The sequence below is a fragment of the Crinia signifera genome, chromosome 8, assembly GCF_055691185.1.
Source record: "Crinia signifera chromosome 8, ASM5569118v1, whole genome shotgun sequence".
Lineage (NCBI taxonomy): Eukaryota > Metazoa > Chordata > Amphibia > Anura > Myobatrachidae > Crinia > Crinia signifera.
In genome coordinates this window covers 42,765,474-43,342,189 of record NC_139224.1, presented here as the reverse complement: position 1 = coordinate 43,342,189, position 576,716 = coordinate 42,765,474, and the positions used below count along the sequence as shown (strand labels likewise).

The 576,716-nt window shown below is 45.0% G+C and overlaps 4 protein-coding genes across 8 annotated transcripts in view; all 4 read left to right on the top strand.

Annotated features, from left to right (window-relative positions):
* Window positions 1-53,050, top strand: part of IL17RD (interleukin 17 receptor D) — an 89,888-nt gene extending 36,838 nt beyond the window's left edge. Inside the window, exons 2-13 of the mRNA XM_083156241.1 lie at window positions 20,093-20,150; window positions 21,468-21,587; window positions 25,320-25,438; window positions 27,066-27,186; window positions 40,278-40,322; window positions 40,411-40,562; window positions 41,397-41,462; window positions 42,976-43,030; window positions 43,701-43,811; window positions 44,163-44,347; window positions 47,244-48,162; window positions 51,565-53,050. Of these exons, the coding sequence (XP_083012367.1) occupies window positions 20,093-20,150; window positions 21,468-21,587; window positions 25,320-25,438; window positions 27,066-27,186; window positions 40,278-40,322; window positions 40,411-40,562; window positions 41,397-41,462; window positions 42,976-43,030; window positions 43,701-43,811; window positions 44,163-44,347; window positions 47,244-48,162; window positions 51,565-51,671 (2,058 nt within the window). The 3' untranslated portion in view covers window positions 51,672-53,050. The remainder of the gene's footprint in view (window positions 1-20,092; window positions 20,151-21,467; window positions 21,588-25,319; window positions 25,439-27,065; window positions 27,187-40,277; window positions 40,323-40,410; window positions 40,563-41,396; window positions 41,463-42,975; window positions 43,031-43,700; window positions 43,812-44,162; window positions 44,348-47,243; window positions 48,163-51,564) is intronic.
* Window positions 53,051-119,631: 66,581 nt separating this feature from the next.
* Window positions 119,632-378,940, top strand: ARHGEF3 (Rho guanine nucleotide exchange factor 3). Of its 3 annotated transcripts, XM_083156238.1 has the most exons (12): window positions 119,632-119,905; window positions 185,504-185,570; window positions 249,084-249,152; window positions 356,769-356,876; window positions 360,154-360,324; window positions 362,354-362,416; window positions 363,031-363,127; window positions 363,223-363,299; window positions 369,790-370,047; window positions 371,294-371,464; window positions 373,890-374,076; window positions 375,518-378,940. In XM_083156238.1, exons 1-12 carry the CDS (start codon window positions 119,868-119,870, stop codon window positions 375,862-375,864), a joined length of 1,653 nt encoding a protein of 550 aa, XP_083012364.1. In that variant the 5' UTR covers window positions 119,632-119,867; the 3' UTR covers window positions 375,865-378,940. The 3 variants fall into 3 exon arrangements, with proteins under 3 accessions (XP_083012364.1, XP_083012365.1, XP_083012366.1); XM_083156239.1 differs by lacking the exons at window positions 119,632-119,905; window positions 185,504-185,570 and adding an exon at window positions 213,509-213,635; XM_083156240.1 differs by lacking the exons at window positions 119,632-119,905; window positions 185,504-185,570; window positions 249,084-249,152 and adding an exon at window positions 334,839-335,227.
* Window positions 378,941-435,707: 56,767 nt separating this feature from the next.
* Window positions 435,708-514,756, top strand: TASOR (transcription activation suppressor). Of its 3 annotated transcripts, XM_083156237.1 has the most exons (25): window positions 435,708-436,371; window positions 438,632-438,774; window positions 439,079-439,171; window positions 451,413-451,485; window positions 456,372-456,463; window positions 461,094-461,249; window positions 462,141-462,262; window positions 464,438-464,469; window positions 474,429-474,534; window positions 475,834-475,934; window positions 476,255-476,358; window positions 479,998-480,070; window positions 480,148-480,222; window positions 480,472-481,104; window positions 482,445-482,845; window positions 489,392-489,515; window positions 495,402-495,461; window positions 497,954-498,864; window positions 501,436-501,558; window positions 503,947-504,106; window positions 504,220-504,328; window positions 509,767-509,945; window positions 510,533-510,691; window positions 513,966-514,009; window positions 514,090-514,227. In XM_083156237.1, exons 1-24 carry the CDS (start codon window positions 436,071-436,073, stop codon window positions 513,986-513,988), a joined length of 4,353 nt encoding a protein of 1,450 aa, XP_083012363.1. In that variant the 5' UTR covers window positions 435,708-436,070; the 3' UTR covers window positions 513,989-514,009; window positions 514,090-514,227. The 3 variants fall into 3 exon arrangements, with proteins under 3 accessions (XP_083012363.1, XP_083012360.1, XP_083012361.1); XM_083156234.1 differs by lacking the exon at window positions 513,966-514,009 and having other exon boundaries at window positions 435,716-436,371; window positions 514,090-514,756; XM_083156235.1 differs by lacking the exons at window positions 495,402-495,461; window positions 513,966-514,009 and having other exon boundaries at window positions 435,718-436,371; window positions 514,090-514,756.
* Window positions 514,757-538,972: 24,216 nt separating this feature from the next.
* On the top strand, window positions 538,973-567,883 carry CCDC66 (coiled-coil domain containing 66). Its single transcript, XM_083156233.1, has 19 exons — window positions 538,973-539,163; window positions 544,869-544,933; window positions 545,280-545,305; window positions 545,405-545,894; window positions 547,874-547,991; window positions 549,841-549,932; window positions 553,965-554,092; window positions 555,121-555,276; window positions 555,397-555,528; window positions 555,887-556,119; window positions 558,788-558,872; window positions 559,057-559,218; window positions 559,367-559,511; window positions 560,349-560,495; window positions 562,319-562,815; window positions 563,534-563,571; window positions 564,568-564,833; window positions 566,906-567,033; window positions 567,642-567,883. Exons 1-19 carry the CDS (start codon window positions 539,099-539,101, stop codon window positions 567,693-567,695), a joined length of 3,027 nt encoding a protein of 1,008 aa, XP_083012359.1. The 5' UTR covers window positions 538,973-539,098; the 3' UTR covers window positions 567,696-567,883.
* The last annotated feature ends 8,833 nt before the right edge of the window (window positions 567,884-576,716 follow it).

The window sequence follows — 576,716 nt, the reverse complement described above, 5'->3', positions numbered from 1 at the left end:
CAAAGTTATAATTGGGCCCTCTGTATTCTGGTGTCAGCTGGTTTGGTTGGGTAGATGTGGCAGGTTTGAAACTGACACCTCTATTGTAATGATCATATGGGTTGGGTGGGTAGTTAGGTGGGTGGTGGGGATGTGGTGCAGGTTGTGTGAAAAAACCTCCAAATGTACGTTCTAAAAAGGACATTTGCCTATCTTGCATTGCCAGCAATTGAGACATAAATGCCTGCTGGTTCTGTCTCTCAGCTTCCAAATATTTGTCCATGCGAGCATCCTCCTTTGCTTGGACATCAGTATCCAATTGGCGTAGATGGTCCACGATCACCGATGTCATCGCTTTAGCCGCTAGTTCAGACCGATTAAGCTTTTTCTTTTTGGCAGGAACACTGTACACTGTAATTTAAAAAAAAAATTAACATTATACTTCCATGTTAAGTGTACAATAAACAGCAGTATTGTTTGCCAAAATGTGCTAGTGGCCTTCTTCCACCTGCATGCTCGCAACATACTGCAACAGGTACTGGGCCTCATCCCGCCCTAACCCCACGTTGGTTGTTTAATGGGTGTAAATATATTGAATGTCTACTTACAATTAGAACGTAATGGAGTGCTTCGATTGGGGAGCGTCGGCTGACTGTTTTCTTCCACAACATCATCTGTGGCTGCTTGTGCGCTGTCAGACTGCATGGAAGCATCCATTATATTCTCTGCTGCACCATCATCACCAAACAGCAGCGGTGAAGCCGGGCTCATGTGTGCTGACATCTGCGTGGCTTCAGAAGGCGTTGAGACTGGCGGGGACAGCTGGGAAGCCTGGGTAGTCGGTACATCATGGCTGTCCTGGCTGTTGTCCGTTTGGCTGCAATGGGGTGCTATGGAGGAGGACAGGGCTACAGGGTTGCAGAGTGCCGTGTTTCCAAACGCACTGTAGCACAGGTCATAGTGCACCCAATCGGGCCTAGCTGCACCGCTTTTCTTGCGCTTCTGGTCATTCACTTTGCAGAACTGCTTCCGCAGAGATTTCAATTTGTTTACAACCTGCTGTTGGCTGCGCTGAATACCTCTGGATGCCAGCAATTCTGCGATATTGCGATACACCACTGCATCCCGAACGGTGCCGGTCATTTGGCGGCGAATCTCCTCATCTGCCCTGATTTGCAGGAGCTCACGTACCTCCTTGTCAGACCAGTTGGAAGTGGACATGATGGCTCAGATCAGGCTTGGGGTCAGCCAAACTGGAAAACACTGCACAGGCAGTGTGTGCTGCAGCCGATGAGACTGTGGAGTCAGCTTGTAGCGTGGTAGCGCGGTAACGCTGCTGCTGCGCTGCTGCTGCGCTGCTACATGCGCCCTGTGCGGGTCTCCAGCTGATGACATCATCTGCCAGAGCCGCAGAAGCTCCAATCAGGTCTTTGCGCCCCTCTTCCCACCAAATAACCCGGATAATGGCCGTTTACACTGCCCTGAGCCCCGGATAAGCCCCGTGTCCGACCCTGAACATTTGCCGGGTCAGATTCCCGGGGAACAGTACCCGTGTTATTTTTTTTCACCCCATTTACACCAAGCCCTGCCCCGGACTGGAGCGGCAATATCCCGGGTCCAAAGTCTGGTGTAAAAGGGGTATAAGTGATCTAGTCTGATCGCCCCCTGTGTGTGCCCCATAGCCATTCTTGTAACCTGGTTTTTTTTGACAATGTTAAAGGGGTATTGGGGAAATACAATGAAGTTCCAGGTGTATGGATGTTTCTTTGTGGGAAAATAGCTGTCATGTTTAAACCTTGATTTTCTCACATTGTGCACACGCTTCTAATGTATTTGCTGTTGGAATCCTGGATTTGTCTATTACTCGCCATGTCCTGTGTTATGGGGTATCTGGACCCGTCACTCTACACAGGCAGCCCTTTGTTCCCAAGATAACAGAACCTCTGCAAAACATATTCAGGAAACAAGGGCTCCGGCCTATTCACTTGAGTGTCATTTATATTGCTGCGCTGTGACAGCTTTTAGGATAAGCAGGTATTGGCAAAAGATCCTGCTAATATCTCTTCCAGATGCATTCATTTATCTGCAGTTTAGAATGTTACTCTCCATCCTGGGCTTCATGTATGTAGTCGATGCTGCTTGTTGTACTGTTTCTGGGAAGTTTCTTTGTTTATTTTTTCATACAAATCTGTTCGATGATTACATCACTGTTACTGATTATTGGGGATATGGTCACAAGGTCGACATGCATGAAATAGGTCGATCGGGTTGGAAGGTCAACACAAGCATTGGGTCAACAATTGGAAGGTCGACAGTCAAAAGTTAGACATGAGGATTTTAATTTTTTGTGCCGACAGGCGGTATTTTATGCCTTACCATCCACTCCGGCATGATGGGAAAATAAAACAGTGTGCCGAGCACAGCGAGGCACCGTGCCTGACGCATGGAGAGCACAGCGGCACACTTTGACGGTGTCCGTGTCGACTATGTTGAAATTCTGGACAAAAAAAGTGAAAAACATGTTGACTATCCCATTGTCGACCTAATGCTTGTGTCGACCTTAACCATGTAGACTTTCAGTGTTCGACCTAAATTGGGTCAAACCAGACCCATATCTGATTATTGTATCACTAGTGTTCATGTGTCCAATTCGGCAATTTAACGCAGCTGGTGATGTATTGGGGATGTTTTGGTGACTGAATGGACAGGTATGGGCCGTTCCTATGACAGTACCTGGTTTGCTCATGTATCAGAGGGGTGAGCGGTGGTGGATTAGTAAAGAATGAATGTAGTCCGACAACAATATAATTCCTTTCAGAACAGTTGAGTCTATTAAAACAGATGCAGGTACCTGAAAAACACTTTGTAGACTGGCGATATAGATCTTTTCTCAGCTGGACTGGATTTCCGGGCTAAATTGTTCCCAGAAATACATGTTTAATCTGTTCATAACAGAGATCTGAGGCTTTATGTCATTCTGTAAAATGTATACATCATAAAGCAGACCATAAGATACAGTCTATATACAATTAAGTTATTTAGCGCATACATCTTACAAAGTGGACAAGCTCAGGAGAAGTTTTGTGTTTTCTTTATTTTTTTTTATTTTAGATAGGTAAAAATGGTACTTGTTTCTTCGCACGGCCACACCGATTTGTATCGGGGTGATCGTGTCGGAAAAATCGCGTCGGTCGCATCGCAATGCGACCAAATCGCATGCGATGCGACCGACCCGATTTTTACATTGAATCAAATGTGAATAGGGCCCCTGGGACCCTATTTTACATTGGATTCAATGTAAAGTAGTCCCCAGACCCCAAATTTTACCCCCTCAACGGCACCCCACGATTGACGCCAATCCGAAGCGTGGCGAGCGCAGCGGTACGCGTCCTCCGACCTTTTCATACCCCCACTATCCACGTCGGTGTGGAGTTGAGAATATAAAGTGTGGCGAGCATAGCGAGCCACCGAGCCCGAAGCGTGGCGAGCGCACGTGTATAACTTCACAGGTATACGCGTCCCCTTGCGGGGCTCACTGCGCTCGCCACGCTTCGGGCTCGGTGGCTCGCTTCGCTCGCCACACTTTATATTCTCAACTCCACACCGACGTGGATAGTATGAAAAGGTCGGAGGACGCGCACCGCCGCCCCTCGCGCGCTCGCCACGCTTTGGGTTGGCGTCAATCATGGGGTGATGGGGCCATATACAATGTGAAATGGGTCATATTGGCCCATTTCACATTGTTTCCTATGTAAAATGGACTTCATCAAGTCCATCTCATCTTGTGCCATTATAATGGCACAAGACCGACGCGATGCTCCTGATTTCAATGTTAAAAATATTTTAACATTGAAGCCTATGGCAAAATCACGTCCATCGCGTCGACCGACGCGATGCTCCCGATTTTGCCTTTGCCGGCAAAATGGACCTGATTTCAAAGGAAATCGCGTCCATCGTGTACCTTAACTTTAGGATTAGTGACACTAACCTCATCAGTGCAAGACTAATTGCTCTGGTGTTGACGTTCTGAGAGTCAGCATTTTCTACCACGCACAATTATGTGCAATGGGACAGTTTTGTAATTTTGTGCACATCAGAGTATTGACAATGGGAGCAGGAAATGTTTACAAACATGTTGTCTGATGCTTCCTAGTGGGAGGAGCTGTAAGATGGGAAACACATGACTCCTAACGACTAGCACATGTCTGCTGGTGCTCCCTGCAATTCCTTGCTGTGTCCAGCATTGCTGCAGGGCTTAGCTGCTTCCTATCTGCTGTAATTATTATGCAACAATTACTAGGGTTTGGGTTCCCTGCCGCTTGCTGGTTCCTGTTTAGTTTATATTGTATATCAAGGTTGCTTCCTGCCTTATTGGAAGGACCTTCAAACTAGCTAAGGAACAGATAATTATTTGTGCTTTCTGGGTAAAAGAAAACCTTAAATCAGGGTCTACCTCCGTAGCAAAGTACTTTATCTGTCTCCAAGGCTTGGTACATAGCCCCCAATGTTGGGATTGACCTAGAAAGAGTGTATATGTGAACCGCTCCTTTTACATAAGTTTTTTTTACTTTTACTGTTAAAGCATCTTTACAGGTCTTTAAGAATGCACATTGGATGTGAGATACTAACTTCCCCTGGTTTACGAGTCTGAAGTGTTATTTAAAATTTGATATAGCGTGATAAATCCCTTTTTTTTTTTTTTTAGCAGTCCATTCAAATGCTAAAGTGTGTATCTGTATGTTTTAAATGTAGGCAAATATATTCCCAGGTATACAAAATGTTTGTATAGCCTGCCGGAAGCGGCCTAGGTGGGCCGGGGCGGAAGCGGCCTAGGTGGGCCGGGGCGGAAGCGGCCTAGGTGGGCCGGGGCGGAAGCGGCCTAGGTGGGCCGGGGCGGAAGCGGCCTAGGTGGGCCGGGGCGGAAGCGGCCTAGGTGGGCCGGGGCGGAAGCGGCCTAGGTGGGCCGGGGCGGAAGCGGCCTAGGTGGGCCGGGCCGGAAGCGGCCTAGGTGGGCCGGGCCGGAAGCGGCCTAGGTGGGCCGGGCCGGGCCGGAAGCGGCCTAGGTGGGCCGGGCCGGAAGCGGCCTAGGTGGGCCGGGCCGGGCCGGAAGCGGCCTAGGTGGGCTGGGCCGGGCCGGAAGCGGCCTAGGTGGGCTGGGCCGGAAGTGGCCTAGGTGGGCTGGGCCGGGGCGGAAGTGGCCTAGGTGGGCTGGGCCGGAAGTGGCCTAGGTGGGCTGGGCCGGGGCGGAAGTGGCCTAGGTAGGCTGGGCCGGAAGTGGCCTAGGTAGGCTGGGCCGGGGCGGAAGTGGCCTAGGTAGGTTGGGCGGAAGTGGCCTATAGATATGGGCAGTACGGATGGTGTAATGGTTAGCATTACTGCCTCACAGCACTGAGGTCATGGGTTCGATTCCCACCATGGCCCTAACTGTGCGGAGTTTGTATATTCTCCCCGTACTTGGGTGGGTTTCCTCCGGGTACTCCGGTTTCCTCCCACAGTCCTACAATATACTGGTAGGCTAATTGGCTCCCAACAAAAATTAACCCTAGAATGTCTGTGTGTGTGTGTGTGTGTGTGCATGTGGTAGGGAATATAGATTGTAAGCTCCACTGGGGCAGGGACTGAATGGTCAAATATTCTCTGTAAAGCGCTACGGAATCTGTGTGCGCTATTTAAGAAACTGCTAATAAATAATAAATAATTAGATAGGGAAGGTAATTGACAATTACAAAAAGATTCCCATAGTGATCATTATTTTATGTTCTATGTACACATGATATTTTCTCCTAACTTTTTTCTTCTATCAGCCTTTGTTTTCTTTAACAATGTTACTAGTAATTGCTTAACAAAGCAATGTGCATTAATGTTTAACATCACCTAGCCGTTAGCACACTCATTTACTTGCAGCCTGTTTTTCTATCTCACAAGCTGGCTTTATGTGCCTTGTTAATAATTTATATTTGAGCACTTGGACAAAAAAAAAGCCCACAATTGGCGGGGGAGACGGCAGTATTGAAAAGCCATTTATTGTAGGTGGACTTCCTGTATACTCAGATTACTGTTCTTCATGTCGCTATCTGCTAAATTCATTTCTTGCCTCTTAAAATGAGTCTGAGGCTTCCCTGTCATGTTAGAGAGTTACAGGTGTGTGGTCTGATGTTTCTGCTCTGGGTCACTGACTCCCATAACTCAGGGCTTGTTCTCTGTTGCGCTCACTGTTCCATGCAATCTGCTGGATGCAGACAGGAAGGGGAGTCCGTTATGCAATTTGTTTCTTGGAATGACATGATGAGGGTGGTTTGTCGGGAGCACTTCTGGACCAGTTCAAACCTCCTTTGTGAAATATAAAACACGTGTCATCGCTTGACATCATAAAAATCTGCTTTTAAAGGTTTGATCATAACTGCCATTCAATGTTGTGCTTAATTCTTTGGATGTTTTAGAACAACTATTCTTTTTTGTCTGTAGCGGTATACTGCAGCACAGTAGAGTGCTACAGGAGGGTATCCGGATGGCTGACAGATAATATCTAGGTCTACATGCACAAAAGGTTGACACAATCAGTGTCTTGACATGGCAATGGTAGACAGCTGAGAGGTCCACATGGGTTTTTCACAATGTTTTTTTCTTAATTTTTGAGGACTTTTTCATACTTTATCTCTCCCAATCAGAAGTCCACATGGATGGCAAAGTGAGCCTAGCGCAAGGGTAGGGGGGACATGGCGAGTGAAGCGATACATTAATTGGGGATCCACTGCTGAGGTGTCAACATTGACCCCCAAAAAGTAAAAGCTCATGTCGGCATTTTCCTGTGTTGACCTTACCATGTCGACCTTTTACCAATCTTGACCTTCTGCTGTCAACCTAAGACTGTCGACCTAGTTTACTCACCCTCTTTCCTAGCCTTACCCTAACCATCCTTCCCTGCAGACTATCCCTAACCACCTCCACAGCCTAACCTTAAGTCCTGTCCTGTCCCCCTAGTGCTTAAATGTAACCACCCCTTCCCTGGCCTGACCCTAAACCACCTTGGCATACTTACATCCGGCAGTTGGGATTCCGGTGCCGGCATCCTCATTGATTTTGGGATTCTGACGCCAGATTTAGTTCAATTCAAACCTAATGAGTTTGAAGAAACTCAGGGAGCCCGAGGTGTGCTCCCATCACCCAGTGCGCAAATGCAAAACCCGTGCAAAGGGGGCATACATACTTATGTACCCTCTCCAAAAGGAAAAGGGCCCTGTTACTCCCCTAACCCCTCTTAGCCATAAGGCCGAAGAGGGGAAAATAGGGATCTATGGGTCCTCCTCGCCGAAGCTCTTCGCTCAACCCTGCACCATAGGTTGGAGAGACCCTCGGTAGGCCTTCCTACTGAGGGTCTCTCCAACCTATGGGGTCCGATTCATCCAGACAGTTGGATTCCTGGGCTGTTTTCGTTCCGTTTGACTGTAACTCGACAGCCGGAATTCAATGTTCCGGCTGTCGAGTGTTGGATCGGCGAAAACTGACGCGGATTGTCCATAAAGGGCCGTGAATTCGAGAATCCGCGGCCATTTCCGAGAAAACAGATCCGACTTGTTTTAGGGTGGAATCTGATTTGTTGGAAACTGCCTTCAATGCGCACGGTAGCATTGAATAGGTGAGTGCCGCTATTTCCGCCAGCGGAAATAGCAGCCAATATTGAATACCCCCTCAGACTGTAACAGAGCTGCATTTTTATCCAGACAGGAATATGTTTTAAATATGCTTGGCACAAGAAACGTTGCAAGAAGGTCTGAACTGCGGCAGATGTAAATGAAGACCCATCTACAAGTATTTTTTCTCGAGTGCATTCGAAGCAATTCAAACTTGTCCATCCATATGCTTCTAAAACGTCTTTCCTAAGTTTAAAAGGAGCCTCGAATAAATACAATTGTCAGAAACTCCAGCGGGAATTTTACTTACGGGTTTAAAAAAGTAAAAAATAAAACAAAATGGAAAAAGAAAAAAGGTTCACTTGGACAGCCTACAGGAGGTGGTTCTTAAACCTGCAACACCTGAAAGGCTTTGGTTGTCAAAATGAATCCATCTGCTGAAGTGGAAGGCAATGTGTAGTACAGCCGCAGTTCCCAGTCGCTTGTAAAACGCCTTTGAACTGTGTGTAAACTTTCAAAAAAATTCTTTAGGTGTCATTGCAGGTGTTGTCTGGTTTGGAGAGCAAAGGCTATTTATTGGGTTATAAAGCCAGAGGGACTCTGAGGCCATTGTTAGGCAAGATAGATGGCAGATCCCTTCATACATGAAAGGGAAGAGAGAACTGCAAAGTAAAATCACAGAACGGAGGAATGCTGAACGTGGGACTTGCTCACATTCACTGTCAAGTAATGACACAGAATTATGAGGTCCATTTATCAACAAGATTTTGGCTATTTTGTGATAAATGGTGCTCCAGCCTTTCACCTCCCAACTGTCATTTTTCAAACACATGGCCACTAGATGCTGATTGGCTGAACCACCACTTATCATATGCAACGAGTTTTAAATTGCTTGAAATTGCCTTCCAGCTACAATGTTAGTTAAAAAAAAAAAACCCACAACAAAATGGCCTCTTCCACGTAAACTCCATCACACTTTATAGTATGCAAAAAGTGCTCTTCATGCCAACATTGGGAGATATGTGTGCAAGGGTCAATCAGTTCATTTAACAATTCAATTTGCCACTAATAAAATCTAGGTTAGGGCTTCATACCTCCCCCCCCCCCCCCCCCCCCTCCTTTTAAATGTGATATTAATTTTTTAGGTACAAAATAATTTGGGTATATTAAATAAAAAGTGATGCAAATCATGCCAGGGGGGAGGTCCTAGAACTATTTGATCCGACGAATTGTTGTTGGAGGATGCCAGTTTTCCCACCTTGAGCTGGATCGGAAGCGCCATCTTCAGCATTCATTACCTTTTAATTGCCTGAATTAATGCTGTTTGTGCTGTACTAAAGGCCGAAAACGGCATTGTGGCACTAGTTTAGTTGGCTTTACACACACACACGCACGCACACACACACACATCTTCCGGTGTGACTTAATAGCTTGGCCATTTGAATCCGGGACCTCCCAGCACCATTCACATTGCATTTCATTGAATGGAACCATTTGATACTGTTCATAGCCAGTATTTGTAATGGGGTGTAGACACGGGGCAATTTCAGCGCATTTTTTAAATTTATCTCACTAGATCACAGTAGAAAATGCCTCTACATCTCTGTGTGTAGGAGCCATACCGATGCACGGGCCCGTGCTTCGCTATCGCCCAGCAATTAATATGCTGGATAAATCTAGTTGATTGCCGGTCAGGGACAGTGTTCTCACAGGAGAACATTAACCCTGACAGATTGCTCAGCACACAGCGCTGTGAGCTGAGCAATCTATTGCTCTGGGTTCGCTCAGCATAATCTCCTCATGTGTAGGACCTTTTTATAACCATGATCCCTCATGGGTTAGTAGGCTACATTCTTCTGAGTGCAGTCCCAAAACATTGCTATCTTCAAAGTGTATTTCAGCGATTTTCAACCTTTTTACCTTGCAACACACTAAATAAGATTTTAAAATTGCCAAGGCACACCATGAGATCCCCACAGGGCAAAATACATTGGACCCCACAGGAAAAAACAGTCCTATTGGTCCCCATATTAAAAACAATCACACTGGTCCCCACAGGTAACAAAAATAAAATACATTGGCCCTTTACATGAAAAGAAGAGACCAGTAAATAACAGTTGAACTGGTGGTGGCTGTAAACTGGTTTGGGCATCTGTAGATTTGGGGGCACACTTGAGAACAGCTCACAGCAAACTAGTGTGCCACGGCACTGTGGTTGAAGTGTATCTTATAGAAGGCCCTTCAAGTTTTCAAAGTTAGTGTGTAATATGCGTAACTTTTTCATTAATGTTTGTGGATGTAGCCACTGTGCAGACTGACCATGATCACAAATAGGTCAAGTTAATAGGGCGGGGTTATGTGTTTCAAAGGTCTTTACAACCAACAAAAGGGACCACCAGGATTGTTCCAGGATCCCATGTCTAACCAAAACTACTACTTTATTAAACCCTGCATGCATACAATGGCATCCCTGATAATCATGTACATTTAATTATATACACCCCGAATCAGGAAATGAATACCAGAAGTGCTACAATCAGAGACAGACAGTATATGATGTACAATGCAGATACAGCAGGGGAGGATTACTCAGACCCACTAGAAAGGGCCATTATTCTGCTCTAAGCTTCTTCAAGAATGTAACAGACGGATTAAAAAGAATCAGGTGTGTGAGCAGGAATGTGGCGGACTGACGCATGCTTACAATGCACCGCCATTAGGCAGGTTACATGGGTTACTATAGCTGGATCATGCGATCTGCAGCACCTATGATCAGTTGAGCGACCTCTCGACCTACGGGACCGCGGATCGCACCAAAATACCTCACTGTGGCCCTTATTCTAGTTGAACCAGACGGATGCATATTTCGGACAGGAACCGAGTGTTCTTAGCCCCGCCTTCCGTACGGATAGCTCACACCGTCCGAATATGGTAAGACGCCGACCGAACAGACCGCGAGTGGAATTTTCATGTGAACACCTCCTCCATCTGTCGCCAACCATCGAATGATGGACCGAGCGGTCAGGCAGCACTGAGTGCTCCAGACCACTCAGACTTTTTTCTGAATAAAAGCAGGGATATGGGCGGCCAGCTAACATCCGGCTATGTCAGCTGTCCACCCCCCCACACGTGCGTCACGGCCGCATTACCATACGTACACTCAGCGTTTTCATGGGAACGCTCATGAAACGCGGGGCGTACACATTTGTTAATGAGCCTAAAAGCCCTTCACTCCCTGATTGGATGGTTCCGTAAATTAATTTTTTGCACGGATCTCACGCCGTGTTCGGACGTGTGAGGCGTTCCACATGCACAGATCCGCCTCTGCACATGCGCAAACACCAACCATCGGCTGTCCGTCTGCATTCAAAGCCATCCGACTCAATCAGAATAAGGGCCCATGTGCTGGCACGCACATACAAATATCAGTTTGCTACACTTTTGCAGTTGCCCTCTGTGCACTGTCCCTTGTTACACCTGCACCTGTACAGCGATGCCTTGCAGGGATCCCGTGATAACATCTATATGTTGTGCCGATGGCTTCCTTTGAGCACGCATGGCATGAATACATTCGTGTTAGTCTCTCCTCTTTGGAATTCTCCACTCTTTGCGTGCCAGGGAAGAATGTAAAGGAATGCAGGGTCCAGGTAGCGTGCGGGCCAGTACATACCTGAGGCAGTTAATTCATTTTTTTCTTTTTCTTTCTTGTTTTCAGAAAACCTTCCTATCACGCAGCCCTCTCATTATGTAAGACATAGGCGATTAATCTTATGTACACAAGACCTGGAGTATTATCTTAGTATCTTGCACTAGCACGACATGACATTCACATTTACAATGGGGAACACATTTACGTGCGCTTGGAATGTTTCTTACTTGCAATCCTTGTAAATTGGATGGTTTCTAATGATCCCTCTAAGTGATTCCATATTGTTGACTACAGAAAATGTATTTTTTAAATTACTATATTCATTGTGCTGTATCGTTCTACTATTTTACCAGCAGTTCCAAAAGCACAGTAATGCTGCTTTCACGCCGCAAAAACGGCATCGTCTCTGTATTTTTAGACATTTGTAAAAACGGGTCAGACCGCTAAAATCCCTTTCGCACCGCATATCTTAAACGGTATATTACTGATATATTACCATTTCAATGCCGTTTTTGTCCCTTCACATTGAACCCGTTTTAAATAGAAAACAGGGGATGCCTTGTGGGCACTTACATCACGCAGGGAGACAGCCTATCACATTCTGTAGCTTGCAGTTAAGACAAAATACCGTTTCACACCTATTCAGACTGCAAAAAAAATTGGGTCTGAAATGGGTAGGACCCTGCTTTTACCGTCTAGAAATACCGGTTTTCTGGAACCGGTAAATTCACTCTGGACCTTTCACACTGCACATATTACCATTTTGAAACGGCAAAAAAACTGCAAAATACCGGGTAATAAGTGCGGTCTGAATGGGGAATAACCCTATGTTTAGCATAAAGGTGTACAATGAAGAGCATCTTTGGAAGCAGTAAAAGCAGATGGATTTTGGACTGAACCGCTTTAATCTTAAGCCCCATACACATCAGCCGATATATCGTACACTGAATATTGTTAATGATGTTTGCTCGTATGGGTCCTTAACGATGTCCTCCCTTGTCTGTACATGCAGCTCGGTTTTGACTATGTTGTCAACAACTGCATGTACGGAGGGGGGACTTGATGACGCCACTGAACGATATTGCTAACTATATCGTTCATTGTGATTGCACTATATCGTTTGCTCAAGAATCCTTGATGATATCGTGCGTGGAGCAATCTCGTCTAATATAACAATGAACATTGGTTATGTCAAACCATGTATGCAAGGGTAGAGCAAAATCATGCCCGGTAAATGATTGCCTCTTTACAAATAAAGGTCCGAGATCAGCTGGCATTGCCCACCACATTGGTTGATCCCTGAACGTTCCAAAATATTATTACAGGACAGCTGATTGGCCATCTGTATCTGACACTGCTGGGAAATTCTATCTTCATTCTAGTGCAACCCATCTACATAACAGACCAGGGAGGCCATTACCCGACAACAGGAGCTTCAGCAAATCGGGAGTACTGCAAACTTGTAGTTGGCAATTGGATCTAGCCATGCCTGGTAGAATGTCCTCATAGACAGGCAGAGGATTGTGACACACCCAAAAAAATAATAAGGGCCAGAAGAACTCTTGGTCAGTGTTAAAGGGCAAAAATGAGTATAGAATAGTTAAGACCCCCATACACTAGTACAGGGATGGGGAACCTTAGGCTCTCCAGCTGTTGTTGAACTATACATCCCAGAATGCCCTGCAACAGTTTTAGTATGGGAAAATAGCAAAACTGTAGCAGGGCATGCTGGGATGTGTAGTTCAAAAACAGCTGGAGGGCCGAAGGTTCTTCATCCCTGCACTAGTACAGTTTGGGCCGTTTTCAACCGATTCCGGCGCATCAGGCCGAGCAATTGTGTGAAAAGTGTCAAATCGCATGTGTTTTATCTCCAAGGAAGCCCAGTAAGCTGCCGGGAGTTCAAGGGAAATCTTGTGCGACTTTTACCTCTGAGAAATATCATAGTGTGTGGGGGCCTTTTACATTCTAATATTTTAATTTGAGTGGAAAACCTCTGATAATAGAAACTTTTTTTCTGTTGTTTTACACTACAGTATTCATAGAATAAAGACAATTTTATTATTATTATTACTTACTAGCCTATTTTCAAAGAAAATCTGAGTAAATTGGACCTTGATCATATTCTGTACTGTGAGGCAGAAAGGGATCTTGAGATATGACTTGTGAAATAGCAGTGACTGTAATGGGAGTACCATCATTATCATCCAAGTGTCAATTGTCCTGTTAAATTTCTTGTGCATTGAAGTGCGTCCTAAAACAGCATATCGTCATACCCTTTGAAGGATAGGCCTATCGGTACTTGTTTTCTAGCACGGCCACAAATCTTGGCCATCGGGGGTAATTTGAGTGGCCTGCGACGCGACCGACGCGATGCCCCCGATTTTTCCATTGAAAACAGTGAAAAATCGGGTCGGTCGCGTCGTGTGCACCTAAAAATGCTAAAATGGTCCAGACGCGATGCCCCCGATTTCCCCATAGGGAACAATGTTAAATGCCTCAATTTACCCGCGATGACCTCGATTTCTCATAGGAAACAATGTTAAATGGATCAATTTACCCAAATCAGCATAGGAACAATAGTAAATGGGCCAAAAACACCCCTGAACATTGAAATGTCCCCCCAAAAGTAGTTGACGCCACCCTGCCATCAACGTGAACCCGAAGCGTGGCGAGCGCAGCGAGCCCGCGAGGGGCGGCGGTACGCGTCCTCCGACCTTTTCATGCCCTACTATCCACTAGGGCGTGGAGTGAGAATAGAATAGTGTGGCGAGCCACCGAGCCCGAAGCGTGGCGAGCGCAGCGGATACCTTCACAGGTAAACGCGTCCCTTCGCGGGCTTCCCAGGTGTCCGCGTCGCCATGGACACCTGGGAAGCCCGCGAGGGGACGCGTATAACTGTGAAGGTATCCGCGTCCCCTCGCGGGGCTCGCTGCGCTCGCCACGCTTCGGGCTCGGTGGCTCGCTGCGCTCGCCACACTATTCTATTCTCACTCCACGCCCTAGTGGATAGTAGGGCATGAAAAGGTCGGAGGACGCGTACCGCCGCCCCTCGCAGGCTCGCTGCGCTCGCCACGCTTCGGGTTCAGGTTGATGGCGGGGTGGCATCAATAACTTTTGGGGGGACATTTCAATGTTCAGGGGTGTTTTTGGGCCATTTACCATTGTTCCCTATGATAATTTGGCTAAATTGAGCCATTTCACATTGTTTCCTATGGGAAATCGTGGTCATCGCGGGTAAATTGAGGCATTTAACATTGTTCTCTATGGGGAAATCGCGGGCATCGCGTCTGGCCATCGCACCCGATTTTTTTAGCGGCCGCGATGGCCCCGATTTTACCCCCGATGAGCGCGATTCTGATCGGTGTGGCCATGCTAGGAAACAAGTACCGGCCTATCTGCTGATTACCAGCCCTGTCAATGCTGACGCACCTAGGGTTATCAGGTAAGTGTCATTATCTGCCCTGCATAAACTCTGGTCCCATCACTTTCTACTATCCGTATGATACTGTGTATATTTCAAGATGCAAAATCATTACAATATAAGTGGGCCAGCACGGTTCCTACCCAACTATAATCCAACTAGTTCAAATCCGCTAAAAATGACTGCTTCTGCAATGTACATTCACTTTTGAGCTGTGACTGTTTTTCTTTCTTTCACTTTGAGCTGTGACAGTTTTTAGCCCACACACACTCCAGCCCAGTCAATATCTGTTCCTACCTCGAATCCAGCTCCCTCTGTCCATATCCAGCAAGTTTCAATGTCCCTGCAAAAATTGCTTTTACTTTGTAAGGGGTTAATTTTGTCCATTGAGTGGCCTCTAGTGGTCAGTGGCGATACTTCACTTCATAGAGGTGAGCCCTAAGGTGCCCACGCACTAGAACAAATTTTTTGCCGATAATCGGCCGCAAATCCACCGATATCGGTCGGATGCGCGCTCCGGCGGATCTTTTGCTAAATCTTCTGATCTTACATGCCGCAAAAACCCTTTTGTTCTCCCTTTGTCATCCTTGTGACAAATATTCTTTCAGTTTGTTATGCCGCATGAAAGATCAGAAGATTTAGCAAAAGATCCATAGGAACGCACATCGGATCTTAAGAGAAGTCTTTGGTAAAGATGTGCGCTTGCCTGAAATCTTTTGTCCAGGACGGACAAAAGATTTCAAGGCTAATTTATACGCACATCTTATGATCGCAGATCTTTCTAGTGTGTGGGCACCTTTAGATGGATAGATAGATTGGGTTGTATCTCTGGAAAACCCGAGCATTCTTTATCACACTGATAATGTCAAACTATTAAGGAACTCGGTATTGCATGCTTAGTGTTCATTCTAGCACCCGCCATCTTTGAAAACACATGCAGTTCTCTTCCCTGCTGGGGTGTTGCTGTCTGCTGTAGTGCTTCTAGCACAGTGTGGTCTATATATCAGCACTGATATGCAAACCAGACCTGTGCTAGAAACACCACAGCAGACAGTGACACCCCAGGCAGGGAAGAGGAACTGCATGGGTTTTCAAAGATAGCGGGTGCTAAAACGAACACTAATGCTCTAATAACTTCTGTGAAGTATAGCGGGTCTTCCAGGATAATGCAGATTTTAAAATGTTTCCCTTTTACTAAGCGGTATATTAAGGGATACAATTAGCCATGTTGTGAATGTCTCTTAAACTTCAAGTGTTCCCATATCTGAGCATCTATTTAATACCTACATATTTCTAAGCTAATATACACAAACTAAGTAATGCTTTGCTTATATTTGGCTAATATAAGATTTTCCCGTATTGCCTGTGATCCCAATGGCACCTTTGTGACTTGGGTAAGATGATCTATTTCCTATCTCTCCAGGCAGTGATGTTTGGAAGGATAATATGCTTTATACTTTGTAGTTATTTGATATCAGGGCTACTGAAACACAGGTTATCTGTGCGGGGATTATGTAATCTGTCATTTCGCGATCCCGTGAGACAAAGGACAGTGATGTATTAAGTCACCTCACTCTAGAACACTGCATACTTTTTACAAGTGAATATTATCTGCTTGGCTAAACCCAGTTTATTTGGGTACGCCAAGCACAATTTTTTTTTTTGCTCAATGCGCCATATAGTGTATAGTACGTATTGCTATCTCCAAGTATACATACATTCTATTGATCCATAAATGTATTTTATATGGGGTAGGCAAGGGGTAGTGCACCAGCTGAGGCGTGTTCCGGTACACCGAACCAGCTATGTACCAATGTTTTGCTGTGAAGGCATGTTTAAACTGTGGCAGGGCATACTGGGAAATGTAGTTTTACTGGAGTGCAACACATTCCCTACTGGTGTATTACATAGTTGTGCTGACACAATGGGCCAAATGTATCAAACTTCAAAAAGTGATAAAGTGGAGAGTGAACAACAGCCAGCCAATCAGCTCCTAACTGTCATTTTTCAAACCCAGCATGTGACATGGCAGTTTTAAAGCTTGATACATCTGGCCCTAAATAAATATGCCCCATACACACTATATAATATTTTGCAAAAGGAGCGACCCACGTGTGATCATTGAGTGATATCGCCAGGATCACCGCTGAACATGCAGTCACTGACCATATTGTCACATTGGACTGCATGTTCAGGATATATGGGTTATCGTGAACAATATAGTGGGTACATACTAAATGACATGCACCATAATTTTGTTAGTGTGTCTATCGTTGATGAAAGTGTGTACCCACATTTGGGTTTTATTTATTTACAGTTTCTTATATAGCGCAGCAGATTCCGTTGCGCTTTTCAAATATTGACAACCCTGAAAGAACAAACTGGGTAAAACAGACCGACCTAGAGGTTGGAGGGCCCTGCTGCAAGCTTACGATCTACAATTGCACAATTTCTCCTATTTAATACCGCTTCTATTTCTCACCAACTTATAACCTTAAACGTAAATGAAATATGTTATGCAACCTAGTATCTATATATAGATAGCTATAAATAGAACTTTGTATGAATGGTTTTCCACTGCTGCATCTGGGAGCTTGGTATATTTACTCTGCAAGCCCTGATAAAGTGCATTTCTGTATTACCTTTATTTTAATGTGAATAAAGTGAATGGTGCAGATATAAAATTCATTTTTCTCTGCAATGTCTGGCTCCAAATTTCTTATCTGGAAACACATTGACCTGTATAAGCAAACACATCGTTCTGATTCTTTTCCAGGCCTCATATTAACATTTATTCATGGCTGGGGACCCAAGAGTGGGCTTACTGGCCTCATCATTCACGCACCATGTGCCATTTCTCTGTGAGCGATGCTATACATGAGCTCATGCACTGTATAGTAGTGGGAATTTATAGAATTAAATATAAATAAGATAATTTTTATCATTATTTACCTGACACTTTCTCTTTTTTTATAGAGAAAGTGTCGTTTAGCAACTGTTAAAGTATATCAGAGAATAAAGTGTTTTTTTTTTTTAAATAAAGTTTTTCAATATTTTTTAAATCTTTTATTTTTTATTTTTAAATAACATGTTTCTTGTTTCCATGTGCCACATGCTGGTATGGTATACAGCGCAAGTCTTTTTAAGGGGCCTACACATGGGGGAATTTGAGCGTTCTGAGCAATGCTGGATCACTCAGCAAGATTGCTCAGCAAACAGCAATGTGTCGGCGCTATGTGCTGAGAGATCTGTCAGGGCCAGTGTTCTGTGGTGAGAACACAGGCCCTGCCTGGCGATTTAACTAGATTTATCCAGCATGCTGGATATGAATCACCAGCCAATAGCAACCAGGCCGTGCATGGATATTGCTATGACCCCTACACATGGAGTTATGTTGGGGCATTTTCTAAACAATCTAGTGAGGTCACTTAGAAAATACCTGGAAATCTTCCCGTGTGTAGGCCCGGGATGCAGTCAAAATCCCGACAGGGTCAAAATCGCGAATGGTTCAAAATACCGACATGGACAAAATCCCGACATTTACAATCCCGACAGGGTCAAAATCCCGACATTTAAAATCCCGACATTTAAAATTCCGACTGGGTCAAAATCCCGACATATAGAATGTACAAGTGAAACAGTCTACATGCCTTTCGGTCGACAGGTGCGAGGTCGACATGGGTTTTTTCACTGTTTTTTGAACCGACATGTGCCGACAGGCGGTATGTCATGCCCTACCATCCACTACGGCGTGGTGTGAGAATAAAATAGTGTGCCGAGCGCAGCGAGGCACCGTGCCCGAAGCATTGCGAGCAATGCGAGGGGCTGCGGTTCACTTGCAATTGTGTCCATGTCGACTGTGTCGACATTCGTGTCAAAAAAGAGTGAAAAAACCCATGTCGTCCTCGCACCTGTCGACCGAAAGGCATGTAGACTGTTTCACCTGTACATTCTATATGTCGGGATTTTGTCCATGTCGGGATTTTGTCCATGTCGGGATTTCATACCGAATCCTTAGGCCTGACAAGTCACATACATTTGTGACCAGTTTGCTGTAATGTCGGATCTCTGGAAATCTCAGTTTCCACAGCAATTTCTAAAAGGATAGACCATTTTTAGCTATATTAGGTTTATTGTCTCCATATGTTATACATGCTGTCAGACAGATTAACTGTAATTGGGGAATTAGTCACTTCAGGTAAAAGCGAAAAATGAAAATGTGCCTGGACGGGCAGATGAAGTATGCAGGTCCAGGTGTGTTTGTAAAGCGGGTACAGATGGGGCAGCTGTGTGCAGATCTCCATAAATATAAGGACACTCCTAGGCGGCTATTTTCTTGTTAATTAGAGCTGGAGAGTGCGAGAGAGGAAGTTCCTGTTATTTAGTTAAACAGATGGCTGTGCATTAACCCTGCCCCAGGCACCGAGTCTTTTATAGATCCCCTAAATAAAGGTGGCAGTGAGACCTTTTGTATTAGCCTGCAAGTAATTGGTGGCTTGTAACATCTCTGTTTACTAAATAGCACTGATTTACAGTAGGCACAGAACTATTACATAGTCACTGCGGCATTCCTAAATCTAAAGGCTTTATTAGAGGTGGTGCATCATATAGGTGGAGTTTCCTGCTAAGAAAATATACAAGATGTCTACATTTTATTGTGTACAGTTTTAGGGATTACACCAGTCATTGACTATCTAAACCACATTATACTATGGGGCAGCACGGATGGTGTAATGGTTAGCATTACTGCCTCGCAGCGCTGATGTCATGGGTTCAATTCCCTCCATGGCTCTAACTGTGCGGAGTTTGTATATTCTCTTCGTGCTTGCGTGGGTTTACTCCGGGTACTCCGGTTTCCTCCCACAATCCAAAAATATACTGGTAGGCAAATTAAACCCTATGTGTGCATGTATATGTGGTGGGGTATATAGATTGTACACTGCACTCGAGTAGGGAGTGATGTGAATGTTCATCTATACTCTGTGAAGCGCTAAGAAACTGGTAATAAATAAATAAATTATGCATCGGCCCCTGACTATAGTATGGGCTATGCCCATATCAGACTGATCAGAGCAGTAATTACCTAGATTGCACTAAGCGATTTAACTAGATTGCTTAGAAAATGCCCCTACATCCCGGCGATAGCGACGTGTGGAACCACCCACCGATAACGCCCATGCTGAATAAAACGACTTAATCATCGGTCAGGGCCAGTGTTCTCACATCGCTGTGTGCTGAGCGATCTTGCCTTGCTGAGCGTTCTGCACAACTTAGCATCGCTCCGCACATCTCCCCGTGTGTGTAGGCCTTTAAAGAGCAGTGATAATACAGTGGCTTCTTGTGACTTTTCAGGTTATGACATTGTATCATTTATATGTTTTTTGCTAATGTTTGTCCTTTTTTTGTGTTTAGGGTATTTCTCTGTTGAACAAGAACAATGGACAGCCCAACGTCACTTTCCGATATGACAGTAAGTGCTGCATACACATCGCTAACTAAATCAACCGTATTGGGGACATGGGGGGTTTATTTATAAATAGAAGATCGCCCCCTACAGATTGACCTATGACCCTTCCTGTGCTTGCAGCCTCTCATAGTCATACTGGCATAGACCACTGGCTTTAGCCAAGCATTTTCAAGTAGATATACATGTTGTGGCTGTCCACATGGGCCACTATGGGGGGCATTTACTAAGATGGGAGTTGTAATGGAGATGAGAAGTTGCCCATAGCAACCAACCAGATTCTACTTCTTATTTATTTAGCACCTTCTAGATTCGGATTGGTTGCTATGGGCAACATGCCACCTAGGGTGGCCAATCCCGGGATCGGGATTGGCGGGATCCCGGACTTGGCCCCCAAAACACTGGGATTTCAATCCCGGGATTGGAGATGCCAAGCCCGGGATTTCAGATTCCAATGCGCAGTATAATGCCGGCTTCTCCCATACCCGGAGAGCACTGCGCAGCGTGACCTCTCAGCGTGACATCAGAGGTCACGCTGCGCAGGCAGGCAGAGATCACGCTGCCCGCCCACCTAGCCAGACCAAAGCAAGGCAGCAAGCAACTCTGCAGTCTCGCTCCCCGCCCCCCCACGGCTCCCAGCAGTATGAAGCCGCACTCCCTCCAGCCTACCTAGCCAGCAGCCGCCCACCTAGCCAGCAAGCAGCAACCCGGGTCACGGCAGTATGAAGCTGCCACCCACCCAGCAACCCGGCCGCAAAAGTAAGTAAATGCGGGGCGGCCAGGGCGTTTTTTTTATTAGGAAAGCCAATCCCGGGATTGAGCATTTTTCAATCCCGAAGCCCGGGATTGAAAAAATGCCCCGGGTTTGGCTTCCCTAATCCCACTGTCAATAGAACTCCATTTTAGTAAATTCACCCCTAACTGTCCAACAGTAGCATTTGCCATAGCGAGCAGCAGGTCAGTACTGCACCATCCACCTTCCGGTTACTGTCCCACATCTAACACATTGTTAGCGGCTGCACGGTGTAATATCCCATAAGTACATACTGTATGTTAAACCTGTAATTGTGCACCATGCAGACTTTGTTTCAACTCAGCAGTTACCGTTTTACCAGATCCTGTATTGGTTCTGTGTAGATGATTATAGAAACCTGTTATTTTCTCGACATGTAACCGTTCCACAGCAAACTTCCTCGAAGCAAATAATAATTTGCAGGAACGCTTAATGAATTTAGACTTATGTCAGGGCTGCTGTGGAACCAGAGTCCATCTGTGGATGTATATGTAGAATGTAACCTAAAGATGTTGGATTTCTCTCCGCAGACTGCACAGTAAACACTGGGGGAAAGCACCTGATTGCTGACATGCAGAACATAACCATCAGTCAGTACGCGTGCAATGAGCAGGTCGCGGTCTCTGTTATGTGGACACCCAGCACCACAGGTACGTTATAAGGTGGGAAGTGCTGGCGGACAGTTGTCTGGGGGCAGGCGGTTTAGGCCAGGAACCATTCAGCGCTACCATTATAGCCGTATTCAAAACCGAACATTGTGGTGCAGATGTACTAAGCCAAGGAAGAGAGAACTCGGAGAGAGATAAAATACCAGCCAACCAGCTCCTAGCTGTCATTTTCCAAACACAGCCTGTAACATGACAGTTAGGTGTGGATTGGCTGGCTCTCTCTACGTTATCACTCTCTAATGCTGGGTACACGCCAGAACAATTTCTGCTCAATTCGCTCGATGTCGGCACGTCGTACGACTGATGGGATGTAAAAAGTGCAGAATCCTACCTGTTTTCAGTACGATTTAGATCCGATGCGTGTCACCACCGGTCGTTAGGCGGATTGGAGATTTTACCTGCTGCACTAAAGAGGTCGTCTGTGTTGGATTGGGTACTGACTGTGTGCAGATTGTGTACTCAGATCCATACTGCGACCATCGTATGATTTCAAAGAAATCGTTTCACAATCGTCGCACATTCATGGTCGTTCTCGTGTTTATCCTACATAAGGCTTAGTACATCTCCCCCAGTATGCTGGGTACTACTAACCAGATCTTACATTACACAGCTGAGGAGCCTAAATTACCCTGACCCACTTATTATTAGGGTGTGGTATAGGGTACCGACAGTCGGGATCCTGACAGTCATTAGCCCGACGTTGGGATCCTGACTGGCCGGACTCAGACAGCATGGTGAGCGCAGCAAAGCCCCTTGCGGGCACGGTGGCTCGCCACCTATTCTATTCTTTTTCTATGGGAGTCATGGACCCCCACGAGGGAGAATAGTGGGTGGCTGTCGGGCCCCCTTCTGTTGGAGTTTTGACAGTCGGGATCCCGACTTCGGGTAAATGACTGGCGGAATCGCATCCGGCACCCTATTATTATTTTTCTGCTAAATCCAGGGGCTAGAGATGATGTCACCATATAACCCTCCCCATGATTATACTTATGTATACAACACCAGTTACACATATAAAACCTATTGGAATCTCTATTAACCCCTTTGTTGCTGAGCTCCTCCTACTGACATACAGGCAAACTGGCGGACAAGCCCCACTAGTCCTCTGTAGTGGGTATGGGTCATAGACTGAACACAATGGGCGGTATTCAATGAGCCTGATTCGCCATGTTTTTATGGCGAATTTGTGCTGTTTGGCGAATTTCTGACTAAAACGGTGAATCACCCTATTCAATGACCACATGGCGAATACATTTCAAGGTTTTTTTCACTATGATTCACCGAGTAGCAATCGCTATCTTTTTATGGTGAAGTGGAATGTGAACTTTTAAAATAAAGTGTTTTGTTTTTTACATTTGGTGTAAAAAAATCAGGAATTTTATTCTGAGGAGGGGCATGCTATTTTTATTCATGAATATATATTTAATTTTAAAAAATATATATATTTTTTTTTTTACACAGCAGCCAGCAGGGGGCGCCGGAGCCGAGCCGCTCATTACATATTCATATATTCACTGCACCCGATCGTTACGATCGTGTGTAGTGAATATACGCTCCCCTGCTGGCACCCCCGGGGGGCAGCCTGTGCTGCCTGGCACCCGGGGAGCCCACCTACCCCCCACAAAGTTTTGGGGCAGGCAGAGAGACTTCCATCTCTCTGCCTGGCACCGTCCTCAGGCTCCCTGCGGCAATAGCCGCAGGAGCTCATATTCGCCAGTCAGGGGCAGCGAGCCCCTGACACGTGGCGAATGTGCAGCGAATCCGAAAAAGGATTCGCTGCACCTCGCAGGTATTCTCATTGAATACCGCCCAATGAATGCTCGGCACTCTATTATAATCTCCCTCCACACCCTAGTGGATGGTAGATTATGAAATACCACATCTCGGCTCAACAAAAATGTGAAAAACTCTTGTCGACCTTAACCATGTCGACCTATTTTTTAATGTGTCAACCTAAGCACTATCGACCTTTTGTTGTCAACCTAATGTATGTTGACAGTCATAGTGTCAATCCAACGACCATATCCCCTCTGTAGCAAGGGTCTAAATAAAAAAAAAATGAATTGAGGGAGTAATGCTGGGCACCACCATAGTCATAGTGCCTTGCCAAGAGCATAGTGCATAGTGCCTTGCCAAGAGCAGCCCAGCCAGCGTTCAGACTGACTGGTGTCCGATTACAACTGATGCGGGTCTGGCTATTTCCAAGATGTCGCAGTGGCGCCACCTACCATTACCTTTACATACTACTATCCTATGACTCTTGGCATTTCGGTATATTCTAGTTGTATTTGTGTTTGGGGGGATTGGCAGTTAAAAACTGTATCTGCAAACAGGTCTTATGGTGTGTACACGGTGAGATTCCTTTGCTATTCGACTTAAGCTTCGAGTGCTATGCCATCTTTGCTAACTCTGTACTATTTACATACAATTCATGCTATCTGCATTAGATTTCCTCTATTTAGTCATTGCTGCCCTGTCTATTGTCTATTGATATGTGCTGAACTGGAGCGCGCATCGGCATCAAATCAGGATTGAAAGGTTAAAAACCTGTTCGGTCACCATATGATGTGTATGCGATCCCGATGCGATTTTGAATATAAAGTGAAAATCTAATGACAAATCTCACCGTGTGTACACAGCAATACAATTTTTTCCTGATTGCCCTATTTCAACAACCTCTCATTATTTTATGTCAAAATGGCCGTCCTAACTAAATCTAATGACCAGATATATATATATGGTGAAATGTAATAGGATGAGAGATTTGGTAAGAAATCGCCATTTTTTTTTAAAGTGGCAATCATTTACACTGCAAAATTAGTTTGATTTTGCAGTGTAAATGGTTGCCGCTTTAAAAAACCTGTAGATTTCTTACCAAATTTGTCACTTTCTGAATTTCTCATCCTATTACAGTTCACCCATAGTAGGAGTTCTAGAATCCACCCTAAAGCCCTGTACAAACGGGGCGATTCTGGACAGAATCGGCGGGGATCTGGTCGCTAAGCGTCCAGATCCCCATGGATCAGCTATTTTCCCCTGCAGCTTCCCCGAGGATCAGCTGTTTTCCCCGGCAGTGTCGTCTTTTATATCAGCGACCAGAGATGACACTGAGCAATATATTGCTCCGTGTGTACGGAGCTTATGGCATGCTGGCCTGTGTAGTTCCACAGCAGCTGGAGTCACGCAGGTTTACCTACCACTAGCTGTGCTCAGGTTGTTGCCGGTTCTCGCACAAGTGCTTATGATAAATCCGGGTCTACTAGTAAGTTCTAGGCCAACACTGCAGCTGTATGCCACCCGATAGCAGGCAGTCGGGACCTACTTTTCAAGGTCTGCCTAATAAAACAAACAGCCCTATTCTTCTATCAGCAGGGAAGTGCCAAACCGGAATTGTTGAGTTTACTCCAAAACACACAGTGCCATCTATACCTGGGGAGCACATTTCTGTGTGCAACACAGACCGGGCCATTATAGCACTGTCTCTATCTGTCATTGTTCATTATGTGGGCGCACAACCCACTGATGCTGCCTACGAACCCAGGCTGATGAAACGCTGAAGCCTCTGCCAAGCTTTGTCATCTTCTAGCTTAAGGACATGCAGCTATATGTTTGGTTGTGAGTTACTCTGCCACCGTATGACAGGTCTTCCTAGAATTGAGGGATGAACCTTTAATATTTACATTTACTAGGCTAAAGGTTTGTTCTGTTTTCCAGGCATCGAATATCTGAAGGGTTTCCGCATTATTCTAGAGGAGCTGAAATCTGAGGGGCGGATGTGTCAGCAGATGGTGCTCAAGGACCCCAAGCAGCTCAATTCCAGCTTTAAAAAAGTTGTACGTGATTCCAAGTCCAAACTCTCTCCTTGTGGGGTAGATGTACCAAGTCTAATGCTGCTTTCACACCGCAAAATCTGCTTAGACCCGGTATTTTTAAACCGGGTCAAAGCAGGTTATGCCCCTTTCAGACAGCACATATTACCCGGTATTAAACCGGGTCTAAGCAGGTTTTGCGGTGTGAATTTACATCGCATTCCACTGCCACTGAAGTCCCACTCTGTGCATATCTAATGAGCGGGACCCAGCGCAGTGAATATTTAATGAGTGGGTCCGCGCCCCCTGCACAGAGCGGGTCCAGCTCATTCCATATGCAGGGGACGAGTACCCGCTCATTAAGTATTCACTGCGCTGGGTCCTGCTCATTATATATGCACAGAACAGCTTGTGCTCATTATTGGCTGGGTCCTAAATACCGTTTCAGACTGCAAAAAGAAACGGGTAGGACCCATCTTTTTTGCTGTTTCCAAATACCGTTTTTTTTTTGGAAATGGTAAATTCATGGTGGACCTTTCAGACCACACATATTACCGTTTTGAATTGTTAAAAAAAAACGGCAAAATACTGGGTAATATGTGCGGTCTGAAAGGGGCATAAAAGGGAGATAATCTACCAACCAATCAGCTCCCATTTGTCATTTTTCAAACAGCCTGGATCATGGCAGTCAAAAGCTGATGGGTTGGTACTTTATCTCTCTTCACTCTGTCACTCTCCAAGGCTTAAGGGTATGTTGATGTGTCAAACTCATATGGACACGGTTTATATTTTAATCTGAATACAACACTTCTGGTTTGGGAACTTGATGGACTGCAGCAATGTCAGTGACACCTGCAGCTTATAAATCACAAGCCAACCAAACTATTGCACAAGAGTTGTATCAGAGGCAGAACTGAGAACTAAGGGGCCCACTACTGCAACTGTCACCCACTGTTTTTCCCTGTCACACTCTGCCTCTCCCTGTTAATCCTCTGCCTCTCCCTGTCACCCACTGCCGTGTTGCACATTGTGAATTTGAGTTGGGGTGGAGCAGGGGGGCCAAAATTATATTTTTGCACCTGGGTTCACAACCCACAAGTTCCGACACGGAGTTGCATAGAGTAAAAGGGATCCGGACAATGGGTCTACAGCAAATAGGTAGACTACAATTAGGTTGACATGCAAAAAGGTCGACACAAGCATTAGGTCGACAGTCAACAGGTCGACATGTTTTTTTTTCTCACTGATTTCTGTGCCGACAGGCGGTATTTTATGCCTTACCATCCACTAGGGCGCGGTGGGAGAATAAAATAGTGTGCTGAGCGCAGCGAGGCACTGTGCCCGAAGCATAGCGAGCAATGCGGTGCACTTCAAACTGTGTCCATGTCGACATTTGGGTAAAAAAACTAGGAAAAACCCCACGTCGACCTTTTGACGGTCGACGTAGACACTGTCTACCTTTTTGAATGTCGACCTTTTTGGTTTGTCGACTTTTTTGCTGTAGACCCCTTGTCCCAGTTCCGAATAGAACAATAGCTGGATTTCTTTTTTTTCATGTAACTCTATGGAACGTTCAGTGTGTATATCATTTTGCAGAAAGCGACAAGTTGATCTGGACTGACGTTCTGTCTGCTACTTCCCCCCATTGCAGGTAATGGAGACTCAGCCGTTTATGAACCTGAAATTTGAAACCGATTATTTTGTGAAAATTGTCCCCTTTCCCTCCATCAAGAATGAGAGCAACTACCATCCGTTTTTCTTCAGGACGCGCAGTAAGTGCTGTCAAGTCTTTATTAACCCATGTCGACTGTTTTATAATCCCTACAATGGACTGAATCAGATACGGAAGGAAGTTCAGTGCCGCATTGAATTTCCATCTGATCTGTAGGAGGGTCATGCAGGAGGCGTCTCAATAGAAGAGATACCTTCAGCATGTAGTCCCAGTACTGCAACAAGCTAGGATCCAACATTGAGACCATCGGTTACAATGTTCCTTGCAGGGTTTTGATATGACTCGCCAATGGTCAGGGTTCCGACGGTCAGTACAGTATTCCAACACGGAAGGCCGCAATAAAACCCCTTTCGGGCTCGCTGCGCTCACCATGCTGTGGGCTCGGTGGATAGCTTCGCTTGCCACAAGTTCTATTCTCCCACTATTGGTGTCATGGACCCCCACAAAGGAGAATAGCCCCTGTTGGGTGTGTTCGCGACTGTCGGGCAGTCTGGATTTCGGCGTCGGGAGGTCATCCGGCCCGTCCTCGCAGAAGGTCTGCCGAGTAAGCCTACTGCACAGCTGGCAAAGGCTGTGAGGCCATGAAGTTTGTGTGGTGACACGCCTCCAAGAAAACAGGAGTGACGCACCCGTTTCTAGCCTGCCCTACCCCTCAATGCCACTGCCTGTCAATCAGACAGTGGCCGAGGGGAATTCTATGAAACAGCGCAGGGCATGTTCTGCATAGGCAGAGTTGCGCATAAATTCGCACATATCCTTGCTCAAAGGATAGGAATTTATGTGAGGGTGCAGCATATTTGGGCTAGTAATGGTCTTGTTGTTTTTCTGTGCCGGTTTAGCATTTACTGCTCCATAACAGATAAAGAGAGCCACAGGTTGCATTCCTTCTCACTGTGATGCTTCCCACTTGCAGCCAGTGTAAATGGTTGTAAATTGAATCGTGCATGTTTATGCTAAACTGTTCCAGTAATGGAACGTTGGAAACCGCAGGCCCAACTGGGTAAGTCTCAAATGTCTGGAAGCCATGAGGCTTGAGCAGAGATTGCCAGAGCTGTCCTCCATGGCTGCAGTCCAGCCCACTGGCTCATCCCTTCCACCGAAAGAAGAGAAAGGTTGGAAGTTTCCCCCGCTCTGATCTGATCACCAGAAAAGCATTTTGTTTTACAGTTTCGCAACCAAAAAGATCTCAGCGGAGTTTTTGTCATCGAAATGAGCTCCATCTAAGGGGCAATTTACCCATTACCACCATCAACCCAGTTTGCGGATCTGCCAACTGATGGTTAGTGATATTTTTTTTTTGGGTGGGGTTCGTCAAAATCCAGCATTTTCAAAATCTGTTACCCAACTGTTCTGATCGTTTTTTTTATTGGAATTGATGAATCAAGATTGTCGAACATGTTGGATTTTGCTGAACACAACCCAGGCATCGATGGAACAGGAAATACCCCTGATAGAGGTCCTTTTATCTGAAGATTATTTATTGTCTGAAAACCCACCCTTGTCATTTACTTGTTGGGTTTTTTTGGAACGCCAGGTTGCATTTGATGGTTATTGGGGGTCCACTGAATGGAACATTATGCTACTACTGATACATTAGTTGTAAATGAAAGCCAGCTTCTGATTGGAGGAATCCTGCTAGTCATATAGCTAGCTAGCTTTCACTGGCTAAATGTATGTACCCAATGATTAAGTGACCACCAACAAAAATAATCTTCTAGGGATTTACCAGCAATATACCCTAAGGGGCCATTGAAAGTTGTCCAGATATTTTGGATAGCTGAAAAATCTGGACATCCCTGTTCAATACAGATGTTTTATGATGGTTTATGATTCGACTTTGCTTAACCCCTTCCCGACATTTGACGTATATATACGTCATGGCCGGGAAGTACTTCCCGACACATGACGTATATATACGTCATGGCTTCTAACTGTCACTGCGTCTAGAGACGCAGTGACAGAGGGACGATGTCTGCTGTCCCTGACAGCAGACATGTCCCTGCATGCCCAGGGGGGGCTGCGATGCCGCCCCCCCGTCGGCGATCGCTGTGATTGGCTGTTCAGTGTGAACAGCCATTCACAGCGTTTTCTGTGTCACCGGCGAATAACGTTCGCCGGTGACACAGGGATCGGAGGTGATTGGTGCTGTAAAGTACAGCACCAATCACCGCGGGGTGTAAGGGTGACACTGGTGTCACCCCACCTCACCCCGCCCGCCCCCAAAGGCCGTGATTGGTTCGTCGGACCGACGGACCAATCACAGCCATGGAGGGGGGTTTAAACTAACGGTGACTGCACTGCAGACGCCATTCCGGTCTGGAATTGCGTGCAGTGCGGTCACCGTACCAGCTGCCGCGATATACTGACCAGAACCCCTCTAAATACTTACCTGATCACTGCCTGGATCTTGCTTATTCTTGTGACATCCTGTGACATCCTGTGCTGTGTTGTGCTGCTGCGAGTTATTAGATAGAGAGATAGAGAGAGAGAGAGAGATAGAGAGAGATAGAGAGGCCTAGTGACAGAGAGTGCTATATTTTGTGCTGCTGCAGTGTGATAGAGCTATAGATAGAGAGATAGAGAGAGATAGAGAGAGAGAGATATAGAGAGATAGTGACAGATTGTGCTATATATTTTTTATATAACTGACTGCTGCCCCCCCTTTTGTGCTGATCAGTATAAATTAACTGATCAGCAACTTTTTGGGGGCGCAGGTTTTTTTTTTAGATATATATACCTGTCAGTGCTGCTGCTGCAGTGTCATAGAGAGATAGAGAGAGATAGTGACAGAGAGTGATAGAGACTGCTATATTTTGTGTCTGCTGCCCCCCTTTTGTGCACCCCCAGCAACTTTTTGGGGGTGCAGGGGTTATTTTTCATATATATAACTGTCAGTGCTGCTGCTGCAGTGTCATAGAGTGATAGATAGTGAGAGATAGAGAGATATAGTGACAGAGAGTGCTAAATTTTGTGTCTGCTGCCCCCGCCTTTTGTGCTGATCACTATATCTGAGGTGATCAGCAACTTTTTGGGGGTGCAGAGGTTTTTTTTTTTATATATATACCTGTCAGTTGCTGCCAGTTGCACTGTCAGTTGCACCAAAGGTTGTGCACCTGCTGCCCCTCACTGGTAATCAGTGTCGCATCACTGATCACCTTTTTTTTTTTTGTGGGTGCTGTGGGGTCTTTTTTTTTTTTTTTTTTACACACACTGTGATTTTGTGGGTGTCCTGTGGCCACTGTGCGCTGATCAGTGACGTACATCACTGATCAGCTTTTTCGGCACAGGGTTTTTTTTTTTTTTTTTATCAAATTCCTGTTGCCTTTGAGCGCTGTTCAGTGACGGACGTTACTGACCAACATCTGTGCTCAATTTTTGGCGCAGGACCTTTTTTTTTTTTTTTTTTAACCCCTTCAATTTTTTTTTTTTTTTAACCCCTTCAATTGTTTTTTTTTTTTAACCCCTTCAATTTTTTTTTTTTGTATAAAGTATTTTTTTTTTCTGCACTACATACACACTACACACTACATACCCCCCGGGTTGAAATAAAGTTTGTACCCCCCCCCCCTACACTATACACGTGTTGAAACATTTCACTACCAGTAACACAAAAATAAAAATGGCATCCCAAATGTCATCCCAAATGTCATCCCAGTCATCCAGAAGAATGTATTCAGTGGAGGAGGCATATGCCATGCTTGCCTCTGACTCTGACACAGCCAGTGAGGCAAGCGGGGAATTTGAAGGATTCGTCTTAAGCTCCTCTTCCTCCTCTGGTAATGAGGGACCCCCTCAAAGACGCCCCCGTAGAGCAGCTGAGACCCACCCCCCAATAATTGATCTCGTATGGACCCCACCACCAGACAATTTTGAGCCCCAGGTTCCTGAGTTTTTGGCCATGCCAGGAATCCAATTTGATTCCACAGGTCTCAGAGAAATTGACTTTTTCAAATTATTTTTCTCTGATGATTTTATAAATTTAATGGTGGACCAAACTAATTTATATGCCCAGCAGTTTATTGCTCAAAACCCCACGTCATCATTTGCTAGGTGGACCCCTGTAGATGCAGTAGAGATGATGACGTTTTGGGGTCTGGTGTTTCATATGGGCATAGTAAAAAAGCCAGAAATTAGGCAATATTGGAGTACAGATGTTCTGTACAGCACCCCATTTTACCGTATGGCCATGCCCCGGGCTCGATTTGAGACGATCCTTAAATTTTTGCATTACAACGATAATGCACAGTGCCCACCCAGAGATGATCCCACCTTTGACCGGCTATTCAAAGTCAGGCCGGTCATTGATCATTTCAGTGCCAAATTTGCAGAGATGTACATCCCAGATAAATTCATTTGCATAGACGAGTCCCTTATACATTTTAAAGGAAGGGTTAAATTCCGCCAGTACCTTCCCAGTAAGAGGGCAAGGTATGGCATAAAAATGTATAAGCTGTGTGAAAGCACCTCAGGGTACACCCACAGGTTTAGGGTATATGAAGGGAAGGATTCAAGAATTGAACCGCCAGAATGCCCCCCCTCCCTCGTAGGTGTTAGTGGAAAAATTGTCTGGGATTTAGTGCACCCCTTCCTGGATAAAGGTTATCACCTCTATGTGGATAACTTTTACACTAGCATCCCCCTGTTTAAGGCCCTTGGTTCAAGAGGTACAGCAGCTTGCGGTACTGTGCGCAAGAACCAAAGAGGCCTCCCAAAAACGCACATTGCCCAAGTAATGAGAAGGGGTGAAAGCAGGGGAATATGCACCGAAAATATGTTGTTGGTCAAATATAAGGACAAGAGGGATGTCCTTATACTGACAACAATTCACGGAGACAGTACCACCTCCGTCCCTGTACGAGGTACCAGTACCCACACCTCAAAACCTAATTGTATCCTGGATTACAATAGGTACATGGGCGGAGTGGATCTTTCAGATCAGGTACTGAAGCCGTACAGTGCCCTGCGGAAAACAAAAATCTGGTACAAGAAGCTGGCCGTGTATATCATCCAGATGGCACTGTATAACGCTTACGTGCTATTCCGTTCTACCGGCCAGAGGGGGACATTTATGCACTTTCAAGAGGAAGTCATAAAGGGCCTAGTATTTGGGAACCAGCAGGCAGAGGGCCCCAGTACTTCTAGTACTGGCCCCCGTATTGTACCAGGGCAGCATTTTCCGAACGAAATCCCCTCCACTGCAAGAAAGGGCAGGACACAAAAAAGGTGCAAAGTTTGCTATAAAAAGGGAATAAGAAAGGAAACTATTTTCCACTGTGAAACTTGCCCCGACAAACCCGGCCTATGTATAAAGGAGTGTTTTAAAATATACCACACATCTATGGATTATTAGGTTCATCATTTCACCGTGCTTCGGGGGTCTTGCTAATGCCACATAGCACCCACCAACATTCCACCAGAATCTGAGCTGCAAAATCCAAAAATCACTCCTTCCCTTCTGAGTCCTGCCATGCACCCAACTGGTATTTTTTGGTCACATATGAGGCATTTCCATACTCGGGAGAAATTGGGGCACAGATTTTGGGGTGCTTTTTCTCCTTCATACCTTCTGAAAATGAAAAATTTTGAGCCAGAACTGCATTTTTGTGTAAAAAATTTAATTTTTCATTTTCACTGCCCAGTTGTATCAAAATTGGTGAAACCCCTGGGGGTTTGAAATATACACTATACCCCTAGATGAATTCCCTGAGGGGTGTAGTTTGCAAAATGGGGTCACTTGTGGGGTGGTTCCACTGTATTGGTGCTTTGGGGGTCTTGCTTGCTAGAGGGATCTAGGTGTCACCATTTCAGGGGACTTAAAAGCAGGTAGGCAATGTAACAAAGCAATGAAGAAGGCAAGTCAGATGCTTGGTTGCATAGGGAGAGGTATCAGCAGTAGAAAGAAAGAAGTAATAATGCCACTGTATAGGTCATTGGTACGACCTCACCTAGAGTATTGTGTTCAGTTCTGGAGGCCATATCTCCAGAAGGATATAAATACATTAGAGACTGTACAAAGAAGAGCAACTAAAATGGTGCATGGCCTACATCACAAAACGTACCAGGAAAGACTAAAAGATCTTAATATGTATACTTTAGAGCAGAGAAGGGAAAGGGGGGACATGATAGAAACTTTCAAATATATCAATGGCTTTAACAAGGTACAGGTGGGAGACATTCTTCACAGGAAGAGGAGCAACAGAACACGAGGACATGCACTGAAACTAGAGGGAGGACGATTCAGGAGAAATGCGAGGAAGAATTTTTTCACAGAAAGAGTAGTAGATAAGTGGAATAGCCTCCCAACAGAGGTGGTAGACGCAAATACAGTAGTACAATTTAAACATGCTTGGGATAAGCATATTGATATCCTTACAAAAAAATAAGGATCAAATATGGTTTGAGGTAACATGTTTAAAAAAAGGGGCAGACTAGATGGGCCAAGTGGTTCTTATCTGCCGTCAAATTCTATGTTTCTATGTTTCTATGCTAATGCGACATAGCACCCACCAACATTCCACCAGAATTTGTGCTGCAAAATCCAAATATCACTCCTTCCCTTCTGAGTCCTGCCACTTTTTGGTCACACATGAGGCATTGCCGTACTCGGGAGAAATTGGGGCACAGATTTTGGGGTGCTTTTTCTCCTTCGTACCTTCTGAAAATGAAAAATTTTGAGCCAGAACTGCATTTTTGTGTAAAAAAATGTAATTTTTCATTTTCACTGCCCAGTTGTATCAAAATTGGTGAAACCCCTGGGGGTTTGAAATGTACACTATACCCCTAGATGAATTCCCTGAGGGGTGTAGTTTGCAAAATGGGGTCACTTGTGGGGGGGTTCCACTGTATTGGTGCTTGGGGGGGTCTTGCTAATGCAACATAGCACCCACCAACATTCCACCAGAATCTGATCTGCAAAATCCAAAAATCACTCCTTCCTTTCTGAGTCCTGCCATGCACCCAAATGGTATTTTTTGGTCACATGTGAGGCATTGCCGTACTCGGGAGAAATTGGGGCACAGATTTTGGGGTGTTTTGTCTCCTTCATTCCTTGTGAAAATGAAAAATTTGGAGCCAGAACTGCATTTTTGTGTAAAAAATGTAATTTTTCATTTGCACAGCCCAGTTGTATCAAAATTGGTGAAACCCCTGGGGGTTTGAAATGTACACTATACCCCTAGATGAATTCCCTGAGGGGTTTAGTTTGCAAAATGGGGTCACTTGTGGGGGGGTTCCACTGTATTGGTGCTTGGGGGGTCTTGCTAATGCGACATAGCACCCACCAAAATTCCACCAGAATCTGAGCTGCAAAATCCAAAAATCACTCCTTCCCTTCTGAGTCCTGCCATGCACCCAAATGGTATTTTTTGGTCACATGTGAGGCATTGCCGTACTCGGGAGAAATTGGGGCACAGATTTTGGGGTGCTTTTTCTCCTTCTTACCTTCTGAAAATGAAAAATTTTGAGCCAGAACTGCATTTTTGTGTAAAAAAATGTAATTTTTCATTTTCACTGCCCAGTTGTATCAAAATTGGTGAAACCCCTGGGGGTTTGAAATATACACTATACCCCTAGATGAATTCCCTGAGGGGTGTAGTTTGCAAAATGGGGTCACTTGTGGGGGGGTTCCACTGTATTGGTGCTTGGGGGGTCTTGCTAATGCGACATAGCACCCACCAACATTCCACCACCAAAAATCACTCCTTCCCTTCTGAGTCCTGCCATGCACCCAACTGGTATTTTTTGGTCACATATGAGGCATTGCCATACTCGGGAGAAATTGGGGCACAGATTTTGGGGTGCTTTTTCTCCTTCATACCTTATGAAAATTAAAAATTTTGAGCCAGAACTGCATTTTTGTGTAAAAAAATGTAATTTTTCATTTTCACTGCCCAGTTGTATCAAAATTGGTGAAACCCCTGGGGGTTTGAAATGTACACTATACCCCTAGATGAATTCCCTGAGGGGTGTAGTTTGCAAAATGGGGTCACTTGTGGGGTGGTTCCACTGTATTGGTGCTTGGGGGGTCTTGCTAATGCGACATACAGTGATCGCGAAACCACCCAAAAATAGTGGGTCCCTGGGACCCCTCACTTACAAAAATTGGGGTCCTACCTTACCTTTTCTGGGTCCCAACGGAATAAAGCCTCCTCTCCCCTTCCCCCAGCATGGCACATACAGAAGCCTCCTCCTCTACCCCACATGGCATATACCCTGAGCTGAGGGCCGATTTACGCAAATACAGATTTGGGCACTCACATAAAGCAACATAGACAGATTTATAGTAGAAAATACATACTGCGCCAGCTAGAGCCAATTGAATACACTGCAACAGGAATTTTACACACCTATAATGACCATTATTTATTCATATTCAGCTTCTTATATAGCTCAGCATATTCCGTTGCGCTTTACAATTGGAAACAACAGTGATTAAACAAACTGGGTAGAAACAAACCGACAGAGGTAGGAGGGCCCTGCATTATGCCACACATCGATATGCCCATTACGTAAAATGCCACACACCGATATGCCCAATAAGTATTATGCCACACACCGTTATGCCCAGTACACAACATGCCACCCATCGTAATTCCCCAGTACACTTAAGGCCCCCATACATCGAGGCAATTTGGTCCGATTGCGACCAATCGGCCCGTTAAATTGGACCAAATCGCCTCTCCCTGACATGTCGTCGGGTCCGATGTGCGGTCCCGTGTGAATTGGACCCGACTAGGTGGTCGGACCAGCAGGCCATCCGACCACCCATTCCTCCACGCGGCGAGGCGGGCGGGAAGCAGGGACGCATGCGATCCATCATAACGGATCGCATGCGTCCCTGCCGCCGGGAAGGTCCCGGCGGCTCGCACTCTGTCGGGTGTCCGTACACTGCTGCGAGATGTCGCAGGCAGTGTATGGGCACCATTACCTGCTGGGATGTGTAGTCCCACAGGGTTCCTGTGTCTGAGCTATACCAGGGCAAACCCAGAGGACTGGGCTATAACTAGTAATGCACCCCCTTTCCCCCAAAAAATGCCAGTCTGGTTTTACCATCAACAGTGCTGGTGGGTGTACTCCAGGGTCCTAAGGTAGTGCAGGAGCTGGCCCAGCTGCTGGTTCACATCCCTGCGGTCCTGGCTGCTGCTGCCGCGAGGGTTGGGCAGAGGACTGGCTGATGTGGCTGGCCTTCTTCCCCAGTGTTCATGAAGCAGGTGCTGCAGTGGAGGCCAGACACCTGGGACCTGGGGAATGAGGTGCGGGACCTGCAAAGAGGCTGGGCATCCGGGGGATGGGGGCCGGGAGCTGCGGGGACAGGCTGACTGCAAGGAAGCACAGCTCATTCCTGGGTGCTGCTGTGGCAGCGGAGGCCAGGCACCCGGAGGTGAGAGCCGGCAGCTGAAGGGAGGCTGATTGGCTGCGGGCGGGGAGCACAGCTCGTCCCCGGGTGCTGCGGTGGCAGCGGAGGCCAGGCACTCGAAGGTGAGAGCCGGCAGCTGCAGGGAGGCTGACTGGCTGCAGGTGGGGAGTACAGCACGTCCCCGGGTGCTGCCGTGGCAGCGGAGGTCGGCCACTCGGGGGATGGGGGCCGGGAGCTGCAGGGAATCCTTCTGGAGCATTACCGTATCTGTATCACAGCCGCGTTATTTCCTCTTCAGCTCCCAGACCCCCTTTCACCTCAGTACTTCCTGTGTTCCCGCCATCATCCTGCTGCCGCTGCGCAGATCTGCAGTAACAATCCCGCCCAGGAACCAGTGTCCATCCTGACACACTGCCCGCCGACCAATCCGGAATCCGCGCTGACCGCGTCCCAGGGGACCCGCCTATTTTAAAAAAGTGAGTCCCTGGCCGGGGTTTGTGGGTAAAATACGCGCTATAGCGCGTATTTGCGAACCCTGGACATAGCACCCACCAAAATTCCACCAGAATCTGAGCTGCAAAATCCAAAAATCACTCCTTCCCTTCTGAGTCCTGCCATGCACCCAAATGGTATTTTTTGGTCACATGTGAGGCATTGCCGTACTCGGGAGAAATTGGGGCACAGATTTTGGGGTGCTTTTTGTCCTTCTTACCTTCTGAAAATGAAAAATTTTGAGCCAGAACTGCATTTTTGTGTAAAAAAATGTAATTTTTCATTTTCACTGCCCAGTTGTATCAAAATTGGCGAAACCCCTGGGGGTTTGAAATATACACTATACCCCTAGATGAATTCCCTGAGGGGTGTAGTTTGCAAAATGGGGTCACTTGTGGGGGGGTTCCACTGTATTGGTGCTTTGGGGGTCTTGCTAATGCAACATAGCACCCACCAACATTCCACCAGAATCTGAGCTGCAAAATCCAAAAATCACTCCTTCCCTTCTGAGTCCTGCCATGCACCCAAATGGTATTTTTTTGTCACATGTGAGGCATTGCCGTACTCGGGAGAAATTGGGGCACAGATTTTGGGGTGCTTTTTCTCCTTCATTCCTTGTGAAAATGAAAATTTGGAGCCAGAACTGCATTTTTGTGTAAAAAAATTAATTTTTCATTTTCACTGCCCAGTTGTACCACAATTGGTGAAACCCCTGGGGGTTTGAAATGTACACTATACCCCTAGATGAATTCCCTGAGGGGTGTAGTTTGCAAAATGGGGTCACTTGTGGGGGGGTTCCTAAATTTTAGCATCTTATGGTGCCTAGAAACCTACATGGTGCCTAAAAAATAATCTCATAAAAAGGAGGCTCCAAAATCAAGTAGGTGCTCCTTCTATTCTGAAGCCTGTGGTTTGGTCAACGTGCACACTAGGGCCACATATAGGATATTTATGAAAACAAAAGAATTGGGGGAATCAATTTTTAGTCACATTTCTCTAGTAAAATGTACTGTGTTCCTTAGAAAAATGTATTAAAATTGCAAATCTGCAAAAAAAATGAAATTTTGAAATTTCACCTACACTTTGTTTTAATTCCTGTGAAACACCTAAAGGGTTAACAAACTTCCAAAATGCTGTTTTGAATACTGTGAGGGGTGCAGTTTTTGAAATGGTATCATTTATGGGGGTGTCTCACATACAAGTCCCTCAAAGTCACATCAGAACTGAACTGGTCCCTAAAAAAATCAGTGTTTGAAATTTTCTTGAAAATTTGAGAATTTGCTATTCATATTGTAAGCCTCCTAGTGTCCAAAAAAATTATAAGGAAGTTGAAATAATGATGGAAACATAAAATAGACATATGGTCTATGTTAGTTATTAACTATTTTGAGTGGTATGATTATTTGTCTCACAAGCAGAAAATTTAACATTTTGCAAATTGCAAAATTTTCCATTTTTTTACGACATTTTGGTATTTTTCACAAAAAAACACAGACTGTATCGACCCAAATTTACCACTAATTTGAAGTACAATGTGTCATGAAAAAACAATCTCAAAATCACTGGGATAAGTAAAAGCAAAAAAAAGTTATCCCCACTTAAGTGATGCATGTCAGATTTTAAAAAAAGGGCTCTGTCAGGAACGCAAAAACTGGCTCTGTCAGGAAGGGGTTAAAGTTGAATGCGCACAGGCAGGAAATAGTAGAAAACGGATGAATTTTTGATTAACATGGATTGGCGAGTAATTTCGCTGATCCACTCGTTTTCCAACTGTGATGATTTTTCAGACAGTCAAAGAATTGGCACTTTGGAACAGGAATATAAAGGTTTCTAATCATTTAGTGCATGAATTTGTTCTGGGCTTTGCATTATTTACAATTGCACATTTACAGGCACTGGTACACCACTGTTTGTTGGATTTGGTAAATGTAGTATTATGAGGTGTAAGTATTAATATTTGCAGTAAGTATAGCAACAGATATTTTCATTTTGATTGCAAATATCCCACTATGTACTAAGCCTGTATTCAAAAATCCCAGAAGAAACATCGGGTACGAAAGATGTGCGTTTTCCGCAATTTTCCCAGATGTTTTTTTCTGGGATATACAATGTGGTCACTCGGAAAATAAAAATAAATTTTGTCTGAAAACACACGGGTTCAGTGAAACCTCTGTGTTTTTACTAGAGACAACCCCCGTTTCCAACCAATTATGGGGCTATTCTTGAGGATTTTTATAGTTACGCCACTGGATCATGCATTTCATTCAAATCTATTTAGGAGAACAATGGCAAATTGGTACTTGTGTATTATCTGGGCACCCGATTTTATCATTTTATCATTGCATGCCACTACTTAAGGCATGCGATGCAATTTTTCATTGTAAAGACCAGACTTTTAATTGTATAGTCACCCATGCGTGATTTCATACCCCTACTATCCCACTACGCATGGAGTATATTTCATATAGTGTGGCGAGCACACTCGTGGGGCTCGCTGCGCTCGCCACGCTTTGGGCACTATATAAAATCAACTCCATGCGTAGTTGGATAGTGGGGGTATGAAATCACCCATGGGTGACTATACAATTCAAATTTGGGTCTTTACAATGAAAAATCGCATCGCATGAATTGTATGCCACCATATTGCATGCGATGCGATGCAATGAAAAAATCGGGCGCCCAGATATTACACAAGTACTGGCAAATCTACTAAATTCAGCGGGATTGAACAAAATAATTTATAGCCATATTTTTAAGGATAAAACCATGTTGGTTTTGCTAAACATAAAATGAAGTAGCCGCTTTCCCTTGCCGCAAATCGCCATGAAATCTTTTTTTATAAACTTGTTCTTTAGTACTTTCCACCATTGTGTAATTAAGGGGATTTCCGCATTACAAAGTGACTGAGTTGTTGTTGTTTTTTTTATCACAACCTATAGAAAAAAGTTAGTTAAAAAATAAGTGACCGCTGTTTGTCCTTTAACCCTTTAAGTGCTGAGTGAATTTGTCAAAATAGGTGTGAAAATTGCCAAACAAACTTATTTATTCATCATTATGACCTGTAATGTTACCTTATATAGGAAATCTAAATATTTTTTTGCACAACATTTTTTATTTGAATTTATATAACAAATGTGAGCGACGCTGGCATTTGTAGCGGATATTTTTGCACATCTCACAGAGATGTTCGCAATCAAAGGGTTAAATATTGCCAGTGTAGCCAATTACAGTTCTGACCAGTAGGATGTTCCCTCTTATACTGACCCTTTCCTTCTTTTTTGTAGCTTGCGAGACATTGCTGCAGCCAGACAACTTAACCTGCAGACCTTGTAAGTATTCCGCGCATCCCTCTGATGCTTCTACAGGCCCCGGGCTGCTAATCTAGAACCGCTTTAACCTGGTCCTTTTCCTCTGCAGACTGGAAACCAAAGAGCATTAATGTCACACAGCAAGGCGTCAACATGCAGGTGTCCTTTGACCACGCGCCACACAACTTTGGGTTTAACGCATATTACGTGAACTATCGGATGAAACACGACGCCTCATTTAAACAGAAGATCTGCAGACAGGTTCGTGTATATATCAGATTATAGTTTATTACAAAGCAATTTCCTCTTTGAAATGTTTCCTCTTTCTTTACGATATGTTTTTCTTTTCCACCCTTTGTGGCTGGAAGGGATAACCTAGCGGGCCTGTTCTGAAGCAGGGATACCACCTTCTCCACTGTGAGACAGTTAACCGGACACAGAGGAAGTTGCCTGAAGCGAATCAGGGTTCTGGGCTCTCAGCCACGGTCTTTCACTGCCGGAGTTCTCATCGCTGTCTTGTGTGTGTTGGATGTTGACGCTATTTGCACAGTTCTAATGCATGGCTAGGGCGCCTTCCAATTTTCGTCAGCAGCCCATGAAACTCCTGTGTTAGTCGATGAGGCGGGTCCTAGAGTGAGGAGCGTTGTATAGTTACTTTGGCTTAATTAGCCTAATAAAAGTACCAGGCGCTTTTCCCTTTAGACTTAAGGTGGCGCGCACATAGAGCGAACGATTCTCTTTTTATTGCTCGTAATTTGTTTAATGCAGCTTAAGTGTTCTTCACGTCTTCCTTCTCTGACCATCCTGAGCCAAGTGCTGCCGATCCAGTAGCCGAAACAAAGGAAGTTCTATCCTGATGGGCAGAAATTGCCACCAATCACAGACCTGTACTGTGCTGTGCCTTTATCTACCGGCGTATTCATTTTTTAGCTGAATCCTTAGTTTAAAGAATATAGAAGGATGAGAAATAAACCATATTTAGAGTCTGCAGCCTCAATATTGCTGTGTCTTTCACAAAAAAACTTATTTGGTGTAAATTTTATTTGATTTTCATGGCTTCTATCGGTGACATAAATCTCAATGATTTGTTTATAGGTCCAGAATTCAGACTACACAAACTGCCTTCTCCAGAACGTCTCTCCCGGGGATTATGTAATTGAGGTAAACAAATAACATACACATTTTATACTTTTGCTGTATTCAAACCTAAAATACAAGATTACAATTGGCTATAGGCCGTTATTCTAGTTGGCATGCGAGTCATCCAGAGCCCGCCCTGCGAATAGTGGTACGCCCGCCCTCCTTCGCATGTTGGGTTCGTTCGCCCAGCATGGGAATAGATGTTTTATATAAGCATCCATTCACATGCCAGTGGGAACCTCTCTCATCATTCGATGGTTGCCGACCATATGCGTGTAGAATTCCAGGGAATAGGGCGGGCAGCTGACATCCGGTTATGTCAGCTGTCCGCCCTCCGCACGTGCGTCACGAACGCATTAGTCTGTGTATGCCCAGCGTTTTCATGGGAACTGCACCCAACGCTCCTCTCCACCTCGCGCTCGAAAGGCAGGGAGCATACACTCGGTGAAAAGATTTTACGCCGAGTTTGCATGCTCCCAGAGTACACATGTGCAGAAATGCTGCTGTGCATGCGCAAAACATCGGTCCCGGTGCGAATTCGTGCCCGGCCGAATCAACCAGAATAAGGGCCATAGTGTAAGCAGCCATTGTACACCTTAAAGGTTGCACTGGGGGAGCAGAGATATGAAGCGTGTAAAAACCCTGATCCTGGTGGGAATTCCAGATCCTCAGACAAATTGCTGATCACTGTGGGCCGCTTATTATGGCATCTGGTCGGCAGAACAGCAGTGCGGGGCCATCGCCTCCACTGATGTATGGGCACCAGAATGTTATTCCCCTGTCATCACAAAGGCACAAAGAAGCCCAATTTGGCCACAAACGTCTATGGCCACATCCGCTTCAAACCGCTTGGTAATGTATATTCTGACTCCATGCATAGGCTTATCATGGTTGTCGAGTCACATTTTTAACCGAGATGAGTTTCTAGTAAATGAATAGGCTGCATTCCCGTGAATATATATTCAGGCCCCAAAATGGCCACCACCTGTACATAAATGGCAAATGAGAATACTGACTAGGACATATTCAATTGTGAAATATGAAATATCCTATTAAAATTTGTTCAAAGTCTGAGGTAATACACATTCGCTATTGTCAGGGGATGCAGTTAAAATCCCGGCGTTCAGAATCCCGACCGCCGAAATCCCGATACTTTCTCCCTCCGTGGGTGTCCACGACACCCCTGGAGGGAGAATAAATTAGCGTGCCGAGCGTAGCGAGGCACCGGGCCCGCTGCGTGGCGAGCGCAGCGAGCCCGCAAGGGGGGGTGATCCACGTCCTCCTCCTCCTCCTCCCCCCCCCCCCCTTGTCGGGATTTTGGCGGTCGGGATTTTGAACGCCAGGATTTCATACTGAATCCATTATCAGGTATATAGGTTAAATATAGCTGGGATAACAATAAACTTCCAATATAGATGCAAATGTGTAATGTGACTGAAAACTCACAGTACTGGCCAATCTAGTCAGTATCTCCATGAGACAGTACAACTACACCTACAAATAAATATTCCCTCCTTTCTCCTTATCTCTACAGCTTATTGATGACACGAACATAACGCGGCGCTCCATGCACTACTCCCTAAGACCAGGCAAGTATTTGGGAACAGCAGGGATCACGCCTTCATAGCGATGGCATACTATGACCGTATAATGGTTGTAAGTGTGACTGTGTAATGGTTGCTTAACTTAACCTAGAAAATAAAACTTCTCTAAAATTATTTATGAGAAACGTGATAATTATACGCTGTCGAGTTTTCATTAATTGTACAATATCATCCTTTGCTGGCTGGCGGCTGCCATGGTGATCTCTGATGAAAGTTGTATAATATGATGGAAATAATATGATGGAAATGTGTGGCTCTGTCTGAATGACTACTGTTTGTGATTTATAAATGGAGGTGTTAAAAAGTCTGATACGGTGCTACTTATACTGCATTTTACTTCCTGTTCTTAGGTTTTTGGCATGGCCAAACTATGACCCTCCAGCTGTTGTGACACTACAAGTCCCATCATGCCTTGCCACAGTTTTGCTATTAGGGTATGCTAAAACTATGGCAAGGCATGCTGGGATATGTAATTTCACAACAGCTAGAGGGCCGCAGTTTGGCCATGCCTGGTATTGGCTTTCACAGAAAAATGGCAGCAAGCAGCAGCCAATTTTTTTGAAAGATTTTCTGATTTAGTCAGGATTGCTTACCCCTGAATTACACCTTAATAGTTTGTGTCAGGTGTGTAACCCGGTCTCTCTCCCCCTGGCAGTGATTTCTCCTTGGGCAGGACCAATTCGCGCTATTGCCATCACCGTTCCTTTGGTTATCATATCCGCGTTTGCCACTCTGTTCACCGTAATGTGCCGGAAAAAACAGCAAGGTAAGTTTGGTAAAAAAGTATAGAAGGTATTTATTAAGAAAAATGCTATACTGTTCACCAAGCTTGTAGTATGCAGAATGTGTGCTCAGCCTTCACGTTGTTTAGTGTTTTTCTTGGTACAAAACTGTTTTTTTTTATTATTATTTTTTTTTGGGGGGGGGGGGGGGGGCTGGTGTATGTGTGTGGGGGGCGGTGTTGTTTGCCTTTATTAACTTGATCATTGTTTTTACTTTTTCTTTTTTTACTTTTTGTGATGACCATACATAATCCAAATTCTTAATTTTAAAGATTGAGAAAACATTTGCTAGATCCCCAACTTGTCATCACTGACTGCAAATTCTCATCCTGTAGAAAACATCTATTCCCACCTAGATGAGGAGAGCTCAGAGTCCTCCACATACGCTGGAAGCATCCATGTCGAACGGCCTAGGCCACGCCCAAAAGTGTTTATTTGCTACTCCACCAAAGACTGCCAGAAGCACATCAACGTGATCCAGTGCTTTGCCTATTTCCTGCAGGATTTCTGTGGATGTGAAGTAAGTAATCAATCAATTCCAGTGTAAACATACATTCGTGGGAGTGCAGCTTATATATTTACTGGGAACTAGAACCGTCACTGGAGGCACCAGGAAATCTGTGATGGCCTATTGCTGCCTATATCGGGAACTGAGCAGATCTTCACTTGTATTCAAAGTAGGGTGCACTTCTCCTATGCATCTGCTGGTGTACGTAGCCATATATTTACATTGCCCCTTGGTCTAAGAGGTTTATGTGAAGTCAGATGGATCTCGGTGTTCGATAACCCATTACCTTAACCACAACTACGCCTACACCCCCTCAGGTCACTTAGTATACACGCCACCTCTCTGATCCCACCTAGTTGCACATGTGTAAAAATTGCTTTTAAAATAGACTTGCGTGCATCTCTGAATGGGCCCCATTGTGTTTAAGATTCTGTGGTATATATAATTTGCCCACTAAATAACCTACTATATAGTGGGATGAGGGACATTGAAGAAAAAATATACGGGGGGAAATTTAGTAGGATGAGAGATTCAGAAAGTGAGAGAAATCTCGTTTTTTTTTTTTTTTTTTTTAAGCGGCAATCATTTACACTGCAAAACCAGTTTGATTTTGCAGTGTAAATGATTGCCGCTTTAAAAAAACGAGATTTCTTACCAAATCTCTCACTTTCTGCATCTCTCATCCTATTAAATTTCACCCATTGGGTTCCTTATTAAGGAGTCTTAATAAATGGTTCGTTGATTTTCGTGTGTTACTAAAAATGGCATATATTTACTAAACTTTGATAAGTCAGCAATTGTCTGCATTTTACCTGAAGAATTTAAAATGGCAATGTTATTTGCCAGGCGTATTTTTACATTTAAGAAGATTGACTATTTACATTTTGTGGGCAAAATGCCTCACACCTGGTGGCTTGGAAAAAGCATCTAAAATTAGAGGAGCACTCTACAGGATACGCATAGTATAGAGCAGTGAGTTGCCATTAGATTGTGAGAGGCTGATTGAACAGCCAATTTAATATGGCATTATAAATACTGTAGATGGAGGTATATTATACCAATAAATGCATATGACAACATAACCCGGCGGTGAACCGCTTTAATAACGGGTAAATAATAGGGGTGCCTCACTATATAAGAGGACACGGCACATAAACATTACATATATGAAAAAAATCTAGAAATTCTGACTCTTTAGGCTGATGGCTGTTTATCAAATAACATCATCCCAGCGGTGATCCGCTTATTACATGGGTGATAAGTCTATTTCTGGATTCACAATAATAGCATCAGACCTTGAGTTTGACTGAGTGCCCCATCCTTTCAATTAGAGATCCGGCGGATAAACCGCTTAATGACGGATATCATACGTCTTACATTAGAGTGACACCCCTATGAACACACTACGCCTGTAATAGAAATACCAGACGCAGGCAGCATATGATTTGGGGGTACTTATGTAATATCTGGACTCCCGTTTTTCTTATGAGACCGCGTCCCCTCGCGGGGCTCGCTGCGCTCACCACGCTTCGGGCACGGTGGCTCGCTGCGCTCGCCACACTATATAAAATCAACTCCATGCGTAGTTGGATAGTAGGGGTATGAAAAAATGGGGTGCATTTAACATGGGAGTCCAGATAATACATAAGTACCGATTTGGGTTATTCATGCTTTCTATCTGGATCCTTGGAGCAAGCACTCCTCACTGAAAACGACCAGACTGACCATACCCTAACACATTAGTAAATGCTAGAACTTCATGAGGAACTCTTAGCCAATACACTGAGGTGAACCTGAAAGGCTATCTGTACTACTGGACCTTTAGGAACAAGAAGTCTTCTTTGAATATGAAAAATTATGTCCAGAGGATAAAATAAGCCTGTCTGACACAGATTGTCATACATTCCATGTTATAGGAAATCTTTTCCATTAAAAATACAGAGCATTAAACGAGTGAGATCTATGGTATAGCACCATTGAGTGAGAAATACTAAAACCATAAGACTCACACACACACACATAAATATTCCTCTCTTTCTCATTTTAAATAATATCACATATATTTTCCTTTCTTTATTCACAATCTTTCTTTTAAATATTTCACCATAACAAGGATATCAGGTCTCTCTTCTATACGAGACTTTTTATGAGAATAACAATAAAAGTTAATTTTTATATAATAAAATGTTTTGGTCCTTAGTGCATCCATGAGAATACTTATTTTCTTTGTGGGTGTTTATGTCTGTACTTAAGTAGTGGGTAGCACCCTTCAGACCTTGTGTGGGGAAGAAATTTTCTCCCCCATTTGGAAAACTTCTGGGGGAAAAGGACCACTTGTAAAAAGAATACTGGTGCGGGAATTTTTCTCTTTGTATGTTCCGACACTGCAAAACCAGTTTGATTTTGCAGTGTAAATGATTGCCGCTTTAAAAAACGAGATTTCTAACCAAATCTCTCACTTTCTGCATCTCTCATCCTATTAAATTTCACCCATTGTGTTCCTTATTAAGGAGTCTTTACATTGTCGTTTTTAATAAATGGTTCGTTGATTTTCGTGTGTTACTAAAAATGGCATATATTTACTAAACTTTGATAAGTCAGCAATTGTCTGCATTTTACCTGAAGAATTTAAAATGGCAATGTTATTTGCCAGGCGTATTTTTACATTTAAGAAGATTGACTATTTACATTTTGTGGGCAAAATGCCTCACACCTGGTGGCTTGGAAAAGCTGCGGTTTAGTACATATACCCTATACATTAGTATGCAATGGTCTTGTCTAAAATCAATGTTGGTTCTGATAACTACTGTATGCAGTTTTCCCTGATCCCTGTAAATGCATTGAATCTACACCCCAGTTATCTGCTATATGCAAACGTACTCTGAACCTTTTGAATCTTCTTTTGAAGGTTTCTCTGGATTTGTGGGAAAACTTGAAGATTTGCAAAGAGGGGCAGCGGGAGTGGCTGAAACAGAAGATGAAAGACTCCCATTACATCATTGTCGTGTGCTCCAAGGGGTTGAAGTATTTTGTAGACAAGAAGAAGAGAAAGCATAAGGGATCCAGCATTGAGTCGGGGAAAGGAGAGATCTTTACAAGTGCCATGTCCATGATCACAGAGAAACTAAGCAAAGCCAATGACAGCACAGAGGATCTCAGCAAGTTCATCACGGTTTACTTTGATTACTCCAGTGAAAATGACATCCCTGGGGTTCTAGATGCGACTAAGAAATACAAACTCATGGATCACCTCCCCCAGCTCTACTATCACCTGTACTCCAAGGAGCTTAGCCTGCAGGACCACGATCAGTATCCAACCAACATCAGCAAGCGCAATTATTTCCGGAGCAAAGCCGGGCGCTCTCTGTATGTCGCCATTTGCAACATGCACCAGTATATTGACCAGGAGCCAGACTGGTTCGAGAAGGAACATGTTCTGTCCCATTCTCCAACTCTGCACTACCAGGAACCTGTGATGGAAAAGTTTGACTCCGGGTTGGTTTTAAATGATGTCACAGGGAAACAGGTGACGGATCATGATGCCACTGTGAAAGCAGATGTGGTGGCCTCTGCGGACTGTCATTTACCTACTCAGAACAGTGACACTGGGGATGAGATGGAAGTGCCTATCACAGAGTGTTGTGTACTCCCACCAGTGCTGCATTCTGTGAAGGTGGTCAATCAGGCAGACATGCCTCGGGACTCTGGAATATATGACTCTTCTGTTCCATCTTCTGAGCTGTCATTACCTTTAATGGATGGACTATTAGCGGACCAAGTAGAGACTTCATCTATTGCCGAGAGTGTCTCTTCGTCCTCGGGTCTAGGTATGGCACGCTGATTGTTCTGTCTATAGAAAGGTTGTTTGGCATAGATTCCCTCTTAAGAAGAATACTTCAGATCAGCTCAGTTAGTAATTGATTCTCTTGGCTTCCTGTGATGAGACCAATAAGAGACACCCTGTTGGTGACTGCAGTGGTAACCAATACAAGGGTGTGGATGGAAAGGTACAGTGTGTAGGCCGACATTGACAAAATATCATCATGGAAATTCTACATTAAAAAAAGGTTGACGCCTGAAAGGTCGACATGGGTTTTACAATTTTGTTTTATCAATGTTGCTATCTATTGACATAGACCCCCAATTAGTGTAGCATGTACTCTTACATGGCCAATTGTAGTATACATGGATGTAGGGTGCCAATCCCGGGATTTGGGATTGAAAAATGCTCAAGGATTGGCATTCCTGATTTAAAAAAAAAACACCCCCAGCCCCCCAAAACGGCCGCGCTGGGAGCGGAGCGGGAGGCAGAGGTGTGCGGCTTAGCCTGACTGACATTGAAAGCGTGCGGTCACTGGTCTGGTGTGCGGACAGGAGTGACATGGCCGGACGTGGAAGTGGGCGGACGGGAGTGAAGCGGCCTGCGCAGTGTGATTGCGCAGCGTGACAGTCAGCAGAGCCGCAGGCCGGGCATTGGGATTAGCCGGACAGCGTTTGGGTGCTCAGACGCTGCCCGACATTGCGCAGTCTAATACCGAAATCCCGGGATTTAAATCCTGGCAGTTTTTCGGCCAAATCCCGGGATCCCCCTGATCCTGGGATTGGCCACCCACAGAAAGAAAAAATTATACAAAACTCATGTTGACCTTTTCATGTCAGCCTTTTGTCTGTTGACCTTTTGCAGGTCAAGCTTTAATTTCCAATGTCGACCTTGTAACTGTCGACCATTCCAGGTCGACCTAGACACTGTTACCCTATGATTCACACCCATCAAAGGCAAGTGTCCTACTTTTGACAATTGTTTTTCACCAACTTCAAGCGACACCGGGATTAGATATTTGTGCAAACGTCTCATTTCACTTTTATCTAAAGATGGTTTTTCAATTGAAACCACTCGCCCAATAAAATGAATGATTTTGTATGTCAGCGCTGTGCAATAAAAACACCACAGAACCCAATGTCAGTGTAAAATGAGAGAACACAACTGGGCAATGGCCCTTATTCAGATCGCTTCGCTCAGATGCAGATTCGGGCAGCGTACCGATGTTGTGCATATACGCATGCGCTGAACCATTTTGCGTATGTCTGTACGCATGGAGCGTGTGAACTCTGCCAGCAGTACGCTCGCTAAGTGTTCGCTTCTGGCTTACCAAGCAGGGGGTGAAGAGGGGCGTTGCGGCCTGATCAGGGTCATTACCATATGCTCATGCCCTGCGTTTCATGGGCGTTCCCATGAAAATGCAGGGCGTGCGTGTGAAAATGCAGTCGTGACGTGCGTGCGGGTGGGGGTGGACAGCTGACTTAACCGGATGTCACCTGCCCATCCATATCCCTGCTTTTCTTCGCTCACATGTACGAGTGGTCTAGCGCTTTCCACATCTGGGTGTGGTCGGGAAAAGCAGGTGTGTACCAAGGCATTTTTAGGCTGAGTCTCTGATGTCAGCGCCGACCACTTCCAGCCGCTGTCAATCGCAGAATAGTTGAAAGCCTCAGAATCTGCACAGACGGCAGGTACTGTTCAATGCTTTTCAAAGTTCTGATAATTGCGAATGGATCTGTGTATGATTTGCAGTTAGTGATTTATTCGCAATTCCTTCAGGAATTTGCATGAGGCGTTTCTTATTCCTGTCTTTGTGGCGGCTTTCTCCTCGCAGTCTGCTGCAAATTTCCCGATTAGCCATCTATCCCGAATTAGGCCCAATATTCCCTGATGAGGCTGAGTATTGAATGCCCATAGTGGTGAACTCAATCAGATTCTACCTATCATTTTCTAGGGTGCTGTAGCGACATGTTAGCTGCAATCTGATTGGACACTGGGCAAAATAACTACTTTTCAGTTTTTGACACTTCAGTAAATCTACCATATAGTCTTTTTAATTTCAACCTGATTGACACTTGTAGCAATAAAGTATTTGTACCCAGCTGTGACATCAGGTATGCCAAAGCAGGCTCCCCTGTCGCCCACGCTGAAAAGGTGCCTATCTTCATGGGAGGGGGCATGGCCTTGCAGCGCTCCCCAGTTATCAGCACTCTGGAGGCATGTCCAGTGACTCTCCCTGCACTGCCAGCTCATCCTCAGTGACAGGGGCCAGGCGCTGCAGGAAAAATGTCATGGTGCTGCAGTCTGCTCCCGATCACCGAGGAGGAACCAGCGCCCTCTAGTGGCACCTATGCTCTCTGCAGACCCAGAAGCATCTATTCTGTAAATGATGCATTAGGGTTGTACATAGTGTGTGTTAATACCATTGACTGATTAATGTACCATACATGTTATTTAGAGGTCTTACATTACATGAAGGTTTGTTTTGTTTCCCTGTCACGAATCAAGCCCATCGTTTAATGACCTATCGTTATTTTGCTGCAGCGTCCTTCATAGCTTGCGGAGCCTGTTTTATAACCTGGTGTGCATCTCAAAACTTACTGTATAGGGCTGATGATCCGAACGCAAGTTGGCCATAATTGCACCACATTACGTGCTTGAGCTGTAGATAAAAGTTCATATGGAGAGTTGTAGGATCTGTGTGACCAGACTTCCGCTATCCAGGCGGTTTTCACTTTAGCCGTCATGGCTATCGGTGCTTACTGGTAGCAGCCTTACCTTTTGTGCAAGAGCTGTCTGAAAATAACACAATCTTACAGTCCTGCCAACACGCCCCAGCTACCAGCTACGCTTGGCCTAGGTGCCCCTTCAGCTGCAAGTGAAAAGGCGACAGAGTGCGAGAACTCTGTCCTGTCTCCCCCCTCCCATTGCTGCGTATGTTAGGTTCCAGAGCATTTGCAGTCTGCAAAAGTGACATGTATTTCTCTCTGCCCCTATGTCATTGCTTTACATTGCGCCTGTCACCTATCCAATGCTGCTCTATCTGTCAGCATTGAAGGCGGATTTCAACAAAACAGGTCCAACTTTAAAACAAGTCAGATCTGTTTTTTCAGAAATGCATGTGGATTGTCAACTTCATGGCGGTTTCTCGACAATCCAGGGCTGTATTCTCCGACACACCCTCTTTTTGCTACTCAGGTGGAAAATTGAAATTCACCCGTCATGTCTGTTGCGCTGGGCGGAAACGGGCCAGGATTCCAACTGTCGCAACGTTCCGACAGTCGGAATCTAAGATTGAATACCTCCCCCCCTGAGTCTGCAGAAAAGGCTATAGGTCTCCTAGTCCCCATCCAGACCTGTATATAGAGCATTTCTGGGACCTCTTTTAATCATTTGTTTTCCTTTGCAGGGGAGGAGGAGCTGACGGTGCCAAAATCTGTCGTGTACAGTGTGTGCAAAGCTGATCTTCACTGCCACATTCATCCAGATGAACTTCAAACAATTGCACCTTTGTAGTTTATTGGTTAACCCATTCTGTGCCAAAGGACGGGCTAGCCCCACTGGCAGTGAAGGAGTTAATATGCATTGCCACTTTAACAAACAGGTTTTGTGAATAGTCACCTGATCACTGCGGACCCTGAACCTACTTGAATAAATGAAAGACCTTTAGAACTTTTCCCCACCCCTCCATCCCATCCGTCTCTGGGACTTCTGGGCCAGTGAACATGGGAAAAACTAATAAATAACGTTATGGCAGGATGTTAGGTGTTTTATAGATGAATCCAGGGGCAAACGTTGGATCCCGATTTGGTAACATTTGTGGACAGTTATTTTACGTCAAATACTTCCAGGTCCTAAATTCTTCAGCCTCTTGGGTTTGAAAATGATCTGTAAACCATAATTAAAAAGATATAAAATCGAAGCATATTGTGGTCGGCGGGAAGAGAAACCTTAGTCATGGTGACCATTAATGGACAAATTGACCTAAGCCATATGGTGTATTACATGTTGTGTACCTGAGCATAACCATCCCTTGGAGTCATGGTATGTGAGACACTGATGATTCTGGTTCTAGACTAGATGGGGGTTGTAGTCTGTCTTATTCCCACCTTACACATGAAACCAAACCAGGTGCCAGGAAATAAAAAACTAAAAATTGGACATGTAAATTGGAAAGTCCTTTTTCATTTTATCCAAACTGCAATGAGCCTGTTTATTAATATGTGCTGGACCACACCAACGTTGGGTTCGCTGGCCACAAAGGACTGGTCCTAACTGAACAAAGCGATCATACTGCCGTTTGGTGAAACACGTGTATGGTCAACATGACTAGTCTAGCCCAAAGTGGCATTTTCCTGACTCCATCTGTAAGCATACATACAGTATAACTGATTCGGTAACATTCTAATATAGGGTTCAACTGTCGTGTGTATGTTCACGGCATGATCGTCATATGGGATGCTATGGTCTTTTGTGCACATAGCACTTTTTTTAATTTTTTTTATTAAGTAAGGACCCCAGGTGTGGCTGCCACAGCCTCAAGAACCTCTGTTTGTTGTACTTGCTGTTGCATACAGTTTAGCGTTATACAAATGCCTATGCATAATCCTACATTTTATTTCAAACCCATTTAATAAGGTATCTTGATCGAAGCAAACCGGAAGCATTGACTGAAAAAAAACTGAGACCTCCGTGGTAAAAATAGGTTATTACTGTTTTTTCCACAGGCATTTTTGTTTTAAACCCGATAGCATTGTTCTCCTAATAGTTTGACTGTAAGTGGGAAATTTCAAAATAAAGTATTAACCAATCAGCTTCTGCCAGTTTTACAGACTGTGGGGGTTATTCTGATTGACTCGGACAGGCACAATCACTCTCTAATGGACAAAACCATATGCACTGTAGGTTGGGCTGATGTAACATGTGCAGAGAGAGTTAGATTTGGGTGTTTTATTGTTTCTGGTCGGGGTAAATACTGGCTGCTTTATTTTTGCACTGTAATTTAGATATCAGTTTGAAGTATACCCCCCACCCATAGCTAACTCTCTCTGCACCTGTTACATCAGCCCCATCTGTTGTGCATCATGGTTTTGTCCATTACAGAGTGATTGTGCCTTTCCGAGTGAATCCGAATAACCCCCTGTGTTTGAAACAAATGACCAGAGCGGATTTGCTGCTTTATCTCTCCAAGCTTTTATCAATCTCCCCTTATATTTCTTAGGTACATACATTTCTATTAAATTACATATACAGCGGAGGTAATAAAGTTCGCCAGAGGTGGGGGATGCTGGACAAGCCCTGTTTTTTTGTTTTTGTTTTGTTTTTAAAGTGGCCATCATTTACAAGGCAAAACCATGCCTTGTAAAAAAAATTTGCTTTAAAATAAATATCAACGTTCTGATGGCATTCCGCACCTTCGATGGACTGTATTACATCCTGTCAATAATATGGTACTCTGGAAGTCTGCAACCTGTGCTCCACCAGGGCCAGATGTACTAAGCTTGAAAAGTGATAAAATAGGGAGTGATAAACCACCAGCCAATCAGCTCCTGCCTGCCACATCACAGGCTATGTTTGAAAAATGACAGAAAGGAGCTGATTGGTGGGTGGTTTATCACTCGCTCCATTTTTTTCACTTTTCAAGGCTTAATACATCTCTCTCTTTCTGAGCCCATACTGTATGCCTTAGCCGTATCACAAATCTTATTTCCTAAGGAGATTGTGGAATGTTTGTAAATATTGTTTTTAAAAACCTCTCTGTTCTTGCAGACTACACCTTCATCATGTAAACCATTGTAATACTATTGCGGCAGTTACAAGGTAGCCTAGATCACAAATAAAATTGTTCTGTATGAACAATTATATATCATTCACAAACACATACATTAAAGGTTACTCTCCTAATAATGACATTTTGATAGTCTACATTGTTGAACAATCTAAAGTGCAGTATAGGTAGCTAATGTCCAATCTGAAGGAATAGTCATGATAATATATCCGATTAATTCACTAAACACTAGCGACAGCCATTTTCCATTACTTGAATAGTTGGTAGTACACATTTCAAATAAACTACAGTAGGACTCGCGTATAGAAATTTAATTTTAAAAGCACCTCTGCTGCCCTCTAGTGTCTATACTGAGAAATGCAGCCTTGCTTGCAGCAGAACTTATTTTAACCCTGATGTCAATGCCTAATGTCTCCTCTTGTGATTTTAATGCTATAAAGAAGCTTAAATCAAACCATTTTTTTTTAGGCATCAAATGGAGACCGGTATTTATTGTTTTTTTTGCGGTAGGAGGGTGGATTTTTCATTTGAGTGCACATCTGGGAATTTCTTCAGCGGTAGACGTCAGGGGCCCCAGGGATAACATTGGGTCTAGGAGTGACGTCACGACCAATCCAGCACCAGAAAGGTTAAACTTCTGGGCTGCTCAGAGACAGCCCCTGGGCTCTCACCTCCTATACCCCGCCTCCCAGGCTAGTCAGTTTTTATCGTGCTGGCAGGAGCCAACACGCATTAGAAAGGTGCTGCTTTAATAGCAGCATAAAACTTCTTTTAATTTTTTTTTTATTCTGATTTTTACACTGACCGGAGTCAGTGACAGAGCAGCAGCGCCGGGGGTCTGTTAGACCCCTGCACTGCGCTCCATCACCCGGGACCCGGCAGCCCAACACCACCCACGTGGTTTCCACAAGCGGAGGTGTTCGGCTGGCTCTAGAGCACTGGAGAGCACAGCCGCAACGGGGACCGGGACATCAGCGGTGAGCACCGCTTACAGGTAACGCGCTCCCCGCTGGGAGCGCGCGCGCGCATGGTTAATGGCGGCTGAGCAGCCCGGCGAAAGGGGGATCGCCGGGCTGCACTAGCAAGCGGCAGAACCGCCGCCTTTTGAAAAGTGTTGAGCGCTCTGTCCCGCTGGACCACCAGGGAGATGTTGAGTGTGGGCAGTGGCGTCGGTACGCGGGGCCGCCCGGCAAGCGCCGGATCCCCGCCATTTTACCGGCGCCACATGAGTCATATATTCCCAGTGGCCATTTGCTAGCAGGGGGAGGGAGCCTCTCCTCACACAGCCCCTCCCCCGGAGACAGGAGCTGGGATGTACCCACGGGGTTTCCAGCCCTGATCTCTTCCTGCCTGCCTGCTGCACGTGTTGGAAGGACACAGAGAGCTTTCTGCCAGTCTGGAGTTCCATCTCTTCACGGCCGGGCCATCTGGGCAAATCCCCCCTGTACCTCTCCTTCAAGGATACCAGGTTACAGTAATTTATGCTCCTGCCGGCCTTAGTGCTTTGCGGAGCTCAGTGCCAGGTTTTTTATTTTGCATTGTATGCCCTGTCTGTGTGCTGTGTCTCATATTGTCTTAACACTATCACTGCCTGTCAGAAAGTATATTGTGTTAATTGTTACAGTCAGCTGCCTCTTGTACAATGTCAGAGGAAAGCGGTGACGACACATGGGCCCCTATATTGGTGTCCTGCACGCGTTGCAGAGCGGGCGTACCCCAGCTTGTAGAGGGGTTATGCCTACAATGTATAAAAACACATGCGCAGCCCCCTGTGGCAGCTCCCTCAGGGGAACCTGCTTGGGCCCAGCTTACCCAGGTCATGTCGCAGTTAATAGACAGGCTCTCTGCTGCACCATCCCTGCAGCCGGGACCGTCCGTGTCTCGGCCATGTGCCCCCCCCGAGGAGCCGGCATGGGCGCGTGCTTTGGCAGACTCAGTTCAGGGCATCCGTGCCTCTTTAAAGGGTAAATCCCGTAAGCCCCGGGGGGAGATTCCTTCTACCCTCACCCGTCAGGATACGGATGTAGATACTGATGAGGAGGAGGATCAGCTGGTTGACGACACAGTCGACGCAGATGCTGACGACACCTCCAACGACATAACAGCAAAAGTCGATGTAGAAGCCCTGGTAATTGCGGTTAGAGACGTGTTACATTTACAGGAGGTCTCTGAACCAGTACAGTCTGTGGGCCCATCTTTTAAGCGTCACAAGCAGACGCGGACAGTGTTCCCTAACTCTGCAGAGCTAGAGGATGTCCTTGGGGAGGCCTGGGTGTTACCAAATAGGAAGTTTCCGCTCCCTAAGCGGTTTAATTCCCTGTACCCGCTCCCTCCAGAGGATAGAGTTCGCTGGGAGACTCCTCCCAAGGTGGATGCACATATCGCTAAGATTGTGCGTTCCAGTACTTTACCCATTCCAACCGCCTCTCTTAAAGATGCCGCTGACAGAAAGTTAGAGAACTTTCTTAAGCTGATTTTTACAACAACTGGGGCGGTTGCACGACCTACCCTGGCATCTGCCTGGGTAGCAAAGGCCATGGTCAAATGGATTTCTCTCCTCACTAATATTATTACTGAGGGAGATAGTGTAGATGACATGTTTCCTATTCTTGACATCATGCATCAAGCTGCACTATATTTGGGAGAGGCTGCATTAGATGCAGCCACTCTTACTTCAAGAGCATCTGCCTCGGCAGTGGCGGCTCGACGATCCCTGTGGCTTCGCTCTTGGAAAGCGGATACTGAGTCCAAACAAACTCTAGAGGCATTACCCTTTGCGGGTTCTCTATTGTTTGGATCAGAGCTGGACAAAATCGTGGCCACGGTGGCTGCCTCAAAGGCGGCTTTCCTGCCATCCACTCATGCTCCACGTCCTCGACCGGCGTTCCAGTCCTTTCGTTTCCAGGGCAGGGGTAGGGGACAGTCGTTCACAAAGACTCAAGCCCAACCCGCAAAGCCCTCTAGGGCCAGAGGAAAACGTCCCTGGCCCACTAGACGTGCTGAACATAAACCCGAGGTTAAGCCCTCGGCATGATGGGCCGGCGCTCCACCTGGGGGATCCCAGGGTGGGGGGTCGCCTGCTTCGGTTTTCGCACATGTGGCTGGAGTCCACGACAGACGCTTGGGTTCGAGACTTAGTCTTCAAAGGCTATTCTATAACCTTTCGCCGTCGACCACCGAGCTCGTTCTTTTCAACAAGTTCTCCCAAGGACTTGGAAAAGCGCGTAGCCCTGGAACAGGCCATACAAAAACTACTTTCAGCAGGTGTCATTGCCCCCGTTCCAGTGTCGCAACAAGGCACAGGTTTCTACGCCAGTCTTTTCTTGGTACGGAAGCCCAATGGGACCTTCCGTCCCATTTTAAATCTAAAAAGATTAAACAAATTCCTTCGGGTCCCGAAGTTCAAAATGGAGACTTTGCGGTCCATTGTGCTGGCGTTGCAACCAGGGGACTACATGGCATCCCTCGACATACAAGATGCGTATCTACATGTACCCATCAAACAAGAACACTGGCGGTTCCTCAGGTTTGCGCTGCAAGACCGTCACTTTCAATTTCAGGCACTACCTTTCGGCCTGGCCACAGCTCCCCGCGTGTTTACGAAGGTCATGGCAGTGATGTGCAGTGCTCTTCGCCACCAGGGGGTTCGGATTCTCCCATACCTGGACGATCTGTTGATCCTGGCTCAGTCGCCCCAGGTTCTCCAGGCACACTTGACCAAGGTCGTGGCGGTCCTGGAACGCCATGGCTGGATAATCAATTGGCCAAAGTCATCCATAGTCCCTACTCAATCTATGATTCACCTAGGGGCCCTGTTGGACACAGTAAATCAGCGGATTTACTTGCCGGAGATACGCCGCAAGGCCCTGCAGTCCAGAGTTCAACATCTTCTCTCGCTCAGGTGTGTCTCAATACATGCCTGCATGAGGGTGCTGGGCTCCATGGTCTCGACTTTCGACATGGCGGAGTACGCTCAGTTCCACTCTCGCCCCTTACAACGGGAAATTCTAAGGAAATGGTCGGGGTCATACTCCAACATACGGTCACACCTGATTGTCTTATCACCGGCAGCTCGGAGTTCCCTGTCATGGTGGCTTCTAGATCAGAACCTCATGGAAGGGAGGCCTTTTTGGATCCAAAAATGGACTCTCCTCACCACGGATGCCAGTCTTCGTGGTTGGGGAGCAGTCACATGTCAGAAATCCTTTCAGGGGCTTTGGACTCCACAGGAATCCTTGCTATCCATCAACACTCTCGAACTAAGAGCTGTCTTACTGGCTCTCCGCCAGGCAGAGCCTTGGCTTCAAGGTCACCCGGTGCAGGTACAGTCGGACAATGCGACGACGGTGGCTTATATCAACCACCAGGGTGGCACTCGGAGTCGAGCAGCTATGGCGGAGGCCTCTTGTATCTTCCAGTGGGCGGAGAACAAGATCCCGGCATTATCGGCAATCTTCATCCCGGGACTCCTCAATTGGGAGGCGGACTTCTTGAGTCGGCAGACTCTGGATGCCGGCGAATGGACCCTACATCCGAAAGCATTTCAGATGTTGGTAGACCGGTGGGGCAGACCGGAGGTGGATCTGATGGCATCTCGCCACAATCACCAGGTCACCCTGTACGGTTCCAGGTCTCGAGATCCGAACGCTTGCATGGTAGACGCTCTGTCAGCCCAGTGGCCGTTCGCTCTCATGTATGCCTTTCCCCCATTTTCACTCCTTCTCCGAGTTCTTCGCAAATTGAAGGCAGAAGGGGGCACGATGATCTTGGTGGCCCCTCATTGGCCTCGGAGGATCTGGTTCTCAGATCTGCAGGCCCTGTCAGTGGCCCCTCCAATCCGGCTACCTCTGTGGCCAGATCTGCTCTCGCAAGGGCCGTGCCTCCATCCCGATCTGCAGCGGTTGTCTTTAACGGGGTGGCTGTTGAGACCGCCTTGTTAAAAGCTAAAGGCTTTAATTCACGGGTGATTTCGACTATGCTCAGAGCTCGTAGGCCTTCTTCGGCTGGTGCTTATCGTCGCATCTGGCGAGCTTACTTCGCCTGGTGTAGCTCACGCAAGTTTAACCCAAAAACCTATCGGTTGTCTCGAATTCTGTCCTTTCTACAAAAGGGTTTAGAAGCCGGCCTTAGACTGTCATCACTAAAGGTACAGGTGTCGGCCTTGTCTATTCTATTTCGAAGGAGGCTGGCGTTGTTGCAGGACATCCGCACTTTCTTGCAGGGGGTTTTGCGAATCCAACCTCCGTTTGTCCCACCGGTTGCTCCATGGGATCTTTCTCTGATTCTTAAGGCTCTACAGGGTCCCCCTTTTGAACCATTGCGATCAGTGGATCTATCTTGGCTTACATGGAAAACTGTTTTTCTGCTGGCCATTGCTTCGGCCAGGAGGGTTTCAGATTTATCGGCTCTGTCCTGTCAGTCTCCTCTTCTGGTTTTCCACCCTGACAGGGCGGTCCTTCGAACAGTCCCTTCACACCTTCCCAAGGTGGTGTCCAAATTTCACGTTAATCAGGAGATAGTGGTCCCAGCCTTTCGGGGGCCGGAAGCTTCTCCTGAACAGCGATTCCTAGATGTAGTGCGAGCGTTACGTATCTATGTGCGTCGTACTAAAGCACTTAGGAAATCTAACTCTCTCTTTGTCCTCTATGGATTTCAGAAAAGAGGTTGGCCTGCTACGAAGCAGACCATTGCCCGGTGGCTAAGGTCTGTCATCAAACAAGCTTACTTGGGTGCCGCCCTTCCGGTTCCAACGGGCGTCCGGGCTCATTCCACGAGATCTGTGGGTGCGTCTTGGGCTGTTAGGGGTGGTGCGACAGCAGAGCAACTTTGCAAGGCGGCGACCTGGTCGTCTCCTCATACTTTCTTACGCTTCTATGCGTTTGATACGTTTACCTCACAAGACTCGGCATTCGGCCGGAGTGTATTGGCTGCGGCCCAGGCGCGCCCCCACCCATAGGTGGCTGCTTTAGGACATCCCAATGTTATCCCTGGGGCCCCTGACGTCTACCGCTGAAGAAAATGATATTTATGTCTTACCTGTTAAATATCTTTCTTCGAGGACGTCAGGGGCCACAGGGATCCCTCCCTGGCGCGCCTACTTCATGATTAACATTAAGAGTTACTCCGTTGAGTCAACTTAGTTAAAATTTCCTCTGTTGAGGGTGTTTACACATGTTACAGTTATGGTTTCTCTATTGAGCAACCACACATACACATATATTTGTTGAGTGTGTTTCTGTATGGGTTTCTCTTCCTTCTATCTTGTCTCCTGCCTGGCTGGGGAAAAAAACTGACTAGCCTGGGAGGCGGGGTATAGGAGGTGAGAGCCCAGGGGCTGTCTCTGAGCAGCCCAGAAGTTTAACCTTTCTGGTGCTGGATTGGTCGTGACGTCACTCCTAGACCCAATGTTATCCCTGTGGCCCCTGACGTCCTCGAAGAAAGATATTTAACAGGTAAGACATAAATATCATTTTTTCTGCCTCTCCGCATGCCTTGACACATGTTTCGGATGCAGGGGTGCCCATTAACATGGCTGAGTGTATCATGCAACAGTGACGATTAGCTGGACGATTATTGGTTCAATCCACAAAATGGCTGAATCAGCTGCATGTATGTGGGCGATACAGTTTAAAGACGGAAGTTAATGTGGTACTCTTTACCTATCACGGCGCCCACGATCTCCATCGCGGGCGTCGTGGGTAAAGAAATCACGGTGATCGCGGGCATCGCGGCCAGTACATTAACGGCCGTGACGCGATGCCCGCGATCACCGCGATTTCCCATAGGGTTCAATGTTAAATTTAGTGCTGCCCGCGATTTTACATTCAATGCTTCAATGGCCGCGATTTGGCCATAGGAATCAATGTTAAATGGGCTACAGAGCCCAAATAGGCACAATTAACACTTAAATGTCCCCCCTAATTTGTAACGCCACCCCACGATCCACGCCAACCCGAAGCGTGGCGGTACGCGTCCTCCGACCTTTTCATACCCCCACTATCCACGTCGGCGTGGAGTTGAGAATAGAATAGTGTGGCGAGCGCAGCGAGCCACCGCGCCCGAAGCGTGGCGAGTGGACGCGGATACCTTCACAGGTAAACGTGGCCCTACGCGGGCTTCACAGGTATCCACGTCCGCTCGCCACGCTTCGGGCTCGCCACACTATTCTATTCTCAACTCCACGCCGACGTGGATAGTGGGGGTATGAAAAGGTCGGGTTGGCGTGGATCGTGGGGTGGCGTTACAAATTTGGGGGGACATTTAAGTGTTAATTGTGCCTATTTGGGCTCTGTAGCCTATTTAACATTGATTCCTATGGCCAAATCGCGGCCATTGAAGCATTGAATGTAAAATCGCGGGCAGCACTAAATTTAACATTGAACCCTATGGGAAATCGCGGGCATCGCGTCGCGGCCGTTAATGTGATGCCTGCGATCACCGCGATGGGCGCCCAACTAAGTAAAGAGTACCGTTAATGTTTTAGTAGCCAATTCATACTGTATTCCTAGAACACCAGAGAATAGATGTAGAAAATTGCTGTTTAGTGGTTGCAAGTCCCAGATTTTACTGGGAATTGTAGTTCCACAATAGCTGTAAAAGACCACGCTAAAGCTGTGTACACACGGAGCCATATGATCGCTGGCAATATATTGCTCAGCGTTTTCTGTTTTCATCAGCGACCAGAGATGGTCGCTGATGAAATTGACACACTGCCGGGAGAAGAGGCAGGGGGATCAGCGACCATATTGCCAGCAGTTTTTTATTTATTTTTTGCCCGTGTGTACACAGCTTTAGGGGGATATTCAATCACCGGCGATCATCTCCCGCCGGGCCCTATTCAATGCTGTCTTCCCCGACAGCATTGAGCAGGGTATCTCGGCAGAACGAGCCCGACATCACAAACTGTTGGGTGCGTTCTGCCGGGAAGTGACGAGCTGCCGGCTGCAGCTTGCCTCTTCCCGGCCGTAACTCACGGCCACGCTCCCTTCTCGTCCCACTGCAGGCGGGACTTTGAATCCCGCCTTCATGTTCTCGGTCGAGCTGACCGAGAACGGGACTGGGTCACGGCGGTCGAGCAAGCTCGACTGCCGTGTCCCCCGCATTGAATACCCCCTTAGTCTCTTTATTGGTTTAGCTGCATGTCCCAAAAATCTTTGATTAATGTCGGGAGCTGATCATCTTGTTTGATTAACTGCTAGTTGTGGCAGATCAGATGGTGGGATCTCAACAATAGCTTCATTGTTCAATACACAATTCCTGAATAAAAATCCATCAGTAATAATGCTGCAATATTCCTAGTGGATGACCGCATGAGAGTTCACTCACACCTGACCACTATCAGTGCCACCAACTAATGCCTCAAAATCACATTAAACAGATCCGTGGATGGAAGAGTGGAATATTATGGCCTCGGTGCCACCATAAGAATTATGACATATATCTTATGCGTTAAGGCAGTTGTTCCCAAAATGGCTGCTGCGGGACACTATTAGGGGTACTATGGTTATGGTATAGTGGGTCAATAATGTCTAGGTTGACACAAGAAAAAGGTTGACATGACACTGTAAAGGTCGACAAAAAATAACTTTTTTTTAGATATCCATGCCGACATGGACAACGCTCGGCTCAGCTCACTCTCTGCCCACTTGGATGGTAAAGTATTAACCATCCAAGGTCTAAACAAAAAAAAAACATGAAAAAATCGTGTCAACCATGTCAAAGTAGACATTGTGCTTGTGATGATCTGTCAATATCGACCTAGGGTATGGCAACCATTTATAGGTGTCGACAATTAATGGTCAACTGAGTGACGGTTGACACTATATACGCCATGTATTTGTAATCCAGGACCAAATCGTATTTAATGGTCAGTGTAATTAGCATCTGGGTTTGCCTATGATACAATATGTGGACAAACAGAAGCACAACCCCTGTCTGCCTGCACAGTACCGCATAAGAACATTTTACTTCATTTTTCAAGAAACTTTTGGTCTAGGGATGGCGAAAAAAATACTGATACTCTAAGGCGCTGTGACTCGAGAGAGTTTGGAAACCACAGCTTTACGGTGTTCTACCATTACACAACAGTTTGTATTAGGGAAGCGGTAACAAAGATGGAAAAATGCGACTGAAATGGATTTCACCCATTTTCACAGGGAATAAATATGTTTGAATGAACCTTTAAAATCTATTTGATTATTTTCTATTTTTTTTTGTGTTAACTTTGTAAATACTGTAGCTCTATGAAAGTAATCTGTAGCAGGTTGTGAAATGTACATTTCTTTTATAAATTAGATTGTATCTGGTATGTTAATATTACAGCAATGTTCTCTATGCCATGGTACCTTTTATATTGTATAATAAACAAAAACATTTTTCTTAATTGTGTTCAGCAATCATTTCTGACACTAATCATTCAGCTACATTTATACATTTATAAAAATGTATTCATAGCAATTAATTGACTATTAAATCATATAGTGTTCATTCTAGCACTCTGCACTTTTCAAACCTGTGCAGTTCCTCTTCCCTGCCTGGGGTGTCGCTGTCTGCTTTGGTGCTTCTAGTACAGTCTGGTTTGTATTGAGATACAGGCCACAATGTGATAGACACCACAGCAGACAGTGACACCCCAGGCAGGAAAGGGGAATTTCGTGGGTTTTGAAAGGTGCAGGGTTCTAAAATGAACATTTTTAACATTGAAAATCCAAGTGTTATAACATATGCCCAATACAGGGTTTAACCCCGGACATCATATGTCCGGATTGATGCCGCTAATGATCTCCGATTGGCCCGGAACAGACCACGTGACACACGACGCAGTTCACGTGACCGCCGCGATGATGCCACGACGCAGGGACGTCATTGAAAGGGCGGAAACAAGCCCGTATGAGCATTACAGCACCCGGACACTCATTGGTCAATTTTTGTCCGTGGCCCCAATCGAATGCACTGATTGGCGGGCCGTACGAATAAATATGGCATGGGGGAGAGTGTTCACTGGTTAGCTTGAAGAAGCCAGTGCGAAACACGTGTTCTGACATGTTTATATAGCGCTAGACATAGGATTGTATGTGTGTGGAGGAGGAATTATGCCCTTGTTATACTGTTTAAAAAATTTTCTTTTTTAAAGCTTGTACTCTATGACCCAGCTTTGTTACCAATATTCTCTAACTGGTTCCTACACCAGTAGGTGGCAGTATTACACTGTTTATTGGAACCTAAGAGCATTAAGTGGACGCTAAATTAGCAGTCCATTCATCTATGCTATATTGAAAAACTTTACTGTTGCAACATACTCTGTGATCCAGCCTTGTTACAAATATTTTCTAATTGGTTCCTACACCAGCAGGTGTCATTATTACATTGTATACTGGAACCTAAGGGCATTAAGTGGACGCCAAAGCTAAATTAGCAGTCCATTCATTTATGCTATATTTGAAAACGTTACTATTGCAACACAGTACATCTTATACAAAGATATACTATCACTCTGTGGCAAATTAAACCGTAAAATTAAAATACAGGTTCAAGTGTTGAAATTGGGATAGGGGCCATTACCCCCCCCCCCCCTGAATAAACAACACCAACACGAATAACGTGTAATAAAACCGACACAAAATTATCATCCCACAGGAGAAAACTTTATATATGTATAAAGGTGACCAATATATTCCATAGACCGACATAGCTCGGAGTAATCTTTATTAACAAGGGGTCAATAGAGGTCCAGTATAGATACACGAAACGGAGTATAAATAAGCCAACATTGGCAATAATATAGGAACAAATAATAGGGAACAAATCCCATTATATTGTGTATCCTGGTGATATTAATCTCAAGCTTACAAACAGGCACCACACCATACAATCCAGTCTACCTATATTTTTAAATAACTATATACACTTTTCCTATCTTTTTGTCACTTAATGTATGTATTTGCTATATGTAAAAAATCCTTTTAACCTCTTGTATTTCACCAAACTATAGTGGGTATATCCTGAATCCCAACCTTAATAAAGATTAAAAGGATTCCCCACTCAAGATATAAAATAAATAACAAATCATCAATGATAATAATTTTCCTAAATGAATATGGTGTGCATCCGCCACGACTACTTTTCTTTCTCTCCTTTTTATTGTTTCTAAAATGAACACCAATGTATATGTCACCTATTCAATTGCCCAGTACCCCATAACTTGGTAACGTAATTTTTTTCCTTTACTAACCTCCTAAACACTGGTGTTGCTCAGGTAATGACAGCCGTAGCTGTTAGTTGTCAGACCCACAGCTCTGTCCTGAGAATGTACTGGCGCAGTCTGTTTGTGATTCCTAGTTTCAAATTGCACAATGTTACTGTATATTTTTGGCATGGTTTAAGTGGCCTATTTAACAATATTTATACAGCACTTCATATTTCACAGTGATGTACAATTAGAGATATCTATTACGGTCATACTTGCCTACCTGACTCTCTCCATGTGGGAGAAAATGTTCTGTTCCTGGACTTCCCTGGTAATGTATGATTGCCATCACCTGTGGGGAGCTAGGTAAAGGTGTTTCACCACAGCTGCTGGCAATCATACATGACTATGGAAGTCCAGGAACAGAGCATTTTCTCCTGCATGGAGAGAGTCAGGTAGGCAAGTATGATTAAGGTGTATACACACGTATCGATTTACTTTTGATTCGCTTTGCTTTTGATTACCCCATTCTACCCCCTTTCGATTTGGCCTTTGCTTTCCATTCGATTTCACATTCGATCTGCACTTTTGCACTCAATATCGATATCGAATTCCATTTACATTCAAGGTACAGTGTACACATTCGATTTACTGAGTCGAATTTAATATTTCGTTGCCTGTCTATTTTTCTTTTCAATCTAGAGAAAAACGGGAGCGCGCATCTAATCGAATACAGATCGAAAGCTTCTTAAAAACATTCCGATTTAGATTCGATTTTGCGTCTATAAGCAAAATCAAATCGAAAACCTGGCGAAATCGAAGCGTGTGTACACCCCTTAAGATTACATTGCTCCCTGGACCAATGGAGCTTAGAATCTAATTTTTTTTACACATCCAATGTAGGGAGGCCAATCCCAGGATCGGCGGGATCCTTGGATTTTGGCCTAAAATTATCTAGATTTGAATCCCGGGATTGAAGCTTCCAATCCCAGGATTCCGGGATTAGTACCCCATGCAAAAATTAACATTTTGTTTAAAGCCGGGCAGCGCTGAGCACCTTAGAATATGGCTCAGACGCTGCCCGGCTGACTGCTCCTTACCCCGCCGCTGTTCGGAAGTCGGTCCTGTGCTGAGTCTGACAGGCATGGCGGCACCCAGGCTGCGCAGCGTGATGTGATGTCAGGATGCCTGGCCGCCGCTATACCTGTCAGACTCAGCACACTGCCCCAACCCCGGAATGACGCCCGCTGCCGCCCCCCCCCCCCCCCCCGCACACTGGAGATACTGTAGTCAAACGGTCCTGCTGCTGCCTGTCACCACTGCCGCAGTAAGTGACAGGGCAGGGCAGGGGGGTTAAGTTTAGAAATTTTTTTACAGTGACTTTGGGGGAGGGGCCTTTTTTTTTATGTCAGGGAGGCCAATCCCGGGATTGAAAAAATTCCCTGGGATTGGCATCCCTAATCCAATGTAATAAAAGTCTAATGCTGCTCCTCCCTGTTATGTAGTGTAGTGTTGTCTGGTGGCCATTAGATGGCACCCAAGGAACAACTTTGTCGAGGCGGATGGTGTCCATCTTGGTGATGTGCCTTTTGCAGTGTTTCCTGCGCAACTCCCGTGTTATTTGTTTATGAAAAGTTATTTATATAGCGCACACAGATTCCGCAGCGCTTTACAGGGTTTAGTTGAACATTCACATCAGTCCCTGCCCCAGTAGATTTACAATCTATATTCCCCACCACATGTACACACACAGACATTCTAGGGTTAATATTGTTGGGAGACCATTAACCTACCAGTGTATTTTTGGATTGTGGGAGGAAACCGGAGCACCCGGGGGAAACCCACTCGAGTACCGGGAGAATATGCAAACTCCGCACAGTAAGGACCATGGTGGGAATTTAACCCTTGACCTTGGTTATTTACTTTGGGTCTGACAATGAAGTTCATAGTCCGTATGAAGCTTGTCACATTTCTAGATTTCTGTTGTAATGTGTTGGTTCCTCTGGCTCTAGAAACAATTCTTTCCCCCCACACTAATTCCATCCTGTTTGGGGTTTTCTGTTACCAAGGAACAATTTTGGTTTGTAACATGATCAGCAAAATGACCTGTTTAATAAAGCACTGTTGGATTAGATATTGTAGCTTAAAGGAAAATCTCGCGTAACTGACACTGAGACACAAATGTGTGTCCCGGCTGATGGATCAGCTTCACGCAGGTGTTCTGGATGTTGATGTTTGTGCGTCATGTTCTTGCAGGCTAACAGGTATCCAGTGGCAGGAGCTGCAAGCCTACAGACACTGGTAAGCCTCAGGAGGGTACAAGCACTGTCAAGTCTAAGCAGGTAGTAAGGGCAGGTAGAGTTCAGGCACAGGCTGGGTAAATGCCAGGATTCTCACGCATGACATGTAATCCACAGAAGCAGCTCAGAAGTGTGACACAGGGTCTTCTGGTGGAACAATAAGCTGGTGCAGGCAAGGTGATGTGGCTCTGCGTAGTGGTCTTCCCTGAAACGCATCTATCAGACAGATGGATTGTTGTCCTGTAGCCTCATTAACTATAAAGAATTCAATTGGGAAAAGCATTTATTTGGTGAAATATGACCTCACTTTGCAGCCAGTTTGTCCACTAGCTCAGGGTTGCCTACCCTCCCGGATTCTGCGTATGGATCATTGTATAAACAGCAACTAAGTCGACATGCATGACTGAAGGTTGTCAGGATCATTAGATTGACAAGCATTAGGTCAGCATGGGGAAGGTCGACAGTCAAAAGGTCGACATGGGGTTTTACACTGAAACGTAGAATCGCGTCCCCTCGCCATGCTTCGCTCTGCAGTATCTGCACTGATGATAGACAGTCATATGGTCGACCACTAATGGTTGACAGTCAAAAGGTCGACATGGTCTAAAGGTCGACATGGAAAAGATCGACAGGGTTTAAAGGTCGATATGGTCAAAAGGTCTTCATGAAAATGGTGGACATGCCTTTTTTTATAAAATTTTCAGCCGACATGTGCCGAATAGGGCGAGAATAAAATAGCATGCTGAGCGCAGCAAGGCACCGAGGTACACTTAGACAGTGTCCATGCTGACATAGACACCCTAAAAACATTAAAACCGTATGTCAACCTATTTCCATGTCAACCTTTTACATGTCGACCGTTTAACCATGTTGACCTTTTACCTGTTGACCGTTTCACCCTGTTGACCTTGTGACTGTCTACCATTAGTGGTCGACCATATGACTGTCTATGATGATACAGTCTATGATGCATACCATAACCACGCTCGGCACACTATTTTATTCTCCCACCATGCCCTAGTGGATGGTAGGGCATGACATACCGCCTGTCGGCACATGTCGTCTCAAAAATAAAACTGAAAAACCCCATGTCAACCCAATAATCATGTCGACCTAACCCTTGTCGAACTTCAGTCATGTCAAACTAGTGGTGTCGACCTAATGCTTGTATACTGAGTGACCGTATCCCCTAGCTGTGTGGTTGCATTAACATGAAAAGGAGAAATTGTATGTAAACATTTATTGTCATGTTTGTGTGCGGTTCACAAGCAGCATAACTACAGCAGTTATGTCTGAGACATGTTGAACCACAACTCCCAATGTCTCTACTGTCCCTCCCACTTGATTGTAAGTGTTAATGACCTAAACATACAAAGGTTGACACAAACTGCTATGCTGAAAGTAAATGAATTAAATGGACTCTTTTGCTGCTTAGCTAATAAGTGGTTTCTGGCCTTAAGCTGTGTACACACGGTGGCGATAGGGGCTGGAAATATGGTTGCAGGCGACCATATTGCCAGTGATGGGAGTGTGCCCCGGCGATAAATCGCCGGGTGCGCACTCCCGTTTTCAGCCCCGTTCTAATCGCTGGTCGCAGGAGATTGCTCCTGCGACCAGCTGATTACCTCTGCGGCACCACCGGCAGATTTTCCCTTTCATCAGCGACCATCTCTGGTCGCTGATGAAAAGGAGACACTGAGCAATATATCACTCAGCCATATATTGCTAGCAATATATGGCTGAGCAATATATCTCCCCTGTGTGTACGGGGCTTATGCCACAATGTAAAAAGCTATATGTGGGAGAGATCACAGATGCTCCTACTTTTTATCACATGCCAATAAAGATGAATTGAATCTCTATAGATTGAAATAAAGTGCAATTAACAATGGCCAAACACTACATTGATTTCAATGGGCTATTCAGTTTCAATGAAAGATCTACATTTAGCACTCCATTCTATTAAAATGAATGGGTCATTGGGAATGGGAAAAGTTCAGCACCCTGCCAGTTAAGCTGTATATTGTTGTAACCAGAGGAGGGGCTGTGGCGCAATTCAAAATTCAAACAGGGGAGCCACACCCACTGCCAGTGAGTCAGCTTGGAGTGGCAGTTGCTGTGCCTCCCCTATTTTGATTTTGAACTGTGCTGTAGCCCCTCCTCAGCACAGAATAGCGTGAGTTTTATTTTTTAGATGCGTTTGTAGTAATGCACTTCTATCAATATGCAAGAAAATCATAACAGTAATGTGATTTCTATTGTGTTCATTTACTGAAGTCTATTATGCGTAGAAGGTATTATTTTACAGCAGGTCTGTATACGGTTATAAAGGCTGCTAAGGTGTTGCCCTGGTGTTAGTGATTATACTACATTGGATGAGCTGTGCAGAACAGAGTAGCTCTAGAGGGGAAGGCCTCCCTGGTTTAAGCAGGTCAGCCTGCGTTGGACCAAATCAAATTATTTATGGCCAAAATGATTGACAAAACCAGTGCTAGTGGCTGCCAATCATAACACTTGTGGACAATCCGAAGCACCACTGTACACCACCACATAACTGATGCTAAGGATACACGTAGGCACAGGTTACTTATCACCTAGAGGTGCTGGGAAATAATTGCTGATACTCTATGGCACCGCTATTCATGAAAGTTTAGGTGCATGGGTAATAAAAGCCTGTCAAAATGATGGCTTCAGTGGCGTAACTCCTAGAGGCAATGGAGACGTTTGCCATCTGGCATTAGCCAGTGCCGGATTTGCCACTAGGCCCGTGAGGCACGGGCCTAGGGGTGGCACACATTAAGGGCGGCAGCCAGGCTGCCTAGTCTGGACGGGTGGCGTTTAATAGTCAGGGAACATCGGGCAGTCACACAGACCGGCAGCCCGCAGCTCCAGCACCCGATTCTCCGCCGCCACCGCCGGTGCTCACATTGAACATGATGAGGGGTGCAGCGCAGCGCTGCTGCTGAGACACGGCAGACTCTGCAGAAGAACGCTGTGTGCGCGCACCCTGGAGCCATTAATCAGCCTGTACTTTTAAGCACAGGCTGGCGGCGGCGCATGCAGACATCATGGACGCTGGGGCTGCACACAGCGCTGTTCCGCTGCCACCGGAGAATCGGGTGATGGGGCTGCGGGCTGCCAGTCTGTGTGATTGCCCGATGCTCCCTGACTATTAAATGCCACCCGTCCAGACAAGTCCCAGTGCCTCCGCAGCCCAGTGCCTCCGCAGCATCAGTATATGTACTGTAAGTTCCACTGATAATTTGTGGCAAAAAGTGCACTTAGACAGTGCAGTGCAATGCTGTGTGTGGGGCCCAGCATACAGCATACCCTGTGGCTCAGCTGCCATCACCGTGTGGCACTTATAGGCTGTGAGGAGCCCTTGCGTCCCTGGCCCCTGCTGCTGCCAAGGGCTCAGGCTGCCCTAGCAAAGCCCGGCCAGGCTCCAGCCCTGTGATTGTGGGCCCACCCTCTTGAATCCTGTGGCTCTGAGAAATTGCCCCCCTGGCCCCTGCTGCCCTAGCAGGTCCCTCCTACTTGGCCTGTTCTCCACAGGGAAGGCTGAGTGACACTGACACCACACAGGTGTCACTGGCTACCTGTCACAGAGACCCCAGACAAAGCATGAAACCCCTGAAATCAAGCATGAAACCCATAGCAACGAGCATGCAAGTAAGTGGCACTTATGTGGCATAATATGTAATAGACAGTACGGCGTGTGTTATTATATAATGGGCATTACAGTTTTGGTATAACATGTAATGGGCATTACGGTGTTTGGTATAATGTGTAATGGGCAGTATTGTGTTTGGTATAGTGTGTAATGGGCATTACGGTGTTTGGTATAGTGTGCAATGGGCATTACTGTGTTTGGTATAACGAGTAATGGGCATTACAGGGTTTGGTATAACGAGTAATGGGCATTACAGGGTTTGGTATAACGAGTGATGGGCATTACAGGGTTTGGTATAATGTGTAATGGGCATTACAGGGTTTGGTATAACGTGTAATGTTTGGTATAATGTTAATGGGCATTACGGGGTTTGGTATAGCGTGTATTGGGCATTACAGTGTTTGGTATAACATGTAATGGGCATTATGGTGTTTGGTATAGCGCAGGGCTGGGCAATTGCGGCCCTCCAGATGTTGAGGAACTACACATCCCAGGATGCTTTGCATTAGTTTTGCTATGTGGCCATGCTGAAACTGATGCAAGGCATGCTGGGATGTGTAGTTCCTCAACATCTGGAGGGCCGTAATTGCCCAGCCCTGGTATAGCGTGTAATGGGAATTACGACATGTGGTGTAATAGGTATGGCATGTGGCATAATGTGTAATGGGCATTATGGCATGCGGTATAATATGTAATGGGTGTGTGCTGCTGTCACCATGTTGAATTAATACAACACTATTTTACCAACATGTCAGTCAGTCTCCGAGTGCCGCTGATTTAGGTTTCTATTTGTATATTATCAGGCAGGGTCCGGTTTTAGCTCTACTCTAGGCATATTTTATTATTACAGTATACTGGCAATTGCATAGTTAGGACTTAATAATGAATATGTTAAAATGGGGGGAGGGGGGCGGTTAAAAATGTTGTGCCTAGGGGCGGCCTGTCCAGTAAATTCGCCCCTGGCATTAGCCATCAGGGGGGCACAGAGAGCAAGCACTAGCAAAAAAAAAACTGTCCCCCCCCCCCCCCCCCGCTCTAAAAAGGTCTCCTCACGTCAGCTGTCCAATGATATTTAACAGTGCACCCTGATTGGCTGGTGCTCTGACTGGAGGAAGGAGGTGTCAGGATCCTTGATGCACGGACTGCATGAATAATAACCTACCTGTGCTGCAGTGCAGAGGTGGGAAGGGAGGAATATATAAGCTCCTGCACTGTGTATCAAATAATTTTTTTTATTTTTTATTAGATGGCATATGGTAGCCACAAATGCTGTGTGTGTGGGGTGGGGGGCACAACTATCTATACCTCCTCCGGGCACCTAGTATGAACTTATGCCCCAGGACAGCTTAGTCCCTATCTGCTCCTACCTCCAATCTCTGGGCAGTATTCAATGCTCCCGATTCACCGTTTTTTTTCCGGCGAATCGGGCTGTTTTCACTTCCTGCGGTGAATGTGATTCACCCTATTCAATGCTCACTGTTCGCCGAAAGCGTACAGTGAATGCCGGCCAGTTCTCCGTTTCATGCTTGCTGCAAATCGCTGGTGTATTTCAATGGGGTTTTCACTGTGATTCGCTGAGAGTGTATTCAATGCTAGGATGGAGAACTGCTTAAACTGTATTTCCGCCGTGATTCACCGGTTTGCAATCAACATTGTTTTAAGGTGAACTGGAATGTGATCTTTTAAAATAAAGGTTTTTTTTTTTTTTGGGGGGGGGGGGGGGGTCTGGTGTAAAAAAATCAGTAAATTTATTATGTGAAGGGGCATGCTATTTGGATTCATCTTCTTGCAGCACATCGATATATATTAAATTATTATTATTATTTTTTACACATGACGTCACAGGGGGCGGGGATCCGCTCATTAGATATTCACTGCACCTGGTCCCGCTCATTACATATGCACGAGCGGGACCAGTGCAGCGCTTCCTCCACCGCTTCCCCTGCCAGCACTCTCGAGGTGGCAGCTCCTGCTGCCTGTGTCCCCGGGAGCCCTCCTTCTCCGTCAGCGAGCCCCTAACGCATTGAATAGGGGGAGAGGGAGGGCTGGCTGATAATCCAGCAGCCCTCCAGAACCCGGTGAATGTGCAGCAAATCCTAAACAGGATTCGCTGCACATAGTGTAAAGAAACATTGAATACCGCCCTCTGTCTTCACTGTGTGAAACAGATTATTTTGCTTTCACTTTCTGTTAAGAAGTAATTTGGTCCATAGAGTGTCTTTGAAATTTCCATCAGGATATATAGATATACGTATAAACACAATGAACATGGCAAATGGCTCAAGTATTGTAAAGGTCCATAAACACTGGGTGTTTTTACCCAGCGTGTATGCTGACAGATGATGTGGAAAATCGCTGGGCTGAAAACTGCTCAGTGCATACACATTGGGCATTTTGAGGTAATACCAGCGGCCGCGCCAGCGATTATGTGGGAACTTGCATCAGTGCTCACCGCTCATCGCTGCCTCGTACACACTGGGTGGCTTTCCAGCTGAAAGCCGTTCAAACGAGTAAACTGAGTTGCTCTCAGCTCAAAGTTGCCCAGTGTGTATGGGCCTTAACTCCCAGCAGTTATAGGGGATCTTTTTCCTATATTTGCTCAGTGCAAATGAATATGGCATCTGGACAGCACGGATGGTGTAATGGTTAGCATTACTGCCTCACATCACTGAGGTCATGGGTTCGTTTCCCACCATGCCCCTTACTGTGCTGTGTTTATCCTCCCCATGCTTGCGTGGGTTTCCTCCCACAATTCAAAAATATACTGATAGGTTAATTGGTTCCCCCCAAAAAAACTTACCATGATTTTGTTTGCGTGTACATGTGGTAAGGAATATAGATTGTAAGCTCTGCTGGGGCAGGGATTTATGTGAATGTTTAATAGTCTCTGTGAAGCGCTGCGGAATATGTGTGCGCTATATAAGAAACTGGTAATAAACTTTGATCAAATAAGTACAGATGATGCAGCTGTATAAATGTATTTTTTTCCTTCAATATGGTTCACTGTAGAGGTCATGCGCCACCTACAGGAAAGAAATGACTCCCAAGAATACATTTTTAATAATAGCTTAAAATGTAGATCAGTGTGTGGGTGCACCGCTTGCTTCCTATATTTTGCTGTGTTCTGCCAACATACATCCATGGTGTCAATTGTTGCAGATAACAAAAAGAAGGTGATACTGTATTAGTCAGAGTCTGGGCAGCAGTGCCAGCTGTTACAGCAATCTGTACAAACTGGCTTGGGAGTGGCCAGGTGTGAGCACAGTGAGGAAGCATTGACCTCTTGGCAAGCGGAGAGTACGAGCTGTGGGCGGAGCCCTTAGTGTAGCTTATAGAGGATTGCAATTGTCTTGCTGCATTTTATTTGTGCAGTACTTTGAAATAAACCGTAAGCAATTATTTAGGAGTTTCATTACACAGAGAGAGAGAGAGAGAGAGAGCACTTAGTGTTTGCCTCCACCTATGTAGACAATCTCACAGTGGGACAACTTTTTAAAATGTATTAAAACATAAAAGAGTCAGACACAGTATCCATTATTCTGTTCTTTCAAGATGGTTGAAATGCGACGCGTTTCAGCATAAATGACTTCATCAGGGAACAGACTCATCAGTTACAGGATTTAGAATTATCAGCTGTTTAGTAGTTCCCTTTTAATTGGGTTCCTTGCATTAATAGGAATACTGTTAAATCCATTGGAATTAAGAAAAGGCGTAAATATTGAACAATCCCAAATATTGAAAGAAAACCAGATGTATAGCAATTCTGTTTGTATGCCTCCAGTGTCTGAGTGCTCAGACACTGTTACTAAGGCATTGGGTGCAATAACGATATCACAAGAGTACTGTGCATCTAATATAAGAAAGCTAATTAGGTGTGAAATCCTTTTGATCTTGACATTGAAATGAATATGCAATAAATAAAGGATAGGCTGGTTCATTATTGTGGCATTGACACAGTTGTTGTGCACAGTCTTGTGCAATGTTTTATTGCATTAAGAAAAATCCACTATGCCAGTGTTTCCCAAACTGTGCGCTGTGGCACCCTGGGGTGCCTTGGAGCACTGGCAGGGGTGCCCCGGGTTGGTGGTCCAGGACCAATTCAAATTATTCATGGTCAAAGTAATAGGCAAAATCAGTGCTTGTGGTATCCAATGATAAAATATGTGGGTAAACAGAAGTGAATCATGTTCCTCACCATATAACTAGACCTATGGCTGACATATAAGCACACCTTATTTCATTTAACTTTTTTTTTTCTGAAATTCTTGGTAACAAACTTTTTACCTAAGGTTGCAGCGGGGAAAAAAATTCTGATTCTTTAAGGTGATTTGAATCCTAAAAGATTGGGATCCTCTGCACTATGCAGTTCTCACCACCATTCTTTAAGTCCAATGCAAGAGCTACCCTTTGTGATAATAATCACATATCTTAGTGCATATGCGATTATTATCGATGTGCTAGCCGGAGAAGTGGTGCCGTGGATCAGTGGCGTAAGTTCGTCCCAGTTGCCCGGAGGCAAGATAAACATTGCCCCCCCCCACACAGGGCAGCCGAGAGGGGGGGGGAGCGGGTACTAATTACCCGGGCCCAGGCTTGCTGGAGGGGCCCTGTAGGGGCCCTGGTCCGACGTCTCCATCCCTCCCAGGTAGCAACACTTCTACAACATGTGCTGTGCTGACAGGAGGCTCAGCATGAGTGTCTCACTGACAGCGTCAGAGGTGATGCTGAGCCTCCTGTCAGCACAGCACATGTTGTAGGTGTGTGCTGCTGCTGAGATTATAGTTTTTAGAGTTTTCTTTTACCCTCCTCTAAACATTTTGGGGGCGTGGCCTAAGTGTGGGAAGTGCCCACACCTCCCACACTTAAGCCACACCCCTAAAATTTTACCGGGGCCCAGCATTCCTCTTGGCTGCCCTGCCCCCACACACACTGCACCTTACATACAGTAAATATGTATGTATGTATGTTATGTATATTATGTTGAAAAATAAAGAAACTGTGACTTCTATGGTCCTGCTGGGAGGGGGAGTCAGCCACAGAATCATATCAATGGCTTTCAATTAACTGATTCAAATTTACAGGGTAGGAGAGGTGCCCCCTTGGGAGCAGGAGCCCGGCGGCAGATGACTCCATTGCCTCCTAGAGTTCTGCCTCTGCCGTGGATGTTAGTGTATCTCTCCAATGTAGGATCAATTAACTAACCAGGGAATAATCTGGGCCGGAGTCATGGTGGAAAGGACCTGTCCCAGTTTGGAAGTGTGTTCCAAATCATGGATCAGACCCGGGACTTAGGTAGAAAAGTGGTATAATTTCTATTCACATGCCAGACATGGAATACATGGTACTATTACCTATCATAGAAATCAACTTTTTTAAATGTAGTCTTTCTATAAATTTAGAACGTAATCTTGAAAATTGTGCACAGTTGAATCGGTCTGAGTAAGCATGTACTAGCCTCCATCTTTTGGTGAATCGGTCTGAGCAGGCATGTAATAGTCCAGTGGTTCCCAAACTTTTTTGAATCACGGCACCCTTGAGCATCAAAATATTTTCAAGGCACCCCTAGGCCCAATACTTCTTATCGAGAAATTCAGAAAAAAAATATTAAATTAAGTGCATTGTGTTTATATGTCACATTTATCTGGTGAGGGACAGGATTTGCTTCTGTTTGTCCACATATGTTATGATTGGCAGCCACCAGCACTGGTTTTGCCTGGTACATTGACCATAAATAATATGAATTGATCCTGATCCACCAATTCAAGGCACCCCTGCAAGTGTCCTGAGGCACCCCGGGGAGCCTAGGCACACAGTTTGGGAACCACTGTAATAGTCCCATCTTTTGGCGAATCGGTCTGAGTAGGCATGTACTAGCCCCCATCTTTTGGTGAATCGGTCTGAGTAGGCATGTACTAGCCCCCATCTTTTGGTGAATCGGTCTGAGCAGGCATGTAATAGCCCCATCTTTTGGTGAATCGGTCTGAGCAGGCATATAATAGCCCCCATCATTTGGTGAATCGGTCTGAGTAGGCATGTAATAGCCACCATCTTTTGGTGAATCGGTCTGAGCAGGCATGTAATAGCCCCATCTTTTGGTGAATCGGTCTGAGTAGGCATGTAATAGCCACCATCTTTTGGTGAATCGGTCTGAATAGGCATGTAATAGCCCCCATCTTTTGGTGAATCGGTCTGAGCAGGCAAGTAATAGCCCCATCTTTTGGTGAATCGGTCTGAGCAGGCAAGTAATAGCCCCATCTTTTGGTGAATCGGTCTGAGCAGGCATGTAATAGCCACCATCTTTTGGTGAATCGGTCTGAGCAGGCATGTTATAGCCCCATCTTTTGGTGAATCGGTCTGAGCAGGCATGTAATAGCCACCATCTTTTAGTGAATCGGTCTGAGTAGGCATGTAATAGCCCCCATGTTTTGGTGAATCGGTCTGAGTAGGCATGTAATAGCCCCCATCTTTTAGTGAGTCGGTCTGAGCAGACATGTACTAGCCCCCATCTTTTGGTAAGGACTATTATATTTATTATTAATAGTAGTATTTTTGGTACTTATATGTTAGTTGGGCGCCAACTATAGTTAGTACGCTGACGCTCATACCTCCACTATCCATGTTGGCGTGGAGTTGATTTTATATAGTGTGGCGAGCGTAGTGAGGGGACGCGCAAAACTAAGCAAATATCTTAGTGGGCGGCCAACTAACATATAAGTACCATATTTTTATTACTGTTATCTATAAAGTACTCTTTGTTTCTCTCTCATTCACATTACAGAATGTACAGTACACATAATTGGGTCATTGCCCTCCTGCCTAATGCACTTAAACTGGTATTTAGGAAACAGCTCGAGGACAAGGAGGTGTGTGATTATTAAACCTGGAGCTGGTTAGCAATTATACTTGGGAATTAATTAGAAGTCAGAGATTGAGATGGGTTAAGCAAACAGACTTCTGCATTCAATACAGTCAGCTCTACTGCCAGTTAGGGGATATTATGCGGGCATTCTTGTTGCATTTTAGAAGAGCTCTCCACATAACCTCTATGATTAGCACAAGGGATCAGCAAACAAGATGAACAAGCAGCGGGCACAGGCATTGCTTCATTATAATGCCCACACACAGACCGTTTTTAAATTATACCTCAATACAATTGGTCAAAAACAGACATATTGTTTATACAATCTATCCATGTGTGGGCAACTTCACCCATCTTGCGGGTGATTCAGAGGTGAACGCAGCAGTGCTTCCTTATGTCAGTGCCTTGGCTGTTGGATGCCATATGGAGCGCACTACTGAGCCAGTGACTGTTGCCCCTCCCCACAGTTACCACCTTCAAACACCCATCACAATTCCATGGATCTCCATGCATGATGTGCATCCTCCCGCAGATAACTATCTGAATGCATCCGCAAAGGGAAAACATCGGGCACCCAATACTTTTCCTGCATCCAACTCATAATCATCCCCTGTATGTAAATTTAAGGGCAACATTGAGCTATCTCTTCAATGTTTTAGTACTGCCTCATTTTTATAGTGTCAAACACCTGTCAGAAACTATGTCAATTTAGACTGAAGATAGGTCACTATATAACAATTGAATACTGCCCCAAGTAAGAGATTCCCATATAAGGAACATGCCAAGTCTGGGCAAAACAATGCATTTGGGGTCCCTCCAGTGGCGTAAGTTTGTCCCAGTTGCCCGGAGTCAACTGGGACTCTGATGAAGCCGCTGACGAGGAGAAAGGTGGGGAAACGCATCATCACTAACTGCCGTCGCCACCACTAGAGCCTGGGAGATACACGCCGGAGCAGGAATCCTAGAAAAGGCTGTACCATCGGGAAGACCATCAGCCGGGGACCCGCTCCAGGCAAGCAAATTCTCACCTAGGGCGGGATGTATTAATATACATCACCGCCCTTTGCCGGGTGTCCGCCGTGATGCCAGCGCATATGTACTAACGGTGACGGAGCGCCCCTGCGATACCTGTACTGTGGTCTGCGGGGGGTCTCCATCTCCTCCCTGCCGGCTCCTGATGCCTACACGCCGGGGACAGCTAAACAGGCTGTCCCCTGCGCCTCCTCCTCCCCCCTGCAGCCGGAAGGACGTCCGGCTGCATTGATAGGGGGGAGGAAGGGCTTACCTTCCGGGGTCCAGGAGGACCTGCAAGAAGGTAAGCCCAAGGGAGGGGGAAGGGGGGGTCGGCGAGGCGGCGGGGTTGCGGAGACGCGGCGGGCAGCGAAAAGAAGCCCGTAGGCTTCTATAGGGTTTCGCCACCCAAAGCAACTTTTGAATGAGCATTTGCAGCTTTATTAATGCTATCAAGTGACCTGATGGTCCAGCAGAATCAAGTTATGGTATGACTGACTAACCTGCTTGGAAGCTAAAACAGCACTAACCCTGCGTATTGGTGTGACCCTGGGTGTTTTATCCCCAAGTACAGGGACAGTCAAAGCAGTGTCATTGAGTATACTACTCGCAGCTATACTAACAAATACCAAGCCTCTGGTTATTACCAAAGCCCAATTGGGTGTATACAGTAGGCTCCTTATCCAATGTACTTAGCCATATATGCTGTAGTTTAGGAATTAGAATTTTTAAACTTATGTTTTTATGTGATTTAGAAAAATTTCTGTGCACAAAGTTTATGAAATTTTCTCACCGGCCGGTGGCATTGTGATTTCAATTATTTTGTTTAATAAAATATTTCTATTTGGATACTTGTGTTATAGTCCTTTAGCGCCGTTTACTTTTCTGTCTATTTTTCTGATCACTCTAAAGGCCCCCATACACTAGTAAGATTTATCTTCAGATCTGGCTGATTGGAACAAAAACATGGTTATGGATGAGGGACAGTTTCTCAGTTTTCCAGCATTTCCAAGCCAATGGTCAACTGTCCTTTGCTCTCATCCATAACCATGTTTTTGTTCCAACCAGCCAGATCTGAAGATAAATTTGCGTGTGTATGGCCACCTTAAGGGTTGAGTATCCCCTATAAACGGCAGCTGGGACTATAATCAGTGCCCTGCGCTTGGTTATACCAAATTTGTTATTTTTAATTTTAACAACATATCTTGATCAGTGCTGTCTCCAGACTATAGGTGCCTATCCACTTGTCCGATTTGGGCCCTTTTCATCCGCTTCCCCCCAAAAAAAAACCAGATGAAAACTCCAATTCAGAAATTGGATGAAAAAATTGGATGTGTTTTGTCTCCAATTCCGATCAGATGCGCAGTCCCAAGTGCATCAAATCGGAGATCAGACCTGCTGCACCAAGAATCCATCGGGTCCCGCAGCCAGGATTGGGATTGCCTACAATACATTGTATGTAAAATGACTGCATACAATGCATTGTATGCGGTCCAGCCACCCGGGAACTGCCAGGTAAGTTGGCGGGGTATCGTATGCAAGGTACCGCATGCGATACCTTAGAGCAGTGAATGGGCACCTTATGAATTAATATTTGGGGGTACTAATATTAGGGGGACGATGACAAAAAACCTGCGCTTTGCCCAGGGGGATATAATGGGGTCTTAGTGACTACTATTAATGTTAATATAATACATACTGCAGGGATAGTTACTATTACGCTGGCACAGAGGATTATAATGGGAGCTCAGGGCCCATTGTGCTGGCATAATTTAAAATCCATCACCAGATCACTGCAGGAGCCTGGGATACAGAGCTTTCTGTAACCTCCAGGAGGGAAGGGAGGAAGGTTCCAGGCAGAGGATGGGGAGAAGATAGGCCCTGGCTGGGACACTAGTACTCACAGCTGCTGGCTCTAGGAGAGCTCCTCAAACGTGTACCGCTAGTGAAACAGAGACATCCTCCGCCGGCAACCAGTCAGTGATCCAGGAGTGGGAGGACATCGATGAGCGGATCCGGGACATGCGGCTTTTCACTGTCGCATGTCTCTCTCTTTCTATGGAATTCTCTCACTCTTTGGGCAGTATTCAATGTCAAATATTCTCCGTGCATGGCGAGAGATTTTTTCTCTCGCCATGCACTCTCCGTGTTCCGGAGCCTCCTGCTCCCACTATTCAATGTATTTAAGACTCGCCGCCACTCGCAGCGAGTCTTAACCCCTGCAGCGGACGAGCGTCCGCGGCAGGGAGCTGACAGGGAGCCGTGGGACAGAAGCAGCCAGAGAGATTAAAGTCTCCCTGGAGAGGTTTCCGCTTCCGGCTTCAGGCAGGACGGCCGCGTGAGCAGAGAGCTCCGTGGACGGCGAGGAGGGCGGCACCCCTAACTCGCTGGATCGCGGTCCCCAACGGCTCACACTAGCGGCAAAGCTAATCGGAAGCCAGCGTGAAGTGCATGGAGGGATCTTTACCTCCCATGCCTAAACGCCAGACCCGCCGCAACTCAGCAAAGCCGCAGACGCAGGCACCCAAAATGGCGGCCGCACCTTCCTCCCTGGCTGATAAAGTCACGGAGGAGAAACAGACAGAGCAGGGACAGGCAGCCCAGCAGCAGCACAAGACTACTGAAGCCCTGACAGAAGGGAAGCGGGCACCTGTACAGCTACAACAATTCCAGTACCAGCCACAGCAGAAACAGGTACCGGGCACCCCACACTCCCCTATCACTGACTACCAAAGCACCCCTGGATGCCTAGTGCAGGACACAGGCAGTGGGGAGGAGGAAGACACAGACGCTGGGGCATATAAGGGGATGATGAAGGCTATCAAAGCAACGATAGCACCTATGTTTAAGGAGCAAGTGGAGGCATTTAATTTAAGCTTTGCTGACCTGAAAGGACACATGTCACAGCTTACACAGAGAGTATCACAGAATGAGGTGCAGATTGGGGCAACATTTCATGACGTACAAGAGTTGAAAACCCACAATGCTGAACTGCAAAAATCTGTATATGCTTTAACCAATAAGGTCGACGACCTTGAAAATAGATCAAGAAGATCGAACCTCAGATTAGTGGGACTTCCAGAAACGGTCAGAGGCCCAGCATTGCATCATTTTGTTCGCAACACCCTGCCATTCCTGCTGGGAGTAGAACAGGACTGCTCGGATATGGTGATAGAAAGAGCCCATAGGCTAGGGCCTGAAAAGGAGGGAGTAAATGTGAGACCAAGAGTCATCATATTTAAATGCCTTAATTATTTACACAAGGAAACTTTATGGACTGCCTCGCGAAAGCTAAAGTCATTGCAGTGGGAAGGTCACAAGCTGCATTTATTTCAGGACTATTCGGCAGAAGTGACCAGGGCGCGGAAAGAATTTACCAGCATTTGTTCAAAGCTCATTGCAGACAAAAAGAAGTTCGCCCTGTTATACCCAGCCCGTCTTAGGGTATTTGAAGGGGACTCATTCAAGGATTTTTCTACAGCAGCAGATGCCAGGGCATATCTCCGGATGGAGAATGCAGAATCTGCTTAGCCGTAAGAAATATAAATGGAACAGCTGGCTAATATACCAGCCACAAGGCTTTGGGGGTTGATATCTAACAGTAATGTACATGTTGTTAATTCTAATAGAACCTTCATGACTTGAGGCCTTTATATGCACTTAAGTACTTTAAGATGTAAAAGCTAATAAGCGTGATTTATGTATGGTTTACATGGGACATTAAGGGGAACGTGAATTATATGTTATAAATTCTGTATCAATATTAGGGGTGCCGACCCGACTACGCAACCGGGGAGATTGGTTAGATCTGGTCAATCCGGGTGCGTAGCGATAGACGGAGGTAAGGCAATAGCCGTTAGAAGGATGTTGGGGAGGGAGGAGCCAAAATGTCTAGGCTCACCCCTCACTGCTAGAGGTGTGAAAGTTAAATTGCACAGTATAAGAGCGATTTTATTCGCAGGGGAAAGTTTTTGGGGTCAGGGGGGGGGGGGGGGGTGGAGAGATGGGAAAGTTGCGGGTGTGTTTTTCTGTGGTTTGTTCAGGGGGGGGGATGGGGGGGCGGGACTCAGGGCCGAGTGCATCTTTAGTAGGGAATATTCTTACAGTAAGTTATGATATCTAATGTGAAATTGTGTTCTTGGAATGTGGGAGGGATTAACTCCCCGATAAAAAGGAAGAAGTTGCTGTTATATCTTAAAAAGCAAAAAGCAGACATTGTCCTGCTACAAGAAACACATCTCACTGATAGTGAGCATGAAAAACTGGGAGCAATGGGATTCAAGGTGGAAGCCTATGCTTCCTTTAATTCAAAGGCTAGGGGGGTGGCGTTATTGTCAAGGAGGGCATTGGGGGCGGAGGTTACCAAAATTATTAAGGACCCGGAGGGGCGCTATATTCTTGCAGAAATGACAATCCAGGGGGAAAAGTATATAATATGTAACATATATGCACCTAATGTTTATTCTAAAAAATTCTTCACTAGATTATTGACAAAATTATACCCGTATGCAGATTCACGCTTAATTCTAGGGGGGGATTTTAATATAGTAGCCAAACCATCAATAGATAAATCCTCTAAACCCAAACGAAAACCCACTAAGCCAGCATTAGGCATTGGGGATATTTCATCACAACTACAGGTTGTAGATAGCTGGAGACTACTACATCCAACTGATAGAGAATACTCTTGTGTTTCCGCAGCCCATGGTTCACTGTCACGAATTGACTACATGCTTGTGTCTACTGGCCTCTGTGGGCGTCTTCTAGAAGCTGGAATGGAACCGATAAGTTTGTCGGACCATTCCATGATATGGATACTGCTAGAAACGGAGCTGGACGTCGGGAAACACCGCCAATGGCGGTTCCCCTCGTACCTAGCATCGTCAAAAACGTTCAGGGATGCCCTGGAGGCCAAGTGGATGGAGTACCAACATAATAATGGGGAGCACAATACAGATCCATTGTTGAAATGGCAAGCGGCAAAGGCAGTTCTCAGAGGAGAAATCATTTCATATGTAAATAAATATCGCAAGGATAGGACGGCAGATTTGTTTAGGGCTCAAGAGTTATTGACTACTGCTTATGCTAATTATAGTGCATCCCCTACCAGGACACACAAAAATGACTACATGCAGGCAAAAACACAGTTCGATGTGTTGCTGGAATCCCAAACTCTGACGAGTATAGATAATACCAACTTCCAATTCTACCGGCACGGCAACAAAAATGGACATCCGCACACATTAAAACCCTACATACATCAGGGGGCAACAGGGTACACAAAGGGCCGGATATACTTGAAGTATTAAGGGGATTCTACTCTAAACTTTACTCCCAGGGAGAATTAAATCAAGAGGAAAAAAATAAATTTTGGAACTCGGTTTCTATGCCACAGATTTCTACAGCTGCGGCGGAACGAATCATGGCCCCCATAACAGTAGAAGAAGTGACACAGGCAATAACCAAATTAAAACCTCTTAAAGCCCCTGGGCCAGATGGTTATTCAGGGGAATTTTATAAGATTCTAAAACCTAGGATAAGTGAAAATCTGACAGTAGTCTTTAATGCCATACTTAAAGGACAGCAACTGCCGCTATATTTTAATTCTGCAGTAATTAAGGTGCTCCCGAAGCCGGGAAGGGACCTAGAGGAACCGGGGTCTTATAGGCCCATCTCGTTATTAAACACTGACTATAAGTTGTTAACCAAAATTATTTCTGAAAGGATTAAATACATTTTGCCTACAGTTATTTCCGAGGATCAGACCGGGTTTATATACGGCCGCCACTCGGTGGTAAATGTACGCAAGTTACTGTCGGTGGTCCAGAGGCTAAGGGAAGAGGGGGGCTCGGGTGACCGGGTCATAATATCTATGGACGCCGAAAAGGCATTTGACCTGGTCACCTGGGATCATCTGTATGAAACGTTGGCTAGATTTGGATTCCCACAGACTTTTATTCAGCTGATAAGATCCCTATACACCTCACCCTACACACAAGTTGCATGTAATGGATATATCTCGCTCCCTTTCCTTATTCAAAAGGGGACGAGGCAGGGGTGCCCGCTGTCCCCACTTCTATTCGCAATGGCTCTGGAGCCACTTGCAGTGGCACTTAGGGCAAATCAGGGTTTCAGGGGGATCACGGTGGGAAACACAGAATTAAAAGTCAGTCTCTTCGCAGATGATATGCTGCTATTCGTATCCCAGTTATCGGTGTCCCTACCGGCCATTAAGACATGTATCAATGGATTTGGATCTTTTGCAGGTTATAGGATAAACTACCATAAATCAGAAATACTGCAGGTATTAGGACCTCAGGTGGCAGAAATACCGCGACATATCATAGCCCCCTTTAAGTTGAATTCCAAAGCCATTAAGTACTTAGGCATAAATGTCCCAAGTAATATTAGTGATTTATACAAACTAAATTATTCGCCTATTATTGGAGAGTTGGAGAGACTGCTGGGGATTTGGAAATCGCTACCGATATCAATGCTGGGAAGGGCGGTAGTCATACAGGTCATTGCATTCCCGAAACTCTCATATAGCATTCAGATGCTTCCAATTAGGTTATCCAGAACTGATATACAGAAAATAAATAGAATATTTTTCTCCTTCTTGTGGCAGGGGAAAAAACCACGCATTTCCAGACACAAAACATATCTTAAAAAAGCTGATGGGGGGTTAGGAATACCAAATGTTCTGGCCTTCAGTCAAGCAGTCCACATGAGGTATATATTAGACTGGCTTCAGGGGTCTGAGGCATACACACACAGGGCACTAGAGGGAGACATAGTCTCACCATACTCACTAGCAGGCCTGCTTCATGTCCCCAGAACTAAAATACCACAGCAAATACTAACAAACATATTGTTTAAAGACACATATTCTGCATGGCTATTCATTAACAAAAAATTGGGCCGCAGCCACCAAAATACAAAATACGACACATTATGGGGAAACCCAGGATTTACTCCAGGAATGTCAGAATTAGGATATGATAGATGGAAAAAGCAAGGGATACTGGCGGTCAAGGACGTATTTGATCCAGGAGGAAAGCTCCTATCATTTCAAGACATAGCAACTAAATATTCACTACCCAACAGAGATTTTTTCATGTTTCTTCAGGTCAGGCACTTTATTCAATCTAAAAAGGGTCCTATGCTGGAGGCTGGTACTCCAGATGTGATCCAACAAGTGTTTGCTTTGAGCTCCACGGGTCCTTATAGGATAAAATATATCTATGGGGAAATCCTGCCGACCTCACCTGAAAAGGTTTGGACCGACATGGTACCAAAGTGGCAGACAGACATTCCAGGGGTTACTTCAAGTGAAATACTCCATGAACATATGGGAAAAACACTTACAGTTTTACATTCCACTATGTTGCAGGAAGTTCACATAAAAACTTTGCATAGAGCGTACATCTCACAAGCCCAGAGAAAGTACTTTGTACCTGGGGAACTAGGAATGTGTCTTAAATGCAAGGGCTCTAATGCTACATTCTTCCACCATATGTGGGATTGCGGGAAAATTAGGAAATTTTGGGACAAAGTAATGATGTATATTAATACTACATGTGGAATAAAACTTACAAAAGACCCGCTGGCAATGCTCTGCGCGAACTTCTCCAACTGGAGTATACCTGGCCGAAAAACTGAACTGTTCCCTCTCTTGACCATAATTGTGACAGTTGCGAAGAAAGTAATCTTGCGCAGCTGGACTAGCCCTTCTCCTCCATTTCTGCAGGATGTGAAAGTAGCACTAACACAATTGCTATATTTTGATAGGAGAGCTACACTGCCGATGGTGGAGGAAGGCGTTAAGAAATTTTATGCAAAATGGGGAACATATATAAGATCACTGGGTGAAGACACACAGAAACATGTCATGAAAATATTTGAGGGCACATCTTGGTACTTACTCAGATCACTGTCAAATAACTGAGATGCACTGAGTCCTAGAGGGGGGAGGGAATGGGAGGGGGGTTGGGAGTTTATGGGGTTAAGGTTAGTTAAGACAGAGGTAGGACATTTGTTTTGTTCAAACACTAATAATTATTGTATAAGGAAAAGGTATATATATAGGGCAGCAGTTGAAAGTGTTGGGGTCAACACAGGGACTTAGATAATCTAAGATTTTATGTCCTGTATAGTTTTGAATAGGGGATAGAAAACCCCGATAGTATGTTATAGTAAGCGAAATAACTGTGACTCAAAATTCTTTTTTATATACAATTGTTATGTTTTATTTTGAAATATTTTGAGTTGTTCTGCGAAACAAACATTACAATGTACAGAAAATGTTTTACTTTGAAATGTTTTACATCGAAAAATTTAATAAAAACGTTTATAAAAAAAAAAAAAAAGTCTCCCTGGCTGCCCCAGAGCATATCTGGAGGGGAGGTGGGCTCCCCGGGACCCAGGCAGCACAAGCTGCCCCCCCCCCTATAGCCAGCGGGGGACCCAGTATTCACTGCACCCGATCGTGCATATTAACGATCGGGTGCAGTGAATATATGAATATCTAATGAGCGGCTCGAGCGCTCCAGCCCCCTGCTGGCTGCACTGTGTAAAAAAAAAAAAATAATAATTTTTTTTTTATTAAATATATATTCATGTGCTATAAGCACATGAATAAAAATAACATGCCCCTTCACAGAAAAAAAAAACCTGATTTTTTTGACACCAAAATTAAAAAAAAAAACCTTTTAGTTTAAAAGTTCACATTCCAGCTCTCCATCAAAAGATGGAGAATTTCTACACGGAGAGAGACAGCGAAAATCACTTAGAAAGACGGCGAATATTTCACATTGAATAGGGTGGTTCACTTTTGGAGAGCAAAATGCTCCGTCCAAGGCGAAAAAAGCAAAAATTCTCCATAAAACATGGATAATTTTTCTCATTGAATACTAATCTGTCAGACTCTACACCTCTCTGCAAAACTTCAGACCGGCTCCCAAGATCCTTTTTCATCAAACTCAGCCATCTCTAATCGTAATTCTCTGTTCCACGCTCACTATCTACCCTATCTGTGTCACCCCTGTCTGCCTGCCCCTCCCCTTAAGAGTGTAAGCTCTCACGAGCAGGGCCCTCTTCCCGCATGTGCTTTTCTCTCTCTTACTTAAACCATCTTTGATGGCACCACATCCTATGGTTTTCTGCCACCCTGATCCTTATTCCAGTGTCGACTGCTGATACAGATATGTCTATGTCCCCTGTACTTGTCCTGAATATTGTATTCAACTGTAAGTTACAATTTACTAAGATGGGAGTTCTTTTGAAGATGGGATGTTGCTATGGGCAACCAATCAGATTCTACTTCTTATTTATTTAACATCTTCTAGGATATATTAGATAGAATCTTCACTATAACTCCCATCTTAGTAAATTTACCCCACAATGTCTAAATGCTATCCATGTGGACAATCAGGATTTCTCTCTTTTATAAAGAATTAGAAGACTTCCATAATGAACCTCTCTGCTCTTAGTCCATTTCCCATTTTACTGAAATAAAGTGAACAGATAGCTGCTGAGACATGTCTACAACAACATTTACTCTCTCACTCAAGTCTCATGTTCTGCATTTGATTATTATGCCTAACAACCTGAATCTGTGATTATGACTATTACCGGTACAGTCTACAATGTCCACACAAACACACACTTATGCATGAAAAGTACACACCTGCTGGGCATAAGGTGCTGTGTCACACTCTGCTCAGTGACTTGTTATGGAGATCCCATGTGTTGCACAGACACAGCTTTGATCCTGGACAACGAGTTTATAATTGTATCATTGTGTCTTTCTTGCACATTCTCCGGCCTTCACTTTTGTGTCTGCCTCGCTCATGCTATTTTATACAGTACACAGACAAATAGAAAAATTGAAAGGAGCATTTATTCAGGCTCTGAAGCCATGGCAAGCATTTACTATAGGCCCATGGGTTCAAGAGGTCATTTTGGACCTGACCTTACTCCACCTATTGTTAGATCCAGCTTACTGGGCTCTATTGGAGATGTCTAGCTGAAGCGACCAAAGCCTCCTATCTTTCTCCTGAGGTAGTATGTTTAGGTGCAATTATAGCAAGTTCAAAAAAAGCAATATTACCATATGAGACATTCCGGGCCTTATTCTAGTTTTCTACTTTTAGAGGCAAATTCCTTCTTAGCTGGGCAAACCCATGTGCACTGCAAGGGGGGGGGGGGGGGGGCAGATGTAACATGTGCAGAGAGAATTAGATTTGGTTGAGTTATTATGTTTCTGTGCAGGGAAAATACTGACTGCTTTATTTTTACACTGCAATATAGATCTCACTTTCAGGAAAAACCCCACCAAAATCTAACTCTCTCTGCACATGTTACATCTGCCCCACCTGCAGTGCACATGATTGTCCAGCTAAGAAGGAATTTGCCTCTAAGAGTGAACTAGAATAAGGCCCTGAGTCACGATATTCCTGGGAATATGCATTCCAAATATCAAGTACCACCAACGGGTCATGTTTTCAGGATTTCCGTTTGGGGAAACATGGAATAATTACTGGCAAAGCAAAGTAATGCCTGAAAACATAACCTGTTGTGATGGGGTTGGGGGCTTGAGGATTGGAGTTAAAAGCCCCTGTTGTGTAGTACAGATCCCGCCAGGGGGCGCACACGCACGAGACGCCTGCGCGCCCCATGGCAACGGAGCTTGGCAGGGTTCCCCATGCCTCTCCCGCCGTCTCCACCGGTCCCCCTCGCCCCCCCCCCCCTGAACTGGGCAGCTTCTCCCTGAAGCGGAGATGGGCAGGGAGAGCTGCCCAGCCGCCGCAATACTGGGACCCGCGTGCGTGTGAGATGCATGCGCGTCCCAGTCTCTCTCGCCAGCGCTCACACAAACACCATCGGATAGCTTGTGGCACCTATGGAGATGCACATTCCACTTGTAACAGAGGCAAGGAAATCTCCGCACAAACACAGAATTTCCTGGCATCTTTGCTCTCCCTAAACGGTGGAGACACTTACATTTAGAGAAAGGCAGGCAATGGCTGCCCCCCTCTCCACCCGCAAATAGCATCAGACTGTCAATCAACCACAAGAAGGGGGGGGGGGAATGCGCAAATATGAGTGGACAAATTCAACTCGTATTGCACAGTTATTCTGGCGCTGTTATATATCAAATATAGAAAATATATGTAAAATATATTAAACCACAAATGCGGTTCAATATAATTGATCCACTGCTGCTGCAGATGGCTTTATATGAGTTGGCTAGAGCTCATAAGGAAAACGTCAAAGAAATTTGGGGTTTAAAACCACTTTGCGCTGCTAGTGGATGAGTGTTATAGGATACCACCGGACAGAATGATACTGGACACACTGTTCAATATTTAAGTAAATTTATAGAGAAAAATATAAAAATTATACATATATCAAAAAAGGACATAAATTACAACATAGATTCATATAATAGTATACAATGTTAAAAGCATTAATCTATATGACCATGTGTAGGTCACGTTTGCAAACTAATATGTGTGGAGATACTCCGGAGTATATTGGTGATGAGGATTAGTAGCAGTCATTCATAGCAGTTTGAATGCATAAGCAGGAGAGGGGAGGAGGAGAGGGGTGAGGATATGGGAAGCAGGTTAGCCAGCGGCACAATCAGATGTAGCTCAGTCAATTCAAGCTTAAACAGCAGGTTAGTGCAAAGCTGAAAGGTATGCAATATATCTCACCCTCCGTTGATATGTTTGAGGGGATACGTGTATCGGGGAGCTTCTGATGGTAATTGGCTCAACCCGACCACAGTGCAGAGATAATGCGGGGAGCTTGTTGGGTCTTACCGCTCAACCCGGGATCCAGTAGTAGATGTATATGCCCAAAAATCGTCCGGTACGGGCGGCTGTAATAGAAGCCAGATAGCGGAGGGGAGCGGGAGGGGAACCTCGACCGCCAGATGGTATTCACTCGCTGCTGCCAGATGACGGTGGATCACAAAGATTTTCAAAGGACCGCGGCAGACCAGCTCGTGTGATGGGCGGTGGGAAGGGAGACACGGAGGTTTGCAGACGTGACGTGACGTGACCAGTGACGTCGACGCGTTTCGTCTCAGGAGGCGGAGACTTTTTCAAGACGGATAGATGTTCCTTCTAAATGTTGGTATTTATTGGATATCAAGCGCTTGTTTAACCAATGGAGGCATTGAATCGCATGTGCAGTCATTAACAATATACCAAGCAAGTGTGTCCAGTAATGAGACATTTATATCGCAAAATAATTAAAACTAGTACATATATAACGAACATATGAATAACCAGTACTCAAAAACGATCTATTGTTAACATTTTCTCGTTTTTCAAAAATAGTAAAATAATCGCATTTAAAGGGGTAAACACAATATGTGATAAAATCAGAGAGAGGTAAACCTATTATCGTTCCACAAGATAAACAAGAGGAGTTTTTTGTAGTTGCAGTCGTAATTACATAGAGCAGAAGGTAGTAGGGAAGATATATATAAGTCGAACAGAGGTTTTTGATACCAGAGATATAAACTTATTTCATTTTATTTTATTTTATTTTATTTTGATTATAATTATTAGAAAAAAATATATATATATAGAAAACCTAGGTATCATAACTAAAATTAGTGAAAATAAAATAAAATAAAATAAAATGAAATAAGTTTATATCTCTGGTATCAAAAACCTCTGTTCGACTTATATATATCTTCCCTACTACCTTCTGCTCTATGTAATTACGACTGCAACTACAAAAAACTCCTCTTGTTTATCTTGTGGAACGATAATAGATTTACCTCTCTCTGATTTTATCACATATTGTGTTTACCCCTTTAAATGCGATTATTTTACTATTTTTGAAAAACGAGAAAATGTTAACAATAGATCGTTTTTGAGTACTGGTTATTCATATGTTCGTTATATATGTACTAGTTTTAATTATTTTGCGATATAAATGTCTCATTACTGGACACACTTGCTTGGTATATTGTTAATGACTGCACATGCGATTCAATGCCTCCATTGGTTAAACAAGCGCTTGATATCCAATAAATACCAACATTTAGAAGGAACATCTATCCGTCTTGAAAAAGTCTCCGCCTCCTGAGACGAAACGCGTCGACGTCACTGGTCACGTCACGTCTGCAAACCTCCGTGTCTCCCTTCCCACCGCCCATCACATGAGCTGGTCTGCCGCGGTCCTTTGAAAATCTTTGTGATCCACCGTCATCTGGCAGCAGCGAGTGAATACCATCTGGCGGTCGAGGTTCCCCTCCCGCTCCCCTCCGCTATCTGGCTTCCATTACAGCCGCCCGTACCGGATGATTTCTGGGCATATACATCTACTACTGGATCCCGGGTTGAGCGGTAAGACCCAACAAGCTCCCCGCATTATCTCTGCACTGTGGTCGGGTTGAGCCAATTACCATCAGAAGCTCCCCGATACACGTATCCCCTCAAACATATCAACGGAGGGTGAGATATATTGCATACCTTTCAGCTTTGCACTAACCTGCTGTTTAAGCTTGAATTGACTGAGCTACATCTGATTGTGCCGCTGGCTAACCTGCTTCCCATATCCTCACCCAGAGGCGTAGGGAGGGCGGAGCCACCGGAGCTCCTGCTCCGGGCGCTGATTGGTTGAATGGCGCTGGCGGCCCGCCCCCCTCCGCAAAAATGATCCCTGCACACAGTGCACAAGATCATCATGCTAACCTGTCCTGTACTAACGGGCAGTGTGCGCCGGTGGCTGCCCTGCATGGCGCCTGCCTCCTGCCCGGCGCCTGCCTCCTGCCCAGCTGCCCTGCTCGCCCGGTCGGTGACGCTTGGACGGCAGACTCACTCCAATGTAAATCGCTGCTGCTGCTGCTCGGACCGGCTTCCGGGCAGCGCAGCAGCACTCCAGACTCGCCTGCCTCGCCTGCCTCTCACTCCCTCCTCCGTCATCAGCCACAGCCATCCCAAGCGCTGGTGAGGAGAAAGAGGAGGACGACAGTAACAGCACCAGTAAGGACAGTAACAGCACCAGCGGGGGGACATTGAGGACAACAGTAACAGCACCAGTGGGGTGACAGTGAGGATGACAGTAACAAAGTTTCTGCTGCTGCCTGTGCCGCCCTGCTATCATTATTCAAGGTGGATTTATTTTTTATTTTTTTTTACAGCTAATTAACGATGTTAATAAGCATAGTAATAAACTTGGGGTTTGGGGGATTCGTGGGTCCTGGGGGAGGGGAGGAGGGGGGGGGGAGAGTGAATCTCTCTGGCATCTGCTGCTGCCCTGCTGTGCTGTATATATATTTATTTACAGCTGTCAGCATCTTATATAGCGCAGCAGATTCCGTTACAGCGTCTTCTATAGCGCAGCAGATTCCGTTACAGCGTCTTATATAGCGCAGCAGATTCCGTTACAGTGTCTTATATAGCGCAGCAGATTCTGTTACAGCGTCTTATATAGCGCAGCAGATTCCGTTACAGTGTCTTATATAGCGCAGCAGATTCCGTTACAGCGTCTTATATAGCGCAGCAGATTCCGTTACAGCGTCTTATATAGCGCAGCAGATTCCGTTACAGCGTCTTATATAGCGCAGCAGATTCCGTTACAGCGTCTTATATAGCGCAGCAGATTCCGTTACAGCGTCTTATATAGCGCAGCAGATTCCGTTACAGCGTCTTATATAGCGCAGCAGATTCCGTTACAGCGTCTTATATAGCGCAGCAGATTCCGTTACAGCGTCTTATATAGTGTCTTATTTTTTAATTTTTTTCTTTTCAAATGTAACATGCAAACACATGTTAGCCACGCCCCCAATTCATTAGCGGGGTAGGGGGGGGCGCGAAATATGCCCTTGCTCCGGGCACCATGGCACCTAGCTACACCGCTGTCCTCACCCCTCTCCTCCTCCCCTCTCCTGCTTATGCATTCAAACTGCTATGAATGACTGCTACTAATCCTCATCACCAATATACTCCGGAGTATCTCCACACATATTAGTTTGCAAACGTGACCTACACATGGCCATATAGATTAATGCTTTTAACATTGTATACTATTATATGAATCTATGTTGTAATTTATGTCCTTTTTTGATATATGTATCATTTTTATATTTTTCTCTATAAATTTACTTAAATATTGAACAGTGTGTCCAGTATCATTCTGTCCGGTGGTATCCTATAACACTCATCCACTAGCAGCGCAAAGTGGTTTTAAACCCCAAATTTCTGTCAATCAACCACAGTCTGATGCCAATCCCCGCTTGATGTTGCAGGACACGCACACGCACAATGGGTTCTGCGAATGTGCAAAGTACATGTAATTGGTAGTTGGTGCATGATGTCACAAATCCTTAGTGTGCAGTTGGTAATTTACCAAAGTGGAGTCGGCACACACTGTATGTATCTTTTGATTATTGCTCTCCTTAAATCTGTTCTAAATACTTTATACAGTATAACTCAGGTTTATTGTGGTAATGATTTCAGAAATAGCCTCACACCTCGGGCACTGGGTCATGCAGAATGTGAGCATGGGGGCAGCTGTTAGCAAGACATTTTAGGAAAATATTCTAGATACTTGTGTGCATCACCCAAGTCACTGTGTTGGAATATACAGTATATCACTGGCTTGATTCTGATTGCATTGGGCTTCAGTTTATGGGGGAGATTCTCTAAACTAAAAATGCGGTAAAAATACCCCATTATCTGGGTTTTTACCGCATTTTGGGATGCTCTAAGCATCCCCCGCCGGGTTACTGCGATGGGGGGCATCGCCAGAAAAATCTGGCAATGCCCCATGGAAGCCTATGGGCTTCTACCATGACCCACCGCCGACCCACCGCTGCACCGCCCCCCACCGACCCGCACCGACCAACCCTCACTTGTGTCCAGGCAGCACAGACCTCCTCCTCCCTGCACTTTGATCCTCTTCCGGGTGCAGGGAGGAGGAGAGCCCAGCTCAGCAGCGCTGGGTAAGGGAGGGAGGGGGGAGCCACCGGGACCCGATGGGACCCGCTGACTCTCACCGCAAAGGACAGCTCTTAACACAAGAGCTGTCCTTTGCCATAATTATCGCATATGTTACAGCATATGACATAATTATGTCGGCGATGAGCGGCGAAGGGGAGCGGAGCTGGGCTGCGGATGTTTGAACATCCCACCCTATATACTTACTGTATATGGGATTTGGGTTGTAAAATGAAGAGCCATGTAACATGTAATAAACATGCAGAGAACAGGTTTATCTTACTGAGATGACAGTTTACAAGCATTTGCTATGTTTACATGGCTGTAAATAATGGTATGGTATACATTGTAAGAAGCCAATTCAGCACATTGGTAACGTTGCTCTGAAGATTACGCCAGTATGTTTCCTAATCCCTACTTCTCTTCAGAATATTTTCTTTTACATAAGACACTGCAAAAACTGCAATTCATGCACCCGGCAGTGGCCCTTATTCAGATCTGATCGCAGTACAAATTTGTTCTCAAAATGGGCAAAACCATGTGCACTGCAGGTGGGGCAGATGTAACATGTGCAGAGAGAGTTAGATTTGTGTGAGTTATTTATTTATTTATTTAGCATATTCATAGCATAGTTTACAATCACAGCGAAAGTTTTGAAATTGGCATAATAGGGATAAGTAATTTTATATTTATATAAATAGGAACATATTTAACAATGAGAAAGCTTAAAGTTCAAAAACAGTGTCATCTGAGGGCGGACACGACCCAAACCGTATCACCACTCAAACAGTGGCCGTGTTTGTTGGAAGGTCTATCGGGTTGGACCCAGTGAGGACACGGAGTCTCGTACCACTGGGTAGAATGGAAGCAATTATGGATTTGTGACTTCAGATCATTGGGCAGCGAATCGATAAAGCCCTCCCATATTTGGGAAAACGTTTCTGTACGCTCTTCTTTTAGGAGGGATGATTCCACCCACTCCATTTGGAATATATAGAATAACTTAGCTCGAAACAGAGGTATAGAAGGAGGGTCCTTATGGAAAGTTATTTTGTTTTTGTGCAGGGTAAATACTGGCTGCATTAGTTTTACACTGCAATTTAGATTTCTGTTTCAACTCACCCCACCCAAATGTAACTTATCTGCACGTTACATCTGCCTCACCTGCAGTGCAGCATGGTTTTGCCCCTTTTGAGAACAAATTTGTACCTTGATCAGATCTGACTAAGGGCCATTGATTATTGCAATTGTCTCCTAATGGCCCCCATACATTGCCGGGACTTCTTTCCTTGGGGAAGTCGCACACAGTGCTTCCTTGAGCCTCCCGGAACCTTCCCGGGCAGCAGGACCGCATGCGATATATCTGTGGAGTGCCCTCCCATGCACAATAAGACTTTCCTCTAGTCTTCGTACCTTCAAGCATTTCTGAAAAACTCACAATGACCTATCCTAACCCCTCTATAGAGTCCACACATAACTATATTTTCTCTTTCTTTACTTTTCACTTCCCGCTGATCCCATTCCTGTGTAACTGGATCATACAGCACACTAACAACCTCTGCAATCTGGGTGGATCAATATGCAATAGGTGGCACCTATCCTTCTGTATAATTGCCTATTTTCCTATAGATTGTAAGCTTGCGAGCACGGCCCTTACCAATATGTCTGTTATTACCCATTATTGTGGTTTTATTTCCAATTGCAATGCACAATGAAGTATGTAAGTAACTGGTAATAAACAATGATGTTGCCAAGACAATGGAATAGATCAGCAAGAGGTTCCCCACAATAATGTGTAGATTATCTATTGATGAAGAAATGCATTGTGGTCAAACATACTAAAAACGGTTATGGTATGCATCATGGACTGTCCCATGATAGACAGTCATATGGTCGACCACTAATGGTCGATAGTCACAGGGTCAAAAGGTAAAAGGTTGACATGTTTATATGGTCGACATGAAAAACGCTGACATGAACAAAAGGTCAACATGTAAAAGGTGCCAGTATATAGAGTAGGATGGTAGTCATTTACAAGACTATTGTATGCTTGAAATAAATCTTCAAACTGAAGATTAGGGAATTTTGGAAGTCAGAGGACCAATACCAAATAAGTTTTCAAGTGGTAAAGCAGGTCACAATGGGGTTTATTCTAGTTCATTCTTTCTGACAAAATCCTTCTTAGATGGACAAAACCATGTGCACTGCAGGGGGGCAGATGTAACATGTGCAGATAGAATTAGATTTGGGTGAGTTATTTTGTTTCTGTGCAGGGAAAATACTGACTGCTTTATTTTGCACTGCAATATAGATCTCACTTTTAAGAAAAACCCCACCCAAATCTAATTCTCTCTGCACAAGTTACATCTGCCCCACCCGCAGTGCACATGGTTTTGTCCATCTAAGAAGGATTTTGTCAGAAAGAATGAACTAGAATAACCCCCAATGTTAGGCTTGGAGGAATGTCATTGGATAGGCAGCTTAAGCTGGAGTCAGGTGGTCTTGTTCTGTGTACAGACCTTATGGTAAATGGGAAGGGCACTACTACACGTCTTAAAAATCTGGATGCAACATAAAAGGTAGATACAGTATTTTCTTGGTGTCAATGTGTAAGTGCTAAAGTTTCTAGTAATCCAAAGCCAACCTACCCCTATATTCACATACCATTTTTGGGGGCTGCCAGTGCCCACTGCTTCTCCTTATCCTCCTTCCTCCACAACACAGCCAGTGACAGCGCATTCCTCTCTGCACTGCACTGTGTACCCCAGCCAGCTGCTTCTATCCTGAATATGTGCATGTGTGAACACCGAAAAGGGTACCTCCTTACTTGGCACTCCTGCAGCCGGTCCCACTCGTCTTCCCTTGTTCACGGTCGGGAGTCTTTTCTTACTATAGGATGGCTACACAAACCAGAGGACACACTTTCTCTATTGATGCTTTATTCTAGGCCGGCAACGAGGGATACCAGCTTTTGCTTTAGAAACTTGAACGGGGAAACACCGTATAGCAGGATATAACAAGGTCAACATACGGACAATATATGCATTACAAACAAGACATTCACTCTATGACAGCAACAGTAATTATTCACAATTATCACCAACACAAAAGTAGTTAAGCTTCTTAACTTCTACTTATCACAACCTCCATATCAAGCGATATTAATCCCGCACCACTTACACCTATGTACCCGGGTACTATCGTTAACTAAGACCGGTCAGTTCTCCACAGGAGCCTATGGGTCTCGGTACTTTTATCCCGTGGCCACTGGGTGGCAATGTTACTCCAGCAGAGTGAGGTGGCCAAATACAGGCAACTTAACTTTTATGGTCTACACCACACGGTAAGTCTTGCCGAAGGGGTAAGGAGGCCTCCGGGCCCTTATAGTGGCTACGTTTCCTTACCGGCAAACATAAAGGGGTGGGGCTATGGACCCGAGAGATATTCTCCCTTACAGGTAATGGCAGTTCTCCTTCATCTCAGGGTCAGGATTCTATCACTGTCCTCCTGTCTGTGCAGTTGGTGAGGGCGACTGGGGGTATAGGCGGTCCACCTTGGGTATCTACTCCTGGTCCCTGCTGGAACTTGGCTCTCAGGCAGGTGCAGAATAGCTGAGCCCTTAGGGCAGCAAAGTCTATAAGGCTGGTAGTTATGGCACTGGACAGAGCTTGGGGGCACTGGGCAGGGGAGTTAGTGTACGGCCGGTCCTAACAAGGTGCAGTGTACAGGGGGGGAATTAGCTCCCAGGGTGCCCCAAGGGGCGGACTCACGGTTAGGGTGTCTGCTTCTCTGGACGTCCCATCAATTCCTCCCTGGCATCTCTCCCAGCCAGGGGATCTCTCTTAGCCCCTGCTGTAAGGAGGTCAGCGTGGGCACCGTCTCCGAGCCACTTCCTGCAGAGTGTGCTGCACAGTGGGGTCAACGGGGATCACAGCTCTCCCCCGCTATCAGTGTGCTTGGCTGCGGCAGTACAGACGCGCCGCGTCTCTTCTTATCTTACTTGCCGGGGTCAGCGGGGGTCAGCGGGGGTCACGGGCGCTCTGCTGCTGCTGCCCGGCGGGTGGACGCTGCTGCACTGAGTCACCCGTTTTGAGGTCGGCGGGGGTCACCGCTGCGTGCGTCTCACCCGCTCCGGTGCCTGCTTCAGAGCGCTCCCACGCGCTTCTACTCTCCTCTTCTCCCGGCTGCTCCGTCCTCCTGCTCCACGCTCTTCCCCACGTGAGTGCCTCCTAACCTCTTCCTCCTTCCTGCCTCTTCCTTCCGTTCCTCCTCTTCCTTTCTCCTGGGGCTTACATCCGCCCCTACTTTTTTGTGGTCGTGTCCTCACGCCACGCTATCGTAGAAACAAGTCCGAACCGCTCAAAGTTCAGAATAAGTAAAGTCTCTTTCTCACACAAGGGTATACCATCACAGCAACTATAAATTAAGAGCGGCATCATAAACAACAGTATTACATATTTATATACAATAATGACAGGCCCTTAGGGCTAGGGAATTTATTGTTGGTATCGGGCTGGTAGCGTACCCTTAGTACTTCGGGAGGTCCGCCTTGCCGGTAATGCTGGCGCTTCTTCTCCTGGCACCGGGGTCACGTAGTTTTCTACAGGTTCTGTGGTCAGTGTAGCCGGGATGGACGGTATGCTCCACCCTTCGTTCAACAGCAGTTCCTGCGGGCCTCTGGGCATGCTCCCGGGGGCGACGGTAGGGGCCTCCGTCTGTCGAGAGTATGACTTAGGTTGGTTGCGATGTACCCATTGCAATCGAGCCCCGTCCGGTTCTCTGCTTTGGTGGACTTCGATTGCTGCCGTCGGACTCTTGGTGACCACGTAGGGCTCGGCCTCCCATTTATGGTGAAATCGACGCCAGGGATGACTGTCAACGATAGGGGTGAGGCGATCCCACTCCTCTTCTGCAACTGGCTTCCCTCCTCTATTGGCGGGGACAAGGTTCACTCTTGAGAGTAGATGCCGTGAGACTGGGCCGAGGGAAATCGGTGCCTCCATCTGTCCACTTTGGCACCAATGGGCACGCCTGCGGAAAGGACGCCTGTCGGGGCCCGGCCAGTTTCTTCTCTCTGGCACCCACCTGGACCAGTCACGTTCACCGCTTTGGCACCCTTTTCCTCCTCCACCACATCGAACTCTACCGTCTTGCCTTCTCTGAGACTGCACAGAAGTCTCCGCGAGTGGCTCTTCCTTAGGGCTGTCCGGCTGTGTTGTTCCGGTTGATGAAGCCATATCCCCTTCGGATGTTAAACCACTTGACCGTCCCTTGGGTACGCGGGGCCAGCACTCTCTTCTCCACTTGGCTCCCCTGGACACAGATGATATGCTGTTGGGTGATCTCTCCAGCCTGTTCTTGGTTAACTGGTTCTTGCTTTAACGCTGCAATCAGCTCCTCAGGGCAATTCCTTAAGATGTTCATGCCCAGGATGATGGGGGCGACTCTTCCTTCCCCACAGGTGATCACTAAGTACCCCTGCTTGGGTAAACGTGTTCTTCCAATCTGCAAATCGGCTTCCCAGTATCCGTTGCAGATGACCTCCCGGCCATTGGCAGCGACCACCGTCACTTGCGTGGGGGGCTGTCTAAGCGGGACTTCTTTTCCCCAATACTTCTGGAGAGTGGGTAGCTGGATCATGGAGACCTGTGACCCGGTGTCGATCGTGGCCGCTGCCTCTCTTCCGTTGATCACCACTGGGATCCTCGGGCATTGTCCTACATATTGGGCCCGCCATTCATCCGGGTCTGGGTCTACTCCCGGTGTTCTCCCCGAGGTTCGGCCCTCTCCCTTGGGGCATTGAAGTTTAAATGGTCGGACGAGGGGCAGCTTCTCTCGACGTGCCCGGCCTCTTGCCAGTGTCGACAGATGGGCTTGATGGTCGAATTGGTCTGAGGCTTGTCTCCCATTTTCCCGGGGCGAGTCCCACCGCTTCCGGTTTGACAGCTGCCTGTCGGCCCCCCATCTGGCTTCTTCGTTGTCTGACGTGGTTTGTCGCGCCAGCTGGCGGATGTCCCGCTGCATAGCTGCCATCCCGAGGGCCAGATCTTCTACCTGACGTTGGAGGGCCTGATCTGAGTCGTCCGCTGGTGGTTGGCCACCCTGATTGGGCCGATCCCTTGGCCGTGCAACTTGTTCGGAGCTCGTAGCTACAGAACCTCGAGCCCCCGTCATCTCCGGGTATTCTATTTCGGGGTTGGTGTGATTCCCAATGGTTCGGATCGCAATATTTTTGAAGTCGGCAAAGGGCTTCCCGGCATCTGCATCTTGAGGATCCACAGCTGGGTTTTAATATTAGGGTCTGCCGCTCCCTCTACGAACTGGAGAGTGAGTGCCTCGTCGCCATTACGCACCTCATCCTTGTCAGCCGCTTGGATGAGCTTCAGGGTCTTCTGTAGGCTTAGGGCGAAATCGCGGAGGGTTTCGCCAGGTAATTGCTTTCGACCATAGAGCTGCATCTTCAACTCCGGTAGGGTGGTGGTCTCGAAGATCGCGGAAAGCTGAGTCAAGATCTGGTCGGTGTCCTTCTTTTGGCCGTCGTCCCACGATTCGACCTCGCTGAGGGCAGAGCCCGTGAGTTGACCGATTAAGATTTGTACCCTCTGCTCTTCACTCGGGGCGTAGAGCTGGGCCATTGACTTCATCTGGTTTTTGAATGCCGTGAACGTGGCGCCCTTGTTGGCGTCTCCACTATAGGTCAGCATCCATGGGGCCCCGAAGTAGTAGGGTAGTGTGACAGGAGCACGAGCTGCTGCTGCTTGGGCAGGTAATACCACTGGGGCCGCCACCTGTTGGTCAGCGTTGGGGGCTACAGGGGGTGCCTGCCCACCCCCGGCCTGTGGTGCTTCCATCCTAGGTTTAGATTATACTCCGACTTGACCGTAATCCTGTTCGTGACGCCACGAAAGATGTGAAAACCGAAAAGGGTACCTCCTTACTTGGCACTCCTGCAGCCGGTCCCACTCGTCTTCCCTTGTTCATGGTCGGTAGTCTTCTCTTACTATAGGATGGCTACACAAACCAGAGGACACACTTTCTCTATTGATGCTTTATTCTAGGCCAGCAACGAGGGATACCAGGTTTTGCTTTAGAAACTTGAACGGGGAAACACTGTATAGCAGGATATAACAAGGTCAACATACGGACAATATATGCATTACAAACAAGACATTCACTCTATGACAGCAACAGTAATTATTCACAATTATCACCAACACAAAAGTAGTTAAGCTTCTTAACTTCTACTTATCACAACCTCCATATCAAGCGATATTAATCCCGCACCACTTACACCTATGTACCCGGGTACTATCGTTAACTAAGACCGGTCAGTTCTCCACAGGAGCCTATGGGTCTCGGTACTTTTATCCCGTGGCCACTGGGTGGCAATGTTACTCCAGCAGAGTGAGGTGGCCAAATACAGGCAACTTAACTTTTATGGTCTACACCACACGGTAAGTCTTGCCGAAGGGGTAAGGAGGCCTCCGGGCCCTTATAGTGGCTACGTTTCCTTACCGGCAAACATAAAGGGGTGGGGCTATGGACCCGAGAGATATTCTCCCTTACAGGTAATGGCAGTTCTCCTTCATCTCAGGGTCAGGATTCTATCACTGTCCTCCTGTCTGTGCAGTTGGTGAGGGCGACTGGGGGTATAGGCGGTCCACCTTGGGTATCTACTCCTGGTCCCTGCTGGAACTTGGCTCTCAGGCAGGTGCAGAATAGCTGAGCCCTTAGGGCAGCAAAGTCTATAAGGCTGGTAGTTATGGCACTGGACAGAGCTTGGGGGCACTGGGCAGGGGAGTTAGTGTACGGCCGGTCCTAACAAGGTGCAGTGTACAGGGGGGGAATTAGCTCCCAGGGTGCCCCAAGGGGCGGACTCACGGTTAGGGTGTCTGCTTCTCTGGACGTCCCATCAATTCCTCCCTGGCGTCTCTCCCAGCCAGGGGATCTCTCTTAGCCCCTGCTGTAAGGAGGTCAGCGTGGGCACCGTCTCCAAGCCACTTCCTGCTGAGTGTGCTGCACAGTGGGGTCAGCGGGGATCACAGCTCTCCCCCGCTGTCAGTGTGCTTGGCTGCGGCAGTACAGACGCGCCGCGTCTCTTCTTCTCTTACTTGCCGGGGTCAGCGGGGGTCAGCGGGGGTCACGGGCGCTCTGCTGCTGCTGCCCGGCGGGTGGACGCTGCTGCACTGCGTCACCCGTTTTGAGGTCGGCGGGGGTCACCGCTGCGTGCGTCTCACCCGCTCCGGTGCCTGCTTCAGAGCGCTCCCACGCGCTTCTACTCTCCTCTTCTCCCGGCTGCTCCGTCCTCCTGCTCCACGCTCTTCCCCACGTGAGTGCCTCCTAACCTCTTCCTCCTTCCTGCCTCTTCCTTCCGTTCCTCCTCTTCCTTTCTCCTGGGGCTTACACATGTGCAAACCAACAGAAAGAACGCCTTTGGTGACTTTTACACTCCCCGGGGCGTTCCCTCCAGGATGGGAGGGCAGGAGGAGGACACAGGGGACTGGCAAGCGTTTCATGGGCGTGTCCACACACGTGCTGAAAATTTAGGCATGTCAATGCCTGCTTGGGGCGGTCATCTGATGTCACATGACATCAGTGCATGCCCAGAATTCGGCCATCTCGGGGCAGAATAGTCTAGACTCACTTTTATTAGCGAATGGGAAAAAAAATATTTTGACGGTAAGCGATCATCAAAAGATTTCTTTCCCGCATGCGAGTGAGTGGATTCAGGTGGCGAATATACGTTGCTTAGCAAAAATGTCTGAATCAGGCCAACAGTTTCCGTCTGACTTATTACACAAAAGAAAGCTGGTGTTAATAGAAAAAAAAAATTCCTCCCCCGATCGCGGTGTCCTCCCCCAACCAGGGCGTTTAAATAACACAATCCGCGGGTCTCAGAGGAGTAGGCGGGGCTAAAATGTCATAATCGCATCATTTTTAGACCCGCCTCCCTCCATCTGTAAATCGGGTTATTTTACATCCTGGGGGTGGGGCTTAATGATGTCACGCTCAAGCCCCACCCCATGAAGTGCTGCTGAAAGCCGCTTCTCCCGGAGAGGATCCTAGTAAAGTCGGCAACCCTGCTTTTAAAACAATTGACATTTGTACGTATATAACACTAATTTGATTTTTTTTTTTTTAATGGTCACAAATTAATATTTATAGCAAGGTTTTAGCTGTAAACCAGTTCCAGCCACATTCTCAGCAAAGACTCCGCTTTACCCTTTCGTAATTATTTATTACAGATGATATATAATAATGCTAGAAATCTGCAGAATATTATGGAAAGGACATGGGAAACGATAGTAATTTGATGAAGTGTAAGTATGGGAGATATTTGACGGATGGTGATATAATGAAGTGTGTATGAAGTGTGCATGAATAGAAAGGAAAATGCGCGGGAGATCAAAGTACCAGATTTTCTTACGTCTGCATTCTGAGCATTTATGGAGGATATGGCACTGCCTGGCACATTTCCTCTACAGACCTGCTATAATCCTGCACTCAAAACACCTTCACACTGTTCATCTCATTACCGTTCACAAATTGTTCCAATGCACCAACCAAAATTTACGTTATTTGTCTTTCAATTAAAACAACCTAACTTTCCGCTGCAAATATTAGGGCCACCTAATCGGTGCTCCTTCACACCCTTCTCACACTTACTGGAGAAGTCATCGAAAGGGGCATACACACGGGGCGATTTTCACCCAAATTCTAAAGGTGCCGATACACGTTACAATTATTGTATACAATATCGCATCTCATTACGTCTCGGTGTTGCGATGAGATGAAATCTAGTACAAAAAGTAGGTGCAGCACGTACTTTTTTGTACTAGATCTCAACTCATCTCATCGCAAAACCAAGATGCGATATTGTATACAAAAATTGTAATGTGTATGGGCACCTTTAGTGATCTGATTAGATCACTTAGCAATGAAGCACCGATTGCTCCGTGTGTATAGCCCCGGCAGACGGCAATGTGCGGTCTCCCGTGTTGTCGCCATCACCTGCAGGAGAAGCCAGTGCTCGCACTGTCTTTCCCGCTAGATCGCAGGGCTTTGCCTATAAACATTAGGCAAAGCCCCGCTCTGCACAGATTGCTCAGCACACATCATGGTGTACTGAGCGATCGTGCTTAACCATTTGAGTGCCAAAGTTAATGTGAGAGATGTGCAAAATATCCACTCAAAATGCCAGAGTTGCTCACAGCGACTGTTCTTTTTTTCGGTGCAATATTTAACTAGACTTCAAGTAATTGGCTTGGCTTGATTTATATTTATTTATACTAAAAGAATGGCCGATGTGAGCGGCACTGGCATTTTTAGCAGATATTTTGAGGCTCGATCACAGCAACATGCTCAGCCTCCCTGCACCCATCACCCATCAGAGTGATAGAAGCAGCAGTAAGGTGTAATCGGGGGTGTGGCCCGGGGTGATAGAAGCAGTACGGTGTATTGAGGGGTGTGGCCCAGGGTGGCCGAAGCAGCGTGGTGTATTGGGGGGTGTGGCCCAGGGTGGCAGAATCATAACGGTGTAAACAGGGGTATGTCTCAGTGTGGCAGAAGCAGTACGGTGTAATCAGGGGTGTGGCCCAGAGTAACAGTTGAGCGAATGATCTGTTGGCATTACTGGCCCAACGTCAAATCAGGGGTTTCTCCTGGACTATGGTGCCTATGGTGGCAGCACACGTGTGAGCCCAGAGCTCAGATTTGCTCTTTTATTTCCATGTGTCCAAGAAGAATCATTTTAAAAATAAACAAAATTTTATTTAATTACATTTGTTCAAATATCAAAAAATATTTTGTGTTATAAGTTGTAATTTAAGGAAAAAATATACATAAAGTATAAATATAAATTGCTTTTCAGCCGTTATCTACACATAGAATATTACTGATGCCAGAGGTTGCCATCAGTGATTGCAGCGTTATTGCTGGCTAAAATCCTTTCTGTTTACTTTATAATCAAGCTTTAGATGCAATGGTTCCTTCGATCAAACTCCTGATCATACATCCCTAAAATACAGCCAATACAGTGCAATTTTGCTTGTGCTGTTCGATCGATTCCTATATTCAGGGCTATTTTTCAGCAGGCTCCAGCAGGAACTGAGGCCCTTATTCTAGTTCACTCTTTCTGACAAAATATTTCTTAGATGGACAAAACCATGTGCACTGCAGGCGAGGCAGGTGTTACTTGTGCAGAGATAATTAGATTTGGATGGGGTTTTACACCTGCCTCACCTGCAGTGCACATGGTTTTGTCCATCTGAAGGTGCGTACACACGGGGGCGATTTTGTATAATATTGCGGGAAATATGGTCGCTAAGCGACCATTTTGCCCACGATGGGAGTGTGCACCGGCGATATATCGCCGGGTGCGCGCTCCCGTTTTTACCCCTGTAGTGATTGCTGGTCGCAGGAACATGCTCCTGCGACCAGCTGATTACCACTGCCGGGCTCCCCCGGCAGTTTCTTTTTCATCAGCGACCATCTCTGGTCGCTGATGAAAAGGAGAAACTGAGCAATATATTGCTCAGCCATATATTGCTCAGCAATATATGGCTGAGCAATATATCTCCCCCCGTGTGAAAGATTTTGTCAGAAAGAGTGAACTAGAATAAGGGCCTCAGTTCCTGCTGGAGCCTGCTGAAAAATAGCCCTGAATATATTGACAGAAAAGCTGTGCTTGAGTAAATTTGCAAGTTAGGCCGAAATATGGATGTAGACACTGCACTTTCGTTCCCACATGCTCCCATCCAGTTGGATGAATATTAAACAAAACATGTGTTTATAGCAGTTCGTGGGTTAAGGATCCAACATTGGGACAGCAAACACACCCATACAAGCCAGCGGCGGGTCCCAAATTTTGGGAGAATGGCCGTTCGCAGTAGGGTCTTTCAGTAGGCTTTTGATAAATTGATAATTAGGCCTTAATTCATTCTTTAGAATCATGAATATAAAATCTCTCTCACATGTATTTATATTGGCACTTATTCTGCTGCTTGAAAAAAAAAAAGGGTAAAAGGGAAAATTAGTTTTAATCAGATATTTACCTGTAAAAAAATACCTGTAAGTGAAGCTGGCCTGAGATTAACAGTATACTGTGATGTAGTCATGACATCACAGACCTCTACGGAACCTTAGAAATAGAGGTGCCCCAGCTGTACTGCTCATTTCTCCATAGTGGCTTTTGTAGCTATGGCGGTTCTCTGTTGCCCTCGGCACACTTTTCATTGCTTTGGACCAGTGAATGTCTTCATGCATCTCATGGAGACAAAGCTGGTTGTACCTTTTGCTGAAGAACATTTCCAGCGAAGGATTGAGAAGATCCTAGAAAAAAAGCTCCTCAATATCACCCCAGAGGAGCTGGATGTCCTCCTCACGGACTTGATCTCCTTCGTGGATGGATCACAATCTGGACGCTTCCAGACGTTGAGGATGGATTATATAGATATTTGCGTGAATGCGATATCTAACATGATTTTTGAGAGGAATGATGACCCAGAATTGGTTAGACTGTTGTTGAAGAAAACCCAGCCGTACATTGGAGACAAGAGCAGCCCGCTGAACTTTGTGTATAGGTATATATATAATGTCCCTGCCATCTAGATTGACACAGTGTTTTAGTTCTGTTAAGACAGACACATGTAAACAATTTAGGGGGGTGTTTCATACCTTGGGGAGAGAGAGAGAGAAAGTGGATGGAGATAATGTGTCGACCAGCCAGCTCCCAACTGCCATTTTCCAACCACAGCCTGTAATCTGCAGCTGGGAGCTGATTGGCTGGTACTTTATCTCTCTAGTGGGGGCAAGGGGTGCGATTGTTATGGGGCTTAAAGGGTACAATTGTTATTTGGGGCCTATATAGAGTTACTGTACATACCAATTTCCCAGATTTGCCTGCTAAGTAATTGGGTGTGACCCATTGGCCAGCCTGAATTGTGTGACATTACATGTACAGTGAGAGGCGTGTGTAGTGGATATTATAATGGGAAGGGAGCACTGTAATGTGGCACAATATGAACTGAAGGGTACGGTAATATGTCATAATCTGATCTGCTCATTGAAATGCTGAGGGCACTATAATGTTACATAATAAGAACCGGGGCACTGTAATGTGGCACATAATGAAATGGAGCCACTATAGTGTGGTGTAATATGAACTGGGGCACTATAATGTGGCATCATTTGAACTGGAGGGTGCTCTAATGTGGCACAATATGAACAGGGCAGTGTAATGTGTCATAGGACACAGTGGGCCAGATGCACTAAGCTTCAAAAGTGATAAAATGGAGAGTGATAAACAACCAACCAATCAGCTCCCACCTGCCATGTCACAGGCTGTGTTTGAAAAATGTCAGGCAGCAGCTGATTTGTTGGTTGTTTATAACTCTCCAGTTTATCACTTTTGAAGCTTAGTGCATCTGGCCCAGTGTGTTATACTGTGTGGCATAAAGTGTACTGGCAGCCCTACATTGTGACATACTGTAATGTGAACTAGGGAACTATTACGGCTCATACAATACACTAGGACAATGCTATGGTTCAAACAAATGAACTAGGGCACTAATATGGGGCATACAATTAATAATTGCTACGGAGATGTATCTCGCATGATGATTTGTGACAGCAGTCCCTTCAATATGATTCTATGGGGCCTTCCCTAATTAAAAAAAAAAAATTTGATTAAACTTATTAAACTGAACCAGTGATGATTAACTGATATTTGCAATACACCTTGTTCCATACTCTTTGTCATGCTATGCATACAGTCAGGGTCGTCGGGGGGGTGCACTTTTCACCTAGGTCTGCTGAAGTGTCCCGGGACCCCCCCCCCCCCCTTTGCAGGGAGCCAGGCAGTGGGGAGAGAGATGACATGCTGCTCTCTCCCCAGCTGAGCACATTCTGCTCAGTGCCGTGTGCTAAGCTGGGGAGAGAGACAACTGCAGCAGCAGCCATGCCCTCGCCCAGTAGCCAAGCCCCTTTTTAATGTTCCTGTTGGTGCCCCTGCATACAGTGACAGGGGCCTGCATATACTATACAATGCACATTTATACACATGTATTTCATCCATAAGGCAGCACTAAAATACCCAAAGCATTGCCCCAATTCAGGATTTGAGAGAGGGAGAGAGAGAGAGAGATTAGTTGGTTATTGGATAATGACCATATGACTGCATGTGCATGGTATTTGTTACATACATGGTAATAAACTGTATATACTCGAGTATATGTCGCCTCCTTCATATGGGGGTCCTCGCATTCTTCATATGGAATGAGCTGGACCTGCTCCTTGCAGTGAATATTCAATGAGCGGGGCCCCGCCCCCTGCATATGGAATGAGCGGGACCCGGTCCATGCAGTGAATATTTATTGAGCGGGTCCCCCGACCCCTGCATATGGAATGAGCGGGACCCAGCCAGCAAAGCTCGTCAGCGTCGGCAGCTGCGACGACTCTGCAGCGAGAGGTTGCCGGACAACAGGGGAAGCGCACATAACCTCAGCTGGGTGGCAAGGGGACACATGCTGGGCGAACCGCCCGTAATTGAAAGCGTGGGGACTGCCTCAATCAAGTATAAGCCGAAGGGAGCTTTTTCAGCATAAAAAATATGCTGAAAAAGTTGGCTTATACTCGAGTATATATGGTAAGCTTATGTTTCCTTTTTAGACCCTTTAAAGAGCTGTTTAGTTCGCCCGGCTGGATGGCGACTTCACCTTTACGCTCAGCTGCTCTGTCCAAGAAAGCAGAAGTCTTCAAATTGCTGCTGCACTACGGGGTGCTGGATGGGGAGAAGTACCCGCTGGACCTTCTGATGACACTTCTCAGCCACCCAGCACCGGATCGGGTCAGGAAGGATGGGAAGGTTATACATGTGACCAATGAGCTGAAGATCTGCCTCAGGCTGTGTTCCCGGGTGCTCCCATCTATTCCTGTGCCCCAGTTAGAGGTAAGTGCACCCATAAAGCCACATATACTAGCACATAGCTATTAGTGATAATACAGCTGTGGCCCAGAGACAGTATATCAGGGGTTCATGCATTAGGAAACGGTTGTTAGGTTGATACTATGAGGGTTGACATACATTAGGTTGACCACTGAAGGTCAACAGGCCTTAGGTCAACACAGCCAAAAGGTTGACATGCCTAAGCATGCGAGCTATTCGAGGGGACGCAGTGCACCGGTATGGTGTCCATGTTGACTATGTCAACATTCGGGGCAAAAAACGTGAAAACCCATCTGGGCATCATGACTGTCAACCTTCTCAATGTTGACCTAATTAATGCTTGTGTTGATCTTTTGACCCTGTCAACCATAGGCATGTCGACCTTTGGTCTATGTTAACCTAAGGCCTGTTGACCTTGAGTGGTCGACCTAATGTGTTCCACTTCACTCACCCCTCCAGGCCTGGTAACTGTAAAGGAGGTGAGGAGGTAGGTATATCACTGTCCCAATCCTTCACATAGGGCCTTATTCTGGTTCATTCGCTTGGACGCGAATTCGCACAGGGACCGATGTTTTCCGCATGTGCAGCAGCATTTCTGCACATGTGTATACTCTGGTGCATGCTCCCAGCCTTGCGAGCGGGGAAGGGGGAGGGGTATGGGGTGCTGGGCTGGGGCATTAGCATATGTGGACGCCCTGCATTTCATGGGCATTTCCATTAAACCGCTGGGCATACATATGCACGTGACGCACGTGCAGGGGGCGGACAGCTGACATTGACGGATGTCAGCTGCCCGCACAATTCCCTGCATTTCTTCGCTCATATGTTCGAGTGGTCTGGGCCACCCTTACATATGCGTGCGCCTTCACCAGTATTTGGTGGTCGGCGACCATCAAAAAGATGGGGAGGTTCCCACTGGCATGCGAATGGATGTTCATGTAAAACAAATGGGTGGTGCGGGCTAATCATCCACAAGGCGGGGCTTGGGTCATTCGCAAGGGTGCGTGCACGCGTCCGAGCGAATTATCCAGAATAAGGCCCATACTCAGTTCTACCACCAGTTCCTTCACTCACATTCACATCATTTGAAGTTCACTCTATTTGGATTTTTTTCCCCTTTCTCTCTGCGTGTTGCTGCTATCTATCACCCACCTGGGCTTCCCAAACCTCAATTTCTGGAAGATTTCTCTGCCATTTCTTATCATCTGACATCTCCACCATCATACTGGGTGACTTCAATATTGCTATTGACAGTCCACAATCTCTGCAGGCTTCCAAACTCCTCTCTCTCACCTCCTCTCTTGGCCTCTCCCAGTGGTCCGATTCCTTTACTCATGTGGAAGGCCACTGCCTTGACCTTGTTTTCACCAGGCTTTGCTCAGTGTCTGATTTTACTAACACTCCCTTCCCTCTCTCTGATCACAATTTTATTACCCTCTCGCTCTCCTCCATTACCCCAAGCTCACTGATACTGAAATCATGCAAACCTACCTGCAGAAATACTGATGCTGTTAATTTTCAACAACTTTCCACCTCTCTACAACAACAGCTCTCACCAATCTCTACATTTACCTCTCCTGAGTCTGCTGTTTCCCATCTGTACCAGACTCTTGAACCAGATTTTGATGAAGTGGCTTTAACTTCCCATTACACCCCATGCAGGCTTAGATGCCAGCTGTGGCACTCCAACATAACAAGACAACTATGAAATCAGTCATGTAAAGAAGAATGCCAATGGCGTAAATCTCGTAATCTGAGTGATTTCCTCACATATGAGACTATTTACCACTCCTACTGCCAAGCTTTGGACACTGCTAAACCAACTTATTTCCAATCTCTCATCTATTCTCATGCCACCAACCCTAAGCGACTATTTTTTTTACACAGTTAAGTCTCTTTTGTACCCTCCCCTCCTCCCCCACCAGCTACCATCAGTGCACAAGAACTTGCCTCCTACTTTAAGGACAAGATTGATAATATTGATTAAATATTATCTGCTTTCACAACCTCTAACCTACTCTCTTCCCCACCTGAATCCTCTGGCACTTTCTCTTCTTTTGAGTTCACAAATGAAAAGGAAGTATCCACACTCTTCTTATCCTCCTACTCCACTACCTCTCCTATTGATCCTATACCTGCACAAGTCATTAAAACTCCTTCTCCTGTGCTTATCCCAACCTTATCTAAAATCTGTCTCCAAGCTACTCGAGAGACTCGTCTACTCTTGCCTCACACACTTTCTTAACTTTCACACCATATTAGATCAACTTTAGACAGGCTTTCATTTCCAACAGTCCACTGAGACAGCACTGATTAAAGTGGTGAGTAATCTGGTAACTGCTAAGTCTAAAGGCCATTACTCACTACTTATTCTTCTAGATCTTTCTGCTGCGTTTGACACTGTTGACCACACTCTTCTCACACAAACACTACACTCCCTAGGTCTTAATGATACAGCCCTTTCCTGGTCTCATTTACCTATCTGATCGCTCTTTCAGTGTTCACTTCTCTGACTCTACCTTCTCCTCACTACCTCTGTCTGTTGGCATTCCGCAAGACTCAGTTTTAGGTCCTCTGCTTTTCTCAATCTATACTTTATCTCTTGGCAAACCTATCAGCTCTTTCGGATTCCAGTATAATTTATATGTGGATGATATTCAAATATATTGATCAACCCCAGAGTTGTCACCAGTGGTTTTGGGCTGAGTTTGTGAATGCTCTCTACCATCTCATCCTGGATTTCTTCTCGCCACCTCAAACTCAATATTTCCAAAATGGAATTACTTACATTTCCACCAGCCAAGAACACAGTTACCATCCTGATATCTCCATAACTGTTGACAACTCGACAATCTACCCTACCCCATAAGCTCGTTGATGAGGGGTCATCCTTGACTCTGAACTATCATTTGTTCCCCACATTCAATCTGTCTCCAAATCATGTTATATGCATCTAAAAAACATCCAAAACACAATCCTATCTCACGAAAAACACAACTAAATCTCTTATCCATGTACTCATTATATCCCGCATTGATTATTGCAATAGTCTCCTAACTGGTCTTCCCAAGAACAGACTCTCACCATTGCAATCCATACTAAATCCTGCTGTTAGTTAGTCTGATCTTCCTAGCGTCTACTGATCGGCTCTGCCAGTCCCTCCATTGGTTGCCTGTATTTTACCGTATTCAATATAAAATACTGTACTTCTACTCACATATAAAGCTATTAACCATACTGCACCAGCATATATCTCCCTATTTATCACAAAATATCTCCCATATCGACCACTCCGCTCTGCACAAGATCTGCGTCTCTCTTCTGCACGGATCAATAGCTCCCATTCACTATAACAGGACTTTCATCGGGCTGCTCCCACCCTATGGAATGCCCTTCCACGCACAATAAGACTCTCCGCTAGCCTCCAAACATTTAAGCGTTCCCTGAAAACTCACCTCTTCAGGCAAGCCTACCATATTTAAGTTCTACACGCATAACTATAGATTGTAAGCTTGCGAGCAGGGCCCTCCTACATTTTGACTGTCTGTAAATACCCTGTTTTGTTGTATCACTGTCTGCTATTGTAAAGCGCAACGGAATATGCTGCACTATATAAGAAACTGTTAATAAATAAATAATAAATAATAACCCTCTGAGTCACTTATGTATTATATAGCTTCCCTTCTGGACTTGCAACTTGGTGGGACTGCTATGCTATTACTGGTGCTTGTCCTTGTGTTTCCCTCCTACAGATGTAGCAGGCCTTATCCTTGCTAGCGATCCGCCAGCAGCATGCTGCTGGCGGATCGCCAGCAACACGGCGCCTCTATCTGACTGAGACGCGCGTGCGTCCCCCACGCACGCGCGTCTCAGTATCCGGGCGGCGAGGCTGAAGCAATACTGTCCGCCTCCCGCTCGACAGGGCTGGGGGGGACCTCTGGCCACTGTGGGGGGGTGCGGTCACCCGGTGTGGGCACCGGGCGACCGAGGGCAGCACCGTCGGAAGGTCCGACATACAGATGGTCCCCTTCCGACATACAGATGGTGGTGGGGCAGGGGATGGCGATGGCGACGCCATCGCCATCCCCTGCAAAGATGAATCCCGCTACATCTGTATGTCCCTATAGATTGTAAGCTTGCAGCAGGGCCCTCTTACCCCCAAGTCTGTCTGTCCTTACCCAGTTTGTTTTATCACTGTTTACAATTGTAAAGCGCAACAGAATCTGCTGCACTATATAAGCAACTGTAAATAAATAAATAAATAAATAAAATAAATGATCCATACCCCATGCATTCACCCAGCTTAGCTCCTTATTGAATAGTAGTACAACCAAAAATTACATACAGATGAAGCAGACTTTAGTTTGCAGTGCAGCACAATGTACAGATCACAGCTATCTCCAATGACTCCAGTCCTGATCAGTCTAGTAATGTAATTACAGCTTATATGTCAACAAGACAAATCATGGGGGTTTGTATACGACGTAGGGATAGAGCATAATGTCCTGTAATAACGCCAAGCTTAGAAGTCTTGATACAATTTCATTTTCTTTATAAATGTCCAGGCAAAGCTGCGTTACGCACCCCCCATCATTCCCAACTGGCAGGACTACCTTTCACCCAGCAGTCCCGGAAAGCCCCCAAAGCTGCTCCGTCTGTGCAAGACACAGATACGGGAGCAATTGCTATTGGCCAAACACCTGCCGGATGGAATACCAGGACTGGAGATACCAACCTGCCTAAAGGAGTATTTAAATCTGTAGCGGTAACATCGTGGCTCACATTGGGGACCTGCTACCTGATCCATCTGTGCCACCTCATGATCATTGGCTGCTTCTTCTGTCAGCTGGAGACTTTCCAGAGCTTTATACAGTACTTCCAACACAGAAAGCTCCACCATCAGCACCAGGCTGTGTACCTGATGATTCAGAGTTGCACACAAGCCTGAATGCAAACACATACAGACCTTATAAATGTAATACAAAAATGTAATTATGTTTAAACAGTGTACTGACTTCTTGTGGTGTTAGCAATACTGTATAATGGTGGATATCATCTAGGACTGTGGTTCCCATCCTGGGGTACTAGTACCTTTGGGGGTACTCTGCAGACCAGTTGGGGGTACTTGAAAATAACAATGGTAATGGTGGAAGATGAAAAAAAAAGTATTTTGATGGCAGAAGAAGAAGACCCATTGCTATGGAGAAGAACCATGTTGTGTCACTTATGGTTCTGTCTTCAGCATCATCAGCATCTCATTGTGCTTTTGCTTACCAGCAATCCACTGGGAGCTACCCGTGCTGCCCTCAGACACCAGCGATCATCTGCCCTGCACTGACACGGGTGGAAGAAGCAGCAGCATTAATCCTACAGGTGTTAGTGGGAACCCTGGAGACAGCACACAACCAGCGGCAAGACACGGAAGGGCACGATTCCTGTCCGCTACTCCTTAATATAAGGACATGCATAAGGATATGCATACCGCTCACTTCCACTCCACTCATAAGTACTGTCTATATTTTAAATTGAGAGGAGGGGGTACTCATCAATGAAAAGCCTAATCAAGGGGTACAGGAGAGAAAAAAGGTTGGGAACCACTGATCTAGGAGAAAGCAGGAGGGGCATGTGCCCTGTGTTACAGGGGAAAGGGCACCAGCAGGAGGTCTGGAGCTGCATGTAGGGGATGTGTAGCAGTAGCACAGAGGGGGTTATTTTGGTTCACTCGAAAAGGAACAATCACTGTCTAATGGACAAAATCATGTGCACTGCAGGTGGGGTTAATGTAACGTGCAGAGAGAGTTAGATTTGGGTGGGGTTTGTACTTCAAACTGAAATCTATATTGCAGTGTAAAAATAAAGTAGCCAGTATTTACCCTGCACAGAAACAGTAAGGGCCAGATGTATCAAGCTTCAAAAAGTGATAAAGTGGAGAGTGATAAACAACCAACCAACAGCTCCTACCTGTCATGTTTTAAACCCAGCTGGTAATATGGCAGATAGGAGCAGATTGGCTGGCTGTTTATCACTCTCCATTTTATCACTTTATAAAGCTTGATACATCTGGCTCTAAAACACCCAAATCTTACTCTCTCTGCACATGTTACATCAGCCCCACCTGCAGTGCACATGGTTTTGTCCATTAGAGAAACATTGTGAGAGAACCAGAATAATCCCCAGAGTCACACAGTTATCTCCTCCCCGGGGCTATCAAACCTCCAAAAAAAGAGAAGGGGGAAATTGTCCATAGCAACCATTTACATTTTACTTTACCTATAATATACATAGTACATTCAATAAAAAGATAGCTAGAAGCTGTTCTGTTGCTATGAGTAACTTCTCCTGCTGTCCTCTTTAGAGGGTTTGATATATCTTCCCCCAAGTTATATACAGTAAATATGGAACAAATGTTTATTTGCAGGAATTGTCCTATTACACTACACAGTTCCTTTTATATGTTAATTACTAGTAAGCCCGCTCAAAGCAAATGCTTCGAAAGCTAGTCTGCTACCTTGTGATTGCCTCGTGTTTGTGCATGTGTGAGAGAGAAAGAGATGTAGTTTCTCTCGCTGCCCACAGATAGCGGTGTTTCGGAGACACATAATCAGACATTAGACATCTATATAGATGATTGCTGAGCTACGTCATTAATGCTGTGGGATGTCATCACTGCCTGGTCAGGTCATGATTGCTTGTCCGTGTCATTAGTGCTGTGCCACGGGCTTACTGCTGTGCCACGTCATTAGTGCTGTTGCATGTTATTAGTGCTGATCTATGTGGTTACTGCTGTGCCATGTCATAGGTGCTGGGCCACATGGTCACTGCTAAGTCGAGTCATTATTGCTCGGCCACATGGTAACTGCTGTAGTGCTGGGCCACGTCATTAGTGCTGTGTCATGTCATTGGTGCGGACCCACATGGTTACTGCTGTGCCACATCATTAGTGCTGTTATGTCACTAGTGTTGGGCCACGTGGTTACTGCTGGGCTATGACATTATTGATGTGCCACAAAGTTGCTGCTGGGCCACCTAATTTGTACTGTCATGTAGTTTGTGTTGTTCCATGTCATTATTGCTGTGTCATGATATTATTGATGTGCAATGTCATTACTGCTTGGCCACGCCATTATTACTGGACCATATGTTATAACTGGACCTCTATGTATCTGTTTAGCCATCCCCTAGTCACTACCATTCACTTTTCTAAGGCATTTCTGATATTGTGCCTCTCGATCGCAGCAGCATCTTCATATGGATGCACTTTGGGGGTGATTCAGGTTGGCTCGTTAGTTTCAGAAGTTGGGTCTGGGGACAGATTTTGCAGATCTGCACACGGTTAGGGGCGAAAATGCGCATGTGCAGACCCGATGTGTGAACACCTTTGGCAAGTGGGATTCGCACACTGGGGGTGGGAAGGGGGCGGAGAGCGAGCAGAGGCAGGGGAACGCCCAACATTTTATGTGTCCCCTGATGAAAACACTGGTCGTTCCCCTGGGAACGCAGGCGGGCCAATGCCTGCTCGGGGCGGGCGGGTGGCTGACATTGCATGACATCAGCGCATACCCCATTTTTGGCCATCCCTGGCCCAGATAAAAGTAAGTTCAGACGACTTTTATCTGCGAGCTGGCGCAAAACCATTAGATGGTCGCCCATCGATCAGGTAAACGCCACCCCCCAGAGTCCCCCCCCCCGCCCGCCCCTGTGCATGCATGCAAATACGTTCTCAGCCATTCCCCCAGTTTGCAGCTGCCGAGCAAGTCTAGAAGGCCACTGCGAGAAGGAGGAAGCTGACGTCAGCGACCCACCCTACCAACGGCCGGGCAATGCTGCGTTTTCTGAGTCATTCCCAAAACACATCAGTGTTACGCCCCCAGGTGCCTGGCATCTGTCAATCAATGTGTGAACGGCCAGCGATGGCACTGCCTGTGATCACGTGGACGGCTCACGCATGGTCACTGTAAACCGCATGCATGCGCCTTCATTCAATGATCACTCAGTCTGCAATTTTGCAGCCAAGCGAATGTGTTTGAATCGGGCCCTTAGTCTGTGCATGAGTCTCAGTGGCTACTGCTGTGTACACAGAATTAATTTGGATGCACTGAGAGGCAGTTATGGATGGCGTTCCTGGGAGGTAACAGGGGGCGGTGACTCAGATGTGGGTGTGTGACGGCCAGCAACTGCGTTCAATGAGGTTACATGTACAGATCAATCACAAAATCACAAACAAATGGCACGTCAGTGAAACGAATGGTTTGCTTACATGATAGCTGAACATGTACAATATATATGATGGAAAATACATTTCATTACACAGTTAATTCATTACACAGTATCAGGGCTGATTCATACACTGCGGAGTCTGTGACTGTGAATGGCCACCTATCTGTGCCTTTATACAAATACCGCTACAAAGCTTTTCCCTGGGGTACAACTGCCAGAACATGCCCAGAAGATGGACCATCAGCGTGGATCTGCTAAGCCACCGCACGGGGATGTCCAATCAAAACATTTCTGAGACCATAAGTATCCTGTGCGGCCCCACTGCATCAGACATCGTCAGTGTGCGAGACTCCGAATCAGGCCCCGTGTGTAAATGTGTGCTGTGCATCGTTTTGCTAAATCATAATTCCAATTTGACTTGCCTTGGGAAAACATCCTGCAAGGGGGTTGGTCAGCCTGGTCACCTTTAAGGCACAGCTGCAGGGAATATTTAATATCTTTATTTGTGTAAAGTCCCAGTCCTTGCTTAAAGGCAGCTGTGACTAGGGTGGCCCATCCCTGGATCGGGATCAGCGGGATCCCAGGATTTGGCCCCAAAACTGCTGAGATTTAAATCCGGATTTTGGGATTAGACTGTGCATGCGCAGTCTAATGCGGGGCAGCGTCTGAGCACTTGCTCAAACGCTGCCTGGCTGTTCCCAATGCCCGGCCTGCAGCTCTGCGCAGCGTGATGGTCAGAGGTCACGCTGCGAAGACTGCGTCACTGCCATGCGCCCAATTCCATCACCCTCATGAGCATCACACACCAGGCTGCCCACTTTCAGAGGCCGCACTGGTAAGGGAATGTGTGGCGCAGCGGCTTTGGGGGGGGGGGGGGGGTTAAATTGGGGATGCCAATCCCGGGATTGAGCATTTTTCAATCCCAATTCACGGTATATGAAAAAAATGTTGTATGTCATGTGTATGCATATGTCATGCACGGCACACTATTATAATCTCACTCTATGTCCATTTGCATGGTACAGTATGAACAAGTCGACTCGTAAAAAAACTCATGTGACCGTGGACCAAGCTCCGTCGACTTCTGTTTCTGTCAATCTAGACATGGTTGACAATCTTTAGGTGTCTAACTAGACAGGTTCGACTAAGAGTGGTCGACCATAACATGTAGACCTAGACATTGTAGAACCATCGACCTGATACATACAGTATAAACCACCCCTACAGGGTTTTTAGTGCAAAACCAATTTTTGTAGTGCAATGTACCAGGGTCTGTTGCCAGTCAGCCCCTGGTCAATAGAAGTGCATGGCAGGGGGAGAGCTGCTGCTGCGGCTGCCAGTGACGGGCTGTCAGGGCGTGGGGGTGACCCGGCTGCCAGGACCGGGCAGGAGGTGGGAGCGGGCGGGGTTTGCTATTCAAACTGTGGGATGAGTTACTACAGGGAAGCTCGGTGCGTTACATCCCAGCTCCCTCCATCCAACCAACCGCTGCTGCTGCTTCTGCCTGCCGTCTACACTCACACACGGGTCAGGAGCCCAGGGACTGACACCCCGGAGGGCAGGGACTGACACACCGGAGCCCAGCGACTCGCACCCCGAAACCCAGTGATTGACACCCCGGATCCAGATCACAAGTTTCCCGGATTTGGGCACTGTGACACCCGGGATTTAGAATATAGTGACACCCAGGAGTTGGAGCAGTGTGACACCGGTTGACCCTGCACAGAGCTGGAGTGACAGTGACCCCGGCCCGCAGCTACATCACCGCACATGCATCAGGGGGGCAACCTGAGCAGTGCAGCCGAGAGGTGTGTTCCTATATACTGTGTGACATACACACTACATACACTGTGCACTGACACATGCACTATACACATACACTGTGCACTGACACATACATGGTGCACTGACACATACACTATACACAGACACACAACACTTACTATACTCTCTCACCAGCGTGTATCTGCAGCATATACACTGTGACACACAACACCATACACTCACCAATGTGTGTCTGCATATACACTGACACACAACACCATACACTCACCAATGTGTGTCTGCATATACACTGTGACACACAACACCATACACTCACCAATGTGTGTCTGCATATACACTGACACACAACACCATACACTCACCAATGTGTGTCTGCATATACACTGACACACAACACCATACACTCACCAATGTGTGTCTGCATATACACTGTGACACACAACACCATACACTCACCAATGTGTGTCTGCATATACACTGACACACAACACCATACACTCACCAATGTGTGTCTGCATATACACTGACACAATAAAACTATAAACTCACCAATGTGTGTCTGCATACACTGACACACAACACCATACACTCACCAATGTGTGTCTGCATATACACTGACACAATAAAACTAAACTCACCAATGTGTGTCTGCATATACACTGTGACACACAACACCATACACTCACCAATGTGTGTCTGCATATACACTGACACAATAAAACTATAAACTCACCAATGTGTGTCTGCATATACACTGACACAATAAAACTATAAACTCACCTATGTGTGTCTGCATATACACTGACACACAATATCCCAGAACCATGATATTCTCACTGCAATAACCATATACACACAAATACATCCCCGATACACACAAATAGCAAATAATTAAGACCTAGTACTAAAAATGCTAATCAGCCATGCCACATTGTGCTGGTGTGGGCAGTGTACACAGCTACTTTACTTGTCTCTTAAGTACAGTCCTATACCAACAATTCTTGTGTCCTTAGCATCATGTGAGGAACTGATAGGTTTGTCAGATACGGATAATCTGTTGGGAAATGTAGGTCCTGCCAAGGGCCAAGTGGGCACTGAAGGGCCCAGATTACACTAACTTGTTTTATGTTTGTTGTTATTTGGGTAAGCGTGGCTCTTAGATCCCTAAGGGCTCCTAATCAGGCTGTAATAGATTGCTGTAGTTACATATATGTCTCCATTTCTGTATATAAGCAAATAACCATAAATTAGGAGGAGCAGATCTTTTATATTAAGGAGCCCATACATCTACGGATTAAATTCCCTGATGTGCTCTTCTGCCAACCGGATGCACTAATCAGCAGGCATCAATAATCCGCGATCCCTTGGCGGATCGGGCACATTAAGCATATAGATAATATATAATATAATTTTTACAAATCCATTGAAACTGTTCTGGGATATATGGCCTGATCAGCGATCCATGTATTTTTGAGGCATTTAAGGCCAAAGAGAATGACAAGTGATTTGATGTGTGTCATGGTAACCAGTCATGTGCTGAGCTTTTTGGCCAGAACTCTCCCCATCTTCTCATGTCTCCAATGACCGTGAAATAGAATAACTGACTTTTGGACTTTTGCACCCTGTTAAATGAAGGGTAAAAGTAGAAGGGGATGAAGTTAGGAGAGGGATATGACATTACGTGAGGATGATTGGCATCTGTTCTGTGGCAGTATCAGCTAAAATAGGTGAAGTAAGAATTATTGGTGCCATTTCAGTCATTGCATTCTTAGGAAGGACTTCAATTTGCAGTGATGGCCATAAGGTGCTGGGTAAATGTTTGGAATGCCGGCACCTCACAGCCGCAATATTGCGTATTTAAAACAGCCTAACAAAAAATGACCGCCACCTTAGATGAGACAGATGCTAGAAATCCTTATGGACCTCTATTGGCTGTTAGGGGATCACGCACAGCGCCAATGCGCTGTAAATGCTTGCCTCATGGCAACGAGCATGTAACCCCTGGCAATGAGCATAACACACCTGTAAACCCTGGCAACAAGCATGAAATCCTGGCAACGAGCAAGAAACTATTGGCAATGTGCAAGAAACCCCTGGCAACAAACATGTAGGTAAAAAAATTATAATTGTTTCAAGTTACACCACTGACAAAAGTTCAACATGAAAAAGACCAGCACAAGCTTTTTTGGGGTGTCATTTTGTATGTTAAATTAAACCATGCAACCGCAAAGTGTACGGCGTCCCTTCCCATGGTGATCATGTCACAGGTTACTAGTCAGAATTGTAGTCCACGTGGATGTAAATATAGTAAAAAAGACTAAAATACTTTTGTCAAGCATTTAAAACCGACCTTTTGTTCCTGTTGATCTAAAACAGTGGTCAGGAAACAGGGGTAAATTACCCCAAATGGGGTAAAAATGAAATTCCTGGAGGTAATGGATGGTTGTGCTGCCGAGACACAGCAGGGCATGCATATGTATCTATATGCATGCTGTGTCTCGGCAGCGTGACCGTCCATTAGCCCCAGGAATTTCATTTCATTGTATATAGAATCTGTATATATATTCTATATGCATGCCCGGCCGTGTGTGTTACAACAAGGACCTGACACAGTGCAGTGCAGTGGGTCAGGCCCTTGTGTATAACACTCTTCCTTGCCTGATGCCCCGGGCCCCTCCTCCAAGTCCGCCCGCTTATTCAGTGGAGTCGACTTGTTGCTGCTCCATCTCAGCAGCACTCAGTCTGTACTGCCGCTGCAGCGCCGAGTTTCTGCGCCTGCTTATAGGCTCCTGTCAGGGTATACGCATCTCTAGTCTAGGGAAATAAATTGACTGTCACTATATCATCTTGTAATACTGACACTAATAGTTACCTGGACATCACATTATCAATGGCTATACCACACACAGCCTGGCAGCCATTGGTGATGATGATGACCATGTATGGCTGTGTGTGGTACAAATTTTGTACCACACAGCCCTACATGGTAATCCATCACCCCTGATCTAAAGCATGTTTACCAATCATCCAGAACCCATCTAATACATGCATCTATTACCCATTTTACTAGTGCATATGTGCAAATGGGAGATGTGTAATGTTCATGTCTACTGTCTACCAGCCTTTGTATTTATTACAGTTAGTGCTAATGTTATGGATACATAGTAACCAAAGAGGACATGAAAACTTCCAGTGTATTGACAGATTTAAAAGTGAACGACTGATGCAGAGTTGGCAGCAAACTGGACATAGTGTTGGTAAAAGCATACCTCCGGACTGTCCTGCTGTCGGCAGGGAGTGTCCAGCGTATTGAGAGACAGCTGTTGTATCAGCCAGGAGAGGGGGCAGTGCCTGATGTCAGCTGAATCACTTTCCACAAGACATAAATGAATCGAGTGCTTGGTTCTGTACATTTCCTGTGTATTGCAAATTTTTCCATATTCTCGTGATTACAGTCATTAGACAGAAGTAGTCTGGAAGTCAATGAGCAATTCTGGAGTGCCACTTAAGTATTCAACTCCCAACCACAAGAACATTGCAGTATCATGAACTATAGAATCCAGATCTATGTATTGCTCTGCTTTGTGGCTAATTCCTTTGTGGCTAATTGGTAGGGGTTTAGCTGCAAATATTAAGTATCTCCCGAATAGATAGCGGTAAGGTGGAGAGAGATAAAATACTAATCAACCAGCTCATAAACACAAGAACATTGCAATATCATGAACTATAGAATCCAGATCTAAGTATTGCTTTGGTTTGTGGCTAATTCCCCCAAAACAACCATTTTTGGGGTTTACTGTAGCTGCATATATTAAGCATGTCCTGAATAGATAGCGGTAAGGTGGAGAGAGATAAAATGCTAATCAATCAGCTCTCTAAGGGTGGGATGTATTAATATACATCGGCGCCCTTCGCCTGACAGCCGCCGTGATGCTGCCGCATATGTACCAACATATGCGGGTAGCATCGGGTTGCGGTGACGGAGACCCGTGATGTGGTCTGCGGGGGTCTCCGTCACATCGCGGCTGCCAGTGTCCCCCTGCGTCTCTTCCTCCCCCCTGCAGCCGGATGTCCTGCTGGCTGTGATACCTGCTGGGGGAGGAGGAGACAAAGGAGGACGGGAGAGGGGGGGCACAGATGGTGGACGGTGGGCGGCGATAGAAGCCCATAGGCTTCTATAGGGTATACCCTGCCTGGCGAAAACGGGGCGGACGGGTATTGGTACATAGGAAAATGCATTTTCCCTTTAGTACATCTCGCCCTAAAGCCCCATACACACTAGCCGATATAGTAAAAGATATCGCTCAGAAGGGCCCTCTTTTACTATATTGCTTAGTGCACAGATTCTCAAAGTCGGTCCTCAGGACCCACACACAGTGCATGTTTTGCAGGTCTCTTCACAAAATCACAAGTGAAATACAGTAAGTATCTTCACATATGGATCTTTTAAAATGAATCAGTTAGTAATGAATGCCCCTGCCGGGTGACCTGGCAAACGTGCACTGTGTGGGTTCCTGAGGACCGACTTTGAGAACCACTGGCCTAGTGTACACACTGAATATCGTTAATGATGCGCGCTCCTGCGCATCGTTAGCAACCCCCTCTCTCGTTCTACATGTTCAGACGAGGGAGGTCTTCGTTAACGATGGCCATGCTGCAGCTGCAACATGGCCGTCACTTCTGCAGCCGCCCCCGTCTTTGCTCTCTCCTCGTTTCTATGCACTTACTGATGCCACCAATATCAGCATCGGCGGGGATCAGGTCTGACTCCACTTTATCACTCTCCAAGGCTTAGTAAATCTCCCCCATAATATTCATAGTTGTGTAATTATTGGTTGTTAGATAGGGTGTGAATATTCTGATGTGTGCAAACAATACTATAATACTACAGTATTGGGTCTTGTTTAAACCTGATAACTTTGGAGATTAGCAAAGATAAACATTTTCACTTCTTAGTTACCCAGCAGCGCAGGGCTTGTGTGAGAACGCTGTGATCTTTGTAGCTGCAGGATTTTGTAAGCATTGTTATTTGCATGACTGGGCATTGCTTCCATTGTAACCTGGATTGTAAGCACATGTCTGGCTAATTCTACTGCTAAAAAATATGTTCTCCTAGAAAACAGAAATACTTACTGGAGGCTTTTCTTGGCCGTGTTATATTTGTAAGAAATGCAGTATAAAGATTGTTCTGAAATGTGCTCTTGGTTAGGAAAGAACTGATGGTATTTTAGAATTAAAGTGTAACCGTCGTCTACACATGCTGGAAGTGGCCATTTTGTTGGCTGAACCAATATGGGGACACAGGGACGAGTGTTTGCAGCCCTGCTAACTGGGAAAGGCCTCCCTACATGAATGAAATCCCACCAATATGCAAAGTTGCAAATGTGTGCTTAAGATTTATCTTATGTGCAGCCCGTCCAACCTCCAATGCCGAGGGACCAATCGGATGTCATATAATTACCATTTAGGCCAATTTCTCAGCCCAAGCCACCAGAATCGGTTGATAAATAAATCACAAACACCTCATGTTTTGCCATGGCATGGGTATATTCATATTTGAAAAATGTATTAAAAGGCTGCTTTCAGGTTTATACAGTAGATGTAAGCAATATGCTTACCTTTACTACACACATTTTAAAACAGCTGGAACATTTTACTAGCAAGTTTAAGTGACTAATACCCCTTTCACATCGTAACTTATTACCGGGTACAAGCCGTTTTGACCCGGTAATTAGTGCGATGTGAAAGGGGTTACCATGTCCCGTTAAAGGTTAGCAACACGGCAATACAAACCGGTAAAAAAGCAGAGTTCTTACCGGTTCATTGTTGTGTTGCTTGGCGGTGTGAATGGGTTAAAGGGGTCAAGCGACCCCTTTCCCGTTTACACTTGGAGCAGCGCCAGCTCTAAGCGCTGCCTCCTCCCCCGCCCCCGATGACGCGTCGACTCCCTGCCTCGCCCCAGGATGCCGGTTCGCTGTGGGGATGTGAACATCCCAAAATGAAGGTTCGCGCCGGAACTGACCCGTTTCAAAGTCCTGGTGCGGACCTTCATTTTGCGATGTGAAAGCAGCATAAAAGATTTCTTGTAGGAATGTATTATGCATGGCCACTTTGTAATGTAATTATTGTTTATGCTAATCTGTAATAACAACATAATTTACAGGATGACCAGACAAAGTTATCGTTGGTGTCGTGCTTGATGTAAGAACACTTTTGAGGGGAAGCGTTGCGCCTCTTGATGTGGTGTCTGGGCAAGGCAGAAAAGATAGCCAGCATCTTCTGCCAGCTGGCTCATAGTAAGCAATGGTTTTAGTGTAGGCAGAGGTTACAGCACATGTACAGTATAGAGCAGGACTCAGCTGCCATGGGAGGGACAATAAGTACATTATATCTTAGACTGGAATGATTAGGGAGTTGCAGTTATAAATAGGAGTCACTGTGATTAGATAATAATAGATTATACATAATAATAGAGTACATATATTAGATAATGATGCAATCTCAACTTGTAGAAGAAATGGAAACTAGGAAATCATTTTATATCAGGTCGAGAGACTGTATATATTTATATATATATATATATATATATATTTGTAACTCTCCCGTCTCCCAGAACACACAAGGCCCAGGGTTGACAAGTTATACGAGTAGACTACTCATGTAAATAAATACATTTATAATTCTTGCACAGGTAGGTCAGCTGCTGACACAATTAACATATCCTCCAATAATATTGCTCTGTAAAAGCGAGAAATCAGTTTGTCAGTCACTCGAGCCATCATATCAGTAAATCAAGGGTTTAGCTGCAGCAGCCATTGCCAGTGGTGGTATACGGGCAATAGGTCGACACATGAAAAGATCGACATGCATTAGGTCACCATGTTCAAAAGGTCGACACAATAAAACAAAAGGTTGACATGAGTTTTTCACATTTTTTTTTCTTAAAAAAAGGACTGTGTTGTTTGGTACTTATATGTTATTTTTGCGCCCACTATAGTTAGTGCGCTCATACACGGTGTATGATACACCCACTATCCATGTCCGCATGGAGTTGATTTTATATAGTGTGACGAGGGGACGCGTAAAACTAAGCAAATAGCTTAGTGGGCGCCCAACTAACATATAAATACCCTGTGTTCATTACCCAGTGGACGTGGAGGAGGAACGTAATAGCATGGGAAGTGCAGTGAATCATGCAAGGGGATGCAATCAGGGCGCCGGCCACTGGGGGGCGGTAGTTGGGAGCAGGGCAGGAGGGAGAGCTGGAGGTCTGGCTTAGCGGACAGGAGGGAGGGCTTGCTGCGCTGTGTGCAGTTCAGTCCTGGACCCCGGTGCATGTTAACTGACATTTTCCTTCACCCGCACCGCGTACAGCCGCTCAGCAGGGCAGCGTCTGAGGGTGAGCCAAGTGCTCAGCGCTGAGCGGCTGTACACAGTGCGGGTGGAGGAAGTCAGGAAGATGTCAGTCACACTGCGCCGGGACTGAACTGCGAGGCCTCCCTCCTGCCCGCTAAGCTCTCCAGCTCTCCCTCCCGCCTGCTGAGCTAGACCCGAGCGCCTCACCTCCTGAAGGGTGAGTAATATATACACCGGATCCCCCCCCCCTCCCGGAGCAGCACAGCGGCTTATTCCTCCCCACCTCCACCCATGGAGCGGGTGAGCGCCGGGGCGCCCCCCCGCCTGGGGCGCTCCGGCGCCTTGCACCGGCACTGGATGCAATACAATTATATGGTGTCCATGTCGACCTACACAGACACAAAAAACTCTTGTCAACCTTTTGCATATCATTTTTTTTGCTTGTGGCGACCTTTTGACCCTGTTGACCTAATATATGCCACTTTTTTTCATGTGTCGACCTACAGCCTGTCAACCATTAGTGGTTATCCTAATAACTGTCGACCTAAATGTTGTTGAGCTAATGATTACCCACTGGCGGTAAGAATCAACATGTTTGCTTTGCAAGTGATGGCTATTGTTCAGCGATGCATAATGCTTGTTCTGCTATGGCCATTGTGAGTTAACATTGAAAATATGATTTAGGGCCAGATGCACTAAGCTTCAAAAGTGATAGTCATAAACAGCCAGCCAATCAGCTCCTACCTGCCATGCCACAGATGTCAGGCAGGAGCTGATTGGTTGGTTGTTTATCACTCTCCATTTTATCACTTTTGATGCTTAGGGGGGTATTCAATCTTGGGTCACGGCTGTCGAGCTGGCCCGATAGCCGTGACCCTGTCCCGTTCTCGGTCTGCTCGACCGAGAATTTGCAGGCAGGATTCAATGTCCCGCCTGCAGCGGGACGAGAAGGGGGTGGCCGCGAGCTTCGGCTGGGTGCTCGTCAATTCCCAGCCGTTCTCGGCAGAATGAACCCGACTGCTTGTTCAATGCCGTTGGGGAGGACAGCATTGAATAGGGCCCCGCAGCCATCTACCCTGTCCGGAGATGGCTGTGGGAGATTGAATACCCCCCTTAGTGCATCTGGCCCTTAGTCTTGGTAAATTGGATGTCTCTTGCATGCTTGTGTTAGCTGCTGCTGCATTCAGAGATGCAGCATTGCATCATCTGTGTTTGGAACCTCAGGTTATGCAGGATGGTCAGGCTGTTCACGCTGTGGGCATCATGAAATATGCTTCCAAAGACACAGGGGTACATTTACTTTGATGGGAGTTCTATTTATTTAACATCTATTAGACAATAACGGAATCTATCTGGTTGCTATAGGCAACATCCTATCTTCAATAGATCTCCCATCTTAGTAAATTTACCCCACAGACCCCCACAGACCCTGCCCAAGCCACGCCCAGAAAATGATGGTAACATGCTTCATTTTTAGGAACGCTGCCCAGCTCCATTCACCTCTTGCTACAAAATGCCTTCACCCCGTAAGTCAAGCTGTGGCTCAGCGGCACATTCTGCACCTACACGGAACGGCTGCTGCACTTGCACAGGCTGCCCACAAACACAGCTCTGAATCAGGCCCTTCATTTCATTTGCCTTTAGTCTTTGTGGATCTTTGTGGAATTTGACACAGTCTAATCACCTAAGGATGGGTAAAGTAATCCTATATGATAAAAGGCTAATGCTGCTCCTCACCTCCATGGGGGGGATTCAAGTGCTTCGCGGGCTGATTGCCACTAGATGGCGACTGATCAAGCAATCCAAGGATTGTTCCGTACGGCAGTGCACAGCCGACACCAGTGATGACATGACTGTTATGTTGTCATTTTGACAGGCCGGTAACTACTTTTTAAACGATGATTATAAGTGACGTTTAGGAGCCTGTACAATACGGCTGGGAAGCTAAAGCCATGGTTTGTTTCCGGACCTGGAGAATCTCTTCAGTTGCTGGACGTAGAATATACTTATTTTAGTTTCCCATTTAATGATACATACAAAATATCTTGGATTGTCTGCAAAAAGATTTTGTATTGCAATCTAGTTCCTGCAATTTTCCTGATTATCTTGTGGATTAAGCTCATCTGCGAGTCATCGGAATGACCGTGATTAAAGTAATAGGATATATTACTAGGATGAACAGCTGCAATTAGAGAAGTCTCTACTGGGGAAGATCTGCTCTGCTCGAATAGAATTATCCCACAAATGCTGCTGTATTCTGATTTATTTGACATGCCCCCGGGCATCCTCTGAAGAAATCATTTAGGAACTGGCTATATCCTCACGCAGGCGGTGGTTTAACCTTCCATGATCAGTTACACTGAAATAAGATAGCATTCTATTACATTCTGCAGCAGCGAAGGATTCGTCTTCCCAGCACTATTTAATACTTTATGATAAACCACTAACTGACTGTAATGAAGGTTTCCTTTCAAAAGAATGTGGCTTGTTGGTCAGTGGAGACGTGCAGAATCTCAGCGTTGTGGTTCCGTAAGCACATGGTGTGTTTGTGGCTATTGCATGGCCTATATAGCATATACAACTCAGTGTTTGCAGTTAAAGGGACAACAATATTTTGCTCCTTATTAAAGATTGAATCAAGATGCATTTGTCTAAATCTGTGTTTCCAAAATCTGGTTCTAATGCACTCCTGACAGTTCATGTTTTCAGGATTTCTTAAATCATGCACAGGTGGTTCAGGGAAATGTTTATGATCGACTGACGATTTGCTGTACCATTTCTTATTACCACTAACGGATGTCGTTTTAGGGCCGTTTATAAAAAGTGTTCAAACCAGCCAATCAGCCGCTGTCCTAGAGGACGTGAACACATTCTGTGATCAGCAATGGTTTCTGGGGTGGTAGTTTTCCTGCAACTGCTTGACCTTAGGATGCAAGCACCCATAAAAGAGTATCAGAAGGAATCCTCTGATGCAGATCTTAACACTTTAAATGAAAAAGAGCTTGCTAATGGCATCTGCCCAGTGTTTCCATGCCCTCAGCTGCAGCCATCATAAGTACGTATACCCTAAGCTGGGTGCACAAGATCTGTCTGAAACAGATGACCCGTCTCTGGCCACACATTGCGATTGAGCACGGAAGTCGGCAGGCACACCCATGACACTCTCTGATCCGAGACGTAACCATTCCTTTCCATATTTATTTCTGAGAACTGAAACATTGGCCCTTATTCTGATCGGTGCGGCCGGATCCGAATATGCGGCCAGGACCGTGCGTGCGAAACCCCGCCTTCCATACGGATCGCCAACTCTGTCCGTACACGGTAAGAAGCTGGCCGAACGGACCGCACGTGTATTTTTCACGGAATACGCCTCCTCCATCTCAGGGAACCTCCCCCATCATTCGATGGTCGCAGACCATCGAATGCAGGACCGAGTGGTCCACCAGCTCCCGCAACCTCAGACCACACGGACATTTTTCAGTGCAAAAGCAGGGATCTGGGCGGGCAGCTGACATCCGGCGATGTCATATGTCTGCCCCCTACACGTGCGTCATGACGGCATTACCATACGTACGCCCAGCGTTTGCATTTGAACGCCCATGAAACGCGGGGCGTATGCATATGGTAATGAGCCCAAATAGCCCTTCACGCCCCTCTCCACCCCCTGTTCGTAGTGTTTACATTTCATGCGGGATTTGGCCGTACGCCCCGCTCGCACATGCGCAGAGACGCCTCTGCACATGCGCAGACACAAAACATCGGCGGCACGAACGCACGCGGATATTACCGCACCAACCTGAATAAGGGCCATTGTTCTCGTGTTACAAAATACAATAAAAAAAAATTAGGGCCTGATTCGACCTTTTCGCTAAGAGGCCTAGCGAACAGGTAAGGGCCTCCCCCCGCCACCTAAATCCCATTGCCAGCATGCAAGGGGATGTGTTCCCTAACACATCCCCTCGCTTGCGGCGGCCCGGAAGAAAAATCATTCGATGGTTGCGGACCATCAACATTTTTTTTTTTCCGTTTGTGGATAGAAGTCAGTCAATACTTACTTTACTTTACTGGGCGTTCCCCTACTGCCGCTCCCGGCCCTCCCTGTCCATAGCAAATGGCTCATCGAGTATGAAACTCGCCTAAGCCAGTCGCTCCCAGAGTTTGTATTACCTGCCACATTAGCTAGGTTGACCAATCAAAATCAAGGTCCCAATCAAACTAGAACGTGAAGTAAATGAATACTTGAATGGGAAGCCATCAGCACAGATGCTGGATGATGTAGATAGAAGATCCTCTGTATTATATATATATATATATTTTATAACTTTATCTGTAAAAATGTAGTCCATATTGTTTTAGGACTGCAGCAGTACTGATCTAGAAGTGAATTAACCCTCGAATACACAGATTGATGTGATGTTGTATTGAATGGATCTATTTGGCGGAGCGTTTGTATGTGGAAAGGGAAAATCAGTGTAAAAAAAATGTTTGTATTCAGCAGTAAAGTTCACATTTCTTCATCTGTTCCCAGTTATTGTAGACAAATACATTACCATAAACAATAAACCATATTTGCTGCTTAGATTACATAGAGAGTCTACCTTTATGGCAGTTTTAATAATCAGATAAATGACTAAACGTCACATTAAACATCATAGGTGCCTTCTGTCCTGCAATGTCCTGGAGATTCCCGGCTTATTGGGACAACTCCCAGGAAAGTCATGTGGCAAGCCTTGCCCGGCCCATTTGCTGATGCAGATGGCATTAATATGGGGAGTGGTGACATTGTGTGCATTATCTACACCCACTAGGTGACACAAGCTGTTTCCTCTGCCAGGCTGCTGTAATAAGTCAGGAAAATAACAGCAGCGTATTCTGTTTAATCAGCATAATATATTGCTGTATAAATACTAGCCATGGGGAGGCCTGCATGAGATTCAGGTGGTTATGGTATATCGGATCGAAGCTGTCTAGATTGACAATGTTATGACCGACCACCCTTAGTCAAACCCGTCTAGTTACATAGATGGCTAAACATAGTGGAGATCGACAGTAACAGAAGTTAGACACGAGCACTAAGCGGGAGCGTGGTGGACCGTCACATGTATGACATCAGTTTTTCACGGTTTTTGGTGCCGACTGTCACAGGGGTCCCCATGGACACTGTATATGTGCACAGTGTCCCCTCTGCTGCGCTCTCCATGCTTGGGGCGCAGTGCCTCGATACTCTCAGCACACTAATATAACCTCACTCTACTTGGGATACTAAAGAATGAACCAAGTCAACCTGTGACATTCGGCACTCCAAAAAAAAAAAACGCGAAAAATTCACGTAGACCGTCGGCCACTCTCCCGTCGCTCTAATGCTGGTGTCTAACTTCCGTTACTGTTGATCTAGATGTGGTCCGGGTTCGACTGAGTGTGGTTAACCATAACATGCTCAATCTAGACATCGTAGATCCTTTGACCGGATACCGTTTCAGATGACCCCTGAAGGTTCCCCCAATTTAAAGAAATAAAAAAAACTACTAAATTCTATAGATAGATAATATAATATCACATATATTCTGAAGGTGAACATTTTGTGTTCCTGTGTTTAGGAAATGTAGCTGATTAACCCTTGAAGCACCAAATGTTGGCCAATAGTAACTATGTTGGTGCCAAAAATAACCACGTAAAATGCAGAGGATAATTGTATAAAATATACTTAGTAAAGTAAATCCTTAAAAAAGTTATTCCTGGTGTTTCACACATATGTTCAATAGCCCTGGTCCATGTGGTACACTGATCATAAAGGCGATAAAATATATCAGCGATATGGTCATTGGGCCTTATTCCGATCTGAGCTCAGTATAAATTTGTTCAGAAAATGGGCAAAACCATGTGCACTGCAGGTGGGGCCAGATGTAACATGTATAGAGAGAGTTTAGATTTGTGTGAGTTATTTTGTTTCTGTGCTGGGTAAATACTGGCTGCATTATTTTTACACTGCAATTTAGATTTCAGTTTCAGCTCACCCCACCCAAATTTGACTCTCTTTGCACAGGTTACATCTGCTCCTCCTGCAGTGCACATGATTTTGCCCATTTTCCGAACATGAACATGCTTTCGCTAGATTCATGTGTGTTACACATCTCATTTAAGATAGACACAGATGGCTATGGGTACTGTCTGTACAGAACAATACTTACAGATGTAGACATTGAAATGCATCAGTCAAGATGAACCTTATGGGCTATTTCACACGCTCCGGCTCCTGCTCCGCACACAGCAGTTTACAATGGTAGGGATGGCCACAGCCCGGCAGCTGTCCCTTCCAGTGGTGGGATCCGGCTGCAACCGTGCGGCCGGGCCGTGGCCGTCCCATGTGAATGGACACAATCGTGTCCATTAATAACTACTGTGTGCGGCACGGCATTTGGCCGTGCGGGGTTTCGCCGCCCGGCAGCAGCCGGAGCGTGTGAAATAGCCCTATAGAGCATACACACGGTGAGATATGCACTATTTTTCTATTCGATTTTGCTTCTAGTAGCAAAATCGTATAGAAAATGGAAGGGGCTTCTAATGTTTTTTCTACATTCGATGCAGACTTGATCCCGATGCGCGCTCCCGTGTAGTGTAAATCAAATAGAAAAATAGGCAGCCAAGACTATATAGTGGAAATGTAATAGTAGATAGTGCGAATCTAATGTGTTCACTGCAGCATTCGACTGGATGTCCATCTCCTGCCTGAAGCCAGTGTTGATCTAATAGCAAATCAATGGAAAATCGAATAGAAAATAGTGGAAATCGAAAAGCAGTCAAAAAAACTTCAAAGGAGGTCGAATAGTCCCTGTCTAATAGAAATTTGTGTATGCTCTATAACAAATTAATTATGGTTAATCAGGAACCTCATATACTGCAATGCAACAATGATTCCTATGTTTGATTAACCTTTGGTGTTTCCATCGCAGGTGTTTAAGTGAACCTCTTGGTTCCCAAAAAATATATATATATATCTATCAAGGTCCAACTTGCATGCAGAAAGTCCAGGCTGTCGGAATCCCAGCCTGTTTTCATCTGATCCGACAGGAACGCAACAGTCGGAATTCAATGTTCTGAGTGTCGGAATGTCCATAGATCAGCAAAAACAGCCAAGAATTTGACAATCCGCGTCCGTTTCCTACAAAACAGATCTGACTTTAAAAAAAATAGGACCGGACACCCTTCAATGCTGTCGGTAAGGGCAGCATTGAATAGTTGAGTACCGATATTTCCCCTGTCAGATTGAATACCCCCCTAAGTCATTCCCATCAGTTCTTGTCTCAGTGGAGCTTGCAATCTATGGGGCAGATATATTAAGCCTTAACAAGAGATAAAGGTACTTGTGTACAATCACGGCTCCCACGATGGGCATCGTATACGGAAAAATCGCATCGCATCACATGTGATCGCATGAGATCGCATGCGATCTGATGCGATGCGATGTCATTTTTCACTGAAATTATGGACATGAGTTGAAATCATGTAAAATGCACCCCAAATGTAATTTTTCACACTGTACCACCCCCACTATCAACGCCAACCCGAAGCGTGGCGAGCGCAGCGGTACGCGTCCTACGACCTTTTCATACCCCCACTATCCACGTCGGCGTGGAGTTGAGAATAGAAAGTGTGGCGAGCGCAGCGAGCCACCGAGCCCGAAGCCTGGCGAGCGCCCCACGCTTTGGGCTCGGTGGCTCGCTGAGCTCGCCACACTTTCTATTCTCAACTCCACGCCGACGTGGATGGTGGGGGTATGAAAAGGTCGTAGGACGCGTACCGCCGCCCCTCGCGGGCTCGATCCGCTCGCCACGCTTCGGGTTGGCGTTGATAGTGGGGGTGGTACAGTGTGAAAAATTACATTTGGGGTGCATTTTACATGATTTCAACTCATGTCCATAATTTCAGTGAAAAATGACATCGCATCAGATCGCATGCGATTTTTAACAAAAATGCATAAAACCCACGGTAAAATCGCATGCCATCGCATGCCACTACATATGGCATGCGATGGCATGCGATGGGAGCCGTGAAAGTACACAAGTACCGAGATAAATTCAAATGTGATAAGGAGAGATAAACGTCCAGCCAATCAGCTCCTTACTGACTTTTTTCAAACACAGCCTGTAACATGGCAGTTAGGATGTGATTGGCTGGACGTTTATCTCTCTTTATCACCCTTGCATTTATCTCTTGTTAAGGCTTAATACATCTGCCCCTATATTCCCTATCACTTGGACGCATGTACACACTAGTGGTCATTTTATCGTTATAAGCCAATTAACCTACCAGTATGTTTTAAGAGTTTGAGAAGAAACCCAGGTAAAGAACCAGTGGCTAATACTAGTGGGGCAGATGTATTAAGCCTGGTGAAGAGATAAACTGGAGATAAAGTGGAAGGAGATAACGCACCAGCCAATCAGATCCCAACTGTCATATTTCAAACACAGCTGATCGGCTGGTGCGTTAACTCTTCCAAGTTATCTCCACTTTATCTCCAGTTTATCTCTTCTCCAGGCTTAATACATCTGCCCCACTGTCTCTTGGTTGCTGCACAAGTATTCTTATACAAGGCACTCTGGTACATATATTGGTGATACATGACATAGTTATGTGGCCGTGTAAACTTGCTATATGGCCAGCAGCCACACAGGCACTCTGCCTGGGATTTATTAGCTGTCACTGTGTATTGTTATGTAACACAATTACTGTTTGGAGAGCAGATGGATACACCTCACACAACAATGTCCATGTCGGATGCAGTGGATCAATGTGTTGTGAGACGCACTATGCTGCGATGGTCGTGTGAATGCCGCCGTAGAGACAATTTATTTACAAAGTGATTGACAGATAGCCAGCATTTGGGGGAGCTATAAGAGGTGGCTAGGAAACTGCAAATGTGTTGGGACCATAACCTGGGTGTTTTTAGGTGTTGTGGTGCGACTTCATTCATCGTGCAGGTGTCTTAGGTAATACGTTCATTCTGATTCAGCGTAGACTTGCTAAGAGATGCAATGTGCCGTAGATATTGAGGTTGCTGCTGGATCTTTTGGCAGTGGTCTGTCTGTGACTGTATACAAATACAGCACCACCACAAAGTCTTTCCCCAGTGTACAGCATGCTTATAAGTGTACAGGAACGGGGAAGCCCACTTTCAGCACCCATTGGACGCTACCATTTGAAGTACACAAATATTTTGGTGACACATCCATGGCAATCCAATAGTAGGCTTGGGTCGGAACTCCTTCTCCGATCCGATGGGCACGGGACCGTGCATCGGATCAGATTCAATTTGTCCACTTATCACCTGATATCTCGGTCTGATCCTTCAGAATCGGGTGAAAGTGGCCAAATCGGACAAGTGTATGGCACGCTTAACACATGCATCATACAAGCTTTTAGGGTGCACTCGAAGTTACAAAATAACACTTAATGCCATTAATATCAGCATTCTGTGTGTCTATGATCATCAGTTTGATAAAGCTAGAACATTTATTACAATTATTGTTTTTTTGTGGATGGCTATGTTATGTTAATTCTTAAAATTTGCTGTCATAGATAATTTTGTACATAGTGTAGTCTCGGATTTTCCCTATCACATGCAGCGGTTTAATTTCCCTAAATTACCACTTTGGGGGTAAAAGTAGTTACTAAAATACCTAGGAGGTTATTCAGCTTATTGGGGCGTAAGTGAAGGAAGCCACCAATCAGGAAATGGAGAAATGCGTAAAGTATCCAGTTTGTTTCATGGATGCGCTCTACAGGGATCTGGAGTTACTCTTCCTTGAATCCAGGCTAGTCTGGGACATGAAGGACCCACCAGGAAAATGCAGTGGTAAGGGCTCATTCTTTGCGGTGGGGCCAACATCCAGAGGGGGTGTTGCCAGTTACAACAGAGGCTTGGCTAACTATAATTGTATTGTCTGAGCCCCTTATTAATATATATTTAGCAAACACTTATTGTACATGCTTTATAATGTGTAAGGTTAAGAACATCAATGATCTGTAGAAAATGCACCATAAACCAGTAAAGTATATTATAATATATGAATAATCTATAATTTAAGCGCCATAATCTATAATTTAAGCGCCCAGTCTGGAATCTGATGACCAGAGGAGGGGATGGGGCCTTCAGACAGTGCGGTCCATTGGGGAGGGGGTTCCTCTGTCCAATCCTGCCTGGATCTTCAGCTTAGGACAACCATTGATTGATAAGTGCATAAAGATCCTGTGTTCAGGAAAATCTGTTGGCTGACTATCTCATCTAATGGAATGTTCACAATGGGATTTAGTATTATTTGACTCGAATGACTGCATAACTTTTGCTAAAAAATATACTATCCCTAATTGACTCAGTGGATATATTGTTATTGGAAACTACCTTGTAACAGTTTTGGCTATTTGCACAATACAAAGCTTCTGCTTTACTAATAACTCTTTTCTGCTGAAGTCTTGGATTTGGAACAGTGGGGCAGATGTATTAAGCCTTAAAAGGGATAAACACGAGGGTGATAAATGGTCAGATGTAGCAAGATAACTAACATTTTTCAAACCCAGTCGGTAACATGGCCATTAGGAGCTGATTGGCTGGTTGTTTATCACTTTTTGAAGCTTGATACATCAAGCTGGCATTTTTCCAAACACAGCCTACTGTATACTGTGACAGTTAGGAGCTGATTGGCTGGACGTTTATCACTCTTTATCACCCTTGCGTTTATCTCTTTTTAAGGCTTCATACATCTGCCCCACAGTTCCAAACCGGGTCAGAACTGGGACAGCCCAATTTGCAGTGAATGCAGTGCCAGTACTTGGAGATGACGTCCTCTCCTTGCACCCGGAGAGTACCTCTCCCTATCCTGTAAATGGGTTCAAGGTTAGATGACCCATGTTATCCGTTTGCCCTGAAGCTCCCCCGGGCCCTTTTTAGGTAAAACCCTTCTGGGTACCCAGGAATCCCGGGTGACTGGACCTGGGTGGACCCTTTTCCACTGACAAAAATCCCAAATTCGTTGGTAATAACCTGGGATTTTCATGTTAGTGGAAATGGGGAATGACATAACCTGGCTCGACAGCGTTCCAAGATGAGTGACTGCCCAAGTGTGGGCATTTAATTATATTAAGTGTTAGGTAATTAAAACAATTATAAATGACCAGCATCTACTAATCACTCTCCACAGAAGAATGTGCTATTGGAGCATAACCGTGGTTTGGAAAAACGTTTTTTTTTGTGGCACTAATTATTGGCTTTTTAAGGAACCATCACTACTATTAACACCTCTAATTGCATCTTGTGCTTACTACCATCCATATTAATTTTTTATGAACATCATTGTTGCGATTATATTTTATTGATTGTTGTTTCTAGCTTTTTAATAATATTGTACGCCACGTGAAGGTTGGGCCGCATGATCTGTTATTGTTGTTCTATTATCTAATGATTGGTTAATAAATGTGCTCATTTAGGCAGCGCTTCGTTTATATTCTTTGCCATCATATATTAATTTCTCTGGGGTATTAGTATTGCCTATAATGGTATATGACGCTGCAGTCAATTTGCACTGGTCGTATTGTTTCGGGATACGGTCACTAGGTCGACATGCTGGAAGGACGACATGACTGAAGGTTGACAGGGTCATTAGGTCGACATGCATTAGGTCAACATTTGGAAGGTCTACAGTCAGAACGTCACCATGGGGTTGTTCACTTCCTATCATCCACTAGCGAGGCACCGTGCCCGAAGCATGGCAAGTACAGTGAGCAATGCGAGGAGACGCAGTGCTACGTTTCAGTGTCCAAGTTGACTGTGTCGACATTTGGGACAAAAAGAAAAGTAAAAAAACCCATGTCGACCTTTTCACTGTCCACCTTCCCCATGTCAACCTAATGCATGTCAACCTAATGACCCTGTTGACCTAACCCATGTCGACCTTCAGTTATGTTGACCTTCTTGCATGTTGACCTCCATGCATGTCGACCAAGTAGTGTCGACATGCATAGTAGTGTAATGCTTGTCGATCTAGTTGCTGTCTGTCCATTGATCCATACCCATTGTTTCTGTGTTGCCATGTATATAAAGGGCTAATGCAGTAACACAGTCATATCTGCCATGCATTATATTTCCCGGGATGAATGCGGTCAAAGAATCAGAATTTTTTGAATTTTTATTTTCTTTATTATTTGCGCATTTACCAGAAAAAGTGACCAAATTCCAAGTAAATCGACTTAGTGTATGGGCACCTATGTTGTAGCCAAATCCGGCAGACAGACAGTGGTGTCTTGCTTAACACTCCTGGAAAATGCATGTTTTGTGTCTGTACATCACACTTGTACTGTACGTCGTTGTACTAAAGGAGGGAATACATGTGGCACTAGAAAGCTCCAACGTTCTGTAAGAAATAAGTCCTAAAGTTCATGGTTTTGGCACATTTGGAATAACTAAATATTTCATTTCCTTTCTTTGTTGCAGTCGTCATTTTGCAGCTGGCAAAATACTAACCTCATTTATCGTACAAGAAAGTAATTTTCTTTTTTTACCACAACGTATGCATTATATGTTGTTACAGAGTAATGCGGAATACATACAGGACACAGTTATATAGGAATAACATTCTGGTTACATTATATTCTAGCATTTTCGGTTGGCAATGGATTCAATCCTACATTTAAATGATGATCTGCAGGGTTGACTCTACTGCTAAGCTAACCTAGGCCATTACGTTTATTTATTGACAATTATTTCTATAGCACACACATATTACACAGTGGGAATATCTCATTAATATCAGTCCCTGCACCAGAGGAGCTGACAATCTATATCACACATACAAGCTAGGGTTATTTTTATGTCAAAGCCAATTAATCGGAATGGAAGGGTCGGACCAGGGCCCCTGCGGGGCCCCTCCAGATGCCTGGGCCCCGGTAATTAGTACCAGCTCCCCCCCCCCCCCCCTCTCGGCTGCCCTGTCCACACTAACATAGTAATATTGTAGATAAGGTCGAATAAAGACATTTGTCCATCAAGTTCAACATGTTTAACTCATTAGACTAAATCCTAGATATTATCTCCCCCCAGGATTGGATTGTACATTTTAATACTATCATCGGTATCAGTATAACCAGTATAACCAGTTTGTTGGATATGGTGTTTTTTTTATCCCACTGATCTCCCCACGAGACCAAAGCTTGCTGATTATAGCCTGAATGTTGTTATCAATAGAGCACTTGTCCAATCTGATATTAACTGTATTAAATGTATCTGCCATCACCACCTCAGCTGGCAGCCAGTTCCACACCTTTACTGCCCTCGCCGTAAAGAACCCCTTCCTCCTAACAGTATGAAACCTTCTCTCCTCTAGTTTGAGGGGATGTCCTCTTTCTTGGTCAGTGACCTTAGGGTAAAGAGGCTGCTTGCTGCCCGTTAATATATTTATACATGTTAAGCAGTCTCCTCTTAAACATCTTTTTTCGAGTGTAAACATTCCTAGTTGGCTAATGTGAGATGCTCGCGCGTCCAAGTCCCGTCCCCCGGGTCGCCATTAGCCTGTGGATGGCGATCTGTCGGCAAGGATGAGAGCGGCCCCATCTGTAGGTTCTTTTGCATTGTTGATGCTCCTAACTCTACCCCATTAAGATTGTAGCTGGCACACTGATTATTTCTCCCAAGATGCATCATTTTACATTTTGTCAACATTGAATTGTATTTTCCATTTATGTTTTCTTCTGTCTTTAACTAAATGCCTGTGTGTACCACGAGCCTGGTAGTTGTTATGGTAAGCAGCATACAGCAGTGCAGTTGGGTGGGCAGAAGCCGCAGGTGCAGGAAACCTTGTGTGTGAGCCCTCTGGGGGTTGTGAGCCAGAAAATATAATTAGATACATTTGTATCTACATGCCCTCAGTTTATACTTTTCCTCCTGGTATATATTTGGATCATGCAGATCCAGCTACAGTATTGTGTCACATAACTGATGTCGAAGGTGAATGTAGCACAGTTGCATTCCTCCCAATTGTTCTGATTGAAGCCGCCCTGACAGTGAGCTTAGTGCTCCCAAGCATAATAAATAGAACACTTGTATTGGCCTATTTAATGACTTATGTTTCTGATTCAAACCTGTTCCCTAGGCTGCGTATGTCCGCCATAAACCGCATTGCATTCCAGTGCTCCAGCTCCCTGCCTGCCCCCTTCCCACCCCTCCTGGAGCTAGGCATTGTGGACTCGGGTCCCGTTCACACTATAGGGAGGAAGCACCGCCAGCTCCAGCCGCTGCCTCCGCCACCGACTTCAGCGAACTGGCGGGGAGCTTCACCTCGGGATGGATCCCTGTTCAACTCACTGGTGAGACCCGGCATTTGCGATGTCAAAGGGGTATTATTCTGCATCTAACCTAGTTTCACGTGTGTATATTATATAAGTGTTTTATATTATATGGATGAGCCGGGAACTAGCCAGTAGTAACACACTAGGAATCATGTTCAGCAAGAGAGAGTCCCGCCCACGTATTGCAAATATGTGTAATATTCACTAGCTAAAAACATCCTTCCAGAAAGTTAAGAAAAAAACAAAAACAATCTCAATAATGTTTCTTTGTTTTGTGTTCGTTTACCTATTACCTAGTGACGTTATTGGGTGTTGTCGTGTTAATGACATGCTTTGTAATGATATATATGTATTCTATTATCCCCAATGTTTGCATCGGTTTCCTCCTTTATTTGGAGCAATGTGTCCTAAATATGCTAAGTAAGAAAACAGACTCTTTCTCCCAGTAGCGGATCTTGGTAATCCTGTCTGTGTGTATGACGACATTATTCGAAACAGCAGTGATTATTTACTCCAGATTAAAGATACAATGCCTGTATTTGTTTAAGGAACATCTTAAAATAGCAGGACATGCTAAACTATTTATGCCCCTTTCAGACCGCACTTTAAAAACGGTATATTGCCGTTTTTTACCGTTTTAAAACGGTAATGTGTGCGGTCTGAAAGGTGCAGGACCACTTAACCGGTTAGAAATAAACGTTTTTTCTAACCGGTTAAAATGCAGGGTCCTACCCGTTTCAGAACCGGTATTTTAGGCTCAAAATCGGTTCTGAAACGGTATTTAGGACCCAGCCAATGAGCTGGGTCCTAAATTCAGCACAGTGAATACTTAATGAGCGCTCATTAAGTATTCACAGCACTGGAGCCCCCCCGCGTGCGTGTCGACACCCCCCGCGTGCGTGTCGACGCCCCCCGCGCGTGTCGACGCGCCCCCCGTGTCGACTTACCCCGTGCCGGTATCTCCGTTGTGGTTCCCGGCACTGCAGCTCAGTATGCTCGGAAAGCACTTATGAAAAAAGTGTCTTTCAGAAAATGGCTGCCCCCATACGAAAGACAGTTTTTTTAAACAGGTTTTCCTATGGGGCAGCCATTTTCTGGAAGACACTTTTTTCATAAGTGCTTTCCGAGCATACTGAGCTGCAGTGCCGGGAACCACAACGGAGATACCGGCACGGGGTAAGTCGACAGGGGGGGGGGGGGGGCGCCGACATGCGCGGGGGGCGTCGACATGCGCGGGGGGCGTCGACATGCTCTCGGTCGACACGCGCGAGGGGGGGGGGAGCTGCACGGAGGGGAGGGCTGAAGGCTGCACTGGCTTTGACCCTGTATTTGGAAAGTTTCCAAAAACGGGTCTGCCAGTGTAAAAAAATCGGCACTTAAACGGTAATATACCGTTTAAGTGCTGCGGTGTGAAAGGGGTTTTATCTGGCAGACCCGTTTTTGGAAACGTTTCCAAATACAGGGTCAAAGCCAGTTATGCGGTCTGAAAGCAGCATAAGCTGCTCATGATCGTTCGGGGAAATTAGGTGGTCAGAAATCTCCAATACTGTACATCTCTCCTTTCTTCTGCTGATTAAAGACAAGTATTTTTCTATTTATGGTTAATGAAATCAAATCTGGCGTGTTATCCTGAGCTTCCCAGCCCCAGCAGTGTATGACTTTATAGAGGCTTCTTGCTCACATCTTTCTACGCTTACAGTTTCAGGTGACTAGGTGGCATAACCATAGACGATCTTTATCCTGATATTACTTTTATACACAGGTTGTGTAAAAACAAAAAAGTAAAAAAAAAAGGCCATTAAATAAATAAATCTAACTATAATAATCCAAAGCAGTGGTCGCCAACCTTATTTGGGGTGTGAGCTACTCAAGAAAAATGAAACTGATTGAAGAGCTACTAAAAATAAGCTAATTTCCCGTGTGGTCCCTGTACCTGTCTCACTCAGTGTGCAATTGGGATACAAAATGTTTTTTTTTTCCTAACAAGAATTACCCCTCCCTTTGGGCACCTGAGTGACAGACCTCTGATTGAGCAGCTTGCCAACAAATGTGTTGTGTAGTTGAGAGAGGCATAGATGGGTCAGCATTAGGAGGGATTGCTGACACCTGAGTGCCATTGGAGAAGCCAGGGGTATCTCCAGGTAAGCTGGCTCTCAGATGTTATACGCCATTATCATGTGGCCTTACACTGGGCTATTAAGCCCAGACATATATGTTACTGGTTATGGGATTAGTTTGGGGGTGTGTTGCCCCCTGTGTTGGTAGGGCTGGGTTGCTCCAGGTTAGCACACCCTAACACTTTATTAACACTTATATGTTTCCTATCACATTGTATATATTTTGTTTTTTTTAATCACACCTTTCACCTCCTTACATAGCACTCATGTGCTACTTATTAACCTCTACTAACCTTCATTTGTGTGCTACCCTGGAGTGGTCAGCCTGTGCCGGCATGACGGGGGCCCACACCCCAGACCAATACCCAGTATTATGGCACCCTAGTGACACAGAGACGCCTTGACGCACGGCCTGGGGGCTTAGCCCTATATCTGCAGATATATGCAACCAAGATCTCTATATTATCTGATTATTATGTGTATATTTCTCACTCAGTGTGCAATTGGGATACAAAATGTTTTTTTCCTAACCAGAATGACTCCTCCCTTTTGGCACCTGAGTGACATCACACTCTGATTGAGCAGATTGCCAACAAATGTGCTGCCTTGTGGCTCCCAGCGTCAGGTCCTGATTTCAGGCACTTCATCCCAGATGACAGCAGTAGGCCAGCTACCCAAACAATGACCGTGAGCTACTAGTAGCTCGCCAGCTACAGGTTGGAGACCACTGATCTAAAGTAACCAATGAAAAATGATCAAGACCAAAATGTATCCATTTTCTTGTTATACCCCAGACAATTTTTGTATGTAAGCAGGTTTTTTGATACATTTTTTTTTTCAAACTGTCACTAGAATAGAGGGTTGTGTTCAGTAGATGTACAGCAGTCTGGAAGATTCATAGCTGCAAGGCTACAAGGAGAAGAATCCCTCATTCTACGTTTATTCTTGGGCTGACCATGTGATTCAGACAGAAAAAAGCATGACCAACCAAGTGCTTGGAAGTATTGCAAAGCAATGCATGTATTGTTCAGGCAGAAGTATGGGGAATCTTATTCATGGGCCAGTGGTCATTTTGTAAAACCAAAATACCATACCTATTCATTTAAAGCCCCATATGCACTAGACGATGAGTGAAATATATCAAAGGTGTCGCTTGGCAAATTAGATATCATTTACCAATATCGTTCATTGACGTCACCTGCGGATGCTGACATGCGGCTTGTTGGCTATATACATTGCGGCTTGTTGGCTATATACATTGACCTGCATGTTCAGATGACAGTAACAATGTGTGGGAGCATGCAACGATATCGAATGTACACCCTAGACTTTTTTTATAAAAAGATATTGCTCAAAAGTACCCTTCCGAGAGAGATCTTTAAAAAAAATTGTGTACTGTGTATGGGACTTTTTGTAAAGAAAAAAAATGTTTAACATGACGTTTTTATCCGATTCCATGGAGGACTGCCAATCAGTGTCCACCGATGGGCATTTTTTATTATTTGTAAAGATGAATACAATTAAATGCAGATAAATACCAAATAAAAGTTTCATATAAATGTAAACATACAAATGTCAGTTGTTTCCTACATTTACTAAGATATATCAAGCTTCAAAAAGTAATAAAATGGAGAGTGATAAACAACCAGCCAATCAGCTCCTACCTGCCGTGCTACAGGCTGGGTTTAAAAAATGACAGGTAGTAGCTGATTGGCTGGCTGTTTATCACTCTCCATTTTATCACAATTTGAAGCTTGATACATCTGGCCCATTAAGTGGTAAAGTGCTTTCCTGCCGTCTACAGATTACCAATATCAAGTAACTATCAAGTATAGATAGAACAGAGCAGCCACCTAAATCAATCAAATTTGAGTGGGAGGGAACAAAATGCCTTCAACCAATAAGAAATAGTTGACAGTTGACATCATCAAGGCGTATTTTGCACCAGGGACTGAGGGTTAGATTTATTAAGCTCGGTGAAGTGATAAACTGTCTGGTTTTTATCACCGGCCAATCAGCTCCTACCTGTCATATTTCAAATCAAGCCTGTAACTTCACAGATAGGAGCTGATTGGCCGGTGATAAAAACCAGACAGTTGGTCACTTCACCGAGCTTAATAAATCTAAGCACCAACAAGTTATATACCACCTGGGAGGCGCTTTTGGGTCTTTGATGTGGGACACATGAGCCATTTGCGTGAATTCCCCTTACTGATATGTGTACACCTGTGTGTGCATGTGTTTTGAGAGCACCGGTCCTGGGCTGTCAAACACATTTTAGAAATAAAGTGTAATAATATTATTCACTCGAGCGACAACGCATTTTATTATGAGCCTTAAGGGCCCCATACATCAGCAATTAATTGTGACAATTTTCAGATATGGAGATGATTGCCACTATTAATTTTAGATGTGTGGGCTCCCCCTTTTGGCAATCCCAATCAAAATCGCCAATCGATTGCTTAATCAGGTTTTTAAACATGTTTAATAATCTGGTATTATCTGCGGATCTTTTTTTATATGTATGGGCGTTTTTAATTCGTCTTCTTCATCTGTTTACATTATGAACAGCAATCAATTGGGCAATTTCCAGATATGAAGATGCAATCTTTAGATGGAAAAATCTGCCGATCACTGAAATAAATCTGTAATGTGTGGGCAAAGTCAGATAGATTGTAAAATCCATTTATCTGGCCAAAAAATCCCTGTATCTGGAAATCCATAAATTGTGATTGCTGATGTATGGGGCCCATTACCTGAGAAAGAGTCACATTTTGTTCTGCTTCCTCAAACTGGTTGTGCGGCATATCTGTTTTTATTTGTGTGACTCATTTAAATCTGCCAATCACGGCCTGAATGCTATTCCAAAACTCCCGCTGCTCCCATTCTGAAAGTGAGTCATTGTTTTTAAGTCAGCTTATTCTCTTTTATGATTTTTTTTTTTTCGATGTGGAACACACGGAAATCCCAGCAGAGAAATGATCTGTGAGACTTGTGAGTTCCTGCCCTGGCAGCAGTGCAGCCCCAGCTGCTAAACATGGAGATGCCGGGAAGTTTCTGTAGAAGCTAAAGTTTCATTAAAATACATCATACGAAAAGGTTCTAGCTGTGAATCATGGAAAGCATCTAGAATTTACTTAGGGTATTTAGCCGTGAAATATTGTATTGGTTCACATACAGAAACTTGTTCAAAACATCACCACCACACGACCGTTTTGTATCCACTGCCTTCACCTAATGAGATCCATCCTGGGCCGTTTTGAATTCCGGCTGAGACTGAGACTGAAATCGACAGCCGGAATTCAATTTTCCTGCTGTCGTCTGTCGGAAAGTGGGAAAACTTCTGCAGATTGTCGAAAAACAGCCTTGAATTCAACAATACACAGCCGTTTCTGACAAAACAGATTTGGCTTGTATTAAAGTTGGATCTTTTTAGTCAGAATCTGCCTTCAATGCTGTCGGAAATGGCAGCATTGAATAGGCGGCAATTTCCACCAGGGGAAATAGCGGCCAAGATTAAATACCCCCCTTTGTCTCACATTTGCATATGTATATAGGCAGTGGCGGATCCAGGTAGGGGAGCCAAACCAGCTGCTGGTGAGTCAGATATATCCCTTTGGTTCTCACGGACTCACACACATTATGAGACATTTTCCTGAACGTTAGAGTCTTTCCAGAGATCAGTTCCTGCCCTGCCTGAGCTCTCTCACATGCCCGTTCCTGCCTCGGTGCCAGGTCTGATCTAATTACAGGTTCCAATCATTCCCCGAGCTTTATTTCACTTTCGGTGAATATCCAGGCAAGTTAATAGATAATCTCATACAGATTAAAAGCCTAGCCACCATGGAAACTAATGTTTTTATCCCGTATGCCATCAGAGAGGGGGGTAGAATGAAATTGCACCTTACTACTGAACTGGAAAACATTTCCACAGTCACATAACATTTATGGACATACAGCAGCCGACCAGAACCGTAGACACTGGCACCTGAAACGTGTTTGTTTGCACATTTAAGCAATATTTAAATGCTGATGGTCACTATACTGGGGAATGCTGTGATTCATGGGTGCAGGATCACCGAGGGCCTGATTCAGAGGTGGATCCAGTTGCATTCACAATTTCATTTTCACACCCCAACCCTGAGGAGTGGTGCCGCCTTCAGTGCAGGAGCCCAGCAGAAGCAGACTCCAATGACTCCCAGAGTTCCGCCTCTGCTGGTATAACTAATCAATTGCTGCGTGTGAGCAGTGGGGCTGTGACACATGCGCAATTGAAAAAAACATTGGTGACCTCTGCAAGCATCGGCATTGTGCCTAACCCTGTATCAGGCACTGTGACTCCACAGATTGTAAGATCGTGGCTCCGCCATTCTCAGTGCAACGCAATGATTCTCTCGGACACTCTGGGACAGTACCCACCTACACTCCACATCACCTCTTCATTCATACACATCTGAGCTTAAACATCCTACTGGTAAAATCAGGTTGGCACAATGGTTAGTATCACTGCCTCACTGCACTGAGATCTTGGTTTCATTTTCCACAAAGGCCCTTACTCAGGGGCGTAACTAGATATTCGTAGGCCCCATAGCAAAGGTCGTAAGGGCCCCCTATTTAGCAGCTGATGGTGATAAATGTCTGTAAAACATATTACTTAGACAGTAAAGATGGGCCCCCTTCAGCTCTGGGCCCCATAGCAGCTGCACCCCTTGCAACAACTGTAGTTACGCCCTTGCCCTTACTGCGTGTAGTTTGTAGGTTCTCCCCAAGTTTGTATGGTTTCTTACATCAATCCAAGAACATGCTATTAGTTTCATTGGATAGTGGGAACCTGCTTGTAATCCTCCTCCGACTTTTTTTTTAATTTGTACAAGGAGATCTTAAGGTGTGTACACAGTGCAATGGGGCAGATGTATTAAGCCTTAACAAGAGATAAATGCAAGGGTGATAAAGAGAGATAAACGTCCAGCCAATCACCTGCCAACTGCCATGCTACAGCCTGTGTTTGAAAAAAGTCAGTAAGGAGCTGATTGGTTGGACGTTTATCTCTCCTTATCACCCTTGAATTTATCTCTTGTTAAGGCTTAATACATCTGCCGCAATATGAGCTACTGATTTTGACTATATAGTCAAAATTGGTGAAAAACAGCACGGATCACACCATGGACCTTATTCTGGTCCACACACAACGCTGCAAATTTTGCAGTGTTGCGTGTGGATTAAACGCCACTAGCACAGCTGCCCACCCCCCTCGCTCTGCAAACTTCCTGCATGGCTGTAAAGGGATGTTTTCCATAAACATCCATTCACAGCCTTGGGTGCAGGGGCCAAATCATCCGATGGTCGCTGATCATCGAATGATTTGGAAGGAGCACGCAAAACGAAGACCCTATCTGGTGTGTTAGCTTTGCCTGCTCCCTGTACGGGAAGAAGGCGGGCACCTGATATCCAGTGATGTCAGCTGCCCACCCCCAGCACCCACGTCATGGTGCCCCCATGGGGAACACCCACGAAATGCTGGGCGTTCCCATGGGCGCGGGCCGTCGCCGCTGCCTCCTGCCCGCACTGCTAGGTGCGAACGGCATGGCAGACTAGCAGTTCGCCGTGCCCGCTTGCACCCAGCCTATGCACACGCACAGAAATGCCCATGTGCAGAAAGAAAACCGTGCAAACGCATGGAGGAGCGAAGCAACCAAAATAAACCCCATGTGCATAGAGCTTGCTATGCCGATGCGCACCCCCAAGGGATCGCATCACTATATTGTATATGTTCTTGTATAGTCAAAAACTTAGGCCCCATACACACTTGCTGATCCCTGCCAACACTGATATTGGTGGCACCAGGGTGCATACACACTTGCTGAAGCCGGGGGCACGGGGGGGGGGCAACAGGGGGATTGTTAACGATATTCAGTATACACGCTAGGCGATATAGCAAAAGATAGGGCCCTTCTGAGCAATATCTTTTACAATGTAGCCTAGTGTGTATGGGGCTTTACATAGCCAAAATTGCTCAGTGTGTAACGTCAATATAGGTGGTTTCTGGGCTCTAGGGAGTTCAAGGAAATTCGCATAGTCAAAATTGTATTTCTCTTTCAATGGTCCTGGTGACACAGCTTCACATTGGGATGTAGGAGGGTCCGCAGGAGCCAGGCACCTATCCTAAAGCTTTTGGAGGGTAGGCTCCTCCCCTACTGCATCCCAGATTCCTCAGTTCGTGTTAGGTGCCCACTGGAGTGGGTGCTATTCTAAAGGGCTGCCGGAGCAGCCGAAGGAGTAGAGCTAGTTAGGGTTTTTATTATTTTATTAACTTTTACACTAGCTAGGTAGGCACAGTGTGAGGATTCTCATTAGTGAATCCTCACACTGCTAGCGCAGCAGGAGCTGACAGAAGCGAGTCCTGTCAGCTCACTGTGCACGAGGGAGACGCTGTATGGCCTCCCTGTGCAGCGCTTACAGCTTCTTTTAAGAAGCTGCCTGGGCTCCGGAGCGCTCTGAAACCGGCTTCACGCTAGGTGAGGATCATGGGGGACAGGCACTCCGTGATGGCGGCGGCCATTTTATGCGGAGCTTACACACTGAGCTCCTGATATGAGAGGACAGCAGTGTTGTTACAGGCATGTTCCGAGTGGTCCCCAGCTGAGGGGGAGATACTGGAACAAGGAGATCCTACAATGGGAGCGGCTGTCTGGGGGTAGTTGGCGCCAAAAGTCACAGACCCCGCAGCAGCAGGGATTTGGTCCCTTCCCTCACTCTGTTTTGGCGCCATTCAGAACGCTTGCAGCGGAGCTGAGCTGGCTTACAGATCCTGACAGAGTGATTGGATTTCCTGGGCATCGCTTTCCCCATTCTGAAGACTACAGAAAGCTAAGTGAACTGAGTATATTGGTTCTGTATATAATGTTTGTACATTTAATGCTGGGACTGTGTTAATTGAGAACATCAGGTCTGAGCAACAGCCTGTGGTCTTGGGGGAGGGAGCCTTAAATGCATTGAGCGCTTGCAGTGGTTGTACACTGAGATTTGTCCCTGTGGGGGGCTTATGTATTTATATGCGCTGCTGTGAAACCCATGGGGAGTGAACCCCAGAGGGTAGTACATCGGAACTTGCATGGGCCAAGCCCTAGGCAGGTCAAAAGAAATGCTTTGGTGCATTCTGGACAGGCAGAGTGATGGCTGGTAACTTCCCTAGACCATTGCCATTCTCTCAGCAGTCTTTTAGCTCTTTGCCTCGGACCCAGACAGATCCTGACTGATTACAGGTCATGCAGGATACTGCTATGGGAATCAGCAGGTTTAAATTACTTGTTGCACAAGTTTTATGGTTATTCTGTGGGGACCCCCAAAAAAGGGTCTTATTCAGGGCCATTATTAGCTGCTGATGAGGTAGGAGAGTACACAGAACAAACCAGGGTGATATTTCTGAAGAGTCCTCAGCCTCAAGGGTAGAGGATTTTATTACTGCTGTTAAACAGGCATTAAATTTGTCTGTGAAGGATAAACTCCTGCAAAGGTTGTTTTTTTTATGAGACAGCGTAAAGAATCTGATATCTCCCTGCAAAGGGGCCTGAAAAACCCAGATAAAAGGCTTCAGATACTTAAAAGATTTCTAAGCCTGTACCTCATGCCTGAGGCGCATGCTGACCTCTGGAAAAAAGTCCCAGTGGTAAATGCTTCTGTGGCACGTGTATCAAGACCTCAGGTGGAGCCACTGTGCTACCAGTACAAGGGGGAGCAGCGTTTAAGGACCCCGCAGACAAAAAAGCTGGAGGGTAACCTCAAAGCATTATTTTAAGGGGTGGGATACACCCTACGCCCTCTGATGGTTTCAGCCTGGGTCTCTAAGGCCATGATCGTGTGGGCCAGAAATTTGTGCACTATTTTACACGCTGACCCTTGTGTGTTATTGCTTGCAGAGAAGCTTAAAAACGGCTGCAGAGCATGTATTGGAGTCTGAGAGGAAGCTCTCAAAATGGCTGCCAGAGTTTCCACAGTGTCTGTAAATGCCAGGAGAGTGCTCTGGCTTAAGGCTTGGGAGGCAGATAATGTGTCTAAGAAAGCCTTAGAGACAATAGCTTCTAAAGGAAAGCTGTTATTTGCTTCTGAACTGGAAGAGATTATTAAGCAGGCCACAGGTGGCAAAAGTACTTTCCTGCCAGTCACTGCAGCCAAGCAGACATCAAGGTTTTCTGCTTTTAGGCCAGCCTTGCGGCCCTCCCTTAGAGGAGGTGCGTCTTTCCGAGGGCAGCCCTTCAGGGGAAAGGTCCTAAAGTCTAAATTTGGTTCCTTTCATAAGAAACCAAACACAAAGGAGAGGACAAACCATCTGCATGACTGCCAAGGGTTTTGCCCGGCGGTGGTCTAGATGGGGGGACATATGACACTGTTCAAAGACGCATGGGCATTGTTAGACCGGGATTCTTGGGTGTTAGAAATTATAACCCAGGGTTACAGAATTCCCTTCAAGGGTCTTCTTCCAAGAAGATTCATTCCCACACCAATACCAAAAGGGGCTCGGCTCCGTACAGCTCCCTTAGGAGCGGCTCATTCTCCTTTAGAGAAGGGTGTGGTGATCCCGGTCCCCAGAGCGGAAGGGAAAAAAGGCTTTTATTCCACTCTGTGTCGTGTGTCCAAACCAGACGGGTCTTTCAGACCGATTCTCAATTTAAAGTCGTTAATTATCCATTTGTGGGTAGACCATTTCAAAATGGAGTCTCTACGGTCAGTGCTGTGAAGCCTGGACCAGGGAGAATTTTTGGCGTTCATGGATGTCCAGGACGCATACCTTCATGTTCCTGTTCACCCAGGACATCAGGCTCTATTGAGATAGGAGACCATGCACTTGCAATTCCAGGTGTTGCACTTCGGCCTGGCCACAGCGCCAAGGGTATTCTCCAAGATAATGTCTGTAATGGCGGCTGTGCTCCGACTGAGGGGAAACACTGTGATCCCATATTTGGACGACCTGATGTTCAGAGCGGAGTCAGCAGACATGTTGAAGAGTCACTTGGCAAAAGCCATTGGGTTTTTGGCAGGCTCACGGCTGGGTTTTTAAACTTACAAAAAGTCTCAGTTGGTGCCGTCACAGAGAATCCAATTCTTGGGGATTGGTCTGGATACCCAGTTGCATTGGGTGTTTCTACCAGAGGCATAGGCCAGGGATCTGGCTGCCTTGGTACAAGAGATCCTAGGGTCTCAGAGCACAGCAGTATGGAGGTGCCTCAAACTGCTGGGGAAGATGATGGCGTCTTTCGAGACGTTACAGTTCGCCAGGTTCCACTCTAGAGTGTCCCAGTGGACAGGGAACACTCAGACCATGAGGTCAGAACAAATGGTGTTGTTTTCAGAAACTCGATCCTTCCTAAAATGGTGGATGGAGGTGGATTCCCTTCGGGGGAGTCGGTCCCTGCAGTCCTGGAGCTGGTTGGTAGTCACTACCGACGCCAGTCTCAGAGGCTGAGGGGCAGTAGTCGGGGACCTGCGTCTGCAGGGCTTGTGGACTTTAGAGCAGAAGGACTGATACTTTACAGGCTGCCTTACTGATCAACATCTTGGAACTGAGGGCTGTGTGGAAGAGGTTCTCTCTGGCGGGAGAAAAGATTACAAGAGCTCCCTTTTAGGCATTCAGACTGACAACGTCACAGCTGTGGCGTATCTGAATCACCAGGGAGGCACACACAGCAATCTGGCCATGTGGGAGGTGTCCCGAATCTTCTTGTGGGCGGAACAGAATGTTCTAGCATTATCAGCAATCTTCATACCAGGAGTGGGGAATATAGAGGCCGACTTCCTGAGCAGGGAGAAACTGATGGAAGGAAAATGGAGACTGAATCCACAAGTATTCCACTAGATTACAATAAGGGGGAAACCCCGGATAGGGACCTGAAGGTATACAGGTTCATCCATCAGGTACCCAGGTTGTATGACAGGACGTGGGATCCACTGGCAGAAGCAGTGGATGCCATGACTATCCCCTGGGAGGGGAATCTTCTTTATGATTTTCCGCCAGTTCCAATGCTGGCAAGAGAGTTGAAAACAATACAGGCCCAGACAATTCCAGTAATTTTAGTGGCCCCAGATTGGCCAGGGAGATCCTGGTACTCGAGGCTTCAGAGATTCTCTGTGGACTCGTGGCGTCTACCTCTGAGGTCAGACCTTCTAAAACAAGGACCGTTCAACCAGCTGGATTCAGCTCGATTAATTTTGACGGTCTGGCTGTTGAAATCGCCATTTTGAGGAATATAGGATTCTCAGAGGCGGTGGTTAACGCAATGAGGAAAGCCAGAAAGTCAGTGTCTTCGGTAAATTATTTTGGGGCCTGGAAGACCTATATTTGGTGGTGTGTAAGACAGAGGTCACGCACATCGAGATTTAAAATGGCTAAATTGTTGGAGTTTTTTATAGGAGGGCCTTTCCTCTGGGTTAGGCCTTCAGTCACTCAGAGTACATATCTCTACCGTGTCAATTTTTCTTTCCAAAGAAGGATTGCGTTAGAACCAGAAGTACAGACCTTCCTGCAGGGGGTTTATCTATTGAAATCTCCCTACAACCAACCAGTAGCGCCAGGGGAATTATCTCTGGCTCTGGAGTACCTTAAAGAGGCGCATTTTGAGCCGTTAAGGTCGGTTGACCTTAGTTTCCTTTCAGGGAAGCTGGTATTTTTGTTGGCGGTGGCGTCAGAAAAAAAAAAAATAAATAAAATATCGGAGTTGATTGCTTTGTTCTACAAATCTTCCTCCCTTATATGTCATGATGATAGGGCTGCCTTTCGGACAGTACCCCTAGATTTGTACCAAAAGTAGTCTCTGCTTTTCTTCTAAATCAGGAGATTGTTCTGCCTGTGTTTCAACCCCCAGAGGGTTGTTAGGAAAAGGGACAAATTGAGAAATTTGGATGTTGTGCGCGTCTTGCGCGTTTATGTGGACAGATTTAAGAGTGTCAGAAAGACTGATACTTTATTGGTTTTGTATGACATACACAAACTTAGTTGGCCTGCTTCTAAGCAGACCATTGCTAGGTGGTTGCGCTCTGTTATTGCGTTTGCATATACTAAAGTTGGTAGGCCTGTACCGGCCAGGATTAATGCGCATACCACCAGGTCGGTTGCCACCTCTTGGGCGGTTCGACATGGGGCAACAGCTGAGCAGGTTTGCAGCGCTGCCACTTGGTCATCTGTTCATAATTTTGCCAAATTCGATAGGTTCCATGAGTTCGCGTCGGTGGACGCATCATTCGGGCGAGCAGTGATGAATACTGCAGACCTGAGCGTACCCACCCAAAAGGACCGGCTCTGGAACGTCCCAATGTGAAGCTGTGTCACCAGGACCATTGAAAGAGAAAAAGGGATTTTTGTAAGAACTTACCGTTCGAATCCCTTTCTCTGATATGGTCCTGGTGACACAGCGATCCCTCCCTTACGCTCAGTAAGTATGCCAGTGTTCATGATGTTTCATGTTATAATTGGTTGAAAAGTTAAATTTAAAATTGTGCATATAATATGTGCAGGCGTTGTACTGAGTTAATGTATTCCAGTGGCTTTGAAAGATTGAACTGAGGAATCTGGGATGCAGTAGGGGAGGAGCCTACCCTCCAAAAGCTTTAGGATAGGTGCCTGGCTCCTGCGGACCCTCCTACATCCCAATGTGAAGCTGTGTCACCAGGACCATATCAGAGAAAGGGATTCGAACGGTAAGTTCTTACAAAAATCCCTTTATAGCCAAAATCTCACCATGTAGCCGCACCTTTAGGCTCACCTTGCTTAAGCATTGATAGGCTTCCCTTCTCTTTGTAACAACAGATTTTTTATCATGGTAGGACATCTGGGGCCTGAATTGTAGTTTTAGTTCAGTGTCAGACAGTTGTTTTAGCAGTGGTACAGTGGAACAGACAATGCGCTCAGTCAGCATAACAAGAATTAAATGGGGAATGTAATTCATCTGTCACCATAGAGAATCCAATGTCAAAATGCTCTGCGAAATGCTCTGGCAGCAGAATCACTATGGTGCCACACAGAGCTTAAAGTGGTCCTGGAGAGGTGGTGGAACTCATTTTCCCTGACACTGATCCCCATCTCCCCCATTAGGAGGAGCCTGGACCAGTGCCAGGGTTTTTGACACTCTCTGCAAACTATAAATGTGTGCCGTTGCTCCCAAAAAGAAATAGTGGTCCCACAAGGAAAGGGTGTGGTCACACAATAGTAACTCCAATTAATATTGCACCACACATTAGCATAATAGCATTCACATTAAACCGCATGTAGTATCCATGATTTATTTTACATCACATAGTAGTGCCTCTTATTAACACTGTAGTGGCCCTTATACACATAATGTCCATAGTAGTGCTGCTTATACACATCTGTCTCTGTACTCTAGCAGCTCACTGTCCATGTCCCTCAGCAGTCACATACGCTGTGTTCTTCCAGCAGCTGCCCCACCTCTGAGTCCCTCCATCCCCCTCTCACCCAGTTTTCAGCTAGCACCGAGCCTGCTCCTCTTAGTGGCTCTTCTTTACTTTAGCGGCGGTGATGGTATGACATCACATACGCTGTGCCAAAAAAGAAGCCGCTGGGACCAGGCTTTTCTGTTGGAATTACTGTTCAGGGCTGTAGAGGGGGAACTCAGTTCCCCCTACTATTAGAGGTGGTGGAACTCAGTTCCACCCAGTTCCCCCTCACTTTAACCCCTGGTGCCACAACTGAACTGACCTTAATAGATGTACAGAAATATCAGGTTTATATACATCTCCGGTGCTTTTAGATCTGTGCAGACCCAAAGACCGATAGTCACACAGTGGATCCGATGTTATGTCCTCAGATGCAGCATCGGATCACAGTCACCTGCCGTAGGCACTTAGACCCTTATTCTAGTTCATTCTTTCTGACAAATTCCTTCTTAGATGGGCAAAACCATGTGCACTGCAGGTGGGGTAGATGTAACTTGTGCAGAGAGAAATCGATCTGGGTGGGGTTTTACTTCAAAGTGAGATCTATATTGCAGTGTAAAATAAAGCAGCCAGTATTTACCCTGCACAGAAACCAAATAACTCACCCAAACCTAATTCTCTCTGCACAAGTTACATCTGCCCCCCTGCAGTGCACATGGTTTTGTCCATCTAAGAAGGAATTTGTCAGAAAGAATGAACTAGAATAACCCCCATAGTATCAGGATGTTTCATGTGGCGTATTTTACCCTCAATCATTCCCACACCTAGAAATATTAATTCTTGATATATTCAGTAGGTAGAATATTATTCAATGCTTTCTTTTTATATTTGACTAGCCAGCCCGCTCGAAGCAAGTGCTTCGAAATCTAGTCTGCTACCTTGTGATTGCCTCTGTGTTTGCGCATGTGTGAGAGAGAAAGAGATGTCGTTTCACTCACTGCCAACAGAGGGCAGTGTTTAGGATACCCCCGGACACTAAACCTAGATATATATAGATGATATAAACACTTTTATATTAGGAATATTTGCTGCTTGAAATGAATGACTGTTGCATTTATTATATTGAACATATGGGCATGTAGTAGTAATACAGTAAGTGTATACTGAGCCGTCCCATTATGTACTATTTACGGAATTGTGTAAATGCTACGAGGACAGGTGCTAGTTGCTGGTCTCTAAGTCTTGGATTTCACAAGGAATAAGAAGACATTCGCTATTGGATTACCGATATGTTGACAAGGGGATATATGATTCTTTCTGTGCTCACAGCTATGACAATCACATTCATAGCCTGAAAACTAAGTCATACGTATACTGGAAGTAGTGATCTGATATAGGTTCTAATGTTATAGACATGATGATTATTGCAGCAATCTGACAGCTGCATTATATCCCAAAGCTAAATAATCCTGTCTCTTACTGTTACATCAGTCACATTATTTCCTAATCAGTGGATTGTTGTTTGATGAGAAAGTTCCAGTCTTTCTAGAGATGCAATAATTGCTGAATAATGACTTATAAATATAAATACAAATGTAAGACAATGTAGGTTTTTGCATGTTGAATGTTCAATGCACTTCTAGAAGCTGGGGGTATGGTGAGGGGAACGTGATGCTTAATAGGGGTCGAACCAGGAGGGGCGGCCAAGTCACCGTGGCCCCACCCCCAATGCTAACATTACTGCCATTATGAGATGGGACATGGCCACAATTATGCATAGCAGTGCAAATCTCGTCTTCAGACCACTCCCCTCCTGGACTGCCCACTTTTAGAAAAACGTGGGGGAGTTGACACACGCATGCTACAAGGGGGGGGGGGGGGGTCGAAGTATCGCAGCAGTGTATGGCCATCCAAACCCCCCCTCAGGGGCAGATCTAGACCTTTCTTCTAGGGGTGGTGGTTTACTATATAATATTACCCTCCCCGTCCATTCCCAACTCCTCCCCTTCCCAGCCTTGACTCCTCCCCTTCCCAGCCCTGACTCCTCCATCCATGGATAGGGGTGTATATACACAGTGAGTGGTAGGGAAAATATTGGCATACAGGTTGATTATCCCTTATCCGAAATGCTCGGGACCAAAAGCATTTTGAATAAAGGATTATTACGTATCTCTGATTTTTTTTTTTTTACATACCTGGGCAGGATGCTCAAATCAAAAATACGGTAAAAACCTGTTATCGTATTTTTACTGCATTTCTGTATGCTGTAACCCCCCTGTGTCAGCGCTGCAGAGGGAATTACCAGCAAAATGTATTTATTTATTAACAGTTTCTTATATAGCGCAGCAGATTCCGTTGCGCTTTACAAAGGAGACAGTGATACAACAAACAGAGTATTTACAGAGAGTCAAAAGGTAGGAGGGCCCTGCTCGCAAGCTTACAATCTATAGGGAAATAGGTATTGATACATAAGTATACATACTGTATTTTTTATTGCATTGATTCCACCAGAATGCAATGTTCTGTGACTGTTTCTGGAATTTGATAAGCTTGCCTGAAGAGATGTGTTTTTAGGGAACGCTTAAAGGTTTGGAGACTGGGGGAGAGTCTTACTGTGCTTGGGAGGGCATTCCACAGAGTCCTGCAGTCGTAAATGGGAGAGAGTAATGAGTGTGGATGAGAGACGCAGATCTTGGGAGGAGTGTAGAGGTCGGGTTGGATGATATTTTGAGATAATAGACAATATGTATGTTGGTGTAGTATGGTTTATGGCTTTGTGTGTAAGTAAAATAATTTTGTATTGAGTACGGTAGAATACAGGTAACCAATGAAGTGACTGACAGAGTAGCTTTGCAGACGATGAACATCTGGCTAGGAAGATTAGCCTCGCAGCTGCATTCATAATGGACTGTAATGGTGAGAGTCTGGAGACTATTGCAGTAATCAATGTGTGAGATAATGAGCATGGATTAGAGTTTTTGCAGTGTCTTGTGTAAGATATGGGCGGATTTTAAATATGTTTTTTTAGATGCATGTGGCATGATTTTGAGACAGATTGAATGTGGGGTTCAAAGGAAAGTTCTGAGTCAAGGATAACACTGAGGCAACGAGCTTGAGAGGTAGGAGTCACCTTCTCAACGGCAATAGAGATATCAGGTTGGTAACTACTATTTATTGGTGGAAATATGATTAATTCAGTTTTTGAGATATTAAGTTTGAGGTGGCGAGATGACATCCAGGATGAAACAGCAGAAAGGCATTCAGAGACACGGCTCAATACAGATGGGGACAGGTCTGGGGAGGATAGGTAGAGCTGAGTATCATCCGCATAGAGATGATACTGAAATCCAAAGGAGCTTATTAGTTTTCCAAGAGATGAGGTATAGATTGAGAAAAGCAGAGGACCTAAAACTGAACCCTGAGGTACACCAACCGAGAGAGGTAGCGAAGAGGAGGTAGAATCAGAGAAACAAACACTAAAGGAGCAGTTAGATAGGTAGGATGAGAACCAAGAGAGGGCTGTGTCTTTAAGACCCATGGATTGTAGTGTTTGTATGAGAAGTGTGTGGTCAACAGTGTCAAAAGCAGCAGAGAGATCTAGAATAATTAATAGTGAATAGTGGCCTTTAGATTTAGCAGTGACCAGTTCATTCACAACTTTAGTCAGTGCTGTCTCTGTGGAGTGTTGGGCAGGAAACCTGACTGAAGCGGGTCCAGTATGTTGTGTGAGTTAAAGCTGGGGATTCCCTCTAGAACAGTGGTTCCCAACCTTTTTTTCTCCCGTTCCCCTTGATTAGGCTTTTCATTTATGAGTACCCCCTCGTGAAAATATTTAGGGGATGTGGCCTAAATAGGGTGTGGTCTCATTTGAAGGGTGTGGCTTAACAGGGCAAGTCACTCCCCCATTTTCACTGTGGTGGTATGTACCATGTCTTCAGATGAATTTAAGAACATGCTGATGTATGATATCCAAAAAGATTCTAGTGCCCAGTTTATACTACTAAAATCATTCTGGTACCAAATATAAAACATAGCGTTCATACTGGCAATGACGAGGAAAAAAAAAAGTGCAACCACTTGACCACAATATAAGCTCAGCCCATTCTGCGGACAGCATATAAAATAACAGAACACTGTCAAATCTCTATTACTGAAGCAACAGACATTCCAACGGATCACGTTAGCCTTCCAATAGTGCCAGATACACATATGCCCCCAAAAGTGCCAGATACACATATGCTCCAATGGTGCCACGTATGCCCCCACAGTGCCAGAAACAGGAATACCACCACGGTGCCAGGTATGACCCCATGGTACTGGGTATGCGCCCACAGTGCCAACAATGCCCCTACAGTGCCAGCAACAAGTATGCCCCCATAGTGCCAGCAACAAGTATGCCACACAAAGCCAGCAATGCCCCACAGTGCCAGCAACAAGTATGCCCCCACAGTGCCAGCAATGCCCCCACAGTGCCAGCAATATGGTATGCCCCCACAGTGCCATCAATATGGTATGCCCCCACAGTGCCAGCAATGCCCCCCACAGTGCCAGCAATAAATATGCCCCCACAGTGCCAGCAATATGGTATGCCCCCACAGTGCCAGCAATGCCCCCCACAGTGCCAGCAATATGGTATGCCCCCACAGTGCCAGCAATATGGTATGCCCCCACAGTGCCAGCAATGCCCCCCACAGTGCCAGCAATATGGTATGCCCCCACAGTGCCAGCAATATGGTATGCCCCCACAGTGCCAGCTATGCCCCCCACAGTGCCAGCAATAAATATGCCCCCACAGTGCCAGCAATGCCCACAGTGCCAGCAACAAGTATGCCCCCACAGTGCCAGCAATATGGTATGCCCCCATAGTGCCAGCAATATGGTATGCCCCCACAGTGCCAGCAATGCCCCCCACAGTGCCAGCAATAAATATGCCCCCACAGTGCCAGCAATAAGTATACCCCCACAGTGCCAATGCCCCCCACAGTGTTTCCCAGCAGCAGCACACTCACCATTGATGCTGCTGCCGGGGAAAGGACAGTCCAGTGTCCCCCTGCAGTCACTGTAGCTGCCGCCGCTGCCTTCTTCTCTCAGGGAAGGAGAGTACAGCACACTGCGCATCTCTCCTTCCCTTCACTGTAACTGGGCTGCCCGCCAATCAAAGTTCGCGGGCCGGCTCCTGATTGGCTGCCGGCCTGCAAGCTCTGACTGGCGGCCCAGTCACAGGGAAGCACGGTGAGGGGTAGGAGAGATGCACAATGCACTCTCCTCCCCTCAGGCTCAGAAGCCGGCGCCGCATACCCCCAGCAACCCATCTTACTGCCTTCCAGCCGCGGCGGCGTGACCCGGCGTCCTGCGCATGTGCCGGGTCACGCAGCCGCCATTAGCGGCGACTGGTTTGCGTACCCCCTGAAAGACCAGCGCGTACCCCCGGTGGTACGCGTACCACGGGTTGGGAACCGCGGCTCTAGAAGCCTATGGGCTTCTTACCTCAGCGCTGTGTAAGGGACATGCAAGAGCTGTATCTTGTGTTAATAATGGCATATGTTAGAGCATATGGGATTATTAAGAATACGGTACCCGGCGAAGGAGAACGAAAATGAGCAGCGGATGTTAGAGCATAGCGCCCCTGGTCCCCTAACATCCACAGAGACCATCGGATTCATCTTTAACGGCATTTCCGGACCCAAGGATGTATTGCACGTGTCACCAGCAATGCATCCTTGGGACCGGGTATGCCGCTGAAGATGATTCCGATGGCCATCGTGGATGTTGGGGGACACCGGGGGAAGAGGTGAGTATGAAAAAAGGTGAGGGGAAAATAAATAAATAATTCCCAAACTATTCTGAAAACCCACAGTTTTTGTAATATTTGGGTTTTGGGATATCCAGATAAGGGATACTCAGCCTGTATACATGCAGTAGGATGAGGGAAAGGGAGTATATACACAGTAAATAACAGGGAAGGCATTGAATTATACATAGGAGGTGGGGGGAGGGGGATACTAGGTGGTATATACACAGTGTATATGCTGTAAATGTACACGCACAAAGATAAACATGTATGTAATGAGTGTTCACAAGATACAGCATGGAATGGGCACTGAGACTAAGGATAGCATTCACCTGGAAAGGGCCAATGTATCCATCGGCTATTTGAGAAGGCAGCCTAGGGTGATAATGCCACTACTTAGCCACTTTATCCTGTGTATCTTTCTTCTGCATTTGGGGAAATGCTGAATTTAATTAAGGGAAAGAGCTCTGTAGCTTCCTCTCCCCCTCCTCTCCCCCGTCTGTGCACTCAGCAGCGGCAATAGCAGGACTCCTCTGTGGGTCAGCTGCTGAGTGTGCACAAGCAAAGGGTTAAAGATCACACTTTACAAGGCAGGAGGGAGACCCTGGCTGCCAGAGCAGAAGCTCCAGACCTGAGCTGCTTCCCCGGGACTGTGAGCGGCTGCCTCCGATCATCTGTCTGCAGGCCACAAGCAGCCTGCACAGCGTTTTGCCTCTGCCTGTGCTGTGTTTGGACCACCTGGCTGTCCTCTCGCACAGCACCCAGCAGCAGGCTGCAGGTATATCTGACTGACAGAGGGGGGGGAGGGGCTCGCCCCCTTGCACCCCTCTGTATCTGTCCATGCCCCCCCTTGAGCTGCACGGGACCTTCCTGCCTGGGTGGCAGGATCGCATGCGGTACATGGAATGCGGTCCTTTCACATGAGATGTATCGCATTCCACCCCCCCGTTCCCCGCTGCTGGAAGGGGGTCCAAGTCCGACCTCCGGATCCTATACAATACGCATGGGACTGCTCATTGGATTGGATGTCAAACACATCTGATTTGGGACCATTCTCTCTGCTCGAACCGGCAGAATCGGGTAAAATCGAACTAGTGTATTGGGGGCCTTATGAGATGTTCAACAAACGCATATGGGTGTGATGTCAGAGTGCCCACATGCTTTTGTTCATGGAGTATATTATTGAAATATTGTGAAGTGCCAAGTATTTGTGCATAGTGTACATGAATCATATTGCACTAATGACAGATTACCACTAGAGGGCAGTCTGGTATTGCATTTATAATTTAGTATGCTGTAAAGTGAAAGCAAATGCAGTAGGATATGCTGTTTTTAGGAGACAGTTTTGTCTTATAGAAATTAGATACCTTCCCTGGTAATTTGTCATTATTCACCATCCGTAGATTAAGGGGCTGGTTCCGAGTCAGGAACAGCCACATCTATCTCTGCGTCTATTGGCAGTCACCCGTCTTTGTACTGTACATCCTGCAAGGACTGTGACGCCCGCCGTCAGGAGGAGCTGAAATACAGGTTGAGGCTCTCTGTATAACCTAGTCCTCCTTTGTAGACTTTATAGTGTTTGAGTACAGTTGCTTAGATCACACATGGTGAATGCAGCCAGTATGTGGACTGTGGTGTTCATGTTTCCCTTGGCTACGATTGCATGGCCTTCACTGAGACATGCAGTGATTGGTCCATTCTAATGCAATTTGAAACCATTGCGCCAAGCAGAAGTGATCTGAGAATGTTGTGCTCTTCCAGTATATGGAGTATTTGGCTCCAACTGCGCCCCATGTGTTTTACTTATTCTTATCTGGCAAGTGCTAAGGAAAAAAATTGCAATGAAAGTATGCAGTATAGTAGCTGCATCTGTGTGATAGAATCTGGGAGTCATTGGTGAAGGCCTTGGCTTTGCTCCAGTCTACCTGACGGCTTCAGCCAGCATATCGTGTAGCATAATGCACTGTGAGACACCTCTGCTACCTAGAAGTTCACCTACAAGTCCCTGCAAGTTCTCTTGCCGGGAGTGCTGATAGACTGTTGCTGTGCCACATTCTACTGCGCGTGCCCAAAATGCTGGGAAAATGGTCAACACTTTTTTCCAAGTCAATTATGCATTCAACGCAGGTTTAAGTACAGAAGAAATACTGTAGGTGCAGTGTAGAAACCAGGGGACCATGTGCAGCAAACATCCTGCATTTAGTATGGATAAGCCACTGCCAACCGGGGATGGTATTTGTTTCCGACAGTCGGGATTCCAACGGTCGTTTCTCCGGTATCAGAATCCCAACTATCAGGGGTGCATTAGAGCCCCTTGCGGACTAGGTGGCTCGCTGCGCTTGCCCCTTTTCTATTCTCCCTCTATGGGGGTCGTGGACTCTCGGGCTTCTGACAGTCGGGATTCCGATTTCGGATAAATGACTGTCGGAATCCCGACTGTCAGTAAGTCATCCGGCACCCCTGCCAACCTTCCACCACTTTGTTATCACACCTTATTATATTGACATTTACTGTTTTCTCCCAAAATGGGTCAAGTAAGGGGGTAATATAATAGGTACCATGATGAAGGAACCAGTGTCATTTACAGGTTCCTCAAACACCATATGACAAAATTACAAGTTAGGGGTGTAATCTTCCTGGCCTGCAACCACTATACTTAAATCTCCAAGGTGCAGTATCATATAACGCACACTGTGCTCTGTAGCTATGCATTGCAGCCTGTGATGGTCATTCATACTCCTGTTAGAACAAGCAGGAAGGTGATCTAGAACATCTGGTTCCAGCTGTTGATCAAATGCTTTGTCATTAGATGTAACTGATTCCAGAGACAAGTTCTGTTCTTCTTGCCCCTGGTGATAATGGTCCTGATTCAGAAGTGGAGGTGCATGTGTTCACAGAAGATTGAGGAAATATACTAATGCTACATCTGCTGTAACTTGTACACAGACTCCCACCATTGGCGCCTCTAACCCACCACTTGTGTACAAAGATGCATCATCAGTCGCACATCAGCAGCACCATCAAACATACGAACAAGCCTATGGTTGCTCTCATTTGAACAGGTTTAAAGTCAATAGATAGAATAGTGTTCCTGCTAGGCTGTTTTAGCCGGGTGCTGCGCCATGCCCAATTTTTAAAGGGCAAAATGCACCCTCCCCCTCTAACAGCGCCCTGCTAAAAGAGCCTGCCTCCGACCCAGCCGGTGTGACCGGGGAAGCCTAGCGCCCTCCAGCTGTTGTGAAAGTACACATCCCAGCATGCCTTGCCATCATTTTAGCATTCCCTAATAGCAAAACTGTGGCAAGGCATGCTGGGAAGGCCATAGTTTGGACATGCCTGGCTTAAACTGATGAAACATTGGCATTGCATTTAATTAGCGTCCATCTGTGAATCAGGTTCAGTGTTAGTGCTTAGTGCAACCATCAGTGGTTTGCAACTAATGGTCCATCAGTGTCCACCACAGCATAACTGAAGCAAAGGGTGACACAAGGGCAGGGGGTGTTGGACGTTTAATGGTTTCAGCCTCCCAGGTGGCACAGGTGCACTGTGATTCAAGAAAAGTTTGGAACCAGTGCACCAATGTCTAGGACCAATGGAATAGGATTTACAAAAAGGATCCATAGTGCTACAGGTACTGTATTACACCAGCCACCAGTGATAAACAGCCAGCCAATCAGCTCCTACTTGCCATGTCACAGACTGTGTTTGAAATAAAATGTCAGGTAGGAGCTGATTGGCTGGCTGTTTATCACTCTCCATTTTATTACTTTTGAAGCTTAGTGCATCTGGCCCTCAGTCTTTTGTTGAACGACCTTGGATCTGACACTATTGGCAATGGACCATGTCTGTGGCGTTTTCCCTTATTATGAAGTTAATGCCAGCTGTTACCATGGCAGACATTAACCTAGCCGCTTCAAAGGTTCTCAAACGTGCCACATGGTTTCAGTTATTCAGTGAAGCAGCATCCAGAACTGTAAACATGAAATACACCTCTTTCATGTCAGAAATGGGAAACTTCATATTCCACAGTATGTGTAAAATAATGAACCATAATAAAACAATACAATATGAGTCGTTTATGAAGTGAGGAAGAAACGTTGAGACGTATTGCGTTGTTTTCTTTGCACCTATTTGAACTCCTGGGCCATGTGGATTTCCCAGATGGGGGCCAGAGAAAAGTTGGCACGCATGTTGTAGCCCCCCAAAAAACACATTGAAGACAGAATCAGCGTAGGGTGGCACGGATGGTGTAATGGTGTATTACTGCCTCACAGCACTGAGGTCATGGGTTTGATTGCCACCATGGCCCTAACTATGTGGAGCTTGTGCTTGCGTGGGTTTCCTCTGGGTACTCAAAATTGCGCTTGCACCAGACTCACACTTGCTTGGGAGAGGTGTTGCCTCTCCGCTCTAGTTGGACATTATACACCACACCAGTAATTCATCATGAGAGGAGGGGTTCACCTTGTACTACAGATGATAAATAATGAAGGTCTCAGGATGGGTGGCAACTGAAAGTCTCGTATCTCCACCCCTTCCTGTCTCACATTTACCGAGCTAGGTGATTGGACAGGGATCACTAGAAAATATCCCCTGCCCTGAACAACATTTAGATGTCCAGGGATAGGAGATCTACGACACACTGGTTTCAGCAAACTTACTGGCATTTACCAGTCAACTACATCTTACACTATTAAAATAATTAATATTTTCAGGGTTTATAACCCCCAGACCTCCCCCATCATGTGTCAAAGAAGAACAGGGGCCCACTCACCCAATGTTGTAGGTTTTTTTGTTATGAAAATGGTATGCTTTTTTATGCTAATGTTTAATCCTGCATTTTGCAGGCCTGAGTCTGTGGAATGCGAGTCCAAAGCACATGAGTCCTGCAGAGGTGCAGTAGCGACTGAGATGCAGGGTCTCAGAATTGGGAGTTCTTGGGCGGTGGCTATTCAGCTGCAGGAAGGTGTTTCGTCTTATAGGTGAGCCACAGAAGTCGCTCTCATTGGAGGCCAAATTCTGATGGAAACTTGGGGCAAGTTTACATGGTGTGTCTAATTGTAGGCGCACCCAGTGACATTTGGCATGCAAACAGCAGAATAGGATCAACTCCAATGCGTGAGCTGCTAAACGGACACATCGGGCAGTGTATGTTCTGATTGCGCAGTGCCAGCGACATTTCCCCTGTTCCTTCACAGGAGAAGGACCGCGTAAATGTTTCATCCCTAGGGAACGGAAGCAGATATATTGTCCATACGCTGCGAGTTATCTGTATAACTTGTGTGGCTTCTGCATAAAATAATGACTTATATTGATGTTGGACTGTAACCAGCTTAGAAAAGTGACTAAACTGGCTCAGCACAGGGGGTGGGAAAACCCTTGTGCCAGTCTCACTGACCCTCAGCACAAGGCTCCGGTATGGATGAACTACAGTGATATTGTGCTGGCAGCGGTCCCATCATTGATATGCTGGCTGCAGTCAGCGAGGACAGAGTGAGGTTATAGGGAAAATAAAACCCAAACAAATTCATCTCCATAGCAACCTCTCTGTGTTAGTACATTGTGTTGACAATCAGTAGCAGGGTTATCACAATGACACTCTGGAATATATATATATATATATATATAACCCTTATATAAAGGGATTGGCTTCATTTGCTCTTACATAATTGTTTTCATAAAGACGAGCAGTCATTAGTGTTTCAGTGAATAGGATGTGGCAATGTTAACTCATTGCCGAGGGGCTGTGGAGGTGTCTGTGGAGGTTACAGAAGCCGGTATGGAAAATGTGATCCCACAATATATAAAGCTGTGTACACACGGGTGCAATTTCAGCACATATCGCTGTGACCATATTACCAGCGATTTGTGTGTGCTGTCGGCGATAAATTGCCAGGTGCGCGCTCCCGTGTGCAGCCTCTGATGGTCGCTGGTCGCAGGAGCTTGCTCCAGCGATCAGCTGTTTCCCTGCCTCTTCCCCGGCAGAGTCTCCTGTTCATCAGCGACCATCTCTGGTTGCTGATAAACAGGAGACACTGAGCAATATATCTCCCCTGTGTGTACACAGCTTATGATAAGCTGTTATGGGAAAGAAACACACCCCCACGCCCTACACACATGCACGCATTCACTGCAAACACATGCACAACAAGAAACAGGTGTGTACAATACGGTTATGGTATATTAGAGCTACAGTGTCTAGGTTTACAGTCATATGGTTGACCTCTAATGGTCAACATGGTCAAAAGATCGCCATTGAAACAGTCGACATGGTCCAAAGGTCGACATGTTTTTTTTGGGTGTATTAGTCGCTATGCTCACCTTGCTGCGCTCGGCACACTATTATATTCTCCCTCCACGCCCTAGTGTAGGGCATGAAATACTGCCTGTCGGCACATGTTGGCTCAACATTTTGTTAAAAAATGAATGTCGACCTTTTGGCTGTCAACCTATTGACTGTCGACCTTTAGACCCTGTTGACATTTTGGCTGTGGACCTTTGGACCCTGTCGATCTTTTGATCCTGTTGACCTTTTGACTGTCGACCAATTGTCGATACCGTACAATACTGAGAAATCCCTATTATGTTCAAGTGGTTAGGGGAAGGGGCAGGTGCACTAACTATGATTATGGTTCCTGGGTCCTGATTCAGAGGTGATCTCAGTACCGATGTTGTGCAGCTGAGTGATTATTTTACTTTTGCTCATGCTAGGGTCTAGTAAACCCTTACAGCACATGCGCGAACAATGGTGTGCAATGGGGCATGCATTTGTAATGTAATGTGGTGGTATGGGATTATGCAGAAGTCTTTTGTTATGTTAGTTAACAAAACGCAACTATATTTATGTTTCATAAAATAACATGTAACCTATTAAATCTAGCCCTGTACTTCAGCAGGTCCAGGGCATCGGTCACAAAAGTGCATTGTATGAATGTGGGATGTGTACTGGCATGTTGCTAAATTATCACAGAACCTGGTCTCATTCCAATGTTCAGTGTAGAGGTGCCCACACACAGTAAGATTTTTTAAAATGCTATGACGTTTTTGACCAATTGGAACGACCAATCGTTTGTAAACTTTCCGTGTGTGAACATGATAACGATCCAATGTGCCCACTCGACGGTTGTTTGTCTTCTTTCACTGATCCCTTTGACAGGCGGAAAGATAAGGACCGGTCATGCATGATTTGGCACACAACTAGTGATGATGAACGATGTGCTAATATGATTTTCAGTTGTTAAATGACCCATCCACCCTGTGTGTGGACATGATCTCTTTTGGCTAGGAGTGTTCTGGATTTCAAAGGAAATTAGAAAGACATTGGATTGTTCATAAAATCTTAAGGTGCCCATACACTTGTCCGATATGGGACAATTTCGCCAGACCCAGACAGATCGGGCCGAGAAATCGGCCCAAATAGGATGTGTTTGACACCTCATCCAACCCGATGCGTGTTCCCGTGCCCATTGGGTCAGACCCCACAGATTGAACCTGCTGCAGGTACAATCTGTCGGATCAGACCCATCAGCGGCACATCGCGGGTGCTTTTTAGCACCCGCGATGTGTTGGTTCCGATCCATAGGTGTGTGACCGCGATGAAGCACTGCTGTTACAGACCTATGTGCAGCAGCGGTGGCTGGGAAGCAGCGTACGGGCAGCGGGCTCCGTGCGGCATGGGGCAGACAGCGGGGTCCCTGCGGCGTTGGGCAGTAAGTCAAAGACGTCCGTGTGGTGGCTGGGAACTAAGTAGCACTATTTTCTGGGCGGCGGAGCAGGAAGCGCTGCTAAATTTGAAAACACTGGGATATACATGCAATAAATCACATGCGATTTATTGCATGTATAATTTGGCACATCAAGTGCCAAATTGTAAGCAGCCTCCCGGGGAGCTGCCAGGGTGGGCTTTCAAGGGAAAACTTAGGACAAGTCGGACTAGTGTATGGGGGCCTTTACCGTGTGTGGGCACCTTACCTATAATGAATATGATCTGGGACAGTTCTGACCCAGGGGGAGACTAATCATACATTCTATAGATGACAAGAAGAGATTCTAGATATCTAAAAATTCTATAGAAAGGTCGCTAGAATCTAATTGGTATGGTCAACACCTTCACTGGACTTCTTTAGAAGATGGGATGATTTGAGGCCTGTTGAACAGTGAGATCCTTGGTACTAACGCATATGACAATATGATGTACGATGTGCACATCTAATTGTATATGGAGGCGGTTAACATCCTGGTGAACAGGATACCGACATTTAATATACTGATGCCGACATCCTGACTGCCCTCAGAAGGCCGGTGTTAGAACTCTGAATAGATCAGGATGCCAAGGCTGGAATACTGACAGCCAGCATCCCAATAGATAAGTATGTGGGGCTAGCTAACATGTGACCAGGGAAAAGGGTGCTAGGTGATGGCACTAGTCGGGGGTGCCTGCCCGCTGGGCATCTGCATGTATAATGAAGTGTACATGCATCTACATCAGGCTTAGAATGTGTGCACTAAGCATAATCTGCTGCTAAATGACCAGTTTCAGCTTCTTGTTTAGCAGTTGTTCAATACAGTAAGTACTAAGGGAAATGCGTCATGTAGGAAAGATATACTCATCCTTACATAGTGAAAATCAAAGTCCATGAAGCGAGTCTGTCTGTCTGTCCTGAATGCGGTAATCTGGAAAACCGATGGGCGCATTTTTGTGCGTTTTTCTCTATTGGCTACTGCGGTTTTCCCAGAAGGCTTACATATATTCACCATCGCCCTATCCCCTATGGGAGCATAGCAAAATGAGTTTATCAGTATCAACCATTCAGCATGCACTATGCAAATTAAGTGACTGGAAACGTCGCCGCTGGGCTGCACATCCATTTATACCCCTTTTACACCGCCGCAAATCCCCGGGTCTTCGGCGGGTCAAACCCGGGTCAGCAGAGGTGTAAATGGGACACGCCGTGTCCCTTTACACAGGACGGTCCTGACCTGGGTAGAACACGGCTAGGACCTGGGTAGAGGGCGATGTAAATGGGTACGCCGGGTGATCCGTTCCGGCTCCCATTTACATCAATGGGGGACGTGCAACCTGTGGACCGCAGCGTCCACAGGTTGGACGGGGGGGCATAGACAGCCTGCGCTGCGGCAGCAGAGTAGGTGAATGGATGCCTGTGTGCGGCATCCATTCACCTCCCGGACAAGGGCTGGGGGTTGCATGGGGGCTGGGGGCAGCCCAGCAGATTACCTTAGTGCTGGGCTTACCCCCAGCGCAGCAGTCCGGGTTCCGGCGGCGGCGATCGGCGCTTGGAGATGATGTCATCTCCAAGCGGCTGCTCAGTAACCGCCTGTGCCGGGTGGGGGCAGAACACTGGTGTAAAATGGCACAAATGCCGGGTCTCACCCGGCCTGAAGCTGGGTCCAAAAACCCGGGTGTGACACAGCGTTTTGGTATAAAAGGGGTATAACACAGCAATCAGTGCTGCTGGGAGACTGGCCAGGCCCTGGTAACATTTTAGGGGCATGGTGATTATGAAAAATGACAAATGTTGTCTATACAAATTTTTGATAAGTTACTCATTTCCTATTTTTTTTTTTACAAACCTCACCATTAGTAGAAAGCATGTACCCCGTGCGAAGCAGGGTAGGGTCGCTAGCTTATGTATACAGGGGTCAGGAGCAAGTACAGCTTACCTAAGTTTGCTTTCAAGATGCACAAAAACACCACTTTCAGTGGGAAAACTGCCCAATAGATGTCCCTGTAGGTATAATTAAGCTTGCCATAACATTCCATTAATCCAATACACCTAGAATACAGGCTAGAATTAAGCCAGCCACATGTAGGTGTTCCAATTTAAGCCAGTGTTTTCCTAACAGTGTATGTTTTCCCTATCTGCTAGGTGGTGCACAGGTGTATTCATTACTGTCTGACATGAAAATCTAACCCAAAGATCCAGTAGTTGGAGCCCATTACAAGGGATACTGTAGATCACAGGTTCTCAAACTCGGTCCTCAGGACCCCACACAGTGCATGTTTTGCAGGTCTCCTCACAGAATCACACGTGAAATAATTAGCTCCACCTGTGGCTCTTTTAAAATTTGACTACAATAATGAGTGCAACCTGTGCACCTGTCAGGTGACCTGGAAAACGTGCACTGTGTGGGGTCCTGAGGACCGAGTTTGAGAACCCCTGCTGTAGATGATTTGCTGGTTATGTCTCCATCCCACCCATTGTTACTTATATAAATGTTTTCATTCTACATTAACTAGAAATTGCTAGAGGTTGGATAATACCGAATTTGCTTTTCTATTGGCTACTGAGGGATGTTTTTGCTGGGTATATTATCACTGCGTGTGCATCCCCAGCCAAACTCCTAACCTGGAGCACCATCTTCCCGTCCCTTTTATGATGGAGGTTGAATGATGCGGTGTGACCTACACATCAGCTATACAGCTTTTTTTCAACAAGCCTAAAAAAACAGGAGAATCCGTTGTTGTTTTTTCACGTGGATGAGTATTCCGCTGTCTGCGCCATCTGCAGCTCCCTGGTAACAATTCATGTGAAGCAAGATGTCTTATCTGCTTCATTAGGGCCAAATAGCCCGGAGACAGCACATAATAACCATTCACCTGGCTTACCCTGCAATGTTTTAGGTTATTACATACAGATACCGGAAAAGATGGAGAAAACAGACTTTGAGCCAAAAGAATATTTGTTTTCCTCATGCCAGACTGTTTGATGTTGACATTTTCCAGATGTAAGGAGTGGTGGATGCAGGCTCGCAGAACCACAAGTTCCCCGCTGGCTACTTAGTCACCAGGGAGACTTCCAAATAAATGGGTGGGATCATTCTCATTGGCTGCCTGTACCGAAATAAAAACAGGCAGATGTGTATTAACTGTCCATGATAGCTGCCATGTCTTTTGTGTATCTATGTCTCTGATGGTAGGTTTTGCCATTTGGGGCAACATCTGTGACCCAAACCAAGCTCATCAATTAATGCAGCCTATCAATACATTAAGAAAAATTTATTGAATGTGGTCCGTTCTTTTATCTTAAAAAAATCAATTTAAGGATAAAGTAGCCATAGTGTGATGGCCTGTGCCTAGGTAGCAGAAAATGTAGTCCATGGCTGCTCAATGAACTGTGACATCCAACCTCTCCTTTTCCCTCCTCTGCCACAAAGTAACATAATGAGTGCTTTGGTCATTGCGGCAGCCATATTTATTTGCCCTCCTAGAGAGGTATTGAAAAGGATAAAATATAGCAGAGATTTACCTCCACTTCAGTTTTGTGCAAATAATAAATAATATACTGATATTAGAAGTGAGTCCAAGTGCCACCTCTGACTAGATCAGGCATGGGCAACCTTTGGCCCTCCAGCTTGTGTTGAACTACACATCCCAGCATGCCCTGCAAGTGTAGCATGGCCACATAGCAAAACTGTAACAAGGCAAGCCAGCTGGAGGGCCGGAGGTTCGCCATCCCTGGACTAGATAAAGAAACAATTAGTATTTCCTGGCAATAGGTCTTATTTTTAAGGGTTCTACTAAAGAATACGCAGGACGATTATCGATAAACTGCGTATGCATACAGATCGTAGCGAGCATGCGCGATGCCAAACTGATAAAATCCTGCTACTTATTTAATCGCTGGCCGTACGCAAGTTGATTGACATAAAATGGCCGTTTGTGGGTGGTAACTGGACATTTTCTGGGAATGTTAGGAAAAACGCCGGGTGTTTTAGGGGAAGGCTTTAGATGTCAGCTCTGGAACTGATCCGACTGCTTCTATCGCAGCCACCAGGTATATCCTAGGATACGCACAGACCGGGCACACTGAAGAAAACATTCAATGGTGAGTGGCTATTTACTGATCCAGCTAATTTTTGCAAGCTCTGCTAAGCACAGGGCAGTATTTCACTGTGGCTGGGCAGGGTAAACCTGATCGCAGGGCTCTGTGGTTTAGAAGAGTTTCTATTGGTTTCGTCCAAAATACTGTTAGTGTAAGTTAAGTTTATTCTGTCAAAATTAATTTTGTGTGTGTGTGTGTGTGTGTGTGTGTGTGTGTGTGTGTGTGTGTGTGTGTGTGTGTGCGTGGGTGTTAGTAAAAATGTAGACTGTAAGCTCCAATGGGGCCGGAACTGACATGAATGGCATGTACTTTCTGTAGAGTGCTAGCAGCCTAATATTTATTTATATTCATATAATTATTTTTAATGTTTATTAGTTTTGTTTGTTTTTGTACATTTATTTGAGCCCATATCTTGGCTTTCGGTTCCACACTGTGCACGCAGGAGCCAGCTAGCGCAGTCACAAAGGCACCAAGACTGGTACAGAAGAGGGTTATTTCATTGACAAAATGCAGCAATTTATGTGGTTTTTTTTGTTTCATTTTCTAAAATGTAATGTTGCCCATAGCACCCAGTCAGATTCTATCTATCATTTTCTGGGATGCAGTAGAGAAATGACAGACAGATTCTCATTGGTTGCTATTGGCAACATAATCTCTTTTTTGACTTTTAGAACCTTTAGGAAATTTACCAGTAACCATTAAACAGTTGTACTTGAAATGTCTTTGTTTAGCCTGCAGATGTCACTGTTGTTTTAATTATTATTTAGCATATACAATTGACATTATGAACCTTGCTTATTATCTTTTGAAGCAGCAATGAACAGAAATATAAATATATTCATTATTTCACATATTCTGCAGCGCTTTACAGAGATATTTGTACATTCACATCAGTCCCTGCCCCAGTGGAGCTTTCAATCTATTTTCCCTACCACATGTACACGCACACACAGACATTCTAGGGTTAATTTGTTGGGAGCCAATTAGCCTACCAGTATATTTTTGGATTGTGGGAGGAAACTGAAGTACCTAGAGGAAACCCACGCAAGTACGGGGTGAATATATAAACGCCACACAGTTACGGCCATGGTGGGAATCGAACCCACAACCACTGTGCTGTAATTAGTTGCAGATAAGAGCTTCACATCCACATGTTGCCATATTTGTGCAAATATAAAGGTTCCGTACACTACTGCAATGTATCGCAACAGTGTATTGGCCATCCGACCCCGCTGAGTTTCCTGGGACCTCCCCGGCGGGATCGCATGCGCTCTTTTTACATGCGATGTACCGCATGAGACCCTGCTCCTCGCTGCCGGCAGGGGGCCCGAGTTTGGATGGGCAGCAGGTTCGATGCGCACTGGACAGTAAATACATACGATTTGGGATCGGGTGAAATCGGCCAAATACTGTTTTAAACTCAACTTACATATGAATAAACTGTGGACTCATATCTCAACTGTGGGACTGTCCCTGCAAAATACTGTAGTTATCAATGATGCATTTAAATGAAACCTTGTCTACACTAGTATACTAGAAATTATGTAATTATTTGAAAATCACATTTTCATAGATATTCAGCCAGGTCTGAGTTGTAATGTAATGTTTCAGCTAGGCTAATTATGGAGCTTTAATTGTTATATAAAGAGATTCAATTTCATTATCAGCTTGTCCGATGTTTGAGAACAGTAGACATTGTTTGGTCTGTTTGCTGAATATATAAATATTGTAGGAAAAGGAAATATAACCATTAACAAAAACTTAGTGGGAAGTCTCTGTTTTCATAAGCATTTCACATTTTCCAGACTTCCATATTTTAAATATTTTGTGTGAAGTAAATGTTCTCTAACGTCATACGTGCCAACTGTCCCTGAAATCGCAGCAAACTCCCTGACCCACTGAAATAGTAGCAATCTCCCTGACTCCCTGATATAGCAGCGATCTCCCTGACATAGCAGCAATCTCCCTGACTCCCTGACATAGCATCAATCTCCCTGACTCCCTGACATAGCAGCAATCTCCATGACTCCCTGATATAGCAGCAATCTCCATGACTCCCTGAGATAGCAGCAATCTCCCTGAGATAGCAGCAATCTTCCTGACTCCCTGACAGAGCAGCAATCTCCCTGACTCCCTGACAGAGCAGCAATCTCCGTGACTCCCTAACAGAGCAGCAATCTCCCTGATTCCCTGAGAGAGCAGCAATCTCCCTGACTCCCTGACAGAGCAGCAGTCTCCCTGACTCCCTGACAGAGCAGCAATCTCCCTGACTCCCAGACATAGCAGCAATCATCCTGACTCCCGGACGTAGCAACAATCTCCATGACTCCCGGACGTAGCAGCAATCTCCCTGACTCTCTGACATAGCAGCAGACTCCCTGACATAACAGCAATCTCCCTGATTCCCTAACAGAGCAGCAATCTCCCTGACTCCCTGACATAGCAGCAATCTCCCTGACTCCCTGACAGATCAGCAATCTCCCTGACTCCCTGACATACCAGCAATCTCCCTGACTCCCTGACAGAGCAGCAATCTCCCTGACAGAGCAGCAATCTCCCTGACTCCCTGACAGAGCAGCAATCTCCCTGACTCCCTGACAGAGCACCAATCTCCCTGACTCCCTGACAGAGCAGCAATCTCCCTGACTCCCTGACAGAGCAGCAATCTCCCTGACTCCCTGACATAGCAGCAATCTCCCTGATTCCATGACAGAGCAGCAATCTTCCTGATTCCCTGAGAGAGCAGCAATCTCCATGACTCCCTGATAAAGCAGAAATCTCCCAGACATGGCAGCAATCTCCCTGACATAGCAGGAAACTCCCTGACTCCTGGAGTGTCTAGAGGGACCTACACATGAAGAGATGAGCATTCTGAGCGATTCTAGATTGTTTAGAACGCTCAGATCACGCTGCACAGTGATGTGCTGCTGAGCGATCTGTCAGGGCCAGTGTTTTGCGATACGATACACTTTATTGCTATTACCATGCATAACATAGTAACAAAATACAGTTTAGCCAGATACAATATAGTATACAGCAATATATAAAACCTATTTCCCCCACACTACAATTGATAAAACCTGCTATATCAGATACAATAATTCAATACCACAACGGCTCTTGGAAAAAAGCTATTTTTGAATCTACCTGTTTTAGCCTTAAGGCATCTAAAACACCTACCGGACGGCAAGAGTGTGAACAATCTCTGAGCCAGGTGAGTCGGATCCTTCAGAATACTCCGTGCCAGTCGTAAGAATACTCTGTGCCCATCGTAAGAAAACTCTGTGCCCGTCGCATTTTCTAAGCGATCTAGCGAGATCACTTAGAAAATGCCTGGGAATCGTGGCGTGTGTAGGCCCAATAGAATTCTCTCTGATTGCATTTTAGCCACATTATGCAGCTGTAAATGTGATGTAACATTACAGTTTACATTGTCCCCAAGCGTGCTGTAACCTACAATGTTACATAACTTCTAATGGATGTGACCACAGTGGGGAGGTAAAAGGTGTTCTACTTAGAGAAATAGAAAATCTGTACAGCACTAAAACAACTTGCTGATACTGCCAGGGCCGCCGACAGGTAGGTGCTGTGGGTACAGCTGTCCCAGGCCCCAGCCTCTGGAGGGGCCCGGGCAGCCACCCACAGCGACAACGGCATGGTGCCACCCTCCACCCCCACGACCGCACACCGCCTTCCCCACCTGGTGGCCCCCCAGCCAGGCACGCACAATAAACAGTGCAACCTGCAGAGAGCCGAGCCTAGGACACAGAGGGGCTCGGCGCTCTGCAGGCTGCACTGTGTAGTGTGCGCTCCCGTGGAGATGCGCCGCCGCAGCTAGTAATGGTACTCGGAGGGTGGCGGCGGACGTAATGGTACTGGGGGGGGGGGACTAAAGGTCAGTCCCGAGCACCGCGATTCCTAGTGGCGGCCCTGGATACCACTGTCAGCATTTCCAGAATGGTTCTCCTATACATACCCAATGCTTTACACCTTTACAGGAACCTTTCCTCGTTTCTGCATGGAAAGAAGTAACCTCATGACTTTTATTTACTTGGCACCAAGAGTCGATAAAGAAAAAAAAGTCAGAATCTGAATATAAAAACCTTGAGATTAGATAATAGAGGCCTGGCAGAGTATCAAAGCACATCATTTGTCTGAGTACTTGCTAGGAATGTATGGTTAAAGCTATGTTTAAGCTGGGGGGCTGGCTTCGGTCTGCTGTAAATCAGGGATCCATTTATTTGTGTTTGTTTCTCAGCGCTGGGCAGCCGCCTGTCCGCAGAGCATTCATCTTTCTTTTTGTTTCATGTAAGCTGACTTTTGCTCTAAATCCTCTAACTGCATTTTACATATCCAGTTGCTAAAACAATTCGCCAGCAATACATATATCTCACTGGACATTTGCTCTGAGAGTCAAAAACTGACCAAAATGCAGCATGTTAAGCAGGGTTGCCGACTTTATATTCTCCTCTCCGGGAGACGCCCGGAGAGGAGACTTTCAGCAGCTGACATCATTAAGCCCCGCCCCCATGATGGCAAATTCACGGATCTCCGTGGAGGGGGCGGGGCTAACATGAAGCAATTGTGCCATTTTAGCTTCGCCCCCTCCTCTGAGACCCGCGGATTGCGGCATCTAAATGCTGAGGTAGGGATAAGATGGCCGCGATCGGGAGGCGCAGTGGGGGACCCCCTGAATCCGGGAGGGTTGCCCACCTTTCCAGGGGTCCGGGAGGGGGACCTGATTTTCGGGAGACTCCCGGCCATTCCGGGAGGGTAGGCATCCCTGATGTTAAGGTCCATAGACACTGGGTGTGTATGGACAGTGATGATGGTTGCCATGGGCAACTTCTCCTATGGATCACTTTTCCCCCCTTATCACTGCTTCATACATCTACCCCTCAGTTCTGCCCGTGTGCGAGTGTGGCATCTGCCCATATGCTGACCTCAAGCCGTCAGAGATGTGTGTCAATGTTGAGTTAACGTATATATCTCTGAATAAGGCCCTCAATTGTAGTTACGCTCACTGCCGGCCCCTCTTCTCATACCCTGTTTTGTGACACCACCTTCACCATGGCTTTCACAGCATAGGCTGGCAGCTTAGAGATGGCACCAGGCAAGACAAGGTACAGAAAATGAATATGTCTCCACTAAACCAAGGAGACATTACCAGTTCTAAGATCTCTTTGTGTCCTCAACAGTTTTGGTTCTTTATTTGAGTTGCTGTAATATGGTTATTAAATAGTTTATTGCTATTTTTAACCATGGGAAGTTTTTACATTTGAAAGTGGAACGTTCTAGTTCTCCCTTTAGGTCAGCACCAAACAGGATTTATTTAAATTCCATTTACATGACTAAATACTGATGATGTATAACATTTTAGAAGATACAATTAAGATCACTCAGGGAACCCCTGCATCAAGGTGTTGTTCACGTGATGTCATTGTGCTACTGCCACAGCATTGCCATGGATATACAGATGGAGCCCCTGCCATTCTTGGCCGGGGCTCACCAGACCCTCCCCGCTGGTGAGCACCGGCGGACAGGGGCTACACTGAACTGGGACGCGCGTTCGTCTCACACGCACGTGCGTCCCAGTCTCTCGGCGGGGAAGCTGCGCGTCCCTGCCCGACTCCGCTTCAGGGAGACGGGCAGGGTTAGGGGGCGCTCGGGGTGGTGAGGGGTACCTGTAACGACAGGCGGGGGAGGTGGTAGGGACCGGAGGCAGGATCCGTAGCCAGGGGGCACGTGAGCGTCTCATGCGTGCGCACCCCCTGGCGGGGCTGGCGTGATGGCGGGGATGGCGTTAAGAAACGCCAGCCCTGCAAAGATGAAACCAGCCCCATCTGTACTTCAGCTTTGTCTGCAAATGAGTGCTATGCACAGGGGTTCTGAGGGAGTGTGTGTGTGTAGGGGGAGGGGGGGGGGGGGGGTTATTGATTAGCAAGGCTTGCTGGATGGGCCCAGTGGTAGTGTGCAGCACTGTGGATAGTATTTTTCAGTACCCCAGCTGATATTGGTGGCGGCGGGGGGGGCAGGCATCGGTAAGTGCATACACTCTTTCCGATGCCAGCTCTGAGGTGAGTGACAGCAGGAGGGTGGCGGAGGGAGCAACGGTCATGCTGCCACTGCAGCATGGCCTTCGTTAATGAAAATCTTCCTTGCCCAGACATGCAGGACGAGGGAGGGGGTCGTTAACGATGCGCAGAAGTACGCATCGTTAGTGACGAGGAGTGAATACACTAGGAGATGTTGACCACAAGCCCTTTCTGAGTGATATTGGCCCTTATTCTGATCGGTGCGGCCCGATCAGAATATGCGGCCGCAACCGTGCAGGCGAATCCCCGCCTTCCATACGGATCGCCACCTGCCGTCCGTACGCGGATATGTGGTGATCCGCATGAAATTGGACGGGGATACGCCTCCTCCGTCTTGGGAGCTGCCCCTGCATTCGATGGTCGTCGAACATCGAATGCAGGGCCGCACGCTCCACCAGGTCCCGCAACACAAGACCACACGGACACTTGTCCGTGTGAAATCATGTATGGGGGCGGGCAGCTGACATCCGGCGATGTCAGATGCCCGCCCCGTACCCACGCGTCACGGCCTCATTACCATGCATACGCCCCGCGTTTGCATGGGAACGCCCATGAAACGGGGGGCGTATGCATAGGGTAATGAGGCTAAGTAGCCCCTCACGCCCCTCTACGCCCCCTGTGTGGCGTATAAAGAATCCATGCGGCGAAATCGCCTGCACATGCGCAGATTGACCTCTGCACATGCGCAGACGATAAACATCGGCGGGCCGTACGCAAGCGGGAATATCCGCACCGATCAGAATAAGGGCCCTTGTGAGCAATATCGCCTAGTGTGTATGGGGCTTAAGTCATGTTTGCAAGCAAAACCATGTCGCACTACAGGTATGGCAGTTGTAACGCGCAGAAAGCGGCAGATTTGGATGGGGTGCGTGCAAACTGAAATCTGAATTGCAGTGTAAAAAAATAAAGCTGAACCAATTGACATGACTGCTTTAAAGGTCCAATGAAGACGCTCATATTCACAAGATGTTCGAGAGCAATGGATACAAGTTATAACACTATAAATGGGCTATAGTGTTAATGTACACACAATACAATAAGCGCTGTTATAATGAAGCCATAGTCTGGTACCCAATTAGTCCCTACAAGCAGGTCCACGCCCACTTATCGGGGATATTGTTTGACCTGCCTCAGGCAGGTGAAACCAAATCCCGTAATGCGGCCCTAGTTGTGCGGCAATGAAAAAACACAAGGTTTAACTGAACCTATGTGTTTTTGGGAGTAAATATATTTTTATTTTCCTAATTGCGGTCCTGCTGCCTGTCCGACCTCTGACTTGGCCCCCTCCCGGTGGCGGTGAACGGAATTGCATGCAATACATCACTCAAGTGCAGTTGGATGGCCATACACTTCTGCGACTTCTTGCATTAGTGTATGGCCACCTTCAGGCTCAAATATAGGCTTACAGTATTTCTATCTTATCCTTATACGGATCATGGGGGTGACTAATAGAATTGGTCCCACAGGGGACCGATTTTTTGCGACTGTGCATCCGCATAGTCATTTTAGCGCACGTGCAGCCGCTGTGTTTGAGCGGCCACGGTGAATAGATTATTTGCCGGGCGCTTGCACACAACAGTGCAGGTGGGGGGGCGGCGGGGCGGGGGAACACCCAGTAATTCCCTGGGGGTGTAGGGGGTCAAGCAGCTGATGTCAGCTTCCCGCACAGGGCGCCCGCAGATCTGAGACATCACAAAGGTGTATCCGATCTGCGAGCGCTTGCAAAATCATTCAATGGTCGGCAACATCGAATGATTTTGTCCTCACACACAAGACTGCGAATGGATGTTTATGCGAAACATTCATACGCATGCCTGCAGGGGATTGCGTCGTGCTGGGGAGGGGGGCTAGTGGACTCGCAAGGCTGCGAAATTTGCAGCCTTGCGAGTCAGCCAGAATATCCTCCTATGTAATAACCCCAGTTCCTAGAAGTTTGTGCTTGCAGGGATCAAAGCAAGTCAAAAAAACAAAAACAGATGATTTTATTTCGGCAAAAACTTATAGTTTACAACTGTGGAAACACCAATATTGATCCAACTTGTCCGCTTGTATTACTAAATAACACAGCAGTACCTTTGCCAGAGACAGGCCAATACATCTGCTTGCTACTGATTGCTGTGTTTATAAGAATATTGCCCAATTTGCTGAATCAGATGTCGTTTTTCAGATGTTGTTGTACACAAAACGGCGAGACCACACAGCATTTTATTTCCCATTTTGAAGAAAATCTGTTAAATGCTATTAGAGAGAATTTACTCGCTTACTTTGAGATATTTACTGACATTAATAAACGTTTTATAATCACGTCAGATGAGACACGCACAAAATATCCTGTGATTTTAACCTTGAACTTGCCGGTGATTTAAGAATAGTCAAAAAGACAAATTTATGTGGGAAAACCCTGCTCAGATTCCTGAGAGCGTGATTTAAAGTGTTACATAATTAGAGACCCCCAAACACTTCTGCAGCAGCTAAATGAAGCTTTGAACTTCAAAAGTTATTTTTTTCTTTGAAAATCTAGGATTTGGCTGTCAGCTGGGCTTTGTACCAGACATTCGCTGATAGCTTTGACCAAAGAGTGATTCATACCATTTTATTTTAAATTCCTGACAGCAAGTCAAACTGAAATGTCAAAATAGTAACAAATTACAAATCACGCATAGGTACTGTGTTTTTCTTTTAGATTTTAAATAGCATGCTGAGGAACACAGGTGGAAGAACGGATTCCATCTTATTTTATGCAGAAATGGGTCAACGTCGAGTCATAATACTTCATAATACTTCAATTGTAAAGTATGACAGAATATTCTGGCACAATATAATACCCCTTTTACACTGCTGCAAAAACCCGGGTTTTTCCCTCATGGATCGGGGTCAGTGGCAGTATAAAAGGGGTTAACCCGTGTCCCTTTACAAGGGACTTCTACCCAGGTCCTGACCAGGGTAGAACACGGGCAGGACCTGGGTAGAGGGCAGTGTAAACGGGTACGCCGGGTCATCCGACCCGGCTCTTGTTTACAGCAATGGGGGAAGCCCAACCTCCGGACCGGTCAACATGGAGGTTGGGCGGGGGGCCCACACAGCCTCTGCTGCTGTCTGCTGTACTGTGCAGACAGCAGCTGAGGCAGGGAGGAGGTGAATGGATGCCTGTGTGTGGCATCCATTCACCTCACGAACGGGGGCTGGGGGGGGTGCATGGGGGCTGGAGGCAGCCCAGCAGCTTACCTTGGTGCTGGGCTTGCCCCCAGCACAACGATCGGCGCTCCCAGCGCCAATCGTTACACTGCGGGTAGGCACCGCATTTTAAACGGTGCAAATCCCGGATCCGACCCGGCTTGGATCAGTGTTCCAAATGCCGGGTTGGACCTGGGATTTGGGTGTAAAAGGGGTATAAGTAACTGGTTAAAGGGAATTTTGAAATAGATCATTTTGGTTTCTGTTAAGGAGTAATTTGGTCCATCGAGTGGCCTCTAGTGGTCACTGGCAGAACTTCATTTCAAAAAGGTGAGGTTCACAATATAATAAAGATTTTTTATATATATATATATATATATATATCATTTTTTTCTATGTGGCTTCAATTATTTTCTGTTCCGGGGCAGTATGGATGGTGTAAAGGTTAGCTTTACTGCCTCACAGCGCTGAGGTCATGTGTTCGATTGCCACCATGGCTCTAACTGTGCAGAGTTTGTATATTCTCCCCGTGCTTGCGTGGGTTTACTCCGAGTACTCCTGTTTCCTCCCACAATCCAAAAATATACTGGTAGGTCAATTGGCTTCCAACAGAAATTAACCCTAGAATGTCTGTGTGCGCGTGTACATGTGGTAGGGAATATAGATTGTAAGCTCCACTGGGGCAGGGACTGATGTGAATGTTCAACTATACTCTGTAAAGCGCTGCGGTATATGTGTGCGCTATATAAGAAACTGTTAATAAATAAATAATAAATAAAGCTTTAAAAACTTCAATAAGATACTTATAAAACAGTTGCTTTATAAGCTCACAATGTTTCTCATATTTGGGACAGAGTAGTTTAATGAATATGAAATAAAAGTATAAATATACAGACAGCAGGATAAAGTCCAAGATGTAAACATCTGGATATGGTCAGTTACTATCCAGGTGGTCCCATTAATCTCCGAGCTGACTGCCTGGTCTGATAGAGACTCACTCCCTGGAAAGTGGCCTAGTTCACTGCAGCGTGTCCCTGACATCATGCACTCACTCTCCGGAGGGCTGGATTCTTCTCCCTGTCACCGAGCAGGGTCACCAGGCATTAATCACCTTAACAGCCTTTTTACTAGAATAGCGCTGATATTTTCCTTTCACCTTATTGAGAACAAAGATATTACATCTCATCTATGTTCTTCAAAGGAAGCTCTAGGACGCATAATCTAATCTGGATTTTACTAATGGACATTCAGATACATGTTCGTACAGAGAAGGGTGCCCTAGCCCTATCCCTCCTACTAATGTCTGACCCTTTTACATGCCTAACCCTAATGTCGGCATTCTGATAATGATGACACTTCAGCTGTCCACATTCTGAAAACAGGCAAAGGCATGTTGTCTGTTGACATTTTAGCAATGTCGACATCATACCTGTTAGCATTGTGGTTTCCACATTTTGAATGTCAACTACATTTTTGGTAGACCCTGATAGTAAAACCCTCCCTAATTCAAAATATGGGGAAGACTATGGCTCGATTCAGACCTGCTTGCTAGGCAGCGTAGATACGCGTACACATCCGCTTGCATGCAGCCGCACGGAGGAAAAATTAATTTGATGGTCGCTCTCGATCAAGTTATTTTTCCACTCTTCAGTATGAGTGGAAAAATCAGACTTGTATTTCAGATGGCCGCTTTCCGCCAAATTGGGGGCAGGCTCAGGCATCATGTGGCAACAGATGCCCACCCCGACCAGACATGGGCCCTCCTGCATTCGTAGATGCATGCCCAGCATTCCTATGAGCGAGCCCACTGTTTTTATGGTCATGCCCAAAAAATGCTGGGTGGTCCGCTGCGTCCACCCCCTGCCCACCCATCAGTGATCGAACGCCCCATGGAAACAGCTCTTACCCTGTTTTTTTTCGGCCCAGGCAGGGGAAGCTGCCATTGCACAGGCACTTCCTGCTGCCCACCTGTCTGCTACTGACTAGCACTCCCCCCCGTTGCTGCCTGCCCGCCCGCCAGTCGATCACCTCCTGCTCTTGAAACCCCACCTGCTGCCCTGCTTTCCCAGATTTCCCTTTTCAGTGGAAAAGGGATCAACCCTGGGAAAACAGGGCAGTGTGTGACCCGGTATATTGGTGGAAAAACGGTATTAGTTGTTTTTAAATGGCAAACTGAAAACAAAAGTACTGGAACCTCAAGACCCATTTACTGCTTAACTGTGCATCAGTCAAGCAGTAAATGGGCCTTGAGGTGTTGCTGTTCCTCACTGTGGTAAAGTCACTCAGGATCTGCCAAGCAACAAGTGAGAGAGTACTGGGAATCAGCCGAGCCTCACTGCCAGCTCATTCATTTTCTGCCACATGTTTACAAAGCCTGGAGAAAAGCTACTTCTTATATTAAGTGTCAGGAAACCCAAATGGCTTCTTTTTGCATTGGCCGTATCATGTGTTAGTGTGAATTAGGTGAGTGAGGTATGCTTGTCATGTACACCATAAACACTGGTTTTTCTCATGTCTCACCCTGCAGGACAACATGGCAGCCGACTAATTCCTTCTCCCTGTTTCCTACGCCCAAAGGCTGGAACTTCAAAGGGGTAAGATTTCATTATTTTCTATGTACAGCAAATAGCTTCTATGTACAAGTGTGGTGAGATAGAGATACAATTAACAATCACTCATGATACAATTGGGTAAAAAAATACATGTAAAATGTTGGGATATGCCTCAGATGCTTTAGTATTTTTATGATTAAAGCTGCAGTTTGATTGACAGGAAGCCAGCGTTTATGAGCAAAAAAAAGTGTATTTTCTGGGTGTGTTTGTAAAAACGCAGGTGTGATTAGGCGGATGGGTGGGTCTCTGATGTCAGCGATTGTCTCTTCCATCCTTGGTCTTTAACCTTATAAGCCTTATTCTGTGTATACACGGTGCAATGTTGCTTGCGATTCGATCCCGATTCAATTGGGATAGAATCGGGGTTGAATTGAACAGCAAGCCAAACGCATTAGATTTGGCTATATGATATAGATCTGTACTATATAGTCTTGGCTGTACAGTCTACACTAGGCATGCCCAAACCATGGCCCTCCAGCTATTATGAAACTACAAGTCCCATCATGCCTTGCCACAGTTTTGCTATTAGGGAATGCTAAAACTATACGCGCATCAAGATCGAATCAACTTCGAATGGACATCTTTCGATGTCCATTTGATTTCTATTTGCTTTTGACTATGTAGTCAAATCGAACACAAAATCTCACCGTGTGTATACAGCTTTTCTCAGGTGGTAAAAACTGGTCAGTGGTTCGGTTTCTGTGATGAGGAAAGGGGTGTTGATAGCCAATAAGATCCTGCTTTGAAATCAGAGTAAATCAGAGTAAATCAGAGCCTGCACATCTCTAGTGTAAAGGTAACATAAGGATAATTCTAACCCACACACATCACACGTATTGGATGAGATTCACAGTGACAGACCAGTTGATGCGACCACTGAGGCCCACTGATCAGCAGCAGGTGTCCTGCAGCTCATGCTGCTCAATGCCAAACCTCTCTCACTGAAGTTAATTGCTCACAAGAAGAAAAACGATGAGGACCCATAAATAACCCAAAACACTGTTTATACATAATACATCAAAATTCCCTTTTTCATACTTAATGACGCAAAAACGGCAAAGTTAAAATGACGTCAAATGGCGATAAAATAAAGTGCTTGTAATAACGGAAGGGAAGGGGGATCCCCATCTGAGATTGCAGCATCTGTGGCCTAATCAACCAGACAATGGCATAAAAATTGGCCATGTTGGAAAAACAAACACAAATAGGCAAGCTGCTGCAATACATTTATTGGGTCTATGATGCTGGATCCCCAAATTCCCAGAGCTCCCTGGTCCTCACAGGTCCTGATTCAGAATTTGATGCAAGTACTGTGCTCCTTGCAGATTCCCGATTATTGTGAATCTGCAGCTGCGGAAGGTCCGTTCAGCTCATGTGCAGAAAAGGTTTTGCGCTGTTGTATGGACTTCCCCTCTGATGGTGCTTCATTGACAGGTAGCGGTATTGAGGGGGGTCGTCAGGGAGCAGAGGGAGAGCTCCATCCCTAGAAACAGGGGTATGTTGAGCTAAAGGTCTCCATGCAGACTTCCCGGCCTTGCAGCCCCTGTGCTTCCATTGGCCAGCCGCATAAACGGAGGTTGGTACTTGTGAGTTATCCGGGCTGCCGATTTTTTCATCGCGCCCGAAATCGTGGGCATCGCGTCGGTCGTGGCCGTTATAAGGAGCCGCGACGCGATGCCCACGATTTCCCATAGACAGTAATGTTAAAAGACACGATGGACCCGATTTCCGACCCGATTTCCCATAGACAGTAATGTTAAAAGACGCGATGGACCCGATTTCCCATAGACAGCAATGTTAAAATAAAATGACAATGTGAAATTGGCCAATATGGCCATTTCACATTGGATATGTTTTAAAAAAAAATGTTTCATGGCCCCCCACCACCGTTAACGCCACCCCGCTATTGACGCCAACCCGAAGCGTGGCGAGCGCAGCGAGCCTGCGAGGGGCGGCGGTACGCGTCCTCCGACCTTTTCATGCCCTACTATCCACTAGGGCGTGGAGTGAGAATAGAATAGTGTGGCGAGCGCAGCGAGCCACCGAGCCCGAAGCATGGCGAGCGCAGCGAGCCCCGCGAGGGGACGCGGACACCTTCACAGGTATCCGCGTGCCCTTGCGGGCTTCACAGGTGTCCGCGTCCCCTCGCGGGGCTCGCTGCGCTCGCCACGCTTCGGGCTCGGTGGCTCGCTGCGCTCGCCACACTATTCTATTCTCACTCCACGCCCTAGTGGATAGTAGGGCATGAAAAGGTCGGAGGACGCGTACCGCCGCCCCTCGCGGGCTCGCTGCGCTCGCCACGCTTCGGGTTGGCGTCAATAGCGGGGTGGCGTTAACGGTGGTGGGGGGCCATGAAACATTTTTTTTTAAAACATATTGGGCAATTTCACATTGTCATTTTATTTTAACATTGCTGTCTATGGGAAATCGGGTCCATCGCGTCTTTTAACATTACTGTCTATGGGAAATCGGGTCCATCGTGTCTTTTAACATTACTGTCTATGGGAAATCGTGGGCATCGCGTCGCGGCCCCTTATAACGGCCACGACCGACGCGATGCCCCCGATTTGGAGCTAAATCGCGGCCATCGTGTCGGTCGGGTGTCCTTAAGTTAACCAAACTTAAGGACAAAATCGGCAGCCCGGATAATTCACAAGTACCCGGAGGTTTAGCGATGTCGGATCCCAGTGTGCGATCTCGGTCAGGTTCAGGTTCATAGCTACACGCAGGAGATGTGTCTTCTACTGAGATGTCTTCTGCGTGACCCGCCTAGAGATCGCACAGAAAATCAATGCTGCTTGCATTCAGCATTGAAATTCTGTCCATCATGGAATAAGGCACACAGACCTTCCGATCCTTGCTGATGAGTAATAGATGGATTGTAAATAACAAAATGTAACATAATCCTGGTTTTAGTTGAGGTATTTGGTGGAGAACACATACAACTAAAATGGTAGGACAAGGGTTATTACAGTATGGGAAGTTGTCTAAAAGAGGTCAGTCAATTGAAGTGTTTGATTTATTAACCAGTGACAACCCTTATCTCTTGTGTTTTAGTTGAAGAAAAGGGTTATCACTGCCTTTCACTATTTAACAAGTGGGAAACGTGGAGAGATCACAGATTTTTCCTTTGGTAGCGCCAGAGAAGGTGCAGCACAGTTTAAAATTCAAATAGGAGAGCCAGCCACACCAACTGCCACCAACTGGCATTCCAAATTGACTCACCGACAGTTGGTGATGATCCCCTATTTGAATTTTAAACTGTGCTGCAGCCCCTCCTCAGGAGACACCACTGGTGAACATGGTCCCAGACAATAAATAGACAGTGTTTAGTTATACAGTCAATAGGTTCACCCCATATTATCAACATTCAATAGGTCAATGTGATCAAAAGGGCGACACGGTCCAAAGATCGACAGGTAAAAGGTAGTCTGTGTCTATGCTCAACATATAGTACAAGTTGAGTATCCCGTTTCCGAATATCCAAAATCCAGAATATTCCAAAAACTGTGTTTTTTCAGAATATTTCGGGTTCCCCTCCACCACTTTCCCCTTTTTGATACTGAACACGTCTCCTGGCGTCCACGGTGGGCTTTAGGATCCTCTTTAGCTGCATCTCCAGTCCCAGGGGTGCATTGCGCAAGTGCACGGACATGCTGGTGACGTCACCACTCACGCACAGCACCCCTGGGACCGCTGAAGAGGATCCTGAAGGACGCCAGGGGACTATCGGAGCACCACCACGGGACGAGGTAAGTATGTTTAAAAAAAAATTCCCAAACCCGGAAAAATCCCTTATCTGAAATGCTTGTGGTCCCGAGCATTTCGGATAAGGGATACTCAACCTGTAATGTTTTGTGAACACATCTTTTTTTTTTTTGTTCAGTGACATTTATTGGCAAGACTAAAGTAACTAAGGTTGTACAAAGAAAGCCTAAATATTACTCAGATTACACATTTGTTCTAGAATATACACTGTGTCCTTGTCGTATGAAATGTGTTACCATGGCAACAAATTAATTCCTGCAAATGGCTTTTATACATTAGAAAGTTCAATTCACATCTGCTTCATTTGACCTTGCTTCCTTTTGTGTGGTCTTTAGATTTGGACATTTAATTTATTAAAGTTAAAAATGTAGAATAATCCTAAAACATTAAGGGACAGATGTAGTTGTGTCAGAACCCCCTTCAGTTTGCCACTGCGCACATTTTGGGATATTATGGTATGAAATTGTGCTTGTTTTTTTGCTCACACCTTCGTATGATGAGGTCAAACATCAAGCAAGGTTCCAAAAGGGACCTTATAGCTAATAAAATCTTCCTTCAAGTATATGCATCATTTGTACGTTTTTAAACAACATGGAAACTGTAATGTATGGGGTCTTTGAAGATGTTTGTCTACCTGTGGGGCAGATGCATTAAGCCTTAACAAGAGATAAATGCAAGGGTGATAAGGAGAGATAAACATCCAGCCAATCAGCTACTTACTGACTTTTTTCAAACACAGCCTGTAACATGGCAGTTAGCAGGTGATTGGCTGGACGTTTATCTCTCTTTATCACCCTTGCATTTATCTCTTGTTAAGGCTTAATACATCTGCCACACTATTACTGCATGATCTTGGACCAGGGAGCCAACAACCGCAAAGATAAGTACAGTACAGTAAGTAATAAACATAAATATATTACTGTATTATTCGGGCTACACTAGCCCGCCCCCCTCTCCTCTCTATTCTGCCTCTTAATACGATAAGAGGATGTACTTATACACCACAAAGCCAGCTTTTTGAAAATTGATTCAGCAATTATCAAAATGCGTCAGCATCTTGGAGTAAGAGCAGCGTTTGGTACTTGTTTCCTAGCACGGCCACAACGATCATGATCGTGTGCATCGTGAGGAAAAATCGGGGGCATCGCGGCCATCGCATGCACTAAAAAATCGGGTGCGATGGTACCGACGCGATTTCACCATAGGGAACAATGTTAAATGCCTCAATTTAGCCGCGATGCCCCCGATTTCCCATAGGAATCAATGTTAAATGGCTCAATTTACCCAAATCATCATAGGGACCAATGGTAAATGGGCCAGGAAACCCAAAAACACCCCTGAACAGTGAAATGTCCCTCCAAAAGTAGTTGACGCCACCCCACGATCAACGCGAACCCGAAGCGTGGCGAGCGCAGCGAGCCCGCGAGGGGCGGCGGTACGCGTCCTCCGACCTTTTCATACCCCCACTATCCACGTCGGCGTGGAGTTGAGAATAGAATAGTGTGGTGAGCGCAGCGAGCCACCTTGCCCGAAGCGTGGCGAGGGGACGCGGATACCTGTGAAGCCGGCGAGGGGACGCGGATACCTGTGAAGCCCGCGAAGGGACGCGTTTACCTGTGAAGGTATCCGCGTCCGCTCGCCACGCTTCGGGCTCGGTGGCTCGCTGCGCTCGCCACACTATTCTATTCTCAACTCCACGCCGACGTGGATAGTGGGGGTATGAAAAGGTCGGAGGACGCGTACCGCCGCCCCTCGCGGGCTCGCTGCGCTCGCCACGCTTCGGGTTCGCGTTGATCGTGGGGTGACGTCAACTACTTTTGTGGTGACATTTCACTGTTCAGGGGTGTTTTGGGGGGTTTCTGGCCCATTTACAATTGGTCCCTATGATGATTTTGTGAAATTGAGCCATTTAACATTGATTCCTATGGTAAATCGGGGGCATCGCGGCTAAATTGAGGCATTTAACATTGTTCCCTATGGGGAAATCTGGGGCATCGTGTCTGGACCATTTAAGCCTTTTTTAGCCGCATACGACGCGACCGACGCGATTTTGACTTTTTATAATGCATTTCAATGGGAAAATGGGGGGGCATCGCGTCGGTTGCGTCGCAGACCACTAAAAATGACACCCGATGCCCGCGATTGTGGCCGTGCTAGGAAACAAGTACCCAGCATTTTTTTGGGACAATCAGGAACTGAGAATTTAGCAGGCAGGTCCGGCAAACAGCTGGGGAATCTTGGAAAGTGAACCTCATATTTGTGTATGTGCCAAAAAAAATCAGATTTTTTTTCTGCTAGGAGATCAAAGCAATCGTTTGGTCATGCACACTAAGTTATCCAGCTAATAGGTAGTTCCTATTCATCGGGAAACGATGTATCGGACAGATATCGCTCCAGTGTGTACCCAGCTTAAATGTATGTAGAATATTCTGTCCAACACTACATGAACCACTATTGAGCTGAGGGAGAGAGAGTTGAATGCAGGTCTATTTTGTGGTATGCAAACCAATCGCATCGCCCCTTGCAGTTGAATTGGGGTTGCTGGGTGGATCTAGTCAACTGCAGCATGGGGCTGTGGTTGACTTGCATGCATGTGCAGCTCCAAATCAGCGCTAATATGTAGAAAGTTGATTTATAATGCAAAAACTCATTGGTGGACCTCGGACACGAAGTATATATTTTTGTCTCTTGATTCCTATCCTCTTCATTGTGCAGTGACCATGTTATGATGTATGGGCTCAGGAAGATTTATTACTCATTATAGTAAATGTATTGTCAGAATAGACTGTCCCTATTGTCTGAACACAATGGAATATGGAACATACTGGCACTTGCAAAATGACACTACAGCCATGGCCAAAAGTTTTGAGAATGACACAATATAAATTTTCCCAAAGGACCTGATTCAGCCCCGCTCACTAAGTCGACATGCTTTAGGTCATTATTTTCTTTCTTTTTTTTTAAATGAAGGTGGTTTTTCATACTTTACTATCATAGTGGGCATAAAGGGAGAATATAGCGAGGCAAGCGAGGGGACACGGTACACTTACACAGTGTCCAAGTCAACTTAAGTTGACATAGACACACACAAAAAAGGGAAAACCGCATGTCGACCGTTTTTCCATATGTACATAATGTTTGTGTTGACCTAACGACCGTGACTACCTATTCCTTGTGTCAACCTAGCATCTGTCAACCCATAGTGGTCAACCTAATGACTGTTGACCCAAGTACTGTCAAACCTATGACCCCTTGGTCGCTACGACATGAAAAATGTGAAAAGTGCAACTGCTGCTGAATCAGCACCTTTTACTCTGTAATGATGTTTGTGAACAAAGAAACAAGTAACAAAAGAAAAAACTTGGGGCGCTCAAAGGTAAACAAGATGAATATCTTATATCTAATAAAGAAACAAGGGTACTTATTTCCTAGCACGGCGCCCATCGCACAGATTGTATGCCTTACTTAAGGCATACAATCAATACAATTGAAACGATTTTTTAATTGTATGGATCTCATCTTATGGATCTCATGGATGCATAAGATCCATGAGATCCATAAGATGCTATAAGATAAAAATCGTGAGCCCCCAATAACCATTGTTAACGCCACCAGCACTATCAACGCCAACCCAAAGCGTGGCGAGCGCAGTGAGCCCGCGAGGGGCGGCGGTACGCGTCCTCCGACCTTTTCATACCCCCACTATCCACGTAGGCGTGGAGTTCATTTTATATAGTGTGGCGAGCGCAGCGAGCTACCGAGCCCGAAGAGTGGCGAGCACAGCGAGCCCCGCGAGGGGACGCGGACTACTTCACATGTATTCCGCGTCCCCTCGCCGCGATTCGGGCTCGCTGCGCTCGCCACACTATATAAAATGAACTCCACGCCGACGTGGATAGTGGGGGTATGAAAAGGTCGGAGGACACGTACCGCCGCCCCTCGCGGGCTCGCTTCGTGGGCTCGCTTCGCTCGCCACGCTTCAGGTTGGCATCAATAGTGAGGTGGCGTTAACAATGGGGGGGCCATTTCACCCATGAGGGGGGGTTAGCAATTAAAATTGGGGTTTTGGGGGCTTTTTACATTGGAATAAATGTTAAATTGGGACTCAGGGACCATTTCACATTGATTCCAATCTAAAAATCTCGTCGATTGCGTCAATTGTATCATCGCATGCATCTTATGCCGCACAAACACATAAGATGCATGCAATGCTTAAGATATCAGCCCCACACATACAATCTAGATCGTGGGCGCCGTGCTAGGAAATAAGTACCGAAACAACTAACTAAAAGTATCAGATGCAGTATGTAGACAATGAAGATCAAACCACAACTACTAAGACAAACAGGTCTAAAGCGCTTATGGGGGAAAATGCAATTTGCTAGTATATGCGATATCTCAGAGAATAGAGCCAAAATATGAAATAGTTATCAGTAACAGAAGGCAGTTTGTTTGCCGACGTGCTGGAGACCAGTACAATAAGGACCTTACTCTGGTTCATGCACAACCGCGCAATGTTTTACAACTGTGCATGCGCTGTGTGCGAGCAGCCACGGGGAACAGAGTGTTTGCTGGGAGCTCGTACACAAACTGGGGGGTGTGGTTAGGCAGGCCAGGGGAAGCGGCCATGGGAATGCCCAGCATTTCATGGTTGTTCCTATGAAAACCCTGGGTGTTCCCATAGTAATGACCCAGTGACTCAAGTACCAGGGGTTCACTCCAGAACACACGCAAAACGAAGGCATCTGAGAGTGTCTTCGTTTTGCGTGTACCTTCCACATCATTGGATGGTCGGCAACCATGTGATGTGGGTTTGGCCCCGTAGGCTGCGAATGGACGTGTATGCAAAACATCCATTCATAACCGTGCGGAGATACCTGCGTGCGAGGAGGGGCGGATATTTAAAATACACGCAGCACTGCAAACGTTGCAGCGCTGCGTGTCAACCAGAATCTCCCCTAGGTGCAGGTGGCAGTGATGCATGGTGGAGGTTCCTTGCAAGTTTCGAGCTGCATTTCAGCAAATCAAGTCGGGAATTCAACATGGATCGCTAAATAGAAAATATGCAAATTGAGCTATTATGACTGCGCATTTGTACCGTAAGCATCGCGCAAGCATGAGGGGAATTAGCGGCAGAAAATGTGTATGGATGATAAATGGAATCCTCTTGCAGTTTGACTGACAGGAAGCCGGCAATTAGGGATGGTAACCTGCCATTTTCTGGGTGACTTTGAAAAAGGCGTGTCTAGGTGATTTCGGGGAGAGTCTGTGAAGTTAAAGATGCCCACTCCCACCCTGTCTTACTCGCAGATTAGTGGAAGCCTCAGACCTACCCACATTTGCATAGACCGTAAAATCCGTTCGATGGTTCGGGAATTGCGTATGGATTTGCAAGTGCATCCCTATTAGTGATCCATTCACAATTCAGCAAAGGCCATTTTCTCTTTCTGTCTGTGGCTTACTCCTCACAGTCCACTGCAAATTCCCACATTAGCGATCCGTACTGAATCCATGGCCGCCCAGTCTTTTGAATAGGATTTTTTTCTATTCTCCCACCACTTGGTGCTACCCTGGACCCTGATCTCCTGCCTTTACCCCGGACCCTGCTCACCGTTCCCCACTACCCAGGACCCTGCTCTCCAGGCCCCACCCCCGCTGCACCAGGGCCCTGCTCCCCCAGGCCTTGCTCTCTCTCTGCCACATTGACGGCTGCACATGATATTTATGTTACTTGCAGACCGTCCGACCTTTGGTCCAATCCGATGTGTACAGGACCGTGCACCTGGATCAGATCGGATGTCATGCACTACGCAGTTTGGCCCTATTTTACCCGATTTCTCGGCCCGATCCTCTGGAATCGGGTGAAATCTCGGCCCAAATCGCATTGCTTAAGATAGTAAGCAATTATTCATTTCGTCCACACCTTCCTAAAACATTTGCACAGTACTGTGTGTATGAATGTTTGTATGTGTGTGTGTGTATATATACTGTATATATATATATATACATACTGTATATCTATATCCTTTATTTTGTTGTCTAGGCCACAAGGCTTCCCCCAGAGTACTTACTCAAACAGGAAGTATGAGGCGTTTTGCAGCCGAGAACAATTGTGTTACCACCTATATTTGTGGTGAGGCCTCTGCTTCAGCCCATGATTTACTATGGCCAAGCTTCCGTTCTTGTATTCCTTAAATGTGTTTCTTGTTCTTTGTTTATTATATGTCTATTTTTGAAAAGTTATTTAATTTGGTTTTACATCCTGTCAGCTGTGAGGAAGTTCTTCTCATATTCTCTCCATCCCCACCTCACTATGAGAAAAGTGCTCTGTCTCTGTGGTTGCTGCAATTTTGGAAACCTAAAACTAAAAGTGTTACACAGTGGTCTAGTTTTGTGCTTAGCGACTTAATTGCTGGTGCTGCATTGTTTAATAAAATCTGGGTCAACCAAAAAGGGCAGATTAAACCATGATAAATGAATCTGTCATATTATTAGTTCACGACTATTGATATATACATTTCTCTGTCACAAGTGACATGTTTATTGGCCTCATTCAAAACATTGTGACCGAACGTATATTTTGAGTTGCACATATGTTGAGATGCGCACAACTGAAAATATGATGGCTTCGTTTTAAAGTAACTTAAACCTACTGTATCCATTGTCTGTTAAGTGAACAAAAGTGTTTCGTTTTTAAAATAGATGTATAAAATACTGTATAGTATTACAAGAGTAGAGGAATTTAATGTGTTTTTATGAAGGTAATTTACCTCTTTGGGGGGTATTCAATGTGTACGTCACGGCGGTCAAGCTTGCTCGACCGCCGTGACCCTGTCCCGTTCTCGGTCAGCTCTACCAAGAATATGCAGGCGAGATTCATGCAGGCAGGATTCAATGTCCTGTCTGCATTGGGACGAGAAGGGGGCGTGGCCGCAAGTTGTGGCCAGGAAGAGGCAGCTCGTGAAGTCGGGCTCGTTCTGCCGAGAAACCCTGCTCAATGCTGTTGGGGAAAACAGCATTGAATAGGGCCCGGTGGCCATCTCCCCCGTGGGGAGATGGTCGTCGGCGATTAAATACCCCCCTTTTTGTTAACAAAAGAAACCTTACGACTGGTGCACACTGGGCAATATGCCGGTCGGATCTTATGGCCAGTGTGTATGTGTGTAGGTGCGCTCCTGCGGTCACTTGTGGCGCTAGGTTTGGTTGTGCTACATTTCAAACCTAGCGACATCGCTAGCGACACCACCCATGTGATCGTTCTGTCATTCATTTACATCGCTCCAGTGTGCACAGGGGATCTAGGCTGCCAGGGATGTCTAAATGAATTCCCATCGCTCCAGAGTCTACTCAGCTTTACGTTGACACTTGATGTAAATGGAATTTTTGTTTTAGTACAGCACTAAAGGCCCCCATAGACTATGCGATTTGGACCCGATTTAACCCGATTCCGGCAGATCGAGCTGAGAAATCGGATAAAATCAGCCCAAATCACAAGTGTATGATATCTGATCAGGTCCGATGAGCGGTCATGTTCGCATCGGATCAGAGTTGGAGGTCGGTGGGGCTGCACACAGGGGCGTAACTAACTATTCAGCGCCCCCCCCGCCGCACGTTTATTCGGCGCCCCCCACCTAACCTGCCCCCCCTTCTTACCCGCGGTCTGCGTCTCGCCCGGCTCTCTGTCGGGACCTTCCTGACGTCACGGCCCCGGCCGGCTCCTGCTGCAATGAAAACTGACAATTAGAAAATGGCTGCCCCCATACTGCAGACAGAAAACGACAGAGAGCCGGGCGAGACGCAGACCACGGGTAACTATAGCCCCGCAGCCCCCCCGGCGGCGCCCCCAATTTCTCTGCGCCCCCCCGCCACCGCGGGGGCTGCGGAGCTATAGTTACGCCACTGGCTGCACATAGGATAAATCTTCTGTGCAGCCGTCAGCGGCAAATCACGGGTGCTAAGCACCACTAAGGCTATTTAGTTCTGGGCTGTGCAGGATAACTAATGAAAGTGACTGCCTTTGAGAACATTATAAGACACAAGCCCTCTTCCAAAAACTGCCTATAACACCTGCAGGCTTTAACCAGTGACTCATAGCTGGCACTGTATGAACAGACTGTATGTGAATCATATATCCAGGACAACTGCCAGGAATTCCAACACCAGGGAAGGAGGTAGGAACCTGGTCCAGACACTGTAATGTATGGCAGAATCACCACCTTCACTCCCTGCTGAGTGGCGGCTGTATTACCTGACCTCCATATTGTCTGTGATTCTGTATAGTTACAGAGCTGATTATTAATATGTGAAGTTTTCACCTACTGCATGTGCACACTGGCAATTAGATTTTTTTCCATGTGAAAGAATGAAGAAAACTGAAAGCCATGCTTGCAATGCTAAGGTCATGGGTGTGTTTGGTGGAGGAGGGCGGGTGAAGCCAGAGGCAGCGGCTGGCTGGCAACTTTTAGCCTGGGGGGCACGTCCAGAGCACTGGCCCATAAGTAACAGCGCATCGTTAAATGGAGGTTTTTTGTTTAATACCACAGCCTGTTCCCCCTGCATAATAATACCAGGACAGCACAGGATGCTCCCCCTGTATAAAAAAGAACAGGACAGCACAGGCTGCTCCACCTGCATAATAATACCAGGACACCACAGGCTGCTCCCCCTGCATAATAAAACCAGGACACCACAGGCTGCTCCCCCTGCATAATAAAACCAGGACACCACAGGCTGCTCCCCCTGCATAATAATAGGAGGACACCACAGGTTGCTCCCCCTGGCCGCAACCACAGGCTGCTCCCCCTGTATAATTACAGGAGGACGCCACAGGCTGCTCCCTCTGCATAATAAAACCAGGACACCAGAGGCTGCTCCCCCTGCATAATAAAACAAGGACACCACAGGCTGCTCCCCCTGCATAATAAAACCAGGACACCACAGGCTGCTCCCCCTGCATAATAAAACCAGGACACCACAAGCTGCTCCCCCTGCATAATAAAACAAGGACACCACAGGTTGCTCCCCCTGTCCACAACCACAGGCTGCTCCCCCTGCATAATAAAACCACACCACAGGCTGCTCCCCCTGTATAATAACAGGAGGACACCACAGGCTGTTCCCCCTGCATAATTTCTCATTTAGATAATATCACATTTCGTCGGTCTCCGGGTCTGTGCTGCAGCTCCCGCTTCTCTGCCCTTTCACACACTGCGGCCACCTCAACCCCCGTCCTCCGCCAGCCAGCTCCTCACCCCATGTCAGACACATGGGTGGGCGGCATCATGCAGTCACCCGTGCGTCATCACTCCCAGTGAGTGACAGCCATGTCCTCAGTGCTGGAGGCTGGCAGCCATGTTACTGGGGCCGCGGCTGATGCTTTCAACAGGAGGAGGAGGTGGACAATACGCTGGGCCACCAGGTGGCCTGCTGCAGTAACTTATAAAGATACATGGCACCCTGCCCCCCGGCCCAGCCCGCCCCTGGCCAGAGGGCACTGGCCATGTTGAGCTCATTTTCTTCCTTTTCCTCAGAAATGCAGTGAGCTGACTGTATGCACTGGTACGTGGCACTGACAGCTTCTGCCTTGCCCCTCTGTACACCATAGACTTGGTCAGAGTCTTACACAAGTCAAGGATATCAAAGAAAACCTGCGACACACTGCAATTATTCCTTTTTTACTTCATATGAAGAGCTACATTTTATTATACCATTATGCTATGAGGCGAAGTACCGCCGGTGACCACTAGAGGCCACTTGACAGACCAAATGATTTCTTTGTGTGCTAAAAAATATCATAACAAAAAGTGAAAGCAATTTCTGCATGGACACTGATCTGTTTCAATCTTCCTGGATATGGAGAAAGGGAGCTATGAAGACAGAGATTGGAGGTAGGAGCAGATGGGGACTGGGGGTTGGGTGAAGAGATTGTAGGCTAAAAACTGTCACAGCTCAAAGTGAAAGTCTAAACTGTCACAGCTCAAAGTGGGTGAACTTACATTGCAGAAGCCATCATTTTGACAGACTTTTAACTAGTATGTATATCAGAATGCCTTTTAAACCAGCATTATAACTTATAACAAGCAATTACGACAGCAAAGTAGGAAGCTGGAGGTTGATACTGAAGGTACCAGGGGCCCTGTTGCCATTACTGTTACACATTATGCAAAATATATTTATTGTCGCTCAGGTCAAACCCTGCAGTTGGATCCACATGCTAACACACAGCTTTGCTCACACTCGAAGACCTCATTGCAGCTGAGCGCCACCTCTTCCATTGTTAGGATGAAATATAAATGTGTGAGATTTTGGGGCCTACACACGTATAGATTTGCTGAGCGTTCTGAGCGATGCTAGATCACTCAGCACACAGCGATGTGTCAGTGCTGTGTGCGGAGCAATCTGACAGGGCCAGTGTCCCCCAGTGAGGAAACTGGCCCTGACTGGCGATTAACTACATCAGGGTTGCCGACCCTCCCGGAATTTCCGGGAGTCTCCGAAAATCGGGTCCCCCTCCCGGCCCCCCCCGGAAGAGTGGGCAACCCTCCCGGATTCAGGGGGGACCCCCCGCTGTCCCCCGGATCGCGGCATTAAAATGCTGCAATCCTTGGGTCTCAGAGGAGGGGGCAGAGCTAAAACGGCACAATCGCGTCATTTTAGCCCCACCCCCTCCACGGAGATCCGTGAATTCGCTGGTTTACCATCATGGGGACGGGGCTTAGTGATGTCACTCTTAAGCCCCGCCCCCTGAGCGGCTGCTGAAACTATCCTCTCTGGGCTTCTCCCGGAGAGGAGAATAATAAAGTCGGCAACCCTGAACTACATTTATCCAGCATGCTGAATTTTAATCGGTGGGCGATGGACCCTACACACAGAGCGATGAAGGGGCATTTTTTAAGCGATCTAGTCAAATAAAGTTAGAAAATGCCCTGAAATCACTCCCGAGTGTAGGCCCTGTTAGTGCAGTGTTCAAACAAGGACTATGCGCTCAGCAGGCAGGTGTGCGGCCAGCTTCCCATCAGTCCCTTTCACTTTACACCGACAGACTAGAAAACTGAGGTAAAGGGCAGTTCAGCAGCTTTCTCGGTGATCCCTCCTTAGGACACACATGGTGAGCATTAGCTGGGGAAGATCAAAATGATCCACTTTGTCCTTCATCTCTGGGTTAGTTTACACCACATCATAGGACAGATGCTCATCGACTAGATTAAAGGGAATAAATCAAACACAACAGAGTTATGCTTTTTAATTTTGGGGGGAATAAAAAAAACAACTTTATATATTGTATTTATTATGTTTGAATAGTTTTAAATGAAATGGTGTTTTTTTAAATACTATGGGCGAGATTCTATATAGCAGAGATGCGGTAAAAACCCCGTTTTCGGGGTTTCTACCGCATCTCTATATGCTATATTGTGCCTCTGCAGTGTCAGCGCTGCGGAGGGAATCCCTGCAGAAGCCTATGGGCTTCTTACCGCAGCGCTGTTTGAGGGATCCATCACGGATCCCTCCCAGCGTGCCCTGCGGCCGGCGCCGGGGTCTGCGCATGCGCAGATGGACTCCCGGGTCACAGACCCGGAAGTCCAGCACTGGCACCGCATCGCAAGGGACAGCTCTTACCGCAAGAGCTGTCCCTTGCGTTAATAACAGCATATGTTACAGCATATGCGATGTCCGGCGAAGGGGGGCCGCGGATGTTATAACATCCCGCCCTATATGACAATTTATGTTGGGCGATGACCACTAACAGCAGGGCTGATGCTAGGACAAGGCGGCTACTGAGAATGTCATTACTGCCCACGAACCCCCTCAGCTATGATCCTGCAGCCAGAGGATGTTCTTATATATATGCAAATTACATTGGCAATTTCTATTGAGACGCCCACTGGAGGCTTCACAGATCCTTGTAAATGTGAACAGATACTAAGTATTATATTTGTTTATAATAACTGGTGATCATAGATGCTTTAATAAATGACTGAATGACTGTTAGGGATCAAAACACTGGCATCGTGTTTTCTGTATATGGATCATATACAGACGAAATTCGGTCATATTGTCTACAGCAACTAGGTCGACATGAAGTAAGGTCGACTCAAGCAATAGGTCGACATGGGCAAGGTCAACAGTCAATAGGTCGACATGGGGTTTTTGACTGTTTTTTGAGCTGACATGTGCCGACAGGAGGTATTTCATGCCCTACCATCCACTAGGGCAGGGTGGGAGAATAAAATAGTGTGCTGAGCACAGTGAGGCACCGTGCCCAAAGCGGTGCACTTTAACATGTGTACATGTCGACTGTGTCGACATTCGGCTTAAAAAAAACCCAGTCAAAACCCCATGTCGACCTTTTGACTGTTGACCTTGCCCATGTCAACCTAATGCTTGTGTCGGCCTAATGACCTGTCGACCTAAAGCCATGTCAAACTAGACCCATGTTGACCTTTACCCATGTCGACCTTGCTGCATGTTGACCTAGTGGTGTCGACTTAATGCTTGTCGACCTAGTTGCTGTAGACAATATGATCCACACCCATACAGACATGCCATATCTCCAGTTTATCTCTTCGCCAGGCTTAATACATCTGCCCCAGTGTAACATTATTTGGTATGCATATACAGTTGCATACAATGATATGCGGCTTGTCTCTATTTTGTGTGTATTTGCGACTAATGGTGTGTACACACGGTGAGATCCCCTTGCTATTCGACTTAAGATGCGAGTGCTATACAGTCTTTGCTATCTCTGTACATTTTACATACAATTCATACAATCTACATTAAGGTGTGTACACACAGGCTATAATCGCTGGCAGTATGGTCGCTGAGCGACCATACTGCCAGCGATTGGAGTGTGCATCGGCGATAAATTGCCGGGTGCGCGCTCCCATTTTTAACCCCCTAATGGTCGCTGGCTGGAGGAGCTTACTCTTGTGACCAGCTGATTCCCTCTGCGGCTCCCCCGGCAGAGGTTCCCTTTCATCAGCGACCATCTCAGATCGCGGATGAAAAGGAGACACTGAGCAATATATCGCCCCCGTATGTACACAGCTATAGATTTGCACTTGATAGTCATTGCTGCCCTGTCTATCTGGGTTTCGATTTCTGCTGTCACGGATCGCAAGGTAAAAAACCTGTGCGATCTGCATGCGATTTTCACTATATACGGTAGTCAAAATCGCATGTCAAATCTTACCGTGTGTACACAGCATATGTCTGCATACCAAATTATGTTACACTGTTTTTGCATATACTGTTGAAATTACATACAGAATGTAGGCATGCTGTATGCCATTTTAATTAGCAGTAGCTCCCTGTGCTTCAGATTAGCACAGCAATGTGCATAATACTGTATGCATTTGTCAAGGAAAATAAATATAAAAAGTGTAATGTAAAGTATATGAGCTATTTTCACAAGTATAGTTTGCATTTTTAAGGATTAGAATCTATTTTTAAAACGTATATTTATTACAACTGTGCTCTAATTTTTTTAAGTTTAAGTGAATTTAAACATTGCCGAATACATATTATCCAAACAAAATCAGCTCTAATTATGTGCGGCTGTATAGAGCAGTTTTGTGTGAGACTTGCAAATTCTGCTCCCATTACTTACTGGCCTGCACTGTTATACTATGGGCCTTATTCTAGTTCCCCCTTCCTGAGAAAATCCTTCTTAGATGGACAAAACCATGTGCACTGCAGGGGGGCAGATGTAAAATGTGGAGAGAGAATTAGATTTGGGTGAGTTATTTTGTTTCTGTGCAGGGTAAATACTAGCTGCTTTATTTTTACACTGCAATATAGATCTTACTTTGCCGTAAAACCCCACCCACATCTAATTCACTCTGTACATCTGCCCCACCTGCAGTACACATGGTTTTGTCCATCTAAGAAGGATTTTGTCAGAAAGTGTGAACTAGAATAACCCCCTATAAACGTCGAAGTCCTGTTGGTCTGAAAAAATCGGATGCTTTCTGCTCTAAAAATACCATCAGAATTTGGACAAAATTAGCATTTGAAGCTTAACGAGGAACGCCATTACATTGGCCAAGTTATGAAGAAAAGGCGGACATTCTAACATCCGACATTTTGAGCGCCTTTTTCCCGGCAGTTGAAATGGTCTCTCATTACATCCCAGCCATAGAATTCAAATTGAATCAGCTTTCAGATTGAATGCGCTCGCCATGCTTCGGGCTCGGTGGCTCGCTGCGCTCGCCACACTATATAATATCAACTCCACGCCGACGTGGATAGTGGGGGTATGAAAAGGTCGGAGGACGCGTTCCGACGCCCCTCGCGGGCTCGCTGCACTCGCCACGCTTCGGGTTGGCGTTCATCGTGGGGTGCCGTTAACGATGGGAGGGGGGGGGGGCATTTTACATACAAATTACCCACCAGGGTGGGTATACAATAAAAAACCGGGTCCATTGGGCCATTTAACATTGTTCCCTATGTAAATTCGGGTCCATCGCATCGGTCGCATTGTATGCCATTATAATGGCATACTATGGACCCGATTTTACATAGGCATTTAACATTGAATACAATGCATTCAATGTTAAATCGCGTCGGTCGCATCGCATACCTTTAAGTTAAGGCATGCGATGGACGCGATTTTTTGATTGTCGGGGAAAAGGCTAAAAATAGCCCTAAAATCGCGTCGGTCGCGTCCATCACATACCTTAAGTTACCTTAACTTAAGGTATGCAATCACCCACAATGGGCGCCGAGCTAGGAAACGAGTACCATTAATTGTCCTGGACAATTTCATTGACTGATGCACATCTGTATTTTTTACCTACAGTTCAGTTTAAAATTACAAAGTAGTCCCAAGTGGAGGGTTGGACCATTGTAGTCAATGTCCATCTACTTGTATGGAGGGAGGATCTCTGTGGAAAATTTGATTACAACGTTTGCTTACACAGTCTGCAGTATTGTATGCAGCCATTCACTGTAGCAGTGCTTGTACATGATCCTGTAGCATAACAGTGCACCATTCTATATAGCAATTCAGATGTCTAAGAGTCAGCTCAGTGGTGCACTGTGAATTGCCCTCATTCATAACCCAACTTGAGCGTTTGGGGCTTCACACACTTCCCTATGTGCACCTGACAAAGCTTGTTCTGATCAAAAACATGTTTACCTACGAAATACGTTTTTGATGTTCCCCAGCACTCTGAGCTGGATACGTATGTGCAGCTTGTTATCATTTAAATGGAAATTATAACTCAAACTATACATTTAAAGAAACAAAACTATAGTTTCAAGAGATTTTCCCCATGGTGCAAACATGAATCATTCAGTGATCATTTACCTTTTGCCAGATCTATCGTAATTATTATTTTTTTTTTTGACATTTAGAGCTGACTGTTTTGTTGCATTAAGTAACTGACATATAAGTTTGATACAATATGGCAGCAATGACTTGTGCTAATAAAGACAGGCAAAGAAATGAGATTCTGTGAAAAAAACACAGCTTAATGCTGGGATGGACATAGACCAATTGTTTGTTTCCACACGCTCATGACACTATTAATCCCTACCCACCAACACCATTTTCTGAAATGCACCCCCAAACTTCAAAGGAACCTCCATCATGCTTCACTGTTCCCTGGAGTACTTATTATTGTACTGATAGAACATACAATGGGGCATCCTTAGTTCCAGCACTGTGCCGGATTACCCATTCTCCTAGATTATCAGTGGTACATCTCAACAGCTTTTCCTCCCACCCCCACTACCTGAACCATACTCTCCCACAGCCTGACTTCCTCCCATGGCCACACAGGCCCACCTACAGGCTACCTTCCTGCAGCCTAACTTCCCCTTGCAGCAGCACCTAAACATTCCGCAGCCTGACCCCCCCCCCCCACAGCTGAACGCTATTCCGCGCAGTCTAACTCTACCCCAAGACTGCAGCCTAATTGAGCCCTCTTTAGCCTCCAACAACCTATCTGAGCCCTCCCACAGCCTAACTCCCCCCTGGCACCTGATGCGTCCTGATTAAAAAAGGTGCAGGGCCACCAGGTGCTAGATAATCGGTGATGTACCTGTACCGCTCTCCAGTACTTCTGCAAATAAACTTCCTTCTAATATAGTAAAATATTTTAAATTGTGGCTCATCAGTCCAGAGCACCTGCAGCCATTTCCTATGTTTCAAAGTTGCGTTGAGTTGATTGGCCTTGTTCTATTGACGGTATGGCTTTTGAGTCACATTTCTTCCATGAAGACCACTATTGGCCAGACTTCTCCAAACATTAGATGGGTGTACCTGGGTCCCATTGGTTTCTGTTATTTCTGGGTTGACGTCACTGCTGGACATTTTCTGATTTCAAAGGGAATAAGCATTATGGGGCAGATGTATTAAGCCTGGAGAAGAGATAAACTGGAGATAAAGTGGAGATAACATGGAAGAGATAACGCACCAGCCAATCAGCTGTGTTTGAAATATGACAGTTGGGATCTGATTGGCTGGTGCGTTATCTCCTTCCACTTTATCTCCAGTTTATCTCTCCACCAGGCTTAATACATCTGCCCCATTGTGTCTATAATCTTATGCACTGTTTTCTTAGCCAACCACTTTCCCCAGTGATGCCTGTTTCTGTGTGTGTCTTCGAAAAGCTTGAACAATGCATCTTAAAACCCCAGTAGAAATCTTTGCTTGGGAGAGACCTTGCTGATGCAGTAGAACTACTCTGTGTCTTGCTAGTGTGCTCAGTCTTGCCATGACATGAAACTGTCTTCCACAACCTTCACTTCTTCACGTCTGTTCCTCACCCAGAGAACACTGGCCCTGACAGATCCCTCAGCACACATCGCTGACACATAGCTGTGTACTGATCATTTCTAGCATCGCCCAGAACGCTCAGCAAATCTCCCCGTGTGTAGGCCCCCTAACTTGTAAAGGGCGAGATGTACTAAAGGGAAAATGCGGTAAAACCCCCGTTTTACCGCATTTTCCTATGTACTATTACCCGACCGCACCGTCACCGCAGTGTAGGGTATCGCCACCTTTGGGTGGCGATACCCTATAGAAGCCTATGGGCTTCTTTTCGCCGCCCGACGCCTCCGCCGAAAAACCCGCCGACCCCCCTCTCCCCCTCCCTCTCTTACCTGGTCCAGGTCCTCCTGGACCCGGAAGGTAACACCTTCCTCCCCCTGAATTTACAAAAATGGGGTTCAGATCACTATAACCATGCGCTAATAAGCAGCTATTGGAAACCAGACAAAAAGTGAACAGCCAATTCACACACAAATACAATACCAAACAGGGTATGAATGGTTTCCTCAGCGCTAATATAGATTCCTTCTGGTTCTCGTGTGAGTTTACACCGAAAAGAAGAAAGAAAAAACACAATAGTATAATATTGTTTAACAGAAAAAATAAAATGTGATACGCCTTTAAATGTTTGAAGACTCGTACCAGATTTTTTGTCTACCTGATTAAGAGTAGACAAGTATGCTTGTGGTTTGAGGGGGATATTCACCACCAATGGTAAAGTGGATTCCATTGGTGGTGAATATCCCCCTCAAACCACAAGCATACTTGTCTACTCTTAATCAGTTAGACAAAAAATCTGGTACGAGTCTTCAAACATTTAAAGGCGTATCACATTTTATTTTTTCTGTTAAACAATATTATACTATTGTGTTTTTTCTTTCTTCTTTTCGGTGTAAACTCACACGAGAACCAGAAGGAATCTATATTAGCGCTGAGGAAACCATTCATACCCTGTTTGGTATTACCTTCCTCCCCCTAGTGACGCAGCCGGACGTCCTTCCGGCTGCAGGGGGGAGGAAGAGGCGCCGGGGACAGCTTGCATAGCTGTCCCCGGCGTGAGGGATGCAGAAGGGGGCAGAGAGGTGATGGAGACCCCCCGCACACCACATTCCAGGTATCGCGGGGGGCCTCCGTCACCGCATCGCGATGCCAGCCGCATATGTTATTACATATGCGGCGGCATCGCGGCGGGGGGGCCGCGATGGGCGGCGATGTATTTTAATACATCCCGCCCAAAGTCTTGATAATTTAGACTCCTTTCTGGGAATATACTTTTTCTCTATCTGGTCTTGACTCCCATGTAAACGGCTGTTATTTGCTTTGTGTACAATATCGGAGTAATATAAATAGCCATACTACACTATTTAAAGCTTTTCTAATAATAGCATTTTGTTTTTTTCAAAATGGAAAATATGCTTTTTTTTAGTATTTAAACCCATCTATTGTGCACGGTTCTCATGAGAAATATGTATCTAGCTGGCAACCTGTCCACAGCCTATTTTCAACAAATGTCTGCTGAGACGAGAGGTTGCTGAACTCGTAGGAAGAAAAAGATCCATGTATATCATAGTTAAATGATATAGGGCCAGATTCTCTAAGCTGCAAAAGTGATAAAATCAAGAGTGATAAACAGCCAGCCAATCAGCTCCTGTCTGACATTTTTCAAACACAGTCTATTACATGGCAGGAAGGAGCTGATTGGCTGTCTGTTTATCACTCTCCATTTTATCACTTTTGAAGCTTAGAGAATCTGGCCCATAGTACTCCTAGTTGCAGCTACTCTTCGGCTATATAAGAACTGGATGCATTCTAGAGTGTTGTGTCATTACTGTCTGCGAGCTCCAGGATATGGATGTGTGTACGGAAATCTTAGAGTGCTTCCAGGAAAAGGGGCCCGGTGCGCTTCCCTCCTGGCCTCATTCTTGTGAGAATAACAATTACTGAGCCTTTGTACTGTAAGTGAATATTATGCCACATTGGGCCCAATTCAGGCCTACTCACTGCCTAGCAAGCAGGTAAACGCCGCCCTGCCGAACGCACGCTTACACATCGGTTTGCATGCGGCCGCACGGAAGAAAAAAATCATTTAATGGTCGCTCACAGTCGAACGATTTTTTTCGTGGATATCAGTAAGTCTGTACTTGCTTTTATTCTGGATGGAGATGACCGGAATGTGACTTCAGCCGCCTGCCCCCAGCAGGCATGGACATGGCCGTGTTCACAGGCGTACGAGGAGCGTTCTATAGGCGCGCCCATAAAACACTGGGCGGTCCCCTGAAAGTGTTCCGTCTGGGGGTTTGCACATGCGCAAACCCCAAACATCGGGACCAGGGACAGATTCAGACTTGAACAATCAGGACTGAATCGCCCCATTGTTTTATTACTGCAGTGACTGGGAGGAGCTTTCACCAAATCCGTTATGATCCGTTATCTGCAGTTCCTTTGAATCATAGTTTTATTTCATTGTTTTAATTTATGTTATAAAAGGTCCATTTCTACACACAGAGGGCCAGAGGTTTATTAGGAGAGGAAAGGATGCGTGTACAGTTTCCATCTGGGACCCCACCTCCAGACGCAGGCCAGCAGCTGCAGTGACAGTGACTATGAGCACTGGGTGGTGCGCAGGTCTCTGATTTGTCTTGTATATTTAGAAGAAAGGAGCACTCAAATTAGAATACATGATAAATATAAGACAATTTAAAAAAAGAATAAAACAGACCCGGTATATTGATACGTTAGTAGGAATTACCATTCCAGCAATTTTTGAATGTCCAGCGCTATGCTCAACCTCCTCCACACTGCTAAACCCTATGGACAGTAGTAGGGAGACCACTCCTCTGAAAAGATGTAGACTAAAGATAACCTGCACCTGGGCTCGCAACTTGCTAGCCTCCGGTAGTAAGCCTTGGAGAGGGGTAAAGTACCAGCCAATCAGCATCTAACTGTCCTGGTACAGACTGGTGTGGGGCAGATTTATTAAGCGCGGTTCAGTAATAAAGAGGCTGGTACTTTATCACTGGGCAATCGGCTCCTAACTGTCAAGTTACAGACTGGGTTTGAAAAATTACCATTGGGAGCGGATGTACCAGTCTCTTTATCACTGCATCGAGCTGAATAATCCTGCCGTGTTTTAAAAATGACAATATGGGGCTGGTTTGTTGTTAGTTTAACTCTGTAAACTTTATCTCTTTCCGCATATTATTCTTCTTAAGGCCCACACACACTGAGCGATTTTGAGCTGAAAGCCGCTCAAAACAGCAAGTTTGAGCGGCTTTCCCCCCCCAAGCTCAAAGCCGCCCCTAAGCTCAAAGCCACCCAGGTTGAACAGCCTGGCGGTGATGCGCGCTCCTGCATCATCACCGGGAGAGCCGCTTACCTGCTGGTATTACCAGCAGATGAGCGGCTTTGTGGATGGCTTTGCATAGTACTGCGCTGTGGAAAGCCATCCAGCCATCACTGACCGCTTCGGGCAGGGGGAAAGCGGCTCAGTGTGTATGGACTGAGCGGCTTTCCCCCCAGCGATGATGATACATGCTTGGCAAAATCGCCCAGTGTGTATGGACCTTTATTCCTTTTCCTCCGTGACAATTTGGGGTCTCTTTATCAGAGACATAAAACAAAACGTTTAATGACGTTTTCCAACTCACACAATAAGATAAAATGTTTGTGGTAAGAAGTACAGTAATAGTAGTAGTAATAGTAGTTACGGGTTGATTGTACAACTGCAAATCGAAATCCTGTTTTAGTGGCTGCGTTTCTACATGTTATATTACAATGTCTTATTAAGAAGAAGAAAAACGTTTTATGTTTGTTTTTGTAATTTTTTCTTTTTAAATGACATAAAAGCTGTTGTGTGAAGAGCACTCTGCCAACTCCACTCACACCAGCTGTTCATAAAACATGTTCTATGATGGTACAATGCAACAGGACAAGCAGTTTGTGTGATCAAACAGATAGCTTGCACTTAATTGCTTATAAATCTCTCCCACAAATCAAGACCTCGTTATACATTTACTAAGATGGGTGGGCTCCGCAGTTTCTACTTCTGATTGCAGGATCCATAAACGGCACAGCAGGATTTCATTACTCGCGTGATCTGTTCCTCACTTTCATCATGGAGTTCTGTCGTGATTGCAAGAGAGAAATCGGGCAGTGTCTGACATTGCTTTCCACTGACAGAATGCAGGCTTTGAAGATCTAGACAGCGATAAACAATATGTAACATTTGTATGAACAACCGCTCACCAATTTACTGCTTGTTAATAGTCTATAATTTGCTGAGTAAACAGCTCTGCAGGGCCTAGGATATGGGGCCAGGTGGCTGCCTTTTACCCAGCATAACTCTATTTCCTGCATGGACAACCCTTGCCGACGCAGTATACCCTCCATCAACATTTTCATTGTTCCAATATATTTGTGTGTTAAAGGAAACTGTCCTTCGAACCAATTCACAGCTGGCTATAGACATGGGCCCTTGCCAAGCTTTGAAAATGCACACTTCCTAAGTATGCACGGCTTCTGTGTTCCTCATATTGTCTTTCATGTCCATACAAATATCTCATCACAGAGATGAAGACTGCAGCTTATAGTCCAGGAATCACTTGAGCTTTATACACGAGAATTTCGGTTCACCCGTTGGCCTAACATATTTTTCCTTGCCTCGAAAAATATTTTTGTAGCGATTTATGCTACCTCTTGAAAAGCTGTCACAAAATACAGCAAAGCATTTTCCACCTGGTCTGTGCACACGCACCCGTCTTTGTATAGGGAATGCGGGATTAGACCCCCCCAACGGTCACTGCCAGGGGGAGAACTCATGTTGAAGGAAATGTATGATCATCCTCCCTCACATCCATAGTTGCTAAGTGTAAACTTTATTGCACAACGTTTATGATTAGTCAGACTCCATTCTTGACATTTTTGTCTTCAAAAATAACATTTATCTAGTGAATGATCAAGGGGGATGATACGGAGTAATAGTAGATGGGAGGAGGGTACCTGGTACAACAAGGCAAGCAAACACAAATTAGTCAATCAATGCGATGCCCCAATACACAACATACTGGTCCTGAAACGAGTCTGCTGGGAGAAAGTAGAACTGTCACATTTTAGAAATCCACAGGTGACCAGGAATTTGTGAACTGTGCAGGGTCCTAAGGACAGAGTTTGTGTTCCTGTGAAGGCAAGGGTAAGAGAGATGTGAGGGGAGAGTAACAGAAGGTAAGGGAATTGATAGATTGGGTTTCACATCTAATCATGGACAAGGGACAGTAAAGCAAGTGGGAGTTTTATTGACTTTAGTCGGCCATGGCTTTCAAACTCTGGTCCTCAGGACCCCACACAGTTCATGATTTCCAGATCACCTGTGGCTCTTTAAAATGTCACAGTTGGTGAATACACCTGTGCCCCTGCTAGATAGAGGTTCTGAGGTCAGGGGCGGAGAAACACTGTGCTAGAAATTTAATTCAAAGTGTGCAGATCAATTGGATATGGCCAACATGAATCATCATGCTGGTAAACTATTCAAGTTTATAAACTTGTTCATACTGGCAGTCACCGTTGGTGGATCTCCATGATTCCAGTTGACGGTTATGACTCATGTTATCTATGAGTTTCTGGCTATCTTAGGTACCATAGAGAATTGGAGAAGAAACGGGAGAGGCTGGCCAGAAGGAAGACCTGAATTATGGTGTGTACAAAGTTGCTTACTTTGCACTAAAACCACTGTGGGATAGTCCCACCAGTAGTGGGACAGGCTGCCTTAAACTGCCACAATTTCACCAATAAATGTGTAATGCCGATGAGTAGATAGAAAGGACCTCTAAAGGGACCAGATACCACTGGGACATGGTATTCTCTTAAATATGTGTGTATATAAAGCTCTTGGTCACTCCACTTATTTGAGACTAACCCTCTGATTCAAGTGTTTCTCCTATGTTATCCTTCCATCGAATGCACGCACCATATTAGGTGATTCGCAGGGAGTAAAATTTGGAGATCTACTTAAGCAAAGACCCTCAAAGGCTGAGGACTAAAGAGGTGCTTGTGATTTAACCCTTGCATTCTAAGCACCCCAGAGAACACTACACACATGCATACTAAGCTAATTTGGACATCAACACTACAAGCTCAGTTTATGTTTTAAGTAAAGGCGACTTACAATAGCAGAACTACCCAGTTCACAGTTCTTGGGATGTGTAGATGAGGGGAAATTCTGTTGTTTTTTTTGGGCGCCTGATGGCAAGTATTCAATTGTTTGCCAGAAGGCAATAAGCAGAAATCGGCAAAAAAGTTGTCTGTTTGGGCGGCCCAAACTTCCGCTTAGGCACAATAAGCAGAACGTTGCACGGATTTGTGTGCTTCACATGACTAATCCTGGTGCATTTTGCATGATAATTAATGTAGTAGGACCTGATTGGCAAAACAATTGAATAGCTCATTTGGGCACCCAAACAATTGAATTACCCCCATATTATGAATCGAGCACAGAATTTGTTTGACTTCAATAAAGGATGCAATGTTAACCTGCTCGCTTGTACGAGTAAAGACTATTCTGATGTTGCATGGCTGTTATGCTTAAATGAAACATAAACGGCATTAAACTGAGCAGTATATTTTGAGAAAAAAGTAATATATTTAAATGAATACAGGGTTGAAACCAATGTGGTAGTACTATAGGTTAGATTTTGAAGTTTGGTTTACATTTTTCCCACCATATTTATGCACAAATCGGAAAAAGTATCCCCCCCCCCCCCTTTTAGGAAACATTTCTAAGGACCGAGAAGTGGGCTGGAACCTTGAAAGCTTGCTGGGAAGACAGTTCGAAGCACTTTCACAGGAGTGTCATTGCCATTTGCTGTGATTTGCAGGTAGTCCTAGTAGTTAATGTCACATTGTGCATCAAGCTAAATAGAAAGTTAAGAATATTACAGTGTTAGTGGTTATTGTAATGGTGCCACACACAAACATTTAGTGAATGGGGGTCCTAGAGAGGAATTAGAGCATTAGCTACCAGTTAAGTCAACAGTTATAAAGATTGACCAGTGCTCCATCCTCTTATCTGTCTTTTGCACATATAGCTGTACCCACCACCCTGAAGCATCAAAGCACATCACCCAGCCCAGATGTGGTGGGCTCTGATGACTGATTCTCTTATCTCGGACATAAACCACAGTCCTGGAGATTGAGATATGACAGCTCTCAGCCACATGCCCTTTGAGCTGCACAAGGTGTCATCCCCAATAAGTGCCTTACACAAACCACACACACGTATAGCGGGTGAACGGTTTGAATGGTACATTTTTTGATAGTGACAGATAGTCGCTTCCTGCCCTGCTCTTTAGGCTATTCACTGGGAGGGGTTAGTTAGGCAGCTGGAAGGAAACTCTGCAGCCTCCTGATACTCTGACTGTGCTCCCAGACAGTGAGCTGATTAAATATCTGTGTGGAATTACATCTCATGCAGCCTCATGGTGTGGTGCTGCTGTTTTGTGCATCATCAGGTGAGCGCACTCTGTCACTGTACATTACATTTCATGTATGCAGTAGATTCATCTCACTTCAAAGATGTATTCCTTATATACTGACATATTCATCCAACCCATATGAATCACCTATTGCGTAGTGCTCTGTAACTAATGTACTTTGTTTCATTCTTCCTATTATCTATATTTTCTATAGCAAACTATTTCTCATTCGCCGTGCACAGAAGTGATATGATTTCATTTCAGCATTTTATTGCCAGGTGTAATTGTCATTCTCCAATATATTGCATACAGTACATTGTTTGTAATCTGTTTGTGTTATTTTCGTATTGGTCTCTACATTTTATGCCAGGATGTACATTCACGGTGTGTTCACACAACAGATCACCAATGGTGCGCTTGTGTGTCTACTGAAATGCCTGTACATATCTGCACTATAATGGCATTTCCTGGATGGAAAGCCAATGCTTCGAAAGCTAGTCTGCTACTTTGTGATTGCCCCTGTGTTTCTGCATATGTGTTAGAGAGAAAGAGATGTAGTTACACTCGCTGACAACAGATGGCGGTGTTTCAGAGACACACAATCAGACACTAGACATATGTGTGTGTGTGTGTATATATATATATATATATATATATATATATATATATATATATACACACACACACACACACACACACACACACACACACACAGTGTATACAGCAGCTCATCTACAATTATGAGCATGTGGAATTAATTTAGGAATACACAACTTCAAGAAAATTGATATAACATGTAACAATAGTATTGATTATAACTTGTATAGCATTTTTTTTTGTTTAAAGATATGTTGCAATATAGCGTATAACTTTTTGTGGAAGACTATGAGATCCTGCTGAATTCTGTTATTGTAAAATATGCAAATTTGTACTGCACACACCCACAAAGGCATACGCCTCTGTCGGCATGCAGATTTGGCCTTTAGAATGGGAGAGGCGGAAAGGGGAGGGGAAGCACCTGTAAATACAGACCATGTACTGTAAAAGCATGTTCGTGTAATTGCAAACTGAGGCGGACCCGCACAGAGGAACACTTACCCCATTCCAGTACTCGTATCACTGCCTAACTATTGGCATTAATGGTGATGACGATTGGCAGCACTAGTTGGATGGCTGATTGTGGTTGGCTTTTGAAGTTGATGGGGGGGAGGGGGGTTGCTTTTTCCATTGATTGACATCAGGTAGTGTCAACCTCAATCAGCAAGTTTTCCCAACAAGCCATGTTTTGAGGATTTCTGTCCGTGGAAGTAGTTGGAATAATTACCGACCAAGCAAAATAAATGCATTCACCTGTGCACGACCAGAGAAATCCACAAATCAAGTCCTGTGGGTGGTACTCGAGGACGGGACTGGATAACCACTGATCTACATTAGTTTTTTATCTATTACTTGGTTTTATGGCATAGTGGGAATTTTTGTGTTTTCTTAAGTTGTACAATGAGGATTATACCTGCTATATTATATTTTGTATTCAATTCATACCTAATAGGAAATGTGTTATTCGCCATCTAAAGAAATGTTATACTTGTCTTGTGTGTATAACCTGGTTGGGTGGAAGTGTATCTGCTGTATGCCTGACTTGAATCTAGCGCATGTTCTATTGGTGTGTAGGACATGTAGTGGGTGCCTCCAAGCAGGCAAATGTTTATGTGCTTTTGTCACCTTTGTAAGATTTCATTAAGCAATGTAAAGAGGAAGTTTCGCTTGAGATGATGAGTAATATAACTAATTAAGATGATTGGAAACTGCCAATTGATTAATTAGTCATTAGAAAAGATGCAAAAACCCAGCACCCAATTGAAAAGCAAAAATCTTGCACCCATGGGAAAAACTCCTTTACTGTAGTTATGAGATTTTTCTATTCTTGCACCTAATTGAATTTGCCTCTTAGCCTCTGACCTGAGATATTTCCAGGACAACCTGGGTCCTGACTTGGGACCTTATTCAGGCCCCTTCGCTCCCCTGTGCTTTCGCAGATGCATTTCTGCCCATGTGCAGACACAGGGTGTTTGCTTGGCTCACGCACCCAGGATGTGGGCAGGGGGCGTGCGGTGACGGGCCGACCGATTTCCCCATGGGGATGCCCAGCGTTTCATGGACGTTCCCATGAGAACGATGGGCGTTCCCATGCAAATCGCCCGGGGGGGGGGGGGGGGCAGCTGCATAGACACCGGATGTCAGATGCACGCCCACTTCCTCCCGAGGGTGCTCGCATATCTAAGTGACCTGAGAGTCATTTAGATATGCATGCACCTTCATTCGATGGTCTGTGACCATCGAATGATGGGGGTGGTTCCCTCTAGCCTTCTAATGGATGTTAAACATCCATTTGCAGCCAGTGTGGACAAACCCGCGCTGCAGGGTGGGGGAGGGCGGCCCGGCATTTGCTGGGGGGAGGGGTTTGGTGGGCTTGCAAGGCTGCAAATTTGCAGCCTTGAGAATCAACCAGAATAACCCATTTGGTGTAAAAGGGTCAATCCAGGTTGTATGCCTCGTGTCCTTGTCTTGGTTACAATCTGGGTTATTTCTGGTACTGGCTTGGATACACTGCAGTATGAAAGGTGTGACATGGCTTATCCAACCCAGGTTAGGCAAAAAGGAGCTCATTAGTGATCACTGCAATGTGTGATCACTTTTCATGACTAATCTTTGTGATTCTGTAAAACAAAAGTCCACTTCTAATGACATCCACTGTTTTGCAGGGATAACATGAGTGCAATGAGAAATGCAACAATTCAAGGCTAACCCAGATACTACAAAGACAAAAGATTTGGACTAATATATCATGCGCTTAAATAGCAGCCCCAAAACCACAACCAAAAAAATTGGAGAACCACTCCAGAGGTTAGTTACATACAATACCGTGTGGAATTTGGTAGGTAATCAAGGCGCTTTGCAAACATTCAAGGTGAAACCCAAAAAACAAAAGAAAAAAACCACAATAGTGTAATATGGTTTTAACAGTACATAACAGTTCAATTAAAACTGGAGTCGACTCGTACCGAATTAAATGGTCTACATATGAGGTAGACAATAAGGCGTAGGGAGGGACATATGCTTGTCACAATGGAACCAAGAACTCCTCTCACTTTCTTTAGATGCTGATGAATCTCAAACGGATAAGAGAAACTTCATGGTGCAGTATAACATACTTCACACACAATTAAAACATCACATAATGTAAGGGATCTCAGGACTCTCACCATTCAATTATGTCCACAAGTGATTGTAGACACAAAAGCATAAGATATAAAACCACCACAGGCGTCCCTGGATACTGGCTGTAAGGTGAAGTTCGTCCGGTCCCCTTCCAGACTGTTTTCAAACGACCACTGCCAACCGGTTTCGATACCTTGCAGTATCTTTCTCAAGGCATACAGAAAGTGGTCACCAGTAGGGGTATTTATACTACCATCCCAAATTTACAAAGTATTTCCTAATTCCAGACATGGATTTTCTAGCTTCTAGGTACACATTACAATCAACAGATGATCTGCAATAATCCATCCCAGGTTTTCTGTTCCAGGTGAAATTCCCTCCTCATTAGAAGCACCACGCTGAAATAGTGTCCCTGCTGTTAGGGAAACAGCAGCTTTGGTTTTTTGTTCCATTTTTTTGGAGTAAAGTGCATATAGTGCTTCCAGTTAACCTCAAAATAAATGAATGGAAGTTAGTAACAATACAAGAAGTATAAAACCAAGATTAAAAAAACATAAGACCAATATATAAAAATAATGTACATTTTAAAATAGCTATAAAAACCACTTAGTTTCAAAATCCTTATTTAATCCGTTTGGTAAAAGAGTATCGTAATTAAAGATGACACATATTTTTAATTACGATACTCTTTTACCAAACGGATTAAATAAGGATTTTGAAACTAAGTGGTTTTTATAGCTATTTTAAAATGTACATTATTTTTATATATTGGTCTTATGTTTTTTTAATCTTGGTTTTATACTTCTTGTATTGTTACTAGCTTCCATTCATTTATTTTGAGGAAAACTGGAAGCACTATATGCACTTTACTCCAAAAAAATGGAACAAAAAACCAAAGCTGCTGTTTCCCTAACAGCAGGGACACTATTTCAGCGTGGTGCTTCTAATGAGGAGGGAATTTCACCTGGAACAGAAAACCTGGGATGGATTATTGCAGATCATCTGTTGATTGTAATGTGTACCTAGAAGCTAGAAAATCCATGTCTGGAATTAGGAAATACTTTGTAAATTTGGGATGGTAGTATAAATACCCCTACTGGTGACCACTTTCTGTATGCCTTGAGAAAGATACTGCAAGGTATCGAAACCGGTTGGCAGTGGTCATTTGAAAACACTCTGGAAGGGGACCGGACGAACTTCACCTTACAGCCAGTATCCAGGGACGCCTGTGGTGGTTTTACATCTTATGCTTTTGTGTCTACAATCACTTGTGGACATAATTGAATGGTGAGAGTCCTGAGATCCCTTACATTATGTGATGTTTTAATTGTGTGTGAATAAAAGTATGTTATACTGCACCATGAAGTTTCTCTTATCCGTTTAAGATTCATCAGCATCTAAAGAAAGTGAGAGGAGTTCTTGGTTCCATTGTGACAAGCATATGTCCCTCCCTACGCCGTATTGTCTACCTCATATGTAGACCATTTAATTCGGTACAAGTCGACTCCAGTTTTAATTGAACTGTTATGTACTGTTAAAACCATATTACACTATTGTGGGTTTTTTCTTTTGTTTTTTTGGGTTTCACCTTGAATGTTTGCAAAGCGCCTTGATTACCTACCAAATTCCACACGGTATTGTAAGGCTAACCCAGGTCCAAGGTGTAACACGGGTTGAAACAGTGTTCAGGAATCCTGATCAGACCTGGGATTTAGGAACAAAAGGGGTATTAATTAGAATTTAAGAATTGTGACTTTTAACGTCACTTCCTTGTTTTGTCCTCCTTAACGACTAGCACATGGTGCATTCTGCTTAGCTTTCATGTGGTTGGTGTATTTATAAAGTAAGCATCAATGTACAGCCTATTACTAAGTGTGTTTCATTTTTAGTTACTTTCATAAAAATGTTCGATAAAATATGAGTAGAAGTCATTCTGCACAAAGGGACAAATTCAAACTGGATCGCAAAGCGAATTTTTCTCTAAGTGACAACACCACGTTGCACTACAGGTAACATGTGCGGAGAGAGTTGGATTTCAGTAGGTTACACTGTTTCTGTGCAGGGTAAATACTGGATGATTTATTATTACACTACAACTTAGAATTCAGTTTGAACAAATCCCATCTAAGGGCAGTATTCAAGGCTCCTGATTCACCGTTTTTTTTTTTTGTTTTTTTTTTGGCAAATCGGGCTGTTTTCACTCCTTGCGGTGAATCTGTTTCACTGGAAATCTGATTCACCCTATTCAATGTTCACTGTTCGCCGAAAGCGAACAGTGAATGCCGGCCAGTTCTCCGTTTCATGCAATTCGCTGGTGTATTTCAGTGGGGTTTTCACTGGGATTCGCCGAGAGTGTATTCAATGCTAGGATGGAGAACTGCTTTCAGCATGATTTTCGCCATGAGTCACCGTTTTGCATTCGACATCTTTTTAAGGTGAACTGGAATGTGATCTTTTAAAATAAAGTTTTTTGTTTTTTTTGGTGTCTAAAAATCAGAAATGTTATTCCGTGAAGGGGCATGCTATTTTTATTCATGTGCTTGCAGCACATGAATATATATATTTAATTAAAAAATTTTTTTATTATTATTATGATTTTTTTTTTTACACATTTGCCAGCAGGGGTCTGGAAGCTGCTCATTAAATATTCACGTCACACTGGTCCTGCTTATTACATATGCACAAGCGGGACCGGTGAAGCGGCTCCCTACCCGTGTCACCTGTCAACTCTCCCGGGGGGGGGGGGGCAGCTTCCCGGGAGCCCTCCTTCTCCCCCACACATTCTGGGGCAGGCAGGGAGGCTTCCATCTCCCTGCCTGCCGCCGTCCCCTGGCTGAACGCCGCAGGGGTTAAAAATCGCCGTAAGGGAGCCGGGGGATGGCGGCAGGCATTGAATAGGGTGACAAGGAGGGCTGGCAGCGAATGCTGCAGCCCTCCGGAACCCTGCGAATGTGCAGCCAATCCTAAACAGAATTCGCTGCACATCGCTAGAAATTACATTGAATACCTGCCACAATCTAATTCTCTCTGCACATGTTGCATTTGCCCCACCTGCAGTGCAGCATGGTTTTGTCCATTAGAGAAAAATTGTGCATTCCAGTCTGTGCTATCCAGTCTGAATTAGGCCCAGGACCATATTCACCAGCATACTGTATACTATTCTGTGTAGGACCACCAGCTAGGGGGGTATTCAATTCGGGGCGCTATTTCCACCAAGCAGAAACAATGTCCGTCGCCTATTCAATGCTGCCATTAATGACAGCATTGAATGCAGTTTCCGACAAAACAGATCCAACTTTAAAACATGTCAGATCTGTTTTGTCGGAAAGGGCACAGATTGTCGAATTCCCAGCCTTTTTTCGACAATCAGCATCCATTTTCGCTGATTTGCGGAGTTACCGACACTCGTCAGTCTGTACTTTGAATACCATCTGTTGAGTCAGAAGGAACGAAAAACGGCCCAGAGTCCCACTGTCAGGAAGTCCCGACAGTCAGAATCCAGGATTGAATACTCCAAAAAGGGGATTGGTACAGAATCCCGGCGGTCAAAATCCCAACGCCGGAATCCCGACTGCCGAAATCCCGACAAGGTCTCGCCACGCAGCGGGCCAGGTGCCTCGCTACGCTTTGCACACTAATTTATTCTCCCTCTATGGGTGTCGTGGACACCCATAGAGGGAGAAAGTGTTGGGATTTCTGCAGTCGGGATTCTGGCGTCGGGATTTTGACCGCCGGGATTCTAACTCCATCCCTCCAAAAGTGTAGGTGTAGATGCTATAATCTGTGCCATCCAATCACATTTTTCTCCTATTAGTCTAACTTGCTCTAGGATGATTAACACTAATACCTGATTGGGTAATCTCTTATATATTTGGCTACATCTGTCACTCAAAGTGTGTGAATGTGTCTGTAACGCTGGGTGGAGCCTCTGACTCACATGACTGACTCACATGACAGAGAACCAGCCCAGTGAGCCCACAGTGCCAGACACCCTCTGCCTCCCCATGTTGCCCAGGAACCTACTCCATAGCCACCAGGTGAGCACCTCCTCCCGCGATTCGCGGCACCCCCGCGACCTTCTGCGATTCGTGGCACACCCCCCGCGACCTCCCGCGATTTGCGCCCCCCCCTGTGACCCCACCCTCCCGCGATTCACGGCAACCCTGCGACCCCCCCTCCCGCGATTCGCGGCACCCCCCACGACCCCCCCTCCCACGATTCGCGGCACACACACACACCCCGCGGGTTGGCTGGCTTGGCTGGCTGGTGGCTGGGCTGGCAGCCACAGGCAACACCTGCGGAGGGCGGATTGCGGCGGGCCTGCAGACAGGCTCGCGAGATGATGATGACATCATCATCTTGCGCGTAACTGTCTCTACGCGGCGGGTGGCGAGTGTCGGGCGGCGGAGAAGAGCATGGAGGCTTTTTCAAATATCCGAATTCCGGGAGAATCACGGAATCCGGGAAACTGAAAAAGCCTCCTTGAGGGTTGCCACCGGATCCTGGAGATTCCCGGAAAAACTGGACCCTACCCGCGACCCCCCCTACCGCGATTCGCGGCACCCCCCATCCCCCCGCGACCCCCCCCTCCCGCAATTCGTAGATGCACAGTTGCTTTTTTGGTTTTCAGCATTTATTTTTCTGTCTAATCCTCATTCCTTTCATTAATTTGTCAAGGTTCTAGTTCTATTAAGCATCTGAATGAAGACACGTGTGTGTACAGTATGTATGTATTTATAACTTGATAGAAGGCTGATTATGAAGATTAACCCATGTCAATGTCAGGAATGGCTGTTAAACATGTCACATCCATGGACTACTAACTGAATCAGCAGGGAATAGGTTAATATTATGTCAATGGCGCTCTGTAATCTGGCACTAAGCACAGTAACCGGATATACTCCCCTTCAACCTTGGGACACTTTCAAGTCTGGTATGGCGTTGTGATGTCTGGACACCTGTAATATGACATGTAAATGAACCATCAGACATAAGACTTTACAGTAATACATATTCTGGGTCTGGTGCTTATAAATCCCGGTTTGGTTAAATCTTACAGCCCTTTTCTCCACACAGCTGTTAGTGTAGGAAATATAAGATCAAGAAAAAGTTCCAGCAAAGATCAAAATTTTGGAACGTGAACAATGTCTCATAAGCACTGGGACAGCAATCTCCACATGTAAAAGTGTATGATCCAGATGAACATTGTTACTGAGTGCTTAGATCATAATGCACGTTCGGGAAGCTTCCATTGTGTTATACATAATAATGTTTATTTATATGGAGCTTTCCTCCATGAGGTCTCCAACGGGTCAGTTAGCTGCCGAGGCAAGCTGCGGTTGGATGGCTTGTGGAAAAGGTTTTAATGGCTCGGCATCTTGGCCTCCTGCCGCATGTCCTGACCTCGCTCTGAAGTCGCGACTACGAATAAGAATCAGCGAGTCCAGAGCTAGTGTACATGCAGCATACAGCTGCATTTATTTTGCATGTAGTCGTGGGTTGAGTCTAATCGAGTTGATCCACAAGGGATTCACATTTCTAGGAAATACACATTACACACATACATACATCATACAGATTACGGCAGGAATTAGAATATATGAAATGCAAAGTGCAAGATACATAGCATTTCACGGCGGCAGCTCTACGCTAAGTTTTCAACGTAGTAGCCGCCATGAAACTAAACTGGGAGCAGGGGGAGCGGGGTGGTGGGTGGCAGAGGGAGCAGGGTGGTGGGTGCTTTGTTTTATACTTACCGTCCTCCGGTCGGCGATCCCCCCAGGCGAAGGTCACTCCCTGGCGGCAGCTTTCAGTCCCCCTCCTCCGGCAGTCACTCCCCGGCGCCAGCAATCTACGTAATTCAGCGTATTGCCACTGGGGGAGCATCACATGGTTTCCCTGCTCCCCCAGCGGCACTACGTTAATTGCGTACATTGTCCGCTGCCAGTGCCAGAGGAGGGGGGACTGAACGCTGGCACCGAGGAGTGACTGCCAGAGGAGGGTAAGTATAAAGCACAACACACACACACATTTCCCCCACTATCCACGTCATACCCCCAGAATCCACGTCGGCGTGGAGTTTACTTTATAAAGTGTGTCGAGTGCAGCGAGCCACCGAGCGCCGAAGGATAGTGGGGATACTAACCATTGTGTAGTTTCAGGGCTCCAGAATCACTTACATAGTTTACGTAGGCAGCATAGTGCTGTATTGGTATTCTCAATACAGCACTACGTAACTGCCGGCATGAAACTAAACAAGTACCTAAAAAACAAATACAATCTAGAACCCAACAGGTCTTTTAAGGACTCAGAAAACATGTGTAGTGTATTGGCATCATACCAAGAACAGGGCCCCAAGAATACCATGGGACCCGAGCCTTCCAAAAGAGGCCCATCCACAATCCCATCATGGGGTCTGATTCAAGTCCTGATGGATCTGGGTCATCTGTCAAAAAGTACTGTGCACATGTGCAGTGCAAGTCCTGTGTTGTTCATAGGATAATGGCTGCATATGTCAAGAGTTTGATAGTCTGAAGCCAATTGGGGAATGCTTTGGTCTCCGTTTTCCAAAATGGAGGCATGTCGTCCCTACTACCGTTGTTAGGGTAATGTCGACACCAGGATCTCTTTTAGAAAACAGGGATTTCCTGGCCTCATTGTAGAAGCTGCATCAGCTAGGTTGCGTGTGTCCATGGGTCATGCGGTTTGTCAATGTAGTCGCAGAGTAATCTGATGATATTTGATGCACACTCCAACCACATCTGAATAATTCCCATGGTGTAGCCACACCCAATTTGGTAGGGTGCCGGACGGGTTCCCTGAAAGTCGGGATCCCGACAGTCATTTACCTGACGTCGGGATCCCGACTGTCAAAACGCTGACAGCCGGGTGCCCGACGGCCACCCGATATTTTCCCTCATGGGGGTCCACGACCCCCATAGAGGGAGAATAGAATAGGTGGCTCACGTAGCGAGCCACCGTGCCCGCAGCGAGACCGTAAGGGGCTTTTTTGCGCTCGCCATGCTGTCTGACTCCGGGCAGTGGAGATCCCGACGTCGGGATAATGACTGTCGGGATCCCAACTGTCGGAGTCACATACCACACCCATTTGGTAATGGTGCAGCACCTGCAGTTCAGACACAAGTGTGGCATGTACACACACCCTCTTTTGTACCAGCTTGTGCCATTTATCATATCGGCCCTGGCTAGTGAACTATGCAGCCCATCAGTCTGGAGGTAGAGTCCTAGAAATGTCACAGATTATACATGAACTCTGCAGTGTTTATATAATCTCATTAGTGGATTTATATTGTTGCCGGTCAGCCTGGGAATTTGTTTCATTCCTTTGGGTAAGACTTCAGTGAAAAATAAACTTGACTGTATGAGGAACACAATTTAAGCAGAATGATCGCCAGAGTTCAAATGGAACTTCCTATAGAGCATCATTTGTTTACCGGGTGCTTGGTGTAGCAGCAAAATAATCTGCAGGCTCCTGGGAGAGAGCATAGATAGAGGCAATCAGTAGGCATTCTATAAAAACGGCTCGGACACGAGAATAGGACAGCAGACAACATACGTAATTGTGAACACATCCGGACAATAACTGTCCTGCGTCACTGGTCCCTGAGGCTGGGGGACTGTGTGGAGGAAGCAGAGATACTGTATATAGCACAAGCTGTTGCTACTGTATACTGTTTTCCCAGGCACGGGGAGAATGGAAAAAAACATTTTATTTTTTATGCTTGATGTCTCAGTGATTATCGGCAGACCCTACTTAACGGAAGCCTATTTGGATTTCTGATTCCTTCAAAATACAAACATATAGTTTATGATATACAGCATTTTTTGTATTTAAAAACAGTTTGTTCATTCAAATTGGCTGCAGTACACACTTCATGCTAAGATGCACATGAATCTGTATGAATGTAGACTTATTTTATTTATTAACAGTTTCTTATATAGCGCAGCATATTCCGTTGCGCTTTACATAGGGGACAGTGAAACAACAAAACAGGGTATTTACAGACAGTCAAAATGTAGGACTTCTGATGGTATCTTTTACAATCTGCATGCTGTTACTTCCGTGTTTACTAAGATGTATTGTCTTATTGGGCCCCTGATCGCACCTGATCAAATGGCAACAAATTCGCTTGGCAGACGATTATCGATACACTGTGCGTGCGTATGGGCCGGAATGCGCGTGTCTGATCCTGGCCAATGATGAAAGCGTGCTACTTTTTTTATCACTGGCCATCCACAAGGTGATTGACAGGAAGTAGATGTCTGGGGGTGGTGACTGCCCGTTTAGTGGAAGGGCTTCAAAAAACTGCTGGAGTGGCTGAAAAAACTGCTGGACATGCCTTGTAAAATGCAGGCGTGTCCACGAGTTTTAGCAGAGGGTGGGTGATGTCAGTAAAGGCCCCCATACATTAGTCCGACTTGTCCTAAGGAGAAGTCGGACCTGATTGTCCCGGCAGCTCCCCAGGAGGGTCACACGTGATTAGGCACTTCATGTGAACCAGGGAGCTGGGCAGCGTCAGCGGGGAGCCCTTACAAAAATAAAAAAGCCCATACAAATTAATGGGCAGCAACTGATAGCTAGAGACAATCTATCTAGAGAGGTCTCAGCCAATCAGTGGCTTCCTATTCATTTTTCCAGGCAGCGGCATCCCCTGCACGATGCACGGCTCCCTGGTTCCCTCCGCAGCACCTCCTGCTCCCTTCGCCCGGCTCTCTGGTAGCCGGCATCCCCCACCCACTGCTGTCCCCTGCCCGTCTCCGGGCTGCACATAAGATTTAGCAAATCGGCCGATTTCACCACCTGATTCATCAAATCACATAGTGTGTGGGGGCCTTTTCAGTCTGGATATGCCTGTTTTCATCTCAGCAGCCGAATAGGTCGGACCAGTGTAAAAAAAACATTCGATAGTGAGCAAGTTATTAATGGTTTTGGACATACTCGCTCGGCTGCGAATAGATCTGCAGACGACACATTCATTCGCAAGGCAGGATTTCACTCTAGCAGGGCGGCTTCAACCAGAACGCTGGCCACTGCGAATGTGCGGCCATTAACATACATACAAATGGGGCCACTGTCAGCGTTGCCACCAGACCGCCATTCGCAGATTTCTGCTGGATGGCAATCCGGCGGACAGGGGCAGAAACTTTTGTGGTCTTTAAAAGTTTATTGAGCCTATATATTAATAAACCCATCTGTATCACAATAACTCTTTACATTTAATTAAAATATAATTGCTATGCACTAAATTTAACACACAGGGACAGTTGTAGCGATAACTAATGTCCCTCAGGTTACATCCCTGACATATTGGACTGCTGCGAGGAACCTGACACTGCTCATGTGGACAGCAGGGATGAGCAGATGGGATACCGTCTGGATCCCGACAGTCATTAGCCCGACGTCGGGATCCCGACTGGCTGGACCCAGACAGCATGGTGAGCGCAACAAAGCCCCTTGCGGGCTCGCTGGCTCCCCACGCTGCGGGCACGGTGGCTCGCTATGCTCGCCATCTATTCTATTCTCCCTCTATGGGAATCGTGGACCCCCATGAGGGAGAATAGCCGGTGGCCGTCGGGCACCCAGCTGTGGGTGCTTTGACAGTCGGGATCCCGACATCAGGTAAATGACTGTCAGGATCCCGACTGTCGGGACCCCGTCCGGCACCCGAGCAGATAGGGGGGCAGAGCCTCTAATCCAGGGGTGGCCAGACATTTGGAGTCAGCGATCTACTTTGAAAGCTGCAATATTTTCGGGTGCTTGTGTATTATCACGGCGCCCAATTAACATACGTACGGCACCGTAGTGAAATCGCATTGCATGTTCACCAATAAAGGCATGCGATGTGTGCGATGCGATTTCAGTAGTTAATACTGTTTCTGTAATGTTTTATGCTTAACTCTGGTTTGTGAATTGACGTAGTCAGTCAGAGATATGTTATTTGCGTAGTCAGTGTTCTTCCCACTCCCTGTCAGAATCACTCTGAGGTGAATCTGTGACAGAATAGCAGCATCACTGAGAGCGCCAGGACATAAGTTATTAATGATGGCAGAATCATTGGTGCCAAACATGTTCCACGTTGGCGTGGAGTTGACTGTATATAGTGTGGCGAGCGCAGCGAGCCACCAAGCCCAAAGCGTGGCGAGCGCAGCAGATTACTTAACATGTAATACGCGTCCCCTCGTGGGGCTCGCTGCGCTCACCACGCTTCAGGCTCGGTGGCTCACTGCGCTCGCCACACTATATAAAATCAACTCCACGTCGATGTGGATAGTGGGGGTATGAAAAGGTCGGAGGACGTGTTCTGACGCCCCTCACGGGGCTCGCTGCGCTTCGGGCTGACGTGGATACTGGGGGTGATGCAAACCAATGGCAGAGGTCATTGCATCACATGTCATAGTAAGCACCCATCACATCTCATACCATGGGTGCTCCATGGGTGCTTATACAATGAAAAATCGAATGGCATGGCATCGCATCTCATTTGGTGCCATGCGATCCTATGCGATATTTCATTGTATAAGCACTCACTATAGAAGGTACGCGATGCGATGCGATTTTGCTACGCAGAATAGCCCACTAAGCTATTGTCTTATTGGGCGCCGTGATAATACACAAGTACCAATTTTCGTGATCTATCTGGGTGAAACAATAGGGGGGTGTGATATAACAAAAGGGACGTGGCCCCGTCACATTGGCTGTAGGTTTTAATTGCCCCCCCACAGAAGTGAACCACATTGCACCCTACGAAAGTGAACCACATTGCACCCTACAGAAGTGAACCACATTGCACCCCACAGAAGTGAACCACATTGCACCCCACAGAAGTGAACCACATTGCACCCCACAGAAGTGAACCATATTGCACCCCACAGAAGTGAACCACATTGCACCCTACCAAAGTGAACCACATTGCACCCTACAGAAGTGAACCACATTGCACCCTACAGAAGTGAACCACATTGCACCCTACAGAAGTGAACCACATTGCACCCTACAGAAGTGAACCACATTGCACCCTACAGAAGTGAACCACATTGCACCCCACAGAAGTAAACCACATTGCACCCCACAGAAGTGAACCACATTGCACCCTACAGAAGTGAACCACATTGCACCCTACAGAAGTGAACCACATTGCACCCTACAGAAGTGAACCACATTGCACCCTACAGAAGTGAACCACATTGCACCCCACAGAAGTGAACCACATTGCACCCCACAGAAGTGAACCACATTGCACCCTACAGAAGTGAACCACATTGCCTAACACAGGAACAAAAAAAAACTGACCTCCACAAAAAAAAGCATTGCCTCCCCACAAAAGAATTTCTCTGTGTCTTGTAATCTCCATATAATAACCAGTAGCCCTTACATAACAGTCATTAATGCATAGCCACAAATTATTCTGCAGATTGTAATGGAACAGTGCCCCCTAGTGGCCACTTTATCATAGAAATGAAAACAGACGTTCTGATCTTGACAAGTATTATTATTACTTGTTATTTATAAGGCGTTACAAGTGAATTGCCATTAACTTTGAATAAAGCACCTGCCATACCTGGGAGTACCCTTGTTTATTCTAAAACAAAACATGTATAAAGTTTTATCACTTACTGTTCTCACTCGTACACCCGGGAGCAATGTTCAGCAATATTAGGGCTTGACATGACCTTCATGCAAATGTATAGACAGGGCAGTGCTGCTATCTGTTTATTAGCTGCTACCTGAGGCAATGTTCTTTATTTTCCTGTAAGAACATGCATGTTACACTGGACATGCCATTCCCTACTGTGGCTGCTGACTGCTCCCTTTACTGCAAAGTGTCAGGGTCAAGGAGGGAGTGTGTTACCACAAGTACGACTGAACTTGGCTGTGTTCTAATGAAGCTGAGGTCTAAGGCCAAAGTGTTTCAGAGCCTGCAGCTAATATCCAAAGACATTGAAAGAACATTACAGGGACACATATAGCTGTGTCATTCTTTGGAACGTCAGAGCGAACAATCTTATTCTGTGCAAGTATCTTTTCTAAATCATTTGATTTTCCAGCTGTAATTTTCCATTTTAAGGATTGAGAAATAGGGATCTATGTACTAAACCTTGGAGTGAGGTACAGTGGACATAGATAAAGTACCAGCCAATCAGCTCCTAACTGTTATGTCACAGGCTATGGGCCAGATGCGCTAAGCTTCAAAAGTGATAAAATGGAGAGTGATGAACAGCCAGCCAATCGGCTCCTGCCTGACATTTTTCAAACACAGTCTGTGACATGGCAGGTAGGAGCTCATTGGCTGGCTGTTTATCACTATCCTGATTCAGGTTAACTTGGTAAGCTGCGAATATCGCAGTTTACCAAGCGCCTGAAACTCTGCCCGCCCCCAAACAGCCGCTGCTGATTTCTCTCGGTAACATGCGAAGAGATGTGTAACAAAAACACATCCCCTCGCATATCTCCACTGCATGAGAAATCATTTTATGGTCACCGAAGGCCCATTTGTTCCGCACAAAGGGAAAATCACTCAGTGGCAGGTATTCAATGCTGTTTGCGAGTGGTGACAGCGAGCAGGGCTTCCTGCTCGCTGTCACCACTCACCCTGACAGTATTCAACACATCTTCCGCATACGCCAATTCCCCCCTCGCTCCGTTTTTTTGAGCGAGGGAGAATTGGCGGATGCGGCTCCAGAAGCAGCGAGACTCGCGGCTAAAAACTGCGAGTTTTCTGCAGTAGCCGCGGGTCTCGCTGTTTTGGGGAATTCTCGCCGTCCTGTGACGGCGAGGATTTCCCCAGAACGTTGAATAGAGCGAGCGGCCGGCGCGGGGGTTAAACAGCGATGATCGCTGGTTTTCTGCAATCCTGGCTGTTTAACCCCCTCGCCGGCCGCTCGCTGCAGCATTGAATACCCCCCAGTGTGTATGCTATGGGCCCCTACACAGGAAGAAATGTGGGTCATTGCATTCAGTAGCATACAATACATATCATTACCAGGACACAAAGCAGAATTCGACTATGCTTTGCAAAGTCACCCTTTCCTCCTGGGCCAACTCCAATCACTGATCATGCACGATTCAGAAGAACCCTTCTCTGTGCTTTTTTACAGTGGAGACATGGTGGTAAATTTAATAAAGCTTCTAAAAATGATAATAGTGATGTTGTCCATGGCAACCAATGAGATTCTATCTATCATTTGCTTATAGCATCCTAGTAGATGATAGAATTTGATTGGTTGTTATGAGCAACACCCCCTCTTTTCATGTTTAGAAGGACTTGAATTCAACAGTCACCAGCTGTTTCCCTAATATCATCATGCTGTGTTGCACAGTGGAGGGGTATCCCCAGGGGATCTGCGACTTAGGCCAGTCCTACAGAGGTGAGGACTGTCACTCATAGGAAGGCACATGTAGCACCACCGTAATCCCTCAGACCTGCTCGCTCAGTCAGGCTGATTGTACTGAGGGCTAGATGGAAAGTTCCAGGGTCTTGTACATCCTCAGTAGTCCTAATATTAGTTGTGTGTCATCAGAATACTTCTGGATATTTGCTCTACCTGTTTACTCCAAGTTTAAAAAATACCTGAACCCCAAATATTTATTACTATTGTGAAATATTTTCCCAGGTGACACTTTGTTATTATTATTTTCCCTTACTTTACAGGCTTGCTGCCTGAGAAAATAATAAATCTACACGTTTTTTCGGAAGATGTAATTACTTCTTAATAAATTGAACTTGCATTTTCCAGTGTGTAATGCGCCAGTTCCTCTAAGCTATAAAACCTGAGACGTCTGTAGAATTATTTTGCCAGCAATGACTTTCCTCAACTTGAGGTGGGCGGGGGATTTCTTTGGCAGAGTTTAAAGTTTCCACCAGTTAATCTTCTAAGCACAAAAACATAAAGGGTAAAATTTACTAAGATCTGAAATACACTTCACAGGTCATGTTGCAATGGGCAACCAATCAGAAGCTACTTCTTATTTATTTACCACCCTCTAGAAGACAGTAGACAGGATGTGATTGGTTGCCCATAGCAACATAACCTGTGAAGTGTATTTCACATCTTAGTAAATTTCAGCCAAAGTGTCTTAGAAATTCCAGATTGGTGGTGGTGGTGGGGGTCTTCATAATGTTTACAAATGTGTGAAACTTATTATTGCCAATTTTGTAATCTAGTGGACATAAGTGGAAATATACCTGTCCGGAAAGTAGCTGCTGGGGGACATTACTATACAAGACATTACTGAAGTCTTAAACTGGGTACACACTATACAATATATCAGATGATTGCAGATCACAATGACCACAGTGAATGATATAGTTAGTGTCCTGAAATCCACCCAGTACAACATTTGATGAACTGGGAGGTCGCATCATCCCAGAACTGTAAATGTGCTGCATATCCAAAGGGACCATTCCACGGCCAATGCGGTGCTGTTACATGTAGCATGTAATGTTCCATTACGCTGTCATACAGTCTGTACGTCGGCACAATGTGCTGTTATATCGCGTTTCTGGGTGGCATTGTCATCAGGTGTATAAACTGCTTTATGGGAGAGAAGGGCACTAAATAGATTACAAAAAGACTCCAACATTACAATAAAAGAAGCAGACAAAGGGGGGGGTATTGTGCTCCAGGACACATCTGACTACATACACGAAGCAAACAGACAACTTACCAACACTACACATTACATTACACTTCAACATGATCCCACTTCACAATACAATCTTTCTCAATATAATTTATTAGACACAGCACTGGAAAATCAACTTATTTCCAAAGATGAATTTAATTTTATCTATTCCAAATATCCCGTCACTCCCATTTATTATCACCTCCCTAAAATACACAAAACACTCACTTCACCCCCTGGGCGTCCTATAATTTCGGGGATTCACTCTATTACTTCTAATTTATCAGCTTATGTGGATTCTTTTTTACAGGCACGGGTGATGTCACTGAGGTCACACATCAAAGATACCACACATTTTCTCAACTTGGTCAAGGACGTCGAGTGGAGGGATAGCTATGCTTTCCTAACACTCAACGTCGCCAGTTTATATACCAATATTCCTCACCAATTAGGCATTAAAGCAATATCCGAAAGATTACGGACAGATGGTGACCTCAGTGACATACATATTAATTTTCTGGTGGATGCTATTTGGTTTATACTTCAACACAATTACTTTCTTTTCAATTCCACATATTATTTACAGGTTATGGGGACGGCCATGGGGACCAGATTCGCCCCGAGCTACGCCAACCTCTACATGGGCATGGTCGAAGACCAGCTCGTGTGGGGTGGCGGGCACGGGGGGAGTCTGGTCCTCTATGGCCGTTACATAGACGATTTGTTTTTCATTTGGGACGGGGATGCACAATCAGCACTATCTTTTGTCACCTTTATGAACAATAACACTTTCAACATGCAATTCACTCACACTTATCACCCGACTCAGATCAATTTCCTAGACATTTCACTTACAGTCAATAACAATAAAATTCATACATCCAATTACACTAAAGAAGTCAACACCAATTCATATTTACATTTCAAGAGTGCACACTACCCCCCCTGGAAGTCTAATATACCTAAAGGACAGTTCATGCGATTACGCAGGAACTGCTCCGATTTAGAAACCTATAAAACTCAAAGCAACATGATGGCTAGCTCCTTTTCGGACAGAGGATACCCCCCCAGCCTGGTACAAAAGGCTTCCGAAGAGGTTGAAAAGTTAGATAGATCAATACTTCTCACAAACAAAAATAAAAATCCAAATGAAAAGAGTTCCAAGAGGGAAAATGAGAGAGACATTGCATTCATCTCAACCTTTAATGGAGAATACAGAAAAATAAAAGAGATCATTAATAAGAACTTTAACCTACTTAAATGTGATCCAGTTCTGCGGGATCATCTCCCCACCAAACCAGCTTTCATTTTCAAAAGATATATCACAGTTAAAAACATCTTAGCCCCAAGTTTCCCCAAGAACACAGGAAAAACAACAACCAAAGAAGGAAAAAACTGGTTACAACCTGTTTTAGGATGCTATAGATGCAACAAAAATAAGTGTCTAACCTGCAATTACATCCAAAATAGAACCCAGGAAATATTGATTGAAAATGAAACATATAAAATCAAGTCATTCATTAATTGTGACACCACTTATGTCATATACCAACTGACATGTTCCTGTGATTTAAAATATATCGGACGTACAACCCGATCCTTAAAAGAGAGATTCCGAGAACATCGGAGAAATATAATTAATCATGTTAATGGTCATAGTGTTTCTAGACATTATCTCACCCACCATAAAAGCGATCCTAAATGTCTCAGGGTACTGGGTCTAGAACACATAAAATGTACCCCAAGAGGGGGAGACAGGTTCAATTTACTGTGCAAACAGGAAATTTACTGGATGCACAAAATGAATAGCATCCATCCTGACGGGCTAAATAACCAGGTCGAACTTAATGTTTGTCTATAAGCCTCTTGATATATATATTTTTTTCCTCTGTTTCCCTCTTTTCTTTCCCCTTCTCCACATTGACCCTACCATTTATTTCTCGAATTTCATAATCCTATATACATATGTATATACATATTTTTTGTTCCACTCCATTCTCCTCTTAAATATATGACCAGCGATACACCCTTACTATACATACCGGACACTAATATAACTGGATAAGATAAAATAAAATAATATACCTTTTTTCAATCGTCCCAATACAGGATCAAACTCTAAATGGTATAAGAATTAGTGACCGAACCGTATCATATTAATCACGTATACATATATACTAAAATCATCTTTCCTGATAAAAAATATAAAGGATAAAAAATAAAAAATCTACGAATTCTTTGGAATCTTTTGAATTTTTCAATTTAATTTAATTTCTTCTTATTATTTTATTATATATTTTTTTGTCTCTTTATATAGGCTTTTTATATATGCTTTATATGCATCTTGGTATCTATTGTATGTATGTACATATTTACAGGTACATGTTTATATAAGTAACTTTACCATGTCCGATTTAATTTTCTTGGGATACTAAAGAGCTTATCATTGATGCAAAGCGATGTATATTTAATTGTATATAATCTTCTTATCAATCTATATCCCCAATTTGCATTTAATAACTAATTATGTTTCTCTGCAAATAACTAATTATAATTGTGGATACATTTTGATATATATCATTCTTCTTATTCATTTTGTATTTATTGTTATTCTTTATCATTAATCAATTAATTAATAATCAACTATTATTTATTAAATTTTATCTTTATTTATGGCTATTATTTAATAGACATATATGTATTTATGTACCATTCATGCATTAAAAACACCTGGATCCCATTAATTGTACCATTAAATGTAGCCAGTTTTTTCTATTTATAAATATATATAAGAAATCCCCTTTTCATCCATTTCGTATTATATATATAGGGAATTAACTCTATATACATCTAGACATAAAGGAAACTGTGTGTCTATCCATTTAACTATAGCGTGTCACACATTACTATGTATGACACGCATATGCGGTTCACCGCTATCATAAGGAAGTTCCTATTACAACAAGTACTACGGATTTCCGGGTCCCGAGTATGGTGACACGCATATGTGTGCCACAGGACGCGGCATGAGGGTCAGCACAGATAGCTAACAGACGCTATGATCCGCCCATGCAAGCGTCACTCGTGGTGGACGCGCACATCATGCGTTCCACGAGCAGGAAGCTGGAGCGTGGCGTGCGTTCCAGCAGATCTCAATCAATCTTGTTTACACGCTGTTTCTCAACTATAATCTATATAAGGTAACCAACTGTCTTTACTAACCAACCATCTGTATATAGGTCTGCCTCCTATACTAACTAGCACTTGCACTTTATTTTTAATTCTATAATATACGTTCTAAGGATCAATTGGATAATTATCTCAAATAAATGTACACTTCCTGTCTAAGGGTATTTAAAGCCAGCCCATTGACCAAGTGCCATACCTTTGATAAAGTCGTGAGACCATGACGAAACATGTTAGGCAGCACTTGCTTTTATCAATAAGGACTGGGAAGAATCTTCAACACTGCCTACTGCCCTCCCTCCCCCCCCCATCCAGTTTTATATTGGTACTCTCCTGGAAGCTCTCCCTTTCATTGCCACCCTCCGGATACCCACCTTTATTCCCCACTACATCTGGGAAGTTACAACCCGCATCCTGTGGATACCCAGTACCGCATCATCGTGAGGACCCTTCATTTAATAAGGTTTAAAGATCTTCCTCCAGCGAGAAAAAATTCACCACAGCAATTACCCTTGGGATCAGCGCAACTTAGTGAGGACCCCAACTTTGGGAAATAGATCATCCTCCAGCGTCTCCCCAATACCATCGAGGACGGCAACTTGCCAACTACAAATTTGGTAGTGCACTACCCGGAGAGCAACAAAACCACACCCCCCACCCTTATTCCAAGGGATACCGAGGCAGCTACGCAGAGACATAAGTATTGTCTTCCTTGTTCTTTACTATTTAATATATGTTTTTTTGTCATTGACATTAATGCTATTGTTTTTTTATAAATTGGTTGTTTTTTAAATATTTTATATATAATAAAATTGTGATATCCAATTGATCCATCTAGCGCTCCACTCTCCCTTTTTTTCCACTTTTGTACCCAATAGAGGGCTTCACACCCCTCAAGTAGGAGCAGCTTAGCGATACACCCCATAGGGCGCCTATTTCTACTCTGAGTTCCCAATCTCGAGTATACCTCCCATTCTATTGTATTTTGTTTTTGAATAGGCAGACCAATGGGGTGTTTTGCTAATTTTAAAGAACGTATTAATAGGAGGCAGACCTATTTTTCACAATGGGATAATCCCAGAGACAAAGAAATTATTGTTGAAAATGACTTAAAAGGGGATTTTGAAAATCTGGAGGATTTATTAAAACAGGAAACTAGACACTGGTTGGATGGTGTGAATTTGCAAAAATACATCACCCACAAAATGATACCCAGAGGTCTACGCCTGTCTAAACCTTCCATATTTCAGAATGACGAAGCATTCCAAAAAAGATGGCTTACACTCTTAGATCAATGTTCTCTCTCAATGATGGAATTAGTGGTAGAATATAGGTTAAAAAAAGCACAATCTATAGAAGTTGAGATAGAGACTTTAAAGAAAAAAGTTGACAAACACATAGGTACAAAAGAGTACAAAGAAAGAGACGAAACACTCACAGACAAAATGTTGAAATTTGAGAACGCACTTATGGAAATGAAGTGTCAAAAGTTTCAAAGAGATCAGGAGGATTATAGAGGGGGTGACATTCGTATCTATAAGAAAAAAACAACCCAATACGATAAAATCAAAAATCAACCTGTATATCCCCAACGAAGAACTTCAATTAGAAACAGAAAATTTTCAAATAGACACCAATCACCGTATACAAGAGATAAAGGGGACCAATATCATAGATCCCAACAGAGAAATTTTTCTCACTATAACCAAACAGACCCCAGAACCCCAAGGGGAGATATGGGAGCAAGACCTAAAACAGGCCCCAGAGAAACGTATAGAGAAGATCCCTCTGAGGTTGTTTTTTTAGACCACCAGATATACAAAAATCCCCAGAGAGAATCCCATTGGGACAAAGACCAAATACTCAAAAATCCAAACAAAAAGAGAAGAAATTCCGAACGAGAGGAAAGAGAGGGGGGAGGAAATCACAACTAAAATCCCTTAAGAAACCAAAAATCCAAACAATATTTAACTTATCCTCAAAAAAACTTACAAAAGGAGAAATACAGATCCTTAATAAGGGTCTGAAATTTTGCCCGACAACACCCCCTAATATATTCACATTATTTGTGGAATTAAATAGGTTCGTCAGGACCCTCTGCAGAAAAAAACATTTTGCCAAACAGAAACTTATAAGGGATAATGACCCCTCAATGGCTATTGTATTGGACCACGACGATCAACAAAGTTTAGCCGAATTAGAGCAGCTGTTGAGAGAAAATGCATCCAGTCCACCATGCAAAATGCTCTATGATCTGGATGCAGACTGACATAGGTTTAAACTTCGTTCCGAATTTTACCCTATCCGTTCAAAGGGAACAGCAATAGACACATTTTATAAAGCCACAATGGAGGACTTTAAACTTCTTTGCCTCCCCACGCAGAAAAAGAACCATCACAAGAAAGATAACTTAACAAAATGGGAGAGAAGGGCACTAAATAGATTACAAAAAGACTCCAACATTACAATAAAAGAAGCAGACAAAGGGGGGGGTATTGTGCTCCAGGACACATCTGACTACATACACGAAGCAAACAGACAACTTACCAACACTACACATTACATTACACTTCAACACGATCCCACTTCACAATACAATCTTTCTCTATATAATTTATTAGACACAGCACTGGAAAATCAACTTATTTCCAAAGATGAATTTAATTTTATCTATTCCAAATATCCCGTCACTCCCATTTATTATCACCTCCCTAAAATACACAAAACACTCACTTCACCCCCTGGGCGTCCTATAATTTCGGGGATTCACTCTATTACTTCTAATTTATCAGCTTATGTGGATTCTTTTTTACAGGCACGGGTGATGTCACTGAGGTCACACATCAAAGATACCACACATTTTCTCAACTTGGTCAAGGACGTCGAGTGGAGGGATAGCTATGCTTTCCTAACACTCGACGTCGCCAGTTTATATACCAATATTCCTCACCAATTAGGCATTAAAGCAATATCCGAAAGATTACGGACAGATGGTGACCTCAGTGACATACATATTAATTTTCTGGTGGATGCTATTTGGTTTATACTTCAACACAATTACTTTCTTTTCAATTCCACATATTATTTACAGGTTATGGGGACGGCCATGGGGACCAGATTCGCCCCGAGCTACGCCAACCTCTACATGGGCATGGTCGAAGACCAGCTCGTGTGGGGTGGCGGGCACGGGGGGAGTCTGGTCCTCTATGGCCGTTACATAGACGATTTTTTTTCATTTGGGACAGGGATGCACAATCAGCACTATCTTTTGTCACCTTTATGAACAATAACACTTTCAACATGCAATTCACTCACACTTATCACCCGACTCAGATCAATTTCCTAGACATTTCACTTACAGTCAATAACAATAAAATTCATACATCCAATTACACTAAAGAAGTCAACACCAATTCATATTTACATTTCAAGAGTGCACACTACCCCCCCTGGAAGTCTAATATACCTAAAGGACAGTTCATGCGATTACGCAGGAACTGCTCCGATTTAGAAACCTATAAAACTCAAAGCAACATGATGGCTAGCTCCTTTTCGGACAGAGGATACCCCCCCAGCCTGGTACAAAAGGCTTCCAAAGAGGTTGAAAAGTTAGATAGATCAATACTTCTCACAAACAAAAATAAAAATCCAAATGAAAAGAGTTCCAAGAGGGAAAATGAGAGAGACATTGCATTCATCTCAACCTTTAATGGAGAATACAGAAAAATAAAAGAGATCATTAATAAGAACTTTAACCTACTTAAATGTGATCCAGTTCTGCGGGATCATCTCCCCACCAAACCAGCTTTCATTTTCAAAAGAAATATCACAGTTAAAAACATCTTAGCCCCAAGTTTCCCCAAGAACACAGGAAAAACAACAACCAAAGAAGGAAAAAACTGGTTACAACCTGTTTTAGGATGCTATAGATGCAACAAAAATAAGTGTCTAACCTGCAATTACATCCAAAATAGAACCCAGGAAATATTGATTGAAAATGAAACATATAAAATCAAGTCATTCATTAATTGTGACACCACTTATGTCATATACCAACTGACATGTTCCTGTGATTTAAAATATATCGGACGTACAACCCGATCCTTAAAAGAGAGATTCCGAGAACATCGGAGAAATATAATTAATCATGTTAATGGTCATAGTGTTTCTAGACATTATCTCACCCACCATAAAAGCGATCCTAAATGTCTCAGGGTACTGGATCTAGAACACATAAAATGTACCCCAAGAGGGGGAGACAGGTTCAATTTACTGTGCAAACAGGAAATTTACTGGATGCACAAAATGAATAGCATCCATCCTGACGGGCTAAATGACCAGGTCGAACTTAATGTTTGTCTATAAGCCTCTTGATATATATATTTTTTTCCTCTGTTTCCCTCTTTTCTTTCCCCTTCTCCACATTGACCCTACCATTTATTTCTCGAATTTCATAATCCTATATACATATGTATATACATATTTTTTGTTCCACTCCATTCTCCTCTTAAATATATGACCAGCGATACACCCTTACTATACATACCGGACACTAATATAACTGGATAAGATAAAATAAAATAATATACCTTTTTTCAATCGTCCCAATACAGGATCAAACTCTAAATGGTATAAGAATTAGTGACCGAACCGTATCATATTAATCACGTATACATATATACTAAAATCATCTTTCCTGATAAAAAATATAAAGGATAAAAAATAAAAAATCTACGAATTCTTTGGAATCTTTTGAATTTTTCAATTTAATTTAATTTCTTCTTATTATTTTATTATATATTTTTTTGTCTCTTTATATAGGCTTTTTATATATGCTTTATATGCATCTTGGTATCTATTGTATGTATGTACATATTTACAGGTACATGTTTATATAAGTAACTTTACCATGTCCGATTTAATTTTCTTGGGATACTAAAGAGCTTATCATTGATGCAAAGCGATGTATATTTAATTGTATATAATCTTCTTATCAATCTATATCCCCAATTTGCATTTAATAACTAATTATGTTTCTCTGCAAATAACTAATTATAATTGTGGATACATTTTGATATATATCATTCTTCTTATTCATTTTGTATTTATTGTTATTCTTTATCATTAATCAATTAATTAATAATCAACTATTATTTATTAAATTTTATCTTTATTTATGGCTATTATTTAATAGACATATATGTATTTATGTACCATTCATGCATTAAAAACACCTGGATTCCATTAATTGTACCATTAAATGTAGCCAGTTTTTTCTATTTATAAATATATATAAGAAATCCCCTTTTCATCCATTTCGTATTATATATATAGGGAATTAACTCTATATACATCTAGACATAAAGGAAACTGTGTGTCTATCCATTTAACTATAGCGTGTCACACATTACTATGTATGACACGCATATGCGGTTCACCGCTATCATAAGGAAGTTCCTATTACAACAAGGACTCCGGATTTCCGGGTCCCGAGTATGGTGACACGCATATGTGTGCCACAGGACGCGGCATGAGGGTCAGCACAGATAGCTAACAGACGCTATGATCCGCCCATGCAAGCGTCACTCGTGGTGGACGCGCACATCATGCGTTCCACGAGCAGGAAGCTGGAGCGCGGCGTGCGTTCCAGCAGATCTCAATCAATCTTGTTTACACGCTGTTTCTCAACTATAATCTATATAAGGTAACCAACTGTCTTTACTAACCAACCATCTGTATATAGGTCTGCCTCCTATACTAACTAGCACTTGCACTTTATTTTTAATTCTATAATATACGTTCTAAGGATCAATTGGATAATTATCTCAAATAAATGTACACTTCCTGTCTAAGGGTATTTAAAGCCAGCCCATTGACCAAGTGCCATACCTTTGATAAAGTCGTGAGACCACGACGAAACATGTTAGGCAGCACTTGCTTTTATCAATAAGGACTGGGAAGAATCTTCAACACTGCCTACTGCCCTCCCTCCCCCCCCATCCAGTTTTATATTGGTACTCTCCTGGAAGCTCTCCCTTTCATTGCCACCCTCCGGATACCCACCTTTATTCCCCACTACATCTGGGAAGTTACAACCCGCATCCTGTGGATACCCAGTACCGCATCATCGTGAGGACCCTTCATTTAAGAAGGTTTAAAGATCTTCCTCCAGCGAGAAAAAATTCACCACAGCAATTACCCTTGGGATCAGCGCAACTTAGTGAGGACCCCAACTTTGGGAAATAGATCATCCTCCAGCGTCTCCCCAATACCATCGAGGACGGCAATTTGCCAACTACAAATTTGGTAGTGCACTACCCGGAGAGCAACAAAACCACACCCCCCACCCTTATTCCAAGGGATACCGAGGCAGCTACACAGAGACATAAGTATTGTCTTCCTTGTTCTTTACTATTTAATATATGTTTTTTTGTCATTGACATTAATGCTATTGTTTTTTTAGAAATTGGTTGTTTTTTAAATATTTTATATATAATAAAATTGTGATATCCAATTGATCCATCTAGCGCTCCACTCTCCCTTTTTTTCCACTTTTGTACCCAATAGAGGGCTTCACACCCCTCAAGTAGGAGCAGCTTAGCGATACACCCCATAGGGCGCCTATTTCTACTCTGAGTTCCCAATCTCGAGTATACCTCCCATTCTATTATAAACTGCTTTATGCTGATTTTCTTAAATGACCGTCTCTGTGGCAGCTCACCTTTCTATAAATGAATGTCCATATTCACAGTAATAAAGTTCTCTATGCAGGAGGATTGAAGCCAGTGTGACTTGTATCCCGTATGAAAACCTCTGTTTACGTTTGGGCACGACTTGTCCCCTTTCGTTTATTGTAATACTGAACTTGTACACGTATGTTTTCCAAGGCCCAATTATTTTTCTGGACAATCCTCACAAGTAGAAGGATGCATGTCCAGCAGGTGTAAATCTACCCTTGTACACTGACATGTGATTGTCAATCACAATCAGGATACTGTACTGCTCACATTGGGAGTCCATAGACAGATAAGGAAACTGCACCTATCATAGGGCTGGTATAAGCTTCCGTGGTGGTCTAAAGATGGGCGTACGCTAGAGCGATTTCTCCCCTCAGAGAAGTCGCTCGCGATCCGCCCTTGAGATATACAGTAGTGTATGCGGTCCTTTTACATGCGATATATCGCATGCAATCCCAGCCAAGCCTGCCCGGCATGAAAGCGATCCAACGTACTGCTTCTGCAGCTGGTGTGACTCACAGCCTCTGGTGCAATGCGCACGGCATTGCACATCGCATCGCACATGCTGTCAATCACTTGCAATTTGGACGCATTTTCATGTAATTGATCGGTTAATGGTGAATAGAGAGCTAGCGCCTACCTCTCCTCTTGTGCTGTTAGGGCTGCAGGAAGGCTGCTGGGTAGAGTGCGTGTTCTGTAAAGTGCTGCTCGCACATAGCTCTCTGTTAGGATGGAATCCAACAGCAAATTCTGCTACCAACTATAATCTCCCTGAAACCAGTTTTCAAAAGTAGGCAAGTATGTTACAAAGTAGCCCTAATGGAAAATGCCTATATGTCATATATTGTGGACCCCCCATCACCCCTCTTCTCTGCTTCTTGTAAGTATATTAAAATATATATCAAATGTCAACAGCATTGTATCATTGTCACATCAAGCAAAGACATCACTTATCTTTAATTCTGTGCTGGCATGACTTGGGTGGGGCCAGTCAGAGGATATTGCCAGTATTGTCAGTAGAGACGTCAGAGAAATGTTCTAGCTGGTGGTGTGTCTAGAGGCGCCTTAATCTCAGGATTCTGCACTGTGGCATGTCCCAACACAGCAGTGTCAGATCAGATGTACTATACCTGTGTCTCTGCTAATTATACATAGGTTCATTCATTGACAGCCTCAATCTGTAATTTGTATGAGCAAATCTAAAGAGTTAAGTAGCATCTTTCTTTCAACCCTACTGAAGCACCTTCTGACGCTTGTCACTTTCTGCACATGAGGTCTGATCTAGAGGTGGAAGCGGTTGAGACAATGGATGTTAGGAAAGAGAATCAGCAAACTGCGAATGTTCAGGAGAGGAGTGAAAGGGGGCCAAGAAGAGGTTTTGGGGGCGGGGCGAGACTGATGTCACCAAGCCCCGCCCCCATGACAGCTGCACAAATTTTCGGGTCCTTGGATGGGGGAAGGAGCTAAAATGAAGCGAAATGCATAATTTAAGTCCCGCCCCTCCCCGCGGACCCGCAAAATTCATAGTTTTATACTGCGGGGAAGGGAGGAGCACCGGCTGTGGAGAAAATGCGGAAGACTTGCCCCCCTTCCCGGGGGGCCGGGAGGGGGACCCGATTTGGGAGATTCTCCCAGCCATTCCGGGAGGGTAGGCAAGTATAGTTGATGTTATGACCTATGGTGTGTGATTGGTGGAGAGATTGAATTTCCAGTACACCACCAATAGGCTGATGGCTGCAGGACTGGGGGGGGGGGGGGGGAGCGCCTTGCAGGTGAAAGTCGAGGAATAACATTAAGGCCTACTTTCTTCCATGCATGATAGCGATCACCCATCCAGATGGACTGTGGGGGGTAAAGTTCTTAAGGAGACTGCCAGATGGCTGTGCCAATGTAACTTACTGATGGAACCATTACTTTATGTACATTGTGCCACAGCGCCAGCTGGGCAGCCTAAAGCCAAAGTCTCCTTCACACGCCACAAGCATTAGATCCTACATGCCAGTTATATAACCTTAGTTACATGCACGTGGGCAGTGTGGGCGAGATGTACTAAAGGGAAAATGCGGTAAAACCCCCGTTTTACCGCATTTTCCTATGTACTAAAACCCGTTCGCCACGTCACCGCAGGGCAGGGTATCGCCACCTTTGGGTGGCGATACCCTATAGAAGCCTATGGGCTTCTTTTCGCCGCCCGCCGCGTCGCCGCAACCCCGCCGCCTCGCCGACCCCCCCTTTCCCCCCTCCCTTGGGCTTACCTTCTTGCAGGTCCTCCTGGACCCAGGAAGGTAAGCCCTTCCTCCCCCTAGCAACGCAGCCGGACGTCCTTCCGGCTGCAGGGGGAGGAGAAAGCGCCGGGGACAGCTTGCTTAGCTGTCCCCGGCGTGAGAAAGCTGCAGAAGCCGGCTGGGAGGTGACGGAGACCCCCCGCAGACCACAGTACAGGTATCGCGGGGGGCCTCCGTCACCGCATCGCGATGCCAGCCGCATATGTTAGTACATATGCGGCGGCATCGCGGCGGGGGGGGCGCGAAGGGCGGCGATGTATTTTAATACATCCCGCCCTGTGTCCCTGAGCGCCCATACACGTGTGTTTAGCACCATTACAAGGGGAGCTTCATGTGTATCTTACTGATGGCCATCCCTAGAATGATCTTGGACTGTGAGAGGAAACTGGTTGATTTGCAGGAAAGCCACATAAACCCATTGAGAACATACCAGAGATGGATAGGACTCTGCTTGGTTCACAACCCTAGCACTGTGAGGCAGCAATGCTAACCACTGTGCCGCCAACATTTAAAAATGACTGATCTGTTTTTGATACTTGTCAACTAAGTATAATATCTGATCTACATAATCATGCTACAAGTTACAAAAATATATTTTTCTGCAGTCAGTAAATATGAGGGAACGATTGTTCCTGTGTTATGAGCTTGTTGCAGTATTACAATGGGGTATTGTAAATGAGGTAGTCCTACTATGTGCTTCCTCTGCATCTCATACTGTATGTATTTTCCACTAGTTCTGGGTGATTCACAAATGAGCTAAATGAATACTAAAACTAAGGTTATGAGTGTGTAATTGCATCAACCACTGACCCACACTCGCACTACATTAGTGAAACAAGGAAACACTTCATGTAGGCAGTGCCTGGTCTTAAGATCTGTTTCCTAATAATGTACATTTCTGATAACATGTATGACTATTGATACATACCCTCCAACGTGACTCATTCCAGGAGGGCCAAAATGCTCTGTTCCTGGAATTCCTTGCCAGTTGCAGGGGCAGAGGTGGCGAGGGCCGGCTCCAGGCCTACTAGCGCCCCAAGCAAGGGAAGGCGAGGTGGTACCTGGGCAGCTTGAAGAGCCTGGGGGCTGTGGGTGCAGCGGGCAGTCCGCAGTGTTCAGGAAGCGTTGAGGGAGAGCGGACACTGCGGACAGCAGTGGCAGAATTTGAAAATTCAAAAGATAGGACTTGCCGCAGATTGGCTGAAGGTGCCCATACACGGTACAATTATTGTATACAATATCGCATGGCATTGCATAGTTTTTGCAATGAAATGAGGTGAGATCTAGTACAAAAAGTATGTGCAGCACTTACTTTTTGATCTGTGCGATGAGATGTGTGACGGGAGCGCACATCTCATCGCACCCAGCAATTGCACCGTGTATGGGCACCTTGAGAGAGAGACCCCCTGGGATTTCGACTGCCTAGGGGCCTCCGCTGTGTTTAATCTGGCATTGACTAGCACCAGAGAAGCCCGCATAGCCGATCTCTGTAATCCGCTCTTCAAACTGTGGGGGAGATTCTCTATCACAGAAATGCGGTAAAAACCCCGTTATCGGGGTTTTTACCGCATTTCTGTATTCTCTAACCTCCCTCCGCAGTGTCATCGCTGTGGAGGGAATCGCCAGCAAAAGCTGGCGGTTCCCTGCAGAAGCCTATGGGCTTCTTACCGCAGCGGCGTGTGAGGGATCCGTCACGGATCCCTCCCAGCATGCCCTGCGGCCGGCGTGTCATAGACCCGGAAGTCCAGCAACGGCGCCGCATCGCAAGGGACAGCTCTTATCGCAAGAGCTGTCCCTTGCGTTAATAACCGCATATTTTAGAGAATATACGGTCATTAGAAATGCGATGCCGGGCAAAGAGGGCTGCGGATTTTAGAGAATCCCGCCCTATATAATTAGTCATCAGACATTGGAGAATTCATGTTTAAGCCTCACAGGCATGAAACGCACCCAATGTGAGAAACTCAAACATTTCAGATGCTTTTTCCTTTGGCTGTGTATGGCTGCTTATAAAGAACTGGATACAGTAGCCTGTCAGAGATTTACATTAATATTTTTACCAAATGGAAAATGACAAATCAGCTTTGGCCAGAGGTACCTGGCTCTTCTTCATCACTGAGCGCAACATGACAGCTGCAAAAACACAGATCACCTGGCCAGCCCCATCTCACTCCCCATAAATCTCCTGAGAGGCCAATAAATGGAGTGTGTTAAATTGATTTTCTCTTCGTCAGAAGGGATAGGAGCGTTCCCAGGGAGACAATAAAAAACATTTTATCATAAAACACAGGCTTGTTCCAGCACAGAAGGGAAAAATATTCACAATTTGTTATGTCAACATTGCTATATATCACAATTAAAGAATGAAGACGTTTTACATTGCACTAGGGGGCTAATTCAGATATGGTTGGATTTGCTTTTACTGGTCCGTCATTGGAAGCAGCAGTGATAGCGCTGGGTGATAATGCAGCAGGTGGCAGTGGCGTAGCTAGATATTTGTAGGCCCCATAGCAATAGTTTGTATAGGCCCCTGTGTACCACCCAATGGTGAAAAATGTATATAGCATATGTAACTTTTTACAGGGAAGGTGGCCCCTCTCAGCTCTGGGCCCCATAGCAGCTGCACTCCCTGTACCTATGGTAGTTGTGCCCTTGGCAGGAGGTGTCTATTACAAGTAGACACCTCCTTCTGCAGTAGTGATCCAGCCTACATTCAAGGACATAACATCACTCACTCACCATCCATCATGTGTATTTGCAAACCACCCATTGGTGAAGCCAGGAAATCTCTGACCAACCATGGAGATACCTAGCCTCTTCTCTATCCCGCGATCAGTCGACGCCAGAGGGCCTCCCTGTAAATGGCTAATACCTGCCTGCATTTTCTGTAACACTCCCATTAAACTGCCGACGAGTGCCGCCTCCAAATGCTGTCCGGCTGTCAATCATGTTGTGTACGGCATCATCACTGGCAAGATGATCTTGTGCATGTGCACTACAAAGCGTGCGCATGTGCAGTCGCCCAGTAATCGGCAGCATGTTCCCTCCGCTCTGCACTGTGTTCCCCAGCCGGCGGATCCTCAGTCAGTCACAGCTCAGCCTGATGAGCAGAGTGCCGAGTTTAGGACAAAGAAGGGGAGTGGCAATCAGTATCAGCGGAGCACTCCCCCTTTTTACTGTGAATGACAGATGATCTGCCGGTTGGGGAGCACAGTGCAGCCTGGAGGGGATGCGCTGTCACTGGCAATGGTCAGGGCACATGCTGTGTGCCAGCAGATGCGTTGTGGGCAAGGCCCCGCTGGCACACACCTATGCTTATGGCGCTGCATTGCAGCTGGGGCTGATGTAACATGTGCAGAGAGTTAGACTTGAATGAGGTGTTTTCAAACTGAAATATAAATGAAAGAATCTGAAATGCTAAATTAATTTGAGGTAAAGTCTGAATCAGGCCCATTGTGTGGTCCTTTGTGAAATCGCTCTGTGAATGCACTATATTATTCCTCTGGAAGTTATGAGGAGTTCAAGGGAAATCATGAGCAACATAGTATCATTGCATGTCATCTGGTGTGTACCCAGCAGAACCTTCTAAATATATGGTCACGGTGGCAGCAGTACTGTGATAGATAACAAGCATGCCCATGACACACCCACAACACAGCCTCTTTGTATGTTTATTAGAGTATGGGTCATTGGATCGACCCATCACAGGTCGACATGGCTTAAGGTCAACATGGGTGTTTCACTTTTTTTTGTCCCGAATGTCTATATGGTGGACATGAACACCGTGTTGGTGCACCGCATCAAGCAGTGTTAATATGAAAAGTGTGGTCACCCCGCAGCTGTTCTATGACCAGTAACATTGTTGTTTTGCATTAGCTGGAAGAATCCGGCTGCTTGCACCTACCTGAGAGACACTCCCAATGCTTAAAATGTAAACAATTTACATATACCACGGTAACAACATGTACATGCCTCCAGCACCTGTCACTTTACAGGCGACACTTTGAGTTAGAAAATAACTCTCTGTGTGGAGGCTTTTTATGTTTTTGTGATTTCATCATAGGTTGAAGCACATCATAGTTGCCAACTTTTAAAATAAAATGCCCTTTAGGAGATACCGGCGGGTAGGTGCAGGGCACAGTGGCACTGCATATCACAGCAGTGAGAAGCTGGACCACAATGAATGGGTTCACTGCAAATTGCACTATCAAGAATCAGAATTGCTCACTTCACTGGGGAAGTGACAGGTACAAGAGGCTGGCCCACTGTCTCAGGAGCTAGGAGGAGACCCCTGATATTTGTGATATTCCCATATACACTGACCCATATAAAAATGTCTCCTCCACAAGAAAAGCCTGGAGCTGAAATGCAGATGACCACGATGGTCCAGCTCTTCTGCTTGGATGGTATGAGACTAAAAGGGTTCCTATTGGCCCTGATCCCCCCAAGAGGAATGGGTTCATTGGGTCGACATACTGGAAGGTCGACAGGGGTCTAGGTCGACATGGGTCAGTGTCGACATGTGTCTAGGTCGACATGGGACAAGGTCGACAGGTGTCTAGGTCGACAGATGCGTTAGGTCGACAGTCAAAATGTCGACATAGGGTTTTACACATTTTTAAAACCTGAATGTCGACACCGTTGACATGGACACAGTTTTAGGTGCACTGTGTCAAAAAACAGTGAAAATGTCGACCTTTTGACTGTTGACCTAACCCATGTCAACGTAGACACCTGTCAACCTTGACCCATGTCGACCTAGACCCCTGTCGAACTTCCAGTATGTGGAACCAACGGTGTTGACCTAATGACTGTCGACCATCTTCGACCGTATCCCCTCCCCCCCCCCCCCCAAGTTACCCAGTGTTCTCTCCTTATCCTGCCCACTACATTGGAACACGGACGGGATGCAGGAGACCAACTCATTTTTCCAGCCTCTTGGGGGGATATCAGGAGTCACTTAAGGTGCATACACACTGGGTGTTTTGTCCAGTGTATGGCCAGCTATCATGTGAAAATCGCCTGGTGCATACACACTAAGCAATTTTTACTTGTCCCAGTGATTTTCACAGGGGGGGGGACCACTTTTCCCAGTGGGCCGGTAAAAAAGGCCACCGATGATGCAGGAGCGCGCATCAACGCAAGTATGCTCCCAGACTATCTGAGAGAGTTTGACTATTGCAGGTTCTATGTAGACATGCAGATATTTGTGTAGTAGGTATACACCTAGTGGGCATCTTCCTGATACGGGGCTCTGTGGCAATGTGTTCTATGTAGAACTCCTCAGTGTGACCAGGAGCCAGTCAGTATGTACAGTACCATGGTAAATCTACCTCAGTGTGTGGCATATGAGTTGATAAGTCTGTCCTCAACAGCAGAAGTCCTAACATTGTTTTCTGTGTTTATTTTGCAGAGGAAAAGGAAGCAGAGTACCCAGGACCAGGATGACGCTATCAGCGTTTGCAGCCTCGACAAAACTGACGTGAGTAATATTCAAGTGTTTTATAAAGAAATCTGGCCACAATAAAGTGACATGTTCGGAAAAAGGCATGAATGTGAGTGCACAGTAAATACAATTGTGTTACTCATAGCAACTGGGTTTTTAAACTGCACCACAGTACATGATTTTTGAATCTGATTGTTCACTATAGGCCATGTCTTCTTCTATGCTACAATTGTATTGTGTGTCCTGGAAAAAGTATTGTCCAGAGAGTAAATACAGATACAGTTCGTACATTAGTACAAGTGTGACCAACTACAATAAGGAAGCTGATACAATAATATGCTAAATATGCTTCAGAGCACCATGAGCATATTGACTAGCCTATGGGAAGACAGAACCACTCACGGCTGTAATGACTGCCATATGAGCAGACTGTATGTATAGCATGGGAACATAATCCATGAACGTGGCTGAATGCCAAAGTTGTTCACGGCTTGGTACGTGCTCCTTGGAGACGAGTTTTATTTTTATTTTCCTCTACATTGACAGTAATATATACTCGTATATAATGATATTTTGGAACGGGATACGGTCATTAGGTTTACAACAACTAGGTTGACAAGCATTGTGTAGACACCACTAGGTTGATATGCAGCATGGTCGACATGGGGCTAGGTCGACATGGGTCTAGGTCGACATGACATTAGGTCAACACAAGCATTAGGTCAACATGGGCTAGGTCGACAGTCAAAAGGTTGACATTAGGTTTTTCACTGTTTTTTGAGCCGATGTGCCGACAAGCGGTATTTCATGCCCTACCATCCACTAGGGCGTGGTGGGAGAATAAAATAGTGTGCCGAGCATAGCAAGGCACCGTGCCCGAAGCGTGGCGAGCAAAGTGAGCGATGCAAGGGGATGTGGTGCACTTCAAATTGTGTCCATGTCAACTGTGTCAACATTCGGGTAAAAAAACAGTGAAGAAACCCATGTCGACCTTTTGACTGTCGACCTAATGTCATGTCGACCTAGACCCATGTCGACCTACATTCATGTTGACCTAGATCCATGTTGAGCTTGACCCATGTCGACCTTAACCCATGTCGACCTAGTGGTGTCGACCCAATGCTTGTCGACATAGTTGTGGTCGACTCAACGATCCCAACCCTTTGGAACAGACATCAAGTCTACTGTTGACTGTTTCACTGCATTTAAAGTAGTCTTATACATGGGGACAGCTATATTTGGGCATCAAACAATATATATCATCTATATATGTCTAGTGTCCATAAGTCTCCAAAACACTGCCATCTGCTGGCAGAGAGTGAAACTACATCTCTTTCTCACACATGCACAAACACAGAAGGTAGCAGGCAAGCTTTCAAAGCTTTTGCTTTGAGCGGGCTGATATATATCAGTGTTCTTTTTACATTGTGATAAATATTGGTGAATATTGGTAAACACAGAAAAAATGTTTGCCTTCATTGTTTGTAAATTTCCCTAGTGATAACTGTGGCCATCTGGCACATCTGCTGGGCTGGTCTGGCCACACATCTGCTGGGCTTCTGGCCCTCTATTTGACTGTCGCCCCGCCCGATGGGCCTGGCTTCAAGAAAGATGTGAGCAGTAACGCACCCCCTGTAACGTGTGCGTGTGCACCAAAGCTGCATAGTTACAGCAGTAGACCGTGATTGTATACAGTATTCACATCCATTTGATGAGTGATCCGTTCCAGGCAATATTTACTATACCCAGGCTGAGTGACATTACAGAAGCTGTCAATTATGTAAATCATTCACATGATCAGTCCGGCCTCGGCTGTCAGCCTGTAACATTTCATGGTTGTATTGAGGTAGGTTCTAACAATTAGGAGGTTAGCCCTTTGCCAATGCACGGGAAGTCACGTGAGCCCGCAAGGACTGTACTGACGGTGGTCACATAACATTGAGTATACAAGATTTGACCCCCAAAACATAAAGAAAACAATCTTGTTATCTACTGTTTTTGTGTTGGCCGTTGTTATGTCGACCTTTCCACCCTTTTCATCATTTTGTGAACCTTTGGAAGGGAGGACGGCTGACACCCGCTCCGGCCCCGCTCTCTCGAGGATCATTGCAGTGCCGAGTAAGTCTATGGCAACTCGGCTACTAAAAAAGGGGGGAGGGGCAATCCATTAGGGTGAGTGATTATGAATGGATTTCCCCATATTCACACTGCTGGGACACCATTCTCACAATGGCGGGATTTCCCTATGGTGAGGAGGAGACTAACTGATCATTGGTGGTCTACGAAAAGTAGCAGCCCAGCGATCAGGTCTGAATTAACCCCCCCCCCGAACTGAGTGAAGTGTGCCCAGGAGGGTCTATATTTGCTATAACTGTGGCCACATATCATGAAACAATACAAATTAGACCAAAAATTTACCTTCACAAACTTTCTGACATTTCCTTTGTTCACCATTGCCTTGTCTACCTTTATAATTACTGACTATATAATTACTGTATATCTTCTATACCACACCCATTTTCTATGTTCATTGCCCCTTCCCAAAGTTACTACAAGACAAATAGTATGCTTATGTATACCTGTACCTCCGGTCCAACACTGAGCGATAATCTCATTGCACAGCTTTCTGGTGCTGGCTATACAGTACCATGGGAATCACTGTGTTCTGGGATTCACAGCTGTCTAGTGCCAGCTATATTATAGTATAGCAAGCACATTGTAATCAGTTATAGAAGGAGGCTGCAGAGAAACCATAGCCCTCGGATTCCGTCATATGGGTAACTACACTTCATAGATCTGATCTGCACATGTACTGCACTGGCACATTTACTATGGAAGGTGAAAGGGGCAGGACAATAACCTGTCTGTTATATCTGTGTTCTATAGTGATAATCTAATGGTGTGTACACACGGTGAGATATAACGTGCTATGCAAGTCCCGATACGATCAGATCGCATTGGGACTCGCATCGCACGGCATGTATCCAGTGGCACACTTTTGACTATACAGTGCAGATCTGCACTATATAGTCTTGGCTGCCCTCTCTATTTGACCGCCGACTTACACTCACATGGGAGAGCGCATCGGCAGCGCATCTAAAAAAGCATGCGATCTGCATGCGAAATGGCTTCCGATGTTTACTATATCGGCAACATCGGAAGCCATATCGCACCGTGTGTACACACTATTACTGATTGCCACACAGTATTGATCAATAAAACAAATCAGACTTTATTAGAAGGGAGAAGGAACAGGCAGAATAGCTGTAAACAGACTATGTGAAAGAAGCGTGTACAATTGGCTGGCTGGGAGAACTTATAATAACATATCCTCTTACACGTACTAAGAATTCTTCTGTTCTTCTGTATCTCAGGATGTTTTTCCATCCTAGCTCACAAACGATTATTTTGACATAGGTATGAGATGTCAGGCTTACCCAATGGCATCAACTTGTGTCGTCCTGACTGCGGGTAACTGAGGCTCTGGAAATATCATTACTAAAATGTTTTTACAACCAATCATCGATCCTTTGAAATATGACAGATGTCAACGCTTTAATGAGCAGTTGGCTGGGCCAGGGGATATTGTGTCTGATCCACAGACTACATTTACTGTCATCGAGGGAGTCATCTTTGAGTGTGAATTTCTTTTTCAAAGTAAAACTTTTCTATGACCTTATTTATTGCACAGAGGTTTGCTGAGCTCTACTTTCCCAGTTGAACAATACTCTTATGGCTGTCCGATGCGTTCACATGCATTGCTTAGTATTTCCATCATGGTAGCATAGAAATGTATTATAGTTGCCCAGAAACCCCCACCCCCTCGTCTTGGCAAGTGCCTTAAATATGACAACAATAGCAATCAATGGTATATAATATGACCAATAGAGCTGCGACCACACCATGCAGTGTAAGGGACAGAGCAGAGCTGCTGCACATGCCCAGTGTACCAGCTTCTTCTAACACATTTACTGTATGTGTGGATCTGAGCCCTCAATCATCTCAATGGACCAGAGAGTAGCTGCCAGGTGGAAGAGACGGGAGCCTTACCATGAAGTGGGAGATTGTGAGTTTAGAAAGTGCAGCACTGGTTCTTCTATGCTTGTGTATTTATTTATTATATGTTTAACCTTTTCCTGACCACTTATCTTATTTAAATGTTTGAAACAGCCTATATTATAGACCATCTGTACTGTTAAAAATTAATACTGTATTCCATACAGTATCCAGTCTATAAAAAGACCAATTTTCAGGGCTGATACCGCTCCCCGAGACTCCCGTACTTACTTCAATGTGCTGCAGAATGGGAGATTGTGGATTACATTTGAAACCGCCCTCTAAAAATTCTGCGTTTGCCACTGAAATGGACTGTGTGCAGTATATAGGAACATTACTTTTTCCAGTCCATGAGAAAATATTAATAGACACACCCTTAAAAATATAGGAAAAGCCCACAAGCAAAAGTAATCATGGAAATATTATTCTCAATCCAAATTAAAAAGGTATAGTATTATAACAATGCACAAATATCATGATCTGATAATTTTAAATACAGTAATTTTTAATCACATTTTTATTGCATGATGTTAGATTCGGATACTTTTGGAGGAAAAAATGTCCACCTTGATCTGTATTCAAATGTTTAGAGTGTTATATAGCAAGATTCAGGGCATTCGTGGTTGGGTATGGGATCCAGTCAAGATTCCGATTGTCAAAATACCACCTCTATGGTGATGACACACAACTCTATCTTTCCTCTCCTGATCAGTGTCAGTGAGCCAGCTGCAGTCCATCCCTACGTTGGCTATACTGTGACTAGCAGTGACTTCCTATTAGAAGTGCTACCTGCCAGTCATCTGCATGGCAGGAAGTCCCATTGGAAGGTTCTTGGATTGGCCATCAATCATCGATAAAATTCATAGATCGTCTATGACCAAGGGTAGCTTTTACCATCGATCTTAAGTACCAGATGTCTTCTCCCATCGATGGCCCAGAGTTACCAATTTGTTTCCCCTTGAAGATGGTTTCACACCATCAAGTTTATCCATCAATGGTGACTACCGATGGGTAACACACTGGTGGCCATCCCTCGTCCCGTGGCCTCTTGTGTGCATGCTCCAGTCCTGATACCTGACAGATCAATTGCGGAGGTGCTCAGACCCATTGGTAGAGGCTGGCTCTCTCCTCACTGGGCACAGCACAGGCAAGTGACACCCCCCTCCTACCAGAAGGTCGGAGCTGCCACTGGTAATAACGCTGAGATCAAATTCCTGATTCTTGCAAGTGACAACGACTAATGCCGGTTGGACCAAACTTCCTAAGCTTGCACATTAGGTATGTCACTAGAATCTCAAACAGGTCCTGCTAAGCTTGCTGCCTGGGGGCTAATTAGGCAAAGCTTTCCTCATTCTTCACATTCTTGCCAGATTCTGCGGCCTACACCTGTAAAGATGGACTGAAAACACTCAGCCAGCCCAAGGCAATAGAGCTATAGAATGCTATTATGTTCACCTTCTGATTCTCCTAACTCTTAGCTCTTCCATCATCCACCAGTGACCAACAGCACAATTCAAACTTTTTGGGGGTATGTCAGAATAATTAGGTATGTAACTTGTCATTGTTAAAGTAGTGACACTAGAAAATGATTATAGTGAAACGGTTTGTCTGCATTCTTTCATTGTCAGTCAGTCATGTTCAGCAGCAGCATGGCTGAGCAAGATCTGTGACATTCAGCACAATACATTATTCACACCTATAAGGTTACTCTCTTACTCCAGAGACAAGGTTCCTGTGATCCGCTCACAGATGTAAGGGAAACCCGTGGGATCCAGCTTGTGTTCTAAATGATTCTAACAATATAGTCTGTAAACCAGCCATTGACGCACAAATGAGCACTGATTCGAGAACCCAGACTTCCTCCATTCCTTATTACTATGGGCTCGTTGTTTCCGGAAGTCTCCGCTGACTTTAATTATAAAACAGGTTAAAGGAGTTTGTTGCTTCTACAGTATGTTGCACATACAGTATATTGTCCCCAATATTACACCAAATCTGCCCTATGAAACACCAGCTTTACCTACCTTGGTGATACTGGCTGGGGAAGATAAGGGTACAGAATCCACAAACCAATTGCACTATTAGGAGGAGCGTGTTTTGGTATAATATCTTATCAATATGACCACTTTTAGAATAAGGAAAATCATATGTTATACGTTTGTCGCGGTATCTGTTCGATAAGTTGACACCACTGGCCAACATGCATATGGTTACCATAACGTTACCATGGCACAGGTCAACACATAAAAAGGTCAACATTGGTTGTTTTGATCTTTTTATTTTTTTTTACCTTTTCATACTTTACCACCTACGTCGACTCCAATTGGCAATAGTAAAGGGTGCCGAGCAGATCGGAGCAAAGTACCTTGCCTAAAGCAAGGCGAGCACAGCGGTATACTAATTTGGCGTCCATGTAATCAAACCTACAAATTTACACCAAAATAAACCATAAAAGACTCGAGGCCTTTTCATGTGTCGATAGTTTGCTTATGTTGACCCGCTGTCTATGACGACCTTGTCCACGTCGAACGTTTGGGGGTCAACCTAGACACTGTTGACCTTTTGATTAGCAACCCTTTATACCCCGTCTGTAACTGTTTTAGTAATAGGTTATTTTTTCAGCGCTAACTACAATGTAATAGAGTATTAAAGTTTGTGTATTGGGCCGTCCTCCTTACTCAGTAATAAGCTATTTATAAATAAAAGAATGTCCATTCCATGTGGTTACCCTAAAATACCAAGTTTTTTTTAATACATCACCATATTCAGGCAGTAGTATTTCTCACATACAAGTAAGTAGGTCGACATTTCGGCCAATGAATGGCCTTTATCCAAATTCCTTGGAGTGGTTCTGTCACAGAGCAAGAATCTCTTGAAGATACCTACTCATTCGGGAAAGATGGGCCCACTGCTGCCCCTGTCACCCACAGTTTTTCTTTTAACACTCTGCCTCCCCCAGCCTCTCCCAATCACCCTCTGTCTCTCCCTGTCACCCACTGCTGTGTTGCATATTGTGAACTTGGGTTGGGGTGAAGGAGGGGGGCCCAAATTATATTCTTGCACCTGGGCTCACCACTAGGATTCCCAACTCTCCCAGATTTCTGGGATTCTCCTGGTTTTGGTGGCAACCCTCCAGGAGGCTTTTCCAGTCACCCTGACTGGAAATGCCAGAACAACCTCTCGCTGCAGTGCTGCCGCTGCCTGGCTTGCATTGGCGGCCTCCAATCCACACCACAGTGGAGCAGGCCGCACGCAGAGTCTGTCGGCGGCGGCCCCTCCAAAATGGCTGCCGCCCTGGAGGAGACAGGCACTAGAGGTCGGGGCTGACCTCTAGTGTCTGTCTCTTCAGAGGTGGCAGCCATTTCTGAGGGGCTTCCACAGATGACAGGATGTGCGTGCAGCCTGCTGTGGTGTGGATTGGAGATGGCGGCTGCCAATGCAAGCCAGCCAGTGCCACAGCTGGAGCCTTTTCTGGCTTTTAAGGAACTCCCTGGGCAACGAGCATGTAAGTCCCCTCCCCCTGACAACAAGCATATAACACACCTCTGGAAACAAGCATGTAAAGCCCCCTCCACCTAGCATTGAGAATGTAAGTCCCCCTAGCTTTGAGCATGTAACTCCCCGTGGCAATGAGAATGAAACCCCTGACATGAAGTATGTAACCTCTGGCAACAAGCATGTATGTTAGCTTCACTTATGTGGCATAATATGCAATATGTTGGGTGGCATTATGGTGTGTGGCATTATGTGTAGTGGGTATTATGGTGTGTGGCATTATGTGTAATGGCCATTTTTTTCTGATAGGGGGTCGCAATTGTAGCTCTGCTCTCTTACTCAATTAGGCTCTACCCATTTGCTTGTTGGGGGGGGGGGGATCTCCAGTAATTGATGATGCATGAGGTAGCAACCATACTCACCACCCACAAGTTCTGCCAGCCACTGAATATTATATACATATTTCAAGATCTGTGTAACTCAGTATGAGGACTGTGGTGTACTTGGGTTTCTATATGCTTAGTGTGCTGTATTTTCACAACAACCACGTTCTGCCTTCCCCTGGTGCAGTAAGGTGCTTTTAAGTGTAAATTTTAGATTTGCAGGTAAACACACTTGGGACAGAATGGGTTAACTCCATGGCATCAAAGAGGGAGAGGTCCAAGTGTGTTGGCAAAATGAACAGCTTGAACAGTTGGCTTCCATCTATAAGAGAACACATCTTATCAGTTTATATTCTGCCCTTTTGTTTACATACACTTGGTAAGAACTTGGCAGGTGAGAGCAGCACAATCAAATGAGAATTCACAGGGGAGCACACAACTGACGGCTGGTGCTGAAAGGAGCAGACCTTGTGATTTGGCTCAGCTTTTTGTAAATGAAGCAGAACAAAACCAGGAAAGATATTTATAGTGACTCCACGTTCTCCGTTACATTGCACTATATACATTTCTATTCCTGAATAATAACAAAAAAAATAGATTTGACAAAAAAGGCTAAAATAAATGACAGGGCACATTCCTATTGTAACATCTGTCTGTCTTTGTAGCTTTTATTACATTCAACTTGGAAAATGTGTCAACTTTATGGCTGGAGATCTCTTCAGACATCCCAGGCCCAAAACTTCTCAGTCAGCATTTCAGGAAGAATATTCTAAATAAACTCAAACTACTGTAGGTTTAATGATATTGTGGTGGATGTGGTTGTGCTTCTGTTTGCTTATGCCCTGTGACCTCTGATTGGCCATGCTGGATATTAATCACCGTGCGATAGCGATGCGCATCGCTATGGCCCCTACACATGGAGCGATGTATGGGCATTTTCTAAGCAATCTACACGGGGGTATGGAGAGGCATGTATTGGGAGGGGACAGGATTTGGCAAATATGTGAGGGGACAGGATGGACTAGGTATGGTGTCAGTGGAGGGCAAGAGAGGGATCCCTACTATAAATGATGTCTGCCAGGATGAGGAGAATAAAGGGGAAGTCAAGAAGCGGGCACTCAGCATGTAGCCTCTGTAAATTGCTGTGCGCTACCTCCTCAGCTAAGGCAATAGGCAGTGCCAAATGACAAAATCATTTGGTTTTGGACTCAACCATCAATTCCTGACACCCTTGCGAAGTGTCTTGTGGCGCCCTAGCGTGCCATGGCACCCAGTTGAGGGAACCAATGTTCTAAACAATAAGCAGTAACGTGAGATTTAATTAAGCTACTTGGCTAATGGTTTACTGGAAATACTGTATGAAAAGGATAAATAAAGACCAAATTAAAACAAGTTAAATCTTTAAATGACCCATAGAGATGATAATATTTTTCAGACTTGCTGCTGTGCTCAAAATATATGGCAATTCTGAGTCGCATGTAATGCGCTCGCTATTTTGGCTAATTACTTGCCGCAACTGAACTTCCTATGCAAACACTGGCTTGTACCTACAGTATGTAGCCACACCCCCTCTGCCCATGTCCATGATAGCAGCCTCAACCAGCTGCAACAGCATTTAGACCTGGTGCAAAGGATTCAGCTGCATTCCCTGACAAATTTATAAGACTGTTCTATTACTCTATTACTCCTTTTCTAACAGTATTGGGCTTCCTCGCATATTGTTATAAAATAAATAGGGCCTGTACTTGTACAGAACTGACCTAGGAAATGAGCTTTGATTTTAATCTGGACCATAACAATGCATGATTCAGAAACACTACCCTCCTAAGTAATGTGTTGTTTCTCTAAAGTTTAAGTTCTTTACCTAGGATCAAGTTCCAAAACACTAATCACCAAGCTACTTACTGTTATCTACAGTACTTATAATAGTGCTTTGTGTATATGCCCAATTTCCTATATGTAACAATAATTTGCTCATTTTGTATACAGCAAAAAATCTAAAGAGGACAAATATTAATAAAAACATTTAACATAGAGTGCTCTAACTAGAAATTTGTTGGTCCCATATTATTATTTTTAAGTGCCTCTTCCCCAATTCTTCTAGAGATACTAATGCCTTAGTTCTATTTTATGCCCCATAGTAATGCCCTAGTTAACATTTTCACATTGTTGTGTGCACCCAGTGCACATTATACCACTTTGTAGTGCACCAAATTCACATTATGCCACATAGTAGTGCCACAGTTCACATTAAGCCACATTGTAGTGCCCCCAGTTTACATGTTATCTTATCATGCACCCAGTTCACATTACGCCGCATTGTAGTGCTCCCAGTTCACATTGTCACATTATATTGTCCTCAGTTTACATTACACCACATTGTAATGCCACCAATTTACATTATGCCACATTGTTGTGTTCCCAGTTGACATTATTCCACATTGTAGTTACCCCATATCACATTATGCTCAATTGTTGTACTCAGTTTGCAGTATGCCACATTTTATTTCCCCCAGTTAACATTATGCCACACAATAGTTCCCTTAGTTCACATTATGCCACATAGTGCGCTCAGTTCACATTATGTCACAGGGCCCCTGCTTACTTCACTACACACTGGCACTGTAGCTGGTTCCATTATAGTTACCTACCACATCATCCCATTATCCATGAGCCAGATGGATCAGCCCTTACGTCCTCCAAAACACAAACACACACCATTTATCAGAGCATCTTCAGCTGGCAGCTCCTCCTTGCATATCTGTCCACTCCTCAATGCATGGTGCAGACCTCAGATTCAGGAGCACTTGGAGGAGAGTCAAAGGGGGATATGTAATCCCTGCCACTATTTTCAACAGAGGAAATAGCAGCATGCGCCTATTCGATACTGTCTTGCCTGATTGACAGAACGGACTTGACTTTAAAAGCTGTCAGACCTGTTTTGCCGAGAACGTCCGTGGATTGACGTGATCATAGTCGTATCTCAAAAATCCACGGCCGTTTACGTGGCCATGCCCTCTTTTCGCCAATTGGCAGGCGGGGCATTGAATCCTGCCTGCCGATATACAGGTGAGCAAAACGCAAACGATCCAGGGTCACAGCTGTCGGGATATACCGACAGTCATGACCCAGGATTGAATAACCCCCAAAGACTCACTTTCTTCAAATAGAGTTTGGTGGCATGAGCTGGGTGCAGTGGAGGTCTAGGTGCCATAGCAACAGCACCCACCATAGTAACACTACTGTCCTGATATATAAGTAGGCCCTAGCTAATACAGGTTTTACATGTCTGCCTAATGGAAATCACAGTATGCTGGACATATGTTAGTATGTTGATTAATGAGTATAAACACAGGAATTATATCTGTGATATTGTTTAGCTCAGTAATACAAAGGCTTTGTCTATCGTAATGCAATAAAAGTAGACCTCCATCTTTTCTCACCGATAGTAAATAGTGTATAGCAATGTTCGATGTCTGACATGTAGCCGCTGCGGGGCAGACGTCTTTCTTTCTCACTTCTGTGGGTTTAAAAAATAAATTTCTGGCCAGATGCATTAAGCTTCAAAAGTGATCAAATGGAGAGTGATAAACAGCCAGCCAATCAGCTTCTACCTGCCATGTCACAGACTGTGTTTGAAAAAATGTCAGGCAGGAGCTAATTGGTTGGTTGTTTATCACTCTCCATTTTATCACTTTTGAAGCTTAGTGCATCTGGCCCTTCAAGTGAAGCAGCACAGTAATCTCCCATGCCGCTAATGGCGCCTACACGTAGCAATGTCAGGCCATTTTCTGAGCAATGTTACCATACCCTCCAACATGGCCCATTCCATTAGGTACAAAATGCTCTGTCCCTGGACTTCCCTGCCATTTGCAGCTACAGAAGTGAGGCTCCAGCACAGTCCAAAATTAAAAGAGGGGGAGTCACATCAACTGCCAGTGAGTCCAGGACAGTTATGTTTAGGGTGGCTCCCCTTTTGGAATATTGGACTGTGCTGTAGCCCCACCTCTGCAACTGCCACTGGCAAGGAAGTCCAGAAACAGAGCATTTTGTACCTAATGGAATGGTTCATGTTGGAGGGTATGTGTTACTACATTCCGTATTGGTATCCGTAATGTTTTGAGCTTCTGACTAAATTAATCAAAGGTATGCTTGTATTAAAGGGATGTTTTTTTTGGTGCACAAAGTCAAATAGTCCTTCCATTTCATTTGGCCACTGGGGACACTATTCCACTGAAATCGACATATCTCTTATATATTTAGCCAGATCTGTCACTCAACCCCTGTGGAGAACGTTCCTGTGTAGAACAGTTTCACTTTCATGTGTCTGACGTTCCACCCCCTTGACATCACCTCCCCCCGCCCAGCCAGGGCTACAGTACACGCCCACCATCCACCATTACTCCACAGCCACCATCCACCATTACTCCTGCACATCCCTACCCTCTGCCAGGACCCCCGCGACCCCCCTCCCGCGATTCGCGGGACCCCCCGCGACCCCCTCCCGCGATTTGCGGGACCCACCCGCGACCCCCCCTCCCGCGATTCGCGGGACCCCCGCGACCCCCCTCCCGCGATTCGCGGGACCTCCGCGACCCCCCCTCCCGCGATTCGCGGGACCCCCCCTCCCGCGATTCGCGGGACCCCCGCTTTCCACCCTCCCGCGAGTCGCGGGACCCCCGCGACCCCCCCTCCCGTGATTCGCGGGACCCCCGCAAACCCCCCCTCCCGCGATTCACGGGACCCCCGCGACCACCCCGGTATCCGGACTATTGGTAGACAGCACTTACATCGACAGCCATTACATCGACACCATTAGTTTGACAGCTCAATAGGTCGACATGGTTTTAGGTTGACATGTCATTAGGTCGACAGCTCATTAGGTCGACAGCTCATTAGGTCGACAGCTCATTAGGTCGACACTGCCATTAGGTCGACAGTGTCTATGTCGACAGTCAAAAGGTCGACATGGGTTTTTTCACTGTTTATTGAGCCGACATGTGCCGACAGGCGGTATTTCATGCCCTACTATCCACTAGGGCGTGGTGGGAGAATAAAATAGTGTGCCGAGCGCAGCGAGGCACCGTGCCCGAAGCATAGCGAGCGGCTGCGGTACACTTCAAACTGTGTCCATGTCGACTGTGTCGACATTTCGGCCCAAAAAAAAAACAGTGAAAAAACCCATGTCGACCTTTTGACTGTCGACATGTCGACCTAATGGTATGTCGACCTAAAACCATGTCGACCTATTGAGCTGTCGAACTAATGGTGTCGATGTAATGGCTGTCGATGTAAGTGCTGTCTAATATCCGTCCCAGACCCGACCACCCCCTCCCGCGATTCGCAGGACCCCTGCATCCTCCCCTCCCGCGATTTGCCGGACCCCTGCGACCCCCCCTCCCGGCATTAAAAGGGCCCCCCGCGACTCCCGCGATTCACGGCACCCCCCCCCCCACTACTGTGATTTGCGACCCCCCTCCCGCAATTCGCGCCGCCCCCTCCCGCGATTCACGGAACCCCCCGTAGCGCCCCCCTCCCGCGATTTGCGGGCCCCCTCGGCACTTCTCGCGATTTGCGACTGCCCCCTAATTCACACATTCGGGGACCCCACCTCCCGCGATTCATGCCCCCCTCACGCAATTCACGGCACCCCCCACACCCCCCTTCCTGCGATTCGCAACCCCCCACGACCCCCCCCTCCCGTGATTCACGAAACCCCCCGTAGCGCCCCCCTCCCGCGATTTGCGGGCCCACTCGGCACCTCTCGCGATTTGCGACCTCCCCGTAATTCACACATTCGGGGACCCCCCCCTCCCGCGATTCATGCCCCCCTCACGCAATTCACGGCACACCCCATACCCCCCTTCCTGCGATTCGGAACCCCCCACGACCCCCCTCCCGTGATTCATGCCCCCTCCCGCGATTCACGGACCCCCGCACCACCCCCCTGCGCCTACCCTCCCTTGATTCACGCCCCCCTCATGCAATTCACGGCAACCCCCCACACCCCCCCTCCTGCGATTCGCAGCCCCCCCACGACCCCCCCCTCCTGCGATTCATGACCCCTCCTGTGATTCACGGACCCCCGCACCACCCCCCCTTGACTCACGGCACCCCACGCGCCCCTCCCGCAATTCACGGACCTCCGCAACCCCCCCTCCCGCAATTCACTAACCCCGACAACCCCCCTCCCGCAATTTGCGGACCCCCCTTCCCACGATTCAAGCGCCCCTGCCCACGATTTGCGGACCCCCGCCTCCTCCCGCTAACCGCGGATCCCCACACACCACCCCCCCTCCCGCAATTTGCAGACCCCCCAGACCCCCTTCCTGCAATTCCACCCCCCAGCGGACCACCGCGGCCCCCGCTCCCGCATTTCACGTACCCCCGTGACAATGGGGGATCCTGTACCACCACAAGCAGGTACCGCCCCTAGGTGGGAAATCCGGCCCTGGCTGCCGCACTGCAGGTTTCCCCACTGCCCTCTGCACCAGCGCCACAACTTTTATCAATGTCTTGCCCACATACCACTATTATACAGCCTCCTGCTCTCATGCACGCTCACTCCCTCCCAGTGGGAGGAGACGCTCACCCACTGCCGGGAGCTGCATACTGTCCCCCACCCTCCTCCAGTTCTAGGGATGCCCATCGACCATCAATGATTTTCAAATAATCGATGGTTTATGGCCGATGTTGAATACTTTTGCCATCAATGTGGAGGGACACTGCCCTGCCTCCTGTTCTCCTGCCCCGTAACTTCCGCCAGTGGAGACCCGCTCACCCTGTGTTGCCCACATTCCCCTATCATGCTTTACCGCCCAGCCTCCTGCTCTCATGCACCCTAACTCCCACCCAGTCGGAGGAGACACTGACTCCTGTATTTCTGTGCTGCCACGCTGGAGCCTCACCCACTGGCAGAAGCTGCACAGTGTCCACCACCCTCTTTAGTCCCCCGTATGCCCACACACCCCTATCACTACCCAGCTTCCTGCTCTCCTGAACCGTAACTTCCACCACTGGGTAATCGCTGACGCTGTGTTGCCCACATACCCCTATCATGCCTCATATCCCAGCCTCCTGCTCTCATGCACCCTAACTCCCACCCAGTAGGAGGAGACACTGACTCAGGGCCACCGTCCGGTACTCCTGTGCTGCCACGCTGGACCCTCACCCACTGCCAGAAGCTGCAATACAGGGCATCTTTCATACAATTCTAACCATATTTCTCACAATACAAATGTTCACAAATTAAGGGGCGTAGCCCCTTACGCCGGTGTGAAGAGCGCCCGTAGGGCGCGATGAATCACCTAGTCTATATATAAAAGGCTAACTACTCTTACTCATCTCTATGAAGCGTAGTACTGCCAGTGACCACTAGAGGCCACTCGACAGACCAAAGTGAAAGAAATTTTTTGCAGGGACACTGATTTGTTTTCAAACTTGCTGGTTATGGAGAGAGGGAGCTGTAAAGACAGAGATTGGCGGTTGGCACAGATAGGAACTGGGGAGGGGGGAGAGTTTGTGGGCTAAAAACGGTCACAGCTCAAAGTGAAAGTACATTGCAGAAGCCATAATTTGGGAGGACCTGTAACTAGTATACAATAACAAAATAATCACTAAGGATATTGCCATAAACCTATTATGAGTACCATATTATTGTCCCACTCTCGGTACATTCTTGGTGTCTCGAGTGCTGATTGCAATATTTATGTTTGGCTAAAATTCAAGGTCGGAAACCTTGATAGAAATCACTTTCTCTTGCAAAGCTATTGATGTTGTATTATTGTTATTTTTTTAATTACAAGGACATGGGCTTTCATAAGAGAACGAAACACGGAGCTGAAAGCCATTATACTGAAGAACAAACAGTGTTTTGATATGGCTGTTCTTGCTTAATGAATACGTGTTGCTAGATGTTCCTGTGTCCAAGTAACAGTGTGTTGTGCTGAACTGTTATAAGTTGGTGAAGAGGGTCAAGCAATCTAAAACCGAAATGATTAACTGAATAGACATCACATCTGCCTAATGTATTTGCCCCTGAGTTGGGTAAATGTACAAACCAGAATGCTGTCCTCTTGTATGTAAAAATTTCCTGACTACACCTCATTCTTCTTACAATCAGTGTCGTGACAGGAAGGGTGCGGTCTGCATGTGGGTGTCACCCTTCCGAGGCAGGGTGACACACAAATGCCGGCTGCTCCGCAATAACAGGAGATGGGTGCTGCAGTGTGACATTAAGCAGCAGCACTCGACTTCTGTTGCTGAGAAGCAATCGGCAGTGCATGCAGAGTCCCTGTGGCAGCCCAGCATCACCATGAATGCTGGGAACAACAGGTAATCGGGGCTTCTTATAAGGCCACGCCCCTTGTATTGATGTGAGCAGTGGGACTTTTATAAGGCCATGCCCCTGTCTGCAAAGCCACACCTCCTTTGGCCATTCTGTGTGGGATCGCCACACCAGGTGTCGCTGCTTACAGTTTCCTCCCATCGATAAGACTTTGGGCGAGATGTACTAAGTTTTGAAAGTGATAAAATGGAGAGTGATAAAACACCAACTAATCAGCTCCTACCTGTCAATTTTCAAGCACAACCTGTGACATGGCAGTTACGAACCGATTGGCTGGCGGTTTATCACTCCATTTTATCACTTTTCAAGCTTAGTACATCTGTCTCAGCTTGTTCTTGTAATTTTATGCACAGATCTGTGATAGAAATACACGTACAACGCAGATTTGTACCACTAGGTCTTATGTAGCCTTAGTGACTTAGCAGGTATTATATAATCTGCGAAGCACGGATTGAGTTTCTACAAATGATGGTGTCTTTGACAAAAGTAGTGTTTTTCTTTACAAATAATATTGTTACAGCAACAAGGCTTTTTTGTAAGAGAATACTTCTTTTTCACCATCCCTGATGAGACATGTAATGCAATACACGTTTGAAGTCTGGATGGTAACCTTTATAATATGGCTCTGTGGTATGCTAATTTAAACACCTAGGCAATGTATTTCTCTTGAAAAACAATTAGGAACCATCTGTCCCGTGAGAAGGAATTTCTGCCGCTGCATGGGTGAGCGTGATGTAACATGTCTGCTGTGGCAGCTGTATTGTAAACACAAATGTCAGTTTAGTGTGTTTACTGTCCATAGGATAATCCAGGATAAGTGATATAAATCCGTTTTCCTCATTGTATATAAGGCGCCACAGTTTCCGTAGCGCCTGACACGTATATGGCATACTTGTGCACAGTAAACATGTTAAAAAGTATTGGGTTTAATTTAGCAGAATAAGAAATGTGTGGGCGCAGTATCAAGCAGGCATATAGAAAATAAATCAGACATGGCAAGGAACATATGAGGTGGACAGATAGAGGACAGACAGGGGAACTAGGGGAGATGTACCAAGCGTTCTAAGTTGCCCACATCAATTAATCAGCATCTAGCTATTATTTCAAGTACAATGTATGAAATAATTGATTTCTATGGGAGACTACTTTACCTGTTCTATTACGGGCTGTTACATCGCCCCCTACAGTAGAGAGGACTAACCCATGATAGCTAACATTCTAAAGGGAACGAGGTAGGGCGAGCAATAAAAATCTTGAGGCCTGGCACACTCATGTTTTTGGGGCTCCCCATACATCCCCAGTAGGAATAGGCCAGTTAGTCATTTGTCTCTCCAGCCTAACCCTCCCCCATGTCTCTCCAGCCTCAACCCATTTGTGTCACTCCAGCATGAAACCCCCCCCTATATCTCTAAGCATCCTTATACCTCTGTACCTGACAATCCCAACCTCATGTGTATCTCCAGCACATCAACCTGTCTCATCAGCAAATTCCTCTCTGTCTCTGAACTATCCCTATATGTGTCTTGTACAGTAGGTGAATGACATGGTGATTTGATCCTACCCAATAATAGATTTTGGCTGTCCAAGCTGTGGGGGCTAGTGGAACGCGACAAGAGACTCGCCTCATGAAACAGGCAACTACTGGGACCTGGCCATTTTCTGTATTAATGCATCTATACGATCTGCTGTAAAGGTGCAAATTTGAAAACTATAAGTGTCCTGTAATTAGCATTATCATCGCCCAGGTTTCCTGCTAAATGACAACTTTTTATGTAAAGCCAGAATAATTTCCTAATAATTGTTGGTATATTTTCCTTATTATGCACGTTTTCATAATTCCCTCTGAAAATTGGTACCAAAACTCATTGTTATACATACATTATTTTTAGTAGATTATATATATAGGTTAGTATCGCTTTTGTATCATAAAAGATCCTTATGTTCAATATGTTATAAATGTCTGCTTTATGTAACACATAAAGGGAATTAAGTATGTACTATAATTTATCGGTACTTATGTAATATCTGGGCTCCCGTTTTTCTTATGAGACCGCGTCCCCTCGCGGGGCTCGCTGCGCTCGCCATGCTTCGGGCACGGTGGCTCGCTGCGCTCGCCACACTATATAAAATCAACTCCATGCGGAATTGGATAGTAGGGGTATGAAAAAATGGGGTGCATTTAACATGGGAGCCCAGATAATACATAAGTACCAATTTATCTAATGTAGGGCCAGATGTTGTCAAGCTTCAAAAAGTGATAAAATGGAGAGTGATAAACACCCAGCCAACCAATCAGCTCCTAACTGCCATGTTACAGGCTGGGTTTAAAAAATGAAAGGCAGGAGCTGATTGGCTGGTTGTTTATAACTCTCCATTTTTTTTAACTTTTGACACTTGATACATCTGGCCCATGGTGATAAGTAGGTTTAAGGGTTACAGACACACAGCCACCTATTGACACCAGCACAATGCAGGAAGGAGTGGCGGGAGAAGGTGCAGGGTGAAAGGAAATGTGTCTTGTGAGGAGAAATGTTTGGTGGGGACTTATGCTAAAAGAAGATGGGTGATAGAATGATATAATAACAGGGAAAGAAGAGACCCTCAATAAAATATAGTAATATATATATAGCACTTTTCTCACAATAGGTTCAGTATGATACGCGATGGTCAGTTTCCCGATGGTCAATATACCGTCATCAGAATCCTGACCGACAGTATGCCAATAGTGGGAGCGAACACTGTGGACCCACGCGAGGGTCAGGATTTGGCGTTGGTATACTGACCGTTGGGATCCCAACTGTTGGCGAGTCATCCAGCACCCCTCACAATAGGACTGGAAGTGCTTTACATTTACATTTACCTTTACAGCACACAATACAAAACAGATTTAACAGTGTTAATTAGTGAAATGCTTGACAGAACAGGAAAGTCTTGAGTATTTTCGAAGACTTCTAGAGTAGGGGCCTTTCGCACTGTGCGGGGAGGAGAGTTCCGTAGCGTGGGAGCCACAAAGCCGAAACCAGGCAGATTCTAAATACAGTTAATAGTTTATCATCTGCCATTTGCAGTAGTCAAGAGGGGCGTTAAGGAATCAGAAGCTGCTACAAATGCCTTGGGCTCTGGTAATGAAGGGCTTTGACATTCAGTAAGCCAATCATAAAAACTAATCACCATCTTACAGGTAACCAATGAGTAGAGAATGGGTGCTATGTGGCTGGAACGGGGCTGCTTGGTTAATAGCCTTGCATCTGTATTTTGTACCATCTGCAAGTGGTGCGGTTCTTTTGCTGGTAGACCAACGCACAAGGAGGAGACAGGCAAGAGATGCACATTTAGGGGTATACTGTATTCAATGCTTTTTGCAGTGCTGACAGTATTCAACTGACCCCCCTGCACACGCCGTTTCCACCTCGCTGTTTTTTTCCAGCCACGTGGAAACGGCGTGTGCAGATGCCAAAACAGCGAGGCTCGTGGCTAAATGCAGCGGGCTCCCTGCATTACCCGTGAACCTCGCTGTTTGGGGGAATCCTTACCGTCATCTGACAGCGAGGGTTCCCCCGGAACATTGAATACTGTGAGCGGCCGGCGTGGGGGTTGCCGGCCGCATTGATTACTGCCCTTAGTGTCTGAAGAAAGATACCTGAGATCTGCGCCATTCTGAATCAAGCAGACATTCGCATAGATGCATATGTGATGATGATGTGTAAAGGAAAGACGACAGTCACTAAGTGCTAATAATTACGGAAATTCTTGAAAACCGAAGTGCGAAACGGAAAGTAGAGTAAATAAAAAAATCGATTTACCCTAGAAATTCATTGAATTCGTCAGTTTGTTCCCAAAGTTTCAAAAACTGTAAAAAAAAAAGGTACTCTTTACTTAGTGCGGCGCCCGTCGCGGGCATCGCGGGTACATTAATGTATGGCCGCGACGCGACCGACGCGATGCCCGCGATTTGCCATTGAAATCAATGTAAAACATAAAAATCGTGTCGGTCGCGTCGCGGCCGCACATAAACGCACCCGCGATGCCCGCGACGCGATGCTCACGATTTCCCATAGGGAACAATGTTAAAAGTCGCGATGGACCCGATTTTAGTGTTAAATGGCTCAATCAACCCGATTTGGCCATAGGAATCAATGTTAAATGGGCCACAGAGCCCATTAACCCTTAAATGTCCCCCCAAATTTTTAACGCCACCCCACGATCCACGCCAACCCGAAGCGTGGCGAGCGCAGCGAGCCCGCGAGGGGCGGCGGTACGCGTCCTCCGACCTTTTCATGCCCTACTATCCACGTCGGCGTGGTGTGAGAATATAATAGTGTGGCGAGCGCAGCGAGCCACCGAGCCCGAAGCGTGGCGAGCGCAGCGAGCCCCGCGAGGGGACGCGGATACCTTCACAGGTAGACGCGTCCCCTCGCGGGCTTCACAGGTGTCCGTGGCGACCCGGACACCTGTGAAGCCCGCGAGGGGACGCGTCTACCTGTGAAGGTATCCGCGTCCCCTCGCGGGGCTCGCTGCGCTCGCCACGCTTCGGGCTCGGTGGCTCGCTGCGCTCGCCACACTATTATATTCTCACACCACGCCGACGTGGATAGTAGGGCATGAAAAGGTCGGAGGACGCGTACCGCCGCCCCTCGCGGGCTCGCTGCGCTCGCCACGCTTCGGGTTGGCGTGGATCGTGGGGTGGCGTTAAAAATTTGGGGGGACATTTAACGGTTCATTGGCCCTATTTGGGCTGTGTGGCCCATTTTACATTGATTTATATGCCAAAATCGGGTCCATTGAGGCATTTAAGTGTCAAATCGCGGTCAATCAGGCTTTTTAACATTGTTTCCTATGGGAAAATCGCGGTGATCGCGGTAATCGCGGGCATCGCGACCATCCAATTTTACCCGCGATGCCCGCGATTACCGCGATCACCGCGATTTTTACCCGCGATGACCACGATTTTGATCGGCGGCGCCGTTCTAGGTAAAGAGTACCAAAAAAAAATGCAGCAAGAGATTTCTTATGCCTTACCCCATAAATGTCTACTGGCATGCTGTTGTGCCAAAATTGTTGTGGTAATTTAGTCAGCATGGAATTACTGCTAGCATAAGGTGAAAAGGTATCCATTTATAATACCTTTACCCATAATTCCTTTGCCCATATTACATTTAATAATGTGCTTTCTTATGTAAATGTCAGTCTTGTACCAGCTTGAAAACATAGAAACACCTTCTTGACTTAAAGAGATTCTAAATTTAAGAAGTATAAGAATTTGCCAGAACTACGAATGTATAAAATGAGGTTATGAATATAAGCTACAGCTTTATGCCATTGTTGGCCCAGTAGGAGAGTATAGCTATCAACACTTTGCTGCTAGGCTGACGGATCTTGTGCATACACATTTACCAATCTGTAACCCAAACAATCTGTAGAACAGGGAATGTGATCAGAAAAATTTGTGATCAACATATACCCCCCCCCCCCCCCCACTCTGAATACCCTCGGTACCATGCAAACACATCCCCTCACGTGCGGCCAAAGGGAGAGAAATCATTCGATGGTCACCGATTATTGAATGATTTCTCTCCCCTTCGAAAAAAATTGTGTAAACTGGCCTTTATTTCCCTCAGTGTCCGCGACGCTGCTGTCATGTGATGTCAGCCGCTCTCCCCCGGCAGTCATCGGCCCGCCTGCAATCCCAGGGAAACCCCCAGCTTTTTCATGGGGACGTACATTAAATGCTGGCCGTTCTCCGTTCCATCGCCATTTCCGCCCGACCCTCCCTCCCCGCAGCAGAAGGACTGCTTGGGGCCGGTGTTTGGACATGCGCAGAAATGCGCATACGCTTACCCTGACCATCGGGGCTGGTAACGCTATGAGCGATCCTATTGGCACATGGTGCAAATGAGAAGTGCTGAGCCTTGTAGGGTAGCGGCCTGTTCTTTAAATTTGCATGTTACACGCACCACATGCACCGCAAAGCACCCCTCAGAGACACCAGGTTGCACATTTAACCACACAGAAATGTACAATACGAAGCACAACAGAACTCGGTATGTCTGCATAATTGTACCACTTTGATTCAGATTTGTTTACACGTAGATGTACACGTCACATATCAAATGAATCAGTGCTGTCTTGTGTAATGAACACACATTCAGGTGAAAAAGGGACTTGTCACTGTCAAGAAGGGCTGTCTGCCGATAGTGTATGAGGATACATCTGTAAGCGTTTGCTCTACACTTATTCTGCATTCACTGGATCATTGCAGTTTGAATGGTGGCAAAAATAAAAGGATCTATTCATGAAGCAGTAAAAAGAGTGGAGAAGTGAGCCAGTGAAGAAGATGCCCATTTCAACCAATCAGCTGCTATGTATACATTTATAGAATGACCTTGATAAATGTTACCTCAATACTGATTGCAGTGGCAAACGCAGGATTTCTAGAGGGAGGGGATCCAAAAGCAGTCCACAAATTTTCCACTGGAACATTGGAGCAAGAGCGGGAGTCTGGGGGAGTGCTAGTAGAACCTAGTAACGACCGTTGACATTAATGTACACACTGGTCTTTTTATACACTGGATACTGTATAGAATACAATACTAATATTTAACACTATATTTATCTATGCTTTAGTATAGGATGTATCAAACTTTTAAATAATATAAATAAGTTGTCAGGAAAAGGTTAAACATACCATAATGAATACACAAACATAATAGAACCAGTACTGCACTTTCAAAGCTCACATTCTCCCACCTTATGGTAAGGCTCCTGTCGCTTCTTCCTGGCAACTGCTCTCTGGTCCAGTGCACTGATTGAGGACACAGTGAACTTGGCAGAATAAGTTACTACCACTGGGCAATGCATGTGCAGCAGTTCCGCTCTGTACCTTACACTGCATGATGTGGTGACAACTCCAGTAATCGTATTATATACCATTGTTATTGTCATAATTTGAACCACTTGCCAAGAGGATGGGTGTTTCTGGGCAACCAGAAACCCCCCCTGCATTTGCCTATGGATTGGTTGCCATGGGAAAATGATCCACTGGCACACTTCTCTCTTTTCACTGTTTCATTAATAGACACCAAAGTAAATTAAATTGCATAATAAACCTGGTATCCATTACACACTTATGGATGTGTGTCTGACCGAAACACAGTAATTTACATTTTAATAAATAACTGTTGTTATGTGACGGTGGTACACAGAAAATAATCAAAATATACAAAGCTGCCTATTCCCCAGGAAAGTAGCAAACTCGTCATATTTAGTGAATATGAAATAAATAAATTGCATGTGTGGTTTTTATGCATTTAACAATAAGGAACAAATAAAAAGTGTACAGTACAGTATATGCAATCAGTACCTTGTAAGTGTCATTTCTGTTTAACAGATCTTGTAAAATGATGGTAACTTTATTGTCTGAGTACAAGGAAGAAATACTGCTAGCTCAATCCTCCATTATCAGTGACGCTCGTTAGACGCACTTGGATTTGAGAACAGCAGTGTTTGTGTACACAGCGTGTGTTGATTGCAAATCGGCGCAGCAAGCAGTCTACAGCTAAAATCACACTTTGTTAATTGGGTGCTAAATGCTGTTATGTTTAATTTTTATCAGAGGGGTTACACCCAAACTGAGGTCAGGGTGTTAATAAGCATACTTCCTTTTCTTTGTTTAAATACTCTTATATGTCAAATGTGAAGAGATGTCAGAGAATCACCATCCTATTTAAAACCAGCTTTTTATAATGTATAGTACTCATGAATAACTGGAAATACGGTACTACAAAACAGCTGAGCTATCATAAAATGTATAATAAATGTACTTACCAGAAGGAAAGTGTTCTAGTTAATATATTTATACAGTATGGCCCTTATTCTGATTCACTCGCAAAAGCAAATTCCTTCTCAAATGGACAAAACCGTATGCATTGCAGGTGGGGCAGATGAAACTTGAGCATTCGATTTGGGTGGGGTTTTACTTCAAAGTGAGCTCTATATTGCAGTGTAAAAATAAGGCAGTCAGTATTTTCCCAGCACAGAAACAAAATAACTCACCCAAATCTAATTCTCTCTGCACAAGTTACATCTGCCCCTCTGCAGTGCACATGGTTTTGTCCATCTATGAAGGAATTTGCCTTTGCGAGTGAACCAGAATAAGGGCCTATATGTATTTAGATAAAAAGCTTTCTTTCCTGCCAGTTGTGTTAGATTATATGGCCAAGCTACTGTATATATCCTGTACTAATTACACTAGGAAATCAACTTTTGGTGAAGGAGATGTTGTATTTTTTTGGGGGGTTTTCTGGAGGCGGTCGATTTTAAAAATGATCTTTGTTTTTGTCCATCAGGTCGGCTTATCAAGATATGATATATGAGCGCTAATGATAGCGGGCATGGCCTCTTGGTCCTGAAGTCATGCCTATAGTGTATACCATGGGTCTTCAAACTGTGGCCCTCCAGATGTTGTGAAACTACATGTTCCAACATGCATTGCCACATTTTTTCCTATAAGAGCATGCCAAAACTGTCAGGGCATGCTGGGACATGTAGTTCCACAATATCTGGAGGGCCGCAGTTTGAAGACCCATGGTGTATACCATTTGAGTGGCCATAATATACATACCCATTTTCGTCATGCTGGGGGCTTGCTCAGCACTCCTCCCTGGTCTCACTGCTGCTCGGTGGGATGCAATCAATGGCGGTTTTTACCTATGGACTGCAGGGCTGCAGCCCCCCCAGGTAAAATCCACCACTGTAGTGAAGCCAGATGCAGTCTGTGAGACTGCACTGGCTTCACTGTGACTGGCAGTGACTTCCAATTGGAAGTCCGACCTGCCAATCACAAAGGCAGTCCCATTGGGAGGTGTTCCCTCCCTCCGGGATGCCTTTGTGCGGGCTGCCATGCAAAAACAGCGATTGCACATGCACAGTACCTATATAGAGGAGGGGGTGCCTGAATCGTGGTACCCCGCTGCGGCCATAGGCAGCCCCCTCCCCCAATAAGGTACGAGCCGCCACTGGATGCAATACATTCTTAATACAGTCTGTCCAGCCAGAACACACATGGAAATAATTTAACAGGCCCCATTTCAAGAGCTCCCAACCTGCTCACTACATTATAATATTATTTATATGATAGAACATTGCTGTGTAACACTTTGGGGTGTATTCAACTGACCCCCCCTGCATACACCAATTCCCCCTCGCTCCGTTTTTGGAGTGAGGAGGAATCGGCATATGCAGCCGCAGATGGAGTGAGACTTGCGGCTAAATGCAGCGGGCGCCCTACATTAGCCACGAGCCTCGCATTTTGGGGGAATCCCGCTTTCCTCTGACAGTGAGGATTCCCCTGGGAACATTGAATAGAGTGAGCGGCCGGTGTGGGGGTTAAACAGCGAGGAACGCTTGTTTTCTGCGATTCCTGCTGTTTAACCCCCTCGCCAGCCGCATTGAATACACCCCTATACGCTATGATGCAATTACTTGCAGTGCTTTAGAGTGAGCCAGGTAAGTGAGGGCATATAACGCATCTGTGCACCACTGGCATTTGCACAGTCTAGTTAAGCAGCTATACTCAAACTTATCAACTCTTTTCTGGCATAAACTATGTGGTGTTAGGGTTTTTAAATATAAAGTAATATTGACTATTATACAAAATCAAAATGCACTGGTGTTAAGGGAGAGAACAGGGAATATGGCCATAGTCAATGAGGGCTTTCAGTCTATGAGGGAGGGTTGTAACAAGAAGGGTGATCCTGTGGGTGGTTAGAGGAGCTCAGTAACTAGTAATGAGGCCTGCTACTTTAGGGTTAACTGATAGAGAGTTCTATAGAACAAATGAATACGTTTTAGAGCAGAGAGTGTACACAGAAGACATTTTCCATGCAAGATTGAGAGGAAGTGACCGCAACAGGGATATGTTGGCAATCAGTCGATAAGCGAAGCGGACAAGAGGAACGTTGGACAAAGATGAGGCTGCAGCTGTTGGATTGAGTAGGGCAATTAAGGGCTTTTTATGTGTGGGGGGTTTACATCGTACTCTGTAGTGTACGGGGATCCAGTGAAGAAGACTGCAGAGTCCGAGGTTCAGTTATAGAGCTTCTGAAGAGGTAAGTAAGATAGACAACAACGTAAAGAATAGATTGAAGTGGGCAGAGGAAGGCCAAAGAGGAGAAGGTTGCAGTAGTCCAGGTGGGAAATTGTGGCTATATCTAGATTTATTGACTTGGCCCTACCTGAAACCCCCTTTACAGTTTCCTGATTCATTTTAAAGCATTTAGGCCCTTATTCTGGTTGGTGCGGCCGGAGCCGCACACGGTGCTCCGGCCGCACAAACCAATCCCCGCCCACGAGACGGATCGGCACGGCCGTCCGTACACGGACGGCTGGCGATCCGCATAAAAATGGTGGGGCGTACGCCTCCACCATGGTGGGAGCTGCCCCCTGCATTCGATGGTCGTCGACCATCGAAGGCAGGGCCGCACGCCACAGCAGCTCCCGCAAGCTGAGACCACACGGACAATCGTCCGTGTGATAGCTTGTATGGGGGCTGAGAGCTGACATCCGGCGACGTCAGCTTTCCGCCCCCATCAGTGGCGTCATACCCTGATTAGCATGCATACGCCCCGCGTTTGCATGGGAACGCCCATGAAACGCGGGGCGTATACATAGGGAAATGAGGGTATGAAGCCCCTCACGCCCCTATACGCCCCCTTTGCGGCGGACGAAATACGTCTGCGGCGAATGGGGCTGCACATGCGCAGATTGACCTCTGCGCATGTGCAGACTAAAAACATCGGCGGTACGGCCGCACGCGGGCCGTACCGTCCGATTCAGAATAAGGGCCTTAGTGCTGTTAATAAACATCAAAGTGCATAATAAAAATTTCAGTGAGTACATTTTGTATTTTTATATGATATTCAATAAATGATATTTAAAATAGTCATTTCCAGCTGTTTGTCTGTGTCTGTGCTATTTATATAGAGTATTAGAACTGACAGGACAATACTGACAGTTCTATGACAAATAAACAAATTAGCACCTTGTTCTAAAATCCAGTCCTCCTTAAATCCAGTTGTCCTCCTTAGATCTGCTTGGAGCGGCAGGCTGCGGCATGCTCCTCATCAGCTTTTATGTGGTCTTTTCTTTATTATTATTGTTGTCTAGTATTTCAGATGTTCGGGGAACATCTGTCTCCAGCGGCTGACTCAGACACTGTTATATAACTTGTTGCAGTCTCTAGGTAACTACTTCCAATTAAATGATCAAACATCTTGTTTTGAAAATAAACAAATAAATGAATATTAGGGTTTTTTTTTTTCAAATGAATCAATGCATTAATGCAAATTGGGGATTAAAATTAGGAGGAAATTCAGTTGTCTGCAAAGGGGGCAAACTGTCTTGGAGTTTATGTGCCGTTATTCGCACCCATGGTCACCCAAAAGTGCTCCTTACCCTTTGTGGTATAGAACGATTTTGAGCGATATACCACCGCTGTAATTTATGGCAGGAAATCAGCCGGGCGAGATACTTGCTGGCAATTGACTTCCACCTTTTCAGTCAATTGGTAGATCATTGGTAGAGCCCCAACTTATTTTTAGATCACTTTCTCTATCATCCATATGGGATACTGGGATGGTCTTAATACGATGGGGGAATAGAGGGTATCCACAGGAGACAGGCACATACAAAAGATCCAAAGATAGACTCAAGACTTTATAGTGTACTCTGTATTTCATGAATCTCCACTGTTAAGTGAACTGTAAAGGCAAATGTAAAGCATGTGTGAGTCCTATTAGAAAAAAGGACAATGAAAGTAACATTATTAACATTATTATTATTATTATTATGATTATTATCATCATCAAATTTTATTTCAAATGTGACAGCTTCTGCTTAAACATATATTGTACCATTTTTGATGGTTGCGTTGCTTTATAGTGGCAATCAGTAATGTAATGTCATTTGTTTCGCTCCCTTTGCCATGGATGACACTGCTAATGCTACAAGGGGACACACTGAAAAACCTTTCTCCTTGCTGTCTGCTCTCAGCCTGCAGAGACGGAAACTGCAGAACAAAATGAGATGATTTATTAGGAATAGTGTCTTCTCTATAACATCGATCAGTACAAAGGAAATGTACTGTGGCCTTAAATATTATTCTCATGTCTCTGTATTGATGGCGCTAATTCAGAAGCTTAAATCTGTGTCCGCTCTAAGGACAGAATCGGACAGACACGCTTCAGTTATTAATGACTTAACGTCTGTCCTTCCAGCAGATTTTCATGAGGTCACAGAAAAAAGGACTCAAGTAATGAATTTGGCAAACTGAGACTGACTGTATAATTGCCAGGTTGTTAAAGAAGCAGCAGCCTCATGAGAATAAACGCAGTTCCATTATTTTTAATATCTTTAACATATATATTTTTGTTTTCAGCGGGCAGTGATGTCAGGTATTTACTGCTACTAGTGTAGCAATCATATTTTGAAAGTATACGTACACCGGAAGAGCAATGAACATTATTTTGATCTGTTGTTTGCTGGGTGCTAGGTTTCAATCCTTTCTGCTCCACGTCCCAATCGCCCCCCGTCCTCCTCCTCTGCTCTGTCTCCCCATCTTTCTGCCACATGTGAGAAGAGTGAACTGAAAGGTTTAAACCGCTGACTGTGGATTGGGAGCCCACTGAAGCTAAGGATAGTACAGGGAGGGAACCAATGCATGTGTGGAAGTGGAGTCAGAGCGAGGAGAAAAGCAGACGAGCAAGCATTCTGGCTGTCCCCGACAGGGATGTGGTGGGGTTGTAGGTGTTTTTCTAATGGGTGCAGCATGTGCATTACACATGGGTCCATGGGGCATACACCGCACATCCTACACCCATGTTTAAGCACATACCTCTCCAGAGTCCCACATCAGCGCTGCTGCAGGAGAAATCACTCACAGTTGCCATTTTCCCAGTAATTCCCACAGTACAGATGTGTCTCCATAACATGGGGGCGCCATCTTTCCAGAGACCTGTGCATACGCAGAGTGTACAGCACCACAGAGAGGAGGGGCACACTCAAGAGTGTCACTTGGGCTCACTCCTTTTTTAAAGCACCCTGGATGGGGTGCATGGCACATGAAGATGGTGTTGGAGCACTGTGCTGAGATTGCGTCATTGCTGCCCCTCTACCAGTATACACAGACATGATTACCGGTCTTGTGACACAGGGTTACTATACAAACAAAAAAGGTGTGAAATCGATATACAGTGAGGCGCAAATAATACTTAGAGATATAGCAAGGTTTGATCTTCCTTTTTGCTAGTAGAATTCTTTTCAGTGGTCTTGGGGTCGTTTTTTTGTCCGATATAAATGTTGATCCCCAAAAAAAAAAAAAGCAAAAAAACAATTTTTTATAATGTGTACAGTGTCCCAATAAATTATTCCATTGGAAAATATGTGTATATTTAGAACAAAGTGACGTATGCGTACCAAACTCACGTTTGTATACGACAATGTAAACTCATAAAGGTATCTTTCTTGGTGGTTCTCCGGAAAGTGTTTGCTAGAAGCAGGTGATTTTTTTCCTGTTTTTTCCTTATTCAAAGTGTACTCGGAAAAAAGAGAAACAAACAAAGGTGCAATGTGTAGATCTGTTGTGTAGCAACAGAAATTTTTTAGAGGATTTGTGTGTGAGGGGCTTTAATTGGCGTACCTCACTCACCCAAAAGTGAAGAAAAAAACATGCATAAAGGTTTCTTTAACTAAGGGACGGGCGTACCCCAACTCACGGTGTTCAAGATGTTATCCAGGCGCATAAAGGTATCTTTTTCTCTCTCCCTTTCTCTCTTCCTCAAGCAATAATACAGATATTTTCCAGTTTGTCTCGGAGAAAAAGGTTTGATAAAATATCAGAACTTCATCATCACTCCACAATTACAGCCAGGAATAGAAGATATAGTAATTATTAGTGGGCGTACCCAAACTCACACTTCGTGTGTTGGGCAGTCCACTTATAAAGGTTTCTTTCAAATCCACCAAGGTATGGGACTATTAGATTTTCTCACCACATATCATCCGGGAAACATATAAAGAAAGAGAGGTATATCTCCAATGTAGATGTCTCCTTAGTATATATAAAAATCTATTAAACCAAGAGATCTTGGCGTACCTTACTCACCACTTTAGGTGGTGACGCCAAGCCTGTAGCGGTTTCTTTTTATCCTCCCAAAGTAACAAATGCCAGATGAACAAATATTTTTATAAAAATATCAAAAAGGTTTTTAATCCAGTAAATACAAAAACAATAGAGAAGCCCACCATGGGCTCGAAAAAGTTAAAAACAGTCCAATGTAACAATCCAATATGGCACCAAAACGGTGTAAAAACAAAATATAAAAACAAAGAAAAAACAGAGCTAAGTCTGATACATACATCCAAGGTTTGTGTGGCTGTTCACTCCTCTCCAATTCATCAACGCGTTTCGGTCATGGACCTTTCTCAAGATGTCCTTGAGACATCTTGAGAAAGGTCCATGACCGAAACGCGTTGATGAATTGGAGAGGAGTGAACAGCCACACAAACCTTGGATGTATGTATCAGACTTAGCTCTGTTTTTTCTTTGTTTTTATATTTTGTTTTTACACCGTTTTGGTGCCATATTGGATTGTTACATTGGACTGTTTTTAACTTTTTCGAGCCCATGGTGGGCTTCTCTATTGTTTTTGTATTTACTGGATTAAAAACCTTTTTGATATTTTTATAAAAATATTTGTTCATCTGGCATTTGTTACTTTGGGAGGATAAAAAGAAACCGCTACAGGCTTGGCGTCACCACCTAAAGTGGTGAGTAAGGTACGCCAAGATCTCTTGGTTTAATAGATTTTTATATATACTAAGGAGACATCTACATTGGAGATATACCTCTCTTTCTTTATATGTTTCCCGGATGATATGTGGTGAGAAAATCTAATAGTCCCATACCTTGGTGGATTTGAAAGAAACCTTTATAAGTGGACTGCCCAACAGACGAAGTGTGAGTTTGGGTACGCCCACTAATAATTACTATATCTTCTATTCCTGGCTGTAATTGTGGAGTGATGATGAAGTTCTGATATTTTATCAAACCTTTTTCTCCGAGACAAACTGGAAAATATCTGTATTATTGCTTGAGGAAGAGAGAAAGGGAGAGAGAAAAAGATACCTTTATGCGCCTGGATAACATCTTGAACACCGTGAGTTGGGGTACGCCCGTCCCTTAGTTAAAGAAACCTTTATGCATGTTTTTTTCTTCACTTTTGGGTGAGTGAGGTACGCCAATTAAAGCCCCTCACACACAAATCCTCTAAAAAATTTCTGTTGCTACACAACAGATCTACACATTGCACCTTTGTTTGTTTCTCTTTTTTCCGAGTACACTTTGAATAAGGAAAAAACAGGAAAAAAATCACCTGCTTCTAGCAAACACTTTCCGGAGAACCACCAAGAAAGATACCTTTATGAGTTTACATTGTCGTATACAAACGTGAGTTTGGTACGCATACGTCACTTTGTTCTAAATATACACATATTTTCCAATGGAATAATTTATTGGGACACTGTACACATTATAAAAAATTGTTTATTTGCTTTTTTTTTTTGGGGATCAACATTTATATCGGACAAAAAAACGACCCCAAGACCACTGAAAAGAATTCTACTAGCAAAAAGGAAGATCAAACCTTGCTATATCTCTAAGTATTATTTGCGCCTCACTGTATATCGATTTCACACCTTTTTTGTTTGTATAGTAATCCAAGTGTGGGTGACACTTACGTGAATTGTTACAACAGGGCTGCATAGCGCCATATAATATTTCTGTCACTTTTTATTGTCCATTGTGACACAGGGTGCCTGACCACATGGAATTCAGCACAAATTGTTTCATTAGGCAGGTGGAACCTCCTACTTCACTCGGGAAATGGGTGCCTTGCGGGCAGCAGTGAAGGCATCTGGGAGCTTTACCTACTTTTACGGGCATCGGGAGGAGTCATCCAAGGTTCACAGTCTCCTGAATATTCCGAGAGAGTAGTTTAAGCATACACATATTGTCCACTATATTTCCACATCTAAAGGAGGAGGGTTGTCACAGCCACTTACACTGGTACACTTGCTGTACTGTCACAGTCTTCTGTCTCCGTGTCAGGTTTACTCCTGTTTCCTCAGCTCTGCTCTTAGCTTAGTCTTCTTTATCTTTCATTTTCATGTGCATTTATTGTACCTACTTTGTGTTGAGGTTTATATGTGCTCTGTTGTTCTCACAGTTTAATGCTGCTTTCACATCACAAATGCCAGGTCGCAACCAGGGTTTTGGACACGGGCCTGTCCTGGGAGTGACCAGGCTTTTGTGCTAACTGGGACTCACAGCGACCCAACATATTGCTGGGCCCATGACGTCATCCAGGGGGTGGGGTGGAGCGGAGACATGTGAGGTGAGGGAGGGGGAGGAGGCAGCACTAAGGTAACAGTGCTGCCTCCTCAATAGAAGTGAACGGGACCAAGGTTGCTCGACCTGGATTACCCGTTCACACTGCCCAGCAACCCGGGCGCGACCCTGGTAGAACCCTTCTTTTTTACCTGGGTCGTATTGCTGGACCCGGTATTTTTTAAAAAGCCCTTGCACACCGCACAGTGACCCAGGTTGACCCGACAATACCCGGACCCGGGTTATTTCTGCGGTGTGAAAGTGGTAGGAGGGAATGGTGCCCTGGAGTGCCTTACAAATGAACCCCTTTAATAATAATTAACCCTTTAAAACATAGAGGACCACAAGCCAGTGGTGCCGAGAGAGGTGGGAAGAGGGTGCTAATTACTCGGGCCAGGGTGCTGTGTGCTGGGGTGCATAGTGGTCAGTAAGGTGCTTACAGTGATATTTTTTCTGTATTAATTCTAAGGGTGCATGGCCACGCCTCCTGCCTTTAGGCCTGCCCCCGAACAGTACCTGGGCCCAGCTAGGCTTTCTATGGCCCTGCCACAGGCAATGAACTTTCTACATGTGTCCTTGGTAGTTACATTGTTAAATTCACAGGCCTATACATAGAATCAATGGACCGTAATTCTGGGTAAACTCCCTTGGTAAAAATAGAACAGCCTCACCTAGCACAGACATGGAACTGGGTGGATGATGTGCAGAGCGGCAGGCAGCCAGGGAGGGGAGCGTCTCCACAATACACTGAAATGAGTGTCTTTCCTTTCAATTGTCCATATGACTTCATCCCTTACTGGCACATACAACCCAACATTTCTTTTTCCACAATAGGTGATAAAAGTTAACAATTACAAGTTATTTATTTGGGAATCTCTGAATTGTTAGATAGAGCCAACACACAATGATCTCTTATGTTATTTTCCAAGAATGAAGTGCTGGAAGATGGGCCCTTACTGGAAAGTGATTGTATTTATAAACATTTTTGGCACTTGTCTTAAACAAAAGGCCCTAAGATTCAGCTAACAATCCAACACTATGTAATACCCCTGAATACAGATGATTTGTGTCTTTGCTGATAGGTCTAACATTGTACTTATGGGGCTTATGCAGAATTGGCATCAAGAAGGCCCAAATGGGCACAAAAATCTAAAATAAAAAAGTGAATGTAATAATCTCTCTCTCTCTCTCTCTCACTCATCTGCTTTTCTCCTCCCCCCAGCAATATATGGCCAAGTTGCATAACATAGAGGGGGTAGAGGACACGTATTGGGTCCAGTTAAGCTTCACAGCCACTTGAACCCCCAATCCCGACCTCGCCGTGGGCCCAAAATAGGGTCCGGCCACTACACAAAGTAGGTCAAGGAAGAAACATATGGCAGAGTTGCATAACATAAAGGGGGTAGAGGACATGGGGTTTAAGAAAAGAAAACAGTCAGATTCAGGAGCCCATAACCGGTGTATGCCGGTCACACCGTGGGCATAACAAGCAGGGTCGTGGATGTTCCCTTAATGTAAATCTTTACATTCTTGGCCCCTTCTTAAACTCAGTAGAAGTTTTTTTGTTGATATAGTACTTCAGTTCTCTTATTAAAAAGAAACATTTTGTGACCCTAACTAACTCCGCTATATTATGTTTTTTTGTTAGTTATATAGCGGTGTTGTCATTTTCCTATTTGTACCATTTGCCCCATACAGTAAAACCGGACCACTGCCACTGCAGCTGCCCTGTAGCAGGCGCATGTGGACTTAATTGCTGATTTATACACGCTGCGTTTGCGTGAACACAGTACATCCTTCCAGAAGTTGGCCTTTGTTAGAATACACTATTTCTCACCCCCATCAGTGGTGTCACACTGGGGCAGTTCAGCGGGATTGTGCATGGGATTCGGTCACTTTCTAAGATGGCACAGATCAAATGAAAACAAGGTACGTTACGCAAGCTGTGGTAGCCCTCACTCTGCAGCAGGCACTGTATGAGACCTTCAGGGTAAGAGCTCAGCTGTTGTCGTTTTTCACTATGTATCTGTCTACGGAAATGGAGCAATCATCTAGTGGAAAATGGGGTCAGTGTTTCTTTGACATTATGTTGTAATTTAATTTTACTAACACATCAACTTCCTGTACCTTTCCTTTCATCCTGAGCCTCCCCACTTCCTTACCTGAAGATAGAATTGTGCAAAGCTGTTAGTTCAAATGTCAAACCCAAATTTAGCGGAGGTACAGTGCAGATCCCTCTCTAAACCAGAGCAATTTTTTTTACTTTTTTAACTTTAACATATAGGATTGCTGTTTCCTACAGTCCCTAAGCATGTGTGCTGGCTTCTTTTTGTAGGGTACTGGCAAATTGTTTATTAATGCAAGTCATGACATATGTACAATGGTACTGTATAATTAGTGATAAACAATCAACCAATCAGCTCCTGCCAGACATTTTTAAAACACAGTCTGTGACATAACAGGTAGCTGATTGGCTGACTGTTTATCACTCTCCGTTTTATCACTTTTGAAGCATAGTGCATCTGGCCCAATGTAAAATCATTTATAACATTATGGGCGCTTTCCTCTTAGCCCAGATATATTTTTGTCTGATAAAAACATCTGGATATCGTGATTAATGATCGATGGTCTAATTAGCAGCCACTTTTATGGACTTCTTTTCAGGGATTATGCTTTAAAAGTCCATCTCCACCCGCGAAGAGAAATGTAAATAAGTATAATAGAATTCTTTCCAGTTTGCAGCTCAATTTATGAAAGTGGGGAGGTTTCCCAAAGCACCAAATTCTAGCTAACCTTTTATTTCATGTACTAGATAAGCAATAACTAGAATCTTAGAGGTTTCTATAGTAGGCAACACAGCTTTAGAAGATCTGATAACTCTCTGCCTAGTGTTGATCAGCTTCTCTTCACTTGGCCTCTACAGGCTTGAGGGGAGTAGGGGTAGTAACGAGACAAGAAGGCTATCTGCAGATGGTGATTATTCTCTGCTGAAGTAAGTTCTCTCTCTAAATGTATTTATGGGCCTTATTCTGATCGGTGCGGATATTCCCGCATGCGGACGGACCGCCGATGTTGATCGTCTGCGCATGTGCAGAGGTCACTCTGCGCATGTGCAGGCGATTTCGCCGCACGGATTCTTTATACGCCGCACAGGGGGCGTAGAGGGGCGTGAGGGGCTACTTAGCCTCATTACCCTATGCATACGCCCCGCGTTTCATGGGCGTTCCCATGCAAACGCGGGGCGTATGCATGGTAATGAGGCCGTGACGCGTGGGTACGGGGCGGGCATCTGACATCGCCGGATGTCAGCTGCCCGCCCCCATACATGATTTCACACGGACAAGTGTCCGTGTGGTCTTGTGTGGCGGGACCTGGTGGAGCGTGCGGCCCTGCATTCGATGTTCGGCGACCATCGAATGCAGGGGCTGCTCCCAAGACGGAGGAGGCGTATCCCCGTCCAATTTCATGCGGATCGCCACATATCCGCGTACGGACGGCAGGTGGCGATCCGTATGGAAGGCGGGGATTCGCCTGCACGGTCGCGGCCGCATATTCTGATTCTGATGTGTCTACCAGTTAGCATCACATACAGTGGCATTGGAATGCATTGGAGAGCAAAGGAGTCTGGGATGTAGGAAACAGGGCTGGCCAGGGCATGGATGGGAAAGGAGCAGGGGTAAATTTAGTGGTCATGCTGCTTCTAGGCACAACATCATTGGTCATTTCCCCCCCCCCATCATGTCACTACCCCTTTCGTCTGTAGACGACAAAAAGCAGACTGATCCTCACCCACCACAATTTACTATCCTTTGTTTCCTCCTGCCTCCCACCATTTGCAAAAAAGTTGTTATGATGGAAAAAAAAAATAAAAAAATGACCGGCCTTATCTGGCTGTGCAGGCCCTCAGGGGTTGCCATCCCTAGACATGTGCCTCAAGTGCCGGGTCAAGAGCCCGGTGCTGGTTATAGAAAATAGGGGAACCTCAGTTTTTTGTTCCCCTGTATTTCGGCAACCAGCACAGGCTCAAAAGAACCCGGAGCTGGTTATGCTCGTGGGAGGGGGCCCCACGCAGTTCTTTTAAAGTACTGCACGGATCTTACTGATCCGGGCAGGCTTCAGCAAAATACGGATGATTCATATTTTCTGCTGACTTCACAGGCTAATTCAGTATTATGAATGATTGTGGCCACATAAGGCCAAGTTCTACAGACGGTGTACTTATTCTTACCCCCAATTCGGCTGTGCTTGCCGTACATAAATACGGCAAATCAGCTGAATTAGGCTGATTGTAAATTAGCCGGACAGTGTTCTGGCTGTAATTCAAATCGAATGGATGCATTCGTACCCATTCGATGTTAGTAAATTTCCCCCCATAGATCTTACAGGGAGGATATTTAAAAAATTAGGCACAAATGCATTAAACTGGTCGACCTCACATTTCTTTAAGTATGCCTGGGGGCATCAGAATAAAGAAGGTTGGGAACGCATGCCTCTAATCATCCCACACACATTGTTGTGGAATGAATGCAGACATAGTAGCACTGCTGTGCAACAAACTGATATATTGTGTTTTTTCTTAGTATATTTTAACTTCCTACATACTTTTGTGCTGGTTTTCTTGGAAAGTGAAAGAAAATATTTGCCTTAAATGTCTGATGCTATTTTAATCTTTCTTTACTGTAGAAGTAGCAGGCCAGGTTTACATGATGCAGTCTGAATGTGAACGCTTGTGGCAGCAGGTTTTACATGTAAACTTATTTAGACATCCTACTAAAAATACTCCCACTTAGGGGTGTATCCAATTAGTCTCTTTTTTTTTTTTGGCTAGCCAAAAAAAAACAACAACTTTAGTATTGAATTGCAGCCATTTTAGGACGCTTTTCATTCCTTTTTCACTGGTGCGGTTTTACATTAACTTCAAAACTGCCTTGGCAAAAAATTATTTTAAAAGGGTTGAAAACGGCTGCAAATTTGGCAAAAACACATGGATTAGTGTATAACTCGTTTCGGAGGGTTAAAATGGTCTGGTAGCAAAAACGGAGGCGTTTAATGGCTATTTTCAGGACGGGAATATGCTGTCAGCTGCGATCATGTACGCAGAGAAACACGGTGGCTGTGTCACTACTGCTGATTCCAGTCTGCATACCCATAGACCTACTCATTTTTGATTTTCTAAGATATGGAGCTGCTCGTGTGAACAAGTGAAGTGGCCAGAATTAAAAAAGGCCCATACACACTGGGCGATTTTGAGCTGAAAGCAGTAAAATTTTGGTGTTATGAGCTGCTTTCAGCTCAAAACCGTCCAGTGTGTATGCTCCTGCATCATCACCGGCCACCGCTGTTCGTTTGCTGGTTTTACCAGCAGACTGAACCACTTTCCACAGTCTCCTTCTGTCGCTGGCCATACACCCTGGGCAAAAATGCCCAATGTGTATGGACCTTAAGACACCCACAGGAGCTATCCAAACTCATTTGCAGTTGCAGCCTTAACGCCAAAATTTTGTTCCTCAATTTTGGAGTTAAGGCTACAATTGCAAATGAGTTACAATAGCTCCTGTGAGCGTCTCATTTCATTTCTGACACAGTCATACCATTGGGAATCATGCCCTATATACATGGACTTTGTATGTTCTTTCTCGGTTGCAATGACTTTATTCCAGATACAGTCATTCCATACAATATGTCATGATTTCTGCAGTACAGTCATGATCAAAACTGTATTGTCCCAATCTGTACCCTTCACAGTTAAGCCTGGCGGGAGGCGGAACGGTCATGCTGTGGCTGCAGCATGACCGTCATTAACAAGGACTCACTGGTTTGAACATGTTCAGATGAGGTAGGGGGTCGTTAACAATCTGAGAGTGTGCATCATTAATCATTAGACCTTTGCAGGGCCGCCACTAGAACTGTTGGGGCCCGGGACTGACCTACAGTCCGGGCCCCCAGCGGCACAGCGGTACATCCCCGTCCACACACCCCACGCCTCCCCCTACCCCATTACCATTACTTACCATCACGTGGCATCGCCCTCCTGCTCCTCCAGCCTCCACCTTCGGTCATGTCCGGAGGACACGCTGCACAGTGCAGCCTGCAGAGCCCCCGAGCCCCTCTGTGTCCTAGGTTTGGCACTCTGCAGGCTGCACTGTGCGTGCCTGGCAGGGGGGCTGCCGGCGCCGGGAGGGAGAGGCCGTGGGGGGGGGGGGGGGGTTGTCAGGAGCCCTCCAGAAGCCGGGGCCTGGAACAGCTGTACCCAGTAAACCCCCCTGACGGCGGCCCTGGACCTTTGTGAGCTAATTTGGGAATAATAGTGCCTAGTGTGTATGGGGCGTAACTCTTTATAGCAAAGTCAGGGTAAAATACTGCCCAGCACAGTTGCACACAGCAGTTGAAGGGTGTTTGGAGGGGACCAGAGAGGGACTAGGAACAGTCAGTTTAGGTAAAGGGCTTGACACCCCCCATAACCCCCCCTTACCTATGTGCGAGGCTATATCCCATCTATGACTTGGTCAGTGTCATGAACCCTGTTGAAACCCTTACACACAACATATTTGTCCTGTTCCCTACATGTTCCTAAATTCTATTGGCTGGCCTTGTGTTTACCCTGGTGTGTGTGCGTGTGTGTGTGTGCGTGTGTGTGTGTGCGCACGCGCTATTTGACATTGGTTTAGTAAATTAAATTGTAGTCATGGGATATCTTGTTTCAAAATAAGACTCACAGCAAAATTAACCCTAGTGTAAATGTGTGTGCGTGTGGTAGTGAATATAAGTTGTAAGCTCTACTGGTTCAGGGAATGATGTGAATGTCAAAATATTCTCTGTACAGCGCTGCGGTGCTATATAAATAACTGATAAAAATATTAATTTTGTTGAGCAAACATTTGTTGTGGTAAAATCAACACCATTTTGTTGCACAAATCCAAGTACAACTACACAACGGGTACAATTGTGACAAAAAAAGTGGTAAGACAGTACAAAGGAACCACTTTATCATTTCAGACATGCATTTTCCTGCATTCATTAATAGCTTCCACTTTGAGTGAATCTCCTCTTAAATATTAACACAAGGACAGTAATAAATGACTCTGCACAAAGAGCCTTATCTATATGCATAGTTGCATTTATTAACACAGGGGAAGAAGGTGACCCAGCCAGGTCTCTCTCCAGTCCTGTTCCCCAGGGACAGCACATTCATTTTCTGATAGAAGTAAGGAACATTTACATCTGTATTTTATTTTTTTAAATTAAGATTATATTGCAAGATCAACATAACACGTACCGTACAATTTCCTGTAACCATCTCAGAGTGCGGTATATAAGTGCGACTTTCAAAATAGAGAGATAGGGGGAAATTTACTAAAGGAAATTTGTAAAAAATAGGTGTATTTGTATCCAGAAATACACTTAATTTTGACATTTACTATCCCGAAAATACGGCAATTCGTATAGATAGCACATCAATATGAATTGCCGTATTTTCCCCAATAGTGTGAGGTGATACCCGCCAATCCGACCGACATGTTAAAAGCACTTTTAAGTATTTTAACAGTATTGGCTTAAAAATTTTAGAAATATGTTTGGTGTAAAGCAGACATTGCTAAAAAGTTAATGTTCTGTATTTTATAATATTACTACATGGGTGTCACAGTTCCACAATTATGAGAACACAGGTTCTTTAATTGTGAATGTGACCTACAAAATAAACAGTGCTTGGAATTCTATTTTGTTGTGATCTAACACAGGTAACAAAACCATGTGCACTGCAGGCAGGCTTGCCTACCCTCCCGAAATTGCCGGGATGCTCCCGAAAATCGGATCCCCCTCCCAGCCCTCCGGGAAGGTTGGCAATCCTCCCGCTTTTGCCTGGCAGCCCCCGCACCCCCTTTCTTACCGCACTAATTACCAGTTTTTCACGGGTCCTCTGCAAGGGGTGGGACTAAAATGATGCAAATTGCTTTCGCATCATTTTAACCCTGCCCCCTACTCACGGACCCGTGAATCGCTTCATTTGCCTGGATTGGGGGCGGGGCTTTCAGTCATCAGCCCCGTCCCCACCCCCTGACCTGAAGATCCGGCTGTCCTCTCCGGGCTTCTCCCGGAGAGGCTTCTCGAAAAGTCGGCAAGTATGACTGCAGGTGGTGCAAATGTTACATGTGTAGAGAGAGTAAAGGGGCCTACACACGGAGCGATTTTGTTCTCTTTTTGTAGCGATCTGACGAGATTGCGTAGAAAGTAAGCACAGATCCTTCCGTGCATATTATTTTGTTTCTGTGCACGGTAAATAATGGCTGCTTTATTTTTACACAGCAATTTAGATTTCAGTTTGAACACACCCCACCCAAATGTAACTCTCTCTGCACATGTTACATCTGCCCCACCTCCAGTGCAGCATGGTTTTAGCCATTTTGAGAACAATTTTATCCTGCGATCTGTTCTGAATTAGGCCCATGGATTCCAGACCTAAATAGGTTAACAGTCCTAGATCTATATGAACTTAAACTTGACATCTTTTCTTCACTGACCAGGCAGACTAATGCGTTCTGACAGCTCTTGCTGTTTACTGCAATAAAGCAATTAAACCAAGGCTGACTCCTCCCTGGCTCACTACTGGTTTTAAATTGTCTTGCCAGAGCTGTCACACTGAATACCACACAGGATCTTGACATACAGATTATCATATTTTTTTCAGTCAGGCTATTAATTGGAACAAGAGTGAACATGTATAGATTAGATATTTATATCCAAGCAAAGAAAAGTGCATGCCTCCACAACCTTATATGTTTATTGTGCTACTATCACTTTATATTTAACACAAGTGATATTAATATATATAAACACTTCTGTAAACAATATTATTATATAAACCAGGAATAGTGATGTTGTCATATATATTTGATGAGTTTTGATGTTATCGATAGGTGGCTTAGTATCCCGGATTGTCCAAGAGACTCACAAATTTGGGGTAGGCTTCCCATGATCCACAGGAAGAAGGCCTTTCTCCAACCGGTAGTGGCACTAACCTGCCCGGAAAGAGGAAAGAATGTTCTGTGATGATGCAAAGTCATTAAGCACTGAATTCTGAGTGTGCGAGGACACAATGAGGGAAATAGCATTGTTATACAGCTAAGAGGCCATCAACATGTCCTGCCCACCTCCTGTGTTCATACCTCCCGGGAATTTGCTGAAAAACCCAGGTTTTTCTGTGGTGTGAAAGGGTCAACACGGTTCTTCAATCCCGACACTTCAAACCTGGTCAAGAGCAGGGTCGGAGTGCCCGGTATTTAAGACCCGTGTTGACCCTTTCACATAAAAGAAAAACCCGGGTTTTTCAGCAAATTCCCGGTTTGAAAATCTTTAACCTGGTAATTTGCTTCCGGTGTGAAAGGGGTTTTAGTGAACTGGGCTCCTGGGACTGTGTTATACTGATTAGAGAGTTCTGGGGAAGGAGGCTGAGTTTACAGCACACACATTATATTACAATATTACAGCTCTATGATGATTACATTACAAATAGATAACAATCTCACATCTACAGTTGCACTGAATAAACTTTCACACCAGGAGCCATCACCGCATGAAGTCATTTTCCGGACACTTCTGCCTGCAAGTATGTGCGGTTTTCTGCCTGGGGTCTTAGTGTGAGTGTGTGTGTGTGTCAGCTGGAAGCTCTCAGCGCACTGTATAAAGTCAACATTTAATCTTCCAAACTGTGAACGTCAGCCCTTCAAACATGTCCGAGTCCCTGAATGTATCTGCTAAGTGATCAGAGGGACGGCTTCCAATTGCACATGTGTTTCTCTGCAATCTTTCATCTTGTCCTTATCCCAGTGGGTCAGGATCAACATGGGTGGTTCGTACCTCAAGCGTTGCTGGGAGCTGCTTACTGTAACACAGTAGCAGAGAGAGGGTTATGGGGCCTACACATGGGGTGACTGTGCTGAGCAATGCTAGATTGCTTAGCTTGCTCGCCACGCAGCGCTGCACAGCGATGTGTCAGCGCTGTGTGCTGAGCGATCTGTCAGGGCCAATGTTCTCCAGTGAGAACACTGACCCTGACTGGCGATCTGGCTAGATTTATCCTGCAAGCTGGATGTTAATCGCCTGACGGTAGCGACGCCCGAATCCACGCATCACTATCACTATGGCCCCCACACACGGACCGATGTAGGGTCATTTTCCAAGCGATCTAGTAAAATTATGTCAGATCGCTTAGAAAATGCCCTGCTCTCATCGCCATGACCCCCCCCCCCCCGTCGCGGTGCCTGGCCACCGCACCCCGCCCAAATCTGCTCCCGCCTCAGGTAGCATCGCGCCCAGAAGGATGTCACTGCGCATGTGGAGAGTGTTGACAGTCCTTTCCCCTGAGTGCGCCGGGTCCGTGGTGCTGGCAGCGTGACGTCATGACGCGCACGCTGGCACAGGACTCCAATACACTCTTGGGAACGCTGGGTGCTGGGCCAGGGGAGAGCGGCGGACAGTGGCAGATCAGACTGCAGACTGCAGTGACACTGAGCCCGGAGCCAGGAGGAGGACGCCAGGGGAGTCGGGCCAAAGTGAATAAATCAGTACATTCGGTACTTTATTTGCCGGCACAGTCTGTTAAAAAACGGTATTGTACCGGCAAATTTGGTACAGTTGGAGGGTATGCAATTACCCTAACTATAACCCTATCAGTCTTTATACAGTGTTAGCCAAAAGAGCGCGCTGTGCACAACAGAACAATTCCTGCATATTCCATGTCTAATGTACATGAGTTAGGACTCTTTCAGACAACTCCAAGACAACCTTTTAACGTCATGTCTGCTCTACTTACGGCGAAGAAGACAGAAATTGATATATGAATCTATTCTATATACTGGGCTTAGTAGATCTAAGCAGTCATGATGATTCACGGTAAGAAAATGCTTAGTAACTGGTCTGCAAGAAACGTCCATATTCAAGAGGTTAAATCCGAACTTGCTCATTTTTTGCAACAATTTGTTCCTCTGTCATGTTGGGTGATCGGTTCTGGGTTGCGTGAGAGCTGCAGACCCTCTATAGACACACATGTTTCTTGTGCAGACCCTGCAGGCAGATGACACAGCCCAACTCAGACTGATATGTTAGCTTATCCTGTGCAGCTAACACAGACTTAGAAAACCCGGAGAAAAAACATTATTCATCCTTCATAATTCAGCCTGAGATAAGAAGCAGATCACTTCTAATAATGCTTTGTTTTCCAGAGAAGGGCTACAGGCCTATTAAATATGTTCTGTCTTGTGCGGTTTAAGTTTACAGCTTTTGTATAAAACAATTCATCTGGTCTTTGTGGCGCTGATCTCTCCTTTTTGTCTTTGCGGCAGTTTCGGTGTTATTCTTCTTGATTTTCAATTATATAACATTTATTTACAAATGTAAAAAACAGGTCGAGGGTACAAATCCATGTGGAAGCTATAAAACATTGACAGTGAGCGAAACCTGCTGGTAAATCAACTCTTCTTCCGGTCACCTGGCCTGGCAATCAGATTGCGGGGTTATTCAGATCTGATCGCAGCGGGGCGATTTAGCAGAGTATCTGCAGCCGCCTCAGAGTGAAAATCCGCCATGTGCAAGTCTGCGATTGGCTTGTGAAAATCACGCAACTCTGTTTACAACTCACTCGTGGCGGGATGTACTAAAGGGAAAATGCGGTAAAATGGGGGTTTTACTGCATTTTCCTATGTACCAATACCCGTCCGCCCCATCTTTGCCTGGCGATATGGGCTTCTATCGCCGTCCGCCTGCCTCCCCCCCCCCCCCCCCCCTCCCGTCCTCCTTTGATCTCCTCCTCCCTCACAGCCGGGAGGACATCCGGCTGCAGGGGGGAGGAGGAGACGCAGGGGGACACTGGCAGCCGCCGGGATGTGACTGATACCCCCGTAGACCACATCACAGGTATCGCAGGGGTCTCCGTCACCGCAACCCGATGCTAGCTGCATATGTTAGTACATAAGCGGCAGCATCGCGGCGGCTGTCAGGCGATATTAATACATCCCGCCCTCAACATGGAATGACTTTCCCAGCCTGTGCGTAACCCAGAGCCTGCTCTGCCTGTGCGATAGAAGCAGACTGATCATGCCAGGAACTTATGTCAACAGGGCTGAGATCGGGTTTTGTCAACAGGGCTGAGATCGGGTTTTGTCAACAGGGCTGAGATCGGGTTTTAATAACCCCCTGTGTTCTGTTTTGCCACTCCTGTGGAAATAAGAAAGAAGAACCATACACACTGGCGGATATCAATAGTCATCAACTTTAAAGAGGCTGTCCTGATGTTAACCAAGATTTCTGGTGGTTTATGCCAAGACCGCAGGTCTTTGTAACCAGTTCAGCCTAAATAGTCAATGGGGCCATATTTATTGCTGTATTGCTATGTACTCCTACAGCTTTCTCTGCCTGCAGCCAGACTGAGACTGGCTGTAAGCATTCTGATTGGTGGGTAACTGGAGCTATTCACCAATCAGGGTGCTGCCAGCCATTTACTCTATGGAAGCATGTGGAGACATGGCACAGGACTGCCAGAATACTCCATTGAAATGTATTCATGTGAATGGGCATGCAGGGGACCCAATGCATTGCTGTGCCCATTGCTTACAATGGTGTTAATATGGCCCTGGTCCTTAGGATACAGCCTGTGCCTGGCTATGCCATCACAGTGCCTCTCCAGATACACCACAAGGTGAAAAAGATAGGCTGGTTGCCTCTCCAGAGTGTTAGAGGGTGGTACAGAGAATCACTGTTGTCTGGTGTTTCCCCCTAATGATTTGCAGCAATAGTAGGGATGGGGAAATAATCTCACAATTCAGTGCAAATAGCATCAACAAACCCTCCAGACTATCATAAGACTGCTGTACTCTCTCACAGGAGCAGGGCAGGCCCCCAAATTCAAGGGTCTCCTGAATGTTTTAGTAGAATAGGCAATAAAAAGTGATATTAAAGTGGGTCTTCAGACTACAATGAATCATTTATTTTTTTTTTTTTTTATACATAGATATCTACATTGTAGATTTTGTGGGCCAGATGCACTAAGCTTCAAAAGTAATAAAATGGAGAGTGATAGATTTAGTGTAATGCTGTGTATGTGGCAGAATATGTTTAATCCTATCCATGATACCTTTATAATATGATAATCCTGTTAACAAACGTAGCTCTTACTCTGTCAAAAGTGTTGACCCCCTTCCGGACACCATTGTTAAAAACATTTCTCTCGTTAGAGGTACAGTATATACATGGATATATTCGCCTTGAAGATACACTATTCATTTGTATGTTTGAATCATTTGTAAAGCTCCTAACTCATTATTCTATGTACGTTCTAATTGTATGCCACATTTGAAAAATCCAATAAATATGATTAAAAAAAAAAAAAAAAAAAAAATGGAGAGTTATAAACAGCGAGCCAATCAGCTCTGGCTGGTTGTTTATCGCTCTCCATTTTATCACTTTTGAAGCTTAGTGCATCTGGCCCTGTTTCTTTTATTGTATTACATTCCTCACTGTGGAAGCATCGAACATTCTAGTAGTTTAAAAAAAGTGGGCGATTACTTCCACTGTAATTATTCAAAGGACAGAAGCTGCGTTTAGAATTTTTCACTTTCTTTTTACCCACTGGCCTTCATCACGACAAATCTTTATTTGGTCCACCAAGTACACCAATAAGCTTTCACATGGAGATGAAAGGGCCACACGTATCCCATAAGCCTTTATGCATAAGTCACATGTGTGTTATTATTAACTAGGATAGTTCTGAGTTGTGGCTCATACTAAATCTCAGTTTGTATCTCCATTTTATTATATCTTTCAAGGCTCTATCCATGTGGATATTGAACCACAAATCCGTGTGTTCTTATTATAAAGCACAGTCCTTCTGTTGTAACCGGGTTTTCCCAAAGTTTTTAGGAGATCACACACCTAAGTCTCCTTCAAACAGTTACTGAATGCCTGACAGAGAGAGAATATCATTCTGGTGATCCTGTAGATTTATCTCATTGTGGGACCTCCCCAGAGAATTCATAAAATAGGTGTTATCGTTTCCCGCTGTCAGGCTCCCTGTTCTCTGTCTGACTTCCCAACGCTCTGGGTCTTGTTAAAAATATTATAAATTCCCACACTCCGAGATTAAGTTATCTTTGTGGGCTCTGGGGCTGATTAATACCACACACACTTTCGCAGACATGAAGCATTTTGGACATAGGGCTGGCTTAGAACAATGGGTTCCTCCATAATTGTTGGTTGCTCGTTGTCGATGTTTGTTTGTTGTACTTGACTTAATGAAGTGTTCTATTTGTAAACACCGACCCTTCCTAAATTCCAGACAGGATCAGCTGCTACATCTTGTTTTCTAGGTAATGGCTTAATCATTCTGTATTTAAGATCTAAGCTTATTAAAAGGATATGAAATAAAGCATTGGAGACAATGTGGTTGTATTTGCGGTTTTACATCTTGCGTGTGTCACAAAAAGATGTGGTGATGGGGCCATTTTCAAACCTGTTTGTTTGGGTCCAAATTCAGACCCTTTTCTAATGTTTGGCGTCCGCGTGTGTTTCAGCCATGTCTGTCCAGGATAAAAGAAAGTGTAGACTTACTTTTATCCACAGATGGAGAAAAAAATCATTCCAGGGTCAACAACGATTTTTCTTCCGGACGGCCGCAGGAGAGGGGATGTGTTCTTATATACATGCTAGCGGGAGGGTGGGTGTCCGGCAAGATGGCGGGTGGCAGCCTATCCAACACTCCTGAATCAGGACCCAAGTTCTTATATATGCTTCCACGTGCATTTTACGGGGAATGCAACAAATTTCTGTGCTATCACTGACTATATAAAAGAACAAAGATTGGGGGGTATTAAATCCCGGTTAACGACTGACGGGATGTGACCCTGGACCATTGGACCATTCTCGACCTGCTCGCCTTTTTATCGGCAGGCGGGATTCAATGACCCTTCTGCCGATCGGTGTAAAGGGGGTGTGGCCGCTTAAAACAGCCGTGGATTGTCGAGATATGGCCGTGATCTTGACAATCTATGGCCGTTCTCAGCAAAACAAAGACAGCATTGAATAAGCGCCCGCCACTATTTCCCCCGTCGGAAATAGCGGCGGAGATTGAATAACCCCCTTAATGCATTTTGTACAGTAATTAGACAAATTGGGTTTTGCCCTAATCTTCCCAAAGCACTCCATAATCTGCCCCAATCATGCACATATGTATATGCCGTACCACACTGTTTTCAGGCAGGCACGACATGCCCCTTTCATGACCGCCCACGTCCATTTTTACTGCTAGATACTGTATAAAGAGTTATTTAAAATTGATGACGGCCAACGGTCATATAGGGTTGATTTAAAAGCTAGGTGACATGTACACAACCGGGAATAGAATACAAGCCTTTATCACTAAGTAATTAGAGAGCTTTTCCTCCTGTATTCCCCCTACAGTCTGCAATCTAACTTAATGTGGCCCCATACGGTTAATAGGGGCACATATAGTTCAAATTAACGTCTTGGAATATGGGTGTCCTGTATTTTTGTTCGTGGATCTGATCAGATATACCTGAAGTGAATAGAGTGAAAATTTATCCCAGTGTCAGATTAGGTTCCTGGGAAGCTCCCGGGAGAGTTCAAGGGAAATCTGAAGAGATTTGTAGCTTCATATATATCTGTGTAGTGGATGGACACCTTTAGAACTATAGAAGCAGTTGACATACTGTAGCTTGACAATAATCTCAACAACTAACAGGTCTTAACCCGGTGTACTAACCTTGTTTATAGCACATTTGTTGATTTAATATATAGTGGTGCCTAAACACAGAGCCATGACATGGTAGTGCAACCTGGTTACACCCACCTCTACTCCTGTGATGTCATGATTTCACCCCCTGGAGGCGGGGCATTGGTTCTGGGACGTAGAACTCTACCTGGAGCTCAGAGCATCTCCACAGGCTGCAGGGTGCCTGACCAGAGCATCTCTTGGGTAACCGCTTTCACACCAGTTATCTAATAGCCGGTGTGGATCATTGGGTCCACAGTAATAAGGTCAACCCCTATTGGTCGAAATGCAATAGTTTGACACGTTAAAAAAAGTCAACATGGTCAAAAGGTCGACACAAGAAAAGGGTCCACACAGGAACAGGTCGACATGAGTTTTTCCCCAAAAAAATTTGTCAAAATCTGCTGGGCACTTATATTATAAACTAGCTCTATGCCCACTTGGATCGTGAAGGAAAAACAAGTCGATTATAAAAGAAATCGGTACTTGTGTATTATCACGGCGCCCCCGATATTAAGTCGCATGATTTTGCATCGCATCGCATGCCATACACCCGATGCACAGCGATGCGATTTAAGCCCCCTATACGATTTTAAATTGTATAAGCACCCTAATGGGTGCTTACAATGTTAAATGCACCCCCACACCACCCCCAGTCCTCCGACCTTTTCATACCCCCACTATCCACGTCGGCACGGAGTTGATTCTATAAAGTGTGGCGAGCGCAGCGAGCCCGAAGCGTGGCGAGCGGACGCGTATTACTTTACATGTCTTACGCTGCGCTCGCCACGCTTCGGGCTCGGTGGCTCGCCACACTATATAAAATCAACTCCATGCCAACGTGGATTGTGGGGGTATGACAAGGTCGGAGGATGCGTACTGCCGCCCCTCGCGGGCTCGCGTTGCTCGCCACGCTTCGGGTTCACGTTCATAGTGGGGGTGGCGTGGGGGGGTCCATTTAACATTGTAAGCCCCCATTAGGGTGCTTATACAATTTATAATCGCATCGCATTGTATGGCATTGTATGCCATATACAATGCCATACAATTTTAACATTGTATGACATCGGGGGACATCGCGCAACATCGCATCGCATGCCTTATGGTATGCGATGCGATGGGCGCCGTTGATAATACACAAGTACCAAGAAATCATTTTCATGTTGATTTTTTGCTTGAGTCGACCATGTGTCAATGGTCTATTGATCTAATTACTGTCAACCAATCAAACAGATACCCTAATAGCATTTATATTCATCATCATTTTGTTCTGCAAATGTTGGGTATACAAATAACGTAGATGCCAGAAGTATCCATGTGGAAAAAAGTTGAGAACCAGGAACACAGAGGATCCTTGTGGTTACTGGCAATCTTTAGATAAAGTCAGCTGGGACATCAATGATTACAAGGCTTTACCTGTGCTCAAGCAGCAGTATTCCATTAGCAGAGCTCACTTTTCCCCAAGTGGGTACAATAACATGTTAGGGAGCCAGGGTACAGCCTCACTTGTTGCCTGTTAATGATTATTACTCATCATTCAATCATAGTACGTTCTTCCTTACAGCCTCATCCAACTCACAGCTTCCCAAAAAGAGCATTTCAAAGCCCATACGACTGCGCCGCCTGGCCAGCCCACAGCTGGTTTCCACTGGATCTGGTGCTGATATTACCTCATTCCCCTGTGAGCCTGAACTCTTAACCTTGTTCGGTAATTGGGAGCGATACTTAAGCACATGCTCTGACTTTGAGGTCACTATCAGACATAACAGTCCTGTTCCGATGTCTCATTATATACATCACTATGAATACACCAATTCATGCAGTTTGTTTAAAGAAGCCTTTGTACTTAGACTTGCAGTGACAAAGGACTTACTGTAAGTACCAAAGCAAAATCCTCCAGGACCTGTCATACTAGGATGTATTGCTTTTGGGATCTTGTAAAAAATGTTTCCATACCTTGGGATATACTTGGGGATATTGATTTTCTTATCTTAATCCAACAGGAAACTGTAATTATGGACATTTACTAAAAAGGTGCAAAAATCCATGTGTACAGTAGCCATAGCTACCAATTGGCAATTAAATGTAGATGTTAAATCAGGTGTTTAGTTACTATGGGTTACTGCACTGTATTAGTACAATAACCCAATTTGGTGACTGTAAGGGAACTCTCTAAATTAATATGAAGACTGCACTGACAATCTGAATTCTTAACAGCATCATTACAAGAGTTTGGTCTTTAGCAACAAACTGCGACCAGAAGCAGCATATTTAAAATATTTAATATGTATAAAAATATTTATTAAATACTATAATAGGGTCACCTAAGTTCTAATGGAATGACCAGTTGTAAAAAAAAATTATTGTGGACAACTCTACTTAAAAAATATATATAATTATAAATATCAATTTTCTAAATATTGAGTAATTGAACTAGTTTTTGTGTTGTATTGTAACACCGTATTCACCCTATTGGGAAAGGATGACTACAAAATCATATTATCTTGTTGTAATTGTAGGCTACCTGAAGTGTTGAGTTCCTTCCTGAGTTCTCACTTCCTTCCTTTTCTATTAGCCCTGTGGTTAAGTCAACTAAAAACATTCATTTTGATGTTAATACATTGCAACACCTCATCTACTAAAATCCACCTAATGTATACAGACACTTTCTTCCATACAAACATACACATGTACATCTATCAACATTTTGTAATTATATACACCCTAAGGGACTAGTTTGCAATTACAACTGCTATGCTATTTGTAGTGTTTTCTTAGGTAAACTCTCTAGTAAAGAATATCTGTCCTTAAGTTTCTGCAATCTGGCTTGAATGTAGCAGTCTAAATAGATTTACAACCCACTCCGTTCAAACCTGATGATGTCGGAAAGATGGCACAGCAGAGGTGGCTGTCCAGTATACACTCCGTCCGCCTCCTCAACGGTGGCAGGAACAATGCAACCTATATACAAACTACTAGCCAGTGTATATAGAAAATAAAACATAATATTGGAGTTATATTTGGAAAATATACCTGTATGTACTACTGTACTCTACATATTTCACCCAAGGAAAACTCTTGTACCCTGAGAAATATAGAATTGCATAAATATGTTGCATGGATGATTTGGCGTTTTAATAATGATTTCCAATTACTTCATGGCATTTAGCTGGTATGTAAATTAATATAGGGTGGAAACAAACTTTTACACATTTGTATTTTTTTAATGGCTGATTCAGCAACCCTACAAAATGGCTGACGTCCTAGGGAAAAGTTGATTTGAATTTTACCTATGACATATTGAAGTTAGTGTGTAAGCCCTTAAAGTGATTTACCAGAATGGTATTGTTATCCTTTGTACAATGCTACCAAGTGTCAGCAGCACCTTACAAATGATACAAACAGAAACACCATGAACAAAACAGAAAAGTAATGTACAGTACAAAACATTGCAGGACATGGACAAGTCAAAACTGAGATGCCTGGGGCTAAGATGCAGTCACTGACAGCATTGTACCCCCAAAATGATGGAGACACCACCCAACAAACATTTATGACCTCCAGCAAAGGCTCCCTTTCTTCCAATCACACTGCATCCCAGTCCATACGGAGATCACTGTCGGTAATCTAATCTAGCATTGCTCAGAGCGCTCAGCAAATCTCCCTGTGTGTAGGCCGCTTTGATGCAACAATGCAAATGCAGCACAAATGTAATCACCAATGGACATCAGAGGTAATTACATATGTATCATTGTATAATGGGTATGAGCGTCAAAGAGCCTTCCATTCACAGTTATTAACAGATTATTAGTCCTAGTAAAGCTTAATGCTTGACCCTTTCTGCACCTGTTGGTTGAAATATTGGTCATTAAACAGTTTTTAGGCTGGTATAAGGTGATAAGCCCACTGAGACACAGAGTTCGTGCAGTCCTCAGAAGATGACAAGCGATAGGACATGGGGCTTTCGAGCTGATTCATCCTATCGTTTCCATATGTGTCAGTAATATAAGTCATGTGATCTGGTTTTACAGGAACAGATACATTTGTGCATGACTTAATATTTCAGCTGCTGCAATTGTTCATCGTCTGCGGTAACTCATCGTGCTGGGCTATGGTTTAGTGGGGATTTGGACCACAGTAAGCTGGTGCCAGGTTCATATTTGCCACATCCTGTCCCAGATGACTGACTCAGCCCTTACATAAACCTGACAACTACCAGAGTTGAAATACAAAAGCTTTCCTCTTGTGATCACTGTCTCAGTGATGTCCCGTGTACCGTAGCTGTGAGGCAAATAGGAGCAGGCTTTATCCAAATGGTAAATCTATACAGGCATATATATATATATATATATATATATATATATATACGACATCCAAAATCAATGGCACTCCAGAGGCAAATATAAGCAAAGAAAAAAGCGTGTATTTAGAAAACAAGCTTGCGGGGTTTGATCCCCTTCATCAGGATACACTACAGCCCCTGATGAAGGGGATCAAACCCCGAAAGCTTGTTTTCTAAATACACGCTTTTTTCTTTGCTTATATTTGCCTCTGGAGTGCCATTGATTTTGGATGTCGTATTGTTTCTCACTATTGGGCACCGGGGCCCGCTGTATTTGCTAGTAAACATTGAGTGCCGGCAGACTTGGAGCAGTTATATATATATATATCAGTGGTGCAAGTAGAATTTTTTTCTTGGTGGTACTGACAGCCTCCACCAAAAATGGGCGTGGTTATGTGTCATGAGGGGGCGTGGTCACACAAAGCTAGAGGAGTGACTAAATGACAATAGTAGCATGGAATCAGAAGACAGGGAATGAAAAACAGGGAATGTCAGGGGGTAGGTTGGCTCTTGCTTGGGGGAGAGCCAGGCAGATTGTGCTTACAATTGTGGAGCCTGCTCTTCATGCTGTCGGCGCCGCTGCTGCCTGTCAATGTGACAGGCTAAATCAGCAGTAGCCGGTAGCTGCATACAGCACCAATCATAACGCTGGGTGGGCGGGCTGCGGATGCATTATATTTAGACTTAAAATAAAACTAGAATTGACAGTGGCTCAGGGGGTAAGTGGTACTGCGTACCTGCAACATATTTCTTACAGGTACTCCGTACCACGCCGTACCTCCTTACTTGCAACACTGATATATATATATATATAAAGCATTTCGTGCTGAGCGATCTTGCTGAGTGTTCTGAGTATTCTAGCATCGCTCAGCAGTGTTGCTACGTGTGTAGGTCTCAGATCGGGTGTGCTATAGGGGTCCGACAGTCGGAATCCCGACAGTCATTAGCCCGACGTTGGGATTCTGACTGGCCGGACTCAGACAGCATGGTGAGCGCAACAAAGCCCCTTGCGGACCCCCACAAGCATACCTCCCAACTGTCACGATTTTAGAGGGACAGTCCCGATTTTTGGGTCCTGTCCCGCTGTCCCACCCGCGGCAGGCATTGTCCCGCTGCGGGGGTGGCAGTTGGGAGACCCCCCAATCTAGTAGAATAGACGCTGTGCGCATGTGCACAGCGTCTATTCTCGTATGAAAATGAGGTTGCGGCTAATTAGCATAAGCCGAGTCCTCATTTGCATACGCCCCGCCCCCGCGTGAGTGTCCCTATTTCTTCAGGTCAAAAGTTGGGAGGTATGCCCACAAGGGAGAATAGCAGGTGGCCGTCGGGAACCCGACGTCGGGTAAATGCCTGTCCGGATCCCAACTGTCGGGACCCCGTCCGGCACCCCTCAGATCTCCTTTCTCTATGCCCATATCAGTAAAGTCAAATTGAGTGTCTATTGGTGTAGGAAAATAAACAATGAATAATAATGGTTTTCATGGTGTATTCATTCCAATACAGCGTTCACATGCATGGGACACCCCATCTATATGAGTTTACCATTGGAATAAATGGTTGCACTGAAAAGAGGGAGTCAGACTCTGGTAGTTTTGCACACAATCAGCTCCTATAGAAATTAAAGACGCAGCAGCATTTCTAAACACAAAATGAGCATGTACGAATTTGCATACATTTTAGGGGTTATTCTGGCTGATTTGCTCGGACGCGAATTCGCATCCTTGCAAGTCAACCAGATCCCGCCTTGTGAATGGTGGTACACCAGCCCACCATTCGCGCGGCGCATACGTTTGCGCGGTATGCCAATGGATGTTTTACATAAACATCCATTCGCAGCCTGCGGGGGAACACCCACATCATTCGATGGTCGCCGACCATCGAATGATGTGGAAGGCACACGCACATCTGAGGTTGCTCAGAGCAACCTTAGATATGTGTGTGCACTCTGAAGGAAGTGGACGGGCGGCTGACATCCGGTGATGTCAGCTGCCCGTCATCCGCACCATCGGACCTTTAGCATGAGGATGCCCAGAGTTCTCATGGGAACGCCCATGAAATGCTGAGTGACGACCCTTAGTGTCAACCATGTCCATGTTAAGCTTATGACGACCTTTTGTCAATGCCGACCTATTGTATGTTGACCATTTACAGGTGTCGACCTAGTCACTGTCGACCATTTGTGTTTGACCTAGTGACTGTCGATCTAGATATTGTCGACCCAGGGGCCATACACCCTTAAAAGCCAGGTACACAATTTTAACATGAGTAAAGCTCCCTAATAACAAAGCCACCCTACAACAATGGGGATGAGTAGTTTACACCTCTACATTAGCCAGTTAGGTCCACTAAGCTTTAAAAGTGATAAAATAGAGAGTGATAAACCACCAGCCAATCAGCTCCTACCTGACATGTCAGGCAGGAGCTGATTGGCTGGCTGTTCATCACACTCCATTTTATCACTTTCAAGTTTAGTGCATCTGGCCCTTAGTGAGCAAGGTTAGTACAATGTACTTACTCCAGTTGTTGCCAGGTCATATGAAACTTAAATCTGAAATCTTGGCCTCAAAAGGGAATTCAATCAGTTGGTTCACATAACCAAGCTATCTACACTGCTTTATTTTCAAGCCTACTCAGGCTAGAAAATAAGTCATTGCTAACTGCAGCCTGTGGGCTGTTACCATCTTTAACTAAACAGCCTCGTTGCTTCAATTATCAGGGATAAATGACCGCATCTAACTGAATTGCTCCCAATAAGATCAGATTTCATTTAAAAACTGGGACAGTTTATTGGCACTGATTTATCAAGAAGTTTGCTCAGCCTAATGCTGTGTACACACGGGTCTATATGATTGCTGGGGATATATTGCTAGCAATATATCCCCAGCAATCATATTGCTAGTGTCTCCTTTTCATCAGCGATGAAAAGGAGACACTGCTACGGGGCGGAGGGGGAGCGCAGCAGCAGGTGACGGGAGGAGGGAGTGAGCAGCGTCGCAGGGCATGGGAGAACAGCGCTGATTTCTCCAGCGCTGACCTCCTGCCCGGCGATCGCTGGGGGAAGCCGCTGGTCGCAGGAGCATGCTCCCAGCCATCTATCGCCTTCTTCACATGAAATCACTGGCAATATGGTCGCTGAGCGACCATTTTGCCAGCGATTTCATACATAATTGCACCCGTGTGTACGCACCTTAACCGCTAAGGTGGGGACTGACAGGACATAGATACCGTGAATCTGGACTTCTCTGGCATTTACACCTTGGAGCCATTTCTAGAGGGTGGACCTTCTGCAGAGACCCGGGATCTCTCCAGGATACATCTTCCTTCCTGTATATGCGATACAAATAGCCTTGATCAGAAGGCCAGTTACGGTACTATGCCAGTTGGCTTTTATATGTTTTAATTTTATATAAATAAATGTCTACATATTTACACTATGTGGAGCACTTAATTTTTTAACCCGAGATTTGGAGGAACTTTTACTGAGATATCAGCACCTGATTTATATATGCGAGACATCTTGTGGCCTAAGTGAAGACTCATTTATGGTATGGAGTAAAATCTACAGAAAAAGATAAATATTTTTCATATATTGCTTTCAGATGGGCTACACTATGAGAAGTGTGTTTTTTGTGTGTTTTCTTTGAGGTATAAAAACTCCACATTTCAACTGTCAAAAAAGAAAAAGGGACATTTAAATCATCTTTATACCCCAAGTGGGAGCGCCTTATCCTATTTTTTGTTTGTGTGAGCCTAACCGCTTACTCATCATTGATTAAGAGGGGGGGGGGGACTGGACTGCACACCATATTTTTAAACATAATGAGAGGTACGACAACAATTCAGCCAGCAGAGCTCCACGCAGACCCCGCTGCCAGCGCTGTACACTCACCAGGGCAGTCCCAGCTCCCAGGACACTCGCACTCTGTCTCCTGTGACCCGGCTGTCGGTGTCTCCTGTTGGAAGGCGGGAAGGCTAGCTCTGCTCCCTCCAGTGGACAGGCAATGCTCCTCTCTGTCCCTTTCCAGTTGGCGGCGCAGCATGCCTGCTGGCTTAGCCGCTTCCCTTGTACACTTCTGGGTTTTCACTCTCCAAGCACTGGTTGGTCAGACGCGTGTCAGTCAAAGTGCCTTGGTGTGTCACGATTGACACGCGTGTCATAGGTTAGCCATCACGGGATTAAAGGCCCATACACACTGGGCGACTTTGAGCTGAAAGTCGCTCAAAACAGGAGGTTTGAGCAGCTTTCAGTGCAAAGCCGCCCAGTGTGTATGGCCCGGCGATGAGCGCTGCTGCACGTTCCCGCAACATCGGCGGGAAAGCCGTTCATCTGCTGTTTATAGCAGCAGATGAGCAACTTTCAGGACGGCTTTGCATAGCACTTCGTTGGTGCCGGGCAGTGGGAAAGCCGCTCAGTGTGTATGCACTGAGCGGCTTTCCCCCCAGCGATGAACGCGATCATCACTGTCCATAGTCGCCCAGTGTGTATGGACCTTAAGGCATCTCTGATACATGTTTTTTCCCCCCAAATATGCAATGTGTCCTCTAAGGTTTTTCACGTTTCTGCTTATCAGAGTAATTTTCTCCTCAAGTCCCACCATCTATCATCCATTCCTAATCCTCTGTTCCATGTTCACTCTCAACCCATTCTGTGTCAGACAGACATCCCTGTCTGTATGTCTGTCTGTCTGTCCCAAACCTGAGCAAGGCCCTCTCCGCTCATGTGCTTTTCCTTTTCTTAGACTATCATCTACACATGTATGTAAGTGTATATAGATTTTTTTGAATTATCAATACATGAAAGACTTTATAAAATCAATACTGCAGAGAAAGAAAAAAAAACATAAAGGAATGATTAATGGCCCCCTCTCTTGAATGGCTTTGTTGAATATTGTTGCTGTTCCTTTGTTGCTTTTGTGAAACAATGTATTTGCGTGCTAATTTAAACAGAGCACTTCCTGGACGTGGAAGTCTTTCCTGTCTCTATTAGAATGCATTTGGCTTCCCCAGGAGCTCAGATGACCTCAGGAGTACGTTACCTTCTCAGCTTCAGACTGCAGGGCTTGTCCGTTATGGTCCAAGCTGAGGATAACATTATTCTCTCCCTATTAGAGCGTGTTATGGACATACTGCAGAACTAGTTAGCAGTCAGTACAAAAAGTCAGGTTTTAGAGCAAGTTAGTTTTGTATGTTGATTACTGCCTAAAGCAACTTTTCACCACTTCTAAAGGGGTGTACACATGGGGAGATTTTGGCTAATGGACATACACACTGGGCGGCTTTGAGCTGAAAGCCGCTCAAACCTGCTGTTTTGAGCGACTTTCAGCTCAAAGTCGCCCAGTGTGTATGGGCCTTTAGTAGTGATAGTCTATGATCTAGTCAAAATTGCCTTGCCTGCACAGTCAATCTATACTAAGCAATATTGACTAAGCAGGAGAAAAATAGGGAGATCTTGGCTAGCCTTCTGGGAGATTTGGGCTATCTAGTCAAAATCTCCTGGCAAAATCTCACTGTGTGTAGACCCCTTTAGACTCCTCATGAGTATTATGGGCACACAGGGACTTACAGTAGGTTCACAACCAGGGCTGTGGAGTTGGAGTCGGAGTCGGTACCGGGGGAAATTTCGAGTACCTGGAGTCGGAGTCGGCAAACAATGCTCCGACTCCGAAAATTATAATTAATGACTTCTCTACTGTAAGAATAAAGACCAATGCATGCAGTGCCTCACGTAACCGCAAAACGAACACGTTAAGTGACCGTGAAAAAGCATGCTTTTCATGTGCTTCACTATATGGCACGCAACGCACAATTCGGAGCACCAATACTTATAAATGTATTTTCCCTTGTAGTTTACAACTTATTTCCAACGTTCAATAAGGTTTTCAATACCGCGTTGGTAGAAATCACCTGGTGTAGACTCGAAAAATTCATTCAACTAAGCTCTCCCACCATACGCACAACATCTTTTTACGCGAAGATCTTGTTTTATGCGCTGGGTCGTTTGTTTACCTTGGCTAAGCCATTCCTTACGCTGGTTCATATTGATGTACAGGCAACATTTTTCGTCGCCAGTAACGATTCGGTAAAGAAATTGTTCCTTGTGTCCATGAATTGAACGGTGACGAGCAAGCAAACCAGCGGAGATTGTGGCTCGTTGATTTTTGTTGTCGTCACAAAGCATGCGGAACTCATGCTCCACACTTCTGAACCTTTTCTATTGTTTTTGTTCCCAAAACAACCAAATAATGTGGTTTTTATCTTTGAACTGGTAAAGTTCCTGTTCCTGATGTTTATGCCTACTACTACTATCCAGCCATTTAATTAATTAATAAAAAAATTAATAAAACTTTGTTTTCATTGTGTTTGTCCTTTGCTTAAACTGTTCAATACAGTAGCCTGTTGGCTTCCCAGCCTCTAGTTTCTGTAGTAATAATATGTATGTTGCCTTTCTTTCCTTCAAGGAATGTATCAAATACATTCGCATATTAATACAGAGGAGTCGGAGTCGACGGCAGAAGTATGAGGAGTCTGAGTCGGAAAAACATTTATCTACCGACTCCACAGCCCTGTCACAACACATTTTAATAGCTGTTAAAATACAGACCATCATTACCCATTTGGTGGAACCCATTTTCCAGCCCCCACCACACACAAATAGCTGGAGACAGGGCTAGGGATTTCCGCACATGCCTGCAAACTATATATTTGTGCTCTACCTCCCAGTGATCTCACAAGGAAGTGGTGTGGTTACAGAATCCGCTAATTAAGCCACACAGTAACACAATCTTATTTACATTGAGCCGCATATTTGAATTACAACCCTTTGTCATGTTACAACACTCAGCAGTGGCCCTAGTTTACTTTATGCTACACAGTAGTGCCCCTTATACATGTTATGCCATACAATAGTGTTCCTTATGCAGAATATCAACAATAGTAGTGCACCTTACACATAATGCCCACAGTAGTAGTGCCACTAATACACATAATGCCCAAAGCAGTAGTGTACCTTACACAAAATGCCCACAATAGTAGTGCCCCTTATACATAATGCCCATAGTAGAGCCACTTACACACACATTGCCTACAAAGTGCCACTTATACAAATAGAGGCCACACCAGTGCCACTTATACACATTTGTCCCTCTGACCCTTCAGAAGCTCCATACCCTGGGTCCCTCCAGCAGCTTCCCCACCTGTTTACCCCAGCCGCCTCTCACTTGTCTTCAGCTTGCACAGAGCCTGCTCCTCTCATACGCCGTGCCAGAAAAATAAACCACTGTTACAGGCTTTCTGTTGAAGTTACTGTGCCATTAATTATGGTGGACCTCAGTTACACCCTGTTGCCCCCCCTTCCCTCCCTCTTGACTTGATGCTCTTGACTTGACCTGCATCCATAATGTTGTTGCATCCTCTCACCTTGATATTGGTCATTATATATAATATATTGTAACAGGTTCACCATTCAGATAGGACACAGCAGGCAGTTTTCAGTTTTTGCATGTATTTAATGACATACAAGCCACAAATCCACTCACAGCAAACAAGGCTTCATATATACAATCAAAGAACAATATCTGTCCATAGAGCGCTCCGTGCGCACGGTGCCTCAGTGCCTCCAGGCATTCGCCGTCCAAGTCCCTGGCTCTATAATACTCGTCCCTGCTCACTGGCCCCTACCTGGCGTCAGCGCAAGGAGCAGCACACTGCACAAGGTTTTAATCTCTTCCAAATACCCCAGTTCCCACCTGTGGCTGTGCAGGCCTGAAACCTGGACTGGAGCCATGTGCCTGAAAGCGCACCTTTCTTTCCTCCAGGCACACCTCAGAGGCCCATCCTGGCTTTGCAGTGAACCTGGTTCTGTTACTGGCTGCAAAGCACTCTCTCTCTGAGGCTGGACGGCTCCTTAACCCTTTACAGGGCAGTTGTGACCAGCTGAGAAAAACATCACTCTGGTGAAACTAAACCTATTTCACCACAATGTATATAAGCAATATGTTTGTCCAATTTGCATTCTGCTTTTTCTGTGCTTTTATTATTTAAACTTGATGTATACAAAATTCTTTCTTAGAAAAGGGAAAAAAGTTATTAATTTTTTTTTTTTTTACGAATAAATAAATAAATATATAAATACAGACCATGGTTAACAAGACACAATTAAACATACCTCCCAACATGACCCATGCCAGGAGGGACAAACTACTCTACTCCTGGCCTTTCCTCTTACTTTTTGATTGCTGTCACCTGTTTTGAACAGGTTATCTAATAAGAAAGGTGTTTCACCACAGGGGAAGACAATCACAAATTAAGAGGGAAGTCCAGGAGCAGACCATTCTTTCCCTCCTGGAGAGGGTCATGTTGGGCGGTATGATTAAATAAGATTAATTCCTTGTCCAATACAAGTGGTGTTAGTCCCATTGGGTTGTGGGATAAACATTGCTAGGGCGACAAATAACCAGCATCATACACCACAACCAGCAGTGATTGTACAGTTCCTTATTTGCATTTTCTACTAGTACCGTGCAGCATTTAGGAGCTGGGAATGTAGAGATCCTCTGCGTGGATGCCGGATACACCTTGAAAAAGCCTTCTTTATAGGCAAAACGCGTTGGTGGAGGAGAGGGAACCCACAGCCCCATACCACCTACTACAAATATTTTGGAGATACACCTTTGAGACCGAACCAGCCTACCTGAAACTACCTTATTACCTTTCCCTAAGTTTTGGAGGATTGGTCCCAGTCCAGTCAAACGGACTTCCTACCATCTGGCCGGGGTGTGCTACCCCACAAATATAACGCCACCACTATCAGGAACAGGACCCCCCACTAAATGGGAATACATAAAGGACATCTTGGAAGGCATCCTCAGGAACGGATCTCACCCCTTTCTCCATAAAATACGGTACCCTATGGACTGACCCACTTATTTCTCCATTCCCTCCAAGAAGCTTCCTATTCACCCATTGCCATTCATTGTGGTTATCTTTGCTTACCTAATTTTTATTGCTTTTTAAAAATCTTGTTTATTGTCTATTAATAAATTGTAATTATTTGAATACCATTGGCATCCACTCATTATATTAACTTAACTGTACCATATATATTTCATTAGTAGCGCAGTGTACACCTCCCATCCATTTCTGGATGCTGAATTGTGTCACCAGTCACCACGAGTTTCAAAGCAGTAGATTTGGGTGGGGTGTGTTCAAACTGAAATCTAAATTGCAGTGTAAGAATAAAGCAGCCAATATTTACTCTGCACAGAAACAAAATTACCCAAATCGAAATCTCTGCACATGGTTACATCTGCCCAACCTGCATTGCACATGGCTTTGTCCGTTAAAGAAGGAGTTTGCTTATACAAACCAATCAGAATCACCCCCCAAGTTTCTATATAACCTTTCCAATATGTATTGACAAGAATAGGAGAACGTCATATGTGTCACAGGAGGTGTAGAGCTATGTCCTCGGTTTTCTTTACAACGATGTAACTGACTTTGTGTCACAAGAATGTCACTGGACGACCAGACCAGGTGATACCATATTTGGTGTTCAGCCAACAGAAGTACAGTACAGAAAATTAGATTGTCCAATTTACAAAACGTCACTTGTACTTAATCCCATATTTATTATTATTAGCACCTGCATCAATGACTGCAGACCCATGAGAGGAGCTTGTAGGCGCAGAGGGACCTGGAAAGAGATTACAACTCAGGGTCACTTTTTGCTGCGATCTCTCGGAGACACAAGTTCCATTTTCGGGCTCTTTTAGAATCCAGGGGGAAGATGCAATCATTCGAAAAATGCTGTCTCGGAATGTAGTAGCTTATTTTCTGGGATCAAGTCCAGGTCCAAAATTAAACCACAAGTTATTAGAAAGTACCTTAGTCAATCCCACACTAAAATAGACAAAAGATTTGTTGGGAGAAGCCGTGGTTCTCTTTGATGATGGATGCTTTGTTTCTTTCTCAGACACATATTTTCATGTGCGGTGAGATGATTAGTAGACGTGGAATCTGGGTTGGACCTTGCATTTCCTATGTATTATTCTTTTAAAAAACATAATATTCTGTATAGATGATATGGGGGAAATTTAGTAAGATGGGAGTTTTATTTCACATGGGGTGTTGCTGTGGGCAACCAATCAGAATTTATTTATTTATTTAGCACCTTCTAGAAGATAATAGTATCTGATTGGTTGCCCATAGCAAATTTCCCCCTACATGTTTCTATGTGTTCATGATTAGAACATTTATGCTTTTGATAACCTTATAGGATCTGTTACTTCTCTAAGGGTCTGTTCAGCAGAACTATGAAGATTATGGTCACGCTCCCTATTCCAGTTCTTTTGAACATGGATTGTGCTACCGTGCAAGTGGAAGCTTCATTCTCTGTACCAAGATGGCTGCCAAGGCTACTACTGAGCATATGCATAGACATTTTAGGATGGTGATAGAGGGCCACAGTGGGAGATATTAGTTTTCAATGAGACCTGCCATTACTGATTTTCTAACATCCTGCATCGCTACCCGATACACTCGCCGGCAGGGGAGCTGTATGACCCTCCATTCTGTGCAACGTTCTATCTACCAGTGTGTATAACAGTGAGTACAGCTCTATCTTTAAAAAAAAAAGAAGGGTACTCTTTACCTAGCACGGCGCCCACGATGTCCATCGCGGTCATCGGGGGTAAAAAATCGCGGGCATCGCGGCCATCGCATGCACTAAAAAACGGGTGCGACGCGATGCCCGCGATTTCCCATAGGGATCAATGTTAAAAGTGTGATTGGACGCGATTTTACTGTTCAATGCCTCAATGCCCGCGATTTTTCCATAGGAAACAATGTTAAATGGGCCACAGAGCCCAAATAGTCCCCCTGAAGTCTGAAATGGCCCCCACAATTGTTAACGTCACCCCACGATCAACGTGAACCTGAAGCGTGGCGAGCGCAGCGAGCCCGCGAGGGGCGGCGGTACGCGTCCTCCGACCTTTTCATACCCCCACTATCCACGTCGGTGTGGAGTTGAGAATAGAATAGTGTGGCGAGCGCAGCGAGCCACCGAGCCCGAAGCGTGGCGAGCGCAGCGAGCCCCGCGAGGGGACGCGGATACCTGTGAAGCCCGCGAAGGGACGCGTTTACCTGTGAAGGTATCCGCGTCCCCTCGCGGGGCGCGCTGCGCTCGCCATGCTTCGGGCTCGGTGGCTCGCTGCGCTCGCCACACTATTCTATTCTCAACTCCACGCCGACGTGGATAGAGGGGGTATGAAAAGGTCGGAGGACGCGTACCGCCGCCCCTCGCGGGCTCGCTGCGCTTGCCACGCTTCGGGTTCACGTTGATCGTGGGGTGGCATTAACAATTGTAGGGGCCATTTCAGACTTCAGGGGGACTATTTGGGCTCTGTGGCCCATTTAACATTGTTTCCTATGGAAAAATCGCGGGCTTTGAGGCATTGAACAGTAAAATTGCGTCCAATCACACTTTTAACATTGATCCCTATGGGAAATCGCGGGCATCGCGTCGCACCCGGTTTTTTGTGCATTTGATGGCCGCGATGCCCGCGATGGCCGCCGTGCTAGGTAAAGAGTACCAAAAGAAAACCCCCCCATTAAATTGGTTGTAAACTCTGCTATATCATCTAGGCCAGGGGTGCTCAAACTATTTTGCTCTGGGACCCCGTCAGACAATAAAAATTATTACAGGACCCCACCAAGTTACTACTGAATGGCCGCCACATATGTGGTCAGCGAAGTGACCGCTTTTGTGACTGGGAGGCAGTGGGTAATGGGGGTGAATGGAAAAGGGTGTCAGTGGGATGGAAGAGGGAAACAGTGGTTGTTTAATTAAGGAATTATACCCTGTCGCCATCCACAGACACCTGAACCTGATGATCAACAACATAGTCACGACCCCATGCTGAGGTGGTCAGGACCCACTTTGGGGTCAGGACCCACAGTTTGAGAACTGCTGATCTAGGCTGTACACACATATTTCCAAATGAATAAATCTGAACTGTTGGTGGGCATGGAATTGGGTGGCAGTGTACAATGCTTGCCTTTGAAAGAACACATATGACAATACAATTTTAAATGGAATATCCCCATAATATTCTGTCAATATTCAGGCAGTCAGGAAAACAACATGTCAGAAGACCAACAGCCGGATCCGGCAGTCAGAATCACTATGGATCCCAGAGGCAAATACATATATAAGGTTAGGGTGCAGGGGGTAGGGTAGGGGAAGTTAGAATTGGGCTGTGGGGAGAGGGGGTGATTTAGGGTGAAGCTTAGGCTGCGGGAAGGGACATTTAGACTTAGGCTGCTGGTGGTGGAGAATAGGAGTAGGTTAATAATTCTTGCCGCAATGTGTTACAGCAGTGTTTTTCAACCACTGTGCCGTGGCACACTAGTGTGCCTTGAGCTGTTCTCAAGTGTGCCCCCAGATCTAGAGATGCCCAAACTGGTTTACAGCCACCACCAGTTCAACTGTTATTTACCAGTCTCTTCTTTTCATGTAAAGGGCCAATGCATTTTATTTTTGTTACCCGTGGGGACCAGTGTGATTGTTTATTATATTGGGCCAATAGGTTTGGCTTTTTCCTGTGGGGGAAAATGTGTTTTGCCCTGTGTGGATCTCATGCTGTGCCTTGGCAATTTTAAAATCTTATTTAGTGTGCCGCAAGATAAAAAGGTTGAAAATCACTGTGTTACAGGGATCCCACTGTCTGTCTTCTGACTGTTGGGATCCATTCCCGACTGCCAGGATTTTGTACCCAACCCTCATAGTCTACAAAACATAATACTTCATTTTCCCACTATATCAACTGCACAAAATGATTGAATAAAATACAACTCGTGGCAAATCTAGGGCCAATATAGCAAATTACTTAATTCACAAATCTAATTTTTGAGAAACACATGTTACAGTATGCTTATTTCTAGCAAAAATAAAATAAAAAATGTATCATGCTATTTTGATCATAATTTAATACAAAAAAATTAGTTTTTTATGTCCAGTGTTTAAAAGGACTTAGGATGTTCTCTTCATTCACTTCCTGCCATTTGAGTTCAGTCAACTGACTTGTCAAATAAATTGGGGTTTGGTTTCCCTATTGTCTAATGTTTGACCTTGCGATTCATGCACTAATCATATTCCGAAATAGAATATGTGTGTATACGCTAGAACACATTGTGTCCAAATAATATAGTTTAGATTAATGACCTCTCTCTCTCTTACTCTGTGTGTGTGTGTATATATATATATATATATATATAAATATATATATATATATATATATATATATATATATATATATATACAATAGTAAAGTAAAAGACGTCACTCCAGGTACTTGAAAAAAACAGTACTTTTGCTGTAGTGCCCTACAGTACAAGTAATCGGCACTACAGTAAAATAAATGTATTTTTTTTTTTTTCAAGTACCTGGAGTGACGTCTTTTACTTTAATATTGTCTACACACCAGAGTGTTTCTCTGGCTGGACGGGCACCCAGGCCAGGTCATCCGAGGAGAGCTGGAGGTGTCTGGTAGTGCCGGACCCTCACACAGACTATATATATATATATATATATATATATATATAATATTAAGATGTCACTCAGAGTATGAAGCACAATAATACTGAGACTGTTTCAAGTAGCCCTATATACATATATGCCCAATCTTTCCAGTGATATGTTTTGTATTTTCTTAAAGGTAGCACAGTGCAGTGAAAGCATCTGGCACTGAGCATTTGCTCTGTACATGCAACAGCTTCCAGGAGACCACTTGGGTAGATGGAACCAACTGAAGAAAGGGCCTAATTCAGAGAAAAATGGGTACTTGTGTAGTTTCACGGCGCTGCCGCGCGCACACTCTGAAACTTGGCAGCCTGCCAGAAGCTCTGTTTAACTGTGCGTGTGCCGCTCTAGCTGTAAGCTACGTATTGTAAGCTACGTTATCAGCGTAGCGCCGGGCAGCAGCAGCAGCGCGCTGCCCAGGTGCTGACAGATCACTGTGGTACCGCTGACGTGCCGGGGCTTCTAAACTACACACCCTGGCACACCGCTATCAAAGGGGGATAGTGGCACTAGTCGACGCAACAGCTGTCGACCTTGTAAATCCCACTATCCACGCGGTACGCGTCCTATGACCTTTTCATACCCCCACTATCCACGTCGGCATGGAGTTGAGAATAGAAAGTGTGGCGAGCCCCGCGAGGGGACGCGGACACCTGTGAAGCCCGCGAGGGGACGTGGATACCTGTGAAGTTATCCGCGTCCCCTCGCGGGGCTCGCTGCGCTCGCCACACTTTCTATTCTCAACTCCACGCCGACGTGGATAGTGGGGGTGTGAAAAGGTCGTAGGACGCGTACCGCCGCCGCTCGCCACGCTTCGGGTTGGCGTGGATAGTGGGATTTACAAGGTCGACAGCTGTTGCGTCGACTAGTGCCACTCTGGACAGGTTTAAGAGTGTTTTGCACAGTGCATATGGATTCAGACGCTAAAGCGTCTAAATTGTAGCATCTGCATTTCGGACACCCCCTTTGATAGCGGTGTGCTGAGTTTAGACGGAAATAGACGCTACGCTACGCTGATAACGTAGCGCTGCGCTGAGAACAGCAAGAGCGGCAAGCGCACACGCTACGCTGGTAACGTAGCTCTGAGAACAGCTACAGCGGCACGCGCCCAGAGTCTGGCAGGCTGTCAAGTTTCAAACAGAGTGTGTGCGCAGCGGCGCCGTGAAACTACACAAGTACCGAAAAATGTACAGCCGTACATTTACATAGAACTCCAAAGTTGGGATGTGCTTGGTTCCTCCAAGCCACTGCCTGATTGACAGGCTACAGGCCTAAATGCCTGCAAGGGGAGGGAAGTACCTCCCCTGTTCTCTAGTACTGGTGAGACCATGGCCGGCACCACTGGGCAGCTTTAGGCATTTGCTTGGGGGCACTGGCCACTGGAGGGCAGCACTTGGGAGCAGGTCAGCGGCGGCTGCACAATACCCCACCCCGTGGAGCAAGGTGACAAGGTGAGTGGTGCCGCACCCCCTACCCAAACCCCCCAAAAGCCAGTTGAGCTCCACCACTCACCCACACCACAGTTTGTGGTCGTGCTGCCATCGCTGACTTGCTCCGGCACCCGCACCCCCCCTCTCGTGGACCGTGCACCGGAGCAAGTCAGCAGTTGCAGCGGTGGGGCGGCCGCAAACACCCACCCCCCAGCTGGGTTCAGCCGCGTAAAGAGTGTTGCTCTAAAATGGTGTGATGTTAAAAGTCCCACTTGAGCTTTCATAGGGGGTCACTTTTTGCTAATTGTAGTGCCACACCCACAGAGGTAGGGAATTGAAATTATGTTGAATAAATAATAAATAAATAAATACTGCACTAAAGCAGCCCACACACGCACCCATACCGGCGTGCGTTGTGGGCTTAACTAGCACACATAGCATCGCATCGTATGCCTTGTGCATATGATGTGCATGCGATGCGATGCTATGCTAGAAAAAGCTAGTACAAAAAGTATGTGCAGCACATACTTTTTGTACTGTACGATGAGGTGCCGCGGGAGCGCGCACCCCATCGTACAGCATCGCACCGACCGCATCGGTGCGTGTGTGGCCTCCATAAGGGGTAAATTTACTAAGCTGGGAGTTCTATTGAAGATGGGATGTAGCCCACAGCATAACTTAGTAAATTTACCCCTAAGAATGCTTTAAATAATAGACACGTTAATAGTTTATCTTTATCAATTAACACTATGCAAAGTGAATGAGCAGAATCTAAATCAATTCAATATTTGGTGAATAATGTCAGTATTTTGTAACACTTCAATATACATGCAACCTTGTTATATAAGACAGACTCAGTGCCGTAACAATAGCACCACAGCCCCCACGGTCGCGGGGAGGCGCTGTGTAGGTGCGGTGCAATTGTAATGCCCCCTTATCCCCCGCAGCTTTACCTGTATTCGCTGCGGTGGTCCCGGCTCCCCTCCTGGCTTCATTCTGCTGCTATGGAGACGGACCATCATAAAATGTCCGCCTCCATACAGCAGACAGGGTACTTATGTAGTATCTGGGCTGCCGATTTCTAAATCGGGTCGAATCGGGCACATCGCATCGCATCGCATGCGACCATCGATGCGATGCGATGCGATGACCCGATTTTTCCATAGGAATCAATGTTAAAATGGACTGAGTCCATTTTAACATGGAATTCAATGGGAAAAAGGGGTCCTTTTCATACCCCTACTATCCAAGTGGGCATGGAGTTGGATATAAACCTGTGGCGAGCGTAGCGAGCCACCGAGCCCGAAGCGTGGCGAGCGTAGCGAGCCCCGCGAGGGGACACAGAATACCGGCCCCTCGCGGGGCTCGCTGCGCTCGCCACGCTTCGGGCTCGGTGGCTCGCTACGCTCGCCACAGGTTTATATCCAACTCCATGCCCACTTGGATAGTAGGGGTATGAAAAGGACCCCTTTTTCCCATTGAATTCCATGTTAAAATGGACTCAGTCCATTTTAACATTGATTCCTATGGAAAAATCGGGTCATCGCATCCGATGGTCGCATGCGATGCGATGCGATATCGCATCGCATCGCATCTGATTGTATGCCTTAACTTAAGGCATACAATCAAAAAATCGGCAGCCCAGATACTACATAAGTACCGCAGACAGTTCTCTGAAACTGTCTGCTGTATGGGGGCGGACATTTTGTGATGGTCTGTTCTTCAAAGCATCAGAATGAAGCCAGGAGGGTAGCCGGGAACACCGCAGCGAACCCGCCCGCAGCACTGACATCCCACCCACAGCGCTGACAGGCATCCCAGCTCCCACCCGCAGCGATGACAGCCCAGCTCCTGAATATGTAAGTATATATGTGGCGGGTGGTGGGGCGCACCAGCAACTTTTGGTGTGGGGGGGCACAATATTTCAAGTTACGCTACTGTACAGACTATAATAGTAGGGATCCTCTGAATCAATGCTTTGGGAGCAATAAAGTAGACAGAGATAAAAACAGCCTGTAAAAATAATTTTACACCTGTAAGAAAAAGACAACGATGCATTCTTCTCTTAATATTTATGTTAGACAAAAATAATGGTTTTAAAATAGTGTTAAGGTCCACACTCACTGGGCAATTCTGCTGATTCAAATTGATTTTCCCAGGGTGGATGGCTTTACATAGCTGGACGATATCGTCCGTCAGCATCATCGCGGCGGTGGCAGGTGATGATGCGGGAGCGCTCATCATCAATAATTGCTCCTCTGTACGCACTGGGTGACTTTTGAGCTCAAACTACAAAACTTTGCTGCTTTCATCTCCAAATTGCCCAGTGTGTACGGCCCTTTCGGATGCTGATAATACAGATTGTATTTGATGTTCTGGTGTACAATATGTTTATTTTCAGAACTGTATGAGTCAATATGTTTCCATATAGACCTAATGCTATATTGCATTCTGTGTAAAATCATTTTGCAATGGTTGCTTAACAGTTTTAACAATTTATCCTTTGCTGATTGATTTGTCACTTTCACCAACTCACGTTTCCTGCAGTTTCCTGACAATATGATTCGTCCATGATGTTTGGGCAGGGTTTTCCCGTCCAACACACAGTCTGGTCTGTGCACAAAGGTCATTCAGGACATGAGATTGGCGCCAGCCAGGGCTGTCCGTGTGCAGGTGCCAGCATTGCAATTCTCATTAAAGTTTATATTTCTTTCGGTAAGTGTTCAGCAACACATATAGGCATAAATCATTCCACACAAAGAACCTTGTTTCTCAGCTTACCAAGCGAGAATGTTTCAGTAACAGCATCATCCAGATATATATACTTAGATATTTTTTTTGATCACTAACAAGAATTTATCAAAATATCTTTGATCATTTTCATTGATAAGTCATAAATGAAGACACCACAGCAGATATCAAGCTTCATTTAGTTGATTTACTGAAATGAAATCAATGATGTCTCATTTCATTTTTGATTGGTTGCAGTTTTTAAAGATTAAAAAAAAAAAACCAACAACAAAAAAACAACACTATAATGGCCGTTTCCAAAAGCCACCAGGTAGCGTACACATGTCAACAGATAAGGAGGGTTGAATAGGGGTCAGCTGTAGGTGGTATGGCATGGCAATTCACTGATATCTTTTCCTTTCCTAAGGACAAGTCAGACCTGATTGCCCCGGCAGCTCCCCGGGAGGGGTCACGCGCGATTAGGCACTTCATATGCCAAGTTTTGCATGTGGTTAATCGCATGCAACTCCCGGGGAGCTGCAGGTGGAGGGAGCAGGGGGGGGGGGGGGGCGGTGGACGCCGGTGAGGGGACCAGGGAGCAGGGGGGGGGGGGGGATTGCCCGCGGCCAGAAAGCTGGACGGTGGAAGCAGGGGGGTGTGTCAGAGGGAACCGCTGATTGTCTGAGAGATGTCTCAGCCAATCAGTGGCTTCCTATTCATTTTTTTTAAGTGCTCCCGCTGACACTGCCTGGCAGTGGCTTCCCCTGCCTGGTTCCCTCTGCCGCCCCTCTGCTCCCTCCGCCCAGCTTTCTGTTAGCTGGCATCCCCCGCTCCGGGCTGCACATCCGACCTCCCGCCTTTGATTCGATTCGATGCGCACGGGACCGCGGGTGGGACGTGCTGTCTACATGTGAGATTTGGGCTAATTTCACGGCCAGATTAAGCCGAATCAGGTGAAATTGTGCCCAAATCACATAGTGTATAGGGGCCTTTATACGTTCCCCCCGTTTATACCCCCTTTATGTCTACTTATGATGATCCATAGGATGCAAATACAAGTTTTATGTAGATCCGCACAGATCCCATTTATTACTGTTCAAGTGTTGTTAATAAGAATTCTGTATTCCTCTTAAAATACTGGGGGGTATTCAATGCTGCAGCAAGCGGTCGGCGAGGGGGTTAAACAGCGAGGATTGCAGAAAACCAGCGATCCTCGCTGTTTAACCCCCGCGCCGGCCGCTCGCTCTATTCAACCTTCTGGGGAAATCCTTGCCGTCACAGGACGGCGAGAATTCCCCAAAACAGCGAGACCCACGGCTACTGCAGAAAACTCGCAGTTTTTAGCCGTGAGTCTCGCTGCTTCTAGAGCCGCATCCGCCAATTCTCCCTCGCTCAAAAAATGGAGCGAGGGGGAATTGGCGTATGTGGAGGGTGTGTTGAATGCTGTCAGGGTGAGTGGTGACAGCGAGCAGGAAGACCTGCTCACTGTCACCACTCGCAAACAGCATTGAATACCTGTCATTGAGGATGGTGCTACCCGTCTCTAGTTGCATGTACAGCAATCAAAAACAAGGAAGAAGAAGGAAAGAGACTTTGTGGGTGCACACTCTAACGGTTATTCAGGGTTCCACTAAATATAAGGTACTTGTTTCCTAGCATGGCCACAACGATCATGATCGCGGGCATCGGGGGTAAAATCGCGGGCATCGCATGCACTAAAAAATGGGCTGCGATGGGCCAGACGCGATGCCCGCGATTTCCCCATAGAGAACAATGTTAAATGCCTCAATTTACCCGCGATGACCACGATTTCCCATAGGAAACCATGTGAAATGGCTCAATTTACCCAAATTATCATAGGAACAATGGTAAATGGGCCAAAATCACCCCTGAACATTGAAATGTCCCCCCAAAAGTAGTTTACGCCACCACGTGATCAACGTGAACCCGAAGCTTAGCGAGCCCGCGAGGGGCGGCGGTACGCGTCCTCCGACCTTTTCATACCCCTACTATCCACTAGGGCGTGGAGTTAAGAATAGAATAGTGTGGCGAGCGCAGCGAGCCACCGAGCCCGAAGCGTGGCGAGCGCAGCGAGCCCCGCGAGGGGACGCGGATACCTGTGAAGCCCGCGAAGGGACGCGTTTACCTGTGAAGGTATCCGCGTCCCCTCGCTGCGCTCGCCACGCTTCGGGCTCGGTGGCTCGCTGCGCTCGCCACACTATTCTATTCTCAACTCCACGCCCTAGTGGATAGTGGGGGTATGAAAAGGTCGGAGGACGCGTACCGCCGCCCCTCGCGGACTCGCTGCGCTCGCCACGCTTCGGGTTCACGTTCATCGCGGGGTGGCGTGAACTACTTTTGGGGGGACATGACAATGTTCAGGGGTGTTTTTTGGGCTTTCTGGCCCATTTACCATTGTTCCCTATGATGATTTGGGTAAATTGACCCATTTAACATTGTTTCCTATGGGAAATCGCGGTCATCGGGGGTAAAGTTACCCATTTAACATTGTTCCCTATGGGGAAATCGCGGCCATCGCGTGTGGACCATTTAAGCATTTTTAGCCGCACACGACGCGACCGACCCGATTTTCACTGTTTTCAATGCATTTCAATGGAAAAATCGGGGGCATCGCGTCGGTCGCGTCGCAGGCCACTAAAATGACCCCCGATGGCCGCGATTTGTGGCCGTGCTAGGAAACAAGTACCAAATATAATATTTACAATAAAAATTAACTTTTATTATATCCCATAGAAAAATATTAGAAATGTGATACCCACCCACAGATTGTGTGGGAGGTGTCACAATCAAACAATTAAAATATAGAAAAATGACAGTCAGGTGTACAAAGAATAGAAAAGGTGTTTAAAAACGGTTAAACCACCGTGGAGCCGTGATAGAACAGACTGTGAGCGTTTAATTAGCTATGTATTGCTACCGTGGGGTGTAATGACTTTAATAGGTGTGATTCACACCGAGTGACCGTGGTTGGCATGTAAATGTCTACTAGATCTACAATCTGCAGAAAAATGTGTACAATCTTCAACAATGTATGCAGTTCTGATCCTCCCCGTCGCCGCCTGGGGAGGATCGGGGCCGCTCAGTGAGGCTTGGGCTCGGGCGCGCATGGCCGTTTGTGTGTTTGGGTGTCCAAACACAGGAATGCCTGAGCAGTTGAGCACCCGTGCGTTCCCGAGCCCACCCAGTTCTCCAAGTGGCTGCACACAGCCGAAGCTGCCAGCAGCAGCCCCAGGAGAGAAGGGGCTGCTGCAGAAGACAGTGGCTGCACCTCCAGCACACAGCCAGCATCCCCTGCAAAATAGTTTTTTTTACATGGGTTCGGCCATGCCCCCTCCCATTGACCACGCCCCTCCAGTTGACCACACCCTTTTATTACTGAGTCCCGGCGTGGCTTCCAATGGCCCTGTGCGTATTCCAAAAGTCATAAGCTTTCCAACGACCTATCACAATGCATGAAAACAACAGAAATAGCATGGACATTTATGACAGCACCATTAACGGGTGCTCCGATTAAACCCACCTTCGAACTTAGATCATCACTGAAGATGATAAGGTAGTGTGCAAAGTATGAAGACGATTCGTTGAAGCGTTCGAAAGTTATTGTGGAAAATCCATACACACACACACACACAAACATCGTTCAATTATACTTATGTAGATATCTTCGGGTTTCGGAAAGGAAAGCAGACAAATATGCATCCCACATCAATTAATATTGTTCAGTAGATCAGTGCGCTGTATACTGTATATCTTCTGGTTTCTGAAAGGAAACAGACAAACTGATTTATGCGTTACTATACATACAGAATTAGGATAGGTTGAAATGAGATTGCAACTCTTGGTGAATCCGGAGGTTAGAAGCAGTATTATGATGTATGTATATCTGGGTGGTGTGCGAGAGGCTGTATGTGCAACTTTTATTCCATTTACATACAGGGAGAAAGCAGAGGAGTTGGTCATGCAGAGCAGACATGTGGTTCCGATCATGCATTACCCCGTGTATCTGTGTACCAACCACTTGTGCTTCTGCAGAACCTTACACAAACAGCCCTAAATATATAGAGGGATTTTAACGTAAGTCACTTGGCGCCAGCTACCGTGAAGGAGACATCATTCAGAGTAAACAGTTGGGTTTAAATTAAAGTGACAGATAATATTGTCCAGGACAATTTATTTGCTTGATTGGTATTTTGGAGGTTTACTGTAAATTCCTCTGTACAAGAGATAGTAAGTGGCAGCCGGGATTATTATATAATTTTTATTATATACACACTCCACTGAGGGATTAAAGTGACCTTTTCAGCACTCCATGCAAGTCTGCTTTCTGGGGTAGAGATCACACGCAATGTTTCTTGAAAAAGAGCACATTTGTTTATTTTGGGTAAATGGCATTTACGTGTTAGTATTAATATTATGCTTCTGCAGAAAGACAGAGATCGTTTCACTAGCACAGGCCGAGATAACATTTATTTAATAGATGACAAGAAAGCTAACCCAACCCCGTATTAAATTTCAAACACATCAATTGTATTCAATACCCCCCCCCCCCCAATCAGGGGCAGATGCAGGCTGCTGGAGGGGGTGGTTCCAACTGTCTGATCTTGGAGCCCATTACCAGCCCATTAAGGATTGTTGCCAGCCCATTAAGGATGCATAATTAGCATGTAACAAGATATAGGGCCAGATTCAAATGTGATAAAATGGAGAGCCAATCAGCTCCTACCTACCATGTCACAGACCCTGTTTGGAAAATGTCAGGCAGGAGCTGATTGGCTGGCTGTTTATCACTCTCCATTTTATCACTTTTGAAGCATAGTCTCATGGTGCCTACACGTAGTGATTCCTAGGCATTTTAGTGAGATTGCTTAGAAAATACCCCTACATCGCTCCATGTGTAGGCGCATAGCGATAGTCGCTATCGCCCTGGCAATTAATATCCAGCATGCTGGATAAATCTATAATCGCCGGTGTCAGGGCCAGTGTTTTCCTGACACAACATCTATGTTCAGCGCTGTTTGCTGAGCGATCTAGCATTGCTCAGAACGCTCATCTCCCCGTGTTTAGGCCCTGTTAAAGTGAAGTTTATCTATTACAGTTCTTAGTGGCCACTGGCCGGGCTGTTGGGTAGAGGGTTTATCAGGCTACCCCCCCGTGTTTGCCTATGCCCCATGACAGGAACACTTCTATCCTAATCAGATGTATAGCAGCAATAGTGTTCTTTGTAACTTAAGATGTAATGGCACTGTCCCCAGATGCATAGCTTTGTTATTTAAATAAGGCAAGTTTATTCATAGTGATAGTAGTTTTTTGTCCTACCAAGAATTTATTTAGCTTGTGCCACCATTGCTACGGAAATACATAGGTAAAAAATAGAGAATGTGCCGGCGCTGGCTGAACCAATATGTAGACCAGACGGGTCTCAATTTAAAAAGACAATTTAATGATTACATATAAAAATATACATTGGACGTATAAAGAATCCTAAAATCATATATAATGCTAATGAGCAATGGAAATATCACAGGTGTATTTATCATGTCATTTAGAGCTCCATATAGAATGGCTTGTTTTTAGATGACAGGTGGTATATTGGTGATATGATGATGTATATTACCATCCGATGTTTTCTGGCGATATTTGTGGACCAGAACAGGGTGACGATAGAGTCCCAAAGTTCCCTTATTGAGGGTTCAAATACCTCCCTATTGGGCATCTTCTCCTTATATATTGGATATTTAGGAATAGTGCAGGTATCCCAAAAGGTTGTTGTAATCCAGAGAAAACAGGAGAATTGTGGACGTCAGTGGGAGGTGGGACATCACTTGGTACTATGGTGGATGGATCAGCGATCATTCAAAAAGCTCAAAGCGTTTCTCTGGATGTTCTCTATCCAGCTTCCTCAGGAGCTACATGAAATACATGTTGCTTCACCACAAGGATGGGGAACCTCCAGCCCTTGTTGAACTAAACATCCCAGCATGCCCTGCTACAGTTTTTCTGTTTGGCCATGCTAAAACTGTTGCAATGCATGCTGGGATGTGTAGTTCAACAACAGCTGGAGGTTCCTCATCCGTGCTTTAATAGAAACACTTTTTCATAAAATTATTATTTTTTTTCCAGCAGGGTGTTTAAACAATGCTTGCTTGACGCATGGTATTCCAAAACACCCCATTCACACTTATACCCACTTCTCAGCACTTACCGCCGCTGCTCTTTTATTTATGGGGGGAAAAATCTGGCGCCACCCTTACTCTTTACGTAAATCTGACAACTGCAGGAGCTGAAATGGAACATATAACTCACAGGCACTGGTTCAAGAATCGTATACAATTTTATTCCACAATGATCTAAACGCCAACCGTTTTCTGACCTGGAGTTTTAATCACATCTCAAAATGTTTCAGCTCAATTGCAGGTTCTTTATTATTGCCCAGAGCAAGACTAAATGTCTTGGCTGACAAGTTGTAAAGAAAAAGTGAAGCTTTATATGTCGACCTGCACTTTCCACTGGTCTCCCCAGGGGCGAAATTCATTTCTGCTTTAAAGTCTTCACTCTCCTGTGGAATTTTCATTGCTTTCATAACTGAAAGGATTTTCCTCCTATTGTGCGTGCCAGTTCACAATCTCTCCAACAATTACATGATGTGTAGATGTGATAACTGCTCTGTTTACACATCAGAATTATAGGTTAGTAGCTAGATTCTGTTTTGCCCAACGCTACTTGTTGGATAAGTTGATAAATGTTTGTTTTAGAACGAGAATCTCTCCTACTCCCCCCTAAAGGCTAGTTTTATTTGTATTATCCTTTATTTATAAGGTAGACAAAGCTTATCACAAAGCACATTAAAAATGAGAAGGAGAGGGCGCAGAGATAACACATATTGGGACCAGGAAGAAAAATGTAAGTGGGAATCAGTCTAGATCAGTGGTTCCCAACCCCGGTCCTTAAATACCCCTAACAGTTCAGGTCCAAATACAAGGCTAGATGCACTAAGCTTCAAAAGTGATAAAACAGAGAGTGATAAACCACCAGCCAATCAGCTCCTACCTGCCGTGTCACACACTGTGTTTGAAAAATGTCAGGCAGGAGCTGATTGTTGGTGGTTTATCACTCTGCATTTTATCACTTTTGAAGCTTAGTGCATCTGAATGTTAGTGCGGAGAATAAGATGTGCTTGAAGTCGGACTAACCTAGCCAATTCAAATAACCTGGACAGCAACTGATTGGAAGAGGAAGCCTAAATGTTTAAGGGTCCCTATGAGACAGGTGAATGAACCTTCTGTAAATGAGCCCATGGTTTCCCTATAGCGGGAAGAGACCAGTCTTGCTTTTGGCCAGGTAGCCATGCTTCCTGATACTTCTGCAAGCCAGGCAACAGAAAACCTCTGCATGTGTGTTTCATTTTTTAAGTTCTTTAACACTTAAACTAAGTTTGGTTTACACTAGAGTATACACTACGGCCCTTATTCTGGTTGACTAGCTCTTGCGCGAATACGCAAGGGGGACCAATGATTTGCGTATGTGCAGCAGCATTTCTATGCATGTGTACATGCCGGGTGCATGTGAAATTGGCGAAAAATCGCTTTGCTGGGTGCACGCTCCCTACCTTTAGAGCGGGGGGTGGAGAGGGGCGTGTGGTGCCAGGCACCATTAGCATATGTGAATGCCCAGCGTTTCATGGGCGTTCCCATGAAAACGCTGGGCGTATACATGCTAATGCATTCGTGACGGGGGGGGGGGGGGGTGGACAGCTGACATAACCGGATTTCTACACGCATATGTAAGGATGGTCTGGACCCCCCTTACATATGCGTGCGCCTTCAGCATCATTCGATGGTCAGCGACCATCGAAAGATGGGGGAGGTTCCCACTGGCATGCGAATGGATGTTTATGTAAAACCACCCTTGCGAGTCAACCATAATCACCATTTGCAGGGCAGGTTATGGTTGACTCGCAAGGGTGCAAATTCATGCCCGAGCAAGTCAACCAGAATAAGGGCCTTTGTACCCTATGGGCATACCAAGTTAACAAACCTGGTCCCAATAATGATATATATTTGGTTGCCTTCATGACTTGAACCTTCCTCATCTGTCCCAGCAATGCTAGAAGAGCTCTCTCTCGGTTCCTCCCTATGGTTGGCTATCCAGCACTGAATGCTTATAGTGTGAATTGCCTGATCCATTTTCATTGTCTGGTTTTGAAGAAGCCTTGGGAGTGGACGACCGTGCGGTGCTGTTTGGGAGCCTTGGGAGTGGACGACCGTGCGGTGCTGTTTGGGAGCCTTGGGAGTGGACGACCGTGCGGTGCTGTTTGGGAGCCTTGGGAGTGGACGACCGTGCGGTGCTGTTGGAGTTTTCAGATGGAGTCATGAAGTTGTATATAAATAACATAGCTTTCAATTAATGGCAGTCCCACTGCAATTGTAATCCTGCTGCTATGTACTCTTGATTAATACCTACCTTAATTACTAACATACCGGTTACATTGGCCATAGGTAATCTCTTATATATTTAGCCAGATCTGTCACTCAACCCCTGTGGAGAACGTTCCTGTGTAGGACAGTTTCACTTTCATGTGTCTGACGTTCCACCCCCTTGACATCACCTCCCCCCGCCCAGCCAGGGCTACAGTACACGCCCACCATCCACCAACCTACTTCACAGCCACCATCCACCATTACTCCTGCACATCCCTACCCTCTGCCGCGACCCCCCTTCCCGCGATTCGCGGGACCCCCGCGACCACCCCGGTATCCGGACTATTGTTAGACAGCACTTACATCGACAGCCATTACATCGAAACCATTAGTTCGACAGCTCAATAGGTCGACATGGTTTTAGGTCGACATACCATTAGGTCGACATGTCATTAGGTCGACAGCTCATTAGGTCGACAGCTCATTAGGTCGACAGCTCATTAGGTCGACAGTGTCTATGTCGACAGTCAAAAGGTCGACATGGGTTTTTTCACTGTTTATTGAGCCGACATGTGCCGACAGGCGGTATTTCATGCCCTACTATCCACTAGGGCGTGGTGGGAGAATAAAATAGTGTGCCGAGCGCAGCGAGGCACCGTGCCCGAAGCATAGCGAGCGGCTGCGGTACACTTCAAACTTTGTCCATGTCGACTGTGTCGACATTCCGGGCAAAAAAAAAACAGTGAAAAAAACCCATGTCGACCTTTTGACTGTCGACATAGACTCTGTCGACCTAATGGCAGTGTCGACCTAAAAACATGTCGACCTAATGAGCTGTCGACCTAATGAGCTGTCGACCTAATGAGCTGTCGACCTAATGAGCTGTCGACATAATGACACGTCGACCTAATGGTATGTCGACCTAAAACCATGTCGACCTATTGAGCTGTCGAACTAATGGTGTCGATGTAATGGCTGTCGATGTAAGTGCTGTCTAATATCCGTCCCAGACCCGACCACCCCCTCCCGCGATTCGCTGGACCTCCGCGACCACCCCCTCCCGCGAAACGCGGGCCCCCCGCGACCCTCCCGCAATTCGCGGGACCCCAGCGACCCCTCCCGCGAGCCCCCTCCCGCGATTCGCAGGACCCCTGCATCCTCCCCTCCCGCGATTCGCCGGACCCCTGCGACCCCCCCTCCCGGCATTAAAAGGGCCCCCCGCGACCCCCCCTCCCGCGATTCACGGCACCCCCCCCCCTACTGTGATTTGCGACCCCCCTCCCGCAATTCGCGCCGCCCCCTCCCGCGATTCACGGAACCCCCGTAGCGCCCCCTTCCCACGATTTGCGGGCCCTTTTGGCACTTCTCGCGATTTGCGACCGCCCCCTAATTCACACATTCGGGGACCCCACCTCCCGCGATTCATGCCCCCCTCACGCAATTCACGGCACCCCCCACACCCCCCTTCCTGCGATTCGCAACCCCCCACGACCCCCCCTCCCGCGATTCATGCCCCCTCCCGCGATTCACGGACCCCCACACCACCCCCCTGCGCCCACCCTCCCTTGATTCACGCCCCCCTCATGCAATTCACGGCAACCCCCCACACCCCCCCTCCTGAGATTCGCAGCCCCCCCACGACCCCCCCCTCCTGCGATTCATGACCCCTCCCGTGATTCACGGACCCCCGCACCACCCCCCCTTGACTCACGGCACCCCACGCGCCCCTCCCGCAATTCACGGACCTCCGCAACCCCCCCTCCCGCAATTCACTAACCCCGACAACCCCCCTCCCGCAATTTGCGGACCCCCTTCCCACGATTCAAGCCCCCCCACGCCCCTGCCCACGATTTGCGGACCCCCGCCCCCTCCCGCTAACCGCGGATCCCCACACACCACCCCCCCTCCCGCAATTTGCAGACCCCCGAGACCCCCTTCCGGCAATTCCACCCCCCAGCAGACCACCGCGGCCCCCGCTCCCGCATTTCACGTACTCCCGTGACAATGGGGGATCCTGTACCACCACAAGCAGGTACCGCCCCTAGGTGGGAAATCCGGCCCTGGCTGCCGCACTGCAGGTTTCCCCACTGCCCTCTGCACCAGCGCCACAACTTTTATCAATGTCTTGCCCACATACCACTATTATACAGCCTCCTGCTCTCATGCACGCTCACTCCCTCCCAGTGGGAGGAGACGCTCACCCACTGCCGGGAGCTGCATACTGTCCCCCACCCTCCTCCAGTTCTAGGGATGCCCATCGACCATCAATGATTTTCAAATAATCAATGGTTTATGGCCGATGTTGAATACTTTTGCCATCAATGTGGGAGGACACTGCCCTGCCTCCTGTTCTCCTGCCCCGTAACTTCCGCCAGTGGAGACCCCCTCACCCTGTGTTGCCCACATTCCCCTATCATGCTTTACCGCCCAGCCTCCTGCTCTCATGCACCCTGACTCCCACCCAGTCGGAGGAGACACTGACTCCTGTATTTCTGTGCTGCCACGCTGGACCCTCACCCACTGGCAGAAGCTCCACAGTGTCCACCACCCTCTTTAGTCCCCCGTATGCCCACACACCCCTATCACTACCCAGCTTCCTGCTCTCCTGAACCGTAACTTCCACCACTGGGTAATCGCTGACGCTGTGTTGCCCACATAACCCTATCATGCCTCATATCCCAGCCTCCTGCTCTCATGCACCCTAACTCCCACCCAGTAGGAGGAGACACTGACTCAGGGCCACCGTCCGGTACTCCTGTGCTGCCACGCTGGACCCTCACCCACTGCCAGAAGCTGCAATACAGGGCATCTTTCATACAATTCTAACCATATTTCTCACAATACAAATGTTCACAAATTAAGGGGCGTAGCCCCTTACGCCGGTGTGAAGAGCGCCCGTAGGGCGCGATGAATCACCTAGTACCATATAACCATACAATGGCACTAAGGGATTATGGGTAATGACAGGCCAGGGGTGACATTTTTTTACCAGTAGAGTTATTTACTTTTCATAGTGTGAAGTTAGGAGATCAGGGACTTTTGACCCTTGTTCCACTAATTGGTACTGTATTTGTTTATCACAGGCCGGTGTGCCAATTTGTACAGTCAAAAGAAAAAGGTTTGGTACCGTGTTAGCCAGTTAATAAGAAAAGTTTTATTGTTCCTCAGTGAGAAAAACAAAATAGCAATCTAGCAAATATGATACCTTTTAATGGCTAACAAAAATAAATGTTGTTAAAATGCAAGCTTTCGAGACTTCTTAGGTCTCTTCCTCAGGCATGGTATAACAAGGTGTGTGAAGAACCACATATATATACACAGCAGAGTAGGAACAAGATGTGATAGATGGACATTCTTAAGATCAAAACAAAACAAAATAACAGAATGAGCTTGTAAATTGAGTCCTTAATTGGTTTGTAGATAAGTAGTGTGAAAGTTTTATTGTCTCTAAGTTGATGACAGACCAGAGTTAGAGCTCCGATGACCTCACTCTCTCTGGGACAGATTCCTCAGATGTTGTAGTGGGCCATAAACCCCTCGGATAGATTCAGTCCTGTGTTAAGGGTGTCAAACGTTGTCATTAATTTGTATTCCCAGACCCTCCTGTCTCTTTGTGATTTGAAATTTCCTTTTAGTATAATCACTTTCATATGATCCTGATTGTGTCCTGGGCTGCAGAAATGTTTGGCCACAGGAAAGTGTGTCTTTTTTTTTGTACAGTGCTACAGATTTAGGTAACACTTTGAGTACAGTGATGATAATTACACTTGCAAATGACTTGTTGACTTTTGACCTTCTATAGCAAGTTATATGTGAAAGGCTCTGCAAAATGGACTTTATCCAGAGTTGGCTGCAAAATGTGCCTAACTCACGAAGTTACATGCAAAAAAGCATATGAACAGCTGTATGCCAAGTCTCAGTGCAAATCTGCATGCGTATGTATGACAAGAGCATAAAGGGATGGTACTCCAGCCGCCATCAGCGTCTTCATGATTGAATGTAGACAGGCAGTAACAGGGAAATCTTCTGAATGGCATCCCCCTAATAGGAACCAGCATCAGCCTAGGCTGCAGGGTGGGTGGGTGGGTGGGGGGGGGGGGGGGGGGTGTTCCATCGGGTTCATACATAGGCAATATGGGCCCTTATTCAGATCTGATCGCAGTACGAATGTATTCTCAAAATGGGCAAAACCATGCTGCACTGCAGGTGGGGCGGATGCAAGATGTATAGAGCGAGTTAGATTTGTGTGAGTTATTTTGTTTCTGTGCAGGGTTAATACTGGCTGCTCTATTGTTACACTGCAATTTAGATTCAGTTTCAACACACCCCACCCAAATGTAACTCTCTCTGCACATGTTACATCTGCCCCACCTGCAGTGCAGCATGGTTTTGCCCATTTTGAGAGCAAATTTGTACTGTGATAAGATCTGAATAAGGGCCTATGTGTAAATCTGGCGTGAATACTAGCCAGTGCCTCCAGGGCCATTGACCTCATTGCATGTCACTGTCCCACTCCCAATCAGAAGAAATCGGCTGCCAGATGACTGTCCGACAGTCGGGCTTCCGGCATCAGCTCTATCAGTGAGCAGGAGCCTACACCTACATCAGCTCTATCAGTGAGCAGGAGCCTACACCCTACATCAGCTCTATCAGCGAGTGGGAGCTTGCGCCCTACATCAGCTATATGAGGGGTAGATTTATTATAGCAGTGCTAAGAGCGCCGCTATAACAGTTCCTGCTTCGCCTCATTAGCGAGGCGAAGCAGGAGGGGACACTGACAAGATCTACTAAGAACTTGCCGCCGAAGCGGGGGAGCGCTAACTCCCCCCTCCAGTGATGTCCCCTCAAGCTGACAGCGCGTCATTTAACACTGACGCGCTGTCTGCTTCTCCCCGGCCGGCTGGACTGCGCATGTGCGGGATCTCGCTACTCACGCGAGATCCCAGCGCAGCTCCGAGCCAGCATTAGGGACAGCGCTGTCCCTGCTGTAGGCATAGGGCATCGCCGTCTGCAGCTGTCGAAGTTGATAGCTGCAGGCGGCGGAACGATCAGCGATGCTGACCGTTCATAAATTAGGCAGGAGGCAGGCGAGCACTACGAAATATCGGAGCTGCGCTATGCCTCCTGCCCCGCACCGCCGCAGGCTAGACACCCGCTCGGCGGGTGTCATAGATAAGGGGAAGCGCTATCCCCTGCTTTAGCGCATGGGGATAGCGCATATGCCCCTTATCTCCACTTAATAAATCTACCCCTCAGCGAGCAGGAGCTTGCACCGTACATCAGCTCTATCAGTGAGCAGGAGCCTGCACTGTACATCAGCTCTATCAGTGAGCAGGAGCCTGCACTGTACATCAGCTCTATCAGCGAGCCACCGAGCCCGAAGCGTGGCGAGCGGACGCGTATAGCTGTGAAGTTATACGCGTCCCCTCGCGGGGCACGCTGCGCTCGCCACGCTTCGGGCTCGGTGACTCGCTGCGCTCGCCACACTTTATATTCTCAACTCCATGCCGACGTGGATAGTAGGGGTATGAAAAGGTCGGAGGACGCGCACCGCCGCCCCTCGCGGGCTCGCTGCGCTCGCCACGCTTCGGGTTGGCGTCAATCGTGGGGTGCCGTTGAGGGGGTGCGCGTCCTCCGACCTTTTCATACCTCTACTATCCACGTCGGCATGGAGTTGAGAATATAAAGTGTGGCGAGCGCAGCGAGTCACCGAGCCCGAAGCGTGGCGAGCGCAGCGTACCCCGCGAGGGGACGCGTATAACTTCACAGCTATACGCGTCCGCTTGCCACGCTTCGGGCTCGGTGGCTCGCTGCGCTCGCCACACTTTATTTTCTCAACTCCACGCCGACGTGGATAGTAGGGGTATGAAAAGGACGGAGGACGCACACCGCCGCCCCTCGAGGGCTCGCTGCTCTCGCCACGCTTCGGGTTGGCGTCAATCATGGGGTGACGCTCACAATGGGGTGGCGTAACTTTTTAACCATGACGGGGCCATATCAATGTGAAATGGGTCATATTGGCCCATTTCACATTGTTTCCTATGTAAAATGGACTTAATCAAGTCCATCTCATCTTGTGCCATTATAATGGCACAAGACCGACGCGATGCTCCCGATTTCAATGTTAAAAATATTTTAACATTGAAGCCTATGGCAAAATCGCGTCCATCGCGTCGGGGGCCATGTTAATGCACGTGACCGACGCGATGCCCCCGATTTTGCCTTTGCCGGCAAAATGGACCTGATTTCAAAGGAAATCGGGTCCATCGCGTCCATCGTGTACCTTAACTTTGATTGTGGCCGTGCTAGGAAACAAGTACCGTTTGACCTTTCATACTTTTCATCCATGTTGACTACAGTTGGGAACGGTGAAGTGTGCCGAGCGAAGTGCCAGCAGAGTGAGGCACCATACCCAAAACATGGCAAGCAAACTGCTACACTATTTGGGGATCCATGTAGACATTGACAACAACAAAACCAGTGAAAAATTAAGTGACCTCTTTTTATGTGTCAAAATATTCCATGTTGCTTGTGTCGACCGTTTGGCCAAGTCGACCTATTGCATGTCGACCTTTTTGTTTGTGCTTTTTAGTCCACACCCATCAGCTCTGTTAGTGAGTGGGGGCCAGGCTGTGCCCTACACTTTCCTGCAGGAACACCACCCATAGGCTTATATTAGTGATGTGTCTGCAGCAGCCGGCGGTGGTAATGATCATCTGATGATGTGCACGGCTGCTGCTGCTGCTGGCTGGGTCTCCCCCGCTCCCCCCCGTGCAGAGAGAGGAGGGATCAGTGCGGTGAGTGTGCTCAGTGTGGTGTACTGCTGCTGCTGACACCAGACCGGAGACTGCTTAGTCCTCATGTAGCAGCAGGCTCAGCACTCAGCAGCCCTGTAATGCACAGCTGGATTCCTCCTCCACCATTACCCTGGAGGTGAGGCTGGCCTGTCACCTTGCAGTGTCACACTCAGGATCCACTGTGACCACTACCAGCCCCAACGCCACTATGGTGGCCAAGGATTATCCCTTTTACCTCACTGTCAAGAGGGTCAATTTAACCCTAGAAGTGAAGACTGCGACCACGAAATCAGTAGAGGTAATGTGTGAGATGGGGAACCTTATAATGTGTCTCATCGGAGTGCATGGCTGCTACGTGTACAGGGGGAATGAATGGGATGTCCGCAAATTGCACTGTGATTAGAGTGCTAGCTCTTGGGATAGATTGGGAGACCACATTCTTAATGGTCTCACTCCTGATAGCACTTGTGATAGAGAACTGGCAACCAGCAAAGTACTTATCAAAGTTGTGTTTTATAGATGACAATGTACTTTTATACTATTTAAACCTTTGTATCTGTAGTATTTGAAAGTTTTCTATCTAGTTTCTAATTGGACATGTTTTTATGTATATGTGTTTAGGATGTGCTCTGTGTTAAATGTAGCAAGTGCCTGAGTGCTATAGGCTGATAGTAGACACCAGTAAATTGTCACTCATGCAAGACTGCAAAATAGAACAATTTGCAGACAGACCTGTCTGAACACATAGGAGGCTTCAGGTGTCAGCAAACCTGTTTTTTGTCTCTCCCTGACTCCCACTTACTTTAGAATTACCACTTATACCAGTGCTTATGACCCAGGATCCAAACAACATTCATTTCTAATGTAATGTTCTTGCAAGTGATCCGATCCAAAACCTGGCAGAGAAATGGCTGGCTTCAGCACCTCTAAAAGGCTACAGAACCCCTCACATTAAAATTGGGTGTTATTATTCTTTTTTTATGTAATTAAAGTGCAAGTGATGGCTGTGCACATACAGATTTGCATTTTGATGTGTGTTTTTACTTGCACTGCATTATTTTGAATGGTTTTGGTTCATCTCGATGGCAGCACAATGTTTAATGCAATGAGATACTGTAAGGAACACTTTTAAATAAAGCAGATGGAATGGACTTGGAAACACATCTACAACTCATTTGTATGCATTTAGAAATGTGGTACACATATTGGAATTGCCAGTATGGATGTAGCCCTATACACTGACGTTTGCAGTGTTTAGTCCAGTATGCGACAGTTACTGTATGTACGGTATTACCAGTTTTGTCCTTGTGACTACCTACATACACTTTGCTACTTGCATATGTATCTGAAATGTTTAACACCAGTTGTAAATATAGTCCTATGTAATTGTGGCCAATACAAGCACTATATATCTTGTACAGGGGAATGCATTCTTCAGAATAATCTGTAATCCTGAATTCTGGACCATTTACACCTCTTATGTAAACACAAGTTGGTGGTTATATAGTTATTTCTGTGCTCTGCAGACTGGAGCTGGTGACACTGCCAGGCACAGCCTTGTACAAGAGCTGCTCGCATCTTTGCTGATATAAATATTGCTAACAGTCTCTTGAAGAGCACAAAAACACCCAAACTTCAAAGTATATTTTGTCTGCATGTGGCTGTGCGTATAGTGTACACAAAATATGTGCTTCGTGTTGTCTTTGTATTATTTCAGTGGTATCATAATGTAGATATTTTCTAAACAGGACATGAAGTATACAGAGGCTGATGCTGCGTTAGATGCATTAGATAGAAGGTCATTAGGTTGTCCTCTAACGGTCAACATGGTTGGAAGGTAGACTTTGGTCGAGTATGGTGAGGTCGACAGTCAAAAGATCATCATGATTTTCGCACCTATTTTTGGAGCCGACGTGTGCTGACAGGCGGTATTTCATGCCCTACCATCCACTAGGGCACAAAGGGATAATATACTAGTGTGCCTGAAGCATGGCGAGTGTAGCCAGCCATGTGAGAGGACTATGTCAACAAGCGGGACAAAAAAGTTAACTTTGGACCGTTGCCCTTGCCCTTGCCATTGTCGACCAAATGCTTGTGTTGACCTTAGACCTGTTGACCTTAGACATGTCGACCTAGTATTGGCCTACTTAATGACCCATACCGCGAGTTGACAGAACATTTGACATGGGTTTTGCATTGCGCAGGTTCTGGATCGCAGTATATGAGCTGTTCGCATTTTGATTGCATTTGTGCTTCTGGCCGAATGGGCATAGCTGGCTGTAAAGGGGCACAAATTCTACGTGGGCACGTGGACACAATTTTGGGCTCCTGTATGCGGAACTAGACGTCAGCCTAAATGCACCCGTGTGAAGGTGTAAATTTGTACCTACTATGAAATAACAAGTACCAAACAAAGCATGGAACTGTGCAATGCAGGAACACATGCCTATATCCTTCTAACTCCGGCCTACAGCCATTGCATCCATTGTCCCCAAATTATTTCTAAAGCGAAGTCATATAATGATAGCAGACTATCATTATAGCAATATAACAATACATTTATTTAGATAGTGTTTTTTTTTTTAAAAAGCCCTCAATGCACTTTACGTTTGCATGAAATAACTGTACTACAAATAAGGCAGCCATCTTGGGCTTCTCCAATACTTCGGTGAGCTAATACAAAATACGTGTAGTATAAAGTACAGGGCCAGAGCCACTGAACCATTGTTTCCGAAGACTGTACATCCCACCCAAAAAAGTACCAGTCGTGGGACCTGTACCACTACCATGGAAATGGTGGATGTTCAGGCTTAAAATGACCATGTTGCAAACAGATGTGATCTATCACACTGCATTAATATTCTCATATAGTTAGGACCAACTGGGACAGGATAAATGACGAACAGTTGATTTATCCCCAAATTGAAAATAAAAGTTGTGCGACATCTGCTAATTCTTAACCCCCACAACCCACCACCTAAACCTAACCCCCCCCCCACAGCCTAACTCTTAGGTCCGCCCACTAGTGCCTAAACCTAACCCCTTCCCTAGAGCAGGACGGAGGGGTTACCCTTCTAAGTGCCTAATCCCCCCCCCCCGGCAGCCTAACAATCAGTCCCCTCACTAGTGCCTAAACATAATCCCCCACTTCCTCGGCCTGACCCTATCCTGCCCCCATACTCACCAATCTGGATGCCAGCTGTCCGTATTTCGGCGTCTGCATTCTGATACTTTTGTAGTTCTGATGCTGGTGCTTTGACGCAGTTGGGATGTCGCAGTTGGTATACTAAATGCCGGAAACCTGGCTGACATGATTCTGATTGTATCCCCTTAATATATGTGGTCAAAAGTGTGGAATAGTGGCCTGACAGCTAGGATTCTGGGTGTCAGTATATCCCGACCTCGGAATCATGACCACTGGTACTCCGACAGGGGGAGATCGCAATAAAGCCCCTTGCGGGCACCCCCACAAGGAAGAATAGCCCCGGTCAGTCAGGATACCAACTGTCAGGTATTTTAACAGTCGGGATTCTGATGTCGGTGTACTGGACGTCAAAATCCTGTTGGGCTGTCATCTGGCACCACCTGGTCACCCTCTCTTTGATTTCACATAACCCACTGTTATTTGTTGGCATATAATGCGTTTAGCGTCTTAAATAGTTTTCCATATTGTTGTTTGGTTTTTAGTCCATGTACATTGTGCCGTTAACAATGGCTTGTTATGAATTTCGCTTCTCTACTGATTTGAATGTGCAGTTTCCGAAGTAGAGGGAGGGTTCTCTGTCAGATAAGCGGGTCTTGAAAAAGAATGAACGTTGTTTTCTCAGGCACTTCTAGACATGTAGCAGCTGCCAGAATCTCTCTGGGATCAACAGGTTTCCTTAGCCTTTGAAGAGACTTTTACAGCCAAGGAGGCAGCATTCCAGGTCCAGTGCGCAAGGAATTATCAAAGCTGCTTGTGGTCGGAGGCAGCGAGACTCCATGTACCAACTCGCCCGTTCCTGACCAGAAAGCAGCGCCTAATATTTTGCAGTTGGCTGTACAGCAATTTTCCTAAATGTCACCATTGTTCTTTTATATAAAGGACATGTTGGTTAATGACCCTGATAGACCAGATGTGTTAATCGTGCTTACTGGACCCACCTAAAGGCCTTTTTCCCATTGGCATGCTTATACTAGCTTTTAAACGATAATCGGACTGGGAGTGTATGGTCACTAACTCTCGCACTCGGTAACAATTGTCCAGTGTTATTTTTGGTATATTCTGCTTGCTCGGTTTATTTGTATTTACTAGAAGTGAATCTAATGTTTTTTTTTTTTTAATGTGTTAAAAATAATGTATTTGGCACACACATTATTACAGTGAGCAGTTACTGCTTACGTTCCCTACCACATGTATATACACACACACACATAGGTTAATTTTGTGTCAGAATCCAATTGACCTACCAGGATTGTTAGAGGACCCCATGCAGGTTGGAGAGTAAATACAAACTCCACATATATATGGCAGGGTTGCCTACCTGACCCTCTCCTTCAGAGAGAAAATGCTCTGTTCCTGGACTTCCCTGGTAATGTATGATTAAATACATGATCTGGACCTCAGTGCTGTAATGAGGCAGTAATGCTAACTAGTGTTGTGATGGTCAAGGGTCTCCTATTAACTCCTACTGCCACCCACATTACCTGAGCTCTCGCACTCTGTGATTCATTCCAAAGAATGAAAGGCTGGCTTGTGTGGGCCCATGGAAACCAATAAGAAGCCACACTCCGCAGCCATTTTTAGTGTTGAGCAGGAACATGTAGGGTTGCATTAAACGTTATCCTGGTAGGTAGTTCCCAGCCTATCCTGGCCAAGGCCCTTGCTTTACTGTGGACTGGGAATCTCTAAGGCATGGGTCCTCAAACTGCGGCCCTCCAGATGTTGTGAAACTACAAATCCCAGCATGCCTTGCCACAGTTTTGCAATAAGAGAGTGTTAAAACTGTGGCAAGGCATGCTGGGATTTTTAGTTTCACAATATCTGGAGGGCTGCAGTTTGAGGACCCATGCCGAGTCTAAGGCAAGAGGTATAGTGCAAGCAATAAAGCTTATTTAATTTATTTTGGCACACAGAGAACAGCAAAGACAGTGCTACTTTCTAATGAACTGCAAGATACACTTAAAATGTGAAGCTATACCCAGGGGTATAACCAGCCCTCCTGCTGCCTGAGACAGCACCCTTCTCAGCGATTGTACACATAAAACACATGAGATGCGCGTGCTTTCAAAGCAATTATTGTCATTCCTTTTCTGCACAAGACAGCTGCCCCATGTTACCTTATTGTCTTAGTAGATTTACTTCTGTCTACATTATTTATATAGCTTGTTAAATAAAATATCAGCCATGCACTCAGTTGGAACAGTGCTTACAGTTTGCAAATTATAATATAAAATTAACAATTAGTCATTTGACTTTACCCAGTAATGACCTTTTAACTGAACATCTCCCTGTCATAGTATTATGTAACAAGAACTCTGTATTGTTTTTTTTAGAGGAGTAACCCTTTAAGCACAGTGCTCACATTGCAGACCTACTGTATGTATGGAGACTGCAGTGCTAACATTGCAGACCTACAGTACTGTATGTATGGAGATTGCGGTGCTAAATGTCATTGCAAACCTATCGTATGTATGGAGACTGCAGTGCTAACATTGCAGACCTACTGTATGTATGGAGACTGCAGTGCTAACATTGCAGACCTACTGTATGTATGGAGACTGCAGTGCTAACATTGCAGACCTACTGTATGTATGGAGACTGCAGTGCTAACATTGCAGACCTACTGTATGTATGGAGACTGCAGTGCTAACATTGCAGAACTACTGTATGTATGGACACTGCAGTGCTAATTGTCATTGCAAACCTATTGTATGTATAGGGACTGTAGTGCTAATTGTCATTGCAGAAATGGGCAGCTTCTGATTGCAGAGACAGAATAGTGATTGAAGTCCACAGTTAAAAGAAACAGACCGTGATATTTATTTTTATGTGTACTACGCTCCACTTTGTGTTGTTGGCATGTCCACTTTAAGATCTATTCATGACCAATCTGTGACTACGCTTATGACCTTGCCTGCAGTATATATGAAGTACAAGGATGGTGTAGTGGTTATGAAGAGCCGTGTGCTGAATGGAAGAAGAGATACTGTGTGTTCTTCAAGGTCTTATCCTTCCTTGTGTTCTCGCATCCAGCACAATGTGAATGAGGAGGTGAGGTACTTCTTTACTTTCACGGCGCCACTAGATAGGACAGATAGGACAGATAGGACAGATAGGACAGATAGGACAGATAGGATAGGATACGATTTGTATGCGATTTGACATAAGATATCGCATAAGATATAGGATAAGATTTACTATCCATTTCATTACCCCACTATCCACTAGGGCGTGGAGTGAGAATAGAATAGTGTGGCGAGCGCAGCGAGCCACCGAGCCCGAAGCGTGGCGAGCGCAGCGAGCCCCGCGAGGGGACACGGAATGTATTTTATGGAATTGCATGCAAATGGCATGCGATATTGGGGACTTGCTTTCAAACAACATCCGTGTCCCCTCGCGGGGCTCGCTGCGCTCGCCACGCTTCGGGCTCGGTGGCTCGCTGCGCTCGCCACACTATTCTATTCTCACTCCACGCCCTAGTGGATAGTGGGGTAATGAAATGGATAGTAAATCTTATCCTATATCTTATGCGATATCTTATGTCAAATCGCATACAAATCGTATCCTATCTAGTATCCTATCTGTCCTATCCTATATCTTATGCGATATCTTATGTCAAATCGCATACAAATCGTATCCTATCTAGTATCCTATCTGTCCTATCTAGAGTGGCGCCGTGAAAGTAAAGAAGTACCGGAGGTGATTGTGCATTTTATCTTCACACAGGACATGTCATTCAACATACTTCACAGAATAGTAAGGAAAGGTCAGGTTCAGCTTTTTCTGACAACCTCTCTGCTATTAATAGGGCAATTGTTGAGTTCTAAGTACTCCTGCAGTGTTACTTTAATAATTGGCCTCAATAGAGTGCAAGCTTTTCACATCACCCCCTTCTGTACCATTATCATATTAAACGTAGCGCTACTAGTCATAAACAGCATGCATATGGGCTATTCACAATTAGGAATATTCTCTCTTGAGTAAGGCAGATGTAGGCGGACAGTACTCATGGTTAAACCAGGGCTCAGTATTCTGCTTGGTGCTCGCCCACGGGCCAAAATGCAGCAAGTGTGTATCAATAATTCAAGTAGGCAGCAACAACAATCCAGCGTTTCAGTGTATTTCACACTCTCTTCAGGGATCCCACATTCATTGTGGAAGGCCACTCCCTCTTATTTACATGTTTCAAATAGTTGACAATTTGTTCCTAATTTTACAGAAAACACATGTTCTATATACATTTTCCATTTGAAGAATCAATATAAACCAAAAGGTTTTAGGATATATCCAGAGCGCTGTCCGTAACTTTTAAAGGAATTCTTCTTTCTTCTCCAATTCTCACCAAATGGATTATGGGGAAAGAAGAGAAGAATTAAATGTGTAGGATTGTCACTTTTAGATGATTGAAAAGTGACAATCCTACACATTTAATTCTTCTCTTCTTTCCCCATAATCCATTTGGTGAGAATTGGAGAAGAAAGAAGAATTCCTTTAAAAGTTTTGGACAGCGCTCGGGATATATCCTAAAAATATTTGTTTGTATTAATAATTTACTTGTTTTTTTGGAGGGTTGGGATATTTTGGAGTTGCTCCTCCTATATTTGGGCCTTGATCCTTCCAGTGTTTATGCATTGTAGGTTGAAGAATCAGTATGCCTACTGTGTCACTAGACTATGTATTTTACAATCGGTGCTCAGTGAAACGTAGGTGTCAGTTCTTACACTACAAGGACTACAATTATAGCTTTTAAAGCTCTACATGACGAGAGCCCAAGGTACCTGCAGCAGCTTTGGATCCCTTATTGTCCCACTCGATTACTGAGATCGGTTGATGAAGGACTACTAATAGTACCCAGAATTTCCCTAAATTCATCTGGGGGTCGAGCTTTCAGCGCTGTGGCTCCAACTTTATGGAACTCACTTCCCCGCTCAGTTTGAGAAGCTTCCACTCTGGAAACATTCAAAAATAGACTCAAGACTTTCCTGTTCACCCAAGAATTTCACTAATGTCACTTGTTAAATTTGTTTTGTATTTTAGCTGTAAAAGGCTAATGCAAGCACTTTGAGTCCTATTAGGAGAAAAGTGCTATATAAATAACATTATAATTATTATTATTATTATTATTATTATAGCACTTTTTGCGGCTTAGGCACTCCAAAAGTCTAGTACAGCAGGTTGGGTGTCAGAGGTAAATGAATATAAAGTATCAGACCGTGCATCACTCCACAGGAAATCCAACACAAGAAAGTATTTGTTTAAGCCCAATTACTGAGGATCAGCAACATTTCAGGCAGTTTGGAGCACTGCTTGACATAAGGTTACGTACGTGCGTACATACATTCATTTACAGCTAATTTATGGATCTGATTCATGCCCATACTGGACATTTCTTAACACAAGAGGATGCTGGAACAGCTCACCGATGGCCACATTTATATTGGAAATAGTAGAAAATGTCCTGATTACATTTAATTTAAAAGTCAGCTCGTCTCTTGTATTTAAATAGTCCACACCTCTTCCTGAAATCTGAATAACCATAGAGAAAAAAGTGCATGTCATAGAGGAGCTTTGATTTGGAATCTGCAATGTAGGTTTCCCTCTTCATGGTAAACCGGTAAGGATAAACAGTGAGATTTGGATGGTGGTTTCATCCCCTCCCCTCTGTGTTGTGAATACTATGTCAGTTGTCAGATTGATTAAGAACAACCTCATCATTTCACATGGGACTTCAAACAACTTGCTGCTAATTACACTCTGGTTACGGATGATCAGAGTGGCTTTTGAACCAGTAAAACACAGTGGAACTGCCTACCCAGCTGGTAAACACCCAGCCCTCCTCAATGAACCCTTTAACCTCCCTATAAATGACATTGGCCACCATAAAGTACAAACACTCATCTCAACCATGATAATTGGATTTAAACAAACCATGTCATTGCTGGAGACCACAGATTTCCTCTGGGAGCCCAGCCACTGAGCGCATAGTTAATTAAACAAAAATTAAATATCATTATTCAGTACAAGACACATCCATTTCATCAATATTTAAAGTCCTGCACTCATTGCAACCTTTTTTTTTTTTATTCTTTTTTTTTTTATTATGATGTTTTTATTGTGTTTATGTTGATTATCAAAGTTGTACTGTTTGAAACATATTTTTTTTTGTATTGTGCCTAATCAACATGCTTATTAAGAGCATCTTTCATTTACTATTGAGCGGGATCTTAATGGAAACAACTCATTTAAACGAGCAGCTGGAGGCAGTTCCATTTGCTGTGAACTATATTCAACTAAATAGATTTTGATAGTGTGAATATAATAACCATATCTTGTGTAAAAAGGTATGTGTGTGTGTGTGTATAGGTACATTTATTTATTAAGTTATTTATATAGCCCACACATATTCCGCAGCGCTTTACAGAGAATATTTGAACCTGCAATTTATATTCCCTACCACATATACAAACACACACACACAAGCATTCATTCTAGGGTTGAATTTTTGTTGAAAGACAATTATCCTACCAGTATATTTTTGGATTGTGGGAGGAAACCGGAGCACCCGGAGGAAACCCACGCAAATACGGGGAGAATATACAAACTCCGCACAGTTAGAGCCATGGTGGGAATCGAACTGCGTTTATTCAGTTACGCTTGCGTTTTTCTTGGCACTCCCATTAAACGTCCGGGTACCACACCCAAATGCCGGCTTCCTGTCAATCAGCTTGTGAACGGCTAGCGGGATTTCAACGCTGCCCGGCGTTGCGCATGCGTGCTACTGACCGTATGCTTGTGCAGTCTATCGATAATCGTACTCTGTGAGTGAGTTGCACATATAACAGGTGGTACATATGTAACAGGTAGTACATCCATATAGCTATATTATACCTTCTTTGCCTAATGCCGTGTTATTTAGCCCTTCTCTGCAAATTGCATGTCTCTTTAAATGGACAGTTCAACAAAATAAATATTATTTCAAGTGATGCTTAGAACATGCCCTATCTGTTTCTATGGCCCATATCTGGTTACTGTGATACCCCTTTCACATTGCAAGTGCCGTTCACACCGCACAGCAACCCTTCCATTAACCAGGGTCGGAATGCTGGCTTGCTGGACCCGGGTCATTTGCCCTTTCACACCGCACAGAGACTCTGGTCGACCTGGGTTATTTTTGCAATATGAAAGGGATAGAATGAGGGTATCTGCTGAGGCGATACTGAAGCCTCGGCTTCCATGTTCCTATCTATCAGGAGAATGAATGTGCTTTGTCAGACCTACACACCCAGGTGCTTCTCATGCCTGAGGCAGGTGTCTCTTCTCCCTACTTGTACTTCTGGCTGTGAGACAGGACAGGAATGCTTCACTTGAAATACCTCTCTGAAGGCATCCATAGGTGCTGAGCACATATTATTGCATAGTGGTAGGTGTGACAGCATAGTATGTTGAACTAAAGTCTGCCTCTCATGTTTCTGCTAAGCTCATTGAGATAACTTTACCATTACAAGTGTGAAGAGAGCAGAGAAAGTCATTGCAGAAGTTTCTTTTCAACTTAAGAGGGACTAAAACTATATTTGTGGTGCTTTCAACGAGTCAGACTTGATTGCAAATCTTTCTTTAATGGATAAAACCATGCTGCTCTGTGGGGGGCAGATGTAACAGGTGCAGAGAGAGTTAGATTTGGGTGATGTGAGTTTATACTGAAATCTAAATTACAGTGTAAGAATAAATCAATTGAAAAGCACTGTTGTAATTAATATGGATGTTGCAGTGTTAGAGCATGGCAAAAACTAGTACAAGGTTCCCATTTGAAGTATGTGCATCATGGTAATGTACACTTCATCCACATCTAAAACCAGACCTGGCTCTCTGTTATTAAAGATTCCCTTTTGATTACTTGTCCACTAGAACATTCTCATTCTAACAGTCAATGACACAGTACTCTAACACTGGACAATCAGCAACATTCGAAATGTGGTTAAGTGGGTGAAGACCATTTCCTGCATGTAATAAAGCACAGGGCCTAAAGTCTCGGATGATCAGTCAAGCTGCCATACAAGGTGTATGGAACGGATGTCTTTAGAGATTGCACATCAGGTTCCACCACTTTTCTCTCCTCTCCTCGTTAACACACAAAGATTCTTGTTTCTAAACGTCAATGCAGACTTCTATTTATTTAGAAACAGGTTGATTTATTTTTTTCTAAATTGACACAAGATATGAAACTTCTGGCTCTTCTACATTATTTTGTGATGCTCCGTCTCCAAAAACAACTTTATTTTTCATTCATGAGTTCTTTTCTCAGATCTTCGTATCTGTATAACAAGAATACGCCTTAGAATTTCCAACTTTGATTGATGGCGGCTCTCTTGCGTCTGGCGTGGCTTTGTAGTCCTGCCAAGGTATAAGGCCATGCTAGAGGATTCTGCAGATTTGGGGTGAGAGTTGCTAGTTGCAGACTAATAACGTGAGCACCTTTGGCAGAAGGCCATGAAAAATGTTAACTTCCCTGTATGTTGCGGAGTGCATTTGATAGCTTGTAGGCTAAATCAATCCGAAGAGGCTGGCGAGATCCAACATCTCCGAATAATAATTTTCAGTTTCACTTCTGACCCTTCTGTAGATTTACCAAATAATTGGTTATATATGTTAGACTATGCACTAGCCGCAGGAAGTTCAAATTCCAGTCAAATTTGTTTGAGGATAGAAAACTTTATGTAGCTTCATTGAAATGACAAAGAACTGAAAAGCCACAAGCCAGATGCTGCTGTACCATCTTTCCCACGATCGTCAGCCAATGGTATATGTCCACAACAGGGCTTATCTGCTAGCAGGTTACAGAGAGCAAATCATGGGTTGGAACCGGTAGCTACATGATGGCCACACGTTGACAAATTCTAGCTGCTATCGCGCATTTCGATTAATGATCCTGTGGTTTTACTTTTAAATCAAGGTTTTGTTGGATCCATAGTATATTACATGCTATAAATCTGTCCTATTGGACACTATCACTATAATTATCCAGACAATATCACTATAATTATCCAGAGATGACATCAATTGTTGCATTATTGCCCCTGGCAGTGTTCCTTTTTGTTTGTTTGATTTGTATTCCGTAACAGCTAAACAAGATGCCCCTATCGCCGCTTCTCAATCTAGAACTTAATGGGGCCTACACACGTAGTGATTTTGTCATTTTCTAAGAGATCTGACTTAATTTGACTTGATCGATTAGAAAATAACCCTATATCGCGCCATGTTTAGGGGCCGTAGCGATAGAGATGTGTGGCCCAGCCCATCGCTATTGCCGGGCAATGTAGATCATGCATGCATCATAATAGTCAGATCGCCAGTGTTCTCACTGGACAACGCTGGCCCTGACAGATCGCTCAGCACAATTAATTCGCCGTGCAATGCTGTGGGCTGAGCGATCTTGCTGAGCGATCTAGCATCACTCAGATCGCTCTGCAATATCGCCCCGTGTGTAGGCCCCTTAACAAATTGGCCACATAAGTTACCACAATGACCGTTATATATATATATATATCTTTCATACTGTAGTAGTCTGAACACTTTAGTCCATTATGCTGTGAATGCATTACCTGTGCTGCATGCTACATCGTGTCTATATAAATATCTACACAGTTAATCACTACCCCCCACAACAGAGTCTAAAGTTTGCTGCCCCAGGCTTGATTGAGTCAAAAAAAAAAAATTTTTAACCCACTTCAAAGCTCACGCTCTTTCTACCTCTGGGACACTGTGGTTTTTTAAGCTAAAACACTTTTTGTGTGAAATACAGAAGTGTTCACTATTTCAGTGGAGTTCAAACAAAGCTGTTAGCTGGTTGGGAGTAGAATAAATGCAGCCGTTGAACAGGAGGTTTGTTTGAAGTCACAACACACTTGTCCATAAGGGAGTAGTGTCATTTCGTAATAGGATATGGGCTGAAATATGATTTAGCACAGCGTTTACATTTTTTGTTCTTTTTAATCAATTGTGTGTTCAAATTCAAAGCTTATACGGTGCAGAGAAAACAGTCGCAGTCAGTATAAACATCGGAAGACTAAACATTGAAAAGAACAAGCACCAAATCCAAAATACCCGGAATAAACAAAAGAAGCCAAATCCCGGTTTCACATTGTCAGTAGGGACATGAATAGATTTTTTGGTACTTGTGTACTAGCACGGCGCCCATCGCATCGCAGACCATAAGGCATGCGATGTTATACAATTTTAAATTGTATACCATCGAATTGTATGGCATTGGCATTGTATTGTATTGCGATTTAAAATTGTATAAGCACCCTAATGGGGGCTTACAATGTTAAATGCACCCCCACGCCACCCCACTATGAACGTGAACCCGAAGTCCTACGACCTTTTCATACCCCCACTATCCACGTCGGCGTGGAGTTGATTTTATATAGTGTGGCGAGGGGTCGCGGAATACATGTAAAGTAATACACGTCCCCTCGCCGGGCTCGCCACGCCGACGTGGACGGGTCAGAGTTACGCACAATTGCATAGACTGGAAAAATCGTTGTTTGGTGAGGGAGTTGTGTATGGATTTGCAGATCAACTAATCATTTACAGATTATAAGGTATAACATTTTTACAGGTATAAGCCGTTCTACACAGAGATTATTAGAATTTCTGTGCATTCTTTTATTGATTATGAAGCCAGATGTACTAAGCTTCAAATACAATGGAGAGTGATGAACTACCAGCCTGTCATTTTTCAAACACAGCCTGTAGCATGGCAGTTAGGAGCTGATTAGCTGGTAGTTTATCACTTCAACACTTTTTGAAGCTTAATATTGTACATCTGGCCCCTGATGAGGAGCATCCATGACTTCCACTAAATCCATACTCGCCAATTACTGTAATGATCCTAGATAAAGAGACCGTAGGTTATTTGCTTTTAGAATCCAATACATTTTGAGAACATTATGTACCGTATTATTGTGCTTCAGGGAGGACCAGTAGCCCTAATCTTCAGCTTTCCTTTTTGTTCCGTTTTATAATCACTTTTACTTTGCGAGATGGGTTTAAAGTTGTCCTTCTGTTATCAATGTTGCTATTCGAAAGCTTAAGGGTACATAATATTGTTTGTCTTCCCTTCTCAATTCCTGTTGGTTATTTTAGTTAACTGATTTATAGTTCTTTCAGTCAGTTATTACATTTCTTTAAAGTTTGCTTCCAAATTCATCTAGTTTTTCGGCCCAGCGTACACAAGTGTCTGACCTCAACCTCAAACCCCCCCCCCCCCCCCCCCCCCGTATGTCTTCTGGGATCCAATGTTATCACTCTGAAGTTTTCTTCCACATCCATCCATTGGAAGGCTCACAACAGCCTCCCCTTCAAAGTTCTGCTCCGCATACACCGATGGGTAGACAAACAAACAGACCTAATGAATTGTATGTATAAGATAAGCAATAGTCCCTTAAAGTGATCCCTTAAAAGAATTTCCCTGGAAAACGGAGGAGCTTCTATTCCTTGCTGATGAAGCGAGAATCGTTTTGTTGTCCTGACAGCCGCTGAAGCATAAAATACAAACTAAAAGGCTGGACTATTGTATCGCACCTGGGCCAAGATAGTGACTCCCTGCTTAATGTTATTCAGGTCACTGGCTCTTGTATTCCCAGCACAATGGGAGTGAGTGTGAAAGCAGCTTGTCTTTCTTTTAAGGAAGCCAAATCAAACTTGACTTTCAGTGGAGTGCGTTCTCCAGCCGAGTGTGTTAATTAGCGGTCTGTGGGTGGTCTTGTCCGCTGAAATTGAATAGAACGCTAATCAATACTTTGAGAAAATGATTTAACATGACCTGACAGCCAGAAACATTCTATTTCTTTAAAACCATTAGGGGCTTTGAGTCAAATGCTTTGTTATAAGGATTCAATGCAATCATTTTATCTGTGTGTAGGAATTTTGACTGGTTTTCACTAACTTACTCTATATATAATTGTTTACTTTATTTAAATATGCTGTGACAGTGACGAAACTGAGCTGGCATTGATTGATCCAGTCATGATTCATCAGTTGTGATGGTGGCAGAATGAGGCACTTCATTGTCTTGTTCTTTCACTCCGTATATGCTAGCTACTCAGGAACGCTAGGTTAGAATTCTAGTGTTTGTCTTCCTGGTAATAGCCATTGGGGCATCCCTTGTTCTGTTCAACTAAGAAATATTTTTGCTTTGGGTGTCCTTCAGAAGCAGATTTTCCACAAGGCAACCTAGGCACCTGCCGAGGGCCCAGCATGTCCCAAAGGGCCCCATAAAGATCTTCTGGCCATATAAAAACATTTCCAGCAGAGCATTGTGCTATTAACGCCTGATGTCATGATGTCTCATGCACCTGCCCACACTCCCAAAGTCCCTTTGATTTTCTTTGATAGAATAAAATATAATTTGACAAGCAAAATGGTTTCATCCACTCTATTGGGGCAGGCCGTTTACTTCAAATGTGAAATGCCAGCTAAAATATAGTGCTATGGATAGTTAGAGGGAGGAGGGCCCCATACCGGTATCTTGTCTAGGGCCCCATGAGGTCTAAATCCACCACTGGTGTTCTCTGCCAAACTTTCTGTTATGTATTACAATCACCCCAGCTTCCACCATCACCTCCGTATTTGGTTAGGTAGTGCGGGAGGTAGGGCAGCCCCCAAGACTAAGAATAATGGCCTACATGGTAATGCAACTTTAATAAACGTAAAAACGTCTATAAACTATACACTAATTTCACATCTGCTTATTTAAGAAGTTATCCTTTCATAATTTGTCATTGTGTTGTTTACGAACAGTCGGTAAGAACAGAAATGTATTGGTTTAGAGGCCATGTATGTTACTAGTTAAACCATTCCACTTGTAGCAGATCCCGTTGCAGACTCTCCCTTCAACGACCAATGCAATCTGTCAGACCACACAACTAAAATCTGCTGTGGGCCAGCCCACAATACTGACGATTTTGGTTACAAATAAAGTACACATTAGAAGATAAACATATTACACAGCAATATTAGAATTTTAATTACTCATAGGTTATATTAATAAGCCAATTTAGTAAACATCAGATATTTCAGGAAAGGGGTATTGATTTTGATAGCAGTAAGTAAATATTCTTTCATGTCTAGAGCACATTTTTCTCTTTATAATCCAAATTGGCACAGTTTGTATTTAGGTAACACATTATTAACCCATTAACAAACTGCACCTCAACAGTTTGATTTCTGGATGAGCTGGTTCAAGTAACTTAACAGACATTTACCCATCTGATGCATCTGTACAACACCTCTGGAACAGATGTTTTTTGCTGGGGTTCTTCATTCACAGATCTGCATCTCGGCGGGATACAAGTCTGTAATCTCACGTTCTATTGCCAAATGTTTATTTCGCAATGTCCAGGTTTATTTCAGTAGCAACGCATTGGAGATAGGAAATGAAATGAGGAATTTTGCAACCATGTCTCTCCAAACATGGCGAAATTCAAAATCCCAGCATGCCTTGCTATAATGCTGAGACTTGTAGTCCTGCTGACTCTGGGTAGCCACGGCTAGAAGTTAGGTATAAGACCAAATCAAAAGAAGGAAAAACACATTTTTTTTAAAATGATTTTAGAGTATTTATTTGATTATTAACAGTTTCTTATACAGTGCATCAAGTTCGGTTGCGCTTGACAATTGGAAATAGGGATAAAGCAAACTGGGTAGTTACAGACAGACAAAATGGTAGGAGGGTCCTACTCGCAAGCTTACACTCTATAGATAAATGATGTCACAGTCCTTCGGATATATTTTCTAAACAGTGGCGTTTCAGTGCTGACAATTATATGCAGCTGTGACCAATGGACGTAAAAGGGCATTAGCAATAAATGCAAAAAAAAAAAAAAAAAAGAAATACAAAATATAAGATTCTTGGAGGCTCTAAAAAACTGCTGTTTAATATATACAGTATACCCCATTGTCTTTTTAAATACCATGCATGTTGGACATTGAAGTCCTATACCAAATATGGAGCTGATTCAGACCAGCGATTTGTGGGCGATCTCCCCGCCAAGGTGAAATGGCTGGTATCTGCCTATATTTTTTCTGTCACTCCGAAAAAAACACTGGCTTTGTTCACAGGGTGACCTCGAACAGCACACTGTGTGGCTGACTGGACTGTGAATTTGCAACCCTGTGATAGGGTCTGAATCATCCTGTGTTGAAACACCCTTCTCTTCAATTCACTAGTTTAACACAGGTGATGGCAATCATACAGTAAAAGGGATGTCCAGGAACAGAGCATTTTGTACCTGTTGGACGGTATGGGTGTGCCGACGGCCAATAGGTGTCGGCTGACAGTTCTGGCCATGCACCCACACACATCCCCTACATACAGCCCCAGGTCCCAGAATCCCTGTCATTTTAGCAGACTAGTGATTAATCACATCATATATCATTAATATCTCCAGACATCTGCCACTTTGTCCTCGATAATATCATTGTAACACATAATGAAGAAACCTTAATGCTGTTTGGTTGTTGTTGTTTTTTTTTTGCAAGTGAATTTAATCAGCTGCCCATTCTTCTATCTGGGGAGAGGAACCTCCCCCAGATATGATTACCAGTTCTGGAGGTTGTATTCCTCAGTGAAGTAATGTTTGTGTAGTCAGCACCACTGTACAATGAGCTTTACATGTATTGCAGATTGTCTTGTTCCAGCATTCCTTGGAAGTAGAGGTTCAGGTGTCTAATACATTAGCAGCAGCTTTGTTACTAATCTGCTATATTTGCTGAGCTAATTTGCTTCCTTGTAACTCGGGCAAGTCTTCAGTCTGATATCCTGTTTGTAAACAGTCCATGAAGCATACCAGCATCCAAGGCAATAGGACCTTACGATGTAACCGATGTGCAGAAAGCCAACGTGTAACGAATAGACAGGTTCATCTGAATGCAATTACATTCTGTTATAAATGCAACAGATGTTCTGTAAACTTTGGGGTTAAAAACCTGCCTGATTCAGAGGCGCAACTGCGCGTGCGTGGAAAATCCTTCTCCCGTGCAAGCATTCCACAGCGTGCACCCACACAATGCAGTTCTGAGCAGACAGTATCAGAAAGGTGGTGGTGACTGGTTTATGGCTATTATTGCATGCAAACCTGGTTCGTACAGTGGGCATCTTATGGGATATATTTGCCTACTCTCCTAAAACGGCCTGAGGCTTCCATAAATTGGGCGGCACAAGAAATGTTCAAATCTTGCGGAGCTGGTTGCCACCTGTCAATCAGCCGCTTCCTTACCGAATGAAGTAGACATATCAGGCGAATGATGATGTGATTCACACTGAATTGCATCAGCGTAACCATGCTCTCATTCCCCTGCTCTGCCGACCTGGCAGCCAGAAATAGGCAACTATGGTTATAATAGAGAAATTGCACAATCGGTTCACACCAATCGGTATTACAGAGTGTATGGGCGTCTCAGTCCTCGGATACACTTTACACAAGGAAGACGTCTGTATGCTATTTGCATAAACTCACATACGGATGACAGCGTGTGTCTTAAGCTGGCCATACATCAGAAAGATCGATCTTAAGATCGATTGCGCTCATGATTGTGTACAATTTCTCTTGAAATCCCCGTCAGTCCTTGGTGGTTTTTGGACACACAATCTACACACAATCCATCTTACAATCAGTCATACAATCCATCTGCTGTATGATTGTGTATACAAGATGTGCACACAATCTGCATACAATCCATCATACAATCAGTCATACAATCCATCTGATGATTGATTGTATGATTTGTGTACACAAGATGTGCGCACAATCTGCATACAATCCATCTTACAATCAATTGAGATTGTATGATTGGGTACAATATCTTTTTGATGTATGGCCACCTTTAGAATCAGGCCCACAGTCTGCAACAAAAGCTTAACGATACTGTAAATACCTTGTGCCAAGAGCTTCAGAAATCTGTTTCCTGTCAAGAAAATCCATCGTAGCAACTTTTTCCTGTGGTGCGTGACTATTGTTTTTTTTATTTGTCCCGTGCTTTGTAGAAACAAATGTATACAGTACATTAGTAGCAATACTATAATTATGGAAAATAAACACAATATATTGTTTTTGCGTTACTGTCTGATGAAATAAGGCGATGGTTTACAGCTCTCCTTTATATCACATAATATGGAGAAAGGAGTCATTAAAAATTAAGGCTGAGCAGTTATTTTGCCAGCGATTAGCTGTGTGCTAGAAAACAAAAGAAAGCAAGAAAAACCCCTAAGCGGCCCAGCAGCTAGTCGGCGTATAATTGTGTGTTTCATTTTTTTTATTCATTAACATAACTAGGCTTTTGATGTACCCAGGAGTCAGAATTAATGTTCTATATTAGCGGTTCCCAAACTGTTTTCTCTCCCGTACCCCTTAATAAGGCTTTTCATTTATAAGTACCCCTCCTCTCCATTTGAAATATCCACAATGCTTACGAGTGGTGTTGAAGTGAGCGGAATGCGTGTCCTTATATTGAGGAGTAGCGGAGGAGTAGTGTGTGTGGTCAAGAAGTGGGTCCCTCTGTGTCTGGCCGCTGGCTGCGTACTGTCTCTGGGGTTCCCGCTAACGCCTGTAAGATTAATGCCGTTTTAACTATTTAAACTGTACTGTAGTAGAACAGTATTGTAGCATGAAGACAAAGATGGAGATTAGGTCACATGTGTATAGGATAATATGTCCTTTGCCTTAAATGATAGATTTGTTTAAATTAACAGATGCAATCCGTGTTCATTTAAACACAGAGGAATACTGGCATAATGACATCACCAATTATACTTTGTGGAATGTATAAAACCACTAATGTTCCGTAGAACACCTTGGGAAGAGTTGCCTGTACTATTGGTTCAATGGTTCAATCTGTTTCTTAGCTGTTGTGTAGTCATTTCAGTCTAGCCCTGGATTACAGATATGCATGTTATATCCTGGACTTTAGGCACTATAAGGGTCAAGTATTATATGAACATGATGATATCATTTGAATGAATGTACTTTTATTGTAACCACATCTCTGCCTCCCCTTCATTCCTGGACCTTATCCAGAATGTAGGGGAAAGAAGACCTAAGCCAGGATTTATGCAGTGTTGTCTCCTCTGTCATCGGGTCCCCACGGATCATATATGAGCCAGAACAATGACTGACAACTAGAAGATTATCTTTGTGGCATACATTGTAATTTGCAGCTACAACATGCTAATTGGCGAGAGACGTAGAGGGGTCTGATGTGTCTGGCACATCATGTGCGGATCAGTGGCGGTGCTTTGGCTGGGACAGCCCAGGGGAAATCTTTAGGACAGGAAATAGTGGAACAAACTTTATGTTGCTTTGAAGATAAAATGCAGTCTGCGTCTGGTGGACACAATAGGTTACTGAGATGGGAAAGCACATTCTTCTGTGGGTTCTAGGCATAGGCTTAAGACGGGATGAGATACAAGGAGCTTCCTTGTATGAAGAGTTCCAACAATCGTTTTTTTTTTTTTTGTGTCTTGTAATTAGCAGTAGAATGTTTTCCTAGTGTGTTACCTTTATCATATAAACCTAGACCACTGTAGTACTTGCGTATGGTGAGATTGCTCAGACCCATACTAGAGTCTGGGTTTGAAGAGGTTTTGTTGCTGGTATGGTCTCTCATTATAAGCAAAGCAACTTTGTTATGTGATTTTACAGTTGTATCACATGTGGTTCATCTGTCTGCATTTCCCACATTAAGCTTACTTACTACTCTGTAGATGTACAGTACACTTCACAGTAAATAGTGCTGTAGTGACACTGATGGACCGAAATTAAAGGGACTTCATACAGTAGTCTACATTAGCTCTAGCAGGGAATAAATATTGATCTTTTTATAGTGTTCTCTGTGCCAGTGCTTCGTTCCTAATGGAACCCTTATTGTGCATGTTTTCAAGGTGTCCTGAGGAATAATTAGGAACACCTGTAGATCTATTTTGTTAGTCACCTGTGCTCCAGCTAGATGATCTGGAACCATGCATGGTTAGGGTTCCATGAAGAAAGACTGTTCTACGCCAATATAATGTTTCCTCTGTGTGTAGAAGGTAATAAGTGATCATTCAGTTCCTGCCTCAGGTGGCAAAAACAATTATTCCATCCCTCACTTGACTTATTTTGCATAATTCATCGTATCCTCAAAGCCTGGCATATAGTAGATGAGGAACGCTTGGGAACTTGCTTTGGTAAGGGCTCACTTTCCTTCTTTTCAGTATTATTTACTGATTTTTAGGGAATTGGGGTTTTTCATACATGAAATCAGCACAGTGACATGTAGGTACCTAGAAGTAAGCGCTAGGATGGGTCCGCAATAGAGGATACTATACATACTTAATAAAAATAATTGATGCAGACTCTGCTCTCGCATATCTCCCGGTATACTTTCCTACTATCTAAATATGTATAGTTACACAATAGACTATTCATTCTACAGGCCATGGAAGAGGGATGGAAGATACAGGTAACGTGATTATCTGCTCCATGCTGAGTTTTAATGATCCGCTAAATCTCTATTCACTGTAGCAGTGCACCTGTGTATTTTGATGAACGTGTTCTTCATTTGTCATGTGTAATGTATGGTTTCCTCTGTTTCCTTATAGGAGCCTAGCACCAAACGGGTTAAACCACTTTCAAGGGTTACATCACTAGCGAATCTTATCCCCCCAGTCCGGGCAACGCCCCTGAAGCGATTCAGCCAATCTCTCCAGGTAAGGACAGGCCCGTTACGTTTGGATTGTTGTTTACTACAGTTGGTGAAACATTGTACTGCTATATACGTGTGTCCCGGTATACACATGCTCAGCCACACACCTGATCACTACTGGTTGGCTTCAAGTGTTGGAGAACAAATTGGTAATAACTTCTAGCTTAGGACATGGACCAAGCAGCTCGGATCCATCCATTCTTCTCTAAGGCCTGTTATTTGGTGTCAGAAAACACAAACACTCACACAATTTAGTAGTGCCCCTCTTTTATGTTCTTACAAACATAATGTTCCTCTTGCCTTCAATAAAGCTGGTTAAAGGCATACGGCTAATTGCTCAGTCTTAGCTGCTAATATCATTGGGTTGAAGTATCAGGTAGTGAAAAGAATGTAGAAGTGGACAATGGTGGCGGGACAAAATGGTCAATGTGACCAATGGAGGCGGGATGGAGCTGTCAACGTCAGATAGGGATGTGCACAACCACTGCCATCACTGATGGGGGCATGCCCAGCACTTACTGAGGGTTCTGGGCTTTCCCAAGCTCATTGGTTAATGTGAATCTACTCACGCAACAATGGTGAAGGTATAGGCTGGCTGTTTTAGCAGATCGCTGCTAAACGGGCAGGGTGCATTTTGCTCTTTAAAAAGCAGCCAAGGTGGTGCGCCCTGCTAAACCAGCCTTGCATGAACACTAACCTATCAGCTGCTACCTATCATTTTTGAGAATGTACTTTATAAATGCTACCTGCATGTTGATTGGTTCTTCTTCACTAGTCTTCCTCTCCACTCTTTCCACTGCTTGCAGCAGCAACCCCTCATGTCCTTTTGTTACTTTGCATTATTAATGAATGTTAGGTAATATACAAGGTCAAGATACCAGTAGTTAAGTAACTTTCTTCTGAAAATGTTATAAAACATTCTTATGGAATATCTTAGGCAGGCATACTTAATACTTTAACATACTGTATCTCCCTTTTTCTGATGGGAACTGAATCACATGGACACTCGGCAAAATCATATGCTATCTGCTGAGAACAGTAAATTAAATATATCCAAAATTGTAATAATCTTTACAAATTACTGTTTAAAACTGCACCAAAGTTCCATATGAGTCGAGTTTACTGTGCTTATTAAAGTATAACCTCTTTTCCTGAGTGGAAAGTCCATGATTAATGTCAGGAGTGCGATCTTGTGATCGGTCATATTGCTCGGAGGTTCCCTGGATGTTGTACATACACAGTGGTTTCTGTGTGGGGGAAGCAGCATGAGTAATACTGACGTTCCACCGTACTTTCAGTTATACTTTAGGCCAGGAGTTGGTGTGCCGAGTCCCTCCTGCGCTCCATATGGATGTGAGTAATATACAATTGCGGCATTTACAGACACAGAGTAGGTAACAGAAGTCCCCTCCAGAAAGCAGCATATATAGCATGACTGGAACAGAAAATTGTGTACAGTCACTGGGCTGGAAAGAGCCCACCTTGGCCGCCGCCAGCCTCCTTGAATAACGTGGGGGGACAGATGTGCATTATACTTTGCAGAAGCCGGCGGGGCTGATGAGGTCAAGGAAAATATGTCTTAAGTCTGAAAGAAAGGCTTTATTAGTTGCAGTTGTGAGCGCCAATGTGGAAAGTAAATTATGTTTTGGCTAAACTTCTCTGAGGCCAAACCTTCTCTGTTGTGGCTTAGACAGCTGTTGCTGTCTGTTGTAAGTGCCCACACTGTTCTATACTGCAGCAGTCCTGCGGCTGTTCCTGCTTGTGGAACTACAAGCCCCAGCATGCTTGCAGTGCCTGCTGAGACTTGTTGTTGCATAGGTTTTTTCAGACCAGGCTGAGTTCTATGAGGGTAGCAGATAATAAACTTAGATATTTTATTATAATTATATATATTTCTGCAAGGATGTAAGTAACATACTGCAAAATTGGGATTTAAATGAAATAATAGATTATATAATTAAAAAAGCATATTGGGCCTAATTCTCCCCGTTTCGATGTTTGGGGGGCCTGCGCATGTGCAAGTGTGTATTAGCGCATGTGCAGACCCTGGAAATGAACAGCTCCGATGAGTTACACACTCGTTGCGGGGAGGGAGGAGTGGAAATGTGGCATGCCCATGGGAACGCAGGCGGGGCCTGTCTTTGGCGATTTGCGTAGGAAATAAAAGTTAGTTTAGACTGACGTTTATTTCCGAAGGGGAGAGAAAGCATTCGATGGTCGGGGACCAACGAATGCTTTCTGTCACCTACGGCCACATGAGAGGGGATGTGTGTGCGTGCATACCCTCGCGTGTTACCAAGAGGGGGCGGGCAGGCGGCGTTAAGCACCCCATAAGCAGCGAACGACCGCCGCAAACTAAGCAGTATTGAATCACCCCCATTTTGAATAAGATGATGGAGAGGAGCTAAAAAAAACTGTGAGCTGCAGATTGTATCCATTTATCACATTCAGCAACATTAATATTATTATTATCCTTCATTTATATGGTGCCGCAAGGGGTCCGCAGCGCCTAACAGGATACATAGTATACTTTCACCATTACTGTTATACTTGGCTGCAGACATAGAAGCCTACAGAGGGGATAAGGTCATTTGGTCGACAAGCATAAGGTCGACAGTCATGAGGTCGACATGGGACAAAGTCGACAGGTCATTAGGTCGACACAAGCATTATGTCGACATGGGCTAGGTCGATAGTCAAAAGATTCACATGGGGTTTTTCACAGTTTTTTGGGCCGACATGTGCCGACAGGCGGTATTTCATGCTCTACCATCCACTAGGGCATTGCGAGCAAAGCACTTTATCCTGTCGACTGTGTTGACATTCGGGTAAAAAAAACGTGACAACCCCATGTCGACCTAATGCTTGAGTCGACCTAATGACCTGTCGACCTTGTCCCATGTCAACCTTTCAGCATGTCAACCTAATGACTGTTAACCTACTTTCTGTCTACCAAATGATCCACACCCCTACAGAGATGCCAAATGAGCTCTGATTAAAAGTGAATGTGCTGAGAATCTGATTGGATTATTATGTTGCTGTGAACACACTCCATAAACGTTTTCTCTCCATAAATGACTCGGGTTTGTTTATCCGCAGTGTATAGTGGTTGTACTATTGCACATTGCGCTGATACAGAACGTCAGAGAACAATCACCTTGTTCTTTCACTGCAGAATACTGTGATATTCATGGATCGCTTTATACTTTACACAATTATATACAGTTTTTATCTAGGTTCCGTCATAGATATTCACTTTCTCACTTCTCGTTCACTTCCAGCGCTCTATCAGTTTCCGAGGTGACAGCCGGCCAGATTTATTTACCCCAAGACCATGGTCAAGAAATGCCCCTCCTCCTATCACGAAACGCAGGGACAGCAAGCTGTGGAGCGAGACCTTCGATGTTTGTGTTAACCAAGTGCTCACATCCAAGGAGATCAAACGGCAGGAGGTTTGTGTTGTTACATACTGCAGATGCGCCGAGTACTGCAGGCAGATAATCTGCAGTGCACGCGGGATAACGTCCTTTCCAGACAATTTATATATTACATCTTCCACTTTTTATGGTTCTAAAAATCAGTATAGTACTAGCGGGGAGGCATTTATTTACAAGCGAGGCCTGATCTGTTCACCGTCCATCTATGAATTCCAGCGGCTTTAAGCTATTAATAAACTTTGCATATCATTGTCACACTTGGAATATCGGGCCCAATTCAGACCAGTGCGCTAGACTGTAATCACTCCTGTGATTTGCACATGTGCATGAGCGACTATGTGTATGCGCACACCCCACCATCAGAGATGGGGTCGAATTTGGAAAAGGTCTGAATTGGCCCAATTGTCGTGAAAATTTTGAGAACAATACTTGTCTTTCTCAGAAACCTTCGTTCCAGCGACAATGTACTGGTTCTGTTTTATTTGGTATTAATGATTAGAACAATGATGAGTTATAGATAATAAACATAGCGTTATTTCATAAGTGTTCTATGGAGTAGTCTGTGTAACCGAGGTGCATAAAACAGGATTTTAGTGACCAAAGTGAATAAAGAATTCCGTAACATCCAGCGGTGGTTTAGCGATGGTTCTAGACATGATAAAATCCCAGCATGTTGCGTGTATAAAACACCATGACCTTTGTGGAAGGATCACATGCTTTCCCAAGGAAGAGTACACTCATTATTGAGTAATTCTATCCCAGCAGGGCACCGCCTGCAGAGCACAGTAACAAGGTTGTGAGAGAAGGAAAGTGGCCATTATACCGCGCGTCACATGCGAACACTGCTCCTGCCACATGTTAAAAACTTTATAAGTTCAATATGTTTGGCATTTGCCAGGAGCAGGTAAGGCTTCCGCAGCCTTCCGGACGCTTTGATCTTAGCACATGGGACAAAGACGCACTGCTTTCTTCATTATTTGTGATCTATGACGCTTGTAAGGACAACTGAGCCCGTTTATTAGGAGATGTCAGACAACGAATCCTCTGTGAAGTGTGGGGGTTTTAAGCCGATTAAACATAAAATAGGAAATCACTGGTTTTAATATGGAGAAGTTTGTGTTCTAAGAAATACAGTTACACAATCTACTATATATATATATATATATATATATATATATATATATATATATATATATATATATATATTCTATCATCAATCACCACAAAGCTTCAAAGCATGTAAAAATATAGTATAAGTAACCAGTCTGTAATACACGCACATCTGCAATGTATAATATATATTTAGTACAGCCATTTTGTTGACACCATGGGCCTAATTCAGACCTGATCGCACAGCTGCGAATTAGCAGTCCGGGCGATTATCTCTAAACTGCGCATGTGTACGGCTCCTAGTACGCATGCGCGAGGCCAACCTGTGATAAAATCCTGTGATTTTCTTTTATTTTTATCGCTGGCCATTCGCAAGTTGATTGATAGAAAATCGTCGTTCGGGGTGGTAACCGGCAGATTTCTGGGAGTGTCGGGGAAACCGCAGGCGTGCCCAGGAGTATTAGGGGAAGTCATGTGTTGTTAGTTCTGGCCCCGGTCAGACTGTTTCTGTTGCAGCCGCCGAGTAAGGATTACGCACAGACTGGGAACACTGGAAAAATCGTTTCACGGTTAGTTGTTATTTGATTTGCAGCTATTCAAAGGCCTGCGATTTTTTTTTTTTTTTTGCAAGCAATTCACAAGCTTGCACAGGGCAGGCTTTCACTCTAATAGGGAGGCTTATATACGTGATCGCAGTGGGTAGATTTACTAAGATGGGAGTTCTATTGAAGATGGGATGTTGCCCATAGCAACCAATCAGATCATATCTATTATCTTCTAGAAGGTGATAAATAAGTAGTAGAATCTGATTGGTTGAGATGGGCAGCATCACATCTTCAATAGAACTCCCATCTTAGTACATTTATCCCACAGACCACAGTGACCAATTATTATCCGTTTGAGTGATTTACAGGTTTCTTCTTTTCTTCTTCAGGCTATTTTTGAGCTATCTCAAGGAGAAGAAGACTTAATAGAAGACTTGAAGTTGGCAAAAAAGGTAAGCTGAGAATGACCAACTACATCAAACAATCTACATCAAATCATGCTCAATAAATGTGTTGTTATAGTTACATGTATATAATAAATCACAGTAGGTACGGTAGACTAGGCCGTGTCTGTATCTTGCACACGTCACTGTAATGCTTCTGAAAAAAAGTTGACAGATTCACGTAAAGTATATCCTAGACAGTAGATGCAGCCCTTTTATGGTCTGATGCGCAATGACATCCCAGCCTTCGCCGGGAACAGATGACATCATCGGCACATTATTAGGTTGAAATAAATCCAGTGCAGAGAGTTTCTCTGCTGCGTGTTTAGATTAGGGTCCACTTTACGGGCCCGTCAGAGGAATTTATCTTTGTTTATAATGAACAAGCCACTGCTAGAGTAAAAGTAGACCTTAATGCACATTTGGTTGAATGATGAACCCATTTTGCCTATAAAACTTGTATGTTGAGTCTGATCAGGGATAAACCCACACACTGTACAGCGATTGGACCACTTTACCATATGAAAAACATTTGTTTCAGTTGTGGGGTCATTTCCACAAAAATGCAATCCCAATAATACAACGCATCACATATTAACATACCTTTTATATTTTTCTCTTAGGCCTATCACGATCCAATGCTGAAACTCTCCATAATGACAGAACAAGAATTAAATCAAATTTTTGGAACCTTGGATTCTCTGATACCATTACATGAAGGTAGGAACTCTACCCAGCATCCCTTTCGGACTTCACAGATACCCTCCCAAACAAGTAATTTTTTGGAATAAATAATAATTTCCTGTCATGTGCAGATCTTCTACGACGCCTCCGTGGTGCCAGGAAGCCTGATGGATCCACAGAACACGTTGGCCTCATCTTAGTTGGCTGGGTAAGACACAATTAATTTTTCTACACTGGACATTGCGTTAGTGTTTTGTTATATAAGCAGTGGTTGATTTAATGGTCTCTAATAAGATTGTGGTGACTTTGCAGTAATATATTACACACAGGTATATCTTAGCAATTTTCAGTCTAGGAAGTGACATACTAAGACCTACATTAAAGGCAGCCATTTTGTGCATATGTATGTCCATGAACAGAGGCATGGGGGGGGGGGGGGTACCAATTAACTAGGCCTGGGCTTGATAAAACATTGTTTTCCTTTATAGCGCTGTTGGGGGAGACAGTGGATGTTGGTTCTTCTAGTGCCTGTATTTTCATGAATGTTTGCCTCCACAGTGACTTGCAATTTAATGCTCTATAAGTTTGTTCCTGAGCATTTATAGATAAAGTGGAAATGAACCTTACTACAGTCCTATTTTAAAGCAAAAATCTCTTCAGAAAGAGGAAATAAAAAGTTAATCTATTCTTAGTACAGAGGTCTTTTATGCTGCTTGTCATCTGCAATATCTCCTGTTTCATCAGTGATTTCCAATCTCTTTAGCAATTACCAAGAAAAGTAGAAATTACAAGAAAGCAGTACTTTGCCAGTAAGGAGAGTTCAGTCAGCGTGGAATTTACGCCAGTAAATTGGGAAGTGAGATTTCATTTTAAATGACACGGTGAAATGCAGAAATAACAGTTACACTACTGCTATTCCTTAAAAAGATTCAAGATTGGCGTTGGAGAAACTTTTAAATATTCTACGGTGTTATTAAATGTTTGTGGGAAAACTAAAAAATGCCCCAACTTATTTATTTATTTATTAACAATTTGTTATATACTGCAACATATTCCGTTGCGCTTTACAATAGGAGACAGTGATACAACAAACTGGGTATTTACAGTCAGTCAACGGTATGAGGGCCCTGTTCGCAAGCTTACAATCTATAGGGAAATAGGCATTGATACATAAGGATAAATATTCTTTATTGTATAAAGTCCACCAGAATGCAAAGGTTCCTAGTGTGCTGTAAGATACGGTGACCCAGCAGTTTGGCCAGGGGTCAGGAGGATGGAAAATGTGAAAAAGAGAGTGGATATGTGTGGCCTGTACAGTGGGGAAGTAATGGGTCAGGAACGGTATATGAAGGTTAAGTGGCTGGTTCTGGAATTTGATAAGCTTGCCTGAAGAGGGGAGTTTTCAGGGAACGCTTGTAGGTTTGGAGACTGGAGGAGAGTCTTATTGTGCTTGGGAGAGCATTCCACAGAGTGGGTGCAGCCCGAAGAAAGACCTGCAATCGGGAATGGGAGCGAGTAATGAGTGGATGAGAGACGAATATCTTGTGAGGAGCGTAGAGGTAGAGGTCGGATTGAAAGATATTTTGAGATAAGAGAAGAGATGTATGTTGGTATAGTTTGGTTTATGACTTTGTGTGTAAATAAAAGAATGTTGTATTGAATACGGTAGAATACAGGTAACCAATGAAGTGACTGACAGAGTAGCTTTGCAGACTATGAACTAGGAAGATTGGCCTCTCAGCTGCCCTTACTCTTTGTATACGTTTTAACAATCATCCCGCTTTCCTTTGTGCACACTTTCACTGATTTTGTGGAAATCCTTCTGAAATTCTTAAAACATATTTGGAAATGGAAGTAAATATAATACGGTAAATTGCAAACTATTTTGCTTTTAAATACAACAGTCTCCATTGTTTCTGATCATTTGAACTCATCCATGGCACGGGAAAGGTTACATTATTAAAATAGCGCAGTCTCCTATTCCTTTTGGAATCTTGTAAATGGAAGTGCCTGATTTTCACTAAAAAAGATTTTGTTTGGGGAAACAATATTATTAAAATTAGGTGAAAGGAAAGGGAAAGGCACAGTCTAGGTGTCTATTGCTTTGTAGCCAGTTCAATAAAACAAAACGCAGTTTTTGTATCCGTTTTATCTTATACTTTAGCTGTGGTTTAGCTTTGGTTGCTGTGTTAATTTGTTTTATTTTGGCTCTTCTGAACAATATTGTTTCAAATATCGCCCAATGTGTATGCAATGAAAGATGCGCGCTCCTGCGGGTCATTAATGAGTGTTAATACTAAAAGGAACCAAACAAAATATACTGTATAGTAAAGATATATTTACCGGTATCTCATTACAATCCTTAACAGCCAATAGTTAATCTTTGTTTATATTATGTTAAATTAGTAGTACAAATCACAACAATTATGTAACTAATGGATAGCGCAAACTGTTCGGAATTATGAAAGAGCTATTCATGACATCCCAATAAAGGTCCCTTCTTCCACTATGTATTAGTATTTACATAGGAAGATCTCACATAGCCTGTACTGTATACATGAATATAGTCTGTACATATAGGAACAGTCCTTCTCCGAGTATCACTTGCTCTACGTCTTTCTTTGGTGTCCTGTAACACAACGCACATTGGGGGTTATTCTGGTTCACTCCTGCTGGCAAATTCCTTCTGAAATGGAAAAACCATGTGCATTGCAGGTGGTAGATGTAACATGTGCAGAGTAAGATTTGGGTGGGGTTTTACTTGCAGTGTAAAAATAAAGCAGTCAGTGTTTTGCACAGAAACAAATCTAAATCTCTTTGCACATTTTATATCTGCCCCACCTGCAGTGCACATGGTTTTGTCCATTAAATAAGGAATTTGCCAGAAGGAGTGAACCAGAATAACCCCCATTGTGCAACAGCAATATACAACCTTTGTAGTGGGGTCTGCCTTGTTTTTATAGTTTTTATGTATTCATATGTATAAGTGCCAGAAGGTTGATGTTGCCCCTTTCTGTGACACAGAAGTGCCATAAATAATAAATTGTGCAGGCGTCTTCCAAGAATGGAATGTAGATATACAGGGTATGCGCTGGGCAAACCCTCTTTGCCCTCCACTGTGCAGCGCTGTGTGCTGAGCAATCTTGCTGAGGGATCTAGCATCGCTCAGATAGCTCTTCAACATCGCCACGTGTGTAGGCCCCCTTAGACTAGATACGGACGGTGTAATGGTTAGCATTACTGCCTCACAGCGCTGAGGTCATGGGTTCAATACCCACCATGGCCCTAACTGTGCAGAGTTTGTATATTCCCCCCGTACTTGGGTGGGTTTACTCCGGGTACTCTGGTTTCCTCCCACAAACCATAAATATACTGGTAGGTTAATCGGCTTCCAAAAAAAAAAATTAACCCTAGAATGTCTGTGTGAGCGTGTACATGTGGTAGAGAATATAGATTGTAAGCTCCACTGGGGCAGGGACTGATGTGAATGCTCAACTATACTCTGTAAAGCGCTGCGGAATATGTGTGCGCTATATAAGAAACTGTTAATAAATAAATATTGTAATTAATTAGCATGGAAGCTGTTAAGACAATAGTTGCATGGGACTTCCTCTGTATTAAGTGTCTGTCATCTGGGACTTTATTTGGCATGTACGGGGCTGCCTAACCTGCTGAGCAAGGTGAAAACACATTGCATTCCCAGGACACGCTTAAGCTGATCAGGAAATTGACCCACCCTGTCCAGTCTTATGGGTGACTGAGCTCCATTATCACAACTGGTTTCAGGATACAGCGTGAAATAGGCAATAATAGGTTGGGATGTTCACAGATCTAAATCTATACATTACTTGGCTTAATCCTTTGTTCTACTCTAACGAGTAGGAGCTATTTGCAAGTCTTTACGGTCAAGTTCTAATCAGCATTTAAATGGCAAACGCTAATCGCCGGTGGTTCCAGTATTTTCTGACTTGTTATATACATTGGGATGTTTTCACAAATATATACAGTAATACAGGTACCTTGCAACAATGTATAATGTACCCCAATAATGTAAATAATGAAGAGCTATCATTGTGTTGTATGAATGAAGTTTGCATATTTGGGCAATATTTTGTAAAGTTGCCAAATAGTTTTAGTAGGAACAGGCCAGCTTTGCAGAATATCCATTAGTTAAAGGCCCTTATTGAGATCTGATAACAGTACAAATTGGTTCTCAAAATGGGCAAAACAATGTGCACTGCAGGTGGGGCAGATATAACATGTATAGAGAGAGTTAGATTGGGGGGGGGGGGTATTTTGTTTCTGTGCAGGGTAAATACTGGCTGCATTATTTTTACACTGCAATTTAGATTTCAGTTTCAACCCACCCAACTTTAACTCTCTCTGCACATGTTACATCTGCCCCACCTGCAGTGAACATGGTTTTGCCCATTTTGAGAACAAATTTGTACTGCGATTAGATCTGAATAAGGGCCAAAATGTGTGAGTTTGCGTGTGTGTGTGTGTTATTTCTTTTTATTTCCGTTGTTCTGATGCTATAAATATTCCCATTGCATTATTATGTATATAGCGCCACCATATGCCACTTACAAGCGGACAGTTACACTGGCCATGTGAAAGGTGTTTTTAAATCCATCTATAATTTCCTAATGGCCAGAGCCGTTCTAGTTACTGAAACGGGCGCATTAGGTAAAGGGAGCGGACTACTAGTAGTTTTGTTTTTCTTTGTAATCTGCGCAGACCACACTAGAACCTGCCGGTGCCATGCATCATGAAAAAGTCTCTAAAGAAACACCTTGAGGTCGACCTCTAAGGGAGGATTACCAACCAGCGGCGTGTCGCAGTAAATGTGTGCACAAAACTGTGTCTGACTTAGCTGGAGTTATTTTAGCCCATTTGTTAGGACTCAATAGGCTGTCAGGCTGCCTTTGTTGGACTCCCGTTAGCTGCGTTTGTGAAAGGATGGGGAGTGTCAGGCTGCTCTTTGATTTAGTCGCTATGACATTGTGTTTACAGTTTGTCACTGATGGAACATGTCAGGGGTATTATCTAAGGGATGGAAGGAAGACAAAAGAGCCCCGAAAATTACCAGCAACCTTTTTTCTTCGAGGACTGGCAGTTACTTCCCCTTAGATCTTCATGACCCACTTCACATCTGAAAGGGTTTCTTGAAGTTTATGAATTAGACCAAATGTTCTTTATGGATGTAATTATGAGCATTTAATGCAAGGCAACAAGCCATTTCAATCAGATTATTCATGATAAGTCAATTAAAAAGAGTCTGTAAGCTCACAATTACATTTTATTGCAGCTGTTACCATCAGGTTTTATACAGAAGTCATTTTACATTACGTGTTGTCTTATAAACTTGTTTGAGAGAGTATTTGTGTGTGTGTGTGTATTTATATACCCATATAGTGTTCATTCTAGCACCCGCTATCTTTGAAAACCCATGCAGTTCCTCTTCCCTGCCTGGGGTGTCGCTGTCTGCTGTAGTGCTTCTAGCACAGTGTGGTCTGTACATCAGCACTGATATGCAAACCAGACCTGTGCTAGAAACAACACAGCAGACAGCGACACCCCAGGCAGGGAAGAGGAACTGCATGAGTTTTCAAAGATAGCGGGTGCTAGAATGAACACTACCCATATATTAATGTGGGCCACTATGATGGTGGCTCAACAATAAGGAAGGTAACAAGACCTCATGGGCGAATTGTTCTCTATTTCATTCTAATTTGCCCGCCAGGCCAAAGCAGGTAGACCTCCACTTCCCCTCACGGCCATTGCACAGCGCCTCATCGGCCATACTGTCCCAACATCAGCTGTAAGACGCTGAGGCTGGCCGAAACATGGTCAGACATTGCAGTGCGCGGGTTCATCCGATTTCTGCATCTAAAGAGCACAAGTTTGGGGAACTGCGCATATGTAGAACGAGTACTGTGTGATCGTTTGCAGGGTTTCTCCCCCATTTTGTAGGCATGCCAAGCACAGGGTCAGCACCCCTATTTTGTAGGCATGCCAAGCCCAGACTTCCTGGACCCGGCTGTCCAGTTCCTACATTCAGTCTGAGTAAGCTTTGGCATATGCATACCGGCTGAGGATATCAGTGGTTGGATTGGTGATCCGATGGTGCTTTTTCGGAAGCAGAACCAGGATTGCAGATACTGGCAGAGGGATGTTTATTTCCTACCGGTGAATCCTGCTGCATGTTAGTTGTACTGTATTGCGCAGTCTCTTTCCTGTGGCTGTGCGATACCGTATAATCCTGAACCGGGTCCTCTGTGATGAAAGCCGGTAGGTAGCTGTGCTACTGCTAGTTGGCTTCTATCTTGGCTGGTTCCCAAAGTCTGCAGCAGATACTATAATAAGATATCGCCAGATAAGACTTGACTGCTGTGTCTTGTATGATTGCTGCTGAGTGAAACCAGAGAGAGAACATTATATTGTTATTCTGGAAACCTCAGTTACAGGACAGAACATTTATTGAAGTGTATGACACCAGAACAGCGTTTTGTAATTATATTGTCTCTGTAAGTCCTGTGTGCATATTAAGATGAAACACATTATTATTTTTTGTAGTCGTTAAAGATAAAATTTTCAAAAAGTGCACAGTGTGGTTTAAAAATAATCTTATCTTTTACAAGGATTGAAAAATAACCCTGGCCATTTGTGTATAATGACACATTCTCTCTCCGCAGCTGCCCTGCTTGAACTCCTATGACAGTTACTGCAGTAATCAGGTGGCAGCTAAAGCCCTTCTGGACCACAAGAAACAGGACCACCGCGTGCAAGACTTCCTACAGCGCTGCTTGGAGTCGCCCTTTAGCCGCAAGTTAGATTTATGGAATTTCTTGGACATCCCTAGGAGTCGGCTGGTGAAATATCACCTGTTACTGAAGGAAATACACAGGCACACCCCGAATGACCACCCGGACCAGCAGCACCTCGAGGAAGCTGTAAGTATAGGGTTCATTTGTTACTACAGTACATGTCCCTTGCCTAATCTGCTAACAGGCCTTTCTCTGTGATCACGGGGCAACTACACAAATTAAAACCACATACTTCTCCAAGATACCAAGATTATAGTGGGGGTTATGTATAGGGAAAGGCATTGCTATTAAGCAATTAAGTTTTTATGTAACTACAATTTTCTTAAAAGACCAGTTTAAAAAGAAAAAAAAATTAAGAGTGTGATGCACGGGACTATTAATCCTGTCCAAGTACACATCAGACATTGGCCCTTATTCTGGTTTAATCGGCCGAATCTGGCCCCGTTCCGATGTTTGGGGCTCTGCGTATGTGCAGGTCCCCTTTTGCGAATGGCTTCAGCAACTGGCATAGTCACAAGGATCGGGGGGATGGGGGGCGAGGTGGTGACTGGGGGTCGCCCATGGGACCGCCCAGCATTTTATAGACAATAGTTAAAATATTAATATAATGCAAAAACTCCAATAGAATAGTTCAATTATCTTTAAAAAGATGTGCAACATAATATATATCCTATGTACAACAAGGATGCACCAAACCCGTATTCAGTAGAGGATCAGTAGTCATTCATTTGTGTAGGGCAGTGCTAACGGTAACATCAAGATAAAAATATACATACAAGAATATATCCTTATGTAAATGATTATATATTTATAAAATAAAAGTAAGATATTTTTTATATCACACAGTGAATATAAACCATTAGAACATGTCTTGCCTGTGAATATATATAATGCATCACAAAGCAAAACAGATGTTTCCTTGCACAATGTAACATGATTAATATAGTGTTAAAGTCTATCTAGACCAAAGTTTATTTAACACTCCCGAGGTATTTACGCCGGAAAATGTCACCATCAGATGTAGTGTGTGTGTGTGTGTGTGTAAGATAATTTTATTTTTTTCGTAATAGGACAAATATCACACATTTCTGAAATATTTTATTTGCTCATCTGTGCTTGCTCAGCGTCGTCATTATCCTGGTTGGCTAATTCAGACCGTGTGCAAAGTTACATTCAGTAGATGGGAAATAAATGAGGCCGATAAATAATTCAGCAACTTCTCTTTGTTGGTACTATTTCTGGAGTAGTAATGGATGTGTCACACTGTACGACACCGTTATCCTTCACTCTTTCTGTATGAATTTTATATATGCAGAATATGGAATGTGGACAAAGTAGATTTTAATGTGGTTCCTTTTTTATTTCCTGTCAGATTAATATCGTTCAGGGGATTGTAACAGAAATTAACATCAAGACGGGAGAGTCTGAATGTCACTATTACAAGGAAAGACTGATTTATCTGGATGAGTGTCAGAGGGATTCGCTGATTGACCATTCTCGAGCTCTGTCCTGTCACGGGGAACTGAAGAATAACAGGGGAGCAGTAAGTGATTTACTTATTGGGACACTTTGATTTCATTGTTACACTGTGTAACACAATAGCTTGTGTGTACCATACACACAGTGTAATGTATAAGAAAGCTTGGGACTTTTTTACACCGGAAATAAGGGGTAGGATTGTGCTTTCCAAGTCGGAAGTAGCTGACTTATTTATTTATTTACAGTTGCTTATATAGTGCAGCAGGTTCCGTTGCGCTTTACAATTGCAAACAGTGATAAAACAAACTGGGTAGTGACAGACCGACATAGAGGTAGGAGGGCCCTGCTCGCAAGCTTACAATCTATAGTTGTATGCTTTGCAGGTAGCCACAAATGTGTAGATTGCTTCATGTACACATACATTATCTGTAGAGTCCTCCATGCCAGGAATAAATTGGGTCTACACGTGTATCGTTACCTGCTGTGTAAGCCACAATTAATCACTTAACACAGCAAAATTCTTATCACCATTGAGAAAGAGAGAGAGCTCTTGCAAAATATTGGGTTTCTGCCCAAAATAAATGATCTTTTTGTGCAAGTAAGTTTTATTATTTATTAACCACTATTTATACCCAGTGGAGCTTACAATCTATGTTCGCTGTCACATGGACACACACACTAGGGTTCATTTTTTTTTGTCAGAAGTCACATGACCTACCAGTATGATTTTAGATTGTAGAAGGAAACTGGAGCACACTGGGGAAACCATTGGAAGCGTAGGGTGAATGTACAAACTCTACACAGATGGGCCATGACTAGGAAATGAAGTCATAAACTCCGTGCTGTGATTTAGTAGTGCTAACCACTACACCATCTGTGCTGAATTAGAGAATTTCATTAAACAAATAATCATATTAAAACATAGAATCTGACGGCAGATAAGAACCACTTGGCCCATTTTTAAACATGCTACCTCAAACCATGTTTGCTCCTTATTGCTTTGTAAGGATATCAATATCAATGAACCAGGGTAGCTTAAAAAATGATGGTTTGTTTCTACATTTTGTGTACGTTGATAGATAATGGTCATGTAGCTCATGTTAAATTGAACACTTTTATCTGACAGCGACAGATCATGTCTGGCAAAGTAAAACCCTTTCTCTGTTTACATTAAGATTAATGAGTATATAAGCCACTCCCCCTCCTGACACACACACACACACACACACACACACACACACACACACACACACTCACATTACCCTTTCAAAAACAGAGGCCAGTTTGACTATGTTCACTGTATAGCATTCTATGTATCACTGAGAGATAAAAGTGCTTTGTTAATCCTGCATGTTCCAGTTTGACACTTAATGGTGATTAAGGCTTCATTAAAGGAGTGTTATCCAGTGAGTGTCACGGGTTGCCCTTATAATGTGTAGTCCTGTTATAACTTGCAGCGGAATTGCCGATTAGAAACCCTAGATTGCTTGTCTCCAGTTTGTAGTAGATATATGAGATGTTTGATGATTCTTAGCCTTGTATAACCGGGCGCCATTAGTATATTCATACAGAAAATAAATCTATTATTATCAGTTATTATTAACTGAAAGTGGCCTTGTTCCTTTATAATGAGGCCTGACACAAGACCTCAGTGTTGCCACTAGTTTTCTCCTGATAGCTGGTTCATGCTGCCAAAAGTCTCCCTCCACTGTGGTCAATGAGGTTCCATTATGTCAGCCATTCTGTAAGGTTCCACGGGCGCTGTGTGGGTCTGACTAATATAAAGAATGAGAGTGATGTATATCTCTGATAATTAAGATCTTTATATTACTAGTTAAAAGCCCATCAAACTGACGGCTTAGCCCCCATCTGCTCCTACCTCCAATTTCTTAACAGCTCCCTCCATCCGGCATACGGTCATTGGGTCACCATCAAGTTGGTCGACAGTCATTAGGTCGACATGCATTTAGGTCGACATGTGTTAGTTTGATAGTCAAAAGGTCAACATTGCGGTTTAAAAAAAAAATTGAGATGACGTGCTGACATGATATTTCATGCCCTACCATACACTAGGGCATGGTGGGAGAATAAAATAGTGTGCCTGAAGCATGGCGAGTGCAGCGAGCCAATGCGAGGGGATGCAGTGCTACGTTTTAGTGTCCATGTCGACTGTGTCGACATTCGGGCAAAAAAAATATTTTTTTCTAAAACCCATGGCGACCTTTTGACTGTTGACCTAACCCATCTCGACCTAATGACCCTTTCGACCTAGACTCATGTCGTCCTAAGTGCTTGTCGACCTAATGGTATCAACCAACTTGCTGGTGACCAACTGATCCTCACCCCTCCGTCCATATGCAGCAAGTTTGAAACAGATCATTTTACTTTTATTTTCCGTTGAGTGGTCTCTAGTGGTCACTGGCGGTACTTCACCTTCGAGGTGAGGAGTATTTTGCCTTTTCTATATAATTATTTATTGTCTCTCCTAGAAATTTCACGTGTTCCTGTTTCAAGAAGTCCTGGTTATTACAAGAACCATAACACAAAATGAAAAACTTTACTATCAGCTTTACCGCCAGCCAATTCCTGTGAAGGATCTCATAGTGGAAGACTTGCAAGATGGGGAGGTGCGCGTGGCAGGATCTTTGCGTGGTGCTTTCACCAACAATGAGAGAAGTGAGTCTGAATTTATTGTGTCCTGTCTGACTTCTATGTGACTGTGAAATTAGAACAAGGGGTAGTTATATGGGTTTATTTTAGGCAATAGCGGGGGTAGTTTCCATGCCATTTTTTGGCAGGACCAAAAATACATTGTATAATAAACATTTGAATATCAGGGTAAGAACTTTAATATTGAGGTCTGGGGAACTATGATGAGTGCCCCAAATCCCTTGTAAAGAAGTAGGGTGAAATTTAATAGGATGAGAGATTCAGAAAGTGAGAGATTAAAAAAAAACCTGGAGATTTCATACCAAATCTCTCACTTTCTGAATCTCCCATCCTATTAAATATCCCCCAGAGTTTTATATGGTAAATATGGGAGAGTGCTAGAGTTATACTGCCACTGAGAGATGCAATCAGAATAATAGCAGCAGGCAAGCGGCACATATTCCAAAAAACACAATAGTTATTTAACCCTTTGAGTGCCAAGGGAATTTGTCAAAGAATAAGTGTGAAAATTGCCAGGCAAACGTTTTATTCACCATAATGACCTGTAATGTTTACCTTCTATGGGAATATAATCTTTTTGTACACAACATTATTTCTTTGAATTTATATAACAAATGTGAGTGATGCTGGTATTTTTAGCAGATATTTTGCACATCTCACACAGAGATTGTGGAACTTGAAGGGTTACATTTACTTAATGATTATATCAACACTTTTGCCCTTGATAAGGGAGCATTCATTTCTTTGTGGCTTATATGTTTTATAACACACTGGCTAGTCGATAGGTTTCAATCTTTTAATTGGATTTAAATTGAGCGAATTATCTTGCGTAAAACGCAATAAAATAGCTTCTGATTTGGGCTGCAGTATATTGAATTGACGGGCCAGATATATTGTTGTGCAAGTCTGGCGGACGTGCAGGAAGCTGGCGGAACACTGAGGCTTTTTTTTTTAATGGGGCAGCCATTTACAAGCCATGGTTTTGCCTTGGTTATAACGGGTGCCGGACGGGTTCCCGACAGTCGGGATCCCGACAGTTATTTACCCTACGTCGGTATCCCGACTGTCAAAACGCAGACAGCCGGGTGCCCGACAGCCACCCGCTATTTTCCCTTGTGGGGGTAAACGACCCCCATACAGGGAGAATAGAATAGGTGGCTCACGTAGCGAGCCACCGTGCCCGCAGTGTGGTGAGTGCAGCGAGCCTGCAAGGGGCATTTTTGCGCTCGCCATGCAGTCGGGATCCCGACGTCGGGATAATGACTGTCAGGATCCCGACTGTCAGAGTCCCATACCACACCCGATATAACTGCCCCTTTAGAAAGCCTCTGAGTTCGACCGGAATCCCGCTTGTCTGCCGGGTTCGCACCTTATTACATCCGGCCCGACATGTCTGTATGAGTAACATCGAATATTAACAGCCTTTCCCTTATCTTTTCTTTTGCAGTTAAAAACTTTTTCAGAGTAGGATACAAGAACAGCCCCCACACACAATCTCACTCCTTTCAAGCAAATGACACTTTCAACAAACAGCAGTGGCTGAATTGTATCCGGCAGGCCAAAGGCTCTGTGCTGTGTTCTGGAGGAGAGGATCTGCTGCCTGCAGAAGGACATTTGTTGATATCTACAGAGGGAAGCAGCCATCCTCAGCAGGTCACAAGGTCGGAACAGATGGATCAGTCGGACAGTATCTCAGACTGCAGTATGGACACAAGCGAGGTCAGCATGGACTGTGACCAGATGGAACAGACGGACTGTAGCACACACAACAAGCAGGTTGAGAGCGATGTGTGACCATACCTGGAATTGAACTGTGTGTTACCTGTACAGTATTTCCATTCCTTACCTGGAGCAGTTGAATAAGCACTTTTGAAACATTCTTGGGGAGGGTGTCATCATGTCTTTTATTACCCACCGGCAACAGTACTGTAGCAACCAGCATTGACTGCGACATGGGCCTTCACACAGCCCTATATTGCGATCTGTTGCGTATCGAGGGTAGCGGAGCTCTACTCAGACATTTCCAACAACATCCTGGCAAGAGGAGTTCTTCAAACTACTGTCAATATGTGTAACATATACAAAAAATATATATGTTTACTGTAAAAAGAAAAAAAAAACCCTGCTACTATTTTTTTCTATAGATTAACACGGTGTCTTACCAAAAGCCTGGATCCTGTATTTTAAATAAGAAAAAGTGTAAGTGTACATTAATGTTACAAGTTGAATCTGTAAGTCTAAACAAGATGGCAGCTGCGGAGATTGCCGGGCTAGAGATGTGAAGGTCCGGATCTCAAGGATCTTATTGGCTATCCGGCTGTCACATGTTTCAGAGCCAAAACATGTGACAGCCAATAGCCAATTAGATCCCGTTTTCAGATTTGGGTACATCCGGACCTGCACATCTCTCCTGGAAACTAGTCAGGAAAGTCCTGTCATGGCAGGTTGACTCCACATCCGTAAGAACCAGATTAGTAGAGACCTACAAATGACTTGTTGATCAGTAATGATAGTTTGTAGTAGGAGGAGCTGGGTAATACCGCACTGAGAAGCGTTTAATGATCCAGAAACTACACTAGCCGGGATATTCCCAGAAAATCTGCCTAATACCCCGAAGTCCAATCAGAGGATGTTCTATATCAGCTCGGTTGCTGATTGGAGTTAATAACATGAAGAAGGTTCATGGCTGTAGTACCTTGCTGGGAACATTAGCTGTCATTTGTACTTATAGTGTATGTGGGCTCAGATAATTCATAGAGAACCAAAATATTCTTGTGACTTTAGGGAAAGTTATTGAGGCTTTGATATCTTCTGGGTGATGTATAACCTTCTACCGTGTGATTGTGTATAGCGCTGGCACAGTCTTATGCACAGATTGCACTGAATGTACTATAATGCAATGGCAGATAGCAGGTGGACTGGAGAAGTGTGCAGGTAAAGTGCTCATGTAGTGAGAGGAATATACAGCTCCCTGCATCTGCTCAGCGCTGCTAGTATACTCTGTAGGGCTATAAGGTTTTCCAGTCAGCCATGTGCCTGCCATAAATTTAATAGTGAAGGTAAGAAGAAATGTTTCTACCTACATACAGTATTGGCTAGGCCAGTGGTTTGCAAACTCGGTCCTCAGGACCCCACACAGTTCATCTTTTCCAGGTCACTCAACAGGTGCACTCATTACTGACTGACACATTCTAAAATATCTGCAGGTGGCCCATACCTCATTGTGCTTGAACAAACACATTGCATTACACATTGTACTACAAAATGCTGACTACCCCATATGTCATAGTGCTTAATAACCCTGTACCTCAAAGTGTTACCCCATGGCCCTCACTTTGATTGACTCGGTCCCCGACCAATGTTTTAGCATGTGCAGGCCTGCTATGTGGGACTTGCGTAGACTTCGTGGTGCCCGCACGGGGGTGAGGGGGGGGTGATGTGTTGGGTGTTGGCGCATGCGAATGCCCTGCCTTTCCTGGGTGTTCCCACCAAAACACTGGGTGTCCCCATGCGGACACCTGCCTTCTGTGGGGTGGAAGACCGAGGACTCCCGCCCAGATCTCAGAGCAGGACACCGCAAAGACTGACTTAGATTTGCGAGCACTGTAGAAATAATTTCAAATGATTTCAGGCCCGCATGGTAGCCGGAAATGGATGTATATGCAAATCATCCATTTGTAGTGCGGCGCCTATATTCACTGGCCGGGGGTGGTGGCATTCGCTCTCCCGGCAGGTGGCCTTACAAGGCTCGCTGAGCAGTGAGCTACCGTTGCTTAGCGAACCAACCAGAATCGGGGCCCATACCTCATAGTGCTTACCAGCTCATTGTAAGTTGTTACTGCGCGGTATACTTGATATCTAGAACCCAAATATGGCTCCTGGCAGCCCTGATCATCATGAGTTAATTAATATCTTAATGAAGGTTGAAAGAGCTGATTATCAAGAGAAATTGGGCAACGTGCAATGTAATGAAGAAGCTGAGGCCAAACCTAGCAGGATGGCATTGTCTGCACTTTTCTACAGACATTGAAGTCTCTTAAGGTGCCATGAGGAATACAAACTGTCAGAACCAATGCTGAGAGGTATAACTGGTGTGTGACCAATGTTCGCTCTAATTTTACGAAGGCTGTGTGCGGCAAAAGTTGTTGGCTGTGCAACTTTGGAAGGAAATTAAATTTTTTGTGCGTCACTTACCTGGAAAACGACGTTCAGCATTTGTGTTAACTTTACTTTAAAATTATATTAAACATTCAAAACATTTAAACATTCAAAACATAGCACACAATGTAGTTAATGGGTAAAACACATAAATTGAGTCCACAACTGCAAAAAGGGACCACTGCTGCTTTGTGCGCTCTGTTGTAATGTCTGTGCGCACGCTCGTCAGGTTGTGTGCGCGCGCACAGCTTAGAGGGAACACTGTGTGTGACCCCTGATCAATGTGGCACATGGTGGTAAATGAAGGCAAAATCAGGTCGGCTAGCTCACCAAATACTCCCGTATGAGTTCCGTGTGGCTTGCTTCTTTGTAAAAAGGAAGAAAATACAAAATTACAGGTGAGCAGACAGTGATAGGGACACAAGGCTGTGCTATTTACAGCAACACACAATAATACTGCCCTTTATTTTACATGTTATTTTTTGTGTTGTATTTATAGTTTAAATATGGTGAATGGTTTGTGGTTTACAGAGCTTCAGGACGTGTGTATAAATGTGCTGGGAATGACAGCGTTGTCCGTTTATGCCAAAGTTTGAGGGTGGCAATGTGGCCGTGCAAAGAGACTTGATATTTTTCTGAAGTTATATATATATATATTGCATAATGGCCTCGAGTTACTCTGAAAGCTAAAATAAATCACATTCGACTTCTCTATCATCTCTTGTGGTTTTGAAGAACAGAATAATCCTCTTATGTGACCTACAGAAAATAAATATATGTGCTCAGATTAAAAATGGGTACTTATGTAGTATCTGGGCGTCCGATTTTGTGATTGTATGCCTTACCTAAAGGCATACAATCAGATGCGATTCGATGCGATTTTGCATAGGATTCAATGTTAAGAAGGTCCTGTTCATTTCCCCACTATCCAAGTGGGCATAGAGTTGATTTTATATAGCGTGGCGAGCGGACGCATATTTCTTAAAAAGTATTATGTGTCCCCTTGCGGGGCTCGCTACGCTCGCCATGCTTCGGGCTCGGTGGCTCGCTACGCTCGCCACAGGTTTATATCCAACTCCATGCCCACTTGGATAGTGGGGAAAGAAAAAGGACCCCTTTTTCCCATTGAATTCTATGTTAAAATGGACTCAGACCATTTTAACATTGAATCCTATGGAAAAATCTTGACCATCGCATACGATTTGGTCGCATGCGATGCGATCCGATCCGATTTCTAAATCGGACGCCCAGATACTACATAAGTACCTAAAAATGTTATTGCTACCGCTGCTTGAAACCCCTGTGCCATTACAGAACACTGCTGAGTTTCCATCCTTAGTCTTGGTACCACTAGGGCCAGATGTATCGAGCTTCGAAAAAGTGAGTGGAGAGTCATAAACAAGCAGCCAATCAGCTCTCGCCTGTCATTTTTCAAACCCAGCTTGTAACAGGCAGGAGCTGATTGGCTGGCTGTTTATCAATCTTCATTTTATCACTTTTTGAAGCTTGATACATCTGGCCCTAATACAGAAACACAGCTGTAAAGCATCCATTGACCTGGTACACCAAGCTCTCCTCCTGCCGACAAGATATAGAAGGTCACATATATGAATATATAGAAGGACTCCATAGTCCTCAAGCCACCATATTAATGAAGAACAGATGGAACCTGCATATACATTGACCTGGGACACCAAGCTCTCCTCCTGCCAACAAGATATAGAAGGACTCCATAGTCCTCCAGCCACCATAATAATGAAGAACAAATGGAACCTGCATATCCATTGACCTGGGACACCAAGCTCTCCTCCTGCCAACAAGATATAAAAGGTCACATAGGTCTACTCCATAGTCCCCAAGCCACCATAATAAAGAAGAACAGACGGAACCTGTATATATCCATAGTCTTAGTACCTTCATGATATACAGATATACCTGGGATGTTTCCCCACTTCGTAATCATTCCTCAGAGACCTGAACAACGGTAGAATCATCACATCCATAGTCCTAAACAATGGTAGTTGGAGGTGTGCTGTCAAGAGCAAATGGTAAGAGGGTTGTCCATCTTCTCCATACAGATGAGTATATAAAGAAATATAAATATACCAGTGCTTGCTGTATAAAAGCAATAGTCAGCAGAAAGAAGAGAGAGTAGAGAAATGAACGGGTGCACTCTGGAAACTCTACTTTCCGTTTTACTATTTTTAATTACTAATAAGACTTAACTTTTCTGTAGTTAAAAATGTGTGGTTCTTTACACATGTTTAAAATTTAAGAATGAAAGGGTTTTAAAGTGGGAAAATTGTGAATTAAAGTCGTTGGTTAGTGTGTGGGTTGCTTATTAATTGGACTAATTTGAATGTGATCTCTAATCCCTTTTATACTTTTTATCCGGTGCCGGACGTGGTCCCGACAGTTATTTACCTGACGTCGGGATCCCGACTCTCAAAACGCTGACAGACAGGTGCCTGACGGCCACCCACTATTTTCCCTCCTAAGGGTCCACGGCCCCCATAGAGGGAGGATAGAATAGGTGGCGAGCCACCGTGCCCGCAGCGAGCCCGCAAGGGGCTTTGTTGCGCTCAATTCTCATTCTGTCTGAGTCCGGGCAGTCGGGCTAATGACTGTCGGGATCTAGACACACCCCTTTTTATCCAGGGCTTCTTATATCTCAGTAATAAGTTTGTCCTATTGAATCTCTTCCTTAGTATTCATCTTTCACGTTTTCACATTACATATATGTGAGAAATGATTCTGCCCTAGGGGATATTGAGTCAACTCTGTAAAGGCCCATACACACTGGGCGATTTTGAGCTGAAAGCACCACACTTTTACAGTTTGAGCTGCTTACAGCTCAGAAGCCGCCCAGTGTGTATGGCCCAGCGGTGAGCACTGATGCCGGCTCCTGCATCATCATCATCATCAGCCGCTGCCTCTCATCTGCTGGTGTTACCAGAAGATGAGTGGCGGGTTGGATGGCTTTCTATAGTGTCCTGCCGGGGAATGTGAGATAAAGGTTCCGGAGTATGCACACCACCATGTTTGGTTAAATCAGCTGACCAAATCTATACAATGGTACTTCAGTTCCAGCCCTCTAGCCACTCGGACTCAGGGATCACTTGGGAAAACAAGCAGGTGCCAGTGCAATAAGTCTTCCAGCCATGTAGAGTCGCTAGAGCAGGCATGTCCAACGTTGGCCCTCCAGATGTTGTGAAACTACACATCCCAGCATGCTTTGCCACAGTTTTGCTATTAGAGAATGCTAAAACTATTGCAAAGCATGCTGGGGTGTGTAGTTTCACAACATCTGGAGGGCCAACGTTGGACATGCCTGCTCTAGAGCCAGTGCATCCTTGCATTTCTTACTGCAACTCCATCTGTTATACATGAGCAGAACTTGTTCACTTGTTCCAGCCTGGTGTACAGTCTCAGTTCGTCGGTTCCAGCCTGGTGTACAGTCTCAGTTCCTGGTCCTGATGAAGCTTAATAGCGAAGCGTATGCCGACTGTACCCTTCGTGGCTACCCCCCACTCCCTTCCCCATTGAATGTATTTTGATCTGTCTAGTTTAAAATTTGAGCAATGGGTACCAGTGGTCCATGAGCGACTAGGTCCGTGAGCACTAAGTCCGGCGTGTGAGGCGCAGTGTGTGATGCGTAGCACTGCGACCTCTGGGACTCCGGGGCACGAGTCGACTACACGGCTAACCCCGTACTGAGCACCGCGCTCCTGTGCTGATTGTTTGCCTACCTCCAGTTGGCTACAAATCGTGCTCCATAGGGTATTGACCAGGCACCAGTCGGAAGCTCTATATATATCTTCCCACTATGTGCAGTGTTGTCTAGCTTCTCAATTCGGGCAGACACGCAGCAGTACTTAGTGGAGTGATAACATAGGGCCTTATTTTAGTTCACTCTTTCTGACAAAATCCTTCTTAGATGGACAAAACCATGTGCACTGCAGGTGGGGCAGATGTAACTTGTGCAGATATAATTAGATTTGGGTGGGGTTTACTTCAAAGTGAGATCTATATTGCAGTGTAAAAATAAAGCAGCCAGTATTTTCCCTTCACAGAAACAAAATAACTCACCCAAATCTAATTCTCTCTGCACATTTTACATCTGCCCCCCTGCAGTGCACATGGTTTTGTCAGAAAGAGTGAACCAAAATAAGGCCCATAGTTACCTTGGAGCCATTTAGTCGCCACAAATATTTACTGCTAACCAGACACTATTAAGTGTGGTACAATTTGATCTGAAATATGCAGGATCACGTTTTTACCTTATATTCTCCTATACCTTACAAGTGACAGTTCATCAAACACTATTAAAAGTGAACACATTGCATTTAGGGAACGTGGGGGTCCCACGTTGCAAGGATAGAGATATCCTTTTTTACTACATGTTATATGTCTAATGTCTTTGTGTCTGTTTATTTTCGCTATATTTTATCCTTCAATTAATAAAGGTTATATTTTATTACGTTGAAATCTCTTGGTGCACCACACAGAGACATTCTTTCTCTTTCTCACACAAACCTCAGTCTCAGTTCGTCGGTTCCAGCCTGGTGTACAGTCTCAGTTCGTCAGTTCCAGCCTGGTGTACAGTCTCAGCTCGACAGTTCCAGCATATATCACAGTCTCAGCTCGTCAGTTCCAGCCTGGTGTACAGTCTCAGTTCGTTGGTTCCAGCCTGGTGTACAGTCTCATTTCGTCGGTTCCAGCCTGGTGTACAGTCTCAGCTCATCAGTTCCAGCCTGGTCTACAGTCTTAGCTCATCAGTTGCAGCCTGGTGTACAGTCTCAGCTCGTCCGTTCCAGCCTGATGTACAGTCTCAGCTCCTTGGTTCCAGCCTGGTGTATAGTCTCAGCTTGTCAGATCCAGCCTGGTGTACAGTCTCAGTTTGACAGTTCCAGCCTGGTGTCCAGTCTCAGTTTGACAGTTCCAGCCTGGTGTCCAGTCTCAGCTCGTCCGTTACAGCCTGGTGTACAGTCTCAGCTCGTCAGTTCCAGCCTGGTGTACAGTCTCAGCTCGTCAGTTCCAGCCTGGTGTACAGTCTCAGCTCGTCAGTTCCAGCCTGATGTACAGTCTCCGCTCGTCAGTTCCAGCCTGATGTACAGTCTCAGCTTGTCAGTTCCAGCCTGATGTACAGTCTCAGCTCGTCAGTTCCAGCCTGATGTACAGTCTGTTTGTCAGTTCCAGCCTGATGTACAGTCTGTTTGTCAGTTCCAGCCTGATGTACAGTCTCAGCTCGTCAGTTCCAGCCTTGTGTACAGTCTCAGCTCGTCAGTTCCAGCCTGGTGTACAGTCTCAGCTCATCAGTTCCAGCATGTATCAGTCTCAGCTCGTCAGTTCCAGCCTGGTGTACAGTCTCAGCTCGTCAGTTCCAGCCTTGTGTACAGTCTCAGCTCATCAGTTCCAGCCTGGTGTACAGTCTCAGCTCGTCAGTTCCAGCCTGGTGTACAGTCTCAGCTCGTCAGTTCCAGCCTGGTGTACAGTCTCAGCTCGTCAGTTCCAGCCTGGTGTACAGTCTCAGCTCGTCAGTTCCAGCATGGTGTACAGTCTCAGCTCCAGCCTGATGTACAGTCTCAGCTCGTCAGTTCCAGCCTGGTGTACAGTCTCAGCTCGTCAGTTCCAGCCTGGTGTACAGTCTCAGCTCGTCAGTTCCAGCCTGGTGTACGGTCTCAGCTCGTCAGTTCCAGCCTGGTGTACGGTCTCAGCTCGTCAGTTCCAGCCTGGTGTACAGTCTCAGCTCGTCAGTTCCAGCCTGGTGTACAGTCTCAGCTCGTCAGTTCCAGCCTGGTGTACAGTCTCAGCTCGTCAGTTCCAGCCTGGTGTACAGTCTCAGCTCGTCAGTTCCAGCCTGGTCTACAGTCTTAGCTCATCAGTTGCAGCCTGGTGTACAGTCTCAGCTCGTCCGTTCCAGCCTGATGTACAGTCTCAGCTCCTTGGTTCCAGCCTGGTGTATAGTCTCAGCTTGTCAGATCCAGCCTGGTGTACAGTCTCAGTTTGACAGTTCCAGCCTGGTGTCCAGTCTCAGTTTGACAGTTCCAGCCTGGTGTCCAGTCTCAGCTCGTCCGTTACAGCCTGGTGTACAGTCTCAGCTCGTCAGTTCCAGCCTGGTGTACAGTCTCAGCTCGTCAGTTCCAGCCTGGTGTACAGTCTCAGCTCGTCAGTTCCAGCCTGATGTACAGTCTCCGCTCGTCAGTTCCAGCCTGATGTACAGTCTCAGCTTGTCAGTTCCAGCCTGATGTACAGTCTCAGCTCGTCAGTTCCAGCCTGATGTACAGTCTGTTTGTCAGTTCCAGCCTGATGTACAGTCTGTTTGTCAGTTCCAGCCTGATGTACAGTCTCAGCTCGTCAGTTCCAGCCTTGTGTACAGTCTCAGCTCGTCAGTTCCAGCCTGGTGTACAGTCTCAGCTCATCAGTTCCAGCATGTATCAGTCTCAGCTCGTCAGTTCCAGCCTGGTGTACAGTCTCAGCTCGTCAGTTCCAGCCTTGTGTACAGTCTCAGCTCATCAGTTCCAGCCTGGTGTACAGTCTCAGCTCGTCAGTTCCAGCCTGGTGTACAGTCTCAGCTCGTCAGTTCCAGCCTGGTGTACAGTCTCAGCTCGTCAGTTCCAGCCTGGTGTACAGTCTCAGCTCGTCAGTTCCAGCATGGTGTACAGTCTCAGCTCCAGCCTGATGTACAGTCTCAGCTCGTCAGTTCCAGCCTGGTGTACAGTCTCAGCTCGTCAGTTCCAGCCTGGTGTACAGTCTCAGCTCGTCAGTTCCAGCCTGGTGTACGGTCTCAGCTCGTCAGTTCCAGCCTGGTGTACGGTCTCAGCTCGTCAGTTCCAGCCTGGTGTACAGTCTCAGCTCGTCAGTTCCAGCCTGGTGTACAGTCTCAGCTCGTCAGTTCCAGCCTGGTGTACAGTCTCAGCTCGTCAGTTCCAGCCTGGTGTACAGTCTCAGCTCGTCAGTTCCAGCCTGGTGTACAGTCTCAGCTCGTCAGTTCCAGCATGTATCACAGTCTCAGCTCGTCAGTTCCAGCATGTATCACAGTCTCAGCTCGTCAGTTCCAGCCTGGTGTACAGTCTCAGCTCGTCAGTTCCAGCCTGGTGTACAGTCTCAGCTCGTCAGTTCCAGCCTGGTGTACAGTCTCAGCTCGTCAGTTCCAGCCTGGTGTACAGTCTCAGCTCGTCAGTTCCAGCCTGGTGTACAGTCTCAGCTCGTCAGTTCCAGCCTGGTGTACAGTCTCAGCTCGTCAGTTCCAGCCTGGTGTACAGTCTCAGCTCGTCAGTTCCAGCCTGATGTACAGTCTCCGCTCGTCAGTTCCAGCCTGATGTACAGTCTCAGCTTGTCAGTTCCAGCCTGATGTACAGTCTCAGCTCGTCAGTTCCAGCCTGATGTACAGTCTGTTTGTCAGTTCCAGCCTGATGTACAGTCTGTTTGTCAGTTCCAGCCTGATGTACAGTCTCAGCTCGTCAGTTCCAGCCTTGTGTACAGTCTCAGCTCGTCAGTTCCAGCCTGGTGTACAGTCTCAGCTCATCAGTTCCAGCATGTATCAGTCTCAGCTCGTCAGTTCCAGCCTGGTGTACAGTCTCAGCTCGTCAGTTCCAGCCTTGTGTACAGTCTCAGCTCATCAGTTCCAGCCTGGTGTACAGTCTCAGCTCGTCAGTTCCAGCCTGGTGTACAGTCTCAGCTCGTCAGTTCCAGCCTGGTGTACAGTCTCAGCTCGTCAGTTCCAGCCTGGTGTACAGTCTCAGCTCGTCAGTTCCAGCATGGTGTACAGTCTCAGCTCCAGCCTGATGTACAGTCTCAGCTCGTCAGTTCCAGCCTGGTGTACAGTCTCAGCTCGTCAGTTCCAGCCTGGTGTACAGTCTCAGCTCGTCAGTTCCAGCCTGGTGTACGGTCTCAGCTCGTCAGTTCCAGCCTGGTGTACGGTCTCAGCTCGTCAGTTCCAGCCTGGTGTACAGTCTCAGCTCGTCAGTTCCAGCCTGGTGTACAGTCTCAGCTCGTCAGTTCCAGCCTGGTGTACAGTCTCAGCTCGTCAGTTCCAGCCTGGTGTACAGTCTCAGCTCGTCAGTTCCAGCCTGGTGTACAGTCTCAGCTCGTCAGTTCCAGCATGTATCACAGTCTCAGCTCGTCAGTTCCAGCATGTATCACAGTCTCAGCTCGTCAGTTCCAGCCTGGTGTACAGTCTCAGCTCATCAGTTCCAGCCTGGTGTACAGTCTCAGCTCGTCAGTTCCAGCCTGGTGTACAGTCTCAGCTCGTCAGTTCCAGCCTGGTGTACAGTCTCAGCTCGTCAGTTCCAGCCTGGTGTACAGTCTCAGCTCGTCAGTTCCAGCATGTATCACAGTCTCAGCTCGTCAGTTCCAGCATGTATCACAGTCTCAGCTCGTCAGTTCCAGCCTGGTGTACAGTCTCAGCTCGTCAGTTCCAGCCTGGTGTACAGTCTCAGCTCGTCAGTTCCAGCCTGGTGTACAGTCTCAGCTCGTCAGTTCCAGCCTGGTGTACAGTCTCAGCTCGTCAGTTCCAGCCTGGTGTACAGTCTCAGCTCGTCAGTTCCAGCCTGGTGTACAGTCTCAGCTCGTCAGTTCCAGCCTGGTGTACAGTCTCAGCTCGTCAGTTCCAGCCTGGTGTACAGTCTCAGCTCGTCAGTTCCAGCCTGGTGTACAGTCTCAGCTCGTCAGTTCCAGCCTGGTGTACAGTCTCAGCTCGTCAGTTCCAGCCTGGTGTACAGTCTCAGCTCGTCAGTTCCAGCCTGGTGTACAGTCTCAGCTCGTCAGTTCCAGCCTGGTGTACAGTCTCAGCTCGTCAGTTCCAGCCTGGTGTACAGTCTCAGCTCGTCAGTTCCAGCCTGGTGTACAGTCTCAGCTCGTCAGTTCCAGCCTGGTGTACAGTCTCAGCTCGTCAGTTCCAGCCTGGTGTACAGTCTCAGCTCGTCAGTTCCAGCCTGGTGTACAGTCTCAGCTCGTCAGTTCCAGCCTGGTGTACAGTCTCAGCTCGTCAGTTCCAGCCTGGTGTACAGTCTCAGCTCGTCAGTTCCAGCCTGGTGTACAGTCTCAGCTCGTCAGTTCCAGCCTGGTGTACAGTCTCAGCTCGTCAGTTCCAGCATGTATCACAGTCTCAGCTCGTCAGTTCCAGCATGTATCACAGTCTCAGCTCGTCAGTTCCAGCATGTATCACAGTCTCAGCTCGTCAGTTCCAGCCTGGTGTACAGTCTCAGCTCGTCAGTTCCAGCCTGGTGTACAGTCTCAGCTCGTCAGTTCCAGCCTGGTGTACAGTCTCAGCTCGTCAGTTCCAGCCTGGTGTACAGTCTCAGCTCATCAGTTCCAGCATGTATCACAGTCTCAGCTCGTCAGTTCCAGCCTGGTGTACAGTCTCAGCTCCTCAGTTCCAGCATGTATCACAGTCTCAGCTCCTCAGTTCCAGCCTGGTGTACAGTCTTAGCTCGTCAGTTCCTGCATGTATCACAGTCTCAGCTTGTCAGTTCCAGTCTGGTGTACAGTCTCAGCTCGTCAGTTCCAGGCTGGTGTCCAGTCTCAGCTTGTCAGTTCCAGCCTGGTGTCCAGTCTCAGCTTGTCAGTTCCAGCCTGGTGTCCAGTCTCAGCTCGTCCGTTCCAGCCTGGTGTACAGTCTCAGCTCGTCCGTTCCAGCCTGGTGTACAGTCTCAGCTTCGGTACCCGCTCAGCGGACAGACCCAGCTCACTGGTATCAGTCCAGTGTACTGTACAGAATCAGCCCACTTGTATCAGCCTCGTAGTTCAGTCCTGACAAATAAGCTGGTCTCCCATGGTTTAGAATCCAGAATCCTGCTCTCTGCTTATTTGTTATCACTAGCACATGCACAGAAACTTCAATCATCCTCCAAGCTTTCTAACACCACAAACAGTTCCAGGCATTGATCCCAGTTTGAGGCCATGCATAGAATCGGATCATCCCCCCCCCCCAACAGGTATATAATAATGCAAGGAATCTGTAATGTTCTTGAACCCGCTTTGACAAAAAACAATAGGCATTTCCACAGGCTGCCCAGGTCTCTTCTTGAGGGCACCAGTGCGCTTACACAAAGTTCATGGCACCAGGCTTCTCCAAAACTCCACAGCCAGAGATTATACAGTACCAACTACTACCACATGTATTCATACTCACGCATCGTTTTTAAAGTAACTCTACATCCACCTCTGCATACTGGATGTCTGGGCCCATATTGACCCTTTTGATTACTGAATGTCGACTAAACTTTAAACAGTGTACCCAATTTTCTCAACTGCTTTAAGCCACCAATCAGAATCTACTTATTTATTTAGCACCTTCTAGAAGATAATAGATAGAATCTGATTGGATGCCCATAGCAACATCCCATCTTCAATAGAACTCCCGTCTTGGTAAATTTCCTCATGCTGGTGGATGGCGATTCTATCGCCAGGAGCAGCTCCAACGGGATCTGCTCCATCTGTAGGAAAGCTCCCCACTGGTGTAACAGTTATAGAGGTAGAGAACTGCAATGATGTAACTGTCATAGAGGTAGGAAGGCCCTACACTGGTGTAACAGTCATAGAGGTAGGAAGGACTGCACTGGTGTAACAGTCATCGAGGTAAGGTGCCCATACATGGTACAATTACTGGGTGCGATGAGATGCGCGCTCCCGTCACACAACTCATCGCACAGCTCAAAAAGTATGTGCTGCACGTACATTTTGTACTAGATCTCATCTCATTGCATTGCAAAACCTATGTCCTCCTGTATAGGTTATAACATCCAATTTTATCCCTTTATGTATAGATGCCCTAACCATGTTCCCGGCCACCGGGATCGTGTGCTTACTTCCGGCGTCGCGGCCAACCTATTTCCGCCGGCAGGATGTTTATTGCTATTGCCTCTCTCTATTGTCCATCATATCGCGGCCATCTTTACCCCCCCCCCCGCAACTCGATCCTCTCGTGGCCATCTTTGTACTCTCTGGAAGTAGCTTCCTTCTAGATCGCAAAACATCCATTTGTAGCTGTATGAAGATCTTGCCAAAAGAGAAGGAGGGGGGGTTGGCGGCGTTTAATCCACACGCAATGCTGGGAAATTCGCAGCGTTGCATGTGGACCAGAATAAGGTCCTAAATGTGTACATTGAAGAATAACAAAGTATTCACAACTAAAGATTCACAGAGACCAAACTTTTTGCAGACGCACAATAATAAACACACAAAATATGTCACATCCACACATAAGCAAACCCAGCTTCACACTCCCCTGTTCTATCTCCTAGCACTTCCACAAATTAGCTGCGGGGTCCCTGCCAGAAGTGTAACCAATGTCATCTTCTCACTGTGCTCCAGGCCTGACCGCAGCTGTACAGTCTATATCGGAATTCATCTTAATCTAACTTCAGTGTTTAACTTCTCACTGGATTCACTTACTGCTATAATGGGAACAGCGGGCAAATATTATACACTAATATCATGATTGATTCATTCTGATATCAATGGAAAATCCCATTGCAATCCATTATAAGCTTATTTTTGTGTTTCGTCAATAATTTTGTGTTTCGTCAATAATTATTCCTAAAATGTTTCTGTCCGACTTTCTCTCCGCCATGTCTAGCTCATCTTCTCGCCCCATCGTAGTGTCGCTCACAGTTTGTCAGTATGCCTATTATTCCTCATATCTGCTTTGCTGGCCCTGCTTCTGGCTGCGCTCCTGCCTAAATCACAGCTGACCGGTCCTTCCAACACTCTAAAGAGTGTCTATATCTCTAAAAAATAAGTAAAGTATACATGCGATAAATAAAAATATATACATTCTGGTGGCAGCTAGTTGTTTGGTGCAGGAACAGGAAATGGGAGGAGTCAAGACTAAAGAGAGGAGGGGTCAGAATTTATTGCCACTAAGTTATTAAACAGTTTGTATAAAAGAGGTGGGTGCAGGAGCTAAAATACACATTTAGTGGATATTAAAAGTCCTTTAGACTGTAAGCTATCATGAGCAGGGACCTCTTCCCTCTGGTGCTTATCCTTCCTACTCTTATACCATTATCTTCTCCCTACTGCCAACAGTGGCACCTAACTCTTCTCTCACCCTGCGGCTTATTTGGGTGTTATGGCTGCTGATGCAGCAATGTTTTTAACCATGTCCTGCGAGTCACTTTTTTTTTTACTGTGTTCATACTGTTTGGGCCGTACATCTTTTTCTGTGCATGAGTCACTTTCACACACAGCGGTTTTGTGTCTTGTGTGATATTATGGGCGTATAGTTTTCAATCTGTAGGCATAGACACTTGAGCATGGATCCCGAATGTATCATTGCAATGTGGGTGTTCCATCGTCGTCATTCTGAGAGTGCAACCGTGTTTATTAGGTCCACCCACCCAACCACAGGAGAGATGAATTGGGTTACATTCAACTCATTATTTGAAGACCTACAAGAAGGTGAAAAGAAATTCTTCAACTATTGCCACATGTCACTTTCGTTTGACAAATGACATAGTTTATATTCCATTGGTTGCCAACCTTTATTGGTGTGTGTGCTACGTAAAATAAATGAATCCTCCTGAAGAGCTATTAAATTAAAGAAAACATCTGGTATTTTCTCAAGTGGCCTGCATACCTCTCTTGCCAACCCCTGGGCCCACCACACCAATCTAAGCACTGCCTGCAGTGTGGAGGCTGTCCGGCAGATACCCTCTCCATCCTGTAGCGACTCCCATCCAGCTTCCCTGCACTGTTTGAGTATCAGCTGTGCTGCAGTCTCCCACCTCTGCAGCGTAGAGGCTCTCCTACAAATATCTTCTCCATCCCATAGTGACTCCAATATACCTTCCCGCTTACCTCCACTGTGGGTGTTTCGTTCCCTAGTGGCTCCCGATGGTGTACATCTTCAAGGGTCTCCACCGCATCCTCCTGTCTGCTCTGGGACACTGACACTGGATCTGTCTGTAGCTATGGTCAGCATACTGGGGCAAGCTTCCTGCCTTGTGGTGGCTCCCAGAATCAGGTCCTATGTCAGAGGTCACTTCCTCCTAATTGACTCAGCAGTACTGCCGCTAGGTGAGCTACCCAAATTACAACCACAAGCTACCAATAGTTCGCAAGCTATGAGTTGGAGACCACTGCTATATGAACTTCAATGTCAATATCTATTTCATCACTCATTGTACAACAAAACTAGTCAAACTGAAGACTGGATCGGTAAAAGGTCAACAGACAACTAAATTCTGTGGTGTGGGAGAGCGTTCATAATGTCATGTGTCACTATTTTATGGTGATGACACTTCAGCCTTACCTGGTAGTGGTTATTCACAGCTGTAACAAGACGAGCGTGATGCAATGCTAGCTTGTATTTTTGTTTACAAAAATGACAAATATGCCATATGGGAAAAAAAAGTGATGTTTTGTTCCGTACAGACAAAACCATACCTCCCAACATTCGGTTCCAGTGCCGCGGGACAGTTCATGCGCCAAATTTTTTGGTCTGTGGCCTAACAAAAAGGGGTGTGGTCTGTACTCGCTGGGCTGCCGTGAGGCCACACCCCATTTTCACCGCTGTGGGGGCATTCCCAGCAGCTCCATGAGCTGCTGGCTATGCCCCCAGCCCCTCTGGCTGCAAGAATAGACGCTGCGCACATGCGCACAGCATCTATTCACGGACGACAGGAGGGACTCCCAACTGCCCCTCCCTCGCCGCAGGACACTGCTGGGCGCAGGAGGGATGCGGAAACGTCCCCAAAAAACGGGACGATCCCGCAATAAGTGGGACAGTTGGGAGGTATAACCATTGTGTGTGGAAACGCCCGTTCTATTTATGTAAAGCATTGTGGACCCCTTGTGTCATATAAATAAAAGCAATGTCACTACACCCCAAATATATAAGGCACAGGACTGGAGGAGTTAAAGGTAAATAAAAAAAAATATTTATATACAGCAGGGTAGTATGGAGGCCTGGAAACAATGAAAGATAAAATATAGACTAGTAAGGGACAATTCCCTCTCTCTTGTTCATCTAACTCAAATCTGTTTACATCATTTTCTTAATGATTTTCTTAATGAATTTCTTAATGACAGTAAAGTCCCATACACAATCACTTAAGAATTATTATTTTTTAAATAAAATGTAATCTATTATTAGAAATACTATTTAAACTTAATTAAATAATAAAAAAAACCCTGTAAATTTCCAACCATTTTCGTTTTCGAGGGTAAATACACCTAAAATACCAATAAACTAGTCACCAAAGTAGGCCTTATCAGGAGCATATTATTTTATTACTGGTGAAACACTGCCACCTGGTGGCAGATTTAGATTAACTACAACTCATAAAAATATTAAGACTGTAAATGGATCTGATGGATGAACCTTTATTTTGGTGGCATGATTCTAGTGGTGGCAGGGTTGTGGCTGCCACCTTATTAACCCTCTTTCTCAGATTGTGCTTTGCTATAATTTGTTGACACTGTGTTACACACAAAACTTCTATATTATTATTATGCAGGGCCAGATTAAGGTCTGTGGGGACCCTGGACAACAAACTTTTGGTGCCCCCCCACGGAGACAGGTAGTAACTGGGCACCCCCTCCCCCACAGAGGCAGGTGGTACCTGGGCAGCTGGGCTCCGTGCAGCGGGGTCCCTGCTGTGGATGTGAAGTCAGCGGCAGTGCCGATGTGGGGGGCCCCTGATGTGTGGGGGCCCCAGGGTGACCGCCACTGTCACCCCGTGCTTAATCCGGCACTGTTATTATGCTTTCTTTATATAGCGCCACAAGGGTCCTGCAGCACATAAAAAGGTACATAAACAAATGATCAAACCAAGAAGACAGAGACTTGCCGTGCTAGACAATGTAGCACAGGTACATGGTATATAAATATTATTGGGATACGGTCATTTGGTCAACAACATGATGGTCGACAAGCATTGGGTCGACATGGGTTAAGGTCATTAGGTCGACATGGTTTAGGTCGACAATCAAAAGGTTGACATGGGGGTTTTGACTGTTTTCTGAGCCGACATGAGCCGACAGGTGGTATTTCATGCCCAACCATCCACTAGGCGTGGTGGGAGAATAAAATAGTGTACCGAGCGTAGCAAGGCAACGTGCCTGGCGCATGCCGAGCCATGCGAGGGGATGTGGTGCACTTTAACCTGTGTCCATATCGACTGTGTTGACATCCGGAACAAAAAAAACAGTGAAAAACCCTATGTCAACGTTTTGACTGTCGACCTAGACCATGTCAACCTAATGGTGTCGACCCAATGCTTGTCAACCAACTTCTTGTAGACCAAATGATCCCAACCCATATTATCACATCAGGGGAGCGGACACTGAAATAAGCAACAGGGTGACAGAAACCGAGGGATAGGTGCTGTTGTAGGAAGTATGGAATAGAAAAGTCTAAAGCTGGGTACACATTACACCAGGGGTGGTCAAATCGGTCATCAAGTTCTACCAACAAGTATTCCAGGCCACCTGTGGTTCTATAGAATGTATCTGTTAGGAATGAATGCAGCACATTTTTAGAAATGTGACAGTTAGTAATGACTGCACCTGTGCACCAGCAAGGTGGTTTGGAAAGCGTGAACTGTCAATAAATTCCAAGGATCGGTTTGTCCAGCCCTGCCTCTCGTATATTGAACAATGTCACCAATTCACGAATATAATTCACATTGTCCAGTGTGTATGCACTCTGACACACTACAGTGAGTTGATTGTACATGGAGCTCATTCTGATGATATCGCTAGCGACATCATGCTGCTGAATGTGTGTGTGTCCTATTGTAACACCCTGACATTAGGTGATATCAGTCACCAGGTGCCACAGTTAGTAAGGGGTTAATGCCCCAGCATAATGTATGCTGCCAGCCTAGCCAGAGTTTATTGCAGCAGGGGGCGGGAGTGATCCCATGATGGACAGGCAGAGCAGGAAGAGGAAGTAGAGAGAAGCCTGCAGGGAAAGACTCATGTGGAGTGCATGGGAGAGAGAAGCCTGCAGGGAAGGACTCATGTGGAGTGCATGGGAGAGAGAGAGGAGCCCCAGCACCACAGAGCACAGGTGGCAAGCAAGGTGTGCAGCAGCAGCAGCAACAGAGCCCAGCAACATGGTGAGCCCAGCTGAACCCTGCCTGCTAATAGTGAGTGTGTCATTGTGATTTATGGGCTGCTGTGTCAAAGCAAATGGCTAGAGGGTGAGGGCATAGTTGGAGGTAATCCTTGGCAGACCGTCTGAAGGAGTTGGTGATAGCACGTCCCCAGTAACATACCGAGGTGTAGCTGAGTGTGGCAACGCAAAAGTGCCCACACTAGCGTGACCTGGAGGTTGCACCAAGAATTGCCAAGGCCTCATCCATATAGAGACCTGCCTTTGAGGTTCCCAGAAAATACATTAAGGCCCAGTTTACTGTTTAAGGGTCTACATCAGAATCCCTGAAGTAATAGTGCCACCCGGTGGCCCAAGAGTGAAAGTACAGCCTTTGTTATAACTTGAAGAGAAGACCCTTATTAGTCAAAGTGTGATTTTCTCCCTGGACGCTAACACGGTGCACCGGTTCCATTCAAGACTGGCCGGCCCTAGTAATAGAGAGTACCCGGGTACTGCAGGTTAGCATGTATTGTGATTATTGTTCATTATTGCTGAATTATTGTTGGATTTCTGCATTGTGATTATTGTGTGCTGTTGAAGTGCTTATTTTGTGCTGAATACTGGAAGGTTGGTGCCACTTGTTACAGACCGCAGAATAAAAGGGTCAAAATTGATATTTGTTGTCCAGCTTTCCTTGGTGTCCATTACGTGGAAGTGAGAAGACTCCTGACCAAATAGGAAGAAGACTGGGTGTGAATTGGTTTCGGCACCTGCAAGCCAAGGTAATTGTGTTCCTGTTGCCGGTGGTTACACTATCATACATCTTTGCTGCAGTCACTCGAAAAGCACCCCTTGGTACGCCAAGTTGTGTGAGAATCTAGCGTTGAATGTCTGTTTTGGTATATTTTTTGCCCTTATAGTCGCAACACAAAGTGCAGAGGATGCACGAAAAGACAATGGGTGAGATTCAGAAAGTGAAAGATTTGGTAAGAAATCTCCAGGTTTTTTTTTTTTTAAAGTGGCAATCATTTACAATGCAAAACCAGTATGATTTTGCAGTGTAAATGATTGCCGCTTTAAGAAAACTGGAGATTTCTCACCAAATCTCTCCTATTAAATCTCTCCCAGTGTTGTTTAATTTGATATATGACACTTGCACATATCTTCTAAAAGTATTTATTTATTAACAGTTTCTTATATAGCGTGCACATATTTTGCAGAGAATATTTGAGCATTACACCACCCCCCCCCTGGAGTGGGGCAAGCTGAAATGTGCGAAAAGTCAACTGTTTGAGTATGCAAAAAATACTTTTTATGTTGCGCCAATTCGTTTGGTCAGGTATAGCCACTATGAAACGATCCCTAAATATAGGTATAACACCTCAGTCTACGATCTCCTGCACAGCCACAACCCTGCTCCCTTTCCACTCTTGCCCAGCCTTATGCTTCACATGTATTGAAGAGACAGGACAGACCTTACACAATTATGTAGATACTAGGTGATTCATTGCGCCCTACGGGTGCTCTTCACACCGTCGTAAGGGGCTCCGCCCACTTAAAATGTGAACGCCTTTAGTGTGTGAAATCTGGTTTGTATTATATGGAGGATTACCTGTATTGGTACTTTAGTTAGAGGTTTCATTTTTAAGATGAAAAGGGCATTTGATTGTGAAGAGGGTGTAGGTTATTTTGTTGGTATGAACAGTGCTTACAGACAATGGGTGTCTGTGGTGTTGGTGTGGCTGGTTGCAGGGGTAATGCGGAACTAGAGGGGCAGGTGCAGTGTTTTGGCAGATGGATGTGGGGGTGCTGCATGTGGTGAAAGGGGGGAGGGGCTTGGTGTCGTTGGAGGGGTGTTTTTTTGTGGGTGGTGGAGTTGAAGGTGCATGTGGGTGTGTGAGGTACAGAGGTGAGGGTGCTGTAGTTGGGTGGGGGGTGGTTGGGTGCTGTGGGTCATGGTGGAGGAGCGGGTGCTGTGTGTGGTTAAAGGGGGGGGGGGCTTGGTGTCGTTGGAGGGGCGTTTTTTTTGCAAGTAGTATGGTGTGTTGCGGGGGGTGCTTGTGGGTGGGCTAGTGTGAGTGTAGGTGTGGTGCATGGGTGCACCGGTTGCGAAACATGCATTTGCGGGTGTGCTGTGGGAAGTGCGTGGTGTGGTTGGGAGACAGATGGGTGCATGGGTAATGCGGGAGGGGGAAGGGCGGGTGCAGTGTTTGTGCAGGTGGATGTGGGGGTGTTGGGGGGGGGTGATGTTGTTGTAGGTAGGGGTGTGGTGGGTGTGTGAAGGTTGGGTGCAAGGGTGCTATGGGTGTGAAAAGGCATTAGGAGGTGGTGTGTGTTGTGAAGTGGCGGATGGGGGGATATTGTGTGGGGTGGTTGGCCATGTGGGTGGTGTGGGTTGGTTAGGTGTGGTGGTGCACCGTTTTAGTGCGGTGCATTTGCGGTGGTGCTGTGGGTGTAGTAGCAAGGGTAGTGTGTTTGGGTGAGGCAGGGGTGAAGTGTAGGTGGAGGATGGGCAGGTATGGTGTTGCCATGGGTGGGTGCATGGATACTTTGAGTTAAGGAGTTTGGGGTGGAGGTGTGGCGTGTCTTGGTGTATTCATGCCAGGAGGGGCAGGTGCAGTGTTTTGGCAGGTAGATAGTGGTTGGAGTGTAGTGTAGGTGTGGGAGGGGCGGTTGTCGTGGTTGTGCAAGTGGAAGCCGTGTTCCAGTGGGTGCTGGAGGGGCGGGTGCAGTGGTGTTGTGTGCGTTTTGTAGTGGTGGTGGGTGGTGCTTATTAGGGTGAGGGCGGTGAGGTGGGACGGATGGGCGCATTGGTAATGCGGTAGGGTTATGGGTAGGTAGAGTATTGTGGGGGTCTAGGGGGGTTAGGAGGTTTGGGTGTTGGGGTGGTAAGGGTGAGTGCATTAGTAGTGCGGTTGGGGAAGTGGGGTACGTGGAGTGGCTGCAGGTGGGTGACAGTGTACAGCGGTAGGGGTGGGTGTTCTGCAAGATAGTTGGGCTGCAGGGAGGGGGATGTGTAAACACTGTAGTTAGGCTTGCAGTGGTGTACTGTATAAATAGAGTTAGGCTTGCAGGGGGGGGGGGGGGTATAGGCAGAGTTAGGGGGTGTGTGTGTGGTTACTAACCTGGGCTTAAAAGGAGGCGGCTTTTGGGGGACACGCTGGACCAATGAAATATTGCATCCTATGGGGACCTCCGCTTCCAGGTTCACTGCAGGCTGCTTCTCCCTTCTGTTCACCCTTCTGCCACTGGGACCCGAATTTCTTCCGGTCCAGTGGCAGGCACCCTGCTTGTGTCCTCTTCTGCTCCCTTTCATCAGGCCAGGCCGGACTGACTCCTGTCATACATTCAGGGGCCGGCGCAGCAGAGAGCAGACACATGTGCGGGGAGGGAGAGACACTCTCTGAATCCCTCTGCCAGCCTGCGCACACATACTGGCACTGTGCCAGGTAAGTTAAAGATTGCAGGAGGGGTGAGGCTGTGAGCAGCATGTGCGGGGAGGGGGGGCAGTTGGGAGTCCCCCCAGCCAGGGGCGGGCTGGGCCGGGGGGCAGGGTGCCATGTGCCCCCCGGGCCGCTTTATCAATCATTACTGAGGGCCGCCTGGTGGTCCAGTGAGTATTGGCCACGTCCTCTATTCATTAGCACTGTCCGGGCTTTAAGAAAATGGCCGCCGGCCTCCTGCACTGGGGACATGTCTAGAGAGTGCAGGAGGCCACTAGGGGGCGAAGCTGTGGGCGGGACGAGAGGACAGGACAGAGCACCAGCAACGAGCAGCGGCCTGCCTGTGCCGAACAGATCACACGGCACCCTACTGCCGGCGGCCGGCCTATGCGTCCACCTTCCCCTGCTACTGCAGCAGCAGGTACTGAGGAGAAGCCTGTGGTGTCCGTCCGGCACCAGTGAAGATTTCAACCGCACTACCTCAGGTAACAGCATCTGTACAGGGGGAGCAGCCTGTGGTGTCCTTATTAGGCAGTGGAAGCAGCCTGTGGTGTCCTTATTAGGCAGGGCGAGCAGCCTGTGGTGTCCTTATTAGGCAGGGCGAGCAGCCTGTGGTGTCCTTATTAGGCAGGGCGAGCAGCCTGTGGTGTCCTTATTACGCAGGGCGAGCAGCCTGTGGTGTCCTTATTACGCAGGGCGAGCAGCCTGTGGTGTCCTTATTACGCAGGGCGAGCAGCCTGTGGTGTCCTTATTACGCAGGGCGAGCAGCCTGTGGTGTCCTTATTACGCAGGGCGAGCAGCCTGTGGTGTCCATATTATGCAGGGCGAGCAGCCTGTGGTGTCCATATTACGCAGGGCGAGCAGCCTGTGGTGTCCATATTACGCAGGGCGAGCAGCCTGTGGTGTCATTATTACGCAGGGCGAGCAGCCTGTGGTGTCATTATTACGCAGGGAGAGCAGCCTGTGGTGTCATTATTTTTTTTTCCAAAACAATTTTTCTTTATTTTGTGAATAGAAAATATCCGGCATTTACAGAATATATATAGATACACTTTTGACTTGAGCACACAGGGCCAAGTACATATAAGACATTATGCAAGAATAAACAATACAGAACAATTCCTGTGTATATATCTCTATAACCCCCCCCACTATTATCTATCAACTTATTAGTTCGCGTATAAAATGACGAATAAACCTCTTTTATATTAAAACAACTGTGTCTGTCATATTTTGTAATAGTTTTCCTCGTCCGGGGAAAGTCGTCATGGAAACACCATAACTATCAAGTGTTATATTATTACATTTCAGTCAGACATTCCTATCTTACTTTAATTAACCAAAATCCTAATAAACTTTATTCAACACCCTCCCCCCCTCCCTTCCTTCCCTCCCCAACTTATGCTGAACGGCTCAGCTTGCATCCTACATTGCCAATGACCTATTCAAATACCATGTTGTACCCTCAAACACCCTATAGATATAAGTTCGTGTATCAGGATCTAAATAATCTATATATACCCCCCATTTCTTGTAGAATTTTCCCACACCTTTTTCAATATCAACCAATGCTGCTTTCCTATCCATGTAAAGGAATTGTAACAGTGTCGCCTTTAGGGCAGATATAAACGGTGGCGTTGACGATGTCCAGCATCTTAGAATAATTTTCTTCGCGACTGTGACTATGATGGTCAGAAAGGGGGTCAGTACCGTCTTTCTGCCTTGTAGGTTCCAGTTAGAGAAATTAGCCAGCAACATTGCTAGCGGGTCTTTCTGCAACTGCAATTCACATATTTCATTAATCAGCATTGTCACTTTGTCCCAGAATTTACGAAGTCTCCCACAGTCCCACATATTATGGTAAAAGGAGGAGAACATACTCTTGCATTTCAGACATAAGCCCAAGTCTCCAGGGACAAAGTATCTCCTCTGAGACTGGGATATGTACGCCCTGTGGAGCGTCTTTATGTGGACCTCCTGTAGCATTGCTGAGTGCAGTGTTTTGAGCGTCTGTTCTAGATGTTTCGTGAGTACCTTGTGGGAGTCTACTTGTGGGATGTCTTGGGCCCACTTGGCAGCCGCTGCTGTCCAAATAGATTCATTTGGCACTGGCAGTAAATCTGGGTATAAATATTTGAGGCGATAGGGTCCCGTTCTACTGAGGACAAATATTGAATGTAATGGGTCTGGGGCCACTTCTTGGGTCATAGGTGTGGGCATGGTCTGAGCATAGTGCCTGGCCTGAAGGTACATAAAGAACTCTTTGTTTAATAAAGAGAACTTCTCTGCTATATCTCGGAATGTGAGTATTGTTCCCCCGGGATCGAATATGTCTCTGATCGCTACAATTCCTTTTGTTTTCCATCTCAGATACCCTGGATTAGACAACCCTGGTTGGAATTTAGGGTTTCCCCAAAGAGTAGCAAACCTTGTGCTCTGGTGGTTTCTCCCCAGTTTCTTATTTATTTTTAACCATGCCTGATATGTGTCTGCAAACAACACATTTCCCTTGATCTCTCTCGGGAGTGTGGCTTTTGGGATGTGCATCAGGGCTGCGGGTGAATAAGGGGCAAACATATCCTCCTCCATTGCTTTATGTGTGTAGAGCTCAGTTCCCTGAAACCAATCAAGAATATAACGCATAAATACAGTCTGCGTGAATACATATACATTGGGGATTCCCAATCCCCCCTCTGCCTTCTTGGCAAACAGCTTATGTCTAGCAATGCGTGGTTTCTTGCCTTGCCACAGGAATGCAAAGAACCCCTTGGTGACCCTGGCCATGTCCGTCTTGGTCATCTGTATAGGGAGCATTTGTATGCAGTAGGACACCTTTGGGAATGCCACAGATTGCAATACTGCTGCCCTTCCCAACAATGAGAGAGGCAGGGTCCTCCAGGTCTCCAGTTGCGTTAACATTTTGTTTATCGCTGGGATAAAATTGGCCGAGTACAGTTTTGATAGGCTAGAAGTGATATTTACCCCTAGGTATTTAATTGCCTGTGTTTGTATTTTAAATTGTGATAGTAGTGGGCAGTCAGTGGGAGACAACTGTCCCCCCTGGACCTGGAGAATCTCTGATTTCTGTGTGTTAATTTTGTAGCCAGCAAATGCACCGAATTGCTTTAGTATGTTCATTATTGCCGGGAGGGATGTCTGCATGTTTGACACAAAAAGCAACATGTCATCGGCAAAGAGACAAATCTTTAGTGTGGTATTTCCCACTTTAATGCCTGTAAACAGGCTGCTATTCCTTAACACTATAGCCAAGGGCTCCAGGGCCAGGGCGAACAGCAGAGGTGACAAGGGGCACCCCTGTCGTGTGCCTTTCTGGATCTCAAAAGGGGAAGATATATGGCCATTACACGCCACCTGGGTCATTGGTTTGTGGTATAGGTTTTTGAGCAGGGCTACAAATGGCTCTGGAAAGCCAAACCTCGTCAAGGTCTCGCCTGTGGTGTCATTATTACGCAGGAGGAGCAGTCTGTGGTGTCATTATTATGCATGGGGAGCAGCCTGTGGTGTCATTATTATGCATGGGGAGCAGCCTGTGGTGTCAGGTTATGCAGGGGGAGCAGCCTGTGGTGTCAGGTTATGCAGGGAGAGCAGCATGTGGTGTTGTGTTATTATGCAGGGAGAGCAGCATGTGGTGTTGTGTTATTATGCAGGGAGAGCAGCATGTGGTGTTGTGTTATTATGCAGGGAGAGCAGCATGTGGTGTTGTTATTATGCAGGAGCAGCAGCCTGTGCTGTCCTGTTATTATGCAGGGGGAGCAGCCTGTGGTGTTCTGTTATTATGCAGGGGAGCAGCCTGTGGTGTCCAGTTGTGCAGTGGGAGCAGCCTGTGGTGTCATTATTATGCTGGGGGAGCAGCCTGTGGTGTCATTATTATGCTGGGGGAGCAGCCGGCTGGGCTGGGCCGGGGGGCAGGGTGCCATGTGCCCCCCGGGCCGCTTTATCAATCATTACTGAGGGCCGCCTGGTGGTCCAGTGAGTATTGGCCACGTCCTCTATTCATTAGCACTGTCCGGGCTTTAAGAAAATGTCCCCAGTGCAGGAGGCCGGCGGCCATGTCTAGAGAGTGCAGGAGGCCACTAGGGGGCGAAGCTGTGGGCGGGACGAGAGGACAGGACAGAGCACCAGCAACGAGCAGCGGCCTGCCTGTGCCGAACAGATCACACGGCACCCTACTGCCGGCGGCCGGCCTATGCGTCCACCTTCCCCTGCTAGTGCAGCAGCAGGTACTGAGGAGAAGCCTGTGGTGTCCGTCCGGCACCAGTGAAGATTTCAACCGCACTACCTCAGGTAACAGCATCTGTACAGAGGGAGCAGCCTGCGGTGTCCTTATTAGGCAGTGGAAGCAGCCTGTGGTGTCCTTATTAGGCAGGGCGAGCAGCCTGTGGTGTCCTTATTAGGCAGGGCGAGCAGCCTGTGGTGTCCTTATTACGCAGGGCGAGCAGCCTGTGGTGTCCTTATTACGCAGGGCGAGCAGCCTGTGGTGTCCTTATTACGCAGGGCGAGCAGCCTGTGGTGTCCTTATTACGCAGGGCGAGCAGCCTGTGGTGTCCTTATTACGCAGGGCGAGCAGCCTGTGGTGTCCTTATTACGCAGGGCGAGCAGCCTGTGGTGTCCTTATTACGCAGGGCGAGCAGCCTGTGGTGTCCTTATTACGCAGGGCGAGCAGCCTGTGGTGTCCTTATTACGCAGGGTGAGCAGCCTGTGGTGTCCATATTACGCAGGGCGAGCAGCCTGTGGTGTCCATATTACGCAGGGGGAGCAGCCTGTGGTGTCCATATTACGCAGGGCGAGCAGCCTGTGGTGTCCATATTACGCAGGGGGAGCAGCCTGTGGTGTCCATATTACGCAGGGGGAGCAGCCTGTGGTATCCATATTACGCAGGGGGAGCAGCCTGTGGTGTCCATATTACACAGGGGGAGCAGCCTGTGGTGTCATTATTACGCAGGGGGAGCAGCCTGTGGTGTCATTATTACGCAGGGAGAGCAGCCTGTGGTGTCATTATTACGCAGGGGGAGCAGTCTGTGGTGTCATTATTACGCAGGAGGAGCAGTCTGTGGTGTCATTATTATGCATGGGGAGCAGCCTGTGGTGTCATTATTATGCATGGGGAGCAGCCTGTGGTGTCAGGTTATGCAGGGGGAGCAGCCTGTGGTGTCAGGTTATGCAGGGAGAGCAGCATGTGGTGTTGTGTTATTATGCAGGGAGAGCAGCATGTGGTGTTGTGTTATTATGCAGGGAGAGCAGCATGTGGTGGTGTTATTATGCAGGAGCAGCAGCCTGTGCTGTCCTGTTATTATGCAGGGGGAGCAGCCTGTGGTGTTCTGTTATTATGCAGGGGAGCAGCCTGTGGTGTCCAGTTGTGCAGTGGGAGCAGCCTGTGGTGTCATTATTATGCTGGGGGAGCAGCCTGTGGTGTCATTATTATGCAGGGGGAGCAGCCTGTGGTGTCAGGTTATGCAGGGGGAGCAGCCTGTGGTGTCATTATTATGCTGGGGGAGCAGCCTGTGGTGTCATTATTATGCAGGGGGAGCAGCCTGTGGTGTCAGGTTATGCAGGGAGAGCAGCCTGTGGTTTTGTGTTATTATGCAGGAGCAGCAGCCTGTGGTGTTGTGTTATTATGCAGGGGGAGCAGCCTGTGGTGTTGTGTTATTATGCAGGGGGAGCAGCCTGTGGTGTTCTGTTATTATGCAGGGGAGCAGCCTGTGGTGTCCAGTTGTGCAGTGGGAGCAGCCTGTGGTGTCATTATTATGCTGGGGGAGCAGCCTGTGGTGTCATTATTATGCAGGGGGAGCAGCCTGTGGTGTCAGGTTATGCAGGGGGAGCAGCCTGTGGTGTCATTATTATGCTGGGGGAGCAGCCGGCTGGGCTGGGCCGGGGGGCAGGGTGCCATGTGCCCCCCGGGCCGCTTTATCAATCATTACTGAGGGCCGCCTGGTGGTCCAGTGAGTATTGGCCACGTCCTCTATTTATTAGCACTGTCCGGGCTTTAAGAAAATGGCCGCCGGCCTCCTGCACTGGGGACATGTCTAGAGAGTGCAGGAGGCCACTAGGGGGCGAAGCTGTGGGCGGGACGAGAGGACAGGACAGAGCACCAGCAACGAGCAGCGGCCTGCCTGTGCCGAACAGATCACACGGCACCCTACTGCCGGCGGCCGGCCTATGCGTCCACCTTCCCCTGCTAGTGCAGCAGCAGGTACTGAGGAGAAGCCTGTGGTGTCCGTCCGGCACCAGTGAAGATTTCAACCGCACTACCTCAGGTAACAGCATCTGTACAGGGGGAGCAGCCTGCGGTGTCCTTATTAGGCAGTGGAAGCAGCCTGTGGTGTCCTTATTAGGCAGGGCGAGCAGCCTGTGGTGTCCTTATTAGGCAGGGCGAGCAGCCTGTGGTGTCCTTATTACGCAGGGCGAGCAGCCTGTGGTGTCCTTATTATGCAGGGCGAGCAGCCTGTGGTGTCCTTATTACGCAGGGCGAGCAGCCTGTAGTGTCCTTATTACGCAGGGCGAGCAGCCTGTGGTGTCCTTATTACGCAGGGCGAGCAGCCTGTGGTGTCCATATTACGCAGGGCGAGCAGCCTGTGGTGTCCATATTACGCAGGGCGAGCAGCCTGTGGTGTCCATATTACGCAGGGCGAGCAGCCTGTGGTGTCATTATTACGCAGGGAGAGCAGCCTGTGGTGTCATTATTACGCAGGGGGAGCAGTCTGTGGTGTCATTATTACGCAGGAGGAGCAGTCTGTGGTGTCATTATTATGCATGGGGAGCAGCCTGTGGTGTCATTATTATGCATGGGGAGCAGCCTGTGGTGTCAGGTTATGCAGGGGGAGCAGCCTGTGGTGTCAGGTTATGCAGGGAGAGCAGCATGTGGTGTTGTGTTATTATGCAGGGAGAGCAGCATGTGGTGTTGTGTTATTATGCAGGGAGAGCAGCATGTGGTGGTGTTATTATGCAGGAGCAGCAGCCTGTGCTGTCCTGTTATTATGCAGGGGGAGCAGCCTGTGGTGTTCTGTTATTATGCAGGGGAGCAGCCTGTGGTGTCCAGTTGTGCAGTGGGAGCAGCCTGTGGTGTCATTATTATGCTGGGGGAGCAGCCTGTGGTGTCATTATTATGCAGGGGGAGCAGCCTGTGGTGTCAGGTTATGCAGGGGGAGCAGCCTGTGGTGTCCATATTACGCAGGGGGAGCAGCCTGTGGTGTCCATATTACGCAGGGGGAGCAGCCTGTGGTATCCATATTACGCAGGGGGAGCAGCCTGTGGTGTCCATATTACACAGGGGGAGCAGCCTGTGGTGTCATTATTACGCAGGGGGAGCAGCCTGTGGTGTCATTATTACGCAGGGAGAGCAGCCTGTGGTGTCATTATTACGCAGGGGGAGCAGTCTGTGGTGTCATTATTACGCAGGAGGAGCAGTCTGTGGTGTCATTATTATGCATGGGGAGCAGCCTGTGGTGTCATTATTATGCATGGGGAGCAGCCTGTGGTGTCAGGTTATGCAGGGGGAGCAGCCTGTGGTGTCAGGTTATGCAGGGAGAGCAGCATGTGGTGTTGTGTTATTATGCAGGGAGAGCAGCATGTGGTGTTGTGTTATTATGCAGGGAGAGCAGCATGTGGTGGTGTTATTATGCAGGAGCAGCAGCCTGTGCTGTCCTGTTATTATGCAGGGGGAGCAGCCTGTGGTGTTCTGTTATTATGCAGGGGAGCAGCCTGTGGTGTCCAGTTGTGCAGTGGGAGCAGCCTGTGGTGTCATTATTATGCTGGGGGAGCAGCCTGTGGTGTCATTATTATGCAGGGGGAGCAGCCTGTGGTGTCAGGTTATGCAGGGGGAGCAGCCTGTGGTGTCATTATTATGCTGGGGGAGCAGCCTGTGGTGTCATTATTATGCAGGGGGAGCAGCCTGTGGTGTCAGGTTATGCAGGGAGAGCAGCCTGTGGTTTTGTGTTATTATGCAGGAGCAGCAGCCTGTGGTGTTGTGTTATTATGCAGGGGGAGCAGCCTGTGGTGTTGTGTTATTATGCAGGGGGAGCAGCCTGTGGTGTTCTGTTATTATGCAGGGGAGCAGCCTGTGGTGTCCAGTTGTGCAGTGGGAGCAGCCTGTGGTGTCATTATTATGCTGGGGGAGCAGCCTGTGGTGTCATTATTATGCAGGGGGAGCAGCCTGTGGTGTCAGGTTATGCAGGGGGAGCAGCCTGTGGTGTCATTATTATGCTGGGGGAGCAGCCGGCTGGGCTGGGCCGGGGGGCAGGGTGCCATGTGCCCCCCGGGCCGCTTTATCAATCATTACTGAGGGCCGCCTGGTGGTCCAGTGAGTATTGGCCACGTCCTCTATTTATTAGCACTGTCCGGGCTTTAAGAAAATGGCCGCCGGCCTCCTGCACTGGGGACATGTCTAGAGAGTGCAGGAGGCCACTAGGGGGCGAAGCTGTGGGCGGGACGAGAGGACAGGACAGAGCACCAGCAACGAGCAGCGGCCTGCCTGTGCCGAACAGATCACACGGCACCCTACTGCCAGCGGCCGGCCTATGCGTCCACCTTCCCCTGCTAGTGCAGCAGCAGGTACTGAGGAGAAGCCTGTGGTGTCCGTCCGGCACCAGTGAAGATTTCAACCGCACTACCTCAGGTAACAGCATCTGTACAGGGGGAGCAGCCTGCGGTGTCCTTATTAGGCAGTGGAAGCAGCCTGTGGTGTCCTTATTAGGCAGGGCGAGCAGCCTGTGGTGTCCTTATTAGGCAGGGCGAGCAGCCTGTGGTGTCCTTATTACGCAGGGCGAGCAGCCTGTGGTGTCCTTATTATGCAGGGCGAGCAGCCTGTGGTGTCCTTATTACGCAGGGCGAGCAGCCTGTAGTGTCCTTATTACGCAGGGCGAGCAGCCTGTGGTGTCCTTATTACGCAGGGCGAGCAGCCTGTGGTGTCCTTATTACGCAGGGCGAGCAGCCTGTGGTGTCCATATTACGCAGGGCGAGCAGCCTGTGGTGTCCATATTACGCAGGGCGAGCAGCCTGTGGTGTCCATATTACGCAGGGCGAGCAGCCTGTGGTGTCATTATTACGCAGGGAGAGCAGCCTGTGGTGTCATTATTACGCAGGGGGAGCAGTCTGTGGTGTCATTATTACGCAGGAGGAGCAGTCTGTGGTGTCATTATTATGCATGGGGAGCAGCCTGTGGTGTCATTATTATGCATGGGGAGCAGCCTGTGGTGTCAGGTTATGCAGGGGGAGCAGCCTGTGGTGTCAGGTTATGCAGGGAGAGCAGCATGTGGTGTTGTGTTATTATGCAGGGAGAGCAGCATGTGGTGTTGTGTTATTATGCAGGGAGAGCAGCATGTGGTGTTGTTATTATGCAGGAGCAGCAGCCTGTGCTGTCCTGTTATTATGCAGGGGGAGCAGCCTGTGGTGTTCTGTTATTATGCAGGGGAGCAGCCTGTGGTGTCCAGTTGTGCAGTGGGAGCAGCCTGTGGTGTCATTATTATGCTGGGGGAGCAGCCTGTGGTGTCATTATTATGCTGGGGGAGCAGCCTGTGGTGTCAGGTTATGCAGGGAGAGCAGCCTGTGGTTTTGTGTTATTATGCAGGAGCAGCAGCCTGTGGTGTTGTGTTATTATGCAGGGGGAGCAGCCTGTGGTGTTGTGTTATTATGCAGGGAGAGCAGCCTGTGGTGTTGTGTTATTATGCAGGGGGAGCAGCCTGTGGTTTCGTGTTATTATGCAGGGGGAGCAGCCTGTGGTGTCCAGTTATTATTCAGTGGGAGCAGCATGTGGTGTCCAGTTATTATGCAGGGGAAGCAGCCTGTGGTGTCCTCCGGTTATTATGCAGGTGGAGAAGCCTGTGGTGTCCTCCAGTTATTATGCAGGGGGAGCAGCCTGGGTGTTCTATTCTTTTTATGCAGGGGGAGCAGCATGTGGTGTCCTAGTTTATTATTATAGTAGAGGAGCAGCCTGCAGGGTCCTGCTGCTACTGTTGTTGTGGGATTGGTATGAAATCCTGGCGTTCAAAATCCCGACCGCCAAAATCCCGACAAGGGAGGGGATGTGGATCGCTCGCCACGCAGCGGGCCCGGTGCCTTGCTACGCTCGGCACACTCATTTATTCTCCCTCTGTGGGTGACGTGGACACCCACGGAGGGAGAAAGTGTTGGGAATTGTTGTTGTTGCTGTTGTAGTACAGAGAGTTTTCTCAGCCAAACGCTGTTCCTCATGGGCCAGTGCTCTGGACTTGCCCCCCAGGCCTAAAGTTGTCAGCCAGCCCCTGCCCCCAGCATGAGGAATAAATGCTGTGCACATGCGCACAGCATCTATTCAGCAACGCAGAGGACAAAAAAGGGTCTTGATCCAGAGGGACATAATTTGCATATGTCTAGTGTTCATTTGCATAGACCACAACCCTTTTTCGACGCGAGGGTCCCGCTTCATACACTGAAGAAGTTGGGAGGTATGTGGCTGTGCCGGTGCCTCCCCATCACTGCATAATGTGTGTTGGCTGTGCACATGATGGGGAACTTTTTCGGTTCCCTGCAGCAGCTGAGCTATAGTTTTTGAGAGAACTGGAGTCTGTGACTGTGTGTATAACTCCGCCCATGACTCCGCCCAGCATTATACACACAGTCACAAACTGACAGTTCTGGCTAAATATATGAGATACTTTTTCTTTAATAATATCAGTAATGCTTGCAATACTTAAGGCCCATACACAGTGGGCGACTTTGAGCTGAAAGCCACTCAAAACAGCATGTTCAAGCGGCTTTCAGCTCAAAGCCGCCCAGTGTGTATTCCCCAGTGATGAGTGGTGAGCGCTACTGCGCGCTCCAGCATCATCGCCAGGAAAGCCGCTCCTTTGAGTGGCGATAAGCGGCTTTGAGGATGGCTTTGCATAGCGATGCACTATGCAAAGCCGTACGCCCCCAACTGTTCGCGGCCGGGCAGGGGGAATGCGGCTCAGTGTGTTTGCACAGAGCGGCTTTCCCCCCAGCGATGAATGCGATCATCGCTGTCAATACACGCTGGGCAAAATTGCCCAGTGTGTATGAACTTTTAGACTACTATGAACCTTGAAAATTTTTAGAGCAGTGGTTCCCAAGGTGGGGTACACTGCAGACCAGTTGGGGGTACTTGAAAGTGATATTGGTAATGGCCGAAGAAGAGGAAGAAGTGTCCCGTTTCTATTGAGATGAGCCACGCTGCATAACTTCCGTTCCATCTGCAGTGTCTTCAGTGTCTCCTAGTGCTTTTGCCCTACCAACAAGCCACTGGAAGCCACCCACACTGCCCTTAGACATCAGCGTTCATCTGGAGGAAGCAGCGTCATTAATCCTACAGGTGTTAGCGGGAACTCCGGCTACAGTGCACAGCCAGCGGCCAGACACAGGGAGACCCGATTCCTGACCACGCGCTACTCCTTAATATAAGGACATGTGTAAGGATCTGCATACTGCTCTCCTACACTCCACTCGTAAGTACTGTGGATATTTAATATTGAGAGGAGGGGGTACTCATAACTTAAAATCCTAATCAAGGGGTATGTGAAAGAAAAAGGGTTGGGAACCGCTGTTCTAGAGCATTATATTGTGGTGTAGTTTTCTGCTTAATTTTTAAGGTTTGTTTGGTATTTTAGATTTTTGTATTTTACATTTTGCAAACTTGCAAAGCCATGATGCAATCCTGTGTAACCTTTCCATAGATTGCATCATTAGACTGGAGACCTCTGTGTCTCTGACAGCAACACTGTATACCAGTGGGAGAAACAGTGCAGAGACAACACTGATTTCTTCCACCTGTCTGTGAAGTGATGTGAGACCCTCTGACCACAGATAAAACTATTAAGAAGTTCCTGCAATTTACAGTATGCATACTAAAAATATTGTTGTACATACTGTACTGGTTCTTGTACTCAAATTCTAAAAATAATTATAATGCTTCAGTATTATTTTTATTATTATCCTTTATTTATATGTCAATATAAGCATTACTGCATTTGTAGTCATAACAATCATAAGTAGCAGAGGTAAGAGGGCCCTGCTCATCAGAACTTACACTCAGAAGGGGGGACAGACATACACAGATGGGGTAAACGCATAGCTGCCTACCCTCTCAGCCAATCAACGTTCGCCCAGTCATTTCAAAATATTCAGCAGCCGCATCCCAGCGCCCAGCAAAATGCTTCTCCCAGCTGCCGCCACTGCTTGGATGGATCCCGCTGCCCGCCACTATGAGCTTCCCGCCCCCTGCCACCACCACCAGCCAGCCGGATCACGCTGCCTGCCCCCCGACTCACGAGGAGGGAGGTCCCAGGTCGGGTGGTCGGACGGCCAGCAGGTCCAACCACTGGCTCAGGTCCGATGTGCACAGGACCGTGCATCAGACCTGAGGGGACAACAAACTGAGCTGTTTTGGGCCGATTTCACGGCCCGATTCATCAGAATCACATTACAATGGCCCAGTGTATGGGCACCTTAACAGTTCATATTTTAAGGATACCTATTGCACAGATGGTATTATCAAACTGACTGAGGTGCTAATTAAGTCACTTGTGCTCAAGCATGGCTATCCCTAAAACTTTAACTATTAGGATGCCTTGAGAATTGTGTTTTGGAACCACTGCCCTAACCCTATACCTTACCATTTATTCTCATTCTAGTGACTAGCTCTAGCACTACCACAACCTACCCCCTCCCCTCCATAGCCTAATGCCCCATACACACTGGGCGACTTTGAGCTGAAAGTCGCTCAAAACAGCAGGTTTGAGCGGCTTTTAGCTCAAAGCCACCCAGTGTGTATGGTCCGGTGATGAGCGCTGCTGCGCGCTCCCGCAACATCGCCGGGAAAGCCATTCATCTGCAGGTAATACCAGCAGATGGGCAGCTTTCAGGACGGCTTTGCATAGCGCTCCGCTAGGCAAAAATCTGTAAAGATGTGTTTGCCTAAATGCAGTCCACACAGACCTGCATGGGTGGGAATATACACTGTCATAACTTTTGCATCTGGTAGGACTAGTGAAAGAATTTTAACAAACCAAAACAGAGGCTATGCTCAAAGCAACAAGACATAATTACCTACTTTTCAGGGCGGGGCTGTGGTATCAGTAAACCCCACACCTGTCACAGCAAAATGGTGTGATGTGCGGGTCTGTGGTGAAGGGGCAGGGTTGACACAAATTTGCATCTTTTAGCTCCGTCCCCTGTGCTCTGACCAAAGTTTCAAAAGGAAGCAGGTTGAATAGGGAAGTAGTGTCCACTCTTCTGGAGTGTCTTTTGCAACTTCTCAGAGACTAGGTAAGTATGCAACAAGATCATCATGATTACAAACGCAGTGTGCAGAGCTGTATGCCACATTTATGCATTTTTGTTCTTTTGCTTAATATGTACCCATTATTCACCCATCCAGAGCTGGAGCCTGGGGCTGTCCCCAGCTTCCCTGGACGGTGGACGCCGGGCTGACAGGTGTTCATTTTTCTCTTTCAATGGTCCTGGTGACACAGCTCAACATTGGGATGTAGGAGGGTTAGTAGGAGCCAGGCACCTATCCTAAAGCTTTAGAGTGGTAGGCTCCTCCCTTCTGCATCCCAGACTCTTCAGTTCGTGTTAGGTGCCCACTGGAGTGGGTGCTATTCTAAAGGGCTGCGGGAGCAGCCGAAGGATTAGAGTTAGTTAGGGTTTTTTATTATTTTATTAACTTTTCACTCTAGCTAGGTAGGCACAGTGTGAGGATTCTCATTAGTGAATCCTCACACTGCTAGCGCAGCAGGAGCTGACAGAAGCGCGTCCTGTCAGCTCGCTGTGCACAGGGGAGACGCTGTCTGGCCTCCCTGTGCAGTGCTTACAGCTTCTTTTATGAAGCTGCCTGGGCTCTGGAGCGCTCTGAAACCGGCTTCACGCTAGGTGGGGATCATGGGGGACAGGCGCTCCGTGATGGCGGCGGCCATTTTCTGCGGAGCTTACACACTGAGCTCCTGTATGAGAGGACAGCAGTGTGTTACAGGCATGTTCCAAGTGTTCCCCAGCTGAGGGGGAGATACTGGAACTAGGAGATCCTACTAAGGGAGCGGCTGACTGGGGGTGGTTGGCGCCAGAAGTCACGGACCCCGCAGCAGCAGGGACTTGGTCTCTTCCCTCACTCTGTTTTGGCGCCATTCGGAACTCTTGCAGCGGAGCTGAGCTGGCTGACAGATCCTGACAGAGTGATTGGATTTCCTGGGCATCGTTTTACCCATTCTGAAGACTACAGACAGCTAAGTGACTGAGTACATTGGCTCTGTGTAAACGCCTGTACATTTTGCGCTGTGCCTGTGTTATATTGTGAACATCATGTCTGTGCATCAGTCTGTGGTTTTGGGGGAGGGAGCCCCAGATACATTGAGCGCGTGCAGTGTTTGTACACTGAAATTTGTACCTGAGCAGATGGCCAAGGGGGGCTTGTGTAATGCTTGCGCTGCTGTGAAACCCATGGGGAGTTAATCCCAGAGGGTAGAGCAATTGAAACCCGCGTGGGCCAGTGCCCTGGGCAGGTCTGTGAATGCTTTAGTGCAATTGCTGGACAGACAGAGTGATGTCTTGGTAGATTCTCAGAGACCTATGTCATCATCTCAGCAGTCCTCTGGCTCCTTGCCTCTGTCCCAGGCAGATCCTGGTTTTCTTCAGGTCATGCAGGATACTGCTAAGGGGATTAACAGGTTTAGTGAATTGCTAGACAAGATTGATGTTGATGCTGTGGGGACCCCTAAAAAAGGGATTTTTGTAAGAACTTACCGTTCGAATCCCTTTCTCTGATATGGTCCTGGTGACACAGCTCAACACTGGGATGTAGGAGGGTCCGAAGGAGCCAGGCACCTATCCTAAAGCTTTAGAGGGTAGGCTCCTCCCCTACTGCATCCCGGACTCTTCAGTTCAATCTTTCAAAGCCACTGAAATAAATTAACTCAGTACAAACGCCTGCACAAATAATATGCACATTTTTCAACATAACTTTTAACCATATAACATGAAACATCATGAACCTTGCATACTTACTGAGCGTAAGGGAGGGATCGCTGTGTCACCAGGACCATATCAGAGAAAGGGATTTGAACGGTAATTTCTTACAAAAATCCCTTTTTCTCTTTCAATGGTCCTGGTGACACAGCTCAACACTGGGACGTTCCAGAGCCGGTCCTTTGGGTGGGTACGCTCAGGTCTGCAGCTCTCATCACTGCTCGCCCGAATGATGCGTCCTCCGACGCGAACTCATGGAACCTATAGAATTTGGCAAAGGTATGAACAGATGACCAAGTGGCAGCCCTGCAAACCTGCTCAGCTGTTGCCCCATGTCGAACCGCCCCAGAGGTGGCGACTGACCTGGTGGTATGCGCATTAATTCTGGCCGGTACAGGCCTACCAACTTTAGTATATGCAAAGGCTATAACAGAGCGCAACCACCTAGCAATGGTCTGCTTGGAAGCAGGCCAACCAATTTTGTGTATGTCATACAACACTAACAAGGTATCAGTCTTTCTGACACTCTTAACTCTGTCCACATAAACGCGCAAGGCACGCACGACATCCAAATTCCTCAATTTGTCCCTTTTTCTTGAACACTCTGGGGGTTGGAACACAGGCAGAACTATCTCCTGATTTAGATGAAAAGCAGAGACTACTTTTTGTAAAAACTGGGGTACCGTCCGAAGGACTGCCCTATCATCGTGAAATATCAGGAAAGGGGACTTGCATGACAATGCTCCCAACTCTGACACCCTTTTTGCTGACGCCACTGCCAACAAAAATACCAGTTTCCATGTAAAGAACTTAAGGTCAGCCGACCTTAATGGTTCAAAAGGTGCCTTCTGAAGGCATTCCAAAACCAGAGATAAGTCCCATGGTGCTACTGGTTGTTTGTAGGGAGGTTTCAACCGAGACACCCCCTGTAGGAAGGTCTGTACTTCCGGCAATAATGCAATCCTTTTCTGAAAGTAAATGGACAAGGCCGAGATCTGCACTTTTAGTGACTGAAGGCTTAACCCAGAGGAAAAACCATCCTGCAAAAATTTCAACATTTTTGTCAATTTAAATCGTGATGTGTGTGACTTCTGCCTCTCACACCATTGAATATAGGTTTTCCAGACCCTATAATAATTTGCCGAAGACACTGACTTTCTGGTTTTTATCATGGTATTAACCACCGCCTCTGAGAACCCTTTATTCCTTAAAATGGCGGTTTCAACAGCCAGGCCGTCAAAATTAATCGAGCTGAATCCTGATGGTTGAACGGTTTCTGTCTTAGAAGGTCTGACCTCAGAGGTAGATGCCACGAGTCCACAGACAATCTCTGAAGCCTCGAGTACAAGGACCTCCTTGGCCAATCTGGGGCCACTAAAATCACTGGGCTTGTCTGGGCCTGTATCCTTTTTAACACTCTCGCCAGCATTGGAACTGGCGGAAAAACATAAAGAAGATTCCCCTCCCAGGGGATAGTCATGGCATCCACTGCTTCTGCCAGAGGATCCCTTGTCCTGGCATAAAACCTGGGCACCTGATGGTTGAACCTGGATGCCATCAGGTCCACGTCCGGGGTTCCCCACCTCAAGGCAATCTGGTGAAATACTTGAGGGTTCAGGCTCCATTCCCCTTCCTTCAGCTCCTCCCTGCTCAGGAAGTCGGCCTCTATATTCTCCACTCCTGGTATGAATATCGCTGATAATGCTGGAACATTCTGTTCCGCCCACAAGAGGATTCTGGACACCTCCCACATGGCCAGTTTGCTGCGTGTGCCTCCCTGGTGATTCAGATACGCCACAGCTGTGGCGTTGTCGGTCTGAATCCTTAAAGGGAGCCTCTGTAACCTGTCTCCCGCCAGAGAAATCACCTTCCAGACCGCTCTCAGTTCCAAGATGTTGATCGGTAATGCAGACTCCTCTGGAGTCCACAAGCCCTGCAGACGCAAGTCCAAGACTACTGCTCCCCAGCCCCTGAGACTGGCGTCGGTAGTGACTACCAGCCAGCTCCAGGACTGCAGGGACCGACCCCACTGAAGGGAATCCACGTCTGTCCACCATCTCAGGGAGACTCGAGTTTCCGAAGACAGCACTATCTGTTCTGACTTCATGGTCTGCGTGTTTCCTGACCAAGCCGTCAAAATGTTCCACTGGAACACCCGAGAGTGGAACCTGGCAAACTGCAACGTCTCGAAAGACGCCACCATCTTCCCCAGCAGCTTGAGGCACCTCCACACTGATGTGCTCCGAGAGCTGAGAACCTCCTGGACTAAGGCGACCAGATCCCTGGCCTTTGCCTCTGGTAGGAATACCCGATGTAAATGGGTATCCAGAATGACTCCCAAGAATTGGAGTCTGTGTGACGGCACCAACTGAGACTTTTGTAAGTTTTTAAAAGCCAGCCGTGAGCCTGCAAAAAACTGATGGCTTCTGCCAAGTGACTCTGCAACATGTCTGCTGACTCTGCTTTGAACAGCAGGTCGTCCAAATATGGTATCACTGTGATTCCCCTCAGCCGAAGCACAGCCGCCATTACAGACATTATTTTGGTGAAAACCCTTGGTGCTGTGGCCAGACCAAAGGGCAACGCCTGGAATTGTAAATGGATGTCTCCAATCGCGAACCTCAACAGAGCCTGATGTTCTGGATGTATAGGGACATGAAGGTACGCGTCCTGGACATCCATGGACGCCAAAAATACCCCCTGGTCCAGGCTTAGCAGCACTGACCGTAGTGACTCCATTTTGAAATGGTCTACCCACAAATGGACATTCAGTGACTTTAAATTCAGGATTGGTCTGAAAGACCCGTCTGGTTTGGGTACCAGAAACAGAGTGGAATAAAATCCTCTCTTCCACTCTGCCCTGGGAACCGGGATTACCACCCCCTTCTCCAACAGAGAATTTTTAAATGGTCTACCCACAAATGGATATTTAACGACTTTAAATTGAGAATCGGTCTGAAAGACCCATCTGGTTTGGGCACCAGAAACAGCCTTTTTTCCACTCCGCTCTGGGGACCGGGATCACCACACCCTTCTCTAAAAGAGAGTGAGCCGCTCCCAAGAGAGCTGTACGGAGCCGAGCCGAGCCTCGTTTGGTAGTGAAGTGGGAATGAATCTTCTCGGCGGAAGACCTTTGAAGGGAATTCTGTAACCCTGGGCTATAATGTCTAATACCCAGGAATCCTGGTCTAGTAATGCCCATGCGTCCCTGAACTGTGAAAGACGTCCCCCCACCTTTACCACTGCCGGGCAAATCCCCTGACAGTCATGCGGAGGGTTTGTCCTCTCCTTTGGTGTTTGGTTCCTTTCACAAGAAACCTAACTTTGACTTCGGGGCCTTACCCCTGGAGGACTGAAACTTTCCCCTAAATGACTGTCCTCGAAAGGACGCACCACCTCTAGGGGAGGGCCGAAAGGACGGCCTAAAAGCAGAAAATCTTGATGTCTGCTTGGCTGCGGGGGCAGGCAGGAAGGTACTCTTGCCACCCGTGGCCTGCTTAATAATTTCTTCTAATTCAGAGCCAAATAACAGCTTTCCTTTAAAAGCTAATGTTTTTAAGGCCTTCTTAGACTCATTATCTGCTTCCCAAGCCTTAAGCCAGAGTACTCTCCTGGCATTGATAGACACTGTGGAAACTCTGGTAGCCATTTTGAGAGCTTCCTCTTCAGCTTCCAGCACATACTCTGCAGCTGCTTTAAGCTTCTCCGCCAGCAACCATACACAAGGGTCAGCATGTAAAATGGTGCACAAATCATTGGCCCACTCAATCATGGCCTTAGAGACCCAGGCTGAAGCAATAAGGGGACGTAGAGTGTATCCCACCCCTTCAAATATAGCTTTGAGGTTACCCTCCAGCTTTTTGTCCACAGAATCCTTAAAAGCTGCTCCCCCTTGTACTGGTAATACAGTAGCTTTTGACAGACGTGCCACAGAAGCATCAACTACTGGCACTTTTTCCCAAAGCTCCGCATGAGACTCCGGCATGGGGTACAGACTTAAGAATCTCTTTGGCATCTGCAGCCTTTTATCGGGCGTTTTCCAAGCCCCTTCCAGCAATTCTTGTAAACCTTCATCTGAAGGAAAAGTAACAGCTTCCTTATGCTGTCGTTTAAATACACCTTTAGCAGGAGTTTTATCCTCCACAGAAAGTTTTAAAGCCTGTTTTAACATCAGTAATCAAATCCTCCACCCCTGCTGCTGAGGAATCTTCAAAATCATCACCCTGCTCCCAGGGAATGTCTGTATATGCTCCCTCCTCTTCATCTACCAATAAAGGCACAGAGTAAGACCTTTTAGGGGTCCCTACAGCATCAACATCAATCTTGTCTAGTAAGTCACTAAACCTGTTGATCCCCTTTGCAGTATCCTGCATCACCTGTATGAAAGCAGGATCTGCCTGGGTAAGAGGCAAGGAGCCAGAGGACTGCTGAGATGATGACATAGGTCTCTGAGATTCTACCAAGGCATCACCCTGTCTGTCCAGCAATTGCACTAAAGCGTTAACAGACCTGCCCAAGGCACTCGCCCACGCGGGTTCAATTTGCTCTACCCTCTGGGGTTCACTCCCCATGGGTCTCACAGCAGCGCAAGTAATACACAAACCCCCCTTGGCCATCTGCTCAGGTACAAACTTTTGTGTACAAACATTACAAGCGCTCAAAGTATTAAGGGCTCCCTCCCCCAAAACCACAGCTTGTTGCTCAGACATGATGTAAAAGTAACCACACAGTGCATACAATGTACAACAGCGCTTATACAGAGCCAATGCACCCAGCCACTTATCTGTCTGTCGGTTTCAATTGCGGGGAAACGATGCCCAGGAAATCCAAACACTCTGTCAGGATCTGTCAGCCAGCTCAGCTCCGCTGCAAGCGTTCCGAATGGCGCCAAAACAGAGTGAGGGAAGAGATCAAGTCCCTGCTGCTGCGGGGTCCGTGACTTTTGGTGCCAACCACCCCCAGACAGCCGCTCCCTTAGTAGGATCTCCTAGTTCCAGTATCTCCCCCTCGGCTGGGGACCACTTGGAACATGCCTGTAACACACTGCTGTCCTCTCATAACAGGAGCTCAGTGTGTAAGCTCCGCAGAAAATGGCCGCCGCCATCACGGAGCGCCTGTCCCCCATGATCCCCACCTAGCGTGAAGCCGGTTTCAGAGCGCTCCGGAGCCCATGCAGCTTCTCAAAAGAAGCTGTAAGCGCTGCACAGGGAGGCCAGACAGCGTCTCCCCTGTGCACAGTGAGCTCCTGCTGCGCTAGCAGTGTGAGGATTCACTAATGAGAATCCTAACACTGAGCCTACCTAGCTAGAGTGAAAAGTTAATAAAATAATAAAATACCCTAACACGAACTGAAGAGTCCGGGATGCAGTAGGGGAGGAGCCTACCCTCTAAAGCTTTAGGATAGGTGCCTGGCTCCTTCGGACCCTCCTACATCCCAGTGTTGAGCTGTGTCACCAGGACCATTGAAAGAGAAAGGTCTTATTCAGTGCCTTTAATGGTTGATGAAGAGGATGGAGCATATGCAGACATCCCCTGGGAGCAGGGTGATAATTCTGAGGATTCCTCAGCAGCAGGGGTGGAGGATTTAATCACTGCTGTAAAACAGGCTTTAAATTTGTCTGTGGAAGATAAAACTCCTGCAAAAGGTGTGTTTAAACGGCAGCGTAAGGAAGCTGTTACCTTCCCTGCAGATGAAGGTTTACAGGATTTATTGGAAGGGGCGTGGAAAATGCCAGATAAAAGGCTGCAAATGCCAAAGAGATTTCTCAGTTTATATCCCATGCCTGAGGCTCATGCAGATCTCTGGGAGAAAGTTCCAGTGGTAGATGCTTCTGTGGCACGTTTGTCAAAAGCCACTGTGCTGCCAGTGCAAGGGGGAGCAGCGTTTAAGGACCCCGTAGACAAAAAGCTGGAGGGTAACCTCAAGGCAATATTTGAAGGGGTGGGATATACCCTACGCCCTCTGATTGGTTCAGCCTGGGTCTCTAAGGCCATGATTGTGTGGGCCAGTGATTTGTGCACTATTTTACACGCTGACCCTTGTGTGTTATTGCTTGCGGAGAAGCTCAAAGCAGCTGCAGAGTATGTACTGGAGGCTGAGGAGGAAGCTCTCAAAATGGCTGCCAGAGTTTCCACAGTGTCTGTAAATGCCAGGAGAGTGCTCTGGCTTAAGGCTTGGGAGGCAGATAATGAGTCTAGGAAAGCCTTAGAGGCATTAGCTTTTAAAGGAAAGCTGTTATTTGGTTCTGAACTAGAAGAGATTATTAAGCAGGCCACAGTTGGCAAAAGTACTTTCCTGCCAGCCAAGCAGACATCAAGGTTTTCTGCTTTCAGGCCGTCCTTTCGGCCCTCCCCTAGAGGAGGTGCGTCCTTTTGAGGACAATCCTTTAGGGGAAAGTTTCAGTCCTCCAGGGGCAAGGCCCCAAAGTCTAAATTCGGTTCCTTTCATAAGAAACCAAACACCAAAGGAGAGGACAAACCCGCTGCATGACTACCAGGGGATTTGCCCGGCGGTGGTCAAGGTGGGGGGGGGGGCCGTCTGTCACAGTTCAGGGATGCATGGGCATTGTTAGACCAGGATTCCTGGGTATTAGACATTATATCCCAGGGTTACAGAATTCCCTTCAAAGGTCTTCCTCCGAGAAGATTCATTCCCACACCACTACCAAAGGAGGCTCGGCTCTGTACAGCTCTCTTAGGAGGGGCTCACTCTCTTTTAGAGAAGGGTGTGGTGATCCCGGTCCCCAGAGCGGAGTGGAAAAAAGGCTGTTTCTGGTGCCCAAATCTCAATTTAAAGTCGTTAAATATCCATTTGTGGGTAGACCATTTCAAAATGGAGTCTCTACGGTCAGTGCTGTTAAGCCTGGACCAGGGAGAATTTTTGGCATCCATGGATGTCCAGGACACGTACCTTCATGTACCTATTCACCCAGAACATCAGGCTCTATTGAGGTTTGCGATAGGAGACATACACTTGCAATTCCAGGCGTTGCCTTTCGGCCTGGCCACAGCGCCAAGGGTATTCACCAAGATAATGTCTGTAATGGCGGCTGTGCTTCGACTGAGGGGAATCACGGTGATTCCATATTTGGACGACCTGCTGTTCAAAGCGGAGTCAGCAGACATGTTGAAGAGTCACTTGGCAGAAGCCATCGGGTTTTTGCAGGCTCACGGCTGGCTCTTAAATTTACAAAAGTCTCAGTTGGTGCCGTCACAGATACTCCAATTCCTGGGAGTTGTTCTGGATACCCACCTACATCGGGTATTTCTACCAGAGGCAAAGGCCAGGGATCTGGCTGCCTTGGTCCAGGAGATCCTCGGGTCTCAGAGCACGTCAGTATGGAGGTGCCTCAAGCTGCTGGGGAAGATGGTGGCGTCTTTCGAGACGTTGCAGTTCGCCAGGTTCCACTCTGGAGTGTTCCAGTGGAACATTCTGACAACTTGGTCAAGAAATACTCAGACCATGAAGTCAGAACAAATAGTGTTGTCTTCAGAAACTCGATCCTCCCTGAAATGGTGGACGGAGGTGGATTCCCTTCAGTGGGGTCGGTCCCTGCAGTCCTGGAGCTGGCTGGTAGTCACTACCGACGCCAGTCTCAGGGGCTGGGGGGCAGTAGTCTTGGACCTGCGTCTGCAAGGCTTTTGGACCTCAGAGGAGTCTGCCTTGCCGATCAACATCTTGGAACCGAGAGCTGTGTGGAAGGTGTTTTCTCTGGCGGGAGAAAGATTACAGAGGCTCCCTTAAAGGATTCAGACCGACAACGCCACAGCTGTGGCATATCTGAATCACCAGGGAGGCACACGCAGCAAGCTGGCTATGTGGGAGGTGTCCCGAATGTTCCAGCATTATCAGCAATATTCATACCAGGAGTGGAGAATATAGAGGCCGACTTCCTGAGCAGGGAGGAGCTGATGGAAGGGGAATGGAGCCTGAACCCACAAATATTTCACCAGATTACACTGAGGTGGGGTACTCCGGATGTGGACCTGATGGCATCCAAGTTCGACCATCAGGTACCCAGGTTTTATGCCAGGACGAGGGATCCACTGGCAGAAGCAGTGGATGCCATGACTATCCCCCTGGGAGGGGAAGCTGCTTTATGTTTTTCTGCCAATTCCAATGCTGGCAAGAGTGTTGAAAAAGATACAGGCCCAGGCAATTCAAGTGATTTTAGTGGCCCCAGATTGGCCAAGGAGGTCCTGGTACTCGAGGCTTCAGAGATTGTCTGTGGACTCGTGGCGTCTACCTCTGAGGTCAGACCTTCTAAAACAAGGACCCTTCAACCACCTGGATTCAGCTCGATTAATTTTGACGGCCTGGCTGTTGAAACCGCCATTTTGAGGAATAAAGGGTTCTCAAAGGCCGTGGTTAACACTATGATTAAAGCCAGAAATTCAGTGTCTTCTGAAAATTATTATAGGGTGTGGAAGACCTATATTCGATGGTGTGAAAGACAGAAGTCACACACATCGCGCTTTAAATTGGCTAAAATGTTGGAGTTTTTGCAGGATGGCTTTTCCTCGGGGTTAAGCCTTCAGTCACTCAAAGTGCAGATCTCGGCCTTGTCAATTTATTTCCAAAGAAGGATTGCATTATTATCGGAAGTACAGACCTTCCTGCAGGGAGTGTCCCGATTGAAACCTCCCTACAAACAACCAGTAGCACCATGGGATTTATCTCTGGTTTTGGAGTGTCTTCAAAAGGCACCTTTTGAACCATTAAGGTCGGCTGACCTTAAATTCCTTACATGGAAACTGGTATTTTTGTTGGCAGTGGTGTCAGCAAAAAGAGTATCGGAGTTGGGAGCATTGTCATGCAAGTCTCTCTTCCTTATATTTCATGATGATAGGGCTGTCCTTCGGACAGTACCCCAATTTTTACCAAAAGTAGTATCTGCTTTTCATCTAAATCAGAAGATAGTTCTGCCTGTGTTTCAACCCCCAGACGGTTCAAGGAAAAGGGACAAATTGAGGAATGTGGATGTTGTGCGCGCATTGCGCTTTATGTGGACAGAGTTAAGAGTGTCAGAAAGACTGATACTTTGCTAGTTTTGTATGACATACACAAAATTGGTTGGCCTGCTTCTAAGCAGACCATTGCTAGGTGGTTGCGCTCTGTTATAGCGTTTGCATATACTAAAGTTGGTAGGCCTGTGCCGGCCAGGATTAATGCGCATACCACCAGGTCGGTTGCCACCTCTTGGGCGGTTCGACATGGCGCAACAGCTGAGCAGGTTTGCAGGGCTGCCACTTGGTCATCTGTTCATACTTTTGCCAAATTCTATAGGTTCCATGAGTTCGCGTCGGAGGACGCATCATTCGGGCGAGCAGTGATGAGAGCTGCAGACCTGAGCGTACCCACCCAAAGGACCGGCTCTGGAACGTCCCAATGTTGAATGAGCTGTGTCACCAGGACCATTGAAAGAGAAAAAGGGATTTTTGTAAGAACTTACCGTTCGAATCCCTTTCTCTGATATGGTCCTGGTGACACAGCGATCCCTCCCTTACGCTCAGTAAGTATGCCAGGTGCATGATGTTTCATGTTATATGGTTAAAAGTTATTTTTGAAAAATGTGCATATAATGTGTGCAGGCGTTTGTACTGAGTTAATGTATTCCAGTGGCTTTGAAAGATTGAACTGAAGAGTCTGGGATGCAGAAGGGAGGAGCCTACCACTCTAAAGCTTTAGGATAGGTGCCTGGCTCCTACGGACCCTCCTACATCCCAATGTTGAGCTGTGTCACCAGGACCATATCAGAGAAAGGGATTCGAACGGTAAGTTCTTACAAAAATCCCTTTTTTTTAATTGCTTTTTACAGGTGAAGTCCCAGCATGCAGGGTATTAATGGGCCACCTGGAAATGAAATTTACTAAAGGAAATTTGTAAAAAATAGGTGTATTTGTATTTAGAAATTCATTTATTTTTTACATTTACTATCCCGAAAATATGACTATTCGTATTGATAGCACATCATTACGAATTGCCGTATTTTCGGCATAGTAAATGTCAAAAATAAGTGAATTTCTGAATACAAATACACCTATTTTTGACAAATTTCCTTTAGTAAATTTCCCCCCTAATGTTTTAAAAAAAAAAAAACACAGCCAAATTTATTTTACACCTCTATACTTACAAATCAAGTCTCCAGCGGTGACTGTCCCCTGCAGCAGCTCATCCAGCTCTGACTGCGGGGTGAGCCGGCTTCCTCCGTTGTAATGATAGCAGAGAAGTACTCAGCCCTGATTGGCTCTAAACTGTTTCCATGGAGTAGTTCATCTGTAAAAAGTAATGTTTGTGGAGCGGTGGGCGATTGAAATTAGCAGCCAGCAGGATACCAGGTGAGCGTTCCCCCCCTGAGATGAATGGAAAGCTGACAAGTGGAGAGATTGTGAGCAGTGGCAACTCCGTCCATGGATCGGCTTTCAGCTGTGGCCGCTTGACTGCACTTGAGTAGGGATGGCCATTGATGATTAGAAATCATCGGTGGTTTATGGCCAATGTTGAATACTTTTGCCATCGATGGGGGACAACCAGATTGTTTCCCTACATCGATGGTACAGCAAAACCGATGTTTTGCGATTGATTTTTTTTGTAAGTGCCGGGGTACGGAGCATAGCTCTGCCCCCAATACCCATAAAGCCCCACTCCCTTGTATTGATTGGCCCACAGGCCAATCAGTCAAACAAAATGGATGACCATCGATAGGTAAAAATTTTGATGGTCATCCATTGGATAGTTTAACACTATCGATGGCCAGTTGCACTATTACCATCGATGGCAATGGCAACGATGGCCATCCCTACGCTTGAGCTGTCTACAGCTGAGGTCAGCATGCTGGGAGGGAGGTGTGCTAGTCCAGTGGCGGGTGTGCAATCAAGACGGAGGTCAAAGGTGTAACATTCCTAGAATGCATTTCACCACGCTCAGGGCAGCTTTTTCCTGACCTCAGCTGTAGACAGCTCAAGCGATTTCAAGTTGCCTCGTCGAAAAGCCGATCCACGGACTGAGCTTTCGCCGCTCACATTGTCTCGGCCGGTCAGCTGCCCATTACCTATTCCTCTTTCAGGACCCAGTCGAGGTGATCGGCCAAATACTGGGATTTACCCTTGAATTTTACACACACATATATATATCCCAGCACTCCGACAGCTACATACGAACACTCAAAGAAATACTCAGACGCTGAAATTTGTCAGCAACGTTTCAATGCTCATCAAACATTGTCATCAGGCTATATATATAGCAGGGGTGCCCTGGTCCTCTTTCTATACTGGGGAAGGGACTGCACAGAGGTGGCATGGCCTACATACCCAGCAGCCATTTTTTATGCTAAAATGGCTGCTGTGCACTGAGCAACTATCCTTCAAGCTCATTTATCTGGGGATATATACCTTATTTTCCTCACTATGGTACACCACCATCCTGCTGCAGCATCTAAGCTGGACATATTAGCAAAAACCATTGCAGCTCAGTCCATTGCACCCCTCACATCTCGTGACCAGTCTGATTTGGCTGCACCTGATCCTTGACATGACTTTGCATCTGCATCTTCTTGCCAGACATCAGTGCTGGAGACCATAGCATGGAGGGAAAAACAAGATAGAAAAAGTGCAATGCAACTTACCACAACAGGATGTATAGCACATAAGTGAGCAGGTTGGTGAGGTGGAACCTGTACCCCTACTATGGGAGACTTGCATGGCCCTATGAAAGAAAGTGTATACATTTTAATCTGGCATCTCTCCACTATTCAAATTAAACTCCTGGATATGTAGGGACTTCTATGAAGGAATAATATTCAGTTTATTGGCCTGCTCAAAAATCAAGAGGGCTCTTCTTCTGAATCTTTCTTAGAAGCCTAGTAAATTGAGACCTATGGCAGAGACGCCTTAAACTCTCAATTTGTGGTGGAATGGGCTCAAAGGATACCTACACACACCCTGGCTTCTGGTGCCCTGCACATTCATAGCAAAGGTCCTGCATTGCAGAAAGGCCCCTTCAATAAAAATGAGGTGAAGATATAGGTTTCTTGATTTTGCCTCAGATGTTCAAAAAGATAGAGCATCATTTTTGCCCATTAAGCTCAGACTCTAAGGGGGATATTCAATCACCGGTGAGCATGGCCGCCAGGCCCTATTCAATTCTGTCTTCGTCGACAGCATTGAGCAGGGGATCTCGCAGAGTCCGACTTCACAAGCAGTCAGGCAGTCTGGCTCGTTCTGCCGAGAACAGCCGGGAATTGCCAAGCTCAGGGCCACAGCTCGACTTTTCCCGGCCACTTCTCACCCCGCGGCAGACGGGACATTGAATCCCGCCTGCTTGTTCTCGGTCGAACTATCTCTTATATTCTATGCTCTTTCCATCTAAACTCTGTGATAGGAAATTTAAACTCCACGTGAGCTGACTGCCTCGCTGTAACATTATGTTCCTGGTGGTAAGCAGATGGGTCATGATTGATTGCCCTTCAGTATTCTTCACTATAAAATTTTTCATACACCTATTATGTCTTCATGTGTCTTGTTCGTAATATTGTGAAATGTTTTTGGTACATTGTACATGGTATGTTCCTGGTACATATTTGGCAGTAAACTATGAATGTCCAGAGTTTGCTTTCAATGGTGGTTTTAGTTCATTGCCTCTATTATTTCCCTCCCGTTAAATTTTTTTTTTGTGGTACTAGATTTACAGTGCTATTCAGGGCCGGGAACAAGGATGGTCAAGGAGAACATAGCCCCGGCGATCTGAAGGGCCCCAGAGCCCGGCCGTCTACTGTGCAGTCTGTGCGTGCCGCCTCCGCCAGTGTCTGTGTGCTGCTTTGTTGGGCCGTCCGACTGTGTGTGCAGTGCGCCACCGCTGGGTCTCTCCTGCTGTGTGTGTCCATATAGGCATGCGCACCCCGCTCCTTCCTGCCGCCCAGCACTGACAGCAGTAGTCAGGTGGACCAGCTCATTAATATTCATGAGCCGGTCCCCACTCACGGTCAGCTCCGGCTGCTGCCATCCTCTCTCCCTCCATCTCTGTGAGGCTCCCACTTCCTGCCCGTGCTGCTGTCGGGACCAGGCCCATCGACAGGGGGTGGGACAAAGGGCTCAGCCACTCGGCTGCTTAGCCCAGCCACACAACCTCTATCCCCTCCCTGGTCAGCTCTGTACTTTTTCCTAATAAAGCAGTATGTTGTAGTGTTTGAGACTACACAGAAATTTTCCACCCACAGGGTTGTTCAAACCCCCCCCACTCAGCTCCCCTGCTTAGCTGCTGGTCCACAAATTGGCCCCATCCATCCCAAGGCTCCTGCCACTGGTAAAATTACCCCTGCCAGGCGCTTGTCAAAGTGGGTGGTGACTCCAGCTTTTCCACCAATATTATCCACTCTGCAACATTACTCCAATCATCCTTCCCTGCTCCACACCACTCCAGTAATAGGCACAGGGCGCTTCCAGTTTATGTTCTATCATACTTGGCACCATGGGGTATTCATGTTTCTGGCACTGTGGGGGTATACCTGGCACCATGGGAGCATATGTGTATCTGGCACTAATTGCATAACTCAAAATAGCCTGTCATCCCACCTACACATCCTTATTAAACTTAAGCTGGGTACACACTAGAATACATGTTGTGCAATCCGACAAATCGTTCTAACGTAACATAGTAGATAAGGCTGAATAAAGACTTGCGTCCATCGAGTTCAACGTTTTAATAGCTTATCCCTTGTAAAAGACAGAATATGATTCTTAATAGTATATGTTTTATCCAATAAATGATTGTCCAACCTTATTTTGAACGTATTTATTGTATCTGCCGACACCACTTCTCCAGGAAGAGAATTCCAAAGTTTGACTGCTCTGACCATAAAGAAATTTTTTCTTTTCAGGGAACAAAATTTTCTTCTTTCTTCTAATCTAAATTCGTGCCCTCGCGTCCTAGATGCCTTTCTTGCAGTAAAAAGGGTGCTTGAGAGTTCCTTATATTGGCCCCTGATATATTTGTACATGTTGAGCATGTCCCCCCTTAAACATCTCTTCTCTAGTGTAAATAATCCCAGCTTGCTATAGCTCTCCTCATAGCTTAAATTCTCCATTCCCCTAATAAGCTTTGTTGCTCTTCTTTGTGTTTTTTTCCAATTCTATGATGTCCTTTTTATAATGTGGTGCCCAGAACTGTACTCCATATTCAAGGTGAGGTCTAACCAATGCCTTGTACAGTGGCATAATTACTTTCGAGTCCCTAGTTTCCATGCCCCTTTTAATACATGCTAGAATTCTGTTGGCCTTTTTTGTTGCAATGTGACATTGAACATTGTTATCTATATGGACTCCTAAATCCTTTTCAAGTGCTGAAATACCTATTGCCTCCCCGCTTTGGTTGTAACTAGCACACTGGTTATATCTCCCGAGATGCATAACCTTCCATTTATCCACATTGAACCTCATCTTCCACTTTTTAGCCCACTTATCTAGCTTAAGATCATTTTGAAGTACGTAACATGCACATTATCTAGTGTGTACCATGACCCTGATGATGCACACTTCTGTAAATAGCCAATGTCCTCTTCCGTTAGCTCACAGGGACATTGTTAGTGATGGTTATGCTGCTGAGGCCCAAGATTTCGGTCTTCTTCGGTAGTGTGTGCAAGTGCTGATGCTGGCTCCCTTGCTAGGTCCTGTCACTGCCGGGCTGGGTACCCATCATATAGTGTGTACACATCCTTACCACTCGGCTGTACACATTTCAGTACAAGCAGGGATGCAATGGAGATGTGTACAATTCAATTATAGATGTACACCTGGCTACAAAGGGTGCAGTGCCAAATATGACAAGATGTTTGCCAAATAAACTTGTGTGGATCTCTGCATCAGTCATACAGTTGCTACACTCATTTATAAGCATAAGGCAAAGCCTTGTTACAAGGTCCACAAATGAGTCTTGCTTCTTGCATTTCCTCTGTAACTGGCTTAATTTCCCACAAATAGGCCCCTGTAAAACTTCAGTATAATTTGTGGCACCGATTGAAACAATAACAAATTATTTTGCTCTGGTGTTAACTGCACCTCAAGATGGTTGTAATGGGTCAAATCTTGAAAAAAATAAATAAAGGGAGACTGTGGTCTATAGTTTGCAATGCCGGAGATATTTCTAAATAAACATTAAAAACGCAGCGATTCAGTTCAACACAATGTGCTGTATAAACAAAGCAAGTACTGCCTTGTACACAGGAAAACTTACAATGTTGGGCGTAATATATATCTAGCACTGTATCATGGTAATGGTGTTGTTGTTTTTTTTTTTTTACCTAAGCAAAGAGCCCTAGTACAAGTGTCCTTACTGTTCTTGGAGGAAGACTCTAGCTTCATAACACAGATCTGGTCTTAAGATGGAGTGGGCTGGCAGTGTTATCTTTACTGCTGTACTCACCTGACAAAGGTTTCACCCATAAGACAGTACTATCATGGAGCATAAAGAAACACCTCATCAAAGCTTGATTTTTTATGTAATGTAAGCTCTTCTTTTAGAGGGAATATCTGAAGACTTCACCAATTGCAATAGCAAACAGGAAACCTGTCATTTCTAAATAAAGGTTGTTTCAAAAGGTTAATTTGGCTGAAACTATACACATTTTTTTATTTTTCTCGTTCTGCATCGTTGAATAGATCTAGAAAGCACTAATCTGTACTGCTATGCAATGCACTATTTCAGCATTACAGAAGGACTAGAAAACAGGACAAGGAAAAAGGACAAAAGAAAAGCAAAATGATTTACAAGACCACTGAATATGGGCATTCTTAAAATGACCTATTGCCACAGGAAGTCTTACAAAAGAATTCTGAGATTTCAGCACCAGATCATGTCACTAAATAAATGTATGAGACTATGCACCACTTCTTAAGAAGCAACAATTAATATATTCAATCAACTGCATGGTTACTAAAATGGTTCATGGTTAGGATTTAAAACTGTATACCCATAAGAATGTGTCACTAAGTACATTTTCAATAGTTTTAGTTAAATACAAAAGTCCACATATTCCATATTTAAATTAAAACTTTATTGAACCCACAGCAGCAGATAAAATGTAGATAACAGCACTTGTAATTAGTGAGTTCTCCAAATTGTGGGAAGTATTTTGAACATTTTTATAAAGGCTTGACACTGAACAGTAAAAAGAACCAGCCTTGTGAATATTCCAAGTTACATAGACTCAGTATGTGTGATTTGGTAATTTGGATGCAGGTGTCCAGAAAACGGATTGTGCCATGCCGCTGAACAGAATCCTGATAGGCTGTGGGAGGGGGGGCAAGTCAGTATACGTACCCAGCCCAACACAACAAATCCCCAGCATATTTATTACCAGGATGCTAGCTGTCAGGATTACAGCACGTGTTGTAACAGCTGGTTGGCAGTCCGATGCCAAAATTTCAACCACCGGCATTCCAATTGCCAACATCGTTAACCACAATGCTGCTGATTAATAATCAGTACTACAGCCACCTTGAGTAGCTCTGTGCTGCCACACCACTGCAAGGTCTCCACACACAGCTGGTCTATGACCTCCACCACTCAGAGGAACTTGGCTAGCATCGGCTCCCACACCTTCTAGCTGACCACAGCCAGCCATACCAACAGCTGCGGTACTGGTAATGCTGCAGGCAGATGCCGGACGATGACATGTCCTAGAATGAGGGGCTCACACATAACATTGTTTTTGGCACTCTCCAAGTTATGCACGCATGGATCTGCAACTCAGTAATCAACTGATGCTGGCAGCAGAGGCTTTTTTTGTACTAATCCCAACTTTTTTGAGGAGACACCCTGGGATTGGCTTTCCTACACCCAGTCCTTGTGGAACTGTTAAAGAGTCCATGGTTTTCCAGATCATTGAGCTGAAGAACTAGGGTGTTTATTGCTTAACATTACATTAACTGGTGATAATTATTATAAAAGATATGAAAAATTACAGTCCCATGACCACAGATGAGAAACACTGGAGTATAAAATGGTTCTGCTTTGGGTCTCTTCCTTTTTAGTGATTTATTAAAGTCATAAATCCAAATTTCAATGTTCAAACATTAACAAAGTTTTGATCTTAAAATGTTAAAGTACAAGCACTGCCTCTTCAATGGGCCTCTACTTTTATCAGTGCTGTGGTTTTAGCAGAGAAAAGTTCAATACAAGTAAATAGAGATAAAACCTAGAATGTTATAGAACAATAGAATATTTATGAGTGAAGGGTTACACAAACTCTTAGGGACATCCCTTGGTCAGATCACTGGAAAATATTGTATAAAGGAAGAGGTGAAAATTAAAATCTTACCTTAGTACTGCAGCCTTTGCCTTTTCCATAGAACAAATCCAATCATCTGCATGGATATGATTATATCCAGATGTTACTTGTTTACCAGATATAAGTATGGAAGACACAACTTTACATAGATCTGTTGAGCCAGGCACATTTTAAAATATGTCCAGCACAAATCCCCCAAAGGAAAAAAATAAATTTAAAACCCTAGCATTTTTTTACCAATTTAACAGGTCTGCCAGACTGACAGTGGTAGTATATGCTAAAGTGACATTGCCATATTTATACACAATATACTACAATATACTACTGTTCTATAGTGTCATCGCTGTTACAGAATATTATATGGACTGAAAAAGCATTTGTCACTTCAAAATGTTATGAAACACAAATAAAAAAAGACAGATGCAGTTTTCCTTTGTAAACATATCTAATGGAAAAAATTAGACGGTTACAACTAGCAGCTGGAAGTCAATACACAATTAATCAGAAGATAATGCTGCTGGTCATCACTTGCTGCACTGTGCCTACACTTGTACATGTTGCCTCTCTACATTTATAAAGATGCAAAAAAAAAAAAAGGATACAAATGAATGCATGTACATTTTTTGTAAAACACATTATCTTCAGAAATTTATTTATTTCTTAACAGTTTCTTATATAGCGCAGCATATTCTGTTGCGCTTTACAAAAGGAGAGTGATACAACAAGCAGGGTATTTACAAACAATCAAAAGGTAGGAGGGCCCTGCTCCCAAGCTTTCAATCTATAGGGAAATAGGCATTGATACATAAGGATATATACTGTATTCTTTATTGCATTAATTCCCCCAGAATGCAAGGTTCCTGGTGTGCTGTAAGAAATGTGTAACATATATAAAAAATACATTTGTTGAACATACACTAAAGAAGCACAATTGCAACCAAGGACAATGAATACAGTGGATATGTAATAAATAACCTTGTCCTGGTAAATCAAATACTAAGATGCTCTTGAGAACACATTATAAACAAACAATGTCACAAATAAAATAATGAGGTACTAAATCTTGAGAAAATACTTTATTAATTCTTATATTCATTTATCTTCTAAGAAAGGTACATGGCAATTTGTAACCATTTAAAGTGTATATGCATTCACATATGCTTTAAACAAAGGCACAAATAAGCTTGTTACTATTGTTGTAACATTCATTTCAGTAGGCTACATGTTAACATTGTCTCACGATGGATCGTGAATAAAGATCTTTTAATGTTCATTTCAGATGTAGGGTGTTGGTAGACCCCCTAGACTTGCAGCTGCTCTGACCTAAATAGTGCTATTCAGAAATGGCTTTTGTTTTGTCTAGTACCCATGCGATAACCACTAAAATAAATTTCAACTCTTAGATTACAGCCGAGTCACACTTAACATCATGTCTCGAATAGGCAACAGAAAACTAGATGCCACTTCCGATATTGAGAACACAGTAGTGTAAGCAGGGTAGGGTCAAAGAAACGATAACTTTTGCATGTAACAAAAAGCAGGTGGAACAGAACACATGCTTTGCTTTATTCACAAAGTATCCAAAACTTCTCATATTACTGCCACCTGCTGATTTTGTTTCCCAACTTGTTACATTGTAATTACATAATACTTCTATTGTTGCGCTTTCCATTCACCTCTTTACTCTAAACCTGAAAAGGTTATTTTTACATTTGCATTTATACAGCGTTTATTTCTTCTCAACATGACTGCCACTGTTGAGGATTGAGATTTAAGATGCTTTATGTCAGTGGCATGAAAACAAGATGGGCCAAGCGGTTCTTATCTACTGTCAAATTCTCTGTTTAACAAATTAGATGTATGAACATTGGTTAAAAGGGGAGAGTTCACCCCATTCTTCTGGAATCCAACATCTTGCATCATTAGTTTTTCTGATTGTCCCAATATCAATCTGTTTCCAGCTTTCCCACATCATAACACTGGCCTGATTGTATGATCATGCCCGGCAGGTGTTCAACCGAGTCACATACATATATGGTTATTCAATGTAAAATGAAATAATTGCAGAGTACTTTTTTTCCAATCTGTTCACCTAACCTCCGAATATAGGTCCTGATGGTACAAACATACATGTATTTGGCTTTTGATTAAAAACTGTCAGTGTCCAGCCATATGCCACCTTTAATGTATGTGAACAAATTACTAAAGTTGAATTAAGGGAAAAAAATGGCCAGCTTATTCTTCTAAAGATTTCTATAGCCTTAGCATGCTACATTGCACTTCGTATGTCATACATTATTACCAATAGAAAAATAAGAGTTGATTCTAATCATAATTATTTCACCAAGTAGAAGTTTTTACACTGCATTTGAGATCTACTTTAAAGTTTCAGGAGAATGAATACTGTAGTCCCATCCTCATCCCTCATTTCACTAGACAAATAGCACTATTTACCACCCAGAAACTAATGTTTTGAAAAATAAAAAAAGTCTAAAAAGGCCAGAGGCACACATGCTTGTTAAGTGACAACATTTTGTGTGCGACTAGACTGTGTGAAAGATATAGCAATTATATATCGTTTGCATTTTATCCAAACAAACCATTTCATAAGTCGTTAAAATATATGTATTCTTGATACCAAAAATGTTGACTGATGTTTTGAATGTTGCTACTAAACACATATATCTCACGTTATTCCTTCATTATTTTTCCTTTGGATGAGCCAATTTGATTGCCAACATGCTACATTTTAAATTATTCCACAAGATTCATGGATTTCTACCACATTGGTTTTGAATTAGTTTAATTTAGACTTGGGTCATCAACAACTACATGTTAAATATGTCTGCCTGTATATGTAAATAACATTAAGACATATACGACATAAGGCTTTTTTCTTTACAAAACAAAAATAAAAACAGTGGCAAACTACACATCTGAAGCTAGTCATGACTAAATTCACCATTAGGAATGCGATACTTGTAGGTTATGCATGTGCTGCATTTGACATGAGGCTTGAGCAGTGACAGGTCCTGCTTTGTGTCCACCGATGCTCCTGGTATTTCTCTATCGCTTACATTTTTTGTTCCCTTGTCCTTTGTGCACTTTGGTCATACTGTCCTTACCTGTCAAGCAGCAGTGTTATTCTCAAATAAGAAGAGCTCTTGGACAGTTTTGGAAGCTGTTGACTGGACATCCTAGGAGTACATTTCTGAAATCTTCTAAAATTGCATCCTAGAATATATTACAATCTTATTGTCTGCTTTGGGCATAAAAAACCTTTTCATTTTAGAAGCTTCAGTAAATCTACATTTTAGCCTGTCTTAAAAAAGTTAATCACACACCCTGAAAGAAAAGGTACACAGAACTGAAATCAGATTCACGGCTTAATTTCAATTAATACTTCTCTAATTAACAAAGTACAAAGTATGCAATTTTTTTTTTATAAAATCAGACAGTGCTTCAGATGAAGACACCTTGCCATCACCGAATCTGAATATGTAGGAAAAACAATGCTCTAAACATGAAACATTACCAGATCATATAATTCTCTTTGCAGGAAGTGCTGCAGGAATCCAGTGATGAAAATATTATTTGTTGTGGCATTACCGGCTTCATGGAAAAGACATTGCTTCTTTAATTTGATGGTGATGACGCCGCCAAAATAGACCTTTAAACTAAAAAGCAATGTTTAGCAAACAAGGTTCTGAGGAATCCCACTGTGTTGCCTAGTGGTGTCAGTGGTTCTGTGAGATGTAAATGTCAGGTTGGAAACAATTTGACAGTCTTAAGAAATGTACACAGAAACTAAAATTCACATGCAATACTAACCATTCCATGCATTGTGCAGACAATCCAACATTCCTGTACTTCTCCACAGAAGATCCTTCATTCTACACCATGAGCCATCACCAAATGGCAAACTCAGTAAAGTTTCATGAATATGTGCCCATGGTTGACAGTATCTACACCCTTGTTTTTTGGAAGGTTTTGCAACGTATGAGAGCATAGGCTGTAGTTTGAAGAGAAAATGCCTGATATTACTGAGCAAAATGAGGTAACAACCTTTAAATTTGGTTATGGTGCCAAAACCTTGTAGTCCAATATAGGAAGGAGGTGGAATATGTACAAGTAAGAGTTTCTCAGCATTTTCTGTAGCCTTTTATGGCTCTGCATACAAAGGTAGATTGAGAACTACTGGTATCTGACAGATTTACACGTGAATGCACCATGCTCCCCACTCTGTCCGACTACAGATTAGAGCCATGGGCAATCTAACCGATGGTTGGCATAAAATTCCCACCATACAAGATTGACAGTACACACTATGCAATGTAATGAATGATGGAACAATACCTCATGCTGCACTTTATTATACTGTAGGGTGCTGTATAGGATGATATCATCTAATTGGCTGTGCAGATCGACCAAAAATAATATCTTCTATGCGCAGGACTGCCATGAGGGGTGGAGCAGATACTAATTACTCTGGCTTGCTGAATGGGCCCTGTTTGGACCCCCCCATACCTTACGGGCAGTAGCACATGCCTACAGCATGTGCTGACAGCAGGCTCAGCATGAACGTCTCACTGACAGCGTGAGAGCTCATGCTGAGCCTGCTGTCAGCACAGTACATGCTGTAGGTGCGTGCTGCTGCTGGGGTGCGGTCTGGGCAATAACATTCCCCCCTCAACTTTAGAGTATTTTTTTCACCCATCGTATACATTCTGAGGGCATGGCCTAATTGCAGGAGGTTACCATGCCTCCCGCAGTTTGGTCACACCCCCACAATTTTACCTGGGCCCGGCATACCTCTAGGCTGCCCTGTCTATGCGAACCGCAGGAGTGCACATACTGAACAGTTTTCATGACTGCTCCTTCCAATATGTCACATCATGAAGCAAGTGTGTACCTGGCCTTTTACTTGCAAGCTTTTGGAGCATGGGGGCCATGCTATTATCATCCTTAAAAGACATGTCAAGTCACCAAACACGCAACTCAGTGCTCAAATTTGACTAAATGATGCCTAAAATACCAAAACAGTGTAAAAAGTGGCATTTAAAAAAAATGTTACCAATGCAAAACAATTATATATATTTCTAATAGCTTATGTTTACTTTTTGCACTCAGGTAACTAAACAATAGCTGGCACGTTTACATTGAGATACCACACCGCAAACAATACCTCCATCCTGCAAAGATGCTACATCGGGACAGCGGACCCGCCCCTCATGCTCCAAAACAGCAGCATTGGGACACAGATCTTCCCCAAGCCGGGACTGTCTCGCCGAAAGAGGGGCATTTAGGCGAGAAAGACATGAGACAACATACACCATATGCCTAAACAACAACAATACGATGCTATATATTTACATACATACATCTGCAAGGCTGACGGGTGTAATACCACAACACTGGACTTTGTACCACCGGCGCTGCAGTGCAACCAGCAGTTAATGGTCTGCTTAGGTCTCAATATGCCGAAGTGTAAACAAAACCCCTGCGCCATCTCTACCAGCGCCGCCATATACCAGATCGTGCCGCACTAGTCACCAACGCAAACGGGCGGCACGAAGACTAACCGCGATAAAAAAAAACAAAAAACGAGAAGGAACATCCGTGCTACTAGAGAGATCCAATACCGGAGACCGCTCCGCAACCGCAAGCCACTGAAGCCAGCGACGCATCTTAGAAATCTGATATTAAAACAACAAGCTTTAAAAATGGCGGCGGCTCGTCTCTATCTCTGTGAGAGGAAAACTCTGCCTCGTCTCTATTGGCCAGAGCGTGTCGGGCGGCGAGCGCGCATTGGTCAAGTGATTCCAGCGCCCCGCCCCGGGCTGTGTAGGGAAAGGAGTGAGATAAAAAAGGCAGGGAGCCCCACACGTGAGGGGGATTTGGAGGAGACGAGTGAGATGTGAGATGGCGGTGCCGTGAGGGGGGGAATCAGTCAGTCTGAAGAGAATGCGTTAGCCTCGCACCGAAGCTTAGGGACCAACTCGCGCGCACACACGGCTACACCGGACCCAGTTAACGGGACCACACGCGGAGGAGGGAGGTGGGGGAAGCACCGAACCGGGCGGCTGCGTGACGTGGGTGATGTCGCACGGCTCCAGGGAGAAAGAAGACGCCTCGGCGATGGAGGAAGAACAGACCGCCGCGGTCATGGAAGACAGGGGCGTGGGCGTCGGAAGCGTGAAGCTGGCGGCTGAAGAAGGAAGGCTCGGCGCCGCACAAAATGGCGAACTGCTAGAGAAAATGTCGGGCTACAGGCGCAGGCACAGCAGCTTCACCAGCGAACAGATGAAGGCTGAAAACATCGGCGGGAAGGGGGCCACATCCCCAGAAGAGCCCCCCAGGAAGCGGTTTCAGATTCCGAGGAAGAGCAGGGAAAAGAAAGGTTGTCACCTAGTGTTACTCTCGAATACGTTATGTGTACACCCGGGTTCCTTGCATGCCGCCCGATACCTGTGGATGGAGTGGCGCAACTACCTGCAGTGCTCAAGGGGACACAGTGGATCCCTGAGGGCCAGTGCAAAGAAGATGTAATGTTGCATCACTCAGGTTGCTGTAGCTGGTATCTGTGCCACTCGGTTATGCGTAGATTTATGGTGTAGCTGAGTGCCTGTATCGGGGACCCGCAGGGGATCTGCGCAGAGTAGGCTTTTGGCCCCGCCCACGCTTTGTTACGCCACGAGTTAGTATGATGGCTTCTGTCTTGGTTACTAACGGGAGAAGCGTGTTTTATGATCTACTTGTGTTTTTAGTTATTTGGAGTTAAAGGAGCGTCTAACCCTATGCCTATTATAAGTTCTTGGGGCATTTAGGTTTTTTTTTTTAAGTGTCCTTACTACTGTTGTAGCTTGTTTGGCTAACCTGTGTACATTTGGTGGCTCAATTTACTTTTGCAAACTTGTAAATAATTAAACTCCATGTGTGTGTAAATAGTAATGCATTAAAAAAAAGTGTAGTAAGTATGCACGAATATAAACAACAATTGTGTTGCTATGCTAATATGACGGAATGAAATATCTTCAGTTTCTAAAGGATGTTTCTTTTGAGGACCATTTATTAGTTCAACACTTTCCAGTATTCAAAAAGTTATTCCTTTGGGAATACATATTCAAGTGAATATGCTTATCTCCCAATGGTATCATATTCCTAATTTTAAATAATTAGAAGCTCTTTACTTACTAATGTGTGCAATTATCAATAAATATAAGAAACCTGAGCTCTGTAATATGGTGTCTTTGAAAACCCTTTTGGGAGTCTATATGCTTACTGTTCAGGTACATTTTTTTTTTTTGTCTTGAAATGGGAAATAAACGCTTTTGTTTTGACAATTTACACCAATTGTGGGTGCTCCATTCTTAACTTGACAGTTATAATCCCCATATTAAGATTTGCCTAAATTGATGACAACTATTTAGCAAATTTAAAGTTTATTACGATAGGAAAAATGTAAACCAGAAGCAATTTCTTTCCACTTCTCATATCCATTTGCTTGTACAATTATTCAAGTCTGCGCGGAACGGCTTACAACATGTAAGCCTCTTTACGGATAAATAATTGATGAAACACTTCTTGAACGCAATAGTACGGGAGGTAACTAACGCCAGTTACTGCATTAAACTGAAATGAAGCCAAGCTGTTGCAATGATTGACCATTCCGATGCCATGTTTTACTGGTGTTACCATGAGGCAAATTAATTACCTTGCACCAAATTTCTTTACATACAAGGAAGTGTTTTTCATATCGGTTATTGCCCCCTAGTTCAGTTGTTGCTGAACCCTGTTAATAGTAAAAAGCTTTCTATTTCCATTTTGATATCATGCTTTTGGTAGACCTTATGATATCCATAAGGCTACACATGAATGAGCACCATGGCATGACTCGAGAGGATAATCTGATCCAATGGTTACCTTTTTTTTTTTTTTTTTTTTTTTTTTTTTTTTTAAAGGTATGACCTGTATCTGCATACAACTGAGCAGGGTATGTGTGTGTGGTTGTCTTGTGAGGCAAACACCTTATGAGAAATCAATCTTGTTGCTCTACTGGTTCAGTACCTTTTTTTTGGGCCAGTTTAGGCAAACATTCTTTCATTTCACCTCCTCCCCCAATTTGGATGCTTATCTATTTTTTTTTCCTTCCCCTGAGCCATTTAACTTGGTTACTATAAGTTATCTTCCTAATGTTGGGATGCCAGTACTCCAACTCATTTGTCATTCCACGTCCTGTCAAATGTAGACCTTTTTTTTGTCTATTTTGAACTCTACTTATTTTGAGGTTGAATTAAGAGCGTAATGTTGCTAATGTCAATTTAATTACAAGGCTGTTAATTTTTGCATTAATGAAGAAAACCCAAAAGCATAACCATTTAATACTCATAATACTATTTATGAACATCAGCCCACAAACAGTGTTTTCCATTAATGGCAATTACAAAGTGGTCATAGTTTGTCTTTAATGTACAGCCTTTTGTAAATTTTCATACTTTTTCAACTGGTTTCCAAATTTGTATTTTGCAAAGTAAAACATAATAAAAATTCCTTCTGTTATTGTGTGAATTGTGTTATTTAATAAATATGCGCACTTATACATCTTATGATATTACATTTCAAAAACACTTATCAAATAACTTTTTTTTCCCTTATTTTAGCTCTTCAGTCAATTAGTTCTGACTCACGGGAGTTTGATGAGATTTTGAACACTCTACGTTCATCTTTCTTGGATGCAAATTCTAAGATGCATTTTTCATACAAATCTGCCAGACTGGTTCATAATGAATTCTTGGAGAAAGAGGTCAGTGAGCACAGAATGATCAATTCTGGACTTGGGGATCTAGAGATTTAAAAAAATAAATACAAAGGATTGTACTCTTTACCTTATAATAGGAATTGCCAAGTCAACTCCAAAGGTCTTGTGAGATTCAATAATGAACACTTGGCCAAAAGAGTAGACTGCATACCTTAATCTGCACGTTTTAAATATAACACACAATATGCAGTTAAGGAGTACAACATTTTCGACCATTAAATTTAACATTTATTTTGTCTATTCCAAAGCCTGCATTCCATTCGACTTTTTTTTTTTTTTCTTTTCTTAGTTCACTGAGAAAAGAAGACAATTGAAATTGGATGGTCGACTAGATAAAGAACTTGTTGAATCTTATGCTTTTCTTTTGGTTGATGAAGCCCAGGTAAGGCAGACGTGCAGTTGCTAATTCTGTCTTTGAAGACTTTAATTTTAGCAACATACAGTTTAAGCACTTTGGATCATTGGATTAACAAAACATATTTTCCAAGGCATACTATTAGTAAGCAGGTTTAAAACCTTTGTAAGTGCATTTTAGACCTCCTGAATACGTTTATCTTCCGTCTACAAAATATCCTTTTCATTATTTCCTTGGCATTTGCAAGTTGTAATATTAATAAACCTGATTTTCTTTAGTTTACCATCATGAAAATCTCTTCATTTAGCTGGGTTTTTTGTTTTTGTTCTGGTCATTCTTTTTACAAGTCCTAATATTCACCATGGCTTCGTTAACAGTTTCCTTTTATGCAACTGTTAGGTGAATGTATACTGTGATCAGTACATTAATTTGATTTATAGAAAGAGTTGCCACACTTGTTCAAAAGGAAATGTGTGTGCCAGTGGATGAGTGTTTGTCAAATCATCTTAGGTTATTGAAGATAACCTTTGTCGCACTTTTCACTTCTGACTTGAGCATTTTATTATATACCCATGTTGAAGGAAAGAAGCTGTGAAAATTTCTTTGAAAAGACTATTTCAAGCACTCAACAGGAGAAAATTACATTTGTTTACTAAAAGTGGCATCTTAATTGTTTTCAGTGACAGTTACTCTCAAAATAGTTAACATACAAGCACTGAAGAACAAATCTTTTTTTAAGTGCATTGTTGTTGTACTTGGAGTGCCAATTGGCAGACTGTCACGGTGTAAAGATAGGTACATAGTTTGATATATAATTTCCACCGGCTTCATTTTTCTTCAGGGGGGTGCGTTCCGATAATCCTAATTTTCGGTAACAAATATCCCTGATATCTGGTTTTCACTCTGTGGTTTCATTTTTCTGCCACACCACACTAATTTGCATATGCCATCCCACAAAGGAGGTTGACTTCACATCAAAACATGGGAACTTTGGTCAGATTATTGAATGCCAACATACTGCACATTATCAGGAGATTGAGGCTGATATTTTTCTGTCTTGGCTAATCAACCTTCATTATTGAAGGAGCATATTTATGCCTTGGACTCTCTGATTTATCACCAAACTTATTGATCATACACATGATTTGATAAAACAGGTCAAGCAAAAAGATTATTGGCAAATTGGTTTAATAATTGTCAGTGTTTTCTGTGCTGCTAAACCAGTCACAACAATTGTAAAGCTTGTATATGTAATCAAAAATCCATGTAAAGGAATACATTTGTATCCATTGCTGAAACAATAACTTGCACACTTAAGAAATGTTAGCAAATCAAACTGGTGGAATACACATTCCATAATAGTGATACATAATTAGTTGGAATCATGATGTTGCAGAAATAATGCAGCCATTAATTGAATCTGCAATTATTCATCTTTAGATTAGAGATTTTGACCCCCAATTTTTTTTATTCTGTTCCATTGCCGTAAATAATATTTTTAGTGAAGAATTAAACTTTAAGTTGTAAATGTTTAGATTAGACCCACTATTAGACCATTTTACAATCTCTACAAAGTTGTATAGCAAGTGTAAATGTCAGTTGAAATAGAGAGTAACAGTGGAATATATAATTTACTTTTTACAGTTTCTTATATAGCGCAGCAGATTCCGTTGCGCTTTACAATAGTAGACAGTGATAAAACAAACTGGGTAACAACAGACAGACTTGGAGGTAAGAGGGCCATGCTAAAAGTTTACAATCTCTATAGATATCATTGGCATTTGGTTACAAGTAGACTTGAAACAATTAGAAACCAAAAAAAAGGATCTATGAAAAATTGATCACTCTGAAACACCAAAATGGAGAAATGTTTCATGGCCCATTGTAGGCAGTTTTAAAGCTGGGTACACACTGGAGTGATGATAGCATGATTTGCCGCTTTGATGCAGCATGTTGCCTACAACACTGACTGTGACCGATCCTTGGTTATATGTGCTGTACGGCAAAGCAAGTTATATTGCTAGCATTTATTAAGTTTCTTATACAGCACACATTCCGCAGCACTTTATAGAGCATATTTGACATCAGTCCCTGCCCCAGTGGAGCTTACAATCTATATTCCCTACCACATGCACACTTCATTCTAGGGTTCATTTTTGTTAGGAGCCAAATAACCTACCTGTATATTTTTGGAATGTGGGAGGAAACCGGAGTACCCTGAGGAAACCAACTCCACTTCGGAGCAAGTATACAAACTCCGCACAGTTAGGGCCATGGTGGCAATCGATCCCTTGACCTTGGTGCTGTGAGGCAGTAATGCTAACCATTACACCATCCGTACTGCCCCCCTATCATCCTGAAGTATGGTAACCTTTATTAAGGTCACTCCAGTATGTACACACAATCTGGACTGAACACAAGGTGTTCAGTCCCGATGTTGAAGTGAATGCCCGTCTTTCCAGTGTTTCAGCATCTTGCATTAAAACTGCAAGGTGTTGATCATTGTATCCAGATGATTGGATATTTAAGCCTTATCTGATGTTTAGAGCTTTATTTTGTAGTGCAAAATCATAGTATTAATAGCATTAAATTAAAGTTGGTGGTTTCATCTACTGTGGTGCATGGCAGATGCGACAACCTTGCAGCAATCATTATGATGCTGAATACAGCCATGAACTATGCGCTATATAATGCAGTGTGTATAGCCAACCAACCTCTTGTCCTGTTGGTTGTGCCATCTGCTACAATCTCAGAACTTTGTAATGTGCACTTATAGTGATCCCTTCAGGATCACGGCAGGGCGCTGGAGGAAAGGGGGCATTTTATGAGGTGGGCCGGGCCCTCCAACCGTGTTCCGGACAGATGGGCCCGTTATTTTAGCAGGGTGCATTGTGCACTTTAAAAATCACAGAAAGGGTGCGGCGTCCTGCTAAAACAGCCTAGAGTGAATACTATACTTAGTCTTACACTGTAAAAGGGTTTACCAGTTTCTCTGATCTCCATATTGACTTTTTATAAAGTATATAACCAGAAAAATTATAAATCTCTGCCTTCTAGAAGGCTTGTGTGAAAGTAGTGGTCTGATGATGATGATGATTTTAGGACAAATATGGATAACCGATTAGAGTGGCTAAAGCAATCTTTAGTGTAGGAACTCTTTCAAGAGCACATTGTAGCATAGTCAGACCATTTTATTTATTGTAGGCCATTCATTTTAGTGATTTAGTAGACAAATCCTTTATCACAATAAATATGTATGTCTCTTTGACTTTAGATAATGTGAAGCCTTACAAACATGTTTCTAAAACCTAGGGATGACCATCGATGATTCAAAATCATTGATGGTTCATGGCCGATGTTGAATACTTTTGCCATCGATGGGGAGAACCAGATGGTTTCCCTACATTGATGGCAAAGCAAAACCGATGTTTTGCTTTTTTTTTTCAAAGTGCAGGGACACAGAGCATAGCTACTACGCCCCCGACACCTGCAAAGCCCCGCCCACCCCACGTGTTTTGATTGGCCCAAAGGCCAATCACTCACACATAATAGAAGACCATCGATATGAAAAACTATTGATGGTCGCCCATTGCATAGTTTTACACTATTGATGTCTATGCACTTTTGCAATCAATGGCAACCATTGATGGCAAAGGCACCGATGGCCATCCCTACTAAAACCCGTGGATTGTTTGGTCATAGCATATGTGTGTGGTTTGATTATCCATTATGGAGACTTAGGCAGGTATTCAATGCGGCCGGCGATGGGGTTAAACAGCGAGGATTGCAGAAAACCAGCGATCCTCCCTGTTTAACCCCCGCGCCGGCCGTTCACTCTATTCAAAGTTCTGGGGAAATCCTCGCCGTCACAGGGCGGCGAGAATTCTCCAAAACAGCGAGACCCGCGGCTAATGCAGAAAACTCGCTGTATTTAGCCACGAGTCTCGATGCTTCAGGAGCCACATACGCAAATTCCGCCTCGCTCAAAAAATGGAGCGAGGGGAAATTGGCGTATGAGGGGGCTGCGTTGAATACTGACGGGTGAGTGGTGACAGCGAGCAGAAAGCTCTGCTCGCTGTCGCCGCTCGCCCACAGCATTGAATACCTGCCTTAGAGTAAATGTTTTCAATGACTATCAAATAGCCTTATCTGAATTGAGAAGGGCATGTTTTATTACTGGAGTTTAAAGATTTTTTTGTCCATTCTTTCAGTAGAAAAGGCAATGTTATAATTACAATAGGCCTGCTTCTTATTGGGTTAAGTCTTGATGTGGATCTCATACATTACCAGATTTTTGTTCACACCAGTTAGACTGGACAGATACAGCCATAGGTGTGTATCCAGCTTAAATCCCAAAAACCTTTCTACTGAATTTCAGCCCTGCCACAAAAGGACCAGCTGATCTCATGCCAATGATTTTTTTTTTTTTTTAAACCTTAGGTTTTTATTGCAAGTTTTTCATCAAAATAATAGGGGGTACAGAAGAGAAAAAAGGGGGGGGGGGAGAAATAGAGTAGAAAAACAGTAAATGTCATATCAGACCATGAGCAACTCCTTTAATGTTGTCTGGGGTTATACATACAGTAAAAAAAACACCACTGAATAAAGAGTCAGGTATTCACTGAGAATCCAGTACAGTTAAGTCTGGAGGGCTACTGTAAATGGTGGAGTAGCCCATTCTATCAATGAAGAGAGAGCATCCAAACCATTTCATGACAATCGAGTTTGGAGAGGAAGAGTATTTGGCACCCGCGGTCTCATATTTAAAATTACTGAGTATTTTGTTGTGAGGAGGGAATTGTATCAGATTTCCACAGTTTTGCAATAACCGCTTTAGTGGCAATAAGGACATGTCCTAAGATGTATGTCAGCTACTGTGAAATGTGCCGGGAAAATATGAAGCAAAGCTAGTGCTGGGTCTGGGAGGATAGTTTGGTTTACAATTTAACCCATCATCTAAAAGACTTCCCTCCAGAGAGGCCGCAGAGAAGGGCATGCCCAGAATATGTGATAGATATCCCCGATGTTTCCACATTTTCTCCCAACACAAGTTAGAGGTCGTAGGCACACTATTCGGGGTGAAGTAGGCCCTATGGATGAGCTTAAAAAACATTTTGGAATGATTTATACAGCGCAAGAGATCCCAAAACAAGACTTAAATATATCCTCCCAGTCCTCTTCCTTAAGGGTTATGTTTAAATCTATAGTTTGTGAGTTCACTTTGTGCCTACTCTTTGGAAGAAAGTAAATGTGCTTACCACCATGATTACCCCCTTTATGTGAAGGGGCGCTAGCCTTAATTTTAAGAAAGGTAGGGAAGGCCGTTTTTTTATGGGAGCCAGCTCCTTATCTGCAAATAAATAAAGTCCTGTCTTGGCGTGTTAAAGTTGTTTTGTAGATGAGTGAAGGACACTAAATTATCCCCATCATGTAGGTCGCCCACTGACTTATGCCCATGTAATCTATTTATCCAGTGGTAAATTAGGGATTAAAGCCTTCAAGGCTCTAAAGGATAACATGGGAGATGGTAACACAACTCCTTCTACTGATGCTAACATTTTATTCCAAATATCAAGGATCAGTTTGATAGACTTGCAGAAGGCTGAGCAATTCCGTGTTTCAGACATCGGAAGCCGTGGAAGGTCTGACATAGAGATAGCGTGGGCATATGTACTTTTCTAGAGTCACCCATGGTTTTGGGTCTTTAATAGTGAACCAATCTCTAGCCTGATTCAGTATACATGAAGCATAATAGGTTTCAACATCAGGATAAGCAACTCCCCCATCTAGCTTAGAACGAAGCTAATTATTTTGGCCACTTTCCAAATGTATTTAGCCAAAAGTTGATTACATTTGTAAATTATAGATTTTGGTGGGGATCTCTGGAAGGATCTAAATAGATACATTAATTTTGGTAGCATTTTAGCCGCCACGATTCTCCCAAGCCAAGATAAATCGTGCAACATCCAGTCTCTCGTCATCTCCGCAAATGCCCTCAATACAGGCCTATAATTGCATTCAATAATGCTTTTTTTCGAATGTCAAGTTAATCCCTAGGTATTTTAGTGAACAGGTCTGCCATGAGTAATTTATATATCTCATTCAGTTCAGTGACCGTTTCAGGTGAAAGACCTAGAGGGAGGGCCTCCATTTTACTAGTATTTATTTTATAATATGAGACCTGAATATTCCTGTAGTACCCCATGAAGGCAGGAAGAGCGTTTAAAGGGTATAGGATACATAACAGGACATCATCGGCAAAAATACTAATTTTGTGGGACGAGTTGCCAACTATTGGGCCCCATATAGTCATTACTTCTCATACTTTCACCCAGAGGCTCAATCGCTAGGGCAAAAATTAAAGGAGAGAGCAGGCACCCTTTCCAGGTTACATTAGAGATTTTGAAGCCTGAAGAGGTACATGCCAATGATTCTTTAATTGACAGAGGTGAGCGTGTTGATGAAGACAAGGCTGGAGATGAGTCTGAATATGATGACTAAGTTAGATTAACAGATTGGAAGTTTTAAAAGGAGTATGGTGCTTGAAATCACTGTCATTCCTCTGTTAACCATGGTTATCTGCAAGGAACTGCATGCAGCGACCATGTTTTTTTGCACAAAAATGGCATCGCAGGCAAGGATATTTCTTGCTAGTAAGATTGCACTTCGATCATTTATCAGATTATCAAAAACTTCAAAGAGAGCGGTTCAAAAGTTGTGAAGAATGTTTCAGGATGCTGAAGAACATCCAACAAGGACCAGTACCATCTCCTAAAGTTGATTCAGCTGCGGGATCGGATGCATCTGCACGCACAGTGGTGCAAAGACTTTTGGAGGATGGCCAGGTGTATAGAAGGGCGGCAAGTCACTTCTCTCCAGGAAAAACTTCAGGGACAGACTGATCTGCAAAGGGTACAGGAATTGTACTGCTCAGGACTAAAGTAGTTTTTTATGATTGTTTGGTCTATCTGGAAAAACCGCTTGTCTGGAGAAAGAAAGGTGAGAGCTGCCATCAGTCCTGTAATACCAACATGAGGTTGCCTCTCAGCCCAAGGGAGGGGGCTCAATAACAATTTTGTTTACGAACACAGGCATGAAAAAGGAATAGTACCAAAATATCCTTCAAGAGTAGCTTCTCCCAACCATCCATGAAAAGTGAAGTTTACAGACAAAGAAGAACAATGGTGGAGCGCTGAAAGAATACTAAAAATTAACACAAAAATGGATCAATGGGGTATCACATAAAAAAATTAAAAAAATAACAATTTTATTTATGACTAGCATATAAGAATATAGATTAAAAGTTAAAACATGAAATAGATCATAAGAATAAAATGGAATGCACTCTGATAAATATTAATAAGTGACCATGGATTATACTGATATTCAATCTCACTTGTTCTTAGTATACTCTCCTCAGGTCATTGGGTATGATCTCCTATGGTGTCCATATTTTATGCTGGTATTGTGGGTGTCCATAAACCTGAATGGATGCCTTCTGTGTTTGTATCCACTTGTTTGAAACAGGATTGGGTACTTATGTAATATCTGGGCTCCCGTTTTTCTTATGAGACCGCGTCCCCTCGCGGGGCTCGCTGCGCTTGCCACGCTTCGGGCACGGTGGCTCGCTGCGCTCGCCACACTATATAAAATCCACTCCATGCGTAGTTGGATAGTAGGGGTATGAAAAAATGGGGTGCATTTAACATGGGAGCCCAGATAATACATAAGTACCCAGGATTGTTGGGGTTTCAGGATCTGGATAGACTCCAATAGTTAACAAGTGGTGGTGTCCCAAAAAATTATGTCCAGTTGGTATTGGCAAATATGAGAACCAAGAAAGGAGGATCAATAGGAGAGCTGGTCCAAGTGTGAAGTGGGTTCAAAGTCCAGAGTCATATAGCAGAGTGCAGCCTGGACTGATGCGTTTCGTTGTTCTAAGACAACTTTTTCAAAGAAATTGAATGTCATTTGTCAATAAAGCCTTTGACACTTATGCAATTTTACATCAGTATACCATAGTAACACCTGTCTAAAGACACAGAAGCCGCAACTTTGTGAAAACCAATACTTTAGTAGTTCTTAAAACATTTGGCCATGATACTATACATTTTATTGACCATTTGTAATGTTAGCTCTTGCAGTCTAAAAATCTTCTTCAATTTTGACAGTTTGATACTTACTAGTACGTTTTGACATCTAACTTTTTAAATGTTCTTCTTAACTAAATTTTTATTATATGTGTAACATGATGCTGCCATTTCAGGACCAGTTTATTTCTATAGATAATTGTTAACAGGGATAAGTTCAAGTCAAAGTTGAAATGGGTGTCTGGCCTTCCACATTAAGGGCCTGATTCACATTGACTAGGTAAGCAGTGACAATCGCTGCACGCTGAGCAAGCGAAAGCTCGGCGCCGAGCGAGTTGCTGCAGCAAGTGAATGGATGTGTTCGCTAACTCCTCCATTTGCATGAGTCCATACATGCGAAAATCTAATTATTTTGCAGTCTCGCAGATAAGTTAGTCTGAGCTGACTTATCTGGCACAGATGTCAGCCTCCCTCTCCCTGCAGGCTTTGGCATTCCTGCATTCTCATGGGGACGCCCAGCATTTCTGAGCACACCCACCATATTTCTGGGCATTCCCAGCACTGCAAACTGTGATAGTTGCTGAAGGCCTTCACACTGCGGCTCTGCACATGTGTTTATTCGCCTATATGGATGCACAGAGCCACACCATCAGTCCCTGGCACGAATACGCATGGGACCAAGTCAACCTGAATCAGGTCCTAAATCTGCCACATTCAATACTTTAAGAACTGAGAGCTGTCATCTTGCAAGCAAATCATACGTTTTTGAGTAAGGAGCAGATTCTGCAAACCGATCTTGCGTGATTATACACTGATATAGGAATGAAGAGAAGGACTGTTATGGGGGACGCACTAATTGAATTAAAACTAAACTTTTATTTAGAATATGCTCAAATTCCCTTATCGTTTACTTTGGGAAATAACAAGATCGGTGAAATGAGGGTTAAAATCACAAACCCAGACAAACATATACACACTGTGCTCATAAAAATTTAAATGGTGTAATAAACTTACATAAGTGTCCCTTTGAAGATGCCTTATCAGTATAGCATAAATTTCTGAAAATAGGCAGTTGAAGTCTCATTACTAATCGTCTGGATTCATGGGGTTCTAGAAGATACCTTCAATAATATGATTAGAATGCCATCAGTTTAATTATGTAGATCAGTGGTTCTCAAACTCTGTCCTCAGGACCCCACACAGTTCACGTTTTCCAGGTCACCCGGCAAATGCACTCATTACTCACTGACACATTTAAGAGCCACAGGTGGAGCTAATTATTTCACTTGATTCTGTGATGAAGCCTGTAAAACATGGAGGAGTGACTTTGAGAACCTGTGATGTAGGTATATATTTCTATAGGATACTGTGATGTATAAAGGTATTATTACTAAATCTACAGATGTAGCCCCTGCCATCCTTGGCCAGGGCTCGCCAGACCCTCCCCGCTGGCGAGCCCCGGCGGACAGGGGCTACACTGAACTGCGACGTGCGTGCGTGCGTCTCACGGCGGGGACGCTGTGTGTCCCTTCCCCTTCTCTGCTTCAGGGAGACGGGCAGGGTTAGGTTGATGGGGAAGGCGGCGGGGACTGGAGGCAGGCTCAGGCTCCATTGCCCAGGGAGCGTGCGAGCCCCCTGGCGGGGCCGGCATGATGACGGGGCTGGCATTGGAAACTCCAGCCTTGCAAAGATGACACAAGCCCCATCTGTATATTCTCTCCTTTTTGACCTTTTTATAATAAAAATCCTGTTATAAAGACCGGTTATTACTAATGTTTGTATAGTGCACTTTAAATTATCAGTAATTCTAGTAGATCTATATCTTAAGCGAGTGCAAAGATACTTTATTTACCATTCCCAGCAAAACTAGCCAGATAAATATCTGGTTTATTTATATCATTAAAGGTAGTCCGTAGAAAAATGTTGTAATCATGAATTCAGTAGTTCTTTACTGCCATCTTCTGACCAAATTATATAAATTTAATTATATCAATTCCCAGTTGGTGAATGTTAGGTTGCTGCCTGTTGCAATATCATATCTTTGGATTTGGTCATAATTTGGATCTCCAAATTGCCTCCTCTCCGCTTACTAATCGCACACTAAACATTTGATCAATTCTCATCTAACAGATCAATTGACTGCCATTTATACTCTGTGTATAGATATAATCTCTATAACCTCTCCCCAATATTTGGGTACAGAAGTATAATAGTAATTTCTATTATCAGCAATTCACATTGTTAAACTAACACATTTTAACAATGTCGCCGGGGACTAGGGTGCCTGAGCGGCTGAGCGGGGCCTGCCACCTGGTCACTGATGCAGTGCTAATGGTTGCAGGAGAGCTCCGGCGTACGATCACTGGAGGGAGGGGGGAGGGCGGCGGCAATGGCAGGGTGCTGCTAGAGGTGGTGCACAGAGGCACCACTGGCACACACCTACCTGCTCGTGCTATGGCCGGAAATTTTCTGCCAATTTGCGGCAGCGCAGCTGAGCCTGGAAAACTTCCGGACATACCACTGAAGTGGTTAATGAAGGTGTGGTGAATAGAGAGCTGTGCATGGAGTATGCGGTCGTTGGTTTGACAGTCACACGGTCGACCACTATTTGTCGACAGGGAGTAGGTTGGTATGGTCAAAAGATCTATGCAAGCATTAGGTCGAAATGCAAAAGGTAGATGAGTTTTTTTTTTTTTTTTTGTGTGTGTGTTTTTATTTATTTTTTCCAAAAAAGGACTTGTTTGTACTTTCAATCCCAGTGGATGTGGCAGGGGTATTATAATAGTGTGCCGAGTGCTGCCAGGTACCGTGCCCGAAGCATGGCGACCTAATGCAGGTCTACCTTCTTCTTCTTCTTTTTTTTTTTTTTTTTTTTTTAATATGTTTTATTGATCCTCGTAAGTCATAATGGTTACATACAATGAAGCTAGTAGAACAGTACCAAGTGAGGAACAATCCACCATTTTCAAATTTTCCAGAACATATATGAACAAAGGAAGAACATAGTATGGTAACATTAGTAGTGATATAATGTTAGGCATAATATTGGTGTAGGAATCTTTATGTATGTGTAGCCAATGGTATCACCAATCATAGGTCTACCTTTTCTTGTGTCGACCTACCGCCTGTCAACCAATAGGCCGTGCAGTATGTTCTCAGCCCAAGAGATCTATCTGCCAAAAAAGTTTCTAAGGTTAAGGCGATTGTTCACTGATGGCTGCGAAATCAGGTGTATGCGATTTTTTTTTTTTTTTTTTTTTTTGTGGTCAGATTATAAGCAAAACGCACTATTTCCTCAAATCATACATGTAATATGTATTTGTATTAAAAGTGTGTCTGTTTTTGCCATGACACCCCCCCCCCCCCCCCCAAAAAAAAAAATTTGCACTTTCCAAATGTTTTCACACTAAAAACCTGTAAAATTGCATATGTAATAGGGTGTGATTTTTAAAATCGTACACCTAACATGACTAAAAGAATGCACAAAAATAGACCTGCTTCTGGTAGGCGAGTTTGACAGAAGCATGCACAAATGAGTGAGATCCGTGCATGCTTCTGTCTGGAAAAGTGTGTTTTAAGTAATCTTGAAACAAAATAAACGCATGGGGTAAAACTAACCAGCCCCGGACTCCTGGTTTCAGAAATATGGGGACAAAATGAATAGGGGCGCTCTTCCGGGATGGTTAGTTTCTAGCGAGAGTAGGCAGGTATGTAATTGTGTGATCCTGTAATGGTTATTGTCCTGACGGTCACCAGGCAGTATCCTCCTGCAACGTAGAAATACGGTTAGAGTAAACATAGGTAGAGGTGCTTAATAGCACCTTTCCACATCCTGGCTTTTACAAAATTCATGATCTTGTTTTTTTCCCCTTAATAGCTTTGTCTGTTTATCAAAAAAGATACAGGTAGTCCCAGATATTATAATTTTCAAGTCCAGCTTTTATTATGAAAACCTGATTTAAATGTCTGACACTTTTGAAAGGTGGCTTAATGCTGCAGTGAGGACTGCAAATAATTTATTTAATGGTCGATGGAGAAAAACAATGAGCCTAACAATACAGGTGCTAAGTGGAACACTGCCAATTATTGAATTGGCACTAATGACTTAATTTTTTACTGCTGTAAAACTCTGATTATCCTCTGCCTGTTATGTCTTAGTCTAACGCCTTATCTCTTAGGTACATACTATATGTGAAAAAGGATTACTTGTGGGCAATTCACGATTTACATGTCTTGGAAAACCCTCTATGGGTAAGTAGTTTTTGTGTTTTTTATTTATTCATTTTTTCTCGCCCATATTTCTAGGCCTTTCATAGCTCAATTTTAATCATCCTCTATGCCATGCATAGTTCTGTTCGTGAGGCATGTCACATATTAGAAACACATACAGGAGAGGTGTGATTTATTTTGTAGAAATTATAGGGGAACTCATTAGGTGAGAGCAGCTCGCAGGGGGGAGCACTTTGCCCCTACCAGTGTGCGAATGCCTACTTCATGGCCCCTTACAGTGCCATACTTTCACATAGAAGCTCTGCCCTATGGACAAGTCTGGCAGTACTGGAAGTGCACCATACCACCGCACTTACTTGAGGGTGTGCGTGGCTTGACAGCATTGTCATATTGTGCAGAAAATAATCACACTGTACCCTTTAGCGCTGTGTTAAAAGGAAACAGGCTATGGTGGGAGATGGTCACCTTAGAAAAATAACAGGCTGATCAATTAATTCCTAAAGGTTTAAAAATAGTGAAACAACCCTCCTTTACCACAGCCAACAATCTATTTAAGAAAGAGTGGGACTCCATTTTAGATTCATGCTCATATGCTCTAATTGTATTTATCATTAAGGAACAACAGGCTGCTCTTTTGAAGCTTGATGAAGAAATTTTGGTACTTGTTTAGTTTAACGACGGCAGCGTCTGAGTCCCCTTGCGGGGCTCGCTGCGCTCACCTGTGTTACGGGCTCGGCTACGCTCGCCACACTATCTAAAGTCAACTCCATGCCAACGTGGATAGTAGGGGTATGAACTATCCACTTAGCATGGAGTTTTTACAGTTTATTTTAGAAAGCTTGGTGAGCGCCGAACCCGGAAGCAGACGCCATGACACTAAACAAGTAACGAAATTTCTGTCCTCATTTTGGCTTTGTGTGTGTGTATGTGTGTGTGTGTGTGTGTGTGTGTGTGTATAATATATATTTCCAATTTATAGTGGCACTGCACATAATTTCCATAGTTCATGCTGGGGTGCACAACTCGGGAACAAATCTATCCAGGTTTGGCCCATATACAAGGGGTACATTGCAGAGAGCACTCACCAGACTTGTTGCAAATCCATATATGTTTATTCACGACAACATAGAGTCGACGTTTCGGTCCTCCATTGGACCTTTTTCAAGACCACCTCCAGGAGCAGATGTATACAACTCAGTGGAGCCCTGCAGGATTATATACCCTGTATCCTGTCACTCCGCCCCTCAGCACAAACGAAACCCGGAAGTATCAATAAATAGCTTACAACATTAAAATCGCCATATATACATTAGCCAGTCTATATGTATCAAAACCACCTAGTTACCTTGTGATTCCTATTTCAATGCAGCTTACTCACCTCATCAGAGAGGATCAACTTTGATCCAGATATCGATATGCGTTCCACCTCAGCTGGCTTTGGAAATGAACCACTTTATGTATCTGGGGGAATACTATATGCATATTGCAGGCACCGCTATGGGGTCTAATTTAGCCCCGGCATATGCCAATACGTTTATGAACTGGTATGAACAGCAGCACATACTGGGCCAGTTCTCTGCAAATATAGTATTCCTCCGGAGATTTATTGATGACATCTTTGGGTACTTGTGGAGTATCACGGCTCCCACGACCTGCATCGTATGCTAAAAATCGCATGCGATGCGATCGCACCCGATTTTGCATTGAAATGTGTATTAAAATGCTCAAAAATCGGTAAAACATTGTATCGCATCGTATGCCCCTGAATGCGATGGCATACGATTTTTGAGCAAAAATGCTCAAAAATCGGTAAAGCATCGCATCGTATGCCACTACATATGGCATACGATGGGAGCCGTGATACTCCACAAGTACCCATCTTTGTGTTGTGGAGGGGGAGTATTGAATCTTTCCATGGTATTGTTGACACTTTAAACTCCCAGGACTCACCTATCCGCTTTTACAGCAACTGCGGATGCATATACAGTAAATTTTCTTGACTTGACTTTGTTGCTAAATGGACATAAAGTGGACTACACACTTTTTTGAAAACCCACTGATCGTAACATGCTGTTGTGGGCAAGTAGCCACCATCCTCAACATCTAAAGTCAAGTTTGCCGATATCCCAGTTGGTTCGGGTACTTCGGAACAATTCTGACATGGCGTTGGCAGAAGTGCAACTTAAATAATGCCAGGACAGATTCATAGAAAGGGGTTACGACAGAAAGATCTTGCAGAGCTGCCTCACCAGAGCAAAAAGGATTGTGTTAAAGGATGGAGTAAGAAAGAAACCTATGGACCCTGACCGGGTTATCCTTAATATACGATGTGACATGAATTTGAACAACACCCAAAAAACCATCAAGAAAAATTGGGGATTGGTTGCAATAGATCCAGCTTTCAATAGTCAGCAGTTGGCCGCCTTTATTGAGTATTAATAGAGGGCGTAACCTAAAGGATCTGCTCCTACGGGCTGATGCTTGGCCAGAGAAGAACCACAGTTCGAATTGGTTGACCCATTCAAAGGGTTGCTACCGCTGTCTTGGGTGTACGGCTTGTCGAGCAATGATCATCGGTAAATACTTCTGTCACCCACAAAGTGGGAAGAAAAATATTTCTGAGGCACAGGTTGACATGCCAGTTGGACCATATAATTTATTACTTGGTATGTCCCTGTGGACTCTTATGTCGGAAAGACAATTCGGATATGTTGAGAAAGAATGGCCCAACATAGGTCCTCGATTCGACTTGCCTATGAGACGGGCTCTTCAGATAAACCTGTGGTGGTCCATTTCCTGAAGTGTGCGCACATCAAATATCTGCAATTAGAGGGATGATCATCGATTGGATACCTCCGCTCAATAGGGGAGGTGACAGAGGTCTGACCTTATTGAAAACCGAAACTGGAGACCGTTTCACCTAAGGGCCTCAATGAGGTAAATCATTTGCATATGTTCCTCTAATGGACGACAGTGGGAATAATTGGACTGACCACTAACAGGGATGGTCGTTGCTATTCGAGAAGAAATGATAATCACTATCCCCTGTGGCAACTACATGTACATTGTTCCAATATAAAAATTACAGCATGGCGATTTTTGCACAAAAGGCTATTTTTTGAACAAAGGGCTAAATTTTGCACATTGAATATTATCTCTACACAATTTTGCAGACACATAGGGCAGTATTGAGTGAGGCTGATTCGCCATGTTCTATGGCGATTTTGTGTTATTTTCGTGCTGTAAGGCATATATATTTAATATATATAATATAATATATATATATATATATATATATATATATATATATATATATATATATTTAATAATAATAAAAAAAAAAAATTTATATATATATATATATATATATATATATATATATATATATATATATATATAATTTTTTCCTGTTCAGACTGGCACTAATATATATTATAATATAAATGTATACATACATACATTCCAGTGAGACCAGCACTCGGGTCTTGAAAGTGGATGCCTGTGATAACTTGCTCCGGTGCCCTCAGGATATATGCAGCGGTAATAAGCGGCACTCGGAGGCTGATGTAAATGGTGAAAACAACAGGAACTTTATTCCTTGTGCAGAAGTGAAAATGTTTCGGAGCTCGGGGGCCCCTGACTGAACTGACGACGACGACGGCCCCCGAGCTCCGAAACGTTTTCACTTCTGCACAAGGAATAAAGTTCCTGTTGTTTTCACCATTTACATCAGCCTCCTAGTGCCACTTATTACCGCTGCATGTATGTGTATATATATATATGTATGTATGTATGTATGTATATGTGTGTGTGTGTGTGTGTATATATGTGTGTGTGTGTGTGTGTGTGTATATATGTATATGTGTGTATATATATATATGTATATATATGTATATATGTATATATATATATATATATATATATATATATATATATATATATATATCCGACGGTGGATGTCACTCAGATGATAACAAATGAAACAGACAACTGTGTTTAAAGCCAACGTTTCAGGGCTGTGGCCCTTTTATCAAGTCTTGATAAAAGGGCCACAGCCCTGAAACGTTGGCTTTAAAGACAGTTGTCTGTTTCATTTGTTATCATCTGAGTGACATCCACCGTCGGATATATATGTTAAATATTTTGGATGAGCACCAGAACCGTTGTGAATTCTACAGCAGAGTGCCGGTCGTTTGGGACTGTATATATATATATATATATATATATATATATATATATATATATATATATATATATATATATATATATATCTCAAGTCTTCAAGTCCTACAGTTAAGACCGTTTTAGTTATAATTGAACAATATCTACAAATTCTGTGTGTTTGTATTTCAAGTTCAGGCATGTTAGCCACTTCTATCTGTAATTAGATTTCCTTTGGCAACATTTAGTTTTTTTCATGACATCCAGTAAATCTGAAGCCAATATCACATGATCCTGTTCATAGTACAATTAATTGATTTGGATATTTCAATCTGTAAATAAACCAATGTGTGTTTAGCAAATACATCATTTTTTAAGGGAGCATACTTCCTACATTTTAAAACTATGTATTCACCTTTTTGATTTTCTAAATCGTACCTATATTCTATTTTAAGAATTCTGTTTAATAACGGTTACTGTTGTGTTCAATGGTGATGTATTCAAAAGAACAACTACTGTACTTTTGGAAGCATATGTTTTACCACCACTCCATAGATGACCTTGATGAAAGGATGTTTTAATGAAAAAATAAACTCCTCGTCTGCAAGAAAATCTTGCAGAGCACAAAGACACTGTATTTCTATGTTTATGCCAAATGTGTTTTTTGTCATGAAGACTTACTGTGATTTTACAGGTTTCTCTACTAGCTTTTATTTATCTTTTATTTTATTTTTTTTTCTCCGCAGGAGTATACCTGTCTAGATTCTCAGATTTATTGCAAGTCAACCCTTTAGAAGTAGGCGCAACTGACAGTATTTTCATATTCAAAGTAATGAAGGTAAATTATAGATTTAATTATGGGAAGTTAATTGAACACAATAACATTTATTTTATCCAAATAACCCCTGAATCTCCTGGGTGCTTGTTAATAGGTTATTCTTCCCCTCAGGGATTTCAATTCCGGGATAACACTCAAAAATATATGCAATAGCGCCACTTTTTTTCTTAAATACACAATAAAACAGAGATTGAAGTGTGTGACTCGTACCAGAGGTAAAGTCTACAATTCTGTAGACTAGTTCACTTTAAGGGAGAGACATTCCGGTCACTACTGACCACTTGAATTTTTCCAGTATTCCCATAGGTTCCGCGTATGTAATATACATACACGTGAAATAGTGGAATACTATTTAATTGTTTAAAAGCAATGTATCAGCATATACAACAAATGGACTCTCACCATAAACTTTGATCCACAAAGCATGCAGATCAAAAAAGCATGATGATCTATTTAAACAGGCGTCCCTGGAATGCTTACAGGAAACAGCGATAATCCGAAGAGTCCACAGAAACTGGATACTTCAGCCGACCAGTTTCGATCTCCTCCAATTTCTTTTTCAAGGCATGAATCACAGTGTATCCAGAACAGATAGAAATACCTCCCCCAATCAATGGGCAGGCTAAGCCAAATCCCAGACAAATTAGGTCAGGTAATATGTCTGGCATTATTTGGATGGTATTGTATGAAGTGGTTAATTTAAACCCATTGACCATCTGAGCGACTAGCGCATTGTAATCAATCTTATCCCCTTTTGTGCACAATAACAAGTTTATTTTTTTTTTTTTTTTTTTTACAGATGGAGCGGGTCCCATCTTTGGCCGGCACTTGCCAGATCCCTTGCACTGGCGAGCGCCGGCGATAGAGACTGGGACGCGCGTGCGTCTCACACGCACGTGCGTCCTAGTTTCCTGTTGGCGGGGGGACGGAACCCTGTCCATCTCCGCTTCAGGGAGACGGACAGGGTTAGGGGGTGCGGCAAGGCCGCTGGGACCCTGGGCGACCGTCGGCGAGGCGGCGGGGACCCGGGGGGAGCCCCGTTGTAAGGGGACGCACGTGCATCTCGTGCGTGTGGTTCCCCTCCGGCAGCTGGTGAATCTTCCGCGATCCCCTGCAAAGCTGGGACCCACTCCATCTGTATTTCCGAAAACTTGATTTTGAAGGGTGAATTGAGTTTTTTAAAGCCCTACATGACCAAAGCTGATTACTGTAGATGAAGGACTTTTTAGCAGTACCTAGGATCTCCCGTAATTTATCTGTTTATGAAAAGCATTTCTGTACAGTGCTGTAATGCATTAATTCTATCTGTTAAGCGTCTTGAGTCCTCTTGGAGAAAGAGTGCTATATAAATTATTATTGTAAAAATATTTGGATGAGCCCTAAAACTGCCTATCTACCATCTCCTCTACGGTGTCTGAATGCTTCCTGAAACTTAACATTATTTGTAGAGAGGGGAGGGGATTGTCACAGGCGAAAATGTATTAATTTGATTTAACAAAATTATTTATTTATGTAAACCAACACTAGACCTGTTATATGTAAATTCTATACAGGTACTAGGTTGGTGGTGCTCGTAAAGTTGTTCAGCAATCAAGTTGAGAAAGACCAAAGGGTTGTTCAAAGGTGAACAATATAGGTTTTTGGGGCACACTTGTAAAGAATATTTACAAGTGTGCCCCAAAAACCTATATTCTGCCTTTTGTTCACCTTTGAACAACCCTTTTGTCTTTGAAACTTAATATTGCCAACATTTAATTGTGGTGTGGTTTATTTATTTATTTATTTATTTATTTTTACCACTTCAAGGGTTCCTTAACATCTTTTCTCTCTACATCATCCTCTATTCTGTGCACCAAGTCTTCTACCTTGCAGTCTTCCTAAACTTTGCTCTTTCCTATTTAATGTCTCATTCAGGCCATCTTTCAATCCCAACTCTTCCACCTCCTGCACATCTCCAAAATCAGCCCTTACTCACCCCTGATGTCACCAAAACTCATTCATACACTACTCATCTAATCACAATCATCACTCAATCTGCTGTCTTCCTACTTCCAACGTTAAAGGACCAGTTCACACATTATAGCGCAGGTGCAACCCCACGTGAATGACCTCCCTAGATCTCTAAATCTGAATTAAGTTAGTTGACTATATTTAGGACTCTTCCAGATATTTGGACAATGTAGCTGTTAACTCAGGCCTAGTGTCTGCCAGAATTTAGGGCTCTGGCATCACAGCTTGCAGGACTCCATTGCTCCACTATTTGAAGGCTGACTCCGAATAAAATAAGACCTTAGGGTTGCTTCCATTTAAGCTGAGGTCCTTTTCAGACCTCAATACGAGAATACAATAGTATTGGGTGTAATTACTAAAACATTTTTTTTATTATTTATTTTTTTGGCATCTTCAGACCCATATTTTTGTGGTCAGTCCATTAGTTACTCTCTTCCCATCACCCCACTCCCTGGAGTATTTCAAAGAACCAGCATTCTGCTAGAAAACAAATCGGGGCCACTTGTGAAGATAAACCAGAGGCAAACAATCTTGGTCCTAACAACATCAGACCTTTAAACCCTTTCATTGCCAAGGGAATTTGTGAAGCCTTGAGTGCCAAAGTTGCTGTGACAGATGGTCATTATTTGTAATATGCTACTTTATATCCCATGGTATATGTTTTTTTAAGTTCTCTCCTCAATCCAGAGCTGTGACTTCTTGCTTTTTCTAATGTTTATTTCTGTGGGGCTGACTGCCCCACCATATCGCATCTGCTTGGAAAATAGACCCATCCCAGCACTTATATATCTGTAATGAGCCACCCATTTTGAGCTCTGCAAAGCTTGTCTGTGCAATCTTTCTATCCACTGGAGAGCAGTGATTGGATTTTTAAGCTAAATGACCTCTACTAGGCCAGGGATTTGTGAACCAGATAACAGCGACAGATCGGTGAGCAGAGACTGTGGTTGAAGATTTAGTGGTCAGCTGATCACAAGTGTCAGGGCAGCGCCTATAGCAGGGACAATGGCGTGTTTCACACCATAGGAAGAAACACTGCATGCAACGGCTGACAGCCAACCCAAATACCTGACCTTCAGAGTAGTGCAGGTAGTGATTTCTGACCAGATTTATCTTTCGAGGTGACTTCATTATGCTCCAATCAAGGAGTGACCGGAAATAGTAGTTACTGCTTTACCGCAGGGAATTCAGTTAAACACGGATGACCTGCTTTTACAATGTCGATTTTAGTGAGAAGTTTACAAGTTTATGTTCAGAGGAAAAATAGAACTTTGTTACTGACACTTATTTTTATTTTGTCCTTTACAACTTTTGTAAAAGGCTGGCTTCTAAGCTGATCATTGCCCAGTGTATTACAGAGGTAATCTACCAAGCCTATACATTGGAAGGAAAAGCTGTATCAAACAGAATTCAAGTACACTTGCTTGTTCTGTGGGGCCTTTGTGGGCACCAAAACACTGGGCTTCTGCAGAACAACATCTTATGGCTGCTCCTTAGTCTATGGTACATACCTTCACTAAATGAATTGATTTTGACATCCGCTGCACAGCTTTCAGCGTAGGATGCTTTGCACCGCTCAGGAGCATTCATTACCATAAAGATGTATTTTGATTGTCCTCAGAATACTATAGTGTCACCAATGGAATGAAAAAGAAAAAAGGATATTTGGAATTAAGTTTCTTTTATTTCTGCAAAACAAAGAAAGGGAATAAAATTTTGAAGGCTTATGGTGAAGGGTCTCTCATCCTTTACCATAAGCATAGATACAAAAAATCGGTATACACTTAACCAGCACTCGCGTATTGATCTTTCAATGTGCACTATGCCAATCCAAGCTTCGCTTGTTCCATGGATTTAACGCCAGAAAACATAAAGGTAAAGTGATAGAGGTTTTAATAAGTACTACACGTAAAAAAAAACACCCAATGAAAAGGCATAGAAACCTATAAAATACAATTCATGAAAAAAGATAAAAATAGATCTATGGATGAAGGATCCACTCATGGGCCAGGGAACTGTAAACAATAAAGTGACTATTACCAGCATTATTCGAACTGTAAGCATAAATGAGAGTCTCTCCTATGCAGGCTTCTCTGACATGGTAGTCACCCATCTTTCCAACTCTGGAGTAGGTCACACAGTCTGGTTAGACCAACGCTTTTCGACCTCTATACACTGGGGTTTTTCTCAAGGTCTGTAGTGTGGATCTACTACAAAAAGTTTAAATAGGCTGAAGTTTTTCTAAACCACTATCTGCGGTGCAGAAGCTATTCTCGGAGCCCAGCATACAGCTTCCCAAGTGTCTCAATCCTGTGATGCTCCAGCTTCCGCTTCCCTTTATTGGCTGGACCTAAATATATAAGTACTGAGCTCCAACCAGCCAGTCAATAAAGGGAAGAGGAAGCTGAGCGCCACAGGATTGGGACATCGAGGGAAGCTGGATGCTGGGCTCCGAAGATAACTTCTGCACCGCACAGGTAGTTAACCCAAGACTCCTGTCTTGGGTTAACTTTCTTTTCCTTTACGTCTGTTGTATAGCATTCAAGTTGATATTCAGTTCCATTTTATACTAAGTATTCATTTTCATGTAAAATTAATTTTTTTCCCCCCTCTTTTGTAGGGAAAAATCAAAGGGATGACCTTTATTTTTGGGAATAATCAGGATTCCTTTACTAGCCATGGAAACTATGATCCGGACCCTAAGCATGAGTGCCACATGTTCAAGAATGCAAACACTTTCCCATTGTTAAGCTATAGGGCCTTCGAACGTGGTCAGGTACTGTTCTTATTGAATTGTATAGATTAATCTTCTTGATGTGAAATCACTGGCACTGTAGCAATTCATTAACCTGCAGTTATTACTGATGATTTGTTAAAGTTGAGACTAACATACTGTTACCATTCACCTAAATGATGGCAAAGCACACACTCTCAAAACGTAGGGTTATTTATATTTTTCTGATGCATAGAAAGATTAGCTTAGATATAATAGATTCAATTTCAGGTATATTTGTATAGAGTCTATATTGAATTTGATGCATTATCCTAAAGTGCTTTAACTGGTATGCTAAAGAGAGCTGACAAACCTGTCCTTTCCATAACATTCTGAACAGTGCAATACCAGTCAAAATTATTTTAAGATCTGGTGCGGTTTCAGCTGAAAAATGCCCGGATGAATCTATAATTTTCTCTATCTTATATTTCTCTAAAGAATCTATCATTCTGATTGAATCCTCATTATCATGGTATCCACTTAGCTTCTGTTTTTATTGGCTGAAAATGGACCCTCGATACCATGTGGTATCATGTGTCATCAGGGTTTTCAGAGGCACGCAAATCATAATACCCAATAATATCGGGTATTGGTGGAAAGAATGCCAGCATTTCGGCTAGTCTGATAGTCCTCAGTTTTTCTTAGCTGGTATGTTTATTCAAGAAAAAAAAAAATAATTTTGGACAGCAAAAGGTTAACTAGTTTGGACTTCAACATGTAAGGATGGTAGTTACCTAATCATTTAAAAAACAGGGCTTTTATGGTTTTGTTTCATTTTTATAGATACGAATCACATAATTTTGACCCTTTTTTTATATTTTATAACAATGTAAAGCTATATGAATTATATATTTGGGGTCTGAGATTTTGTTTTTTTCCCCTTAATGTCTTTAGTGTTATTTTTACGAGTATGGTTTTGATGAGATTCTTAAGAGGCCTCGTCATGTCTGTCCATATGCGGTTGTGTCATTTTCTTACAAGACCGATATTACACAACCATCCTCACCTCTTCCAGGGTAAGTTATCTACTTAAAATGCATGAGTGTTTATGTATGCTAGTTTCTTGTGCCTTTTTATGTAGGACTGATAACCAATTCTAGAGTTGCTGGTCAAGGTTATGGCTGTTGAGCAAGTATAGACTTTAAACCAGGATATTTGCGACCTCGGTTTGTCAATAAGTTATTTGGACGTATTTGTGAGATTAGAGATACTTGAGGAATTATGTTTTCCATTTCCAACCAGTTTTTATTTTAGACAGATGAAATAGAGACATATATATTATTTCTGGAAAACTCTTAGGGGGGTATTCAATCTTTGTCGTGCACCCGCAGCCATCTCCCGACGGGGGAGATTGCTGCGGGGCCCTATTCAATTCTGTCTTCCCCGACAGCATTGAACAAGGGTTTTGCGCAGAACGAGCCCGACAGCACAAGCTGTCGATTAAATAGATAGATAATGACCAGCGCACTAGCTCTATAAATGTGTCCCCAAATAAGTGGGATGGTGTGTTATGTCAGCGGTAAGAAAGATGCAGATATGAGTGGGTGAAGCACGGAGAATTTATTAGTATTGGACACAGTGTATAAGTATAAACTGCTCTGCAACCAAAATATTCTGACAGTGCTGGTGCTGTGGGGAAAGAGGGGAGAGCACCTCTGCACTGTGTGTTTGCGGTCTGGTATGACTCTCCCTCCGGTGTGATACTGGGAGACGGGTGGGGGATGAATGCCATATTAAGTATTACTGAAACTAGTTGTGTAGTTCAAAGTGTTGACAAAAATCTAGCACTTTGTATTGATTGTATAAATGCTCTTTTGAATGATTAAGATAAATTGGGAAATACAGATGGGTCTTGTCCCATCTTGGCAGGGGATGGCGCTGGCGTCGCCAGCCGCCATCCCCCGCCAGCGCCATGGCGATGGTGAGAAGGGGACGCGCGCGCGTCCCCTTCCGACGGCGCTTCCATCCGTTCCCCCGGGTCCCCGCCGCCTGCCCGCATCCCCCCCTAACCCCCCCTAACCCTGTCCGTCTCCCTGAGGCGGAGACGGACAGGGTTTCCGTCGCGCTGGCGACGGAGACGCGCGTGAGACGCACGCGCGTCTCAGTGCATTCGCTGGCGTGGCTGCTGGCGGGTCGCCAGCGCAGACGCCATGGCGACCTGCCAGCAAGGATGGGACCTGACCCATCTGTACAGTAGAAGGACCAAGTGATGCAAATGCAAAGATAAAGGAGTTTGCCACAATTAATAAAAACATAATTTATTTTTTGGTACTTGTGTAATAGCACGGCACCCGGCTACGCTACGTTTTCAGCGTAGGCTAAGCTACGCTGTCAGCATAGCCCAACGGCTGCCTAGCGTATTGACTCCACGGCAGCCCGGCTCTGTCCCCAGCGTCCAAGGCTCTGTCCTACGGCAGCCCAGCTCTGTCCCTGGCATCCAAGGCACTGTCCTACGGCAGCCCAGCTCTGTCCCTGGTGTCCAAGGCAAGCCTAGTGAGCCCCTCTCACACAGCGCCGGTAACCGCCAGATCCCCTGCACTGGCGGACGCCAGCGGAGAGGCGCTCCATCTGTCTGAGACGCAGATGCATCTCAGAGGCTCCTGCGCCTCAGTAATTATTGCAGCAGGGTACGGCAACCCTGCCTTTGTCCGCTTCAGGGAGATAGGGTTAGGGGGTTAGGTAGCACCCCATAAGAGGCACTTACCTATATGCTCGATACCACAGGTATTACATGCTTTTAGCATGGTGACAGCTGGGCAGAGAGCGATGGGCAACCCGGCTGTATTCAGAGCAGGTCCGCTACTATTTCAAATCTCGCAATGGCTCGTGAGCCACCACTGCCACTCCTGATTGGCTGCTGGTACGCAAGCTCCGATTGGCTCGCGAGGTGGTGCAAGATTTGAAATAGCCGCAGACCTGCTCTGAATACAACCGGGCTGCCCACCGCTCTCTGCCCGGCTGTCATTTCTGTCTGCCCCAAACTCCCTGCTTGCGCATTACCGCAAGGCCCCATGGTATTCGGGGTGCTGACAGCAATGGAGAAGACTGTCAGAGCCTTGATTACTATAGCGCCTTACTCTGTCCACGTAACGGACGGGCGGGCCGGCCGGCCCTGAGTACAGAGTACAGTTTTTGGCTGTTAAATGCATCCATATGGCAATTACTCCTTTTTTTTTTCCTCCTCTTTATAGGATGGTTAGTTCCACCTCCGATCACTACAATGGTATGTATGTATGTATTTTAAAATATTTCCTAAAATCTTTTATCTGCATTTTGTTTTGTAGTGTTTTTTTTTTTTTCTTCTGCCATTAGACGACTCTTCTGGCAGCAATTTAAAATCTATTTTGACTTTGACTTAATACATATAAATCTGAAACCAGAAAATGTACACTGAATTATTTTTACAACTACTTTTCTCTTTCAATGGTCCTGGTGACACAGCTCAACACTGGGATGTAGGAGGGTCCGAAGGAGCCAGGCACCTATCCTAAAGTTTTAGAGGGTAGGCTCCTCCCCTACTGCATCCCTGGACTCTTCAGTTCGTGTTAGGTGCCCACTGGAGTGGGTGCTATTCTAAAGGGCGGCAGGAGCAGCCGAAGAATTAGAGTAGTTAGGGGATTTTTATTATTTTATTAACTTTTACCCTAGCTAGGTAGGCACAGTGTGAGGATTCTCATAGTGAATCCTCACACTGCTTGCGCAGCAGGAGCTGACAGAAGCGCGTCCTGTCAGCTCACTGTGCACAGGGGAGACACTGTCTGGTCTCCCTGTGCAGCGCTTATAGCCTTTTCTAAAAGGCTGCCTGGGCTCCGGAGTACCCTGAAACCGGCTCCACGTTTAGGTGGGGATCATGGGGGACAGGCGCTCCGTGATGGCGGCGGCCATTTTATGCGGAGCTTACACGCTGAGCTCCTAGATGAGAGGACAGCAGCGTTGTGACAGGCATGTTCCAAGTGATCCCCATTTGAGGGGGAGACACTGGAACTAGGAAATCCTACCTAAGGAGCGGCTTGCTGGGGGTGGTTGGCGCCAAAAGGTCACGGACCCCGCAGCAGCAGGGACCTGTGGTCTCTTCCTTCACTCTGACTTTGGCGCCTTTCAGAACGCTTGCAGCGGAGCTGAGCTGGCTTACTGATCCTGGCAGAGTGACTTGGATTTCCTGGGCATCGCTTCCCCGCAGTTGAAACCAACAGACAGATAAGTGACTGGGTGCATTGCTCTGTATAAACGCTTGTACATTGTTTGCACTGTGTATACTGATAGATATACATTTATCACTTGCATCATGTCTGAGCATCAGGCTGTGGTTTTGGGGGAGGGAGCCCTTAATGCACTGAGCGCGTGCAATGTTTGCACACAAAAGTTTGTCCCTGAGCAGATGGCCGAGGGGGGCTTATGTATTACTTGCGCTGATGTGAGACCCATGGGCAGTGATCCCCATAGGGCAGAGCAGATGGAACCTGCGTGGGCCAGGGCCCTAGGCAGGTCAGTAAATGCTTTGGTGCAGCTTTTGGACAGGCAGAGTGATGGGCTGGTAGAATCACAGAGACCTATGCCATCATCTCAGCAGTCGTCTGGCTCCTTGCCTCTTACCCAGGCAGATCCTGCACTTATCCAGGTGATGCAGGATACTGCAAAAGGGATTAACAGGTTCAGTGAAATGCTGGACAAAATGGATGATGTGGCAGGGACCCCTAGAAGGTCTTATGCTTTAACTACTGTGGTAGATGAAGAGGAAGGAGAGTATACTGACATCCCCTGGGATCAGGGTGATGATTTGGAAGAGAACTCTGCTGCTGGTATAGAGGATCTCATTGTAGCTGTGAAGCAGGCTTTAAAGCTGACTGTGGAGGATAAGACTCCTGTTAAAGGTGTTTTTAAGCGACAGCGGAAGGAGGCTGTTACTTTTCCTTCAGATGAGGGGTTACAGAAATTGTTAGAAGGGGCTTGGAAAACTCCTGATAAGAGGCTTCAGATGCCAAAACGATTCCTTAGTCTGTACCCCATGCCAGAGTCTCATGCGGAGCTCTGGGAAAGGGTCCCAGTTGTGGACGCTTCAGTGGCACGTTTGTCCAAGGCTACTGTATTACCAGTACAAGGCGGTGCAGCTTTTAAAGATTCTGTGGATAAAAAGCTGGAGGGAAACCTCAAGGCTATCTTTGAAGGGGTGGGGTTTACCTTACGACCCCTTATTGCTTCAGCCTGGGTTTCTAAGGCCATGATAGAGTGGGCTGGTGAATTATGCACCATGCTGCAGGCTGACCCGGGTGCATTACTGCTTGCAGAAAAGATTAAGGCAGCAGCAGAATATGCAGTTGAAGCAGAGGAGGAAGCTATTAAAATGGCAACCAGAGTGTCCACAGTCTCCATTAATGCCAGGAGAGTGCTTTGGCTTAAAGCCTGGGAAGCAGACAATGAGTCCAAGAAGGCTCTGGAAACATTAGCCTTCAAAGGAAAGGTACTCTTTGGTACCGAATTAGAGGAGATTATAAAACAGGCCACAGGCGGCAAAAGTACATTCCTGCCGGCCTCCTCAGCAAAGCAGACATCCAGATTTTCTGCTTTTAAGCCGTCCTTTCGGCCCTCCCCTAGAGGTGGTGCGTCCTTTCGAGGACAGTCTTTCAGGGGAAGGTTTCAGCCCTCTAGAGGCAAGACACAAAAGTCAAAATTTGGCTCTTTTCACAAGAAGCCTGCCAATAAAGGAGAGGATAAACCCTCTGCATGACTGTCAGGGGCTTTGCCCGACAGTGACAAAAGTGGGCGGGCGTCTCACACTCTTCAGGGACGCTTGGGCCTCTCTAGGCCAGGATGCTTGGGTGCTAGACATCATAACACAGGGTTACAAAATCCCTTTCAGAGGGCCACCTCCGAAGAGGTTCATTCCCACATCCTTACCAAAGGAGGCACGGCTGCGTACAGCTCTTGTGAGAGCAGCGCACTCCCTTTTGGAAAAAGGGGTGGTTACACTAGTCCCCAAGACAGAGTGGAAGAAAGGCTTTTACTCCACGCTGTTCCTGGTGCCCAAACCAGACGGGTCTTTCAGACCAATACTAAATTTGAAGTCTCTAAATGTTCATTTATGGGTAGACCATTTCAAAATGGAGTCTCTACGGTCAGTACTCCTGAGTCTGGACCAGGGAGAATTTTTGGCGTCCATGGATGTCCAGGACGCATATCTGCACGTCCCTATACACCCGGAGCATCAGACCTTGTTGAGGTTTGCCATAGGAGACCTGCATTTACAATTCCGGGCGTTCCCTTTGGGCTAGCAACCGCGCCAAGGGTATTCACAAAGATAATGTCAGTGATGGCGGCGGTGCTGAGGCTCAGGGGAATCACAGTAATACCCTATTTGGACGATCTCCTGTTCAAAGCGGAGTCAGCAGCCATGCTGCAGAGTCACTTGGCAGAGGCCATCAGTTTTTTGCAGGCTCACGGCTGGATTTTAAATTTGCAAAAATCTCAGTTGGTACCGTCACAAAGACTCCAATTCCTGGGAGTTATAATGGACACCCATCTTCATCGGGTTTTCCTCCCGGAGATAAAGGCCAGGGATCTGGTCACCCTAGTCCAGGAGATTCTCAGGGCTCAGAGCATTTCAGTATGGAGGTGCCTCAAGCTCCTGGGGAAAATGGTGGCGTCATTCGAGACGCTTCAATTTGCCAGGTTCCACTCTCGGAGGTTCCAATGGAACATTTTGTCAGCCTGGTCAGGAAACACTTTGACCATGAAATCCGAGATGATAGTGCTGTCTTCGGACACTCAGGAATCCTTGAAATGGTGGACAGAAGTAGATTCCCTTCAGTGGGGTCGGTCATTACAGACCTGGGACTGGTTGGTAGTAACTACCGACGCCAGTCTCAAGGGCTGGGGGGCAGTAGTCCTGGATCTCAGGCTTCAGGGCTTGTGGATGGCAGAGGAATCAGCGTTACCGATCAACATCTTGGAGCTGAGAGCTGTCTGGAAAGTGATTTCCTTGGCGGGAGACAGGTTACAGAACCTCCCTTTGAGGATTCAGACCGACAATGCCACAGCTGTGGCGTATCTGAATCACCAGGGAGGTACACGCAGCAGATTGGCCATGTGGGAAGTGTCCAGAATCTTCCTATGGGCGGAACAGAATGTTCCAGCTGTATCGGCTATATTCATTCCAGGAATAGAAAACATAGAAGCCGACTTCCTGAGCAGGAAGGAGCTCAAGGAAGGGGAATGGAGCTTACACCCTCAGGTGTTTCACCAGATCACCTCGAGGTGGGGAATCCCGGATGTGGACCTGATGGCATCCAGGGTCAACCGTCAAGTGCCCAGGTTTTATGCCAGAACGAGGGATCCACTGGCGGAGGCGGTGGATGCCATGACTATTCACTGGCAGGGAGATCTCCTTTATGCATTCCCACCAGTACCAATGTTACCGAGACTTCTGAAGAAAATACAGGGGCAGAAGGTTCCAGTGATCTTAGTGGCCCCAGATTGGCCAAGGAGGTCCTGGTACTCGAGGCTTCAGAGGTTGTCTGTGGACTCATGGCGACTACCTCTGAGACCAGACCTTCTAAGACAAGGCCCATTCAATCACCTGGATTCCGATCGATTGATTTTGACGGCCTGGCTATTGAAACCACCATTTTGAAAAGAAAAGGGTTTTCTGAGGCAGTAGTACAGACGATGATAAAAGCCAGAAAAGCTGTATCTTCGGCAAATTATTATAGAGTCTGGAAGACTTACATTCGATGGTGTGAGAGAAGAAAGGCTCATACATCTCATTTTAAGCTATCAAGAATGATGGAATTCTTACAAGATGGTTTTTCATCGGGCCTAAGCCTTCAGTCACTGAAGGTGCAGATTTCGGCCTTGTCCATCTATTTCCAGAAAAAGATAGCCATTTTGCCGGAAATTCTAACTTTTTTACAAGGAGTATCCAGGTTGAAACCTCCATACAAGCAACCAGTAGCACCTTGGGATCTATCACTGGTTTTGGAATGCCTTCAAAAAGCACCTTTTGAACCTTTAAGGTCGGCTGACTTTAAGTTTCTCACGTGGAAGCTAGTGTTTTTGTTAGCAGTAGCATCTGCTAAAAGAGTTTCAGAATTGGGAGCTTTGTCATGTAAATCTCCCTTCTTAATTTTTCATGAGGACAGGGCTGTTTTAAGAACAGTGCCTCAGTTTTTACCGAAGGTGGTATCTACCTTCCATTTAAATCAGGAGATAGTTCTACCTGTGTTTCAACCCCCAGAGGGTTCTAAGAAAAGGGACAAGTTGAGAACTTTGGATGTTGTGCGTGCCTTACGCATATATGTGGACAGAGTGAAGAGTGTCAGGAAGACTGACACATTGTTGGTATTGTATGACGTACACAAAATTGGTTGGCCTGCATCTAAGCAGACTATTGCTAGGTGGTTGCGGTCTGTGATAGCCTTTGCATACACCAAAGTGGGTAGACCAGTACCGGCCAAAATAAATGCGCATACCACCAGGTCAGTTGCCACCTCTTGGGCGGTTCGACATGGGGCCACAGCTGAGCAGGTTTGCAGAGCTGCCACTTGGTCATCTGTTCACACATTTGCCAAATTCTATAGATTCCATGAGTTCGCGTCGGAGGACGCATCATTCGGGCGAGCAGTGCTGAGAGCTGCAGACCTGAGCGTACCCTCCCAAAGGACCGGCTCTGGAACGTCCCAGTGTTGAGCTGTGTCACCAGGACCATTGAAAGAGAAAAAGGGATTTTTGTAAGAACTTACCGTTCGAATCCCTTTCTCTGATATGGTCCTGGTGACACAGCGATCCCTCCCTTACGCTCAGTAAGTATGCCAGAAGTTTCATGATGTTCATGTTAAAATGGTGAAAAGTTAACAGTTTCTGTTATAAAATGTGCATATAATATGTGCAGGCGTTTGTACTGAGTTAATGTATTCCAGTGGCTTTGAAAGATGAACTGAAGAGTCCAGGGATGCAGTAGGGGAGGAGCCTACCCTCTAAAACTTTAGGATAGGTGCCTGGCTCCTTCGGACCCTCCTACATCCCAGTGTTGAGCTGTGTCACCAGGACCATATCAGAGAAAGGGATTCGAACGGTAAGTTCTTACAAAAATCCCTTTTTACGTAACTTAAGTAACTCCATATACCTAAATTTCAGCTTGCTTGTCCCCTGTGGGAAACAAAGGAAGGTCTTGCTGGCGCTGAACTTGTGTGTCCCACGAAATGGATAATTCTCGTGATGTGGAAAAAATAAATGCAAATATATGGAAAATGTGTTAGAATTTCCAAAAATAATCAAAAAGTGTTTATTTAATAAACACTCAAAAAAGGGGGCGATTCGTACCCAAACTCACAGGTGAGGGGTGTGGTAAAGGTGTATAAAGGTATATTTTTAAAGGTTCACCCGTGCAGATGATCTGAAGATGAAATACCAGTGGATAAGGTGTGTCTAAACTATGCGTACCGTACTCACTGTATATACAGGAGCTTTGACGCCTATAAAGGTTTCTTTTTGTTGACACCAATAGGTATGGAATATTCAATAATCAAGGTGCCTACCGTACTCACTGAGCATGTAGGTGAGATACGCACATAGCGTTTTCTTTTAATGAGACCTGGTCCTTCAAATTTTCACTAACCTCATCCCAGAGGTATATATGAAAAGAAAGGAGGAGGAGGACCGGTCTCAGTAAAATAATTTAATAAATCGGTACAAATGCAATGTGGCCAATAGCCACATACAGATGATCCAATAGACAAAGTAAAAACAAGGTAAAAGTAACTCACTTCTCTGCCAGACACAAGGTATACCTTGTACACAAGGTATACCTTGAAAAAGGGTCAATTATAACGACCCGAAACGCGTTGGTGAGGAGAAGAATAGCTACCAGAGAAACCCTGAAGTCCTTGGTCACTTTTTCCAGCAGTGTGGCATCCATCTTGGTCCTTTTCCCGGGTGAGATCAAGTTTGGTTTATTGGACCCAGTGGTTCTCTGGCGCTATTGCACTAAGACTGTTTTTATCACATCTTTTATGGATTTATAACATCCTTTTGGAAGTGTGACGTTTTTTATTGTTGTTTTGTGGCGAATAAATATTTTTGGAATTTATCCATTGGCTTCCTGTGAGCACTTCATGTCCCCTGACGGAGATTGGGATTAAAAGAAACCTTTCTACGCACATAGGGCACATGTATAAGGTGAGCACTTCCTTCCTATGAGCGAGTGACCTGATGGGAAACAAAGATACCTTTTTGTGCAAATAGGGCAAAGTGAAAAGGTCAGTCACGGAGTATTCTTGGCGTGAATGAAATCCGATTGACATCAAACTGACCAGTCTTCTTCCACATATATATACCCCCCATTAAATCTTGGGGGCTTCACATTGGTCGAGAGAAGGTTTTAAAGAATCTCTACAAGCTGAGGAAGCGCAACTGTATACACCATTTCTGGCTACATTGTTTCTATAAGGAGTGGTAATCCTTAGGTGGCTACAGTGCAGCAGTCTCTTGGCGCTATCGTTTCAGAACTACCTTCCCGTTATTTCCATATATTTGCATTTATTTTTTCCACATCACGAGAATTATCCATTTCGTGGGACACACAAGTTCAGCGCCAGCAAGACCTTCCTTTGTTTCCCAGTATCTACCAGTGAGGATTACCCAGTGGTCCTCCATTTGGGTCTACGGCAGCAAGGACTGATAGCGCCTTGGGACTTTTCTACACGTTGTCTTTTTGCTTGTCCCCTGTGGTTTAGACAATTTAAATAATTATAGTTTTGCAAGATCTGACTGAATTATAAGGATCAGAGGCTGGAATAAAGAAATCTGATAGTCCGAAATCCTCTTTCTGCAACCAGTATCCAACCAATAATCTGTTATTTAATGAAGTGTTCTAGAACAGGAGTGACAAACCATAATGGAAACAACGTAAACCTATTATAATCGATTTTAAACTTTGAGGGGAGAACTGGAGTGTAAGGATTGGCCACCTAGTATCCCTCTATTGCAGGGGTCCTCAAACTATTTTGCTCTGGGACCCCATCAGACAATAAAAAAAATGAATTACAGGATCCCAGCAAGTTACTGCAGAAGGTCATCACATCACATGTGTAGTCAACAGACGGCACATACATGGCAGCATTGTGGACAATTCAACAGATTTATCAGACTCCTTAAATCACTGACTGCAGTTAGAAAAGTCATCAGCCTGATTGTCAGCTACATGGAGTCGCGGCCCTATGCTGAGAAGGTCAGGACCCACAGTTTTGAGAACCGCTGCTCTATTGGATTCAGAGAAATTCATTAAACAAAAGTATAAAAATATTGTTTTACCATTCAGCAAATTGGTTGTCACAAATCATGGGGACATCTCACAGTTGCCCTATGAGTAGGTACACTCTGAAACTGCTGTGTTCAAAACCTGTCCAAGCCTTTTCATCTTTTGGATTCCAAATCATTCAACCTGTTCAATCTTGGAGTGAAAATTCCCCATCATCTGGGGACCCCATGATGGTGTAGCAAACACTGATTAGTTTCACAATTTCCCCCCCCCCTTTATATACTTTTTTTTTTTTTTTTTTTAAACCTAAGCCAATTATTTTCAGTTTTTGAACCAGAACATATTCAAACATAACACAATCCCTACAGCGTTAGAATGTCGAAAGGAAAAGGGACCCTGGGCGATGGAGGGCTGGATATATGATCATTGTCAGGTTCACATCCATTCTCATTGGATGGTATATGAAAAAATATAAAAATAACAATATGTAGACTGTATGAAAATTCAAAAAACACATAGGGACGGGTGCTGCCATGCGTACCCTGAATCATTCTTGTGTGTAGGGAAATGTGTGTAAATGTAAGTCAGCTGGAACATACATATAAAGGTATCTTTGGTTAATAGTGTAACGCTTCCGAAATGATGATCATACCAAATGGTCATATAAAATGGAAGAGAGAATCCTCTTTCAGTAAAATACCTGGGATGGAAGATTGAATCACAGTACCTGAGGTATATAGGTATATGGCCATTGTCTGCAGTTTCAGGTACTGTGATTCAATCTTCCATCCCAACTGCATGTTGATATCTTATTGTTTGGATTTTACTGAAAGAGGATTCGCTCTTCCGTTTTTATGCCCATTTGGTATTAAAATATTTTCGGAAACGTTACACCATTAACTAAAGATACCTTTTTATATGCATGTTCCAGCTGTCTTATGAGGGAGTACGGTACGCATCTACTCCTAAAAGCACCTGGTTTAACACATGGTGGACCCTGGAGTCTGTAAAGAAACCTTTACACACGTTTCCCTACACACTAGCATGAGTGAGGGTATGCACAGCAGCACACGTCCCTATGTGTGTTTGATTTCTATACAGTCCTAGACAGTCTACATATTGTTTTTTATATTTTTTTCATATACCATCCAATGAGACTGTTCCGGATGTGCACAGATCCGAAGTGAACCTGACAATGATTGTGTATCCAGCCCTCCATCGCCCAGGGTTCTTTTTCCTTTCGATATTTTATTTCCACTTCTTACTTGTTTGCATCTTTCTGTTTACTTGTATTTTTTTCACAATATTTCTAGTAAACGTAAAACTTTAACGTGACAATTTTGATCTAATTTCTTTTCTCACACAATTCCCTATACTCAATGCATTCAAACAAATTAGATCTAAATACAGGCTTCGCTCATGCCCATCGAATAACCTTCATAAGAATAGTCTGTGCCTGTAAGAGTTTGTTGTCCAACTGTGAGCTGCTTTTTGGGAGGAAGAACAGTCTCGAACCGCTGTGTTTTAGTAGTTTGCAGAATTTCAATATGGTAGACTGTCTCTGGAAGACTGGGAGAGCTGCGGTCAACCTGTATCGGCCATCACTGACAATGTTGCTGGTGTGTGGGCTATAGTTGATGTGGAAGCCAGGGTGACTGTAGCCCAGTAAAATAAGAAAATAGGCATTTTATTTTGATGCAGTCCCTTGATAGTCCCTGAAAAGCTTTACTTGAAAGAGGTTATTGCATGTTGGGTGCACCAAGGAAAAGGATATCCTATGCTATTTTAGAAGGGTAACAAGCTTCCTTTAAAATCCTACTGTTTAAGAAACTTAGTGGGATGGATGTATGGTTAGTAAGCCATCTTTAATATAATCTAATATGTTGCAATTTGTTCACTACAGCAGGTTTAAGGATGTCTTTTTTTTACAGGTCGCAAAAGTTTTACATTATGGAGAGGACCACTTCACAGTAAAGGAAAACTCCTGTGCCATGCTTCTCTTAAATCAACAAATGGACCATTTCTTCCATGCAAACTGTGAGTGCATTCATAGTTTTTAAATGCCATTTAAAGTTATAACTTTGCAGAGATCATAGAAAAAGTGCACGGGATATGCGCTGCAGAAAACCTCCTTTTTAACTGCATTTTATGCACCTCTGTTTTAAGGTGCATACAATCCATCTATGGCAATAGTACATTCATCTACATTGCATTCTCTAATCCAGTGGTTCATAAACTTTCTTGAATCACGGCACCCTAGATTATTGGCATTTGATTTTTGTGACGTCCCTGCGATAAGTTTTTTTGGGGGGATAAACTTTTTTTAAAAATCACATAAATTTAATTGTGCCTGTTGTCCTTGGTTTAAGTTATGTGGTGGCGTACAGGGTTGCTTCTGATTGGCTGCCAATACCACTGGTTTTACTGATGACTTTCACCATAAATAATTTGATTTGGTCTTGGACCACCAACCCAAGGCACCCCTGCAGAGGCCTCGGCGCACCCCAGGATGCCTAGTCACACAGTGTGGGAGCCACTGCTGTAATCCATTAGCAGCTCACTACAATATTTTCATCATTCTGCACAATGAGATGCAGAGAAACAAAGCTCCATACTTAGAATGTGTTTACCATCTTTACGCTGCCCACTTTTGCCTGTGCAAATCACTGCTTCTCTGCAGATGCAGCCATCTACCTTTTTTGCCTTAGTGGTATTTCAGGGTTATGTAAAAATTGAGGTGGTTATTCTGGTTGATTCACATGGCTTCGAATTCGCAGCCTTGCGATTCCACCAAACCCCGCTTTGCGAATGCCCGGCCGCCGGGTACGCCCACATCTTTGGAAGGTCGGTTTAGCATAAATATCCATTCGCATGCTGCGAGCAACACCCACATCTTTGGAAGGTCACTGACCATCGAAAGATGTGGCTGGTGCATGTATATAAAAGTGACTTAAGTCTCTTCCATATGCGTTCACGCTTGAAGGAATATGGTCGGGCAGCTGGCATCTGGTGATGTCAGCTGCCTACCCCCCCGCATCCGTGTCATGGCCTCATTACCATGAGAATGCCCAGCATGGGAACGCCCATGAAACGCTGGGCATTCCCATATGGTAATGGGGCTGTCCGGTGCCCACTGCCCTTCTCTGCACGCTGTGTAGGGTGAACCGAACCGCGAATGTGCAGACGCACAACATCGGTGCGAATGGAGAAGAATAAGGGCCTGAGTCTCATGGCGGATCCATTGCTGCTTTTGTGTTGTGTTTCCAAATTGTAATTTGGGGCTTTTTGATAAATGAGTCTTTTCATTAATATTGTCATCTGTTTTGTGTTGCCCAGGGCAGATAAACTTGACTTGGAAATTGTCATGCGCTTAGAACAGATAAAGAAGAGAATTAATCCATTATTGTTCAATAAAGAAAGTCATCGGTACAAGGAAGGTATGTAACAAATGGTACTGAAAATACTTGGCAGACAATAGCAACAAAAATTGTGGCTATTTTCAACCTGGGTGGCACTCTTGCCTGAGAAAGTCTATCTATCCTTAAAATGTCACCACATTTGTAAACCTATATAAACGCGTACCAAATGTGAACAGTATACAATTATCAAGGTGCCTTAATGATTGTATGCTGTTTATATTTGGTATGTGTTGACTTAAGGGACAAGTTTTTTACTGAATATTTTTTTTTTTTTAAATATGTGTGTGTTTGTGTTTTACAGTATCTATATAGATTTATTATTATTTATTTTTTTCCAGTCATAGAGGGTGGCATATGCAGCTATCTTTATGAAGTGGCTGAAATGACCAGGACTGGAATAGAGTTGCAGAGTTTGTTGCAAAAATTGGAAAAAGAGAAACTGGTAAGGCTGGTCTTGTTTAATTATTAAAATCTGATGTAGTTTCATATTGTATTTCGATTGCTGAAGTATAGACTACTCACTAGACCCATACACACAATAAGATTCTTTCCAATCTGGATGGTTATGGGCCCCATACATCAGCAATTAATTGTGACAATCCTCAGATTTGGAGATGATTGTCACCATTAATCTTTAATGTGTGGGCCCCCCTTTTTGGCAATCCCGACCAAAAATTAATAGGGATCGCCAATGGATTGCTGAGTCAGATTTTTAAACATGTTTAATAATCTGGTATTATCTGCGGTTGTTTTTTATGTGTGTGGGCATTCCCGTTTCATCTTCTATTTAAATTATGAAAAGAAGTAACATCTGATATGATGATCGATTGAGGTGATGTATGGGCACTTTCCAGATATGAAGATGCAATCTTTAGATGGGAAAAATCTGCCGTTCACTGAAATAAATCTGTAATGTGTGAGCAAGTCAAATGGATTGTAGAAACCATTTATCTGGCCAAAAAAATGACTGGATCTGGAAAACCATTAATTGTGATTGCTGATGTATGGGGCCCATTAGAATCAAAATCTGGACATTTTTGGAACAAATTACAATCAACCATATGCTCCAAAAAGCTGGAAAATGGACAAAAGCAGTCATTGCATAAATTGATTTAACCAATTTGTCTAAATGGCCATTTTTGTGTTTTTTTTATCTTCATGTTTAGGACCAAATGGTCAATTGTCAGTTCCTCCCCCCTCAAAAAACTGCTTTTCATTCCAACCAGCCAGATTGGAAAGAAAATCTTATAGTGTGTACGTGCACTTAGGTACATTATGAAAGCTTGGATCACATATTTCTCATTCTCTTCTCTTATTCCCTTTTTGGATTTTTTTTATTTATTTTGCCCAAACAATCGCTGCCTGCAATATCTAACTTCACTTTAAGAGCCATTGAAGTCTCAATCCCAGTGATCATATAATTATAATAATAATAATAATACTTAGTATTTGGCCAATGATTAGTACAGCCATGACCAAAAGTTTTGACTATGATACAAATATTAATTTTTATAAAGTTTGTTGCCTCGGTTTATGATGGCTGTATGCCTATACTCCAGAATGTCATGAAGAGTGATCAGATGAATTGCAAATAATTGAAAAGTCCCTCTTTGCCATGGCAATGTATTTAATCCCAAAACAACATTTACGCTGCATTTCACCAGCTGATTCTCGTTAACAGTGAGAGGACAAGGCTGGAGATCTTAAAAAGTTAAACTGGCTCTTCTCTCCCTTTTTAAAACCTGAGCGCTTTCTTTCTTGTCTACAAGGCTGGAGATCAGTCTGTCATGCTGATTGAGTTAGAATAACAGACTGGAATCTTTAAAAGGAGAGGGTGGTGCTGGAAATTAGTTTTTCCTTTGTTAACCATGGTTACCGACAAGAAAACACGGCACTTGTTTCCTAGTACGGCGCCCGTCGGGTCCCACCGTATACCATTAGTTGAGGTATGCGATGGGACCCGATATAAGGGTTTTAAGATCGCGTCGCATTGCATGCCATTACAATGGCATGCGATACGACGCGATCACACCAGATTTCACATTGTACAGCCACCCTGATGGCTGATTACTATGTTATATGCACCCACAGACCCGATTTTTAATTGTACACTCACCCTGAGGGGTAATTACTATGTCAAATCAAATGCCCCCCCATTGTTAACGCCACCCCACTATCAACGCCATCCCGAAGCGTGGCGAGTGCAGCGGTACGCGTCCTCCGACCGTTTCATACCCCCACTATCCATGTCGGCGTGGAGTTCCCCGAGCCCGAAGCAAGGGGAATACATGTGACGTAATCCATGTCCCCTCGCGGGGCTCGCTGCGCTCACCACACTATATATAATCAACTCCACGCGATGTGGATAGTGGGGGTATGAAAAGGTCAGAGGACGCGAACCGCCGCCCCTCGTGGGCTGGCTGCGCTCGCCACACTTTGGGTTGGCCTTGATAGTGGGGTGGCGTTAACAATGGGGGGGGGGGGGGGGGTGGGGGGCATTTGACATAGTAATTACCCATGTGGGTGTACAATTAAAAATCGGGTCTGATTGCATCGCAGGCGATGCGACCCGATCTGATCGACCCGATGCCATAAGATTAAAATCGGTGGCGCCGTGCTAGGAAACAAGTACCGAAAACACATGCAGTTATCATTGCTTTGTACAAAGAGGACTTCACAGGCAAGGATATTGCTGTTAGTAAGATTGCATCTTAATCAACCATTTTTTGGATTATCCAGAATTTCAAAATAGCAGTTCAATATTTGTGATCAAGGCTTCAGGGTGCCCAAGAACATCTCAAATGCACCAGGATGGTGTACTGAAGTTTGAATTGGGCCTCACCAGTGCAGAGCTTGCAGCAGGCAGGTTTTAGTGCATCTTAAGCCACTTCTTCTATTCTGGAAAACCATCCAGGACAGACTGATATTCTGCAAATAGTACAGGGATTGGACTGCTGAGGACTGGGGTAATGTAGTTTTCTTTGAGGAATACCCTTTCAAGTTATTTTGTGCATCTGAGAAAACACTTGTCCAGAGAAGGAAAGGAGAGTTTTACCATTAGTCCTGTTCATGTATGGGGTCGCCTTTCAGCCAAGGGAGTGGGCTCACTTACAATTTTGCCTAAGAACATAGCCATGAATAAAGAATGGTGCCAAAATATCCTCAGAGCAACTTCTTGCAACCATCCAAGAACTGTTTGGTGACAAACCATGCCTTTTCCAGCATGATGGGGCACCTTGAAATAAGGTAAAAGTGATAAATAAGTGGCTTGGGAAATAAAATATCAAAATATTGGATTCATGGCCAGGAAACTCCCCAGAGCTTAAAAACACTAAGAAAGGGGGTGGGATGGGGGACTGGGCAATAAAAACCCCACAAATTCTGACAACTCTATGGGGGGTATTAAATCCCCACTGCTAAGTCTGACGGGGGAAATAGCGGCGGGTGCCTATTCAATGCTGTCTTTCCCAATAGCATTGAAGCGGCAGCTCGTCAGAACGGGCCCGGTTTTAAAAGTAGTTGGACCCGTTTTGCTGAATCCGGCCGTGTATTGTCGAGATCATGGCTGGATCTCAACAATCCATGGCTCTTTTCGCAGACACGCCACCTTTTTGCCGATCGACAGGTGGGACATTGAATCCCGCCTACCTATAAACAGGCAAGTGTACATAAAATGGAATGTACAGACTGGGTATTCATTCCCAGGTCCCAACTAAGTATTGTTTAGTCAACAATTGGCAGCCATCAGTCAGTATATGGCCCAGAGGGTGATTGACTGCATGCCAGGGCTAAATGCAGAGGTCTTGGAAAAAGAAGGGTCAGCACTGCATAAATGTACACTTTGCATAAACTTCATTTAATTGTCAATAAAAACCTTTGAGGTTTATGAAATGCTTGTAATTTTACTTCAGTGTTACCATTGTAACAGCTGAAAAAAACTCTAAAAACATTGAAGCAGCAAACTTTGTCAAATACTTGTCATCCTCAAATATCTGCAACTTATGATAGCTTTATATGCTAGTATTATATCAATAAAACTATGTGAAGACCAATATAAGTTTACACAACTTTTACCCTTTAGGCTTTGGTTAAACCACTGGCAGACAGAGGGTTCTTATTCTTCTATTTTCCTACACCCATGCCCACTGCCTATGGTAAGTATTGATGTAATATCCTCCTATTAAAAGCATCAAGAAAATGTGCAAGTGTAAAACAATATTTTTACATTTAGGTTCACAGAGTACGAAATCCTTGCCCCTGCACGCCCTCTTTATTTATCCTGAGTCCAGACAGCCACTACATCCTGGTGAGTGTGATCAACCATAATCCTGATTTTGAGTCATTGGTATATTTAAAAGAGAACCATGTCATTTATAGTTTCCTTTTGTCGTAACCTTATTGGTAAAAAGCTAATAGACCTCTAATTTAATGTAAATTCTCAAAATTCCATTATCTGTATTTGTTTAATTATGTTATGGATTTATTATTGGAGAATGGCTTAATTACCTTTTTTAATTAAATAACATTTATAGTTTTACTACTTTTTGTTTTCCAGTCCAGCCTGATTTAGTGAGCGATAACCATGACATTTTGCCCGATCTACCCTCTTTTATTGCATCTCTGCATAATGCTCTTATTAAGTGCCAGAAAGACACCTCTGACTATTACAACCTTGTCGTGGAGAAACACATACGTATATATTTTAAGAAACGATCAGAAGGAAGTCATAAGCGCAAAGACTTTCTCATTAGGGAATATGAACCGTATTTGGATTTCAAAAAGAAACTTTATGTAGCTCCAAAAGATCGCAGCCGAGTGCATGCAGGCGTACACCGCTATATACGTGGATCGGAAGCGTATGTCCTGCCAGTGGAAAAGGCAAAAGAACTGATCTTGGAACAACGAAGAGTTCAGCAGTTCAGCCCAGTATCAGACTATGAACCTATTGAGGATGATCATGAAGTTCCAACATCCACAAAAAGAGAAGCTGTTCATGAAAGACTTTCTGAAAGTACCGACTACGATACGGACAATATAAATCGACTCATAAACTTAATTTACATTATGAAAAATAGTACTTCCAATTCAGAAATTGATGATGCTTCACATAGTGGTTTGAAAATAAAACTTGAAAGTAGTCCTGAAGCAGAGTGGAAACATAAACCTGAAGACTACTCTAAGTGTCCCAGTAAGTAAAAGCCAGGTTTTGTCATATTAATTCCACCAAATTGTGTGCGATGTGTAGTAGAGGCATTGGGCCGGATTCAGAGGCGCATGCACCGGCAGTGTTCACGTAGCTGAAGGATTATTTGATCACTGCGTTGCATTCGTAACCCTTTAGGGGTATGCACAGAAGCACTATTGCATATGGTATGTAGTGTTCCCGCTAAGCTCATTTTGCAGGGCGCGGCACCATGCCCATTTTCTAAGTTGCTGAATGCTCCCTGCCCTTTTATCTGTACCCTTCGTGGACCACTGACATGCCACTGAGGTCTGTATTTAACAGGCTCTCTCAGCTGAGCGGGATTGGCTGCATGTTAGCGCAGCATGGGGTACCTGGAAGAGGTGATGGCAGCTGTTAATAGCGACTCTGCTTTTCCTGGTGCCCCCATCGCACTGCTGATACGCCGCTGAGGTCTCTGCTAAACAGATACCTCAGCACATGTCACTGCGGCATGGGGTACGCTGTGAGCTGCAGGTATGCCCCCACCTCTAACGCAGTCATACAGCAACTATTCACTGCTGTGCAGAGTTGCTGAATGACAGGGAGTCTCCCAACTACCCCCCTCACCACAAGACACTGCTGCCCATGGGTGGTCTTGAGTAAATTTGGACAGTTGGGATGTATGATATTGCGCCGGCAATATGTGATAGTTTAGAACAGGCCTAGCCAACCTCCCAGTATGCACTGCTACTATTTTAGCTTTTCCAAATAGGAAAACTGTGGCAAGGCATCTTGGGACTTGTAGATTCAAAACAGCTGGAGAGCCACAGGTTGACTAGGCCTGGTTTTAGAGTCATAGGTAAGTGTATGCCTTAAGGCAGGCATGTCCAAACTGTGGCCCTCCAGCTGTTGTGAAACTACACATCCCAGAATGCCTTGCCATAGTGTTAGCATTTCTGAATAGCAAAACTGTGGCAAGGCATGATGGGAATTGTAGTTTCACAATAGCTGGAGGGCCATAGTTTGGACATGCCTGCCTTAAGGTGGCCATACACCAGAACGATCTCCAGCCCGAAGGCACCATTTCGACGGGCCGTGCAATAGTTTGTGTGCACATCATGAGGAATACCTGTGCGATGCGTGGTCCCGATGGTCGAGCCTTAAATCATTTGTGCTACACGTATGATCCATTAGCTTTGCTTGTGGTCGTAAGCAGATTGTATGTGCTTTTAAAGCACATACAATTTCTCTTACGACCTACATACGACTAGGTTGTATGCAGGTCATACTGATATATGGCCAGTTTTACTCATGTGTATTTTTGCAGATGGCCAAATGTTAATGATGGCTTGTTTCATCTGTAGGAGAAGACACAGGGGAATCTGCACAGTCATTTATCTCTACACTTGGTGGGCAAGATACAGACCTGAGACAGGATAGCCCAGAACCAGAATCAAATACTTCTGATCCAGAATATTACAAAGAACTTTTTGAAAAACTGTCAGAGAATGGTTTATTGGAATCCCTAAACAAGCTGTTACCCGAACAAAAAAGTGCAATCGATGAGACTGAAAAAATGGAGACTTCAACATCTTTAGACCCTGATACTAATTTTGCAATTAAGGAAGAAAGCACTTATGCAGAGCAGCAAAGTGAGGACTATCTAGAAAGCAAAGCCTCACTGGTAACTCTACCTGTAGAGGATGGCCTGGTTGAAACAGAAACGGGCAACTTTCATCCATTGTCTGCTGAGGAAAGCATCCAGGTAAGCTGCTGTTGCATTTAATTTTGCACTGATGGCTTCTAAGTAATGCATTGCACCTAAGCTCGTATTGACAGTTAGGGGGGAATTAGTTAAAATGGGAGTTTTATTTCACATGGGATGTTGCTATGGGTAACTTTTTTTTGTTGTTGTTAATCTAGCACCTTCTAGAATATAATAGATAGTATCTGATTGGTTGCCCATAGCAACATCCCTCCTGAAAAAGAGCTCCCATCTTAATAAATTCCCCCCATAGTGATGTACGATATTACACACCCATACATCTGCAGGAGGCATCTGATGAAGTTTGCATCCAAAGACGCAGACCATAAGCGTGCACATCAACATCACTAACGGCGCCATAGTTAGCTGGGATAAAATCTAAGTGAAAATACGGTACTTGTTTCCTAGCACGGCGCCAGCGATAAAAATTGTGTCCATCGGGACCCCCCAGCGGTACGCATCCTCCGACCTTTTCATACCCCCACTATCCACGTCGGCGTGGAGTTGTTTTTATATAGTGTGGCGAGCCACCAAGCCCGAAGCGTGGCGAGCGGACGCGCATTACTTCACAGGTATTACGCTCACTGCGCTCGCCACGCTTCCGGCTCGCTGCGCTCGCCACACTATATGATATCAACTCCACGTCGACGTGGATAGTGGGGGTATGAAAAGGTCGGAGGACGCGTACCGCCACCCCTCGCAGGCTTGCCACGCTTCGGGTTGCCGTTCATCGTGGGGTGGCGTTTACAAATTGGGGGGGGGGGGGGGGGGCATTTCTCATGTTAAATACCCATAAGGGTGGGTATACAATGAAAAATCGGGCCCATTTAACATTTTTCCCTATGTAAAATCGCGTCCATCGCATGCCTTAATTTAAGGCATGCGATGGACGCGATTTTTTAATTATCGGGGAAAAGGCTAAAATTAGCCCTGAAATCGTGTCGGTCACGTCCATCGCACACCTTAACTTAAGGTATGCGATCACCTACGACGGGCACCGTGCTAGGAAACCAGTACCGAAAATACATCTTCAAACACCTATTGCACGCCAAGTGTCTGATATGAGGAAATCATATTTTCAAATATTTAAAAATCCGAAAATTTCTGCAATGCGTGACCACAGCTTTGATCTCAGATTTAGTTAATCACGAAGGATCTTCAAAACTTGAACTAATAAACAATTTTAAACATCCTATTCGTGTTCAGCCCATGGAAATCCGTATAAATTGGTTGTTTTTATACGTAGGATCCTTTTTGGCTGTTGCCTAGTGTAATTGGACTGAGTTATCCACTTCAGTGCCATTGTTGGATGACATGGAACCAGTCATCCATTGGTGCTCTTGGAAACAATGCACTTGCACAGCACTAAAATGTACACTTTCATTTCTTGGTGGACGCTGAGGAAAATACAGTGGCACCTGGAGTCTGACCATTATATTAAAAAAAAAAAACTGTAACCAAAAGTATTACTTGGTCATTGGCGGTTTTGTGGATGGCAAGGTATCGGGATTTGCTTACTTGATATTCAGTATACCTTAAGTTCTTTTCAGATTTGACCATTGTGCCTAGTGACAAAAGCTTTAAATGTAGGGCATGTATCACTCCGCTAAGGAGTATTCCGGATACTTGTTTTCTTTTAGTATCGAGTCTCCTAGAGATGACGTAAAAAGAGCGGCAGTTACGACGGTACTGAGCTCTCCAAATCTTTAGGCCCTGTTGTGGTAAACTTTTGTTAATTGTGTTATACGGACCCTAAATTGGCGGTATTACTTTTCTCCATCGTCCAGTTGGACAGTTATGGGGGTTGTGTTTAGGGCATAGAAGCTGAATACTTCAAAGGTTATATATATATTTTTAAGGGGGTTAGTAGTTCCCTAGATCTCCATATATTCTCTGTACAGTTTATTTATGTCTAAGCAGTTGAGCATGATTTCATTGTTTTTAAGCTATACTTGAAGGTTTTTTTTTTTTTTTTACTTTAGTCTGCGATCACAGCTTCATATGAAATGCTGGCTTTCCTTCCCTGAGGGAATGTTAGTCATGGAGTATGTAGTTTTTGTTTTCTCTCCTCCATTCCTGATCCCTGACTATGGTAAAGTGAGTGAGGTCTCCCTAAAGGTAGCAACTTGCAGTAGTGGTAAATAAAATAAATAATAGTGTGACCACTATTAACTGGTGCATTATAATTTCCACCTATCACAACCCGATTCTAGATTTAGGTTTGATCCCACTAGAGGCTGAGCAGCTGGGGAAGATACTCTCCTGAAATTGGTTTCTTCCCTGGCAGGGAATGCTCCTCAAAATACTTTTTTTTATTTTTTTTTTAGCTGTTTCTGTGTAGGAGTGTGATACTGTTGCTTTTTTTTTTTTTTGTTCTATTTATTTTTCGTGGTGGGAGCGGCAGAGTGACTACAACAATATTATAGTTTTAGTCTAGGTTAGATTTGGTTAACATATTGCTTGGCCTCACGATTTTGGGGCTCTATAAGAATGTTTTACTCCTGATCATATTATGTTCAGGTTTGTTAGGTCTCACTTTCATTTTTTATATCTTAAAAAATGAACAGTTTTAAGGCTGGAGAAAGGTGGTTGGTTGTATTTTTCTCTTTGCCTACAGTGGATACTGGGAACTTTGGCCTGGAGGACCGGGCACCAAGGAGATGAATTTCTTTGAAAGTGTGCGCAGCCCGTAGCCGCTAATGCCTTAAATGTCTTCAGAGTCAGGTTAAACTACCCTCACATCTCACTTCTGTGTTGAAGTGAGAAGCAAAGTGCCTCTGTGTTTTATATACTGCTGTTGATTTCTAAATTAGTTATTATTATTAGCTTGTTAGTTTTCTGGTTTACAGTTTGCTGGTGTACGGTTTCCTTTAACAGACCTGCGCTGTAGATACTCAGTTGCAGTATATACTTCACTGATTTATTTTTTAGTGCATGTTATACAGTGCTTTCTCCATCTCCATTTTCCTCTCACTGAAAAAGAAAGACCCTGCAGTTTTTTCCCCTCACTCGGATCAACTAGACTGTTTCTTTCAAGAAGCATGGAAACATCCTAATAAAAAAGTTTCATATATTTAAAATTTCCCCCATAGAGATGTACGATATTACACAGCCATACATCTGCAGGCGGCATCTGATGTTTGCATCAGAGGAAGTCTGCATCCATAGACGCAGATCATGAGCTTGCACATCAACAAATGGGAACATTAAACCCTTGTTTTGTAGACCATTTCCATGAGATTAATCCATTAGAGAGACAACTTTTTACCTCCTCATAATGCACAATGACTGTTTCTCTTTCCTCTTGAGTAAAGAAAGACAGTGTTGCAAATCTCAGCATGTAATAAATGTCATGGCTAAAGGTGCCCATACACGTACCAATTACCCGGTACTTTTTGTGCTAAAATAGCATCGTTGTGCATGCGATGTGATGCTATTTTAGCACAAAAAGTACCGGGTAATTGGTACGTGTATGGGCACCTTAAAGCTTATGAAGTGATTTTAACTCCTTGTAAATCTGTTGAGCCATATGGGATATGAGAGAACTCACTTCCCACGTAGACCACAACTCTTAACACCGGTCTCGACCTTGGCCTGAGTCAGGCTTGCTTAAAAGTCCAGGTGTCTGCTTTGCCTGTATTGTTTCAAAGGAAGATAGCTGCATCCTCTACTATCCCTACCTTTTTTACAAGGAGTTTTACATCTGAAACCACCAGTGTTAACACCGGTACACCCATGGGACTTGACGTTGGTTCTTCGACGTCTGTGTAGAGCTCCTTTTGAACCCTTGGAGTCTGTGGAATGGTCTTTGCTCACTTTTTTTCTCTTAGCTATTTCTTCAGCTGTTGGAGTCTCTGATTTGGGGGCTCTCATGCCGCTCCTCATTTTTGGTCTTCCATGACAATAGGGCGGTACTCCATACCAGGCTGGACGAACTACCCAAAGTGGTCTCTGGTTTACACATTAACTAGGCGATAGTGGGGCCAGTCTTTTACTCCTTCTCATTCGACGACTTCTTCTAGCTATATGATTTCCTTGGATGTGGTTAGGGCATTGTGTCTGTCTAGGACAGAGGATTTATGCAAGACTGACTCCTTGTTCATCCTTTATGATGCCCAAAAGAGGATGGCCTGCTTCTAAATGGATCCTGGCCCGTTGGTTGCATTGTACTATTGGGCACGCGCTCCCTGTTGGCTGGGCGACCGGCTCCTCTCTGCGCGTGACCATTCTAAGCGGTCGGTGGGTGCTTCTTGGACTGCCTATGCAATAATTTCTCCAGAGAGACTTTGCAGAGCAGCCACATTTTTATTTTATAGGTCTGACACCTTCTCCTCAGCCGATGTGGCATTTGGTAGAGGTGTCTTGAGTATGGCTTTGAAGTGTTTCCACCTCTGAAGGGGACAGCTTTGGGATGTTCTACAGTTCCCAGTATTCACTGTAGGCTTTGAGGAAAAAAGTGTATTTTTGGTCCTTTCCTATAAAATCCTTTTTTCGTAAGCCAAGGTGGATACTTGACGCCCTGCCCTTCATGCTCCTGCTATTCAGGCCCTGGTTAACTCTTGTGCAAATTCCCAAGGTGGACCGATGTTTTGCGTATGCGTAGCAGCATTTCTGCACATGTGCATATGCTGGGAGCGTGCAAACTCTGCGCTAAATCTGTTCAGAGTACATGCTTCCTGCCTTTCGAGTGGGGGGTGGAGAGGTGCATGGGATGCCGGGCAGGACCATTAGCATATGTGAACGCCCTGCCTTTCATGAGCATTCCCATGAAAACGTTGGGTGTACGCATGCTAATGCGTTTGACGCGGGGGGGGGGGGGGGGTGGTGGACCACCCTTACATATGCGTGCTCTTTCAGCATCATTCGATGGTCGGCGACCATCGAAAGATGGAAGAGGTTCCCACTGGCATACGAACGGATGTTTGTTAAACATCCATTCGCATGCCGGGCGAATAAACCCGGAATGCGAATGGGGGCATGCGTACCACCATTCGCAGGGCAGGTTCTGGATGACTCGCAAGGGTGCGAATTCACACCCGAGCGAGTCAACCAGAATAAGGCCCTCACCTGTATGTATCTGAGATGTTTGGTTTACACCTAGTTGAGTATTAAAGTTTTGTGTATATGTTTGAACTCATTTGCTAGTTTGTTCATATCATGTTTATCTTTAGTATTCTTTCTCCTATCTCTTGGCTTATTAAGTTTTTAAACTGGTGTATGTTCTTGCAAAGAAATGTAATCTTCTCGGTGCCCAGTCCTCCAGGCCAGTGGTTCTCAACCTCTGTCCTCAAGGACCCCCAACAGTGCACGGTTTCCAGATCTCCACACAGAATCACAGGTGAATTAATTAGCTCCACCTGTGATCTTTTAAAATGTGTCAGTAAATAATGAGCACTCCTGTGCAACTGCCAGGTTGAGAACCACTGCTCCAGGCCAAGGATACCCTACGGTCCCAGTATCCCCCTTGGCTTACGAAAAAAGGATTTTACATACAAGGGCCAAAAATCCCCTTTTTCCTGCCCCAGGTGTACAAAATGGAAAGAAGGACCCAGGTGACCACCGCTGCGAAGGATGGTAGTATGTGTGGCGGGGGTGGTCCAGCTCTGATTGATTGAGGAGCCAGCTTGTGTGAGAAACCTTGTTTGGTCTATTGAAGAGCTGACAAGGCTTGCTGCAAATGCAATAAATTAGATGCCAACCCTTCCCTTTATCAGGCAGTGCTGGGCGCAATCTTTCATCCTGTGTCGTGTCCTGTTACTCAGGAATGGGCTAAGGAACATCTTCAGTAGAGCCCCCATGAGGGCTCATAATGTTCAGAGAATGTATAAACACAATTTTCAATGCAATGAAAATGTGCAGTTAAAGGGGAAAATTAGGGGGGGGGGGATTCAAAGCGTGAAACAAAAAGTGGTCTCCTTTCCCTTTTAACAAATCCTACTCACGAAATCTGTTACTACAGAACCCAAATTAAACTAGTGTCTACATAGGTTTTCATAGAAAGTTATTTTTCATCATAGACCATAACTCCTTGTCTTGGCAATGTTTGTCAGGGCTGCAGTTGAATAATTTGAAGATGCTTTAATTGACTCAAGAATCTTTGCTTCGGAAGTTTGTTACCAGTTTTTATAATTTGGCTTAGGCCTCAGACCGCCCATTGGAGATGCTAATGTTTGATGGAGAACTTTTGTTCAGGCCTGAGCTTGACCGGCATTTTTTCTAATGCTACAAAAAGAAAGCTTGTTAATTTTTGCAAGCATGCCTAAGGGGATCTAAGGGACTTAGAGGTTAATAAATTAGTATCTGGTTACCCAAAGCAACACCCCATGTGAAATAGAACTCCCCGTCTTCCCCCGAACGGCACTGAGAAATTGATTGAGAAAGTATTGAAAACCCTCTCCTGCTGGATTATGAGCTGCCAGACTATTATGTGCAAACTAAATGCTCACCCACAGACTCCAATAAACCTGTCAGACATCCCTAAATGTGTTTCCTTGAAAATGCAAGAATATCTTTTTTGATTTTTATTTTTTGTGACTGTATTTTCAGGAGCCACATTTGGGATGTGCCAGCCCTTGTCCCGATCCACCTATCGAACAGGCTTACCCGCAGCAGAACTCCAGCTCGAGCAATGACCAGTGTGAAATGCATTGGAAATTACTCCCAATTACAGGTAATGTTTATGAATCTTTTTAAATCTTTAAAATTTGCAAGCAATCTCTTCCTGTGGGGAAGTTCCAGGTCTTGTTTTTTTCCAGACATTTACATTGAAAGAAACTGTGACGACTATTGCCAAAATTACACTACCCATGTCAACAGACCAATTTGTTTATACATGGGGTATATTCGATTGATGTTGAAACTGCCGTCTTGCTGAAAAGACATCATTTTTTGACAATATTAGGTCGGAAGAGGTTCAGATTTATTTAATGCTAGCTGGGTTTTTTTAGCAGGTCGTGTTCCGACCTGCCAAAAACCAGGTGGATTGGCGGAATAGCTGCAAATCAACCTGCTTTTTACAGCAATCTCAATGCCATGTTTCCAGCAATCTCAATCCGTCATGAAGAGACGTCATATTGAGGCAGAGAGGATGGCACCGGGTGAGTAGCAGCTTACACGGCGACATCCTCCTGACTGCTGCCTCCCATACCCACCCGTTGCACTCACCCGGTCCCTGGGTGAGCATCAATCAGCAGCCAAATCCGACATCCGGATTCGGCCGCTGCATTGAATAATGGATGCCAGATGCATTCCGTCAAAAGAATTTCGGAAGGGTTCTGACGTCCATTGAATATACCCCGGTGTGACCATTAATGACTTCAAGCTTTTAATATTGGTGTTCTATGTATTAGAGCTATAGATTAAATATATAGTTTCTATCTACAGGACAGAAAATCTATATTATTCCCTGTATATGTAGATACCATTAACTGACTGTCCATTATGTGTTGCTTAATAGTAGCGGTCACTATTTCTCATCAATTCTTAACACGTTTGGTCTGAACATGTAAAGCTGGCACCTCTCCTCTGTTTGCCCTGAGAAACTACTATCCAGTTAAAGGTTATTCTTTGCTGGAGCAGGGGTTAAAGTGGGGGGAATGGAGTTCTAGCACCTGTAGTAAAAGGGAAAACTCAGTGATGCACAGTAATTCCAACAGGAAAGGCTGTCCCAACTAACTACTGTGTCATAATGTGAATCAGGGTCACTACATTCGGTGTAATGTGAATGATTGTGCTACTGTGTTGCATGATTTGGGGTATTATTGTGAGACCACGGCCCCTTTTTATAAAGTGTGGGTTGTAAGGCATGTATTTTGCAAGGGGTGTTGTAAACCGTGGCACTGGCCCAATGGGGGGGGGGGGGGGGGGGGGGGGGCATGAGTTCTACCACCTCTCCAGGACCACTTTAAGCCATGGGAATCTTAGGATCCAGGTATTCCCAAGCATCCTATTCACTTCAGTTTTTGAAGCAATTTGGTCATACATTAAAATACCATGTGCCCCTGGTCAGAGGTCCTATTCAAATAGTTCTTCGCCCGTGTCTAATTTGGTTTATGTACTGTATATTTTACAGCTCTAGACAAGTGTGCTGTTGTGTTTTCCCTATCTGGCATTGCGCACCTCTTGTTCATATTATGCTGGTTGATTTTATGTGAACATTTGTCCATGCATGTACAGACTACCAATGATCACTGTATTTTGTTTTTCTGTAGACCATGCATTACCTAAATGTTGTCATGTTCATATAGGTTTGCATAACACTGGCATCTATATTCGCTATTCACAATATACTGTATAGGTACATCTATTTTACAGGTTTGTGAGGTGTTTTTTTTTTTTAAGCTGGTTTGAAGCATTAAGCTAGATAAACACTAGGTTACACAATCTGCTGCTCACAACTGCAAGTAACGTCTATCCATAAGAGTGATCTTTCTCTGTCCCCACTTCCCTCCGATCAGGGCTCAACAAAGCTGTCTCTTGATAGGAAGGATAGATTGGGGTTTCATTTTAGATCACCTGAAGTCCCACTATATTCATGGCAAACACTGGCACGGAGTAAGGCATGAAGTCTTAAGTTTTTTTATATTTTTATTTTTGGACACGGGGGAAAGCAGAAGTGCTTGGGATTCTTTTCAGATTTCATCTTTGTTCATGTTTCTAATAACGCTGACATTTCTAAACCCCAGGCTCTGTATGACTGCACTACTGACGGTGACTATCCTTACTGGGCAAAATGATAATAAAGGCATAATCCTTTAATAATGGCCCATATACAGGTGGTGGTCCAGATTTTTGAGATTTTAACATTTCCATCTAGTACTAGCAAGCACACTATATTCCTAGTTGTTCAACATCAGAAAGCAGCAGGTTTTATCAAGACATAATCCTTTTTTTTTTTTTTCTCAAATTTAAATTTTTATTGAATGTCACAAATTCAAATATACAATAAAACATTTCAAGCGTGTCTCATGACTTTGAGTTTTCTATTTTTTGGGGATGTGGTACAGAACAAAGATAGGGGTGGGGGAGGGAGGGAAAAAGGGGGGGGGGGGTACGGTTACAGTTCCATAGTGTAATAATATAGTGCAGAAGTACAGTGATACAACATATGAGAATGGTCGGAGTTAACAAGTACATACATTGTTCAACCTTTCATTGCTAGTTCTGATTTATATTCCACCCAAGTCTGCCATAGCCTAGTTGCAGAAGTCGATGGCGTTGAGTTATAGAATGTGCCAGCTGTTTCAAATTCAAAGTGTGATTGTACTGCCTCTTCTATTTCTTTAAGGTTAGGTATGTTAGTTGTCCTCCAGTTGCGGGCTAGGAGACGTTTGGTTGAGGCCAATATGTGGCCGACGACATATTTATCAGAGTATGAGGCTATGTCTGGGAGGATAAAGACATAATCCTTTTTACAGACCGTAATGGATGTCTTTACTGCACTGCAAGCGATTACTGATCTTTTGAGGCCATGCGATTTGAACAATTCTTTAAGGTTAAAGCTACCCATTAACACCCTTACATAGAGCAATGTACATTGCTTTTCTCAAAGGACAGGCTCTGTTTTATGAAAGCACCAAGAGCTCTCTGTCCATGAAGGAAATCATTATGTAGCTATTGTGTATAATGCATTGGTTGGAACAAAATATTTGTCTATTTGTGTTCACACTAGTGATGGCATAATTGGCAGAGCTTTGATAAAAAGGAATGCCCTAAACATGTGGTTCTCAACCTCGGTCCTCAAGTGCCTCCAACAGTGCACGTTTTGCAGGTCTCCACAGAGAATCACAGGTGCAATAGCTCCACTTGTGATCTTTTATAATATGTCAGTAAATGAGTGCACCAGTCAGGTGACCTGGAAAACGTACACTGTTGGGCGTACTTGAGGGCCGACATCTAGAACCACTGCCCTAAGCCCTGGTGAATGGTTTCTTTATCTGGATTTAGTACTGCATGTCACTGACAATGTGGCTGCCCAGATATTAACATAATTGCATCACAGTTGGAAGAACAAGAAAGTGTTAGTACTACTCAAGAACAAGGGATCCAAAGGCCATTTCTGTAGGAGCCATGTTTTGGTCTCATGGACTTCTCATTTAGTTCATCTGTTCTAATGAATGCAAAAAGGGGTGTTCATGTGGTTCTTTTAGAGCCAGACTAGCACAGATCTTATATAATTGAGGCCTGGTAATTATATAAACTTCTTCTAATGTGGCCTACTCACAGGGCGATGTCAAGCATTTTCTAAGTGATCTAATAATTTTGACTAGATCGCTTAGAAAATGCCCCTACATCGCTGTGTGTACGAGCCATAGCGATGTGCGGTCTAGCGATTTAAGACTCAGCATGCTGGACAAATCTAGTTAGATCGCGGGTCAAGGCCAGTGTTCTCACCGGAGAACACTGGCCCTGACTGATCGTTCAGCACACAGTACTGGCACATCGCTGTGCAGTGGTGTGTGCTGAGCAATCGCTCAGCAAAATCTCTACGTGTGTAGCCTCATAAGACCGGACCGGTTCGGCCAGGGATTGTTTTATCATAAAGCATTACCTCGTCTGTCTTTAACAGCCTTGATACTCAAGTGTAGGAGTTCCTATGACTGTAATTCTCTTCATGTTTAAAGCTAGAAAGAAAATTTTGGCTAAAAAATGATCATAATGTCTGGAAAATATATCTCCAGTTGATAGGAGGAGATGATTTCTATGCTTTTTCATTTAGGAACTTCTGTTTTTGTAGGGGGCTGGAGAATGGTATTTTATCACACAATGAAAATCCTGGAGATATTGCACATTAAAACCAATTAACCGTGAGAATTTTTTTTTTTTTTAATCAAGCTATAAAAGTAGATGCTGATTTTTATTTTTTTCCCCCCAATGGAAAACTTTACTTTTTTCACAACTTGAAACATAAACCTCTGTTTTTCAAAATATCTGATATTAGCCCTTAGATGCTCTTTCAGAAGAAGCTGTCACTTTTACTAGAGGAACATATATTTATTGCATGTTCATCCTCCATACAGTCTTCATTATGGCTCATTGTGATCTAAACATCCATACAGCATGCTCCTATTCCAGACTTTGAGCCATGGATATTAATTTTCTAACAGTGTCTCTACCATTTTGCCAATCTCTACAGTATGGAGAATTTTGGAATATGGATTCTATCTGCATATATCATAAAGAGACCTTAGTAGAGACAATGGTATTTGAGTACATTAATCTAGCTGAACAAGAGACTTTTTTTTTGTTCTTTGCGAATGCACATCTTTAACTGTATGAACAGATTGTGCAAGACAAGTAGTACTAGCAGTTGTCAATACATACTGCATAAACACACACACTAAGTGCCCCCCTCCACCCCCGTCGGCGGGGGCGTAGTCACCCACACATACACACATGCCGATATGCTGCAGCTTGGCCATCGTTACTGAGGACCTCCCTCACCCGAACATGCTGGAGGAGGGAGGGGATCATTAATGATGCATAGGAGTGCACATAGTTAACTATACTGAGTGTACACGCTAGAAAATAGTGAAAGGGCTTTCTGAAAGATGGCTTTCGCTTTATCTTCTAGTGCGTACGGGGCTTAAGTGTTCTAGAGTTCAGCAAGAGAATGAAACCAGTGTATTTATGTTACCACAGATGCCAAATGCACTGCATTTGTTATCTCGGAAAAAGTAATTCTGTAAATGCTGCAACTAAACCCCAGAACGATTCAGAAAATAATGTATCGGAATCAAAATTTTACAATCTAGAGACTTTCTTCTATAGCTGCAAAATTTGCATAGATCTTATTTTCATTGTCAGAGACCTATTTGAGATGATCTGAAACTACAAACGATCTTTGCTCAAAGTTCATGTAATCCATCAGCTATTGTGGGGAAGTAGTATTTATGTCAGCAGCTATAATGAAGACCATGTCAACTAGCAATGCTTTGACATGTCAATAGTGGGGTTAGACTATAGGCGGGAGGGTTAAGCCTCGCCCCCCATACACTAGTGCAATGATGGCTAACCTTGACACTCCAGCTGTTGTTGAACTACACATCCAAGCATTCCCTCCTACAGTTTTACTCTTTGGCCATGCTAAAACTGATGCAGGGCATGCTGGAAAGTGTAGTTCAACAACAGCTGGAGTGTCAAGGTTAGCCATCACTGCACTAGTGCGATTTGGCCACTTTTCACCCAATTACAGCTGATCAGGCTGAGAAAACTGGTGAAAGATTGCCAAATTGCATGTGTTTGACATCCAATGCGCGGTCCAGTGCGCATTGGAGTCGGAGATTGGCTGTGCTGCACCTCCAACCTCAAACTAGGCCAGCCTACTGGCAGCAGGGATTGGGAACGCATACATTAGCTACATTAGGGTTATGCTGCATTTCACATTTTAGGCACTATAGGAAGGGTTATGGGAAGGAGAGGACTACTCGAGGCTGTTTTTTTGTTTGTATGTTACATCTACAGTGTTCCACTCCATAGATTGTAAGCCAATAAAAACCTCTAAATTACAATAGCTAGAATTTAGACTCCGTGATTTCTAACTACTGGTTTCCCTCAGGAGAGGAAGGAAGCGCACCAGAGGATCATGTTGGAAATCTTAGCGATGAAAACCGACAAGGTGAGGAGGCTTACCCGTTTGAACCAATTCCCAGTTCTTATTAGAGCACTGTTGTAAAGAAATACATGCAAATACTGCTGTGTACCTAGGGATGGACTTACAAGCAAATACTGCAGTTTTTTCAGGGCAGGGACATATTCTCCTCCCCCAATTTAATAGTGATAATGACACTGTCTCACCAAGCTGTTTTGCAGCAGCAGTGGAATAATGGATACATGTTGCATCCAGTGGTGGATTTTGTGAGGGCTAGGTGACCCCTAAGCACAGGTTTAGGTTTCTCTGCCAGGATAGCACCAGACAGTTGCACAAGTCAGCCGGACACATGTCAAAAAAAAAAAGAAAAAAACAGTGACAAATCCAATAAGAACACGAAGAAGCAATTACAGGTCACATCACACGGATAAGATAAAGTATTTTGTTTCTCTTGTTCGGAGCTCCATTTCTTTTTAATGGTTGGATTAGAGACCTATGACGAGCATTCCATCTCATCTGCATGTACATATTCACACATTGTTTTATGTTTTTATGCTCTTTATTTCTGGGATCAAACACAAAATTCATGTACTTTCAAATTTTAATCGGTTTTGTGTAAATTTTTGTCTGCGAGTTTAAAATCCTTGTTGTTTTTCACTGTAAAGCTGGCCATACATCAGATCGATTCTAGGCCCGAGTGCAAGATTTGGATGGATCGTGTGATCGATTGTGTGTACATGGTGGGGTATTTCGGTACGGTGATCATGCAGGTCAAGCGGTCGCTCCTATGATCTTATGTGCTGCACATATGTGTGTTTTTAGCACATGCGATCGTTCGCTCGATCATACAATCTGCATTGTATGCAAGTCGTTCTAATGTATGGCCAGCTTTACAGTAATGTTAAAGTTATTACAAACTGAAATATTTTGAAGCCGTTTTCTATTTTAAACATGTTTTTCTGTTTAGGCAAAAAAATCAATCCACTGCAAACTTAAGTTGCACTGACATGATCTTTAGCTATAACAAAATTGTGAGCAGGACAGGGATTTTCTCATAACCAAATTTGTATGGTGTACGAAGCTGTTCATATCAGTGCCTCGCGTTCCATTGATGTAGTTTTTTATTGGTTCAGCCCACAGAAGGGCTTCCGATGTAATGCGTAGGTAGGTGAGTGGTCATCACAAGCATCCCTCTACTCTAGTTCCTTAGACTGATGAAACCTTTTATGTTTAAAAATTAATACTGTAGTCCTATTTGGGCGATACCATGATATTAAGCATTTAGGGGTAGCTATATTACCTGATCATGCCGGTATTTATCTTCCTGCTTCCCCTCAATAACGAGGGGAAGCTATAGCAACAAGATGTATGAACATCTTGTGGGCTGGAGTGGTGGAATGAGAACTCTCCCCTCCCTGACAGCCCCCACAGTATATTATCCTAGTGCTGATTAGAGGTGGCCATCAACCAATACTCAATGGTTTATGGCTAATGTCATGTGTTTTTGCCATTGATGCAGGAGAAACAGATGGCGTGTCCATGGCACAACATACCCCCCCCCCCCCATTGGCTGTGAAACCATCAATGTCATACATTGCATAGTTGGTAAACTTCGATGACAAACACAGCTCATCATTACTAGGGATGGCCATTGCTGTATCTCAACCCTAGCTTGTGGACAATTGTGAGTCCTCAAATGCACAGCTTGGCGCTTGCAGTACTAACTGCCACTACAGTGACTGTCAATGGGGCAATGACACCTGCAGCTATCGAAATAGATAGCTGTTGGTGTTGTAATGGACCGTGCAACTGAACTTTTCTCCATTCCGCCCCCTCTCACTGGCGTAATAGCTTACAGATAGCATCGCTTCTGTCACCTTGCTCCAACTGCTGCAGTAATAAAATCTACCGCTTCTCCCCCAGAACGACCGATAATACACCTGACCTGTCTGCCCCTAAACCCCCCCCCCCCATTTCAAATCCTGTTATTGGCAAACATCAGGATATTGGGAAATACATACTCATTACAGTTTGCCAAGAGAGATGATCTATTTTGGTTTAAGACCATTTGTGATTGATCCCCAAAAGTATTTCTGAAAAAGTTCAACATATGTTGGAAGTCTGATTTAGGACAACCACTTAATGATTACCTGCTTTCCCCTCCCTGCATACGGCGAATGAGGACTTCTGTCATCCTGTCAATTACTGAAAACCCCACTCTACCCTTTCCACTCCTCTCTTCTGCTCTAACACAGAGCACAGGACAAAATTCCCACAGTCTGTATCAGCAGTCACGTTGCACTGTAAGTTATGTCATTTACTACATGGAAGGCAACAGGTAAGAAAGGGGAGGTTGCTCTAGAGCTGGACTTCTACTTTCATCTATGATATGTCTCATAGCTATGCTTTAAAACTGATAACTTGAATTATGTGGACAACTGCATTACTTCGTTCCTATTACGGATATAAAGTTAAAATAATAATCCTATACTTTTATTCTTTGTGTCTATTTACTTCAGGCTTAAGTCTCACAGAAGAGCAGTCTGTTTATATGTCCCCGAATGATGCACTTCCAAATGATCCACGATTTCACCACATAAGGAGAAACCGAGGGTCCGGCTATTCACCACTTGAGGAGCACAGGAAAGGAAAGAGACGGTCCGCTAGAAATGACAGTGGACCATACAGAGATCACACAACGAGGAGAGGACCCAACTTTTTAAAAAGCAGACACTGTGAGAATGGAGTGATTGAGAACACTGTGTTGGAAGTCTACAGCAAATTTACAGAGCAAGTGCAGGAGCTTTTAAGTGGAAAAGAGATTTCATTTACTGCTACTTCACCACCTTTACTGGATTCAGACGAGCGAGCGGTGAGACTTTCAGACTGGCTGTATGCACAGGCCTCAAGTATTCCTGTGGACCAATATATAGAGGAACTGCGTGTAAAACTGGACAGTGTTGTAGATTCAAATGTAAGCAGAGTGGAGATAGACAGGTTTATTGGCATGGTTGAAAGAAAGGGATCAGTGGATTATTCTGTGCAGCAAGAAGACTGCATAAGTGTTCCTACACACACTAAAATAGAAACTTCTCAGACCTTAGAGCCTTTACAAAGCTCTGGATTGAATGGAAATGGTGGAACAGAGCTGCTTCCTCTCAATGCGCAAGGTTCGTCACTTTCTAGGAATCCTACTCCGATAGGTTTGTTGCCCCAGACGTCCCAGGAGTCTGTGCCACACGATCCAGAGAAAGCTGACCAGCCAGACAACATTGCTACTTCACATACAGCACTGGCAGACTTTATAAACCAAATGCATCCGGAAGTATTTGGCCACTTTGTGGAGATCATCTCCCATGTGAATAAAAATATCGTCAAATTCTATATCCATTCAGAGGAAGAAGAAAATGCAATATGCTGTGAAATCAAGGTAATGGAAGATCGGTGTTCACTCTATTTAGTAAGAAGGAATTGATTAGTAAGCATTTACTGATAAAATGTAATTGTTGCATGTGATTCTTAGATTGCTTGTTAGATCCTTGTTCTGTTGCTAGCTCTTTGGTGCCTACATATGTTCTTTTAAACAAACGTGTTAAAGTTCTGTAACATTGCTGGTTTCCAAGAAAAACAAAACTCCATGTTGACATGGCAACTGGGAACCAATCCTGTGATAGCAGTGTACTAGCGGTTATAAGTGCGTTACTTAGTACATGCTACTGTATAGTATGCTGTATATTGTGCAGTTTCATAATTAATCTAGACCAGTGGTTCTCAAACTGGGTCCTGACCCCAAAGTGGGTCCCGACCTTCTCAGCATGGGGTCGCGACTCCATGCTGCTGACAATCAGGCTGATGACTTTTCTAATCTCAGTCAGTAATTCAAGGAGTCTGAAATTTCTGTTAAATTGTCTATTTTAGACTCCTCCCATCATTTTGTGCCTCCACAATGCTGCCATGTATGTGCTGTCTGCTGACTACACATGTGATGTGATGACCTTTTGCAGTAATTTGCTGGGGTCCTGTAATGTTTGATGGGGTCCCAGAACAAAATAGTTTAAGGACCCCTGATCTAGACAGATATTTGCTGCATCTACACATATGCACATATCCAGCTTTGTGCTTGCAGCATTGATGGTTTCAGCCATTTTTTATAAAAAACTCAGACTTTTTATGATGGGCAAATGGGTTTTGTAAATTCTGTTTAAGTCATGTCTTAATTGTCAAAGTGAGGTTTCGGTAATTGTAAAGTATCATAATATCTATGAAACCACAGTATAACTGTTAGATTTATTATGTTTTTAATGTAATTTATTATTGGTGATAGTTGTGTGATGATATTGCTCTGATAATTGGTGTCAGGACCACTGTTACCATCCTAGGATAATGCACTCGCTACTATAGATTCTAACCTCTTTGGGCTTTTACTTTTACACAAACGGCATAAGATATGCAGTATTAATTTTTTTAGCTTTTCCCTGTGTAATGTTAACAGGTCTCAACAAAATGTTAATTTGTTCAGGTCAGTCACAATAGGTGCATGTGGTGTGAACGCTGCCTGGTTTCTGACAGAATTGGGAGAGTGGTACTCTTATTCAATTAGTACTGTGAGCTGCCACAAGGTGAGGCTGTTGCTGCGCTAAAGCTGGGTACACATCTAGACTATCCCTGTTTACTTGCGACCATTCAACCGACCATAGACGCGACGGACCGTCCACAAACAGCCGATACGTGCATACACACCTGTACAATTTTACTTGCGACGTCCGATGTACTCCCATCCAAACAGTCGCAAGAAAAGATTGTACCACCGTACACACACTCTCGATTTGGGCTATTGACACGATAAATATAAACAAAATTATCATAATGGGCTGGGTTAAGGGCATACCAAAACAAAGAGGTGTGAGAACAGAACCTAAACAAAAGGGATTTCATTTTTACATCAGTACTGGCTGTGTAGAGAACAGCAGTCTATAAAGACAGGGTACGTGTCTACAGTCAGCTGGCAGGGTGACTATGGACAGATATGCAAACTGCTATAAAGACGGGGGAAAGCGTCTACAGTCAGCTGGCAGGGTGACTATGGACAGATACCGCAAACTGACACTAGTCACGTACCCCGTCTTTATAGCAGCCGGCAAGGTGACTAGGGACAGATACGGCGACCTGCTATAAAGATGGGGTGCATGTATATTATGATTTTTTCTTTAAATAAACATGGGGAGAGGTGAACGCTTCTTGTGCTGTAGGAGAGATCATGCAGCTATGGAATGCCCACATGGGTGTTCCAGCTTTGGCAGTATAATTGCAAGAACGGCCAGCATATCGATCGAACGTGCGTACACACTGCACTTTTTTTATGATATGGGCCCGTCCTGTCGGATGAATATTAAACAGCACTGAACCTTCAACCGACCGAGTATGGACAGACAAGACCATTTTTGGCTGTTTATCGATCGTACAGAGGGAGACGGGACCGCGTAAATACCTATACAATCGAATGGCCTTTCGTCCCAGAACGGAAGAACGGCCTGACGATTGTATATATGTGCACCACGCTTTACTTGTATTACTTGAAACTCCCCAAATTGGATTCACCCTATTGCATTGCTAGAACCCAAATGATCAATTTCTTGATATCTTTAAATTATTTAGTGACTTGCAAAGATTCATTTTAATTGGCTTTAGTGCTGTTTCTAACATTTTTTTATGTTGTAGAAGCCAAATGGGGGAATATTTAATAAAAACAGCAGAGTTGGGGGGGGGGGGGGGGGTTGTTTGCATTAGGGTTAGGTACTATGGGAAGGGTTAGGCTGCGGGGAGGGTTCGCAGAGGCTTTAGTATACTTAACCACCAGGTGTAGGGGTTCTAGGCATTGGGATGCCGCTTTCAGTCATGTGAGAGCCAGCATTCTAAGCGCTGATTTCTCATACCCAACCCGTAATGCTTAACCTGGCTTCACAGCATGCATCTAAATTTGTTTGTTTTTCTTTTGCTGTAGGATTATCTGATAAAACTTGGCAATCTACAGTGTTACCCGGAGCAGTTTTTACACTGTAATGCTGCCTCTGATAAACTGCTAATTATTATTCAGAATGAAGACATTGCCCACAGTATTCATAAGGTGAGTCATGTGAATGGATGTAGTGTTGCCGCCGAGATTGTAATAGATGGGGGAAAAAAAAAAGTTTACTGCCAAAACCGTTCTAGTTCTGTTTCAAACATGGAACCTAAACTGGACCCGGAACCCTCACATTGATAGAGTTCCATTACAGAATTAAGTACGGCCATCAGTAAGATTTTTCATTTGCTCAAAATGTCTTTCCAAATCCTCTAGTGAGCAGAGTTATGGCAGAATGCAAGCTGCTACGCCAGCTGGGGTGCTTATTTGGCAGTACCAGCCTAGACTAGATATTTTGACCAGTCTGTTGCTGACCGTGCATGGCAAATCTCTGTTCTCTGCTCAACGCTCCATACCTTTACCTTCCCCTCTCAAAGTAACAGGCAACAACTCATAATATGAGGGTGCTTGCACAGGGGTCTTAAGGCTCTGTCATCTATATATCTATATATATTTTATTATTATTAGTATTTTTTGTCCTGGGAGTGATTAGGTTCTGATTGCTCCTCTCATGAGGAAGTTGAAGTGGCTGCTTTTGACCTTGAATGTCTCTTGTGCATTGAGAATTCACTATAAGTGGAGTTACATGCCTTTGACTATTCCGAACACACAGCAGCTTGTGCCGATAGAGAACAAAGCTGCTGCTTAATGAGGGAGGTTATTGGTGGACCAGGGCTCCTCCATCTGGCCCAGGTAACCAGTAATACTCCCCCCCCCCCCCCCCCTCCCCCTTTTTCCTCAAGGCCCATAAACCAGGGCACAAATTTTTTAAAAATCTAGGTGAGAATGGGCTGGAGTAAGGCAGCCGGTTGCTGCTGTGTTGTCCTAAGACTGCTTGTGCTGCAGATGGGGAGCTGATAGCGTCCAATTCACCGCACACTCAGAGTCAAGCTGAATGACCTAGACCTAGAATGGCACACCTTTGAAAGTCATCTGTGGATGACGAAATGCGTGAGAAGTCTACCATCATTCCTCACGGCGGGAATTGACTGACTATTCAAGTGAGACTTTATTCCAACTACCCAAAGTCCACATCTTTTTTTTCCATAGGGGTGAATATTGCTATTTTATTGATCTTTATTGCATGCAAGCTATATATATTTTTATAAGCTGAGGAGTGAAACTTTGCGGGCTGCACGCCGCCGGGGAAAGCGGTAGTTACACTCACTGCAGGGTCTGTCCCCTCACTGCATCTGCCGGAGTCTGCTCTGATGCAGCGGCAGCCGGGACAGTTGAGCCGCCGTGCTGGCTTGTTGTATTGAACATAATAACCGACTCCGGTGCCATCTCTTTATGTGTCTGAAACGGGCACCCAAGGATACTGTAAGTGCTGATAGGATAACCAGCCACGGGGACCCGCTGCTTACCCTACCTCTCCCTGTCCATCTCCTGGCAGCCGGGAGAGTTGTGAACTGCTCTGCCGGCTGCTGCTGCGCTGGCTCTTACCATATATCTAAGAGTATAACACACAGCGGGGCCCGCTGCTGTCAAGCCACCACTCTGCTCGGGGGGTTCTGCTTCCTGGCAAATCTGGTCGCCAGGAAGCAGAATCTGGTCGCCATGTCGACCTGGCTCACGGGTTTTGTCGAGCCCTGCCATACACACTGGATGACTTTGAGCTGAATGCTGGTCAAAACACCAAATTTCACCAGCTTTCAGCTTAAAGCCACTCAGTGTGTATTGACCGCTGCCGCGTGCTCCTACATCATCGCGGCTTTGAGGACGGCTTTGCATAGCGCTGCGCTATGCAAAGCAGTCCTCCCCCCACTGGCGGCGCCGGGCAGGGGGACAGTGTGTATGCACTGAGCGGCTTTCCCCCCAACGATGCTAGTCCATACACACTGGGCATATTTGCCCAGTGTGTATGGACCTTAAGCCATTGTCTACCTAATGCTTATGTTGACCTTCCATTCATGATGACCTATTTCATGTGTTGACCTAAGCCATGTCCACCTTCAGTGGTCAACCCAATGCATGATGACCTTTGGTTGGTCGACCCATACCAATCCAGACACACAAATATTTCCCTGCTAATTCAGCTGCCCTGTCCTTCAATGATCTACAAATAAGAAACCATGAAGTGTAGTCTGAAATCACGTGACTATTTATTTATTTATTTTTATTTTTTTTAAGCTGTATTGGCCTAATTTACTGGATAAATAAAAAAAAAAATCCCAAAGGTAAAATTTTACCTAATTCTATTTTTTGGGGATTTTTTTTATTTAACCAGTTGTGTTTTTCTGCTTTGTAATGTTGCATTTATATTGTTTGTTCTATGTTATCTTGTTAAGACTAAAAATACATTTAAGATTTGACCTCAGTTGTTGGTGTTGTTGTTTTTATGTGGTTTTTACCCAAATCTTTTTTTTTTTTTTTTTTTTTTTAACCTAGATCCCATCCTTGGTCACATTGAAGAGGCGTTCCTGTGTCAGTTTTGCTGGTGTTGACAGTTTGGAGGACCTGAAAAACCATACGTATAATGAATTGTTTGTGTCTGGAGGATTTATTGTGTCTGATGACACTGTGCTAAGACCGGATCCTGCCACAGTTGGTAAGATTTTGCACTCCTAATCTTTGGCAGTTGGCCAGAATTATTTTAATAAAATATCTGCATTGCGCATGTATATATTCATTAGGTAATTGGTGCTGCATATTTTCTTATAGATGAATTGAAAAAATTCCTGCTGTTTCTTGAGCTAATACACAGCCCCGAAGGAAAATGGCAATGGAAAATACATTGCAAGTTTCAAAAAAAACTGAAGGAGCTGGGAAGGTGAGTGATTTCTTGGAAGTCTTGGGGTTCAATGAGGAAAGCCTGTTAAAAGCAAATACATTGCTTTTAACACACTGTGACACAGGGGCGGATTGGGATGTAAAACCAGCCCGGGAAATTTATGGAAGCAGCCCTGGAGGCGGGGTCTGATGGGGGTGGAGTCTGTCAAAAGGGGGCGGATCCCGACTTATATAATTTGATTCAGAGTTGCATGCAGTTGCGACTCTCCTTGTATTTTTTGATGCAGTTGCATATGCAACTTTATGCCAGGGTTGCCAGAATCAAAAGAAATATGCCCTGGTACTCTGCAATATAAAAATTGGTGTCATAAAAAAACCCTGTAGGGGTGGTTTATATACCCACCACTAATGACCAATCTATACCAGCCGCTACATTACTGACCCCTCTATACCTGCCACTACATTACTGACCCCTTTATACCCTACACTACACTACTGACCCCTCTAGGGTGCCGGTCGGGATCCCGACAGTCATTTACCCAACAGAAAAAAAAAAATTCCTAAAAGGGGCACTCAAAGCTGATAGTTTTGGCTTATTCAGCAATCAATATATTGGTTTAGTGTCCCAAGAAAAATATTGATAAAATGTAACTTTTATTATGCAAGTTTAAAAAAAGCTGCAAAATATATTAAGAACATTGTGAACATTAGTGGAAAAAAAGTGCATGACATGTGACAATAAATTTAAAATAGAGCAGACCGTAGTGTGTATATTCTTGTTATAGTGCAATGACTATCATGCGTCTGTGTGTTGTTATAAATACAGTATGTGTGCTATTTGGCTATCTCCACCAAGCTAATGAATGGCAGTATCTGACTGAGAAAATTCCCAGTGTGTGGTAGCTCTGTGGTTAATCTGTATCAAATTGACCTGCAACTGTGTTGCTTGAGTGAGCTACACATTAATGCCAAAAACTGTTACATGCGTGATCACACTAACAGTTGATATAAATTGGTGCTGGTGGAGATTGATACACTCGGTAGGGTTGTTATACAAATATGCTCTGCATGGGAACAATTATTTAACCTCTGTAGGGTCCCATGTCATTGGCAATTGTAATACTGTAATCAGGCAGTCACCACTATGGATTACGAGTCCATGCAGTTATATAATATTTCTTGATTGGCACCAATTAGATGTACCATATCATTACTGTGTTATGTATGAGTGCTTTGAGTGCCCCTTGTAGGAATTCTTTTTTCTGTCATTGATTATACCAATTCCTGGGCAGCACCTTCCCACGTATATCTAGCCCATAAGAGGCAATACACTATATATAGGGAATAGCTGATAATAGACCATTGCATACAGTACCAATAGACTGTGCGGATTATCTCCTCTAGTCATTTACCCGACGTCGGGATCCCGACTGTCAAAACGCAGACAGCCGGGTGCACAGCCGTAGAGGGAGAATAGAATAGGTGGCTCACATAGCGAGCCACCGTGCCCGCAGCGTGGCTTGTTTGCGCTCACCATGCTGTCTGAGTATGGGCAGTCGGGATCCAGGATGTCAGAGCCCCATACCACACACCCCCTCTATACCCTACACTACACCACTCACATCTCTATACCCGCCACTACATTACTGACCCCTCTATACCCTACGCTACATCTCTAACCCCTCTATACCCGCCACTACATTACTGACCCCGCTATACCCTACACTACATTACTGACCCCTCTATACCCACCACTACATTACTGACCCCTCTATACCCACCACTACATCACTGACCCCTCTATACCCTACACTACACTACATTACTGACCCCTCTATACCCACCACTACATTACTGACCCCTCTATACCCACCACTACATCACTGACCCCTCTATACCCTACACTACACTACATTACTGACCCCTCTATACACGCCACTACATCTCTGACCCCTTTATACCCTACACTACACTACTAACCCCTCTATACCCTACACTATAACACTCACATCTCTATCCCTGCAACTACATTACTGACCCCTCTATACCCGCCACTACATTATTGACCCCTCTATACCATACACTATATTACTGACCCCTCTATACTCACCACTACATTACCGACCCCTCTATACCCTACACTACATCACTGACCCCTCTATACCGGCCACTACATTACTGACCCCTCTATACCCGCCACTGCATTACTGACCCCTCTATACCCGCCACTGCATTAGTGACCCCACTATACCCGCCACTACATTATGCCACATACCGTAGTGCCCATTACATAATATACCACACACTGTATCAACATCGGGCAGCATCGCAGTGGGTCCCTGGGCCACCACCACCATTCTGAGATGGCGGTAACCCATGGGCTACAGACCACACTGCCGGCGGGGCAATGCGGTCAGCTGGGGGTTAGCACAATCCTTTCGGTCACATCATTAGCACCAGTGGCAGCCTGTCATTAGTGCTGGCAGCAGTAGGGTCAGAAGCAAGGACATCCTGTACAAGGACTGTATGTAATACCCCTTCATGGTTGGTATATGTAAAATAGACTTGTACAAATTTTATTAGCACTGGGTATGGACATTAATAGTTGTACTACAATTTATATTCATTTATGGTGACTAATTTAGATAAACTTTGGTGTATAGTCCTCACAGAGGGAATATGTTTTGCACTAAGGTTAACGTTTCACTGAAAAGACTCTAATACTGTGGAGACATGATAAAATGCTGATATAATAAAACACCCCTTCAAGCAATAGAAATGGACTCGCTCATATAGTCTCACGCATACCCCTGTGCCCAGGATAGTTCCATTATTATGGAAATTGGGGAAGAGACTTGTCAGTAAACCCAATCAAATAAACTCTTGGACTATAAATAAAGTTGGGGTGCGCGAGGGACAGAGATGTTGGATTAGCCCGCTCAAAGGGAGTATATATAAAGGGGAGACTTAGAGCTCGAGAGGACAGTTCCCCTCACGAGAGAATAACGGAGGAGAGTGACGCAGCAAAACAGCGGAGCTGGGGGAGAGTGGCGCTTACCGGAGAAGCTGAGATACGGTTGACAGCGGTTTCCCAGAGGTTACTGCAGTAACAGCAGGCTCTGTAGTCTTATGTCCTTGTTTGGATCCGGTGAGTGACAGCAGGCGTCATCAGGGAAGGCAGCGCCATTTCTTGTCCGTCCCGGAGAGTGAGATTGGATAGAGGGAGGAGGTGGTGAGTCCAGCCCCTGTATACCACACCAATAGAGGAGCAAGGGGAGCGGTCATCATTAACAGTTCACTGGGATCACTATTGATCATATAATATACATTGGGGAGAGATGCAACGCCCTCAGAAGCGCATATAGCTACCGAGGGGATGACTTTGTAGGCAATCTGACAATTAAGTACTACTACTCCCGACAGCTGCCGTCAGCAATAACGGACTGAGGGATATTGCTTTGTTAATTGTACACAAAACCATGCACAGAAGTTCAGTAAAGAGTTAATTCAATGATACATTGGGGGGTATTCGCTGCTTCTGGAGCCACATACGCCGATTCCCCCTCGCTCAAAAAATGGAGCGAGGAGGAATTGGCGTATGAGGGGGATGAGTTGAATACTGACAGGGTGAGTGGTGACAGCGAGCAGGAAGCTCTGCTCGCTGTCGCCGCTCGCCCACGGCATTGAATACCTGCCATTATCTCCACAAGGAACATAACAGAGCAATATATAAAATAATAAAGATACTACCGAGTACCCCTTATACAATGAGAGTACCCAGCAAGGACTGATATTTGAGGTAACTAATTCATAGATAACAGAGAGTGTTACGTCAAAACACTAGCATCCTCAACTCCTGTATAGCCATTAAGGGACCAATTCTTGTGGGCACAGGACCGCTACTGTTCAGATAATATAGTTCATGAACAGTCGTAACCATACAGTTATCCAGGAAGAGTCTTTGGTCACTGACATCTATGATGGTGGATCCATAGATAGAACTCCAAAATCACACAGTAATCAATTTAACAAGCAGGGCAGATTTTCAAGTTAAAAGTTTGCATAGTGCCCTGCAAAACAAAGACCCTAAATATCCCTCTGAGACCTCCTTCAGACAGACACCTTATGCATCCTCCTACCCTCCCCCTGACACTAATAACATCTTTACCTCCCCCCCTCCCCCCCCTTCAATCTCTCACATGTAACATCAATTATATCACCCCACGCACAGCCTACAACCCACATACACAAAACCCCTCCTCTGCACAAACCTGAAATCACCGTGGTCTCAGCAGGGCAGACGGCAGACTCAGCTGACAGGCAGCACATTCCGCAGGTAGACGACGTCCATGCACAGTAGCAGCCAGGCAAGTCATCTCACTCCTTTGGGGGGTTGGGCTCTCAGTCTTGGAGGAAGCACTGCTCCTGCTGCGTTCTGCACAGTGCTCTTCCGTCCTCTCCCAGCTCCCACAATGTCATGGACACTTTGCAGACGCTGCGGCTGGAAGTTAAAAGCAGCGCAGATGGGACTCTTCTTCCAGCCTTGAGGCTAGTTAAACTGCGCAGCGCTGCTGCCATAGTTACCAAGTAAAGTACCGCGGGAGGAGCTGCTTGTGGCCGCGCATGCGCAGCAGCCCTCCCGCGGCCATTTTAAGTTTGATTGAGCCGGGGCTGGTCGCGGCCATCTTTAATATGGGCATAGTGCTGCGGCCGCGGCCGCTGACCGCGTAGATGGCGGTTCGTGCGGTCCGCGGCCCAGCCAGGGTGGGTGAGCAGCCGGCCCACCGGGAAATCACCCGGTTTCCCGGTGGGCCAATCCGCCCCTGCTGTGACACTATACAAAGAACAAAGAAAGCAGGCATTCACGATTCTTGTAAAATAGCTTTTGCACATTTAATGTAGAAAAAAAGCTGTGACGATGCACAGAATATATTGATCTAGAACAACACGGTTTGTTCCAGAGGAGCAACTTTGGGAGATGTTTTGGAATAAGAGATGGAGCAAGACTAGGAAGCAGGCAATATTGTAGCAGTCAGGAGTTGTATGGAGACATCTGACCTACTGCTTGTGTATAGAGACACAACCATCGGGGGGGATGGGTCACCGACCTTCTGAGTTAGCCCTGAGTTGCCCAGCATGGTGGCAGGAAATATCCTGTACACCCAGAAACTGGAATGTTGACTCAAGAGCAGGCAAAGCAGTTACCATCCACAAATGCTCCTTGATTTCAGTCACTTTGTGAATAAATCCCCTCTGTGACCACCAGTGCAAGATCATTTGGCACATAACAAGTGCCACCTATAGGTATGTGCAGTGACAAAGAAGTCAGACTACTACATACAAGGAGTTTAGTACTGTGTACCTAACAATGTAGGCTGTTCTTATACCAGTATAAGAAATGTGTGTGCGAATTGTATTTTTCATTAATACTGAAATATTGAAAGGAATTTCAATATATTTCTTGTGTTCAAATCCTAGGGTGAACAAACATGCACTGAATATTTTGGCTCTCTTAAACACGTACCAGAAGAAGCACCTGGTTGAAATTCTCTCCTACCATAACTGTGATTCTCAGACACGACAAGCTCCAGAACTCGACTGTCTAATTAAGCTTCAGGTTCAGAACATACAGCAACGACACCTCATCTTTCTGACAGGTAACCTTCCTATGTGCGGTATCCTGGGAATGGGTGCTGTTATCATGCAGTATAGGGACCTCCAGGATCAGAGAAGTCTTGCCGAGACCCGGAGGCTTATATTTTTTGCAAAATTTATGTAACCAAGAACTCTGAATTAGCTTCTATTATGATGTTTATTCAAATCTTATTACGAAAGCCCCTTGGTGTGCTGGTGGTTAAAACCCCCTCCCTTTCAGCACCTGAGGGGCATCAATAATTTGAGCTGCTCACACTGTTTTATGTGCAATATCCTATAAATAGCACTAATTTAATGCATGGTAAAAATGGTCTTCTTAGGCAATCCAATACAGTAATAGCAGTTTTTATCTGCAGTAAATGACCAGTTATTGAGCAATGACAAATGTGATGTGGGATAAGTTCCCTTTCCCATGTGATATTGATGATGAACTGGTCTACTGGGGATGTTGATTAAGGATTATGCTTTGTGTGCATAATCCCCAATAAAAGAATGGAATAACAGTTTATGTCTGACGCTCAGAACATCTAATACCATGTGAATATCTAAGGATTAATACTTTTTATTTTTTTCATGCTCCTTTTTACAGAAAAGAATGCATCCTTATTTGCCAATTATGCTGACAATGGGATTGTAGTGACAAAGATGGATGAGTTCATGAATAATTTTACCAGCCTTGTTGGTCATCATAATTCCAACAATGAAGAGAATTGCTTGTCGCAGCTTGCCAATCAAGAGAACCCGGCAGGTATGTAACATGTTGTTTTGTTGACCGGTCCGCTTCAGACACCTCTTATCATTTATACTAAACTTTTAGGTACTCTTTACCTAGAAGGGCGCCCATCGCGGGCATCGCATGCCATTATAATGGCATGCGATGCGACCGATGCGATGCCCGCGATTTTACATAGAAATACATGTTCAACTGAAAATCGCGTCGATCGCATGCGACCAAAAAATCGCATGCGATGCGACCGACGCGATTACCGCGATTTCCCATAGGGAACAATGTTAAATGTCCCAATTGACCCGATTTTCCATAGGGAACAATGTTAAATTGCCCACAGAGGCCAAATAGGCACCCTGAAGTGTGAAATGACCCCCCCAATTGTTAACGCCACCCCACGATCAACGTCAACCCGAATTGTGGTGAGCGCAGCGAGCCCGCGAGGGGGCGGCGGTACGCGTCCTACGACCTTTTCATACCCCCACTTGAGTTGAGTTGAGAATAGAAAGTGTGGCAAACATACGCGGATACCTTTACAGGTATCCGCGTCCCCTCGCGGGCTTCACAGGTGTCCGTGTCCCCTCGCGGGGCTTGCTGCGCTCGCCACACTTTCTATTCTCAACTCCACGCCGACGTGGATAGTGGGGGTATGAAAAGGTCATAGGACGCGTACCGCCGCCCCTCGCGGGCTCGCTGCGCTCGCCGCGCTTTGGGTTCACGTTGATCGTGGGGTGGATTTAACACTTCAGGGTGCCTATTTGGCCTCTGTGGGCCATTTAACATTGTTCCCTATGGAAAATCGGGTCAATTGGGACATTTAACATTGTTTCCTATGGGAAAACGCGGTAATCGCGTCGGTCGCATCACATGCGATTTTTTTGGTCGCATGCGATGCGACCGACGCAATTTTTTACCTTGCGATGCCCAAGATCAAAATCGTGGGTGCCCTTCTAGGTAAAGAGTACCAACTTTTATTTTGAACGCTCTATCGCCTCCTTGTTTGGGAACATTGTCTGCAATGTTTGCGAGTGTGAATTAGGTAATATCTCAGATAATTTTGAGTGGTCTCTAAAAAGCACAATAATAAAAACCGAACTCATCCACTCACCCCTACCACATCATTATTACTAAAACTTACAACAGACATATAGACTAAAGAAAAGGCGCAAGAAAATGGTTCTTACAATACAAACTGAAGATATAAGTGGTCACAAAGATATCCCGAAAGTGATAGTGGTCTTTTATGTTGGTATTGAAACAACTCCTTCATAAGAATAACTGTTATATTGTGGCTAAATTGTAAATCTGTTTTATGTGTATTTTTACTATTTTTCTTCCAGTATCTGTTTTAGAAGTTTCAGCTCACTTCTCTTGCTGGAGGACCTTGTTTCTTCTATCTAACTCCCAGAGTATTGCTTCCTACTTTAATCCATTCCTCAGGATGGTTTATCATTTACATATTTACTCAAATGAGTTCTATATACTGTCCCCATGTTTGTGTCAGCCATTTATTTGGTGGTGGTGGGCACAGATCCTTAGTTGTGTTTGTCAATGGATGCTAACCTTTTGGTGTCGGGAACAGAAACAAGCTCCATGCTTGTTAGCATGGTCCTTGGACTCTGTTTTAGTAACAAGTATGCCATCTCTTGATCATACTTGTTATGTTGGGATCCTGACAGTCATTGGTTCAAAGTGCCACAACACCTCCAGCACCACTACCCCAATTACTATTGTCCAACAATGGTCTAAAAAAAGAATTACACAATTCAAAAAGTTTTTTTTTTTTTTTTATGCAAATGTTCACAATAACAGTTATAGGGCAATTTGACTAGATTGCCTAGAATTAAGCACAAATTGCAATGCGCGACCCTTTCGCCAGGCTACATATTTCAAGCATGCCTCATACAGTCATCGCCAGCGTTCTCTCTGTTGAGAACATGGGCCGTGACAGATCGCTCCGAACACAGCGCTGGTGCTGCTTGATCTGAGCAATGCTAGATTGTTAAGCACAAAGCTCCCATAGCCCCATGTGGATTACGATCTAGACCACATGTTTTTAGATATGCTGTTTCATAGCTATTCCTTTGTCATTTGATTTATTGGGATTACTTTTCTGACTACTTACATCCTACCCAGTTTGTTGTATTGTAACATGCATTTTTTATGACCTGCAAAGAAAAACATGGTGCAGATTCACACTTCACATCTTTAATAGTCGAGGTTCTTGGTATATTAATTGGCCAAGAAATATTTACACACCAACCAGCTTCAAGGTGACTTTGCATCTCTGGTGGGTACCTCATACGAAGTTTGAATCTGGGTCGCAGAACCCCAAAGAACATGGCATAAGCCACTCACCCCAGGGCAGCGCACAGGTCAAAATTTTAAGCTATTAGTGTGTTACTAAGCAGGAAGCAGAAGTTAGGGGTTAAAAAGTGTTACTCCAGCTAAAGTGCAAGGAATATAGTAAATAGGTATATTATTTGTGGAAAATAAATAGCCCTAAATGTTAAGGTGTGCCACCCCAAGGCAGCTTGGGTACGTCAACCCAAATCCCTCCAGAAGACTAGCAAATAGTGTACATTTTTAAAGTCTTAAGGTGGCCATACACATCCCGATGTGGGCTGTGCGATGTGTGCTTTGAGGTGCACGCTCCCGCGGCACCTCATCGCACAGTACAAAAAGTATGTACTTGCTTTTCATCGCATTGCATGCACAAGGCATACAATGCAATGTGATGGATGCTAGTTAAGCACAGAACGCACGCCCGCATCGGGACATGTATGGGCGGCATTACCTTCATTGTGCCTTCAGTTTGCAGCCTGTGGATACCAGGGACCAAACTGGTAAATGTTCAGATAGGATGGGAGGGGCACTACTCTGAATTAAAGGAGTCCCAACCTTCAGGTGTACTGTGTACACAATATTACCATATGGTGATATTTTCTGTAACCTAAAATATTTTAAACTCTTAAAACCAGAATAGAATTTTTATCTGAATTTCCCTAAGCATGCATAATACATTTCATTAGCAGTAGTGTTCGCTTTTACAGGGATTCAAAATCAGTTCTAAATTTTCCCCATACTTGTAGTTACTTCTGACAGTCCGTAGCTAGGAACTGTCTTATTTATGGAGAGGGCCTTCTGCTAAGCTGTTCGCTTCTTCCTCCCTTTTGATTCTATTTGCCAGATCTTAAAATCTGCAATTTGTAATCTTTCTTCAGCGATTTGGGATTTCCTAACAAACACATTATGCATGTTTTCTGAACCCAAAATCCTAACTTTTACCCCAAAGGTCCATCACTACATCGCATGTGATAGAAGATGACTTTGACAAAGGTTGCTGACCTTGAACACACTGCCAGAGTGAGTAATCTTTTTATAACCATTTACTTAGGAAGCTTCTTTTTGTAATACAGCTCCCAGTGGAACTGAAGACAAGGAAGAAGAGGACATGTCCCTAGACTCAGGGGAGGAAACGCCAAAGATTGAAGTATGCGTTGATGCTGCAAAGCTGAAGCCTCGCACAGATGAATCTGTAATCCCTCAAAGTGAAGGTTCAAAAACTGAGACTTCTGTAATTGGTTCTGATTACACTCAACGGTTAACCCCTGTCTCAACTGGCTCAGCAACGGGTGACAATAGCAATGCTGCTGGGGTTGACCTCTCCAATAATTCTCAAGATTACCAGAGTAAGCAATCTGGCATATCACATTTCAATCTCCTCACACACCAGACATTTCTTGGATCTATGGTGTACCCCTTGTTAGGTAACCAAGCAGCAGGAGACACCTATTTCCCAAATTCATACGACCAGTCAGCGGAAGAGGATACATCTCCACGGTCTGAGTGGGATACAAAGTGGAATGTAAAATAGTTACTTTTTTTTTTCCCTTCTACTTGTGATGTTAAAATATTTATATATAAATATATAAATGACATTTTGTAAGATTTGTTCTGTTTCTTATCCGACGTCAAATACGCGTTTTATTACATAAGGAGAAAAATATTTCTCTGGCTCTTTTTGAAATCCATTCTGGCATGTATATTGAACATCAGCAAGTAAATAAATATTTTTTTAAGTCATTGTATTGAAAGTTTTAACCTTTTTACGTTGTAAATGTTTTTGTGCTCTTTTTAAAACTTTTAGTTTTTACGTTTTTTTTGGCTTTAGAAATATTCCATTATGTGTACAGTTCCTTTACACATTTTTATGAATTTACTGTATCTTTTCATTAATACAACAGATAAATGTTTTTTGTATATATTTACAACTTTTTTTTAATTCTAATTTTTACATAAGGTGCAATTAAAATGCTTACACATATAAGACTATTAAATGGTGCAGTCTTATTTACAGTAATACACTTTGCACACTTAGTAGTTTAATAGTATATAATTCACTTTGCACCCCTTTTAAAGCATGGCCATATTATTAGCTTCTATTTATTTTTGTTTAACCAGTTATGTCACAGATTTATGCAAATCTTTTGTCCCAATCCATTGCATTAAAATGCTGCTATTGACAAACTTTTTATTTATTTTAAAATCAAGTTGTTTTATTATTTTTGCAAGTTAAGGGGCATACACACGAAGAGTTGTGTGCTAAGCAATTTTGCTAAGCTATTTAGGGTAGGCAATTTCCTGGTGTGCAGATCTCCTATGGAGAGCACATACACATGCAGAGATTTGTGCTTAGTGATTTTGCTTAAGCAAAAAAAGGCAGGGTAGTGGTTGAAGAATTAGAGATCTTGATCACTCTCTCATTCTGTACACAGAGAGATTTGCAGTCACCTGCTAAGCAATTTGACTAGATTTTGACTGCATGCACTGACTTAGCAGGAGATAATTAATCACTGGCATACACACAGAGAGATCTGTGCTTATTTTCTAAGCAATCTAGTTGGGTGCTGGACGGGGTCCCGACGACAGTCGGGATCCCGACAATAATTTACCAGACGTTGGGATGCCGACTGTTAAAAGCAAGGCTTTGTTGCGCTCGCCATGCTGTCTGAGTCCGGCCAATCTGTATCCCGACGTCGGGCTAATGACTGTCGGGATCCCGACTGTCAGAACCCTATACCACACCCATCTAGTCAGATTGCTTATAAAAGAGCACAAAATCGCTCAGTGTGTATGCCCCTTAACAAATTTAAAACCAAACCAGAAAAAAAAAAAAAAAGAAAAACACACAATACAGTAAAGGTGTGCCTAACCTTTACATGTAGGCTACATAGTAATAAAAATAGTTAAATCTTAATAAAATTAGAAGTAAAGCAAATATCACAAAAAAAAAAAAAATCTTATTTAAATAAGTAGGATAGGAATAAGATTAGCAAGTATATGATACAACAATGAGTAGAAGAACATAGCAGGTGAAGTAAAACAATACAGCGGCCCGAGATGTGTATAAATAGGACATAGAAACCTGACAACTATGTTCAAGAAAATATCTAGAGGTCTGCCATAGTCCCCAGACCCCATCATATTTCGCTGGACATTTACACTTAGCATACATAAATGTTTAATGGGAAAGTGTAGAGTTGACTAGTGTCATCCAGGGAAGAAATGATGGGGGTAATCTGGCCATTTAACTTTGGGCAATATACACCTGAGACAGCGTAAGGAGATTATTAACATACAAATACATGTAAGGGGGAGAGACACCTGGAGCTCCAAACCAAATAGACAAATCCTGGGATTCATTAGTGGAATTTAAATACCACTATGCATTTGGTCACTTCTTCCCAAAAAGCATAAACCCGAAGGCACTGCCAGAACAGATGCCAGAAGTCAACAGCTGGGGAAGATCAGAAGATGAACCAAAGAAATATGGATCTCCGCAGCGCTATCTCCCGATTTTCTCAAATGCCCTTATTTCAAATCTCCAAGTAAGGGAGGGGGGAGGTATTCTCCAACCGTGTAGAGAGAAATAAGATGACACAATATTCTGAATTAACACAAGATGGAAATCCTGCTGTGATATCACAATGCAAATCCCAGATTGACTCACCTAGTCAAGCTAGGAGATGTTCCCGTAGCAGTTTCTTTACAGGTTACCAATTGTAAAACATATACACGAAAAACTCACCAGGGGACAAGACCCTATTTTCATCAAAAGGTTTCTTTTTATTGTTCCATCTTCCAAAAAACGACCATGTGTAGTTAATCTAGCAAAGTCAATTTATTCTTTAAAACCAGGACCTCCACCCTTCTAACACACTGGATGCTCCTCTCCCACCCGGAATGAGAAAAGCAGAATCCATGCCGTCACCAGATGACAACTCCCAGACGGACAGGGCTTAGGTCCAGAATAAAAGTGTCCTTTAACACCGGACTGATAAATGCACGCATCCCTGGGGGTCAGCGCTGGGGAGCATCACATGTATTCCCAGCGGCACTAGCCATCAATTGTCCGCCAGCCACCTTTGCCATCGATGGCAAAAGTGCAACTGACCATCGATGGTGTATAACTGCAATGGATGACCATCTAGACATCCGGGGATTTTTTTTGTAAAAATCGATGGTCGATGGCCATCCCTAAGCGCTGAGACTGTCATATCGGACCCACGGAGCGCATATCCCCACTATCCACGTCATACCCCCACTATCCACGTGGGCGTGGAGTTAATTTTATAAAGTGTGGCGAGCGGAGGCGGTATGCGTCCCCTCGCGTGGCTCGCTGCGCTCGCCACACTTTATATCAGTGGTTCCCAAACTGTGCGCCTAGGCTCCCTGGGGTGCTTCGGGACACTTGCAGGGGTGCCTCGGGTTGGTCGTCCAGGACCAATTCACATTATTTATGATCAATTATTTCTGGACAAAACCAGTGCTGGTGCCTGCCAATCATAAAATGTGTACAATCAGAACCAAATCCTGCCCTTTACCACATAACTGAACCTAAGAAGCCCATATAAACAGAATCTACTTCATTTGATATATATTTTGGGGGGCCTAGGGGTGCCGTGGAAAAATTCTGATACTCTAGGGTGCCATGATTAGAAAAAAATTGGGAACCCCTGCTTTATATAATTAACTCCACGCCCACGTGGATAGTGGAGGTATGATGTGGATAGTGGGGATATGAAAACTTATGCATTAAGTTTACGTAACTAGAATCGTGGTGTATTGGTATTCTCAATACACCACTACATAACGGGCGCCCAACTAACATAGTTACCGAAAATATAGGTGTAGTCTCCCATAACCAAAAATTTGATATACAATATCCAAATAGTTTTTTCACTTAGTGACATCTTTGCCTCATAATGGCTCAGTGCACACAAACTTTTTTCATGTACACAATTATTAATAATATTGTAAATCAATATCTTTAGACTGTTTATAAGGTCTATATGAAAAAAAAAATACTCCCTGGGGTGCTTCGGGACACTTGCAGGGGTGCCTCGGGTTGGTCGTCCAGGACCAATTCACATTACAGGTTGAGTATCCCGTATCCAAAATGCTCGGGACCAGGAGAATTTTGGATAACGGATTATTCCGTATTTCGGAATATTTTAATATTTCAATGATGTATTTTGAAGTATCTTGCATGTATGCTGTATAAACACATAATATACACACAAATATATTTTATTACCACATAAAATACACACAAATATATTTTAATTGTTCAAAAAACAAGGTTTCAAAACGTGAAACAAAATGTGTGTACTATCTCAGCACTGAATTTGAAGGCCAAGCAATCATTTTCTTGTACATATATAGTGCCAGTTACATATCATGTCCCCAGTGATGCTGTTACAAATGTCCCCAGTGAGTTTTTAGCAAAAAAAAATTTTTTTTTCACTTTCTGGAATGTCCGTATTTCGGAATAATTCGGATAACGGATACTCGGATACGGGATACTCGACCTGTATTTATGATCAATTATTTCTGGACAAAACCAGTGCTGGTGGCTGCCAGTCATAAAATGTGTACAATCAGAACCAAATCCTGCCCTTTACCACATAACTGAACCTAAGAAGCACATATAAACAGAATCTACTTCATTTGATATATATTTTGGGGGGCCTAGGGGTGCCGTGGAAAAATTCTGATCCTCTAGGGTGCCATGATTAGAAAAAAATTGGGAACCCCTGCTTTATATAATTAACTCCACGCCCACGTGGATAGTGGAGGTATGATGTGGATAGTGGGGATATGAAAACTTATGCATTAAGTTTACGTAACTAGAATCGTGGTGTATTGGTATTCTCACCCCCCGGGTAGATTTGATACTCTGGGTTACTGTAGCATATTAGTATCGGCAAATGTTATTTGTGCTGATACCGCTTCGCCCCAGGTATGATGGGTAGTTTGGTAAATGACCGGTGCACTATAAACTTGTTGCTGGAGTAACTATCTATGGTGTGCACTTAAACACTTTTCTAAAACGAAACCACAATTCTGATTTAGAAATCTACAGCCATAAGAAATAGCAGAATTTAATATGATCAGTGCAAAGCTTAAGTCCAAATAATTTGCCGGGTGAGGCAGCTTACATCCGGTTGTGTCAACAAGGCAGTTGGCATGTGGTTAGAGCTGTGGTTCTCAACCTCGGTCCTCAGGACCCCAAACGGTTCACGTTTTCCAGGTCTCCTCACAGAATCACAAGTGAAATATTTAGCTCCACCTGTGGATCTTTTAAAATGTGTCAGTGAATAATGAGTGCACCTGCCGGGTGACCTGGAATATGTGAACTGTTGGGGAATCCTGAGGTTGAGAACCAGCTAAATCTAGATCAGGTGTAGGCGACCTGTGGCTCTCCAGCTTTTGTGAAACTACAAGTCCCAGCATGACTTGCCAACAGTTTGATATTAGGGAGTGCTAAAATGGTGGCATGGTATGCTGGGACTTGTAGTTTCACAACAACTGGAGAACCACAGGTTGCAAACGCCTGGCCTAGATCATATTTGATTGAACACCTATGCAAAGGTATGTGAATCAAGATGCATAGCTTACATTAGTTAGAATTGTGCAACCAAGGCATGCATCCTGTCTAGGATGATAGCTATAGTTACTCTGTGGTACTTTCTCTTCCAGAGTGCGATCTAAAGCTGGCCACACACTAGTGCGATTTGGCCACTTTTTAGCTGATTAGAACGGATCGGGCTGAGAAATTGGATGAAAAAATCATGTGTTACACATCCCATCCTATCCACGGTCTTGTGCGCATCGAGTCAGATCTGCTGCACATAGGAATAATCAGAAACACAGGCATCAGGTACACATCATCGATGTTTTTAGCACCTGAGACATACAGATGGAGCACCTCTCATGCAGCGGCAGATCTCCTGCGCTGGCGAGAGGCGCTCCTCCTGTCACTCGGCGGCGGGTAGTGGAATCCCTGCCTGTCTCAGCTTCAGGGAGACTGGGGGATAGAGATGGCTAGTGAATCGCTGCCTCGACTTAGTGACTCGAACCATTAAGCTGAATACATGATTCGAGTTAGTCACTGTGGCAAGAGCCGAGACACCAGCAGCATTATAGCATAGTAAGCTCAGCCCCTCCTCTCTGAATCGTCAGGCTTAGCAGGAGAAAGGAGAGTGCAGTAGCAGCTGAGTTCAAGTTAAGTCTATGCTGGGAGCCGTGCACTGTCTCTCTGCCTGCAATTCCACACTACTCATGAGCCCAGCCACTGACTAACTTCCTGTCTGCCGGCACACACTAGGGACAGAGACTCTGCAAGTCCCTGAGTGTGCTGTGAGCCCTGCACTGTCTCCCTGTGCCTGCAATTCCACACTACTCATGTGCCCAGCCACTGACTAACTTCCTGTCTGCCGGCACACAGCACACACTGAGGGACAGAGACTCTGCAAGTCCCTGAGTGTGCTGTGAGCCCTGCACTGTCTCCCTGTGCCTGCAATTCCATATGAGTAGCGACTCGAGAGCCGAGTCACTGTCTCAACACACTTTACTGAGCTGAGCCGTGCAGCTCAACTCATTCCAATGAATCGTCTTGCCCATGACTACTGGGGGAGGCGATGGTCAGCTCAGACGGAATGGGCGTGTGAGCATCTCGTGCACTCACACCTCCTTCCATCTGAGGGCGGGTCCTGGCCATTAGCGATAGAATTGCCAGGACCAGTACGAAGAGTGGGTCCATCTGTACTGCCTGCGATGTGCTTTACATAGCCATATTTGACAGCTCATGTAGTACAGCTTTATAGATAAATTGCACATAAAAATAGCACATCAAGTACAAAATCTGATGTAAGGGCTCCCTGGGAGTGCTTCTTTTCTAGAATGGGTGGTTTGACTAATAAATAAGATTTACTACAAGCCAATGCTACATAATAAATCGCCACACAATTTCTCCTTCATCCACTAGGTGTCACTGGAGTTACACTGGGGAATAGAACACAGGGTGCATGGGCACTTTAAATATAAAATTAGTGTGGCCAACTCCTCCCCTTCTACATCCCCTCCCAGGCAGGCTTAGATTGTGCCCGCAAGGGAGCAGATCACACTTGTGCTCTCCTGGGCAGTTTTATAATTAGAGCTAAAGCAGCAAGTTTTTTTACATGAGGACAGGCAGATAGTTGCTGCTACTATCTGCCTGCTATGTGGGAAGCCTGCCGGAGGGAGCCGGCTGCTGCTGCGGTTTGCGCCTGACTCCCTGGCCCAATCTCTGGAGATGAAATGGGCGCCGCTCACTGAGGCGCATGCCGTGACCCTCCTCCAGCCACACCGCAGATGGCAGCACTGCAGCTTTGTGAGTATTACCTGCCTCGCTGTTAGCAGCGGAGGTCAGGGCACCTAAAGGCGGCTACGAAGAGGATTTATTTAAATCTGGCGTCATGGAGAAGGAGCTGCCGGGCGGGGTGCGGAGTAAACGCGCGGTGCTTCCAGCAGCCCCGGCTATACCCAGCATTACTGGGTGCGTGCGGCAGCCATTTTCTTTGTACTTGGTGCCACTTGACATGCTGCTGGAGGCTCCTCTGTTACACTGCATGCTCTCCCAAGGCTGCATGTTATAACATCCCGATTCTCCTGGTGACCGTCCTGCTACAGCTCTACCTGGTCTGTGAGCTACAGTGGGGGTTTAGAGCAAGGTGAAGACAGTTTGGGCTGTGTTAAAATAGGGCTATAGCGCTCCGTGTGTGTGTGTATGTATGTATGTATGTATGTATATGTGTGTGCGTGTATGTGTGTGTGTGTGTATATATATATATATATGTATATATATATATATATATATATATATGTCTATATATAGAACAGGGAGGCCGGCACTCAGGTCTGAGGGTAATGCCCAGGTGACTTGCTCCGGTGCCCTCTTGCAGGAGGGTGTGAATCCTCAAGGGATATAACGTTGGAATAAGCGGCACTCAGAGGCTATGTGAACGGTGAAACCAAGTGGAATATTTATTCCATGTGCAGAGACCATACGTTTCGGAGCTCGCAGGCTCCGTCGTCAGTGGAGTGTAAGCACTCCAGGGGTCTTTTTTCAGAATTTATAGTGCATAAATAATGTAATACAAGTTACATGTTTAACAGGTCAACGTTTCGATGTTATCAAACATTGTGTTCACGACCACATGCATCAAGACTTCAATTACAAACAACCACACGGCGGCGGTGAAGAAATATTTATACTTACTATATACTATATATATATATATATATATATATATATATATATATATATATATATATATACACAAAAATACAGTGCGCAACTGGTGAAAAAAAGTTAATTCGATATTAGTTGGAACTACCGTTCCCACAGTCTTTGTGAATGTCCGTAATGACTGTATAATCCTGTACTCTCCCACACGCACTCAGATCTCCCTTTTGGATCCGGCAGCACTGTTCTCCTGTTTGTCAAAGCAGGTAGGGTAATCTAAAATTGTAACAAGAACAGGCGCTCCATAGTGCGGGGTATCAGTTTGTAAAATACAATTTATTTGATGCAATAAACACACGGAAAGGGATGGGGTCACGTACCGAGACAAGCGGTATAGAGTACCGCAGGCAAAACAGCATGGATCGGTGCCCAGCACCTATAAATTCCTTGGAGCCGGTTTCACCGTGGACTCCTTCGTTTCAATGACGTTGCTAGGGGCGTGGCCTAGCGACGTCATTGAAACTAAGGAGTCCACGGTGAAACCGGCTCCAAGGAATTTATAGGTGCTGGGCACCGATCCATGCTGTTTTGTCTGCGGTACTCTATACCGCTTGTCTCGGTACGTGACCCCATCCCTTTCCGTGTGTTTATTGCATCAAATAAATAGTATTTTACAAACTGATACCTGCACTATGGAGCGCCTGTTCTTGTTACAATTTTATATATATATATATATATATATATATATATATATATACACACACACACACCATAGCGCTGTAGACCCTGTGGCAGCTTCTCTCTTTCGCTTTCTCTACCACTTTTTCTGCCATCCAGTGTTTCTATCTGGAACTTCTATACCTACTCTCCCTTGGGTGTGTTGTAGTGTGTAGACTTGTCTGTGTGCCTTACTATTGTATAAAAAGGCAGGGGGAAGCTCCAAGAGGATTGCTTGTAAAAAGTGTAATACAAAATTTACACCAACCTCAGAGGGGATGTTGCTTTGTGATAAATGCTCTGTTAACCCCCCTCTGGTACAGCCCCCATGTGGAGACCCCCTTCTGGGCTACACAGCTTACAGATGTCATGACCCGATTACCTTCTGAGCTCTAGATGTCTCCCTATCTTTTTGAGACTCAGACACCAACAGAGTGATTTAGCCTCTGCGGTTCAAAGCCTCACTAGAGCCTTGGCTCCAAGGCAATCTGAACCTCACCCTTCCTCTGCAAAAAACCCTCCCCTTTTACAAAGGAAAAGGGCTCCTCCACAAAATGTGGACTTCCCTGATTCTGATGACATACCAGAATTAGAAGAGGGTGAATTTGCACACCCAGTGGAGGAGGAGGAAGTGCTGGCTTTTGATACACAGGAGCCTGCACAGGCCTCTCAGGGGATGGAGGATTTAATTCACATGGTGAAGGTTGCTTGTAAATGTGATGGACGGAGTGGATACTCCTGCTCGACCATCCCTTTTTGGAAAAATTCATAAACAATCATCCAACTTCCCCCCGGCGGAGGAATTGGATGATCATGTTAAGAAAGCCCCTCGCAGGCTTTTATTAAATGACCCCTTACTACCAGATGGCAGAAAGAGGGTAGAGATACCCCCTCGGTGGACTTGTCGGTGTCTCGGCTGTCTAAAAAGACGGTCCTCCCGGTTACCGGGGGCCACCAACCTTAAGGACTTCTCTGACCGCAAGTTAGAGTTAACTCTGAAAAACATTTTCTCAGCTTCTGGGGTATTACAGCGTCCGGCACAGGTCGGATGCTGGGTTAATAAGGCCATAGGTGTGTGGGCCTCAAATCTCAATTAAGATATGTGACTGTTCTGACCCTGCAACTATCATGCAGCTGTCAGAACAGATTCAGGAAGCCTCAACATTTTTGATGGAGGCGTCCTCGGACATCTGGATAGTTGCAGCTAGAATTTCTGTGCTATCTATATCTGCTCGTAGAGCCCTTTGGCTGCGCCAATGGCATGCAGACGCCAAGTCTAAGAAAGCAGTGGAGGCCTTGGCCTTCAATGAGGAGGTCCTGTTCGGCCCCGAGCTGGATACATGGATATCCCAAGCAACAGGAGGTAATTCCTTCCAGAGGTGGTGCACCATCACACTGAGGTTCCAGAGGTCGTGGCAGAGGCGCCACTACAACCACACTGGACCCCAAGACCACCAAGCCCACAGCATGACGGTCTTCTGTCCCATCTGGGGGACCCCAAGGTGGGAGCTTGACTAAAGAATGTCAGTCACGTCTGGCTCCAGTCCTGTCAGGACTCATGGGTGTGGGATCTTGTGGCCCTAGGCTACAAGATTAATTTCAGTCTATCTCCCCCAAACAGGTTTTTCAAGACAGGGCTGCCGATTCCTCCCGAGAAGGGGCAACTGTTATTGGCAGCCATTGCCAAATTGAGAAACACAGGAGTGGTGGTTCCGGTACCTGGGCAGCAGCGTACTCACAGCTACTACTACAGTCTTTTTCTTGTGCCAAAGCCGGACGGTTCGGTACACCCCATTCTAAATTTAAAGGATTTGAACCCATACTTGCAAGTGGTCAAATTCAAAATGGAGTACCTGCAGTCGGTGATACAGGGGTTGGAATAGGGAGAGTTCTTGGTATCTATTAATATCAAGGATGCGTACCTACACATCCCTATCTGGCCCCCTCACCAAGCATTCCTTCGGTTCACAGGTGCTGCCATTTGGCCTCTCATTGGCACCTTGAATCTTCACCAAGGTGATGGCAGTGATGATGGAGGTTCTCCGCACTCAAGGTGTAACAATCATACCTTACTTGGATGACCTTCTGCTGAAGAGTCTCTCTCTTGAGAGAGTGCCTCGTATGTAGCTTGGCTTGAAATGAGTGTTTGTTTGTTTTTTTAGATAATTCAAATCTGGATCACCAGTGACCATTGGCCATAATGCTTTTTCCTTAGGCACAATATGGGTACTTTTATTTGTATAATGCGAGACCTATGTAATTGTGTCGCGTTTCTGCTTTTACGTCTTTTTTCTTTAGCAGGTTAACTCAATCCTGTTTAATAGCCTTCATTTTGATGCTATTAATTATTTTTTCGGATAACCTCTCTAAATAAATTTATCAACCATGTCATTAAGTTGTTGATCTCAGATCTGTATATTACTATTGATCCGACAAACACAGAAATTGGCAAATATATGCAAATGGTCGCTTTAGGGTGAAAACTGCTGTGGTGCAACATGGTATTATGGTCTGTTGGCTTCTCAAACATGGAAGTGTGCAGACCGCCATTTAAAAAATTACCACTATCTGAACTTATCGTATTGGGCTCAACTGTATTGGACTCAATGATTTATTATGAGTATCCAACATGTTGATAGCTGCCAACCCACATCATCAGGATATTGTCTCTATAACTTAAGTATAGCAAGATATAATTGGCTATCTCAGTTGTAGAGAAAAAAAATGTTTTTCACTTTTGTGCATGAATGCATTTGCATATACAGGTGCTGCGCAAGATCACATTGCACACCTTGTTTTTTGGTTGTAAAACCTACCATCATGCAAAATAATTGTGCGTAAGTGTAAAATTAAGTATTTGCAAAAGAAACCCGATGTCTGGACCTGTATAGTCCACATTATCCTCCTTTGAGTCTCACTCCATCTGTCTGTACTACCCCTACCACCTCCGTGTCGCTGCAATCTACCGTCCCCCTGGCCCCATCTCCCAATTTCTTGACAACTTTGCCGCCTGGCTTCCACACTTCCTCTCCTCGGACCTACCTTCTGTCATTCTTGGTGACTTTAATATCCCCTGATCCTGGCACCCCCAAACTCCTCACTCTCTGCTCCTCTCTTGGCCTATGTCAGTGGACTACCTCTCCCACCCACATCCAAGGACCTCGATCTCGTCTTCTCCTGCTCTTGTTCCCTTACCAACTATACTATCTCGGATTTTCCTCTTTCTGACCATCACCTCATCTCCTTCTCCCTCACTGCTTCCCCCCCCCCCCCCTCCCAAGCGCATTGTATCACGGCATAACGTCACCCTATCTTCGGCATTGGACTCTGTCTGCCCTCCCTCCTCTATCCCCCTTCGATGCTCCAACCCCCAACCGTGGCACTCGCCTATCACCCGATTCCTTAAAAAGTGCTCTCGCACTGCTAAGCGCTTCTGGAAGAAATCACGCTCCCTTGCGGATTATCTCCATTTCAAATTCATTCTTTCCTCCTTCAGCTCTGCCCTTGCTCTGGCCAAGGAATCCTACTTTAAGTCCCTCATCCTTTCACAATCATCCAACCCCCGAAGGCTCTTCGCCACCTTTTACTCCTTGCTCTCCCCCCTTCCTCCAGCTCTTCCATCCTCCATCGTAGCCGCTGATTTTGCTACCTACTTTTCAACCAAAATCTCCTCACTCAGGACTGCCATCACTGCTACCATGACCTCACCCTCTCCCCCCTCCCCTCCAACATCTCCACTCCCCTCCTTCCTGTCCTCATTTTACTGCACCATTGCCGCTAAAGTCCATTCTTTCTCTTTCAATGGTCCTGGTGACACAGCTTCACATTGGGATGTAGGAGGGTCCGCAGGAGCCAGGCACCTATCCTAAAGCTTTTGGAGGGTAGGCTCCTCCCCTACTGCATCCCAGATTCCTCAGTTCGTGTTAGGTGCCCACTGGAGTGGGTGCTATTCTAAAGGGCTGCTGGAGCAGCCGAAGGAGTAGAGTTAGTTAGGGTTTTTATTATTTTATTAACTTCTACACTAACTAGGTAGGCACAGTGTGAGGATTCTCATTAGTGAATCCTCACACTGCTAGCGCAGCAGGAGCTGACAGAAACGAGTCCTGTCAGCTCACTGTGCACGAGGGAGACGCTGTCTGGCCTCCCTGTGCAGCGCTTACAGCTTCTTTTAAGAAGCTGCCTGGGCTCCGGAGCGCTCTGAAACCGGCTTCACGCTAGGTGGGGATCATGGGGGACAGGCGCTCCGTGATGGCGGCGGCCATTTTCTGCGGAGCTTACACACTGAGCTCCTGATATGAGAGGACAGCAGTGTTGTTACAGGCATGTTCCGAGTGGTCCCCAGCTGAGGGGGAGATACTGGAACGAGGAGATCCTACAATGGGAGCGGCTGTCTGGGGGTAGTTGGCGCCAAAAGTCACAGACCCCGCAGCAGCAGGGACTTGGTCTCTTCCCTCACTCTGTTTTGGCGCCATTCAGAACGCTTGCAGCGGAGCTGAGCTGGCTTACAGATCCTGACAGAGTGATTGGATTTCCTGGGCTTCGCTTTCCCCATTCTGAAGACTACAGAAAGCTAAGTGACTGAGTACACTGTATATAATGTATGTACATTTAATGCTGTGACTGTGTTATTGAGAACATCATGTCTGAGCAACAGTCTGTGGTTTTGGGGGAGGGAGCCTTTAATGCATTGAGCGCTTGCAGTGGTTGTACACTGAAATTTGTCCCTAAGGGGGGCTTTTGTATTTGTTGCGCTGCTGTGAAACCCATGGGGAGTGAACCCCAGAGGGTAGTGCATCGGACCTTGCGAGGACTAAGCCCTGAGACAGGTCTGAAAATGCTTTGGTGCATTACTGGACAGGCAGAGTGATGGCTGGTAATTTCCCTAGACCATGGCCATTCTCTCAGCAGTCCGTCCAGCTCCTTGCCTCGGACCCAGACAGATCCTGACTTATACAAGTCATGCAGGATACTGCTATGGAAATCAGCAGGATTAAATTACTTGTTTGACAAGCTTTATGGTTATTCTGGGGGGACCCCTAAAAGGTCTTATTCAGTGCCATTATTAGCTGCTGATGAGGAGGGAGAGTACACAGACATAACCTGGGTTCAGGGTGATGTTTCTGAAGAGTCCTCACCCTCAGGAGTGGAGGATTTGATTACTGCTGTAAACAGGCATTGAATTTGTCTGTGAAGTAAAAACTCCTGCTAAGGTTGTTTTTAAGAGACAGCGTGAGGGAAATGATATCTCTCTGCAGACAAGGGTTTACAAGATTTATTGGAAAACCCCTGACAAAAGGCTTTAGATGCCTAATAGATGGTTAAGCCTGTATCCCATGCCTGAGGATCATGCAGACCTCTGGGAAAATGTTCCAGTGGTAGAGGCTTCTGTGGTATACTTGTCAAAAAACAAACTGTGCTACCAGTGCAAGCCTTCAAGCAAGCAAGTCCTCTGATTGGCTTCAGTCTGGGTCTCTAAGGCCAGGATTGGTGGGTCAGTGACCTTTGCTCTAGTTGACATACTGTCTTTTGTGTGTTGTTACTATGCAGAGAGGTCTAATGCTGCTGCAGAAATGTGATTCAGGCTGAGCAGGAAGCTCTCAAAATGGATGCCAGAGTTTCCTCAGTGTCTGTGAATGCCAGGAGAGTACTCTGGCTTATAGTTTGGAAGGCAGATAACAAGTCTAAGAAGGCTTAGAGGCATTAGCTTTTAAAGGAAAGCTGTTATTGGTTTACAACTGGAAGAGATTAATAAGCAGGCCACAGGTGGAAAAAAGCACTTTCCTGCCTACCCCTGCAGCCAAGCAGACATCAAGGTTTTCAGCTTTCAGGCCATCCTTTCGGCCTCCCCTAGAGGAGGTGCGTCCTTTTGAGGACAGTCTTTTAAGGGATAGTCTCGGTCCTCCAGGGGCAAGGCCCCAAAAGTCAAAATTTGGTTCTTTTTATAAGAAACCAAAGGAGAGGAAAAATCCTCCGCATACTGCCAGGGGTTTTGCCCGGCGGTGTTTAAGGAGGGGGGACGTCTGTCACTGTTCAAGACGCAGGGGCACTGTTAGACCGGAACGCTTGGGTTAGAAAGATAACCCAGGGTTAAAAGATTCCCTTCAAAGTTCTTCCACCGAGAAGGTTCATTCCTTCATCACTACCAAAGGAGGCTCGGCTCCGTACAGCTCTCTTGGGAGCGGCTCATTCTCTTTGAGAGAAGGGTGTGGTAGTCCCGGTCCCCAGAGCGGAGGGAAAAAAGGCTTTTATTTCACTCTGTTTTTTGGTGCCCAAACCAGATGGGTCTTTCAGCTGATCCTAAACTTAAAGGCATTAATAGCCAGTTGTGGGTAGACCATTTCAAAATAGAGTCTCTACGGTCTGTGCTGCTAAGCCGGGACCAGGGAGAATTTTTAGCGTCCATGAAGGTCCAGGACGCATACTTGCAGGTTCCTATCCACCCGGAACATCAGACACTATTGGGGTGTGCAATAGGGTACATTCTCCTGTAATTACAGGCGTTGCCTTTTGGTCTGGCCATAGCGTCAAGGGTGTTCACCAAATAATGTCAGAAATGGCGGATGTGCTTCGACTGAGGGAAATCATGGTCATTCCATTTTTGGACGACCTGCGGTTTAAAGCGGAGTCAGCAGACAAGTGAATAGTCACTTGGCAGAAACCATCAGGTTTTGCAGATTCACGGCTGGCTTTTAAATTTACAAAAGTCTCAATCGGTGCCGTCACAGAGACTCCAATTCTTGGGGATTGGTTTGGATACCCAGTTGCATTGGGTGTTTCTACCAGAGGCATAGGTCAGGGATCTGGCTGCCTTGGTACAGGAGATTCTAGGGTCTCAGAGCACAGCAGTATGGAGGTGCCTCAAACTGCTGGGGAAGATGGTGGCGTTTTTCGAGACGTTACAGTTCGCCAGGTTCCACTCTAGAGTGTCTCAGTGGAACATTCTGACAGGCTGGTCAGGGAACACTCAGACCATGAGGTCAGAACAAATGGTGTTGTTTTCAGAAACTCGATCCTTCCTAAAATGGTGGATGGAGGTGGATTCCCTTCGGGGGGGTCGGTCCCTGCAGTCCTGGAGCTGGTTGGTAGTCACTACCGACGCCAGTCTCAGAGGCTGAGGGGCAGTAGTCGTGGACCTGCGTCTGCAGGGCTTGTGGACTTTAGAGCAGAATGACTGATACTTTACAGTCTGCCTTACTGATCAACATCGTGGAACTGAGGGCTGTGTGGAAGAGGTTTTCTCTGGCGGGAGAAAAGATTACAAGAGCTCCCTTTTAGGCATTCAGACCGACAACGTCACAGCTGTGGCGTATCTGAATCACCAGGGAGGCACACACAGCAATCTGGCCATGTGGGAGGTGTCCCGTATCTTCTTGTGGGCGGAACAGAATGTTCTAGCATTATCAGCAATATTCATACCAGGAGTGGAGAATATAGAGGCCGACTTCCTGAGCAGGGAGAAACTGATGGAAGGAAAATGGAGGCTAAATCCACAAGTTTTCCACTAGATTACAATAAGGGGGAAACTCCGGATAGGGACCTGAGGGCATACAGGTTCAACCATCAGGTACCCAGGTTTTATGACAGGACGTGGGATTCACTGGCAGAAGCAGGGGATGCCATGACTATCCCCTGGGAGGGGAATCTTCTTTATGATTTTCCGCCAGTTCCAATGCTGGCAGGAGTGTTGAAAACAATACAGGCCCAGACAATTCCAGTAATTTTAGTGGCCCCAGATTGGCCAGGGAGATCCTGGTACTCGAGGCTTCAGAGATTCTCTGTGGACTCGTGGCGTCTACCTCTGAGGTCAGACCTTCTAAAACAGGGACCGTTCAACCAGCTGGATTCAGCTCGATTAATTTTGACGGTCTGGCTGTTGAAAACGCCATTTTGAGGAATATAGGATTCTCAGAGGCTGTGGTTAACGCAATGAGGATAGCCAGAAAGTCAGTGTCTTCTGTAAATTATTTTGGGGCCTGGAAGACCTATATTTGGTGGTGTGTAAGACAGAGGTCACGCACATCGAGATTTAAAATGGCTAAATTGTTGGAGTTTTTTACAGGAGGGCCTTTCCTCTGGGTTAGGCCTTCAGTCACTCAGAGTACATATCTCGACCGTGTCAATTTTTCTTTCCAAAGAAGGATTGCGTTAGAACCAGAAGTACAGACCTTCCTGCAGGGGGTTTATCTATTGAAACCTCCCTACAACCAACCAGTAGCGCCAGGGGAATTATCTCTGGCTCTGGAGTACCTTAAAGAGGCGCCTTTTGAGCCGTTAAAGTCGGTTGACCTTAGTTTCCTTTCAGGGAAGCTGGTATTTTTGTTGGCGGTGGCGTCAGAAGAAAAAAAAAAAAAATATCGGAGTTGATTGCTTTGTTCTACAAGTCTTCCTCCCTTATATGTCATGATGATAGGGCTGCCTTTCGGACAGTACCCCTAGATTTTTACCAAAAGTAGTCTCTGATTTTCTTCTAAATCAGGAGATGGTTCTGCCTGTGTTTCAACCCCCAGAGGGTTGTTAGGAAAAGGGACAAATTGAGGAATTTGGATGTTGTGCGCGTCTTGCGCGTTTATGTGGACAGAGTTAAGAGTGTCAGAAAGACTGATACTTTACTGGTTTTGTATGACATACACAAACTTAGTTGGCCTGCTTCTAAGCAGACCATTGCTAGGTGGTTGCGCTCTGTTATTGCGTTTGCATATACTAAAGTTGGTAGGCCTGTACCGGCCAGGATTAATGCGCATACCACCAGGTCGGTTGCCACCTCTTGGGCGGTTCGACATGGGGCAACAGCTGAGCAGGTTTGCAGCGCTGCCACTTGGTCATCTGTTCATAATTTTGCCAAATTCGATAGGTTCCATGAGTTCGCGTCGGTGGACGCATCATTCGGGCGAGCAGTGATGAATACTGCAGACCTGAGCGTACCCACCCAAAAGGACCGGCTCTGGAACGTCCCAATGTGAAGCTGTGTCACCAGGACCATTGAAAGAGAAAAAGGGATTTTTGTAAGAACTTACCGTTCGAATCCCTTTCTCTGATATGGTCCTGGTGACACAGCGATCCCTCCCTTACGCTCAGTAAGTATGCCAGTGTTCATGATGTTTCATGTTATAATTGGTTGAAAAGTTAAATTTAAAATTGTGCATATAATATGTGCAGTTGTTTGTACTGAGTTAATGTATTCCAGTGGCTTTGAAAGATTGAACTGAGGAATCTGGGATGCAGTAGGGGAGGAGCCTACCCTCCAAAAGCTTTAGGATAGGTGCCTGGCTCCTGCGGACCCGCCTACATCCCAATGTGAAGCTGTGTCACCAGGACCATATCAGAGAAAGGGATTCGAACGGTAAGTTCTTACAAAAATCCCTTTATCCTTCAATTCGCTTCTCCCTCCACCTGCCCGCTCGATCCTATCCCCTCCAATATTATCCGTCGGCTTAGTACGTTGGTCTGCTCTTACCTGGCTCACCTCTTTAATCTTTCCCTATCCTCTGGGATCTTCCCCATCCTCCTTCAAACACGCTCTTGTCTACCCAATTCTCAAAAAAACTAATCTGGACCCCCAACTCTCCGTCAAACTACAGGCCCATCTCCCTCCTCCCTTTTGCCTCCAAGCTCCTAGAACATCTGGCCTATAATAGTCTCCTAAGCCACCTTACTGCTAACTCCATTCTAGACCCCCTCCAATTCGGGTTCCGCCCTTTACATTCCACTGAAACTGCCCTGACCAAAGTCACTAACAATCTACTATCAGCTAAATCCAAAGGCCTCTTCTCTAGCCTCATCCAGCTTGATCTGTCAGCCGCCTTTGACACTGTTGACCACCCTCTCCTGCTCAACACTCTCCTTTTGCATCACTGGCACGTCTTCTCCTGGTTCACCTCATACCTCTCTGATCGCTTCTTCTCCGTCTTCACTCCGAGCTCCTCCTCTCCTACTACCCTGCAGCCAGTCTGTGTTCCCCAAGGGTCAGTCCTTGGCTCTCTCCTCTTCTCTCTCTACACCACCTCTCTGGGCACCCTCATCAGCTCCTACGGCTTTGATTACCACCTTTATGCTGATGATACCCTAATCTATCTCTCCTCCCCCGCCCTATCCCCATCACTCCTGCCCAAGGTCTCCAAATGCCTCACGGCCATCTCAGCCTGGATGACCCAACGCTTCCTGAAACTAAACATGGCTAAAACTGAACTTCTAATCTTCCATCCCCCGAACATCCCCTCTTCACCCATTATCTCCATCAGCATTGGTGAAACCGAGATCACCTCCACCGACCAAACGCGCTGCCTGTGTCATCATTGACTCCTCCCTCTCTTTTACCCCCCACATTCGTGCTCTCTCACAGTCTTGCTGCTTTCACCTCCGCAACATCTCACGCATCAGACCATTCCTCTCCACTGACGCGACCAAAATTCTCATTCACTCTCTTGTCATCTCCCGCTTTGACTACTGCAACATCCTTCTCTCCGGGCTACCTCTTGCTTGCCTCACCCCTCTCCAATCCATTCTTAACGCCGCTGCTAGGCTCATCTTCCTCTCCCGCCACTCTACCTCCACCTCCCCACCTCTGTCTATATCTTTTCTTGCTCCCCATTCCTTTCCAATTTATCTTTAAACTCCTCACCACCACCTACAAGGCTCTCTCCTGCTCCACCGCTCCTTACCTCTCTTCACTGATCTCTATCCACACTCCCTCCCATCCTCTTCGCTCCACCGCCTGACCTCTCACCTAATCACCTCCTCCCACTCCCGTGTCCAAGACTTCTGTCGCGCTGCCCCCCTGCACTGGAACAACCTCCCGCTACCCATCAGGGTCTCTGATTCCCTTACCTCCTTCAAGCGCTCCCTCAAAACCCACTTCTTCCGACTAGCCTATCCCTCCTCCTCCTCCTAAACACTTTCGCTCCTCATATCCTGCCTACCCTACCCCTCCATCCGTTCCCATCTGTTCCTACTTATCCTATTGTTTTTCGTTCGTCCACCCACCTCCTTTTAGTATGTTAACTCTGATGAGTAGGGCCCTCCTTCCTCAGGTACTCACCCTACCTCTTTACCTCACCAGCGCTCCTGCCCTTCAGTCTCCTCGACAATTTCGACACCTACTTCAGAACTGATGCTGATTTTAGTTCTACCAGCTATACCCCTATTTATGCTGTATTTTATCAACACACCCTGTATGTTACCTTGTAATTTGTTTTTTGTTTGCTATGTATGGCGATGTGGACACTTTGTGGCGCCTTATAAATAAACAAACTACTACATTATCGAGTACCAGAACCCTCACTGTTTCTACCCCCAACTCATTGGGGATGCACATATATAAATTTGCTACATCTATGCAAGTAATAAATTGTCAGGAACATTATCTATATGCATTAATTTATTCAGTAACATTGTCGTATCCTGTAAATATGTCACAGTACCCTAATCACAGAGTTGTAAAAAATGATCGATGTATCTCGCTAGAGGCTCACAGAGACCCATGGCCAGGAGATAATGGGTCTGCCCGGGGGAATCTGTGCATCTTTATGAAATTTCGGGGAGTGAAACTTTAGGGTTCTGCTTTAACAAGTGTTGTTTCATGTCTTTGGCAATTGTGTTGCTTTCAACTGCCGTTGTCAGCAACTGATCCAGCTCCTTGATGTAGTTCTCCATTGTGTCCGCTTGCAGCCATGTATATGTATTTTCATCTGACAAAAGGCGGTCACATTCGGTTCGATAGGTTTCCAAGTCTTGGACCACAGTAGCCCCACCATTGTCCGCCCCTGTAATGATGATATCACAACGTTCTCCCAAAGATCTGAGTTTTCCTCTTTTGACAAGTTCTGAGAAATGTAACTGGGTGATTCTAGTCCCATATGGTGCACCATTCTTGCAAATGTTTGGATCCAATGTTTGGATTGTTGGACTTCGGGTCAAATGAACTTGTGGCATCCAGTTTATTACTATAGATGTCATCTTATCCACTTGTGTCTGTATAGGTTCTTGTTGATTTTTGGCAAAAAGTTTACGATGAAGTTTGTAGTTTAGTATTCCCACTAGGCTGTTTAAGCAGTGCCCTGGTAAAACAGCCGGCCCGGGCCTGTATGCCCCCTCCACCGCATGCGGCATCATTGCAAGGAAGAGCTTCGGGGAAGGAAGCCCGCCCCCAACAGTGACGGCGGTGGTCGGGCCCGCCCCTGACACCGGCCCACTCACATTAATTTTGTGCCCTAGGTGAGCACGATGCCCCACCACCCCCGATACATTGACTGAGGAAGGCAGAAGGGATCCGACCTGTGGCAGTCGGGGTAGCAGCGGCTGTCCCAGGCCACGGTCTTTTGCTGTCCAGTGTGCACGGCTGAGCTTCCCCTTCCCCTTGAGGCAGAAGCTGCCTTTCCACCCCCATCCCACCTGGGCCAGCCTGGCAGCAGCGCTGGGATGCGTGGATCCCCCCCATCCCTAGCTGGGAGCAGAAGGTGCCTCCAACCCCGTCCCTCTGGTGACTGACGTCACACCTCTGGCAGCAACGCTGAGCAGGGAAGCTGGGATGCTACCTCTCCTGCCTCTTTTTCTCTCCCCCTTCCGCACCTCAGCAGCAGTAAAGGCAGCGGATGCCGGCCTGACTGGATTGGGAACAAAATGTAAGTGGGATTTTTGGGGGCATTGTGTAAGGTGCACTACTGGTGGCATTAAGTTTATAAGTAGGAGTACTGGGGCATTACATGTAACAATGTGTGGCATAATATGTAATGGGTAGCACATTGTGTAATGGGCATCACAGTGTGCAGCATATTGTGTAATGGGCATCATGGTATTGTGGATGTAATGGGCATCATGGTATATTTTGTAATGGACATAACGGTGTACACATTGTGTAAGGAGCATTACGGTGAGCGGGCTTAATGTGTAATGGGCATAGTTATGGCACTGAATGTGTGGTGGTAATATCTTACCACATATATGTAGCCTGTAGCATCCATTATATATGAATAGCCTGGTGGTGATAGCACTGTGTTAACAGCATCACGCTATACAACTGTGGTCACAGATATAGTGGGAAATTTACTAAGCTAAATACACCTAAAATAGGCGCATTCGTATTTTCAGCATTTACTATGCCGGAAATACGTCAATTCATATTCATTGCACATTTCAAATCGAATGTATATGCCATCGATAGAATACGACTAGGAATCATGGTGATTCCTAATTTACTAGCAGGATATGGCCGCTAATTACCATTAAAATACGCCTGGAAAATACACTTCATTTTCCAGGCATATTTGGCAAAATCCTGCACTGATCATTCAGGACCGGCCCAAAATATGGGGGACAAAATGAGTAGGGGTTCCCCAGTATCTTCTGAACCAGCACCAGGCCCATCCAGCCAACAGGGTATGCCACAGCCAGGGGGGGGGGGGGGGGGGGGGGGCATTAACAACTAGGGATGCCAATCCCGGGGCATTTTTTCAATCCCGGAATTCGACTTCCCTAATGAAAAAACCCTCCCGGCCTCCCTGCATATTTACTTACATGTGCGGCCAGGAGGGTGGGCAGTGAAGAGCATGGCAGGAGCCGGGCGGTGAAGGCAGGAACCTGGACAGGTTGGTGGGCTGGCGGATGAATGCGGGAGTCAGCCGAACGGGAGGTGAGCGGGCGATGCACTGATGCAGCCGATGTGAGAGCTTTGCGGCACAGGACAAGGCATCCTTGACACGTAGGTAGGTATCCTCCATCTGCTGGTCCTGAAGAAATCCATCTGGGGTACCTGTGGAAGTAGATCACGTCCTCTTCTGTCCAAGTAGGCATCCAGGGACTTGCCAAAATAACAAACAGGGTACCCGATGCCAGTACAGACTAGGAATAGCCTTCAACCAAATCGTTTCAAGCCTTCAACCAAATCATTAATGGTTTATGGCCGATGTCTAATACTTTTGCCATCGATGGGGGAGAACCAGATGGTTTCCCTACATCGATGGCATAGCGAACCCTATGTTTTACTTGGTTTTTTTTTCAAAGTGCCAGGAAACAGAGAATAGCTCCGCCGCCCAACTCCCGCAAAATCAAGCCCACGTGTTTTGATTGGCCTACAGGCCAATCACTCAAACATAATAGATGACTATCGATATGTAAAACTATCGATGGTCACCCATTGCATAGTTTTACACTATCGATGGCCTGTTGCACTTTTGCCATCGATGGCAAAGTCACCGATTGCTATCCTTAGACTGGGGAGAAGCCCCAGAATGTGTGTTTACATCCTGCGACTCCTCCCCTGAAAAACACAACTGGCTGCCTAGCGGCCAATCAGGAGTAGCTAGGCGGCCAATAGCGCTATTTGGGAGGAGGAGCTGCAGGATATAAACACACATTCTATGGCTTCTCCCCAGTCCGTATTGGCATCGGGCACTTGGGTAGATCCTTGTCCGAAGCAACTAGTGGCCATAACTCCCTGGTAGCAATGGGTAAGACAGAGGAGACGTCATAATTAGGCACCATTGGAAAAATATCCACCTTTTTGTTCTTATTCGTATTATCTGGATTCAATTATACATTTCTGTTTGTATAGCTGTATGTACTTTTCGTCCTGAAGGCGGGGACGTTAAGCCCCGAAACATAGAGGCTAATAAACTAATTTTGAAAAGAGCTGCAGTGCCATGCTGGTTTCTGTGTTCCAGAGGGGATTTTGGTCTGGCATATCACCTTATGAGGATGAGTCATCCTGCTGAGCACAGCCTGCCTTCTTGGAGCTTCTTGTTCAGCGGTCATCCTGTCCCGGCATCCTTTATGGCTGGTGGTGGAGCGGCACCTGTGCGATGTCAGAGGCCAGGGATAAAGAATAGGAATGGACATTGCATTGCGATGTTTTGCAACCATCGATGGTTTTGTTTTGATGGTAATAGTTTTACCATTCGATAGCGGCATTTCAATGTTTGCCACCATCGAATGGTCATTTGATGATCTTCTGATGGTCCTGCCCCCTTGTGTAGCATTACTTCTGTTCCCTCCAGTTAGCCATGCTGAAGTTATCTTTGTGGCCACCGCTACCCCAGTTACATTAGCTGATACTTAACCACTATGTAAGGATTTTTGGCGAGGAAGTACCCCACCCTCCTGTGTCCACAGCACCATCTATTACCTTTAGTAAAGTTATGGCAAGCAAAGCGGAGTGAGCCACTCAGCCTGAAGCATAGCGAGCGAACAATGGTGCTACGTAAGTTCTGTAGCTCAAGCGGTGGCCGCAAAGATGAGGATGTACTATTTTTTTCTATTGAATGCTTTTAATGCCATGGTCAGTGACCACTGCATCTAAAGATTCGATGCCAGATGCCCAGCCATCATTTGACGGTGGGATTCCGATGTCCATCCCTAATAAGGAAGCTCTTAATTGCGCTAAGGGGGATGGGCTTTGGACAGCTGCTGTAGCAGTAGAGGCACTGTTGATGCTGTGGACCTGTTTTGATGGGGAGGCCTGGAGCTCCATCTGGCCCATTGTTAATCCAGCCCTAGATTCAGGGTTTGCTTAGGTGATGAGTCTCCTGAAGCAAGGCTGGGAGACGACAGGCAGGCTGCACACCAGCTGCAGGTGGCCGGATGGGGGTTGCACCATTCACTGTTACCTGCCACTTCTACCTACCTCTTACGCCATCTTCTGTCCGTCTCCTGCCTTGAGTGGACGCTCCCATTATGCCGTGCGTGATGTGGTCACGCCCCGCCGCCATCCTGGGTGGATTGTAAACTACTGCGGGGTCTTCTGCACTAAAGTTGCGCCACCCAATGCGTGAATGTAACTAGTGTGTAAACCAAACTTCATTTTCTAAACATAAACAGCTTATTGCAACAGCCAAATGTGATTCACTTGACCTTTTAAGTGAAAATCTGTATTCTATTAAATACTCGTTTCCAGCACTGACGAATTGAACATGCACATCGTTGCAATGCGAATAACCATCTGCCCAGACTAAAGATGGCGTCTGTGACTTCATGCGCAACAGACCCGTCATCTGTCACACGGAGAGTAACGCGCGCTGCGATTGGCCGAGATGTCATCCAACGGCTTGGGATGTGATTGATTTGTGCCAGCAACCACCGTATACAGTGGGGAGTACGGGAAGTGCTGGGGATAGAATGCCTGGCGGTTAGCGGGGAGGCAACCGGGCTGGATGCTGCACTTGTGCTCCGGCTTCTGTATGCCTGGAAGGACGGGACCCGGGGCCATGAATCTGGGGTAAGTGCCCACCATCCCTGTACTTGTGTATTACTGCAGTGATACAGCCCTGGTCCTAGCCTGCTGCGGGGGTAATCAGTAATAATTTCTATCGTGCACACATTTTCAGTTTATCCTGGAGGCTAGAGCTCATACATCCTGCATTGTTTTATAAGGGCATTGTCTTCTGTGCAGCTCCAACAGGGTCTGTATTGCTGTACAAGAATAATGTGATTCTAATGTGTGCAAAGTGTCAAATCTACAAGAACCTTTACAGTAGGTCACATACCTCGTATCTGCTCCTACTTTGGAGAACCAGTTTGCCTTTTATAAGGGGTATGGGTAAAAAGCGGAACCGGACAGAATGCTGGACCAGGTAGGCTCCATTCATGGGACTAAGTAAAAACCGGACCCGGACAAGACCCCGGAATGCCGGACCAGCCATCAATCTCTGCATCCGGGGCTTATGGTGTCCGGTCTGGGCTGATGCCTGTGATAGCTTTCACCAGGGACATGGGAAAGGGGAGATAACAGCCACCCCTTGTGGTTTGGACCGTTCCATTTTTTTGCTACATGCCCGGACCATACAGGGAGGCTTTATTATTTCCCTGGTGACAGCTGTCAAAGGCAGCCACCCCGGACCAGACATTACAAGCTCCAGAACGCGGAGTTTGATCATACCTCCCAACATGACCCTCTCCAGGAGGGACACAATGCTCTGTTCTGATCCAAATGGCAAAGTCAAAGTGGCAGATAGGTGGCTGGGTGCTCTGGACTGACACGTTTTGCTGTAGCCAGGCACAGCTTTATCAAAGGTACAGCTACAGTGAAACGTGTCAGTCCTGAGCACCCAGCACCTATCTGCCACTTTGACTTTGCCATTTCGATCCAGACCAGCTGCCACCGGAAGTTGTTACGGAGTTTAAAAAAGCATCTCTCCCATTGCCATCTGAAGGATATCGCTGATCTGCAATCCAGTTGGATCAATTCCTCCTATGGACATTCACTGTGGTAAATATACACTTACTCTTACAAACCAGGGAGACTATTTTCCGGATACCTATATTATGAGACTACTTTGGCGGTACAAATAGGAACAGATCCATAACCTCATACCTTTTTAAACAACAAATGGGTTGATTTATTAAGTTCGGTGAAGTGATAAAGTGTCTGGTTTTTACCACCGGCCAATCAGCTCATTTTTCAAACCAAGCCTGTAACTTCACAGTTAGGAGCTGATTGGTTGGTGATAAAAAACAGACACTTTATCACTTCACCAAGCTTAATAAATCTGGCCCAAAGTGCTTTTAGATTATTGCATCCATTCTATAATAATATTTGTTACTGTATTGTGCATTATTGTTTGTCAATGTTAATATATTAAATTATATGTTGTTTAACTTTAATATTGTTTAGCGCTACTATTTTTCTTTTTTTTTTTTTTGTATCTAATGTTAATGGGACTTCTCAGTCCCTTTTTAGTAGCAGCTTCGCGACACATCCCAGTCCAGCGCCTGATTGTGTTGTCTCGACAACCAAACCTATACAATTAAACTGAAGCAACCTGGTTTATTAAAGATTTGCAGGGACAGCTGATTTTTTTTGGGATCAGCTGTTTATACACACTCAATGGGGTTCTGCATAATAATCCTGCTGGGGGGGTTGTTGCTGTTTAATTGAATAGCCTTTCCCCGTGACAAGGCTAACGCTAATTGATTATGCTCAAATGTTTTTATGTCTCCATTTGTACTAATGCATAAAGGTCATTTTATATCCTCATTATGCAGTGACCTGCGCAGCTCGAACGCTTGAGAAAATAATTATCGATGATAATGGACTGCCCTTACACCCTGCTCTCTCCTGCAGCATCTGCTTATTTTCACCTCTGTGTGCCTGGAAATAAGGATGGATGCTTTAGTTTTTATAATAATCGATGATAAATCACTCTTACCAGCGGCGTGTCCTGTGATTTTTGTCCACTACTGCATACAAAGTAACACCTAGCCATTTATGTATAAACCTCGCCATGCTGTAAAGTGCACATACATCAGGCAGAATTCTTCAGGTTAAATCCACTATTTGTCAACTCTGACCAATTTTAACGTAATCTTCTGCTCCGTGGGAGTTTTCTATCCTCCCTGAACTCTCCATAGGACACCTTCGTTATGACTTGGACTGGTTTACCGCCCCAGTCAAACTTCCTTCCTCCCACTGGATTAGACTTTTTGGGCCTTGGTAGAGCAGGGTTGCCAACCCTCCTGGAATGGCCGGGAGGATCCCGAAAATCGGGTCCCCCTCCCGGCTCCCCGGAAAGGTGGGCAACCCTCCCGGATTCTGGCAGTCCCCTTCCCCCACCCTCATTTACCTGGGGGCAGAAGCTTGAAATTGCCGCGATTCGCGGCATTTCGGCAGAAGGGGCGGGGCTAAATATGCAAATCGTTCATATTTAGCTCCACCCCCTCACCGGAGACCCGCATATTGCGGGATTTGCATCACTGGGGGCAGGGACTGATGATGTCTCCATCAGGCCCCTCCCCCAGAAGTGATGCTGACAGTCTCCTCTCCGGGGTTCTCCTGGAGAGGAGACTGTAAAAGTCGGCAACACTGTGGTAGAGCTAAATATATAAATATAAAAATCAATTTCTTCACAGTGCATCCAGTGTACATTCTGTTCAGTGGTATTCTCTCAGAGTGATTTATTTACACAGCAGCGCATGGTGCTTAAAACCCCTATATATTTGTCCTTCTTCAATGTGCGCTCTAGCCAACTCACTTAAACACCAGCAGCAGCAGTGGATATATTTATCATAAATATACATATAATTGATTATTTTTCTATACATAAGCGCCAGAAATTGTAGTTTGTGGGCGGTCTCCAGACCTACACACTACACATCTCCCTTCTTGGTAGAGCTAAAGTCCACTAAGTTCTTCTCAGGAAATGTTCCAAAATTGTCAGTGCAGGTGGTAATTCGACAGGAGAAGCGGAAAATTATAGTGCCTGACCATTCCACATCCCCAACGAGCAGGACCGCCAGTAGTTTCTCCGATTTTCTTTAAGTATTAAGCTCTCAATGCTTGTCTCCAGATTTTCCTGATATTTTTTTTATTTTAACCAGTCTCGGCCTCCATTATTTCACTTATTTACCAATAGGGGGTACTGTTCATACCATATCTAGATGACATTATGTTGAAGACTCAATCCAGGACAACGGCAATCCGTCCTCCTCAATAGGCTTTCCCGACCTGCTAGGAGAGCCACTTCAGTTGGTCCTGTCTTGATCATAACCGGCACAGTCTTTGGGTATGGGTCATAGGGTCGACAAGAGGAAGGTTGACATGCCTCAATGTCGACACACCTGAAGGTTGACATGGGTTTAGGTCGAGTAGGTCAACACATGCATTATGTCAACATGGGGTTTTTCACTTTTTTTTTTATCCTGAATGTCAACATGGGCACGTTGGTGGTCTCTGTAAAGCGCTGCGGAATATGTGTGTGCTATATAAGAAACTGTAAATAAATAAGGTTAGCCATCACTGCCCTAGTAGATGGTAGGGCACGAAATACCGCCTGTCGGCACATGACTCAAATTTTTTTTTTAAAAACCCCATGTCGACCTATTGACTGTTGGCCATGATGCATGTCGACCTTCCTATTGTCGACCTAACGACTGTATTCTGGTAATATATTGCTTAACAATCAATGCTCAGTGTCCCGTTTTCATCTGCGACCAGAGATGGTCGCTGATGAAAATGTCAGACTGCCGGGGGAGAAGAGGCAGGGGATGTCGCTGGTCGGAGGAGAATGCTCCTCCGACCAGTGACCATTAGGGGCTGAAAACACGAGCGTGCCCCCGGCGATTTATCACCGGTGGTGCATACTCCAAACGCTGGCAATATGGTCGCTCAGTGACCATTTTGCCAGCGATAAGTGTACCGTGTGTACACAGCTTTACTGTTTTCTTGAAAGTAGATCATTCAGAAAACTAGGATGTGTCTGTCTCCAGGCTCTATATAGTCCTAAAAAAGTGTAATGGTCAGAAGCAAAACTGAGGTATCCCCGGCTTATTCCGTATTGAATAGATAAACTATCCTCAGTGTGGTGTTAAACTACAGTTCTGACCTTTTTAGTCAATTTGCTCAAAGTAATTAAAGCTTTTATAAACTGAACCTATTATTATTATTATTATTATTATTATTATTATTATTATTATTATTATTATTATTATCTTAGGTCCAACTCTATAGACACAGTACTAAAGGCCTCCACCCTAGAATCCTATAAAATTACTCAAGACTTTCCTTTATACTCTACATTCCACTAATGTCCATTGTTCAGCTTGTTTTGTATGTTGTGCTGGAAAGGTTAATGTCAAACACACTACTGTAAGAAGGGGTGTCCACATACTTTTTGGCAAAGTAGTGTATAAGCTATTGTGTGAGCTTACAGGAAATCTCTGGAAAGACACAAAAAGTATTTGGGAAAATACTTTACAATGTTGAGATCTGCAAACAAAACATACGGTGCCCATACATATTGATTTATTGATTTATTTATTTATTTTTTGGTAGATTTCATCTGATTTTGATGTATCGGGCCGATAAATCGTATTAAAAGGGGAAAAAAAGTCCCGTGCTCATTGGATCGGAGCTGTAGATCATATCGCATGTCATTTGTCATATGCAAAAGGACCGCATACTATATTTTGCATGTTCTTCAGCCGCCCGGACCCTTGTTGGGGTATCGCATGCGATACCTCGCACAAGTGTATGGCCCCTCTTTAATAATCTAGGTTTACAGACGGAAAATACTAACTAAACATTATGCTGTTGGAATATCTGGTATTAAATCACTGGCCCCATGTTAAGTGACCAAATTTCGGAATAATTTGGCTGAGTTTCAATGTGAAATTTGATATTTTTAGTACAAATCGCACCATGTTTATTTGCTGAAGCAATGCACGCAGGTGTAGTCCAAATCGCATAGCAATCATTGTATAGTCTCAAATCGCACTTAGCAAACATCTCACCTTATGGGCACCATGCTACAATGGTATATATGGGGCATCACGGATGGTGTAATGGTTAGCATTACTGCCTCACAGCACTGAGGTCATGGGTTCAATTCCCACCATGGCCCTAACTGTGCAGAGTTTGTATATTCTCCCCGTGTTTGAGTGGGTATCCACCGGGTACTCCGGTTTCCTCCGACAATGCAAAAATATACTAGTAGGTCAACTGGCTCTCAACAAAATTATCCCTAGAATGCCTGTGTGCATGTACATGTGGTAGGGAATATAGGTTGTAAGCTCCACTGGGGCAGGGACTGATGTGAATGTTTAAAATATTCTCTGTAAAGCGCTGCAGAATATGTGTGCGCTATATAAATAACTGGTAATAATAAATATATGGCTGCAATTTGCAGGAGAAGCTAATGAATTGGTATATTTTCTGCTCTTTTTCTCTGTAGGGCAGTGATGGCTAACCTTGACACTCCAGCGTTTGTTGAACTACACATCCCAGCATGCCCTGTTACAGTTTTACTATTGGGCCATGCTAAAACTGTAGCAGGGCATGCTGGGATGTGTAGTTCAACAACAGTTGGAGTGTCAAGGTTAGCCATCACTGCTGTAGGGAGAGGGAAGGACACTTGTTTGTGGCAATGCTACATTATGAACCTGTACAGCAACAACCTCTGTGTAAAGCAATCTGGTTTTATTTTGCAGGGATGGATTAAAGCTCGAAACTCAAATCCTTAATGGCAAAACCCGGCTTATTTTGGCTCCATATGGTAAGATCCTTCACCACTCTTAAGCTAGGTTCACACTTTTAGCCCTCCAGTTGTTGTTGAACTACACATCCCAGCATGCCCTGCTACAGTTTTCTATTTGGTCATGCTAAAAACTGTTGCAGGATATGCTGGTATATGTAGTTCAACAACAGCAGGAGGGCCAAAGGTTCCCCATTCCTGCATCACACAATGTACAAACTACGCGGCTATCGGGTCAATTTCACTTAAACCCCAGAACATAAAATATATTGTGTACACACTGTGCAATCCTTCAAATATGTACCCAACTTTAAATTACTCTTAAAACATGTTGTTTGGTTATTTATTACATTTTATTTTTCTTTAGAAATCCAAGAAAAGGTCAGTAAGCAGGTAATATATTTTGAATGACTTTTTTATAGGTAGTCTTATTTTAGATTTGACCTTGTTGTCTTTTTACAGCTGTGCCTAAATAACCTTTTGCTTTGGCAGGCAGGTAACAGGGGAAGGACCCACAAATCTGTGGTAAAAATAAAGCCTCCTGCTCAGGTCCTGCATTCGGTACAAAGCAACAATGTCAGACCAGAACAGCTGCTGTCGAAGCCTCATGTTCAGGTCCTGCTTTCGGTACAAAGCAACAATGCCAGACCAGAACAGCTGCTGTCGAAGCCCAGATCTGGAATCGGTGGAGTGGTGTCTAGGAAATCTTCAGCTAACGTACTTAAGGAACTGGAAAACAAACACCATAATCCTATCACCCAGCAAAATGTGCAGAAAACAAAGACTGAAACCGGGAAGGCAAAACCCATGCCCAAAAAAGCATTGAATGGGCCAAAACAGAGGTTCCAACAAAAACCAGCAATCTCTGCAGATGAACTAAGGGAGAGTCTAGTGTGCCTAACCCAGGAGCAGTTCCAGCAGATTCTAATGACCATTAATCAGGGAGGACAAGCGGTCCCACAGAACCAGACAACCGATGAAGGTACTGTATGTCTGCTTACATCTAAATGTTTGTAAAGTTAAAGAGCAATTGTTTTATATCCCTTGCACACCAAGGCAAAAACCAGGGTATTTGCCTCTTGGACCTGGGTTAGCATCGGTGTAAATGGGGCAGTGAAAATTTTTTTTTTCCCAGGTCCTGACCAGGGTGGAACATGGGTAGGACTTTGGTGGGGCAGTGTAAACGGACAACCTGTGCCGATGGGACCCAGTTCACTGCAATGGAAAAGCAGCGCTGGTAGATGCTCTCATCTTCTGGTGCTGGACTAGGACCCACCCCTGGTGATTTCACCCCCCCCCCCGTTATATGAAAGTTATTGGAAAACACTTTGGGATGCCCATAAGTAGTATCTGACAGCATTCTGTTATGACCACCACATCATACTTTGTGTCTTGTATTGGCAGACCAATTAGAAATCTATGCTGTGGGATTTGATCAAAGCAAGAGAAATGGTATATGTGGGACAACAACAGTCTGACAAGAGACACTGTAAAATAGTATGTTATGTATTTATGTTCTATAAAATAGTTTGATTAGTTTTCCGATTTCATTCATGGCAGGTCATGTGCTGTTGGCAGTCCAGTGTTTACCTTTGTACTATGATTGTTTGGTCCCCACAGAAACCACAGTACACAGGGGTGGATCATTCAACTGTCTTTCAGTAACTGTTGTGCCCTTTACACACGAGTGCTGAAATACAAAGCGTGTACAATATAAAGACCACACCTAATTTTCATCAATCTGAAATACTCCCTGCGGCCTGTACTACTTACTAAGTGTAATGCACTGTACACCAATAAATGGTTTTCTCTTGACCTATGTAATTGTGTAGACTATACGCATTAAGGTTGTTTTTTTTTGTTTTGTTTTTTTTAGCAACCTTTGCGTTTTCTGTGCTCATGTGTGTTTTCCAAACATTGTCTGTATACCAAAAAAATAAAACCCTTTGTGTGCCATTTAATGTAAATCATTCTATTTATTGCCTGCTTGCAGAACCAGTAGCCATCTGACTGAACAGATGCTCAAATCTTAAGGTGTGTACACACGGCAGGATATGCTGTGAGATGCGAGTCCCGATGCGATCAGATCGTATTGGGACTCGCATCGCACGGCATGCATGCAGAGGGACAATTTAGACCATGTAGTGCAGATCTATCTGCACTATAAAGTCGTGGCTGCCCTCTCTATTTCACTGCCGATTTCCGCTCACACGGGAGCAATATGGCTTCCGATGCTCACTATATCGGCAACATCGGAAGCCATATTGTCCCGTGTGTACACACTATAAGTTGTATAAACAAATTGCATAATTTTTGGGAGATATCCTCTTAGGGCCTTATTCTGGTCCGTTCGCACAGACCAGCACATTCGCAGTGGCTCCGATGGTGGGAGTATGCGCATGTGCGTAGTCATTTATGTGCATGTGCATATGCCGGGTGTTTGCTGGGCGCACGCACCCAAGGGGGTGTGGAGCGGTGACCTAGGCTATTTGCATAAGGGAACGCCCAGGCGTTCTCACGCAAATGCTCAGATGGTGCTGGGGGTGGCCAGCTAATCTCACCGCATGTCAGCTGCCCGCCAGCTTTCTCCCAATCGTCCACACATATGTAAGTGGCTTCAGAGTCACTTTTATATGCGTGTACCTTTGCCATCCCCGACCATCAAATGATGTGGGTGGATCCCACTAGGCTGCGAACGGATGTCATTCGCAGGCCCTGCGAGTGAATCCTCCTTGCGAATAGGTGGCAGCCAGGCTACCATTCGCATGGCGGGGTTTGGTGGACTCGCAAGGCTGAGAATTTGCAGCCTTGCAAATCAACCAGAATAACCCCCTTAGCCTGATGCTTTATTCGGACAGTAAAACAGTCCGGATATGGGGATTAAAGACCAATGATCATTATCGTGGTATCCAGTTAGCAGTTAAGTTTAGTGTAAATATTGTTTGTTTGTCTAAAACCTAGATAAACAGGAGGCTGAGGAGAACATTACACAGTCGCCTATTACAGAGGAGGAGGTGGCGGCTAATGGTGGAGTATCTGAGGAGAAAAACATCTGCGCAGCTGATCTGGCCAAAGAGGAGTATGTAATATTTCTGTACAATTACTTTGTACAATCGTTTAAAGCAGGCATGTCCAACGTTGGCCCTTCAGATGTTGTGAAACGACACATCCCAGCATGCTTTGCCACAGTTTTGCTATTAAAGAATGCTAAAACTATTGAAAAGCATGCTGGGATGTGTCGTTTCAAAACATCTGGAGGGCCAACGTTGGACATGCTTGGTTTAAAGTCCTTTCTGTAACTGCAAAGCCGTGGACCATCACACAAAACTTTAATGTAATCTTCACTGTGTATGTCAAAGTGGGGGTGGCTCAAACAGGTAGACAACATTGTTTGCTTTTCTCACTGCTCATTTTTGTGTGTGAAAAGGATGTGGGCATACCTGTGTATTAACCCTTAGAGTGCCAACATCTATTTTTTTTTTTTTTTTTTTTACTGCAAAGTTAGACCTGATTTGTATACCCTCTTTATTGGGCAGCAAGATGACACAAAGTAGAACATTGCTTCCTCATGTTACTGGTGTTATGGTCTTGATTCCAGGTGCAGAATATCGGCTAAAAATGCCAGCGTCTCTCCCATTTGTTATATAAATTCAAATTTATTTTTTTTATTTTATTTTTTTTATACACAAAAAGATTGTTTTCTTTATGAGGTAACCATTACAGAACATTATGATGAGTAGAAATGTTTGCTTGGCAATTTTTACACCTATTTTGACAAATTCACTTGGCACTCAAAGGGTTGATGAGCTTGGTTGTTAACCCCTTCAGTGGTGTGTTGCACACTGTCACACAGCCGGGGTGGGAAGGGGGACATCCCGCCGAGCAGCACTGAAGTGGCAATACCGAAGATTTTCCAGGCTTGCCAGTCTGGGCACTGAAGCATAGCCCAGAAAATTCTCTGGATTACCACTGAAGGGGTTAAGGTATGGTTGCTATATATAAAAGCAAAGGACACACTAGGGGGCGTGGCCATATTCACCACTATGCTAGTCCATCTTGGCCCCCACTTTTGGTGTTCTTCTCCATCGCAGGAGCTGATCACTGTTCATTGCCCTAGGGCAGTGGTGTCAAACTCATGGCCCTCCAGCTGTTGTGGAACTACACGTCCCAGCATGCCCTGCCAGTTTTAGAAATCCATTGTATAAAATCTGTGGCAGGGCATGCTGGGACGTGTAGTTCCACAACAGCTGGAGGGCCATGAGTTTGACACCACTACCCTAGGGGATCCCTGGGTATGCAGTTGAAGCCTTTTTTTTTTTCCTTCACAAAAACCAATCCCCTTTTACACAAACGTTGGCTTCATAGTGTGTGACAGATTACAGCCATAAAGCACCCCTGATCATGTTTGCGCCTGTTTTCTCTTTTATGTTTACATTCTGTATCACAGAACTTCACAATTACAGGATGTTCATGTAGTCACATGAGTCCCTCCCCAGTGGAAGCTTGCAGTCCACCCTGCAACAGTCCATAAACACGTGCTCCTTGGGGCCAATTTTACCTTGGAGCCAACTAACTTACCTGTATCTTTTTGGACCATTGGAGGAATCACAAAGGGAGTAGGTGAAAGTGGAGTTTAAGTTGTCACACTATAAATAATGCAGCGGATATTATAACCACTTAAGTATGCTAGCTTCTGTCTAGATTTCACTTACTCTAATTAATCCTAAAAACATGCCTAGCTGATTTGTGAAGACCATTTTATCCAATCCGTGTAATAGTGTCCCGGTGGTCAGCACCACTGCCCCTAAACTGCTGTGGCTTGTCTGCAAAGCTAACCATGTGTTATTCATCTGCACACTGCTGTCCAGCTCCCCCACATAACTCCCCAACCTATCTAAGGTGACATTTTAACTGTTCTGATTTTTCAGGCAAACCGGCAGCTTGTTTAATACCCTTGGAGAACGGGAGAGAGACAGAAGTCTGCAGGAAGCAAAGAAGGTCCAATGGAGACGAGAGCTCGGTGAGCCCCACTCTAATCTGCATTTTGCTATTTTTATTTCTATAAAATATTAGAGATGTGCAGATTCGGATTTACCCGGATCTCAAAACGGGAACTTATTGGCTATCCAGCTGTCACATGTTTTGGAGCAGAAACATGTGACCGCATATAGCCAATAAGATCTCGTTTTGAGATCCAGGTAAATCCGGATCTGCACATCTCTATAAAATATATTTAACCTCTGTAAAGTGATCACCTTTTTTTTCCCCGTAACATCCATGTTGCAGCGAGCTATGTATTATGATCCCTCCCTCTTTTTTTTATGAATAGCCGGCTTTTATTTATTTTTTTATTCATTTTGGATTTCAATTTTAATACACAAACTTTTTATGTCTGTATTTTAAAATGTACCTAAAGCCTTTTTTTTATTCAATTCTAATCTCGTCTAGTCATCGAATTCATAGGACTTAATTTAAATTGTTTATATGGCACCCAATCTTCTGTGTACGTCGTGGGAGATTGCAGGGGCAACATTCAGTTGATTTTAATTTTTTATCACATCGGGTTTAGCCACGTAAAGCAGCTAAAACAAAATAAACAAATCTGTACAACGTGCACAGTCCCATTCTGAACACTGAAATGGGTAACTACTAGAACATTTCAGCTTACCACCACTGGGGTGTGGGACCTGGAATGCCAGCGCCAGCAGTTGGTTGTGTACGAAAGGAGAAGCAATTGAATAGCTCTTCCCCTTTTTTTTTGTCACCTAGTATGCTACTGCACCTATTATTTACTATATTACTTATATCCTGTGTTACATACATAATCCATAACAACTATATAAATTCTAAATCAAGTTTCACCTTAACATCATAGTGTTCACCTTAACACTCCAGCAACTGTTGCCAGACTAAATGACAGAGCACTTTGACAACTGAATTGCAAATCTAAGAAGATTAATCAATCCAAACACTCATCCTTTTTATTTCAAGATAACATGAACTTGTTCTATTCCATAATGTTGATGACTGACTCTATCTTGGATCTTTTCACCTGAACATAATAGGACTGTTAAGCTGTGTACACACGGTGGCGATAGGGGCTGAAATTGCTGGGAATATGGTCGCAGGCGACCATATTGCCAGTGATGGGAGTGTGCCCCGGCTATAAATCGTCGGGTGCATGCTCACTGGTCACAGGAGCTTGCTCCTGCGACCAGCTGATTACCTCTGCGGCTCCCCCGGCAGAGGTTCCCTTTCATCAGCGACCATCTCTGGTCGCTGATGAAAAGGAGAAACTGAGCAATATATTGCTAGCAATATATCTCCCCCGTGTGTACGGGGCTTCAGAGTTGAGAGCAAGTAACCGCACTTCTTGTAACACAATGTTGCACTGCAGGTGGGCAGATGTAGAATGTGCAGAGAGACTTATTTGGGGGGAGGGGTGTGTTCAAACACCAATCTAAAGAGCACTGTAAAATTCTAACGCTACATGCAAAATCAGCCAGTGTTTACCCTGAATGCAAAAGCAAGAATGTTTTTTAAAAATTTTTTTTTTTTTTTTTTTAAGTTGCTCCCACATCCACCACAATATTTGAAGGTTTTTGATCAAAATAGACTAAAAGGGATTAGAGTCAAGAATATGAATGAAATCCTAATCCTACTGATCATTCGGATGATTAAACACATGTTTAGTATGGGCTGAATTGCCACCTGCCGGGCCAGGCACTGTCTCCATAGGAAGAGCCATGTTACAGCTTTGATCCATAATAACTAAACCACTGATGCCTGCAGACTAGCTGGCCATTTCTTAAGGCCCCCATACACTATGCGATTTGGGCACGATTTCACCCGATTCGGGGGAATCGGGCCGTGAAATCGGCCCAAATCGCACTTGCAGACACCCGATCCGATGCGCGGTCCCGTGCGCATCGGATCAAGGTCGGGAGGTCGGACGGGCTGCACATAAGATTTGCTAAATCTTATGTGCAGCCCAGCCCCGGAGCCGTGCGGGGGATGACAGCGGGCGGGGGATGCCGGCTATAGAGAGCTGAGCAGGGGGAGGCTGCATAGGGAGCCGGCCAGGAGGAGGGTGACATCGGGAGCAGCGTGCTGGGCAAGGAGGATGACGCTGGCTGCCGGGCAGCGGCTGGAGCCGGGAGGAACACACTAACTTGAAAAAAAAAAAAAAGCCCATACAGAATGACTAGCAAGCCATTGATTGGCTGAGACCTCTCTCAGCCAATCACGATTGGCTGAGAGAGGTCTCAGCCAATCAATGGATTGCTAGTCATTCTGTATGGGCTTTTTTTTTTTTTCCAAGTTATCTGTATGGCTCCCGCCGCTGCCCGGCAGCCAGCGTCATCCTCCCTGCCCAGCGCGCTGCCCCCGCTGTCACCCTCCTCCTGCCCGGCTCCCTATGCAGCCTCCCCCTGCTCGACTCTCTATTAGCCGGCATCCCCCGCCCGCTGTCATCCCCCACACGGCTCCCTCCTCCTGCAGCTCCCCGGGGACCGCATATGATAAATCCATGTGATTTATCATATGCAAACCTTGGCACATCAAGTGCCTAATCGTGTGTCCCCCTCCCGGGGAGCTGCAGGGGAAATCGGGTCCGACTTGTCCTTAGGACAAGTCAGACTAATGTATGGGGGCCTTTACTGCAGCCACCACCAGAGGGTCTGTTTGCCTGTAATTTAGACAGAATTACCAGGGACTTGTTATGCTAAATAAGGAAATAAACCATTCTAAAGGCCCATACACACTGGGCAACATTGATCTGAAAGCGGTTCCCTTTCATCAGTATCCGGACTGATCATAGATTGACTCTAGGTAGAAAGGTCCAAAGGTCGACATGTATTTTTTTTTTACCAAATTTTGGGCTGAAAGGCGGTATTTCATGCCCTACCATCCACTACAGTGTGGAGGGAGAATATAATAGTGTGCCGAGGGTAAGCGGTACACTTAGGGGGATATTCAATCGCCGTCGAGCATCTCCCGTGGGGGAGATGCTCGACGGGCCCTATTCAATGCTGTCTTCCCCGACAGCATTGAACAGGGTTTCCTGGCAGAACGAGCCCGACATCTCTAGCTGTCGGGCTCGTTCTGCCGAGAACAGCCGGGAAGTGACTCGCGGCCACGCCCCCTTCTCGTCCCGCTGCAGGCGGGACATTGAATCCCGCCTGCATGTTCTCGGTCGAGCTGACCGAGAACGGGACTGGGTCACGGTAGGCGAGCAAGCTCGTCTGCCGTGACCCGAAGATTGAATACCCCCCTAAGTGTTAATGTCGACCTATGTCGAAAGACACCCTAAAAAAACATGAAAACTCATGTCGACCTTTTCACTGTCGACCATATGATAGTAGACCTAGACACTGTAGATGTAATATACCATAACCCTTTCATCTCCAAAGCCACCCAGTGTGTACGGGCAGGCAATGAGTGGTGAGTGCTGGTGTACGCTCCCACATCTTCGCCGGCAGCTGACATTCTTCTGCTGGTTTTACCAGCAGACTGAGTGGCTTTCCATATTGTCCTGGTATAGAAAGCCGTTCACAGCGGCAAAAATCATTGGTGCCACCCAGCCCAACCAGTCCAGGGGCACCGCAGCCCACACCATTGACCTAAATTGGGTCTGCAATTGGCCAGCAAGGAGCCACATGCTTCTTTCTGCCTTCACACTCCAGCTGGTGTTGAACTACAAAACCCAGCATGCCCTGCATCAGTTTTAGCTTGGTCAAATAGTAAAACTGATGCAGGTTATGCTGGGATATGTAGTTCAACAACAGCTGGAGCTGTTTTTCGCAGCACTTTCCTGGCTCATCATCTTTTCTAGATCCAGGTAACAGAAAACAATGAATTAATCCAGGGTTGTCTTAATTGATATGATGCATTGAGAGTTTTGCCACTGCAGGTGCATCCCAGCTCTCTCTGCACATATATCTACATCACTTGCAGGATTCCATGGTTTTGCCATGGTGCAAATCTTTCTATTATATTTTCCATCCATTTCCCTTTCCAAAAACAATTTTGTTTGTCTTTTTATCCCATCTAGATGAACAAGTGGCTTTAAAGAAGAAACTGAAGGAAGAGGATAAGGATGGAATAAACCCCAGGCACCGTGAGATACCCAGCAGGGAATCTGGTTCTTCAGAAAGGACACCATTTTCTGATCTGTCAAAAGTAAGGACTATTTGCCTGCTTTAAGTTGTGCTCGATCTATATATTTGTCTTCTAATTTCTATAGTTGTTAGACCATGGACTCTTAATATTGCACACACTCCTTTTTATTACTCGATATAGTCACCTTGATCCAGCAAGTTTTAAACTTTTTCTTTCCAACTAGTCCATTAGGGTAGTTCTTTGGAAATCTCAAACAACCATGGCCGTTACTTTTCCAACCTCCAAAATAGTATTTTTTCCTTCGGCGCACTTTCACTAGGCATTGTCCACTGTTTTGACTGCTACTTTTACTTAGTAGTGTAGTGGTGGATCCAGTTTTTTCATCCATAGTAGTAAATAGATAACAAAAATCTTATGGATTGCGCTTAAAAATCACCAAACGCTGCATTGAAATATCCTTTTGAGTACATTTTTGATTGAGAGTCAACTTTTACAGCAATTTTACATGCAGAATGTTTTACATTCGTTCCATCAAGATGCCTACCGCCTCCACAGTCTCGGGCACCTTAACTCGGCATTCTTTCATAAATATAACATGGAATTTTTTTTTTTACCATATCAGACTCTGGAATCTCAACTCTGTGTCCAGAGTGTACTACTTGCTCAGTGCATGTTCGCCCATGGTTAAAGTAGTTTTATCCAGAAATAGACTGACTTCAACGTAGGACCAGAGTCCCCATGAACTTAGTGAAACTCTGCTTTAATTTGCACTGCTGTCCACTTGTTATAGTTGTTTCATCACTGCACAGAATTAATGTTTGTTTATTTTTGCGGCAACTGCTGATCGCTCACTTCACATGATTGCTGCAAGTGAACAATGGTACACTTTTGGTGACCATTTTGCCTGGAACAGTTAGAGTGGAACTTTGAAGGAGTCACATCCTCAAAGAGGTTATGACGCCATCATCTAGAAATTTAACACACTTACCAAAGTACTCTCATATATCAGCTTTTTTTTTTTTTTTTGTCATTTGAAGACAAGCACTCGCTCAGTAACTGAAAGTGATCTGTGTTTTATCTCTCCCCAGAATACACCTGTCGGTTATGGGTCACCAGACCAAGATGATTCCTTATTTAAAACCCCAACTGTCACAGAGACCTCTGACTCTTCACCTATTGGGAGAGCTTCAAGTTTCAGCTCTCCTGAGCTTCCTGCTGCCATCCGTACTGCATTTGTTATGGGGGTAAGAGCACTTTTTGGAATGGATATATTTAAATGGTTGTAATCTGCAATTTGCGGAAGACCTCCCATTTAGGACCCTTACTTCCTTACTTTGAATTTTCTATTTCTTTGGGTATGTCAGGAAGCGGCACCATTAGACCATCCATTTAGTGCTATCAAACGACAACAACAAAAGAGGTGGCTTGAGGAGCTGAACAAGCAAAGAGAGGAGGATACCCAACGCAAACTGCAAGAGAAGCAGAGGTTCCAGGCGGTAGGTCTGGTTGTATCCTGCATCAGGCAGCATGTGACTGTTTGTTTGTTTTTTATTAACATAAACTCTTTTTGAGATCTTAACTGTGGCCAGTGTGCTTTCCCTGAAGTCTGATTACTTCAAATGTAATTATGTTGATAGACTTGTAAATACCTGTATTCTCTGTACTGTCCCATCTTGGTGGAAACCCCTCAGTTCAATCATTTCCAGTGGTTTTGAAAGGATTCTATAAATAATTACATACTTAAATGAAAAGATAACGGTTTACCGTGTATGGACTGTAATCTGATGGCTTTTGGTGGGGATTGGGTTAAAATTAACTTTGTTTTAATTGAATTTCTTCTTTTGGTTTATGCAGAGTGTTGAGCAGGATCACTGGGCAATGCATTTTGATTCCTTTAAGAAGCAAACCGATAATCAAACGCCTGTGTATCAGCATACAGCAAAGTTTCAGCAGTATGAGAATCCTGTCTTATCTGAACCACCAGCAATGGACCAAGCAACGTCTCCAGCTACCAGTAATTTCCATCATGAAGAATCTGAAACGTTGAAATCCACTGAGGAAGGGCATTTCCAAAGTCAGAAATCGGGGTAAGCTTCATTCTACTCATATGGGAGGGTGCTCTTTACATTTGTTATTTCCGTGTTTACAGCAATTTTTATTTTATTTTTTTGGTTCTTGTGTGTTTGCAGGGCACCCAATTAACAGACGTACGCTAGCGTAGGGAAATGGCATTGCACGGCCCGTTTTAGTGCTGTGTAATGCGATCTCAGTAGTTAATATGGTATGGACGTTTGGCAGTTAGCGTAGCTGTGCTTTCAGAATAAGCGTAGGATGCGCAAATAGCGTAGTCAGTCAGAACTTGCGTAGTGTTCTCAGTCCCTGTCAGATGCAGACAGAGCTGAATAACTGACAGTAATGGCTGCATCAGGGAGAGCTGAAAATGCGACAGAGGTGACAGTGATGGCTGGTGAACCTGTGACCATGTTCACCCTGCCAAACACAGAGGAGGAGGCTGTTCTATTTTTCCAGCACCACAAGTTGCTTCCGGTCACGCAAAATTGTGGGAACGGGCACCCGATGCGGCTATCTCTGAAAGAAAGCAAGTGGTACTGCCACATTAAGGCCTGTCGCAAAAAGGTGAGCCTCAGAGCGGCGCACTGGTTCCCAGGGTGCCGTTTACCCTTCCTCACCCTTGTCCGCTTTATATATTCGTGGGCAGAGGAGATGACAAGTGTGGCTTATTGTGACCGTGAACTGCAGATTTCTAACAAAACCGTAGTGCAGTATAACGGTTTGATGCATGAGGCCTGCATTATGGACTTAATTTCACAGTCCCATAGGCAAATTGGCGGTTCCGGCAAGGTAGTAGAAGTTGACGAAAGCCTATTCGTGAAGCGTAAAAGTAATGTGGGAAGGATGCTGCCTCAGCAGTGGATCTTTGGAGGGATTTGCAGGGAGACTGTTGCCTGCTTTGTGACTTCAGTCGAGAAGCGAGATGTTTCTACGTTGATGGCCGCCATCAATGAATTTGTTGCTCCAGGATCGATGATCTATTCCGATTGTTGGCGGGCCTACAATACGGAGCCGCTTCAGCAGGCCGGATATGAACACGCGCATGTAAACCATAGATTTCACTTTGTGGACCCAGAGTCAGGGGTTCACATGCAGAACATTGAGCGGCTGTGGGGGGCATGTAAATGGCGAAACCAGCGCCAGAGAGGCACGTCATGGAAAAATTTGGAGTCCTACCTGAAAGAATTCATGTGGCGGAAGACTCTGGGCGCTAATAATGCATTTCGCCGCATTCTCCATGCTCTGACGCGGCTTCTGAAGGCAAATGCACTGTCTTCAGAGTGACTCCATTGTTCTTGTTGTTTCACTTGATTTTGTTTATAAATGTAATTAATGTGTTATCTTTATTATTAAGTAATTTAACGTTAATCGTTAACAAATGTCGTCATTACTGTGTCAGATGTATGATATGGCAGGTGTGAATGTGTTCCTAAAACACCCCCACTATCCACACCACCCTGAAGCGTGGCGAGCGGCGGCGGAACGCGTCCTCCCAACCTTTTCATACCCCCACTATCCACGTCGGTGTAGAGTTGATTTTTATATAGTGTGGCGAGCCACCAAGCCCGAAGCGTGGACGCGGAATACATGTAAAGTAATCCGCGTCCCCTCACTGGGCTCGCTGTGCTCGCCACGCATTGGGCACTATATAAAATCAACACACCGACGTGGATAGTGGGGGTATGAAAAGGTTGGGAGGACGCGTTCCGCTGCCGCTCGCCATGCTTCGGGGTGGCGTGGATAGTGGGGGGGGGTGCCTAAAAATCTCATTGCATGTCATTGCAGTGTATAGTTAAGTTAATGGCATCGCACCCTATAATATCGCATGCGATTTTGCGTGAGATGCGATGCGATCCCCCGGGGCGAGAAAGTAGTGAATAAATTACTTAGAAAAATCTCATCGCACGGCACTAAAACGGGACATTAGATGCGATGCGATTTTCTTACGCAGAATAGCCCACTAAGCAAATTGCTTAGTGGCTGCCCTGATACTACACAAGTACCCTTTTCTTTTAAAGTTCAAGGTGAAGCATAGATTTAGTCAATGTGTTAACATTCCCTATGTCTTATCGTTGAATATACTGGTTTGTGCGGAATATCGGCATGTTTGCAAGGTCAACGTATGAAATGCTGACAGTCTGCACACTCTGGCAGTGGAAGTTTAAGGGGGGATAGGGCAAGGTTGAAGTGGATGTGGGGGGAGTTGGAAGGGGAAGGTTAGGGCAAGGTTGCAGGGGGTGGGAGGGGTTTAAGGCAGGCTATGAGAGGGTGAGGGGTTTAGGGCAGGGTTGTAGAGATTAAGAGCTAGCATAGGGGAAGTGGGGTGGGGGGAGATACCTGCATACTCGCTTTTCCACCGAACACCTTTTTGGACCTGCCAGACCAGGGCTGGGCAACACCGGCCCTCCAGATGTTGATGAACTACACATCCCATGATGCTTTGCATTAGTATTGCTATGTGGCCATGCTGAAACTGATGCAAGGCATGATGGTATGGGTAGTTCATCAACATCTGGAGGGCCGGTGTTGCCCAGCCCTGTGCCAGACCCTCCTTACCATGTAAATCCATTTAGCTATTTACCTGTTGGATTGAAGCAGGTAGACCTAATGAGTAATTATTGCAAAATATAAAAGTACGTTTATTAATATTTTAATCGGAGAAACCTAATTCCTGTACCGTAGGTTTCTGCGTACTATGACATCCTTGTTGGACCCTGCACAGATTGAAGAGAGGGACAGGAAGAGACTGAAGCAGCTGGAACATCAGGTATCTATGCTTGTATCTCCCTATGGTTGGTTTATTCATGATTTGCATGTCTTTATTTCAATAACAGATGTGTTAAAGCACCATTTTATATTGGTAAGAAATAGTTACAGACAAAGCTGGGCTTAATTGTGATTTTTCTTATAGTATACCAATTTCAGACCCCTCTTTTGTCTTCGACTTTCAGAAAGCCATCGCAGCTCAAGTTGAACAAAAACGGCAGAAAAAACAGCTGGAAGATGAACAAAGACAACGGGAGGAGCAGGAGGAGGAGAGGCGACTGATGAAGGAACGGGAGCAGATGCAGAAACAGTATGAAGAGGACTCTTTCAGGCAGAAACAGAAAGAAGTAGGAGAGGTTTTTCCCCCCCCCATGCATCTAGTGCAGATTCCCTCTAATGGCAAAGCAGGTGTTCCCAGCCTGTTCTTGAATTACTCTATAGTTCAAACTCTTCCTGCCGGCACTTTAGTTCTTTTTGTTTCCTTTTGGCTGATAGGAGGTTCTTAGTCTGAAGACTAGAGAACTGTATCAGAGTATGCAGAGGGCACAGGAAGAAGCGCAGCGGCTGAAGCAGGAGCAGCGAATGCGTCACTTACTGCAGAAAGGACATGACGTATCAAACCTGCAGAAAAATATAGCAGGTAATATGGTATTCTGTCTATGGGCAGTATTCAGTGCTCTTTTGTGAGCTGTGACGGCGAGCAGTGCCGTCACGGGTTAGTATTCAACTGACGCCCCCTGCAAACGCCGTTTTTACAGCGAGGTGGAAACTGCATGTACGGCTGCCAAAACAGCAAGGCTCTCGGCTAAATGCAGCGGGCTCCCTGCATTAGCCGCGAACCTTGCCATGTGAGGGAATCCTCACCGTCAATTGACAGTGAGAATTCCCCTGGCACTTTGAATAGGGTTAGCGGTTCGCGCACGGGTTAACTGGCGAGGGTGGATTGTTTTCTGTGATCCTCGCTGTTTAACCCCCTCGCCGGCCGCATTGAATACGGCACTATGTATGTTTCTTTCACCTAGAAGGTTAGTAGTGTATGTGTATTGGTTGGACCTCCGTCGGCCATCATTTTACAAAACTCTCAAATCTGCCTGGATGTAAGCATTTGTCAGATCTTAATTCTATGTTGGTATGCAGTTTCCTTAATCCTGAAAAAAAAAAAAGTAATATCTACAGTAGTTCTTCACCTTCTGATATAAAAAATGCCTGATCGGAATCTTATTGCCCCTTTTTAGCCAACATATTTTCCAATCTTGCAATTTAATGATTGTTGTGTGATCTAGAAACTTTTTTGATTAAGGAATTTGCAGGTCCAAGGGTTTATCTATATTTTCGGTTCTTTAACCTGAGAAACGTCTCCATAGATATTAAGGTGTGACAACCCTGACAAGCCAGTTGTAAATTCTACCATTAGACTGTTACCTGCAGGACTTAGTGTCCTCATAGGACATGTGAAATATGTATCTTCTTTGTCCAGGTGATACAGCCAACCTGGACTTGAACAGAGTTTCTAGTCGTTCTACTGACATTGTATCGGATAACTATCAAAGTGCCACCAACAGTGTTATGAAGCCGAGTGTACCAGCATTAACGTCACCAAGGAAAGATACCGCTGTTCAGACAGGTAATCCTATTATCGGGGCTTCTATCGGCTAGTTTGTAATATAGTTGTTTTTATATTTATTTTAACAGGTTTTAAATTGATGTTCTATTGAAGGCTAGGTCTATGGAAATAAAGGAATATGTATGGCGTAGCACTTCCAAACAATGCGTTGTGAGATTTTTCAATCACCTGTTACTATGTAGCTAATTTAGCGATAAACATTGCTAATCAATACCCTTGTCACTAATCTTTAGGGTATACGGCCGTTATGTCGACAGTATTAAGGTCAACATGCATTGGGTCAACACATGAAAAATGACGACATTACTAAGGTTTACAGGGTCAAAAGTTCAACACAAAAATTAGGTCGACATGTTTATATATATTTTTTTTTTTGTGCAGACGTGTGGTATTTCTCACCCTACCATCTACTAGGGCATAGAGGGAGAATATAATAAGCCCAAGCATGGCGAGCGGACGGGGTGCACTTTTTCGGTGTCCCTATAGACTGTGTCGACATTCGGGACAAATAAAAGTGAAAACCCCATGTCGACCTTTTCATTGTCAACCTAATGCTTGTCTCGTCCTTTTCTCCCTGTCGATCTTCAGTGGTCGACCTACTAAACCACATCCCATCTGAGTAAATTACCCCCCACTATGGTTCTTACAGATGTGTGTGTGTGTGTGTAATGTTAGCTGAATGTACTGTAGTTTGTGTGATTTCATCCCTCACTTCAGTAAAGGTGTCCACACACTAGAAAGATCTGCGATCGTAAAGGTGCATACACACTGTACAATTTTTTTGACCAATTTGGTTGAAAGACATTTCCGTTGAACCCAGTGTCCTGACGAAAGATGTTGACATAAGATATTGACAACAAACGAACGACGAATGATGATGCGCATACCCGCCAGTTGTTCATCAAGATTGTTCGTCAACTGTACATGCAGCTCAATTTGAATATCTTTCAAAAAGAGCCTATAAACTGTAGCTAGATCTTTCGTCTTTCGTCAATATCTTTCGTCCAGGACACTGGGTTAAATGGAAATGTCTTTCAACCAAATTGGTCAAAAAAATTGTACAGTGTGTGCACCTTTAGATGTGCGCATAAATTAGCCTTGAAATCTTTTTTCCGTCCTGGACAAAAGATTTCAGCCAAGCGCACATCTTTACCAAAGATTTTTCTTAAGATCCTGTGTGCGTTCCTATGGATCTTTTTCTTAAATCTTCTGATCTTTTGTGCAGCACGTAAGATCAGAAGATTCAGCTAAAGATCCACGGGAGCGCACATCGGACCAAAATCGGCCGATTTTCGACCGATTATCGATAAACATTGGACGATATATCGGCCGATTTATCGGAAATCGGCCCAAAAATCGTTCTAGTGTGTGGGCACCTTAACACGGGGAAAATGGTCAGTGGGCTAAATGAAAATAAAATTTTAATGTCTGTCTCTGACTAGTTAATTGTGGAATTGATGTATAGGCAAGCCCACTACAGCAGGGGTGACCAAACCTGTCCTCCAGATCTACCAATGTCTTTCAAGCAACCTGTGGATCTATAGTGGGAATGAATGCAGCAGGTTTGAAAATGTGACAGTTGCTAATGACTACAACTGTGCTCCAACTAGGTGATATGGAAAATGTGGACCATTTGGTAGATCTCGAGGACCGGTTTGGACCACAGGATAGGGTTTGAATGATGGCCATGACCCCCACCCTGCAGTTGGCCCTTAGACTTTCCTTGCCAGATCCCCCACAGGAGTCCCATAAATCAGCATCTGTGCTTTATGGTTAATTCTCCTTTTCCTAATGATGATTTTTACTTGTTTGTACTTTTACAGATGACACAAAGTCAGATCTTGTATCAAATTCCAAGGGGACAACATGGAGACGGGAACAGAATGCATCTCCTGATGTGCCCATAGAATTCCATGATGTACAGCCAAAGGCTGACCCACAGACAAAAAAGACAAAGTCTCAAAGAGAACGAAATGATTCCACCAAGGAAAACACAAATATCTACAATAATGTTTACGACCAGTTTGCAAGAACAGAAAAACCGGTGAGAGAACATGGTGGGAAGCCAGACTGGAATAAGAACAGGCCTCACAGGAAGTATGTCCCAGCTTCTGAGCGATACCCCAGAGGGCTCCAGAAACAGAGGGAGGAAAACAAAGTGCGGAGGCAGACGGAGCTGCTTCATTTAGTGGAGAAAAACTCTTCTAACAACCTACACGTTAGAAAAGTGAATTCCACAGAAAAGACTCCAATCCCTCAAGATGACACCAAGATCTCCCGAGCTCATGAGGATGTCAAAATGGTGCAAGAGTCTAAGAAGGTACTAACCATAGAAACCCATCCTATGTGTCTATCCTGTCTAGGTAGAATTATTTCCTGATTGTCAAAAAGATGACACTACTTTAGGCACAAAAGGACTGATTTGTACAAGGAACAACTTTATCCGGGGGAAAAAAGCATAAATATGGCTCCTGGGCACCAAATCTTGTTTACTGTCAAAAATATAATTTCAATTTGAAGCACTGCAGGAGACCATATAATACAGTATGTTGTTTTAAAAGGAAGGTACTAAAAATGACCTTGTTTAGAAGTGCTAAATGGTTTAATATACTAGAAAAAAAACACGTATTTAGCTGTAGACCTCCTACTTTAAAATATTCATTCCCCCCCCCCCCCCCCCCCTTTTTTTTTTTTTTTTTTTGCGAAAATATGTAGGAAATACTGTAGAATTTTTCACAGAATACATAAATGCTAGAAATAGATTTACCTGCTATATAATTAGCCTGGGTAGGCGAAGCAAAATCCATGAAAGTAGTTCAGAGAGAAAGATGTCTGCAGCAGCTGCAAACAGGTTTTCACCGAACCTCTTTCTTTTTGGGAGAAAATGTGTTTATTATTGGGCATATATAATTTATTTATTTTTTAACCCAAAACATACAATTAAAAAACAACAACAATGGTTACATTTCCCAAGAGCATCAAAAGCACATTTGATATTTTAATGACATTGATTTATTTATATATTTTTATTTTTTAAGGAAGAAAAATTCCTGAAAGGTGACTCAGGTTTTAATAGGTAAGTGCAGTTTATAACCGAGGTATAGATCACCTTCTTACCTCTCGTATACTCCGGCTATGCCACATTTATATTACTTTTCTTATCTGCTGAGTGCTAATGATGGTTGTAACCTTCTATGTGGCCTCATTATAGGGTATGTGATGCACTACGCACATATGATTTTAGCACTATTTAGTGTGACTTTTAACTCTGCAAGATATGCGTGTTCACTTTATTGGCGGCGGTGGTGGTTTTCCTCATGATCATGACTAGGTAGCCATTTTCTAAAAGGCTGTCCTGAAATAAAACTTTGCTGCTAAGCTACAATCCTGGTGAGTTCACCACCAGATTGAGGTCATGGGATTGATTCCTAACATGGCCCTGTGTGGAGTTTGTATGTTCTCCTTGTGCAAGACAGAAAAAAAATGTGAGAGAATGGATCGCTAATCACTATCCACTCGCACATCCATACTCCATTCCCAAACCATCTAAGAGACTTTGCCGTATGTGCCACTGTGAGTAACTCTGAGGCTTCCGCTAATCTGAGACAGGTTGAAAGTGGTCATCGCTGGTGTCACAGACCCTCCTTATAAAGGTCTGGGCATGCCTGTGTTGTTTTTTGTCCTCTAGACATACCTGAAAAACGACAGTTTTTCACCGCCAAACGTTTGCTCCCTGTCAGTCAAAGTTTTGCTCCAGTATGTTTACTGTTGCTAATCACCCTCGCGCATATGCTATGCTAACTGGTAGGCATGCGCAGTCGTTCCATAATCACTCAATTTGCAAGTTCAAACAGCCCTTCAGAAAACCACCATAATTTCCCGCAGGATATGTTCTCTGCACAAATGTACACTGAAACAGGTTCCACGCTGTTGTGTTCTGGTGGTTTATGGTCTAGTAACCAAATGCAGCATCAACCCGTTCATTGTATCACCTATTCCACTAATCAATATTAATCCTATTTACTGTACATTGCAAGGAAGACCTAATGTTCTAAAACTTGTCTTTGTACAGGCCAGACTCTCCGCCAGTTCCTGCTGTGAAAAACCGGTTACATCAAGCTCAGAAGAGAATGAACGTAGCTTCTATTCCTCCAGTTTACAATGGGAATACCCTGTACATCCAACAGAATGTCTCTCCAGACCTCGACAAACAGGAATCTGATCGACCACCTTCCTCACAATATATACCATACGTACGAACAAAAGAGATCTACTATCTGGATCCTGATGCCCCTATGTCAAGGCCTTCAACACATGACCCACAGTACAAACGAGCTGGTAAGACTATTGTTGCTCATACAGAATAAGGGAGGGTATCGGATTTTGGTAGAATAACGAATGCACCTGGTTATGCTTTATCCTGGGCGCAGGGAACATATTACAAGTGTCGCTGTGCTGTTTCACTTGCTGCTCCCATCCTTAGTCACAGCTCCTCCATCATGAATGGGTGTGGTATGCCGTTCCGACAGTCTGGATCCTGACAGTCCTTAGCCCGATGTCGGGATCCCGACTGGCCGGACTCAGACAGCGTGGCCAGCGCAACAAAACCCCTTGTGGGCTCGCCACGCTGCGGGCACGGTGGCTCGCTTCGCTTAACACCTATTCTATTCTCCCTCTATGGGGGTCGTGGACCCCCACGAGGGAGAATAGCCGACGGGCGTCGGGAACCCGGCTGTCTGTGTTTTAACAGTCGCGATCCCGACGTCGGGTTAATGACTTTCGGGATCCCGACTGTCGGGACCCTGTCCGGCACCCTCATAAATGCTTGCTAAGAACTGGATGACTGAAGGCTTCTGGGAGAGCTTAGGTTACTATGCAGCAGACCGGGACAGATCACTATGAAACTTGTCAGGCATAAGCGCTAGGAGCCAGCAAACCATTTAGTTGAATTGGGCTCTTCCGGATTGTAAAAGTCTAAGCATCCGTTATTCATAGAATGAGCTTATGTGAGTGACAGCCTTTTCTGTTTATTTAGATTTGGTTCAATTTAGGTCTATACTAATCGCTGAAATTGTGTAATATTACAAATCCATATACAGGGTTGCTACAATCTTTCTTCAGCGATTTAAAGTCGCTTACCTTTATGCATTAACTTCTCACCCTCATGCGGTGTGTGTTAACCAACTGGCTGCACCGATAAAAAAAAAGCTAGCTCCACACTTGTTCTACATTTACACTTTGTAGTGCAGGGATGGGGAACCTTGGTACTCCAGCTGTTGTTAAACTACACATTCCAGCATGCCCTGTAACGGTTTTAGCATGGCCAAATAGCAAAATAGTTGCAGGGCATGCTAGACTTTGTAGTTCAACAACAGCTCAGGTGCCAAGGTTCTCCATCACTGCTTATAGTGTGTGATTGTGTATATATTGTGTTGTTTTCTTTTACCTCTACCTTTCTCCTATTCGCCAACCTGCACTCAAATGGGAGTGCATGCCAACCACTAAATGGTCTAGACACTGCCCTTTTCTCAGCCTATTAACCGCTGAGAAGGAAACCCATTGCACATTTTCAGTGTATCCCAGTGATGACACTGGTAAAGTAGACAAATGCGGCCTTAAGGAACCCCAAAAAATTGGGTTGATCATATTCATCCTAATGGACAACAATTTTCTAGTATAACAGCTTGTGCGCCAAAATATAGCCATATGTTCTAATTGGAGTTACTAGAGTATAAAATCTATTCAATGACTGTTCTCGATTAAATCTCTGCACATTCGTTATAACATACATTGTTTTACTTATAAAGTGGGACACTGACCTCTGTGGTGATCTTTCTGGGCGGAGCAATATTTAAAACGCTCAGCAACTGTTACAAACCGGTGCTGCGATCTTAATAAAAAATGTACATATTAATTCTCCCTCTTAAATGGATATGAAGGGCAACGGTCATCACAATACAGCCCACGTAATATATGTTTTTATAATGCCTATTTAAATGGTCATAAAGGGTTAAACCAGTTAACCTGGGGGAAATAAAACAAGTGCTCCTACTAATTGTCATCCCAGAGGGAATAATAAACACTTGCCAACAAATTAAATAAAAATGTAAATCAATCGAGTCACAGCCTTGAGGGTTAATCGCACCAATGTGGAATAATTGTCCATAACATTGACAGACTGATTCTCTTCAGTTCACTCCAATCAAGTCTAGAAGTCCCAGGCCACCTCCTACACACAAAGCGCTAATTCACTTAATTGCCATAAGAACAGTAATTGAATTATCGGGTATCCACAAATTCAATAAAATACTTTTTTATAAAACTTCTTAATTCAAAAATGTGTGTATATACAGTAGATGTGTTCTCCGATTTTAGTCTCAATTAATAACAAAAATGCATCTAATCTTTAGGTCCTGATCAAGAATCACGGAGAATATTCAGCTCTGATCACGCCAGTGACCCATTACTGAATCCTAATATTGTCAGAAATAAGGACCGACAGCAAGCGATACTCAGAGGATTATCAGAATTGCGGAAGGTTTGTAATCTACTGTTTTTAATGATCTTTTTGAAACTTCTTTAGATTTTCACATTTAAACCAATCCTATAATCGGTACATACAGTATAATTGTGCTATGCATACGATAAATATGCTATCATTAGCAACAGATGTTGAGCTCAAAATATTTCTCAGGAAGTTTTAACTTAAGGTTAAATATATATCTTTACTAATTTCACACTCCCTCTGTAAGTCGATGTCTTCAAAAACGCTTTTGTAAGGTATCCCTAACCATTACCCGGGTCACCTAAATTTTAATGTTGACTTATTACCCACGTAGACACATGTCAACATAGTGAACGTCAATTTGCTAGCGACATACCTATCTACACTAAATGATATTCCCCTAATCCAGTCCTGATTTTGGTCTGGAGAATACTGAAACTGATCTGGATCATAGCTGACTATGTGAGTCAGATCTGAGACGACCGCACCAACTTTCAATATTTATCTATTTTAGAATCCAGTACTCCAAGGCCTTCTTTTTTTTTTTTTTTTTTTTTTTTGACACATTTTATAAAGTGTGTGTTTTTTTTTTTTTTTTTCAAAACTCACTTCATTTTCACATTATTTATATTTCTTTACAGGGCTTGCTTCAGAAGCAGCGGGAACTTGAGACCGGTTTAATGCCAGACATTTGAGGCGGTGGAATATAAATGACCAGTTATATGTGATCATTTATGGACTGTGCTTAGGGTAACATTATGCACTGTTATGTGAATTTCTGTGTTTGCTGCTGTTTACTGTGTATTTATTAGACTTCTTATGAGTGTGTGTCAATTTTGTAGAGTTTCTGTTTTTATTAAATAAATAAATATTTTTATACGCATACCATGACACTGATTTTTTTTTTATTATTATCCCTGAGCTGCATTTCTTTTGGCACATGGTTTCGCATTTGTAATTTTGCGATAGTGTATGTCAGTGTTCGCCGTGGGTGGACGCACCCGGTGTATACACATGTGCGGAAGTACGAATGCGCACTAAAAAAAAGTTGGTCAGTGTGAACGCAGACTAGCTGCGTACGGACTTGAATTAGGTCCCTTATTAAAACAATGTATACTGGAGCCTCCGCCTAGATTTTTTGTAACCGCTACCTCTCCCCTCCTTTTTAACATTTTTTTTTTTAAGGGTACTAGACAAGGATGTCTGCTATCTCTATTGCTCTTTGCCGTAGCGATAGAGCCTCTGGCGATTGCCTTAAGTTCTTCTACATTATTCTCTGGCATTCGTGTTCTTCTCAAGAAGGCCAAGTTAACCCTTTCTGCTGCTACATATCTCTAACCCCCCTCACATCCATTCCTGAAATTTGGATTAATACTGTGTTATGGGTCCTTCCCAGGTTTCTATATGGTCACTATATCCAAGTCACAGTTGTTCTCTTATTCAGATTCCATTATCTGCTCCACTTTGTCTCAGTTTACAATAGGTCTCTTACATTTAAAATATTTAGGGAAACTCCTTCCACCTTATTTAGACAATGTTTATGAAACTAATTGTAAACCCTTGCTACGGAGCACTTACTGGCCAATTAGATGCCACTGCCTCTATCATTAATGGGAAGAATAGCTGTTCTAAGGAGTGTAGCTTTCCCTTAAATCTTATTTGTTACAAAGGTACTTATGTAATATCTGGACTCCCGTTTTTCTTATGAGACCGCGTCCCCTCGCGGGGCTCGCTGCGCTCACCACGCTTCGGGCACGGTGGCTCACTGCGCTCGCCACACTATATAAAATCAACTCCATGCGTAGTTGGATAGTAGGGGTATGAAAAAATGGGGTGCATTTAATATGGGCGTCCAGATAATACATAAGTACCATTACAAATGTTGCCACTTTCCCTCAACAAATTGGATATACAGGCATTTGATTACATATTTTCTAAATCCGTTTGGGCCAGGGAAGAAGCACAAGTTATCCTAAGCCAGGGTACATATCCCTAAGATTAATGGAGGTTTCTTTGTGCCTAATATTCCCTTTTTTCCACGTCGCACTATTTCGCTATATTACAGATTGGTTAACAGGAGGCTCGGCCTATATTAACTAGGATTTGGAGGATACTTATTTCATCAGTTTTCACCAGCTGCCTTATTACACAGGTTCTCAAAGTCTGTACTCAGGACCCCGGACAGTGCATGTTTTGCAGGCTCCTCACAGAATCAAGTGAAATAATTAGCTCCACCTGTGCATGGAGCCGTGAGGGGGAAGCACCAGACCCAGCCTATGCAGCAACTCTTCCCCCATACTTCTATGTGCTCCCCACTTTCTCATGTGGACTGCTCTCATGAGACCAGGACATTGATGACTCTATGAAAATGATTTCTAATATTTCCCTGTCGTCAGGTGTGTTCATGTCTTCTCTCCGTCCGTCCCCCTGCAGCACACATCTACCCCACCATGTGTTTTTCCTGTATTGTGTTGCTCTGCAGATTGCACACCCTGCCAGTGCTGACCTATGCAGTGCACCCAGATGGTTTCTCTGTGGGCAGGATGTGGGTCACGTGGATGTTTTTGTGCAGGGATTATCATACGATCACACAAGTATTTGCTTTCCAATATATGCATTGGGTACCTTGTATGGCTTGCCTCCTACAGCAGAGGTTCCCAAACTTTTTTGAATCACGGCACCCTAGTTTATCAGAATATTTTTTTAGGGCACCCCTAGGCCAAAGTTTGTTACCAAGAATAATTTTTTATTTTTTTTTATTTTTAGTGAAATAAGTTGTGCTTAAATGTTATCCTTAGGTCCAGTTATGTGGTGAGGAACACGATTCACTTCTGTTTCCCCACATATTTTATAATTGGAAGCCCCAAGCACTGATTTTGACGGTTTCATTGCCCATAAATAATTTGAATTGGTCCTGAACCACCAACCTGATGCGCCCTTGCAAGTGCTCCGAGGCACCCCAGGGAGCCTAGGTGCACAGTTTGGGGACCACTGTCCTACATTGTAACATTAGTAGTGCGCCCACCATGGCTAACCTCACCTGGTGTACTTGTGGATGGGATGAAAAATACATGGACCGGAGTATACATTGAAATCACCCATTTTTGGTAATTTCTTTTAGGGGTAATCTATTCCACCCAGGACAATCCTACGCAGAGCGCCTAAAATGGCTGATGCACCTGGTACCTTGTCAGGGTGGAGTACACAACCCATGGAAGTTATTATCCAAAATGCTGCACCAATCCTGCATTATGCTTACTATGTGCTCAAGGGTTTTTTCGTTTGTGACTTGTCTGTTACTGTACCACTAACATCCTCTGTATTATGTGCATTGTTTTTAATGTCTGTAAATCGCCTTGAGTCCTGTTGGAGAAAGTGCGCTATATAAATTAAGCTTGCATACATATTTAAAAATGTGTCAGTCAGTAATGAATGCACTTGTCGGGTGACCTGGAAAACATGTACTGTGTAGGGTCCTGAGGACCGAGTTTGAGTATGAGTGCCTTATTGCATAACCCCAAGAATTTGCTACCCGCTCCCATGTTAGATAATATTTTATTTTGAGATAGTTATAAAGCGTGGCATGCAATCCACAACAAAAATGAATAAAAACCCAGCAAGCTCTCCTCTTAATACATTTTGGGGAAACCCTTGTTTCCTCCCAGGACTTAAAAACCCTATGTTTATGGAATGGAAAGTCAAGGTCATATCAGCTATTAGTGTTATTTTTGACCCTGGTGGAATAGTGCTAACTTTCTCTTCTCTTGTTGAAAAATACTACTTGTCAAATGGACTATTTTCTATGTATCTCCAGGCCCGTCAATTTGCACAAACCAGCCCTTAGAATGCCCCTTCTACAACCCCATCTGACCCAATTCCGTCCTTGCTATCCTCCACTAACTACACCTTTACTTGGCATTTATTTCATATGAGATAGATGCGTTTCAATTGGGCAACTCACGGAAATGGCTGTTTGATGTATCAACTACCCCATCTACTGATGTATTATTAAAATATTGCTCATATACATTGAAATATCTACATTCTGTTCCTTTACAGGAGATGCACCTTAAATGTATCAATAGGGCCTAAACTGTATATCACAACTTCAGCGTAGCCATTTTGTTCTGGATGATAATGGTATTTGTCCTAAATGCAGCTTTCGTGGGGCGACTTTCACAATCTTTGGGAGTGTGGCAAGGTATGAAAATTTTGGAATAAGGTAAAATTGGTTACTTAAGCTCTTTTCTATTTGAATTGTAAACCCTATTCCAACGGTAGGCAACTGGCGGACCACGGTCTATCTCCGGACCGCAAAGGACAAAAGCGGACTGTCTCTAGTTTGTAGATAAGTGCCACAGCACAGCAGTAGCGTGGTAGCCGCACCGTAACAACGCAGAGTCCATCTTATTAATAAACGGACTCCTAAATTCAGCGGAGAATGAGTTAAGAAAGAGGGATAGTTGGAGTAGGAGAGCGTGAGCGTACACTAATGTGAAAGCAGCAGTGGCAAAGGCAAGTAGAAGGAGAGTGACAGCCACACACATCCTAATTGTCAGCTTTCCGCATTAGTGTTGCTGAGTATTAATGTGATAAGCAATGCACTGTTGCTACAGTATACAATAAGGCCACATTATCAAGTGTTTAGATGATTTGTACTGCAAAATAATGTTATGTAACCTGGTTTGTGCTATCAAGTGTTCCTAAAATGCTAGAGTAGAGAATGTAGACAAGAGACTGTCAATAATTAAAAATCTTTATTAATTATTGATCAAATTGAGATGACTTGGTGCCCTTTGTTTATATCAATAATGGGGAACCTTTTTTGTGCCAAGGGCCGTTTGTATGGGGAAAAAATCCTTCGGGGGCCATATGTAAAAATGTCTCTTACAAATTGTCCTGCTGCAGCCGTCCCACGCTCCGGCGGCTGACACTGAATATGACTTACAGTCTCCGGCTGCTGTTGATTAAGAGGAATCTTGCGAGAACTACTGACCTCTCGCGAGAATTCCCCTTTACTTGACTCCCGGCAAAGCCGCCTGGTGGGTGGGAGGGACACTCAGACAGCTACGGGGGCCGCATATGGCCCCAGGGCCTGAGGTTCCCCACCCCTGATTTAAGAGCTGGTCAAAAAAAAAAAAGATACTCAGGCTCTGAAAGTGATAATAATGTACAATAATGAACAAGCACTGACCATGAGAAGGAGGCCATGAGTAGTAAAGACAGAAAAATGCTGCATGAATGATGCAGGCTCCTGATACAGTATATTCTTTTCAGTCGGATATTATATTGTTATTCAAATCTGATTAGGAAGAGATGGAAATTTCTCATCAGACCTGATATATGAAGAATACAACACTGCCTCAGAGTGATACGGTCGTATTGTTGACACGACTTGGGTTGACAGTCATTAGGTCAACACCGTTGGGTCGACAGGCAACAATGTCAACAGGGTTCTAGGTCGACATGGTTTTAGGTCGACAAATGCGTTTGGTCAACAGGTCGCAACTCGCAAGGTTTTTTGCCCTACCATCCACTAGTGCGTGGTGGGAGAATAAAATAGTGTGCCGAGCGCAGCGAGGCACCGTGCCTGAAACATAGCGAGGGATGCAAGGGCTACGGTTGACTTCCAACTGTGTCCATGTGGACTGTGTCGACATTCGGATACCTAACAGTGTCCTAACGCAACCTGTCGACCTTCACCCATGTCGACCTAGAACCCTGTCGACCTTGCTGTCTTTCAACCCAACAGTGTCCTAAGTCGGGTCGACAATACGATCCGCACCCGCCTCAAAAAATAGTCATACACTTCAGCTAGAGGCAGAATGAACTATGACAAAGGCGTGAACAGAGTAACTCCGTGCCTATAAGGAACAAACAGTACCTCATGTTACGGAAAGAATCGGAGATGGACCCAGTTGCAGGGTTCATCGTCATAAGTTTGGTGAAAATCAATTCAGAATATTACATCCAAATCATTTATGGCCATTATATGACTCACCTGTATACTTACTTGTAGAGCAAGAAACTATACTCAAGACTGTTAGATGAAGATTCAAAATAATGTCAATAAAAGTTATTACTGAAGAGAATTGTATTACTGTAATATACCTAGACAAACACAACAATCAAAGCCAAACGGGTAAATGTAACCTCGGGCAGATTCAACTTGTCAAAGGCATCACTAGGTGGTTGCGGGCTACAACCGGTTGTCCTTGCCGAGGTGAGACACCACAGTGCAGACACCTGCTCAGTAACAGGAGCCGGACCTGGCTCTTCTCCCTGTGTAGGAGCTGGCACTGCCATAGGTTACTGGCATTCCAGCGTGTTTGTTGGAAATAATAAAATAATATAAAGAAGAAAAAAGGTTCCTCCTCTTAATCAGAACCAGCACTAGGCCAAGGCCATTTTAGCCAGGGCCTCTTCATGCTATGCAGGTGCCAGTAACAATCTTGGGACCAAACTGGGAAATAATTAACATCAACCGTAACATTGAGACAATTTATGGGATACATGCCATGGAGCAGTGGTTCTAAAGGTGGCCATACATTAGGGCAATTTATCTGAGGCTTGAAATTGCAAGAGATTTCCCCTGAACTCCCTGGCAGCTTCCCCGGAGACCTGCATGCCATATTTTGTACTTGTGGGCTTATTTTGCAGAAGATATATTGCATGCAATTTATCAATCCGTGACAAATCGCATGCAATTTATCTTACTGCATACACTTGTATTATACAATTTGTCTAATGGGCTGTAATACAGGGTGTTAAGGTGGCCATACATCTGCAGCTAGATTGTCAGATTGGGCTGGTTGGAGCAAAAACCTGTTAATATCTGAATGACAGTTTTTAGCAGTTTTCCAGCATTTCAAAGCCAATGGTCAACTGTCATTTGGTCTCATCCATTACCAGGATTTTATTCCAACCAGCCAGATCAGACAATCTATCTGTAGATGTATGGCCAGCTTTAGTAGGGCTATATAAAGCTATGTAGAAGAGGCTAATAACTACCCTACCTATGGGCTGACTCAGACCCATTCGATTATCAAACAGCCGCAGTGTGCAGGTGTGAGCCATCTTTGTTAACAAATCCAGAGATGGCTAGCTATCGCTGGCCATTCACAAGATGACTGACAGCCTGTGACCGTTTGTTGGGGGCATGCCAGCGTTTTCTGGATTGAGACTGGGCATGGAACCCATTACTCATGAATGCATTACACATGATGCCATCCACCGTAATGCTCATTATACATGACGCCACACACTGTAATCCCCAACCACATGCTCATTGCTAGGAGTTTCTTAATGCCAGTGGCTTCATGGTTGATGCGAGGGGGTTTCATGCTTGTTGCCATGGGGGATTACATGCTCTGTCAAGGGGGTTTCATGCTTGTTGCTGCAGAAGATTACATGCTCTGCCAAGGGGGTTTCATGCTTGTTGCTGCAGAAGATTACATGCTCTGCCAAGGGGGTTTCATGCTTGTTGCCACGGGGGAGTGAAGCTTGCGGTCTGGATCTCTTCAGAGCGAGTCCGCTGCTATTTGAAATCTTGCGCTGGGTCGACAGCCAACCAATTGGCTCATGACCTGGCACAAGATTTCAATTAGTCACAGACCCGTTTTGAAGACAACCGGGCAGCCCACCGCTCTCTGCCCAGCTGTCACACCGCATCCATTCTGCTGGGCGAGCTGGTCTGCAAATGCGGTAACATGGACTGAGTTAAAAAAGAAAATAGCCTAAATGTCACCGGGTCAGGAGGAAATGTTACGGCATACCTGCAATTTATTTCTTACAGGTACGCCGGACCATGCCATACCCCCTTATGTGCACCACTGCTCTGGCAGCATGTGGGGACTGCAGGCAGAAGAGGGACAGGGCGTGGAGCTTATTGTATGGTTGCGGAGCTTCAGGTGTTCCGCGGTGAGGGCGGAGGAAGCTTCAGCTACTGCTGTATCTTCCTACCAATAACTGAACCTAAGGCTGATAAGAGCACAATTTGCTTTCAGTAATTTGTTTATTTTTTTCGGTACTTGTGTACTAGCACGGCGTCCATTGCATCGCAGACCATATTGCATGCGATGCGACGCGATGCGATATCGGCTGATGTTGTACAATGCCATACAATGCGATTCGATTATAAATTGTATAAGCACCCTAATGGGTGGTTACAATGGTTAAATGCACCCCCACGCCACCCCCAAGTATAAACGTGAACCCGAAGCGCGGCGGTACACGTCCTACGACCTTTTCATACCCATCCACGTCGGCGTGGAGTCGAGAATAGAATGTGTGGCGAGCGCAGCGAGCCACCGCGCCCGAAGCGTGGCGAGCCCCACGAGGGGACGCCGATACCTTCACAGGTATCCGCGTCCCCTCGCGGGCTTCACAGGTATCCGCGTCCCCTCGCGGGGCTCGCCACGCTTCGGGCTCGGTGGCTCGCTGCACTCGCCACACTTTCTAATCTCAACTCCACACCGACGTGGATAGTGGGGGTATGAAAAAGGTCGTAGGACAGGTACCGCCGCCCCTCGCGGGTTCGCTGCGCTCGCCACGCTTCGGGTTCACGCTTATACTTGGGGGGTGGCATGGGGTGCATTTAAGCATTGTAAGCACCCATTAGGGTGCTTAAAAGCACCCATTAGGGTGCTTATACAATTAAATATTGAATATGAGTTAAAAACGCGTTGCATTGCATCGCATGCCATCGGGTGTATGGCATGCGATGCGATTAAAAAATCGGGCGACTAATTATCGGGGCGCCATGCTAGTACACAAGTACCTTTTTTTCTACATTTCTCAATAAGAAACATTTGGTCTAAAGATTCTATGAAAAAATTCCAATACCCTAGGATACCGTGATTCAAATCATTTGGGAAACACTGACATCGGGCCACAGGTGGGTGGGGCAAGGCAGAGCTGTGATGTGTCATTGGGGGGTGGGGGAGGAGGCAGGGTACTGTGTATTTTAGCGGCGCCCATTGCATCGCATACCAAAAGGCATGCGATGCGATATCGCGCAATGCTGTACAATGTCATACAATTTAAAAATTGTATGACATTGTATATGGCATACAATGCCATACAATGCGATGCGATGCGATTAAACATTGTATAAGCACCCTAATGGGTGCTTACAATGTTAAATGCACCCCCCACGCCCCCCCCCCACTATAAACGTGAACCCGAAGCGCGGCGGTACACGTCCTACGACCTTTTCATACCCATCCACGTCGGCGTGGAGTCGAGAATAGAATGTGTGGCGAGCGCAGCGAGCCACCACGCCCGAAGCGAGGCGTCCCCTCACGGGCTTCACAGGTATCCGCGTCCCCTCGCGGGGCTTGCCACGCTTCGGGCTCGGTGGCTCGCTGCACTCGCCACACTTTCTAATCTCAACTCCACACCGACGTGGATAGTGGGGGTATGAAAAAGGTCGTAGGACAAGTACCGCCGCCGCTAAAATACACAAGTACCGGAGGCAGTGCTTGGAGCTGATGCTGCCTCCTCCCTATAGTGACCTGGGTCGCTCAACCCGAGTATATCCCTTCTTTTAACCTGGGTCGGAATGCCGGGTTACTGGCCCCGGATTTTTCCTGATGGCGCCTTCACATTGCACAGTGACCCGGGTTGAACCGGCAACAACCCGGGTCAGATCTGGGTTATTTGTGCGGTGTGAAAGGGGTATCAGTGTCATCAATGTTCGATGGACAACCCTACTG

Coding starts and splice junctions, on each gene's coding strand:
- ARHGEF3 (XM_083156238.1), top strand. CDS start 119,868: ATGCATCAGGGGGGCAACCTGAGCAGTGCAGCCGAGAG. Junction 370,048..371,293: donor AGCAGCACCTCGAGGAAGCT/GTAAGTATAGGG, acceptor ATTTCCTGTCAG/ATTAATATCGTTCAGGGGAT. Junction 374,077..375,517: donor TTTCACCAACAATGAGAGAA/GTGAGTCTGAAT, acceptor TTTCTTTTGCAG/TTAAAAACTTTTTCAGAGTA.
- TASOR (XM_083156234.1), top strand. CDS start 436,071: ATGTCGCACGGCTCCAGGGAGAAAGAAGACGCCTCGGCGATGGAGGAA. Junction 438,775..439,078: donor ATGAATTCTTGGAGAAAGAG/GTCAGTGAGCAC, acceptor TTCTTTTCTTAG/TTCACTGAGAAAAGAAGACA. Junction 501,559..503,946: donor TTGCCCACAGTATTCATAAG/GTGAGTCATGTG, acceptor TTTTTAACCTAG/ATCCCATCCTTGGTCACATT.
- CCDC66 (XM_083156233.1), top strand. CDS start 539,099: ATGCTGCACTTGTGCTCCGGCTTCTGTATGCCTGGAAGGACGGGACCC. Junction 545,895..547,873: donor GAACCAGACAACCGATGAAG/GTACTGTATGTC, acceptor TCTAAAACCTAG/ATAAACAGGAGGCTGAGGAG. Junction 560,496..562,318: donor AGATACCGCTGTTCAGACAG/GTAATCCTATTA, acceptor GTACTTTTACAG/ATGACACAAAGTCAGATCTT.